This window comes from Ixodes scapularis, unplaced genomic scaffold (assembly GCF_016920785.2).
Source record: "Ixodes scapularis isolate PalLabHiFi unplaced genomic scaffold, ASM1692078v2 PGA_scaffold9__187_contigs__length_104089568, whole genome shotgun sequence".
NCBI lineage: Eukaryota > Metazoa > Arthropoda > Arachnida > Ixodida > Ixodidae > Ixodes > Ixodes scapularis.
In genome coordinates, this window is record NW_024609884.1 from 31,712,599 (window position 1) to 32,289,314 (window position 576,716).

The window sequence follows — 576,716 nt, forward strand, 5'->3', positions numbered from 1 at the left end:
TGTGTCTGTCTGTGTTCCAGAACTGGACGGAAGCAACGTGGCCTACTACACAAACCGGGCAGCATGTCTCATGATGCTGGGCCAGTACCAGACAGCACTGGAAGATTGTCGGCAGGCATCGCGGCTGGACCCCGGCAATGCCAAGGGCCACCTGCGGGAAGCCAAGTGCCACCTGGCGCTGGGGGACCCCACAGCGGCCATGCGCAGCGTGCAGCGCCTCAAGGAACTCGAGCCGGCCAACGTGGCACTGCCACGCGAGCTAAAGACCATCGAGATCCTGCAGCACTTCCTCACCGAAGGAGACAAGGCCTACGAGAACCAGGATTACGCCAAGGTGACTGACTACCTGCCCGGGGCTCCCGCCCAAAGCTCACAACACGAAGGAAATTGCGGGCACACCAAACCCGTCGCCTGTCTGTCCCGCTCTGTGTGACCACGGTCCATGCATATACACCAACACGCGGCCCTGACTTCACACCGCTGCAGTGGCACTGTTTCCGGCACGGCACGTGCACAGAAACTTAATTTCATGTGAATCTAGTTTCTGCACACACACAGTGCCCGCATCCAGTATGGCCTAATGCTGACTTGCTTGTGAACAGCGTGTCAGTGTACACTTATAGAAAATGCAACCATAAAATGCAAAAAGCTTTTTTTTTTTTTTTTTTTTTTTTTTTTTTTGCAGGTGCATGGTTTTTATTGGATGACTAGTTTAGAGGCAAACAAATTGTAGGGGGGGGCGCTGGGTTGTAGGGTTGTAGAGCGCCACGAACTGAGGAGATGAAGGTTAGGTCAAACGTCGCAATCATACGGAGTCATCCTGTTACTGAGCCAACAAACTTCCTTCAACTTTGGCTGCTTGTCTTTTGTTATCGTGAACTCAGCTCGCGGCACTGGGTTTCTGCCTTCTCAAATACCCGTGCCTCGGACTCTGACTCTAGCCTGGTAGACACAGATGAAAGTTGAACCAAAGTAAATGACTGCTATAGATATACGGAGACTTAATGCGAGCACTGCCAAAATATGATGCTAATGGGCGAATGCGATCCATTCTGAAACCAATATTAAACTTGCTACTGCCAGCTTCTCGGCAGGCATTTAGTGGGTTGGCTTTTTGTCAAGCAACCTTGTGCCCTGATGTCATCTTCATTTTCAGGCAGGTTTTTTGTTTGTACTGCTACTTCTTTCGTTGTGTTTTTCTACTGCGTTTTCGGCCATCCTAGCGAACGATTTCTGCTTGTTATTGTATGTTTTATCAGCCGTAGGTTATAAGTTCTCTTTGGTGATCGGGCAGAAAGATTATTGGCTCCCTGCTCGCTCAAACGCTTCGTGGTGTCAAAGCTGGCATTTACTGGTGGTCATAGTTTTGCCAGTTTGTGCTCAGTGCGAGCTTACAATAAGCTTCCCCAATGCTTTTGCAACATGCATTGCACACCACCAAGATTGTAGTTCTTCTCAAAAGATAAGAGATAAGTGGGGGCTCGTTCTCAGCCTGTGTTCATGAATGTGTACAGTAAACTCTCAATTGAGTGTACTTCAAGGGACCCAAGGAAGTAGTTAACTTAATTGAAAGTTCACTAATCTGAATATATCCACTAGAATATGAAACAGTATAGGGCACAGCATATATAGGGCCTAAAGTGTGAAATGCAATTTATGGAGTCGTGTACATTGATATATACAAAGTGCATAACAGTTATGTTGCTGCGTTTTTCATTTTGAAAAAAAAAAAAAAAAAAAAAAATTTCATTTGCACCTGCGCTCTTAAAGTGCATGAAGTAACAAAGCTGTCCAGAGAGTATGTTTTTTTGCACTTCCTCTGGCACATTGAGACTTCGTCCGTGTCGTTCTGTGTTTTGTCCCTTGTCCGTTCCCCAGTCTCAGGTTTACAACTATGCACAGCTTGTTGCTTTGACGAAGCCATACCGCATGGCATTGTCCACTGGTTTAAAATATCCCGTGCAGAGTCGTTTCCTGTTAGGATTAAGCGCAGTTTCTCCTTCAAGCGTTGACTTTTGCTTCACTATCGTTGACAACGTCGACGTTGAAATCTCAGTCCTTTGCAACGTCCACTTGCCTTTGACTGTTGTCCAGACGCTGAAGGATTTTGAGTTTGTCTGATAGAGACAACCACTTCCGTTTCGTCATACTCATTACGAAAGTGGGCGCACAAACTGCCTTCCTGCCGTTGTTACTCAAAACTAAGATGGCCGAAGGGAACGGATGACAAGGAAAAAACGACCACACTACGTGGTTCATTTTCGTCTACTGCACCGCCGCTTTGCCTCAGCAGCGCTGTAAACACCAGCGATGATACGCCGCCACTGTAGAGGCAGCGGCGTGGCGAACATTGGCTATGCCAGTGCTACAGAGCGCAAAACTTTGTTGAACTGATTGCAAAACTAATCCTGGGTCCACCGATCAAATTCGTTGAACTGAAATATTCGCTAATCCGAAATTCGTTAATTCATTTGACTGAAACATTTTTGCATAGAATGCGTAGAAAAACCGCCAGGGATTTTTTTTTTTTTCTAGCTTCCTTGTTCTTACATATTCGTTAAACCGACGTTCGCTCAAGTGAGAGTTTACTGTACTAACATTTGCTATACATGTTCGATATCTACGAAAGAAAACAGTAAAACAGCTGTAGCATCTTACCTGACTGATCGGAACTGCTCTTGCAACTAGGCCAGTCGTACGTTTTGCAGTACCGCCATACAAATGTTGCGTCACTCGTTGGCCATGCAGCTGATCACAAGGGTTGCCATCATGTTTCGGAATGTTTGTTATGGATATTCAGCCCCAAAAAACTGGATGGAGTATCTTTCTGGGGCAGGCGTTAATGTGGGATTTTACGGTGTGCTAAGAATTAAAAAGAAGCATTAAGTTGAGGTTGGATCTAATTTCACTATTTTCTTTTTGGTGGTACCTCAGTATGGACGTTTTTCGCTTCCTTTCGTTCTCAGTCGCATGGGTTCAATATCTGGTATGTGGTACGAAAAAAAAAAAATAATAATAAGGCATTTCAACCTGAAATATGCGAGAAAATATAGGTGAGGCAAACCAAAAATGTGTGAAAATCGCAGATTTTTTGTGAACACCTTCCAGCGGCGTGGAGAGATCAAAACAATGTTTTAACGCATACCAGAAGTGACAGCATTCAAGATGGCTGCACCCTTGTAGAAAAGGTGTATAACAGACGAGCCCTCCTCTTTCCAGGTGATCTACTGCATGGATCGTGCACTGCAGCAAGCCCCCGGCTGCACAAAAGTCAAGCTCCTGAAGGCAGAGTCTCTTGCACTCCTCAAGAAGATCCCAGAGGCACGCCTAATAGCAAAGTAGGTACCCTTCTTCTTCTGTAGCAGTTATCACCTCTATTGCCAAATTCCCAGTAAAATGAGCTGGACTCTAAAGCTACACAGCTGGAGAGTCAGTGAAGGCGTGAGCCGTTCATAGCAGCTGATTGCTTGGCACATCTGTTTGCAGCGAAATCATGTGCTCAGAACCAACGAATGCAGACGCAATGTATGTGCGAGGCCTCTGCTTCTACTATGAGGATAACATTGAGAAGGCCCTGCAACACTTTCAGCATGTGCTGAGACTGGCCCCCGATCACTCCAAAGCAGTATCGGCATACAGAGTAAGTCCCATGTTTTGTCGAAGCGAGAGGAAAAAAAATTGAACGTGCTTTTGTGTATAGCCTGCATTTACACAATCAGGCCATATTACGTAATCCAAAATAGTTGCTCTAATTTTGAAGACTTGCAAAGGGGCTGGGAAATGGGTGAATTAAATTGTGTATCACGAGTACTTGTAGATGGTTGAACATTTAACTACCGTATTTACCCGAGTAATAGCCGCACTGTTTATGAAGAAAACCTGAGGGTTGGCTTTTCCATGGAGCATGTGGCTCGCCAATCACCGCTATCGGCAGCATGATTCTAGCGGTTTACAGGACGGAGATAACGTCTTTGCGCGAAGATACCGTTTGTGAAGATTTCATTTGTATGCAGAATCATGCTGTCGATCTAGTTATTCGCTATGTTACTATGTGCTCTGCGGGAAAACAGATGCAAGGGCCTTGTTCATAAGTGGTGCGGCTATTACTCGAGTAAATACGGTAATTGTTATGGTGTACCATTTTTGATACTATGAGCAACTTCTATGGAGTAACAACTGACAAGTGTAAATTTAGCCTGCAGTAGTGGAAGCTTGGATTTTCGTGCTGATTCAGTTACTTCCCGAGGAGGTGATATAAGGGGGGTTGCTGATATGTCTTTTTCTTGAAGAGCATGACACTTGCAATGCTAACCACAACTGTGCTTTTGACTCCAGTATTGAGCTCATTGCATTCCGTTCTTGTGGTGACGTGTGGTGGCCCTCTGTTTGCAAATGTGTAGTATCATAATTTATGCCACTAATCACTCCGCATCATCCTCCTTCTTTCCATGCCATCGTCCCATGTCATGTGTGTACTCATAAAGATTCTGCTTCTAGCATTCCGTGGGGGAGCTTAGTACAAAGCATGGTACATTAATGCATAAAGGAATTTTGAAGCTCTGTGGTTGAAAGGGGTATTGAAACTAGATTTTAATGCCTGTTTTAGTGTCCAAATGTCAACTGTGTTGGGGCAACACCAAAAAGATGTCAAATTTTGTTTCAAAAAGACACCCAAACTTTGTTTAAAATAATAAAATGATAAACACATTGCTCCTAGTGCATGTTCCCAAAGTTGTTATGTCTGCCTTACCCAAAAAGCAGCGCCGCTCCGCGGAAGTATGGTGCTGAGCTGCGAGCATGCATAGGCTGTCAAACTTGGCCGCACCAGATTTCCTTTCTCTCCCACGTCTATTAAACTCATGCAGCTGGGGAATAGAAAGGGAGTGGAGGTGAGACGGTGAGACTACAGCCTAGTTGTAGCCTTGCCAGTGAAGGGAAACGCGACGTCACAAACGCGCTGGAGGCGCTTGATCTTCCGAGACTTGTCGCACTCTCCAATGGCTGCTTTTCAGTATCCCTTTAAAGCAGTAGATCTCAAACTTTTTGATCACAAGGAATGCATGTCTTCTTAATAATCAGTATTAACATAAACTTGGATCAGTAATAGATTAAAAAACACGAAAGAGTTAGACAAAAAGAAAATCTTCTGCAGCTCGTTACTTGTCGGCCTGACAATAAAGACCTCTATGTGTTGAAAGTCGAAAAATGTCTGTATTGTCCGTCCTTTTTGTCTAACTTTCATATTTTTGAGAGTGTTAACATGTTTGGTTATTTACATTTTTTTACCATGAATAGCTCCTTGAATAAGATGATAATTTAAGGCAGTATCCGAGTAAATCCACTATATGATAAAGAATTTATTGTTCCTTCCTTTGCAAAGTTACAGGCGACTAGTTTTTTTAATATTTTAACTTAGCAGATACTTTCTGATGATCCATGAAGAACTTTAAAATAGGCGTGACCACCATAAGGTATATACGAATACAACAGCACATGTCTAGATCTTGTGTACAGTGCAATCCACTTATAACGACAATGAAAAAGCCTGAAAATTCAATCGTTTAAAACAATCATTGTTATACAGTAAAACCTCGTTAATTTGGATCTCATGGGACCGGCAGAAATGTCAGAATTATCCGAAACTCGAAATATCGAAAGGACAAAGAAAACTGCGTGAAAATGTTTCCCTGTGACATACCTTTATTTTGAGAAGAAATATGTTATTACCGCCTGCTTTCTGGACGACACTTGGGCGGAGATAGCAACTCTTCTTAGCGCGGTCGAGTGCTCCACCGCACTCGCACTGTCAGAGCTACGCATCCCGTGCGCTGACAAGATCGCACAGCAAGCCCTCTTCTAGTTTCAGGTGCACTACCTTCTAAGGCCGCTTTCTTTTCGCATTGAACTTCTCGCTCTCGATATCGCCCTCAATTTTCACCTACGTGGCCAAACTGCTTCTCTTGACGTCGTAACTTTCCATCACTTGTCAAGAGACGCCGTCCTTCAAGGCCCTCAGTATTTCCACTTTGGTCGCTAAATTCTTAGCCTAGTACAGCTGCAACGGAAAACGAGTAGCACAACTGACCAATAATCGGAGCGGCGAAATAGCGACACTTGGTGCTATTTTTCCCGAGCGTGCCGATAGTGAGTGTGCCAGTCACGTTGCATTTTTCAACGCGGGGGTGGCTGGCGAAAAATTGAGGGATAAGATAGCTGTTAAAATGGCGGGCTTTAGGATCCCCACGTTGAGACATAAAACGTGACTCTATCGCTATCGGCACGATCGGGAACAATAGCCTTGCGTGTCGCGATTTTGCCATTCCGGTCGCCGGTCACTTGTGCTACCCTTTTTCCGTTGCAGCTATGCTTCTGTCGTTTCCATGCCAGGAGAGTAACGCGCTGCAGCACAGCAATACAGAGCAAAACTGGTGCGAAACACGGAGAACCAGAAGAGCAAAGAACCATGGGAAAACTGGAAAAACAATGTGTGCACCTTGGATAGATAGCGGTCATACCCTTAGGAACGGACAGTAGCTAGCGCCACCTGCCGAATTCGTCCGAATTAACCATACTGCGCCGCATTCCCTCCAAATTAATGAGCGTTTGCTGCCATTGACTAATACATACGTTTGCAAATTAATGAGCGTTTGCTGCCATTGACTAATACATACGTTTGACGGGACCGGATCGGCAGTTCACAAATTATCCGAATATCCAAATTAGCGGGGGGTGAATTAACGAGGTTTTACTGTATCTGAACTAGAAACTGATAGTTTGATCTAGAAACTGATGGTTATAAGCGGTACATCGTTATATGTGGTATCGCTATAAGTGGATTGCACTGTATATCCAATGATGATGCGAGTTTACAATAGCTCAGTTCTAATTTCAGATTTCTTTGATGAGGCGAAATGGGACGGAAGCATTAAAGATCGTGCAAATGTGAAGTAATTAATAATATAAGTAACACCTTGCAATCGGCTTTGTAGATTTGTTTCTTATGCCGCTCCTATCCGCTCGTCGGTCGAATCCTTTTCTACTGCGTGCACACAATCTTTCATGAAACGCGAAGCTTCTCTTGAAAATTTGGAGAGTAATGTTGCGGCAACATTCCTCCGTGCAAATTCAGTGCAAACTAAGCACTGATCAAGGTACAAACGACCACTGCGTGTAAAATTCCAATCGGCTGTTGCAATCTTTTTTTCCTCCACTTCCTAACCAGATCGAACATGTTTGTGCTCCCTTCATCTCACCACCCGGAAAACCCACAACATGAATATCTATAAATCAACTGATGCCAAGTGTCCCTGATCCCGGTCTTTCAATTTCAAGAAAACATAGAAATAAGCAGAATGACACAGACGTTTCGAGCGAATACTCTTTCTCAAGTGACTGGGCTTGAGATGGGACAACAAGTGGGTGACGGGAGGCAAGGCCGGTATTCGGGTTGCAAAAAAAGGGAAGGGAGAGAAAATATGTCTAAAGTCGAGACCCCGCAAGAGTGCATCTAGGATTTGAACAATGGAAATTGGAGGGGAATGAAACATATGCTTGGCGGCAAGAAGACGAGGTTCGGAAAATCGGTTGTGCCGTAAGCCTGCTGGCATTTGGGGCGTCAATCGCCAAAAACAGACTTCTGCAAAAATCACTTTCTCCCTCCGCCATACCAAGAAAAGAAAAACGCTTTAGAGATGCCGCGCTTTGTTACAACTGCGTGCGGTGTGGACGATGTACCATACACGGCAGGTAGGGACAGAAACGTCCCCATCGTCCCACTTGGCTGGACCAGCTTGGCCAAGCATGGTCCCCCAAAATTTAGTTTATTTTTATTTTTTTCCCCATGTTCCAGACGGTTTCTGCAGCAATTTTTGCTATGCCCTTCTCGTATCAGGACTTGGGACTCTCACAAGTTGAGAGACGATTTGGTGGTTTAAAACAACTTTAAAAGAAATAGGAACCCCGTTACAGTTCCAAGTTATTGTCACTAAGCAGTAACGAGTTACTGAAAAAAGTAACTAGTTACCGGTAACGTGTTAATATAACTAGTTACTGCCCAAGACTGCTTGTAGACTAATGTATAGACTAGGAGCGTTTGGCACATGGTTATGGTCAGTGAATGGCTCCTATCTGCTAAAATGCTTAAACTGAAATAGCACTTCACTTGAAAGCAGGGATGGTTTATGAAATTTGGGAGCTTGGGGAACATTTGGCTTCTTAAGATCCCAGTTCAGAACCCATGGTTTAAAGGATATGAAGGCAGTACATGCAAGTTTAAAGGCCGATGAGCAACCAGAAAGGTTGGAACTGTCCCTCAATTACTCCTTCCTCTTTGGGAAGAGCAGTGTGAGAGGGAATGGCGAAAAGGAAACTGGGGACCGGTTCTCTTCCCATTCAGATGATGATTCTGTAGGTTGTCTTTTTGGAGACAATTGGAAAAAATATTTGATCTCTGGACAGCCGAGTAGAGTTGTTTAGGGCTTGACAGTATTACTGATTTCACGCTATGTTTGAGGTTTACTTACTTGCTGCATCATGAAAGATGTGATAGGAATGAAACTTGGCAGTACTCTGATCACAAAATGCCTTCTCGTTCCTCAGAAAGCCCGCATGCTCAAGGCCAAGAAAGATGAGGGCAATGAAGCCTTCAATGCTGGCAACTACCAAGAGGCTTACAACATCTACACCAGTGCTCTTGGCGTAGACCCTGGCAACCGGTTGGCCAACTCTAAGCTCTATTTCAACCGGGCAACAGTTTGCTCAAAGGTGCTTCTTTCGTTCCTTTGCTGTTTGCTGGTTTCCCTATTTCAGCATATTCTAAATTTTCATGCTCCTGCTTACCTGGATGGGGAATAAACTGACCTATTTCCACTTTTTTATGGCTAAAAGTCTTGAGTGGATTTTGTAAGAAATAATTAAGGATGTCAAATTCTACACTTGGGAATGGCTTGAAACCTTATTACTGCTGAGTTTTAGTTTACTCATAAAAAATGGAGCACAATATGCTTGCTGAACACAGTTTTTCATTTATTTCTATGTTCAAAATGTATACAGTTGTTCATATCCTACTTTTTGTCTCACCAGATCAACCAGCTCAACCAAGCAGTTGAAGACTGCACTACCGCCATCAGCTTGAACGAAAATTACATGAAGGCTCACCTACGACGAGCGAAAAGGTATGCATGAGGATCGCTAATGCTCGATTGATTCTAATTCTGTCACTTGCCTCCCCACCCGAGTTTAGAGCAAGTTGTTAAAATGAAATTTTCCCCGCAGTGTAGATCATTTTGTACTCCGTTTTATTATAACTTGGCGAACTGTGGAGGCTACGGCCCCGCGACCCAATAAGAGCGTCGGGGCGAGGCATGTGACCTCACGTCACAGGAGCGTTTGTGTCACTGCGCTAAATGCAAAGCCCAGAGGATCTGGCTGTCGTCCGCTGGCGAAGAGACGTCTGTTGAGAAACCAACCAACTTCGGATGAACATCCGTTGCCGCAACTCTGCCGTGCACTAGAGTAGCGAGCTCTTTGGGGACAGTTCATGAGACAGCCATACGCTCAATGTACACGCAAATCTGTGGCGGTAGCTAATGCCAGGACAATGTTTTGAGTGGAAGCGGTCGATTACAGGGCTGCAATCATTCAAACATTGTTCAAAAGCCGCCTTGTTCTCCGAAAGAGCTTGATCCAAATTCAGTATTATTGAAAAGTAACATGTCTCCATCTTTCTTTCGTGTCATGTAGCGTAGTGTCGCTAGAGATGCAATCGCGCTAGTTGAATTGCCATTGAAAGAAAAAGCCTTGACCTACTTTTTGTCGCAAACAACGCTGTTGTTGTGGTGGTAACAAGGCCTTCGTGGCCTTGACCATGGACTGTTCTCATATGCCTTGCTCCGATGCCCTTATTGGGTCGCGGGGGCCGCTGCTTCCACAGTTTGCCCAGTTATCGTGAAACGAAATATAAGAGGGAACACTACCTGGAAAGGTATACTTTTTAACTACTTCATCAATCTGAAAGAAATTTGTGGGGCTACTTCATCAATCGCATATGCCAACATAGAGCGAAAATTGTCTGCTTAGAATTCTATTGTTTTGAAATGGTGCAGGTCATCGTTCGCAATTGTTTTTTTTGGTGGAATGCACACTAGAATACCTGTAGCCTAACCTGATCAAGGCACTGGCCAATCATGGCCTCACGTAAACGCACACGACGCCATGATTAATCTGTGCCTGGACGGGATCGGTCATCTTTTTGGCGCATTGCACAACCTGTCGGGTGCTTGGTCCCGCATATGTATGCCCTGATCTGGCCCTCGGCTGTTATCACCTGTTCAGAGTCGTGAAAAAATCCTTGCGAGGATGCTATTTTACGGTCACTGAGCTGGAAGCAGCTGTCTGGGCGTGGGTGTGATGCACTTCCAAAATGTGGTTCCGGCAGGGCATGGAAAGGCTGCCACACCGGTGGGGTGGTGCAAGTGCGTTCGGCTCCAGGGGGGGAATATGTCGAGAGAGTGGACATATCTACCGACCTCTAAGTGGCCGGTATCTGCAGCAAAAAAATTAAGTGTAAACCAATCTGGTACACCCGTCGTATGTCATGTAAGTAACCACCGGCTCTAGTGAGTACTATTGGCAAAATGCCCAAAGCATGAGAATGCGGGAAAATATTTGAAAATATTTAGGTTTTCTTAGATATCATATTTCTTGTTACTAGGGGAGGTATTCGTCCAGTAAAGTGGGGCATCTGAAATGTTACGCGCCACATATAAAGTCATGCGCCACGAAAGCACACCTGTGCAAACCCTATCACAATCTGAACTGAATGGAGTCAGATGCACTAAGGCAATATAGCGCAAAAGTAATTCCATGTTTGCACCAGCGGTTCTCAAACTTTTGGCCGTCACGGACCCCCTGACCCCCTCGGAGGCTGTTTGGAGACCCCAAGTACATTCCGCTTCAGGGGCCTCTTGTGATAGCATAGAAAAACTGTTTTATTTAACTTTTTTTTTTTTTTTTTTTTTGGCGCAAACCTTTATGAACGCTTTTGAGGACCCCAGGGGTCTGCGGACCACAGTTTGAGAACCGCTGTTTCATGGTATAGGTAAGCTTTTGCCACCCTCTGGGCTAGTACCTCTCATTTTTGTTTGCAAAGACATTTGTTTAATTTGTACATTTGTGTTGTGTTCTTATAGCTACATGGACTTGGAAATGTATGAAGAGGCTGTTCGGGATTACGAGCGCATCTGGCGGAAAGATCGCACTAGAGGTATGCCTAAGAGTGCAAAACATGTCATAAATACAACGGCATGCAAGTAAACCTTTTGAATCCTTTGTCACCCATGTGTATGTAGAGGTGTCTGTCTGTCTTCCTCTTCTCTGGCTGTGTCCATTGCATCTAGTGTGGGATGGACTGCTGACATTGTACAAATGTTTTGTGAATTAGTCTCCAGAACATTGATAGTCTGTCGCTGATGGAGTGCAATGTAGCATTGCACCGTAATAGCTATGTTTGAGACCTTATGTCATAAAAACTTGGGTGGAGGTGCTACATGTGGAAGGAAATTCCAGTAGCATCAGCAACACACTAAATTGCTTCTCAGTGTATTGCTAAAAAATCTAATACAGTACACATTTTTCTTTGCTGTAGCTGAAGTGTCTGAGTGTCTTCAGTGTCTAAAAAACATTTTGTAAAAAAAAATAATTTATTTTTTTGATAGCATCAGCCTTCCTAATCTTCGTAATTTTAACTAATGTTTTTTTCATGAAAGCGTCCGAACCTCTGCCTGTTTGTTTACACTGCAGTACTGAAAATAATTGATAACTATGTAGCGAAAATGAATGACGTTCTGAAAATACTCTTTAGGTGTTCTTATATTGAGGTCCAGAGAAAGGGGAAATACTCGAAGACATGTGGGCCTCCTCTGTGGGGAAAGTTGCTAAATGTTGTTACACCTAAAAATAACCTTTCGAAATCAACTAAAAAAAAATTAGGTTATGCTTTTTTAGGTTTAAAATGAAATTCTTCTTACTGTAAATTCCTTTCACTGCGATTATGGTGATTTATGATAAGATAGTTCAGTCCAAGCTGATCTATAATAGCTAGTCGGACATAACCCTGAACCCCATGTCCCCCATGTTCCTACTGCCGCCTGGACTCGGCTACTATACTTCGTTTCAGCTTCCGTCCGAACGCAGCCAAAGCTACGTGTGGCCGGAGCCAATCACACACTGGCAATAGGTCATGCAATCTCGCCTGCACTTTTGTATCACTCCGCTGCGCCGCTGGTCGCCCGCGCTCGCCGAGTATCTCGTCTGCTACGGGTTTATCAACTGTATTGTCTGCTACAGGTTTAAAAAGTGCCCTTTCACGTTCTTAAATTTAGTCACAGGGGATGTCAGTACGTAGGCTGGCCGCTGGCATCTGCGTCCGAGCTTTCCTACCTGTTCGGCATTTGGGCATAGTTTCGAGATGTAAATAAACGTTGCAAGGTGCCCGATGACCCGGCTGTTGATGCTTCCTTGTATTGTCTGGATAAACCAGGGCTCGAGGCATAGTCCTTTCAACCAGCTTCTCGGCGTTTAATATGCGGCAGGTAAAGGGGTGCCCCGATTTCGCCGCGTATCAGTGAATTGTAGTGGGCCAGACACTTTCTTGTTTGCTACGGATTCGCGGTACAACGTGGCCGGAGTCTCCTGCTGAATTTGAAAGTAGACATTCATCATGACCTCTCGCACCTGACGCCCAAACGTGCCTTTAAAAAAGCACGTTTTGAAGCGACTCGGTGAGGAAAGCAGCGGAGCACATGATTCGACCATTACGGGAACGAAATCACGCAGAAAAACCGAGCGTTGCGGCCGTGTTGCCAGCGGATGTACGTGTTTTCACCAAACCACATGCATTTACATTTATTAATAAAAACATAAACTTCAGATATTTAATTCCTTTAGTTACAAATCATTCTCAAAAGTACACATCTGGAATATTGTACAATGTTTACACACAAAACAGTTATTTTAGAAAAACAAAAACTTTTGTGGACTATTTTGTGGTGCGTAGGAATGCTCGTCTCTCAGTTGCGAACCATCCCTCAGCCTTTGGCTGCGCTCGGACGGAAGCTGAAACAATGTATAGCTGGAGTAACTGGAGTATGGTTGTAAACACTGCCAAATAGTGTCGAAAGGTACTCGCTACCTGTTACATATGAATTGTTAGAAAATATTAATGCATCTGGTGTGGTCGTCCCTTCTAGAAAACAAGAGGCTGTTGGACCAGGCGAAATTGGAACTCAAAAAGAGCAAGCGCAAGGATTACTACAAAGTGTTGGGGATTCCCAAAGATGCCACAGTTGACGATATTAAGAAAGCTTACCGAAAGCGTGCACTCCTACATCATCCTGGTAAGTGTCACTATCTCCTGTGTAAATCAGTAATGACAAGTTCTTGTTAGTGTGCATGTCACCTTTTTCCTCGGATTTTGAGCTTTGCAGTGAACCAGATGTAACTGTTTGTAAAAACTGACTTGGCTGTGTGACTTCTGCATCCACTTTTTTGTTGCCTTTGAATGCAGACTTTTTAAGGAAATATGCTAGAAGCCTTTAGTTACCTTAAAATTTAAGAACATATAATAGATTGGTGTTGTAACAGAAGTAATAAGCTAAAGAATTGGCAGAAATTATTTGGATATTTCACTGGCCTGATCGGAAGACAATCTCCCACCCTTCTAGATCGTCACTCCAGTGCTCCTGAAGACATCAAACGGGAGCAAGAAAAGAAATTCAAAGAGCTTGGAGAAGCCTACAATATTCTCTCGGACCCAAAGAAGCGTGTTCGCTACGACGAAGGCAGGGACCTAGACGACATGGATGGCCTTTCTTCTGGTGAGTTTAGAATGCTTGCATAATGATAGTAGCATTATTTTAACACAGGCATACTTGGGTATTCATTCAGTTAGTCATTTAATTAGTTTTTGAGTAATTAGTTATAATTAATTACTTTCAACCTAAAGTAGGTTGAAACTATGTACTTTTGTTGGCTAGTAATTCTAATTGTAATTAACGACTTTAAAAAAAGTAGTTGTAATTAATTAAATTACATTTCCGAAGCAATTTACCCTAGTATGACATTAGGGTAGCTTTTATTCAATAAGAAAGCGAAAACCGGATGTTGGGAGTGTCCAGAATGTTTGGCCCACATTTAGTGGAGGGTAGTGTCAGCTTTCAGCATCTAGCTTTTAACTCCTGTGACTTGTAAAGAGAATCTCATAATGGCGTCATTTTATTTTATTTTCAGAAACAAACCCCCACATGTTCCAGACATTCTTTGAGAGTGCCCCTGGATTTTTCTCCACGAGTGGTGGCTCATTCCAGCATGGCCAAGGGTTTGGCTTTCCAGGAGGCTTCAGCTTTCAGTTTGGATAAAGGCAACAGAACCAAGAAACTGTGTTTTTCTGTTATATTTTTCCCTCGAGGATACTGTCTGTCTTCATCTTTCGAGCCTGCCCACCTCTCCCCAGTCATGTGTCTGTGGTATGGCAAGTTGTAAAATTGAATTGGAGTTGTAACTTTTTGTGAGAGAACTCATCCAAATCATGAAAGTAAGTGCCCTTGCATGCCAAGCCGATTCCAAGAAAGTGTATTCAGATTTGCTGGAATTGTTTTGCATCTTGCTGTGTCAATGTGTTCTCATGATGTTCATAGATATCATACATGTTAATTAAAATGCAGCCAGTGTGAAATAAATGATTGTTTTCTTTGGAATTGCAAGATGTGTGTTGAACTCGTAACATTGCAGTCTAGCGTGAAGACTGCTCCACATCAACAATTTCACCTTCACAGTAGACTCCTAGTGATTCTTCCAATACCTGAAGAGGGTTCCTGAAAATGTTCCATGTGTTTTGTATGGCATGAATCTTCCATGCACAGGGTGTCTTCTCATAGACTAAAGCTCCTAAAACATAAAGCTCCTTAAATAAAAAAAACCATTGGTCCCTCAGGATTGACTTTTTACTGGTGGTGGATATTTAAATCTATACTCCAAGTCACTATACTCGTTTTCACCTCAAGAACCACAGTAAAAAAAGTCTGGCTCCTCGCGGAGTATTACTAATTTCCCCCTTTATGTAGAGAATTGAGCTATCTGTAGGTGCATTTTAGACTGCATATATGTTATCTTACCAAGACATACACGTTTCGAACGCCAAAAGTATCGCTTCTTCCTCCGACAGCTAAATCTTGTAAGAGCTACTTTGCACTGCGTATGAATAATGCGCAAAACTGACTTTATTCTTGAGGTGAAAACAAATATAGCTGTGTGCAGTGGAGGCTGACTGCAACGCCAGGCAAAGAGAAAGGGCGAGCACTAGGAAGGGACGACTGGAGAGGAGGGCAATAGAGGTTGAGGCAACACCTAGAAGAGAAGGCCAGAGTGGTCTTCTCGTGCCACGGGGGGCACGCGTCAAAGCGAAGGCAGCGCGCGCAGATCGACCGTCCTAACGCGCTTTTAGTCTCGTACGCCTGTTTTGTTAGCTAAAGTGAAAGCTGCACATAGCAACGGGTCTAGAAAACACTATTACACGGGCAAAACATAACACCACTGAATAATCGGTACGAAATGGCACGAGGTATGCGTATAAGAAGTTTATAGAAAAATGTGACCAAGAAAGCCCGTAGTTAAGTCGAAAACATTGAGTCATGCAATTATTGCTGTAGGAATGCATATTTTATACAAAAATACTTCAACAAAATGGCGAGACACTCGGTGATTGGACACAGCAAAACAAATCTGTTAAAAATCAGGTAGACGTATTCAACGCGGACACAGCTAGACAAGTGTCGCTTACGATCATGTAAGCGATGTTATCGCGTGCTGTCACTGGATTCTTGCAATATACCCTGGTCACAAAGCAAAATTTCGATCGAATATATGGGGTCGACAAATCGGCTTGCGACGCTCGTATAATCGCTCGGACCGCGAGCTGATTAAATCCAATATCATTTAATGAAAATATATTAACTTTTCCGTGTGGCAGGGGTACTAAGCTTACTATTTACAGTCAACTAATTTACTTCTCCCTATGGGCTCAAGCTGCCATAACTTATTTTGTATACAATAACACTATTATTACCTTAATACAGTTAAGATTCTATACCTGTTTTCACCACAAGAACCGAAGTAAAACATATCCGGCTTCTCGCAAAGCATTACTAATTTCCCCCTTTATGTGGATAATTAAGACATGTAGGTGAATTTTAGATTAGATTTGTGTTATCTTGTCAAGACATACATGTTCCAAACACCAAAAGCATCGCTTTTTCCTTTGACAACCGAATCTCGTAAGAACTACTTCGCGCCACGTAGAAACAATGCGCAAAACTTGCTTTTTTCTTTAGGTGAAAATGGGTAGTATAAACATGGTAAAGGCAATAAAATAACTTTAGTATAAATAAACACGTAAGCACAAACAACCCACTTTCAATAATCACGAAAACTTATTATTCACGTTCCAGTAAAAACTAGATTACCACGCATATTTACAAATAGCGACGCAAGTGAACATGGATAACGACGGACAAAAATCCATTCTATCACAAGATTAAAAAAAACAACTGCAGCATTTTACTTGCGTCCTACATGACCAGGACCGCCCGTAAATAAGTTGTTTCTCACCTGTCCATTCGCCAACAAGATGCATCGTGTGAATAGATCCTTAGGAAAATTCGGGGTACTTGCCACTCCTTCAGCATCCCCCTTTTCCCTTCATCATCGCCATCACTAAAAGACCAGGCTGACACTCTTGCTGATCATTTTTGAGAGGTCTCCAGTTCCTCAAATTACACTACTGAATTTAAAAACTTTAGATTCTTGGCAGAAAAACAGCCAATTGATTTCTCTGGAAGTGATACTGGTTACAATCGGCCGTTCACAATGTGTGAGCTTGAAATGGCTCTTGCAGTAGGGAAGCAGTCAGCACCTAGCTGGTCCAGATATGATTCATTATGAACTGCTCAAGCACTTGTCAGCTGAATCCTTGGTGCATTTGTTGTCTTTCTTTAATCATTTATCTTGTTTACCACAGTGCTGAAAGCGAGTACATATCATTCCCATCTTGAAGCCTGGCAAAGACCCCACCCTACCAGCAAGTTATCGGCCTATAGCACTGACTAGTTATCTAGGAAAAAGTTATGAAAGGCTTGTAAACAAAAAGCTAGTATACATTCTAGAGCAAAAGAAAATTTTCAATAAAAACCAGTGTGATTTTAGAAGAGGTCGCTCAACCTTAGATCACCTTGTCCGGTTGGAGAGTTTCGTGCGTGAGTCTTTTGTGAACCGCCGTCTTTTTCTGTTTTTTTTTATTTAGAGAAGGCTTGGATACGGCATGGCGGTACGGAATACTTCAGGACCTGTAGAGGTGCGGTGTTCGTGGTCGCATGCTGCATTGCATGAGGGACTTCTTGACAGACCGTTGTTTTCAGGTCCGCCTGGGATCCACACTCTTGGATGTTTTTACACAGGAAAACGGCATCCCACAGAGAGGTGTTTTGAGTGTTACTTTGTTTGCAACTAAGATCAACAGCCTCGCTGCAGTGATACCACCATCAGTTTTTTATTCATTGTATGTAGATGATGCCCAGATCGCTTTCTCCTCACGCAACTTGTAAATTTTGAGCACCAATTGCAGGTAGCAATAAATAGGATGAGTGGGCCAATGAAAATGCTTTCCGGTTTGCACCAGAAAAAATGGTGTGTGTGCCTTTTTCATTACGTCAGAATTTGTTGCTATATCCCAGCTTGCAGATGAATGACACTGACATAACTGCTAGGCATGAACACAAGTTCTTGGGTGTTATTTTTGATAAGAAGCTCACTCTTCAGACCCATCTAAAGGAACTGAAGCGAAAGTGTCTTAAATCAGCCAATGTTCTCAAGGTACTTGCACACATGTCCTGGGGTTCTGACAGGAGGTGCCTCCTGCGACTCTACAACTCGCTGGTTCGTTCCCGTTCCGACTATGGTGTGGTTGTATATGGCTCGGCACGAGCGTCATCTTTAAAAATGCTAGATCCTGTCCATCACCTTGGACTTCGACTTGCCACGGTGGCCTTCCGAACGTCATCTGTCCCGAGTTTGTATGCAGAGACGTACCAAATGCAACTAGAAAAACAAGGACAGTACCTCAGCCTATGCTATAGGTAGTTATAAAGTCAAATCTGACGCTGAACACCCATCCTTCCGCTGTTTGCAGGCATCTCCTTTTTTACGTGTTTTTCAGAACAAGCCAAGTATAGTACGGCCTTTAAGCCTTCGCATTTAAAGGATGTCTACATCCCTGCAGCTTGCACTTCCCGAGTGAGCTTGATAACAAGAGTTCAAGGCATTGCTCCTTGGAAGGCGGTGCACTATACCTGTGACTGGTCGCTGGCGAAATACAATAAACTATCTGTTGCACCAATAGTTCTTCAGCAAGAGTTTATGACCTTGCACGCTAAGTATGAGAACTGTGCACAATTCTTCACTGATGGTGCAAAAACTCCACACTTTGTAGGTTCGGCTGTATTTTCAGAACACTTTGTGAAAGCTCGACGGCTTGACTCTGTCGCCAGCATTTTTACAGCAGAGCTTTATGGTGTGCTCATGGTTACTGAATATATATTAGGCAACAATATCAGGAAAGCTATTTTGTTTGTGGACTCCCAGAGTGCTCTTTTCTCTCTGTTCCCTCAATGATTCAAAGAATCGGCTTGTGCAACAAGTATGTGTAGAGTTAAACCTGACCTCCCAAATGGGATGCATGCATTATCAAGCTGTGCTGGGTACCAAGCCATGTGGGAATTTCAGGTAATGAAAAGGCGGATAGGCTAGCAGCCTCTGTCAAGGATGCTCTGGAAACGCCCGTTGGGCTACCTCAAGAAGATTTTATACCAGTTCTCAAAAAAGAAATTTATAACACTTGGCAGCTAGATTAGGACAAAGAACTAGATAATAAGCTGCATGTTGTCAAACCACGTTTGGGGGTATGGGAGGGTTTGCACCATAGAGACCGTCGCCATGAAGTTTTAATGTGTTGTTTGAGAATATGGCATTCACGTGTGACCCATCGACATCTCTGTGGGAAGGACACGCTATTCTGCGAGCACTGTGGTGAATTGCTAACTATATTGCACATTCTATGGCACTGCAAATTCTTTGATCAAGAACGTCGAACAAGTTTCCCTTCACTTTCCGGATATCTTCCATTTCATCCAGCCTTCTTGCTGGGAGATGAACCTTTAGTCCCATTTCATCACATTTTAGATTTTCTTAAAAAATGGGCTACCTGAACCAGTTATAAATCCTGCATAGTAATTCCTTTCTTTTACTATTGACTCTTTTAACCGTTTCTTTGGCGCAGCATGGCCTATGTTGCTTTTTGTGCGATTAAACACTTAATAATCAATTGCTCTTCCCCAGCCTTCCTAGTGCTTGCCCTTTCTCCCCTTGCCTGGCTTTGCATTCACCTTTACTCCATGCAGCTAGTAACGCAGAGTATAGAGTGTAAGTGTTTGAGAACATTTAATTATCTCAGTTACTCAACTCCTTTAATAATAGTTCTGGGTTGCATATTTAGATCTGATTTGGGCAGGGGCGGGCAGGCAGGGGGTGGCGGGCAGTGAGGGCAATCGCCCCTCCAGACATTTCTAGCAAACAATATGAGGGAAAGGAAACCAAGCCCCCTCTTCGTTGACCACACCTGTCCAATGTTTCGGACGCCGCTGGCTGTGTCCTTGTACACATAATTTTATTTGCAGTCTATGTTGAATAGTTTGGGTGTAAAAGTTATTTTGCTAGGCTGACTACTCCATCCCAGTTGCATTACAAAATGAGATTTCTCCTGCAAGTAGATGTACCCCCTTGAACTTCTTAGTGTATTCATACTTTATGCACAGTCAATGAAAGTTCAGTGTTTGTGGGTGCGACATTTATTGGTAGAGTTATTAGCTAATGATGTACTGTCGCGAACAGTAAGAGTGGGAATGCTGGAGCTCGTGACTTTCGATTCATTATGTGCTACCTCGAGGCTGATAAAACGAGCGGAGAAGGGGCTCGGGGAGTGTGCCCTTACTCAATACCACCCAGAAGACAAGGCCAGTGCGTTTCCTCCTCTAAACGTCATCACTAGTAGATCCCCTCAGTGCCCTCTAGGTAGCCTGGATGAGCACCATCGTCCGCGACATCGTCTGCTCCATCGCCTGCTTCAGTGTTCGTAAGTGAGTGAGAAAACATATTTATTAAAGGAAGAGGTACATCTCGATCTCTTGATAAAGTCATCCAATCGTGACGAGGGAAGGGGATTATGGGAAGGGTAGGGGGTCGCAGAGCATCGTAACAACACCATAAATTCGGTATTCATGCTCAGAACAAGCTCGCATTAATATGCTGCTAAGACTGGCAATCTTCATGGTGTTGCATACACATTGCAAATGAACTGGTGGCTCGCCATTAGGTCGCGCTCGGCAGTCGCGCATGCAGCTATGGCCGCCAGTGAATGCGGCGTAGTCGCGTAGTTGGGACGTGTCCCCTACTCTCTTCAAGCTTCGGTGTGTTTGCCGCTTGGTGCGGGTCGGGGATCTTCTAACGAAACGTCATGTGCAGGCCTTGTCTTCTAGGTGGTATTGGCTTACTCCGATCATCGGTGTGCACAACCTTACGGCCCTCCCTCTCCACTATGCTGTTTTATCAGCCTCAAGGTAGCACAGCATACATCGAAGGCCACACACTCCGGCATTCCCACTTATACTGTGCACAATAGTACTAGGTCGAATGTGAAGTTGTTCATGCGAAAGCATTAACCTTCCCATAGAGCGAGCCGACGTCATCAGCTGCGCCAAACAGCAGATAAATTCCCCTCTCCCAAATGGAGCGAAGTGAAGCCGCGATCTGAGGCGTCCCATCTTTGAAGCCGAGCCCTACAGCAGGTAAATTCGCCTCTCCAAGTGAAGCTGAAATCTCGTGGATAGGGCTCCTATTGGGTGTGTGTGTGTGAGCGTTGTAAGTGAAGATGGGGGGGAGGGCCAATAGTGGATGCGCACCGGACACGTTGGTCACTGGCTCCTCCTATTGGGTGGCGGGCGTCATAGTTAAAAGAAACGAGGCTCCCATTGGCCGAAGCACGTCAGTTTCAAGTAGAGCCACCCTATGGCATTACTTTCCCGCCCCAGAGCGCGCCGGGAAAAGGAAATGTTTAGCTGGCGGGACCTTCCAGAGAGAGCCCGCTCGAGCATACTCCGGAGCGCGGCACGGCCGCTTCACGAGAAGGCGTGCGAGAACGACATTCATGATTTCGCATTCACAACTCGTAAGAAGTGCTTAGGTGTACCTCGAGCCTTCATCTCGAGAGACTGAAGGCGTGCAAGAACACAAACAGCTATGTATATGTGGCATTGCAGATCTTGAGCGCTACGGGAGCAACCATCAGCTTCTTTAGTTACGCGGGCAGTGAATGCCAGTATTCTGAAAACATTACTCTAGGTGAAGCAGTACATTCCATTGAAAAAAAAAAAGAAGAAAAACCCTCCATTGGCAAAACATCCCACCATGAAAAAGGGTTGTCGTGCCAATGCACGACTGGGAGAGTACCCTAAAGCATGCAACTTCACAGTCTATTTTTTTAGAAATATTCAGACATTTTGTCAAGATGCGAGGAGCTTATGCCAACATTGTGCTGAAAGTTAATTTCACTTTCTCAGCACTAAAACTAATACAGGGCCCCGCCACGCCACCGGTTTGTTGTGGTAGTAAACTTGTTCGAGTTTTTAAAACTTGATATTGTTTCGAATAACATATTCAATTTGGCCTTCGTATGGAACACTGACTATGTATTCTGAAGTTATATAATATTTCTGATTCATAGTCTTTGCGGTGGTTAGTTAGCTTTGTTGAGTGTACTTCCCACTGTAGGTACTCTAAAAGTGTTTAAACAGTGAAACCCGTTTAGAACGAACCCACGTCTAGCGAATTATTGTTGATATCGAACGCACAAAAAATTTAAAAATGCATGTAAAGAGTACTTTGTATAACAAACAACCCATTGGCTATATCAAACTCTTTCCCCCCGGGAAGGCTTCCAAAAACACGCAAATATTCGTCTTCTAGCCTGTTCCTTTCACCAAAAAAAAAGTAGGAAAGAAAGAAAATTCCAAAGGCTCAAGTTGCAAACAAAAGTGAGCAAAGAGAAGCGAATCAGAAGGGGGAGAAAGCTCAAAAATACTCCCTGTGGGCACGCACAGGAAAAAGAACAAAAATAACTTTTTATTTTAAAATTGTAGCTTACGAAAAGAAGCGATTCAGAAGGGGAGATAAGCTAAAGACACAAACTCTGCCCGTATGAAAAACTTTCCAGCGCGTTGTTACAAGGCAGAAGTGAAGAGATGAGAAAGGAAAAAAAGTTCTCGCCTGACAACGAACGCATCGTGGAAGTTCATTATAAATAGTTTTCGCTATATCGAATTACTTGCTATATCGAACTGATCGTGGCGTTTCCTGCAGTTCGTTATAAACGGGTTTGACTGTATAGCCCGACGTTTCGCAGCCTGCTCGGCCGCTTGTTTACGGGCGACTTATTTGGCTGGGTATTTGTCTTTCTCTTCTTCTCCTTGTCGCTGCCGTTTAAATCGTCTTTTTTTTGTGACACCTTGAAGGCCCGTGAATATAACTGCTTGGGAGGGTACTGATTGACCGGTTCAGGTTGTTCTTTGTATGCTGAATATGCCATAGGAATCAGTTTTTCCAGTTTCTCTCAGTGTCCAGTACGAAACTGCTGTCAAAGTCGATGACATGGTTACTCTTTTTTGCATGTTCCGCTAGAGCGTTACCTTGTACGTCCTTTTTTACATCATATTTGTGTCTGCGTAGATGTTTGGGGAAGTTCTTGGTTTCCCCCACATATGAGGCATTGCAATCGGCGTAAGGAATACGGTAAACAAGGCCTTGGGCTTTTTCTTTTCAAGGAGGAAGATGATGGCCAATGGTCGAGACAGGCTTATGTGTCAATGCTATGCCGTATGGTTTGAGAGCATGGATGAGAACTTCACTCGTGCCTCTAGGTACCGGACGCACATGTGGCTGGAGGGATGAATTTTCTCGGCGGCTGCAGATGGGTGACGAAGTTTCCTGTGGATATTGTTGATGAATTTTGTTGGATATGCATTTTTTCGAAGGTCCCGTTCTATAATATCAATTTCCTCTGCAAGTGCCTTATCTGTGGAACGCACTGTGATGGCACGTTGAAGTAGTGCCAAAACTACTGAAGATTTGTGAGATGTGGGGTGGTCTGATAAAAAATTTAGGTATTGTCCGGTGTACGTTGGTTTTCTATACACCTGGAAAAAAACAGGTTGCCTGTTTTTTTTCGCAGATACATCCAGAAATGGAATGCAACCGTTATATTTACGTTCTACTGTGAATTGAATATTTGATTCGATAGAATTAAGGTGTATGTGTAGGCGGTCAATGTTGCTGGTTTTCACAATGCAGAAGCAATAGTCTATGTAGCAAAGAAATATATTTTGGGTGTCGAAAAGAATGTACTTAATGCCTTTTGCTCTATGGCTTCCATTGTGACGTTGGCTACAGTGATGGACACAGCAGCTCCTATGGCGGTGCCACTTCTTTGCTTGTAGAAACTACCAGCGAAAGAGAAGTAGGTGTCCGTCAGGCACAGTTCTAGTAGGCGGCAGATTTCGTTCATGGAAAGTTGGGTTGTTTCAGGGAGAGTCGTGTCCCGATGACGGACAGTGCGAGCTTGCTTGTAAACAGGGACACTACATCAAAGGAAACGAGGCTCTTGTCGACGTTCACTTGTAAGTTTGAAGCTAGTCTCATGAAGGGGGCAGTGTTTTCAACATGCGTGCTGGTCTTTCCCATGAGTGGAAGAAGCAGACGATGAAGATAATTAGACAAAGCCCGCAACAGTGTCATTGTGAAGTCGACTATTGGACAATGAGGGATTCCTGGTTTGCAAATCTTTGGTAAACCGTAGAACGCAGGTGTTGAACCGTTTTGGCAGATGAGGTTTAGGTAGGGGGCCCGAGATTCTGGATATTTACTGAAGATGGAAAAAAGTGTCTTGTTTAGGACTGCTTGAACTTTTGATGTTGGGTCCTTCAGTAGCGTCTTGTAGGCATCCATGTTCAGGAGTTCGGGCACCTTCTTTTCGTAGTCTGCACGGTTCAAACAGCACAGTGGTATTTCCTTTGCCAGCTGGGAGGAGCACAATGATGTTATCTTCCCTTAGCTTTCTGACGGAGGATTTGTCTTCAGCGTTGTAGTTCAGATGCCTCCTTGGGTTTATCTTTGATAGTACACCAATGGCTTTTAAGCGGGCTTCCTCGCAGACGTTATAGTCTAGCTTCTGTAAGCCCTCTTCAACGGAAGCTGCAATCAATGCCAGGAGAGGATACACAGTTGTAAGATTGAATTTTCTTCCTTTCGGCAACACCAGGATCTTGGTGGGAGAGGACTTTTGAAGAAGGGTTTTAGACAAAACCTTTGCTAGATGTCTGAGGTAAGGTGGAGCAAACTTGAAGGGAAGCAAGTTTCTTCTTGCGTTCAGTTTCTTTTCTGTTAGTGGTCGATGAAGCAGCAGACTTGGCAAATTCCTCGATGGCTAGAAAGACATCAGGCACACGACATTCAAGTTGCTGTCGTAGAAATAAAAGTTGAAGGTCTTTTCTCTGTAATGTCTCGCGAAACTCTTGTCCTAGCGTCTAGTAGACGATGCTCGGCTTGGTCAGCGATACGATGGCCTTCAGCAAAATGAACCAACCCTTTCAGGCATAGGCTCTTCGGGATCAGGTGAAGATTCTTACAGGTCATGTTTAAAGAGAGGCGAGCCTTGAAGATGGAGACAAAGCTGCTCAGCTGTACATACCGTTTAAAAAGTTTAACCACCTCCGGGCTGTAGGCGGCATGTAATGATTGAAAAATAAACATTTCGGCAAAAATTTGCCTGGTTAGGTGAGTATTAATAAAAGAAACTGCAGGTACTCTAACCATATTTAAATAGCCCGACGTATTGCAGCCTGCTCAGCCGCTTGTTTACGTGCGACTTATTTGGCTGGGTGTTCGTCTTTCTCTTCTTCTTCTTGTCGCTGCATTGAAATTGTCTTTTTTTTGTGACACCTTGAAGCCCGTGAATATGACTGCTTGGGAGGATCGACCGATTCCGGTTGTTCTTTGTATGCTGAATATGCCATGACTCTAAAAAGAGTAGTTTTCTTCAGTTTCTTTTGGTGTCCACTACGAAACTGCTGTCGAAGTTGATGACATGCTTGCTCTTTTCTGCATGTTCCGCTAGAGCGCTTGCATGTCCTTTTTTACATCATATTTGCGTCTGCATAGACATTTGGGGAAGTTCTGTTTCCCCCACATGAGGCGTTGCAGTTGGCGCAAGGAATACGATAAAGAAGGCCTTTTTCTTTAGGAAGAGGAAGATGATGGCCAATGGTTGAGACGGGCTTATGTGTCACTGCTATGCCGTATGGCTTGAGAGCACGGGTGAGAACTTCGCTTGTGCCTCTGAAGTACGGGACACACATGCGGCTGGAGGGATGAGTTTTCTCCGCTGCAGATGGGTGACAAAGTGTCCTGTAGATATTGTTGTCGAATTTTGTTGGATATGCGTTTTTTCGAAGCTCCTGTTTTACAATATCAACTTCCTCTTTAAGTGCCTTATCTGTGGAAGACACGGTGACGGCATGTCGAAATAGTGCCTAAACTACTTAAGATTTGCGAGATGTGGGGTCGCCTGAAATTTGCCGCCTACAACTGGGCCTGACGAACACCTATATCTCTTTCGCTGGTAGTTTCTACAAGCAAAGTAGTGTCACTACAGTACTTAAAGGGGTAGTGTAACGAAGGAACCCGGAGAAGCGGCACAGTGTTAGAAGACGGCCGCAGGTGGCGCTGGTGCTTGCAGCACCGTCGTTCTGGGTATGGCTCCGACTTGGCCGCTTGGCCAGCTTGGCTCCGGCCAGCTCCGGCAGATTCGCAGCTGTCGACTACACTGTTGTCTGCTAGTTTCACATTTTTGTTCACCTATGAACACAAACCATGTCTTTGGAAGTTTACTGGAAACAAATAATTGTTTTTGAGGTATTTATATTAGTTATGAAGCGTGTTAGGGTGCCTCTATCTGTCGGCCGATGGAGGCACCCTAACGGAGCTGCAGATCGAACTGCCACCTACACCGTCTTCCAAGGAGCGGCCGTTCCCGATGCGTGGTGGAGGCTACGCGGTAACTACACTACCCTCTCCATGGGAGCTGTTTTGTCCGTCAGGGTAGCCAACCTCACAACGAAAGCCATCAAGCAAAAGGCATTAAGTATGTTCTTTCCAACACCCACTATGTTCCTTCGCTTTGAGACAATTGCTTCTGTCAGGGATGGAACTGCTGCACCAATTGCGCCACTATGCGCCTAATGACTTTTCATGTGCGAGACTGATACAAAAGTATAAATATTAACAAAATTGCGCCAAGGTGCGCCCAAACTGAAATTATAAAAGCCTTGTCGAAATAAGCTGTATCGCAATTTCTGTTGGCAACACTGACACCAGAACCTCCGGCCCCAATGGGACGCCAGTTTATCCGAATCTTAAAATCTGTATCTGAACACTGCTGCTGCTACACCTGTTGCCAACATTAGCTGCCGTTGCTGTGTGTTCACCGTGCTCTTCTGAAGTCCTGGAGTCGCTTCATCTGAATAGTGGAGCAAACGTGACTATTGCAATCTCGCAGCCTGCGTTGGCCCGCCCCGCATAGAACACTTGGGAATAAAGGAGAGCGATCAGTGAGGCGTATGAAAGAGCAAGATACAAGCTGCCAGATCATGACTGCTCTTTGAACACGGTATGCTGAAAGTAAAGAGCTACCTCAAGCGATTTGCAAGTGATGTCGCAAAAGTGCCTTTGATAGCAGACTTGCCGCACGCTGTGAAAAGTCTCATAAAGTTTACACAGAAAGGCTAGAGGTCGAAAACCAAGACGACGAGAGGCAGAAGAGGAAGAACAGTGATGCAAGGGAAGCGAGTATGAAGAGAGCTAGTCTTCAGGAAGAAGAGCGACAACTTGAACAGCGCATCATCTGTTCCAATATCATCCACTATTTTAACACTTATCCACTGTTTTAACATTCTTAAAACTCTTATGCTGCTCTCAAATTGCCCCAAACCTCGTTTGTGCTGCTCCCAGCCTGCTCCGAACTGTAGTTTTTTTAATGCGAAAGCATTAACTGTCTCATGGAGCGAGCTGACGTCATCAGTTTGAAGCGCAAAAACGGCACATAGTTTCCCCGATCCTTCGGTTCCATCGGCTGGCACGTGTTGACGAGGCTCCTATTGGCCGCTGCGCTCTTCAGTTTCCACAACCGCTCACCCCATGGCGCTGCGTGTCCATGAGCGCCGTTGCTCCTTTGGGCACAGAGCGTCCAAGGTCACCGTGCCCAGGGGAGCACACGTGCTGACCGGCGACGAAAAAGGGAGCAGACGAGCAGCTTGCATGCTTTCGCATTCACAACTCATAAGGAATGCTTAGGTGTACCTCTATCTTTTCTCCTCCCAAGATTTCTCCAAATCTGTTTTGCCCAGTTCCATTCCTGCGTTCTGAAAACCAGCGAAGTTCACCACCTACACATAGACCTTAATTCCATCTAACCAAATATTCAATTCACAGTAGAATGTTAATATAGTGGTTGCATTATTTTCTGGATGTATCTGTGAAAAAAAAAATGCAACCTTTAACATTCCAGGTGTATAGAAAACCAACGCACACCGGACAATACCTAAATTTTTTTTATCAGACCACCCCACATCTCGCAAATCTTTTGTAGTTTCGGCACTATTTTCACGTGCCATCACGGTGTGTTCCACAGATAAGGCACTTACAGAGGAAGTTGATATTATAAAACGAGACTCTCGAAAAAAACGCATATCCAACAAGATTCGTCAACATTATCTACAGGAAACTTCGTCACCCATCGGCAGCCGAGAAAACTCATTCCTCCAGCTTATCGCATATTCAGCATACAAAGAACCTGAACCGGTCTATCAATACCCTCCCAAGCTTCAAGGTGTCACAAAAAGAAGACAATTTAAACGGCAGCGACAAAGAGAAGAGAATTATAAATACCCAGCCGAATAAGTCACCCGTGAACAGGCGGCAGAGTAGGCCGCGAAACGTCGGGCTATTTAAACACAGTTGGTTAGAGTACCTGCAGCTTCTTTTATTACTACTCGCCTAACCAGGCAGATTTTTTCCGAAATGTTTACTTTTCAATCACTTCTCACTGTGCACTGGTGTGCTGCAGTGAAGCCACACCCTTGAGGTAGACATGGTAATTCTGCATATCTCGTTTTGCTGCAATGCACCTGAATACTAAGGGTACAAAGCACTCCTCCGGAGTGAGATGGTGCAGTTGGGTATTTTAGAAATAAAAATGGAACTTGCTGAATGCTGATGTGACAGCTCTACCTTGAAGTAGTGACAGCTGTACCTTGAAGTAGTTTAATTTTCAAAATGAAAACCAGCAACCAAGAATATAAGGGAAAAAAAAATAAAGACGTTAGAAATAAAGGAATGATTTCTTCGGGATAATGTTGCCGACTGCGGCAGACGTCGGGTGTACAAATGAAAAGTGATAATTGCCAACTTAATTACCTAGAATTCATTCACAGTCTTCTTCAATGTTCGCCTTATCTGGCACATACCAATTGGATATTTGCTGCCCATCATCCAAATATGCCATAACAGTTGTTGGAGGTCTAGAAACTTAATTCTCTGGATTATTCAATGGAAAAGGAGAAAAAAAGTGCCAAAAGGTTTGTGCCCAGGGAGACGGCAGTTAGCAGCACGTGGTGGGCCTTCTCTACTACCACGCATCTCTCAGATAATGCGATACTGTCGGGTCGGCTCGCAATGACTATACTCGTGGAGAACTTTCTATGGCATTTCAGAAGTAGAGTGCACGTGCACAGCTTTGACTGGTGCTCGAGCATCTCTGTGCGCCGACGTTGTTTCTGGGTGGAACTTACTTTTAGTTGATAGTTTCGGATGGAGAATAGCACGAAGCAAAATAATAGTCTGAACTCTAACAGCTATGGCATATTTCGACGACAGACGACAAGTCTCTAATTGGAATGTGCCAGCTAAGGCAAATATTTCAGAAATAAATTGGGATTTTAGGCAATTAATTGGCTAATTACAACTTTCTAATCATAATGCAATGTTTGCTGGGGTCGATAACATTATCCCAGAAGAATCGTTCCATTAGATAAAACACCTTTTTTTTTTTATTATTCCCAGTTGTTGCATCATTGGTAGCAATTCATTTCTATAGCCGCTCCAGTGGCTCTGAGGCAAAGCGCCAGACTACAGATCCCCAGTTGGCGGGTTCGAATCCCAGCCAAGGTGCCTGCAATCCGAAGAAGGCAAGCTTTTGGTGGCCCATTAAAAGAACCCCAGGTGGTCAAAATGAATTCTTAGTCTTTCACTGGGGCATGCCACATGCCCTTTGTTAGTATAATACATACAATCCCCAAATTTGATTTTTTTGCTTTTCAGGTTTTTAAAACATTAGATATAACAACCCCCGAGACTGCAAGCAAAAACAATATACACAGAGTGTATATGGCAACATACACACAGAGACTGTGTGTATGTTGTTTGCTTCCTGCAGTCTCTGGGTTGTGTTATGTCTAGTAATATCCACCTGCTCATTTGCACCCCAACTTTCTGTTCATAAATTCTAAATGATCTTGATCAAGTGTATGTCAAATCTTTCGTTTCATTACCACCTCTTTTTATGGCCCGGCTGTCTCGGAGCACAGTCAATAAAGTTTAAAAACTAAATGAGCATTACCCATGGGTGAATGGAACTCTAACGAAACATCCAATTTTGCACCCAGGCGTAGTCAGTGGAATACTATTTGGTTAATCTTTGATCAAAATAACGATAGTAGATATTTGTGCCATGTCCATCATTGGCAAGCATTTTAGAAGTGGCTGCTGCAATGGAGCTTTAAAGAAAAAGAATAGATCCTGTCACATTCTTGTTGCAGTATCTGGTGCTGTTCAGAACAACTAACCAGCCGTTTGTTTGAGGGCACCAAACTATCTCTTGTGCAATGAACATACAAGTGTGCAAAAGCAATTTGGCCAGTCTGTCCTTTAGTTGGACAGACCAAAACAAACAGCAATAGTATCCAAAGTGGAATTAAAGGGATACTACAACGAAATTTCGGTGCTAATTTTTTGGTCTATATGTGTTCAAAAAAGCACCATCAAATCGAACATATTAATATCTTGTTAAAAAAAGTCACGAAAAGGAATTTTAAAACGAATTAAACGATTAGCAAAGAGCACCTGGTGGATGTCGCTAACGCATCGCTTGTAATGCCAGTCTAGGAACCTTGGCAGCTAGTGACGGAGGTTGTCTCGCCTCCGGCCACGACGAGAGAAGAGGGGCAGGAAAAACTCCCCTCTTCCCGAGAATGCCTTTTGTGTGTCGCAGAAGTCGCTATTGTCCCCCTACAAGATTACAGAAGATTAAGCCGTCACTCAAAATTTGTACAAAAGCAGCCGCTTCGGTGGCTGGAACGACTAGGCCATCCTCTCGACATCAGCCTCGCCGTAGCTTTGCTTGTCCTGAGACGACCTACGTCACGATTGCGTTGGATGTCACGTGGTCTCCGCTGGGCCTTCTCCGTGCGCTTGCCAGAGTGGGCCGTTTATAATGAAAAATACAGCCACCAGGCTCAAAATACAAAAGTGCGATTGTCATTTACGGATATTGTGGATCATATTCAACCTATTTTTGAACACGACGGGAATATTTCAAATTTCGTTGAAGTATCCCTTTAAGGAGAATGAAATATATGCTTGTGCTCCAAACATTTTCTGCAGATCCAAAATGGCTTGGACTAGGTGATCACTGCTTATAGGGGTATGTTGCCGATGTTTTTAGCTACCCCAAATATATTTTCTTAATCCCCAGCCCTTACCCTTTCCAGTATGCTATTTAGTATCACAAAATTCAGAATAGTCATTGTCAAATGAAGGTCATGCTAAAACCAACATTCAAGTATACCCTGTAGTAGAGTGTCAGTTGGGAGAGTTGGTATTGATACCCATGCTTTTCAGTGCCATTTCATCACTGGCTTATAGGTCAAGCAGGCAGTCTAAAAAAGCTATGCCAAGCATTTGTTTCATGCTTCTGCAGGGGTGCTGGGCCGAGCTTCCAAATCATTCATTTGACAACATCAAACTCCTTGTAATTAGTTGGGAACAAATTCTAGTCCAGAGTGAACCCCTGCCTGCCGCTGGCATCACCTTTTTTTCGTTGCCTGTAAACTCAGTTTGAAGAAAAAAAAAAAAAATATTGAGGATAAAATTGTAAATTTAATTTGAACCATGAAGAAAATGCTGGAGTACCCCTATAAGGCAAATATAAATCCCAAACTACACATGCTCAGCTTTGAATTTCACAACTAATTTGAAAGCTTTGACCAAAAAAAGTGCTTCTCAGTTCCTCTGATTGTAGTTCATGCTGATTACTACAGTATTGGAAGGGTTGTTAGAAGGAAGCTTGAGACATGCTGTGCTTCATCTCCTGCTTCAGGTAAGGCCAGCTGAACTAGAATAAACATACAAAGAAAAGACCATACACACTGCTCATCACCTGGTTTGCCATGCAAATATACAGTCCTCATAGTTACAAAGCCCAAGTGCTACTAGTATAGATTTCATGCTAATAGAACTAGAATAACATCTGAGAGACAAAGGGTAGAACTTCTGCTAAAAATATCCCCCCCCCCTTCAAGCTGGACACCTGGGCCATCCTCAGAAATCATAGACTTGTTTGCAAACATAAATTTTTTTTTACATGTTTGCTATTTGGCATTTTTCACAAATGTCATTGTCCCTAATCCATATGCAGGATAAAGAATATGTGTTAAATAAACCAAAAATATAATGTGCCATTTGCTGCTTACGACCAGAGAAGCTTAAAACCGGATGAGATTACTTGTGACTGCAAGACTTACAAACCGGTTGTTGCGCAGTTGGTTGCAGTCAAACACAAGTGTGTCAACCAGCCTTTAGCATACTTATAGGGAATTTCGTTTTGCAACTTTGAAAACCAGACGTATGAATGTACAGGCAGCTTTGGAAAAATGGTGTCAAACTTTATTGATGTGCGAGCGGTAAACAATGGATTGATGCTGAAAAAAGTATAAAATTAATGTTACTTGCAATGATTATATCTGTAGGTTTCCCACTTGCGTGCATTCAGGGTAACAACAAAGATGCAACACTTGTGTTGAATAACGAATAAAAAAAAAACAAAAAAAAAAAAACAGTTTGCTTCAGATGTTTGCAGGCTAACCCTAGGCTGCTCTGTATAAAGATGGGTAGCACTTGTGTGCATTCTGGGTAACAAAAAAGATGTGGCAATTGTGTTGATTAATGAATAAAAAAAACAAAAAAACAGTTTGCTTCAGATGCTTGCAGGTTAACCCTAGGCTGTTCTGCATAAAGATGGGTAGTATGTACAGTACCACTTTCAGACATTGCAAACAGTATAGGCTTTTTGCCAAATTACCAAAGCGTTAGGGAGAATGCTGGGAATGTAGATACTCTCGTGAGTGATATGAAGGTGAACAGCCCTCTTCTTGTTTTTGATGCTCCTGCAAGTTTTGGAACAAGCTCTGTTCTAGAAGACGGCTAAAACGCAATGTTCAGACCCTCGGCCACAGACCATTTGAGACGTTGGGTTGTTAATATAGCTTTACGAAGCCATAAAACAGGCAAGAAACCAGGTAAGGTGTTCACCTTCATATTGCCGGTGGGTGTACACATGCTACATGTGCTTGCCTTATCTGTATAAAAGATTAAAAGTAAATAACCAATATAAGGCCTGGATGAATGTGCGGCCTGTGTAACTACACTCGCGCACGCTCCCTGGTGCTGGGGTAGTTAGCAAAAGGTCTTTTGATGTCTACGTCTATGGTGCATGTTATAAAAACTCCAATTCCCGTTCAATGCCCACAAACTTGAGCTGCTCCGTTGGTCCATATCTGGGGAAGCAAAACGGGAAGTATGTTTAAATTAACTAGTAAATATAAGATGAAGGAAAAAAAGCCTGCAGCATATGAAAACCACTTGCCTGTAGTCGAAAAACAATTCTTCTCCGGACTGAATGTGACGCTTTGCAAAAATTCCAATGCGGTGGTCTCCATTCACCATCATCACTTTGGCATAACAGTTGGGATTGATGGAGTGATTAGCAAACCTGATCTTGTTTCCTTTGCGTGTAGCATCCACCACAAAATCTGTGAGATTAAGGCAATGTTGAAGAAAATTGTTTGTATTTTCGGCTTTTGAGCGACTAATACTCACCATTGTTGAGGTTGAAGAGGAAACTGCACATGTACTTGTCATACACCTTTCCACGTCTGTCAGCTTCATCTTGGGAAATTATCTGCACAAAGCAATATTTTTATGAAGTATGACGAACAAGTTTCTAAGCTTGCGCGTCGCCTAGGTGGTGCCATATGATCTTGGCAGCCAGTGTGTGTGCTATTGTGCATGCAAAAATGACCAATTGCAGAAGCATGGCGTGGCTTCTTCTACAAAGGCAGCTGGTTGATGAACAATGAAGACCTTATGGTGCGAACTTCAATGAAGCACAGTTCAAAGTTCCTTGATTTTAAATTTCATTGTCCATCAATGTTAAATTATTTACACATTTTTTTATTCTTTGAAACCTTATGTTCCTCTGGGGTGGGTGTGCAGGAAGGCAACTTTGGCACTCTATCCAATTTCATAAAAAAATTCACATATCAAAGTTCCAAGTATCCTAGAGGTTATGAAATTGTAGCCCTATAAAATCGGGCTGCTAACTAATCTGGATTTAGAAATGGAGTGAAATAAATGTAGAGAAAGGAGTCTAAATGTTCTCCCTACCTCTCCACAATACTCGGAGATGAACTCGTTCTTCTGAGCAGTCTCCTTCAAGAAAATGCCCCAGCCAGCAACATCAGAAGGTGCTAACAGCAGATGCTGCAAAAGAACACTGCATGAAAGCTATGCCCCCTGATTCATTTCCCCCTCCCTCCTCTCCCCTCCCCTCCCCTCCCCTCCCCCCTCTTCCCCCCCCCAAGTATGCAAGTGTCAACACTTACCTTCCGGAGGCCTCTCTGGACACTTACATTCTTGCACGAAATGTTCTGCACATCAAACTGATCTGCAAAAAACCACAAATATGATGACACTGTTAACGCCACCAAAGTCCAATGTCCGGACACAAGAGCATCGGTAGAAAAAAGTTCTCTGGTCTCGCGTGCAACATTCTGCAGTGGAAGATACGTCCTCATTGGACCAGTCATGCGTCTCTCTTTCGCCACGTGATCATGCGCGCAGAGTCGGATCAGGGGATGAAAGGGAGGCAGCTGATTGGTTTGACGGGCACATAGCTCCCACTGCAGTCTCGGCTTAGGGGTGAACGGAGAGGTATGCAAATATTCAAAACTTTGCATAATTAGCAGATAGTGTGTGCTACTTGATTTGATTCACAGCACACTTTTAATGTTCGAAGTACCCAAGTTATTCAAATAAACAAAAAAATTTTTAATCTTAAAATATTTTTATATTTTTAGTGTCAAGCATCACTACTCTGCAACAGCACTCTGGTGTCAAGCTTCACCGCTTCGCAGTGGTGCGTGCACATCAATTTTTGAGTGGTTTGTACCAGCGTGCTCGGAGAAACGGCCGACGTGTCTGAGCATCTCAGTTGGCTTAATCTAAGAACTTTTGCTCACTATTGTAGGTTAGCCTTGTGTGGTTATAATTATAGTTCGACCCCCGATTTTACAGGACGGTGCCCATTAACCCATCAGTTCTTTCTCTTAATAAAAGCATGTTAAATGTTTTTAATGTAATAAAGTGTTCCTTTTTATGTGTGCTTTCTAAAAAAGATTTTCAGTTATGATTTCTTAAAGTATCTATGCTCAATTCACATAAATGTAAATCAAAATTTTTACTGCAAAGCAAATTCGAAGAGAAAGGGGGAGGGGGGGTGCTCGCCCCTTTCCCCTCCCTTCCTAACAATACCTTTTTCTTTTTATAATCAGACTTGTTTTCATTTCAGCATCATTAGAACACACATTTTGTTAGCAGATAGAAAGAGTCGTACCCGCTCCACATGTTTGACAGAGGTCGGGATCACACTCCCTGACTGCCAAGTAACAAGGGCACTGCTTGGTGTTGCACTGGGCCTTGCACCGACATCCTGGGAACCGCTGCTGGCCTTGGGATGCAATTGAACAGAAAGATAAAGTAGATTCTGATGAGGCTGGCTTTTCTGCTTTAATAATGCCCTTGTGGGCAAAGTGAAGCAACTTCATCGAGGTATTCAGGACCAGACCTATGTAACTCTCCAAGTGTCTCCCTATCTGGGGCTCATATTTGCTTAGTAATTTGTATCTTTGAAAACTAGTCAAATCCCGGGCTAGTTAGACCCTGAAGTGATTGCTAGAAGTAAGACGGCACTCACAGTCAGAGTTACAGTGGCAGAACTTCTCGCAAAAGTTCTGAGCCATGACGCATGGGCAGTTCTGGTCACAGGCCTGGCCAGGATGGTTGCAAGGCGTGTAATTGTACACGTGGTTGGATGAGCTGTCCTTCTTGAGTTGGATCTTGCGGCAATGCATGGACCACAGCCGGTGCTTTTTCTTCTTCTTGCGTGGTGGTGTGCTGTCATGCACATGCTCTTCAGGTGGAAGGTCGGCCAGCTCACGCTGGGCAAATGCATACACCTGTCGAGTGCCACAGGACATTTGGTCAACTGCTTTAGCTTATTTAGGCTAAGCTATGTTAAGGAAGCCTGCAACTTCTGTTACATGGCAACAGCATCACAAAAAGCTGTTCCTCAGCAAAGACGAGGAGTGCCGTAAGACCACAGGGTGTAGACCGCAGTTACATTTCTAAACTCCCTAACCTCGAGATTTCTCCTAGTTGTTTAGAAAACATACCCTTATTCTAAAAATAAAAATAAAAAATGAAAGCCGTTTACAATTCCCTGTGACGCCGGATTAGAGCGCAGCTCTTGAGGAGGAGGATGGAAGCGTACTGAGGGATAGGTGACTCCTTGAGGTCACGTGACCTCGGGGGGGGGGTCGTGACCTGGGGGGGGGGGGGGGGGGGTCATGTGACCTCGCGGTTATGCTGACGATGCCGCCACTCAAGCCGGAAACGGGCCCCTAAGAGCTGCGCTCTAAAAAAAAATGAAGTCTAAGATTATCAGTAATGACAACAACAGCATGTCACCTTAAACTGTGACTGCACCACAAAGTTGTGTTCGCGTCTTTTGACCTTTTGAACACGACCAAAGCACCAAAAGGAAAACACTTCACAAATTTCCCAGTCTCTTCCAGTCTGGCTAAATTCCCCCACACTTCCTGGTTTCATCTGTCAGCGGACACCCAGGACAACCAGCCTTTACAGTTTTCACTCGACATTCTAATGACAGAGACTGAAGAGCGTTGCATGCAGTCAAAACGCCAGCTTGCCTGTGCGCATGTTTTGGTGAGGATAAGTGTGGCGAGGGCACAGTAGTTGCCATAGAAGACTCTCCACAGAACCCGAAAGAGCGACTGCTCTGCGCCGGACCACTCTTCTTGTAGTTCCTCCTGAGATGGTTGAACCACAGGCTCCAGTGAAGCCAAGAGCCGAGCAGCTTTGCCCTCAAGTGATTTGCCTGCACGATGCACATCCCAGATTTGTGACTCATGTTGCATCATGGAAGGCATGATATACAAGTAGGGTTCCGTGTTTTCAGATAAATCGGAAAAAATCAGAAAAACTCACCGGTAAAATTTTTGGCAATTCGAAAAACACTAAATTTAGATGTCGCGACAGCAAAATAATAAGTAAAAACAAAAGTATTTTACAAATAACTTTAATAAGAGCACAGTGTTAGTGGTCCTGAGGAGAGGCCATTTTAGTTTCCTTTGAAATCTCAGACTACTGATAAATGGGGGCTTGCCTTTTAGCTCGTCAAGGTTTGTTCGGGACAACGGGTCGTTCGGGACAACGGGACAACGGTAGACGTTAACTCCTTGCCTACTAATAACGAGTGTCACTTGTGCCACCCTTACAAACCATAAAGCCCGACCACGAGTGTGACTTGAGTTTCGGTTTTGGCGCGCGTGCTCTTTGGCAGATGGCAAAATTGCCCCTGTTGCTTTGTTTACGTGGGGTAGTTTGCTCGTTTGTCTTGCTGTTTGACAGAAAAAACAAACATTCTATTTAGCCAAGAAAAAAAAACAGTTGCTTGTGAGCACTTGCGCTAAAACAATTTGGTGCGGAAGTCTGCTTTACCCGACAAAGAGGTACAAATCCTTCTTTTTGAAAGGAATTAATGCTCTGGCGTATGTGACGACGAATCCTTCAGCCTATCCGATTTTTAGGAATCGGATGAAAACAATGTGAATCCTGCAAGCATTCCATCAACTTTGGCGTCTGCACGTCAGTGGGACTCAGACCAGAGGTCCTGATTTAGAGCAAGATATGACATCTGGAAGTCAAGGAAATGTTTTTGTCTCATTTTAATGCAAATTGCCCGTTTAAAAAAAATTTTGCTGTACGTTCCTTAAAGAAAAAAAATGAGTAGGCAAGGGGTTAAAGGACAACTCTGCTTCATTTTTGTTTCAGAAAAATCAGTGTAGTCCTCTCCAGTATCACCTAGGAAGACCAGACGTCAAATATTACGACCTAGTTTTGTCTAAATGTTTCTTAAACGGTCCGACAAACTTTGGAATGCGGCAAGTTGCCGAAATTGACCGACTCTAGCGGGCGAATTGAGGTGCAGTCAGCAGCGCAGTCAAGGCTACGGCATTGGCATTGTCAACATTGAGCTAAACGTCATCAACATTGCTTCCTTTTGTGTTTCTTCAGTGGTGTCCACGTGATCGGCGTAACATGGCTGCACAGCACGCTTCTTGGGAGCCGTCCGGCCGTCCCACTGTTGCCACCATCTCTCGCTTCACAACCGCTGTCGTCGTTTGTGATTATTGTCTCTCGTAGTTTCGCTCACACCATGTGCGCAGACTGATGCCGTAGTTATGCAGACGACGTCGGATATCATAGTCACCAAAACATAGCGAAGACTGCGGTGCAGAAGACACTTGTGCCTGGCACACATCTGCCCGGAATGGTGGTCCTCGATCCCGCCCGTCGTTGCGTAGAGGATCACGTGACATCTCATACCCCTTGGTAGCCATGTTTTTCGTGACCCGAGGCCAACGTTGCCCGATGAAGCCAAGTTTCGGTTTCTGTTCATGTTTAAAGTAAGATTAAACAATAAATATTAAATTTTTCGTGAAGCAAATGACGCAGTGCTTTTCAGTAGTGCTTTTTAATATGAAATCACTCATTATCCCTGAATTTTTTAAATTAAGTGGAGTTATCCTTTAATGGAGGGGGAGGGCAGCTGAAACTACTATGCTTTCCAGTCACTAGGTCCAGGAGTCTAGTTATTCCAAAGTATCCTCTCTTATTGAGGCAACACTTTGCAAGATTTGTTGCGGGATAGTTCGTAATGCCAATGGCAAAGCGCCGATGCCAAATGCAGCTGCAGAAATATCATTCGATACAGGTGAGCTCAGACAAATCTAGGGTATGTTTATGTCCAAACCTTTCTGATTTGTAGTTTAAATTTTGAAAAATTGGGAACCGAGTAAAATTAAACTCAGAATTTCAAAGAATTGTGAATCTAATAGAAATACACTCTGAAAAACCGAGATTGTTCAGCGGAAAGTACAAACTCCAAAAAATACCCTCCAAATTTCACGAGAAATAAACTTCAAACTGGTAAAACAAACTCTAACCATGTTTTTTGTTAAAACGAAGGTCCCAACGTTTCGAGGCCAGATCGGCCCCTTGATCACGGGTGACTGATTGTTGTTGGGCTGTGACGAACAGCTTGCTCAAACTTGTTTTTCCGGTGCTCCCTGCGCAACACCCCTGCAATTCAGAAATGTAGGTGCTTGGGAGCGTCCCTGCAGATCGGTTTATGTTGTTTTTGGGTCCTTTGGATGTGCCACGACTCCAACAAAACTCGCCTCTGCCAGTTTCTTTCTCTACTGAGGACCGAGCTTTCGCTGAAGCCGATGGCGTGGCCCGTCGTCTCTACGTGCTTAGCGAGCGCGCTGCTTTGCACATCTTTTTTCTGGACGTCATACCGATGCCTGCACAAGCATTGAGGGTGGTTCTGTGTTTCCTCAATGTACGAGGCAGCGCACTCGTTGCAAGTAATTTTGTATACGAGTCCCTGTACCCTCTCTCGCGGTGGTCAATCCTTTGGAAGAGAAAGCAGGTGGCCGATGGTCGAGACGGGCTTGCGCCTCACAGTAATCCCGTATTTTTGAAGGACGCGGGCGAGAGTCTCACTTGTACCCTTTGTGTATGGGACGCACATGCGGCTGGAATGGGCAGTGGCATCCCGTGTTCCAGGAGTGCGACAAACTTTCTTGAGGACCTTGTTTGGGAACCTGGCGGGGTAACCATTCCCTCGAAAGTCTTGCTTGCTTGTGGTAATTTCCTTCCTGAGAGTCTTTTTCATTAAGCATACTGTGATTGCCCACCGGAAGAGAGTGGAAACCACTGAGGTTTTCTGTGACACCGGGTGGCTTGAAGAAAAGTCTAAATGTCGACCGATGTGTGTAGGCTTTCGGTACACAAAGAAGTCCAGAGGTTCGGGGCCTTTAACTGCGCAGATGCCCAGAAATGGGAGGCAGCCGTCAGACTCCAGCTCCACTGTGAACTGAATTGCCGGCTCGATTAGGTGTCTGTGGAGCCGGTTGACCTCACTAGTTTTCACGATGCAGAAACAGTCGTCAACATATTAATTTAGCAGTGCAGTTAACACAAACAACACTCTCTTTAAAATCCCCCGAGAACCCTGTTGAACTTTCTTTCCCAGTGATAGAGGGACACAGAACTCCCCCAGAACTTTGTTTGCTAAGTGCCTGGATAGAACACATACGCCCAAAAAGTTTCCCACCAAAACACATTTTTAGTGCAATATTTATGTTGCAAGACTCGTCTTGAGTTAGGAGGGATTCTAATATTTCGGTACGTAGACCAGAAATAGAAGCCCGTCTCGGAATCACTCCTAGAGATACTGAACACCCCAAAAATATTTTTTCATGTGCCTTGATTGCAGATGCATACCGCCAAGTTCAGAAAAAACAAATCCGGAAGAATTTCTAAGCGGGGGGGGGGGGGGGGGGGGGGGGGGGGGGCTGGGGCTGGTGTTTTAAAAAGAACTATTGACAACAAATTTGCATGAAAACAACTTCATTACATTTATATATTGCACTGCTCATGCTCATGGGATTGCAGCAATCTGCCATGATGGCAAAAACTCATTCTTTAAGTGCGGGAGAGAAGGGGGAGAGGGATAATTTGTGTCTTTCGGGAGATTTTTCTGTCAATCGTACAACCATACAAACTGATCGAAATTCGGGACTCTCCTGGGTAAAACGGGAAACTTGGCAGGTATGCAGATGTATGTTAGAGCTACCTGGCATGGGCCCCGGGCCCAAGCCGGGCCTGGGCTGGGCACTCGGTCAAGACGCACCTGCAGCAATATTAGCATACAAAGGCAGTACATGAACTACCACCTCTTCTATTTTTCTGCCTCTATAGGGCAGTTCCAAGAAACGCTTTTTCAGTTCTGGCAAACTGCATTCGGCCATGTTCATGAGCAGCGTCTGCTACGTTCCACATTAGTTTGCGACCAGACGCTTAGCTATTGGCGCTGTTTTAGGGGCGAAGCTCCTTAGGGTCTAGCCTTGTCCATCCGTCCGGCGTCCGTGCTCACATCGATTGCCATCCCATCTGTCTGTCATGGATGAAACATTGCATGTAGCCGCTCAATGGCTATACAGGAGAGGGCGCTGCGGTCAAATGCGTATATAATCGCATTAAACTTTGCATGCATTGGCTCAATGTTTAAAGACGGGGGGGCACTGCCGTCAAATGCTCAAATGCGTATATAACCACGTTCCATACCACACATTCTCTTTCTGACATGGACCGTTGACTTAAGCGGTGGAGATGCGTTCCCACGGCTTCTAGCGGATCCACTAGAAAAACCACTGGCTCTGCATTTCACCGACCATAAAGCAGTAATAATGAAGTCGAAATGCAACCCGGAACTCAGCACTACCTATGAGCAATAAAAAAAACAATCAGCCCCATCAGCACTACCTATGAACAATAAAATCAGTATCATCAGCACCACCAGAGCTTCGCCCCAATCAACATCATTCACCACGTGGAGATGTTGTGATTTTTTTGTTGTTGGTGAAACGCACAAGCATGGCGAGTGGCTCTGTCGGCTACAGAACTCGGTAAGTATGACTGGGGACGTATTTGAGGCCGCAAAAGCTTACTGTTTTTTGCTTCTGGAAATGAATTGCCTTCTTGAATGCTGGCTCGTCTTACATTCAAATATAAAAACTGGTATGTATAAAAATTGAATGCATGACAATGCTCTTTTACGTTCCTGACTACTCCGGGTGGCACAGCGAATCACAATGTAAACTGACTCTAGTGAACTAATAAACGCTGCCTCCGCACATAGAAAAACATAGGGCCAGCGAAAGTTTATCAACATAGCGTCCGGCAAGACTTCGAGCTGGAAGTATGTCATAAGGAACTGCCCTACAGCCTAAGTTAACAACAATGTTTACCTCCCCAACTGGCTAAAACAAAAGCCACCTCCCGAAGCACATAGCTTTGCAACATGTTTCTTAAGCTAAAGATGTGATCTCGTGCACGCAGCTCAAGTTAGAGGCTGATGACCAAAGCAGCTGCAGTTTTTCCTGAGCAGATCAGGTGCACTGACACTTTCCCAAGGCAGCTTTGGATTTGGGAGGTGAAGCATGCCTCGGCCTCTCGCCGGGAAAAGCTGTGCTTCATCTCCCACGGTCAGGGCATCTCCAGCCAGGCCGGGCCTGAACAGGTCAGCATCCTACTAGGCCAGGCACAAGTCGGGTAAATCAAAGTCAGCGGGCCAGGGCCAGGCCTCAAAAAGTAGGCCCGTACAGCGCACTTATGTATGTCAGAAAATAAATTTTTCCTGGAAAAATAAAAAAGAAATTATTACAATATTTTTGTTGCGAGACTCATTTTGAGTGAGGAATGATTCCAAAATGTGCTTCTGTTTTGGCATAGTCTTCAGAAATAGAAACACAAACTAGGAGCATGTCGCAATACTCCAAATAGGTCTCGTTAATAAAATATTGCACTAATTCTTATTTTTTCTTCAGAGAAAATGTACTATGTGACAAACGTTTTATAAAAAAAAAATATATATATATATATTTCTGGAGAGTTTGGTGTTTCTTCAAGAAAGCACCTGCAAATGATGCCAATACTTCTTACACCAAACTTAGCTGGAAGTTATAACCAATGGCAGCAGATGAGCGCTTTTGAACTTACCGGAAAGGCTGTTGACGGTCATCTGGGCAGGCTTGTCCGAGTCTTTCTCAGAGCTGTCACTCTTCTTACTGTTGGTACGTGTGCTGTCATTGCTGTCTTCACCGCTTGCTTCGTTTCCGCTATCGACTGAAATCTGCTTTTGCATTTTGCGTTGCTCAGTTGACTCCCGCTCTTCTTTGAGCTTCGCTTGAAGCTTTGCCTTCACAGAGTCCTAGCAAGGCACACATGACGAGAAAAAAATTGTTGGCAACATGCACGAAAAGAAAAAAAGCACCCAAAATTCATTATAGGGGTCAGGACACAAAAATTAAACGGGTAGATTACTCATGAATGGAATGCTCATATTTTACTTAGTACAGTGAAACCCATTTAGAACGAACCCACATACAGCGAATTATTGTCAATATCGAACTCACGAAAAATTTAAATAAAAATGCATGTAAATAGTAATTTTTATAACGAACAACATATTGGCTATATCAAACTTTTTCCCCCGGGAAGGTTTCCAAAAATGCGCAAACAATCGTCTTGTAGCCTGTCCGTTCCCTCCTAGAAAACTAGGAAAGAAAGAAAATTCTAAAAGCTCAAGTTGCGAACATAATTGAGTGAAGAGAAGCGATTTAAAAGGGGAGAAAGCTAAAAAATACTCTGCATGCACGCACAGAAAAAAAAACCTTCATCCCAAAATGGTTGCCCACGAAGAGAAGCGATTCAGAAGGAGAGATAAGCTAAAAAAAACCTCTGCACGCATGCAAAAATAAAGAATCTTTCCAGCGCGTTGTTACAAGGCGGAGGCAAAGAGGTGAGAAAGAAAGAGAAGCCCTCGCCTTACAACGAACGCATCGTAGAAGTTTGTTGTAAGTGTTTTTTGCTATATTGAACTGTCTGCTATATCGTACTGATCGTAGCGTTTCTTGCTGTTCGTTATAAACGGGTTTGACTGTATATACACCAAGTTTTGCGATTGTTAAAGCTCTAGTAATTACAATAATCAATTTACGAATGTTGATTATTTTCATTGGGCGACCAGGCAACACTTTCAAAATTCGGATGTCATTGCACAAGTTGGTCACACCATAGTGTCCACATAAACCATGTGATCATGACATGTAGTTCAGTGCTCTCCCATTCTAGGTTTCCCCCATGCTTGCCAAGCTACGATTGCACCTTCTCACGCTATACGGCTACTCAAACGCTGTTCTCGCCCCCTTGCCCTTTGACCTTCCGCTTGGCGTGCACGTGAGCCTGGGTGGCTCACTAAGCTACCCCTGTTCCTTCGGCCTTGGCTAGCCGGTTTTCTCTCCGATTGCATGCGTTGGGTGTAAAACAAATGCTTGCGTAGCTCCCAATGCGAAAGCATTTTCAATTCATGTGCAAAGTTTGCTGCGCGGTGGGATGTCGGAATGTACAGAAAAAACAGCAACCGGTTTTGTTGTTTCGGTTCTGAAAAATCCTACGCGGTGGTTAATATGGAAACGTAATGTCGTGTATGATGGCTGGGTACTGTCGGACGCGGTGGTTTTGTGTGAAAACCATTTCATGGCCGAGTACTCTTGTGTGCGAGATTGACACGGACGACGGCAAATTCGTCCGTGACAATCTTGTTATTGGAGCTGGTCGCCAGCGGGTCGAAGTAAAAATAACCAGCTTCCAACATCTCTTGATAGCAATCACTCTTGTCGCTGGTGTGACCAGTGTAAGCGAGCGATGCCGTAGACGTCATCGTCTCGAAGACGCGTGCTCGAAAGGTGGAAGGTCAATGAGAAAACTGAAGCACGAGACGCCGAGATAGCCAAGTTTGTGAGCGTGTGCGAGGGGATGCAGCGCCGCCAGAGATGGTGGACAAGGTTTGTCACTAACCTACCAAACATGGCAGCCTTCCCAGATGGTTAGGATCCGAGGGTCACGCAAATAAATCAATTAATCCACAAAACTAACGCCCCATTTAAAGAACAAATTTATCTAAAATATAGTAACATCCTATGGGTCCTAGCATTATAGTAAATCTCCCATTTAATTTTTGGTGTGTCCTAACCCCTTTAAACAGAGAATATTGTACTTATCAAATACAGTGGAATCTCATTAATTTGAACCCGAGGGGGACCAGAGCTTTGTTTGAATAATGCAAAGTCTGAATTACCGGAAGTTCCCTTCCTAGAAACGCATAGGACGGGACCTGCGCGTTGGTTTGAATTATCCGCGAGTTGAATCAAGAGAGTTTGAATTAACGAGATTCCGGTATAATAAAATCGAAAAATTGTGCCACTGCAACAAAAAATAGGGTTTCATTCACAAGAGTTAAGTACAGTTAAGTGCAGAGTGAGATCTGGAATATCTGGGTTCCCACTGCATAGCAGTAAGTTTACTACGAGGGCTGGATGAAAAGTCTTGCAGCCTTGTGTGAAGAACCCGCCGTGTAATCACGAAAATAGTTTTCACAGGAGTGCAACTCTTTGCACTGCCTGCCAAGTTCCATCCGCGCCCGAGACGCTGTGCTCTGGAGTTGGGCATGAACAGTGGAAACATTCCAAACTCTCCACAATTAAAAAAGTTCAGAGGGCAGACATCTGCAGGAAAAGTCACGGCATCCATCTTCTGGGAGGCTGAGGGCATCCTGACGATTGATTATACCTCCACAAAAGCCAGACAATCAATACTGAATATTACTCAAACTTTTAGAAAAAACTGAAGGAAACTATTGTGATGAAACATCCCGGAAAGGTGGAGCGTGGCATAATTTTCCTCCAGGACATTGTGCCCTACCACACCATTCCCTGCAAGCAATCAATGACAGTTGCTTCTAACTGCTAGTACCGCACCCGCTTATTCACCTGACCCAGCGGCGTAGACTTTCCATTTTCCCGGGAAGGGGGGGGGGGGTTCGCATTATTTTTTTGCCAGAACTGGAGATTGAAGCTAACGAAAGTACGCTGGGATTCCATTTCCCATGTATTGTGTCAATAAAGGCAACGTGGGCGTTATTTTGTTTACATGCCACTACTATAGAAGCTCGTTACATGATACGTAAACAGCGTCTCGGTAAAGATCATGGCCCGGGCGCGGCTCTGCCCCCCCACCCCCCCGGATCTCGCCAGGGGGGGCACGAGCCCCGATGCCCCCCCGAAGTCTACGCCTATGACCTGACCTCACACCATGAAACTTTCACTTGTTCCCCACCATGAAGAAAAGCCTGAAAGGGAAGCATTTACCAACAGTCAATGCTGTCATAGGTGATGTGGATGAATGGTGTGACTCCCAACCCAAGAGGGATCTTTTTTTTTTCCCCCAAGGGTTAGAAAAGCTTGAGCACAGATGGGAAAAGTGTGTGGAAGTGCAGGGGGACTATGCGGAACAGTCAAGAAGTTTCATTGCTGTCCGACAGTCGCATGACATGTAGGCACAAGACTTCTCATCCAATTCCCATGCTATATGCTATTTTTATTTTCGAAGTGACATCACCATGCTCGATTCTTAAAGGGGCACTGAAGTCATTTCTGAAAAAGGTTGTTTTTGACCTTATATTGTTTAAAATGTGTTAATTCCCCCATTTACTAAGTCCTAAAATGCAAAACCGCCTATTCATCTCGAGGCAATAGAAAAACATGAGGAATCTTTTTTCTCGCGGACTACATTGTGTGGACCAATTAAGGCCCTACAATACGCGCAGATTCCGAATGATTTTATTATAACTTGTTTCAAAGAGAGCCTGATAGATAAACATTTGGATAAGACTCCTTTTTTTTCCGCGGGCGAAGCCATCGCTCGCAACTCGTCGACAAGCGCCCTTCGTCGACCACTTCATTCGGACGAAAATTCTTCCCAAAAAGGGCGTGTCGCGATCTTTGAGCATGCTTTGAACAAGGAAATAAGCTACGCATGGTTGTGGTTTCGGGTTTGTTGAGATGCTTAGAGTGTCTAGATTGAGTTTTCAACACAAAAGGGCAATCTCAAAATCGACTTCAGTGCTCCTTTAAATGTCACTGAGGTATTCCATTCGGGGGCACGAGATACCTCGTCACACAGTGAGGTTTACATGGAAAAAGCTTTTTGTGTTTTGTCTCAAAGAATCAAATTTGTAGAACAGAACTTTCCGTGTCTCTTATTTATGTTACTCCCTAATTTAGGGGGGCAAAGTATGAGGGCCTAAACAGAGGCAGGAGACCTTGGCCACAAACAAACAACCACAGCCCCTAGGGTGACACACTGTCCATACCAGATGCAAGTAGCAATGTGAGCCACAAGGTTCAGTGTCCAACTTCATGTCGCAACTCTTCCGTTTGTACTGGCTTGGTGCTGGATGGAATGCTAGAACAACAAACCAAAAAAAAGAAATGAAGGCACTACTCCTGCTCTTTATCGAGTTTAAAACTTTGCACACAAAGCTGGTTGCCATGCACAGCATTTTGTTTTTGTGCACGTCCATGAAGCAGGTGCAAAGCACTGGTAATTTCAGGGATGATTTTATTTCAAGACAGGGTAGCATTCCAATACGGGCAGTTCTGATGAGAATGAAGTACTATACAAAATAACTGTCAGACAGCGTACTCTCAGCCCTGTTCTCTGCCCTTACATTTTCTGACCAAAGTTAGCAGCAATGTCATTTACAAAATTGAACAGCAACATCTAGGAATGATCTACCAGCCTATGCAGGACATTTTTTATTAGATTTTCAACAGATAAAACAAAAAAAGTATCAGCACTATGAGCTGTTTATCTTTTTTTTAATGCCAGGAGAATATGTATTGTAAGGACAACTCATTGTGGTGACATAGAGAAATCTATGGGCATGTGCACATAATTATACATGCACACATATCACCAAGGAATTGTATGAAAGCAAGAGCCATCACCACATTTACATTTGTCATTCTATCTCTCCTTGTTAACTCTAAACCTCTAAACAAATATCCATTTGATGATTCTATAAGTGAAAGATGCAGGACATTTCCCAAAAACTGTGACCATAAAGGATGAGTAGGTTCTATATTTAAGTGCAATGAATTATAAATCCCTATTCCATAAAATGACCTGAATTTAACTCTTTCGTTACCATGCATTTAATCTGTTTGCTTATTCTTGGAGAGGCCTGAGGGGACGAATATTCTAGCCACAGCATTCTTGAGTGCTGTGGCTCAGGGTAAAATTTCAGACGATAGGGCATCACACTAGAACACCTGTTGGAGTTGCAACAATTGGTGCATTTGAGTTATAAATTTGAATAACAATAACAATTTCACAATAAACATGAGTGTCTGGAAACACGGGACATATTACTTCTGCGAAAACTATGCATCGCACAGAAAAAAGGAAAAAGGAAAGTGGTCTGTGTCAAAGGACCCATTAAGGAAAATTATTAGATTTCAGTATAATTGGGTAATTAATTATTTTGAGTAATTAAATTGTTAATTATTGATCTTAAAGGCATGGTTTAGATTAGAATCTTGCTGGGCATCATCGAAAACTACTCAATACACCCACGTTACAATGATATAAGGCACGCGCAGTATTTTACAGCGTTCCGAAAAAATGCTCAATTTGGACGAGTTTCTGAGTTTCGGTTTGTTAACAGAGCGCATCTCTGCATAGGGAATCCTGCTCACTGTGGACAAAACACGCAACATACATGCCGCCACACATTGCACATAGAAGAGGCTAGATAAGAATGCCTCCGGACTGTCACATGACGCTTGCCTTTTTGACATGGGTGCCAGTGTGAGGACGAACCTTTACGTGCGATGCGTGGCAGTGCATGCACGTTGCGCGTTTTAGAAAGGGGGGCGGGATTGCCTGCATGGATATTCGTTTTGATAAAAAGCGAAACCAAGGAGCGCGTCCAAATTGATCATTTTTCCGGAATGCTGTAAAATGTAGAGGGTCACCTATATCATGGTACTGTGGGTGGATTTAGTAGTTATTGATGATGACCAGCAAGTTTCTAATTGAAACCATGCATTTAAAATTTCAAAATAAAAATTTGATTACTGAAAATTAATTAATCACCCAATTATACGGAATGCTAATAATGTGTCTTAATGGGCCCTTTGGCACAAACCATTGTGGCATTAACTTTTTTTTCTGTGCACTGCATAGTTTTCACAGCAGCAATTTCGTCTGCATTTCTGGAAACACCCTGTATGTATACACGTTTTGTACAAACGCATGGCATATGATTTCACCCTCTCAAGATATTTGGTTGCTTTAAAGTGGTAGCAGAATGACCTAATCAGAAGTTGAAACATGAAGACCCATTCAATACCCACTTCTGGCCACCTATCATCCTACTAGTTATATGTAAAACATGGAGATGCTGCAGGGCAGACAGAAATGTAATTTGCTGTTTTGATGTTGTCCCATATTCACCAATACCAAGGTGGTATGCGTAATAGTCCGAGTAGTCCTCCAAAGCTTAAAATTTAAATGTTTAAAGAAACGTACGGCTTGCATAGGGTCCCACCTATGTTAAATCACATTTAGCTCTTACTAGTCAGTGGGTGTTGACCACACAACCTTCACACCATTAATAACTGGAAATACAAAAATAAAGCTAACTTTGCAAGGGGGGTTGTTAAAAGTACTTCCATAAGTTGAAGTGATGCACTGTGGATACCAGATTTTTGTATAAGACTATTTCTCGGCATATGTCTAAAACAACATTTCCACCTTCGCAAAATGGGATATGCCCTATTGATTGTCACTAGGCAGTAACGAAAGAGTTAAGTATGATGATGATCAAGGTGCAGCCACACAAGGCATCTATGAGCGCTCTAAGGAAGGAATTGTTAGCACTCCATAGAGGGATAAAGAGGCCGAGTAGCAAAAGGGGCAAAGAGAGTGAGCTTTGATGAGTGAACAAAACAGAAGCAAGGAAATGGAAAAGCATAAGTGAAAAAAACTTTGTATTTCATTTACCTGGAGGAATATCCATCCCTCTATTTGCTAATTGGCAAGATACAGAAAAAGGCAAGTAGAAATTGAAAGTGAGAAATGAAGAGCTGAAGAGAGCAAACACAAGTCAAAGTAGGAATGTTCCCCATCTATAGACAACACCTTAGCCAAACCTGCATTCATCACTACAATAAAGCAACTTTACAAGTATAGGCAAGACAACAACATTGGTTGTCTATTATACAACTTTTTTCTACTTCGCTGCACATGGATTACAAAGCAATGCAAGTGAAACTCTAGCATCTTGACCGTGTAAGTTAGTGCTCAAGGACGAAATGTGCGTTCGGTACCCAACGTTCTACCATTATGAACATGAAAAAAACTACTCACTGTGTAGAAAGCAGTCATACTTGAAGCATCGTCGGCAGAAGAGCGTTCGGAAGGAATGCATGCTTTGCTCACGCGGTACTGACTGTGCAAATGGGCCATCCATATTGGGAGTGCATTCGGGTGGCACGGAAGGAGGATTCACCTTTTCCATCAACTCCCGGTACCTATACAAAAAATATATCAATGTGAATGATTATGGCCATGTGCTTGCAGAGCTCATAATGACACTGTAGGAAAGAAAATAGTCCAACCGTTCTTTCAGCTCCTCTGGGGTCCTTTTGTCCGGAAACACCGAACAAATTGCAGCAAAAATGAAGTCTGATGGAGATGGTGCTTTTTCCTCGCATTTCTCTGGAAATAAATTACGAAGGGGCCTTCTTGCCAAAGTTCTGAACCAGCATATATCATAGTAATTTGCCTCTTTCGAAAATTCAACCACATGCTTTCTGATCCCCGCCCCGGCTTCCCAATTTCGCCACCAGGTCGAGCGAGTTTTTGGCACCTATGTCAATGGGCGCGACCTTCCCGCTTCTCTCCTTCTAATCTGCGGGATGTCATCAGCTCATTTGCAATTCTGCATAGAGGCGTAGAATGTACTAGCTGTCTGGTCAAGTAGCAGGTATGATGGGGGATGCATATGAGAACTCTTGGCAGGTACATACCAGTGAGTGTCCTGTTGGTGGTTCCCGGCTCATCCTCATAGGTCATGAGAGCATGGACGAGCTCTAGGAAAAGCTCATCATTCACAGAGCCTGCATCGCGATCTCCGTGAACTTTGCCGTCGTAATTTTTAAGCAGTTCCTCAATAAATGTGCCATCTTGGTCAAGGATTTCATCTCCCATGTAGGGAATGTTGTGCAGCACTGTTTCATCTTCCACCTGGCCATGCAAAGAAAACACATTCTTATTCTCCCATCAGCAATGAGTGCACTTGTCACTACTTTATGGCCTGTTCACACAAGAATGTCAACAATATATTTTCGATTATATGAGTTTTGATCACATTGCTTTCTGGAATGCCAGAGGAAACTTGGGTTTATATGAAATTTTATTTGGAAGCATTTGCTTAAGGGGAAACACTGCTTCTAGAGCTTTTTTTTCTTATTTGTGGTCCAATCCAAGTGAAATATACTGTGTATAATCATCTGGCCATTCTGATTACAAATATGCACTTTGTTTTGAAACAACTTGGTTAGTTTTGATAACATTAACTATTTAATTTAAACATTTTACAGGCAAGATTAAAAAATAATTGGATGATGAAACCCAAAAATAAATATACCTCTGTAAACTATATCTACAGAATCCAAATAAGGTATAAATGAAGGCTCTATGGTTATTTAAAACATTCACAGCATTTAAAAATGTTCAGCTTCTAAATCATTTTTTAGTCTGCATACCTGCCAACCTAGCAACATAAAATTCGGGAGACCGCCGCGCTGGGGGGGGGGGGGGGGGGGGGGGGGGGAAGGGGAAGGGGAAGGGTTGAAACTTTTTTTTTTTTTTTTAATTTGACAAGAAATTTTGTGAAGAGGCACTCTGCGCAAATCACACTGTCTTCGCAGTTGTTTTGGAGTAAACTGCCGCTGGTGCCCTGCCCTTCTATGGCACGAGCATGGTTCCGATGCTTTCGTGAAGCGATGTGTATCTTGATGTCAAGCTTGCCGCCGTGCGAAACGCTCACACATCACAGGCGCACATGGTACAGAATTCATACTTGTCAGCTTTCCGCGAAGCGACAAAGCACGGAAACTCAGTCGTGTATGATCTTAGAAATACTTGCAAGTACTTCTTCGGGGCTTTTGAAAGTGCCATCGATCGTTACAACAGATCAGTGGTTCCAACTAAACTCGGGGAAACACGAAGGGTAGTTCGGCGTTCCGCACCTCACTCGACGACCTGACAAAGCCAACTGAAGCCTAGCGCACCCATGGTCATATAAGCCATGTTCCAAAATGCGCTCTAACTTCAGGAGTAGAGGTTTCGTACCTTGGCGTTTGAGAATCTACTCTCGTTTTACGCTACTGCTCTGAGTTGTCACGTGGTAACCCGCCGGAGTAAACTAAACCTACTCTCGAGTAACTCGCAATGACACATGCGTGATGATTATAGCAATAAGGCATCATAAAAATTTTAAAAAATTACGGTGGACATTTTTCGGGAGATTTGAGGTCGCTTCCGTACAATCGGGAGATGTGATCAAAATTCGGGAGGCTCCCGGAAAATTCGGGAAAGTTGGCAGGTATGAGCCTGTATAGCAGGTGCTAAAACAAAATACTGATGCTTAAGTTGATGCAATTAAACCCCTTATTGGATACCCCACTTAAACGCCTACAAGAGAAAAAAGAAATGATAAATATTGGTTGTGTACAGGCAGAGATGTGACTTCCGGAAAATAGCATGGTGTGTAGAAAGTTCATTTTGAGAAAACAGCAAAAAAACATTCACAGACACATTTTTACTACACTTTCCAAAAATACTTTATCTATTTACAAGGTAGGGGTCTAGTAATTACCAGGAACATATTCAGTGTGCATTTGGCCTGTGTGCCGGTGCCTCGTCTTCATGGCCCTCTTGATGCCATCCTGGCTGGCATGCTTGGTGTCCGACGCGGCACTCCGGCAATGATAATTCTCGGCCCCTCGCTTAATGCAATTCATGCCGGGGTGGAGGTCCAGCTCTCTGAGGATAGCTGCTGATGCCTGCTGGCTCCCCACATTGAATTAGAGAGTTGCCTCTGCGACAGCTGCCTCAACCGTGAAGAGGGAAGCGTTCTGGTCCTTGGGGGCGAGCGACCAAATGACAAAGTGCAAACTCTAGTTCGCATTTTGCGTTTCCCCTCTCTGGCATCACTGCAGCAACTTCCTGTCAGCGAGGCGCTCATACACAGGAAGAAGGGCTGTGCAGACGTGATCAGGAAGGTTGCAGCGATGCTTCGGAGCAGGCTCCTCTTTCACTTGGGCTTCGTTCTGCTTACACCATGATCATTCTCCAGCGGGGCCGCACAAGCTGTGGTCCGAGTCTTGTGATGAGCTCGGCACTGAGCCTCCCCTTACCACCAAGGCTGATGCCTGCTGCTCCCTTCTGTCGTTTCTGCTTCTGCACAAGACTCCGCAAAGCCATCCCTGTTCTTTTCTGGACATGGTTCACACAGTCCTTTTTCTCTACATGAACAAACCTGTAGACGTTGGCTTCCTGGAGGGCTGCAAATGAACGGCTGTCACCGTCGGAGAGCATCATGGTGTAGTGTAGGCCGTGTCGATCCCAAGACCTTGGGAAGAAAATAAGGGCAGCCTCGACCTCCCTTTGGCCAGCCCTGCTGTTTGTATTCTTCTGGCACTTCCCTGAGGCCTCGGTGAAGGACTGCTGTAGTCCGCAATGCCCTCCTTTGGCCATTTTTCGCAGGCAAGGCAGAAGTTCAAGAGCACCATGTGGTCCAACACAAGCTCAGTGAAAAGCTTTATGGCTGTTCCCACTCCAATGTGTGACCAGTGGCCCCTTGTCTTCCAACTCCCGTCGTAGGAGACTGCGATGTTGTTCGCACTTCCATAGCAAAATTTCTTGTATAGAGGGCTCACGGTCGTCACGCACTCTGAGGCGATTCTGAAGGCAGCTTGCTTGGTTGCAGGGTTGAGCTTCTTTTTGACGTGCCGCTGGTATGTCTTATTATGCAGGCCTCTATGCGATATATCGCAAAGATATCATTTAGGGCTGTTTGTCCATTACCTGTAGATTGCATGGCATACACCGCGCGAACATTGACTTCAAATGGGGTGATCCTGCTTGGTCCTTCTACTCGCGGCGAGCTCCACTCAGACGTGACATCCCCGCAGATCTTGCAACAGGGCTTAAGTTTTACTGCAGGTCCATACTCCCGATTGCATTTTATGAGTTCAACGCCACCGCAACAAGCTTTACACTTTGCGAGTTGAAGGAGCGAGTTCACGAGGTCGCGGCTTAGGACGACGAAACTCGCTGTACTTTCGGGAGCTGCTCAATCGGCGCCAGCCGCGCTGCCCATCAAGGCAGCTTTCTGGTTTATAGCAGACGTCGACGAAAGTTCTCAGAGTTTTTCCTCAGCTTTCTTTCCTTTTTCATTGATCTCGGAAGCAATGAGCATCACCGTGTCGAGCCGCACTCGCTCATCTGAAGCCGTGGATGTCAAAGCGGCCGTCGATGAGACATCTTCATGTTCGGCCTCCCGCACCTAGTCGTCGACGTCTAGAAAAGCGGGAAGTTGAACTGTGCCGTGAATTAGCTTCCTTAGTCCCTTTCTTTAGTTTTCTTCTGAATTTGTGGACAGTATGAAACTTTCTCCGTGGAATTGTTGGGATTGGCATGGTCAGAGGCGCGCACAAGGATCAAACAAAATGGCGGATCGGAAGCAAGGAGCAGACGCCGCATAACGCTAACAGCTAATGAGAATGCGCCATATGCACACATGATCCGAAACAACCAACCGCGTGGTGAGATGTAGCTTTTTATTTGTGCTTCGTTTTCAGCAGCCAATCACCGCCTAACATTGTGAATGGCGGGAAAGCCAAGAGCGGGAGCGGAGCTTTCAAATGAGACCAAGATGTTCCCTTCTATTGCGTCGTTCTCGGGCTACCGGCAGTCATTTGTCTACTTTTTTCGGAGAAAAGATTTTCGTTTAGACTCTTCAAATCAATACATCAAAATAAGTAGGGCTTATTTCGCGAAAATATTCAGGGAAAAGGTGCAAAAATGCCTGTAGATATTAAAAAAACAATTTCAAAAATGTGATCTTTTTGTTTCATAGAGCCATGTCCCTCCTTAAATAAAAGAATGTTCTGCCATGAAAGGTCAAGTTCTCCAGCAGTTGGATTTGTAAAACAAAACAAAAAGTGGAACTTACCATAAAATTCTGCTGAGTTGGTGCCCAGGTGTACATTGTTGGGATAGGATTGACAGCATACATGATTCGCATAGGTGACGCCTGCTTGGTACCATCTGCAAGCTCAATTTCGCACTGAAAGATTTCAACATATTGCAAACATACCTCAGTCAATCATCACTTATAAAGGGTTCAGTGCTCTCGGTTTAGACACCCAGAAAACGAAACTGGCAGTAGTATGCCAAATTCACTTTTTAAAATTCGGTTTTATCGAAAAACGTTAGTGTTTACAGCAGTATGGCACAGCTCATAAGTGCTCCGGGGGGAGGGTGTTTGGCATTGTGTGACCTTGAGACTCACTTCCTTATCGAATTCTCGGCTCAACTTTGGGATTGACCGTTGTTACTGCTGGGAGAAGGTTCAACAATCAGCACGGTATATTGGGCTTGCCTTGTGGGCAACATGTCTGGTCCCTTTTGTGGTCGAGTTTTGTGTGTTAAGATCGCTGTCTTTTGAGGATGGTGTTTGGATTGTTTTCATTCTCCCAAGTGTCCCACAACTTTTCATGTATGAGGGTGCTTTCAAACTTGCTGTCTCAGCCAATCAACGAGATTCAAGTATTGCAAACAGTTTTGTAATCATATGAAAAATGCAGTGCTTCAAAGTGTGGTACCTATCGACTGACTTCTGGCGCTCGCATTTGGCCGATTAGCCACCTTTAGGAACATTAGCACTTCACCTCATCTGCTTACCAGTTTTAGAAAGTCAGTGTTGAGAGGACGCTTTAAGTCTGAGACTTAAAAACAGAAAACTTGAAAAAAGATACAGTCGAACCCACATATATCGAATTCAAAGGGGATCGTAAAACAGTTTGATATATCGATAATTTGATATACAAAAATATGTTTACTTAAGCTCCAGTTGAAATTTCCGCGCGTCACTGCCAATACCAAAGGCCGCGACAAACGGGACCCTACCAAATAGAGCCTCTAAGAGCCGCTAAATACAGTAGAGCTTAGTAGGTGAAGATCACAAACACCTCAGCGTTTACGCAACGGTGCTTGCGATCGTTTACGCCGGGCCACGACCTCCACACAGCGCTGTCCACAAAGCACAAGATAATTAAAAAAAAAAATGAAAAAACGAGTTGCATAAAAAAAATTTGATCCATAGAATAAAGTTAAATTAGCAACAAAAAAGAAACCTCACTAAATTTAAACAAAAAAAAAAGAGGCAAAAAAAAATGGGCCAAGCAATAACGGTGAAAGAAAAAGGTAAACAAAAATAGAATAAAGTTAAGTTAGCAACAAAAAAGAAACTTCACTAAATTTAAACAGAAAAAAAAGGGGCAAAAAAAAAATGGGCAAAGCAATAACGGTGAAAGAAAAAGGTAAACAAAAATAAGACGTTCAAATTGTGAGTGTTGTCGACACACTCAACTTGACGAAGGGAAGACTTCCTTTTTTTTTTTTTTCATATTTTTTATTTTGGGGCTAAGGAGTAGCACAGCAACAGCGGTGTTCGTGGAAATAGCACACCCTACTGTTCCAACAGCGGGCACTCCCTGCCCTCCCTATGCACGCGCTCGCGTGTCCTTCCCCTTGCTTCAACCATCCTTCACTTTTTTTCTTTTTACGGTTACTATTTTTTTTTTTTTTTTTGCAACTGCTCTTTTGCTGCGTATTCCCGTGAGCGTACGCTGGCTTGGCGGTCTGCCAGCCCCGCAACGCGAGCTATGTGCTCGCAGCTGGCGCAATACGACTGCGGGAGAATCATTGGGGGGCTGGCAGTGCTTTGTTCGCCATATTGAGTGTCCCCGCCAAGGGAGTTTGATACAAAAAGGGGATGTTTGGACTGTTCGATATAAACAATAATTTGAAATACCCGGGTATGACATACCCGGGCTCGACTGTATGCGCGACTCCAGCGAAACGGATGCCACCAAGCGGGAAAATTGGGAACCAGCCGTAAAAGGTCGCTTTGCGCCTCACCGGGTCTCTGGCGGCTTTCACGGACAAGTGTTGTCGGCACGGTGGCGAACAATGTAATTTAACGAAGGTCCGAATATTTCTTAAGTTTGCCTGAGCGTTCATTAGTGTGGTCAAGTCTGAGTAGATTGTTTCCTTCCATCACGTGTTTGAAAGCCCGTTTACTCCACAACACACAGTCAAATGCTTTCGATTTCTAGGATGGAAAGGAATCGTGGAAAAACGTTTTGATTTCTTGTTTGTCTCGAATCACATTCAAAGTGACGACTACTTGGTAACTGATAAGTGGTTTCTTTATAAGGATGTATAACGGTGGACTGAGGACGACAGACGAGGTGTTTCACTGGAGGGAACACCAATGTTGCAGTCAAGTAAATGGGAAGGTTCGATAGCTGCTTTTCTCGAGTTTGGTTGTGTTCGATTAGCTTCAAGGTTGTGCCACCCACGGGGGTCAGTGCATTGGCTATTCATCTTGGCTACTTTTCGCCGAAAAAGTCTCTGGACCACACTGAAGGAGATGGGCTGATTTCGCAATTACTTGATTCCGGAAAACCTGCTTGCTGCACACGATTAATGAGGGAAATTGTCTGCTTTCAAAAGGTGGGGGGAGCGTCTTGCAGGTTAGAAGCTGTTACAACATTATGAGCTATCCCACTTCCAATATTTACATCATACCCCCGTCGAAGCCAGCAGCAATATACGTCTACATTACTCAGGTTGTCCGGCCACAAAAAATACTCAACTTCTCCGTTCAGGATTCGAAGTCAAGTTCAATGCAGAGAGGTTCTGCGTGAATCTCCGATAAAGACTCTCTTCAGTTTGTCCGCATTCGTCTCCGTGCTGCCGGCTAAAACCATTACGCTGAGTGTAAGTAGTATCTCTCTGTCAAATATACTTTTATTCAGCAGTTCACCTAATAGTGAGTCAACTAAGCTCATATTTCAACCCAAAGAATATACTAATATCGTTTTAGTGGGACATAGTACATAATATAATACCTGACCCGGATATTCGTCAAAATGACTTCTCGATTGCTACTAAAACCTGAATTGAAATACGAGTATCAGCTGCTTAGTGGGGCGCCAGCGGGTTAACATGCTCCTTGGCTCAAGAAGCGCTTGCTTAATTTTCGCAATTTTCCTGCAGCCCGTGTTGTTGACCGAGCAGACGACTGGAGCTGTTTCTTAAACACGGATATGCACAAAAGCTCAATTTCGCGAACAGGTAAGTCGCATGGTCGAGGCATGCGAGTTGGCTGAAAATTACTCTCGGTGGAACAATTCTGTAGTCATTGCCACTTTCCTTAGCTGATCAAAACCGATTAGAGTCTATTACCGTCTCTCCGGAGCCCATAGTTTCAGTTTTGAATGAAATCTCCGAAACAGAAGTTTGACATGAAAAGAACAAAAAGGCACCGGGAAAACAAAACTATGCTCTGCAGGTTTATGTGCACCGGCTGCACTTAAAGGGGCTGTGCAACGACATTGGGTAGGAATGTTTCTTACTTTACACCAGCTTCCTGGCACTAGTGGGACTCAAGAATACTCGAACACAACACCACTGACCAAGAAGTGTCTTCGTCACGGCGGAATTCAAAGGATGAAAGCGGAGGTTCTTTCAGTCTCTCCTTCCAAAGCCACCTTTTGCTCCTTCGCGAAATTTGATGATGGAGCTGAGGGGACAATGGCAACAGTACGATCCCCGGGAATGCGTCATCGAGCTCTGCGGTAACGATATTCAAATGCTGCTCACACAGTGGGCGCAAAGAGTGCGTACGCATTCAATCTGGGCTCGTGACAATCGATGCCTTGACATGCATTCAAGTAGTGGCCCGTGTCCAATCGCTGCAACGACGACAATAGCCGAGCCATAACAATGTCTGGAACTCAGCGCGTGTCCTGTGCTTTGCCAACCCCAGCGCGTGGCTATGATCAACATTGGCGGCATATAATCGGCTCCAGATCACGTGGTCGCTTGTTCTGACTGCGAGTCGAGGGGATGAACGGTGCTCGTTTTTCTTTAATTTTTTTTTCTGGAACTTCTATTGCGTGGGGTGAAAAACAAACGCGTGTTTCATATAACGTCAGGGATCCGTTTTAAGCGGTATTTGCGCAAAGTGCAAAAATTGTTGCATCGCCCCTTTAACCGTCACAGTTCAAATACCCATAAAATTGGGCATTAAACGAAAGAAAATCTGTTAACTTGAACGCACCAACCGTTTAGGCAGCCCGGCCGAGCCGATGCGACCTGTTCCCAGCCGCCATATTTGTTCGGTGGTGGAGCCCCTTATAGGTCGCTGGAGTCGCGAATATGTTTAATCAGAATCAGCTCTACTAATTGTGATCTACCATAAAATCCCGAAACTCCCGAAAAGTAACCCACCCCTATTTTTGGCTTAATTTGCTACTTTCTTCTGCACACTGAAAGATAGCCCACTCCTAGTAATTGTAGTGTTCGGATCAATGATGACCTTGGCGTAAATGGGTCTGATTAGCTATGGCACGAGAGATATAAGCGAACCTTGCTGACTGGGGAGTACAGTCATCTTTGCTTTATTGCCCCTCTCCACGATAACAAGTTTGACAGACAGACATGATCTAACAATATAATTTCGTTTAAACTTTTCTTGATTGCACACTGAAAGTTAAGGCCCGTTCACACTCTTGAGATCTCTTAAAACTGGGTTCCTTAACCTCTTACGAGAGGACAGACTGGCGCCATCTATTGGGTAGCAGTGTAAACTTGGTGGTCCCACATATTTTCTATTTCTCTCGCACATTATCCTTTCTTTCTTGGCTCGAAAAACTTTTGTCATCGTTATAAACAAGCCTTTCTCATTGGTATTACGCACATTTGACTTCGGAAATCCCGCAAAACCTTCGCTCTTGTGAAATGCAGTTCCTGGGTCACCGTATGGATGGCACCAGAATGCCAGTGTGTTCCCACATCCGAAAAAATTTTAAGAAGTTTTAACAAATCTCGTCTCTCTCCGTCGTACTCGGTTGCAAGAGTGAACGGGCCTTTAGCCCACTCCTTATTGTCATTCAATGCCCTCTCGGTTTTAGGTGGGCTATCTCTCGGGATCTTACGATAGGTAGCCAATCAAATTCAAGGTTCCATCATATATGAAGACTGGCTTGATAGGTCCTGTCAATATCATGTACACATACACTTGTCCGTACTTATTTCTTTATCTTAGATATGTTGTACATATTACTTACAAAAATTAAAATGCTCGTTCTTTTATTCATCTTGACGTTACACTTAGTCCTAGTCACTTGCATACATCACTCTTTCATCTGGCCTATACATCTCGTCAACAAATGCTCACAAATAGGAAAACAGGGAAAAAAGGATGCTGTCTTGGGGTTGAATGGAGAGACTGCACGCCAAACCGAAAACAAGCAACTAAATTTCATCCACATAATATGTACCTAACAAAAAACAAAATGAAAACACCAAGCTCTAGTTATGATGCAGAACGATATGTAACCATATCGAGATGCTTGACAATCTTAACAATTGTCGAGCTGTTGCAGTAATAACCACAGAAGAAACTTCTGGCCATCAGATAACATTACCTTCTTCATGACGGGGAGGTGAAGAGGGACGTCAGTGGGAAACACAGCCACCGCCTTGGTGTCTGTCTGTTGTTTTTGCAAGAGTGCAGCTGTCTCGATGATGAATCGTCTGTTCGTCATGTATGCTGCCTGAGGAAGGAAACAGCAGTAGCAATAGCTATTCCTCCCACGGGATCAACAAAAGAAGTAACACTCACCATCACTTCATCGTGGCGTTTAAATCGCTTTATCTGCCGTAGCCTCATGTACTCAGAACGGACTCGTTTCCTCCATTCCGGACTCACTTTGCTCACATCCATTGCTTGTCACCTGATGGAACAAAGAGCCCCACACCTTGAGTAAATTAATGCTTTCAATCATGCAAGCTCTGCCATCTCTCCCACTGAACAAGGTTGTCTTTGATGCACCATGTGAACTTACTTTGAAAGGACCTGGCTGACTTGTTCATGAAAGCGGCACTAGTGTGGAGGCATCTCTACTGCAGCTAACCTGCGAGAAAAAAGTGCTAGAACCGTTAAAGTTAACCAAGAACATTATTCCATGGTTACTACCTACTCCAGCGCTCCGCAAGAGATGGAGGTCATTTCTCAATTTTGCGAAAACGTGACCGAGAGCTAGAACCCCCGCCACACACACACACATAAAAACAAAAAAATACGCGTGTTTGCGGGTTCTGGAAATACTCAACGCCTGGGTCACCCTCGGATCTCTATGTTGGAGTGTTCTGTAATCACAGTGGTCGCGATCGCTGATCAGTCGATTCTTACAATGTAGCTTCATGAGATACATTTAAAATTCGAAACTCGAAAGTAACCGTGATAAAATTGGGGGCAGCGCATATTATTCGTGGTACGAAGTGCACGCGGGGAACGTTCTCCCCATGCCCGGCAAAACCTTTGTAGAGCTCGGTTTTCGCGCAGACTACATACATACGAAATTTTGACACGTAAATGGACTGATGATCACGGCACTTCAAACTGGTGCAACCACTCAAAACCCGCAAAACGAGACAAAGAAATGTATTTACGTTTGTCAACTTGTCTACAGCCCTCGACAGATGCGGCACACGCATCCGAGAAATACGGAAACACCGCGACGCCGCACGGCCAGCACGGCCGCAAGCCAGTCAGAAGAAAGCCAAGAAAGCCTTAAGAAAAACGTCATGTGATATCTGACGTCATAAACGAATGGTTGAATAGAGCCTCACAAGAACCGCCTGAGAGCCGCCAGAGAGCCGCAGAAGAGCCGTTCACAGTGGAGGGCGGGTGGGGGGTAGCTTGCGCTACCTAGCCTAATACCTATAAAAACAAATAGCCAAGTTACTAGAGGACGCGACCGAGAGTCCAATTCACTGGAGAATGAAGATTTATCCAGTTATAATTTGTTTTTGCCTCTTCATGCGTGTGTTTTTTTCAACGAAGTAGGTTTTTTCGGTTTTTTTCAGTAAGTTTGTGCGTTGGTAGCAACGAGGTGGTTGGTAGCGTGTTGGCTCGTGTTGGCTGATCGGTCAGATCGGTTTAGCTGGTTTTGCCGTTTCACTAGTTTCTCGCCACGCCGGACTTTTGGGAACGCTCTCGGTTCCATTCGATCGTGTGTCGCGCGCGACTGTATTCTAAATTCTACGAGCACTGGAGGAGGATGTCTGTAAGGTAATAGTCTGGTTTAATTGCACTTCTGACTGAACCACAGAGGAAAATGTTGAATGCATCTCCCGGAGCCCTCGTGCGTTTGATGTGATCGACAACCCTTTCGCCCGTTGATTCAGATTTCATGTGCATGCCATTATTCGTGTTTTGGGTGGTTCACATGTTTGAATGCATTCCTAGGAAAAAAAGCCACTCTAGGAGGGGAGAAAAAAAAAAAACACGAAAAGAACACTTGTATGTTGAAAAGTTATGTAAGCACGGTTTTTAGCTGGTTTTCGTGGGTTACTTTTTTCTTTTTTTACGAACGCTTACGTATTACTACTTTTCCCCATCTTGCATGTAATCGATTGGAGAACTAAACGTTTACGTATTCAATTTGCAAGTGTGTATGGAAAGTATTTTCTACTTTCCAGTAGCAAATTTGCTTTCTGGCAGCATCTATCTCATTTGCACAAGATAAATGGGAAGATAAAAAATATATCCAGACTTGATTCTAATGTGGCTGTATTCATTTCTTTGACCCTACTTATTAACCAAACACCAGTTGCAGGGACATTGTTTCATTCATGTGGCACGATGCCCCCAATATTCATTTTGGCCCCATAGTAATCATTGCCTCAAACAAGCTATGAACAAGCAAGCAAGTAAGAATGGCCAATGATGGCAAGTGGAAGGGGATAATCTGCAAGCCGTTTATATAAGGCTCTTAATTAACAGGTCAACATGCTTTTGTATTTTTTTAATTTTTTTTACTTTTAAGGAGTATTTTTAAAAGTTTCCATGTCATGGTGTCAAGGTATGTTTCCAAGTGTGCTGTTCTTCACAACTTACCATGGCCTGCAATATGAGCTGGAACACACAAATGGCAGCCAGGCAGTACAGACCACACAATACAAACACTATCATGCGCTCAACAGAGGGGGGAGAAATATTGTGCGAGGGGTGTATCAACAAAGTTGAACGTCGTCACTGCTGCTTTCTTCCTTCACTTACTGTCCTCTAGGCTGCGTAGTCTGTACTACCTGATCGCCGTTCGCGCATTCTAACCCATATTGCAGGCCACTGTACAGGCAGCTGCAATATTCATGGCAGCAATTTATTTCCACAGGTACTTACTGAGGGCCTTAACAAGATAGTGCTGACCCATCAAGTATGGCAGATGATGTGGCTCCCTTGGACGTGACACCTGTGGATGCTGGTGGTGTTTGTAGAGAAACCGAGAGTCCCTTGCCTGAGGAAGCGGGCACTAGCAAGTTGCCGGATGCATTGTCCAGGTCTCAGCAGTGGGAGCACCCCTTCTGGGACATCCGGCGATCGCGGGAAAGGAGTGTTGAGTCCCGGGAGAGGAGCGTTGACTCGCGGGATTCGGCCACGAGAGAACGGGATCTCCGGTGAGACCTTTTCAGAGCCAATCTGGGACAAAACACAGTATGAAGCTGACAAGCTACATGTTTAGCGAGTAATAGTGTGTGCTCTATTGTTCACTGTCACGGTTCGGGCTTCGAATGGCTGCACAGAAACATCCTGCCGATCTTTTCTAGGCAATAGTTCAAGCTGGATGTGCTAATGAGCTTCAGAAAAATGTGCATTCATAGGTTTCTGGCCTTGCAGGCATTACAGTTATGTTCGATGGGTGGTGTAGGTGGCTTTATAAATAAATCCATCACATTAAAAGGCTGTTCAGATGGTTTTGATCTCATTCTGAAAGTTTTTCACGCACTTTTGTGGGTTAGAAAGAGCTTAAAGTCACCAGACGCACAAGCTTGTTGCCTTGTGGCGCCGCAGAAGGGTGCAATTATTGCACACGTCAAAGGGCAACTACACTACTTCAGTTTGTGTAGATTGAAATGGTGCTACAAGTTAAAGATGTATACTCTTGCCTTTTGCTTGGACAGGTATGTTTCACCTCTTCACTGCTAGGCACACATCAGCATAATAATTTAGTTGAACCCTTTCTTAACAAAATGATGGAGTTACTTTTAGAGATTTCTCAATGTAAAATTGTTGAACTGTGTGTCTTAAACAGGTTTCCATTCTCCCCCCCCTCTTTTTTTTTTTTTTTGTTCTGGCCATCAAGAAAAGCTCTGTTTTATGTTTTGTGCTGAACAACTGTCCGCCCCAAATCATAAGAAAATTATGGCCATGTAGGTGGAACTGGATCCTTGCTTGAGCTGAGTTTATACATTCTCTTATACACGTTTGCAAGTCCGGCTTCAGGGCACTGCCATCTTGCTCGCTGGGGTGCGCTTGGACACGTCCTAATCCGATTACGAAGCCTTGCTAAGGCGTCATAATGGGATTATGGCCGCGCCCAGGTGCACCCCACTGGGCAACATGGTGGCGCCGTGAGATCGGACTTGCAAAGGTGTATGTGCTTCATTTGATTATTATTTTAAGGGAAACCTAAAAGGCGTGGCATTGCACACTTGGTATTTAAACCACTGAGAGAAGCTTGTGTCAAAAACAGGATCAAACACAAACGGTTTTTCTTTTGACCTGATGGCAGGTATGCAGAAGAACGGATGCGGGATCGTGAGCGAGGACGACGTGAAGTGGTGATTCTGTATCGTGGCCAAGACTCTGAAAGTGTCCACAGTGATAGTACTGAAGAAGGGGAGATCAAGAGCCCTCTGAAGGGCTCTATGCTTTCAACTGTGGGTGCCAGCTTTGTGTCTCGGGTTGAAAAGACAAAGGCAGAGCTCGAGGACACAATGGACTTGGCATCAGATGCCAGTTGTGCTGAAACTGAGCAGCCTGTGAAGGTGACTGCTGAAGATCCACCGAAGCTTGCCAAGGGTTCCAAGAAGGCATCGGCATCCAGCCATAAGGTGGCTACGAAGCACACTGAACTAGTCAAAGGTGAAGTTCTAGGCTGCATTGTTGACAGCAGCTATAGCTAGGGCCCTGTGTTCTTGAGATAAACCTAATTTCCTCTTCATAGTTACACCTCCAAAATCATGGTGAAAACTTAGGTTGAATAAGGTTAAATCCAATTTCACTCACTTCACAAAAAAAAAAAAAAAAAAAAAAGACATTGGGTTGTGTGATGATGTCGGGTACCACTCTTTGTGTCAGCGTCTTTATTATATCCGATACTGAATTGGTGCTGCTTATGCCTAAAACAGATCATCACACAGTAAATAAGGAGCAGTGAAGGCATGACATTCCAAAAGGATGTACTGTTCAAAACCTGCACAAACTGCAGATTTTCTGAAACAAAGAGTGATATTTGAGGCCTCTTGTACTTTGTATAATTTTTGAACTTATAATTATGCAAGAGGAACTTGCCATGATAAAAAATGTGGCACTTAGTATAATTTTTAGACTTATAATTATGCAAGGGAAACTTGCCATATAATTATGCAAGGGAAACTTGCCATGATGAGAAATGTGGCAACAGCTCGCAAGTGGAATAGTAAAAAAAAGTATGCCACCATCAAGCAAACAAAGGCTATCTGAAAGCAAGAAAAAAAATTATTATTTGAAGGATATTTAACTGGGGGGCAAATGTGCCGCTTTCACTCTCACTCTAGTTCTTTGCAACTCGAAGGTAGGGCGAGGGTAAGGATGCCTGGGGAGGAGGAAGGACACAAAACACTGAAGAGAGAAGGAGGTTTCCCCCTCTCTTCTCCAGCGCTCCGTCTGCTCCCTCCTCCCCGGCCATCCTTACCCTTGCCCCACCTTCTTGAGTTGCAACGGACTATAGTACCTAATGTTAGAAGTATGGCATATGAGGAATAGTCCTTAAAACCATATACTTTAAGAGGCTTTTTAAAACAAGATTTATTACATTTATTGTTTAGAAATATTGTTCCACTGTGACGTAGCATAATTTTTGTATAACATATTTATGACCTAGAAAAGAATCTCCTTAGAGATTCAGAGTGGCAGGTGACGTTTCACAAAGAGATGACTTTAGGTTTTTCTGAGACTTCCTCTGAAGGAGCTGTCTCTTAACAAAATGTTGACTGTCACTTTGAGGTTTCCAGGAGGCTACTTTCAAGTTCTTCCTTACGTCTTCGATTACCTTCATGCTTGGTTTTGATGTTTGTTACCATGCAATTTTTTGGGGGACACTGCCTTCCGTCATGTATCCTTGTAACCGAAAGTCAAAATAGTGAGAAGTGAACTCCGTGGTCTTTACTTTTCTGTGAGGAAAAGTACATTTTTATCTCCATATTGCTAAGAAAATGTAAGCTGAAATCAGTAAGCTCTAGTTATTATCGATTTAGCTTTAGGGTAACATCTTGGGCCAATTACTATCTTAAATGCTTTGAATTGAAGCAGTGACATTGGTTCTCCGATTTATTTCTTAAAATTTCAATACTTCAAAGTAATCTCTTTGCCATTGTAATAACATTCTACATTATGTCAGGGTTTACCTACACACTCCCGCAACCCATTGGTAAAATTATTGTGCAGCCATCTGCTTTAACCCGAATTGAGGACCATGAATGAGTAGTGTAATGAAGTTTTAAAGTGCAGGAATTCTGGAGGCCACATTGAAAAATGTGGTAAACCTACTACATGTTTAGTAATGTTTGTTTTTGTGTAATATTTGTAATATTTTCATACATTAAAAGATGCATAAACCTGAAAACTTTTGTAAATTTTGTCTTGTGCCACCACAAAACAAATGATGTCTAGTCACATTGACATTAATCCAGTTAATTTTAACTGGGGAGCATATGTTTGGTTAAGCAATGTTTGCAAGGCATCTATTAAAGCTAAGTTTGAATTTTTTTCAAACAGAAACTCATCATGCTTCATGCACTGCTAGCAAGGGGACTGAAGTCACGGATTCCAAAGTGTTAGAGTGCCATCGCAACAGATCTTCGAAAGACGCCGCGAAGGGGTGAGCATATGAGCATAAATTTGCACCTAATCAGTTATAACTTGTAAATGGTCACCGGTGATCAAGGCATGTGATTTTAATAAATCATTTTGCTATGAGCTTCAGTCCGCTATTGCAAATTCAAGACCCTATAGAAATTGTCGAGTTGCTTTCCTCTGAATCCTAAGCAGAAATATTCTGAGGTCACTTTGTCAGAACCAACTTCACAAAAAAACAAAAAAAACTTGGGGATGCGCATACTGCACCCCTGGCACAAACGTACAAAACAAGGGTGAGCACATGTGTATAAATTTCACTTCATCAGTTGGTCACAAGTGGTCAGAACATCTTATTAATTTTAGTGTGCTGCCACAAATTCAAGAACCTCTATTCATTATTTCACATTCCTTTTTCTCTCTTTGTATCCTAAGCAGTAATATGCTGAGTATTTGAGGATTTTTATAAAGATTTATTTTATGTGGTTTCTTGACTTCTCTCGCGACATGCGATTATTACTATTATTCTTTTTTTTTTGTTTATTTTTCAAATTTATTTGACCAATTTTGATTATTACTATTAGTTTTTTTTTCTTTATTTTTATTTAAATTTCTTTGACCAATTTTTTACATGACGTCGGGAGTACGGGCAAACCGGGCAAACAACCGCCAAAATGTCGTTTGACTGCGTCTGGTACTAACCGAAATTGTTCGAAATTCCACAGGAGTATGAATATTATTACCCAAATTCTGGCATTTGCGCCTTTTAAGCTTTGCGTACGGGTCGATCTTTTAGCGAACGTCCCCACTGATGAGTGGACGTCTCCGAGCTGCACACTACATCGTAGCTCCTGGCAGGGGGCGCCACTTCCCTCCTAAGCCTTTATAGCGTTTATGGTCGCAGCGACTCGGCGACTCGTCAACCTCGTTCTACCGCTCGCACGGAACGTTCTGATAAGTTCCCCGTGTAAACAGGAATGTCTGAAAGGTATTCTATCCCCTTTTTTCTTTTTTTAAATTTCTTTTGCGTTGTTGAAATTGCTTAGCTTTTTTTAAAGAGCCGTGGAGTTCATTTTATCTGCTGAAGCCCAGTTGCTGTTATTGAACGAATACCTGTATCTGGTACGAGGAGGATACCTACGATGTCATTGTGATTTTTGTACGCGGGTTCGGCAACTACGTAATTATGGAAATTTCGTGTTTTCATTTGGAGTCTGACACGACGAGGTGACTTGTCGATCGAAACAACCCGATTCAGTTTAGATACGTTTGACACGTCCGATTTAAGCACGTGTTTTGAGTGGGCTGTCGGCGTCGTTTGCAAAAAGCAATCTGTTGTGTTGGAAATGTGCGTTAAAGTTCGATCTGTTTCTGTTTAGTTTGGTCTACTGTGGTTTGGTCTAGCGCAATTTTTGTGAAGGACTACCTCGTGTGTAAAGCACGTCGTAGATGTGAGCAGTAGCGGGATAGAACCAGCTTTGGTAGAACTTTATTTGAAAGCATAGTGAACGTTGAGCGTGCGTTCGGGGTTCTTTTTTTTTTCCCCGGTTTCTTACGCATTTGTTAATTTGATCATAGTAATTCACCAACGAGTACTGAATTTGAATCGTGTGAACTATACGGTACGAACGTGCGCGTAATACTGATGGTCGTTTCTGTTGATACACTGAACTCTGCGGATGTAGGCCGCTACGGTTGAGAGTTTTGAAGTTTAACCTTGTGGGAAATTAAATTGCTAGTCTGGCATATATATCTATATATATATATATATATATATATATATATATATATATATATATATAATGGTGAATTTGTTACCTATTAAAGGGCAATGCAGCATAAGTCGTCCACACAATTTAACCCTGCGAGAACTTTTTACTTTTTTTTTTTTTTTTAATTTGCACCGAACCTGATTGCACTGAACGTAGTAACACTTTTCTCGAATTTTGCTTTATTTTAAAAAGTTATGGGCAAATTAAGATTACAAAAACAAGCAAAAAATAACCTCCTTCATGACGTCCTCGGTTGCTTGAGTGGCCGTGAACTAGAGGAGGGGTAGTGAGCTCAGCGAGCGCTCACGGCTGCCACACTCAGTGTCGACGGCGCGAGAGGGTGCCACTAAAGCATGTTCTGGATAGGCTGTATGCAGCGGGCAGCCAGAGGCTCTCATTGCATTTGCTGCGCAATTAAACAGTAATTCGGCATGACGCTTCATTGGCCACAAATGACAGCAAACACGGGGTAAAGATCAGTTCAGAATGGGAGCCACTTCGAGCTGCCATACCGCGAAACGGCCAAACCGCAAGACAAAGCTGCTCGCCGAAGGCCTTCGGAACGCTCGGAACCGGTCGGATCCTCCAGTCGATACGACCGCAGCGTACATCCGAGACCTTTCCGTGTCGGCGCCTGATCCCAATACTCCTTTCTGGTATGCGCCGACTTTTCCACCGCTTGGTGGCGAGTACGTCGACAGGTCATTTTTTGTTTCCATACTTCATAAACTGCATTTGTTTCTTTTCTGATCTAAAATAGTGAACAAAAACTGCTTTTATAAATAATTGAAACGGTTTGCGCCACTTATATTTTGTATTTTGACTAGAAAGAAGCCTTTAGCGGCTCTGACCAGTAGTAAGCCCAGGACCAAAGACTTCACATTTCGCGCGCTTTCGGTCCTTCTGGTAATCATGGGGAAAGTTGCAGTCGAATTGTTACCATCTAATAATTCACAGTCATAGTTCCTGTAGCCACACTCAGATCTGTGCAAGCCATTTTGAGTATCATCAATGGTCTGTATGCAGCCCACCGAGAGATCCAGACCACTCCAAGAAGCGGGAGTCCGACAGGAGGCGAGAACTTGACCATGACCGCAAGAGAGATGACAAGCAGGAGCCTGAGTACAGGAGGGAGTCTGACCACAACCGGAGGCGTGACGCAGACCATGATCGGCGGAGGGAAGACGACCACGACCGGCGGAGGGAAGATGACCATGACCGGCGAAGGGAAGACGACTACGATCGGCGGAGGGAGGATGACCACGATCGGCGGAGGGAAGATGACCATGATCGACAGAGGGCAGAAGACCACCATCGTAGGCGTGACAGGGACCCTGACCGCGACAGGAGAGAGGACATGGAGCGAGTCGATGGAAGTACTCGGAGGTCTCGTCGGAGCCCTCCGGCAGAAGAGCCGGCACGAAAGAAAGATGTGATCACTAGCCGCACGGGCGGTGCCTACATTCCACCAGCCCGGCTCCGCATGATGCAGGAACAGATCACAGACAAATCGAGGTGGGTACAATTCCATGGGAAGGGCGGTTTTTGCTTCTTCTGGGAGAAATGCAAGGCAGACAAGGAAGTTAGTCTTGTGACAGTCTTTTCTGTATTTTATGAAAGACTCCTAAGCAGCATTACGGCCTTTCTAAAATGCAGCAATGCCTTTCTGCGCGAGGCAGTAAGAGCCTCAGTAGATTAAAGTAGTTGCTGCTATGCGGAGCGCAAATTCGTCTGCTTCTTGCACGGGGGTTGCGACGATGTCAGAACGCCAAGCTCTTATTGGCTCATTGAAAAAAATAGCGAGTAAACCTCAAGGCATCTAGTATTGAGCTCTACCCACTACCCTTCCAATCAGAGCCAATCGGATCTCGGCGTCGTTCTGACCTCACCGCAACCCCTGCGCAAGAAGCAGATGACTTGCTCTCCGCACACTCGTTTTCACTTCAAGAACCGTTGTAAAAAAAGTGGTTCTTCACGGAGCATTACTAATTTCCCTTTATGTAGAGATTTAAGGTATATGTAGGTGCATCTTAGATTGGATATGTGTTACCTTGCCAAGTTTCAAATGCCAAAGGCATCACTTCTTTCTACTACAACCAAATCTTGTAAGAACTACTTCGCGCAGCATATCGACAATGCGCAAAACTTCCTTTTTTCTTGAGGTGAAAAAAAGTGTAGTGCAACACATTTTATTGCAGACCTCCGGCTTCGGAACGACCTGCCACAAGTTCCAGTGAATCACTTTTTTGAAATATTTTATTACCGTAGTTTGTGCCTAAGCTTTTCAGATCTGGGAGTTCAACCTATAAAACCTTTTGAATTTGTTGCAGAATTTGCTCTGGGTATGAAAGTATATGACTGCCTTATCTGGGTTTGTACCATGCCCTAACACACATGGTGATTTCATAACACAAGGTGAAATTGCTACCCACAGCATTGCCGTGACAAAAGGGGGTAAAACTGGTCAGGTTTCTCCAATCTTTTATACTTGAGGTGACAGAGCTATATTGCTTGAGCGATGCGGCACGGGAAAATCACATCTTGTGAACTTGTACACATTTTAACAGATTTTTTTCCTGGACTGTTTTGAAGAGGATACTCTTTAGAAAAAAACAAAAACATTTTCACCAAAGTACATGTGGGCAGCTTGCACAGGCACAGAACTCTTTTCAGGAAAGACTTACGCAAGTCCTTTTCTGAGAAGGGTCCAAAGCAGAACTAATAAAAGAGAATGCTATTAGGTTTCCTTTGGACATCGCATACCTAGACCCAAACTGATTGTCGTAGAAATGTCGTCCAACAGTTCCCCCCCCCTCCCCCTTCCCTTCCATTCCCCTTAAATAATATAGCTCATAAATAACCGTGTCTTTTATTCCTTCTTTGTTAGTTATTTTAAAGATTAACTATTCAGATTTTTGTTAATGCGAAATTGATTGTAAGGTTACTAATTTGACACAGAAGCCCTCAAACCAAAACATTTATAAGGGCAGGCTTTTGAAGTCTATCTGCATTCGTGAGATGGCAGTTAACTGTCACTGTTTGGAGTTCAGCGTAAAGCTAGTCATGGGGTGTATTATCCCAGACCACATTGAATTGATCAGTGAACACTCCCTGCCCACTTAAACATTTTCTTCCAAATGAAATCTTCCAAGGACACCTTTGTGTGCAAATCAGCTTTAAAATGGTGCAATTGACCAGACAAGCTAACACGCATAAGGAGCAACAAGCTTCCAATCTGAACAGAAACTATAGTCTGCTCTTCAGAGCTTCTGCTAGTACAAGCATTCTCCACGAGGTGGTAGGTTCTCAGCTTTTCAGCTATCATTTTTGCGGTGCATTAATTCTTCTTTTTTCTTTTTTTCATTACATACTGCAGTTAAAACATGCTTCAGTTACTAAATTTTTCAGCTCATCATGCTTTTATACCATGCAAATAAAACAAGGCTTTCGTTTTGTGCAGTATGGCCTACCAGCGCATTGCCTGGGAAGCACTGAAGAAGAGCATCAACGGTCTGGTGAACAAGGCCAACACAGGCAACATAAAGATCATCATAGAAGAGCTGCTGCACGAGAACATTGTCCGCGGAAGGTAAGGTCTGGGGTGGTTCTGTGCGAGCGGATTTGGTTTGATTTAACTCTGGCTCGGGCCACCCAGAGCCGTGTATAGAGAGAGTCGGGTCAATGGGAGGAGCCGGTGGAAGCCGGGGTGGAGCGGAGAAAGCGGCGGCACCGCCAGCGCCGCATATTCCTCCCGTGATTAACTTGCAAAGTAAGAATGCGCTGGATTCGCATAGCGTGGTGCAGGTATTTTTTGTTTCTGGATGAGGCTGCAAGCACATGAATGTATAATTGTAAGAGGTTTTTGTAACAGGAGAGTTTTAAGGTGCAGTGTGTTTACTGAGCCACGAAAGGCGTCATTGATGAGAAATATTTCCTGAAACATGAGGCAACACTGCGAATGTAGGGTGCACAAATGGGGTTGGGGGGGGGGGGGGGGGGGGGTGAAGGAAGGAAGCGAAGGAAGGAGGTCAAAAGTTCCACGGAGCCAAATTCATAGTTTTTACTGTCCATTCCTTCGTGGTCACGAATGCAGTCAAAAGAAACTGAGTACATTCTGAAGGTTGCCATGGCGACAACGTTACATACGTTGCCCTTTCAGTAACGAAGAGTTGCAAATTTCAACCCTAGCGTGCTGAAATTTAATACTTGTATAAATCCTTACCTAGAAATTGTGATTGGAGGGTATTTGTTAAGAGGGCGCAGTACCTGTATCTATTCATCTGTTTCAGACACCAGATAATGCGCGGCTCGTTAAGTGGTTGAGCGCGAGACTTCTATCTAGATGGGGGCTAGTATCGAAGTGAAAAAACCTGCATTATCAGCTGTGTGAAATAGAACCCCCGAACGGTGTTGTGCGACGTTGTTGTTGGGCAGAGGAAGTTTCTCCTTTTCTTTTTTTTTTTTCTATCAAAGCACAATTTTTTTTTTGTTTACCTTGATACTTTATAAACACATAAACTACCATAAAAAAAAAATAAAAAAAGTTAGTATGCATTTAACGAAACGCACCCACTGACACCCGAGTCACGGCAAGAACCACCAACTACTAAAAGGAAAAAAAAAGAAATAAGTATGCATACATAGGCAGGACGCATCCATTGAGAGAACTGAATCGTGGGCTTGTTCTGCCAGTCTCTCCTTGTGCTTCTGTCAAAAGCCTCAAAAGAAGAAGACAGTCAGTGCCTCTCCCTCCCCCCTTCCCTCCCCCCTAAAAAAAAAAAAAATACAAGAAGAAAAACAGGTTTTTGGACGCCTGCACTCTTCCAAGCGATGACCTTGAAAGGGTATGCGATTGCAGCACGTTTGTCCTGCGGCAGGTCCCCCGTCTCAAATGCCACGGTCCGTTACCCCCAGTGCCAAAGTCCCCGTCTGATCTTCCCCGAGTATCAACACCGCAGTGATTCTGAGTAATCCAGATGATCTTCAATTTTGCAAAACTGTTAAAGGAATACTTGCACAGAAGTGCACACTGTTCGCAGAACTATCTACTGTGCTAAAATTCAAAAGCACTGTGTTGGATTTGGGAACTCATGTAGGTTCAACTCATTGTTGGAAAATTTTTATTTGCTTGATGAGCTCCACAAAACATATAAATATTAGAATGGACCTTCCAGAAAAGATATAGTTGTCGGGGTCCGAGGCAACCGGACAGGTCGCAATTATTGGTTGATTGAACGTTTTACTTCATAATCACAATCGTATCATCAACGTCACGCCATTTTCTCATCACTTCTTCTATGAACAGAGTTGCTGTATTCATAGCACACGTAGGCGGAAACGTTTGAGACTGTGCTCAAATAATATCTTATTTTAGCAGGTACTACGCAACAATTACACACAATGCTTGTAACATAAACATGCTGCTCCACATGTGTATTCACAAGACGCAATATATCGTTCTCCCAACTTTGTTGAAATGGGCATGATAGTGCATAACCGTCACTTGGTTGAAGTTCTACTTTGAAGTGAAATGTTTAACGTAAAAATTCATCAATTTTTTTTTCCTTTCCCTTGGTTCACTTCAAAATTAATTTTTTCGTGTCGCCTCCACAGCACTTCTACATCAGTGCTTTCGCGTTACAGGACATCACGTAATGTGCAAAAGGAAACGGTATGATCGATGCTGCATAGCTTATTTTTTGTGGACATTAAAAAGAAGTATTTGTCTTCAATTCGCACGGCACGTTTTAGTACAGAAGTTCCTGTTTGGTTATAATGTCTACGTTCTTAAAAAAAAAGGGAAATATATACAGTTATTTAAATTACCAAATTACAAAAACGTCAAAATTGCATAATTGCTTTCAGTACTTGCATCGATTTGTGCTCGCATAGTGAAAAAGATTAGTTCAAGACGTACCCGAAACGAAAAGCTGGTATGTGTATTTTTTGAGTAGGGTGACCATATTCCTCAAGGTAAAAAACAGGACATTCCATCGAAAAAAAGGGGGGGGGGGGGGGGGGGGGGGGGGGTACTAAAGTTTTGGATTGTTGTAAACCGCTTTAGAGTGTTGTAAACGGCTTTCATTTTTCGTAAAATATACTTGTAACGAGTAGGCATAGTATCGATCTGCTTCTACTCGCTCGGTGCCAATTTCGAAACTAGTGAAAACGGGACATGATTCTACAGGGTGAAACAAGGAGACGCCAGGCTCTTTAAATCGCAAGGAAAATTTGGTTTCTTAACCTATCGCGCTACTACTTTGTGCAACGTTGCCCACAGATGGTGCATTTTTTTTTGTAAAATTTGCGAAGTCCTTATTAGTCCTTGCGGACGGAGATTGCCATCTAGTGGGAGGAAAACAAAATGCAAAACATATAAAAAATAGTTGAAAAACTTGCTTTCGTAAATATTGCTGTAGTTCTGAAACGGATTAACCTACACTAATTATTTTTATACCCATCGATTCCGTATTAAGTTCTATAGAAAATGCTGCAAACACAAATGTCTTTTTAAAAATTATGTAAAACGTTAAACCCAAAAGCGTCAAAACAACAGTATTTTGTTGATTTCACAATTAAAAAAAAAATATGTACTAAATACTTAGAGATGTGATCTGCAGCGATGCACCAATTAAGTATTAATCTCTTTATCGTAAACGTTTCAAGCAAATACAAAGAGCGGTTGTCATGTAGGAATTTTTTGAAAACATAAAAAAATCTACATGTATTCTCTATGGTGTTTGGAGGTACTATGCCCTCTTAAGCTCATTGCCTCTTCTCGGAGAATATTTGAGGCTAGTGGTTGGTCGCAAAAGCTGTCAATCATCGCGCCCAAGGTCATTGAAACAATTTCGGCCAATGACGCATTCTTACTTTTTGCCTTTTTCTTACCAATTAATGACCAAACTGTCTACATACACGGCTCTGGGGCCACCTAGAGGACCAGGCCTGTGCGTGGCATCGTCGGTAGTGGATCCACCCCAAAGCACCAAACATGCTGAAGCTCAACGAGAAACTTCTCTGTCTCGGTGTCGCCGTGTGCTGGCATCGCTCCCGTTGAGAGACACCGCACAACGCGGCGATACCGACGCGATCTAGGTGGCTCTGCGTGGATCCACTCATGATGACGTTTGGTGGGGAGGGTCCTTGCATTTGAGGTGGTATTGACTCGGGTATACCTGGAACGCCAGGGTGAGGGGCAACGTAATCTTTGGATGCCCTCCAAGGCGTGCATGTTTGAAGAGAAACTGTTTCACCATGGGCTGAATTTCCTTTTGTGCAGAGGTGTCCTGTGTCGGACGATTATGACAGCGCAAGCTGCATCTCCCACGTTTACGCACGTCTATGCGGCGATAATTTCTGTCATCAACACCAAGGTGAGATTCTTCTTAGTCCTCGCAACGAACGTCTCTGCCGAATTGACCTGGAGATTTGACATCTCGTCTGTCTGTTACAACAGTTTCCGCAGACGGGGGAGATGATCCTCAAACGTCTAGTGATCCAGTTCCGGCGGGCCTTCCAGCGTAACGACAAAAACAGCTGTATGGCCTCTGTCCGGTTCATTGCCCACCTGCTGAATCAACAAGTGGTGAGTCATTTTGTCTTATAAGGTGGGCTGGTCTCCTAGGGCCTTGCAGGTATTAATAAATGTAACACTAACATTAAAAAAAAATGTGAGTGGATAATAGATGGTGCGAAGAACATGGAAACAGACCTCCTGGGACCTTCACACTGGTAGTTGATGTTTTGCTGAGTCTAAGTATGGCCCTGAAGCAGCTAATTCCTTCATGAAATGTTGGTCACATATATTTTCGAGGGGACTGCGGTTAAACAATGTATGATCTAAAAATACATAAAAACCGATCATGGTTTTGAGGGGTGCTATCAACAAGACTGGAAACAACTCTCACAATATATTTTGAGTGGACTTCCGTGGCTGTGGAGGACTATTGTACTTGTTAAAATGTCTTTTGGTGGAAGGGTGTAAAGAAGTGGTCATCTTATAATCGCATTAAAAAAAATGACGAGGTTGTGCCCATCTGGGCAAGCAAAAAGGGTAGCACAGAGAGGCACTGAGATGAAAAAGAGGGGGATTGAAGCCTGAAGGTGAGGGCGGTTGCCGATGTAGCTCCTAAAGCCCTCTTCAGATGGGAAATTTTCCCCGAACATCTTGACGTCACAACACCAGGAACATGGGCCTCCAGCGTTCACACGTAGCAACTCGTGAAGCTTGAATTGCTGCATTTTATTATCAGGATCATTAAAATTTTAAATGTATTACTCTATTTAGACAGAAAGTTTTACACGTTAATAGTCTGTTTCTTTATCGTTTCATGGCATTGTGAATACTATTTCATCTCCTTGAAACCATTTAGTTGCAAAAACAATGTACCGTAAAATAGCGGGGAAACGCCCACTCTTCTTTCACTGAAAACTTGGTTAATCTAGACACGGGCGCTTGACCGGTCAGATCGGTTGCTTCCCACAATTCCCAAGTTTGGGAGATGTTTATAGTGGGTGCTTGAATGAAGTGGGTGCTTCAGCGGTATATTACGGTATTTCAAACCAAAATCAAGTTAAACCTCCTGTCCAGTTATTACCGTCACCACCACAGGAGTGGTCGCATGACCACTCCTGTGGTGGTGACGGTAATAACTGGCCTGCCTCTTCAAAAGTCTCCGAGTGGTTGGAGTTGCTTGCCCGTTTTGAGCTGGACTCGATACCAGCAATTCGAGTCTCGGCGTGGGGCCCTAGGGAATTATAGAAAACAATTCGCCAGCAGCCCCCAAATTACCGGGAAAATTGCCTTGTCTGAAGCAGGCTGTTTTTGCGTCATCCGTGTCGGGTGGCTGTTTTTGGATATAAGAACTGGGATGGCAAACGCAACCCATTGGAAATTAATGCACTTGTCGCTCTGGGAATTCTATGGGAACGGCGTTCGCGAACGTAACAGCCTGGAAAACTTATAAACAAGGAATGTATCAACCAGCTTCTGTGTTAGGACATGATGGGATCGTACAGATGCCCTTGATGTTATTCTTTGCAGGCCCACGAGGTTTTGGCACTGGAACTTCTCACATTGCTTTTGGGGAATCCAACGGATGACTCCGTAGAGGTGGCAATAGCCTTCCTCAAGGAGTGTGGCATGAAGCTGACTGAACTGACTCCAAAGGGAATCCATGGTGAGGAGCACAAGCAACCTTCCTGGGGTGGGGGGGAGAGAGCTAGCTGCTGCATTTGGTGGAAGCTGTAGTGATTGTGTTGAGGCATTTGATAGTTTTGTCATATTTGTATCTGTATTTATTAGCTGTTTGGTGGGACAAAAGGTGAATAGAAACCTATATATTATTGATACCTCAATATATAATATAAATTTGCATACAACACTATCATATCATAACGCTCTAAAGCATTTTGGTGCACTTTAGGCTAGACCCACGTGAGCTTATTCTTTTGAACCTGTTACCAGCCTCTGGGTGCTTGTGGGGCTGAGAATCGTTGTGCCATTGAATTTCAGTTTATTACACCTATTTTGTAAATTTGATTTCAGCCATCTTTGAGCGCCTTAGGAGCATCCTGCACGAAGTTAATCTGGAGAAACGAGTTCAGTACATGATTGAAGTGATATTCGCTATCCGGAAAGACGGGTTCAGCGTAAGTTTTCGTGCAAGCTATCCCCTGTCGCATTTCTTGGTTCCTAGTTTTGGTGAGCTTTAGCCACTGACATCGTGAACTCCTCTCTCCCAGGCCCATCCCAGCGTACTGAAGGAGTTGGACCTGGTTAGCGAAGAAGAACAGTACACCCACCTGTTGGCCCTCGACGATCCCATGGACGGGGAGGATGGGCTAAGTATGTCATCACCTCAGCCAATGATAGTGACCCATCTGCTGCAAGGAGTTCTCTTCCAAGTTTGCATCACCTTTTCATTGCAGATGTCTTCAAGTTTGACCCCGAGTACCTCGAGAATGAGGAGAGGTACAAGGAAATTTCAAGAGGTAATGAGAGCTTCTTGTGGGTTTTGATCTGGGTGGTAACGATGCTACTTCATTTCAGACATTGTGCCAAGTGACGAAGAGGGTGAGGGCTCTGGGAGCGAGGGCTCTGATGAGGAGGAGGACGACGAAGAAGTTCAAGGTACTTTTCAATGCAGCATCTTTTTATTGCATTTTTAAAAGTGTTAATCAAACCTATAGTACTGTGCTCATTAAAGGGTCAAAGGCACGAAACAAAATGTTAGGAGTTATAGGGGAAACATGGGTAGACAACAGGATAGTAGAAAGCTCTTACCATATTGTCCAGTGTATAGTATTGCATTCTACTTCAAAACGATTAAGGGGGGACACTGGCTTGAGATTTAACTTCTGGACTACTCAAGTTATTGGAATGAAGTTTGCTGGGGAGATTTAACATCAGATGTAGGTGTACTGTGCAAACTTTCCGCTCTCTAGGACAATTTAATATACCTGCATAAGAAGATGAGTCACTCTTTGTTAAGAAGTCTATGATATGCAAATGAATCTATTAGGCACCATTTTGACTGCTTGAATATAAAGTGGGGGATCTGGGACTTTGGGCTACCTAATTTTTGTAACTCAAATGTGAATATTTCAGGAAGAGTCATCACCTCAAAATTTGAGATGCATATCTGTCCTATGTCAATTTTTGAAAACAATTTTTTCTCAATGAGGAGTTCAACTTAGATAGCCCGATTCCCCAGTAAATTTCAGTTCAGAAAAATCTTGATTGTGGTGTCAGAATGCTTTTACCTTCGAACAAAAGATTTCCTTTGTATGAAATTCGCAGCAAAAAGTGGAACTAAGAAAAAGGCATTTAAACATTTAACTCCTTTACTTTTACCTCACAAGTGTTGAAAATTTTTATATCAATGTAACTGTTTGGCATTTGGTTATCAAATTTAGTGTAAGGATGTATAATTAGTTCCTAAAACCGAAAACCTCAAAATTCAAAAATTAATCTTTTCAAAAAAATTTTAAATTTAGGCTCATGTTTTAAGGAAAAAAGTTGCTTTATGACACAATGACTTTCAAGTGGCCAAGACAAGAAAATGGGAAAGTAGATACAGCCACTTCGTGATCCTAGCCAAAGTGGTCAACACCTGCTGGTTAAACAGAGCTGTGAAAGTAGATATAAAAAAACTGATGAAGTTGCCAGTATGCCAGAATATTTGATAGCTTTCAGCTTGGTAAAGAACAGGGGTGGAACGGCTGCGCCAGATGCATTTGCGCCATCCTGCGCCATTTTGCAGAAACGGCGCCACAGCCAATACCTTGCGCCATTACGCACCAAATCGCACAACGTGCGACAACAAAATTGTATTTTGCCTTGGTTTCGGTTTTTATCGACTCGATTGGGAACAAAGAGTGTGTTTAGCTTGGTCGGTCTTGCAATCCCTTGTTCTGTTTATTCTCCCTCTGTATCCTGAGTCGGAAGCGCAAAAAAAACTCTGGGGTCTGATTGCAAGCGCTACACCACCTGTGACTGGACTGTTATTCTTCAACCATAAGCGGTTAAGCAAGTCGGTCGAGGTGAGGTCGAGTCGTTAACCGTCAGAATGCCTGAGGGTCCTGCGTCCCAGGATCATGACGTCAGCCAGATGAAAACAAATGAGCAAAAGATCCTGTTTGGTACTTTATCGATAGAAGTTGGAACTGCATTCCCGCAAGATAAATCGTGATTTGATAGAACTGAAACGCGGTCCGATCCGAAACCTTGCGGGCCAGCAGCTCTCACGCGAGCGGTAGATCTGCTCGGCGTACTTTAACCTTGCTCCTGCTTATCGCTTTGAATACGATAACTCCGTTAATCGTAGTTTGCAGCTGCTTCAATATTGAGTTGCGCAATAGGATAAACTCGAGATTTGTTGCCCTGTTCCTCCATGCAACTGCGCGCCCGTTGCTTACGCACGTCATGTGGTTCGCACACATAATTACTATGTCGAGCATGTGTGGGTTGTGCGATTAGCAGTGCTGGTTTGCATTTTGAGCAGCTGAAAGCCACTCAGAAAATATCAAGGACACCATCTTCAGAAACATATGGTACTTTCTTTCTGGTTCTCATTAAGGCTCACAAAGTTTCAAGTTTTCCCATCTGTTACACTGTTATCCCATCTACCTAAGGTCCCTAGCCACTCATGTTCATCTGTGCTGCTAAGCACAATTGAAATTGCTCCCGTGCTCGTCTAAGACATAAGCTGAAGTGCAATGAAAACTGATCTGAGCTGCTCCCAACCTGCTCCAGAATGTAGTTTTAGCTGCTCGCAACCTGCTCCAAAACAGCTGTTTCAGCTGCTCCCGTGGCTGCTCCCAAGTACATCTCACGAGTTCCACCCCTGAATAAGTTTGGGCTGTCTTACATGGGACTCGTCTGTGTTGTTGTCACGTCTGTTCAGTTTAACGGAAAAAAAGAGTTGTAAATTCTGCCGTGTGAGCTGAACTAATTTCAGTTTAAGTCCGTAAATTCTCACTATTTGAACAGGGCCCCAAAGGTATGTTTATCCTGGTTTGAGACTTGCATTTGATTGGAAGCCTTGATTCATGTCTCTCTGTGTTCAACAGTATCAGTCTGTGAAAGACTGTTTGAGACTTCTTTTTTATAGGTCTGACCTTTTTTGAAAACTTTCAGATGAAAATGGTGAAATAATCGACAACACGGAGACAAACCTGGTTGCCCTACGGAGAACTATCTACCTGACAATCCAGTCAAGTCTAAATTTTGAAGAGTGTGCTCACAAGCTGCTAAAGCTTGAGCTGAAACCTGGCCAGTTGGTGAGAGCCTCTGACTGTCACTTCATTGTGATCTTGGTAACGGGATTAAGAGAGTAGTAGAACTGAATAGTGCCAGGGGTGCCTGCTTGCTAATATCTTTTTAACCTTTTCAGGATGAGTTATGCCACATGGTGCTTGACTGTTGTGCACAGCAGCGGACATATGAGAAGTTCTTTGGCCTTCTAGCTCAGGTCTGTGCATGTATTCTTGTCTTGCCATTTTACAACAAGCATTATGATTTAAGCCCAAATTTTGTATACGTGTTTCCAGAATTTGTTGGTTTATTTTTCTTAAATGCCCTAATTGTTCAATTTTGGATGTCTTTTGCAGCGCTTCTGCCAGTTGAAGAAGGAGTATGCTGAACCATTTGAGCAAATTTTTTTGAGCTCGTACGACACCATTCACCGTTTTGAGACAAACAAACTGCGCAACGTGGCCAAATTTTTTGCTCACCTACTGTTCACAGATGCAATTCCGTGGAGTGTGAGTATTCAAAGTGAATAGAACATGTAGGTCTGGCCCGCTTATTGGGATGAGTCAAATCTTGCCTAGACTCCATCTTTATTTATGCTTGGCATGCCGAGTGTTGCAGCCGTAACTACATTCTTCGATAAAAATAGTTCCTTCAGCTGGGTAATTCTCTGAGCAGAGGTAGCTAGAATATTTCTTACCATTTATCTTTTCTCGGGTCACACCTATGGGGATGGTTCCGAAGTCGGCTACTCAGGAGTGGTGGATTTATAGGTTCACACACTTCGTGTGATACAGACTTAGAAGGAATCAACACTAGAAATGTGAGGGTGGTTTTCTCATCTTTAAAGGGACACTGGCAGGGTATTTATGCTTGCCAAGGTTTTTATTTGTAATTGACATAGTATGAGAGCCCAATTACCCGGAACACAATTTGCGGCTCTAAATTCATCTTTCCGCCCAAAAACCGCCGATCGAGAACTGGCCGGTTTGAGTCATGCTCACACTCTTCTCCGTGGTCACGTGTCTTTTTTTATGGTTTAGACACATCCACCAAAGATAATCAGAGTCATGGGTCATCGAAGGCACACACACAATATTAAAAAAAAAAAAGAAGGAATATGACAACCATTATGTGTCTTTAAAAAGTTGCAAATATGTTGATTGAAAAAAAAGTTGCTCAGCCATCTTCTGGTAACTTTCTCCTGCTCTATATTTCTTCCTCTCCAGTTTTGGTTTTGGTTTCGAGCAGTTACGTTTTTTTACTTTATTACAGATATATGTGATGCTGTAGCAATATATTGATTGTGTAGTCTTCTGACACTATAATGGATCACCTGGCAAACAATAAAATTTTTTTGGGGGGGGGGGGGCTTCAATGTCCCTTTAAGGATACCAAATGGCACGGGAAGCACTGAAGTGTATGTGATAGAGAATGCCCTATTTTTTAATTCATAAAACTAGATGTATTTTGACACCTGTACTCTTTTGATGTCATTTGTCTCTGGAGTTGCAGCTTGGAAATGCCATTTATGTGGGTTCCACAGTGAAAAGTTTTCTGTTCAAAGTTGCTGTGTATTCTGTTTGCATGGGCACCTTTCACCATTATTTGTTAATGGGTCTGACTGAATCCATAGCACGGGCCCAGTGATTTAACAAACAATGTAAATAAGAGCTGGTCTCTAATCTTTTCATGCTGCGAGGTTTTTGGCATATATTGCATGGTTTGCTTCATTTCCCCATGACTTTGCAAACAGCTAAAGCAGCAGATTTGGGAAGCAATATTTGTTTCAGAGAAAAGCCTTATAACTCCAATGGTGCATTGTCATGTTACTTGGGAAACACATTTATGTTACCAAAATAAACAGGAGAAGAGGCTGGTTTCTGTCAGCTTGATTTCATCAATGTTTGATCTGAACGACCATTGAGAATGGAACATGATTGTGGAACATGATTCTTTTTGACTTAGGTGCTGGGCCATATCAAGCTTACAGAAGACGACACCACCTCATCAAGCCGCATCTTTATCAAGATATTATTCCAAGAGCTGTGTGAATACATGAGCCTTCCCAAACTCAATGAAAGAATCAAGGATCCGTAAGTTTGTGATTTGATAGCTCTTCACTCCATTTCAAATGGTGCAATTCTGCTTGCAGTTTTCAGTCTCGTGCGACAGAAAGCCCGTGGACATGGCATGCACTTCAGCTAGTATTTCTAAAGTGTTTTTTTTTTTTTTTTCTCTCTTTGCGCGAGTGACGTTGCAATTAAAAATAGCAAACGAAATATTACCAGATTTAATGAACTTGCACGATGCATGGCAGTTGCGACATGACTGCAGTGTTTTATGGCTCCTTTTCTAGACCCAATAGGTGAAAGTGTTGTGTTTGCCTTCCAGTACACTGCAGGCTGCCTTTGAGGGCCTTTTTCCAAGGAACCTGCCCAAGAACACGCGCTTTGCAATCAACTTTTTCACTTCAATTGGTCTCGGGGGCCTAACGTAAGTGCAAATTTTTTTTTTTTTTTTAGTACAAACAGGATTACTAAACTTTTGCATTTGTGGTGCTCGATTAGAAAATCGCACCGCTTGAAGAGAGGAATCCCTGCATGTGAAACACTCTTGCATGTCATTAAGCTGTGCTTTACTTTTTTTTTTTTCTTGAATTCTAGCATATTTCTTAGAATTTTTAATGCAGTTCTACTGCCTTTTTTTGTGGTTTAGAATATTCATGAAGCACGATTCCAGAATGCAGTTAATTTCCCACAATTGTTTTTAACAGATTTCTATGTAATGGTATAAAATCCCCATTCAATCTACAAGTGTGCGTCCATTTTGCAGGGTAGGCATGACAATCGCTGCTGTTCAGTCGTGCTTCTAATGTTAATAGGGCATGTTTGGTTTAAGGACTGGAGCTGAGGTCCTGGGAATGGACCTTTTGCTAAAATTCCCAGAACGCCGTGCACAAAGCCCCCTACGTGACACTGAAGAAAGTGACGGGGTGTTGCAGTTGTTCACCTGCCTCCGCCTGCTCGCTGTCGCCTCTGTTGTCTGCTACAACCAGTTGTTCCTGACATTCCTTTCGGTGCTGTGGACAGCGCTGTACGCTTTGCAAAAGGTCTATTGGTGTCCTGGGATGTGTTTATCCTGTTATTGTTCTAGTGGATATACAAATGCTAGGCAACCAGACCTGCCTTAGCAGTGCCCAGGAAGTTTTTATGGGTACTTTTCAAATTTTGCTAATACTCAGCTTTTTATTGACATGCGTCAAGGGTGTACTTGTGTCAGGGAATTTTTTCTCTGCATTGTTTTCTGCATAAAAATATATGGGGGGCGGGGGTAATTATTACTAGGGGCTTTAAGCTAAGGGGCAGGACCAAGGGACTGTGATATTGCCGGCTGCTGCAGTTTGACAGCCACTATCCAATTGTAGCAGGCGTTGATGTCTCAGTCCTTTGGTCCCGCTCTGTAGCTTAAGGCCCAGGGTTGACAAATGCAGTGTTGAAGCACTGTTACGTATGTGGTCTGCTACCTTGCAAAACTTCATGACTGGGTATGGCTCAATTACAGGGCCGACCTGCGAGAGCACCTAAAGTCTGCACCGAAACTGGTCCCTCCCCCGGAGGCAGTGATGGCCATTGCTCCTGTAGAGCCTCCTTCACCACCCAGCAGCAGTAGCAGCAGTACCTCTAGCAGTAGCAGTAGTAGTAGCTCAAGCGACTCTAGCAGCGACTCCAGCAGCGATTCCAGCAGCAGCAGTTCAGAGGATGAGCCTCGTAAGTTGGTGTTTTGGATATTAGTCTCTGCTACAGCATTTTTAAGAACAAATTTGAACAAATTCATATAGTTGCGAGGTATATTTTCAAATCAGATGGACCAGGTGTGGTGGCATGCTTTATTTGTTTGTTAATTTTGAGGAGTTGCAGCATGTTGAAATACGAAATGAAGACGGGACACACATAAATATAAAACAGTCAAAATATTTAAAAACAATATAGCCATTAGCATATCGAGTGGCAGATTCAGAGGGGTGTCCCAATGTCCTGACCCCCCTCTTGAATTCTGCATGTTTAAAAATTTAATGGGGGGGGGGGGAGGTAAGTAAACATGATACGCTGACCAACGCTTGACCCCCCTTCTCTGGAAATACCTGCGTCCGCCCCTGAGCATAGCAGTATACCATAGGTGTATTTGTTATTTGCATGACTTTACCCAAGTCTATTAGCACACACATCACATGCAAGGTAGGTTATGTACAAAACATGATTAGAAGAAAGCACAGAATTTGTTTTTTTGTTCAAACAAGGCACACATAAGAGCTACTGTGATATGAAACCAAAAATCGTGGAGTATATTTCAAATATGGAAATGGAAGAAAGGTGAATGAAAAACTCTTAATACAATATCGCTAAGGCCTTCTAGCTGCTCATGCAGGTAAGCCAACACTTCTGTCAAATTAAATTGGACAAATTAAACTGATGAATAGGAGAAATAAATAGTTCAAACAGGATAGGAGAAATAGCTCCTCCCAAGTAAAGGCTGGTTCACACTTGCAGCAGCTGGTTCACGCACTTGCAGCTGCTTTCGACCGGAGAGGCTTAAAGCCCGGTTGTAGCGTAGTACAGTAAAACCTCGTTATAACAAAGTTGAAGGAGCGGTTGTAATTATTTTGTTATAACCATTAGTTTGTTATAGCCACTGTCCATTTCTTCCCACTATTAGCAAGCAAGGGGAATTATGATTGCTTTGTTATATCCATTAGTTTGTTATATCCAATTTTGTTATAATGAGGTTTTACTGTATGTCACAGTTGAACGCAAGTGTGTGAACTAAAGGCCTGCTGATATTTAGGAGCCCGGCCCAGCCCGGTCTGCTCTCTCTTGGACCCACCCCGCGGCCCGCTATCCATTTCCGACAGCCGGCCCGGCCCGACGCCAATTTTCACGGGCCCGCTGAGGCCTGCTCTATTTTCACCCAGTATGAATAGCTCACAAATTGTGCGGCATGGCAGCTCGCTTGCCATTGCTACACATGTTGACTATGGTACCTTACAGTAATGTAGTAAGCATCCTTTATTAGTCTGACAAATCTGTGGGCCTAGGCAGCTCGTAAAAAAATATCATCCTCTTTGGTCTCTATCCCCCCCCCCCCCCCCCCCCCCCCCCGAACAAATTTTAAAAAACATAACCACTGCTTAAAAAGAACCATAAGAATGGCTTGAATGCAAGGCTTGTGCCCGGCCCGGGCCCTTTATGAATGTAGCCGTAAAGCCCGGCCCGTGTCCTGGGGCTGGCCCGTACCCGTGCAGACTTCTAAAGTGAACCACCCTTAACCGGGAAATGCGTATTTAGATGTGCGGCAATTTTAACTGCAGCTTGGGGGTGCGTCTATTGGTAAACGATTTAAAATAACACAAAAAAAAAAAAAAAAAACAACAACTCCGTTTGGCGTTATTTTGCAACTCTTGTGACCCCTATCAGCCAGAAATTTCTGCCTCCCTCATGGGATGTGGAAACCCAGTCAGCACGACTCTCCAACCTGCACATGTTCAGAGTTTGTGGTCCTTAAAATTTTTTACTTTATTTGCCTATTCAGGACGCTGTTGTTGTGACTACTTGGAGCCTTATTCAAAGATATAATCTTTATATTTGTGATCGTGGAGGCCAAGTGAAGGTTTAAGTGTTTCCTGTCAAATACAGGACTGCTTCAGTTTTCCTTAAAAGGGCACTGACAGGCTATTTATGCTCACCAAGGTTTTTATTTGTACATTTGCTGCTTGATATTCGTTTTCTTTCTGCCCGAAAACTGACGATCAAGATCTGGCCGGTTTGAATCTCGCTCACTCTTTTTTCTGTGGTCACGTGCCATTTTCTATGGTTTAGACACAGCCACCAAAGATAATCAGTCGTGGGTCATTGAAAGCACTCTCTCAGTACTAAAAATAGACAAAAATATGATACCCATTTTTTGTATCTTCTAAAAAGCTGCAAATGCATTGATTAAAAAAGAAAAAAAAAGTTGCACAGCCACATGATTGCTGGTAAATTTCTCCTCTATATTTCTTCCTCCCCAGTCCAGTTTGGGTTTCAAGCAGTTGCGTTTTCTGTCTTTATTAAAAATATATGTGACGCTTTAGCTGAATATTGATTGGAAAGTCTTCTGACGCCATACTAGATTGCCTGTCAAAAAAGTAAAAAAATGGTTTGGGCGGTGTCACTGTCCCTTTAAAGGGGCATTTCGGAATGAGATTATAGCAGTGTGAATTGCATTAACTCTTTCCTGACCACGGGAAAGTAGCAATTTTCAAAGGATCCCTGCAAACGCTTCTATTTTCCTGCCATAAGATACCGGTCAAGCGCTCACTCAAAATATAAGAGATAATCGTGAAAAATTGGGGGATGGGCACTTGTCCGGTCATCAATTTTACATATCAATGTACTGTGCATATTTTCTCACATCTTACAAATTTGGGAATGGGCGCTTAGTGTGGAGTGGGCAGATGCGCGGTATTCTACGATAACTAATTTGTGTATAGAGCAATATGACACGTGAAACTGTTACCGGTTAATTTTTCTTCCAAAAGAAACAGGAAGAGAAACAAGTTGGTACATGTTGAAAAAAGATTTTAAAATTTTATTTCTTGAAAATACCATGTATGCGCGGAAGACGTATAAACGCTGAAACTTTTACACCTCTGTCAAATGAAACGACAAATAAAAGAAAAATTAAGAAGATACAAAATGTTCCCCACATCCACGGCTATTACTTCTGAAAGTTAGTGCACTCTGATATCTATTTTTGGTTTGTCGGAGAGTTAGCCGCCGTAACATGTGTGCTTTTCAACGAAGGAATGCTTATATTGGTGAAGCACAGAGAGTACATGTCATATCCCCAGCAGAATGCTTTCTTCATGTTCTACCTTGGTTTTGTCACAGCCTTAATTGCAGTTCCCTCATATTTAGAATTTTTGTGCACCTTGTTGGGAACATAAAACGTGCACGCCGGCTCAGGACAGCCTTGGAACTTATTTATTTATTTATTTATTTCAATACCCTCGGGGCCCAGGGGCATTACAGAGGGGGTGAACATAAAATATTGGCTCTGCATAAATTCAAACAACAAGGCAACTTGGTTATAAATGTTAGTACGGCATAATCCTAGCAAAAGTGAGTAGTTAGAGCTTTTCTAAATAAATCTGGAATAGTTACTAATGGGGATGCAAGAAGTGGTTCCATTCAGATGACGTTCTAGGGATGAAAGAGTTGATGTAAGCTGAAGTTTTGCAATGAGGTATGCCAACTTTAAGTTTGTGATCAATGCGGGGAGAAATGAAGGGGGGGGGGGGGGGGCGAATGAATAGTTTGTTTTTCAGTGAAGCGTTGGAATGATAGATTTTATGGAAGAGGCATAGACGAGATATTTTCCGACGCGAGGAAAGAGGCAGGGCTAGGGCGGTTTTCATAGATGAGACATTTGCGGTGCGATGATAGTTGCAGACTATGAATCGTGCAACACGATTTTGCAGCGCTTTGATGTTTGTTATAAGCGTTGAGTGACCTGGATCCCAGATTTCTGCGGCATATTCCAACTTTGAACGTATTAAAGTCTTATACAAGAGAAGTTTTAGGGACATAGGGGTTAAGGAAAAGTTTCTTTTTAAATATCTAAGCATTGAATTTGCATTAGCAATTACCTATATGATCAGAATCAGTTTTCCATGATAGGTTAGAAGTGACGTGAACACCGAGATATTTGAAAGAGGTTACAGATGCCAGCTGAATATTACATATTGAGTATGGTGATGGTGATGTGTTACGACAAGACACCCTCATAGTTTTACATTTGTTAGTATTCAGAGTCATTTACCATAAGTTGCACCATTCTGATACCGCACATAAATAAGCTTGAATTAGTGCCGCGTCGGATTTTTAGTAATTTCACTATATATTACACAATCATCTGCGAATAAGCTAATAGGGGATGATACACACATTGGTAAGTCATTAAATAAGAAACAGAAGGGGTGCCAAAACAGACCCCTGGGGAACACTGCAGGTGACGGCACTGAGGCAAGAATTTGCCTCATTAGTAGTAACAAACTGGGATCGATTAGTTAGAAAACATTTAATCCAGGACAAGACTTTAGGATCAATATTCAGTTTGTCAAGCTTAAGAAACAGTACTTGGTGAGATACTTTATCAAAGGCTTTGCAAAAGTCGAGAAAGATGCAGTCAACCTGAGATCCACCGCGAAGGAGATGGATGTTTCTCATCCATCTCCTCTTCTTTTTTACACAATCTTGGACCCAAGTTCAGGGTTCTGGGGACCAAGTTGGGGGTCCCGGGCAGGGAGGTGTCCTGCCATTTGACTGTCCAAGCTGTGACAAGCGGTTCCCATTTCTGAGGAGCCTGGCCCAACATAAGAGACACGCAAATGGAGGCGACGGAGGACCAGAGGTCCCCTCAGGGCGGGTCCCAATTGATGGTGTGGGACCATTAAATTTCCCCTGTTCTGAATGCGACAGGGCGTTTCCCACAAAAACGGGACTTTGTCAGCATTGCAGACAGGCCCACCCGTCCGAGTACAACAGGGACGTTAATGTCGACCGATCACAAGCGAGATGGAGTAAAGAAGAATCTTTGATGCTGGCAAAAGGTTGAAGTGGGCCTCATCAGGAAAGGCACGAAATTTATAAACCAGGCGCTATGGGACGCGATACAAAATCTTTCAGGCTCTGCAAGATTCGTTCGCACATTCGGCTCCCTGAAAAGGCACAGGAAGCAGCGGCCTTACCGAGACTTGGTGCAGTCACTGCTTCGAGAGGAACCGGAACTGGCAGTTGAACAAACACTGCAGGAAAGTTCGGAGGTTGATCGATTCAGCACTTCGTCATCCACTGAGTCTGATCTCCTAGACGTGAAGGAGCAGTATGCCCGCCCCGAGGTGGTGAAGGTACTGGAGTCTCTTTTAAAGAAGACTGCACCCCAGGTGTACCAGGGCCCACGACTATGGGAAGTCGGTCACCTTGCTGTGCGAGGAGTGGATATAGAGCGTCCTCTTAATGATTACATCAGAGATGCTCTTTTTGTAGAGCCAAAGCAAAGAAGAACGTACCCAGCGAGGAAAGGCAGGACAAACGAAAGTAACAGGAAGAGAAAGAAGAGGCTCTTCGCACAAACTCAAGACCTGTTCAAGACGCGACAGGCGGATTGTGCCTGCACGATCCTGGATTGAGAACAGCAGGCGGAGGTGGCTGATGTGAATGAGTTCTTGGGTACATGGGAACGGATTATGACTGGACCCCAATCTTCCTGATCAAACGGCTGTTCTGATGCCTGTAAGCAGGTCGGTGGTTCTTTTCTTTCCTGTTGCGTCGGCAGAAATCAAACAAAACCTGCCCGTTAAGTCCGCACCTGGACCCGACGGACTCGCGGCAAGGCAATTAAAGTCCATGCCAATGATAATGTTGAAGGTTCTGCTGAATCTTTTGATGTATCTGAAGAAAGCCCCTACCACTCTTAAGGGGGCGAGGACGGTATTTATCCCTAAAAAGACGAGGGCTACACTTCCATCCGACTTCCGTCCGATTACATTAACTCCAGTTCTGTTGCGATTATTCAACAAGATCCTGGCGCAGCGTGTGTCCGAGGTGGTGACTCCGGACTTTCGCCAAAGAGCTTTGCAGCCAGTCGATGGCTGTGCAGAAGATGTGCTCCTGTTGTCTGCAACAATTCAGGAGGCACGCAGGAGTCTGCGGCCGCTGTATATGGCAAGCGTGGACCTTAGTAAGGCATTCGACAAGGTTTCCACTGCTGCCATTTTGGAGGGAGCTCGGTGCGCCGGGCTGGGTGACTCGTTCGTCCACTATATTAATGACCTTTATGAAAATGCAATCACAATTTTGTCCTTTGAACAACAGTCAAAGGTTGTGCAGCCCACGGCAGGAGTGAGACAGGGCGATCCCCTGTCTCCTTTTCAATTTGGCGATGGACGGGTACTTTAAGTTCATGCAGCCGGGACTGGAGTTCGCGAGTGGCAACTTCAGGGTGGATGCCATGGCTTTTGCTGATGATTTGTTAATCTTTACGTCAACCCCTATGGGGTTGCAAGAAAGGCTCTCTGAGCTCGAAGGCTATCTTAGCCCGAGAGGCCTGGAGGTGAAGGAAGGCAAGTCATTCATCGTGGCGTTGTTGCCCTCTGGGAAGGTCAAGAAGATGAAGGTTGATACTACCTGCACCTTCAATGTAGCCAGCAGGGAGCTTCCCAAACAGGACCTAACTTCCACGTCGAAATATCTCGGAATTATGTTCGACCCCAAGGGACGACGAGGGATCTTCCGATCCAGCAGGATGTTGTTGAGCTGCTGGCTAGGATTAAGAGGGCTCCATTAAAACCACAGCAGCGAATGGTAGTCTTGAGATACTATCTCCTACCTAGGCTCTACCATCGGCTGGTTCGTGGACCCTGGACCTTAGGAACCCTCGTGAAATCGACCTCTTGATTAGAGTATCTATTAGGAAGAGGTTGGCATTGCCACATGACACGCCACTGGGTTATTTTTACGCTCATGTGGTGGAAGGGGGGGTTAGGGGTTACATGTTTGTGGACGGTCATACCAGGCATGGCGCTCAGAAGACTGGGAGGCCTAAGTGCCTCCTCCCACCCCGTTTGCCTGGCTGCCTTGAGTCTGCCACATTTACTGGATTTGAAGAACCGGTTAAGTAGGTCCTGTAACTATAAGGGCGAGATGTTGGTGTCCAAACAGTCCGTTCACAAATTCTGGACACAAGCTCTTCATAGCAGTGTCGATGGTGCGGCACTCGAGGACTGCGGAAGGGTTCCAGCTGCCACCAGTTGGGTGGGCGAGGGAACCACTTTGGTGACTGGCAGGCAGTTCATCGACATGATGAAATTCCGGATTAACGTGTTTCCCAACCTAACGCGAACAAAACGATGGAGGGGAGTGTCCCTAACCAGTGTCGGGCCGGTTGCCAGTCCCCGGAGTCGCTTGGGCATATCTCACAAAACTGCTTCAGGACTCAGTGCGAGAATCAAGAGGCACAACTGCATTGTGTCTTATGTAGCCCAAGAGCTCAAAGAAAAGAGCTGAAAAGTCCTCGTGGAGCCGGAGTACCACTCGCCTCAAAGTAGGTATGTGCCGGATTTGGTTATAGGGCGGGGCTCGCAGTGTGTAGTGGTTGATGCCCAAGTCGTGGGGACCTACTCCACTCCTGATGTGGCACACGAGAGGAAAGTGGCCACGTATTCCGTGCCCGATTTCCTTACATTGGTGCAGGGCGAAGACACATCGCCTCCCGTGGTGACTAGTGTAACTATGAACTGCCGGGGCGTGCGGTCCCGGAAGAGTGCCAGGGCCCTTTTGGATTTGGGCTTAGGAAGAGCCGGCATTAAGATTCTAACGGTTAGATGTTTGCAGGGGGGTATTCGGTGTTTCAGACACCACCAGCAGATGACCACAGTGATCTGCGGGCGATGAGGCGCGTTGTTGGGGTTACCGATGCGTGAGTTATACCGAAAGGGATTTATTTGGTCCCCCTCCCATAACATCTGAGAGTATAAGAAAAATACCGGGTATTGGGTGCCGAAGGCCAGCCCACGGCCTCCGCCAAGGGTGGGCTTTGAACGACGTTCGTGCACAAAATCCCGGATAAAAACAAAAATGATGCTTATCGACACATCTAATTTAAAGTGTCCCCAGAGCTCTTGTGGTCTAAAAAATATGCAACAGGACAGTTGAATTCTGTAAATAATGCCATCTTTGTTACGAGGACTAATGCAAGCAGTTAGCCATGTTAGACAGGTGCAACCACCATTCCCTGGACCCTCTTTGACAGCCCATCACTTTATGATAGAGCTTAAACCTACTTTGAAACCGAAACTAGCGTTCTTCGGCTATCCACGATATTGTGGATAGCTGAATTTAATTTCTTGAATAGCACTAAATTTAATTCTTGATTTCGCTTGGAATCCATCGATCACCGGTGATCAATGGCCTATGGCGGCTGTCAGGAAAGAGTTAAAGGGTTAAAAGAGAACACTGGAGAGGAGGCGACTTCTCCAGCGTTTGCTCTGCTAAAGTGAACTCTTAACCGGTCACCAACCCTGAACTCTTAACCGGTCACCAACTATAAACGTCTACATTATTTTTTTTTCCTTTTCTTCATCTCAATTCTGTTGTGTTAATTGCTTTTTGTTTTATGTAGTCATTTGTCGTTGAAAACTTTTTTTTTTTTGCAGGTGCTAAGAAAAGTAAAAAAGGGAAAGACAAGAAAACTCAATCCAGTGTTCACAAGCCCAAGAAGCCAAAGAAGGATTCACAAACCAAAAGTGAAGTGACGAAGCAACCAAAAAGGCACATGGACGACGTCGCAGGTTCGAGTGAGGAATGACAACATTTCATAGAATAATTATCATTAAATAATGTATTGGGTTTTGGTGTCCTCTTTTTAAATCAAAAGGACAGCTTATACGGCAACAAGTTTATACCCTGACTGATGACCTTAAAGAACCACTGAAAAGAAAAAAGAAAGAAAAAATTTTAACAGTGGTTGGGACACGCGTGTCAAAAAATGAATTTTACGCAAAAAAAAGATAGATTTTAAAGCAATATTGACGGCGCAAGATTTATTTCAAATCCTGCGCGCAAAGTCCATGACTTCACGGAATGGTCATACACTCTTTCCACCTCAACGAGATGGTCATATGCTCTCTCCACCTCGTGCCCAAGCCGATCCACCTCCTCCACGTGCCCAAAATGCCAAGAGAGAAAAGTGGAAAGGAGGTGACTATCGACTAAACTGCGTTTTGTGCCGTCAATGTTGCTCTAGGAAGTGGGGCTGTTTTTTTTTTTTTTTCGTGTAAAATTCATTTCTTGACACGCATGTCTGAACCAGACTTTAATAAAAACATTTTTTTTTCTTTTCAGTGGTTTTTTAAAGGGTGTACTCCGGCGATTTTTTGAGCTACCCGAACTGACTATGATTCCAAGGCATTTACCCTTTTTGGTATGCTATTTAGTATCACGAAATTCATAATAGTGGTTGTGAAATCGGCAAATAAAAGTGTTGCAAAAACTAACATTAAAATATTCCCGCACTTTCCAGTGGTGTGACGTCAGTGGAAGGCAGGCTTGCAAGTCGAGCAAGCAGTCTAAAAAATAGACTTTGGCAAGCATTTGTTCCGTACTAGTGCACGGGGACTGGAGCGAGCTTACGGAGGATTCATTTGACACCATGAAACTGCTTGGAATCAGTTGGGAACAAAATCTACACTCCAAAGAGTCAACAAATGCCTTCCACAGGCGTCACTTTTTCGTTGTTGCCAGCAAAAACTTCCAGTTTGAAAAAAAAAAAAAAAAATTAGATACTTACACTTCCTTGCCAATTCAGAGCGCAGCTCTTGAGGAGAAGGAGGGAAGGGTATGCCCGTCTTCCTCATCCGTACCCTCTCCTCCTTTCATGCGCGAAACGCGCGTCGTCACGCGACGTTTTGACGCGGTGTCGAAACGTGGTGACGTTCCGTCGCGATTGATGTTTCGGCACCGCGCCGAAACCTCTCGTGACGTTTCAGCGCGGTGCATTATGGGATGTTTCCCATAATGCACCACGAGGTTACGCTGACGCCGAAGGCGACGCCGCTCAAGTTGGAAACGGGTGCCTAAGAGCTGCACTCTAAGACACAGTGAGGACCAAAGTTGTAAATTCAATAACTTCTCAAAAAAACAAATATTTTGACCTGATATTTGGGATATTATTTCAGCGGTGTTCATTGATGTGTTAAGCAAATTTTCAGGCAAACCGGGGACCGTGAAGAAATCGCCGGAGTACCTCTTTAACTGTGGAAAGCCACGGATGTCCTGTGAATATGTGAAGCTTCGCAAAAGTGTTTAGTGCCACTACCATTTAATGCCTTTTGGTCAGGAGCAAAACGGCTTCAATTGTTGCCACATAAGTATTTCATGTAGCTCAATAGGCACTTTTCAGCAGTGCACCATCTAGTAGTTGTGGCAGTTATTTGAGTCTGCCATTGTTTGGGTACATACTCCGGGCACTTATATTGGGTGAGGGTTGCATCAGTGTTTCTTCGAGGACCCTGATCTAATGAGAAGCTTCGTGCTCAAGTGATGGCGACCGCCAATACTGCTCAATGGATTTATGAAAAGTGTCCATTTGTTACATGCTTGCTTCACACTCCCCTCACCAGGATTTCTCGTTGCAAATACCAATGGCTAGCTATTCTTTGTAAGCAAAAATTAGTCTTACTAAAGTTTTCTTTATTATTTTTTTTTTGGCTATTTAGCTTTGTTATATTTGCCCTACATGACAATGTGAAGAAATCTCGGTGAAAAGGATATTCCTGTGGCCAAGTAATAGGCCACACCACAATAGCCTTGTTTTTACCTTTTGATTCTAGCCAGGCCTCCCTATTATGGAATGTGTCTAATGCAGTACATTTCCACCCCTTAGAGGACAGTTGTGCTACATATAATCTTTGTGTTGCAGCAAGTATTTTGGGTGAATTTTGTGGACTCTACTGTCGGCTGCCCTGAAAAGTCTGCTCATTATCGCATGATATTGTCGCACGCTGCATGGTCGATAGAAATTTGCATCAAGTTCTCTGGAAATGTATTGAATTACTGTATCTTACCAAATATGCTGAAATATTACTTTTACAATGGCAGTTATTAAAATTGTTTATTTTATGCAATAAAATGTTAACTTGGCCCTTTTTTTTTTTTTTTTTTTTCTTTTTTTTTTAGATGGCAAAATTCGCCACTTGGAGTCTTCGCGAAAAATCCAACGGGAAATCGAAGACAATGCATTTCACAGCCGAGTCAAGGGAATCTCTCATGACGAGTCTACTCAAAGCAAGTCTCGGAGGCAGACACGCCAGAGAAGAGCCTCGCCCAGCAGAGAAAAGCATTCCGACAAGGAGCGCATGCGCTCTCTTATCACTGATCGTGGGCAGCACAATGAGCGAGACCACGAACGACATTCTAGGAATGGGCGCGAGCGACGTAATGATTATTATTAGGCGTGTGTGCCATCTATAGCCTGTGCCATGCAAGAACAGATAAATTCTCACCTCTCACTAAACTGCAGGGGCTCTGTGAATGACGACGGCTGACAATAATTGGTATTATGAGAGGGAGCAAGTTTAAAAAATAACAGCCCCTTCAACAAGTTTTTTTGAGGTTTAATGTGATGTAACAATCATGAACATTGTTTTCGAATATCTCCTTGCGGCATGTATAGCAGTGTTGCACTCAAACAAAGTTGCATTCGTTTCAGAACTCATTAACTTGCCAGTCACAGCATCCATTTTTAAATGATTTTGAAAATTGTGGATGTAAACTATGAAGTAACAGTCCAGTTGTGATCTCTCCTTTTTGAATTGAACTAACGTGCTGGGTTTCATACAATGAAATATCAGGGTGCCTTGTGTATGCAGGATGTGGATTTCGTGTAGTAGCTTAATTAGTTATGTAAGTTGTCATGTGTTTAAAGTTTTATTGCCATCACAGCATTGTATAACAAGATTTCTTTAACATAATGTAAGCTTGTAAATAGTAGCCCGATCTGCCTACAGGTTTTGTCATGTCCCTTTTTTCTTACTGTAAATATGAGTACCGTAATTCTTTTTCAGCCAGTGATATTGAATGAAGAACTGGAAATGCATCTTTTGTATTTTGTACATTATCAGTACATGTATTAAAAAAGTGTTCTGGTGTGTTCACTATGTTTTATTGTCAACCATTCCCTGTAGCGTTTTACGTGTTCTTGCCAATATGTGTAGTTGATGATTCATTTTATTTTTCCGTGGATAAATAGACCCGATAAATAGGCTGTTCCAAAACTCGATGCGCCTCATTGCGTTGTAATGCCGCGTTATGCTCGCAAATATTTGACTTTAAGGAGTGACAGATACTGCAGAAAGGCAACAGTGCCTAAACAGGAAAACAACTAAAAATACTTTTTTTTCCTTTCTTTTGCCGACTTAAAAAATTGGCGCAATCACTAAAGTATAATTTATATGGGTTAGGTGGCGCTAGTCACCACTCAAATCTGGTACCTGACGAATTATCAATCTATCCGTATGAAGAGAACTCTACGCATGCGCTGTGCGAAGTGATAAAGCGAGCCGCTCAGGCGAGTGAGGCCAACGAGGGGCGCAGCGTGCGCGTACGTCTGCGACTGGCTTCCTGCGACCCGCGACTTCCCTTGGGCCGCCCCCAACGCCTCTAGGACTGAAGTCGGTTTTCTTCGCAACATGGCAGGCCGTCTGCCAGCGATCGTGATAGACAATGGCACCGGGTAAGTTCTCAATTTGTTTTCTTCATCTGATGTTAGAACGAAACTTTTCATCCGCCCACCAGTCTTCCAACAGTTTTGTAAATCGTGGACCAGACCGGCGCTCGATCTCGCGTTGGCTTTTTCACTCGTACCCGATTAACCCGGCTTCGTGTGAATTGCTGATTTCGTCCACTTTAAATGTTAGGCGTCGCTCAACGTACGCGTGGAAACTGAAATTACAACTCCACGAGCATCGTAAGGGGTGTGTAAAAAAAAATAAGGGCGACGTGTGAACGTAGTGTTGCAGGGTGTGTCTTGCTGCCGCTTCCAACACATGAGTAATTTCCTTTCTGATGAGTCTCGCTATGCAAATGTATCTGGGAGCTGCAGTTTCACGCATGAAGTTTATGCAAGTCAAGGTGCTCGCTGTACTACGAAGGGCTCCATAAATACTGTTTGGATGGTTCAATCGTTTCGATGTTATCCGAAATAAGACGGTCGTTATCCACTGGAAGTTTGAACCACGGGAACAGCCGGCTTATCTTACTCCTTGTTGATGGAAAAATAAATTATTTATTTTTCCTGAGTGTGTGCATTCTTGTAAAACAGAAGAGCTTTTTTTTTTTTTTTTTAAATTTTGGAGCAAGATTTATAGGTTCTTGTGCTGAGCCACCGATGTGATAGTTGTGAAAGACAACACGTTTTCCGGATTGTGTTATCATACTTTATCGAATAAGGGCGCGGGCGAGCTGGGGAGCTATGTTGCGCTTTTTGGACTCCCTGGGGGGCTATGTTGCGCTTTTTGCACTCCCAGGAGACTAGGGAGAGGGAAGTGACGTCAACGACACAGCAAACGCAGATTGGGTGTTGATTTCGTTTTCTTCTGTCAACATCCAATCTGCATTTGCCTTGTCGTTGACGTCACTTCCCTCTCCCTAGTCTCCTGGGAGTGCAAAAAGCGCAACATAGCCCTCCAGGAGACTAGGGAGAGGGAAGTGACGTCAACGACACAGCAAACGCAGATTGGGTGTTGATTTCGTTTTCTTCTGTCAACATCCAATCTGCATTTGCTCTAGTCGTTGACGTCACTTCCCTCTTCCAAGTCTCCTGAGAGTCCAAAAAGCGCAACATAGCCCCCCTGGTGTTGCATAGTAGGACTTTGTCGACATGTACCTTCTACGTTCCGCTGTCTTGGAAGACCCAGAGACTAATTTTGCTCTTACCTCCCCTTGTATTCCCATTTATCATGCAAGCTTGGTGTCTTTTCTATTGCCTGGTTTCGTTTCGTTTTACAAAATGTCTCAAGTGTATCCCAAATTGACGACCACTTTTCGAACAGCTACACAAAGCTTGGATTTGCTGGGAACAAGGAACCACAATTCATCATACCATCTGGTGAGGAATTCGAAATTTCTCATTGTGTTTACATATCCGTCGCTGCATCACAACTTTTGTAAAACACATTTGTTCTTGAAAGTATTGAAAATGCACTGGCAAGTCCCGACTCACAGGAGTTTTACTTATTTTATTTCTTGTTCTCTTATGAAATGTTTAATGATCATTGAGCTCGGCAATTAAAACTTTGTCATGTAATTTGTATCGCATATTCATGGACTGCTGCAGTCTCGTGAGTTTGCATGAGTAATTAGCAGCAAGAAAGTATGTTTGCTTCTTCAAAGCACACTTGAGTCAGCTTTTCTACTACACATATTGCCTTCCTGCATGAAATGTAGTGGATAGCACAAACAAAATACACCAGCAAAAGCAGTGCAAAGGCAATGCCTTTATGGGGTAACGAATTCTTCTGCGTTTTTGTTTCTTCAGCCATAGCAATACGTGAGAGTGCCAAAATTGGAGACCAGGCAACCAGAAGACTAGCCAAGGGAATTGACGACTTGGATTTTTTTATTGGGGATGAGGCTCTTGATGCTTCTGGCTATGCTGTAAAGGTAAGCACCAAATGGAAGTGTATATCTTTCAATCTTATGACTTCTCTTGCGTTTATCCCACCGAAGTCCAGTTTCTTCTGCAGAAGTTTCGACAGTTTAGAGGGTAACCTTTTGGCGCACCTTGAAATTGAATTGTTTAACACTTTCAATCGCAGTACTCTGCAGTGTGCCATGAAAGCCCTGGTAACTGCCTCTATGACTGTACAGTTACTAAGCTCCAGTGTCAATTTGAATGTTTTCAGTAAAACATTTCTTCTGAAAGAGTGCGGGAAACTGGGCCAAAAGCAACAATAAATTTCCCCTAAAAAATTTTAAATAGTTTTTAATCATAGAAATACGATAGAACCGAAACTAACCTGCAACTTTGCTGTTCTGCCATCTTCTGACGTCAGATGTTGTTTAAATATCAGCACATGGGCAGTTTGAGCCTGTTTCTCCCAGGGTCAGCAGTCGGAGGGCCGTCGTCGCGATTGTCTGTGGGAAATAATGGCATGCAATTCATCAAGCTTGTGTTACTCAAGCAATGACCAGCAAAGGTTTTAAGTTTTTCAGCACAAGATTTCAGGCTATTCGCCGTTCACATTCGATCCACTGACATGTGGACTCGGATGTCGCTTCTAAGCAGAATGGCATGGAAGGTTTTATTTGCTAGCAAGGTGTGAACTGTTTTCTACCAAGACGCAAACGTTGTGTCGGACAGCTTGGACCCACTTCTGTCCCAGAGACTTCTCGTTCGGAAACCAATAAGATGTCGCTCTGCTGCTTTTTTTCCTGGTGTTATTGCAAACCACAGCCCATCACCCCTGCCCCCACCCTCCATTGAAGGCCACAAACAGCCTAAACCAGGCTCAGTTCGCAAAACCACACACGCTCACTATCACCACAACACCGTGGAGTAGGGAGCGTTCTCTGCTCTCGGATACAACATTTGACGTCACAAGTGCCCCTTCTCGCTGTTGCCAGTAGAGCGACTACAAGTGATTCTGAGGTTTACGCCTAAACTTTCAAATTTATTTTCTCGAAAGAAAATCAATATGTTGTATGAATGTTTCGTAGACATACTCACTGGTGGATGTTTAGCACATGGTGAAAATTTTATAAAATTCAACGCCCATCAATATCTTGCCTCAGCTTCTCTTTGAAGGGAAGCTGGAGCACTTTTCGAGAGATCTGAGTTAGGAATAGACTTCTATAGCTTTTTGTCCCATGAATTCAGTTACGGCACTTAACTTGAGTAAAAGTAAACATAAACCGCATTTTTTTTTTTTTTTTTACAAATATGTGCAGCGATTGACGCAGGGCGAGCCTCTCTGCTGCCTCTTACCTGTCCAAAATGTTGTAATGTCATCATCCTTGAGCCAGCTTAGTAGTTAGCGAGGGTCGTCTGATCCTGCTGCTGACGTCACTCTTGCTAGTATTTTTTTCGCCGCTCTCCAGCGCTCGGTGCCGCAGCGGGCTACGTCGAATATTGGGGATTACGATGCACTGAAGAAATTGTGCAGCAAACTGCCGGGCAATTGTGTTGCACGTGAAACGTTCCGGTATCGCTCCGGCACGTTGCCGAGCCTGGCACCTACACTCATGGAGCTCTTCATCGGATAATAACGGTTTTCCAGAACCTCCCATATTCGCCTAAACCAGCCAATCGCCGTTGATCACATGACCTTTTTACCATCCAAATGGCGTCAATCCAAGCTTTGCGGTCGATTTTAGGGGCTTCACTAAATCTGGCGACCCAACGCACCAACATTTCACGTTGAGACAACTTTGAAAGTGCCTACATTAAAGGGATACTACAACGAAATTTCGGCGCTTATTTTTTGTCTATACGTGTTCAAAAAATCAGTATCGCATCAGACTCACCAATATCTTGTTAAAAAAGATACGAAAAGGAATTTTAAAACAAACTATTAGCAAAGAGCACCTGGTGGATGTTGCTAAAGCCTCGTTTGTAATGCTCGTCTAGGAACCTTGACAGGTTGTGACGATAACTGTCTCGCCTAGAACTATACATGTTTTGAACCTGACGTCATCCCGGCAGCTTTGCAGCCAGCAGAAGGGAGGAGGGGAGAAAGGAACTCCCCACTCAACGGAACTCTCGTTTGTGTGTCCCAGAGGTCGCTATTCTCCCTCTACAAGATTATAGAAGATTAACCTGTCACTCGAAATTCACACAAAAGCAGCTTTGTGGTTAGTTGCGGTGGCCAGATCACTGGCGTGCTTCAACCGCTTCGGTGGCTGGAACAGCTAGGGCATCCTGACATCAGCCTCGCCGCAGCTTTGCTCATCCCAAGACAAACTGTCACGATTGCGCCAAATGTGATGTGGCCTCCGCTAGCTGCTCTCCGAGCGCTTGTCGGAGTGGGCCGTTTTTAACAAAAATACAACCATCGGGCTCAAAATACAATTGTGCGATTGTCATCTACGGATATTGTGGATCATATTCAGCCCATTTCTGAACACGACGAGTGTATTTGAAATTTCGTTGAAGTATCCCTTTAAAACTTGCAGTTTTTACAGCGGAGCTCTTAAGGGCTAGTTTCCCCAGGATCGTGTCCGCCAGCAAACAAATGTCGACACAACACTCTGGACAGCTACCGCCATCTATAGCGGCAACCAGACAACCGGCTTGCCGGTTGTCTGATGGCCGCCGTCACTCGTAGATGGCGGCAACCTTTCCAGCCTTTCCACTCTGGCTTGCCGACTTGCGGCCGGCCATTACTTCATTCCCACCAAAGTACAACTTCGCTGGTCTTCCTTCTTCACCAGAGTGGAAAGGCTGAAAGTTTTCTTCCTAATTCAACAACCTCTTTACCTTCCCTTTAAAGGGGCCCTGCAATCATATTTAAGCAACTACCTTTTTTGCGGTTTTCACGTCTCTTGGGGTCAGGGCAAGCCAGCGGGCACGGAGAGAGTAACTAAATATCAGTGCGTCATATTTTAACCGGACGACGCGGAAACCACCTCCACCGACGAGGGCGACCTGCGGTACCGAAAGCGCGCAAAATGTGACGTGTTTGGTCCTAGGCTTACTACTGGTCAGAGCCGCTAAAAGCTTTTTCGTAGTCGAAATACAAAATATAAGTGGCGCGAACCGTTTCAATTATTTATAAAAGAAGCTTTTGTTCAGTATTTTAGATCAAAAAAGAAACAAATGCAGTTTATAAAGTACGGAAACAAGGAAAGACCCATCGACATATCCGGCACCAAGCGGCGGAAAAAACGGCGCATACTAGAAAGAACTAGTGGGATGAGGCTACGACGAACGGCCAGCGTAGAAAAGTCCCAGATGTACGAGGCGGCGCTGCGGTCGTATACCGGCTCAACGATCCGACCGATACCGAGCGTCCCGAAGGCCTTCGGCGCGGGCCCTGCTGGTGATTTGGCCATTTGGCGGTATGGTAGCGCGAAGTGGCTCCCGTTCTGAACTGATCTTTACCCCGTGTTTGCTGTCGTTTGTGGCCAAAGAAGTGCTATGCCGAAATAGTCTTTAATCGCGCAGCAAATGCAATGCGAGCTGCCCCGGCCGCCCGCGTCATACAGCCTATCCATCACATGCTTTAGTGGCGCCCTCTCGAGCCGTTGACCTGGAGTGCGGCAACCGTGAACGCTCGATGAGCTCACTACCCCCCCTCTAGTTCACGGCCACTCAAGCCAGGACCTACTACGTCATGAAGGAAGTTATTTTTTGCTTGTTTTTGTAATTCTAATTCGCCTATAACTTTTAAAATAAAGCGAAATTAGAGAAAAGAAAAGTTTGATTAAGTTACTACGTTCAGTGCGCTCAGGTTCGGTGCAAATTAAAACCAGTCAAAAAGTCATTGCAGGGCCCCTTTAAATTGAGAAGAGCATTTTTCCTTTTGCCCTAGTACCCCATTCGCCATGGCATTGTGGAAGATTGGGACTTGATGGAACGTTTTTGGGAGCAGTCCATTTTCAAGTACCTGAGAGCTGAGCCTGAGGACCACTACTTTTTATTAGTAAGTTCCTTCTTGATTCCTATTCAAGTCCAAATTGCATGTTTTTGGATGCATTTCTTTTGTGGTAGTTGAATTTTCACTTGAAAAAGAAATATCACTGATTCTAGCAGCCGGCTATTGGAAACAGCCATAAGGGCTGTTTCCAATAGCCAGAACTAATTCACTCGTACAGTTTTAGCTGAAATCCCACTGAAGTCGGGTGACAGGTTAAAGGACACATGCAAAGGAAAAAAACATTTTTTTTAGACAGCTTAGATGGAAAAAGGATGTCATAAAACGATTTTACAACGAAGAAAAAAAATTTTTAGAGCTATATTTACGGCGCTATACGAATTTGTAGTTGGCGCTCGCGGGAGCCGCCGCTGGTCACGTGGTAGGCCCGCGCGCCGCCGCGCTGCGTCGCCGCCGCACGCTGAGCGTTCTGCGAACGCCGCTTCAACGCGTTTCTCCACGCCGCCGTCGCCGCCGCCGCACAAGTTCGTCTGCTTCGGGGCGCCGCCGCCGTCGTCTGGCCGGCGCACAGGTCTATCACGTCTGCTTGCGCTTTTTCAGGAGTTTCCTTTGGGCTTTAAAATATACTTATTCATCTTAGTTTTTTGTTATACTTCAAACAAAGATGAATAAGTTACTTTTAGAGGCCATAGGAAGCTTCCGAAAGAACGCAAGCACCACGTGATAAATAAAGACCAGTCACGTGATAAATACAGACCACTTTTCCGCGGTGCCCGCGGGCGCCAACTACAAATTCGTTTTGCGCCGTAAATATAGCTCTAAAAATTTTTTTTCTTCGTTGTAAAATCGTTTTATGGCGTCCTTTTTCCATCTAAGCCGTTTAAAAAAAATGTTTTTTTCCTTTGCATGTGTCCTTTAAGGGTTCACAGGAAGTTCCTCCCACCCCTTTCCACTACAGCATAGTGAAAGCTGGAGAGGAGGTCGCCTCCTCCAGCGTCTGCTCTTCTGAAGTGGAAAGAGGTAGGACGAGCTTCCCCTGAACTTAACCTGTCAACCAACTGTAATTGTAATAGTGTAAAACCCTTCATTTCTGTGTCCCCAATATTTTGCAAAGTGGGCCGAGGGCTGATATTTGTGACCATTAAATTTTTCACATTCTGAAAGGCGGAAGTTTCCTCTCTAGACAATAAAAATATAGTATGCATGCACTTGAAGTTGGCGAATTTTCCAATTTGCAAAAATTGGAGGCTTGCAAGCATTAAGTTTTTTTACAGTATTTTAAACTGCAGATAAAACTAATATTCATGGATGAAGAAAGAATAAATCAATTAAAACAGGGACAACACAACCACAATGAAAGATGTGGTTGTGTTGTCCCTGTTTTAATTGTTTTATTCTTTCTTCATCCATGACTTAAACCAACACGCTCTTCTCCCAAGCAAACTAATATTGTTTGTGAAAAACAAAAAAGAAACAATGCCTGTATTGTCATTCTTGCCGGCGATCTTAATTATCCGGGTGTTGACTGAAAAGAAGTGACAATTTTGTCTTGTGTGGCTCCAGCGAAGGTGTCAACATTTATTGACGGAGTGAATAGCTGTGGCCTATCCCACAAAGATAGAGAACCTACAAGAATAAATTCTGTTTTGGATCTTGTTTTTACCTCGAATGTTGATGATACGAGATTGATTCATATTCTTAATAAAATAAGTGATCATAACTTAGTCCTGGGTGAAATGACTCGTCCAATAGTAAGTAGAAAAATTACCCCTAATATTACTAATGTTTATAACGAAGTTAATGAAACTTCTCTTAACCAGTCACTTGAGTGGTTTGCTTCAGAATACGAGCTGAACTTCAATGAAAGAACTGTCGAGTCTACCTAATTTGAATATTACTTGAAGAATAATGTAGGAAATTGATGTCAAACTTTGTACTTCAGATTGTTTTAAAGGTGAATGCTGATCAACCTTGGTTTACGAATATACTCAGAAAATTGTATAATAGAAAGAAATGTCTCTTTGCTAAAGCTAAAAAGACCAGTCTTGGATGTGCTTTTCAAAAATATTCAAATTGTTTAAGAGATTTTAAATGCAGCATTAAGAAAGCAAAAGATAAATTTTTCAAGCAAGATCTTCGTAACTTGTTAACATCCAATCCTCGTAAATTGTGGAAAATTATATGTGCCAGGAAAGATGACTCCTTTCCTAAACTATGCCATTAACTTAACCAAGTGCTAACCTGGAATTGGCTACCGTCTTCAGCTACTTTTCATCAGTGTTTACCTTAGAAAAATTGCGACTATCTTGTGATCAGATATGTAGAATTTCTACTGTTCAGTGTGAACCCATCATCTTCCACCTATACGGTATCTTGAATGTAATAGAAAAACTCTCCTCCAGCTCTGCTCCCGATGCCTACAATATCTGTCCAAAACTTCTCAAATTAACAAAACACATATCCTCCCACCTTTTTTCTTCTTTATTTCAACTGTCTCTTGACTTGGCCACCTTACCCGTGGACCGGAGATTTGGGAGAGTTACCCATTTTTAAATCAGGAAACGAAAATGACTACTCAAATTACAGACCCATATTAGTAACTAGTGTACCTTCAAAATGGTGGAACATGTCATCTACTCTCCTATTATAAAATATCTGCCAGAAAATAATTTAAGATGTAATAATCAGCATTGTTTCAGGAGGGCAATATTCTTGTGAGACCAAGCTTTTCGACTTTGTTGCTGACACAACAACTTTCACTCGTCTATACCTACTGATGCCATTTTTATTGATTTCTCAAATGCATCCAACACTGTTCCTCACCAACGACTTTCGTATAAGCTTTCTGAACTAAACATTCATCCTTCTATTATACTCTGGATAGCTGAATTCTTAACTAACCTGACGTAAGTGGCAAGCAGTATATCTTGGGGCCAGGACAAATCGAGCCCCCCTTGATATCTGGTGTTCCAGGACATCGTTCTGGGACCGCTTCTATTCCCTATATATATATTAATGACTTTCATCTAACATCTTCCATCAGGCTTTTAGCAAACGATTGTTAGTTATCGTTGTATTGCTAACCCCAATTGTGTTATTACAACAGGATTTAAATATATTTTCAATATGTGACTACTCCTCGGTAATGCTGTCCCTTGAAAAAGTGTCAAACTATAAATATTTAGGTGTCACATTTTCTGACGACCTCACTTGGAATACTCATATTGTCACAAATGACAAGTGATGAGGCGGTGAATGACTGAGTAAACTGAATGTTTAATAAGGCGAACTTCTACCCAAAAATGAAAGGAAAAAGATAACAGAGCGTCGCGGGCGTCGAAGGCGGCGAAGCAGCAGGATCGAACGCTGAGGCGAAACTGACTGCGGCTCGCCACGCGGAGCCCCTTATGTACACGCGTGGGGTTCTGGAAGAATCGGCGTAGAAAGTTCTGCGTGTAGAACATTCTGACCTCAAACAAGCAACACGGTTCTCGAATTTACCAGAACATTACGTCAGAGTCAACAAAAATGTGTCCCCGCGGCCAGGAATGGAACACTGGCTTTCAGCGTGGAAGGTGCGCGTGATAACCGTTAGGCCACGAGCGCGCTGCCTGCTTGGTCTGCTGCGCTCGCGGCAATATTACTGCTATAGTGGCTAGTGCTTGTAAATCCTTGAGATATATTAAACATAACTTGCACCTCTGTTAAACTAACTTGGATCTATATTGGACTGCGCTAACTTTATTTGGTAGCCTCATCAATCCTATCTTATTGACCAACTTGAATCGGATTATAACAAGGCAAGTTGTTTCATATCACATGATTACTCTCGAAAATACAGCATAACTGCACTAAAATCTGCTTTCCACTTGAGCCCATTGTCTGAAAGAACTAATCTGTCCTGTCTTGTCATTTTCCACAAACTATTCTTTTCCTCCTCTTTTTGTGACTTTTACTGCCAACCGCCATCACACATTTCCATGTGCCTTGACCATAATCTAAAAATTAATCCACTATTCGCAAGGACTACTAAATTTATGAACTCCTTACTGGGTCTTGCCATTAATAACTGGAATTCTCTTCCTCAAATAATTGTAAATGAAACTAATCACAATAAATTCAGAGATCTTTGCAAGGCACACCTCCAAACAATTCATAATTAACATGTTTAGTTACCATCACCCTTTGCTCCTTCTTGTTTTTTTTTTTTTTTTTTTTTTTATTATTATTTTTTTTTAAATATTTGTATACACCATGTTGTTCCTTATTAATCTACTGTTCGTTTTGGATTTACCTGTTGCTCAAATTTGTCTTCTTGTCCCCCCTCATGTAATTTACTTCCCATGTACCTTTGAGGGATAATGAAATGTTGAATGTCATTAAAAAGTGAGCTTTGGCTTTGTCACTTTTATTTCGTCATCAGGGACTCTGGGTTCGATGCAGACCCCAGTGTTCACACCCTTCACGAATTCTAGATCCCAGACACTGGAGTTGTAGCTAATGTCCGCATCTGGAGTTGTAATACTGGAATCTGAAATTGTAAAGCATGACATCATAGCACCAAATTCAATCTTTTAGACGGAGCCTCCCCTCAACACCCCTGAAAACCGGGAGTACACGGCCGAGATCATGTTTGAGTCATTCAATGTTCCAGGGCTCTACATCGCTGTACAGGTATGCTAAGCCTCCCTTCCAGCAGCTTGTTGTAGTGACTGAATCCATGCTCATTTTTAGACTGTCAGTTATTGTTATTAAAAAGTGCTTTCCATGCTAAATCTCCTTCCCCAATGTCTTAAGGGCACCGAGGTGTATTTTGAGGTTGCCTTTTTATTGTGCAGACTTCATCTGCATGCCCTAAGCATCTTAGAAAAACCAACATTAAAATCATGCATGGCCTTTTTCTCCATTAAAATTCAGCCAAAGATTACAACACACCCCTTTTCCTGAAATATATCCTGGGAAGGGTTGTAACACAATGTTTGGTCATCTTTTTAATAGGAAAAAAGACCATGTGTGTTTGTAATTTTGGATTTACTAAGATGCTTAGGGTCCAAGATAAAATTTGCACATAAAAAATTACTGCAAGATCCACTTTAGTGCCCTTTTAAATGATGTGGCTTGTGTAAGCACATATATATTTCATATAAAATGGGGAAGCTAGACAAGTGTTGAATTCAAGCTGTGAAATTAGCTGATTAACATACTAAGTAAATAGTTAATGTATTATTGACCGATTAATCGCTCAAAAGTGGGCCCCCCTCTAAAGGCCCATTCACACTCTTGCGACCTCTTAGAACTGGGTTCCTTGAAACCTCTTGTAACGAGAGGACACACTGGTGCCATCTATTGGGTAGCAGTGTAAACTTAGCAGTCCGGCATATTTTCTATTTCTCTCGCATATAATCTTTGCTTTCTTGGCTCGAAAAACTTTTGTCAATGTTATAAATGAGCCTTTCTTATAGGTATTACGCACATTTGACCTCGGAAATCCCGCGAAACCTTCGCTCTTGTAAAATGCAGTTCCAGGGTCACCACATAGATGGCGCCAGCGTGTCAGTATGTTCTCTCGTCCTATGAAATTTTAAGAGGTTTCAACAAATCTCGTCTCTCTCGGTCGTACTCGGTTGCAAGAGTGTAAACGGGCCTTTAGGGGTTGTCAAGGGCATCATCTTCGTCCCTGTAGAGAATTGCTGTGGAATAAGTGCAAAATTTGAAGCCGAGTGTTTTCTGGCCTTGCTCCAATAGCCAAGCAGATCCTATCTGTCCCAGCCACTTCTGTGGACCCCTAAAGAAACAGGGTAACTTACTGCATTCAGCATACGTAAATCCTTTTTTTTATCTTTTTTTGTGCAGCTGGCAGAATTAAGTTGCAAGAAAATTGCCAGCAGAAATTAATGTCATACTCATGTATATGAGAGTTATTATATACGTAATTCAAAAACACAATTGGTGATGAATTGTTAATTTTGTCTTGTCTGTGTAAAAGTTTGTTCCATAAACTGGCAACTTGAGATCAGTAAAAATTTCTCTATATGGTTCTTTGTCCTCTCCCCTATATCTTTCGTCAGCATGGCAGTGGTATGTCAAACAACCCAGTAAATTAAATGGTGTAAATTAGAAAAGGAACAAAAACCTATTGTAAAATATTGGGCAAGCGCCCACTCAAAATTGGGAGATAATCACAAAAAAATGGGGGGTGTGCGCTTGCCTGGTCATTAATTGTACATATAAATGTACTGTGCATATTTTCTCAGTTCTCGCAAATTGGGGCCTGGGTGCTTAGTGTGGAATGGGCGGATGCACAGTATTCTATGGTAGTGTGTTGCTGAAATGCATCTATTTTAATCTTCTATTTATAATTTCACACAAATAACAAATCTGTCCACTTCAATATTCGACTGACTAATGGATAGAAGGTCATCAATTCATTAGTTGAAATTTCTTATTTTGTGTGCAGCCCTAACCTACCCATCTAAAGGAACATTTGGTGATGGTATTAGGTCTTATTGTCCTGTTTTTTTGTGTAGGGGGTAATTTATATGTGATCGACTCGGGACGACTCTCCAGACCAGGGGAGCTGCTCTCCAACTCAAACAATTGTCAACCTTTTGATGAATACCTCGGTGGAGGCCACGCTGGAGGGATGTTGTTTAGTTAGAACTGATGCACAATCCCTCCTAAAGATTTTGCCCTTTTTGTGATTGCAGGCAGTTTTGGCCTTGGCTGCATCCTGGACATCTCGCCAAATGGGAGAGCGAACCCTCACTGGCCTCGTGATTGACTCAGGAGATGGTGTGACACATTGCATTCCAGTTGTAAGTGTTCTTTTTTTTAATTATAATTGGCATAATTTTTACGCTTTTAGGCATCGAGGCAGGAAGCTTCTGGAGGTGACACGACACCATCAGAGGAGAAGCAAGAAGTGTGGAGGGACAAGCCTCCAACAATGACCAAAACAGCTGCGGTTTTGGTCATTGTTGGGGGCGTGTCCCTCCACACTTGTGGCTTCACCTCTGGTGGTGTCGTGTCACCTCCAGAAGCTTCCCACCTCTATGCTTTGAGGTTTGTAGTTCTTAGGGTCTTGGCAATTTACCTTGTTGCATGTGTTTTGTCATTTTTCTAAGCAATAAAATCGACGAACCGTAAAAGTCCACACCAAAGCCTTTATACTATCTATATAAAATTATGGGTTCTCATTCAATCGTTCATGATTGAAGCAGAAGTCTCCTTTGTATCTCGTTCATTAAATGCTACGAAAGGGGTGGTTGGAAGATGGATGTTGCGCATTTTAAATGTTCTAATAGTGTGCAAATTCTGGTTTGAATCGAAAAGCACTGTGTCAATCGCAACTTTCGCTGTTTGAGAGAGCCATGACAACCGTTTCAAGGTTGAAGCTAGGCTTGATGCTACGCTATTTGATTTGGACCAGTGCCACTATTTGCACACTTCTACCTAATAGGCCTCCATGTTGGGAAGAGCTTGGGTGTGATGTATTAGGTATAGGAAAAGAGGAACTGCTTAAGGACAGGGTTGGAGATTATGCCTGAAGACATTTGTGCTACCGAATGCTAAGAACACTCTAGCTGATAATTTATCACTGGACAACCTCGTGTTAATGATGTCGGCGTGCAAGTTGACCAATCTCTCTTTCCCAAAGCTATATGAGAGGCAGTTGGCAGATCTTCAGTGAGGCTGGCATTATGATGGAAACAGGATGTCTAACAACCTGGAAAACTGGGAAATGTTGGAGAACTTGGCACGTCTGGAAAAGTCTGGGATTTCTACCACAATCGGCAAAAGTCAGGGAAATGGAGAATTCCTTTCTCTAAGCGACAGCAAAAGGCATGCGTTTGGTGCGACACACATTGCAGGCAACTTAGTCGGTATGCTGATGTGAATATTTGCCCGTGAACCGTAGTCTTGGGAGAACCGGGGGATTCAAACTGAATCGCCTCGTCTTGAAATGCACGCTCCAAGACGAACGTGCCCCCCCTTTTCATCATTGCATCCTTAAACGGACTGTTCCTGTGTATGGCACCTTTGCCGAATAGCTTCATGACACGAGAGCTTGTCTTTCAAGCTTCCCCATTTCCTCTTTAATGGACTGTTTCTACGGGCTGTGTCCAGCAGATGGTTGAGTTCATTTCTACTGCTCGACTGACAACATTTCGAAGTTCAAAATGGAAAAGCTGTCAAATATACAAAGTTAAGAAAAAAATCTGCACTTTAGACACAATTTGTCTCCTTAGGAGCCTGTCAGGGAGTTTTGAAAAGATAGTTAGGGAAAAACTGGAAATGTTGGAAAATTTGAATGTAATTTTTGTAAACACTTTGGGAAAGTGTTAACAAATAAGGATCAAAATGACTCATATCGGCTGTTGTCGCTAAACGCAGTGACATGTGCAGTGTTAGCTCCACTCTTGCATCAATGTTGCTAAGTTGCATGTCTCTTGAAGCTGTTATGTGCAAGTGAAATGAGCAGCGTTACAGTGTGTATTTGTTGCATATTTCATTGTATGTTATATCATATTTCAGGCCGAGGGCTACGTAATTGGCAGTTGCATCAAGCACATTCCCATTGCGGGCCGCAATGTAACTTACTTCATTCAGAACCTTCTGCGTGAGCGCGAGGTTGGCATTCCACCAGAGCAGTCATTGGAGACTGCCAAGGCCATCAAGGTAGTGTTAGAGCTCAGAACCATCTCTTGGTTTTAACATTTGTGCAATTTTGTGACTTTGTATCTATTTGTAAATAAGCCTTCATGTTTACTGTAAAGTTCCGAAAGAATGACTACCCAAAATTAAGAGATAAATGGTGAAAAACATGGGGTGGGCTATCTTTGTGGTTGCCACAGCAAAACTTTTTCAAAAATTAATGATACACACAAAGACATTGGCTACAGACCATGTGACGCGAGAACTGATACCGCAGATCACGGACTCCGCAAATTCGCCTTTCATGATGCGATAAACACGTGGGAATTCACTACGAACTTCTGTGTCACGGGAAAGGATACCGCAGGTTGCAGACGCTGCAGATTCATATTTCACGGTGCGAAGGGCCTGCGGAAACCTGCCGAGGAATTGCATCTCACGGGAACTAATATCGCGGATGCACCAGTTTCAAGTTTTATGGTTCAATAAACACGCGGAAGCCCTCTACAAACTTGCCTATCACGGGAACCGATATTGCACGCGCAGATCGTGGGCAGAAACGCAGCAATCCACTGCAAACTCTTATGTTACGGGAACAAATACCGCAGATCGCGTGCACAGCAGAATCATTTCACGATGCAATATACACGTGGAACCTACTCACGTGAAATCAAGATCGCACACGCAGATCGTGGACAAAAACACTGGAATCCGTTACAAACCTTGTGTCATGGGAAGAAATGCAACAGATTGCGGACGGAGCAGATTCGCATTTCACGGTGCAACATACATGCGGGAACAACTCTCGTGTTGCGGGAGCTGATATTGCCACGCGCGCAGCTGGCCAAGTAGGGAGCGCGCGCGTGGCCTAACGGTTATCGCGTTTGCTTTCCACGCTGAAAGCCAGGGTTCGATTCCTGGCCGCGGAGGCACATTTTTGTTGACTCTGTAAAGTAATGTTCTGGTAAATTCGAGAACCATGTTGCTTGTTCGTGTTCAGAATGTTCTACACGCCGAACCTTCTATGCCGATTATTCCAGAAGCCCACACGTGTACATAGGAGGCTCCGCGTGGCGATCTGCATTCAGTTTCGCCCCAGCGTTCGACTCTGCTGCTACGCCGACTTCGATGCCCGCGACGCTCTGTTATTATCTTTTGTACCCTTTTATTTTTGGCATAAGTTCGCCACATTAAACGTTTATTTATTCCTGTTTATTTCTTGTTTATTGGCCACCACCAGTGACAATATCACACGCGCAAATCGCAGACAAAAACGCAGTGAACCCGCTATGAAGTCGCTTGTCAGACGTGCTGGTACAGCTTATTGTGCAGTTGATGCGATTCCCGTCGGACATCGCGTGACGTCCGACGGGAACGGGATGGGCAATGTTTTGGAATTTTTATGTCAGATATTTAGCCAGAATAACGGGATGGGCGATCTCTCGGGGGCGGGCATTCCTTTGGAACTTTACGGTAGGTGTTTGGGCTTGTCCAGAAGCCTATCTTGTATGTTGTGGTTGACATTTTTTTTGTCTGACCTTTAGGAAAAGTTGTGCTACATCTGCCCTGACATTGCTAAAGAATTCTCAAAGTATGACCAAGAACCCAGCAAGTGGATCAAGAAGTATGATGGCATAAACACTGTGACTAAACAGCCGTTCAGTGTGGACGTTGGTTACGAGCGCTTTCTTGGTCCCGAGATTTTCTTCCACCCAGAGGTGAGTGTGACCTAACAGTGTCCTGCTTTAGCTTTCTCATAAATGACACACACTAAATTGAGTGCTTGTTACTTCTGATGGTGAGCTGCACAGCACTTTATGGCATGTCATGTAATTTCTTGATCCCTTCCTTGTTTTCAGTTCTCCAACCCTGACTTCACAACACCCATATCAGAGATTGTGGATACATGTGTGCAGAGCTGTCCCATTGATGTACGTCGTCCCCTCTACAAGGTTGGTGGCTGTTTGATCGGTTCCTCTTTTGTTATTTGCACCAGAGAGGTGGTTGGGGCAACATGTTAGGTTGTTTGTACCCCTAGTGTTGGGTGGTTTTGTGTTGTGATTTTTGGAGTTTCTATAGCTGTCAGAGTGCAGCACTTTTCACGTTTGGGATCTTCAGGCGAGGACTTGAGCAGCTTTTAGGATGTAGTCCCAAAACGGGACAAGGGACTGTTGAACTTAGAGGAAGGATAATAGATAACATTCTTTGTCATTCAGAAGCATTGAAGGGATTGTCCAGTCGAAACCGGAAGTACTTAAGTTTTTGCGCTTGTTACGTCGAGAGCGCCTTCATGTAGATGAACGTAATTTTTATTTTGATACAGTCGAACCTCAATATAACGAACTTCAATGTAACGAAATCCTCGATTTAACGAAGTATTTTATTTTTCATAATTTCTTGCCCATAGACCCCATGTATTTTTAGTCTCTATATAACGAAGTCGATTTTGCTGCTATTTCAATATAACGAAGCGCCATTGCCATAGAAGGCAATAAATAAATCAACTCTAAAAAACAACTTCACAAAAAAATTGTGGTTAAAAAAAAAATTGCGCGCAAACGCGAGTGCTTGATAGGTTACTTCACGGGGACAGGCCTTCCAACGTTCCTAGGCTGCCCGAGGATGCGGCGCCGGTAGCGCCGGCGAGGCATGCGGCAAAGCGGATTCCGCGGGGCTGGCCAGAAAGTGCCGAGCAAAAAGTTAACACGGCATAACAGCATCACCACTGACATTCACTGATCATCATAGTCCACTGTACCGCGGGTAGCGCGGGAGCCAACTTCAGCGGGGGAGCGACGTGATGGTGCGACCGCGCACCGCGCGACCGCACGGGCAGTGCCATCTAGGAGAAGACCGAGAAGACCGATTATCGTCTTGCGAGCGTGATGTAAAGCAAAGGCGCAAGCACACTGTGGGCGCAAGGGGGCAAGTAAACTGTGCGGTCAAGAGTGCTGTGTAGGTTGGAAACATTGGCACCGCCTAAACTGCCTAAACTAAACAGCTTTATTTTTTAACCGGGCGGTTCACTCACGTGCTTGCTGCCATAAGGAAACGTAAAGTTCTTTCTTTGGATGAGAAAGCAAACGTTTTGGACGCCATCCTGAAGAAACTGCCGAGATCACGAGCACTCGGGAAGTGCTCGACGCAATGGACGTACTGAGGAGGTACACGGCGTCACATGGGCAGCAAGATGCCGTGTAAGCGCTCTGGGCGCTCGAACGCCAAATGACGCCGCTGCTACTGTCGGACAAGGCGCAAGCAAAACTCGCGGACTACTTTGCCCCTAAATAAACGTCATTTTCGGTGATTTTTCATACCCGTAAAATGTTTCGGAATTTTTTTTTTTTCGCATGCTAAAGCCAAATTTCGATTTAGCGAAATTTCAATGTAACGAAGTAAATTGCGAATTTTACCGACTTCGTTACATCGAGGTTTAACTGTATATGATTTCCCGTTAGTAATTAAACCTTTCATGAGCATATGTACGAAACTGCATCCCGAATTTCACCAGTGTCAATGGCTGACATTCGTAGCTGCTGCGTGACGTCACAAAACGCAAAGGTTTGTCGGATGGTCGAGATAACAAGCGTTGGTCGACGGATGTCTCGTAGTTTGTTTCGAATTATATAGTCTCCTAGGCTGTACCCTACTTAAATATGATTCTTTTAATGCAATTCCCAAGCGTGTGCAAAAAAAGTCATGCCTTTTAGCAGAATATTACTCGAGAACAGCCATAGGCTTTGAGCGAACGTATGCCGTCTCACGCAAACACAACTGCGACGGCCACCCATCGAACTAGGAGCGTTTGCAAAGCAAAGGATGCAGATTTCGCCTCTGAAGTGCCAACTAGGTACACGATGCGGCATCTGGGTACACATTTCGGCGGATCCACTGGATTGGTGTGATGAGGCTGCGGGTCGTTCCCTCAGAGGCGATGATCGCGGGTCGAAGGCAAAGGGCGAATCGTTCAAATGCATGTCGTCACTGTACTTGTACGAGCTTCTTGAATTGTAGCCACGCTCTATTTCCACATGCGGGTCAAATAGAATTTGGCTGCATGCGTGCTAGATATAACTTCTGGTATCGTTTCCAGGTGGTCTAGCTTCGGTTTCGCTGCATAATCAAATTGATTTATCCGATTTGGGCGGGGAGTGGATGGACGTAGTTTAATATTGTTTGCACAGCATCACACCCCAGCTTTTGAGCCTTCTGTCCGCTTAGAGCTCAGCTCATAGCTCTCTTCTGTGAGATGATTGCTGCATAAGCGGCATCTCGATCTTGACAAGAACCCAGTCCCTACGCACGGCGATAATCCATTTTGCTCGTCACTGCACGTCTCCCGGGAAACTGTGGAACTTCATGTCTTGGCTCACATGTGGTGTCCGGTGGTTGTGGCACCCTACCGTGCAACAAAAATCTCGCCCAACCACATAACAAGTCGAGCACAACAACAAAAACGAAGCACGCTGAGGCGTTCATTCGCAGGCAAACGACGAGACAGAAATGCTTGCTTTGTGTTGTGTGACGTCAGAGCTCCAATGTTGCCACCGAAAGCAGCGTTTATGCTAGAGTGCGATTGGAGCAATATAAATTCAATTACTAATGCAGAGGGGCATATAAAATTCAGATATTGCACGTACGATGGGTCTCGAAGCAATAACAATGATGTTCAGTTGTTTTCTCGAATACAAAATTAGACCGGACAATCCCTTTAACTATGCCAGTGAAGTAGTGGGACACATGTGTTAGCAATGCTTCTATATCACTTTCCGAGAAGGAGTTGTTACACCTAGTCTCTACTCGAAGGTAACAAGTGTCTTAGAGTTTGAAGTCAGAAGAGGATGAAATACCACACCGAATAGGAGCTGTCTTACTTAGCAGCAGAAAGAAAACAAAGTGTGATGCCAATTTTTTTCTTTCCTTCCTTTTTTCCCTTTCTTTTTCTTTTCTCTTTTTTATCCATGTAAAGGAGGAAGACGAAGAGTTTGTAGTCAGCGCAACATGAGAGGTTTCTTTTTTATGGTTTGCATGTAGTCCGAGTGTGTGAGACACCTTTTGTACTGTTACCTTTAGGTCTTGCATAATGCAGTTTTCTGGAAATACCTACCGTAGAATACCGTGCATCCGCCCATACCACATTAAGCGCCCATATCCAAATTTGTAAGATCTGAGAAAATATGCACAGTACATTATTTATATGTAGAATTGATGACCGGACAAGCGCCCATCCCCCATTTTTTTTATGATTATCTAAAAATTTTGAGTGGGCGCTTGCCCGGTATTTTACGGTAGGTATCCACTTATCTATGTTTTTTTTTTTTTTTGTCTTCAATGCATCTACCGTAAAATCCCAAAAGATAGCCCACCTAACATGAAGAGCAGTTCGGGTGAAGATATGGAGAGGGCTAACTTTCAGTGTACAATCGAGAAAAGTTTAAAAATTGCTATTTTTAGGTCGTGCCCTTCCAAGCTTGTTTTGGTGGCGAGGGGCAATGAAGCAAAGATGACTGTTATTCTCAGTCAGCAACGTTTGCTTATATCCCGCCAGAGCTGACTAGCTGCATTTACGCCGAGGCCATCATTGATCCCAACACTATTATTACTACGAGTGGTCTCTATCTTGGTGTTTAAAAAATAATATATTGCAAATGAAGCAAAAAAGTAAGGGTGGGCTATCTTTTGGGGGTGGGGCTTCTCTCGGGATTTTACGGTAGGCATACAAAGAAAATTTGATGAATGATGGAGTATCATTTTGCCAATTTTAATAAAAAAGCATCTGTAAACCAAGGTTTCGGAAAACCTATCTGGAGATGAAATATTGCCACGCGCGCAGCTGGCCAAATACGCAGTGCGGTTGTGGCCTAACGGCTATCGTGCTTGCCTCTCACGCGAAGAGCCAGGGTTCGATTCCTGGGAGTTACGAGTCATTTGTTTATTCTTGCAATTTAGTGTTCTGGTAAATTCGAGAATCCTGTTGCTTGATCGAGGTCCGAATGATCTACGCGTCAAACTTTCTACACAGATTGTTCCAGAAGCCCACACGTGTACATAAGGGCTCCGCGTTCCGAGCCGCAGGCACTGCGACGCTCTGCTGTTATCTTCTGTTTCCTTTTTATTTTTGGGCACAAGTTCGCTTCATTAAACGTTTAGTTTACTTCACTTTTTGTCGCCTCGTCACTTGTCATTCGCGACAATATATTAGCACCATAAACGCTTCCACACTTGTACTGAACTGTATCCAGCTCATTTTGAGTGTCTTAGCTATTTCATCACTGATGAGACTGCTTGCTTACGGAAAGCACAGGGATCATGTGCAGTTGGAATTATTCATAAACCTTGGAAAAGCCTGTTCTAGGCTTTTACAGACATCAGTGTTTTTGATGAGCTGTTTGTTGCTTCCTGCAGAACATTGTCCTCTCTGGTGGCTCCACAATGTTCCGTGATTTTGGCCGCCGCCTGCAGCGCGACCTGAAGCGTGTTGTTGATGCACGGCTCAAGTTCAGTGAGAAGCTGAGTGGAGGCCGTATCACGGTTAGTTGTTGCTTGGATTGAAGAGCATAGAACAAGCAGCCACAGCATGAGATGATAGACTTGCTATTCTATCCCGACTGCAGTATAAGAGAGAACCATTTTTTGTATATGCGAGTGTTCCACAATGTAGACCACTTTCGAAATTGCACCCTCTTTTGATAGATCTGGAAGTACTGCACAGTAGTGTGTGCTAAGACGCTATTGAGCTGACAGTACATAATATGTGCAAGAGTTATTTTCACCCATTCCATGTGTTGTTGGTGATAGAAATGCATGTTTTGTGGCGTTGGCTCTTCTGTCATATTGCAGCGTTTTCAGAGCTTTGAGGACATGTGATTTTTTTAAGGTCTATAATATGACAACCATTTTCACAAGTCCTACATATATCAGAAAAAAAAATATTTTTGCTAGTTGAGGAAATTACCAGTCATGGGCACATTACTGCTAAAATGTAAGTGTTACAGTTACCCAGGGAAAAAGATTAGGAGACATTTAAAAGTAACCTTCCTTATTATGCCTTTAAATTAGAATAGACTCTTCGTAAGACATTGTGTTGTTCACTGTAGTGAATCTGATTTTTTGAGAAACTAAGATTCTCCCAATAATCAATATTGACATGTTTGGTTCTTCCTATTTCAATCTTTACCATGAAAGTCTCCCTGAACAAGATCATAATTTAAGGCACTATCTGAGTAAATCCACTATATGATAAAGAATTTATAGTTTCTTTACAATCACCAAGATTGGTCCTCTGAAAAAAGCACTCGCTTCCTCCGCCGGACGGAGAAGAGAAAAATGCTTTAGAAATGCCACGATTTGTTTCAACTGCGTGCGCTGTGGGCGATGTACCATACACAGCAGGCACGGACACAAACGTCTCTATCGTCCCAGTTGGCGGGACCAGCTTGACCAGTATGTTTTGATAACGTATATCTAATCTAAAATGTACTTACACATATCTTAAGGGATACTTCAACTAATATTGAAATATGCCCGTCTTGTTCAGAAATGGGCTGAATATGATCCACAATATCCGTAAAGCACGAGACACATGCGCGAAAAATCCATCCGTTCCGACGTCCGATCCGGCAGTACGACTGCCTGATCTGAAAAATTTGGTCGCTTCAGACGTCTGATCGGCGATCCGGCGTGCGTCCAACGTGCCGGATAGTTTCGCACGGCGGACGAACTGTCGGAAGCGTCCAGCCAATGACAGCACAGCTAGCGCGAACGTCATGATGATGTACTGGGTCTGGCGAGACGAACACGATAACGGGACGGGCGAGGGGAAAGAGTATCTGCCGGACGCGTGAATCCCGCTGACCCATTCGACAAAGATGGCCCCAGCAAAGAATGCACGCGCTAGCGAGAACGAGCTCGTAATTTCGCTCGTGCGAGCTGAACTGTCAATCTGGGACCAGACCCTCGCTGGAGCGCTTGGATCTCCTGGGGCCTGGGCTGAGCCGAATGGATCGTCGTGTCGCATGCAAGGCCCGAAGCGTGTGTCTCAAACTGTCGTGTGCGGCAATTCGGAGCGGCGTTCGGACTGTCGGTTCGGACGATTCTGCCGTCCATGTGTCTCGTGCTTAAATGACAATCGCACGTTTGTATTTTGAGCCTGACGGCTGTATTTATCGTCGTAACGGCCCACTCTTGCAAACGCTCGGAGAGCATCCAGCAGAGAGTACGTCGCATCCGGCGCAATCGTGACGTAGTTTGTCTCGGGACGAGCTAAGCTGCGGCAAGGCTGATGTAGTCGGGATGCCCTAGCCATTCCAGCCACCGAAGCAAATCTGCTTTTGTGTGAATCTTGAGTGACTGGTTAGTCTTGTATAATTTTGTAGAGGGAGAGTAGTGACATCTGGGACACACAAAAGAGAGTTCTTTTGAGTGGGGAGTTCCTCCCTCCCCTCTTCTCTTGTGCTGGCTGTAGAGCTGTCGGGATGACGTCGGGTTCAAAGCATGTATAGTTCTAGGCGAGACAGTTATCATCACTAGCTGTCAAGGTTCCTAGACGGGCATTACAAACTAGGCTTTAGTGACATCCACCAGGTGCTCTTTGCTAATCATTTAATTTGTTTAAAAATTCCTTTTTGTCTCTTTTTTAACAAGATATTGGTGTGTCCTATGTGGTACTGCTCCTTTGTACACATATAGACCAAAGAATAAGCACCGATATTTCTTGTAGTATCCCTTGAATGCTCCATATGAAGGGGAAAAATTAGTAATGCTCTGCGAGAAACCGGACTTTTTCTACTTTGGTTTTTGATGTGAAAACAAGTATAGTGACAAGTTACTGTCCAAGGCTGGTTGGTACACTGGAATAGCAAGTAAGAAAGCAATAAAAAGCAGCTTCCAAGTCATAGCAGATGTTTCACATGGGAAGTTTCCCTCTAACTATAGTGTTTTTGTGCTAGCGTCACACCCTCTTGCACGTTTCAGCCTATTTGGCTGTATGCATGGTTATCTTTAACTATGTAGCTGAAACTAATAATTTTATTTTAAGGTGATCTTTGTACAGGCTTAAGGCCCGTTCACACTCTTGCGACCTCTTAAAACTGGACACCTTGAAACCTCTTAAAACGAGAGGACACACTTCCGCTATCTATTGGGTAGCAGTGTAAACTTGGCGGTCTGGCATATTTTCTATTTCTCTCGCGCATTATCCTTTCTTTCTTGGCTCGAAAAACTTTTGTCAACGTCATAAACGAGCCTTTCTTACAAGTATTACGCACATTTGACCTCTGAAATCCCGCAAAACCTTCGTTCTTGTAAAATGCAGTTCCAGGGTCACCGCATAGATGGCACCAGAGTGCCAGTGTGTTCTTTTGTCCTAAGAAATTTTAAGAGGTTTCAAAAGGTCTCGTCTCTCTCGGTCGTACTCGGTTGCAAGTGTGTGAACGGCCCTTTAGATTAGAACAAAAAGCAATCCTCCCTTTCTTTCTTTCTTTTTTTTTTTATTCACCAGTTGTTTGACAGGAGGCTCCATTTGCTTATGTCTAATTTCTTCTTTTTCCTCCCCACTCCAAAGCCCAAACCGATGGATGTGCAGGTGATTTCTCACCATATGCAGAGATATGCAGTCTGGTTTGGTGGCAGTATGCTGGCCTCTACGGTAGGTTTCTTTGACTCCCTGCCATTTTTGTTAATTTTTTTTTTTTTTTTAACTTCCTTCAGTATTCTGTGGGCCATATTCTGGTTAGCAGGGACTGAATATAGTGGCTAAAATACGATATGTGTTAAAAGGACCCTTAATATACCTTTATTTGAAGATAAAAGTGGCATTAACTCTGATGTGGATTTCACCCGACTAGAAATGTTTTCAAATCAAGGTATCTTTTAATTTAGTGTGCCGTTTAAATTTAGTGAGTGCACTCTGTGATGGAGAACACTATCTCTCCAGAAACAAACCCAGTCTAGTTCTTGGAACAGCATGTGCATGCAATAATGTAGGACTCAGTCTTGTGAAGATCAACTTCAGGGTTGAGGTGGAGTCTGTCCCCAGAAGTTGGTGTCCAGGGCAGTTTTCTGTCATTGTCTAGCTGTATTTGTGCTCATTTCTACTAATGGCTTCTATTATATTTTTAAATTGTTTTATTGAGTTGCATGGTCCGGATGCATACAATATGCTTTCAACAAAACGAAATGCAAGTTCAGCATGGTGTTGAAAGGCATTATGCTCTACTTTTACCCTCAATCAATGGTGCATTAAAGAGAACTTTTCTGTCAATTTTGACAAACCTCCATTCTGATTGCCTCTTTTTCTGCCTTTCTTTTACAGCCCGAATTCTACCAAGTATGCCACACAAAGAAAGCGTATGAAGAGTGTGGCCCTAGCATCTGCCGCCATAACCCAGTGTTTGGTGCCATGACGTAGGGTGCATTTCAAACCACTGAATCCATGTTCTGAATAGAATGGGTGACACATTGGTGGTCATTGAACTTCAAAATGGATATTTCATACGAATTTGTATACATCTTTAATTTCGAAGGTTCCTTTTTCTTTTTTAAGTTATATGGTGTAACTTGATTGTGATTTTCAGTACAGCAGTCGCTACAGCTGGCAATATTTTTTTTTCTTTTAAGGACTCTCAATCAATTTTGTTGTGCTGTTTAGCTTAAGTTTCGCATTGTTTTTTTGTTGGTCAATGGATTTTGTAGTGTCCAGCTCCTTTCGTTTGACTGTTCAATCTGTAAAGTTCATTACGAAAGTTGGCAAGTAAAATTATGCACGTATGTAATAACTTATGCAGTTGTTTTTACTTTTGAACATCACTTTTCTTTAGTTTGGCCAAGCATTGAATCTTTCTGCTTGCCATTGTTTTTAGCAACTCGGTATTACAATGGGAACAGAGATAAAGTATGAATTTTGGAAAACATTTACACTTCTCTTTTCTGTTGTATTGCAAGTTTTCACCTTTACCTGAACTTGTGTTTCAACAAATGAAGTCGGATCTGTACACTTTTCTAACGAAATCTGTTGAGTAAGTAGTAACATGTTTGTAGCCTGCAGTGGTGTATAAAATGCTAAGCTTTGTGAATGACTGAGAACGACCCTGGGAGTAATAAAGTGGATATTGATTCGTTTATTTCCCCGACTGATTTGAAAAGAGCCCTCAATGCTTCCATCTCACTTCTGAGAGTCCATACATGGATCTCTGGAGTGTTCTCGTATCACGCGGCAAGGTGCTAGCTTCGGTTTCCAGGGGATCTGATTCATATTCTCTCTTCAACCGCGCGAGAAGGAAGTCCTTGCAGGCCTCGTCTGTAGCTCTCGTCTGGTGCATCACTGACGATGAAGAGAGCGTCGCTATGATCGTAGTCTTCTCATTGCTGCCGACGAAGTCGCGAAGTTCCTTGTCCTTCGTCAACTCTTTGCCGGCCCACCAGAGCTTGGCATCGTTTTCCGCGAGCCTTCCTTTAACATCCGCGCCGTCTAGGCTCTCCAAAACTGCCCGTTTAAACTGTGACAGCTTATCTGGAAGCTTCAGCACTGAGAAAGTACTTCGAAACATCTCGTCCGTGCTCGCGATCAAATCCCTAGTGATGCATCTCCCAGATTCCAGCTGTTGTCTCGAAACACGAGCTCTCGCTTCCGCCGCCACCTTCGATAGGACGTGTGCGTTGCTCAGTTCCATCTGCAGCGGTGGACGTTCTTCGACCGTTGGAGCGTCGTGTGAAGAAACTGAATCGGATTCGAGGCGTCTTGTAAGTTCTTCCAGACTGTCGATCGCGGAACGTATTCTCAGGATTCCATTGTAGATGCGCACCATCTCCGGCAAAAGGTCGGCGAGTTGTGTTGTCAGCGGCGATTCTACTAGGAATTGAATATCGAAATCGCACTTCACCTTTATCTTGACCATCTTTGCACGTCAGTCAGTCGATAGCGCGTAGCACAAACCCTACCCACAGTTATGTATGGTCGACTTGGTCGAAATCATGGCCGCCAGTGGAAATCGTCAAAATCGACGAGCATGTGATCAATGATAATGTTAAAAAAAATATTGCACATTGCAACTGAAATTGTACTATATTGGAACAATTCAAACTATATTATTATAGCTAAGGGATAATCTTAAAAGAGCGCAGTTTTTTTATTTCTTTTAACTCGTGAAACCGCCCTTTCACGAGATATGGGGGAACTAACCACTTTTTCTGTTCGAGTCCTTTGGTCCTCTGATCGAGGACCAAAGACGCTGGGGTTTCCAGACGAGAATGGAAGAATGGATAAGTGCATTTTAATAACAAAGCGGAGATTGAAAGACTGGTGCAAATTATCTAGGAAGAATTGAATGACGTACAACCAGGCTAGGTGGCGCAAGCTGCCGCCCAATATGAAGGATACAGTCGGAGCCGTATATCCATCAATCCGTCTCCTCGCGTAGCAGTCTATCAGACGGCGGCAACCATTGTGGCCTCTATGATTGTGGCGGCAACCACGGTTGTGAGCAAGGAGGTTGAGGCTACGGGCACAGCGGAGCCGCGGAGCTACGTCGCTACGTACAGGTAGCCACCATAATACAGGTGCTACGGGGCTACGGCAGCTACGGGTTCCAAATGAATAGGCTCCTTGCACAGGACGTCATTTCCGTTGCCCTCCAAAGAAGAGGGGAAGAAGGAGCTCCCCACTTATCAGGACCCTCCTTTGTACCTCCCGGATTTGTACAGGCGTCGCTATTCTCCCCCCAGAAGATTATAGAAGATTAACCTGTCGCTCAAAATTCTTACAAAAGCAGCTTCCCTCTCCTCCTCTTACTTGGTGTTCAAAAGTGTGCGATGTGACGTCAGTGCAAGGAGCCTATTGGATTGGCGGACAGCGCTCTCGGATGAAAAGCAGAGCTAAAACGAGGAAGCAGCAGGTGGCTTATTTCCTGTGATTTTAAGTTTTTGTTGTCTTTCCTCTAAAAGAGGACACCTTTGCCCAGGAATTTTTCAAGAAGCAACGACTGGAAAAGACGCTGCAGAAGGTGGCGCCAAATTGCCCGAACTTGGGAGCTAGCATTGACCGCACTGACCTGCTCAAAATGGACATCATCTACAAAAGTATATGTTCCACCACAGGCATGAAACAACTAACAATGCAAAAACAAAACGGTTATGATGAAGCATATATGTGGTACAAACTTTCAGATCACCCCACATCTGAAACACCCACAGTAGCAGCAGGACACCTGAACTCTTCACCGAAACGACATGATAACTTTGTCATTGAGTATAACTTCATCTCTAATAATTTGATTCTCCTAGATATTTTAGAAAATTATATTTCGTGCCCTTCTTCAGCAGTGAAGGGGAAAGACCAAATCCGACCCATGATGAAGCATTTAGCTATGACAGCTCCAGAGGTGCCAATCCATCTGAGTAAGTTTGACAGCAAATGTAGCATGCCAAGTTTCTAGGTAATGAGATAAGAAATTTCTTCTGACCAAATACTAGCCCAGATTAGCTGGAAGTGTCTTACGACAGTCAGCAGACAGTAATGACCGAGCACAAACGGAACGAATTACAACATTCGCCTGACTGCACCATAAGGTATCTCAACGAGGCCTATGCGGAGTGCAAGTTCGTCTGCTTCTTGCGCAGGGGTTACGGTGGCGTCAGAACGCCGAGTTTTGATTGGCTCGCTTGGAAGGATAATGGGTAGACCTCAAGGCAGCTAGCATTGAGGTCTGCCCAATCCTACCATTCAGAACTCTGCGTTCTAACATTTCCATAACCCCTACGCACAAAGCAGACAAACTTGCGCTCCGCATTGATACGCCACAGTTTGCAATCAGGTTTGTTAAAAATTGAAAACGAGCCTGTTGGTATAATTGCCTCCCCTTCCTCGATGTTTTATCCTTTCAGGTATTTGTATTTGTAAAGTTTGTCAACATTTGCTTGTTTCATCTGGAACATCAAAGTACTGTGAATGTTTTGAAATGTGAAAACCTAGGCCCTGAGTTATGGTGACAAATGTCAATAACTGCTTGTTACGTATTGGTGGAAGCCTGATTATAATCTGCATTATTCAACAGTTTCATTGACATCATAAGGAAGCTCATATATTTTTATAAAGTGCCCTTTCAGAACAGAAGAGTGTGTAAATTTTCACCTTGATCATCATTCTACCTAGAACTGCAACACTGAACTAGCATAATTTATTGCCTCTCTCATGTAGGTCAGTAGAGGAAACATGATTTATAGTTGTAGAGTTTTGCACGTGAGAATATGTAACCAACAGTAGGCTAAACAATATGTTTGAGCTAGTTGGTTGATGAGCATCTTGGTTTAAAACGGCGCGACAAGACAAGGACAAAGTAAAGACGAGGTAAATAAACTTTCAGTTGATAGTCAGCGCTGTTGTCTGTCTCGTCTTTGCTTTGTCCTGGTCTTGTCGCGCTGTTTTAAACCAAGAAACCGACAGTAGGCAACAGAAGGGTTGCCTAATTATCTATGTAAAATAGCTTGAGGTCGTATAAAACAACCAATTAACATTGCATGTCACCTGCACATGTCACCTGTGAGTAGAGATGCAAAATTTCTAAAAATTTTGAAGGCCAAAAAAAAAAAAAAAACAGCAAAAAATTTAGAAAATTTTGGAAAGATTTGAAAATTTGTCTTAGCAAGAGTAATCCAGCGATATTTTGAAAGATACCGACATAGATCAACAATGATGAGAGTTTTTTGCGGTAGTACTATTACCTTATAATATTTTTAAATGTTTATTAGAGCCTTGTTAATTTAGCTTATTTTGACTATGCATGTGGCAATAGCAATACACTTCATCACACTAAACGCTGTATTGGGTTTACTGTTACGGTTCACTTGCAGCCACTGTTCGTCAATTACAATCTTATATTATGCAAAAGTAGGTACTTATGATGGTGCAGTAGCGGAGGCTTGGCTGCATATGATACAATTGTTCCATGGTTTTTGTCAACTGAGAGCGTGAAATATCCAATAGATACATAAAAAATTGGCTTCTTCAGATGCATGCATGCTCACACTGACTACTCAAAAAACCAATATGAGGAGTTGTCACTCCTCTGTTTTAAAGTGTTCGAAACTTTATTTTGATATATTTTTAATATTTATAGCCATACCGCTCCACAATTCATATTGAACAGCAGAACAATGCCCACTTTGTGTAATGCCTGCTAGGGCCTTCAAGGTTTAATAAATGATGATGATGATTATTTGGTGTATGCTTTAAGGCAGTGCAAACAGTTTGACGATGGATAGATGCATCGGGCAAAAACAAGCACGTGTGTTTCCTAATTTTCTTCCTTCTCCATCACTGCACCGTTTCTTTTCTTTTTATCGACTAGCAAATCTGATATGGTGTTGAATGTTTAATCCTCCACCTGCACTGTCGACAAAATGACCTGTGATATGGTTTTTATTCTGACGTTGCGATTGTTGTCAATTTTACCATATTTTGCAGAAATTTGCTTAAAACAGGCTTCTTAATATTTAAAATAAATTAGGTCTCTTTTCTTTTTTTGCTTTTTATGTTGAGGGAAAAACAAACACATTCTCAAATTTTTTTGTTTTTTCCGAGCCCTCCCATCACTCTGTGAGGTGAAAATTCTCATCAGCCATTTTGTTTGATCCATCATTTGTTGCAATACGCTTAGTGATGGTTGCCAGTCTCAAGTTCATTATGCATGGTCTCCAATTCATAAAAGAATCACTGGAGTTTCAGAAATGCGTGTGGAGCTAGTGCAGCCAGCGAGGAACAGCCGCAACTCCCAGTGTTTGAGGACGAGGAGCATCCACTGCCTCCTACTGCAGCGGTAGGTGGCATATGACCGCTGCACCCACACTTCATTCTTAATACTGTAAAAATTACAACTATACATTTTGAGGCTAATAGAAACAAAACAGCTGCCGTTCTGAGTCTCCCCAAAAGGTTCCTCTTCAGATTGTTCCCAGAGCTTCTGCTTCATTCGTCTCATCTTTCTATCTATAGAAGTTGCCTTTGACAACTGAAGTATCGCTCATTAACCTTCCCGGTGGCGCCTTTGCTCCAACCAATACCCAAATCCATCAAAAACTTTATTTTAATCCCTTCCGAACATCATTGACTGCAGATAAGAAAGATATGAACACCTTTGCAAACTTTTACAACCATACCATGAAAAGTTTGCTTGTAAATGAAGGGCCTAGGAATAATTTAGATCCGCCCTGCAATCAAAATTTCTTGTGTGCCACCTACACTGGAATATTCCTTTGGAGGATTGTGAGCCCCCTCAGGTGGAGTTGCAACCCCCCCCCCCCCCCCCCCCCACCCCCCACCCCGCCCCACCAAACCCCGCCTGACCTGGAGATCCATAGGTCAGGTTTGCCTCGAGGCCACAGAAGAATCATTGATTGAAGAAGAATGTTGTTACATTCATAGTTAAGAACAAAAAAATCCATAACTATTGGAAGCTAGTGCAAAAAACAAGTCTGATGCCTCAAGCTGGAGTGGTTCCAGCCAGCGGCCATTTCAAAGCACCTAGACTTACAAGAATTCATGTGTTACCCAGATACCGACCGGAGAGCCCGATGGATGCCCATCGAGCTCCTCCCAAAGCAGACGAACAAGGCGAGGTCTGAGCCACTGTGACATTGCATTATGGGCTGCCTCTGTTTCCGGTAAGATCTGAACAGCACAGTAAGGGTTTCTTCCTCCATTAAGTCGCACAACGATTATGAAGCAAGAACGGCTCATACGAAAAGGTCACTCGTAGCAAAGAGCCACCATAAAATGCCTGTGGAGAAGGCATTAAACTTTTGTACAAGAGGAAGCACAACTTTAGATAAACAGTCTAGAGGTTTTTTGCGCGACACAGGGGACAATTACAAGCGAGTAGACACGGACAAGCGCAAAAAACCTCTACTCGCTTGTAATTGTCCCCTGTGTCGCGCAAGAAACCTCTAGACTGCATCATGAACCAACTAGGCTAACAACAAGTTTTAATTTAGATAAACATTTTGCACGCTGGCAGAAAACTTGCTGCAAATGAAACATGCTTCAAAAACTCATGAAACCATAGCTGCAACTCAAACGACAAGAGGGATGGGTTCTGCTCGTCACTGCGGCGCTGGTTACAGGTCGACATTACGAAAATAACCTACCCCCATTAAAATGTTTCCGTAGGAAAAGTTGCCCGCAGATTTCTCAGGTCCCCGACGCCATAGTTGAATATGAAAAGGTCTTTGGGCGAGTTTCATGTCACATTTGTTGCAAGAGACTCCAACAAATGAGAGCTGTGTTACATAACCCCTGAATGGCCTTTCTACATAACCCCTGAATTGCCTTTCTTTGTACTCCAAAGATTCCATGTTCAGCAACCCCGTAGCTGTTACCAGTCGGGTCAGCGTGCCACAAAGCTGCAGATTGGAGACTCCAGTTTCTGAGGAAAGTTTGTTTGATTATCTTTTATTTTATTAATTAATGCTGCAGAGCGTATTTTAAGGGAAGTGAAGTTAATTTGTGCTGTGTTGTCATAGTCATAGCTGTATCATGCCATCATCAGCTAAATTTAGCGGGTTAGCTCCCTTCTAGAAATGGGAAGCCCATTCACACTGACAGCATGGTCAGGCTCAATGAGATTCAATGTTAAAGGTGCACTAAAGACGTTTCTGAGATTGTCTGCTCTTGATCATAACTTATCTTACGGGCTCCAAGCATCCTAGAAATCTAAAATTATGCTTGTGCGATGTCTATTTCCCTACTAAAAATGTGATAGAAGTTAGTGCTACACCCCTTTCTGAGCAGAAAAATCTAGAATACAGAATCCAGTGGAAGCGTTGACGGCGTGACGAGGGGCGCGCGTCAGCCAATTGCAAGCTGCCTCTCTCGAAAAACCAGCTTGCAATTGGCTGATGTGCGCGCGTCGTCGTGCTACCGGCGCTTCTGCTGAATTCTGTGCTCCAGCTTTTTCCGCCCAGAAAGGGGCATGGCACAAAATCTGATCACATTTTTAGTAGGGAAATAGATGTCGCATGAGCATAATTGTTCTATTTCTGCGATGCTAAGATCTGGTAGAATGAGTTATCCCCAAGAACAGGCGACCTCAGAAACGTCTTTAGTGCACCTTTAAGTGTAGCACCTTGTATAGCACCAATGTGCACAACTTAGCACTTGCACATTGATGCTCTTAGGAACATTGCAGAGAATCTGTAATCTGGGAAAAGGGGCAAACTGTTGACTGAGTTGAAGCCAACTTTGGCCATGAACCTTATTATGGGCACCACTGAGCATGTAGTTCCTAAGAGCGCTAACATGCAGATTGCTCATTCGTGCTCTTAGAAACATTACAAAGAAGCCGAAATCCCGGGAAAGGTTCATCTTTTAATGCAGGTGAAGCCAACTTTGAGAGACCTCAAGCTATCTATACACCTTTCCAAAAAACTCTCCTAGGCCGCCGCCTTGTTGCTGATGCTGGTGCGGTTGGTGCGACCTTCGCGCCCCCTATCAGCTAGAAATTTTTTGCCACTCTCTTGGACTGTGGAAACCTGCTCAGTGCGATTCTCTACCTATGTTTTGCGGTTTTGCATTCAACGTTTTCTGGCCCTCTTGAAAGTTTCCACTTAATTTTTCTGATGCATGCTGCATACCCTTTCTGTGTTACCTTCCACTGCGAGAAATCAGGCTCGTACGTGCCTGCCATTCAAGCGTTTCTGCTCGACATTCACGGGAAACGAAGGAGGGGAAGGACGTCGAACGGCCCTCGACATGATTTGGCGAACAATGACAACTGTTCTCCCCCCTCCCGGAGATAATCTATGTAGAGTCCTTCTCAGTCATAGCCAACAATAGTGGTTCGGGTTGGAATCAGTCGCACCCGTTCCTTTGCCTTGGTGCTGGCTTGAAAAAAGGAAGCTCTTCCCAAAACGTGCCCCAAAACGAAGTCATCTTGGATTCCGTCCGATTGCCAAGATCTGAGTGTCATCGACGATGACTGAAAATTCTTTTCAGATAATGCTGCATCGTGTGGTACATACAATATATTGTTTGAATGTTAACACTTGTTAATTGTATGTCCGTGTCCTGTCCATTGGTAAACACATTATTTGTGAGCGTGAAAAATGCATGCCTTTCGGATATCTTCTGTTGTAAATTATTTTCGACAGCTAAGCGCTTTGTCGTTTGACACGTGGCTAATCAAGCGGCGCCGTCAAAATTTATTGAAATAAAACAACAACAACAACTACCATTCCAGTTGCATTAGCTCTGTCGTGCGCAAACCCAACAAAAATAGTCTAGTTTTTTCTTCTTTTTTTTTTTTTTGCTTTTTTGTTTTTTTAAGTGTGATACAATGCTTTCTCAATGTCCTCGGGAAAATACATACACCATGAGACACAAAATACCGCGGGAAAAGACGAGAATTTAGCCGCCAGCAGTGTTTGAAACTGCGCCTATCGAAATCGCAGTCCACCCGGTTAGGGTTAGCAGGGACGCCGGTGAGAGTCTAGCCTCAAACACAGTGACGGCTTGAAAACGGGCTGGTGTCCCTGGGGTTGAGTGTTTCTTGGAAAGGTATATATTCGATGAGTTCAGGGTGAGGGAAAGGAAGGCTGGGGAGGAGGAAGCAGACAGAATGGTGGAGACAGGGAGTTTTCCTCCTCTCCAGCAATCAATCTGCTTCCTCCTCCCCACCCTTCATTTCCCTCGCCTTGAACTCTTAAAGGTGCTGTGCAACAGTTTCAGTGCTCAACCTTTCTGAAGTAAAGAACAAAAAACCGCTTTTGCCTGCATGTCCTAGTTTTTATTTTAAAAATGGACAAAGATTGAGGTTTTCGGCACCTCTCTACTCCTTCTCCATCTTCCGAGTCATGTGCGCTCTGACGTAAATGGGGGTCGCGCGGGGTTTTGGGGAAGCTCTCTCTCTAGAGCCATCAGTGAGCAGCGAGAACTCATCCGCTCGTGGCTGCGTAACCACATGCTGGCAGGCGCAGCGCAAACAATATGGTGAAAGGAGGAAAGTCTGATCCGGGTCCGGCCATTCCCGTCCGGCTCTGTCCCCCTGTTCGCAGTAGCAGATAGAGCTGACGGTTTTGTGGACCTAGGATAGATGGCGCCGCAAAAACTCCATATAATAAAAGCTTTGTCGATGATACCAGGTTTTTGATGCATTTATATTTATGTTGGAACGACAAGATTTATAGAAAAGTTACCTTTTATCGACCAGGTATTCGCACAACTTGCTATCTTTCTACAAGACCCCATTGATGTCATTCTGCGTGTTTGTCATGGCCGCCGCTCATGATGCCACGTCACATGGCCACGTTATGTGACGTGGCATCATGGTGTCACTTGACTCATGTTGAGTTATGTCACGTTTCGGTATGTGATGCCACATGATGTGACACCACGACTTGATGCCGAGACGTTTGGTCATGTGACACTGCCCGTTGTTGTTACAGCAGCATGACTTGATGCTGTGACATCATGTGATGTCACTGTGTTATGTGACACTGTGTCACGTGGCACATGACATCCCATGTCACACTGTGACACCACTCTGACACCTAATGTTGTGTGACAGCACAATGTCACATGTCATGCTGTCCAGATTTGCATATGCAAGACTTTTTTTTTTAGTCAATTCAGAATTAAAAAAAAAAAAAAGGAACTTTTGTTAGAGTTATTTTTAGCACTGGGGCGAAGTTAGTGGCCATGGTTGCCCCTTGTAAGGAGGCAAAATGGGTAAATTAGCTAATTAAATAGAAGGCTTCAATTAAAAAAAAATTATTTTGGGGGGCATAATGTATCTGGAAAATTGTTGCTCTGCCTCATTATAGTCTGACCGCGCAGTGAAATTTTTATTAAAAAAAATTTACTGCACATATACACCGTATACAGGGCAAGAAATGTTACCCTTGTATATTGCTTCAAACCGGGACTGAGCGGGCAAAAAGTGTCAACGATGTTAATCCCTTCACCCTCTGCTAGCTCTGCAAGTAATGCTCGCCACGATAGCGCCTCACTTTGCCCGCTTAGTTTCGGTATGAAGCCGTGTACGAGGGTGATATTTCTTGCCCCATTGCACCCACTATGAATTTTTTAGTCACAGGGATGGAACTGCTGCACCAATTGTGCCGCTGTGCACCCAATTACTTCTTATGCGCCACACTGATACAAAAGTATAAATACAAACAAAATTGCGCCAAGGTGCACCCAATTACTTTTCATGTGCTACACTGATACAAAAGTATAAATAAGAAAATTGCGCCGCTGTGCACCCAATTACTTTTCATGCGCCACACTGATACAAAAGTATAAATACGAACAAAATTGCGCTAAGGTGCGCCCAATTACTTTTCATGCGCCACACTGATACAAAAGTATAAATAAGAACAAAATTGCGTTGCTGTGCACCCAATTAATTTTCATGCGCCACACTGATACAAAAGTATAAATAAGAACAAAATTGCCCCAAGGTGCGCCCAAATTGAAATTACAAGCGAGCCTCGTCGAAATGAGCCGTCTTACAGTTTCTGTTGGCAACATTGACACCGGAACTTCCGGCCCAAATTGGACGCAAGTGGATCCGAATTTGAAAATCTGTATCTGAAGGTTGCTGCCGCCAACGTTAGCCGCCATTGCTGCATGCACACCATGCTTGTCTGAAGTCCTGGAGTTACTTCATCTGAATATCTGAATAGTGGAACAAACCTGTGGCCACAAACCCGCACAGAAAACTTGGGAATAAAGGCGAGCAAGCAGTGAGGCGTATTGCGGAGCAAGATACGAATGCCAGGTCGTGATTGCGCTTTGAAGCAATTTTGCAGTGATGTCACGAAAGTGCCTTTGACAGCGGACTTGCTGCAAGCTGTGAAGCCTCAAAGTTTACACAGAAAGGCTAGAGGTCGAAAAGCAAGATGACAAGAGGCAGAAGAGGAAGAACAGTGATGCGAGGGAAGCGAGTACAAAGAGAACTCGTCTTCAAGAAGAGGAGCAACAACTTGAACAGCACATCGTCTATTCGCGGATTATGCTTGAGCATGCGCAGTCATTGATTGAGTCGGGTCTCAAAAAAAAAAAGGAGATGGAGAAGATTGAGCCTGGACAAGTGCTGTTAGCAGAGGCAATGCGAAATTGGCTCAGAATCTCGAAAAAGTGAAGTGTATCTGTGAGCAATTGATGAAGTCCCAGTATATTTATATGTACAAGGACATTTATTATCTTATTCTAGCCACTGAAAAATGAAAGGCCATTTTTGTACCTGCATTTTTATTTTTTGGTGCACCTTTGCTAGTCAATGCTGGGCAATAAAAGCTATTTGTACCTGTTTAGATGTACCTCTTTGCAAGTTGGTTTTATCAGGCGTCACAGTGTCATGTGCAGTTTTGCTTCATATGTTTTGTGTAATCTGCACATAATTTAGTAAAATATATTTGCTACCAGAAAGTTTATCGAGACTACCGTTCAGTTCATATGGAGTTATCTGCATGCCATCTTTTCTTTAGTTTTTAAAACCAGGTGACGTTTAGCCTCTATTTTGACATTCTTAAAACTCGTATGCTGCTCCCAACTTGATCCAAGACCTCGTCTTTTCTGCTCCTAGCCAGCTCCAAACTGCAGATTTTTCTGCTCCCATATTTGCTCCAAAGCTGCTTTGCCCAGTTCCATCCCATTCTCCAAATACATTATGCCCCCAAAAATGAAAGTTTAATTGAAACATTGTAGGTAATTATTTGACCTCTTTTCTGCTGTCTGCCATGGCCACCAAATTGTCCCCAAGGTGTAAAGAACCCTAGCATAAGTTCCTTTTCATGTGTAATCTGCACATAATTTAGTGAAATATATTTGCTACCAGAAAGTTTATCGAGACTACCGTTCAGTTCATATGGAGTTATCTGCATGCCATCTTTTCTTTAGTTTTTAAAACCAGGTGACGTTTAGCCTCTATTTTGACATTCTTAAAACTCGTATGCTGCTCCCAACTTGATCCAAGACCTCGTCTTTTCTGCTCCCAGCCAGCTCCAAACTGCAGATTTTTCTGCTCCCATATTTGCTCCAAAGCTGCTTTGCCCAGTTCCATCCCATTCTCCAAATACATTATGCCCCCAAAAATGAAAGTTTAATTGAAACATTGTAGGTAATTATTTGACCTCTTTTCTGCTGTCTGCCATGGCCACCAAATTGTCCCCAAGGTGTAAAGAACCCTAGCACAAGTTCCTTTTCAATTTCTTTTTTTTTTTTTTTACATTCTGGATTAATTAAAACAACTGCCCTGTATGTGTGTGTTGCTAATGAAAGTTTTGTGGAGAGCCATGCACAAACTGTTCTAGCATGCACTACATCTTGAACAATATGAAAGAAGTAGTTTGAGATGGAATATGGCAAAAAAATCCCCTTGCAGAGCTCATAAAGTACAGCTGCAGGTTCTATACACCAAATTTCACACTTGTTTTGTAGATCGTTTCTTAAAGAGAGACTGACAGAGTATTTATGCTCGCCAAGGTTTTTATTTGTACATGACATATCAATTTGCAGCTCGAAATTCGTTTTCTTTCCGCCCGAAAACCGCCGATTGAGAATTGGCCAGTCTGAGTCGTGCTCACTCTCTTCTCCGTGGTCATATGTCGTTTTCTATTTTTTAGACACAACCACCAAAGATAATCAAACTTGTGGGTCATCGAAGGCACACACTCAATGCTAAAAATAGACAAAAAATATGATACCCATTTTTCGTGGCTTGTAAAAAGCTGCAAAGATGTTGATTGAAAAAACAAAAGTTGCACAGCCACATCACTTTCGGTAACTTTCACCTCCTCTATACAGTCAAACCCGTTTATATCCAACTCTCAAAAAAATGTATCAGTTCGATATAGCGGCTAATTCGGTATAAAAGTTTTAATGAATTGGACTCTCAAAAATCCACTTTCTGCTGACATATTACACAATGAAATGATCTTGCATCTTCTTCTGCTTTTTCTTCATTGCATCCGCGATAACAATATTTTTCTACGCTATCGACGGACTACAAAATGCTGAGGCCGCTGCTTTCTATATTTGCGCATTAGCGCCGAACTATGCTGAGAGCACGTCAGAGCAGGAGCACCGTTTCCTACAGAGCGCCGCTTTGCTCTGCAAGTTGGCTTTCCCCTAAGGCAGGCGGCTGCGTTGGAGGAAAGCCAGCTAGCACAGCAAGCTGGCTTTTTTTCTTCCGGGCGGCCGCATCAACTGCCCGGAAAAAAAAATTATATTCTCTTTTTGCGAATGGAGCAGGGAGAGGGAGCACGGAGCACCATTTCCCCGCTCCTTGTGCAAAAGAGATTTTTTTTCTTCCGGGCGGTGGACGCGGCCACTCGAAAAAAAAAGGTAGCTTTCCCCCTTGCGGTTGCTCGCATTGGGAAAAAGCCAGCTTGCAGAGCAAAACGGCGCTCTTGGCAGTTCGATATATCGGTAGCGGCTGCTATTTTTGTTCGATGTGACCGTAGTTTTTGCTATATATTATCACTGTAGCATTACTATGCACAAAAATTGTTCGATATAAGGGATAATTCGATGTAAATGGGTTCAATATAGTCGGGTTTGACTGTATTTCTTCTTGCTCCCCAGTCCAGTTACGGTTTCGAGCAGTTGAATTCTTTTTACTTTATTAAAATATATGTGACGCTGTAGAAAAATATTGATTAGGTAGTGTTCTGACACCATAACAAATCGTCTGGCAAAAAAAAAAAAAAAAATTGTGTGGAGGGGGGGAAAGGGGGGGAGGTAATGTTAGTGTTTCGAAAAAAAAAAAAAAAAAGCACTTGTAAGTTTATAGAAGACCGTATTTCCCATAACAACAGGTCTCTAGGACGAACCGTGGGAAGCGACAAGTTCCAAGTGAGTTATATTGTTTGCACTTTCATGATGGTGACAGTTCTAAAAAGATGATACTGCCAAGTCATCAAGATACATATTGTGAAAAGTTTCATTCCACTTTGTTCATTGGCTTATTTATACTGCTTTTTTTTCTACTGAATAGTGGTTAAGATAGAACACCCTGTAGTTAAAAAAGAAAAATGAAAGACGTTTGCAATTTATTGTATTGCCGAATTAGAGTACAGCTTTTGAGGAGGAGGAGCGGAGGGTACCGAGGGTGAGGGTCACGTGACGTCGCAAGGGTAAAATTTGGTGGGAAATTTAGCGGGAAAACTTTCCCGCTAAATTTAACAGAAAAATGTTCCCAGGTTGAGTGGCATCACATGTGACGTCATGAGAGTAAAATTTCCCCGCTAAATTTGGCGGGAAATGTTTCCGCTAAAAATTAGCGGGAAAATTTTGTCGCTAAATTTAGAGGAAACATTTTTCGCCAAATTTGGCAGAGAAATTTTGCCCTCGTGGCATAGCGTGTGACGTCATTATGGGAAATGTCCCATAATGCAATGCGCGGTTACGCCGACGGCGACGCCGCTCAAGCTGGAAACTGGCGCCTAAGAGCTGCGCTCTAAAAATTGCTGTTATAGCATTGCAGAAGGGATAGAAGCATATATCTCAATCTTAACACTCAATGAGTTTGATAAAAAGGCGAGGACTTTAAATTCAGTATTGTCGTTCAATTCCTGTCATCCTATGCCAATAACTTATACCCATGCCACACGGGCAACTTGAATGCCATTTACAACGAATGACATTTGAACGATCGGCCAATCGGCGCACGACACTTCAAGCGTAGCACATTCTACGCACAACAGATCGCGAGCCGATTCGTCGATCACCCGAATGTCATTCGTTAAAATGGCATTCGAGTTGCCCGTGTGGCACAGGTATTAGAAATTTGTTCCCATTGCATACTTTGCACTATTTAAAAATTAGAAAGTGAATCTGTTATATCACTTAGCATGCCAGCCGAATCAGAACAGTGAAAACCGCTCGATGTTATTGAGTGCAAAGTCCATCCTTAGTTCATCACATAGCGGCTTGAACTGCCAATTACACAGTACTTCCAATGGCTACCCCAATTATACCTCCTAGCCATGCCAAGTTACGGGAGAGTGGAGCAGTCCACCGAAGGCACCTGGACCGAGGAACTGCAGAGACGACACCAGACTGCCTTAATGAAGGAAATCAAAGAGCAGATCTTGTTTAAACCAATCGACCACTTCTCCCTCACATCTGCGTTCGATAAAGATAGTAGCGAACAATTTCCACGAAGGAGTAAGAGCTCGGCTTCCAAACATCAGGCGCTGATTGACAAACTCGGAGACCTCAGCAAATCGTCACCCTCTCCGTCGTCATCAGGCTATTTGCAGTGTCAGAGGACGGAGCCACTACCCTTGGACCAAGCAGTCGGACAGGGCTCCACCGTGACTAATGGTGGCACATTGATATCCTCAGCCCCACAAGTTGTATCTTCAAAGTCGAAGTTCTTCAAAGTCGGAACACCTGTAGAGTTGTTTGATAGAAGGCATGCTACAGGTAGCACGGTTTCAACTCCACAACATGCGGTAAGTCCAACACCAACACCAATTCAGCATGGAACTGACCCAAGTTCCACATGGACGCCGACGCCAAAGACACAGGAATTTGTTGGTGCTGAAGCAGTGCATGGGGAAGAGACCACCCGAACCTTCAACCAAACTGCGGTTTCATCATATGTGGCAGCGACTCCTCGTCATCAAACTGCATGCTCAGTGACGACCTCAGCATTGCGGACACCCAACACCCATCCCGTGTCTGCGCCTATGTCTTGGGCGAATGGGGATTCTGACCTGGCACAAATGAGAGCAGTTTCGGAGTGGAACAACAGACCCTGCAAAAACGTTTCGACACTGACGTTGAATCAAGCCAAAATGAGACGTGATACAATCTTGACTCCGTGTAACTTATCTTCGTCAACGGTGATGTCGAGTCCCACTGTGCGGCCGACACCACATTCAAACCCATGCAGAAAAGACGTACTAAGCTCGTCGCTGAGGCAACCTCAAGGCACGAAGCTCTTCTTGACACCCGGTAAAAGAGTGTCTTGGAAACCGGAGTCAGTGTGGCACACACCAAACGGTTCTTTCAGTAGGTCGACGTCAGCATCCCAAAAAATTGAGTCCGAAGTGCCGAGAGAGAAGGGAGTCGACCACGCTTACGACCAGAACACAATTTTACGTGTGGCATCGATGACACCTCGCAAAGGCTTGAGCTTGGCACTACTTTCTAACCAGAACTTTTCTCCTCAGCCAAACTTCAGTTCTAGCGTTCGGTTCGAGCAAGGGAACACGGCCTCAGCTACGAGATCACCTAAGCATACCATTGTAGAAGTGGTGCCAGAGTCTCCAGAGAACTCAACTGGCATTGATATGACCCCTCAACAACTCATTGCTTCTAAAGAAGTGGAAGAGCCAACACACAAAAGCCTTCATCACGAAGATTCCAACAGGGCTCAACAAACCAGTGTCTTCGAGTCGTCCAATAACCTCACCGTCACTGCAGTTCAAGAGAGCTGTTCGGTTTGTGGGTGTGGCACCGCAAAAGTAGACAAAGCGTGCCAGACAGTTCCATATTATGCCACAACTGGAACCATGTTTGGCAGTCATATGTCTGCACGAGCCTAAAAGAAGGCAAGGTGGCATCAATTATGTGTATTCGTTTCAATACTCGGGGATGATGCAGTTCCTTTAAATGTATGTACACTACTCGTGACCCAAGTCTGTACCAGACTCTTGAGTTTTGTTGATGTGTTGTGTCCTTCAGTAATGTATACCCCATTACAGCCCTATTTCTGGTGCAGTCCAAGTGCTGTCTTTGGTGAAAGTGTGCAGATGCCTCTTGTGTGCAAGTGGGTGCATTGCTGTCATAAGGACATCGCTTAACTCACTGCTCTGGTGTTGGAGCAAGCAAGATCTGCCAAAGAAAAGGTGGAATTAGCCTTGTTCTGTGTACCCAAGTTTCTAAGTTTGTTCCTCTAGGTTTGTGTTTGTTTGTCTTCAGAGGTTTCTTTTCTTGTTGACTGATTTTTAGGACTCTCGAGATACAAGAGCCAAATTGAAATCTAGAGCATTAAATAATATATAATTATACTTGAAGAAATGCGAGAATATTCTTGTATAAATATGATCTGTCCTACATCCTGTGACCAGTGTGCAGGTGCACCAATTACTTTTTGCCATATCCAGCTCACCGTAGCCCAGTCACATGTCATTTGTTGGCAGTAAAGATTGTTTTATCCCACTGATATGGGTGGCGTGTACTATTTCCACTCAAGTTGAATGATCCCACGAGGACTGGTATTGTCAGTGTGAACTTCAAGCATAGTCACCTTGGTGTCAGCTGTGAGGAGCTGTCTGGTTTTAGAAGACATTTTTTAATGTGAAACTTTCTTTGCCTAAGTGTTCGGCATTTCGTGAAGCCTCAATAAAAGTATGGCTGTGAGGCTTGACACTGATTGGTTGACGGGTGAGAGAGGAAAAGTGAGGGGTGCTCTACACTGACTGGTTAATGGGGAGCTCATGTGACCAGAGGGGTAGGCGAGGAGGAGCTCGACCACCTGTGCGCACTGAGGGAGAGGAGCTCGAGAGTATGGAAGGCTCTGGAAGATCATCAGGTTTATTAGCCCGATTAGCGATAGTATCGCCTCATTCTAGGAACAACTATCAAGTGTACACAGGGGGGGGGGGCTATGCAAGATGGCGAGACAAGGCGGGATGAAGGGACCGGGACATCGCAGCAGGCGGCGATGTCCCGGTTTCTTCGTCCCGCCGTCTTGCTTAGCCCCCATGGTGTGCGTTAAGCTATCTGATAAAGACCGTCGTGAACATAGGCATCTGGAAACTCAGTACTATTGCTAAATGTTTGTGATGATAGAATGTTTTACGTGTGCAGCACAATTTCCTAGCAATTTACCATACATTTTTTCAGAGTGAGATTATTTATTACTTTTACTGAAAAAATTCAAGACTCAATTCTGCATCTAAGCTACTGCTGGGGGTTTGAGCTGTATCTGGATCAGCAGCTGCTAACTGCCATTCAGTCATTTAACTGAAGCCTGGTGAAGGAGAAGAAAACATTTTCTAACTGACTTAATTTAGTAGTAGTAGGACCATTTTGGCAGAGAGTCTTGAAAAGAAAAGTTTCCAGCAACAATTTAAGTGAGTATTGTCATTCATACTTATCGGAAAGCTCTGCTACTATTTAGTTCACCGTGAAAACGCACACTTTTCTGGGGATTTTTGTTGAGTACACAAGCACCTTTCTTACCCATTCTGCAAAACCAAAACATGGCAAATATAGTAATATAGAAAAGTGCCCCTACACACGTCTGTGCAAATAAAACTTATTGGCAAGAAGGAGTCGCAGCTAGAAAACACTGAAAATCATATTCTATTGGAGATAACATTCTTGCACTGTTTATTCTAATACACTCGCAAGTAATTTCTTTTTTCTTCTATTTGCCATGTGATGATTTCGTAAGCAAGTTCCCACGAAATAGGACGTTTGGCTATTTTCAGGCAATATAATGGAACGGTAGAAATGAACCTCTAAAACAGGACTGTCAAACTGGATTTGATATAAAGTAGTGTTTTGGCAAGGTGATCGAACTATTGGTGACTCCATCAAAATCGACGCCGCGTAGCGGCAACGCCGAGAAGCTCAAGAAGAGGTCGTTTCGACTTTTTCGTCTGCTATCGCTACTTGGTTCTCGTAGGCAGCATAAAAACAAACAATGTCTCTGTGATTATTTTTATGCTTCCACGGTGTCATTCCTACGCACTGACTAGAAGAAGGTTTCTAATGTCGAAAAATCGCTTTGCTTTCATATGTAACACCGATTTTACAGTGCAGTGCAAGAAATTTATGGTGGTCCGCGTGCTGAACACTGAAACAGCCTCTTTTTGTCTGCCATTTTGCCTAACCAGTGCACCCCCTATAGTTCGTTGGAGCACTCTGACCTGTTTGTTGTTAGCGAGCCTTCATACATGTGCCGTGTGCGCATATGAAGGCTCCCTATTTGTTGTCCCCGCACCTCGGTGTTTACCCAACACAAGGCCTGTGGACATGCCCACGGGCCTTGTGGGCATGTTCACGTCTCAACGTAAAAATACTAACAATAAACGTAACTTCGTTTATTGTTAGTTCCAGATCTCTCCCGAAAGCAGTCATCGGAGTATGCGAGCTTGACCCACTTCGGCTTTTGTGCTGAGCTGGGCATATGCGCCGTGCATGCTGCATGGTTCATGCAGGCCGGAGCGGCAATAAAAGAGCCCCTCCTCCCCCTCGGGCAACTGCGAACACGAACTCCAGCCAAACGCCGACATGGCGTTCGGTTAAGTCAGCCGAGCGCTGAGTCATTTTTATTTGTTGTCCCCATTCATGTAGTTCTGAAGTTAGCCGGTTGGGATGCCAAGGTCTGATCTTCTCCCTAACAGAGCCAAGCTATACCTAATTGAAATTGAGTGAATTTACAAACCTTTGTATATGCAAATAATCTTCAATCTTGTATTGAAAAAAAGAAAAACAAAAGTATCACGAATGATGCAGGTTGTCGGGCATCGGGACAAAGCAGGTTGTCGGGGCATCTCTGCCTAACATATATACCCTTTCATAACAGCCAGTTTAATTTTGAAAATTTTACTGCAATATACAGGGTGTCAGAAAAAAATATTACAGGGTTTGTTTTATCGCAAAAATAAACTAGGCATCATTGAACGCTCATTCTCCGCCCAAAGGTAGCGCTAGAGGTCACAACCAGATGCCAAAGTTTCAGCCCGATCTGATACCTTATTCAAAAGTTATAAGTGATTTTCTGAAAATTTCCATGGGAAGATGCGGCCGACGGAGTTTTTGAATACATGGGGCTCTATGGGGGCGCCAGAAACCGAAAACGGGCAAAAATGGGCTTCATTTTCCCATTGAAATTTTCAGAAAATCACTTATAACTTTTGAATAAGGTATCGGATTGTGCTGAAGCTTTGGCATCTGTTTGTGACCTCTAGCGCTACCTTTGGGCGGAGAATGAACATTCGGCGATGCCTAGTTTATTTTTGCGGTAAGAAAAACCCTCTAAATTTTTTTTTTGACACCCTCATAGATATTATCATTCGCAAAGTTTCAGTTCCTTTTTAAATACACCATGCGCATGTGTGCACCATCCCACTTTGAAAGTGTCCTTTCCTCCAACCACGCGGTTTCGCTGCGGAGAAGCAACACCCGCGGAAGGAAGCTCCACGGGTGTTTCTTCTCCGCAGTGCACTAGTGCTCGGTAAGAAGCGCATTAAACCGGGTAACCCGGCACGACCAGCACCTGGAAAAGTATGAATATCGCAGTTCATCTCGAAGCGAATATTGAATAGTGTATTATTCGAAACTGCTATTTTAAATTTCAAATATTTGCACAACACTAGAATATACGCAATAAAAGAAACTAAATTCAATGCTGTAAAAAGAAATACATGCACAATTCACAACTTCATTTAAAAAAAATAAAATGTGTTCATGCTTTGATAAAACTTAACGGTGCAATCGGAGGCTCATACGCCATTGAAGAAAATGGGCTCTGCACATCTAATTGAATGCTAGCGTTTCATCAAATGGCATTTTATTGAATAAGTGGATATTTCATTGAATGCCATTTCATCTAATAGTTTGACATCATTTTATTGAATTTTACTCTACCAAATTTGGGATGATTATGATGTTTTATCTTTGCATCTCAAGAAACCTAAGCAGTGGCTTTTCAAATTATTTTGATGCTGCTGTCAAATCATATTGGGAAAATTATTATTGTGTTTCTTTCTTTAATAGAAATGGCAACATTTATTTGGATTCTGATTGTGAATTCCATTGCAAATAAGAGGCAAAGGAATGTGACTTGCTGAAAAACTGTTCGCGTAAAACATTGTTTAAATTTTTTTTTTTTTATGTGATTATCAAAATTAGTTTAGCAAAAAAATGTTTGCTGCAGTAGGTTGGGATCAGTATTTTGTGCATGTCTGTTCATATTCTATTTTAATTGTGATCAAAGCTGCACAAGGGGCTTAGCACTGGTCACCATTCTGCGAGCGTACTAGTGTCTGATACTCTCATTAAGCTATTTAAAAGTGAGAGTGTAATTAGAATAGTAAAAGATATTAAACACGTTGATAAAACAAAAATACTATATCTGTGTTGTTTTTTTTCTCTTCATGCCCTCACATTCTCTCTTGCGCATGCATAAGACAAGTGCACACGGGCATGCCTCTTATGTTAAAAGAAAACGACCACTGGAGCCTACCAGTAGTGATCGATGAAACGGCTTCGATGAAATGGTGTTTGATAAAGTGGCATACACTAAAACGAAGTTTGGTGGAACGGCTTCGATGAAATGGTGTTCAATAAAGTGGCATTCACTAAAACGAAGTTTGGTGAAATGGCGTTCGAGGAACCACTTTATGAAATGCCGTTCAATGAAATGTCCAGACCAAGATGAAAATGCCTGCAAAATTTTAGGTATCCTGAATGTGTGGGGGCTCAAATCTTGACAATTAAAAACAAAAAACCCGTGGAAAAAGTTTGCAATGCTTTTGAGCACTTTCATTGCCTTGGCCCTGAATCACGGGTACTGAAGGCATGGAAAATTAGCCCAATGCCAGACCTTGACAGGGCAAAGCATGTGAAAAGCGAGGCAGACTGAATCTGACGAGTCGACGCACCACGCCGTCGTGCACGTTGCCCTGAACACAGCTGTATGAACCGGCCCGGACAAGACGCCGAAGCATTACTGAGGGTAGGAAACTCGCACTGGAGGCAGGACAGCTGAAGGACCTCCGTGCCACATTAATCCTGTCAATTACTATCCTCTAGTTGCACATCACAGGTCGCACCACAGACACAAGCTCTCGGGTATTTCGGGGCTGGTTCACACAATCGCGTGAACCAGCCTTATCTACCGTGAAGCCCTGGAACACTTCCAACATGCACATCTGTTCCTTATTTCTTACATGCATGTCATTCTCTCACAATGGCTATGAAGTTATTCTGATTTCTGACAGCGACCATTTCACATAGATTGTGCATAGATCGGATCTCAGGAATACTAGTCTAGTCATATGCAGATCAGAATTGTGTTCCAGGACTTCTGATAGATGACACTATACTCTGCTTCAGGTTAAGAAAAGCAGGACAAGCTCCACCCGCAAAGCCCTCCACTCTTTCCACATTATCAAAGCGAACACTAAAGAGGAAGCAAGGCGAAGCGATGGGGGATTTGCCTCCTCTTTGTCGTTCACTCTGCTAAAGCAAAAAGAGTGGAGGGCTTTGCGGTCAGAGCTTGCCCTGCTTTTCTTCACCTGCACCAGAATATAGTGTGCCAGTGTGGTCTCTCGCCGTAAGTTGCAAGCGGTCATAATGCAAATATGTGAACCAGCCTTGACTGGGCTAGTGGCGTCACTAGGGTCAGCAGCATCTGTGGCCAGTGGCGGCGTCGTATGCATTGCTGGCACAAACGGGGGGCGCTGCCAGCCCTCCATGATCGCAATCAAAAGCGCGCCAATAAACGTCTTTCTCAGTGATCACCGCTTGCAGTTGTGCCCCTACACACGGTCCACAGTGTGTCAGAAGGCACATTGGGTTCCTATCGTTTCGTCGAAACTCATTTCGTAAAATTACGTTTCATGGACACACGTTTCATGGACGCGCAATTTGTCTACATGATTGTTTCATTGACACTCTGTTATGTCCGGGCAGCCATCGCCGGCTGTCGGAGTATTTTAATGAAAGCAAGAACCCATAAGGGCTAAACGATCAGTTCGGTAGTCAGTTTAAAACAAGAACATGAGCGAGCGTGCACCCTGGCACGCGCTCCAGGTCAGGGCCATACCCCATAGTTGGTGGCGATGATGATAGTGCTGTGCCGCCGACACATCACATTCGTTACGCGCATTGCACGTTGTAGGGACATTTCATTGCACGTGTATCACTGGGGTGCGTGTTAACCCATCCAGCCACCCCGTTTATGCTGCTTCGCGATGAGTCTGCGGCGGCTCATTACAAAAATGTTAACCCACCTGTACACTCCGCTTCGCGGCGACAGTTTGATGCAGCTTATTATTACAAAAAAAAAAAATTAATTTTTGCTGATGAAACGATTTGTCCATAAAACAATCTGTCTATGAAACATTGTGTGTTGATGAAACGTCGTTCAATGAACTGATTGCTACCGGTCGCGTATAGCTTGTACTCACTCGCCTGAAGTTTTCTTGCCACCCGAAGGGATTTAGTTTGGTTGATCAAATGCCATTTCATCGAAAGACGTTCTAGAGAACGGGCACGTTTTATCGAAGCTCGGTTTGGAGAAAGTGGAGCCCCAGTTTAGAGAAACGCCGTGTTTTCTAAAGAAATACTGTTTAAAAGAAGTCTCCCCTACCTTGTGCGTGTATTACTGGGGCACCTGTTAAACCCCCCCCCCCCCCTTGTTTACACCGCTTCGCGGCGACAGTCTATGGTAGCTCATTACAAAAATGTTAACCCACCTGACCCATCTGTACATGCCGCTTTGCAAAAGCTGGATTCGCTTAAAGGGGCCCTGCAATCATATTTAAGCATCTGCCTTTTTTGCGGTTTCCACGTCTCGTGGGGTCCGGGCAAGCCATCGGGCACAGGGAGAGTAACTAAATATCAGTGCATCATATTTTAACCGGACGACGCGGAAACCTCCTCCCCCGACGGGGGCGACCCGCGGTACCGAAAGCGCGCGATATGTGACGTCTTTGGTCTTGGGCTTACTACTGGTCAGAGCCACTAAAAGCTTCTTTTAGTCGAAATACAAAATATAAGTGGTGCGAACTGTTTCAATTATTCATAAAAGTAGTTTTTGTTCTGTATTTTAGACAGAAAAGAAACAAATGCAGTTTATAAAGTATGGAAACTAGAGATGACCCGTCGACATACCCGCCAGCAAGCGGTGGATAAGGCAGCGCATACTAGAAAGGAATAGTGGGATCAGGCGCCGACACGGAAAGGTCCCGGATGTACGCGGCAACGCTGCGGTCGAACGCTCGGAGCTGGTCGGATACGGGACTATCCGACCGGCTTCGAGCGTTCCAAAGGCCTTCGGCGAGCAGCTTTGTCTTGCAGTTTGGCCGTTTCGCAGTATGGCAGCGCGAAGTGGCTCCCGTTCTGAACCAATCTTTACCTTCTGTTTGCTGTCATTTGTGGCCAATGAGGCGTCATGCCAAATCGTGCAGCAAATGCAATGCGCAGCAAATGCAATGCGAGCCGCCCTGGCTGCCCGCTTCATACAGGCTATCCAGAACATGCTTTAGCGGCGCCCTCTCGAGCCGTCGGCTCGGAGTGCGGCAGCCGTGAGCGCTCGCTGAGCTCACGGCCACTCAAGCAAGCAAGGACGTCATGAAGGAGGTTATTTTTTGCTTGTTTTTGTAATTTTAATTTGCCTATAACTTTTAAAATAAAGCGAAATTCGAGAAAAGAAAAGTTTCATTAAGTTACTACGTTCAGTGCGATCAGGTTCGGTGCAAATTAAAAACCGGTAAGAAAGTCCTTGCAGGGCCCCTTTAAAGGAGGCTCATTGCCATTTTCTTTAAACTATGGGTTTCTCTATAAAGGGATTCGATAAACTGGGGTCGGTAAAACAACGTTAGCTAAAACAAGCTTCTCCAAATCGCATGCCTCCGCACCCATAGATCTTGCAACGTATCCAGGAGCTTTGGGGATGGTAGCAGCTAGGGATGTCATATTTCCCGCTGTCACTGTTGTAGCCATTTGCAGCAGCAAGGTTGCGTGACTGTTCGGCAATGGCTTGCTGTTAGTCCGTTTGAGAGCTAAGCCTACTTCGCCGGAGTCATTGTGTCACGGTGGCAATCAGTTCATCGAACAATGTTTCATCGACAGATTGCTCCATCGACAGCACAGATTAGCTTTTTTTTGTAATAATCTGTATCAGACTGTCGCCGCGAAGCGGCGTGTACGGGTGGCCTCAGGCAGGGGGGTAAAGGTGGGTGAGGAGGAGTGGCAAATCCCCTGCGCCGACATCCTGGGTCCCGAGTCAAAGATCGCGAGAGCGACAGAACACGAGAGAAAAAAACCAATGTTGCCAGCTGAAGGACGGCAGTCGCAATGGTAATTGCGAAGACTGAAAACTTTCAGCCATATAAACAGTGATAATCTAACGTTGTAAACTGAATTCTGAGCTATTCTAACGCTTATAAAAAGCAGTATACTCATTACGCTGCATTAACTTCCCTTCTGTTGAAATCTCGGAAATCTGGTGTTTGCTTGGTTTCGTATTCCTGGGGCACGCCCCCTCGCGCCCCGCCAGCGAGGACGGTTATCTAGTTTAGCGTTGATGCAAGGCCGTACATCTGCGCGCTATGCAAAAAGAAAGCTTCGAAAGGAACGCGAATATCTTTCCACCGGTAAGTTCGTGGATTGTTGAAGTTCATGAAACTGCTCTGATGATATAATTATATTGGTGAAATCGAAGGCAGTTGGTAACCATGTGTGGGACCCCCGAGGGTCTGCCTGCATGCTCTGCCGCTTGCGGCAGCCAGAATGCATGGGAAAATGGTGGACCTTTTCCTCTAGAGTTAGTATGTATGATCTCTATGGCCTCAGGTGGGTTAACAGTTTTGTAATGAGCCGACACTAGGGGTGTGCGAATATTGAAATTTTCGAATACGAATAAGACAAAAAACGGGCTTCAAATATTGAATCGAATATTGAATGTGTGTCTAGTAATAAAAAATGGCAAAACAAGGGGTAACAGCAGGTTTCATTGCCTTTTTTGAAATGCATAAATGCAGCTGCATTTTACTGGGCTGCAGCAGACTAAAGAACTTCTAGTAATGCACTCATTAAAAAATATTGTGTAGGAAAATTAACTGCTCAACGTGTCCAGAAAGTAAGCGCTCACAACGTGCCGTGTCAACATTTCCGCCAGTAGAAACCCTTTCACTCGTGAAACTTGCGAAATTTCACTAAAGTTTGAAGAAGTTTGACTTATGGACAGTGTTACCCGGCTGCTACACGAATATTTAAAATTTTGGGAAACGAATAATTTATAGAAAGTACTTTATTTTATATTTCAAGAAAGGTTACCAATGCTTAAGAGCGAAAATATGCGCTTTAAACGCTTTCATTAGTTATTAATGTGAACCAGTGATGCCAATAAACCCAACAAATATTGCACTTTCCCTCCGCCAGGCAGAGTCGTAGCTTTTTTTAAATTTTCGCGCATGCGCACAAAAGTTGAACTTCAGTCGAACCTTTGTCAAACATCACGTTGAAAAAGTCGAACTTGGTCAAACTCGAACCTGGGCAGGTTCGCGACGTCCCTGGTTTTGACTAGGGGTGTCGCAAACTTCTGTTGAACCAAATTTTTTGGTCGAACTTTCAGGGTTCGACTGGGTCGAACCCCGAAAGTTCGACCTAAAAATCCGGTTCGACAAAAGTTCGCGACACCCCTAGTTTTGACTGCGCAGGAGTGGCAGGAGTTGTTGTCAATGGCGATGCAATGTTACTCGCTCCTAGCTTTTTCTTTTTTAAATTTTCAAACATTTATATTAGATAACACTCTCGAGAATCATTTTATATTTATATTTCGCTCTCGAGGTTTATTTTATTGTATCAATTTATAGAACGAGCAATTACATCACGTATTGCTATTAAAGTGCCACACAATAAACGGCTTGGTGAAAAAGAAACCGAAACTGATCCTATCTTGCTGCCATCGGACAGACAGAAACAGAGCAGACCGATAACGCACGCATCATACGCCTTTCTCAGTAAATAAACATATTCATAGGGGAATGCGTGGCAGGCAGATAATTCGTCACTTGTTAGAATATTCAAAGCTTGTGCAAATATTCGCCGTTTTTTTCCGAATATTTGGCTTTGCCAAATATTCAGGAACTTCTGAATATGCAATTTTCGAATCGAATATGTTTCGAATAAGGAAAATATTCGATTCGTATTTGAAATGTTGAATATTCGCACACCCCTTGTTAACGCCCATCCCAGTGATACACATGCAACAAAATGTCCATACAGCATGCAATGCGCGTAACGATTGTCGATGAAATGTTTGTGTCGACGAAACATGTGTCCATGAAAAGTTGTCTACGAAACGATAGGGACCCCTGTGCAACCGTGGCACTCAGTTCATCGAACAACGTTTCATCGACACGCGATGTTCCTTTGACAGCTCAGATTAGCTTTCTTCCTGTAATAAGCTGAATGAGACTGTCGCCACGAAGCGGCGTGTGTGGGTCAGTCAGGTGGGTTAACATTTTTGTAATGAGCCGCCACAGACTGTCCCCGCAAAGTGGCGTCAACGCGTGTGGGGGTGGGTTAACACACATCCCAGTGATACATGCGTGGGGAGATGTCCCTACAACATGCAATGCGCATAACGAGTGTCGATGAAATGTTTGTGTCGACAGAACGTATGTCCATGAAAAGTTGTCCCCGAAACGTAATTCCACAAAACGAGTTTAGACGAAACGATACGGACCCCGGTTATGCGAACCACAAGAACCAAGCCTGCACTGCAGAAGGTAAGAAATGCAAGCAGTGTGGAAAGCTCAACCACTTTGCGAACATCTGCCGATTAAAGCCGAACAAGATAGGCTATGAAGACCCGGAAAGTTGACAGCCTGGAAAGCAAAGAAAGCTACTTTCTGCATGCCATCTCGTTGAGCCACACACGAAAAGGTGCAGTTTGGAAAGCCGGGATCGACATTGAAGGCAAACCAGTGGTCTGCAACTTTGATACAGGAGCAAACTGTTCAGGGATTTCGCTCAAGCAACTGCAGGTGATAATACGCAAGGAGTTGGAACCATGCAGTGCACTACTGAACACATTTTTCAGCCAAAAAAAGAAAGCAGCTGGAAAGTTGACTCTGCAAGTGTCCAGCAAACATGGAGCTGCTCGGGCACACTTTTTCGTTGTGCGAGAGCCGCTGCACGCAACCCTCGGTGGTGAACTGTCCCAGGAGCCAGGCCTCATCCAACTTGGAGCCAGGGACAACTCTACGGAGCGGCACGACCGTTTGAAGTGGCTTTGAAGGGCCTAGGTGAGCTATGTGGCGTGGTGTACCATATGAAACTGCACGGATCGCAAGTCAAGTCAGCACGTAGCGTCGCACTGGCCCTCTGTGCCAAGGTCAAGGCTGAACTCGACGGGATGAAAGCAAATGGAGTGATAACCTTTATCACCGAACCAATTGAATGGGCCAGCCTGATGGTAGTAGTAGTCAAGTAAGAGGAGGGGGGGGCCTGGGCCCCGGGCCCCGTGGGCCTCCCCCCTGGCTACGTGCCTGCCTCAAAGAGTTTATTGATTTTAAGGTTTGAACATTTACTAAAGCAACACTTGTTTGCAACTTCTGTCTTGGGACAAATTTGTAATGGCAATGGCGCCAACGCCAAATCCAGCTCAAGAAATATTATTTGATGCCAGCTCGTCCCAGAGCCGTGTATTGAGAGAGTTTGGTCAATGGGAGGCGCGGGCAGAGCCAGGGCGTGCACCAGACTCTGAAAGAGGGCTTGGCATGCTCTCTTGACCAACCAGAAACCGAAATGAATCCCCTAGCGGTCGTAGCGAGAAACAGTTCTGATCAAAGGTATATGTTCGAATATGGTTTTAATAAGCGCGTAACAGTGAAGTGTAGTAACTGTTCGGGTTGAAAATAGGGTGCACATGTTGTTTTGATCATGATCGTGCAGAAAGATGTAAGAAACAAATGCGCCGCTCAACTTTGTTTTGCTCGGACAGAGTACTCGGACGGCAGATTCCCGGCCCTCGGCGCTTGGCGTAAGGATTATGTCGATCGTTCCGTTTAGTCGCACTCTTCTACCATCATTTTGGATGAGCATGATTGAAACATCATGTGTACCATATTTTCAGCCACCGAGAGTCACTCCGATGCAGTTATCAGGTTTGTTTCTCGCGACCACCGCCAGGGTATTATTTCCGGCTTCTGGTTGGCCACATTCGAATTTCTGAAGACGCCCTGGAACACGCCCAGCCCGCTTTCGGCCAATGGCGCCTCCTCATTTGTCTCCTATATTTCCCAACGTTCCCAACGGATGGCCAAACTCTCTACATGTACGACTATGGCCAACACCACCTAGACAGAAGGCCTCCACACGCGTCATCATAGTCAGATCGATCGAGGCGAGAGATTGGGCACGAGTGCTGCGTCAGTGTTTGGCTGCGGCTCGTGGCCAATCAGCGCGTCGAAGGTCGGGCTCGGGTCCAATAGCCGACCGAGCGCGATCCGACTGTGATGACGTTTCATAGAAGAAGAGGAAACCATGCGGAGGCCTGTCTAGGTGGTGTTGCTATGGCCCGTCCTTTTGAATCTAGAGCACATTTACACCCAAATACTACTTTAAAAAAAAAAATCATTGCAAATTAAGTTTACAATTTCGGAAAATTGGGAAATCAAAGAAAAATAACCCCGTAAAAAAAACTCCGAATTTGACAAGCAATAAACTGCGGGATCGAAAGTGTTGTAGAACTAGCCGACAGATGGCGCCAGTGTGTTATCGGCATCTGATCGGCATCAGAGCCGTCTGGCATTACTACGTCATCATCGGCTCGTCAGCTCTGACAAACAAATGTGTACCTCAGCCTTTAACTTTTAAGTAATTATATGCAGATATTCGTGTTTGTAACGAGTTCAACGATGAACGAGTTGTAACTAGTCCATAGAGTAATCACTCTGGACTCTGGTTCTTCCAGAGCCCTTTATCGAGAGAGTTTGGCCATACATTGGTTTGAATAGGCGAGCATCTCAGGGCCAATCACAGGCCGCGAAACAGCCCCTAGCGGTGGTCGTGAACTCTAAATTTGTGACACGACTAATTCAAGCCGTTTGAGCGTCGCTAGAGTTAAAAGGTGTAACTCTCAGTGACTGAAAACTTTGTGCGTGCGAGGTTTTCGTCACGCCAATATTCAAGTGTAGAATAAACGAACGTGCGCTCCAAACCAGGGCCAACTTGCTAGAAGCAGCGTCTCAGCTGAGACGGTGAAAGAAAGCACTGCCAAAGCCAGCGCACGAGCCAAGCGGGACTCCGCGTCTCAAGACGCTCGCGTGCCCACCCTCTGCATGCACTGTTTTCTTTCCGCCAGTCACAGGACACTGTTCTAACAAGCCAACACCAGCAGTGCAAAGAAAGGCATGGGCACGAGCGCGTGGCTTTGGAAAGTGGCTCCTATGCACGAGTTTTCGTACAAACAAAAGCGTTTTGCTGAGCTAGCTTCACGCGCCTGTACCTTTGTCTTCACTGCTGACATTTGTGAGATGGAGCAGAAAGGCCGAGATTGAACGCCTCTCAATATTGTGACGTCGCGGTCTCCTGATTGGTCGACGCTATGTCACAAATTTAGTTTACGCTCTAAGCGCGGGGGGAATATTCGGCGCTGGCGACGGCCCTTGCTCCGCCTATTGGCCAAACTCTCCCAATACACGGCCACGGCTCTGTGGTTCTTCCATCCTGTAGTCCCACTAGTGCTAGGTTAGTTTAGAATATCAACGTGAGCTTGTACTTTTTTTATTTCACAAAAATTTCTTGTTTTTGTTGCAGTTTTAGGTCAAATTAATAATCTAAACAAATTTGTAATCATATTTTGAATATGTGATTGCTAGCGCCACATCTTGTAGTGTTTAGAAGCAAATTAAAAACGAGGCTTGTCCTAAGTCCGCTAAGGCGCCTAAGGTCATCCCTCTTTTCGGAGGCAAATGTTTGTAGGTTGAATGGTGGTGGTCCGAAATCTAAAGAAAGTTACGCATTAGTTCCTCCAAATGCGGGTAGGCACCGTAAGGAGAATAACCATAGCTTGGTAAGCATGCTCTTTTTGCGCACATGGGAGAAAGTGATTAATTACACATATGATTGCTTAATAGCAGCACCACGTGGGTGAAGCCGGTCGCTGGATCTCCTCCGAGTACAGTAACGCAATACTGTTTCTGATTGAGTACGATAGCAGATATTTGCGTTCTATGGATTTTCATCACTTCATGCAGTGTAATTTAAACTTATTTCAAACGTCTGTACTTCGGCGGGCGCCAGCCTTTCCTTAACGCTGGCACACCTGTACACCAACTGAAGTGCAATCAAGTATACAGGGCGTAAAAAAACAAACAAAAAAACTTAACGGGTTTTTGTTACCGCAAAAACAAACTAGGCATCGCCGAACGCTCATTCTCCGCCCAAAGGTAGCGCTAGAGTTCAGAATCAGATGCCAAAGTTTCAGCCTGATCCGATACCTTATTCAAAAGTTATAAGTGATTTTCTGAATATTTCAATGGGTAAATGGCGGCCGACGGGGTTTTCGAATACATGGGGCTCTATGGGACCAGAAACCGAAAACGGACAAAAATAGGCTCCATTTTCCCATTTGAAATTTTCAGAAAATCACATAATTTTGAATAAGGTATCGGATCGGGCTGAAACTTTGGCATCTGGTTGTGACCTCTAGCGCTACTGTTGTGCGGAGAATGAGCGTTCGGCAATGCCTAGTTTAATTTTGCAGTTAAAAATTCCTGTTTTTTTTTTTTAGACACCCTGTATATAGGGTGATCCAAGTCGCCAGTCTTGATCTAAAATGGAACGTAAAAATGACGCCTGCATGTAGCAATCTAAACTTTTCGTCAAAGGTGTATTACACAGGTCGGTTTTTCTTGTAAAATTACAAGCATAACTCTCTTTCTGTAAAAAATAAGGCTAAGAAACTTGCCAGGGTCTACGGCGGGCGGTGACCCAGACCAAATCCACTAGCGGGGTGTGTTTGATGCTTGTATTGATAGATGGCGTCTGGAGCAGCGTCCGAAAGTGCAGCCGACCAGCGAAAGAAAGCAGACGACACGCAGACGATATCCGTTGGCAGCAAAAGTGCCGTCGTTATGCAGACGCATTTATTTTAACCGAAGGTACATTTCAAAAATATTATGTTAATTTTAATAAACCACGGTGGTTGCAAGCTGTCGCCATAAGGAAGTAGTACCACCTATCAATATGAACGCCAAACACACCCCGCTACTGAACTCCTGTCGTCTGCTTCGCTGCCCGCCGTAGACCCTGGGAAGTTTCTTGGCCTTATTTTTTACAGAAAAAGCACTACGCTTTGTAATTTTACAAGAAAAAGCCGACCTGTGAAATACACCTTTGACGAAAAGTTTAGATTGCTAAGCGCAAACGTCAATTTTTACAGTCCATTTTAGATCGAGCCTGGTGACTTGGACCACCCTATATGTGCGAGAGCAAGTCGTCTGCTTCTTTCGCAGGCAACGGTGACGTCAGAACGATGCCGAGTTCTGATTGGCTTTGAGTAGAAGGATAGTGGTTAGATCTCAGTGCTAGATGCCTTGAGGTCTAGCCACTATTTTTTTTTTTCAAACAGCCAATAAGAGCTCGGAGTTCTGACATCATCACAACCCCTGTGGAAGAAGCAGACTAACTTGCCCTCCGCATAAGAAAGAAAAAACAACCCAAGCAAGTTATTGCTCTTTGTTGTTGATTTTTGTCTTTATTTTTTAATTGATTCGCTGCCACTAATTGTGTTGTGCAGTGTGTGTCGCATAGTTTCAGTACCTATGTAAAATTTCTTCCTCGCCATCGTAATTTGTGCATCGTTTTCGTTTTGCAGGGCTCTTGTCACCGTTGCTGGGATCGGCTCATTTGTGTATGCCAAGAGGCTGGTAGACAAGCAGCGATATGAGGCTATGAAAGTGCGGGAGCGCATGAAAAACTGCAACACGGGCGATTACGAGCCTCAGCGCAAGTTCACCTTCTAAAAGCCTCTCTGTGTACCTTGGACTTCCTCATTCGCGCCGTTAGCCGGGCCGGAACACGCTAAAATGGCGGGCAACATCCAACTAGATCCTTCAAAGCTGCAGCTGGTAGCAGATTTGGAAATAGAAATGATGTCAGACATGTACAACCGCATGACGGCAGCCTGCCAGAAGAAATGCATCCCTACGAAATACAAGGAGCCGGATCTTTCCAAAGGAGAGAGTGTCTGCCTTGACCGGTGTGTGGCCAAGTACCTGGACATTCATGAGCGCATTGGCAAAAAGCTCACCACACTGTCCATGCAAGATGAAGAGCTTATGAAGAAAATGCAGGAGCAGCAGGCTACTGCACAGACACAGACTAAGTAGTGGCTAATTCCTGGGGCAGTGACTGGGGTGCCAGTTTCCAGGGTGTATTGTTTTATTCATTGTAGTTGAATAGTGTTTGTTACCAAGATTGTTATTAAAGCAAATTGTAGCATTATATTTCTTTGCAATCTGCATCGCAGTGGTGCAAGATGTTTGTCCATAATTCGAGGTGTTACCAACATTACCGTAAAATTCCGAGAGATGCCCCACCCCCGAAAGATAACCCACCCCTATTTTTGGCTTGATTTGCTATTTTTTTTAAACACCGAAAGGTACCCGACTCATAGTAATAGTAGTATTGGGGTCAGTGATGACCTCGGCGTAAATGCGGCTAGTTAGCTATGGCGGAATATAAGTGAACGTTGCTAGCTGGGTAGTACAGTCATCTTTGCTTTGTTGCCCCTCGCCACCATAACAAGCTTGAAAGGAACATGACTTAGAAGTAGTAATGTTTTAAAATATTCTTCATTGTACACCGAAAGTTAGGCCACTCCATATTTTCAACTTATTTGCTCTTGATAGGTGGGTTATCTCTCAGGATTTTACGGTAATGCACTCCTGATTTTATTTTTATTTTATCTGATATGCTATTAGGAAGAATAGCAGCTGGCTGTATGCAATGTTGAAGCTACATGTATAGTATTTACAAACAAGCAAAGGTTCTTTGCTGTGATTGCCCTATGCTGTGTCTTGTAGGGTATGCAGTGCACCTTGCAAGTTGATGGTGCAGATGGGAAAAAATGCGACTTGTGAAGAATCCGTGAAGAATCCAGCAGATGAATATTCAAAGTCATTGCTCTGATGCTGTATAAACTTGTAAAACTGTTAAAGGAGGTGTGTTGGACATCACCTAAAGCTGGTAATGAGCAGCTGATTCAAACATAGGGGAGTACCAGCCATTTTTTATATTCTTAATTGAGTATCTGTGTCAGTGACAGTTTCTGAAGAGGAGTTGTAGGTCAGCAGTGACGTTGACTTGCGAACGCTTTTCTGTTCATGGTTAAGGTCTGTGCTCTTTATGTGAACAGGGATAATTGGACTGTGTTAGTAAGAACAAATATTAGTGTCACATTGGAAAGTATAAAAGGATGCAACTGCCAGAGAGCTTACCTAATATGAATGTGAAACGATGACTGCACGTTAAACAGTTTTATAGTAATTGGATACATTTACTAGAAGGAAAATAAACCAAGGAATTACTTGCAAGATGTAAGCCACACTTTTAAGTGAAATCACGCTATATGGAACTATATGGAATGTGGTTTCATGAAAGGGCCATGTTCATGCCGGTCTTGTGCACAAAGAAATGCTCTAGTATAACAGTGTAGCAAGCATGTTGCTATCCAGCCAAGATTATGGCATGATATGACAGATTTTGGGCTACCATGTTATCTAGATGTTTAACATTCCCTCAGTGAACATTAACAGTGCTTTGGTTGTCATCTTGGTAAATATAGTTGGTTGTGGACAACCATGAACCTAATACTGGGGTTATTAATGGCAGTCTGGTACTTTATTTTGTCTGTCCTTCAGAGTGGAAAGAACTTCTAAAAGTGAATGACACTTTTTTTTGTTTTGGTAGAGAACTTTTGAGAAGTTCAAATGTTTATACTTGTTCATGCAGCCATAGGGAGAATTTCATTATTGTATCAAACGAGTTCAACTATTTTAGTCATGGCAAGTTTAGGAATATGCATACAATTGTGTCCTAGTTACATCCTACCTGGCACTTGGTTAACCAATTTAGTTAGCGAAATGGTTTCAATCTGATCTTTTATTAGGATTAATTTACCAAATCCTTCTGTTACCCTTAAACTTTGAATGGGGCAAGGGCTTGGACAAATTGGACGTAAATGTACTCTTGATCTCGATTTGTCTTCCACAATGGCCACTGCCTCTTACGTCACAGCTTCCACATTGCCAATGAATATGCAGTTTTAAAGTATAGAGCTTTCCATAATTCTATCTCCTTTGGTATGTAAACTTTATGGTGCCTGGTACAATTAAGCTTGAACCGAAAAAAATTGTTGCACCAAAAATATGCACATTGCTCCACTGGAAATGGAGAGGTCCCTGGTTCAATACCAGGACCAGGTGGATTTTTTCGGTTGCACACCAGTCACCTGTGTTTTGAGATTGGTTTTTGTTCTTTGTTCCCCTTCTCCAAGGATTACTATCGTCATTCTTGTCCAGCTCGCTTGCACGTTTGCATTAATTGCATTATCATCGTGAAACTGACTTTCTTTCTAAGGTTGCAGCTCATTCAACATTTTCAACAGTTCATAGTTTGAGGTTTTAGCTTTTTGAAAGAAAGCCACACTTCTGGACTTTATTTAATTTTGTTGTGTGAGTGCCACACCGTTCAGCTGTCGTGAAGTGAAAACTGAAAGGAAAACCACTTGCCAATTGCACTGCTTGGTAATAATATGTAAAGCTCTGGAATTGTTTCGTCTTCAGAATTTGTATGTATTTCACTCACCCATTTAGTTTAAAAAATTGTGGAAAAAAATATGTATATATATATATGTATATTGCATACAACTAGATAGAGGGGCTTAAAGCGATAACCTGGTATCCCATTCACCAGGCAAAAGTGACCTCCATTTGGCTACCGCCATCTTGTACAGTTTTGACCACTAGACACGTGCCCGTACCAAATCCTAAGGCTTTTACGCAAAATTTGAGCCGAGATTTGTATTGCGATCACTGTAAAAAACTTGACAAACTATTTTTTCAATACTGTTAGCCCCAGAGATCAGTGTCTAGCTCCGATAAAACCCCAAAATAAAGCACCGCGGCTGACGGCATCTAGTGGAGGCATTGCGAGGCTGCCCTAGTTTTTGTCATAATAGCACATTTTGGGCTTAAAACCAACGAAACAGAACTTATCTCGTCGGTACTGTTATTAAAGATTAACAAGCAATTATTTGTGCACGGTACTTCGTTAAAATCTAGACATAAAACTAAGGTCACGTGTCTAGTGGTAACAAATGTGCAACATGGCAAAGGCTGATTGGGGGTCACTTTCAGCTCAGTTTATTGCTCTAATGACCTCGTTGGTTGTTTGAGTGTGGGACCACTGACCTCTATGACAATTGCTGGATCGCGCTTCACGCTCCCGCGAGTGAAACCACCGGACGGCCATCTTGCATCTGGCGAAATCGCATTTTCACTAGCGTTGCAGAGGCTGGCGGCAGCATGCTGAAGACACATTCTTTACTCGTTCGTTGTCATTTGCCGAAGAAGTTTTTTAAGCCGCTGTGTAAGCGTTGAGACTTGCCGTTGAGACCACGGGGAAATTTTTACGAAAGCGCACTGCCGCAGGAAAAAGGTACAACTCGTCAAAAGCAAGTTTCGCCGGTCTCGCGGCGTGATCAAGGCTTCCTTGGCACACCGAAGTACTGCATCTCTGTGCCTTCGCACGCTTAAATACCGATCAATATTCGACGCCTTGTGGTTGTGTTTTGCGTGTGCAATGTGCATGAAGCCGTATGGAAAGGCACTACTCGTCGAAAGAAAGTTTCATATCGGTCTTGCAGCATAATCAAAGCTTCCTTGGCACGCCGAAGCGCTGCGTCTGTACCTTCGCACGCTTGGATACCGATCAAGAATTGACTCTGCGGAAAATTTTGAAGATGTCGCTTGTAGATGTCTTTGCATCATATATTGGCCACGGAGTTCTGAATCGTCCAGCTGTTCTGGCGAGTTGCTATCAATAAAGGGGGGAAAACATTTTGTGTGGTTTCTCTTATGCACTATTAACCATGGCTATGTTCCAAATCTACTCTAATGGATCGCATGGCAAAAGTACAAAACGGCGAGATTGAAAATCTTTGAAGCACGGCACATGATTGTGTGCAATCTGTTGACCAATCACAATTAGGCGAGCCGCGCTCAAACTTGATATTAAGTGCAATTGTTGATAATGAGCCAGACCACTGATCGGTGATGAGCTGTTGCACAGTATTCTGTAAACCGTGAAAAAGACATGCCTCCCCCCCCCCCCCCCTTTCCGTTGTCACTGGACGCTAGATCAAGCTTGTTTCTGGACTGCGAGTGCCACACATTACAAATACAGTCATCAGAGTAAAGTAAAATGCTGCTCCAAAAGCACAAACGGGCTTCATGCGCATTGCACTCGCAACACACATCCACACGGCGTCGAATCTTGATCGGTATCCAAGCGTGCGAAGGCATAAAGACGCAGCATTTCGGCGTGCTAAGGAAGCTTTGATCATGTCGCGAGACTGGCAAAACTTGCTTTTGACAAGTTCTACCCTTTTCCTACGGTACTGTGCGTTCGTAAAATTTTCCACGTATTCTCAATGGCAAGTCTCAACACTTACACAAGGTCTTACAAAGCTTCTTCAGCGAATGACGATGAGCGTGTAGAAAATGTGTCTTCCGCACGCTGCCGCAACCCTCTGCAACGCTAGCAAAACCGCAATTCATCTACGAGCAAGATGGCCGTCCGGTCGGCTTGCTGGGAATACCAACGAAACGCTCCTACGATTCGGCATTTCCACAATTTCCACTAAACTGTGCTGGTAAAAGAAAGCAAGTAAAAAAAAAACCATAAATAACGCCGGATCTTAAAAAAAAAAAAATTAGAACCGAAATTAACGTAAAAATTGTCAAAGTAATGACTGAGCGAGTACAATAGCGGCGAATCTAGTGCCGACTGCCAACACTGGAGCAGCTAGAGAGCCTAGATTTAAGAGAGGGACTAGAGCAACTTCGTTGGACGTGAGGGACCAACTTTAGCTATGGGGAGCGTTTGGAATACGCTTCCTGGGCAGAGTGACAAAGTGGCCGCAAGTGCGCATGCTTTGCGTTGTCACGTGGTGGAAAGGAAAGCGAGAGGAAAGGTCTCAGCTCGTAATGCAAGAGCGGCCCATAAACCACGTGACCCCGATCATGCAGTTGGAAACACTAAAAAATATAGGCACACTAGGGGCCACCTGCCTAACGCGATGGGAGACGAAGGTGCGTTTGACGAGGTAAGTCTCTTATTTTCGTTTATTTTCTACAATATATATTGTATATTTGTGTCAGCGCGTCTTACTACGGGGATTTGTGTTTTGTTTAAGCCGGCCATTGCAATGTTCCTCGTTATTTCGAAGTTCCGTGCGTACAACTTCAGTTCGTCGTGAGTAGTTTTCAAAACAGTTTCTTCCGCGGTGGTATCACGTGTGACAGCCGCGTTTGAGTCTGTATCAGTCTGTATCTTGTTCATTTCATTCCCAATTTTAACTCTGAACTGAAGACGAACTGGCACTTTGACAGCTAAATGTTTAGAGAGAATTGAATTCTGTTACGAATGTCATGTTACGAGACAGGCCCTGAAACAATACTTGTGTTGTGTAGCACTTGTACCTGTCGTTAATTTTTTTTCTTCAACTTTAGTTTCATAACTAGTTTTACTACTAATAATTAATACTAATATTCAGTTTGTTCATGAACGTTGCTATTCACTTTTTGTGTGTAATGATCAAGGCGGCGCATGGCAGGCCACAAAGAATTTACCACTTTGCTGTCATCACTTTCAAATTTTAATACCCTTGCCTTTTAGGATCCTGATCTTTACGAGATCACTGATTTTACTACGTCAACGGAATGGGAAAGGTAACTCTCTTTCTAAAAGTCTGTGACCGCGCTTTTCTGTCCATTTTACTTGGAATAATTCAGATGAAACACGGATGGATTTTGCCATTTAAATTTAGTCAGCATATCTGTGGATTTTAATTCAGAATTGTTTCTTGACATAGAAAACTTATAAATTATGGTGGCTCACTCCGGTTTTCATTATGACGTATGGATTTCGTGCGCCGTGTTTCGTTGCTAATCTAAGTTCCCCAACCTTCATTTTTTGATATATTGCCACACTGAGAAATGTTCAACTCCTCTGGGAACAAGAGTTTTTCGAGCATGTTGGTACTCGAGGGACAAAAGGCTTTTTCATTCCTGACCATGGGGGAAAATGCCTGTTTGGTGTGACTTTTGTTACCCACCGCTGCTATACAGGCCCGAAAAATGGACGGAGGATTCTCTGAGAATTGCCATGCTAGTAAGTGCATGCCATTCCCGTGGAAGCAGCTGCGACTGTCACAAACGACATCTTATTGGCTCAATGCTTGGCTTTAAAATCACTGCCACATGGAAAGAGAAACTGAAACATAGAAACCAAGACTGTAGTCTTCAAACTATCAACAAGATGGTGCAACAAGCAAGAGTTCTGAAACGGCTCGGCCTCCGAGCCCATCGATTGCGAGTGATCGGTGCTGTATGGGTGCGATCAGGAAAGTGTTGACGAAGAGGGGCAAGGACGTACAGCATGTGCCTATTTGTCCTCATCTTTCTTCACTGAAAACCTTTCATCTCTTGAATGATATAGGAACTTTGTACAAAAAATGTGTTTGTGCAAAGCTCTTATATTTGGTGTGCATGTGTATCCAAGTGTCCTGTGCACACCTTAGTAGAGGTAGTACATCAATAAATGCTGCTTCCCATATTTTAGGTTCATTGCCTCTGTAGAAGCAATTATCCACGAATGGAAGTTGACATCGGTGAAGCCAGTGGAGCCATTGAAAGAGGTATGCACATTTGAATAATAAAACTTTATGACAAATTGAGATTGTGTGAAAGATATAGCTTCATGGTTAATTTTTAGGGTGAACTGTCAACTGGATGCTGGGAGACATCAGCAGAAGACATCAAGTTTGCCAGCTTTTCATTCAAGATTACAAGGCACTACCTTGCTGGATCTACCAAGTGTGGGGATGATGGTGAAAGTCTGGAAGGTGTGCTTGAATTAGCAGTTGAAATAAGTATGACAAAGCTAGAGGTTATAACCTAAATTTTAATTGGAAAAGTTTGAGTGAGTGCTAAGTCTCTTTTGCAATCTTGTTTGCAATGGTCTTAGTGTCTCTTTGTGCTTATTTATTTGTATTGTCTGTAGTCTTCAGTGACTAAGAATGTATATATTTTTACATGAGAAATCTCATATGCCTGGTCTTCAGAATTGAAGCTAAATATTTTTAGCTTCATGCAAAAGTGTACAAATTGCATGGGCTGTTCTTTTTTTAAATGATACTAAGTAAACAGAGAGTACATATTCACATTTTCTATGAATGACTGGAGAACTCTTCTTTGCTAATCTTCGCCAATGTAACTTCACACATAGCCTCCTACATAGGGGGAAAGCCTGCGCCGTCCGCGTTTGTTTTTTGCCAAAAGAAAACTCGTTTATCCATCCCTCCTCCCCACCTATGCCTTACACTCCTTTCCCAGTCCCTCGGCACATCCTCTGCCTACTCCTACTCTCCATAGGAGAGGAGCGTAAGCCATAAAAAAGAACTATGGAGAAAGCCAAGTTTATTTTTAATTTTTTTTTCACTTTTGCAAAATGCCCCCCGCAAAAAAAAGGTGCTTTTTCGGGTCGCTAGTATTTCTGAGTGGCGCTGTCTTCAGAATGGTTCCCCGTTGCCTGCCGCTCTTCTTTCCTCTTTTACCGCGACATGGCGGTCTATTGTTCTAGTGTAAAAGACACAGGCTTTTCCCCTATATAGGAGGCTATGTTCCCATGCATTTTCTGCATGTGCAGTATATACATATCTTGCAATTGATGGGATCATTTTTGTCTTGCATACTTGTCATATGCATGCATTAATCAGATTGTTGGGTGCATATGCAGATGAACCAGCTCCATTTGTATTGGAGGACATGATGAACCTGGGAAATGATTTTCCACCTCGTGCCCACTATCTTGTTCGGTGGTAAGGGTTGTTTTACAGACTGGCAGTGTTTTCACCAATTTTAGTCAGAATCTTTGTGGGAGCATGTGACTTTTCACAATTTTACTTGAGAAGTGAAACCCAAGTGAAATTTTAATTGGTAATTTGTGGAATGCCGGAGTAAAACTTTATAGCCTTGTTGACTTTTTCTCATGGCCGTATTTGATCATTAGATCTTATTATTGCTCAGGTATATTTTATAAGGAAACATCCAGTAACAATATGCATTCACTAGTTTAGATAATGGGATTAATGTAAACCCAAGTCATGTTATTTATATCATTTTCCCGACAAAACCCAGATTGCAGTTTTATTTTGATAAATGTGTGTCGAAAGAAACCGGGTTGTGTGTTCGAAAACTATGTGACCTTGAAAATTTTCCATGAAAATGAGTGGATCTGGCAGCTTATATGTGCTCCTAACTTTTGAGCACTCATCTAGTAAGGAAATGTTTTGCACTACTGCCATGATAAAGGGGCACTAAAATTAATTTTGAAATGCTCTTTTTATGGCACAATCTCAATCTATCTGCCATAAGTATTTGAAAACCCAAAATTACAATCATGCGAGGCTTTTTTTTTTTAAGCGATAGCTTTAGTGGCGATACTTTCCAGAAATTTTGAACTCGTGGGCTGTTGTTGTCGCTATGGAAAAATCCTTTTTCTCTCCCCTCTTGGCGCGAGGAGAAGGAAGGAGAAACACTTCTCTCTCCTGTTGGCACGAAGAGGGTGAAGTCTGGTTTTCCCAACACCTCCTAAAAGAGAAGGCCGTTGCACTCTCCTAATGACGTCGCAAAGGAAGTCCATCGGGGGCGCGCGTCAAAGCGAAGGCAACGCAAGTGGATAGACCGTCGTAACGCGCTTTTAGTCACTTACGCATGTCTTATTAGCTAAAATGAAAGCTGCACATCGCAAGGGGTCTAGAAAACATTTTATTACACGGGCAAAACATTACACCGCTAAATAATCGGTATGAAATGGCACGAGGTATGTGTATAAGACGTCTATAGAAAAATGTAAGTTTTAAGTCGAAAACATTGAGTCACGCAATTATTGCTGTAGGAATGCATATTTTATACAGAAATACTTCGACAAAATGGCGAGACACGCAGTGATTGGACACAGCAAAACAGATCACGGTTAAAAATAAGGTAGACGTAGTCAACGCGGATTGGCTAGACAAGTGTGACTTACGATCATGTAAGTGATGTTATCGTGTGCAGTAACTGAATTCTTGCATTATACCCCGGCCACATGGCAAAATTAATATAATTTCGATCGAATGACATTATGGGGTTGACAAACCGGCTTGCGACGCTCGTATAATCAACCAAGACCGCGAGCTGATTAAATCTTATATCATTTAATGAAAATATATCAACTTTTCTGTGTGGCAGGGGTACTAGAGCTACTATTTACAGTCAACTAATTTACTTTTCCCTATGGGCTCGAGCTGCCTTGGAACAAACTATAACTCATTTTGTATACAATAATACTATTACCTTAATACAGTTAAGATTCTAGTATAAATGTGGTAAAGGCAATAAAATAGCATTAGTATAAATAAACACAGAAGCACAAACCCGCTTTCAGTATTCACGCAAACTTGTTATTCACGTTCCAGTGAAAACTAGAATATTTCCACAAATGTCAATGCAACTGCACACGATTAATGACGAAGAACAAAATTCTATTCTATCACAAAATTTAAAAAAAATAAAAAATGACTGCAGCATTTTACTTGTCCTGCATGACCAAGAAAGCTCGTAAATAAGCAAGAAGCGACCAGTGTCATTGTTAGCTAGTTGCCACACGTCACTCAAACAGTAGCAGCACTTGTTCCACGAATCCACGTAAATGCTGTAGTATCATGCAAACACAAAAAAACTACCCGAGACTGTGGTGACGACAGAAAAACGACGGGAAGAGCCACACACGAGAGCAACGACAGCAGTGTGGTACAAAAGGCTTAACCTTGCGGACCCATCTCTTGCTTGTGTGCGCTCCCTGCGGCGATGACTGGATTTTATTTTCTTGGTTCTCTTCCCTTCTGAAATGTCTCAGCGTTCCTTTTCATACCGTCAGCAGCTCACACACAACATAAATTTACCAGAATCGGAGCCTGATGAGGGAAGATGTCGCATTGGAGCCGGTTCATTTGAAAAGTGGGGAGCTGCGGGACTGCACGTAGTCCCGCGGTTACAGGGATAATCATAAATATATATTCGGTACTTTCAACCTTGGCCACGCATTGTATATTACGTTTATATTATATGCATAATAAATTGTACAAGACTGCGCTTTTAAAACATAAATAAGCGCACTCGACAAGAAACATTTTTTTCACATTGATACCAGATATTTTCTTGCGTAGTTGCGCCATGGACTTCCTCTCCGAGATTGTGATTTAACTACTCGGAGCGCTATGGCCTTCTCTTCTAGGAGGTGTTGGTTTTCCCGTCGGCAGCGAAGTGCGGAGAGTGAAGCGAGGGGAGCCCCGGCATCTAGCCAGTAACGACGCAACGAAGGGAGATTCTTTCTGTCGTCTGCTTGAAAGACTTGTTCTCAAACATTACTCGCATTATGTGAAATCCCACTTTGACAGTGTCCAGTCGCTACGCATAATGTTGGATGGTGTTTAGAAACGTCCACTGCACTTACCCACTTCACGGATCACTGGTGGCGTTCGTCAGTGGCATCCCCGATGCCAATCACAACGGCTATGAGAATTAACCATGATGTTGCACCTCCGTGCTGAGATACGTGACTGCACCATTTCGCCCGCATTGCGTGACCGTGCTACAGCTATTGCTTTCATTTCTTCGCACATTGCAGGCAAAGAATATGACTTTTTCCTATTAAAGACGTGACCAAACATAGTGACATGCCCATTTTCCTGAGATATCTAAAAAAAGGCTCATGTCGCGGTGTTTAGTTGCATTTTAAGGGCAAAAAAGGCCACGTGTGATCATTATTTTGGGTTTTATAGGATGCATAGATTGAATTTGCGCCATTAAAAGACAATCTCGAAATCCAGTTGAGTGCTCCTTTAAGCGTCATTTGTAAGGATTTGTAAGCCATTTTTATTTTATTTGTGATCATTCTCCATCTTGTTGCAGGTCCATCTAGTGCATACATTGTCGTCGTTTTGAATAATTTTGTTGCAAATCAGGAACTCCAAGTAGAGCGTTTCTCACCGCAGGTACGGGCTGCGAGACTTTCTGGTCATTTCACCAAGCAGTGACGAGGAGGCTATTTCCAATGAGGACAAGACCAGGCTGCTCGTCAGCTCTGTCTGCGTTGCGCTGACCAACTCTAAATGGTGAACTCAATAGTCTCCAAGCTCTGCCAACCAAAATTTCGTTTTTTATTCAATATTTTTTTTTTTTTAATAACTGAAACTTCATTAAATGAGTGGCACAAATAAATTTACCTAATTTTCTTTATTTGTGTATTAATTTTTTTTTTTAATTTAAGTATTCACGGTAGTATTAAAAGACAAGAACAAAAGGAAGAGAACTGGGCACCGCTGCACACTATTAAATATCCTCAGATACAACACCAACTTGCCAAACAGTCTGCACTGTTATTTTTTTCAATTCTGTATTCACTTCGCTTTAAGACCTTAGAAGAGGGAAGCTTTTTGTTTCTTCATTGGGGAGTGTCTCCGCATTCGTTCCTTTTTTTTTTAATGCGTCCAACCAAGTCGGCTTGTAACTTACGTAAAGCTTCTACAGAGGGACTCGCCCTTGCTGAGTGTCCAAATTTTTCTAGCTGGCACTGAGTAACATGTGGTGTTTGTGCAGAACTGCTAAGGCATGGTTTGTGTCTTGCACGCAGCCCCCTACCGGTCTTTGTGCAGTTGCACCACCCGCAGGAGCGGCTCTGCTATGGTGTTTGCTTGGGCAGCGGCCTGACAACCTACTTCGACATGGTGCACCTGAGCCATGTGCCCCAGGCCTGCAGCAACCTCTCGGGTCTCTTGTCTCTTTTCAAGAGCAAGCTGGTGAGCCCACTGTGTCGTCCACACCCTGGTAAAACATTTGGGGGTTTTACTGGCCAAACCATTGTAGGGCATCTGGCATGTCCCAGCGAAGGACTGAGGATTAATATCGACCACCTGGGGTGGTTTGCTGGTGAATGCTAGCAAACCGCCCCAGGTGGTCGAACTTCATGGGACGAGGTACCTATAGAAAAAAATCAGCGACGTCTGTTTTCTGCTACGTTGTCAAGGCTAGCGTAGCTTACCTAGTGCTGCAGCTCAGCACTGCTGTGAGAGCACGTGGCTTTGTCTCTCGTCTCACTCGCACGCATTTTTGTGTGAAAGAGTCGCTAAAGGAAGCGGCGCGCTCGTGCAAGTAGCTTTGTTGGTGTAGGAGCCTTGACTACGCAGCTCAGAATAGACAACGCCGAGACAGACAGCTGCCAAAAGTTCGTCCTCGCTTCAATTATTCAAGTTTGCGTTTGTGCGCAGAGAGGGTCAACAGGCTTGATATGTGGATGAAATTAACTGCATTTGTGTACTTTAAAGATCAACGTGTAAAGGTAATTCTGGAGATGATCGTGTTAAGTGACAACGAAAATTACAGGCAACGCTTACGTCTGCTGACTAGGTACTTTGTGCCCTCCGAGCTGGTCACGTGGCATAAAAAATCCCTCATACCTGCCGGGAGGAATAGCCGCAATCACTAGCGAACCATCCCTGGGGATCTTTATTTGCGCAACTGAAATCTCTATTGCCTTCCCACAATAAGCCTCCATCATCCACACCCTGGGGAGTGGGACTGCGTGATGCACGAGGCAGAAACATTTGTAAATAGAAATGGCTTTTCCTGCACCAACGCTACAGGGGGATGTTATCGGTGAAAGATACTGTAAACAACATTATATTCGTGAGCGCAACGTTTGGCCAGTTCGACCCAGCCTAGAGCTACGGAATTTTTATATTTTTACGTATCTAATAAGTGAAGGATTCTGGTTATGCACACTAGTGAAACTGGGCTGCACAACTATTCATTTTTTTTCGAGGAACAGGACAGTTAAACGGTGTCTAAAAATATTTTAACCTGACCTATGGTTCTCGTAAGGTGACCTGGGCGATTAATCATTTACTTACAAGAATTGTTAGTTTTATGTAAAGATGCAGGAAAGATATTGGACCTACCTTGTCTTAAAAAAACATGCCGCTCCCAAAACCTTTTTTGTTTTAGGCTACATGGATAGAAAGTATTACAAAATGCACCTGCCCCCCAAAAATTAAACGATTCTTGCAATTTTTACATTAGAGACACATTTTAAATTTGGGATGGTTTCGTCTGCTTGTGTGCGCCGGCTCAAAATTTACTTCTATTTGGAAGCCGACATCACAGTCTCATTAAAATGGAAATATTTCATGAGCCTCCCGTTGATTGAGAGGAGCGTGGAGGAGAGGTACGCCGGACGTGTCTTTCTCCACGTCTCTGCGAGAGAAAAATGCAGAGAGGATGATGGCTCATGTGCTGCGCCTTCGGCTTTGTGTTGTATTTTACTGCGTAAATATTGCATTAATTCTTTTTTCAGGAAAAATGCTTTTTGTGACAAAGTAACCCAGCGATTCTCAAACTGTAGTGAAAGCGTTCGCAAGGGTCTGTGCTAAATAAAAAAAAAAACACTCTTAAAAAGAGAAGCAAGCCCTCTTATGGCATTGCACGATACCTCTGATGCAGAATGCATTGGGGGGTCCCCGAACAGCCTCCGAGTGTCGGGAGGTTTGTGACAGCCAAAAGTTCAAGAACCGCTGACGTAATCTATCCAGGCAGTTAAAGCACAAAATTTAAAATGCACTCTTCATTTATTAAATTTTTTTTTCTGGTTTGTTAAATATTACTTTTAACTTAAAGGAGCTGTGCAACGATATTCATTTGGAATGTTTTTTTCTGTACACGAGCTTACTGGCACACCAGGGACTCAAGGATACTCACACGCAACGCCATTGGCCAAGAAACTCCTTTGCTGCGGTGTAATTTCAAGGACAAAAGCGATCATTTTCATTCAATCTCTCCTTTGCAAAATTTGATGACGTAACTCGGGGATTGCAGTACACCCAAGTGACGATATTTGAATGCGGTTCATTGATTGGACCCGACCATTGCGTGGGCACTCGACTTGTGCTCGTGACAATTGCTAGCTCGAGAAGCATTCGGGTTGTGACCCGTGTCCAATCGCTGCAACGGCGACAACAGCCGAGCCATAACAATGTCTGGAACTCAGCGCGTGTCCTGCGCTTTGCCAACCCCAGCGCGTGGCTATGATCAACACTGGCGGCATATAATCGGCTCCAGATCACGTGGCCGCTTGTTCTGGCTGAGAGTTGAGGGGGTGAACGCGGCTCATTTTTCTTTAATTTTTTTCTGAGTCTTCTATTGCGTGGGGTGAAAAACGAACGCGTGTTTTATAGGTCATTAACGTCAGGGATCCGTTTTAAGCGGTATTTGCGCAAAGTACAAAAATTGTTGCATTGCTCCTTTAACAATTTCGCTTTTTCCTTGCTGGCTTATGTTTCTTTGCTATTTGGTTCAAACTGAACTGTCAGTGGTTCAAGCATGAAACTAGAGAATTTATGATTAGCAGTGTCATGACATATTTCATGTAAGTTGTAATTTAGCATATATTAGGCTTCTCTTCTGATTTTCCCATTTCTTGATGTTGAGAATCTGGAAAAATATCTGCTGCCTCTTTTCTGTGCCATTTGGCACAGATGTGTGGGAGTGGCTAAGAAGACATTTTAGCATTGGCATTTTAGCCACTCCCATGCGTATAAAGCTAAGCGGTGTTTAGCATTGCAGCATTCCATAGCAGCAGTGACATTGTATGGGGAACTTGGTCCATATTCCTAGGAATGATATTCAGTTAAAAAGGGGTGTAACAGCATACACTATTCGAAAGGTTTGGACATTGGAAACCCATTGCTGTAAGTTTGTTTCGGTGGTTTCTTTTTCGTCTTTTCTGATTTATTTTAGGTTACATGCTTCAATTATAGTGCTATAAATTGACTATCTTTCAGTGATGGGTTCTAAAAATTTCTTGAACCCTTACTTTTTCCATTTTTTTCAGTCTTACTCATCTCAACTGAACCTACCTCCAATTCAACTGACCATTCGGTTCACTTACCTTATCAACGACTGGTCTTTTTATATCTGGCCTCATCCTCCGCCTGGTAAGTTAAATGGTAAACTAAACTATGTGCATTTTTGTACCCCATCATTCTGTGCACCGGCCTTGCACCCGGAGGATCAAATGTTCAAACCCATCTGAGGCAGTAATAATCTGAATCTGATTAAGAGGGGGCGCACCTCAGAGCCCCATAGAGAATACATGAGGTTTTTCACCAAATTAAAAAAATTCTCACATAATAACGGCTGCGCGGATCTTCTTGAAAATTTCGGCTTTAAAGACATTGAGTCATTATCGAGACACTAAACGCAACAGATGTTTCGTCATAAATTTAATTATATTCTTTAAAAAATCATGAAAATGGTCAAAATCGACTAATTCGGCACTCTTGCGTTCGGAGCGAATTTACAAAATTATCTAAATTCAAACATAAGAAGAATTGCGTTTAATGTCTTCTAAATTTATTACGGAATCGAATAATATTCAAATTATTCATGTAAGTCGATTTGTTCCGTAACTACAGCAAATATAAAGAACCAAGGTGTCGGTGCTTGTTTTCGTCGTTTTTAAGGTACCTCTCTCTCCCGTGCGGTGGCGCTCGCTGTCCACGATATGCGAAATCGTCCGTTCGGAGATCGGCCGGATCGGCACTGTGCGAGGTGTTCTTCCGCGGCCGTATTCCGCGCCCGTATCCTGTTTCATTCTGCACGCCGAGGCGTCAGTGTGCGTGTCTTGCTTTCCTGGTTCTCGCTGGGTAGGTCTCCGTGTTTTCGCAGGTGGCAAATTCACCTTGGAGCTATGGGTCGAAGACAACCGTCCTGTGGCAAGCGGACCGCGAGGTGTTCCACAACCTCGCGGTCCGTCAACGCGTTGTGCTTGTTTCTACTTTTTTTTTTTTTCTTTTAAAAACGGGCTTTTTTTTTTTTGACGCAAAGTTTTATTTTATCGTTATCCTTCACACAAACGTCCTTCGGCCTTGGGGTCGTGGAAATTGGGGATGAAGCGTGCACAGAGTAGATCGTTGTTTGCCTCCTTTTTATTTTTCACGGACGTCCTGTGACCTCCGTACGGTTCGTGGTCACCACAATCTAACGCGGGGAAAAACGGGTCGCCTGCTCTGTAGTCAGGGTATTCCTAGGGGAGGGTGATAACTCGCTGTTCTTCTGGAAATTCACATATCACCCAAAAAGGTGACATGGGTAATGATTACGGTATGTTTTTTTCCGGTGTTTATTTTGAGCGAAAATCGGTGCATGTTTTTCGGTGCTTATTTTTTAATCACCAGTGTATTATGGGTTGAACGTCTTGTGATGACGCTAAAAAGCGTTGATAACCAAAGAAAAATGCGATTGGACAAGAACATTTCAAATTTCCAATTCTATTCACATATCCATTACGCTCTTCTCGTGGGAGCATCTATCCTGACGAAAAATGCCAAAGTCATTGAGCTGTGAACGCATACTCAGTGTACAATCTTTCGGCCTAGAGAGGTATTGCGCACGCTCGAACGCGCTTCACAGCCCAGTAGACGAAGTTGGTGGCACCCAGAAGGCGAGTTCTTGAATGGTCTGTAGTAGGCAAAAGAAACAAATAACAATCAACGCATATCAGCTCTTCAAGCGAAGAAGCGCGTTTCTAAGGTCAATGGTTCCGGACGGCACTAATGTTGTTGGCGTTGTCGTAAGATGACGTCAGTTCATACGAACTGACGTCATCTTACGTGATGACGTGACACAAACACGTCATCTTACATGATCTCGTTACACGAAATGACGTCATCTTACGTGATCACGCTGCACGAAATGACGCCATCTTACGTGACCACGTAACACGTCATCTTGTAAGTCAACCTCTCCCCACAGCAGCGCGCTCCGCGCTTTCCGGGCCCGTGCAGTGCTGTAGTCGAAAGCAAGCTCCCTATGGCAAGCGAAAGCTTCTGAAGTCTCACATTGAGAATACTCGCTAGCGACCGTCTGTGGAAGCTTCGCACGTTGAGGTTTTTGTCGAGATCGAGCCATCGTGTTCCATTAACTATAGTTGAAGTTATCGTTCAATAAAGCCCTAAAAAATATGAATGTAGTTGGTGTAGACATCAAGATCTAATCAAAAATGCGGTTTGACGTCAATTAACGTGCATATACAAGTGTAGAAAAAAATGAGTTATTTGTGCATAGATGTTTAAAAAAGTGTTTATTATTCAACATAGGACTTTGGGAGAAGGATGTGTTCAGATTTTTCTTCATGAGCGCAAATATACCTGACGCAATAAATAGTGACGATTTCATCGTCCCAGTGGTGAGCAGGTGATTTCTTGCTCGAAACAATGATGCCATTTCATAAACCAAGTTCTGTGACATATGCTTTTCCAATGTCTGGTCACTATTTTGTAAACCTTTCAGTCCAAACGAGTATACTTCTGTTTGTTTTTGTTAGCTTAGGAGGGGGTCACAGAGCCTATCTCTTTGTCTTCCTCTAGGACAGACGTACAGAGTTATACCGCAACACGCATCTGTGGAACACACAGAGCTAGCGCTCTCCTGTTGGCGGTACAGTAGCAGACGACACAACGCAGCTCCGTAGTCTATCGAGGGCACGGCTAGCCGCGGCCCGTAGCGCGACCGTTCAGACTTGGGAAATGGTTTTGAAGAACCGAGAAATGGTATCTTGTGTACAATAATCACATGTCGTTAGTATACTAGTATTCTACTTGCTAAGCCAAATAAATATTTGCAGCTTGTGAGAATATGTTTGCGTGACGATTTACCGTTCACACTCCTGACGGATGTTAGCGAGTCCTTCATGTTCGTGGCTCGCAGTTATCGGTACCCCCTCGGAGTGACTTCACCATATATATTTTTTTCTTGCTTGCAGGACATCATAAAAATCACAAACACGCGAGAAAAAAAAAATCTTATGAGTACGCGTGATTTTGAGCTTCGCAGCTCTAAAGATGCCCGGTAAATGTCGTCCAGTCTGTTTTGTCTATACTCCGTTTCACCGTAATTTGGCAACCCTCAGTCGCGGAGCAAAGCACGTGACAGCTACTTTTACGAGCAGTACTATGGCACCTGCAGCGCGTCTCCGACAGGTGTGGTTAGCGTCTTATGCTGGCCATACATCAAAAGTTGTCCCGAAGTGCAACAAATGACGTCACAGAAGACGGAGTGTCACGCTGTTGCATCTCGCGATCCTGGCAATTCATCGTAGAAATGCTGGCGAAAACCACGAGGGAACACGAGTGTCGCTGTCGTCATGGCGTCCCAACGAAAGGCAATTATACAATTTCGACGTTTTTGTAATTCGGTAATTTAAATTACTGTATATAATTTTTAAGAAAGTAAAGACATCATAACCAAATAGGAACTTCCGTGCCAAAACATGCAGTGCGAAGTGAAGACAACTACTATCTTTTTTTTTTTTTTCTTGATGTCTACAAAAAAAAAAAAGGCTATGCAGCATCGATCCTACCGTTTTTTTGTTGTTTTTTTCGCACATTATGTGATGTCCTCTAACACGAAAGTACCGACGTAAAAGCGCTGTAGAGACGATATAAAAACAAAAATTTAAGGGAATCGAGCTTTGTAGTAAACGGAAAAAAATAAATAATTAACGACTTTTTACGGTAAACACTTCACCTCTAAGTAGAACTTCAAAAAAGTGACGGTTACGCGCTTTCATGCCCATTTCAACAAAGTTGGGAGAACGATGTATTGCATCTTGTGAATAGACATGTGGAGCAGCATGTTTATGTTAGAGGCATTGTGTGTAATCGCTGCGCAGTACCTGCCAAAAGAAGATATTATTTGGGCAGTCTCAACCGTTTCCGTCTGTGTGTGCTACGAATACAGCAACTCTTTTCGTAGAAGAAGTGATGAGGAAATGGCGTGCCCTTGATGATACGATTGTGATTATGAAATAAAATTTTTAATCAGCCAATAATTGCGACCTGTCCGGTCGCCTGGAACCCCGACAACAACTATCGTTCTCTGGAAACTTCATTCTAATATTTACACGTTTTGTGGAGTTCATCGAGCGAATAAGAATGTTCCAACGATGAGCTAAACCTACACGAGTTCCCCAATCCAACTCGGCGCTTTTGAATTTTAGCGCCGTAGATAGTTCTGCGAACAGAGTATACTTCTGTGCAAATATTCGTCTAACAGTTTTGCAACGTTGGAAAGCATCGGAATGATTCAGAATCACTGCGGAGTTGATACTCGGGAAGATAAGACGGGCACTTGGGAGAAACGGACCGTGGCATTTGAGACAGGGGCACAACCGGGGGACAAACGTGCTACAATCGCATACCCTTCCAAGGTCATCGCTTGGGCGACCGCGCGCGCGCCCAAGAAACCTTTCTTTTCTTCTTTTTAGGGGTGGTGGGGGGGGGGGGGGAGGGGGGGGGGGGGGGGGAGTGGTGTAGGCGCTGATTGTCTTCCTCCTTTGTGGCTTTTGACAGACGCACAACGAGACTGGCAGAACAAGCGCATGATTCATTTCTTTCGATGGAGGCGTTCTGTCTGTGTATGCGAACATGATTTTTTCCCCCTTTTAGTAGTTAGTTGTTCTTGCCTTGACTCGGGTCCCAGTGGGTGCGTTGTCGTTGTATGCCCACTATTTTTTTTTTAGTTTATGGTAGTTTTTGCGCTGATGGGGTATCAAGGTAGACAAAAAGTAAAAAAAATAAAATAGCGCCTCGACAAAAAAAAAAAAAAGAAAAGTTTTTGCGATCAGGAACGTTTTCAAAGCCATTTTAGGAGCCTGCGGTGTTACCACAGGTGCAGGATTGAGAGCGTAACCCACGCACTTGAAGAGAAGGGGAAGCTCTCGTCTTATTGGAACTCTCTTTTATGGGTTTCCACGTCGCGATTGTCCTTCAAAATCAACTGTCATTTATTTCTCGCTCGTGGCTTTCAAGTACTGGAAGCCACGACTCGAGCCACAATAGTTTTGCGAAATCAAGGTTTCGCTGAAATGGATAACTCTCACGTACAGTTCGACGCGCAATACCTTTGCCGTATTGACTCGCGAGAGATGCCCCCAACACGGCTGAGTATGGCGGTGCTCCAGACCTAACATCTAAATTTTGTTGCCTTACCTGTTACTATTTCGCGCCCATTTTGAGCCATATCAAAATGAAAGCGCATGATGAAATAAAAGTCACACTCGTTTTCCGCTCGATGGAAATTTCACGCCAGCTCGCTGTCTTTGCTGGTACCTTGAGCGTTTCCCAGCAATACGGAGAGTTAAAAAAACAAAAAAGAAAAAAAAAAAAAAACACGTACGATGGCATCCTTTCCGGGATGAGGACGATTCGTCACATGCGCATTCGTCACAGGACGATTGGTCACAGGATGATTCGTCACATAGGAACATTTGTCACAGGATGACTCGTCATGCGGGCAACTGGTCTCATTGATCGAGCAGGGGACGATAGTAAATTGTAAATTTCAACATCTGCCCACATACCCTGATGAGGAGTTTCACAATTTTCCACTGTCACGTAAACCAATGGTTATATAAACTAATATTACAATACTCATCCGCTTTTCCTTTCATTATATTACGGGTCTTCAGCAGGTTGATCTCAGTTGCAGGCTTGAACGAGCAATAATCCGACTGGCAGCCAAATTAGTTTTTAGTTTTGCCTTGCATACACCTATTCGACAAAACCAACAAGTATCGGAATTCCTTCTGCCGAATGTGTACGAGTACCCCTCGTGCAGCATCATGGCTCTCTCTGTTGCGATCACCTCCATCCTTTTGAATGTAGTTCAAAAATAGTCGCTCTTCTATGGCCTCCGCATTCACCGTTCAGGACGGACCCAGATAGCTAGAACGTCTGTTACAAATTCTTTGACCTCGAGAAGCGAAAGACATGCTAAGATAAGAAGTGACCGACTTTCTGAGGCCCAACCAACATTCAATGTTCGGGACCGAATCAGAAGCTAAAACGTTCCTTACAAATTCTTCGCCTTTGTCCGCCCGAACCAAATTGAACAATACATTTTTGGGGGGACGAACTATTGTGAGACCGGTTGGCCGCGTGACGAGTCATCCTATGACGAATGTTCCTGTGTGACGAATCGTCCTGTGACCAATCGTCCTGTGACGAGTGTGCATGTGACGAATGGACCGTATCCCATCCTTTGCACACTCATTACTTCTATAACACTGAGCCACCTCGTATCCTTTTGTTTTTCTTTCATGGTACTAATTTCTTTCTGCGCATTACGGCTGTTACGACGCTAAGTCTGTCTGCCCTTCGAATTTAAACTTAGGCTCAGATCAGGGACGAACCAGTTTAAATCAGGAAAATATAATTAACACTGTAGCAAAGTAAATCTATCATATCGATCGGAAATACGATTTGGCACATTCCATCTGAACACATATTGTGCACAGCGAATGCAATAGCGAGTCAGCGTGCAAAACGCCGCCACACTGAGCTACCATAACATCTCAGCGATTTTTGCATAGCACCGAGCACGGAAAAGAGAAAACAGTTATTCATTCACATAAACGAAGCAAATTTATTTAAAGCCCGGACACTCCGTACGTCCAATCTAGCTAAGGTTATCAATAGACTCGACCATGTCATTTGTCGAAACAGATAAAAGACGTTGGCAAAAATTATTAGACTGAATAAGTGAATCTAACGCACGTATTTTACCAACCGACGGTCGCGTGCCTTCAATACCCTTTCCAATTGTCATTGCGCACCTTGGACACACTTTGGGAAGCAATGCATATTTACATCGCCGCCCGAGGTCTCCATTAAACGTGTAGTGCTGACCCAAATAAAATGCTAACCTGACTCTCAATCGCTCACCGCAAAGGACGATTTCGAACAGGCGGTACTGTAGGTCACTTGAGATAAAAAAAAAAAAAAGAAAAACAAGCTATAGAAACGAGCGTCGTAAAAAAGGGGACCGGCATTTTTATTCCTACCTCCGAACAGAAACGAGCGCCACCCACTGCATCACACAGCGCAGAGGCCGGACTCGGTCACCGCGCGTACATACCAAGCGCGCGCGAGGGATGCAGAAACTTCCTCCGCCGGGAGAACACGGCAGATTTCGGGATCTATTTCACGCAGCGGATAACGCGGGCCTTTTCACACCTCGATACTGGCGCCATCTAGAAGTTGCGCGTTCAACCACGTTTCGAGCCGCGCGCCATCTGGTGGCTGAAACGGACGAATAAATAGAGGTACCGCGCCCTCTTAAGGCTAGTTACTATTGGCATGTTATTTGGGCACACATTGATGAACATATGTGGACTGAAATAATTCCCAATCTGCCGCTATGGCATTGCTCATAACTAGGGTTACATGTTTTTGATGCCGCGATAAACTCCGAAAAGTAACCCCCGAGTGGTTTTATCAAATTCGGGGTAAACCGGGAAACCCCAGACTGGAACTCTCCTCGAATAAGAAAAGCCCAAGCTTTGCGGAAAGAAATCTTTATCTACAGCTTTATTTCGTGATGACCCGTAAGCAGAGTAAAAAAAAAAAAAAAAGAAATTGTGTTTAGAAAAAGTATTTAAATAAATCAGACTTGTTTTATTTAAATCAGTTTGATTTTATTTAAATCATTATAGCTAAAAAGTGATTCTTTATCACTAGATGTATTTTTTTTACATGGCAGACTGATTGATCAATCATTCCGATGACTGATAACAATGCGGAAAAAAGATTTATTGTAACTAACTTTTTATTGGTGTAGTCCCCGCCACACTAAAACAGCTTGATTTTTTGGCCAGTTAATCGCCATACATGGACGGTGGTGATGTGAAATTGCACACACCGTAGGAGGTGTTGCTATTTGTTACGCCTTTGGTGAACTATAAACGTTATATTCGCATGGTGTTTCGCTTTGCCCGGCTATTTATAGCTTTGAAATCCGCGCGCATGATGCTCACTTTGCATACCGGCCGCTCTAGTGGTAGTGTCAAAGGGGAGCACTTGCTCTTCCGATTCAGAATTCCAGCACTTCTAGAAGTTTAATTCAGAAGATGAGAACTCATCATCTGAGGGAAAAGCTTTGTAAAGTTCATCCAGTTAGGAATCTAAAGCCGCTAAAATGTTGTGAAAGTGGACGCACCAAAATGAAACTGAATGGAAGAAAGGAGTCAATTTTTCGCCCTTAGTATTTTCATTTAATGCTTCGATACACCTAAACAGCTTGCAAGCATTATACGTGCTCCCACTAGATAATTAGAGAAAAACCTTTTCATTTACTTTTGTTATACTATTCCTTTGAAAACAAAATCCGACCTCTAAAAACCATCTTTTGAAAAAAACAAACAAAAAAACTGACCGTCAACGGGTTCAAAGCTTTATTTGCTTTTTTTTTGTATGTTCTGACTTGATTGCAATAGAACGTTACGTAACTGACGAATGAAACGGAAGTTAGGAATCAAACTTGGTGCTCATATTTGATTAGAAAGGCATGGTTTTGTGCTCGTATTTGGCCTATACTTTGTTTCAGCTTCCGTCCGAGCGCAGCCAAAGGCTGAGGGACGGTTTGCAACTTCGAGAGAGCATTCCTACGCATTACAAAGTAGTCCGCAAAAGTAATTTTTTTTCAAGTAACTGTTTTGTGCGTAAACATTGCATAACATTCCAGATGTGTACTGCTGAGGATGATTTGCAACGAAAGGAATTAAATATCTGAAGTTTGTTTTTATTAATATATCTAAAGAGTAATGCTATATGCACTCCGGAGTGCAGCTCGGCCGGAAATTGCTAAATGCACTACGTTTGTCTTGTATAAAACGAATAGTCACAACGGGTTTGCTAAGCGGTGGCATAGCGTAGGGGTTAAGGTGTTCGCTCCGTACACAAGTGTACGGGGTTATAATCGTAATGGGCCTACCTTTTTTTTTTTTTTGAACATTGTTTTGTTGAGGCATTTGGCGATATTTATATTTCTTTTTTTGCGATGAACACCGAATGTTGTCGACAAAACTTTGCAGACTTCGCAGGTCGGGGACAGCGGGGCTTGGGTTGCCGGCTGGACGCCGCGAAGCGGCGTGTATTGGTTAACTTTTCTTATTAGCAGCCGCATACTGTCGCCGCGAAGCGGCGTGAACGGAGGTGGGGGGCTGTGTTAACGAGCTCCCCAGTGATACACGCGCAGTTCGAAAAAGGGTGGCCAGAGCGGCATAAGCTCTCCACGTAGTGCATATAGCAATTTCCGTCCAAAGTGCACTACGTAGTGCATATAGCATCGCTCATATGTAAATGCATGCGGTTTGGTGAAAACGCGTACATCTGCTGGCAACACGGCTGCAGCCTCGGTTCTCTGCAGCCCCCGGTTCTGTGTGATTTCGTTCCCGTAATGGCCAAATCATGTTCTTCGCTGCTTTCCTCACCGAGTCACTTCAGAACATCCTTTTGCAAAGGCACGTTCGAGCGTCAGGCGCGAGCGATCGTGATGAATGTCTACTTTCAAATTCGACAGGAGACTCCGGCCGCGTCGTACCGTGAATGCGTTGTTAACAAGAAAAGCGTCCGGGCCACTACAATTCACTGATACACAGCGAAATCGGGACACCCCTTTACTTGCCGATCACATTGAACGCCGAGAAGCTGGTGGAAAGGGTTGTGCCTCGAGCTCTGGTATATCCAGACAATACAAGGAAACATCAACGGCCGGGTCATCGGGCACCTTGCAATGTTTACTTACATCCCGAAACTATGCCATATGCCAGACGGGTGGAAAGCTTGGACACAGATGCCAGCAGCCAGCCTACGTACTGACATACCCTGTGACTAAACTTCAGATTGTGAAAGGGCACTTTTTAAACCTGTAGCAGACTATACCGTTGATACACCCGTAGCAGACGAAATACTCGGTGAGCGCGGGCGGTGCGGACGACCAGCGGCGCAGCGGAGTGATACAAAAGTGCAGGCGAGATCGCGTGACCTATTGCCGGCGTGTGATTGGCTCCGGTCACACGTAGCTTTAACTGCACTCGGACAAAAGCTGGAACGAAGTATTGTATAAATGTTTCTCGCTTGATTTTTTTAAAATTTAAGTACAAACAAATGCAATTAGAAAGTGTGAAGTATAGACAAGCAAAAATATTTCCATGGTATTTTTGTGGTAAAGGTTTGATATAAATCATCATAGTAGATCTGGTCTGATTTAAATCACGATTAAAGTCATCTTGATTTTTATTCTCCACCTTGTGTGGAGGATAGTTCGCACCGAACTGTCCTCGAGGTTGTTTCTTCGGGAACCATACCTCTTTCCAGTTTCTTTTATTGGACAAGAAGTTTTCCAAGGTACTATCGTGAGCAATATGAGAGGGAACAGCGGAGCGCGTGCCAAATAGCCTCGAACCCTACCCGTGGCGATACGCTGCGGCAGCTCTTGGAAAGAAGGTGGAGAGAGCGGTGCGCTTTCGTCTGCTAACGGCACCCCCGCCATGCTGGCTTTCCTCTCGCGCGGCACCTGATAACGATGAACATTGCTAGGTGCTTTTATACGTCGTATCATTGATAGCTTTGCGAACTTGAAAAAGGAAGCTCGCGGCAGCGAGATGAAAACAGTTTTATTGACGCCTGCCAATATAAAAGAAAGACAAAAAAATTAATACACAAGCAATGTGGAAGGAAAAGAAAAACACTGTCTGGAGTGTGAATACTTTTTTCTGTTCAGTGTGGCTTAAAGCGCGTCCTAAGCGCCGCCGGCCTGGATGACACATTCCATCCTGGAAGGCAGCGAAGCATAAAGGGCATCCACGAAGGTGCTGTCACTTTGAAGTCGCTCCCACTGTTCTTGAATTGCTCTCCAAAGTTCGTCGGCGTTTACGGTGTCCAGCGAGAGCTTCGAAAGATTTACTTTCATGCGACCCCAGACTGGCTCGATAATATTTAGATCTATGCCCTTTGGGCACCATGGAAGGCGCATTACCCCTCGCTGATCCAGGAGGTCCGTCACGACTTTGGCTATATGAGCCGGTGACAGATCATGCTGGAGAATATAGCAGCCATCTGGCCATGGCCCGTTTAAGACATACGGAATCATATCGTGGTCCAGTATGTTGCAGTAGGCGACACTGTTGAATTTTTCATTGATCCTCACCAAAGGACCAAGGCCTTGCAAGAAAGAGCTGCTCACACGTTCACTGACGTCCAACCGCTTGTAGCCACCTCCTTCACGTTTTCTGGGCGATAACGTGTGCATTCAGTGCGCCAAACTCTTTGCTGCTGATCCCAACGGGTTGAAAACGTTGACTTGTCGGGAAAAACTATGCACTTCCACTCGTTAACAGTCCAGCTGCGGTGGTCAGTTGCAAACTTCAAGCGGACTGCCTTGTTGGATGGTGTGAGAAAGCGGCTTCTGAGCGGTGCACCGTGGTATCGCTGACATCCAGTTCAAGAGTGGTGCGGACAGACTTTGCATTCTGGAATGGGTCGTCATTAACGGCAGCCACAATCATCAGGTCCTGGTCGATGTTATCGTGGGGCGCATCTTTTATCTGGCCTTCATCCCGGTACGCCCGGACTATCCTGTTCACTGTCTTCATAGGGCGTCCCGATAGAGATGCAATATTCCGCTGACTATAACCTTCCAAAGACAGCTTTACTATTGCCTCTCGTTCAATATGAGGCACTCTAGCCATCGTTAGAGACTGGTCAAAGAATCACGGACTTGCTGCCCGTATTGGAAGTGTCGCTGGGGCGTATGGGCTGGCAGAGTTCGAAATAAAACACAAAAAGCAACCGTATGTGGGAATGATTACAACGCTTCCCAATCACTCTCTTTTTTACTGGTTGTGCGTGAAAAATAGAACAAATAGATGATCCAAACGTCAATAGTTATCATTGTCGCCAACCGCATTTTTGATCACGGTGGTATCAAGTTGTATCAAGACGTTAACGCCGTTAGTTGTTGGCGATGAACTATACTGCGTGAAAGGTAAGCTGCCAGTGGCAGGGGTGCCGGCAGCAGACGAAAGCGCACCGCTCTCTCCACCTTCTTTCCAAGAGCTGCCACAGCGTATCGCTACGGTAGGGTTCGAGGCTATTTGGCACGCGCTCCGCTGTTCCCTCTCATACTGCTCTCGATAGTACAGTAAACAACTTAATTTTTGCTCAATCAAATTTTTGCACATCGGTTCAAATTTGAAGATTTTTTAATTATTAGTGGGTTCCAATCTTAGCAAAACGAAAATTAGAACCTGACATGACCATGAATTGGGGTGATCATGCATTCCGGCTTTTAAATATTTCTTTCCAATATTTAAATACTTATGTTATTAATAGAACATATGTAACAATCACATGAGAACCTTTGCATGTGTGTATTCTCGTTGTTAGATGGCTGCTCACAAATCACCGTCTTTCAATGTAGCTTCCGAAGTGTCAGCATTTGGCTCCCAAGATTTTGCGGGACCTATTGTTTTGCGGATCGTAGGCGATTTTTGAAATTCGCAAACATTAGGTTCTTGCAAAAATTGAGTCATTTATAGTATATGGGTCTCTAGAGGGTTGGGTTCCAACCTCTAGAGATCTATGTCCTGTTTTGTTCAACATAATTCCCAAAAAATGTATAGGCATTTTTGTCCGACAAAATAAAATAGAAAAAAAAAAAAAAACAGAATCTTGGGGCGGGGGGAAATAAACCCTGGAAAAACACCCCCAAATTTGAAGAAAAGTAAACCCCCAAGACACACAACTCCACTCATTAGGTTCCATACTTTGAAACATAAGCTTGTGCATTTTGTTTATTTTCATGGCAACTGCACGATTTATTTTTAATACATTTTCAAATAGCCGGTTTTCAAAACAAAAGCATGCTCAGAATTTGATACTTTCTTGGTCTAACTTTTTTTTTCTTTTTTTTTTGATATGACAAGACAAGAGGCACAGTGTATATCTTTCGCCTGGTCTGTTCCCATATTGCGCACTGGACTTGATGATGCAACAGCATGTGAAAATCGAGGCGAACATGCAGCTGATTCACTATAAAGAGCGTGCACTTGTGCCTAGGTCAGGACAAAGGGAATGTAAATGTCTTATTCTTCATAAAATGTAGTTGCCTATAGTAAGGTTCAGGAGTATTTAGCTTGTCCAGTTCGTTTTTGTTTGCCTTTCTATCCACACAGTTGTATGCAGTTTTTGCACCCTGAATTGTGTGCAATCTAACTTCTGAGTCTGTTTCCTTTTTGTGTTTCATCATTAGAATCTTGAACTCTTGCACGGTTATAAAAACTAATTGATATTTTTTTTTTTGTGAAAGATGTGAAGGACGGCTTTTTTGATATGGAGAACCTCAAGCTAGGAAAGCTTCCGTTCGGTGCCTTAGAAGATCCCATTGGGTAAGCACCCTCTTAGCACCGTCCTTCGAAAGGACAATTTGCAAGGACTGAAAGTGGTTTATCCCCTGCTTTTATGTTTCTATTTTGTTTCTATAGGGAAATGCAGCTCTCTGTTACATGGCCATCCATTCCAGAAGACATTATTGTTGATAATGATGTCTACAGGTGGGAAACCATTACTATGCTTTTTTTTTCTCTCTTACTCGCATTCTTTTCTCATTCTAAATTCACTACTTTTTATATAGTGCAGTCTTAAGTAATATGTAATATGAGGATGAACATTTAATTTGATTTTGTGTCAATCCGAACCAGGATGGCGCAAATTGTATGTCTCGGTCTGTCCGTGGTCTACTTGAGTGTTGTTCCGAGCTGCTACCATTAGTTTAGAGGTCCGGTGGCACAGGCAGCTTGATGTGCTTTGTCTGTACTTCGACTCGACCGACTACTCTCACATGATAACACCAGAGACCAGTAGCAATGCCCGATTTGTGCCCTGCCAGACGCATTTTCAAATATCTGAGCAGTTGTAATTTGGTAATGAAAACTGACAAGCCAGGAAACATGTTGAGGCTGCAATACATAGTATGTTAATGTGTGCACCATGACCTTTTTGGTGTTGAATTAAATTAATAGAAAATATATTGTCTATCTAAAATTTGTATGCAGTCTCGTTGCTCAAGGAAGATAAATTCAGTGGCTCACTTTGGCTCATATGTGCCAATCATAAGTGTGTATTTTTGAGTGTGTATTTTTCAGGGAAGCACATAGTAATAGTGTGTTTGTCATCCTTGTTTCCTTATCCTCGGTGTTTTAATTCGAAAGAATTAACTGTCCCATGGAGCGAGCCAAAGTCATCAGCTTCAAACGGCCCCTTAAATCCTTTCTCCAAGTGCAGCCAGCTCCCAGCTATGAAACCACACAAAAAGCCTGACAACGGCACCTAGTTTCCTCGATCCCAAAGGAGCGGAGTAAAGCTGATGGATTTCGGCTTCAGTCCCATTGGCTAGCGCACGTCGACGAGGCTCTCATTGGCCGCTGCACGTCAGTTTCAATAACCGCTCACCCCATGGCGCTGCATGTTCGTCAGCGTGCCATTAACACGGTGCGTCCCAGATCAGCGAACCGAGGAGAGGGCGCGCGCGCCGACCAGTGACGAAAAGTACACAGCAGACGAACTAAGGGAGCGGACGAGCGGCTTGCATGCTTTCGCATTCACAACTCGTAAGAAAAGTGCTTAGGTGTACCTCGAGCCTTTTTTGTTTTCAAGGTTAAGAACCGCCAGTTTCGGTTTTTGATATACATTTCTTATAATTGTTTTCATAAAATGGGTATAGAATAAAGTTTTTGGTTAATGGATATCTGTTTTTTTTTATTCTGGTAGATTAATAATTTGTATTTTCAAGCTTCATAAAAATATTTTCATAATATCCTCTGAGATTTCCCAGCCCAAAAGATAACCCACCCCTCTTTTTTGTCCACTTTTTTCTTTAAAAAAAATTGCCATTAGAAGTTCTGTTATCCGGGTACTGTTCATTTGTGAAATGAGGTCGACAATGTGAGTTTTAACAAACAATAGCTTTTGTTCTTTTGACAACTTCGAAGGCAATTGAATAAGCAGTTTTTGGTCTTTCAAATCGAGAATTTTTTCTCAACTTTTGACCACACACTTAATTTTAGGTCAGCCCCTTTTCTACCCCACTTTGTCTTTGTAGGGGATTGCCTATCTTCTGGAACATTACTGTAAAAACCCTTTCGGTATATTTAGAGTTGCTTAGAAATATCTCAGTTGTTGCATCCTTATTACAGCGATCTTTGTCCTGCAAATGCTCCCAAGTGGTCAGTCCGAATGCGCTGGAATGAAAACCCACATTGCCTTATGGGTGAGTGAGCCTTTGCTTACTGCATTTCTATGTTACCCATGCACCACTGCGGACTTGCATTAGTTCTTTAGGACACTTGCTGTTGTTCTATCTAACGCCCGGGTTGATGCACCATCACTCTTCAGTGTAATTTTATCTTGTTTTCCTTAGAAACATGTAGAATCTTTTTCTCTTTTTACCTGCAGAATTTTGACTTCATTGTTTCCATTACCATGTTTGCAGCTTGTTTAAAACTCGTGTTATAGGCAAGATTTAGACTTGTGTATTGACATTGTGGCATTTAAACAAGGCCTGCTAGCATCTTGATGACATGTCTTTGATTTGTTGTTTTCGACTTAAGTTTTAATCCTTTTACGTTGTATTAGTACTGGTGTTTTAGCTTTTTAGCTCTACATTTTTTCAAGGTCTTGAGCTGTTTGTAAACAGACCGAACAATTAATAAATAAATAGAAATAAATAGTCATCTGTGACTACTAGATGGCTATCTAGTACTTACTGTTGGCATATTATTTGTATGGTCTCTAATTAATTATGGTGTAGATGCCTCCTTTTGCAGTGTTTGTACACTGCAGAAAGAGTAAGCGACGTTAAGGGACATGTGCATAAGATGAGGTGGACAAGACTAACTTTTAATTTCATACACTTTACTATTGTGCCGTCTTAATTGATATTATTGAGCCGTTGATTCAGTTAACTGCACAGGTGGGTACTTGAGCCTGAGAGTTTAGATTTTTTTTTAAGATCCGATGACAAGGTGAATCTATATTTTCAAAGTTAATAGTGAGTACATGCACAAATCAAGGATTAAAACCATTTTTTTTTAATGACCTCGCTAGGTCTATTTCGCAAAACTGAAACTGCATTTGGTGCAGTCGAGGCATATATTTTGACAAAACTACGATGTGTGAAAAATTTATCATCTTAGTTTTCATCTGCTAAATTATTTTACTAAATGAGTGCATGCTGCAGCAACTATGAACACCATTTCTTATTTCTACAGAACTGCCTGCCTATTGTTTGGAAAATATATACATTTTTTATATTTAATTGCCCACCTGGACAATAATGCATGCTGAAAACTTTGAAGTACTTGTCCACCACATGCCTGCATCTTTGTGACAAGTTAAAACACGGTCAGTGAAGAAACTCCATGGTGGCGTTAATGGCTGACCAACTACACGCTGTATAAATATCCCCACAACCCAATTATTATTCCATGGTGGCGCAAAAGTCTGTATACATACAATGACGTCATGAGTTGACACCAGAAATTACAGATGTTTGATGTGCACACCCCTACCCACCATACATTTGACTGCACATGCTTGCCAGTCATGATGTACATTCATGAACATGGTAGACATTTTTTACTTAAAGGCGTGTGCTCCACTTACATGCCACAGAAAAGAAAAATCAATATTGCTCTGTGCATGGAGACTATTTTACAATCCTGCATTCATTAAACCATTAAAAAAAAATTTTTAAAAATCTTTGTGCATATATTCACATGCACAAAGTTATTGTTTTTATATGGCCACATGAATGCAGGATGGTAAAATAGTCTCCATACATAGAGCGAAGTGTTTTTTCTTTGTAAATGGAGAATTTCCTAAACATATTTTAGTAATTTGAAGCAAAAGAACATGCATGTTCACAATACTGCTGTTTGTAGTTAAGGGGTGTATGTTTATTTTGTTTTTTCTTCAGAGGAGTACCTTGGAAACTTTGCTGTTGTTTGTAACATGAGAGAATCCTTGGATGATGTACTCAAGAACATGGTGTTAGAAGATGACCTTCCTGGTAAGTATGGCTACATTTTCCCCCGCATTATACCATGAGCCAAATGAATGTAACCTACTTTAAACAAACCGCGAAAATCAGTTCCTTGACATATCGTGCTGCATTTAGTGCAGAAGAGTGCCTAGGTAGTGACTTTTGTAGGTGAAGATATTCTTGGGTGAACTTCCCTCAATCAAATAAGGAACACTTGTTTTGGACACACATGCATGCCCAACAAAGTGTCGTGGACCACACAAGTGCTTTGCAAAAAAGTAAAAAGCCCTTCTTGCTATGTTGCGTTACCTAACACCTTGTTGGGCTCGGTGGTGGGCATTGCACCGCTGATTCTGAACAATCTTTGCCCTCTTATGGCACCTCACTTCTCCAAACCCCGTTGAGGGCACGCCCTTAAAAGGTCCTGCTTTAAACAAAAACCCATTGATAAAGATCCTGAGGTAGAATCCTTTACAAAGTTTTTTGTTCTTCATTCTCTTGATGAACAGAAATCAGTTGCTAAGATGTCACCTTTTTTTGTAACCAAAGTTCTAGAGCACCTTGTAGGGTTCTCCTACACGGCAAAAAAACTGCACTCTGGAGACCTCCTTGTGGAGGTGACCACCAAAAAACAAAGTCAAGTGCTCCTGAAGCTGACCAGTATTCTTGACGTAAAGGTGTCTTTAAGTCCTTACCGCACGCTCAATACCATCCGTGGAGTCCTCTCCGAGGACGACTTCTTTCACACTGGTGAGGAAGAACTCCTTGAGAGACTCCAAGGTGTCGGCATTGTTGCTGTCAGGTGCATCATATTTCGTAAAAATGGTGAGGAAATTCCTTGCAAACACGTGATCCTTACTTTTGAAAGACACACACTTCCACAAGCCATCAAGGCAAGATATCTTAACTGCCCCATCTGCCCTTATGTCCCCAACCCCCAGCAGTGCTTCAGTTGCCAGCATTTTGGCCATGGATCATGCAGCTGTCAAGGGAAGGAGACATGTGCAAAATGCAGCAGCCCCGACCATCTAGCTGACATCTGTGAAAGTGCGGTTTCCTGCTTCAACTGCAAGGGTCCTCACCCTGCATACTCTCGCTTTTGCCCCTTATGGCGACAAGAAAAAGAAATCCTCACCCTCAGAGCCAAAGAGGACATCACATATTCAGAGGAGGCAAAGCAAAAATTCTCTTTCCTTTCAAAAGGTATGTAATCTGACACGGTGTGCAGCGGCCCTCCACCACAAACAAAATCGAAGGCTACCCAGGTCTCACCTAAAGACCTGGCAGTGGCTCTTTGGGCCCCAATCACCTCGCAGGGGTAGCAGCTCCCCCCACCTTTTGGAGAGAGCACACCAGCTGCCCCCTAGTCTCAGGACAGGCAGGTAACGCCAGTGCCTGTCCTTACTCCAAGGCTTTCCCCCGGAGAGAAGGAGTGACACTCCCGCCCCAGCTCACTGGAGAGGGCCTCCTCCTCCAAAAAGCGGCACAACTCTCGTGCATTTCCCTTGGTACCCAAGGGGCTGGAGTGGGCAGAGTTAAAAGACGGTCTGCCCAGCACCTCCGCTACCTCTTCGGCTGGTCGTGACTGGAGCCTGGCTCCCCGCAATCCAAGCCGGAAGAAAACGCTGGCTAATACCAGCGGCACGCTTCAAGAGGCAGACTTGTCCATGGAGTTTGACGATTCGGCTGCTTCTGCGTTTGACTCGGACACCATGGAGTGGCAGACGCAGACCCGTGCAACGTAGAACAAAAAACTGGTTACTGCACCGAAGTAGTCCATGTCTTTCTCCCTATTCAAGAGCGCAGCTCTTGGGCACCCGTTTCCGGGTTGAGTGGCTTCGGTGTAACTGCACGTTGCAGTATGGGATGTTTCCTCGCTAAATTAATTTCCCCGCTATGTTTAGTGGGAAAACTGGCCCGCTAAATTTAGGGGGGAAATTAACCTTACATGATCTCAACACCAATTCAGTTTCCCCACTAAATTTAGGAAAATGATGTCATGACTTCGTGACGAAAGGAGGAGGGGATGGGGGAGGGGCATACCTTCCTTTCTTCAAAAGGAGGACGCGGCGGATCGGAAATGCCTCTTGCATTTGTACGACACCCTTGTGCGATCTTGTCTTGATTATGGCACCATGCTGTACGGATCAGCTTGCCCGTCTGCTCTCAAGATGTTGGATCCTGTATACCATCTTGGCTTGCGTTTGGCAACAGTTGCTTTTTGGACATCACCTGTACTTAGTCTGTATGTGGAATCAGATGAGATTTCACTGTGTATAAGACGCCAGTACTTCAATCTAACATACACGTGTAGGATCCTAACGAACCCTGATCACCCAACATATAATTCAGTACAAAGGTCCCAATTCAATCGTCTCTTTGACAAGCATTGTCAGACCCTTAAGTTTTCGTATAGAGCTATTTCGTTCCTCACTTCAACTTCATCTGGACAGAACCTAATTCAGAATGCAGTCTGCGTTGCCCCCTGGAATGTGGTGAGTGTTTTTTATGATTGGACTTTCATTAAGTTTAAAAAGAATTGCACATCAGCTCTTCGATTCAACAGAAATTCCTTGACCTGGAAGAGAAATATAAAGATTATGTTCACTATTACACTGGCTGTGTCAAGACTTCATCTTTTGTTGGTTGTGCTGTGCACTCTGGTCATTTTGTAAGAGTAAAATGTCTTGACGAATTTGCGACTCCATTTACTGCTGAAATCTATGCTGTGTCGTTTTTGCTGGATTATATTCTGAAAACTAAAACTAGACGGGTAGTATTATTTGTGAACTCTCAGAGTTCCATTACTGCAATATGCTCTCTCAAAGCCACTAAGAATATGCTTGTGGAACAAGTGCGAGGTAGACTTAACGGAGCTTTACATAAAGGTCACAATATAAAATTCTGCTGGGTTCCAAGTCGTGGGAATAAGGGTTGATGAGGAGGCAGACAGGCTCGCTGCATCCTCATGTAACTGCTCTCAATATCAAGCTAGCTTACCCTATCGGGATATCAAACCATTAATTAGGTTGTCACTCTTTCATTTATGGCAGTCAGAGTGGGCTATGGAGTGTGATAACAAGTTCCATGTAACCAAGCCAGTCCTTGAGTCCTGTGAGAGATCTTCACTTCAAGGGACACTGGCATAATATTTATGCTCGCCAAGGTTTTTATTTGTACATGACATGAGAGCCCAACTACCTAGAACAGAATTTGCGACTTGAAATTTGTTTTCTTTCCGCCCAAAAACCACTGATCGAGAACTGACCAGTTGGAGTCGTGCTCACTTTCTTCTCCATGGTCATGTGCCGTTTTCTATGGTTTAGACACAACCCCCAAAGATAATCAAAGTCATGGGTCATCAAAGTCATACACTCAACATTAAAAATAAAAAAAAAAAATATTATACCCATTTTTTGTTGCTTTTAAAAAACTGTAAATATGTTGATTGAAAAAAAAAAAAAAAAAAAAAAAGTTACTCAGACAATTGGAAGCATACTGTGCGTTCACTGCATAATTCTCAACATGGCGTCGTATCGCGTATCGTGGGTCTTGTGAGCTGGACGGCGATGGCGGCGCACGACAGGCGTGGGACCTCTACTTCAGAACCACCTCCGTCGCTGTTGCACCATAAAACCCGCAAACACACATGCCATGTTCTTGGGGGAGGCCACCCAGTGCTATCTTCTAGTGCTATCTCCTTGGCTGCATCGTTGTTCATGATAAATTACCATCTCCTGGGGAAAAAGAACAACTATATACAGAACCTCAAATAAGAATGTCTAATCTTACCATCAGATGCATCAACAACAAGCACAAATCACCTTTGAACTAAAATATGATCGTCCACATCATCTTCCAACTCTCTTGCTAGTGTTATCAACAAAATAGACTGCACGAATCTCGAGACTTCATATGTTTCCGAGGAGGAGCATCATGCAAAGAGCACTCTTCCTTGGCTGTGCATTTGATAAATCGCCATCTTGTGAGAAAAATAAAAACTATACAAAAACTGATTTTAGAGCAAATACCGCCCATACTTTCACGCGGGACCAGCAAAGAACATGAAAACCAAAACTGAAACCAGAACAAGCCTTCCGACGTGCAGTTATCGATGTTCCAGGTTTATTTGAGAAATCATCGCTGTTGGAACTATAATCTGATGATCCGACATCATCTTCCGACTCAACTGGGCTAGTATCGGCAACAAAATCGACTGCAGATGCCCTCGAATTGTAAGGCTTCAAATGCTTCCGAGTAGGTGCACTGAATGATGAAGACGCCATGTTCGCAGCGTGGAGCGCTCTTTCTCGGTTATGTGTTTGGTTGTAATAAATCGCCATCTCGTGGGGGGAAAAAAAAAAAGTGTTTGTTCCACCCACCAAATGCCATAACTTGTTCAGAAACGCATTGGATGCTTTGCAACGGGGCTCGCAGATCGTCAATCACGGTTGATTGATTTTGACGGGTGCGGTACGGGGTAAGTTAATGATGACTTACATATGCTAATAGTTTCTTTGTGAGCTAATAAAGCAAGCATTTGCCCACGTTTGCTGTGTATGAAAATTTTTACTTGCAGAGTAGGTGCCATGTGCAGACTATGCACCAGGTGTGGACTGCCTATAGAATTTTTTTTCCCACCAGATGTGGCCCCTACGGACTCTACATTGGGTGCAGACTATACGCTCTGTGCAGGAACTGTAGGGGGAACTTTGAAAAAGGCGCATAGCGCCACTGGTGGAGGAGCAGGCGTTCGACCGTGGGACACGTTCAGCAGCCTACCGCACCTTTCTGAGTGCGGAGCTGTGGCTGCAGAAGCACGCACGGACGGAACTTTGGTGCTTTCAGCAGACACTTCGAGGGTTACGTTGCATAAGGGCTGGGGCATACCTGCGAAAGCTGATCTAGCTAATTTAATGCCCTCAATAAATCGTACTGCAGGCTGGCTTCCAACGGGAACCCTTCCGGGCTCTAGAAGGTGCAGCCACTACTTTTTTAGACAAAATTGCAGGAGGCAATGATATCCTAAAATTAATCTGCTACAAATTCAATGGGTTTAGCGTGGAGAATAAAAGTCGAAGTCAATTTAAGTTGGAATTCAATCCATTCGCTACCGCACGCGTCGTACGCTGCTGGGCCATCTGTAGCGCACGTTTTTCCCTCTAAAACAAGGCCACACTAGGCGTGACTGTTTTGCTTGTATAATAAGCTTTTACAGTAAAATATAATATGCTTTTACAGTAAAACTCAGTGCAGAGAACGAAAAAAATTTTTATTTACATGTTTAAGTGGTTCGTTGAAGTCTTTAAATCAATAAGCCGTCGCAGATTCTTCCTCGTATGAAGGATCTCGAAGCACTCTATCCTCAGTCGCTTAGGCGTTGCACAACCAATGCGCTCTTGTCGTGATTCAGACTCTGTATTGCTGTCGGATTCGCTCCCGTTCTTGACAGAAGGCTGAAAACTCGCTATCCTCACCAGACGTCCCGTCATCATCGCTGTTGAAGAGCATATCTATGATTTCGTCATTAAAAAGGCCACACCGTACACTGGACTCTGCCATCTTCTCCAAGCAGGCAGCGATCGAGCTGGAAAGACGACACAAAAGAACAAGCTCAAATAAACACAGCGAATGGAACGACCCTCGCCATCTGTTGGCAATATATCTAACTACGCTACCCCAAGTCTGCACAGCTCGTTATCTATGAATGGCTCTTTAAAACAAAAATTCATGCAGACCGGCGAAACACTGGCTTTGGCAACATGGCCCCTGACGGCACGCTTGGCGATTCGCCGGCTTTGGTAGTGAATGGGTTAAGTCAAACCAATTTGACTATGATGACTTTCCCACATCAACGCCTTTCTCACAAAACTAATTTTAGAAATATATTTTTATTGTGTGTCTGTAATTTGATTCTGTTCATGTGCATATATTTTGTTTAATAAAAAAAAGTAATCAAACAAAAGTGTATAGAAGCTGAACATGAGCGAAATGTGGGCTCTTTGCTGATCGGAGAGGTGAGCTTTGTTTCTATCTTTCACATCTTTTGTCAATTACATGGTATCTTATGCAAGCAAATCAGAAAGCGAAATACAAAAAAGGAAAAGTATGCATGCGGGCACATGCACCCAGACCGACAGAGTGTGTGACTGAGAGAGACAGGCACACAGACAGAGTTGTGCATGTAAGGTTGATCTTGCCTTGGACACTTATATGTTTTGTCTTACTCAAGCTTTCTCTTTCTTTTATGATATACCACCACCTTGCCCACTTAAAGAGTAGAATAAAAGTCACTTGTTGACTCGCAAACTGTGCTCGAGTTCAAAAGCCATAATTCTATGTTGTTTATTTTTATTTATTTTTTTTGCTTTTCACTTTTTGTGTTGGACTTAATATTTTGTCTGGAACCATACTCGGAAACAATAGCAACGGTGGCACCGTGTGCATGAAATTAATCGAAAACAATTTAGGGCGGGAAGAAGCTGTTTTCCTGGGGATTATGTATAAACTTCAAAGTGATACCTATTTTGCTTTGCTAAGTATTACAGCAAATAAAGCTTTCTGAATAACCAAAATAATCAAGCTCCTTTTGTTATAGTATGATGTGGTTAAACGAAGAAAAAAAAAAGTTCTGATTGAAACTACACTTTACAATATAACTAAATTTACAGTGAATTTCTTTTTACACTGTTGTCGTTGGTTGGGCAGATTGAAGAATCAATTTGCCAAGTTTATCAAGGCATCTAGCAAAAAATAAAGTACTCATTTTGAGATAAAAAATATTTTTGATTTTTTATTTACGATTTCTTTCCTCTTAGACTGAGCTGTCTCAGTTCTCTTGCATTGATTTGATCAAAAACGGTTCTGACATAGTTTTTTTTTTTTTTTTTTTTTTTTATTGGCAATCCTAAATGTTAGAAAAGGCAACTTCCACGCCTGAAAGGAGGCTAACTAGAAAAAGAAAGCACACCTAAACTGCCAGATTCAAACGTTGCTTGACCCGTGACTTGCAAGTTTTATCGCAATTTTTCTTATACTCGCATTTCTCAATGTTTGAACCGTAAAAATTTTTCTTCAGAAAGTCAAAATCGCATGCTACGCTGCTCCGGAAAAATAGACACATACGATGGTAGTCAAAATATGCAGGCGAGCTGGTGAATTAAGTTTATAATCAAAAACCTGAGACTGGGAATCAAGAACATAATGGAATGGAGACGTGTGTGTGTGCTTGTCCATTATTTTAGTTATTCCAAGTCTCGTTGTTTTTTTTTTATTATGTATGATGGGGACGAAATGTCTTTGGAGGGCATTGCTCCAACGAAATTGGCACTGCATATCCGCTGGTGTGGGACGGGATTCCAGTTTGTCCCACCGGCCCTGAAATGTGTAGGCGTTCCTGTCAACAAAAACAAATGCAGCGCACAAAGCGGCAGAATCGATTATGTCCATTGTGCCGATACAGTGGCAGACATGATTGGGAAACCAAACTTCTTGCATCGTACGGCGTGGTCCATTTGTTGCTTCGTTAGAAAACAACGGCGAGTTGAAAGATAATGAAACGTCATCCCCACGAGAGACGACACATAACTATTGGAGCACATAACGACGCAGCAGTTCATACTGTCAACCCGACACAACTGCACCGCTCCGACCTCAATGTATACCAATGTACGCGGCGTGGTTTCGTTTCGCTGGGGTACTCGCAACCTGCCTTCAATAATGGCCACGCGGCGGCGCGCCGGTCAAGTCGCACAGTGTTTAGTGTGGAGAATATGGTACTAAAGGGAATTGCATGGTTCTTTTTTTAACAAAAGTCTAGCGAAGTCGCCTTTACCGAAGTTTTAAGGGCAGCAACTGTGCATCCATTGGAAGTGAGTGTGCAGCATTTGAATGTTGCCTTGTGCAGCCAAGACTGAGATCCTGGATGCCCTGGACCGACTGGCCCAGCCCAACCCTCTGTCGTTCCGGCTGCCCCAGATGCCTCGTTCAGAGGGGGCTCTCGGAGACCACGCTAATACACTCCTTGGAAATCAAGATCTGCTTGTCGAGGTTCTGGGCTACGTCTTCCTGACTGCTGATGCTGAACCTGAAGCAAAGGTGAACCAAAATTTGTTCAGTGTGACCTGTAAACGGGCACTGATTTATTTATTTTGTTCCGTCAAATGCCGAGCATGCGCTCAAGTTACAATAAGCACCCGCCCGCTACTTCAGGAAACATTTAGAAAATATGCGGAGGACATACCGAGCGCCCACTCCAGGCATGTGAGCCCACGTAACTTACCGAGATGCTCACCTGCGTCAGCAAGTTCTCTGAGCAGCGCCGATGCAGAGTGGAAAAGCTCGATGCATGTGCACCGGTGCAATGCAGTGAAGCTTGACACGCGCACTCCGGTGTGCCCCTCCTGTATTTTTTTATCTATTTTCTAATTTTGGGTGGACACTTACTTGGTATGTTAAAATATTTGTGAAGAAGAGATGGCTAGTTTTTTTTATTGTATTTTAAGTCCAGGTGAAATATATATTTAAAGAAAAGTGATTTGTGAATGGCTTTTGTTTCTGTCCTCTGAATTTGAATATTGTGCTGAAATTGGCATGAGTAAACTAGACCACTTTTATTTTTGAGAAAACATGCAGCGATTGCTACAGGGCATCCGGTGAACCTCACTGCCACCTGTGATTGGTCAAAGGCATTGTGGCATTATTGTTGGCATCTCCAAGCCAGGTTCAAAGCGTTAGAGGTCACAAAGTGGAGACTGGAGGTGACAGGGTGTTCATATGTAGGACTCTTCTCAGCATTTTTCATGTTATCTTGTTATATCTCATTTTCAATATTGCGATTTCCCAATGATAATGTGATCACAACCACAACACGATACTACACTGCACTGAAAACAGAAGTGCACATTCAAGCTCCTATGGCACGCTTTCTTTTAAAAAAAGCTACTCCTGCTGGTAGTGACCTACTCTTTTGTATGAGCCATGACCGAAGGAATCATGCGGGGTTTCACTCTTTCTACTTCTATAGGAATCTCCGGTCCATGCATGAGCGACAAATTTTGGGGATAGCTTCTGTCACAGAAATGATCCGAACAAGACACACTTGTTTTAGTTGGTGCGCAATTGTCATTCTTCACTGCAGCAAGCCACTGAAAATCTAGCTTCTTCTGCTGCAGGAGGTGGTGTAAAATCATGTTGTCGCAGCCACTGGTGTGGATACTAGAGCTATGCATGGGCCAAAAGTTTCAGCCCTGTCCTGACACAGCCCAAGCCTGGCCCAAACCCGGCAGGTTTTCTTAAATAAACCCGAGTCCAATAGATTTTTAAACAGGGGCCTGGCCTTACCTGACTATTTTTATTTGCATATACATATACCCGAGTCCAACAGATTTTTAAACAGGGACCTGGCCTCACCTGATTATTTTTATTTGCAACTCCAAGTTTCTTTTGCCATCACACAATCCACACCAAAAAATCTGAAAGGGGCAGTGCCTGTTTGTCAAATGTCCTTTCTTCATAAGACTATTGCTAATAGGGCAATTTGTCTCATCAGGGCATCATAGACTGCTTCAGACTAGTCATTTCAAAGTTTATACCTGGCCAAACAAACAAACACAGAAAATATTCGCTGAACAATTCAGCGAAGCAATGTCGAAAAAGAGAAAATATTAACTGGACAATTCAGAGTGCTTATCTAATATCTATAAAAAAAACGAGAAAGTTCAAATGGCTAGAAAGCTATGTGGTCTGCTGCCCCACATTCTTTTTATTCTTCATGTGGGTTCATGCAACACATCCTTGTCCAAGCCCGGCCCAAGCTGGGCTTGAACAAGGGTGTGTTGTCATATGGTCATATAGAGAAGAGTATGTTTTATGTTGAAGGTTTCTGAATTCGTTTCTATTTTGGTATCGAGCTTGTGCCCGCTGGCAGAGCAAAGGATTGAACTGGTTCTTTTTTCTTTTTTTGCGTTTTAGGGTTCAACTGTTGGAAGTGCAGAACTTGATTCTCCCTCTGAAAATGTTGGCCCCACTTCCAAGCTTCTGGAGCTGAAGGTACAGTCTATTTTTTTTCGCAAGCGGTGATATACTTTTGGTTCTCATCTTGCTGTGGCAAAACAAAACAAAAAAACCAAAAAACTTGCAGACTTTTTTTTTTTTTTTTTTCAAAGGCCAGAGCTATGGAAACTTGTTTTAAATGCTTTGTTTTTTTCTTACCATAGGAGAGTTTCCATTCACTCAAGACAACACATACCAACAGTCTCCTGTGGCGTTTGGCCCTTGCTGCCGTTCACGTGTACCATACCTGCGGGGGCATCGAGGCACTGGCTCAGCTCTGGGTCAAAGTGGTAGCCGAGATACGCTACTACTGGGAAAACAACCTCACTCTACCCAGGTAAGCTAAATAGACAGCAAGAAATTGCTCTACGCTTTAAATATGGCAACATTGGTTGAATGTTTTAGAGGAGAGTTTTAGCCAGTAAAGTAAGACTGCTGACCTGGAGTCTTTCACGTGCATTATGCACAGTAATTACACGACCACACTCTGGTATGATGCTCATCCAGATGGAAACAGGCAGAGGTGGGGATCAAAGTTGGAAATAATCCCTGGTTCTCGGTGGTGCAAGCTTTCGCTTTGAGCTGTGATGCGCTAGCGCGCTTGGCTACCGATCCCCCACTAAGGTTACCATCTACCGTAGGCAGTTTTTGGCTGCCATGGCATTTTCCAGGAAATAAGCTGTTTCCTGGTTCATACTTCAGGGTGGCATGTTTTTGCTGGTTTTCTTAACTACTGTAGCAAAACCCCCTTTAGGAATAAATATCATAAGCATACGTTAATGCGAAAGCATTAACTGTCCAATTGAGCGAAGTCGGCGTTGTCTATAACCGCCTGTATCAATGATATGGCAGTTTTAATTTCCATTGGCCAAAAGCACAGCAGCACAGATACTTTGTCATGGAAGCCGGCGAGTCCGTTCAAGGCCAAAGCGGACGCGCCTCAGAAATAAAAAAAGAAAAGCGCAGCAACACAAATGCATCGTCACGGAAGATGATGGGGCCGCTCAAAGTCAAAGTGGACGTGCCTCAGAAATAAAAAAAGCACAAAGAAAAGCACAGCAATGCAGGTGCATCGTCATGGAGCCGTGGAGCCCACGGGGTTCGCTGCGCTTGCGCAGTGGGGGAGTGTGATGTCACTGCCAGAGCGCCATGTGAAAAAGGAAGATGTGGTGCGCTGCCTGTAGGAATGCACTACGTGTAGGAATGCTTTTGCATTCCTACACATAAGCAGTCTGAAGTGTCCTCTTTAGTCTTTTTAAAGGTCCTCTTTAGTATTGTCTAAAAAGACCACACCCAGAATATTTCAATCGAATTCCACCTAAAAGTGGATGAAACTGGCAAACGAAATTTGAGGTGCATGAAACTACCAAAATCTACTAATCCTAGTGGGTGAGGCACAGTGAAGGCCAACAGCGCAGTCAATACCACAGTGTCGCCGCAGCCCACTCTGTGCTACATTAGTCGTGCTCGGAGCACTTGGAGAGATTTGTTTGCTTGTTTTGTACTTTTTCAAGCAAAGCCTACAGGCGGCGCTAGCAGCGCGCTCGTCGTTGGCCACATGGTTCGCGGAACGTGCATGCGCTTGTGTTCTCCTGGGCGAGCATGCATCATCGCTGGCAGCATCTGTTAAGGGGGGATGGTAGGTAAATACAACCCAAAAATAGTTTTTTTAATATTTGAACCAAAAAATACTATGGTTCATACAGAACATATTCTCCAAACGGCACGCTCGTAGCAGCACCAGAAGTATTTTAAAAATGGTGTCATCAATATACTATCGGCATTTTAGAGTGGGCGTGGCTTTAGAAAGCTTTCTTTACATTGCAACTCTCATTGAAAAAAAAAACGGTGCAACTGGAAAGAAAAGTTGTTTCTAATTGATGCTACTTACAAGACATCGTGAAAAATTAGTTTTCATAATGCAGCACCGGACCTTCTACGAAGGTGCCTTCATGGGCGAACCCAGAAGGTTTACGAGTCCCTGAATAACCTGATCTGGTGCAGGTGCCCAAAGACAACATTTGTGGACGCATGTACAGTAAAAGCAGCCGTGTATGACGCGGTTAGCTTCTACAACAATGGCAACCAAGCAAGGAAGCAAGTGTTTGAGACTTTAGGCGTCACACCTGGAGTGTTTTGTAATGTGGCCCTCAACAGGATGGACAAGGCCCGAATAGTCAAAAGTGACTTTCGGATCTCTGCTCAGAGCAAGCGAAGAAGGAAGGCCAAAGCAAGTGCGAGGAAAGGTTTCGCGAAGAAATCTGAAGCAAATGATGCTAAAGACTACGCACCAGGTGCTTTTTAGGCTGAGCGTTGAACAACTAAACTTTCAAAAGTGATTTGTGAAAAACGCTGTTTTCGCTCGTATAAGGAACATTTTCTCTCAAACAAATGAACCTTTTCTTGTAATATTTCCCTCGCGTTTTGCTGCATAACCTGCGCATCTACTGAACTAAAAATATAATATTTGCATGAAAACTTTTTTTTTATTTACAAGTTCCTCAAGGCAGAGAGCACCTAAGTTGAAGTATCAAAGTTCAAAAATTGATTTTGAACGACCTAAGCATTTCAAACTTATTATTTTAGTTCAGTCAAATGCCAATACTGTATAGAAAGTGTGAGAGAAGTTTCATCGTTTTATTAGCATTAGTTATATTTTAAATGTTCCTTGACTAAGTCAAGAAAACTTCTATTTCAAATTTTTATAAATACAAAATACCTCAATAGTTTTAAATAATATTTTGCTTGGTATAGCTAGAAGGACAGCGAAATATGCCCAGAAAGTTTAAAACGTTTTTACCCAGAAGCAGCTGAGATAATGGCAGAACATCTCGAAGTCGCATGTCGGGGTACTATCCCCCCTTAAGCCAGTTTGCAACGTTGAGCACGGCATGGTTTACAAACCCCTCATGACATAGTTACATGTGGTTTACTGAACTTCACTTTCTACTAATGTTTTCAAAAGAAGCCCTTGGGAAAGCTTGCCTTTTTTTTATTTGCTAAAGCTGCGGCTGCTGTTGTGCAGGCGTTGTCTGGTGTAGCAGTCTGCTAATCGTAGCAGACAACACTCACTCTTGTGCCGAGCTGCACCCGGGTGCCTGCTACGTGATGTCACGATTTGTACCATGTGGTTAGGGCATGTAGGTGACAACACAGGAGCAATGTTGCCCGCCGCAGGCAAGGTTTCGGTTTTGGTTTGTGGTGACCTTTAAATGAAATTTGTGTAAAAAATATTACAGTTTTTTGGGAAAGAAATTATGTAGAACTTTTTATTTCTACCTTGGGATATACAGTGTTTCCGGAAACACTGACAAAATCACTCCTTTGAAAACTATGCATTGCACAGAAAAAAGGTTGAAAGCGCTCTTTCGTTGTATACCTAGCGAAAGAGTGCTTGAAGGCACTCTTTCGCTAGGTATATTTCTTGATGACATTGAAGTCGAGAAAAAATCGCAGCACAACCGGCTTGCGTTAAACGGTTTGTCCAACTGCTCGGTTCTCGCGCTCATGATTCTCCCATGCTCCTCATTGTCTTCTTACTCCAGACTAAATGTCTCATGCCAGTGGTGTTTATTGTTAGATTTTCAACAGGCCCATTAAGAAAAATGATTAGCATTCAACATAATTGGGTAAATAATTAAATTTGAGTAATTAAATTGTTCATTATTGATTTTAAAGGCATGGTTTCAATTAGAATCTTGTTGGGCATCATAAAAAACTACTAAATACACCCACGTTGCAATGATACAAGGCACGCGCAGCATTTTACGGTGTTACGAAAAAGATGCTTAATTCGGACGCGTTTCTGGGTTTTGGTTTCTTATTGGAGCGCATCTCCATGTGGGAAATCCTGCCCCCTCATGTCTAAAATACGCAACGTGCGTGCGCCGCTACGCATAGCTTGTAGAATAGGCTAGATAAGAAAGCCTCTGGACTGCCGCATGAGGTTTGCCTTTTTAATGTTGGTGCCAGTGTGAAGACACACTTTTACATGAGATGCGTGGCGGTGCATGCACGTTGCACGTTTTACACACGGGGGCTGGATTGCCCGCGCGGAGGTGCGCTCTGATAAGAAACCGAAAACCAGAAACTTGTCCAAATTTAGCATTTTTTCGGAACGCCATAAAATGCTATGCATGCCTTATATCATTTTAATGTAGGTGTTTTTAGTAGTTTTTGATGATGCCCAGCAACATTCTAATTAGAACTATCCCTTTAAAATCAATAATTAACAATTTAATTCCTCAAAATTAATTACCCGATTATATTGAAAGCTAATAATTTTCCTTAATGGGCCCTTTGACACAGACCACTACGGCATCAGCCTTTTTTCTGTGCCAAGTGTAGTTTTCGCGGGAGTGATTTTGCCCGCATTTCCGGAAATGCCCTTTAATTAACATGTGAAAAGATATCCCTTGAACAGGACTAAAGGGGTAAAAAAAAAGGGAAATTGAAAGCCTCTAGGATTCCCATAGAGCCAACCGTCAGGAATGCAGTTATGAAGGGGGAGAAAAATACTGGAAAAGGGAAGCCAATGCATGCTGGAGGACACCCGAATGGTGTTCCTTTCATTTTTGTTATTTAGTGTGCAATATTTTGACAATTTTCATCTGGGCTGAACCCACAACAGTCTTCATGCCAACGCTAGCAAGAGCACATTTGACCTTGTCATTCATCCGGCCAGGCGGACTGTGCCTCTTCTCCTGAGCTAGTATTTCTCTTGGGCTGCTGGGCACGCAGAAAGATAGCCAAACATTGTTTGAAAACTCTTTTCTTTTTAACTCCAACTCGGAAGTTGACATGAGCGAGTCATCTTTAGAATTCATTTTCTTCTCAGCAAATGAATGTTTTGGGATATTTCATAGACTTGGCTCAGGAGTCAGCAGGTTTATTTAATAGATGGTGCGAGTTTCATAAAAATTGTCGAGCTTCGAAATTTTTAAACTGGCTCACTAAGAATTTAGCACCCATTAGGGGCTACTTCCTGAATAATAGCGAAAGTGGAGTGCAGAATAGACCTGTTGCAAAACGTACATTGCCGTGATGGCAGGGAATTTTGGGAACCTTCGGTACAGCTGACGTGCTCTCTCGTTGCGCATCCGCGACTGCGCACGTGTCCCGGCAGCTACCGCCAGCAGCCGTTGCAGCCATCCGCCATCCCGCCTATTCGCCGAGTCGTACGTTGTTAGCGGCGTACCGTATCTGTGGCAGCGTAAAGGCATCGCGACAATTGAACTTATTTGAATATGTTATTCATCGTAACTTACCTTCACATATTGAAGTGACACTGAATCCATTTAGTTTGCACCGCAACCGTGGCAGGTTTCGACCAGGTTCGACAAAGCTTTGGTGCTGCAGACGACAGAGCCGGTACAAAGGAGAGGGATGAGAAAGGGCCAGCCGTTTGCTCGTCGCTCGCCCGACTCTGCTGCTCAAAAGTTGTTGGCATGGTAACCTGCGCCTGCTTGCGTATGCCACGTGGTCATGTGGTAGCAGGAGGAGGGGCGTACCGAGGACTCCCATTATTCGTCGCGCGGTGCGCGCGGGCTTTTGGGATTTTCGCAAAGGGTCTGTTGCTGTGAACATTCACTGAGTACCAAACTGATGGGCTGATCTAGGTTCCTGGATGTTTTATTCATTTTTGCAATCCTGCACCTTTGTTTTATTCTTATTGAAATATTATTCTGCAGCACCCAAGGGTCTTGTTGGAGGAGGGTTGCAGTGTAGAAAAAACATCTCTTCATCAGGACAGCACACTTGCACTTCCAATAGACGATTCCATTGTGCAATGGTTCCAACGAAAAAAGAATTGGCATGCATGTTCGTTGTGGACGAAACTCTCTCGGTTTAAAGGCCTAGTCGTTCCGCCTAAAAACATAATAAGGTTCTTTTAAGTAGGAATAACTGTTGTTTGCAGTTTTATTTTTTAATACAAAAGATAAAAAAACTTTAATGACAATTTTCTCTGATGAGCAGAAAGTAGTTCCCAGTTCAGTTCATTTTTCGTACCAGTACAGCTATATTTCCGTCCATATTTCCCAAAAACGAACCTTGCAGCCCTATTTTGAATTGTTTCTATTTTTCGCTGAAGGTTTATTTGGTCAAGGTTCCAGACGACCCAGGCATACTCTAAAATAGGTCTAGAGAAAAGTTGCCTTTAAAGGGGCAGTGCAACAGTTTTAATGTTGAAAGAATTGCCAGTTTGCATTTTTTTATATTGTTTATACAAGCCCAAGTGACAAAAAATGCGTCACCTTTCCCGCTATTCTGCTATTCTGCTACGTAATCGCAAGGCAAAAAACAAATTATTTGCTGATCTGCAGCCGCCGGTGGCGGCTACGGGAACTAAATTGACGGCGTCTCTGGGGGTACGCGGAAGTCAACAAACCCTGTCCCCCTCCGCTGCTACACTCGCCGTCAGCCCCGTGGCGAACCGTCCTTTGTGTCCATCGCTCGCCGCGACATTCGATGAGGCTAATCCTTTGAAAGTCAACAATCGCGGAGGAAGCGGCTGGGCTCTCTAAAGAAAGGGCCCAAGGGGAAACCACGTGAACCCTCAGAGTTTGTCATTCGAAAGTCGGCGTGGAGAGTTGAGAGGCACTTCGACCTTCGATTTGTTTAATTTTTTTAAAATAAGAACTAGCGCTTTCAAGAAAATGAGGTTTTCTGTTTTTCATTCCATAGGTGACGCAGATTAATATCTGCGGTTAATTGGCTAAAGTCTGAAAATCGTTGCACTGCCCCTTTAAAATAGGCTGCAAGGCTAGTCAGGGTCCCCGACATACCAGGCAGAAAGACAAGTGGTGTCCGCATGTGTATTTTGCAGGGGTGCTCATATATATAAAAGGTTAGTTCCTGATAACTGCCTATTCGGAGGTTTGACAACATGAAGCTGCATGCGTGTGTATGAAAGGTAGTTTATATCTGGCTTAGTTAGCGTGGGGGAGGTGTATCTTGATTATCACTGTCGGTATGCTGCATGTGCTGTTAAAGTAAGAGCAGAGAAGGAACTCACTGTGACTAAACTTCTCCAAAGAGGTTATGACCGCACCTTACCTTGAGAAAGGGCATTTAGCTTGTGGGCATTAATGAACATATCAATGGTTTAACCACAGCTATGTGTGGTATAGTATATACCACAGCTTTTCAGGCATCTGGAAAGAATTTTGGAAGGTGGTGGATTGAAAGAACTTTTTTCTCTGTGCAGCAACATTGAATATGAAGTGGCGATTTTAGGTATAAAGAATATTTCATTATATGTTACTGTCAGTTCCATCAGTCGTATGTAGAGATATAGTGAATATTTGTCTAAATAAAGTATCCAAAAGGTAGAACATTCTCTTTAACAAATTTTTATCAAATATGTTTGTACAATTTTTTTTTTTATTTTTAGTTTTGCTTGGTGCCTTTTTGATTGCCTGCTCCCAAAGAAAAGTTGCTGGTTATAATTAGGATTCTGCTTTTTCAGAGTTTCCTTGTGAAATTGGGAGGGTTCTTCTCAGAGTTTTTTTTTCGCTTGAAATTCAGGGCTTGCCAGAGTTAATTTTTGTTTTATTCCCAAGCTTCAAAAATTCTGAGTTTAATGGGACTTTCTTTTTATAAAAATAAATAATGTTTGGACAAAGACATACCATACTTTCCGGTGTATAAGACGCATTGTTTTATAAGACGTACCCCCCACTTTTAGCAAGTTTTTAAGTAAAAATTAGTATATAAGACGCACCTCTGTATAAGACGCACCTATATTCACGCACTTGCCGCGAAGAAACTTCATAACGTGTGGTTGCACAAATATTGTGAAATGCTGTACCTACCAATTAACGTCTCCGAGCACTAGTCTCTAAGAACACTTATGAAGCGCCAAATTTGCCGAAAAAAAATTTCACAACCACACATTAAAAAAAAAAAAGCCCAAACGCGTAATAGTTAAAAAAAAGACTAATCGGCATCAACAGAAATTCCTTCAGAGATTGCCAAAAAAAAATACATATAAGATACACTGCCGAAAATTTTGGAAAAAAAGTGTCTTATACAGGGCGGAAAATCACTGGTATCGAGAGATATTTCTACAGCTGCATTCGGCATTGGCGCCCTTGCAGTTGGCCGTAATAATTGTTACACAACAAATCTTGAAAACTAGTTTTACTTCAATAAACGTCGGTATACTTTGAAATAGCCAAACTCCTGGATGCATAAAACCTTCAGCTGCTCTCTCCATCCTGTGAAATCTCCAGGCTCACATCTTTTACTGTTATCAAAGCACAACCCCTTCTCCCTCTTAAGAAACACAAGTATGGTATGGTCCAAACTGAAAACCGGAACAGTGTTTTTTGTCGTGGTCATAAGTACACATTGTACTGAACGAACCTTGACGAGATGAACAGGAAACTCCCTTGTGTCAATAGTCCAAGATAAAATAAAAAATAAAACTGAATTGGTCCTTTTTAGGGCCACTAGCCCTGTGATCTGACAAACTTTATTCATAAAATACCATCTGTTTTTTTTGCCACTGTGAATTTAGAAATTTCGAGTTTTCAGATCAATTCAAATTACCAAAAAGTTTACCGGCGAGCGTTTTTCGGAGTTTATCGAAATTATCCAAAAACAGAGAACCTTAGGTGTAATATAACTCTGCTAAGGCAGTGTTTTGTTTGCACAGTTTATTGCTATGCTCAGCATTTTTCTTGTGGTAGACGTCTATGAAGCCTAGCCCACAGCTACAGGAGGCATGTTCGGTTTATTTTCATCAATGCCATGCTCTAACATAAAGCAGTGTTTCGTCACTATTTGTGCAGGAAAATTTTGTTTATGTCAACATCTTAATTGCATCTAAGTAGTTGTGGATTAGTATTGTGGTGGATTATGGTTCGAGATATTGGCTTTTCAAAATAGTATTGGCAACATCCTTATGTCTAGAAAGGTATAGTGCGGCAGACTTCAGTTATCATACATTTACCAACAAAGGGAGTGCTGTGACTCTTCTGGAATATTTTTTTTTTATTCCTGGAGAAGTATAAGGCAGTCAACCTTTGCAAAATAGCATCTTGACTCAAGGAATTTTGTTCTAGCGAGGAGCAATGAGGTATGTTGTCTTGGGTTTCTGTTTTCTCATGTTTTAGCAAATGTAAAATTCTACATATACTTTCTCAACAAGATTGTTCGTTTTGATTTTCGTCTAGTTTGCCAGGGAGCTGACTAGCTGAGCTAGCTATCATACTTTGTGACAAACAATACTTAACTCATTACAGTATAAAGTTGGGCGAGAGAAACCCTTGGGGGAAATTCTCATGAAAGATTCTGGAGCAGTAATGAAACTAAAATTGAAACCGTATAAAGTTGTGCGAGAGGATCCCTCGGAAATTCTTACGAGATTCTGGAGCAGTAATGAAACTCTAAAATTGAACTATATATCTTTCATGTGGAAACTGATGCTTCAGTTTTAAATGTCACAACTGTAATGGACATTACAACATATTAGAATATTTTTTGTTTGCCCGAATGAAACTTTAAACTTTCTTCAAGTCAAACCGCCTGGATATTCAAAAATTGAAGAGAGTCCCGAGATGAGAAACTGGTTTCTCAACTGCATTCCTAGGAACTCTGGTTCTCCAAAGTACCCCCCAGGTTTCCCCGAGGCCTAAAATTTCCTTGGTTATTCCTGCCCCTAAGTAAAATTAAGTTCTACTTTAAGTACTATTTTAGAAGACTTAGCCATTCATTGATGCTTAACTGTTTACGACAAGGCAACAAGGCACCACTTAAAGGGGTATGGAAACAAAAATAGAAATATTCAAATTTCGTTCTGAAATAAGTTAAGCATGACGGATAATAACCGCAAATGATAATCACGCATTTGTATTTTGAACGACTGGCTATATTTTTCGTTTCAAACGGTGCACTCGAGCAAGCGCACGAAGAGAAGCGAACGAAGAGCGCGATGCGTCATGGGGATATCCGGCGCAAACAAAAACAGAAAGAAAGGATTTCCCGCATTCGTGACATAGCAAGGCTGGCGTGGTTATGAGCTTCGCCCGTGGTGGCGTTGTCAGCGTTGTGGTGGTGTCAATAGCGTCAACGTGTTACAGCCGAGCCGTTCAAAATACCTGTGGGGTGACGAGCTTGTGGCTGGCCCAAGGAGCACGTAGCTTCCACAGCACTGTCAGCTTAGGGGTGAACGGGGTGGGAAAAGCATCATTTGTCCGAGTTTTGAGTGACGGGCTAATCTTCTAGGGGGAGGATGGCTGTATCCGGGTGCACAAACGAGGGTCCGAGAAAGAGTCCCTCCTTTCCGTCTTCTTGGACTGTTTGGTGCAATGCGCGATTTGTGAGTTGAGGAGGGAAGCTATGAAGGAAAATGTTGAATTCCAAAGAGCGGCGCTGCTCTGAAGGAATCAGCTATGTCACGACTATGTAGCAAGTTCCCCAACGTTGCTAGATCACCTCCCAAATAGGCTCCGCATGCATCCACCAGGTGCACATTGAAAGATCGTTTTTTTTTTAGCTTTAAAATTAGTTTTCTTGTGCCTGTCAACGGAAGACTGGTGTTTTTGAGGTAAGGGTGCAACATGCAACACATTCAAGCTAGAAAATGAGCGCTGGAATTTCGTTTCTCTACCCCTTTAATAATCTGTATGCAAAATTCCTGCCAGCTATTATCATGGTGCCATTTGGAGACACTGTATTGGAGGGTAATGCATCAATAAGATGCCTTTGAGGTCAATAAATTAAATCTTTCATCCGTGATTGAGGTGATTCTGCATTCAACTTGGTTTGAACGATGTTAGGACAATGTGTTCGTACATTGTACGGGTTGTTATTTAGTTTCGGTTCAATGAAGAAAAGAGTGTCGACTGCGAGATTGGGGAAACTCGTCACCAAAGCAGTGAACCGGACCATCCGGTTTGGAGTGGACTGGCATCATGTGATCATATTTTGGATCTACGACTCCCACTTTGCGGGTTCCCCCCCCAATATGGCGGAAACTTCATCATTGATCATAAGCACACTAGGTGGCACTTCTTTTTGCATATGGTCTATTCTGCCGTTACTGGGAGGGATTCCTTGGCTGTCAATTGGGAGATGGGCATTCCTCGAAATCGGAGAGTTTGAAAACCCCTGCTTAAAGGGATACTGCAACGAAATTTCAGCGCTTATTTATTGGTCTATTCGTGTTCAAGGGAGCAGTATAACATCAGACACACCAATCTCCAGTTGAAAAAGACGCGAAAAGGAATTTTAAAATGAATTAAACGATTAACAAAGCACCTGGTGGATGTCGCTAACGTTTCGTTTGTAATTCCCGTCTAGGAACCTTGACAGGTAGTGATGACGCCTGTCTCGGCTCCGGCCACGAGGAAAAAAGAGTGAAAGGACGAACTCCCTCCTCCCCGAGACTCTCTTTTATGTGTCCCAGACGTCGCTATTGTCCCTCTACAAGATTATAGAAGATTAACCCTTCACTCGAAATTCCGACAAAAGCAGCTTTGGGGTTAGTTGCGGTGGGCCGATTGCTGGCGTGCTTCGGCAGCTTCAATGACTGGAACAGCTGGGCCGCTAGGACATCCTCTCAATGTCAGCCTCACCGCAGCTTTGCTCGTCCGGAGACAATATACGTCACGATGGAGGTGGATGTCACGTGCTCTCCGCTGGTTGCTCTCCAAGCGCTTGCCAGAGTAGGCCGTTTATAACAAAAAACACAGTCATCAGGCTCAAAACACAAACGTAGTATTGTCATTTACGGATATTATGGATCATATTCAGCCTGTTTCTGAACAGGGCGGGTATATTTCGAATTTCGTTGAAGTATCCCTTTAAGTCATTGGCCGACCAACAAGCGGAAAGGTGGAAACTCTCAATTCCCCCTTTCCATTCGGAAAAAGAGGGAGACCCTCCTCCTTTCTGCAAGGAGTAGCTCAGAGACCCGCTCCTGAGGGGAGAGGAGGAGAGAAGAGTGCAAGAAGGAATGGAGAGAAGGAAACTGTGAACCAGTTTTCTTCCCAACTGAAAACGATTCTGTAGGTCGACCTTTAAATAAACTTGAATAATTCAGGTATATTGTAGAATAACAGGGAACGTGCAGGCGAGGTGGTGGACTTTCACATTTGCAGTAACGTAAGGGTGCTACTTTGGGATGTTCTTGTTTCTTTTTTCTAAAGTAGGGATCTCCAAACTTTTTGGATAAAGGGCCGGATTACTGATCTGTTGCACTCTCGAGGACCAGGGAAAAAAGAATAATTATAAACTATGAAAAACTAAGTAAACACACTTTGATAAGCATGCAAACAGAGAAATAGATATATATACATATATATATATATATATATATACACACACACATACACACACACTTGAAATTGAAAGTTAATATTGAGCTAATTGTGATATTACACAATACCTGTGACCAAGAAAACTTGCTAGGCATTCGGCACATTCGTGCTGTGCAAAAGTCTGATGAGAGATTAAACTAATACTGCAATATGCAATGGTTGTGACAGAGGACACTAAGCGCAATGTACATGAGAACGCAATGGAATTTGAACATAGTTACACCGACATGAAGCAGAGGACTAAAAATGGTAATGCTACTAATGACAGTGTTCAATTAATGAGATGGCAAGGGGACCCGTGTTACGATGCAGTTTCTCGTTCCTTCTGGTCATGATTTTGCGCATATATAGCGCGTCGCAGCACCGTTTCTTCACGCGCGCTTCTTTTTGTGCCACTAGCAGCGGGTCTGCTAATGCGGGCCGCGCGCTGGGCTTCATTGGAAAGACCGCGGCCTGCCGCGGGCCGCTCGGAAGAGTTCCGCGGGCGGGGGTTGAAGACCCCTGTTCTAAAGAATCACTTTAGCAAGGTCGCTGCGGTGAAATCAGAAAACGAATACAGTTGGCAAGTTTTGTTTTAATGTACATACACAATATAGAAAAGCATTGATTCTTTTTTTAAAAACCACAAAGTTCTTTCTTTTTCTTTTTTTCATGTACAACCAGCCGTTCATGTTAAAATACAGTGCTTTCACAATTAAGAGTATTTTTTAGCTCGTAGCATGAGAGTTGCACTGAGAGTTTCAGGTGTTGTGTTGCTCATTTTCACACCCGATGCACCTCTGCTGCTTTGAGAATGGCGCATAACAATGAAATGAAGTCATGAATATCCTCACTAAACCATATCCCTGATGCAAGATTTCAGTTTTATACAACACGCACTTGAAGCCCGTTCTGGAGCTCAATTCAGTGAAATCCTATACAAGTGCTTATGTTCGGGAAGCACCAGGATCCTTCTTGATTGGTGTGCGAACTGTGAAGTACAGGCATAAGTATACAGCAAAATCAAAGGTATCACTGATACAGGTGACATCGCAGCAGATTTCTATAGCATCCCATCAACGAGTCATTTACTGAGCTGTAGTTCCTCATCTGTGTCATGCTAGTGTTTGACGAGAGTGGACTTGCAACCTCACGCACAGTCGAGCTTTTCACCCTCATTCACTAGAAAGTTGACACTGTTTAGTTTCACTAGAAAGTTGACATTGTTTAGTTTCCCTAGAAAGTTACCGTTTTTAGTGTTCTAAATTCTATACACATTAATGCAATGCTCTCAGCTAGGGAATGTGGCTACCCGAGAGCCGCTAGTGACTCGTGGGGAAAAAGATATATTTAAGTGTTCAAATTGCATTCGAATTTAAATAAGCCAGTGTGCCAGCCTCCTTTGTTTTTGCTTGACCATAATCAGACACACATCTTTACAAATACAAAGGACTAAGCAAAAGCTACTTCTGGTGTTGATGTTTACTTTGTCACTAAAAAAAAAAAAAAAAAAAAACTTGGGTATATGTTGGAAATGCTAAGCTAATGTACAAACACAAAAACACTTGATTTCTTTTTCTTTTTTTTCGAAATGAGCCAAATCCATGTTAAGTGAAACTGAGATAACCAGGGATGTGTGTTTATCGGACTAGCTCTGAGCCCTGTACCACGGCCACCTTTACATTGTTTTTTCTCCCATAATATGACCGATTTCAGATTAATACCTTTATTTCAGCCGAAATTGGCTTAGTTTCAATTTCTGGATTTGACTCATAAAAAAGAGAGGAAAAAAAAATGAGAAGAAAAAAAACTTTTTTCTTCTTTTCTTTCATTATCTTGCGGTAAAAGAAGAAAAAAAAAATAAAAAAATGCGCAGTGATGGATGTCCCCCCGACCCCGTGGATACACTCTGCAGAAGTCTTTTGAGTGTGCACCGCCAGATGCCCCTGTCCAGAAGCTCTGAAAGTTCAGCCTTAGCTCAGTGCACTGTTCCTCAAAGCTGTATCGACGAAACGGGCGCATTCTTTCTTGTTTTGGCACTTCACTGATAGCATTTTTTTGCCGGCAACAAGTTGCGGCCGCGTCGAACGCAGTCAGTGTGGAGCGCCGCAGTATATTTGTGGAACCTCTTTGTGGACGCACGTAGGCCTCGGTGACTCCGCCGTCGCTAATGCGGCTGTGACTGCGCGCATGCACAAGGAAGTTTGCGAATGCTTGTTCAAGCTGCAGAAGGGCAGGCGCGCTTTGCTTTGCAGCCACCCTCGGTAGTGTTGTGTCCATTTACCGGTGGTGGTACTTGCTATGAGCGGGCGCGACGTGGTTCTGACCCACGTAAATATCGACCTCGTTGTCTTTCCAGTTTTCCGTCCGACCATTCCATTCTGCCTCGTACTCGTTGAGTGAATGCAATGAGCTGGCCGAGGCGAGGCGCCCGTTGTGCGCCCCTCGCTTCTTGCCGTTGGCCAGGAGTCGTCCTGGTGGCCCAGCGTGTGCATCGAGGAATGAATGGTTTCCCGAGAGAGCCGACAGCGACTGCTGCGACTTGCGCACTTCCGGGTTGCCTAGACCTCCTCGATATTTGTTGGACATCTGCGAGTAGGATCGGTGTGATTGCCCATCGGCTGTAGAGCGTGCTTTGGCGGAATAACCGTTAGGTACATGCGAGAAGTGGGAGATGTGGGATCGGTTGTCGTCCATGACGAAGCTCTGGTTAACGGAACCATTGACATTGTCCACGTGGTACATGCGCGCGCGAGGGATGCTGCGACTGCTGTACATGGACACTGTCTCCCACTCATGATCCGAGGTCTTTATGGTCGGATGCACAGTGGACGTTGGTGGTGGGAGTCGGGATTTGGAGCTGCTGTCGCGGCCCTGCTTTTTGCGCCAACAGCAGAGGAAAATGATGACTGCCAGGATGATAATGCCACAGACAGCCGCCGACGAGGCGATGATGATCTTGTCGAGGTGTGCGATGACGTACCGTTCCAGCTTGAGCTCCTTGCATTGGGACGGAAGTACGCTCTCGACAGATATGTCCTGGGAGTCCTGCAAGCTGACTACGCACACCAGGAGGCACTCGTTGGTGGGAAGGTTCTGTAGAGTGTGCTTTCTCTGCTCGGGCCGCAGTGTAGGCCCGCGTCGGAAGGCCCTTTCGCCGAAGAGCCGGTAGACGACCTGGACGCTCAGAGAGGACTCTGCATACCACTCAATGACGACAGCCGAATCTTTCCTCTGGGCATTTACAATGCGGGGCTCTACGGGAACCCTGCTGAGCGTCGGATCCTCACTCCGTGGCGCTGACGCCACAGGCCGCAAGCGTTTATTGCCGCTGGACCTCTGGGACGGTACTGGTGCGTAGGTGGTCTCGGGAGGGAAGGTGACGGCCACGGGCGTCGACTTGCTCGACGACGGGGATACTTCTTCGTCGGTTGTGGTCTCCTGCACAGGTGTCGTGTTGACGACGCTCGTTGTAGGCACTGGCGTCGAGCTGGTTGTAGTTGGGTCCACTATTAGCGTCGCTGTGACTGGGAAGCTGTCGACATTTTCGGTCGCTGGTGGAAGTGGCGTAGGAGTGGCGAGGGGGGTCGTCACTGATGGCGTGGTCGTAGTGACGTTACAAATAAATTCGGACGGCTCGATTTGCGCGAACGTTCTACGCTTCAGGTGGTCCGGTTTGCCACAGTATTGGGGGTTCCTTTCTCGGCTGGTCACCTGGAGGTCCTTGTTTGCTATCCACTCTGCGATCCAGCGTACCTGACAGTCACACTCCAAATAGGGACCTGAAAAGATATGTTTTTTTTTTTTTTTTGTTAGCACACCATACACTTTTCGTACCATATGTTTCTACCTGAGATGGAGCGCAACTCGCGCCCTCTAGGTGTGCTGCTGAAAAAGTCCGCCTCGTTCGGCGGATCTTTCCCTGGTCCGGGACCTCTCCAAGACTCCTTTCACCCCTAAGCTGAGACTGCGGTGGAAGCTACGAGCGCTTTGAACTGGTCATGCGTCGATACTTCGCCACGTGATCACGCTTTCGCTCATATTCACGCGCGGAGAGCTGGGTCAGGTGATGAAAGGGATGCGGTTGATTGATCCGGCAAGGGGTGAACGGAGTATAGCGGAGCGCTCTACAAATCCAGCTTACCAGGAGTTCGCCGTCAGTAGAGCAAACGGATGTTAACACCAGTTCCTTTTAGAAGGAACGGAGGAACGCCGCCGTTCCCTCTTGCGTCGGTGGAACGCGAGTAAAAACTCGTCACGTTTTCAAAAGTAAAAAAAAAAAAAAAAAAAAAAACGGCGTATTTTTCTTTTTTGTATCTTTATTGTCTATATATGTGCAATTTTACCCGAATTTGGTAGGCATTTAGGCTTTTTGTTACGGGAGCGCGTTTTTCGAACTATTAGAGCTTCTACCGGGAATTCGTTTCAGGATTAGATTGAGAAGGAACGAAGAACGAGCTTCTGTTCCTGTTTTGGAGGAACGTGCACAACGCTGTCTCCTGGTTAGCTCATTTGGTAGAACGTTCCGCTAGTCTTGGAGAGGTCCCGGGACCGATGCCTAAACCAGGCGATTTTTTTTTTTCATCGGGCCTAGAGGGCGCAAATCGTGCTTTATCTCAGGTGGACGTCACTTTATCCTTAGGTGTATCTTCTCCACTTTGGCGAGTTCCCCAAGAAAATTAACATCTGCTCTGCATCACCATGAGTGCCAGCGAAGCCGATGCTACAAGCACGAGCATGGTGCCTTGAACGGGCGTGTGCTCGCTCTTGTATCTTCTCCCTCGCTCGCACTTGTGGTGAAATGGAATAGAAAATCACTTCTTTCGTAATAACGACGAATCAGCGTGGAAGTAGACACAGTGAGAATACATAAACATACTATATATATATATATTTTTTTTTTTTTTTGCTGTATGATTTGTTACGCTGCCAGGGGAATCCAATGTCCAGTGAATCGTGCACTTCGTTCAGGATCGGGAGAGCAGCAGGGCTGTCGCGAGATCACGATCTCTGATAGCCCGCCATGAAGCGGTTTGCTGAGCATACGCAGTTCTCGGCTCTGCTGAAGTACTGGTTCGTAAAGCACAAATAATTTTTTTACTCGCGATTTTTTTTTTTATAATTAAGAAATTATTAAAATAGGGATGAGTGGATAGATATCGTTCCGGATCGAATAGTGCAGACTCATCTAGCTTCAGGACTGTAAAGAGAGCCGATATACCGTGGCTTTCCTTTGCGTTGTAGAGGCTACGAGTGATGCAACGCTATTCGCACACCCCTGGATTCAAACTGAATTCCCCTTTCGCTCTCAACTCGCGAGTCGTCGCTTTTCTTCTCCAACTTGACAAACGTTCACGTGTATGCGACGTCATACTGCGGAATTGAGGCAGCTCCTGTCGTGAAAAACCAGCGAATATATGTGGTCTTCATGTTAGGCAATCTTTTTAGACGGACTCGCGGGACAGTGAGCGAGAGAGCCTCGGGGCTTCAGCAGTAATAATCGGGGGAAAAGAAAAACAGCCTTGCAGTCAATAGGGAGTTTTAGTAGATCGTGCCGATGATTCCAATAACGAGACCCCGATACTCCGCCGACCGACGCCTTTGCGCATGCATCATGTGGTTATCGGGTATCGTTACCAGAGGTGTCGGAACAATGTACTAAAACAGGAAAACTTTCTAATATCCAGGTGTGTCATACGAGCGTCCCCGGAGCTGCGTGTGCTTGCGAAAGAGCTGCTCATAGACACAATACACACCTTCCTACACTATCAACTCGAGGAACAAAAGTTCCGCTTTCTGGTCTCGCATGACGCAGCGGGACAATCCTTTCAGCGGAAACTGCCTTGTTGTCGGTTATTTTGTAGTTTGATGAGTCTGGTGCGTAGTCATATAACTTGAAACGCAAATTTGTGTCAGTATTGTGCATTGATACACATAGTTTCTCAAAGCCGACACAAGGCTGTCATCGCAAAGCGTCCGTTGGCTCTGAGGGCTTTCGTTTGAGGGATGATCGAACTCACCTCCGATGCTGATTCCTCTAAGAGTGGAGTTGAGATGCCTGAATGGCTCCAAAGGGATTGTGGCCATGGGGTTTCCGTCCAAGGCGAGCAGCGTCAGGAAAGGATTGTTGGCGAAGGCGTCGTCTGGGAGGCTTCGGATTCCGTTAAAACCCAGGTCCAGTACCTGTGTCGTTCGACACAATTAGAGTACATTCGTGACCAAATCCGGCGTCGCCCGCGCGGGCGGCAACCAACAGTATTGCGCGCACGCAAGGAGGACGCTTTTATTCTGGTTTTTGTTCTATAGTCCGAGATTGGAATGTACGCGAGTTGCATGGGTGTAGTGAGATGGATGTTCCCCCCCGAGGCTTCACGACGACTGGTCCCAGCCCTCGTGCTGTTTCCTCTCTCTACTGCTTGAAATTTCTTATTCACTTGGGCGTGGTGATTGACGACTTAGGCGCACCTTCCGCGCCGCCCTCCGGATGCTATCTATATTAAGCACGACAGGTAAACTACCGCCACTACCTGTCGTGCTCAAGTGGTTTTCTGTCCTGCCACTGTTCGCAGATTGCGTCCAACAAAGCCCATTAGTCGTTCTATCAGTGCAAGCTTTTAAATGATCCGTCCTATAACCTTCCGGCACTCTTTAAATTATGCGTTAATATCTCAAAATCGTGTTGTTTTTGTTGTGGTAGCGGCATCCAGTTACTGGGAAATTCTTTGGGGTAAAAATTAATTAGTCAGGTGGGACGGAAGAATGAAATTTTTCACGCTAATTGGCCATCCGTTTAGCCGTGTCACGAGTCAGTTGAGACCACGTAATTTTTGTTGACTTCTAATGTCCCTCACGTTGTTTCCGTGTCGGCGTAATTCGTAGAACCATCTAAAGTTGGTTCACACGTTAGCCAGGTAAAGCAAACAGCCTAAAGTTACGTGACACCTCATTGTCCTTCTGGAAGACCTTGTAAAGCGAGTCAGAGCTGTACCTTCGGATCGTCCATTAAGTATCCGAATCAGTCCATCTATCGACCGAATAAATGATTGGCCACTGCGACATGGCGTGCCAAACATTCCGCAGTGGCGTTTGGCGCTCCAGCGGAAATTGCTTGCTCGCTCTTGTTTCTGGGTGTACTCTTGGGTCGATTCGGCCTTTTTCTCAAGTTACCTTGGCCCTTCCTTCGCTCCGCGGCACTCGTTCAACTCCGCCGTTTTCTGCGTGAACCTGCCAAAGAGTTGCTGGTAATTAGCTTTGGAAGGGAAACTACCGCTCCCAGCTCGGTGGGCCGGCTCTGAGCCCGGTCGTGGAAGCCCGTGCGCAGCCCACCCGTAGTTCCTCGCTGCAGGGAAAGCTAGGTGGCGTACTCGGCGGGCGTTGTCGGGGATCAAGAGGAGCGAAACGAGCGGGGGGTGTGTCCGTTCCTTGTACAACCGGCAGGGATTAAGCATTTGGCCCGGCTAAGCCGGCGGGACAGGAGCTAGCTACCTTGGCTACGGCTCTGGTTAGAGTGCCTTCGTTTCCTCTCCCTGGAGCTTCTCGAGTCAACAAATCGGTTGGCAAAACAACAGGGCATTCCTCGGGCGCCTGTGACTAACTATAGGTTCTCCATCCGTAACTACCTCGAGGAAACGGAAAAAGAAAAAAAAGGATGATGAGTGTAGGGTTCTGTAGGAGCGGACAGGCAGAAAACCCTGGTTGTGATCTTCTTTGGTTTCCTTAGGTACGTCCTTGCCAAGCTGTGCAACGGGTTGTTACAAAGAGGCCGTGATACAAATACAAAGTAAAAGTATATTTTATGGATTTAGTGCCAAGCCATCAAAGAGCAGTTGGCACGCCCCAGCGGAGGTCTGGGGATTCATGTAGACCGCCTCGGGATGTTTTGACGTACAACCGAGAGCTCACTTACATGAAAGAACGGGATATGTTAGGGGGTGTACAAACGCTTATATGCCAAATTGTCTCTTAGAACTCGTACAGCTTCATTACTGATCTGTTTCCACGTTGCGAAAACCCAATAATCCGGTAACAAAAAGTTACAGAAAAAAAAAGTGTGTTAAGGCTAGGGCTGGGGCGCCGATTAGAACTCTAAACGCGATTAATCGCCACCCTTAAATCGATTAATCAATCGATTAATTGGTCTCCTTTATTTCCATGCATAAGATATGTATTTAAAAAAAATGCCTTTGTTTAAGATGTGACAAGCGGCGCAGTATACAATTTTGATTTCGAATCAACCTCGAAGTGTAGGCGTGGACAGGTTAGACACACTCCCAGATTATTACTCCGACTGCATGGTGCAAAGAGGTTCGTTTATATTCTCCGGCAAGAGCGGCCTCCTTTCATAGTTCACAATAGTTTGCTGCGCTAAACGGACAACCGAACAGTGTTCAAGTGGCCGGGACACGTGCAACCTTCTGCACTTATCTGGAGTTACAAATCTCGCCCCTACAGTTAACTTTACGCTAAAATTTCATTTAAAGTTTGCACTTCATATAGGTGTACTCCTCCAGGTCTGCGTGGTGAAAGCATTGAACTTTTACTTCCTTTTGGTTCGTCAAAATTTTACCAACTAACTGATTAAAAAAATTAATCACGATTAAAGCATTAGTCGATTCATCGGTAGATCAATTGGACAACACTAGTTGAGACCTTTGTTGTGTGTTTTGTCCTAATTATTAAGGCGAAAGCCGTACATGTCTCATCGTTCAGTCGACCTTTAAAGTCCTTGAGCGAAAACATGTCGGTGACACGAAAAGTACGAAAACACGTCGGTAACACGAAAGGTACCAATGAAACGGCATCAAAAGTGCGTCGTCAGAGAGCCACTGTCTTCGGAGGATCGCTATCACCGAGACCACAGCAGACGCCGCGATCCGAGTGAGCCAATGAAACGGCGCCAAAAGTGCATCGTCAGAGCGCGCTGTCTTCGGAGGTTCGCTACCACGTTTACATCCGCGCTTTCGTAGTTCATGGGCCCTAAACTCGTCAAACACAAAGTTGGGGCCGAAGTTGACGGAGCGCACCGATTGGCCTATCACGACGATGACTTCGCGTTTTTGTCGCCGACGTCCAATCAGCGCGCTCCGCGAACATCCGACTCCAACTTTTTGTTCGACGAGTTTAGGGCCCTAAGTCGTGTTAGGGATAACATAAGAGACCCTGTGAATTTTTTGTTCTCTTATCTCGGGTTTTCAGAATGCATTAAGTTCTAGAGCTTGCTTCTGTTTTCGGTGCTTTTCTTTTGATCTTTTTATTTTAAATTTTAGCACCGCTGCCAGCATGTTGCATTCGGATGCATACACTCTTATCTCATACGCACCTATCTGGGAATCTATTGGGGGAGAGAGAGAGAGGGAAGTGTTGAAAAGAAAGGGTGCCTGGCACTTATTAGAATCTATTGGGAGGATACACCATTCCAGTGTTTACAAATCTACGGCTCAGCGTGCAGTACCCATACCGAGCACACAGCATGCGCACGGACGCTGAAAATAGTCCCGGCCAGATAGACTTGGCCGTCACATTAACGCGCCTCTGAGCGACGAATACGCTCTCGCTGGTCTGTGGACATTGCACGCTGGGCTCCTACATTGCGGTGTGGAACGCGCAGCAACGTACTTAAATCATGTGAAACGTATATATACTTGGACACCTATTTTTGCCTGACTAAACCAGATATCCGTTTAAGGAAATTTCGCTGATAAAGTTGGAACGGCTGACCGATCAACATTTTTCTCATGGGAACCAAAAACTGAGGACGAACGAGGGAGGAAGCTCTTAGCACTCCGGTTATTCTTGCGAATCAGCACTAGCAGTTATTTGCAATTTAGAAATGAACCCGAAAGCATATAACTTTGTCTTTTCTTGTCGTCCATAGTCTTGCGTTTCATTGCTCGCCTGTGTTAGCCGATAAGGGAACGGAACCGAGAGTATCACTAGACATGAGCTAAACACGTTCACGATCACTCGGTGCATAGTAAATGTATACAGCTGCTGAATTGAGGAACTCTGCAAACGGAGCTAGAATGAAAGAGAGGAGCCTACCCTGAGCTCGGTGAGCGTGGAGAGCGCCTGGGTCGGGAACTCCACGAGCAGGTTGTTGAGCAGCGACAACGAGCTGAGTGTGTCGTTGATGCCGCTGAACGCTTCCCTGTCGATCTTGAGGATACGGTTCCGTTCCAGGTTGAGCGCCGTCAGCGTGTGCATGCTGCCCAGGTCCTCGGGTGCCACGGTGGCGATCTTGTTCTGAGCGAGGTCCAGGAAGGCGAGCGACGTCAGCTTAGACACCGCCCGGGGCACGCGCTCCTGGCCCGTGCCCTTGAGGTTGAGATTCTTGAGGCTGGGCTCGAGTCCCGCGAAAGCTTCGTCCAAGATAGTCAGCTCGTTGTCGGCCAACTTGAGCGTGTTGAGTGGCAGGCTGCTGAAGGCATTGTCTGGCACGGTCTTAATGGCGTTACTGGACAGGTCCAGCTGTCGAAGCGAGCTGAGGCGCCGCAGCGCTTGGACGGGCACCTCGGTGAGCTGATTGTCCGGTAGGCTGAGACTCGCCAGACTTTTCTCGAGCCCCTGCAATGCCTTATCGGACACTTGTTTGAGCTGACAGCGGGCCAGGTGCAATGACTGGATGTCCAGCTTGGAAAATAGTCCATCTGGCAGTGAGTCTACGGTGCTGTTGTTGACGTGGAGCAGGTCGATAGGCACATTCTGGACGGACGCGTGCAAAGCGTTCATAAGTCGCGGAAAGTTGACGGGGCTGCACTGGATCGAAAGTCTCTGGGCGCTGCTGTAGGCACAGATGCAGTCAGCGTGTAGGTCCACCAGCTCGCGAGACCAGGGGCACTGGCCACGGGCCACTGGCACTAGAAGCACGAGGGACAGGGCCACCAAGCCCCACGTTCGGTCCGGTTGACTCCGTCGGGGCCTCGGAAGCATGACTCCTGCAAAGGGGAAGACCAAGAGGACGGCCGACGTGAGCTGCCGAGAAGACATGGCCGAGGCATGAACACGCGGGTAGTTAATGTATGGCTATGTCGTCTACCTGCATTCAGCTACTGCGGCGCTACCAAAATGAAAGAAGGCGGGGCTGTAGACGCTCAGAGTTGCCGATTGTTGCCGTGCCAGGCATCCCAGAGTCATTATTATTGGTGCGCGCGGTACGGCTCGGAAATTACGGTGCTTGACGCAACGTGAAACACAGGAGTAGAAAAAAAAAAAAAAAAAAGAGCAGATGACAGTGGGAGGAATCGCATCGCGTTTTCTATCGTCTCTCTCCGTGGTCTCTGGCGCTCGCGAGAAGTTGGCGTCACCGAAATTCAGCCCGGCGTCGGGAGCAACATGACGCCTCTCCCCCGTCGAGAAGTCGACGGCGGCGCGCCCATGTGGCGCTCGGTTTAGCTTACCTTGACCCGAACTGCGCGCTGATAGGGTGTAAAAGGCGTCGGCGCTGGCGGCCCAGGTTGTTTTTCGGCGCTCTCTCGAGACGTATCGGTTCCTGCTTCAGCGATCCAGCGCGGGTAATTCGGCCGAATTGTCGTTCCGACTGGCACTCGTGTCAACCGGTCCTTCTCTTCGACGTGCGTCAATGCGACTCGGAGGCATTCCTGGCCGGACACAAGTCCTTCGCGTTTCATGTCGGCCAGTTAGCGTGCCCTCTCGCGAACAGGCAGGCGGTCGATCAACTGCGCTCTCCAAGGTCGCAGCTTGCACGAAGACGTGCGCGCACAATGGCGGACCAGGTGGAGGGGCATCGCTGCCGGACCCGTGTCTCTGAGCTCCCGAGGTCAGGTGTGTTCACGTCTCTGCGCCGGACACGACCGCCGCAGGAGCACGCTATAAAAACCCGGGAGCGCACTCGGCAACGGTCGCGCGGTGCCCGAGATCCGACCGTCTGTCCGTTGAACTTTCCCGGCGCCCGAGATTCGGTGAGGTACCGGCTGACCGTTTCATCTGGGGCCGCGAGAGACGCTTCCTTTGTGAGAGATTTTCAAGTTCACCGGCTTCCTTTTTCCGGTGAAAAGACGCGATAAGTGTCGGTTGTCGGGACAAAAGCGCTAACGCGCGGCAGCGCAGGATAGAGCTAGTTGGCCGCCCGCGCGCGTTGCTCTCTCGGGAACTCGTGTTTTGTGGGCGGTGGAGGGAAGCGTACGCGGAGTGGTTTTCTTGAGTTCCAGGAATTCCATGTCGCTGTCGTCATCGACAGACCAGCTCTAACGATGCCCCGCGGTGGTAGTGGCCCGTCTGGCCGGAATAGATCCGGTACGTTCTTCGAGATGCCGTCCCATGCCGAGTGGAGAGCCACTAATGAAGTCAGCACGTCCCGCTGCAGCCCAAGGGCGGCCTGGTTACCCGAGTACGGAGCTGTGGGGAAACCCCATCCGCGAGTACTCCGACCCGCAGGACTGCCATTTCCAGCTCTAATGCGCCAGCATTGGTAGCTATGTTTTTTGTTTTATACACTGCACGCCCTCCAGCTCTCTCAAGACGTTAGTCGGTCGGGATGTCGCCGAGTTTGGTTCGATTATGTTGGCGATGCATCTCTCCGAATTGACATCGGGTACCCGCGTTGTGAATGTGACGAATGCCTCGTAAGAATGCTTTGGGCATCGGTTGCCTCCCCTTCCGTTGCCCCCACTCCCCGCCTTCTCTTTGATTGATTGAGTCTTCTTAGGCGGAGGCACGAATTGAATTACGAGGGCCCATGTATCGCTGCCTCAAGTGAAGCCGAACGTTCCTCGCCCGAAGGATCTCCTCTCCCAGCTGCCAGAAGGCTCGTCCTGCCTATCGCTGTTTCACCACGTCGCGTGCGCCATCGCTTATGTTCTGCCTGTCGTGCTTGTCTCCACTCGGAGGCGGCTTTGAATCCACGCTGCTCATGTCCAACCCACAGCCCCCGCTGCTCCCGAAATGAGCTTTCCTTTCCCCGCCTTTGTGGTCGCGCCTCGTTTGCCGGGACAACTTGTCTGTTGGGATTTTCCAGGAGCTTGACGCTAGTCGTTTCACCAGAAAGAAAAACACTAACGACTGGTGCCGTGTACAGAACTTATTCTGTCACGGTCTTTATCAATTCCATCTCGGTGCAACGAACGCCCGGGATCAACTTTCTCCCCAAGGTGCCTGCCGCAGCATGCTAGACTTTTGGACACATCCACTGATCGGAAATTCCTTACTGCCCAGTCAACTTTCCGAGGGAGAGGGGGCCGGTCAGGATGGTGACGACCGATGATGGTGTTCGCCCGATGGAAGTCCCCCGGGAAGTCGAATAAGAAAAGAAAAACACACTAAAAGTTGTTTGATCTCGCTGGACACATTGCGACGTTGGTTGGTTTACAGTGGCCAGTGTGGCCACGTTTATTTCAAAACAAAACGACAAGTCAACGGTAATACAGAAAACTTCCAAAATTAAAACTCATACTTTAGTCCCCAGTCTCAAGAGCCGAATTTCTCTGATCTCAAAATCCGAATTCCCCCGAGAATCCTCGCGGCACCCCTTTTCTAGACTTGTAGGGGCCTCCTTTCCCTCCAGAGACGGACCAATCACTTCAAATTCGCCCATCGTCACGTGGTACACTCTTACCCAATGATCAGCGAGCTGTCAACGTGACACCCCTCAGACACCTTAACGGTCAAACCCAAATTCCTTGTAGAGTCACTACATGCTTTCGTCGCCGCCTGGCTGGCGCCACCCAGTTAAGTTATTGCGTCGATTAAAAGCGAAGTTTCTACACTAAGCGGCGAAATACACTGGGCACAAGCACACCCGCTTAAAAGCCACAAGTGCGGACAGAAGCCCAAGACGCGAGTGTTCCGGCGCCCCAAACTGAAACCCAACCCGTTTGTCAACGACCGGGTTCCGACTCTTCTCCACCGAGCCCCGCGGCTGCTCGAAGCCGCCCGCGTGTGAGAGAACAAGGCTCCCCGTTCATGCTCTCACCCCTGCCGCGAGTCTGCGAGCAAACGCCCAAAAATGTGGACACAAACATAGGCAAATAAATAAATAAAAAAAAAAAAGAAAACAATGCCGACTCAACTGTAGAAAGATAGACTTTTCTAAAACAGATCTTGCTGATTTCAAACAAAATCCTTCGTTACACCAAACGTCCCGACACTCCAGAGGCGAACTCCGCGAGCGCGTGAACCGAAAGAGCGGCGCTGTCGCCTGTCGGGCGGCCCCCTCGCTGTAGAGGTCATCTCTAGGTGGGTGTCTTTCCCGCTGGAAGGGCCTACAATTATGGCGGAACCTCGCCGCCGGAGCTGTCATGTCAGGACGCCGGCCGCCTCGTCGGCCACCGTAATGCCAGGGCCGGCGGCGAAGGAACCTTTTGTCGGCTTGTCTCTCCTTCCGCGTCCTCAGCGCGCTCGGCTCTGGGGCTCGCTCGCCATTGTGAGCCATCCTAGGGTTGTACCGTAATGTGCCGTATCGTTTGCCCAAAGGGCTGGGCGTGTCGCGGGTAACGGGCGAGCGCAGCGAGGATCTGTTTTGGCCATTCAAAGAGGCTAGTTGCGATCGTCTCGGGATTACCGTGGCTACGGGGGTTAACGGGCGCATGGCGGCTCTCTCTCGGTGTGGCCCGAAGCATTCAGGTGCCAGGGAAGAACGCTGTTGCGGACGATTCTTTCGCCGACAATCGGCGGCCATAAGATACGCTCAGTTCGAGCAGGCAGAGGCCACCGGCGAACACCCGAGTTCTTTGATGGGCTTTCCAAGGACGTTTCTGTGGTTATCTCGATTTAGCGTTTCGTGGATCGCTTCTTCTGATTTGGCAAAATAAATACCTGCGGATTCAGGTAACTTGCGCGACTTGTGCGAAGTAAAAAAGTTTCTCGTGGCTGCCGCCGGGACACTAGACGGCGCTATCGGAACAACAACAAAAACAGATCAAATATATTTTTTTTTGTTCTTTTTTTAACATTTGGAGTCGCTAGACGCATCTTCTCCAGGCATTCACCTACAAGAATGTTACGAACGGTTGCATCTTTAGTCTGGTTACGTGTGTGCGTTTTCGCCGCTCTACAAAAATTCCGGTAGGCGTTGGTTTAGATCAGTGGAAAGCGGGGGAAGGGGGGGGGGGGGGGGGGAGGCCGCCAGAGGTGCCCCCCCCCCCCCCCCCCCCCTCTCCCACGCTTCTCTTGGTCGCTCAGAATAGGAGACGCCCGAGTACATATAGAACCTCGAGAGTATGCGTGGTTGTGTATGTCCGCGACTGTGGGCGAAAGGACGAAGAACCAAAAGGGAAACGTACGCGGTAAAAGGACAGCCGGAGTGGACGCTTCCGCCTCGAACAACTGCTTCTCGGGGCCGTTCGTGGAATGCGATGTTTCAGTCTGTCAGGGCCAGACGAACGGCGCGCTGCCTCGGGCCCTGCAAAAGTGGAAACACGCGCTGATGAAGCGCCGGCTGAGCGACCCACCGCAACGGCATAAAATGGTCGTTTGCCCCGCGCTTTCTAGCTGTTCCTTCTGTGGCGGAAGAATTAAATAAGAATATTATTTTTGCTTGTGTCTTAGCTCGACTTCTTTGCAGGCAGACTGGAGGAAAGTGCCGTGTCTCCGCGCAATGCGGCGTAGGTGTAACCGTGACGCAATGTTCGAGCCAGTCGCATAATCATGCACATTTATTTGCGGAGAAACGAGTGACACGCACGCCATACGCCGGTTCGTCCGCCCATCCATCCCCGCTACGTTTCTCATGCAAAGCGTGACGTGTAGGCGGAACGTCGCTTATTGCTGCTAAAGCTGTTGAAATCGAGGCGCACACTCGTCTGCCTCTCGGGCTGTACTTAAATTGTTTCACTTTGTCCGTCGACCCGAGGTTGACAACTCAGAACGCAGAACTCCTTAGGCCGGTTGTGAACAAGTTTAGTAAAAAAAATAGGTGTGAAAGTCTTTCGTTGTACGCGAACTTTCGTAATAAAGTTCTACCCAGTGCTCGTAGATGGTGCTTTCGGCAGGCGCACGGAAACGATTGGTTTGTGACTGTGTGTAACTGGCAACATGCACCTATCCTGGAGAAACCTTAACGCTCTTCCGAACTTCGAAACTTGACACGCGTCCTTGTTTTCGTTGCTTGTGTGTTCAGGGGCGGTTCTGCATTTTTTTTTTCCCAGCCTCCGTGGAACTGACCATTGTTGATGACAACTTCAGAGTACGCGTACTTGCAATTTCTGCAATAACAATGGAGAGGCACTCTACCGGAAGCAATTCTGGACCGTTCTCTGCTGCCTTCCTCGTTTCACCACAACTCGAGGCCACGCATTTACTAGTATAATTTGAGCACCATGGTCCATCCGCCATCACCAAGCTGGCCGCAGCTAGAGGTACTTTCTTGGAACGGCCTGTGTAAGATCGTTCACTCAGTCTGCTTTTGATAACAAAGGAGAGAGCGGGGTCTCGCTCATCCATGCTCAGAACCAATGTGCGGACGACGTCGTCGATCCGCAGGTTGTAGCTGTGACTCACTTGTGAGTGATTGCGACTGCGTTTCCTTCCCCTTTTACCTCTCCCTCCTCGTACCTGACGAATACGGTTTGGTTCAAACGTCACCGGAGTTTCTTTTCCTCACGCCGATTTCTTTGCCATTTGCGTTACACTGCGAGTGTAATTGCTCCCGCTGGGTTTCTCTCGGCAGTCATGCTGTAGTGAAGAAGCGTGACGCTCGATCAATAATATTTTCTCGGTGACGGGAGTTGAGATGAATTCATTACAAAATAAAGATATAACTGCGGGGGAAAAAAAAGAAGAGAAAAGCGATGTCCGTATTTTTATACCGCCTGTGCTTGGTCTGCCTCAACGAGCGACTTGTCTCTCAGCTGTAGATGAGACATTTAGCCAGTGCAGTACAACCGCTAGCCTGGGGTCTTTAACGAGCACCACGCACTAGTGATGCACAACCGCTGGCCGGTACGATGCCCATCCAGATCGAAACGGGCAGGTGTTGGGATTGAATCCAGGATCCCCGGATTCTGCAGCGCGAGCTTAGCACGAACAAGTGATTGTTTACTTGTTTTGTCTTCTTGGAATTGAACGGCGGCCATAGAACTACCTGCGGGGCGGAAAGTCTCGATTCGGAGCACTAACTGAAGCGGCAGAGATTGGCGCCCGTCTTTGAGAAAATTGCAAAAAAGCGGCTATATCGTGTTGGCTCTAACTGCGTTCCGCAGTGTGCCATCATGGCAATGATTCTAGCAACCATACTATGATTTCTCCGTGTTTTCGGGCGGTATACGCGTATGCATGAATTTGCCGAGTGACTACGTATAGGGCCACTCTTGCAGTCTTTCCCATAGATTTCTTCTGTCTTTGGATGAAGGTTTCATGAGATTTAGGAGAAGTCCTCAAGGTGGAGAAGATTTACGTAAGGACAAATTGGCTTCCACCTGAAATGGAGCGAAGCTCGCGTTCTCTAGACGACTGGTGGCCGCTGAAAAAGTACGCCTGGTCCGGGATTTGATCCCGAGACCTCGACATGGCTACCGCAGCTCTCTACCGACTGAGCTAACAACCAGGAGCTGGCAGTCCGTAGAACAGACGAATGTGAACATTTGCAGTCGTGATTTTAGCCACCGCAAGGGTAGGATCAGTCGACAACGATTTGATATAAGGAGATTTAGGGGAAGTCACCTAGGTGGAGGAGATTTACGTAAGCATAAATTTGCTTCCACCTCGGGTGGAAGCCAATTTATTTTTGCATAGATGAAGGTTGGACGCAGACAGTGGTAATTTAGCCGCATTTTGGCTCACAGAAGTGACTTTGGAATGGAACAGAGAATGGAAACGTCGATCGTGCAGTCCGCTGCGAACTGAAGTGAAAACTCGGCCGTTTACGGACAATGACTCGGGTTCTCGTTTTTGGCGGGCCGGCTTGTTCGTCGTGGGGGTCTTCGCAGGCCACAATAACACGAAAAAAAAAGTACCAAAAACTCCAGTTTTACTCGTTTTAGTTCACAACGCATCTGGTGCCAAATCACACGCGCGCAGGCTCCCATTCATGGGGCGATTCCGCGAACAGGTCGAGGTTCACCCCTAAGCTGACAGTGCGGTGGAAGCTACGCGCTCGTTGAGCCAATCGTATGTCTCTTTTTCGCCACGTCATAACGCACTCCCACCCATCTAGTCATGCCCTGAGAGCGGAGTCGGGTGATGAAAGGGAGGCATTTAATTGGTCCGGCGAGCGCGTAGCTTCCACCGCACTCAGTTGGGTGTGTGTATGTGTGTGTGGGGGGGGGGGGGGGGGGGGGGGGGCACGGAGTAGAGTTGTTCAAGCTCGTCCGGTCTCCGCGAGGGGCTGCACGAGAGCTTGGCCGGTCTGCGTATGCCGAGGAAGGCCGCGGTTCCTCTGTGGAGGCTACGGGGGCATTGTAGCAGCTGGTTTTCCAGTGGTAGTGAAAAATCGCTCGGCCGGCCAGCCACCATGCGCCACCGGCGGCGAGGCTCTTTTTGGGCGCCGGCCAGCCTTGTAAAGGGCAGGTAGTTGCGGCGGAATCTCAGTAGTAACTCGTTTGCCTCAAAATTTGTTCAGCACATTAATAGACACTTGTGATCTAGTAACCTAAATTGAAAGTCACAATCTTTTTTTCTCTCGAGAAGTTGTATTTTTAAAACTCATCTGAGTGGCTGAAAGGCTTTACTGGCAACATTAAAGACGTGACGTGTATATATATATATATATACTATAAGCGTGTTTAGCTTCCAGGTTAGCGCATGCATGCTACCGCCCGTTATAGAGGGTACAGCCGTTGGCATCCATCCATCCATATTGTAATCTGGGGGCAGTACAGCTTGTTCCCGACGGGTTACATAGTTCGACTGTTTCTGGCGTAACATTCATTTGCCGCATTGTCAATATCTGTTTTTAATTTAGTTACAATAAATAGCATGCCGGGAGGAGTTAACCCGGAGTATTCCGAAAATATGTCTACTTTTAATAACTAAAACAAAAACGCCAGAAAAAAAAAAATCTTTCATTTGAACCGAAAGGTGTCGGTAACGGCGGCGTTTTCGACGACGACCTCATTTTGAGCTGCCACCAAAGCGAGTCAAAATGGGGTAAAGGTCGAGTCGGACTCTGTTGGTAACCGACACGGCAGCTCGTCGCCTCGGTTTACGGCGGACAGTGGACTTGAGTGTGCGGGATGCCGTGTTCGACATCTCTTACAGGGATGCTGAACCGAAATTTGGATTTCGCAAAATAAGGCTGGAGAAGCGTTGAAGGAGACGCTACGAACTCCAAAACATCACTCACACATCGATGTCTCAAACGGATAGCCGTGTTTTTTTTTTTTTTTTTTAAAGAAGAGCGCGATCAAGCGAGGAATGTGACGTCATGATTTTTTTTCAAACAGTTGAGAATGATGGGAAGCGGCCTCGCTTCTCTCCTCCTCGCTTCGGTTCACCTGCTCGAGGGGACGAAGCGAAGAGGAGAGGGAATGAGAATCGTGTTGTCACGGAAGGGTGAATGGTTTTTTATGGTATAGTCTTCGATTAATGCGCTTCGCACGTTAAGCAGCTGCGGCGGAGTAAAATACTAATTATATTGCTAGTGTCTTTGCGGCTAGTGATTTCGCGACCGCTCGGGGATAAGCTGATGTGCATGACGTGTGCATGACGTGTCGGGGGGATGCGCATAACTTGTCGGGGGGGAAATAAATGCGGAAAAGCCCACCCGACATGCACACGTACGCACTCCAATTTACATGATGTCACGCGATGGTGACACGGTGTGGGCGAGGCGCGCAAACAGGTCTAGGAGACGACAGGATTTCCTCGAAGACCAAAATGTAATAGGAAGGCGCGAATGAAAAAAAAAAAAAAAAAAAATATATATATACATATATATGTAAGGACTGAACGGGAAGCCACGCGAGTTGAAATTTTGGGCGTTGGTGCCACTTGCGATCTGCCCAAAGTCGCACTTCCTGCCCTCACCTAAGGAAACATTGTGGTCGTCTCTCCGGGGCGTGGTGGCATGCCCCCAGCGCAACAGCGGCATCGAAAAACGAAATTCCGTGAAGCGTATAGAGAAATAAATCTAAGCGTGAAACGTCATCCAGTGTACTGGATAAGCCGCTGTAGCTCGACCCCTACAAACACAGAAAAGGGAGCGATGTGTATGTTTCAGCAGCTTATCCACATTTCGGAGGATGAGCGTAAAAAACATCGTTAAGCGGCAAAAAAAAAAAAAAAAAGTTAAATAACTTTGTTGACCTGTTTCTTGATCTATCCTGAAATCTAACGAACGTTCGTCTGTTGAGGAGAGGAAAAGTTCTCAGACGGTCTCTGGTGTCCCTGATAAAAGCGTCATGCGCGGTGCCAGCAGTAATATATTGTTCAGTGTTCATCGGCGTGGTTGACTGGACGCTCGGCAGCACGGTTGAACTGAGGTGTTTTGAGAGCTCACCCATCGTGCCCTCCGCGGAAGCCTGGGAAATTCGGCTTCGTTGAAGGAGCGTGTCGTAATGAGGTCCACCTCACTCGGTCCGCTGCCGTAGATTTGAATACAATGGCGGAAGTTGCCTAATTCGTCTGACCCTGGGTGTCGACGCCCTGCGGGCTGTCTCTCCTGCACACGTGGCGCGGAGTTTCGGGTCCAGGCTAGCGATGGTGCGTCTCCGGATGGTGTGTTTACCGCATCCTCAAAAGTGGTCCCTCGATTTCTGCCTAATGACGTCATACATGTGTCATACTGTTGTCTGTCGCGATCCTGGCGGTGGCACAATAGCAGACATGTGCGTGGCAGACGCCTGCTCTGCGTAGGCCACTCTGCCGCGGGTCACTCTGCCGCAGGTCATTCTGCGGCCAGGCAGTCGATGGAAACCAAAGCAGACACGAGTTGGGACGCCACGACGACAGCGATCCTTTCGTCCGCTCGCCTTTTTCGCCAGCATTTGTACGACCAGCCGCCAGGATCGCGACGTCCGACAGCGTGACACATCGGCACCTGTGGCGCAGTCTGTTGCCACTTCGGTATCATTTTCGATGCACCGGCGAGGGGATAAACACACCAGTCGAAGACGCGATTCAGGCATCCTATATACTTGTGGGGCCGTGGGCGGTTTCCGTTGTGGCTAGGTTGAAACATCGCCGTGTACGCTCGACTCTGTGCGGTGGTTGTAAGCGATGTGCGGAAAGGCGCGTTCAAGACTGCTGGTGGAATTCCCGTAAATTGACTGCGAAACGGTCTGTGGCGAGAAGGGAACAGATCGCTAACAGGCGCTCAGAACAAGTCGGCTCTGCTGAGCCTCCGAGATGGATTCGGCGTTACGTAAGGGAACAAGGTTGCAGATAAACTGGCCGCCCCTTCGGATAATCGTTTGCTGCCCGCTTGTCCGTACCGTAAACGAGGTCGTCAAATCGCTCGGAAGGACTGCGCTTTTTCGAGCATATAGCCGTTTGTGATTTGGCAGCCGACGACAAGCTTCGCAGCCAGCGAACTCTTACGCCAAAACTCGCATCCACGAAGTTGTTTTCTGTCTTTTTCGAATTGGCCATATCGTGCTTTGTGACGAAGAACCTCTCGTTTCTTTTAAACATACGTGAGCTTGTCTCCATGACACTTAACTTCTTTTTTTTTTTTTGTCACCAGTCGTAACCGTTGTATCTTTTGCGTCCTAAAACGCTCAGGCAGCATTATCATCATCATCCTTTGTCTTTCTGTCGTGTCGTCCTCGTTAACGTGGTACTCGCAGACGAACTATAATGAGGGGAAAAAAATTAATAGGGCTGAATTTAAATGGGCGTTTTTCCTCGTAGTCATTGCCGCGGAGGAGGTTGGGGGGTACTCGCAAGCCGACAATGCACGGCTCGTGCAAGGACGAAACTACTGCCGGGTGCCGAGCTGCGCGGTTGTGTTTCGGCGGGTGCCGTGGGCGCGAAGCTGTGGGGCGGACCCTTGCCTAGTTTGGCATTCTTTGATGCTCGGTGTCGCTAACGGAGTTCACGCGACTCTCCTCGGATAGGTAGGGTCGGCAGGCAGCAGTGCGCGTCGGCTAGCTGCCGCGCGTGGGACTGACCTCGCAGCAACACGCCGTGTGACGTTTTCCCCTCGGCACGCAGGGCTGTGTTCTCGTGCGTGCCGGCCCGGAGGACGCCACGGGTTGATGAGGACGCCAAAGATCGGCTAGCTTAGCATTCCCTCCAATATTGCCGCCGCCGCCGCCCCCCCCCCCCCCCCCCCCCCCCCCCAAATATTTAGGTGAATGCAGACTTATTATTGGTGAGATGAAGATCTCGTGGAGATGCGAATGAGGTTTCGGTGTCTTCATTTACAGCGAAAATATTCCGTCGTACGTTGTACTTTTTGGGGGGTTACTGTACGCGTCAGATGCAAGAAATAACTTTTTAAAAACCTCCCTGGAGTTGCTCCAAAAGTAAGTTGCAGTTTATTTATTTTTTTAGCTATTGTGTCCTACTCTCTTGTCTTCATGCGAAGGGCGAGAGTTCTTCGAACGTTTAGGGTATTCTTTCCTTGTGCAGTTCAGAGCGAGAAAACATAGTTTTGTGATCACCAAGAAAGTATGACTACTAGTTGAGACTGGCGAGAAAAATGTTGGGAAAAGAGCCACAGAACGCAGTCGCTGGCCTTCATTACTGCATCCGAGGTGTAGATCGGTCACAGTAAATAATAAAAAAATTAAAAAAACGAGTTTTTCCGCAGATTTAGAAGTTTGTGTTCCCACAAGATTAATACAGAGTGAATCTCTTCCGTAAAACAGGGACAAAGGGGGAGAGAGACAACACGAAGCGCTTTGTGTGGTGTCCCTCTCCTTTTGTACCTGCTTTACGGCGCACATTCTTCAAATAATCATGTACCAATTAAAGGGAAGATGGGGCACTTCTACATTTGAGAAAAAACGCTTGAATTGCGTTCATTTGGCCTTTAGAACAGCAGATATCACAATTATATTTCAATGCGACGCGCCGGAGAGCCATAAGAGCAATTTGAAAATAGGGCTGAAGCCCCGCCTCCGTAGCCTTGGCTTGGCAAGCCAAAAGATCCGTCGATGACGTCACGTACAGCGACCATCTTTCGCGTTTTTCTCGCGTTTAAAAATACTTGCGCGGCAAATGGTTTTGGTATTCGGGTTCACGAGGTAAAAATACACAAGAATTCACTTCTAACTCATTTTTTTCAAGAAGCTCCGTAGCTTCCCTTTAACTAGCCCATATCTCCATTTTAATCCCTTCCGTGTTATTTGTTTGAAGCATTCCAGTCCTTCGCGAGACGTTAACCCCAGGAAACAAAACACGACACGTCACGCTCGCTGCGCATCGTTCTCAAGTCTAAAAGGGTAATGAGGCAGTTTACCTCCAGTTTATTAGGTAGAAGACAGTCTGGCCTAGGCATGTACACAATGTCTGCTTCGGGGACACTAGAATGAAATAAAACGCCTCGCGCCTGCCTCTGTAGGTGAACAATTGCGACGGGTACGTTGAGGCGTCGCGGCGTCGCCAAGACCGCTCGTTATGGCCCTAATTAGCCAGAGTTGCCCGCTACGTGGCGGCAAGGGCCGCATGTCTAGGATTGCGGAGCTATGGACGCAGCGCGAGCGGATCGGGAACTGTGAAATTTGGGCGTCTTCATTGTTTCCTTCTGCGAAGGCCAACTTCTCGTGGGTCTAATCTTCGCGTTGGTGCTCCGGTGCCCGCTGGACGCGGAAGCGATTGCGTGGGATAATCGGCGGCGCGGTGCGCCGGACTTGCGCGGAGTATGCAGCGGCCGGGAGGGACCCACCAGTGCGTATCTTCAACTCCTCTTCTCGGGTACCGTTGCCTTTGTGCCAGGCCCTAACGGCCCTGCCTTTTGTGGCGGGCTGTAAATTGAATGACGAAAAACGTACGCACACTATCGACTGGCGTTGTTGGGTGGGCTGTTTGTGACTGTCCCGGTATGTCTGACTCGTCCCAGTGCGGCTCTTAAAAGTTGGTGTTGTTTTGTTTTCTCTCTCTCTCTTTTTTTCTTCTTGTCGAAGGTCACGTTTTGATTGTCCCCGAGGCCAGAGGGATAGAGGGGAACGCCCTGCTCGAAGGACGGACGGACACTTGTTACGAGCCCGCGCGCTTGTTTCTTCCCCTGGGTGCCCTTACAAGCCTTCGGGGGTCATTCTGCATGTCCACTGTCGTGAGGCGGTTGTGGGGCTATTGGGAAATGGCGCTTGTTTGAGACTGCATTTGCTCGCCGGGCGGCCAGTGTCGCTGACGTGCAAGTGTTTCCCTCCGGTTGGCTCCGCGATCGACACCGTCGAGCTGAAAATCCTTTGCGAGACACGGAACAACCAAAGCTACACAGCGTTTGAGCGAAACGCGCGTATTTTAAGGTTCACGTTGTGAAAGTTCACGTCGCAGCTTTTGGTGCATTTGTTATTAATGAGTGGCCGCATATCCCAATCGTATGGTGTGGCGGCCCTTCATGTTTATTTCAGTAAGTCGCTTAAATGGCAACTCCGCTTCATTATTGTTTTTTTAAAAAAAAACAACAACAACAACAACAACAACAACAATGGAGTCCTCCGCAGTATCACCTAGGAAGACCACACGTCAAATATTACGACCTGGTTCCGTCTCAATGTTTATTAGACGGTTCGGCAAACTTTGCAACTCGCCAAGTTGCCGAAATCGGCTAATTCGAGCTGCCAAATTGAGGCGCAACCAACAGCGCAGTCAAGGCTACGGCGTGGGCGTAGCCAACATTGAGCGAAACGTCATCACCATGGCCCCTTTTCGCTTGCTTTTACTTCTTCGGGCAGTCGTCACGGGTGACGTCAGCAACGTTTCCTCTCGGCGCTTAGCGGTGTGCACGTGCTTCGCTTAACGCGCGTGCGCAACGCGTGTCTTGGGAGTCGTCCCGCCATTACCGCCGTCTCCCGCGTCACAAGCGCTGCCGTCGTCTCACCGTTTGTGATTATTGTGTCTCGGAGTTTCGTCCACACTACGGACACTACGTGCGCAGACTTATGCCGCAGTTGTGCAGACGTCGTCGAAAGTCGCAGACACCAAAACGTGGTGAAGAGTGCGGTGCAGACGACACTTGCGCATGGTATCACGTGACAGAGGATCGCGTGACATCTCGTACCACATGATAGCCATGTTCTTAGCGGCCCGAGGCGGACGGAGCCGAAGTTTCGGTTTCGATTTCTGATTGTGTTTAAAATTAGTGTTATCGATATATATCCCATTCTTCGCAAAGCAAATGACGTGGTGTTTTTTTATTATTGCTTTTTTTAATGTGAAATCACTCATTGTTCCGAAATCTTGGGAATTAAGCGGAGTTGCCCTTCAACGAAGTAGCTATAGCTTATCGGAAGCGTGGTAGAGCTATGGTGCCTGGAACGCATCTCCGACTGTTGTGTTTACCGCGTCCAAAAAAGAGTGGTCCCTCGATTTCCGCCTGATGGCGTCATAGAAGTGTCATGCTGCTGCCAGTCACGATCCTGGTGGCGTACCAACAGCTGTGGTATATGTGGCAAACGCCTGTTGTGCTGCAGGTCGCTCTCCAGTGTGGCAGTCCACGGAAGCTTCGGCAGCCACAAGTTGGGACACCGCGACGACAGCGACACTCGCGTTCGCTCGTGCTTTTCGCCAACATTTCTACGACCAACCGCCAGGATAGCGATATGCAACAGCATGACACTCCGGCTTCTGTGACGTCATTTGTTGCCACTTGGGGACCACTTTTGGTGCATGGGCAGCATAAGAGGCTAAACGCAATAGTCGAAGGCGCGCTCCAGGCGCCATAGCCTCCTTATGATACCGCGTACAAAACTGTTTGTACTTTGCGGTGTCACAGTTAGTATTTTACAAGTGTTTTCTTCCTGGAGGTTTGGAATAAGGCTTGATTCGCAAGACCGGTATTTTATCAACAGCGTTGATGAAATACCGGTCTCTCGGCTGGCCGTCTCACGTTTCACAAGGCTGCGTCCGTGCGTGGTATAAAGGAACACCTTGACGAGCGTCCGAATAAAAGCGTCGGTTCCTGCCTCGTGGACGTGTCTTCGTCCCGTCGCAGAGTGAAAGCGCTTTGCAACACCAGGCACAATTCGGTCCCCCTCCATTTTTCTTTTTCTCTCCCGGCCAGTGCGGCTAATGGGACGACAAGCAACGACGGCCGGCGGAAATAGTGTACTCGCGCCATTTGGTCGATTGTCCCGCGGGGCACTGTGCACACGGCGTCTCGAATTAGGGTTAGGCGACGGCAGCGCAAGCTGCGCCTTGGCCGACCTTGGTGCTCCCATGAGCTCGAACCAACGCATTGGAACGTGGCGCAGGAACGCGGTCGGGGCAGACAACGGAGCTGTGGCGGCTTTCGGAAGCGTTGCACCCGTGCCGCCATTTCGCCACGAGCGATTCAATGAAACGGTTGTTTCATGCGGCGTCTGACCGGGTCAAGGCCCGCGAAGGCCTCCTGGGCGCGCTCCGCCCTGCCTCCGCGCCAGCGCCCGCTGCGGCAACGCACCGCTTTCGGGGGACTTGGTCGGCCCGAAGTTCGATGCGATAAGCGCCCGCGTCAAATTGGATTGCGTGACAAAATGTTCAATATTGGACGTTTTGTGTCGCTGGATGTTTGGACCTGGATGGACATTTTGACTCGATGGAGAGTCTCGGTGATCATTTTGGCCGGTTTGGGCTTTTGGTTAGACAGAATTTGTTTTGTATGAATCAAGTTTCCTGTTGAAACTGAGTATAAATCCAGTTTGAACAGGGAATTTGTAACATATGTGCACGCGTGTTCACGTAACGCTTCTCATTTGTTCATCTGGATCAAATCTGACTGTACGAGTCAACATAGCGCGTTTACACTTGAGGATTCGCGGGCGAATCCGCGCGGGCGGAAAGTGGATTTTGGAGCCGGGTGGCGAAATCGACTCGTGGCTGGCGGAAAATCTGGATATGGGTCCCGGACTCATCCAGGTTTTCCGCCATCGACGAGTCGATTGCGCCACCAGGCTCCAAAATCCACTTTCCGCCTGCGCGGATCAGCCCGCGACTCCGCAAGTGTAAACGCGATATAAGGTCGATTCGGATAATGCGATTTTACTTGCGATTTCGTAATTGCGACGTCGCGCGTAAAAAAAAAAAAAAAAAAAAAAAAAAAAAATTTGGGAAGTTGCGGTTTTCGACGTCGCCGCTGCGATTTCACAAGCAAAATCGCACCGACTGCATCGTGCGTTAACATGGCTTGTGCAATACACATTTAAGTGACCGTTCAATTGTAAAATGTACTTTTTTTTATTACAATTCGATTAGAGTTAAAAACTTGAACGTAAACATTTTACAGAGATCTGTCTGGTTGGGAGTAATTATTAAAAAGTGCAAACACCAACCAAGCCCTTTTATAGGGACCCTACGTTTCGAAGCCAATTCGGCCTCTTCTTCAGGGGCGACTATGGCTATGGCCGTTGAGGAGCAGTGTCCTTTTCTTTTTCTTCTACGGTGGGTTTGCGCGGCCACACAAAAATGGCGAAACAAAGAACTTTACAGAAATAATCCGTCGGCACAAAAATGACGTGCGCAAGTTTGCGCACGTCGCTGAGCACTGCGACGTCAAGGACCGTCGTATTGACTTTGACAACACATGCATCATTGACGTTGAGACAAATCCCCGAAAGAGACTGACAAAACATGCATCATTGACGTTGAGACAAATCCCCGAAAGAGACTGACAAAACATGCATCATTGACGTTGAGACAAATCCCCGAAAGAGACTGTTTCTCGAATCCTGGCACATTCAAACAACGACGGCAATAAGAGCATTGGCAGACCGTCAACTTCGGCAGTGTTGGTTTAAGAACGCGATGGCTCCTAGACTACACCGTGTTTTTTACACACACCATCAAACTTCGCGACTAAGGATAAGTAGCCAAGATCGCCACTCATGTCACCACGGCGAGACAAACCCTGGTCGTGACGTCACGGGTGGAAATCATAAGAGGGCGCCACCGAACCATCTCGGCTCTGTCACTGACAAGGTGAGAACGCGGCAGGGTCTTTTTCGAACGTGCGGCGTCCTGCCGCTCGCTTGCTGCCTTCCACCGTGCTTTGGTGGAAGCGTGATCGAAGGTAGGAAACTCGCGCTGGAGGCGGGACAATTGAAGGACCTCCCTACTGTTCTCATCCTGCTGCCAACGACGTCTGCTCACTCTGGGGGACATCGAGCGAGCTTCGAGTATTCTGTGCGAATGCCCAAATGACGGCTGGTGCTACGACGCCACGGCAGCTGTGGCGACGCGTCATGGCCGCCCACACCCAATGATGTTTTCCCACTGGCCCTTCCTCTGAAATTCGGATGGATTATGATTCGCGGGGCCCCCGCTGCGGTGGAACCGGGTGGAAGGCATAATTAACGCGTAGTATTTGGCCGCCAACTTTTATGGGCTTCGCACACACCGGAAGCTCTGCACCAGAGAGACGGCCGGTTGGTGGCCGCAGAAATCTCCGTCGTCCTTCTCGAGACGGCGTCGCAGTGACGATAACTCTTGGCTCGGCGAGGCACCTTACGGCGTTATTACAGAGCGGCTCAAGGGGGAAGGGGGGGTGGGGGCTTGGGCTTGTCGTTAGCCGAAAGATGAGCGGTTGACGGGTCTGGGCTGAAACGTCAACGCCGGAGGCAACCGCGAGACGGGAGAAAGCGACGGGGAATCGACAGAGAGCATGATCACAGGCCTGTGCTTCGTTCTCTCGCTGCGCCCCGCGGTTCAGCGCCGAAATTGGTGGAGACGGGCCTGTTCGGCGGGGCCCTAAAGATACTCATCTGAGCGCTGTCATTGAAGGCTCCCGGTGACTTATCGGCGTCGCATTGTTAGCGCGGTTCCTACACGAACAGAAACCCCTGCCAGCGTGCCGCTCTTTTGTGTCGACACGCCTTCGTTCTCGGGGTCGTTTGCCTTTCTTTTTCGCGGTTTTGTCCCGCATCAAAGACTCGTTTCTAACCAGGTGTATGTATACCTTTAGGTGTACCCGCCGGCTTGCCGAAGCACGTGCGCGAGATGTCTACTATGCGTAGCCTGTTGTACGCATCCGTAGGCACTTCCTTTGTGACGAGGGGGCCTTATTCGATTCGGACTATTCTGCGCAGACTTCAGTTTGCCGGTTTGATGGATATGCCGACCGCGCGAGTCTCGTCTTTATCCTTCCGCCCGACTTGCCGAACGTCTGATGACGACGAGGTGACGTTCTTGATTTTGGTGGACACTGTGGCCAACTCCGCCTGCGTGTTGCTTTGCAGCCGGCTCTGAGAATCCAGGTGAAAACTGCTAGGAGCGATGTAACGAGTTGCCGGTCTGTCCAAATGGCCGCTGATAGCGCCGTCGAGTGACTGCCCACTGTTGCCTGTCTTGGGCACGGGATGGCGCTCCGCTAGACATTGTTTTTTCAGAGTTCCTTTTTTGCAGCAGTTGGGGTTTGCGGGGGACCGTGAGGATTTGTTGGCGCTAGCCGCGAATTCTCATTTTTCATATAAAAATAAATGCATTTTTTTTTTTTTTTTTTGCTTGTTTCGCATTTGTCGTTTTCGAGCCCTTGTGAACGCGGCCTCCACGACGCAATAGCGAAGCCTATTCGTGCGCGCAATGAAGCCGAGTGTCAGCGTTGTGAGGCAGCAGCTCGTTCGCGAAAATGACCCTTTTGAGTTTGATGGCCTTCGATGGGGGGGAAGACGGAGAGGGCTTCGTGGGCGAGTGAGGGGTCTTGTGTTCGCGGGCCCACGGAAGCAGCGGTATCTGCGGGACCTTGCTTTTTCCCACAAGCCGCCCCCGGCGACGAAGCGAGATGGCCGCTTCTTTTCCAGGACCAGTTGTAAGAAACGCCTCGCGCGTTGAGGCTCTCGTTTCAGCCATACCTGCTCGCTCGGATCCCACGTGGCGCGTTCACTTTTTTCAAGGCGGGAGCGCCTTTGTTGTCAGTCGAGTGGGACAAGGCTCCGCTGCTTTCTGGCGCGCGCGGCGTCCCGCGCTCGGGCATATGCAGCCCTTCAGCGCGATCCAAACCAACGCTTCTTTTTGCGCCTGTAGGTCGTGCGGCTGCGGATGTGACGCATTCCGCGTCGTTTTTGCTGTTTCCGGGCGCGCTTTCTGAGTCAGAAGCGTGCGCTTTGGTTTGGACGGGCCAGCTACGGGCGGGGGCGCACGCGCGCACGCAGGCACGAGCGCACAAGCAAAGTGCAACAGCGACAGACTGGCCGGCGAGAGAAAGAGAGAGGGAGAGAGATCGCGTTGTCATGTTGGAAGAGAATAAAAGGGGGGGGGGGGGGGGGGGGGAGGAGAGGGCAGCCAGACGGCGAGGGAGAAACGCGGAGCCGGAACTAGCTTGCCCTCCACCGATTGGCCGGGACACAGGCGCGGCCTGCTACGTCACCGCGCTTTTTTGTGCGGCTTGAGAAAGAAGTTGAAATCAACCAACTTCTTCGTGCGCGCCCGGAAGGAGCGAAGAAGCGGCGCGACGTCACGAAAATGCGTCACATCCGCAGCCGCACGACCTACTGGCGCAAAAAGAAGCGTTGGTTTGGATCGCGCTTTCCTCTCTGCATACGGGCGCGCATTCGTGCCCGCTCCGTCGCTGGCCGTCCGCCGAGACAATGGAAGCGCTGACTCGCGTGCGCCGACGTGATTCGGCCTGGCCGAATGAACGCGCGGGAAAGTAAAGCGCGAGCAACACCAACCTCGACTTCGTCTTGCTTTGTTTGCTTTTTCCTCTGGGTTTGCCTACGGGGGATTGCGAGCAGGGTGTGTGGAGGGCAGCCTGTGTCGTTCTCCGATCTATTCATAGTTTTGTAAATCTCTGAGGCGTAATGTTGTCATAATTGGGTGCGCTGTCGCCCGGTGTCTATTTGCCTGTGCGGCGACGTATGCGAGCGTAAGGTCTTTAGTGTGCTTGCGCGTTGGTACGGTTCCTGCCGCTTTTCTTTCATAATTGAGGTGGACTGCGACTAACGAAAAGTTGGTTTTGCTGTTGCTTTCTTCCGTGGAGCAGGTGCGAGTTTGGATCGACAAGGTATGTTTGAGTGGCAAGTTGAGTTCGGTGTTCGTTAGGGGTACTGGGCTGACTGGAAGCGCCTCTACAATACGGACACCTTTGAGGCTAGGTCAGTTTTTCATGCACCGCCTTGCCTTGTCCCAAGTTCTGAGTTCGAGCATTTGTGAGTGATATTCCAAGGTAGCTTTGACGGTCCCCCCTAGTCAACTAACATTGTCCAGGCGTCGGTGTACATTGGACACGCATGGATGTAAATAAACATACTCCGCTTGGCGTATTTTTCTTTCGCAAAGACTGGGCAAAAAAAAAAAAATATATTTCGCGGATGTCGTTTTAGGGTTCCATAATTTTTGTCTTAGTTTTGTTTCTACTTTCGTTAGTGGTCTCTCCTCGATGACACCGACTTTCTTTATTATTATTCAGCAATCTTTACGTGTTGTTATATTCTACAGATTTTATCCTTAGAACTGAGATTCGGCGCTGATATCGTGCGTTTACCACTTCCTGTTCTCATTTGTGGGAACCTTTCACAAACCCAAATGAGGCGACGCCGTCCGGCGGGAAAGGCGTGAAGCATTCGCGCCTATTAACATGGAACGCACTCATGTCGTTGTCGCCGTCCGGCGAGAAAGACGTGAGCGTTCGCACCTACTAACATGGATGATTGCCTCCTTTATACTCACAAAGCCTGGCAGTTTAATGACGGAGCCATAGAGTGCCCGGTCGCAGATTTGGAGCGCGAAGATCTGGTAGCATAGAGCATTTCTCGGGGAACCTGATCGTCAGCGCACAGCTTTTGCAGCGGCGAGAACCCGAAACGTGGTTTTCAAACCGGACGAGAAAAGAAGCGGTAGCGCGAAGAGCACGAGCGAAGATTCCATCGCTCGGGAGAAGTGTGTTTCGGTGTCTCGCCGCAGCGGGGCGCCCGTCACGTAACTCCTCTCATCCGTTGTCTGCCTTTCTACCTTTCCACTTTCGGCGGCCGCTTCTCGTGGGGATCTGCCAGGCTTTGTCAGCATAGAGGAGGCTGTGCATGGATGGGCAGATGCACGGCTAAAGACTTTTAACCGGGCTGCGGCTCGCGCCGCCTAGCCGGTATGTTTAATTTCATCAGTTTCACCACAAATGTGCCACTTAATCTGGCGCGGCCTAGCGGGAAACCTTTGAAACAGGGGATCGGGGATCAAAAACACCGTGGAAAGATTTTGCTGCTCCAGAAATACGTACCATTAATAAATTGTTCGATCTTCCCACAATTGTTCGAAGCCGTGTGAGTAAGCTTTCTTTTACAACGATGTGGTATTGCGGCGTAAGGCTCCGCAGAAGTTTGCAGAGGCACTCCGACTTTCGGGTCGCGAAGGCCTGCCAATAATTTCGTAGAAGGACAGCGAAAGCAATCGCTGACCTGATTGTCGACATTTTCTAAACTCCACGTCGTGGAAAACTGTCCTTGTTTTGCTCTAGTGATTGACGAAGCACGCGTGGCGTGAAAGCCCCGCGATGGTCTTTTCGGACTAGTGTCACGCCTCTGGCGCGTTAACGGGACCAGTTTCGTAGAGAGCCAAGCAGCCGTACCGGTGTCAACGCTGATATTTTTCATTACATTTGTTTTTTCTATTGTCTTTCCTCGTTTACTGGACTCGTGCATGGTATTAGAACTGGAAATGCTAGCACATCGCAACCGAAAATAGCTGTGAGAAAGCAGTCTCTTTGAAGCAAGAATAAGAAAGTACTTAATGGACTGGTCTCGCGTGTGTGTATACTTGCGCAACAGCCGGTCCTTCCCCCTTTCTGCAATTGATAGCCGCTCAAAAGCGAGGGAAGAGTGTCTTGCATGTATGCCTATCTTTCCTCCTCACTTGTTGTTGGCCGCCGTCGGAATGTCTTCGCGTGTACTTATGGACACGTTCCCCCGATGGTCAAGAAAAGCAAAAGCACACAGCGGGCGCGTATTTAGAAGCTGACGTTGCGTGCGGGGGCTGAAGGGATGGGGCGCGTACGTATACCCTCTCTCTGCCCTTCTATCCGTGTCTTCGTGACGGTTCTTTGCCTGCTTTTTGGCGGATGCGCGGCGTGCTGACTCAAGAACGGTCGGTAGTCAGAACAGCCCTTGGTGTACGTTGGAACTGCAGTGACGGCTGCAAATTGATTCGACAATCGTGGCGCGAACGTCACTTTGGTTCTGACTGCTGTCCTTTCTCTCGCTTTCTTTCTCGTGCATCTTGGTTCTCCGTCAGTGATATCACTGATATGACATTTTTGAGTTCCAGATAGAGTCGCTTTCTCCGGATGCCGGTGACACCACGTCCAACCGCGGGCAAGGGCTGGGGCCCTAATCTGGACACTTGGCGGAAAAGTCGGCGAGAAATTCGGCGGCTGTGATTGGCCGTCGCCATGGTTAAGTGCGGCGTCGGCCAATCACGTCGCCGGGTTTCTTGCAGACCTCTTCGCCGTGTGTCCAGATTAAAGCCCCACGCCTGTTTCTTCTTTTTTTGTTTTTTAACAGTTGATTGGGCGGCGATAATGGAATTGCTGGAGCGAGAAAGTTTCACTTCTCGGCTGGCTGAACGAGGCGACATTCGTCATTTGGAAACGAGCGTCCTTTTCCATCTCATCTTCGACGTCGCGCGCAGTCAGGTTGCCGGTGACGCCATTGATTTCGAGCGAGCCCCTTCAGCCGCCCGGCGAGACAAAGAGCGGAAGGCGTACGGCAGGTCCGGACGCTCTTGGGTCGTCCGTCTCCTCCCGGTTTCGTCGGGTAGTGGTTGCTGCCCTGGCAGTTGGGTGCGTGCTTGAAAAGGAGGCGCCGGATAGGTTGAGAATTGCCGACCCCGTACAAAGGAGAGCGCTGGCCAGAAACAAAATGGGAGGCAACGGAGCGACTTTGAAGGCAAGAAATGCCGGGAGACAAAAGAAGAGAAACAAAAAGTGGAATGCGGCCGCTCGCTTCGGCTGCATTCACCCGGAACGTTCTACTTAATCAGGAATGGTATTCCGACCTCCACCTCCGTCAACGCAGGCAGCAGCCAGTGCGCGAGACGAGGGCAGTCAAGAAGGAGGCAAGAAAGCGACCAACAAAAGCTGGGAATTCGGTTCTCTCTCTCTGGGAGCCCCCGGGTCGGCCGCCCTGGACGGCGGCACTCCTTGTGTCCCTTTTTGCTTGGCTGCCAGAAATAAGGCTAGGAGGGGGCGGTGCCCCAAGGCCGGCCGATCTCCACGCTTGTCCCGGAGAGGGGGCTTCCGTTGGCCCCCGGTGTCTTGGGCGTCTCTCGGCCGCGCCGAGCGAGAGTGGACCCGTGCGCAGGGCTGAGCTTGGCCGCGTCGTGAGTGAAAAGCGGCCCGAGATGGACGAGCTCTGGAAACAACGATTGGCCCGCCAAGCCGGGTCACGTGACGTCGCAATTGTATCTTTCGAAGACTGTATGATTGTTTGAACAAATACTAAGCTCGAACAAAAAGATTTTTTTTTTTAACGAAGAATTTGTTATTTGGTTGCCACCTAAAATTGTTCGGTCCCCAACCTGCAGGGACGGAAGTGGATAAGCTGACTGGCAGTCGAACACTGACGCAGCGCTCGACTCCTCACTCGGTAGACACCAGTGCCAGCCGAACACCTCTTCCTCGAGGGCATCCGTGTTACTCTCGGCGGGGGGAAAACACGTGTTCAGACATGCTCCGGAAAACGAGCGCGCTCCCCCCCCCCCCCCCCTCCCACACACACACACACAAAAAAAAAAAAGCGAAAAAAAAAAAAAAAAGCAGACGATACATTAGACGGGCTTACTTTGCCGCAACGGGGTTGGGGTAGTTCCGAGTGCATGGTTCTCTTTTTTTACCGCGATCTGGTACCCGGACTGTGCTCGGCGCCACCGCGTTCCGATCAATCTGTTTTCCGCACGCTCCGTCTACTGCGTCTCAAACTCCAACAGGCTCCGAGAAAGATTTTATTGCCACTGCAGAAGATGGCACCCACAAGTAAGACGTCCACACCGAGCGCTCACGCGCTTACCGTGCACGACACGGGGCTGCTTCGCGTCATCCAGTCTCCACGTGTGTACGCAGTTTCCCTACACTACCACATCACATTCTGCGTTAGCACTGCCTTTGCCACGCTTGTGCGGCAAAGGGGCGACTTTTGTTTTCTGCTTTGGTGAGACGTTTGTCTAAATTTGGGCACTGTGTTCGAATGCGCGCTGGTGTCGGTTTTTATATGTTTACGTGCATCATGCAGGAGTACGTATACACGACTGCGCGGTAGCGTGATTGGCACGTACAAGGGCTTGAATATGCTTAGCCTCACGCTTGCTGGCACCTTCGACGAAAAATTAAATTTCTTACAGGCACGGACTTACACGTGGTGCTGAGGTAGCATATATGCAGAGTGCGACGCAATTCAAGCCATTGCCGGTTCCTCCCGTTTTTCTCTTACAACTGAAACGCCCTCATCACGACCGCTTGTGCGGTGGAACGTTCATCGAGGGCAAGAGCATAGGCGTTGACGCTCCTCAATTTCTTTGCAGAGTGTCAGAACTCGTGGTTGTCGCGTTCGTGCTAAGCGCATCTCCTGTGTAGTGTACGTTCGGCAAAAATATGAAAACCTCCGTGCGTGCACTTCGTTTGGAGCGTCGTGTGCGTCACGTGATATACTCGAATATGGCTTGGAGCATGATTTACAACCTTTATTCGCGTCTCCAGCTCGTTGCTCGCCCTCCCGCGGCGGAAAAGGGAAGCGCTCTAGTGAGGGTTCCCCCGGTTGTCCTGCTCAGTGGGCTCGGCGGAACTGCTCACGATCATGGCTCGCAAAATGTCATTTCGGATTGCAAACAACACCCTTCATTGTCCCAATGTAGTGCTGCAGCCGGTGTGGGATTGTACCTTATTAGAGAGTTTTAGTATAGTGCGTATACAAGCAAGTGCTGTGCGTTTGCATTAGAGTTGCGTGCTCCACTCTGGTGCGTGCGCGTTGTCGCCATGCTCCAATACAAGATTGCAATTTTGGGCACTTGCAGTGTAGGACAGGCAACGCAAGCACACAGTGCTTGCGTGCGCCCGTATACACAACACTGAAACTCGCTGCTGCGTCACCAATTTCCAACGCCACCGAAACGTGCTGCAGTTAGCAGACGTAAACGTTCCTTCAAACTGGAAAGGCTTAAATTGACAAAACCACGGCGCGTAACAATTAGAGAAACAATATGTTATAAAAAATTAGTAACAAAAAAGAGGAATCAGTTTTTTAATAAGTAGCAAACTATCTTAATTGTATTATTATTATTAATATAATTGCGGCAATGTAGGCCTCCAGTAAACGGCTCGATCACAAAAATACGCCATTTGACCAGAGTAGTCATTCCAGAAAGGTATAATTTTGTTTTCTTTTTAGCATATAAAATTCTGACATCGTTATCAAGATAGACAAACAGTCAAACGCTGGATGTTACATGAAGTCCTATGCGTCACGCGCTGCTTTAAAAACACACACGCACACTCACACAGCTGCTGACTGACTCGGATTCCGTCTTTTGATCTTTAATTGAGAACAGCTTTTCTTAATTTATGTGTTTTGTGAACATATTCTAAACTCATCGTCCGTGACGATATTTTGTAAAATTCGGATTGATTCTTTTATTATTGTGCTTGGGAATAATGTTAAAGCAATTAATCATCTAAATACACCCAAACCCATTAAAAGGCCCGCAATTCATTTTTTTAATGACAATTATCTGAGCGAGAAAAAAACAGCAAGAACACACAAATATCAGGACTGATTTTTTTTAACAACAGCAATGTTTTATGTTATCTCCGGGGGGGGGGGGGGGGGGGGGGGTATGAAAGGCCCTGTCTTTAAACAGACACCGGACTCTCCAAAATATCTTGAAGTGCCTGGATCGGAGGCGTACGTCGCAAAATAAATTTTTCGCTAACAACTTCTTTAGCTCAATAATTACGCTGTGAGACACATCTTGAGTTATGAAAAAATCCAAAATTTACACCTATAACAAGAAATTCAATTAAAAATAGAGGTTAGTTTCGGTTTCATTCGGGAATTAAAACGTTCCTCCTGGCTTAAATAATACGCTAAACGCCATATTTATTTTCAAGATAAGGAGGTAACCTGCGCTCCTAACACCCTAACTTCCTCGTATCAGCAGGAATAATTTGTGTAGCTCAGTGATGCCAGCACACTAGACAGGCTCTGCAACATCAGAATCGCCTTAAGCTCTCCGAACAACGGCCCGCCAAATCAGCTGTCACGAGAGATGGCTGTCTTTCGCAACCGGCCGCAGTGGAGGCCATGCTCCAAAAGGGCGAGTCCGTTTCCCGGCTGTCGTAATTGAACCTCGATACATCGGAGAGGCGATGTCGTTCTAGACCCACTGTATATTTGCAGAAGTTCGCGTTTTTTGTGTTTTTTTTTCTTACTGCGCTCATTTGTTCCGAGTGTGGCAAACCGTCCGGTGTTTGCATAATCCCTGCGAATCATCTCATGCCGTACAAGCTCGAACGACGGTACAGTGAAAATAAAGGAGAGGTCGTCCCCGGCTGTGGAACGGCCTTCAACTCGTCCGGCCCTCGCTTGGAAACGTCGGTTGACGCGGTGGCTGGAACTCTGGACTTCCAAGTTGGTTTTTCCCGATAGGTGCGGTCCATCGCGCCGCTCCTAGGTCAGCCGTATCATGCAGAACAGCGGGGTCATTTCGGGGTCCTCGAGTGCCCACGCGAACGAAAGGTGGTCTGACCAGCCTCACGTCAGGCGAGGGCGCGAGGGTCGTGACGCAACTCTAGGAGGTGGTCTTTCTCGTTGTCGGTCCGCAGTCCCTTCGTAACCGACTGTCTTCCTGCGGATTTGTTTTCTCGTCCTCTTCTCCGCGTCCGCAGCATTGTTTGCGCCACTCGCTGTTCGTCAATTCAATTTTGTCTTGCGTTTTTTTTTTTTTTTTCTCGCCTTTGTGCGCGCCGCTGCGTGCCACTTGTCCAGCCAAGGGGGAAGAAACACCGACGGCGCCCCACGAATAATGGTCGTCAAACGAAGTGCTGTCGACGGCGGTGTGTTTGCCAATTTGTTCGCGCAACTCACTCGTGCAGTGCGCGCACCGCCGCGTCCTCCCCGTCCTGCTCCGCCGCCGCTCGGTTCCCCGGTGCCACCCTGTACAGGCTCGCCCAATCCATCATGCATTCCAGCCACATTAGTGCGCAATTTCTCCTTCGTCCAATGGCGGCGCGATTTCTTCGGCGACCGACGAGTGCGGTTCGCATTTGTCATTCGGCTCTTCTTCGTAACGACAGTGTCTTCCGGTTTCCTTCTTGGTTTGTGGTGCAAGCACGCGAGCCTTTGCCTAACATAGGCCGCGATGTTTGCCTCGGACGTTGACCACCGGCGTGGGCCTCCACCGCGAGTTTGAGTGAACTTGGGGTCTTCTCGGGCGACACGTTGACCCTCCGCTGTGTCCGGGAAACGGACTAGAAAGAAGACAAAAAAAAGTGTACGGCGGGATCTTCACGGCAGGGTTTTTCTTTGTCTTTAGTGGTCTCGATCGTACGCTTATGACTTGGAATATGTTTTGTGTCTGAGATGTTAGTGATGTGCCCTTTCAGGGTGCAAGATTGATCATCATAACGCGCAAACTCTCGCGCGAAAGCACCCGCAAAAGGTAATCGAAGACAACGAGCGTTTCTTGATCACCTGGCAATAAACGCGTCGCGTCGATGCGATCCAGGAACCCTGAAGCGTCGTCTTTCTCGCAAAACGCTTTCCAAGTCGTCTATGTAAATCGGCAGATCAAAGTAAATCAACAGATCAAAGGTTAGCGAAATTATGCAATTATGCGCCTTTTGACTTACGGCAGTTCAAGAGGTAAAGGAGCAGCGAGCAAAATAATTGTGTGCGTCAGTGAACGCACATAATAAGATGAATCGGTGTCATGTATGCGAACGGTTTTAGCTCCGTGTGGCTTTTCGTTAGATGAGCGCAGTACTCGGCAAGCCTGCTCATGACGTGAACAACCAGCCTGTGACAGGGCGGGTTTGCTGTATTCTGGTTTTCTCGCGCCTGTCAAGCGGCATTGGACGAGTCCCAAGTTGAAGGATGGCCGTTTGTTAAATGCGTCCCCGAGCTGAGCCCAGCCCACCCGTTTCGTGCATTGGGAAAACAAGCGCTGCCGCGGGAATTCCTCTTTGTGCAGCCGTGGTTCCGTCGTCGGCGGCTAATGGTGCACTGAGCGCGAGGCGGCCTCCGCCGCCACGGTCGCTCGTGGTCGCTGGACCCGCGGAGCACTGGCGGACGCGTGCGACCCCCGGAGATGTGTGCAGTTTGAAGGACGCCGCTGATGGTCGCCGCCGAGCGCTCTTTGGGCAGATGGATTGCCGCCCGCTTTGTTTCCCCGTGCGGACAATCATTTGCGGCTGAGTGGCTTTCTTCCTCGTCGTTGCCCATGTGTGTGCGACGGAAAGTCGCGTCACGACAGTGTAAAGCGCGAAAGGCTTGGGGCCAGCACATCCATCGTGCCATTACATCCATCGAGCAAATCCGTCCAATCTCGTGCCGTTACATCCATCGTGCCAGTACATCCATAGTGCCAGTACATCCATAGTGCCAGTAGATCCATTTCGGGCCAGTTCATCCAGCGTGTAACCAAATCCAACGTGCCATTGGATCCATCGTGCCATTACATCCACTGCGCCATCACATCCATCGAGCAACTTCATCCAAAGCGTGTCATTACATCCATCGTGTTATCATATCCATCAAGCAGCTTCATCCAAAAACGTGCCATTGCATGCATCAATTACGCAAATTTTCTCCGCTACACATTTCGTTTCTTTCTTTCTTGAAAGCTACTTCAGACATTTGCGTTTGCTTATGAACGACTCTTTGCGACCGCTTGTGCCGGTGCGAGCAGCAATCGCGAAAGGGTCAGTGTAGTTCTCTTAAAGATGGTTGAGACATTTACTTTGACTGCGTCGACTCCCCATTGGCTCGTCGTGAGGATCGCCATTGGTTGTAACCAGGCGTAACGCAGTCAAACGCAAATGTCTGAACCGACTCTTTTAAGCGCTGTTCAGACACTTGCAACCGAGTACGACCGAGAGAGAAAAGACGGCGTAAGACCTGCTCCGCGGCCGCGCATCCGGTCCTCCGCCGTCGCAAGAGGCTTAAAAATCGGTCTTGTCTCACGGTAGTACCTGGTTGCAAGTAGTCGCATCGTCACGAGAGGTGGCAAAACGCATCATCATAATAACGGGCCAACACGAGATATACTGATGTGGGGAGCGGTGTAGCCTTAACCCAGCGAATTTGGCAATCCTGAATATGTTCGGAGCTTTCCATACTCAAGCCTAGAAGGTTTTTCTGTTATCTGTACATTTGTAAACATGGTTCGCGTGGCGCAATTTCACCATAAAGTGCCTGCAAGGCAAAAGATCAAAGAACGAATCCGCTTAGCATGCCTATCATCTTGCCCTGAGCCCGACCTCAGTGAACGCAGCAGCAAACGAGCCATATATTTTTCAATAGTTCACATTATTTCAGGAGTTATACGCCGAAAAATATGAATAATGCACAAAAGCAAGTAAAATTACCCATTGTGCGTCATGCACCTTGTGCGGCCCTCGGCCTCACCGAAGCCGCACGAGCCTCCCCCAGTCCTGATGAATTTACCGGATTTAACGGAGCTCGAACTTCAAATTATCAAGAGGGAGTATGGGTGTCATGCCATATGAAAACAGTCCACGAACCCGTCTCGAAAGTGTTTGGGCCCGACGTGGCCGTCGTATGCCCGCTTTGCGCATGCGCCACCACTTCCGCCGTTGGGAGCCGATCCTAATGACAAGGCGTTATTTTCCTTGTTTGTTGTTTCCACATGTATGAAACATTAGTTACTGCTCTTTAACTCTCATAAGTAACTCACTAGAAACGAGTTTAATTTCGCGGGCTCGACATTTCGCGAAGTGCCGGTTTCGGAAATTTCGCGGGCAGAACATTTCGTGAAAGGGAGATATACGTAATGTATTCATATTCATGGGGTGACTTATTCGCGTGACCAATTTTTCGCGAATTTGATCAAATCGTGAAATTCAGGTCCTCGCGAATATTAGGTCATCGCGAAAATTAAATCTTCTACAGTAAACTACTTTAATAGGGGATTAGGACGGTACACATAATCTTACTTTTTATTTCGCTTTTCGACAAGAAAAAAAAAAGTTTGAATGCCCCATTGAGTTCAGTTGTGATTCACTAATGTTCTGTGGCTTACCCCTTGTTTGCTGAGGCTCCGAACCAATGAGAATATGAATACCGCAGACAAAGTAATCAGCTTAAATATAATTGCGGCCCCACGGCGGCCATCTTGGCTTCTATGGATGTACTAGCACGATGGATGTAATGGCACGCTAGGCATGATAACAGGAACGGCGAGCAATTACATCCACCGAGCCACTTCATCCAGCGAGCAACTACATCCAACGAGCAACTACATCCATCGAGCAGCTACATCCATACGCATGTCAATACATCCATCGAGCCCGTACATCCACCGAGCCATTACATCCATTGATGGATGTAATGGCTCGATGGATGTACTGGCTCGATGGATGTGCTGACACGTAATCAGCGCGAAACACATGTACGACGAAACCGTCCGATCCGACGTCCGACCGCGCAATACGACGGTCGGAGGCGAGGGTTTTCAACGCTCTCCGATGCTACGAAAACCCTCTCCCCCCCAAGGTCATTCCGGCAGTCCGCACGTCGGATCGGAAGGTTTCGTCGTACATGTGTCTCCCGCATTATGCTGCGAATAATTGCGTTAGGGCGAATCGCCGAGGTGCGGCCGAGCGTGCGTTGCGATTAAACGCGCTCCTTGATCGGCCGGCACTTGCCCCCCGAGAAGGTTCTGCGGCCCTCGAACTTGACGCCGCCACGCGACCGCCCGATATTTTCGGCTTTGGCGCTGGTGGTTACCGACTTTCAGATCATTTTCGTCATCAATTCTTCTCTTTGTCACATCCCTTCTGTGCGTTTTCTTCCAAAGTGGCGTATTTTAGCGTGTGTTTTCGAACCTGCTTTCGTGGCTTTCTTTGCCTCTGAGTCTAAAAAAGCAAACCTGTCAAGTCCGTTGTGTGTTCTGGCCACTCGGTGCCGTCAATTTCGCAAAAGTCGCCATTCGAGGTTTGGAAAATTCTTCAAATAAATTAAAAAATTATATATATATAATTTTTTGGGGCAGTTTATATATTTAAGGGAGCGGCTGCTTACCTTTATGTTGTAAAGCGCTGACAGCTCGAATGTTTCCAGACGGCAGCCCATCTTTCTCCTTGTAATGGGTGCACGACGCTGTTTCTAACTAACGCCGCCTCGCCGACCAGTTTGGCATCGTGGTACACACTGTACAACGCTCGAGGGGTCGAGGGCCAATAGAACAAGTTATGAAGCGTTGTAAAACGGAAGAACTCGCCGGCGCTCTGCCGGTCCCGAAAATATCCTCAGGCGCCATCGTGGATGTGGGGACCTTAGCCGAAAAAAACGAGACGCAGAGACGAACAGGACAACAATAGGGAGTTTTCGTAGGTCGTTTTCGCCGTCCGGCAACGCCCTCCGCCTCCCGCTACGATACCCGGAACTCTACAGTCAAGGCCATCGGCGCGCATAGCGGTTTCTTCGTTGCGGAGGGATAAGCGGAAGGGGAAACGCGGTGCAAAAAGATCTCTTTAGCCGCCGCCATTTTGTGATCCGAGCAACCCTTACCAGCCAGAAATTTCTGCCACCCGCCTGAGCTGTGGAAACCCGGTCAGCGTGACTCCCCACCTGCATTGTGCATTCGGAGTTCGCCGGCTTTTCTTTGAAGTTTTTACTTTATTTGTCTGTTTAGGGTGCTTACCCTTAGTGTGTTATCTTCCACTGTGAGAACCAGGGAATACCAGGACTCGTAGCCTGCTCGACCTCCGCAGGAAACGAATAAGAGAGCGAACGTCAAGGAGCCCGCGACGCAGGCAGTTCAACGTTCTTGGAGGATTGTTTCCGTTGAGATAATCTTCAAAAAGCCTTCCCGGTTATGTTCCGGGTCTTCGCGAAAAATAGCTGATAGGGTCGGGTCCGGGATGTGGGGACGGAATAGACACGTTCGTTCATTGCTTTGAAACTGTGCAAAAAAGCAACTCTCTTCTACATGTGCCCCAAAACACGCCGGATTCCGTCCGATCGTCGTGAAGTGACTATCGTCGATACTGTATATTGGATATGCTGCGTTATTCGAAAGCTTTTTCAAATCCTGCTCGTATAACGCGGGACCGTGGGGTACGTACTATATATGTTGTTCGATTGATGAGACTCGTTGAATTTCATGTTGTGAGCGGGGAATACCCATGCAATTCGGCTATCCTGTGTGGTCAAATATTTTCGACGCTTGAGACCTTTGTAGATGAACACGGCTGAGTTGAGTGTATGGTGCCGTAAAAAGGTCAACATAATATAAAACAGACATTCCAGTTACGTTTGTTCTGTCGCCCACGGAGTCACCAAAACAGCTTTCATTTCTTTGTTTTTGTTCCCAAAAATAGTACAATGGATTCTTAAAAACCCCGAGACATTCTATGCGCCATAGAACACAAAATTAAAAATAGAAAACGACAATTTAACCTCCACCAACGTCCGGAAGTGCACCACTGACTAGAAAACCCACAGCTCAGCGCAGTAGGGCAACACTGACGTACCCTCTCAAGACCAGAGACGGGCGCTGTAAATCGCTTCGTTCTACACTGCCGCTGGAAAGGTCTATCCGAAAACTCCCTAATGGAATACGACTCGGGACTTTAGGCGCACTTGCGAGCACGTGGACGGGCGCTGTATCGTTTTCGGTGCGATTAATTGGAAGCACCACCGGTGGTCCTCGGCTGAGACTTGAGAGAGCTCTGTGCGGGTACCTGGCATGTGCCCCTCCCCTTTTTTTAAATTTTTTTCCAGGCACACACACGAACTCACGCGCGCACGCACGCTAACGACGAACACGCACAGTTGAGCGATTTTGGCACCGCGGAAAGGGGAGGGGAAGGAAGAACTGGAGCGTTTTACGGGGGCCTGCGTGAGCGGAGACACGGCTCTGGCGCTCGACTCGATCGACTGCCTACGAAGTGCGAGGCGCGAGGGAGCGAACATTTTCTCGCGTCGACCGATTTCCTCAAAAGTTGCGGATCGGCGATTCGTGGGGCGGGACGAAAGTGCATCTTCTGCCAAGCTAACCTCGCTTTTTGTTTTCCTTCCCATCATTTTCACGACACCATAGGGGGAAAAGTGTTAAAAAAAGCAAAGTGTAAGCGGGGTTTGTACAGTAGCTGGCGCGTGTTATTCGCGCGCGCTTGTGCTCGAGGTTTTGGGGCTTCGTGCTATCTCCTTGTAGACCATTCTCAAAAGTCAGAGCCACCTAGTGGCCGTCTCAAAGCTCTCATATCTTCATTCGAATGGCGCTGATAGGAGGACAAGGTCACCTTAATCAAGCACCCTCGACTTTGTGAATCGAAGGCCAAGAAACATCTTGTTAGATTTGGCTCTGGACAGGCTGGCTAAACTGATTTTTGAGAAGGGTCTGTTGAATAGAGCTTTGCTACGAAGCCTCAACTTCATTGATGCGCTTGTTGCGCAAAGCGATGAAACGGAAGCTGTGTTCTAATTCGTGCGGCATTCAAAATTATGTTCAGTGTTTCACTGACAGTTGAACGTCCGCGACGCCAGGTCAACGATTGCGCGCCTTTTTTTCACGGTGCCAGGACTTTCCGCAAATAGGGGGGATCGGAGTACCTAGTCGGGATATTTATATCGCATTTTTGTTTGTACTCACCTCAAGCAGGCGCTCAACGAAATCTCAAATAAACGAAAAGTCGCGCAAAGTTCCTGGTCTGATGTGTCACCAATCTGGAATATTGCTTCGGAGGGGACTCCCCACTGGGTGGCCCCTGAAGTATCAGTGAAGGCTAGGCAGTGTCCGCGATGCCGAGGGTCGATAGAGAAACGAGACAGCTGACTGACCTTCGAGGTTGATGTCATCCTGTGGGAATGTGTGGATGCAGCGGGCGCGAAACGCGCGTGCGCTTCGCCTCCGACGACGAGAAGCGATAGCTAGAGCGGAACGCAGTTCTTTGTCAGCGAGAGGCCTTGGTAAAAGAGGACAAGGGGCGTCTGCCCGTACGCGTTTTGATCTTGCTCGGATAGATCGGTGACGAGGTCTCGTAGTGAGGCACACTGCCGGTCGTTTCCTCTGGCGGCCTCACGGCCTATATAGTTATCACATATTTTCCGGTGTCGTCTTTAGCCCGCTTGCGTGAAGGCGCGAGAGTTCCCCAATCTTACCCCGGGGGCAGTCTTCATTCCGAATGTGTACAGAAGCAGTTGCCCGTCCACCGAGAGACCGCGCGACAGACGTGATCGCTCGTCGTGTCTCTGGCGCTCAGTCTCCTCGTCCAGCGGCTTTAGCGTGTCCGCGAGGGGTGCCCGCTGGAAAGCGGCGACCACGGAAACCGCCCGGGTCGTGTCAACAACCTGCTCTGGATGGCGCGGCACCTTATTGCACGCGGCTGTCCCCGCGTGCGGAATGTCTCCCCCCACCTCGCACTGCTCGCGGCATACTGGATGCGTCAGTCGGGGCCGCGAAGCGGACCAGCCGGAATCTTTTGGGATTATCTGCGTTCCGGGCGCCTCCAGGGAGGCCCCAGGCGCGCCGCGAAGGAGAAGCCGTTCGTGTCGAGGCGTAATGGACTCGCCGCCGCCCCCCGCTGGCCGGGAGCTAGCGGTACGATGAAAACGTTAATTGTCGGGGACCCGATCGGTGGGGTCGCCTCGCTGCGCCGATGCCAACTGGTTCCGCATTTTTGCGACGACGACCGGTGAGGGGGAGAGGGTGGCTGGACGTGGCGTGCGTGTCCAGATGCCATGGTATTTGGTGTATCTGCCAAGGCCATCGCCGAGAACTCTTTCGGGACTTAGGGGAAAGGGCCTCGAAATTGGACGCAATTGCCCGGCGATTTTACGGGTCGTGCTTGTGCCGGGGTGAAGATACGGAGCTGCCCCTTCCCCGCCTTGCGCGCGCGTGTGAGTATGGGGGAGGTGTGTGCTCCTAAGTGCTGCTTTCCGGTGCGGCTTGTATTTTGAGTACTTTTTTATGTTTTGCTCGAAGGCGACTCGACTTTCGTTTCGTCGTTTACTTGGGGGCGAGTTGGACGTTCCGGTGGCTGGGGTGACGGTACAGGAAACGGGCCGGCGACACCACTGCTACGGTTCGCTGGCGAGCGTTTCGTCGGCGCCCGTTCTTGTGTGCCCAAGCCAACGCTAGATAAGAGTACCTTTAACGTGAGCCGATAACAGCGTGAAACGAGGGTAGCGAAGGTAGGGAGAGTGCTACGAACGCCTGCAGATCGCTGAGGCGCGTGGTGTGGACGGATTGCGTACAAAACGACATTGGTGCCATCTTCGGACCTTTCGCGTCTGCTCACAGATACGCGTTCACTCGATGACGTCGCGGTAATCATTGTAGAGCGGCGCGCAATGGGGCTTTTACCGCGGCTTATTCAGCATTCTTCATGCTCAGCGAGCATGTCCTATTCGCAGCTCTCAACCGCGTGCATTTAATCCCCTTCGTTTCCCATTTCGACCGCCAGGCCGCGCCAGTTTTCGCTGCACACTTGGATAGGCGGTAGCGCCCCGCCTCTCTCCCTCGCGTCTTTTCCGCTCGGTGGTGTCGCCTCCTTTGGTCTTGCGAATCGATTATCTATCGTCATCGCAAAGCCGTGATTTTACATCCACGTATCGGGATTCGGGAAGCTTCACGCTTGCAAAACCTGCCGTCGTGACAGTACTAACTGCAATCGACAATAATGACGGCACGTTTTTTTTCTTCTTTCTTTACGTGGGTAGTTAGCCTTTTTCATAGATACCTGGACTTAGTCGCTACACTCCTCCTTTTAGTGCAGTTTCACCAACGATTAATTGCTTCTTCGGAAAATAACCCATCGTGGCGTCGCAAAAGAAGAAAAAAAAAACGATTTATTTGAAGATCTTTGCGACTGAGAGGAAAGTAGTCTGGACTCTCGCTCAGAGCTTTGAGGTCAGACGCAGCTTGATTGAGGTGTCAAGACCATCTCCCCTAGCCGGCTTCGGACGTTGTCTTAGGTAGACATGTGCCTTGCCTAAACAAAGTGGATAGGAGACAAATACTCCTAGTCCGTCATTATCAAATTTATACGTATTCAGCTTCGCAAGCAGATGCAGTCCGACTTCCACCGTAAGCGGGAAGTCGTTCATCGTGAGGGTCAACAAGTTGAAATGTCTTCCGAGCAAAATGAGTGCACGCTATATTACGAAGGCAACATTTTTAGGACTAAGAGTTTAATGCGATTACCAAAGGCTCTTTGAAAGCTGTGCGAGAGGGAATTCGAATATAATTGTGTTCTCGAGGCGTTTGTGCTCGAACAAAACGTCGCGGTGGAAATAATCCGGGGAGGTGGTTGCTCTAGCTTTCCTAAGGACTGTACACTGTGTCGCAGGCCGCAGTCGTCAATCATAGATAAAGAGACAAGTACGCCCGTAGTCAAAGGAAACTGGAACGCACGACAGTCCCTCGGCTCGTTGGCGCCACTGGGACGGAGACTGCGAAAGTGTCTACGAAGATTAGACAGTTTTAGTGGACCGTATACGCTAAAGCTTTGCGTACGCGAAGGATTGCGGGTCGAGAGCGCGCATGTGCAGAACGCAATTGAAGGGCTAGCGTATTGCGTACGCACGCAACGCTGCTGGGATTTTGCGTTGCGGGCTTTGCGGGGAGTTCTCGAGAGATCTCGGACCCAGCGATCGCACCAATTTCAAGATGGCGATTACCTCGACTGGCGCAGCGAGGGCGACGTGGTATTCGCCAAGTTCAGTGTTACGTGAAAGTGCGCGGTGTTCAGCTCGGCGATTTTTTTTCCGAGACCTATACCGCGGTCGAATCGGATCGCCGTGCAGTTGAAGGAGTGCGTCGTGAAAATGTTCACCGCTCGCAATATGCGTGAACGCTGCGATCTGCTCTAAGCTAAGCCTATTCGCGCAGTTCATCGCCGACGGACGAACGACTCTCAAGAAATCGCCGAAATTGATGCACTGGACATCAGTAGGTCATGAATTTCTTTCCGCGATAGCGTCGATAAAAGGCGCCGTTGCCACGGGGCGATTGACGGAGGCTCTGTGATCGAGTTTGGCTACGCACTCGTGCTCGTAGCCTCCGTACCCCGCAGAAAAGCGCGCTTGCCCAGGCAGCTGCGCCTTGGTTTTAATTTGAAATAAAATGATCCAAAACGTTTTCATTTTCAGTATTTCTTTTGAGTCGCATGGTGACGCTATAAATACGTTGAATTCTACGGCTCTGCCTAATTGAATCAACAAGGTCATGCGAGATATTCACTCGGCAATGTAAAGCACAACTAAATTGGTCCGAGCAGATCGTTTTTAGCGTACGCTATACTATTGCGTATTGCGTACGTAAGAGCCAGCAACGCTATACGAAAACTGTCTGTTATTTCGTGCAACGCTTCCGCGTCCATCCACGTGTATTTCGGAAATCGTGAAAGTGCGACACGGACCGATTTCCTGCAGTCTGCGTTTTTATTTTACTCGTATTTCTCGGGTGAAAACCGGCTGTTCTAGTTAAAGGAAGGCAAAAAAATCAAATAAAAATCCTCCAACACAGACGCGCTCATTACTGAAGAAAAAAGAACGTTTGCAGACTCGGCACCGGCCTCCCCGATGTCATTAGTTTTGTGGGCACACGCTTATCGCCTCGGCCGCTATAATTCGCGTCTGCCTTAGTCGGAAGAAGTCCCCGACGCCGTTTGCCAACGTTCCGGCGGAAAAAAAAGGAGCGTTATTTTCGTTCCCGAACAGGCGGCGATGAGGAAGGAATTTTGGGGGGGATAGTGACTTGTTTTGAGTCGGCGAGCGTCGGAAGCCCGGCGTGTGCGCGGCACAGCGGCGAAAGCGGCCCCGATAAGGATCCACGAGAAGTGTGTCACCCCATTCAAATTACGCGAGCGTTCCGGGCCGCGTCCGTGGGAACCGCACCCAAGGACTTGCCGCGGCAGCGCCGATATCGTGGCCCGATTGCGGCTGCCATGCGGTGGCGGCTCTGGGATCGCTCGTTTTGCTCGGTTACGCACCATCGGGACGGCGATCGGTCCGCTGAGCCGCGCGACGGCCGTCGAGCTGGTTCCAATAACCGGAAAACTCGTAGCGCAATTACCGCAAATAAACGTCCTCGCGTTTACTAACGGTAAAAATAAAAAAAAATAAAAAAAAATTTTTTCTTTTTTTTTTTTTGGGGGGGGGGGGGGGGGGGGGTTTGAATCGCAGATGGGTTCGGGCTCTCGCGGTCAGTGTAGTAGACACGTGCTTGTATTTATCAGTTGTTTTTCTTCGTGTTGGCCTTGTGGCAATCCTTTCGGGCTCGCGTACCCGGTGAGCAGCAGGCAATCCGCATTAGTGACTTTCGTGAAAGGGTTTCGGTGCTTAGCTTTAAACTACGAGGGAGAGTCAGTCAGTAAGTCACAAACTGATACAAAATATATGACCATAAGTAGTTTCCATTCCAAATATGTCAGTAGGCGGCAACACAATCCGGCTTCATGCTGTGCACTGCGCAACAATCGGGGTAGCAGTCGCATGTCTGCAACAATCGGGGTAGTCGCAGCTCTGTTTACAAATGGCGACTGAAAACAGCGTGCTGTTGTGCTTTTTTTTTTCCTTTTTTTTGCAAAGGTGCTTTTTGTTAAAGGAATTCACAGGGAAGTGTTTACTGTGAGAAGTGTTCATTGCCTAAAGCGGTGCGCAACTCGGCTGAGAAATGCTCTCAAGGGCGTTCAAATGTTGTTGACGAGGAGCAAACTGGTCGTCGTGTTGATATTGCGACAGAAGCAACAGTGCGGCGGGTACGCACGTGGCTGAGACAGCAGCCCAAAGAATTGAAAGCAGCAGATGGGATAAATTTGTCAATGTTGGGGGGAGGATATGTCGAGAAATTAAACGGGTTTTTCAATGCACCGGTATTTTTTTTTTTTTTTTAATAGCCTTTTGTGACTTATTTACTGACTTTTCCTCGTATTTTCACTGCAAGACCTATCGTGTCGGATCGGTGCCTTCCAAGGCTTTGACCCTGGGCCCCAGCCAGCTTGCAGCGCAGGCTTGCCGTTAGCAGTCGCAAGCTATAAAACGAAGCATGGTTTTTTTGCTTCCTATTGCAGCACCTTGATTGACGAATATATTATCCGTGCAAATGCTCGTCCAATGAAGCGATGTGAAGACGGGACGTTATGCGACTCTTTGAAAGTTAGGGCCTTGGTCGCGTTCACGAATGAAACGACAGCCACCGCGTGAATCACCGGGAAAACCCTGTGCCTGATACATCGCGTGTCGACCAAGGCAAAGCCGCCTCGGTGGCTCCGAGGCGAGAGCGCCGGCCTACGGATCCCCAGGTGGCGGGTTCGAATCCCGACCGAGGTGCCCGCAATATGACGGAGGCTTATTGCGGAGAAGGCGCCGTGTAAACGAGCTTTCGGTTGCACGTCGAAAGATCCCCAGGTGGTCGAAATTAATCCTCAGTCCTCCGCTGGGGCGTGCCAGATGCCCGTCGTAGGTTTGGCACGTAAAACCCCCAAATTCGACTTTCGACCAAGGCAAGAAAAGTAGCTGCAGCCATCAATCACTATAGTCGGGACGACCTGCGCTCGCGTTCTTCTCGTTCTGGTTGTCCTGTCGAAAGTGAAATCGTTTAGTTGTCCCGCATCCAGCGCGTGATTTCCACTTTCGATAACGCTTCGGCGTTTCATGAGCCTCGATCGTGCACGCGCGGCGAAAGCACGAAGGAAGGCAACAAGCTCGTGTAGGAGTCCGGGCATCTAAAAAAGATGTCTTAGCATTCTCACCCTGTAAAAAAAAAAAAAAAAAGTTTTTGTTAACTATTGAACATATTGTGCAACCGCGGCGTATATACCGTGCATAGTTTTGACGGAATCCGAACGTGGCATAGCGAAGGAGGACGTTTTTTCGATCGCAACTGAAGGTCTGATGTTCGCGCGTATGGCTCAATTAATGGGGGCTTAAGGACCAGTTTGCGAACGCACTCTTCGGAGCTGAAAGATAATTAAGAGAGTTTATTGGGCAAAGATCATTCTGTGGGGAAGGCGGCGTCGGCAAGTCGAACGCGGGAAGGAAGATTCGCGTAAGCGGAAAGCCGTTCGAGTTAAGACGCGTCCGCCCATGTGGGAAATGCGTCGTTCTTCCGCATGGCGGGTACGTCCTTTCTATCTCTTTTGTTCTTCGATTCGAGTTTGCTCGTTTTGGGAATGTACTCCCGTGGCGGTGGCGTACGACCTCCATTCGAAACGAATGATGGATAGTATGCAGGACCGGCCCGCTGAAATTCGGCGTACATATAAGCGCGGATGTAGCACGCGCCCTGGCTGTGCACTCCGCGAGAAACGAGGTAAAGATAGTGCGCAACTTCATTTTTTTTTTTCGCCTTCTTTCACGGTTTTACCTTGCAGTTAATTGTATACACTGAAGACCGTAAATTCACCGAGAAAAAAAAGCATACAGCGCGTTAAATTTAGTCGGTGGGCACTCATCCCTTGACGGTTCGGGGAACGTAATATATCAGTTATAAGTTTTGGACCCCCTGAGACTCGTAGAGTGATTTCACTAGGCGGGACACGAAGTTTTTCTTTGCTTCACCCAGGCACATGTCAAGACACTTTGCGGAACAACCGACAAAAACAAACAAAAAACATACTCGGGTTAGGAATTCGAGGGGGTACCAAATCGTTCGCTGTTGTAAGTCTGCGTTTTTTGAGTGTTTTGAGCCGCAAAACAAAGCGAGTCCATGTTATTCAGCTGTCCTGCATGCCCTCTCTTTGGAATGTTTATCACCCCCCGTTGCCTTCGAAACGACGACTGATTCACGGCTCTTTTGGCACAGTTTGGTGGGCGGGGTGAGACGCGGCGACACTGACAGATCGAACTGTATCCACCCGCATTTCACTTCCATTCGTCTTCGTGGGAGGAGTCCACGAGTCCAACGCACTCATGAAACGCCCGAACGATTCGAGATGCGTTTTACATGGATGCAGCTGTCGGGCGTCGAGTCGCGATTTGACGATTTTGATTGGTAATAGATAGGTAGAAGAGGAAGAAGTATAGGGAGACAGCAGTGGGGCATACACAGGGAAAGAGGGGGCGTTGGTCGGGGAGGTCAATGCTTAGGTAAACCCACCCGAACAAAATAATGACAAAAGGACCAGCAAGCGCTCAGCTATAGCCTTGGCACTGAAAGTAATCCAACCTACATCAGTTTCTTTTTCCTTCGGACTATTCCTACGTTCATCACCGCTAAGTCTGTCGCTCTTTGTTACAAAGTAGAACGATCTCACTATTTTAAAGGAAGGGGACAAATGCAGCAATAAACAACACAGAATGAAGTTTCTATCGAAAAAAAACATCGTCCTCTCAAACATTTCTCTTTCAACATTCTGCACCGCCGCCTTCAAGTTAGCTTGGTTCATTCGAGTTCAGTACCCTTCGAAGGGAGGCCGGACTGCTGATGACCAGGTTTAAATTGTGATAAGAAAAAAGAAAAGAAAACATATTTAAAGTGGTACAATTGAAACGAGTTTAATGAATCAAGGTCTTGTGCGCACGTTCGGCGCTTGTAGCGTGCATTCTTCCTGCCGGACGGTGACCCGAGTCGGTCACGGCGCTCTCCTGGCACTACGAATAGGAACCTTCTTTTTTTTTTTTCGTTTTGTTTGTAGCGATTATTGTTCGCTTCTCAGTGGCACCGCAAACTCGCGACCTCGATCTGCTTTTCGCCCAGCCATAGGAGATTTTACTTTCAAACATATATCTTTTCTGCGTCTACTGTTCTTGCTTGCTAAAACAGCTGTGGTTGCGAAGTGTCGGACCGTGTACGCTGCCACGAGTGACAGGACTGAATTCCACGCACAGCAGAAACAGAGTCCCACACCTTTGCTTTCATGTCCCTGAACGCGTTGACGTCAGATTTCGGGAGGTGGTTTAGTTTCACGTTCGGCAGTTTTTAGTGTTCAGTGGGGCCACCATCTCTGGCGCCGACTGGATCACCGACGTGGTGGGCCGTCGGAGGTTGGACAACGTGGTGCTTGACACGACCCTCGACGGGAGCGATTTAAGCGCGGTAACAAAATACGTTCGTTTTTCGGTTGTAGCGTTTAACGATTTCCGGATCTACCTAATTTCGTGAATTTTCGAGTCAACCTAATTTCGTCAATCACATTTTTTTTTTTTCATCTGCTTTAAGACACGTCTTACATTTCCGTATCTTTTACCTACTAGGTGCTGTCGATTTTCTTCGCTTAGCCGACGGGTGAAAGGATATCTCTCTCGTTTGTGTCCTTCCCATATATATATGTCACTCGTTCTTTTCGGCATGATAGCAGGCCAAGTCATGCGATATAAGTAAAACGTTGAAACGGAATATATTTTCAATGGTGGAGCCTGGCGTAAAGTAATGCCTGTCAGAGTTCCGTACCAACGACGTCCTTAACAGCGAAAGTCTAGCGCTGTCTTTGTGTCCAGCGAAGTGTTGTCGCCGGAGCAAGTTGATGGGGCCGCGCTATGGGGCCTGTACGACATGAGGATTCCAGGGTGTCTCGCTGCGGGCATCGCGCAGAACTCCGGCGCGGGCGAGCTCAAGAAGCGTTAGCTTCGTTGCCTAATGCAGGTGCGGGAACTCGCGCTGAGAGTGGTAACGGGAAGGCGAGCTGGTTGAAACCCAAAACTGTAATCGAATAAAAAAAAAATAAAAAAAAAAAATCACGCCGTCACATAAGTTAATATCCGTACTTGGCGTTCTGCGCGCCTAGTTCTACGGGTAATACCAGAGGTAGAAGAGGAGATGATATCACGCAGGGACGTGAGAGCCTGCCAACTGATTCAAGGAGTAGCTTTGCACGCGACATACGAAGCAAGGATGTCCCGGTGCCTCCCGGTCTTAACTCGACGTAAGCCCTGCTATGCGCACTCAACGTAGTAAAAGGGTGCAGTGTGAATGGGCCTGTACTCGTTGTAACTTAGCCAAACGCTGCTGTGTTAATGGACCTGAAGCCTCGGGTTTGAACCTGTGTTTCGCGAATGTGCACGCGCCGGCGTCTTTTGGCGTGTGGGGCATGTATCATATAGCCACGGCTTGTCGCGTGTCCTCCATGATAACACTAATGATACTAATTTTATGATTCGTAAGATGTGACCCTAAACTTGTCCAAGCGCGAAGCATTGAACAAGCAAACAGACTGAGAACATCGGCAACCTTACTGCAGTAGGCAAAGACAAAGTAGCTGCTTAGCGGGCGTCACCACCGCCACGCTGCGGTGGTTTCCCGCTCCGCTTGGGAAACAGCCCGCACCCCTGTGAGCGCTTTTACGCGCCGCGCTGAGGGCTCCTGATGGCGACACTGACGGCTTCCCGTACATCTCTGGGATGGCTCTTCCGTCGTTAGTGGGGACTCCAAGTGTCGCGGTCTTCACACGCGGGGGCCGCATCGTTCGCATGGTCGCTCACTTGTGGAGTTGTCTCGTGGTGCCGATCCTCGCGGCAACCGCTCACGGCATGGGTCATTGAGAGGGGCTGGCGGCAAACGGACGTTTTATCTAAGAGGGTTATGTTCAGGAACGGGCGAGTTCAGCGCTCTTTACGATTCTGTCTGGATGAACGGAATCGTCTTTCTTTCCTAACATTTTGGGCAGGGCAAGAAAGTGGAAGGATAGGCTGGACACGGCTTCTACCTGACTCGATAGACCTTTCGCGGTGGTGACTGCGATGATTCGGATCTAGATAATGAAACGCCCCTTCGTAGTCCCATGCCCCCGATGAGATCCGGGGCGGAAGGGAGTGCGTCGATGTCGTAGTGCCGTGGGCCGCGTGTTTCGCACGGAACCGTTCCGATTGCGTGCTTATCACCGATTATCTGTGCGTGACCCGGTATGTCGCTCCGTGCCCTACCTGGGGTCACCTCCGCAGTTCCTGCGTCTCGTAGGCAGCTTTCTTAACGTCTAGTTTGAGTCTGATTGGAAAGCTCGGGACTATATTAGACGCCAACGAGAAGGCTGCGTGCCTTGCAAACCGTCCATTTGGATCGTGGATGCCTTTTTTGTTCGGATCGATAACGGCGCTGCAATTTTCGCTGCTACAGGAATACGCGATTAACCTTGACGAACGGGTCATTTAACAGGTTACGGAAAACGGCGAAAGTATAGGCTTGGACGGCGTACTCCGCAAAGGGGTACGCCCGAGAGCGTGCACGGTAGCGGCAAGTATCCAGGTTAAACGGGCTCGACGAAGCGCTGTCATGTGCTTTCTTCGCTTGTTCCGAGAACGAGGAGGCGGGCACGAATAGAACCCCCCTCCTCGCCACTTGTTTTGCCCTTTCCCTGATTGCTTTTCTTTTAACTTTGTTCTATTTTGAACATCGTTGGCCCAGAGCATCTTGAGCAACGAACACCTGATTAGCCTGAGGCGGACAAGCAGATGTGACATTAGCGATCTAAGCTGTAAAATGCATTTTTAATTGCAAGTTTTTTTTTTCTCCTTTTTTTTTTTTCGAGTCGCAGTAATACAGGTCCCGTGGTGTTGAAGAGCATTCTGATCGCGAAGACTGGATTGTTGTCAAGTTATACGCACCCTTCCATTCTTCTGTATTTAAACGGGCACTTGGCAGCTTCATATTTTTCCCAGCATGCGACAAAACCATTTGTTGACCAGCGTCTGGAGTTAGCGCAGTACCGTCACTGGACAGCAGCACCTTTTGGACGCTTGATGCCGTCTGCTTGATTGAAGTTGCTGATGTCAGTTTTTAGCGTCCGTGGCGGCAGCCCTTTTTTTTTTTTTTTTCGCGGGTCACGTAGTAGAGTGGGCCACAAACATGTGGCCCACATATGTCGTGTGACCACGTGCTTGTTTATGAACAAAGAAGGTGTTCTATAGACATTTGCAAGCAGCCCCTCTTCAAAAGCTAGTTTGGCAACCGTGAATGGAGGATGCTTCGTTTGGGCGCCAGCCTGGCAACCGTGGGCGCGCCTTAGCAAGGCATGACTATCAGACGATTTACACACGCCGGTAGCAAGATGGTCTATACACGACAGCTTTCCAGATGCCTCGTTTTGCTTGTGAACCGAATAATTTCAGGAACTATCTCGTTACCTTTCCCTGATCGGTCGCGACTATACTCGTACTCGAGGTTGTGTTAATGAGACAGCTTCGAGGTAGATTATTTTTGGAGAGTAGTGGCGGAGCAAATAGGACAGGTTCTACGACGGTGGCGCGCGAGGACTTTCGACTCGCCAACCCGTCCTGTTGGCTGTGCTGCGACCATTAATACAGGAGCCGCTACCGCGACGCGTCACACGCATCAAGGCAGATGTGGACTGCTATTCTGGTGCCTCGGCACCCTTTTGCTGTGTGGTAAAGAAAACAGAATCGTCGCTAGCACCTGAAAGATCACGCAACCAAGTCATTTTGAGCCGGGTTCTTATATCTATATGAACGGGCAGCAGTGGAGGGTGGCGATTTCTTCCGGGATGGCGTCCCAGAAAAGTTGGGCGAAGGCGAATCTGCTGCGTTCATTGTGTCGCGTTGAGATTCCTCTGATAAACCGCGTCTTGCCAAATGCTGCGAATATAATACTAATACTAATAAAGACTTTATTTTTATCGTACGTTGATGGTGGCGATCAAGGAAAAAAAGCTGCATGACACAGCTTGACCCTATACTTCCGTCAAACGCGAAGTTGAAGCCGAAGTTGAGCGCGCCGAGTAAACTCTGGCGACGATGACGCAGCGCTTTTTCCGCTGGAGTGTTTCCGCTGGAGTGCAGTCGGCGCGTTCTGCGAACTTGCTTCTTCAACTTTGTGTTTGACGAATCTATACTTCGTTTCAGCTTCGGTCCGAGCGCGGCCAATGCTATGAGCCGAAGGGCCAATCAAACAGCGAAAGAGGCACAACGTCAAGGCGTGCTCTCTGCAGTTGATAAGACCAGCCGGTAATGGCCGTCTCTCTGTGCGTGCTTTTCCGCCGGCTAGTCCTATCAAGCGCAGAGAGCCCACCATGACGCTGTGCTTTTTGCGCTCTTCAATTGGCCCTTCGGCTCACAACATTGGCCGCGCTCGGACCGAAGCTGAAATGAAGTATAGAGCCCCTGGTCTCGCAGATATGAAACTTGGGAGGTGTAGCTGAACCGTTGTCGATTTGTTGTGCTAACCAAGAAACTCTTTCGAGCGATGTAAACGCGTAGCGTAATAGCCGTCCTAGGGTGATGTCACGTAAATATTGTGTGCCGGTACAACCTTGTGTCACTTGTTCTGCTACAGCGACAAAATGTCCTATCCGTAGCGAAAGCACAAGTCGTCAACTCAAGGCGCTTCACTGCGTATAAAGTCCCGTGCCTGGAATACGACGTGTGGGATTCGGGGAACCAAAGCCTTTCTGCGTGGGTAATACACATTGGCACGAGAGAGCTCTCTGTATCGCCTAGATGTCCGTGTAAGGGTTTTAGCTGAGCAGCGAAAATTTCGTACAAAGCGCCGAGGGTACAGTTAACCAGCAAACCTAACGTGACGACCAGCGCGACATCGATTTTGTCCACTGCCCCTGGCGGACTGAGGCGGCAGCGCCCGAGTTGAATATACGCGCCAAGCAAGATAAACGAACGTTCAGGCCACCCTCAGCTTCCCGGCGGCGTACGGCAGCAGCGGCACTTCCGCGTCCCGTGGGCCGCCGCCGAGTCGGGCCACGGTACACACGCCCTTCCGTCGGCCTCCTCTCGAAGGAGAGCTTCTTCGTCGCAGGCCAAAAACTCGCTTTATAACCCGGTCCATGCCTTGGCGCGCGGATAATGCCGTTGCTGGATTTGAGTAGCTTCCAGATGCCTCGGGCGCGCACTTTCGATCACCGAGGGCGCGATCGGGGGTCGGAGCGCCCGGTGTCAACGGCTCTTGCTGCACGACGGCCCGTCCGGACCGCTTTTATCGGACCGGGAAACGGTTTCTGCGAGGGGCCGCTCTCGGTCGCGATGTTTTGGTTTCACTCCGATTCCTTCGCCCCGGGGCTGTCCTCTGGGTCGCCTTTTTGTCAGTTTTACGACGCATGGCGACCGATGCGGCCCAGGGAAGGCGGCCCCGGCTTTTGTAACGAGGTGGGTTCCGCGAGTTTGCCGTTCTGCGGCGGCGGGCCGTGTGATCGAACCCGGAAACCGGGCGCCGCCGCCGCGTGCCGGGCTCTGACGTGAGGGGCTCCCGGTCCTCTTGCGTGCGTGATTCGGAGGTTCGGGTATGCAGAGTCGACGTGCGGCACGATGGCAGGGTTCGGCTGGAGTGACGCGCCCGCTTTTCTTTTTTATCGACGCGATTAGCGCACGCGTGCCCCGGGGCTGCGCGAGTGAACTCTGGGCGGTTCTTGACGTCCGTCTCTCTTTGTCTCTTTTCTTTTGTGGCCAACTCTGCGGGTCGCGTGGTGCTTTTTATGCTGCAACTAATGAGGATGGTAGACGCTATCGTTGGACATAATAACCCGCGTTGACGACTCCTGATGCGGCGTGGGGTCACGCGCGCATGACTGCGGTTGGAGGTTCTGCAAGACGAACTCGTCGTGCTTAAGAGGGGTGGGAGTAGCGCCACACCGTTGCGTCACCGTCATTGGATGCGCGGCTTGTGCGGTACCCTCTCGATCCTTGCTCGTTGTGCTCGGTGCGTCAGTGGCAGCCGTGTGTCATTACACGTGAAAAGCGAGAGAAATGTGCCGCGGGGCATCCTTGGCCATTTCTGCGCGTTGTCACGAAGCGTGGTGCTGTCATATTATCTCGTCATTTATTGCCAACCTTTTGTGAAAATTTGCGGCCCTTGTACTCTTTGCCACCTCAAGTAAACTAAGCCAGTTTTGCGCGTAGGTCATTCGCGAAGAAGTTATTACAATGTTTTGATATCAAAGAAAAATATATATATTTTTTTAATTTCGATATTAAATTTTGTGTTCGAGAAAAAATTTGAACATCAGTGATATTGCTTGAAGCGTATCATTCGTGAAATATCTGAAATTTATATGCCCCTCTGCATGAGTAATTGAATTTTAAGTTACTCTTATCGCATCCTAGCGTAAACGGTGCTTTCGTTGGCAACATTGAAGCTCTGACGTGACATAACGCAAAGCGAGCCTTTCCGTCTCGTCGTTTGCCTTCTAATGAATGACGCGGCGTGCTTCACTTTTGTTGTGCTCGACTTGTTTCGTGGATGAGTGAGATTTTCTTTTTCTTTTTTTGCGCGGTTGGGTGCCACAACCACCGGGCAGCAACTGCGATCCGCTAGACGAGCAAAATGGATCGTCGCCGTGCGATGGATCACTGGGTTCCCGTCAAGATCGAGATGCCGCTTATGCAGCAATCATCTCACAGAAGAGAGCTACGAGCTGAGCTCTAAGCGTACAGAAGGCTGGTAAGCTGAGGTGTGACGTTATGCCAACGATATTCAACTACGTCCACCCACTCCTCGCCCAAACCGGATCAATCGGTTTGCCAAAACCGAAACCAACAAACAGCTAGGCCATCTTGAAACGATGCCAAACGTTATATGTAGCACACGTGCAGCCCGATTCCGTTTGACCCGCGTGTGAAAATGGAGCGTGGCTACGATTCCCCAAGCTCGTCCGAGTCAAGTGACGATCTAGAAACGTTACGTGCATTTTGAACGATTCGCCGTTTCCCTTTGACCCGCGGGCATCGTCGTCTCCGAGGGAACGACCCGCACCCGCATGACCGATCCAGTGGGTCCGCCGATGTGTGGACCCAGAGGCGTTTCAGAGGCAAAATCTGCACCCTTCTCTTAGCAAGCGCTTTTTATCCGATCGGTGGCCGTCGCAGTTGTGTATACGCGAAACGGCATACGCTTGCTCGAAGCTAACGCCTGTTTTCGAGTAATATCCTGCCAAAAGGCGCGAACTTTTTGCACAGGCTTGGGAACTGCGTTATAAGAAACGATTTTCAGTAAAGTACAGCCTAAAAAACTGTATAACAAAAAAACAAAAAACAAAAAAAAAACCTTTATTGACTTACGCTTGTTATCCCGACCATCCACGAACCTTTGCGTTATGTGACTTCAGGTAGCAGCTACGGATGTCAGCCATTGACACTGGCGAAATTCGGGGTGTAGTTTCGTACACACGTTAATTCATTAAAGGTTTAATTAATATTGGGACATCATGTATCAGAATAAAAATTACGTTTGTCTATAATATGAAGGCTCTCTTGCCATAACGAGCGCAAAACCTTAAAGGGGCACTGAAGTCGATTATGAGATCGTTCTTTTGTGGCGACAATTCAGTCTAGATGCTCTAAGCATCCCAACAAACCCGAAATTACAATGGTGCGTAGCTTGTTTCCTCGTTAAAAGCGTGTTCAAAGATCGCGACTCGCCCTTATGGGGAAGAATTTTCTTCCGAGTGAAGTGGTCGGCAAAGGGCGCTTGCCGGCGAGTTTCAAGTGATGACTTCGCCCACGGTGAAAAAGAGGAGTCTTATCCGGATGTGTACCTTTCATAATCTTTTCAAAACGAGTTATAATAAAATCATTCGGAATCTGCGCGCATTGCAGGGCTTTCATTGGTCCACATAATGTAGTCCGCGAGAAAAAAAGAGTCCACATGTTTTTCTATTGCTTTAAGATGAATAGGCGGTTTTGTATTACAGTACGCGGTATATGTGGGAAGTATCACCTTTCAAAAAAAATAAGATCGAAAACGACCTTTTCCAAAAATGACTTCAGTGCCCCTTTAAGTACTTCCGATTTCGGCCGGACAATCCCTTTAAATGCAAATCCAAATATGTTAGTTCAGCACGTTAAAAGGGGAATTACTAACGCTCCGTGAGGAGCTGCGCATTTGACTTACGGGTCTCGAGTTTGAAACGAGTTTTGTGGTAAAGCGTATGGGGGGGCTACGAAACTAGGAACAGTGTATAGTTATGTGTAGGGTGCCTAGTTATGTGCACTATCGCAGTCAAAACATTTTAAGCCCTTCGACTAAAGGCCCGTTCACACTCTTGCGACCGAGTAAGACCAGACCGGTTTTTATGCCTCTTGCGATCTCTTAGGACCAGCTCCGCTGCATCGCATCCGGTCCTAAGAAGTCGCAAACGGCTTAAAAACCGGTCTGGTTTCTCTCGGTCTCACTCGGTCGCAAGAGTGTGAACGGCGCTTAAATCGCGAAAGCCGCCTCGGTGGCTCCGAGCGCCGTCCTGCGGATCCCCAGGTGGCGGTCTCGAACCCCCGGCCGAAGTGCCCGCAACCTGACGGAGGCTTATTGCGGAGAAGGCGCCGCGTGCACTTTCGGTTGCACGTCAAAAGATCCTCAGGTGGTGAAAATTAATCCTCAGTCCTCCGCTGGGGCGTGCCAGATGCCCGTCGTTGGTTTGGCACGCCGTTTAGTAAGGTGAAAGCCTCATACGTCTCATTGTTCATTCGACCTTCAAGGTCTTTGAGCGAAAACACGTCGACGACACGAACGGTACAAAAACGTTTACGTGACCATTCAGGCGAATTAGAGGCATTAAAATTAAGAAGGATGACAAAGCGAATTAAGAGCAATCCAAGTGAATTAAGGGAATTAAAGTGAACTAAGAGGAATTAAAAAAGAAGCAAGAGTAATCTATGGGAATTAGGAGGGACTATAAAGTGAATTAAGGGGAATTAAAGTGAATCGAGAGGTATTAAAGAGAAGTGAGAGGACTACGAGGAATTGTGTGCGTGAAATCTGGAAATAACATATGAAACAGAGAATTTAAAAAAAGAGAGTGTGAAAAAAGAGAACTTGAAACGAAGTAAATCATGTGTCTGTCTTTAATGCATCCGCGCTTGCGCTTTCGCCTTCAAGTCGTGTTAGGGATAACTTAAGAGACCCTGTGAATTTTGGAACTGGAAGGCTTTATAGGCAACACTGTCGAAGTGTTGCCAGTAAAGTGTTCCCAGGTCATCCCGGCACAATCCCACACCGCCTAGTGAGAGTTAAAAAAAGAGTGGGGAAGAAAATTGGCGGGGGAGGGGATAAATCATACTTTTGGTTTCTAGGTGGCGCAAGCTACTGCCCTTTATAAAGGGTACAGTCGTTAGCATCCATCCATGTTGTTGTAATTTGGGCAGGTGACATGTTCCCGAAGGGTTACGAGAAGTTAGTGGGTGTGAAATGAATGCCGTAAAAACTCACTCCAACACAATGCAGAAAATAAAAAAATCACGTCATGTTTTGTTTGGCAGACTGCCTATTCGACGTACAAGTTGTACAGCATGTGACGTCACGCCTATAGAATCCGCGGGGAAATTTGAATGTTGGTTTTGGCATTCCATTCATTTCTTGTTTTCTCGGTAGCCATTTTGAATTTATAGATAATAAACAGCACGCTGGGAAGAATAAAGCACGGGTATTCCCAATGATGTAAATAAGATAATAATAAAAAAAAAAAACTTTAAATATGCTTTGACGGGCACCAATATGAAGCGCTTCGCTGGTACTTCGTAAGAATACAAAGGGTCGTCGAGCAGTTTTCACTGACATTGAAACTGGTCGAGCTTCGAAGCAGTGACCCCGAGCTTTTCATAAGAGAAAAGTAAAAAAAAAAAAAAATAATAATAAAAAAAATGCTCGTCAAGTTAACCTCGGCGAATCTGCATAGAGCGCTTACCTACCGAACCTCCGTCTCCTAAGTAAAAGCGGAGGGCCGAGTTCGGGGGCATTAGAGCCGATTCAGGATGCGTGGCCGTTCCCGCCGCATCGCAGTTGGAGCCTTAAAAATAGAGCAGTATATACAACAGCGGGAGGTTCCCCCTAAAAGCGATGGTCGCGTCGTGCGGCGCCTGCAGATTCGCCGACTTTCTAAAAGACCAGCCAGACAACCCGCTTTCAAGCTTCCTCGCACGTTTTCCTTTCACAATAAATAGATATAGACACTTTTTTTCTTTTAAACGGGAGGAGGAAAAAAATAACAAAGAAAAGGGAGGCAGTACAAGAGACGGAGTTGGAATGAAGCATAACGGCACCGACGGGATGCTTCATTCCAACTTTTACTTGGGAGGTCGATAGATCGATGGGCGGTCATCGCTCATCGATCGAGCTCAGGTCGGAGAAGGCATTAAACGGGTCAGCGGTACGGGCTCGGGGCCACTGGAGGGCCTTCTCAGAGTGGTTCCGACCTGCCTGTGCCGAGTCGGCCAACGCTGACGCCTTCGAGTGGGCAGCCTTGAAAAGCGCCCCGCGCGCGTGGGTGCGCGAGCGGGGCTACCCCTGTGCGGGCGAAAGCCGCTCGGGACGGACTGCGAGGATGCTGCCCGGCCGAGAAGCTTTTTCCGCCGGAGCGCCACGCGCATTCGATTGATCACGCGCTGGCGAAGACTCCGTCGGAATTTCGGAGAGGGGGGACATCTTCATTGCGTCTTTCTTGGCGACCATCCACCATACACGCCGTGGCGATGGGACGCCGGGATGTTGCGTGGGCCTTGAAACGTGCTATCGGTGTATGAGGGAGGGATTCGGACCGGCAATCATACCACGCGAAGTGTGTATTGGGGCGTTACGTAATCGTAACCCCCGAGAGAAAAATTTGTTTTTACACATGAGAGCATCAGTTCTGAAAGATGATCCCAGCAGCCTCAACATGCTTACTATAAGACATATTTTAAATTTTGTTCGCTTCTGAAAACACGCGTAGCGAGACAATTTTTGTCGATTATTCCGAGTCTCTGGTGGCACTTCTCCCGTCGTCGTAATCTGGACTCGTGCAGAAGCCCAAAGTCTGCGCCCGCTCGCAGTTTTCTACGGAGACTCGCGCCGGACGTCACTCCTCACTGCCCGAGGCTACGGAAACATGGAGCGCGGAAAAAGGGTCGAACAATAGGGGACAGATTACACGCTACTGTTCCTGTCGTTTTTCTTTGTTACTCGATGACGGAAATAGCGAATCGATCAGAGACGGAAGAATGGTGTTCGATTGTAGTGTATTCACCCGACGGAGTGCCCGCTATTTCGCCGGCCATACCACCACTCGTTATCGGGCGACGGCACTACGCCCGGACGGCCGTCATCCGAGTCTGAAGTAAAGAAGAGAACGTCCGCGGTTGACGTCAAGAGGCGAGCGCCGAAGATGGCATGTGTCATCTTTGTTGTACTTTTGCGCGGTGAAGACAGCACGAGGGCAAAAGGCCTTTTGTTGAAACTCAAGGTCGGAAGACGTGCCGGAGCCGGACCTGCGGGAGCGTCACAAACTTTAGCTACGTTTGGAACGGAAACCGCTGCGGTGGGCGGTGCGCATAAACTTGACGCTTCTTTCTTATCCACATCATCCCTATAGTCCTCCCTTCCCCCGCAATTTTATTGCTTCGGTCCCGCGTTGCAAAACTTGTTTTATTTGTTGTGTCGTGATGTAAAGTTCTCTCTTGATTCGAGATTGTTGGCATTCTTTCCTGTTCGCTACTTTCGCACTGGAATCCTGGAATGTCTTCCCCGAGCGCTCCTTTCTCCCGTGCACTGATCCAGTCTGAAGGTCGCCACGCGTGTCGCCGTGAGAGGAAAGCTTGATCGGATCATCTGCCTTCGGATAAGTTCTTTGGTTGTGTTTTCACGTGGAAAGAAATGTTAATGGAGGTAGACTTGACCGAGCCAGCCACTTGTGAAAGCAAAGCGCGAGTAGACGCGCCAACACGATTGCGTAAGTTTCACATCTATGGCAATTGGGGTTTTGTTATGTGCTTACTTAGCTTGTTTGGTTGGCTTTTTGCCGGAAACTTGGTTGCGAAAATGACAAGTCGGTCATTCTTTCGTCACCTCGAGGGATTGATCACCTCCACACGGTAAAATATATGAAGATGTTGGCACCACGAATCCGAACTATAAAGAACTAGCTTACTGGTAACCTTTTCGTGACACTCTGCTACTATGAAACAGACACGCAAACAAGCACTCCGTAACACCCAACTTTGTAGGGGCGAAAAGTGTCGACGCCGATCAGAACCTACCATACGGATACGAGAACATGCACCAGCGCGTATCCACACGGGGACGCAAACCGGCGCGTACAGTTCCTGCGCCCACGTCAGGCGCACCTGTCTGTGCCTGGGCACGTTTTCGGCGTTGGCGCGCGAGGCACTGCAGCACCAGGAGCGGAAACAGATACGAAAGCGCGCGCATTCGAGAAACGCCGAAGGACCGGAGACCGTGGCAGGCACAGGTCCGTGGTCATTGGCGCTTCTCGACGCACACAGAATCGGCGCACAACGGACGCATGCAGAGCAGCCGACGGGCGGGCACTCGCCATCCCGGAGAATTGACTCACCGAGCGCCAGGGCAGGTTGAGATTCGCGCGCTCCGAGAGGTGTTTAATCCTTTGGGGCAAGCTGCACGGCCAGGTCTGCTGGTCGTCCGCGGAGGCGCACTTGAGGCCAACTGGTTTCCTCGGCCGTCCCGCGCTGTCTTCAGCGAGGAGGTCCCGAGGTTGAGGGGGGCACGGCACTCTTGCAGCGGCTCTCTCTCCTCTCGCGAGAGGGCGGCCGATTCCATTGGGTGTCGGAGGTGCGGTCTTGGCGCTCTGTTGTTGACATCTGCGCTGGGCTGTTGTGCCTCGCGATCCGCTTGTGGCGCTGTCATTTGCAGGGCTTCTCCTATCGTGGCCCGTGTTTACCCGGCAAGCCTGTAGATTTGCCTGGCTTCCAGTAATGAAATGTCGACTAGTCTCGCACCCGTCAGTGCAGTAAAGAAAGCTCGGTTGTTGTGTTCACTACTGTCAAAAACAATTATCTTTTTTTTTTTTTTTTTTCTAAATTTGCCGGACTTTGCGTGCGAAATTTTGCCGCGTTTATTATTTTGTGTGTGTGTGTGTGGGGGGGGGGGGGGGGGGCGTCAAAAATTGACCGTTTGTTACTGTGCTCTGGACTGCGGCTGTTCTGTGTTTCCAAGGTATTGATTGAGGGGATGCGGTGAAATCTGAGGTGTTTTTCGGACAATCACGCTGTCGGTGTGGAGACTTTCGAAGGCGACAAAATGTGGAATTTTTTTTCTTCTTTTCTTTTTTTTGAGCGACTTACGGCCAGTTTATTGTTATCCCCCTTCTCGTCAGTTCCTCCTCGCTGTCTTTTTTTTTTTTTTTTTTCCTCCGGTCCGGGTTTGGCTCTCCGGGTTTCTTCTCTTCCGCCTGGAATGCGCAGGTGTGTAGGCCTTTGTGGGCTGGGTCCGAAAACTTTCTTTCCCCGAGGCAGCGAGAGAGAGAGGGAGCGAGAGAGGGAGGGAGGGGGGGGAGCCCAGAAAGTGGTTTCGGACAAAGGCGCTCTTGACGGCCCAGTGACATTAGGGTCAGCTTTTCCCACAGAAAGTTGCCAGGGCTACTTCGGGCAAGGAGATGGCCTTTTTCTTCTTTTTTTTTTTTCATTTTTCTCTGCTTCTTCTGGTTGCTTGTCTACTCCGCTCGCGCTTTATTTTGACCGGATCTTGTACGACCACTGTCAAATCGTTCTGTTTCCTTTTCCTTCCTTCCACACAACTGGAAGCATAATTTCCGAAGCTATAACAACAACAACAACAACAACGATTACGTGCACAAGCAAGGCACCTTTTCTCCGTCGTACCTGTATCCGCATAAGTAATAAACACCCGTACCCCGTGCGGTTTTCTTTCTTTCTTTGCTCGTTCCTCGGGAGCTCCGCTAGGGCTAGCGTGACTTGCACAAGTCGACGCCGTCACCAGCTCGGTCGCTGAGGCGGGTCTTGTTTATATAACCTTTTCTTTGTCGTTTGTTTCTTTCTCTCTCGCTCGGTTCAGTTCCGTGCCACGAATGGAGGACGGGACGCATTTGCTTTTAATTGTGCCTCGCTCCGTCGAGGTCCTTTTGTCTCCGTCGGTGCTGCCCCCCGACGCGCGCGAGAGACCTGCGCCTTTGCAGCCCGGCTTGGCTGCCACGTTCGTCCCCGCTGTGCTTCGTCATTTGTGTGTTTCAGTTCGCGGCTAGCCGATTATTGCGCCCGGTTCGTCGGACGCGAGAGCCGGCTCCAACGGGGTTGTTGTTGGTGTGCTGGCGCAGGGGCGGCGGGCGCGTGCGCCGTTGATTATCCTAATTGCAATCTCGGCTGCTTTGCCCGCTTGCAGCTCGGACCTGTGACACTGCCGTGCCGTGTAATGAGGTTTCCGTCTTACGCAGCCGTTTGATCGCTGCGCCCTTTCGGGTTGTTTTCATTATTAAGTACCAGAGTTGAAACTGGCGTTAACAAACTTCAGCGGGGCTTTATACGCTCCTATAACCTCGCCACGACTGGACCGCGCCTTTTTATTCGCGCTTTCGGGATTCGTCAGATCCTTTCGATTCGTGCTGGTGATTCAAATTTTGAACGAAAATTTCTGCAAACAGAAAAATGTCGTTCTCGTCATATTTAACTTTCGCCTGGTTTTAGTTATTGACGCGGTTACCGAAGGCGACGCTTGGCTGCTTTGTGTAGTAATACAACATTATTCGAAGTCAGAGGGGGCGGGGGCATGGGCATGCGATAAAGAACACGTTATTTAAGCATTCTGGGAAGATTTCTTGCCTGCGACTTCACCCACGCGTATCGCGCACAGTAAGCCTCGCTTGAATATTAAATGCCGAGGGAGGCCAAATATGCACGACAAGTTTCTATATTTACGTTCTCTTACACAGTGGTGCTACCTCGCTACCTATTTTAAGCGTCTTAGCAGCGAGATATGATTCGAGATGAGACTGAACAAGATTAAACACTTTTAAGAATTAAATCGCGTGACCAAACTGCTGTTGCCTTCAACATATCAACCTACCTTGCATCAATATTGAATACCGAGGGGGGGGGGGGGGGGGGACGACAAATTTAAGATGTTGATCGGGTAACGAAACTGCTGGTCGTTCGATGTATCAACGTGCTTGTTTTCCAATGCACCCTGCAAATCGGTCCGTACTGTTCGACGTTGAAGGTTTTATATACTGTTGAAAGAAACGTTTTCACGGTGATTTCATAAACGCGCCAGTATGCTTCTGAAGGTGATATGCTAACCCTATCTTCACTTCTCTCCTCTAGGTAAGCATTCTGTGACCTGTATCAGCCGCTGGCAGGTGAGTGGTGCTGATCGCTTTCAGTGTCGATTGGGTGGTATGCAAACTTAAATAGCTACACATTTGGTTGCTCTTAGAAGTACGTGTCGTTTGACGGTCGCTAGGTTACACCTCCATGTGACGAGTTAGTTCCTGCCTGGCTGGCGGTCGTCATATATACATGCTCAGGCTAGAAGTCCTAACATTTCACCGCCCTGTGAATCGCGCGAATACTGGCGGCTGAGCGTTCGCGCTCTCGGCATCGCGGTGTGTACCGTCGTCATCGATGCTGCGTTCTCTCGTCCGAGAGAAAGATCTAGCAGACGAAACGTGCGTCCCCAGTCGACTACACGTTGCGGATCATGTATCGTTAAGCCGGTCGATGACTAGCGCCAGCAAATCTCTCCTTTCCTTTTGTCGACCATTTCTCTCGGTTTCAACACAAATTCTTATTCGGTCGCCAAAAATTAAAGCGCTTAAAAAAAAAAAAGAAAAAGAGGCACGGTGTCTTTGACTTTAAAAAGTTTCCGGCGATTTTTTTTTTTTTTTTTTCAAATGCACATAAAATTTTGCGGAGAGCGCGCTTTGTATGCATTGCACACGGCTGGGTGTTGAGTGGATGAAATGAGCTACCATGGGGGGGGGGGGGGGGGGGGGGGGAGGAGGAGGAGGAGGAGGGGGGGAGCGTCGTGAATACCGCTCGACCGTGCCTGGCACTCGGCACGTCTAAACAGCCGGCCGGCCTCTCCCTCGTTGCCTGCGCACTCGAGATGGAATCCCTGAAATTCTCGCAAATGGAGGAAAACGGCGCTATATGTATAGCTGTGCGCGTGCCCCGGGGGCTGTTTCGGTGTCTTGTTGGCGTGTGTTGGGCCCCGCTGGCCTGGATATTGTCCGGGCGTGTAATGAGGCTGCTGCACCGTCGCGGCCGCCACTGGCGCTTTCGGATTCTTGCTCCGCTTTAGCCCTGGGCTTGACTGGCAATGCTGCGAGGAGGAGGAATAAACTTGATTATGCCTGTATTTGAGGGGCCCAGCACCGTTGGCGCGCCGACGTAGCCGCCTCGCTGGCGTTGTTCGCAGTGTGCTCGGTTGCTTGCGCGCTGGCTTTAAGGGCGGTTTTTTCTTTCAATGAGTCCATATGGCTTGACCCAAAGTTTGGGTGAGGACGAATTTGAGATTCCTGATTTTATTATCTGTTTCGCGTAGGTATAGCTCCGCGTGCATTCGATACGCGCCGCGTGATTTAAATATTGCTTCTATAGGGACGCGAACCTGTTCTCGCACTTGCACTTGACGACAGATTGATACGTTTTGGACTCTTTTTGCTAAGTTCTGTTTGAAAAAGCTGGTATCGTCACAACCAAGTGGGACAGACTGTACACCAAGTCCGTGAACTCCTATACACCTTTCTTTACGCGGAACATGCGCGTGTTAGGACGCAATCACAGCCACGGGGTTAGAAGGCCGATGCTTCTTTGGTGCACCAAGCAAGTTCATCGCAGACCACCTATAATTTCTTGTTTTGGAATCCTTCCCACGTTGGAATTGGGAAAAACTCGGTTTCTCCTTTTTTTTTTTTATTCTGTTTAGAAGAGGGTAGTAAAATGGTTGTCGGGACGTTCTCAGCAAGAACCATACTTTGTTTCACTTGAAGTCTTAGTTCAACTGACGCTACAAGTCGATAAGGCCAATCAGAGAGCTCCAAAAAGTGCAACGTCACAACATTCATGCATTCATCGTATCTTGTGCTGCGTCTTGTATAAGCGACTAAGCCAATCAAGCGCAGTGAATGCATCGTGACCTCGCAACTTTAGTATGTGTATCCGTGTTTGTGTGCCCTCTATCGGCTGTGACCGCGCTCTTTCTTATGGTGAGAAACAAAATATAGCTTTCTCACAATCGAAACGTCCTCAGCCGTCTCGTAAAGAAGTTTATGGTGTACAGCAGTGGTTCCCAAATAGGGGTCCGCGGACCCCAGGGGGTCCGCGAAAACACTTCTGCATGGGGTCCGCGAGACCCCCAACAAAAAAAAAATCTTTTTTTTTTAGTTGGCACGTTTTTTGTAGTTTGAAGCGCAAATGTGCCTTTGTTTTATGTTTTTCTGCTACGTAGAAATAAAAGGCACCTGTTTCATGCTCCAGATGTGTTAACTTACTTACGCCCCCCCCCCCCCCCCCCCTCTCCCCCCGCTGGAAGGGGTCCCCCATCACTGCCAGCGGTCCGCAAGGGGTCCCCGACACATCCATGGCTGGGAACCACTGGTGTACAGGATCAGGCCACTTGTGCATGATGCGCCGCGTACTAGCTAGCACGGGCAGCTTGCGCGTGAAGGCAGCTTTGCCAGGATTGCACGCGCTTGTTCAGACGAGCATGAGACATGGCGACGGTCATGCACCTGCTTGCGGAGCCCGTTGATAAAGTTCACGCCCGAAACACAAGAAACGCACCAGGAGACAAGGCATGCAGCGAGACCGCACAAAAGCCTGTGTCCACGCGCACTCGCGTAAAAACGGAACAAAGTCACGCGCGCGCGCCCTTGCCTCTGCAACTATGGACATAACTCGAGATGGGCGGGGCCGCGTGTCTTTTTCTTTTAGGCTGGCTCTTACAGCATCGTCCGCGTACGTTACGTTGTGTTACGGCAGCTTGCGTCTGCTTGTCGAAAGTAACCGGAACATGCATGCTTCGTGTCAAGCGTGGCAAGCAGCTGAAGGAGTAGCCTTGCACGCGACATTCCAGGCACGGATGTTCCGGTGACTTCTAACGTAACGTAAGCAAACGCCTCTGTGTGATTGGGCCTTCTGTAGAAATTTCAGTTTCGAGATTGCGACACTCTCAAGAAAAAAGGGTGTATCGTTACACCCTTTGTCCCATATAATACACCCCAGAACTTCAATTCGACGTACAGCGAGCGCCCTACAGTCGAACAGACGGCCCGAAATTTTATGAGGGGCTTGATAGCCGTGTGGTACAACTTAATAACATAGCTAATGTACGTTTTACTGACTACAAAAAAAATATATATATATATAATAATAATTGGGGTTTTCTTGGCCCTGCTGTAAAAACTTAGTGTTTTCTTTATCTGGTCTTTGATACGTACTTTAGCTATTTATAAAGTTATATCCAGTCATGTACACGTTACTAAAAATAAGTAATCGATTACAATTACTATTACTCTTGGCTAAAGAGTATTCGATTAGATTACTTGATTACTCGGCAGCAAAAGTAACTGGACATTACTTTAAGAAGTAATCGTTACTTTTCCGATTACTTCATTATGTGAAGACTTACAACTTTAGCGCTCATAACAATGAACTACCTCGAACCTCGAAACCTTGCTTGTCGCAAAGACCACGTAGGAAAATATGTGATCTTGACGTGTATTTGAACTGGCTTTGTTATATTTTGCATCCGCTTTAGACATTCTTCGGTTCTGGCTCTCCTAGGGGCTGCGAGTAGGTGCCGTAAGCAGGATTGTTTTGTGTTTTTTTTTTGTTTTTTTTTTCGTATTTCTGTGTGTGTGCGCGAGGGGGCTAGTTTGAACGAAGGACTTACGAAGACTCATTCTGCTCCCTCAGACTTCGTCCTGAATGGCCTTTGTCGTGCACTGGGGCTTTCCTGGGGCTCCCCAATCCCATTCCCAGCTAAAAAAAGAGGAAAGAAAAGAAAAACCTGACATCTTACAGAAACTATACATACAGAGAAGTTGACCTTGTTTCCTACAGGTCCGCAGAAAAAAAAAAAATTTGTGTTGGAAAAAGACGCAAATTTTATTTCTGTCATTTCATTAAAAAAAAGGTGTCTGTGTGTGTGTGTGTGGGGGGGGGGGGGGTTACCGTGGAAAATTAGTAACGGTTACAAGTAATTTTTATTACTTCAAGAAGTAATCAGATTACTATTATGATTACTGCCTACTAAAAGTAATCAACTGATTACAAAATTACTCCAAAAAGTAATCGATTACAAGTAATTTGATTACTTGTAATGCTTACGGTACAAGTCTGGTTATATCGCACCATTTTCAAGCCCCTCGTAAAATTTGGGGCCGTCTGTTCAACTATAGTGCTCAGTACGAGCATGCAGTTGCAAGTTTGTATTTAAAACTGAAACCAATAGGAGGTGTTGCCATTATTGAAGATTGTGATATTTTCCCAGTGGGGTACTCGCGCCTTACAACATATACACGAGTACTGCGGTGAGTGAGCGCCTTTCTTTTCCCACTTTTTTATTGTTTCGCCCAAATAAAATGACACAATGTTATTAGTCTGTCATTTGTAAATTTTCATGTTTATAAAATATGCATCTGCTTGAAGTGGGTTTTACAAAGCAAAAAGGAAAATAAATATTGATATTTACTTTCTTTTGAGCGCATTTTCTGGACTGAGTGTCAGTGTCACGGACTCCCAAGACAATTTCGTAACTGCAATCACTTTTCCAGCGATGGGAAATGTCTCTGGAAGGATGATGGCTTATTTTATAGATATGATAAAACAGTATACGATAAAATTGCTTTCTCCGTGTTCTGACACAAAGAGTCCTTTGTTCAAAAGTAAGCAGACGGCTTTTAGGATACCACCCGGACAATTGTTTTTAATTTTTTTATTCGTGCTTGATTTTACGATGTAAAATGAATGCGCGGATCGAGGGTCGGATGCGGATCGGACGCCGATATAATTATTTAAGAGCATGACGGATATGTGATTTGGATACGAATACGAAGTCCGCGGATGCGGATTGTATGCGGATGATCAACCTGTTAACCGTGAAGGGATCTACTGATCTGGAAACGCGGTGCTTACAGCCAATTCAGAAACTTTTGCGTGCCCCACGTCCATACTCTGGCAATGTGAACGGTGTACTCTGGGGGTCATCTTTTGCGCGGACGAAACGTTTCGTTTCGGTTCCATTCCAACTGCAACAGGCGAAATTCGCTTCAGAACGCCTTTCTAAACCGGTAAAAGTGATGTCTGAACTCGCAAATCTGCAGCCCGAGCTCCTTCCCGTCCCCTCCTTTCCTGAATTCAATTTCAAACACAAGTTTTGAATATATAAAAGCGGTCACTGCTATTTTTTTTTCTTCTAAGTTATGCACACTTTTTTTTTTTCTCTAAATTAAATTTATTCCGTGGAATCATAACATTTGCCCGTGGCGGTAATGAGCTAACGGGATTGTAATTTGAATCCGGCGCCGAAGACGAAAATATAGCTTCTTTTAGCCGATTACACTCCTATTACACGGAAGTATCTGACACGTTACGAGGTATTACTCGCTGATCGGCCTAGCGATGTTCAGTGGAACGTAGATGTTCCCCGTGTTCCGCAATTTCTCAGACCATCCATCATATCGGATCGGTTAAATGACCCTCGAACGCACGCGCAAGGGGTGCAGAATGCACCGAGTACACCGCTATCTTATTCCAAAGTTATTCTTTTCTTTAGGGTGCGGTCGCCTCGAGTCGGATTTGATGGCCGCCCCGCCTGACGAGAGCGCCGTGAGCACCCGTGCTCGGAGGCCATCTCCAGGCCTGGCAATTTGACTGAGGCGGCTTTAAAAGGGCCGTATGGGCCTGGCCTTTGCGTTGGCGAATTGGTGTGTTTTTTTCCTTCTTTGCCTGTGGCTCTCGCTTGTTCGGTGGCGCGCGTTATTCCCGGTGGTCGGCGCTTACTTTATGGCCGTCATATTTTATGCGCGAGATTTATGGGAAGTGCGTGCAGTGAAATCACGCAATATCCGCATCCGGTCTTGTAGTGTCATGCAGCTCTACGGCGGACGATGTGTCTAGACCTGAAATCTCGCATTCCGAGGTTGGAGCTTATCTTCTCTCTCTCTCTCTCTCACTTCCTCCTCCTCTTCTTCTTCTTTCTTTCCTTTTGCTTCTTTCTTCTGTGCGTAAGGACTCTCGAAATTTATTTTCTATTTCTGGACGCCGGGAGAAGTTATAATGGGAAGTCTCAAATTTGAATGGAAACGACTTTTAGGGTACGCTTTAAATATGTCCGAATATTGTCATGTTTTAAATGCGCAAGGAGTTAATTAAGATGCTGATAGTTGTAAGTACCCCCCCCCCTCCCCCCCCCAAAAAAAAAAAAAAAAAAATTGAGAACGTGAGTGGCTTGCGTCTTTTTTTTTTTTTTTAATTTGAAATAGGCAGTATAGTTGGTGACCGAGCAAGATCGAAGTGGAAGCCCCTCCCCACCTCTTTCCACTTTAGTAGTGAGAACGCTGGAGAGGAGGTGACCTTCTCTCCACCGTTGGCTCCGCTGAAGTGGAAAGGGGCGGTAGGAACTTCCACTTCGTTCTTGACCTGTCACAGACTTTATAGATCCTGCTCGCTGTGTTGTTTTTACTCCGGCTTGTCTAGGCTAGGGTGCATCGTCTGGCCTGCTTCGATCTTGGCGCGCAGCCAGCAACATTCACGCACTGTATACCCTTAGCTGATGATGCGAGCATATGGAAATTTTGATCCTCATATTGATCTTGACTCTGTAGTCAGCGCGAACGCCGAAATTAGAGATCGCCACCGAGCGAACGATTCAACATCCGATGTCGAGAAAATGCTTTACGCTATCCTTTCAGTTCACCGCTCGTGGAAGTGCATAATAGCCTTGCCCCGTCTCCTTTTATTTGTACACGTCGCATGAATGGCTTTGGTGGAAAGCATGTCTCGCAGCTGACTTGCTTCCCTCGTTTCTTCCGGCGCCCACCGTCTGTCAGCCTTGGCTGTCTTGCCTGGCGCGTGGAAGCTGCTTGCGTAGCAACTGCCCACGGCGCGTGCGACGGCCAAGAAAAGTGACGAGCGACCTAGTTTGTTTTTCTCGTGGCCGCGGTTACGCGTTTCTGAGCATCGGCGTCAGTCTTCCCGATCGACGTGCAAACCGTGCTTCAAAAAAAAAAAAAAAAAAAAAAAAAAAGATTTTTTGTTTTTTACTTCTTTCGTCGTTGTTGCGGCCTCAAGGTGAACTCGCAAGGCCAGCGGGTTTATAGTGACTCTATTTGAGAAGAAGCTTCTTTAGTGTGTTTTAATCAATGTCTCTTTCAATAGCTTTTGTGTATAATGGAAGAGAACGAAATAATGACTACGTGATTTAAACTATGGGATAAAAATGAAAACACAGCGACCTTCTCCGCAATTCCTGTACCTCCCATGGCGCTCTGCGGTCTTTTTTTCGGTTGTTCCAGCGCATGCGAGTCGCCTTGGGCGTTTTCTTCGGCTACACGATATACGATTCAAAATTTTCGCAACCGGTTATGTTACTTTTAATATTCCATACCTTCGTCATTTTTTTTATTTTTTTTGCTTTATATCGAAAATTAAGAACGTGTCGGAGTTTACCTCCGTTAAATGTCTGTTTACCCTTCGTTTATCCGAGTTCAATTTAGTAATGCAGCGAATTCTTTAAACTTACTCGCGAAAAGAAATGGTTAAAAGAAAGAAAGTACGTAGAGAGAAAACAATTTTAATTAAAATTAAGATTTAAAAAAAAAACAAAAAACTGCGGGATCTTATATGGCTTCCACTGTTTTAAACCCCTGGATTCTCTTCGTTAATCGTCCGCAGTTACTGAAAGGAGACAGAAGTGGCGTCTCCTCGGTACCGCTGTGTCCGCGCTCTTTATATAGCAAAACTAATGTAAAACGTCTCGTTTTTTTTTTTTTTTTTTTTTTTTTTTTTTTTTAATCGTATTTTTGAATAACAGTGTTTTGGCGTATAGTTTACGGGCGAGGAATTTTCAGATTTTCTCGGTTTTATTCGGAAACCCGGAACCGGGTTTCCGAATGGGGGAGTTGAGCAATGAGTGACTCAGACCTTGAGTCACTCATTGCTCAACTCCGCCATTCATTAATTATTTTGAGAATTTTAATGCAGACAATCCGTTATGGCGCAGTGCTAGGTGCGAGACTCATGGAGCAATAGTCGAACGGTTTATTTGGTCCACAAATTTGTGTCTGTTAAACGAAAAGAAACCTAGATATTTTAGTCCACCCACAAACTCATTTACATCAATTGACCTCTCTATAAGTGAACGTATTTTATTATCACTGTTTTCATGGCAGCTTACAGCTAATCCTTTAGGCACTGACCACATGCCGATTGTTTTAGGACTGAATAACCCAGGTGGGACCCTCGCCACCTGAACTCCCCGCTGGAAATTTGAGAAGGCAAACTGGTTAGAATTCAAGTAATTCTCGCTGCTCGCATGCACATCTCTTGACAAGCTTTCGATTGACGAAGTGAACGAACTGCATCCTCCAGGAAGCCATTATGGCAATCCCCGTGACCTCGGGACAACTCCCACGCCGTCCCAAGCCTTGGTGGAATGAAGAATGCTCGGAATCACGAAAAAAACAAAACAAGGCTTGGAGCATATTTCGACAATATCTGACATCATCCGAATCTAGCAGTGGCGGAACGCGACGCCATCGCGTTCTGCCACTGCTAGCTTTGCGCTTGCTTCACGAGTGGTAACTTTGGCGCGCCCCAGAGTTTCCCATGAGCTTCAAGTCTTTCTAAAAAGAGTTAGTGGTTTTCGATGACGCTTAGTAAGTTTCTAATTGAAATCCTATGTCTATTTTCACTAATGAAAAAGTTAATTAACGAATTTTAATTGATTAGCCGACTTATCACAAAGCTTAGCCACCCACATAATGCCCCCGTGGGCGTATAACTCACCTGCACAGACCGCCTAAGTGTAACTTTCCTGCCTCGTTTTAAACAAATCGGTAAAGCTTAAAAAGAGAGAGAAAAAAAAACACAAACCTGTATATATATATATATATATATATATATATATATATATATAGTCTCTTTGTGTGTGTGTTAGTTTTTGAGGTGTATACACACGATTTCGGGCCACATCTACGTCCGTTCACGTTCAGTGTCTCGGTGTGGGCGCAAATCAAATTGAACGCGAAAGGTCGATCTATCTGCCTTTGCGATTTGATGAGAAGGGTTGAACGATAAAAGTGCACAATTTATCCCGTGCAGTACGAGCCGTGGGTCTTTAACGTGCATTGCCCAATTGTGATTACACAGACTGCACGCCGGTACAGTTCCCCGTCTGTGTAAAGGCACGACCACATCGCGTCGCGGAGGCCTGCGGCGCGACGGTCGGTGCTGCCGTTTGCCGACCGAAACCAGTTTTCGGCTTCAACGGCGCGACGTACGGCGCCGCAGAGTCAACCGCTCCGTGCGCGGTTCAGAGCTCGGCGCCGCACGCCGCAGAAGAGAGGAGCCAATGGGAGGTGGCGTAGGTAGTGACGTCGCGATGCCATGGCAACGCTCAAGCCGGTCCTCGGCGCGTCTTTCACGTTCCGAAGGAAGTGTTTCGTATCGTCTGCTATCCCTATTTCCCCCCGATGCCTTCCGCAACGGAGCGGTTCCTTGAAACTGTGCGACTGTTTCCCTTTTTATATGACAAGACGCAGCCAGACTACCTAGATAATGACGCTAAGAACAACCGCTGAGAAATTATAGCAGAGGAATTCGGAATTGCAAGTGAGTTTCTCCGTGGCACTTGTTGCATGTCGTCTGTGTTGTGACGGATGTCGTGTTGATTTCGTGACACTTTCGAAAGTAGCCTTCATCTCTGGCGCGCCACCGGGGCAGCAATGCACTGACCTGTACTTCGGTGTTTCGGTAGAACCAAGGAGGTAACCTCCTTGGGTAGAACCAACTCGGCCGGATCCAAAACCTGCGTCTCCTTCCCTTCAGAGCGCGGCGACGTCGCAAGATCAACGAGCAGGCTAGGATAATCACATTCACGCTGATCACCAGGTCATTGTGGACTCCTATGTAGGTAGCGAGTGCGGTTTCGATGCTGATATATGCGAAAGATGGGAGCCGAAACGGAAGGATCTAACGAAGAGCAGACGACGAAAGAGCGGGAAATCCGACGGGAGGTGCGATCGCGAGATCCAGTGCTGTCACGTGACGCCCGCAAAACGGAGGCCAATGTGGCCTCCGTTTTGCATTATAATCATAACATTAAATTGCAAGCTTCACCCTTGTTGGTGTACGACTGGTGGCAGCTGATAAAACCCGTTTTCTCTACTAACGTCTAACTCCTGGTTAGCTCAGTTGGTAGATCGCTCCACTTGTAATGGAGAGATCCCGGGTTAGATACCCGGACCAGGCGGATCTTTTCGGTTGCGCACCAGTCACCTAGCTGTGTTTGGAGATTTATGATTGTCCTTTGTCCCTCTTGTTCCCCTTCTTCAGGGATTATTTTCGTCATTCTTGTCCAGCTCGCTTGCACCTTCGCATTTAATTGCATTATGATCCCACTACTCTTTTCTAGTATGCGCCGCCTTTTCTGCCGCTTGGTGGCGGGTTTGTCGACGGGTCTTTTCTTGTTTTCGTACTTTATAAACTGCATTTGTTTTTGTTTTTTTTTTATCTAAAAAAACTGAACAAAAACTACTTTTATAAATAATTGAAACGGTTCGCGCCACTTATATTTTGTATTTCGACTAAAAGGAAGCTTTTAGCGGCTCTGACCAGTAGTAGGCCCAGGACCAAAGACGTCACATTTTGCGCGCTTTCGGTACCGCGGGTCGCCCTCGTCGGTGGAGGAGGTTTCCATGTCGTCCGGTTAAAATATGACGCACTGATATTTAGTTACTCTCTCCGTGCCCGCTGGTTTGCCCGACCCCTAAGAGACGTGGAAACCGCAAAAAAGGTAGACGCTTAAATATGGTTGCAGGGCCCCTTTAAGGGGGCACACAGTCACACAGACAGTCGGCGAACGTCGCGTTTTCCGAGCAATTTGAGTGTCCGGGAGACCTCCTTGCAGGTGTCGACAGGAGCCGCTCTCGTTTCCAGCGCGCTGAGTCGGCTGCGGCGGGCGCTTTTATTGTGTTGCGGCGCACTGCCGACGTTCATCGTTGTGAATAACAATGGTCAATGTGTCCAAATGGATCGCAGGGGCGGCTGTAGTTGTTCCGTCCATTAACACAGCGACGGGCGACCCCTCGTGTTAAGGGGTCTCCTCTCCGCCTCCCTTCTCGAGAGAAGCGTTGCGCGAGTCACGCATTGCTCTCAAGTGGATCCCTTCCTCTGTCCCCATGCGCGAGTATTTCCAGAAATCGCGTCTGATAAAGAAGAAAAAAAAAAAAAAAAGTGTTTCGCCAAGAAAAGTTGTGTTTGGTTTATTTTGCTGATCGTGTGATATTGTGATGCCCGTAGTTTCACACGCAGGTGAAGCAACCGAAAAAGTTAATGACTCGAACAGAAAAAAAAGCAGCTTACCATTTTCTTTTGTTTTTACTCATTTCCTTTTTTACCTTTTTAATTCTCAGTCTTTTCAGATCCTTTCACTCCTTTCTCATAAATATTTGTAACATTTACCGTTAGGGTCTTTAATGTCTTCGTCTTCCTCATCTTCCGAATTAAAATGTCAGTTGCGAGTAAGCGCTTTTTCTGTGTATTCTCCCTCTTGTCCTTGTCTTTCGCGCTTTTTAATTTTCGTAATGTTCAACCAACTAAGCCAACAAATAATTTTGCTACATGTGGGCATTGCTGGCAACGAGGCTGCAGATAAACTGGCCTTCTCTTCGCACATGTCCGCATCCCCCACCAAGACTTAACACTGCCTACAACACTTGAAGTCTTGCGATTGTGGCAGTCCGAGTGGGGATTCAGAGGTTAACAATACGGGGGGGGGGGGGGGGGGGGAGGGGGGGGGCTTTAAGCACACAGAGGTTAACAATAGGGGGCTCACAAGTATGTATTCCATTTCACCCTGCCTTGCTACTTGGTGAGCGACCACTCATCTCATTCAAACGTCTTTTTGATCTTTTTTTTTTTTGTGGAAAATATCGGATTTTTAAGCAAACTGCAAACAATAGAACTATTCCGCCATAGTTTAATTATACTCGCCCCTTTTTATTGACCTACCTTGTTTGGCGCAGTATGGCCATTGATGCTCTTGCTCCGTTAAAACCGTAAACAGCAATTTTGGGCTCCACGCACGCGCAGTGGGGAACACGCAACGCTAATGTAAACACTTTGTGTTTGCGTTTGCTCGTATACGCAATACTAAAACTCGTTACTGTTTCACCGGTTTTCCAGCGCCAACGAAATGTACTGCAGTGAGCAGACGCGCAAGCGGGTGGGCGCTCCTTCGAACTGGAAAAGCTGAGATTGGCAAAACGGCGGTGCGTAATAATGAAAGAAAATAAATGTTCTGGGTAGCTTTGTAATGAAAACAGCAGCAACGGAATCCCTTGCTTTCTTCGCAATTCGGAGCCTTTTGTCCTTAAGGATTGGCTTTGAGTTTGGGAGTTTTGCTGATTGCCAAAAGTCGCGACTTTGATATCACCATATGCTTTACCCACAGTTAATGTCATTTTACGTGAATTTTTCAGACTAGCTAGAATGTTTAGACTATTAGTATTTTATAACTTGTTTATCTGCAATTGTCCCCAGTGATGATAATTTGCCAACTTTTGGATTGCCATGGTTCGCGCGTTTGAATTCTGATTAAAATCAACAGATTATATTGGAGTTTGGAAAACTATTTATTAAAATATCTTAATTGTATTATTAATAATACAAATTGCCGTAATGTAGGTCCCCAAATACGTTCACAAAAATACCCCATTTAACCATAATAGGCTTTAATGAAAGGTCTTATTTTGATATCTTTTTAGCGCATAAAAAACTCTGACATCGTTATCAATATAGACATAAATACTTGATGTAATATAAAGTCCTATGCGTCGCGCATTGCCTTAAAAAACACACTCTTCTGTTGTCCGACTCGGAGTTTGTTTTGGGCCAGAAGGCGCCATTCTTGTCCCATTGAGCGAAAATGCGGCGTCTATGGCCATAAAAATACGATTGAGCGACACACGCCGCTCAGTCGTACGCTCTAGGACGACACTGTCCTTGGTGTCGTCCTTGAGGTCGTCCTAGAGGTCTTCCTAGACCTCTTGAACGACCTTACTTGTCCTATTACGCGAAAAAGCGGCGTCGTTGTGCCCGAAAGATGGCCATAAAAATACGCCATCAAGCACGCGCCGCTCACGCTCACGCTCAAGTGCGGGAGCGTGAGGTCACCACCGGAGCGCCGTGTGCAGAAGGTGCGCTTCGGACTTCATCTGTGCTTGTTGTGTACTTGGTGCGATGGACTGTGAGGCGACCGCGTCTACATCTGCGGCCTCGACATCGGCAGCAGCGTCTACTCTACGGCGGCTTCCGCAGGCAAACGTGGCCGGCCACTCAAATACGCCACAGCATCGACGTTGTCCTAAACTTTAATACGTGTAGAAACATTACTCGAAAACATTTCTCCCCCTGGACTATAATGCTTTCGCCTTCCTACACGTAAGCAGTCTTGAATGTCCTCGTGTAATTTTTTTTTTGTAGTGATAACAGCATTTCTTAATTTGTACGTTTTTTTGAACATATTCTTAGCTCATCACCCGTGGTGATATTTTGTAAAATTTCAATTGATTCTGTTATCCTTGTGCTGGGAATAATGCTAAAGCAATTAATCATCTAAATTCCCGAAAACCTATTAAAGTGCCCGCAGGTGATTATTTCATATGATCTTTATCCTGGTAAAAAAAAAAAAAAAAAAGGCTCCAAGAACACTCATTTAGCAACGCAGAGTTTTTCAACAAATACAATATTCCGTTACCTTTAAGGTGTATGGAAGGCCCCGTCTTTAAAGGGTCTCTGAACTCTCCAAAATATATGCAAGTTCCTGGATCGGACATGCATATCACAAAATAAAGGTGCCGCGAATAATTTGTTTAGCATAATAATTACGCTGTGAGGCACGTCTTGAGGTGGGAGAGAAACCGAAATGAATACCTATATCGAGAGATTAAATCCAAAATAAAAGTTAGTTTCGGTTTCGTTCCTGAATTAAAACGTGTCTCCCGGCGTAAATATTACACTAAATAGCGTTTTTGCTTTCAGAATAAAGAGGTGACCTGCGCGCATAACACCCTAGCTTCCTCGTATGAGCGCGGTAACAATTAGCGTCTCTCAATGAAGCCAGCACACTAGACAGGCTCAGCAACTCGTGTACCAGCACGCATCTCCGACCCTCACTATAACCGCCATTTTGGAAAACGGGTGGCACGTCACCACCCATAGACAGTTTGAGTCGCGTTTTCTTCTCCAGCATCTCGGGGAAAGCAGAGGCGCCTGCAAAGGCGGAGCAGGTGTGTCCGACGATGAGAGCGGAAATCCTCGTGTTTTCGTCGCCGCATCCGTCTCTTGATGACTCTTTGGTTGGCAGCGCGGATGAGTTTTCTCATTACGCGCGGGGATACATCCATATGGTCGTTCGTAACATTGTGGTCCGTAAACGAACGCCCTAAGGCCTTGAAACATTTTCGGCTCGCGCTTTATCCCTGTTGGCTTTTCGACCTTCTCACTGCCGACATTTTCCGTATTTTCGCGGATCTTGGCGGCGACAGTATTTTTAGTTTTCTGCGGCCGCTGTTCTGTTCAGCGAGGCACTCACGACCATCTCTCCGTCTCTGCCGGTTCGTGCCAGACTGTCGGGCAACCCTATGGCGCATATTTGGTAGAGTTTCTGTTTTGGTGCATGGAACTAATCCAGATTTCCGACTTAGAAAAAGCCGGGGAATTTCGGGGATCGAATTTTAAGGTGAATTCTCCCGCGATACGAAATTTTCGTCACATTCGCGATGATCAGCCTGAACCACGTTCGCCCGGTGCAGGTTTCAGGCGGCGGTCGCTTAAATATTTTCTTTTCCTATACACGTTTGCAAGTCCGGCTTCAGGGCGCTGCCATCTTGCTTGCTGGGGTGCGCTTGGACACGTCCTAATCCGATTACGAAGCCTTGCTAAGGCGTCATAATCGGATTATGGCCGCTCCCAAGCGCACCCCACTGGGCAAGATGGCGGCACCCTGGGACCGGACTTGCAAACGTGTATATGAGCCTCGATAGGCCCGAGACAGCTCTCGTGTAGACGAAGCTTTCGATACACCAGCGAGGATCTTAATTCTGACAGCCCGTTCCTTCTGGAATTTCACGAAACCCGACGTTTTCAGCTCTCGAAGGAAGTACCGAGCAGCGAACAACATTGTGTCGCGGGGCTGCAGCTGGCGTGCTGCCTATTCACTCGTCGTCGGTGTCAGAGGGCCTGTGCGCGAGTCGGCAATTGAACATGTAAATTTGCACCTTTAGCTCCCTGGCCAACTTTAAGGATCACGTCACGACGGACGCATCCGTGTGCGCCAGCTGGACATACATGGCGCTAATCGGCACTATTCTACGTCTACCCGGCGCGCGCGTTCCTTTCGGGAAGAAATTAAGCGGCTCGCTCGGACAGTCCGGAGAGAAGCTTTGCTTGCCGGAAGAGGAACGTGCACGGTCTTAAGGCGCTCTTGAGCCCATCTGAACGAGGAAATAGCCACATTAGGAGATGACAATGAATCGCCTCTTATATGCGGGACGCTCGTACGCGCAATGTGCGTTTCGCGATCCGACGTGCGTTTTGGAACACCGTTATTCGCCTTCGCCGGATACTACAGGGTATTTAATTTTAATTAAAAAAATATTAGACAAAGGGGTGAAGACGAGTGCTGTTTTCACCGTGTAGTTATCAGGCTCGTTGGACACTAGGTGAGGGAATAATCGTCCTGGTAGGTTGACTAATTAACAAAACTATGTTGATTAACATTTGTATTATTGGTTTTGGGGGTCATATTGCAAATGCAGTATTGACGGCAATTAGTATTAGAGAGCCAGATCAATTAAAATAATTCGCGAGAATGTAATAGTTTTTTAAAGATACTAATTGATCAATTTGCACGTTTTTTTAGCCCAATTTAAACACTGCGCGCCAAAACTTGCCCACAACAGGCTTAGAAGGGTAGATTGATTGATTTATTGATTGCTTGATTGATGTGCTCTGTTTTTGCTTGTTTTTAGGCTTTTCTTGAGTCTTGAAGGTCGCTACAGTATTGCACTGTTATAATAAATGTGGATGGCTGTGTGTGACCTTGAATACTTTGAGATTGCGTCGGTTTTCCTGCACGGTCCCTGCCGGGAACCCCTTCTTTTTTATTATTTCTATTGAGATGGTTTTCACGAGGTAACAAAAAACATTAACCGGTACACGGCGTCTAGGTGACAGGCTATAGCCATCACAAAGGCTCAGGTACACAGTATGACATCAAGAGGAAGATAAGAGAGGTGTCTGTACGGCGCCTCCTCGGCCACTCCGTAAAGTGTGGCGAAGGTTCGCTCGCATTTCTGACAAACGCCACGAGATGGCGCAGCATGTAAGGGGCCGATGAGAGCCAATCGAGATGCCTTCCTTATTCGCGCCCGCGATTACAAGCCCGCGCGAAGGCACCGATTTGACAACTGCTCGCCGGGAGATGCGCGAAGCCCGAGCCAACTTTCCCTGCCTTGGCTGGCCTTGTTCAGACACCTCTCTTCTTTTACCGTGGTCTAGATTCTTTTTTTTATCAAACTTTTCGTGATGTTGACCTCTTTCCCGACCATTCACGTCGCGTTCTATTCGCGGGCATCTTATGAAATTCGGGGCGTATATCATGTTTACGCTTCTTGATTTGTGATTGGTTCTTTGGCACTCTTATCGGCTAAGGCAGCTATCCCATTGGCTACGGGGTGTTAACTGGATGCTCGCCACGCCTCGCATTTCTTCAGCTGCGAGTGACTCTCCCCTTTGATCGCCTCACTTCGCGGTAATGCCACAGCTTAGTATTTGTTATTGCTCTCTAGCCTCCCCTGGGCTGTTGTCACCGGTCGCAGTCTGGGTTCGTAATCGTAGCTTTTCTAGTCGCTTGGAATGTTGCTTAAAGGGGCGATGCAACAATTTTTATTATTTCAATAAACACTGCTTAGAATTAATTTTTGACATTTATGACCTATGAAATACGCGTTTTTTCCCCTCTCTCCATTTCTGCGCAATGGCAGTCGAAAAAAAAAAGTCGAGAAAAACGAACGCTGTTTACTGCTTCAACTCGCAGCCAGAAAAGGCAGCCACGTGATCTGGAGCCGGTTATATGCCGCCAATGTTTTTAACATAGCCTCGCTTTGGGGTTGGCAGAGCACAGGGCGCGTGCTGAGTTTCTTCGCATCGTTAAGGTTCGGCTCTTCCCGTCATCCCAGTGATTGGGCCCGAGCCACTACCTGAATGCATGTTGAGGCATCGATTGTCACGAGCCCAGATCGAATGCCTACGCAGTCTTCGTGTCCAGTTATGAGCCGCCTTTAAATATCGTCACGGCGGAGATCGCAAAGCTCGATGACGCACTCCCGGAGATCGGATTGTTGGCATTGTCCCCACAGCTCCGTCATCAAGTTCGTGCGAGCGAGAGACTGAAAGAAAAGGACCGCGTTCATCCTTGGAATTCCACCGCGACGTAGTCGCTTCTTGGTCAGTAGCGTTGCATTCGAGTATTTTTCGGTCCCGCTAGTGCCAGTAAGCCGGTGTAAATTGAGAAACGTTCCTTCCCAACATCGTTGCACAGCCCCTTTAAAGGGATACTACAACGAAATTTCGGTGCTCATTTTTTTGGTCTATATGTGTTCAAAAGAGCAGTATCACATGGAACATACCAATATCTTGTTAAAAAAGTCTCAAAAAGGAATTTTAAAACGAATTAAACGATTAGCAAAGAGCACCTGGTGGATGTCGCTAACGCCTCGTTTGTAATGCTCGTCTAGGAACCTTGACAGCTAGTGACGGAGGTTGTCTCGCTTCGGCCACGACGAGAGAAGGGGGGAAGGAGGAACTCCCCTCTTCCCGAGAATCCCTTTTGTGTGTCGCAGAAGTCGCTACTGTCCCCCTAGAAGATTATAGAAGATTAACCCGTCACTCAAAATTCGTACAAAAGCAGCCGCTTCGGTGGCTGGAACGACTAGGCCAACCTCTCTACGTCAGCCTCGCCGTAGCTTTGCTCGTCTTGAGACGACCTACGTCTCGATTGCGTTGGATGTCACGTGCTCTAAGCCGGGCCTTCTCCGAGCGCTTGCCAGAGTGGGCCGTTTATAACGAAAAATACAGCCACCAGGCTCAAAATACAAACGTGCGATTGTCATTTACGGATATTGTGGATCATATTCAACCTATTTTTGAACACGACGGGAATATTTCAAATTTCGTTGAAGTATCCCTTTAAACGCGGGAAGGTCAGATAAGGGCGGTTCCGAGTTGGCGCACGCTGAAGGCGTCAACAGCCCCCCCCTCCCCCCCCCCCCCCCCCCCCCCCCCCACCCTTCTCAAAATGGCTTCTGACAGCTGCCATTCTTTTTGACCTCGAATTCCATAGTGAAGTGTGGACACGTGCTTTTGTTTATTCACTGTTTCCTTCGGACCATGACGTGATTTTTTCACCCAGTACGCAAAGACCAGGCAATCCATTATGGCCCGTTCGCGCAGTACCGTTTCATTGTGTGCGTTACGTTATGTTACGGGACCGGAGCCATGCTTATGTCGAGAGAGTCACCAGGGCGTTCGTGTTTCGTATGAAGCGTGGCAACCAATTCAACGAGTAGCTCTGCAAGCGACATACGAAGCACGAGTGCCTCAGCGACTCAAAACGTTACGTAAAAACGCAAACAAGCGCTCTTGGGTGTATGGGCATTTACTTTTCCACTTTGGGAAGGCTACACTTTGTCTCACCTTTAGCATGGACTAACTGCCAAGGCTGTACAAGGGCGAGCGGCTAGCCTTGACTGCCTTGCAAGTGGAGCACTCGTTGCACGAGCACTCGTGCAGCCGCCGAGGCTTCGTCCAAAGCAACTAGCTCGCGCTTTTAGCATGCGCGGCTAGCAATAGTCCATGCGGTGAGACGAAGTATAGAAGCGTCGGCTGCTAGCTTTGGAAGCTGCTAGTAAAGCTACTCGCTCGCGCTTGAGTTTTAGTAGACCGCACGCTGCGGATAGCGGGCATATTGGGCGCGTGCTCAATCCATACTTCTAAGTAACGGCACGAGCCCCAACCAGTAACGCAAAGCTCTAGCGTACGGTCTACTGAAAGTCTAATATTGCACTGACTACTCCAAGGAACCTTTTTCCGACCTTCTTTCGCAGTTTTACGTTTGTGTCGGCATCTCGAAGGTCGCCATACACTCGGGAACACGATTGTGAAGGAACGCGAAAGAAGATCGCAGCAATTGGATTAGTGTTTTGACAGTCGTCACTGTCAAAACACAGGGGGGGGGGGGGGGGGGGGGGGGGGGGGTGTGCATTCTTTCGTCCGAAGTTTGGGTGCCGGGTTGAATGTCGGGAAGCCAACAGGTGTGCCCTCTTGGATCCCGCGAAGCGCCCCAGCGACGAGTCCGGGCGAAGAGCGGGCGTGGGCTGTTGGCAATCGCTTGGAAGGCGGCGGAGGCTGGCGTGGGTTCCCTGCCGGAGCGTGGCAAGCGAGCTGTCGTCCCACTGGGGCCTTCTCTCGCCGCCTCCCGCATCTGGAGCAGCAGCACCCTTTGCGGGGGACAGCGGGTGACAGCTATGGGGCGCGCGCACTTCGCCCTCAAAGAGCGACCCGTCCCGCGCGCGTGTGGCGTGGTCGCGAAGCGCTGTTCCGGCCACCGCCTCAGCCTACTTCGAAGAGGAGGAAGTGGCGGCTGCTTCGGGTAGGGCTTTTGTAAGCGCGGCAGCGATGACTGTCGGTTTCGCTTCGTGCGGGAATTTGGCTCAGCTTTGCGTTCGACGAGATTCGTGACGCCTTCGAGAGGAAGGTTGGTCACCTGTCGACGTGAGGCGTCGTGTGCCAACGTATTGAATAAAAATGAAAGGGCGTCGTGTAGAGTTGCCAAGCTTTCAGAGGCCGGCGCGTTTATACGCCTGTCGCCACCGACTGTACTCAAATGTTGTTCTGTCCTTTTTAGGTATTCGGATTGATATCGACGACGGTACCATTTCTTTACCAATTTTAGAGCAGAAAAAAAGAAAGAAAAAAAGGTGTTGCTACGTTTCTAGAACGGCGTCTCGTTCGCGGTAGCAACTTCGAGGTGCACCTTGTTTCTGTCCTGCCTTATTCTACGATTCTTGCGCTTACTGCTTGTCACTTTCGTTTATATAATGCTGCCACGTCCCCGACGAGTGTTTGTTGCACGGCGCGGGTGCATTCACCTGTATACATCTGGCAGCAAACTCTCCCGTGTTATTTATTGGTCAGTCTCAACTGTTCTTCTGTCAGCACTTGTCGCCTTTATTTCTTTTTTTTTTTTTTTTTAAGAAAGGGGGGGAAGGGGGGGAAGGTGTTGGCGTGTGCTGGGGCTCGCGCGTTTACGGAATGTCTTACTTGTGGGTGGGCAATAACTCGCGATTCAATTTTCTCGCAGCCATCCCAAGAGTTGTGCCGGATGATGTTTTGCGCGTTGCTTATTGCACTCGCTTTTCCCGCTGCGCGCCTCGCCCGAGAAAAAGGAATATTCCGGCGCGCCTCGGGAGTCCTCGTGAATATTCGCATCTACGCCGCTTCGTTCGGCGCCGCCCACGCCGACCTTTGGGCAACGGAGGCAGGCGGCAGTGCCTGTCTTTCCTGCTAGATCGCGACTTGGGCTTTTTCAATCATATTCGATCACGTTCCTCGGCGTTCTCTCCAAGGACCCGCGTGCTTCGTGGATCTCCTTGTGTCTGTTTGGCCGCCTGTACTTTTAGTTTGCCGGCTACCCGTTATTTTCAACGTCAATTCATTCCATCGTGGCCGTCCCGGGATTGGCGATGTAAGATGTCCCACTTTGGTCTTGGCGTGTTTTTGCTTTGGGAATTTCCACGCCTTCTTTGCTGCAGCAAGCTCCTAGGTATTTGTCAAGTTGGAGAACGAAATAACAATAATAATGATAATTTAAAAAAAAGGCAGCGCGTTTATTTTGCAGAGCATCCGGCGAGTCCATCATTTCGACGAAGTAAAGGAGGACAGTGTACAGCGAGGCCAAAAAAACGCGTTCTTTTGCCCTCCAAAAATGCAATCTTATTTCACGTGACCAGTATATGCTATGAAAAGTGCGTAGTTCAAAACCTCGGAGACCCCCGCGTTTCTCGAGTTGCGTCACCGGCCCGCGCGCGCTCATTGACTCGCTGACTCCTCCGTACGTCGAAAGAAGCGGCCGACACCTAGCTTTCCGTTGTTCCACGCCGACACAACGTTGAACAACCGTTTGAGGTCGCAGTTAATGACTTCAACCTTTCTTCTCGGAGCGGACAATTTTTTCCCCTTTTTTGCTTTCAAGAGTCGTCATTTTCCAAGAATACCTTTCAGACTTCACTTAAATATCATCTGTATTCATCTACAATCATCATCAATATTCGAGGAAATTAAGACCGTTCCTCAGATTGGGTGTAGTAATGTATACATCGGAATATATAAATATATATATATATATATATCCGAGGCGGTACCACGCGCCCGATTCCGAGTTAGGCGCCGCGACGCAGAAAAGCGGGAAAACACTCATGTTTGCAGGCGCAGTAGGACGCGCATGCGCTTTTGGGCGATCTCGAAACCAGGCGATCCGCCAGAAGATGGCAGAGTAATGCGTTTCAGTCGCAGCTCGCGCGTCCTGGGGACTTTTGTCCCCGACTGTACCATCGGGAGCATGATGCATGTGTTGGAGGCTTGTCCTTGTCGGTTGTTTTTGTTTGTCTCTTTAGTGGGACTCGGGCATTACAGGGACAGAGAACACACGCAGCTCTTTCAAAACTCTTTCACGCAACTCTGGCCCTGCAAGTGTTATCCTCTTTCGTTGGCTGATGTATTTCATCTCCAACGCACTCCCTTTCGCGTAAAAAAAAACACAAAAGAAACACACTTTTTTAAAGTTTTTTTTGCCGAATAAAACTGATTTTAACTCATCCTCAAACTTTTTTATGGTTATGATTGCCGCGAAGATCGTCTGCTCAATTAGCGGACGAACTGTTTAACCACGGTGGCGACGCCGCCGCCACATTTTGCGCTCCCTTTCTAGCAAAACGAGACCAAATATGGTTAGTTCCAGAAATTTGGCTTCTGGCTATTTCCGAAAAGTGAAACGTTTGTCCTTCGGTTTTGTGGAATTACCGAACACTCATTTTAATCCCCCCCCCCCCCCCCCCCCAAAAAAAAAAAAAAAGAATCTTTTAAAATTTGTTTTACGAAGCCATTGCGCTTTTTTGTTGCCAGGGGGTGCGGCCTGCACCGATCGTCCGCAAACGCGGTTCTCTAAAAGCCGTTTCATGGAAAACGATTGGTCCGAGCTCCTGATCCGAGGTAGCGATCGTTTGGTCTATCGACCGTGTTTTATACCGTTTCCCTCAAACTCTCTACTATAACAACTGTACCAGACACGTTCCAACGAACGAGGAAATCGAGGCCGGTACGTCGTCTGCTCCAGACCGAGAAGCAGCTTTGAGGGCGGCGTTTCTTCGCGCGTTCCGCATAGATCTTTCGCTAAATTACCCAAACTCGAAGGGGCATGCTTGCAAGTGCAGTTACACGTGCTGCACGTGCTAACGTCTGCGGCAGTATTTTTTTTAAGCTAATATTTAACCCGAACTTTGCTCACGCAGTCGTCATCGCCTTATTTTTGTCATTTTCGTCGGCCCTTTTCTACACACAGGGCGAGCACGTGCAGCGCGTGCACCCTAGATACCCAGCATACCCCTCGGTCTGAGAGTCATTTAGCAGAAGGCCTATTTTTAATGTTTTAGATTTCTTTCGCAGCCGCGCGTATCCGCGAAGGCTGCTCGGTAGATCGCGGACGACCTGTGGCAAGCATTGTATCGAAAGACAATGGGTGTTGTCGTCGAATACGCAACGCCTGCGCATTCATTGCCACTGGCCGGAAGATCAAGGAAAACCACACTCACCGTGCGAAAACCTTGAAACTGCATGGGTTACGGGAAGCAGGGGTGAACTTTAGTGACCTTCGTTTCTCTCTCTCTCTCTCTCTCTCTCTCTCTCAGCTTGACATTTTGAGTGGTACTTTTTCGTCTTATGATATAGCAGTGTTGGGTAAAGTACACCTAGAAAGTACTTGAAGTAAAGTACGAAGTAAATGACAGGTTATGTACTTCAAGTAAAGTAGTAAGTACACCGAGCACAATGTACGTAAGGTGCTGTAAATTCAATGTACTTTCAAAGTAAGTGTACAAGTACTTTTTAACACAATCGTTCTTGATGCCCTTTCATTCCCCTATACAATGTTTTTTTATGCATTGCTTTAGCGGTAATTGGAGCGCGTCAGTTATTTTCGAAATTGCGGCGAATATAGGGTGAAGTCAAATGGCCACAGAGTTGTTGTTTTACTCTCACTGACGAATTATTTTGATACAATCAACTCATAAGGCACTTATTTGTTGACAAATCATGATTTTATGTTACAAATTTAACAAAATCAAATTTGGGGAATGTACTTTAAAGTCGGGAGTTTTACTTTCTTTGAAAAGTACTAGAAAAACAAAAAACAAAGTACAAGTATATAATTGGAGAATCTACTTCAAGTATACTACAAGTTTTCTAAACCTACTTGAAGTAGTACTCCAAGTACAATGTACTTAAAGTACTTCCCAATACAGCTATATAGGTAAGATCTCGGATCATACTTCGTTATGAGCATAAATGTAACACATGTCGCGGTAATACCTCGTGAGTGGTTGATTAAGGTGATCTCCTGAGAGTGCAGTTACGGTGGAAACCCTAATCATCACCTATCGACTTGCCGCTGTGACCGACGACTCCGGTCGTAACGGCGTGAGCCTTTGGAGTAGGTCTTTGCTTGTTGGCCACTCCCTCGGGATCCGGGCTTTTTGCGCTGACGTGCACGAGGTCCAGTGATAAAATAAGGAACCGATTTCTACTTTCGTTTCCTTACCGTATTTCGCATATTTCGCATTAAACTCGCTAGAAATGCCACTACGGCGTGGGAAAGCTTCGGACGGATTCTCCTGGGAGATCTATTGAAAGTAACCGCATCGGGTTTGGGAAGTCAAATTGGTAATGAAAAGACCCCAGATTGAATCCACTGACAGCACCCTATAATGGCGCTCTAAACTCGTCCAACGCAAAGTTGGAGCCGAAAGTGCGCGGAGCGCGCCGATTGGAGTTGGGCGGCGAAAGCGCTGCGTCATCGTCGTGCGAGTCCAACTTCGGTCCCAGCTTTGTGCTTGACGAGTTTAGGGCCCATGGTGTGTTTCTAAAGGCTACACAAGCCCGTGGCAGAACAATTATTGACGAAAACGGTGCAGTCACAGGACGAGATTGAACGAGAAAGCATGGTGAAAGCGCAATTGACAAAAAACGTTTTCTTTTTCCTTTTTTTTTGTAACTAGTTACGTAATGTCATTCTCGGGCAGCTGTGTACAAAAGAAGCGTCGTGTGCGCTCGTCGACCGGACAACAACGTCCCACGCGCGGATGTCCCCACGGTGGTCACCCACACTGAGGTCTCGAGTTTCGTCTGGACTGGGAGACTCTCTGTGGCCGGTTTGCGGCGGGGTCGCCTTGAACCCTGTCGGACGGCCGCACCGCCGACGCCTGCATGGCCGAGTCGCGCCACCGGCTCTCCCAGTGCGCGGGTGCCGACGTGACGGGAATGGCGGTCGTGGGCCCCTGTCGGGTGTACGGCCGAGGTCCCGCACGGCCAGCTCCCGCAGCGGCGGCCCGTGGTCGCCACGCGCGGGGGATTCGGTGTGAATTCCGCTGGGGACGTCTTCGTTTCGGTTTGGTTCCGCTGGTTTGTGGCGTGGACGTGTGTCGGGGTACTTGGACGCGTCGGTATGCAGGCTTGGCCGGGGAACGCGGATGAATGCTCGCTAATCCCGCTGCTTTCGATTCGATGTGAGTCTCATCGTTCGGAATTCGCGGCGGGGTCGCGCGCCGGTTGTCCTCGTGTGCGGCGTCAGCAACCGACGGAGCTGACGCTCGCCTCGCCGATGCCGTCACCTTGGGCCTTGGAAGGGGATTGTCCTGCTATCTGCGGGCAATGTACCACCGGCGTGTTCGCGTTTCTAACTTTGCTAAGCTGCCATAGTTCGTTTTAAAATAAATGTGTTCATTGTTTATTATCGGCTATTGTTCAAACTTTTTTTTAAAATATATATAAAGTACATGATCTGGAGGCTAAAAGGATGGCGTTGTGTAGCAGTAAGACTAGATGGAAGACGTCATGACCTTATCGTAAAACATGCTTCGTCATGCATGTTTGTATCCGCTTGTAAATGACGGACTGTGTGAGCTATCGAGGGACTTTTCTTGGAACTTCGGGGATGGATTATAGCGTAAAGATGAATTCGAAAGCTGACGTTCCGTTGGCTACGAAGTGTCGTGGACGCAAGTTTTCAGCAATTACTATATTTGCTGTTGCTTTATCACATGGGATTGGTCAATAACGTCTTTTACGAATCTAGCAATCTTGCTGCCTGAATGAACTCGTTTCACTGCTTATCTGCGGTAACTGCACAATTGGCTTCTACTGCAGGTGAGACTCCGTCAGGGGCACCCAGTGCGTAATTAAGTGCGCTGTCCGTAGCACAGCATGTTCATCACTACAAAACATTTTTCTTTATGATAGGCACAGATTGCCGTTTCTCAGGCACATAATTTCACTTATTTTTTTTTTCACTTGTTTTCTTTTTTTTTTTTTTGTCAGCTAGGTGCCAGTTTCTATACTTCGTCTCACCCTACGATGGACTAAAGGCAGAAGCTACGGACCACCAGATCCAATCACGAGCCACTTAGAAATTGCCTGGTATTTGGTTTCAATGCACGTGTCGGTGCCCGCGTCTAATGGGGATGGGTGGACAGGGGTTCGAATTGCATAGCATTGCGTGACACACCAATTTTACATAGCAAAGGAAGCTCTTTGGAGGCTCTTTGCAGTGTTGAAGCTACAGAAATGTTGTAGCACTTTTTGATTCGGAGCATTATTCGTCCACCCTAATCAATGTCAATCATGCCATAGTCTAACGTGCGACGTGATTGGACCTGGCTTCCTGTAGCTTTGACCTTTAGTTCATCGTAGGGTGAAACAATGTACAAGGATTGTCGGTATAGCTGCAAGCTGGCGAGGAAAATTATGGTGATTGTCTCGTCTGTTGATACTCTGAAAGTGTCCCAGCCCACTCTACACAAGAGTGATTAGGTTCCCCTTCCTAGCATTATCAAACCCGTATTTCGCACACACAAAAAAAAAAAAAAATAGAATCAGAACATTATTAGCAAATCATTTTTGTTAGATAACCAAGGTAACTTAATCGAACCTTCGACCTGCACAAGCCACTCGATATGTGAGCTTTTTGTGCCACTTGGTGTAGAGGTCTGCTAGCTAGACACCAGTGTTGACGCGGATAAACATTCGCGTACTCCGACGTTTCGACGCCCGTTTGCTCTCTGGTTTCGTCTGGTGTAGATTGCGATCTGCAACGGGCTGCGCTAGTTCTGGCGTCGTGCGTGCCCGGGGCGACGGCTGCTGCCGCTCCTGCGAGTAAATAAGTGCGCCGAGGTGCCAGTCGTCGTGTGTCTTTCCTAGTTGGCGGCGCAGCATGACGAAACTCTGACCTCCTATCTGCTCCGGGCGACCCTGACTTGACTCGTTCGTCAAGTGTGTGCGCCATTAGCATAAGCCGCCGCTACGCGAACGCCCTTTTTTGCGCGTATAACTTCGCCCAAAGTTTTTTACTCTGTTTCTTCCGGCATCTTCCGGTGCGGGCTCTCAGCCACGAGGGTTTGCCGGAATTTCGAGAGCTTCTTCTACAGGAAACGAGACTGTACTCTTTCGGAAGCTCTGGTCGATATGTTAAAGGGTTTCTTCGAATTTCTGAATCGGGCAACTTTTAGGATTGGCTAGCTTTCGACTTTTCTAAAATTCAAAAAAAAAAAAAACTGGCAAATTTTTTTTTTTTTTTTTTGGTGAAAACGGGAGGTCACCCATGAACTGTTGGCAAACGCGGCGAAAAAAAATTATTGTGCTCGTGCAAGTTGTTTTGATAGCATTGGAGCACTGTGGAAACGACTTTAGCATTGACAATGTGGCACAGAAATGTTGTCGCCGAGTCTAGCAACTCTGACTGACGGAGTCCGGTTTCACGGTGGCGATTTGAAATGCTGTCCTAGAGATGCAACCCCAGCGAAAATAGAATGCATAAAGCACAGCGCAAACAAGTGCAATTAAATCGCTATTCTGAAATTCTGAAGCGCACAGTGCACTCTCTTGTCTCGAAATCGCTTTCGAGATGAACGCCTTGACAGTGCGCGGTGCTCGATTGGCTCGTCGGCTTGTAGCGTCTACAACGCCCCCTAGCTTCCCTGTCATCGACGTCGTATGAAAACAAGTCTATCCGCTATCGGTGCTGAATTTGTTAGCTCATCCATGTTTGCTCTTCGTCTCTTTCCCAGAAATATACGATTCTGTAATCAACACCAATAACGTCAACCAGTTAAAGCATTAATTTGTTTCCATTTTAAATTGAATTGGACTTTCTTATAGGATGCAAATGTTGGAAAACAATTAAGTTTAAAAACCGCAGAACGCTTGACAGTTTACAGACGCTTCCGCAGCCGGAAGTTGGAATGCCGCGACGACAGTAACACTCGCGTTCGCTCGTGTTTTTCGCCGGGACTTCTTCGCCCAACCGCCAGGGTCGCGGCATCAGACAGCGTGACTCGCCTGATCCCATGACGTCATTTGTCACCACCTCAGAATTACCTTCGATGTAGGACGGAACACACCAATCGAAGACGCTTTCCAGGTGAGCGGTAAAGCGGCGCAGAGTGCAAAGTTGCCAACCTTCCCGGTCAACTCTGCTTTTGCCTTCTTTGCGAGGCGGAAGGGCGCGTCATCGTCGCGGTCTCCGTCGTTTTCTCATTTTCAGTCTCGCAGCTGATAATTGGCTGTTCGAAATTCCGGGGTCTAATGAGGCCGGGGTTTGAGGGCGAAATTGAAGGCGCGACTGAAAGACGGTGAGCGCGGCATGCTTGGCTCCCTGCTTGTCTGGCGTCAAGGAGCCATGGCGGTGCGAGGATGAGCGGTCGGTTTCATGGTAATCGGGTCGTTGCAACGCTCTTGGATTTCTGTCCGCGCCCCCGCAAGGTTGCGAGTGCCTGCGTCAGTCCTGCGTCGGAAACGCTCCTCCACGCGGCGAGTCCTTCAAAGTCGATACTGGCACAGCGCTCCTAGTCTTGTGGAGTCTCGTCGCAGTTTTTTCTACGGAGTCAGTTAGGGTTCTATTATACTCACGTTGAACCTGAAGAAACCATGCCAAAACTGTAGCGTCAAGTCCGAACTAAAAAAAAAAAAAGAGAGAAAAGAAGCGGGACAATTGTTAGAGGCTTTGTGCGTTCTTGTGCAGCTGGGGGGGGGATCGTGGCCGAGTGGGCTAACTAACGCGTCTCAGCTCGGAGCGTGGAGCGAAACCTGCGCTGCAGAACCTCCTGGGTTCGATCCCCACCCCTGCCCGTTTCGATATGGACGAGTCTCGTGCCGACACACGTTCGTGTAATCACTACCGCGTGGTGCACGTTAAAAACCCCAGGTTAGCGGTTGTACTGCACTGGCTAAATTTCTCATCTCTAAGAGACCGATTACCCGTTTAGGCGCATCTCCCATCAAAGTTGTATAAACATACATACCATCCACTGCGTAAGGTGAAACGGAGTATAGCATCAAGGGCTGTCTAAACATACAAGCCACACTTTTCTTTGTGTGTATGTACTGCTCACGTTGAACATTGTACTCTCTAAAGTTTCTTTGAATGTATCTTGCTGGTTGTGGTAACCCAAAACTGTCTGGGGTTTTGTGTCTGGTTTTCCAGAACCGTTACTATAATTTGACGTCGCACAGGAGTCGCGACCTCGTTCCTGTCGGGTGCAGCCTGGCGAATCCGACAGCAACGCTTCGTTCCGATTTTCTCGGGGTGCCTCTTTCGCATTTGGTTCGTCGCTGCATGCGGGCGTGCACTTGCTACTCTGTCAGTTCTGTTACCTGGAGCACACGGCCCCCATAGACCCATTTGTCAGACGGCCACTGCTGCTGGTTCTCCAGAAGCGTTTGGCGAAGTAGTTTCCCGTAGCTGGAAACGCGAACTGCTGGTTGCGACACGAAACCACCTCGTAGCCAGACGTGTTAAATAGACTAAGGTTAGCGGTATTCGCGCCGACCGCACATTTATGGCAGTAACTGTTTTTTTTTTTTTTTTTTTTTTTTTTTTTTTTTTTTTTTAGTTTGGAGAAATCGTAAACACCAGTCTTTTTTTCTTTTATATTTTTCTCCTGAAAAGATGTTATAACTGACCGTGCTCGCAGTTTCTGGTTTTTCGGTATTTATCGAAGAACGCCGATATATGCATGTAGCACGCCGAATTTATGATGGATCGCTGGGGGAAACAAAATCTGGTGGCTCATTCGTTGTTTATGACCGTTTTCTTCCTGTCACCTTGGGAAATGCTGTGTTCGAGTTGATAGAAATGTAGGCACTAGTCCAGGTAACGCTGGGTCTTTGAAGATACGCAATCAAAAACGTCCAGCCGATCAAGGGAACATTTCTTCTGCTTCATACCGCATTCCTTTCGCTAATTCTGGTGCACCACTGATTGCTCATTCGTTTAATTTTTGTTTTACCGATTTTTACGTGCTCGAGTTACGCCCATGTATAATTTACGCCGATAAGCGTCTATGTTATTTTACGGGAGTAAACGCCGATTTCTTGCGTTGCATCGTGTTGGAAGGACACGCCCCAAACTAAGAGACGCGTTTTCATATTGAATTTAAAATATGAAATTTTGGCCATGTCACCATTGCATGGAAGGCAAGGGTGTCATCGTGTCATTCATATGATGCATGCCACTCCAAATGCTTTATAAACCAGACCTCTGCGAAACTCGTGAGATGGCTACTGCAATGTACAAGCGTTTTGTTTTTAATTGCTCGCATAAAAAAAAGTACTATTGAATGCTGCGTATAAATAATGCGTGAGCGTGCACGGAAGGTGATAAAATACGTCGACGAATTGTTGTAATGCGCTAGCACGATTTAAAAAAAAAAAAAGAAAAAAAAAACATACACAACGTTTATACTGTATATCTAGGGTTCTTCGTTTTCGGATTTTATATCTTTCAAGAATCACGGGGGGGGGGGGGGGGGGAAGAGAGAGAGAGAGAGAGAGAGAGAGAGAGAGAGAGAGAGATGGGGAGAGAGGGAGGGAGGGGGGTTAAAAATCGGGTGCTATTTTTCAGGCTGATAATCGGGTAGAAATCTGATCTTTCTGAAGCCATTAGGAAAGCGGGTTTTCTCGGGCCTTATTTCTGAAGGGCAAGTGCCTAAAATGTGTTATTTACGCGAACAAAAGTCAACAAAGTATATGATATAGCAGTGGTGCTCAATCTTACCGTATATTTCCGCCTTCTGACTCATTCTGAAGCGAATATATGCAGAGCTAACGCAGATCGAAGTTTGTTGCCATCAAGCGACTGACCGAGGAAGCAGTTCTGAAACAGGTCCAGAATCGTTCTTATTTGCCACAAATTTAGGTGATTTCAAGACCGGTATTCGGGGAGAGATTGGGTTTAACCCGAATTTCATAAAAACTTTTCGGGGTGCAAAAATCGGGTAATATCGGGTTTTACCCTCAAACGAAGAACACTATTATATCACGACGTGACCTACTTGACGACTAGGAGGTTGATATACCTCTACTAATCTGCCGGCGTTTTATTGTACGAAACTCGGATATTGTGAAGAAATAGTGCAAGTACAGTGCGCGACACAGCACAAACAAGCGATCACCGGTTTTTCCTGTTTTTCTATTAGAATTGAAAGCAAGTGCTCATTCCGGGCACTAACAAGCGGTAAAAGTTTGGGCACGCCATTTTCTTCTCCGCGTAAAATGCGATAGAAAAAAAAAAAAAAAAAAGAAAACGTCGGTGTTGTGTTCGCGCTCCCTCTGTCGCGCAGTACGTGCGTGCTGCGTAGTGCTCGTTGAACTTTGCCCTAGACTTTTCATCGCTTACCTTGTTTTAGGTGTGATATGACGTGCCTTCGGAATTTTTACCATCTACTTCGTTCTCCCTGGTTGTTTATTGTAGATATCGTTACCCGATTGTTCCCACTGCAATGGCCGTCTTCATTGTTTTTCTTCATTTTAATTTTGCTTCAGTTTATTGTTATAGTAGATATACTATCATAACTGCTCAGTTTGGATTTGTGAAAGCTACTTGCCTGCCTTCCTTAAGCATTTTCCCTAACCGGGCCTGCAGAACGTAAACTTTGTGTGGCTTGGAAGATTGCATATTTTCCTAAAGACGCAATCGCATCTAGAGGCTGGTTGTGGTTGCACAGCTTTCTGGGTCGCTTGTGACTTGTGCGCAGTCGGTCGCAATCAAACGCAATTGTGCGAACCAGCCTTAAAACCTTTTAAAGTATTGGCGGCAGAAACAACCAATGACATGGAGCGATAGAATGCGGTACAGCGAAAATATACAGAAAACACACAGAGACGGAGTTACAGTCGAGGCAAACGCACACAAGTCCAGCACCTGTGCGCCGGCTGGCTGTCGCTGGTTGTGTCCAGTCGACGCAAGTTCGAAGCCCCCGCAACCACCTTGACCGCCTTTCTGGCGCTCCTCTGCGAGCCTATCACTCGGATGACAAATGACAGTCGTTTCCCTGACTCCCACGCCTGAATGGTCAAAGAATCTTTCGGCTGAACTTGGTTTCCGCGACGGGCGTTGTGGCATGCCCTCCCCCGCGCCGCGAAGGACTGAACGCCCTGACTCGGAACGACCCGACACGCTCTTCTGGCGTCCGTTCTGGGGGTAGCTGTCGAGATACGGGACCGATGTTGAGAGACCCCCATTTGGTCTATCGTGGGAAAAACAAAAACAAAAAACTTTGATTGGGGAGAGGTGTTACGAGATGGGGCAGTATTTTCCACTGCCACGTCCCATAGCAGGTATGCTTAGGCGGCAGATATTTAGGTGTCTAATAACAAGGAAAATCCGCGGATGTTTTTTTTTTTTTTTTTCAGTGTACACTATTTTATCTGACCACATGGTCAGTTTAGGGATTCCAGTTTCGATGTTTTTAACGCTGACGGTACGTCAGCGTTAAAAACATTGATAATCTGTGAAAAAACGGCGTTTGACACGAAGACTGCACTCGGACAATGAAAGAGCTAAAACGTTGTGTTTCGTCTCTTCCTGACATCTCGCAGTAGCATCCGTTTACGTGTGATTATATCGATAGAACCGTTAAAGCGGCCGTATGTATCTGTCGTATCTTCCCGGAATCGAGCGTGGTTTCCAACCGAAAACTTCATGCAGTATGCTTTCGCTGTTTAAAAAAAGCAACAAAAACAGCAACAACAACGGAGTTTTTAGGTTTTAACCGGTTTCGTATTTTTTTCATCGGCAAATAACTATCGCCGTTTTTTCTTTTTTTGTTCCGTAAAGTTTGCGTTCTGGCGGATTATGAAATATTATCCCAATCACTTCAATGTTCTTTCTTCTTTTTTTTATTGCAGTAATGCATCGAAGGGAAGAATACTGGCGTGAAACGGTTTTTCGCGTCCTAAAAGGGCGGAGTTGGTAACGGTTCCAGAAGAGAGAAAAAAAAAAAAAAAACGGAAAAAAAAAGGATATTTTTTTATTAGCGTACACACAAGTGTCCTTTACATTAAGTTACTCCCACTTGTGAAATACTTCCCCAGAACCTAGTGATGGTGTGTACTATTTACGCAAATAAAACTTTTTAACATTCGTTCGTCTCTTTTCGTTCGAGTGCATCGTGTAACACTAGGCTCGTTCGATGCACCTGCACCTCCTGCAACGGTGCAGGAGGTGCAGGGAAGTCGAACTAGCCTACTGGCGACCCATATGTACGGTGCGGAGTCGCGGAGTACGATGATCACTCTAGCGCCATCTGGAGGAGGCCACGGGAGTTTATTTCACTACGTGGACCCTGTACACGTTTGGTTACTTCTCCTTCCGCCAAGTGGAGCCGTCGGGTCGAGTGCGTCAGGAGTGCATCCTGACCATTCAGTGCTCGTGGTACATTTAAACTGAATAAAAGCTGCCAAGAGAGCCTTTGGAATATGCGTTGTAATTATTATTATTTTGTTGTAATTATTATTATTATTAGGGAGTTCATTGTCCCACCCCCAAAATTACTCGCTCTTCGGGGCGCTACCTGTATTTACCCAAGCCGCAAAATTCGAATAATGTTCGGGTTTAGTTTGTAGAGCTTTGTTTTCAGGAAACAAACTGAGATGTCAGGCAAAAATTAATACTAAATAAATAATAACAACGAAAGATTTGCTTGTCTCGTCCTTTGTTTTACAGATTTTTAATTTTTTTTTTTTTTTTACACTCTCAGTAGATTTCATTCGTACCTGTACTACGGGCTACGGCATAGTAGCGTAGAAAGCTATCACAAAAACAAGTCGAGGCATTTTTGGAGTATTGCTGTGAAATTTAAGTAACCCTACTTCAACACGTTACATATAACTCCGTGGAGTTACCTTCTTCGGGAACGCACCAAGGACCTCGTTAGGTGTCTTAAAAATAATTAGTAGTTTAGTTTCTGAACTTCTGTGAACAAATAACTCTGTTCTGTACTTTCATGCTAGAAGTTCTGTAACAAACCATTGTTTTATATGTGTTTATATTCGTACCTTCGTCCGTGGGTACCTTTTCTAATATCGTGTAACCAGGGCAAAGAAAAACATCAATCTTTAGCTATCTTTACATTTTTTTTTTCAGCTAAGGAGGGTTTCTGTTTTATGTCTGCTCTAAATGGCCTTTAAAGGGGCCGTGCAACGATATTCGCCTGGAATGATTTTTTTTTTTACTTTACACGAGCTTACTGGCACTAGTGGTACGCAAGTATACTCGCACGTAACTCCACTGACTAAGAAACTCTTGTGTAGCCGTGTAATTTCAAGGACAAAAGCGAAAGATTTCTTTCAATCTCTCTTTCGCAAAACTTGATGACGTAGCTGGGGGGTCGCAGTGCTTTCAGTGACGATATTTGAATGTGGCTTATAGATTGGACCCAACGTTACTAGATTACCTCAGTTGTGGAACTCCCGCGTAGGGGTACCCCCCCCCCCCCCCCCCCTTCACCCCCTTCAGTCCACTTCCCGTTGTTTCAAGCAACATCTAGAATTTTGTTTCAAAACTATGTGTTTTATAGAGTGCGGTGAAACGTCATCTAGACGCTGCGCTTCTAAACGTACGTATTCCATAGAAAACACTGCAGTTACCATAGCACCCGTCCGGCGCGTCCAACGGCGGGTGGACTCGTGGGGGCAGAAGAAAAAACAAGGGGGGGGGGGGGGTATACTCGTACAAGCAGCGTCTATGGGCAGTTCCGTAACTGAGCTAATCTAATAACGTTGATTGGACCCGAGTATTGCGCGAGCACTCGATTTGGGCTCGTGATAATCAAGAGCTCGACAAGCATTCGGGTAGTGGCCGGTGTCTAATCGCGGCAATGACGACAATAGCCGAATTCTAACAATGTCTGGAACTCAGCCCGTGTCATGTGCTTTTCCAACCCTAGCGTGTGGCTATGACCAATATTGGCGGCATATAATCGGCTCCAGATCACGTGGCCGCTTCTGGCTGCGAGTTGAGGGGGTGAACGGTGCTCGTTTTAGATGCGGAGCATCTCTTGCTCGCGCTATGTCCCGCGGCGTCGTAGTCCGCACTCACACTACGCATGCGCAACTCTCCTCGCTGCGCGTGCGTTCTCTCTCTCTTCAACAGCTGCGTCCCTCTCTCCAACAGCTGCGCGTGCGTTCTCTCTCTCATCAGCAGCTGCGCGAAGTGCACGCAGCTACCAGCTGCGTGCACTTAGCGTGCGTTCGCTTCTACTCACACCGCGCGCGCAGGCGCAACTCTCCTCCTCTAGTTTCTTCTCCTTCAAGTTTGAATATAAGCAGCGGTAGCGCGCTGCGCGCGTTCAAGGGGAGGAAGTGGCCGAGTGGGCTAACGCGTCTCAGCTCGGAGCGTGGAGCGAAAGCTTGCGCTGGGAACCTCCTGGGTTCGAGTCCCCGCCACCCCCGCCCGTTTCGATCTGGATGAGTTTCGTACCGGCACGCGTTCGTGTGATGACTACTGCGGGATGCACGTTAAGAATCTCAGGTTAGCGATTGTACTGCACTGGCTAAATTTCTCATCTACAGCTAAGAAGCCGATTACCCGTTGAGGCGCATCTCCATCAAGGCTGTATAAACATAAAGAGCAAACCAATTTCCGCGCGCGTTCAGTTCACCGCTGTTGACTCCACTCCGTTCTTCCGATGAAGTGTGATGGAACGATGCTCCGCATCACCCCATGGTTCCCCTCGGGAAGATGGTGTAATTTTTTCTTTAATTTCTTTTTGGAACTTCTATTGCGTGGGGTGAAAAACGAACGCGTATTTCACAGGTCTTTAACGTCAGGGATTCGTTCTAAGCGGTATTTGCGCAAATCACAAAAATCGTTGCATCACCCCTTTAAGGTGAATTCACACGGCGGACTTGGCCTCGGACAAGCTCCTACGAAATCGGTGGCGTCTTTCCTGTGGTTCGAAATCCTGCATGCCCCAGGCGAAGAAAAAAAAAAAAAAAAAACAACAAAAACATGCGAAACTCGAGCTGGTTTGTATCACGTGGGCAAATCTTATGAAATAGGTCCTATGACCTGTCGTACTACAGTTATCGAGATTTTGAACCCCTTCTGAAGTCGCTTTTTCCTGGTCCAGCGAGGTCCGTGCCAGGTCGGGGACTCGGCTAACTTGGAGGGATGCAATCGCTTCAAAAACAACTTCACAAACAGATTTTTTTTTTTACGGTCTATTTTTAGGATTTGTTCATAGGCTCCTGCTTGGTTGTGTTTTATGTAACGGTGACACTAGTTGACACCTCATTTAAGCGAATGTGTTTATAGTATGTTAGTTCTTGTATTACTGTCACGACCTCCCTGCCGCATCTAAAAAAACAAAAAAAAAAAAACTACGATGTTGTACAGCTTTTTTTATTGCAAAATGCAGACATAGCTCTTATTATTTCACAACAGGAATCCACTTGGATGAAAACAAACACCAATTGAAAATGTATTTAATAGAGAAGGCAAAAGTAGTTCTCTAAAAACCCCAAGCTATATTATAAAATATATGTACGCAAGCCCATGGCCAGAGGTAACAATGAGAGCCAATACCGCAACGCGGAATCATCGGTTATTCTTGGCTATCAAAGGAAATAGTGAAGCGTGGAGTATATATTTTATTTCGAAAAAAAAAAAGTTTTTGTGCTTAGATTTTTTTCTATTTCGATTTATAAGATGATTATTTATCTCGCGTTTTTGAACATGTCTTTATTTTGATTTAACTCAATTATAAATTAAACAGACAAATGCTAACTGAGAAAAATGTTCATTGTTTTCAAGAATAAAATTCTGCGAAAGCTGGTTGACTTTGAAGGTCGATAGTGTACATGCCTAAACATGTTTGTCGCTTGCGGAACATTAGGATTTAGGCGGAATAAAATGCAAAGCTATTTATTATCGGTTCGTCTAGAGGACGTTCAATTAGTTCCACGCTTTTATGTGACACCGAATAAAACGTCTGAGCTCGTTTAATTTCGAGATGTGGTCCGACACTATTCTTCCCAAATTACCATCCATGTTATCAAAAGTGTTTGCCGCGAAGCTTTCGGTAATTTCATTTAACGTATTTGTGCGCGATTTCCATCGGGAGGCTGAATATTCGTCTCCGATTTCCTTTTTCTTGTCGCGTTTTGGACACTTCCCAGGCGAGCCTGATGGCTCCACACTCGGACCTGTTGCTGCGCAGGATCTTTGTGCTGAAGGCGTGTCAGCGCAGGATGCTGTCATATATCAGCCAAAGTAAATCTCAACCCTGTTTCGCCGTCCAGCTGTAAAGAGAATATCGTAAGTTAGTGCCGTGTTTGTTAACTATCATGAGCCCATTCCCGTCAGTTATTCCAACAAACCAGCTGCTAAATGCGTCTCCGGTTCATCTTTGATGCTTACTGTTCCCCGAGGCAACGTTGATGAGTTTACATGTTCTTCCCAACTCTGTCGCCTTGATGGAGCGTGACTCCGGTGCAAAACGCGACTAACATTTGCTAGTATTAACAGCTTCACGCGGCGTTTACTTCGCGTTTCAGTAAAACAGGATCTACCCGAGCGAACAAAATGCCTTATATGCAGAGCGTCGTTATTTCCAGATTCAACGCCAGCGGTACAGCGCAACTCTATAACTATGCTAGCCATCGGGAGCCTTGTTTCACACATTCATCAAAGGGTTCCATCAATTGAAAGAGAGCGTGAACACTCGTCAACGTAAAACAAGGAATCAGCAAATTGCCTTTGGGTTACTCACGTCATAAGGATCCTCATCTTCTCGGTAGATTTCTCTGCATATATCCGCGAAGGCACACGCTTGTTTCTCCCGAACTTGAGGCTGCGGTAGCACCTCCGCATACCGTACCATAGCCTCCTGCATACTATGACCGTATCTCGTCCTCAGCAACTTGACAATTTTTCTTTTCTTTTCTTGTCAAACGTCAAATTGCGTCGCTTTTTTTTTTCTTCTTCAAAGCAACGCTTTACTTCTGAAATATTAGACAAAAATAAGCCGGCACATAGAACTGCGCGGTTCACGTGAATCAGTGTCAATGAACTCACCCGCCATGTAAGACCCACACCGCCAGAAGCGTCGCTGCTTTTTTTTTCGCTGAGGCTAGCTTTGGCATTTTATGTCGTTGTTTCGGTACTGATCGTAGCCACCGCAGTTGCAGGAACTCTCCCACTAGTAAATTTGGAAAGAACGCCGCTTCGTCGCTGGGGTCCTTCATCTTTGTCTCCTTCAATGGCAGATTGGCAAGACATTGACTGGATACAAATCGAGCGTCACGTGCCCTGCGTGATGGTCTCTCTTAGCTTGGAGTGCAGCGAAAGCTACGGGCGCGAGGTCACAACCCACCGTGGTCACAACAGAGCGATCTCACGAGCCAGTTTGACTACTACACCGCTCGCTGCCGCAATGCATCGAGGAAACTTTTCGTCTTTGGGCACGTACGACAACCTCGCTGGAGCTCTGCGCGTGCTCTACACGCGCAGAGCTCTCTCTCTTTCTCTCTCTCGTGGGCTGCCGTCTGCCTCCTGTGAACTAAAGTTATGGCAGCGTCACGCATGCGCCGCGCTTAGTGAGATCGGTCTGTTGTATGAGGTGTGTTGATCTTGTTTGATAGCACGTGTAGCGAAAGCAGCGACCAAAGCTACGAGAGCGGACTCGCAGTCCTCACTTCGGTCCACGGTAGGGATTTAGTGCCCGATCCACGGACCTGCGGACGTGTCCGTAATGACGTCAAGGTCACGTGATACGCACATTTCTCTGGTCCGCGGACCTAGTTCCTAAGATTGATCCGCCGTGTGAATGCAGCGTTCCTTCCTACCATTTTCGTAATGTTGGAGTGAAGATGCATTAAATGCTTTCCAGGCTCGTCTAAAAATAAAGTAGGCGATTGGAAAGTTTTGAAGATGCTTTTTTTAATATTTATATTTAAAGATTTGAAAGATTCGTCCCGGGTCAAGAAATCGGAATGCCTATTTCGTTACCACCAGGCATAACTCGGAAGACGATCGACTGGAAGTGTCTGTAATTTTGTTTATATATATATATATATAACGTTTACTTTGTTACTGTCTCGAGTGCTAGCGAATTGAATAGCCTAGACAAGGGTGGAGCTTGGCGGTAACTCAAAAGGCTAAAACGGGACAGGTGGGGGCGTTGCGTCACACTATCGCGTAATCAGCATTCTCAACGACCAGCATGCTCAAAGGATAAACCGAGAAGTTTTCCCGCACAGTGCTCATGACTACTGCTAAAAACGAAAGCATTTTCGCACTTTTCTAAGAAACTGTGATTGCGCAGAAACCGGTTTTTGTACGACTGTGCTCTTTGTCGACGGGCTGGTAGTACTTCCAAGGTGAACTGCAGAACCAGCCGCGCGGCTGTGTATGAGGACGTAGTGGCAGTGCGCCTGTATTTGTTTTCTTCCCCTCCTCTCGTTTCAGCTAGGCTTCGTTTGACTGTTCTGTTTTGAGCACTTCGCGTTATTCTTTCGTTGGGGTGACTGCGCGGTCAGTGTTTGCCGCGAATTGCGGGCGGGTGCGATTGAGTGTCCTAGCTGTGAACGGAAGGGATTACTTGGCCGCGTGTAATTACTAGGTCACGTCAGTCAGAGCCGGCAAAATGTTCAGAATCGGGGTTGACGTTGCACGCCGCTTCTTCGCAACGTCGTCGTCGGTCTCCTCGGCGAAGCTGCCAGTGAGTGACATTCGCGTCATCTTCAAGTTTCTTCCTTCTCCTCTGGGACAGCTTGGAAGGCTCGTTATGTCATTGGACTCATGCTCGGGACGTTGCGCAACTGACAAGTCGTTTATTTTCTTGGAGCGTTGTCATGCATGCCCTTACAACATCTCTTTCTCACTTTCTTTTTTTTTTTATTTCTAGTGATTTTTTTATTAGGTGTTTACGCAATTGTATGCGCACTCAATGGTCTACTGAATAGATACTTTTTTTTATTATTTCCTGCATAAGCTGTAAGATTTAAAAAATATATATATTTTCAACGTAATTGATCGTCTTTTAACCCAGCAAGCATAATTTCCTTCGATTCTGAACGACTAATTAGTGGCAAATAAAAATTGCTTACTGGAAATTTTTGTGACTTTCAATCCTTCATCACTGGGAAACCACTTTGCACTAAAAACGTGCTTCGACTTTCTGGGAAGACAAAATCGAGGAAAACTGCGCGTTTTGTTTTCTTCGTTTTGCCCTACTGTTGGGTGGCCCTGTTCATGCTCAGGAAGTCGAAGAATGTTCTGAGGTTAGAAACGGAGCATAATGCCGTTTATCGCTACTTTGAACGACATGTACCTGATTTAATTATATTGTTCAGGAATATATCCTTTCGATGAAAGTGTAACTTGACTGTTGAGTTAAAGTGAAACTACATTAGAAGTGAAAACTTCTCCCCTTCTCGATTGTCAACTTGCGTGCTGAGGTAGGTAACTTAATCGGGCAGGTTCCGAGCAAAGGCCGAACTCGGGGTTTTTCTTCAGACTCCATATTCAATATGCCACCTCCCACAGTCTTGCGAACATTCACGCGATAATTTGTGACACGTGTAAACGTTGAGACTCCATTGGTTGCTGTTGAAGTCAAGCGTTTGCATTCCAAACTCATCTCCCGCGAAAATATGATTTACAGAAATTTATCGTACTTTAAATATCGCACGGAGTTTTGTCTTACTGCTATTGCGTCGATATACCGTGCCTCGTCCGTCACATTGGTCAGTGAAGCAGCCCCCATCACTGTGTAATCCTCGAGGCGATCCTCTGTTATGTGTGCAGTTATGGATATAAAGCGGTTGCATTGTTTTCTCTAAGCATGCATGCGAAAGTAGCGAAACCACTTTCCTGGTTCTTACAAGCGCATTTGCAGCATCTGCTCAACGGACGTTGAAACTTTTAATGGAATGCGTGTGAGCGACTTCATCAATCTCTGTATGTGAGAGGGCACTGAGGCGGGACGCTTGTGGGTAAAGGTCAGGACACAGCGGAGGGTACCGAGAATGGAGAGAATTGTTTAACGTCACGTGAGTAATCTGACGGTGTAAATGCCGTGTGTGTACGTTGAACACGGTGCTGTGTTCGGGGGTTTGATATTTTGCCTCCAGGGGCTCGCTTTTCGCAATTTTTTGGTTAAAGAGAAATTTTGCGATGAGTGGTAAGATGACCCGTGGACCGCTCACATGAATTAAATTGGAGATTTATTCGCGCGGTGCTCTTTTCCTGGATATTTTAGATTCGGGTATTATCGAAACTTCGGTCACCGCGAAATTTAAAGGTGCCCTGAGGAGGTGCCTAAATAGGGCGATAACTCACCCTGCGGGCCCTAAACATACTAGAAATCCATAAATCATAACGATGCGCGGTCGATTTCCCTATTAAAGAAAGCAATCAAAGATCGAACTGACTGAGATCATCTCCGGCGATGGGGAGCGTCGTTCCGGCCGCCAGGACGACAGTTGACCAATGAAAACGAGACATTTCCTTGAGATTGCAAACGCTGTTATTACAAAATGTGTATTCTTTTATAGATAATACAAGCAAATAGGAGTAGTTAAAAATGTTCATTTTTCGCGGAGAGGGTACATAAAACTGCAATAATCGTCTAAAAATCAGCGCACTGTTTTTTTTTTTGTCTTGTCTTTTGCGGGAGTGATGTGTCCGGTTCTTCAGCTCTCGAGCGCGCGCGCGCGCTGGGTTGAATGATAGTCCAGGCTCCATGGGCAACGAGCCGCGCTCATTCGAGATATCACTCCGCGGTTCCACCTGTCGGAGGCACGAGGGCCCTGGTATCGGAACATGCTCCTCTCCTTGCCGGAGATGACCTCGGTGTGTTGTGATCATTGATTGCTTTCTTAATGGGGGAATCGGCCGCGTATCGTCAGGATTTAGGCCTTTCTATGATGCTTAGAGCCCGGAGGGTGAGTTATCGCCACATTTAGGCGATCTCGGAAACCTCCTCAGGGCACCTTAAAGGCGTTTCCAATGTGACTTGGGAACATGATGGGGCATTTTGCGTTTAATATTGATTCGGACGTGTGAGCTTTTTCTTAATAATCCAGTATGTTTTTTCTTCTTCATTGTTATTACGGTACTGTGTTAATTGGTGTGCCCACATCATACTTCTTTGGCACTATTTGGTGTCTGCGTAAAGCCGGGTGTCATCCAGTAAATACACCGTGAACGAAGATGTGAACCCTTTTGACTTAACTCGATTGGTCCCCGAATCGTGCCCGAATTAGAACCACACTGCATGGTGCCTATCCAGAGCGAATAGCTTTAATTTCATATATAGTTACCAATGCGAGCAACTCGACGTTGCTGTTGCGCTCTGGAAGCCAGCAACATTGCTGCACTGTAAGCAACTCTTGGTGTGAACACAAAAAAAAAAATAAACGTTATATATATGATTAGTCCAATAAACATATCAGAACTTAAATGAATTATACAATGCATATTATATAGGGTGGTCCAAGTCACCAGGCTCGATTTAAAATGAACCGTAAAAATTGACGCCTGCACGTAGCAATTAAACTTTTCGTCCAAGGTGTATTTCACAGGTTGGTTTTTTCTTATAAAATTACAAAGCGTAGTTCTTTTTCTGCAAAAGAATACGGCCAAGAAACTTGCCGGGGTCTACGGCGGGCGACGACCCAGGCGACCAAGTCCAGTAGCGGGGTATGTTTGGAGTTTATATTGATAGATGGCGTCGGGAGCAGCGTCCGAAGGTGCAGCCGACCAGCGAAAGAAAGCAGCCGACACGCAGACGAAATTCGTTGGCATCAAAAGCACCGTCGTAATGCAGACGCGTTTTTTTTTTTTTTTAACTTTAAGTTTTGCTTTTATTGTTGCATTATTTTTTTTAACAGAAGGTACATTTCAAAAAAGATTATGTTCTTTCAATAAACCACGGTTGTCGCGAGCCGTCGCGATGAGGAGGTTGCGCCATCTATCAATACGAACGCCAAACACACCCCGCTACTGGACCCCCGTCGTCTGCGTCGCTGCCCGCCGTAGACCCTGACAAGTTTCTTGGCCTTATTTTTTACGGAAAGAAAGCTACGCTTTGTAAATTTACAAGAAGAAACCGACCTGTGAAATACACCTTTGACGAAAAGTTTAGATTGCTACGTGCAGGTGTCGATTTTTACGGTCCATTTTAGATCGAGCCTGGTGACTTGAACCACCCTATATATATATATATAATATGGTCTTACAGGCTCTTATATGTTATCATGTTACTTGGACACATTAATTTTTTTCCATTTTTGTTTTACTGGGCAAGAGGATATTGTTGAATTTGTCGTGTAGGTACACAAAAGTGAAACGTGTACACAGATGTTTAGTGCTTGTTCTCTTTTTTTCTTGGCTAGCTTTTTCAGCACCTACTTCTTTCTAGTCTGCCCACGCAACAACACCGCCTGCAACAACTCCAGGGCACTTCTGAGGTGGTGCAGTTAGAGGTGAAGTTGACTTTCGATAAAACAACTTCATTGCCGCATTCACCTCTGCTGTCTTTTGCTGCTGCTGTTCTCCAGTGAAACTCTTCTAAAAGGAGGTATCAATACGAGTAGACGCAGTTGAAGTATAATATTACTCTAGCGTGGTGCAGCTTTTGCACGTAGATTATGCGTACAAACGTTGCGAGGCTTCGCACCATTTTCGGGGCGAGAAATGTGTATCTGCTTTACCTTCCTTATTAAAACTTGTGTCAAAACAGCTGGTAAAGCGTTTATGTAATCGGGGTTTCCCCATCATAGATGCGGCACAATTTCGATATGTTGAAGGTCATATCAAAATTCCAAAACTTAGTTCCTGTCTTTTTTTTTTTTTGCGCTTTTAATGTTCTTATTTTACATTGAGTTCCCACTATAGTAACATTTGTATAGCAAATTTGACATTCGGCTGTCCTTCTTGTGCATACGAGCGTGAGCATCTGAAGAAACCCATCACGTACACCTGTCGCCCGGTGCAGTATATATACTCTCTTCGAAGTTGCAACATCCGGACAGCTGTGATAACGGTCTCTCCTGGACGCATTTAAGCACGCACTGAAACACACGTTTTATTTTTGCCGAACGCAGTGGCCCAGCGCGTTTCTGGCACGAAAAAAAAAAACAATAAAGGAGGGCAGTCGTGCCAGTTCGAGCACTATCCGTGGGAGGTTGTCTCGCGCTATCTTTCCGCACTTTTCTTTCGGCGGCTGTTCTTGAAAGCGTCCAACCGACCATGCACTTTGAAGGAGAGTCGTATTACACTACATCAGCTCCTTTGTCCAATGCCTAATACGATGGGGGGTGGGGCCGTACGTAACATAAGGAAAAAAAAAAAAAGCTTGGGAGGGAGTCTTGTTAAACGGACGGGGAACACAACTGTAGAGGCGTATGCACTGTCCGCGGTGAATCTCTGTGCTGAAGTTTTCACGAATGCGCATAGCGTTGCATTGAACTGTTACGGGTTGGCTTCTTCCTCCATTTATCAGAAGGTACGGTACAAAGTGCTACTGTTAGTCGACGTTCAGTCAGTTTGCCCCGCTGTCTCTGCTTTTCAAAGCCGGGGCTCGCGGGCGGAATGTCACATCGTCCCCGGGCAACGCAGAAAGCGCGCATATGAAGTTGCCTAGACGTGTTCGATGAACACCTCACAGTCGCTGGCTGTTTCGGGTCTGCTCGAACCCCTGGCACTCGTGCTGGCGCCGATTCCACTGTTTTCCGATTTCGGACGCGGGGGTGGCGGCAGCGGTGGCAAGCTCTTCACCGTCTTACCCGTACCGTCTTCGTGACGTCCCTTGCCGAACGTCCTGAAGCTTAGTCTTTGGCTAGACCTGCCTATGGTGCCTCGCCGAGGCGTCGTTGACGACCGTGGCGTCGGCGGTGGTGTCTTGTCTCTCTCCTTCTTCTTCACCGACGGACTGTATCTGGTCTGGAAGAAGTTGTTGGCTTTGGCGCGCCGCTTGCGTGACGAAGACCTTAAGCAGCTCTTGGGCAGGGTCTTGGATCCGTGCGAGTACACCTGGACTTTCTTACCGTCCAGGTACTGGATACAGTTTGCGTTGAGGTAACCCTGCCCGAGAGCGAATGCCGCCTTGGGCGATAAGTAGGCGCCCTCGCCACTGCTTCCAGTCTGGCTCTTGGTTATGGACGCGCTGCTGGAATCGGCAGGCGATACGCGTCTGGGCTGTAGGTAAGCCATGGAGTTTGCGAAGTGCTCGGACTTGACCCTGCGGGGTGGTTTCCGACCCAGTGTCAAATCTTCCCACGGAGAATATAGCAAGTTGGGAGCCCTGTCGGTAGACGTTGGGGGAGGTGGCGGCGACGGTGGCGCCACTGGCGGTGGTGGTGGCGGTAGCGGCGGTGGCGGTGGTGGTGACGGCGACGGTGGCTCTGGAGGTAGTGGCGGAGTTTTGGGGGCCTCTGGTAGACTTCTGCAGCGTGATCTGTTGGTGTTTCTGGAAGTCTGGCATCGTGGCATGACTATGGGCTCAGTGTCTTCGTAAGCTGAGTTGATCGTGGGAACGAGCAACTTGACGGAGTTGTCGCTGCTGTGGTAAGAATTGTCCTTTTCTGAAGCATTTCGTTTGACAGCGTCCGTTGGCTTCAACTTTGTTTTCACCTTGCGAAAACAGCTCCGGAAGGTTTTCTTGGGAAAGCAGCAACAGATAAGGGCTACAACTACGGCCGTGGTTGTCGTGGAAACGGTTGTTACAACGGCTATGGTCTTGATTGGAATCGGCTCGTCCGCGGGCTTGGTAAGCATTTCTTTGCAAATCATAGTTGTCTGGTTGGAGTCCATTTTTGAGGCCGAAACCAAGTGGTTTGGCACATGTTTTATGTAGCCGGGCACCGTGTCCAAGCTGTCTTCCAGTACCGAATCCATTGCGATCAAGCACAAATCGTACGCTGTGGACGCGTCGAGGTTCGGCACTGTGTAGCTGTATGTACTGTTAGACTTGCTCTCGCCGCCACCATCAGAGATGCGGATTTCCGTGAAGTTCTGGGTCGCGAACTTCCTGACTAGGATGACCCACTCCCTCGGCAAGACTTGTTCTTCGGTTACCTTAGCCAGTACGGAGCGTTTCGGCGACTTTTGGAGGGCGGCCACTTTCCAGCGTAGAGTCAGGGATTTGCTGGATGGCTTGATGGAGAGCAGGATGGTTCGTGCCTTCTTCTGGTAGGGCAGCGGAGATGTGACCTGCAGGTTGACCGTCACGACGGAGGTGGTTACCTGGGAGGCAGGCTGGGGCTTCTTCTTCGTGCGCCCTTTCTGGCACTTTTTGGGGTTCATGAGGTAAGGCACCAGGGGAGGCGCCTGGTGGACCCCCACACACACCACATACGCGGTGTCCGGTTCCAAGCCGCCGATGACGTCGGTGAAGACGGCTTCGTCGCTTGATGTGTGCGTCCCTTCACCGCCCCGGGGGTGTGCGGTCATCAGGTACGGGCTGGTGCTTTCCTTGCGGTACAACACGGTCCAGCGGAGACCTGGGCAGACAGAAGCGAACACGTTTCAAGGCCTCGGCATTGCGTCCACGTTACATTGTCCGCCTTTGTTCGGTCTGGCGATCGCACGATCGAGACATTCCGTTGCGACCTCAAAGGAGACCGGCCGACCGGTGAGCCACCGGGTATTACCTAACTCGGGATAGGCTTTGTACCTTGTTTTGCTTTGTTTTCTTTGCTGTAAGAACACGGGAATTTTTGTTGTTGCTTTTTGCAGTAGGACTTTTGAGGAACTCGTTTGTTGCGCAGCGGCAATTTGCTCTGCTCTTTTTCAGAAGTTTTTCTGCGAGCATTCGCTTTACCGTAAAATATGAAATTCGCAGTTTGCTTGTTTTTTTCTACTTCCTTTTGCGAGCCTTTTGCGAGCGCGTATTCGTGTATAAAGAATCAAGATCGCACGGAGAATGAGATAAACACATAGCTCGCCTGGCTTGACCGCATTCACTGTAAAACGGTTTCTGGTGGCTTTTTTTTTTATTTTTTGTTGCTGTTATGGTGTTAATCCATTAAGCGCTCCCTGTAACCATTTTGCGAGTGTCTCGCTAAGCGATGAACGTTGTGCAGTGTACTGTTCTCAGAACTGGGTACGGATGTTTTGAAAGGGTAACAAGGTCAGTCGCCGTCGCTCCTGTTAGCGGAACTGGGCGTCGGTACGTTAAAAAGGTTCGTTGTGCTGGCATTTAGCACGGTCTAGTTTCTTTTTCTCAGCGACTGTGCCTGAGGGGCGTATTAATTAAGCTGCGAGACACAACAGACATCAGCTCGCACCCGCACTGTTCTCCGGGTGCGAGCCGGGGCTGAGCTCGCTGCCGGCTGACCGACGATCAGTGGCCGCCGTCGACATCGCCTTGGGCGACGTGCAGCTCAGGCGCGTCGTGTCTTCCCCTCGGAACCGCGTCCGCTAATGAGGGCGACCGGTGCGCCCTTGGCGCCGCGGGGCCACATTGTCTCGGCCCACTTGGCATGCCGGCAGCCTCCTTGGGCTGTCCTGGCGACGGTGGCGCCTAATTACCACCGCGCGTCTCCCCTGGCGGTGCGTGAGAAGACGAGACCGGAGAGTCCAATGATAAATGCCACCAGAACGCGCTGCCGCGCTCTTTTTGCCCTTTTCCGTAAGCATGTCTCGCTAGGCGAAATCGGGAGGAGGCTTTGGTCCTTGGCCCTCCCACTTTTGTCTGGCCAGTGGTCCGGCCATGTGTGCATGCCGGCCGCCGTCGCACCCTCGTCTCGTTTATTCGGGAACACATGACCGCTCGTTTTCTGTTGGGTAGCGAAGTTGCGCGACGAGGCAACCAGCCAGCCTGTCGGTCGGCGCTGACAGGAGACAACTGTCACTTTGCTTCGTTGCGAAGGCAAAGCCTAAACAGCTCGCTAGGCGTGTGACCCAATTCCTGCTTTCGTTTTCGCTCTCCCACAATCCCCTTCCCTCCGCGCTCCTTTGTTTCGAAAAGAAACGAGAGACGAACTGACGGCGCGCTTGAATACTATAGCCTGATACTCGTGGAGATTGCACAAAAAACACGTTTCTCAGTTTCTACCGCTGTAACACGGCAGTGCAAACATTAAGCTCCTGTCTGGCCAAATGAAACAACGGCCAACCTTGGAGAGAAGCTAAGCCAAGCGTGAAATAATTGAGCCCCAGCGGTCCCATCTACGCAAGCTAAATACCGGCGTTTCGCGCGTTCGCGTGCTGGCACAAACCAGGACAATTCGCGGCGTCTCCGTGGAGCTGGAGCGAGTCGAGCGCATCGCTGCAACCCCGGTGTTTCGCAGCCTCTCGTTAGCCATTGTCGAAGTACAGTACGTTGTATTTTTTTTTTAGTGCGACCTTTATGTATATTCTTTTCGTCGTTACAGCGTGTCGAGCGAAAAGTTCGGACGTGACGACTGGCTTAATGTGAAAGTGTTCGAATATCCCTTTTGAAAATAACAAATTTCACTCTTGAGCTCGTTAGAGAACTTTTGTGACCACAGTGGTATTATGCATTTTAAAATTCCGTTTGCCTCTGTTTTGCATGCACAGCATCCCGTTTCCTGGTGATTCCTGCCGGGAGTATTTTGCATTCGATACCGGCGTATTTCGACCTGCGTTCTTTTAAAGCGCGGCTCTTTGGCGCCCGTTTCCGGCTTGAGCGGCGTCGCCGTCGGCGTAACCGCGCGTTGCATTATGGGACGTTCCCATAATTAATGACGTCACCGTCGTGACGTCACACGGCGCTTAAATTTAGCGGAAAAGTTCCCAGCTACATTTAGCGGGAAAACTTCCCCGCTAAGTGTAGCGGAAAAATGTTCCCGCTAAATTTAGCTAAAAAATTTCCTCGCTAAATTTAGCGGAAACAAAATTTTAGCGGAAAAAAATTCCCCGCTAAATTAAACGGAAACTAAATTTTAGCTGACAAAATTCCCCCTCTAAATTTAGCGCCAAAATTTCCTCGCTATATTTAGCGGCAAATTGAGCGAAAATTTCCCGCTAAATGGGAGGGGAGCAGACGAGGAGGGGGAGGGGCATACCCTCCCCTCCTCCTCCTCAAGAGCTGCGCTCTAATTCGGCATTACAGAAAATTGCAAACGTCTCTTTTTTTAAGTAGCTATTGTGATTCACACTACTGATTGGTTCAGCTATGATAGGACAGGTACAGAAACAAACATGATGTACACCGTGATGATGCCCTTTTGATGTTGTCTGATTGGTCCCATCAGCTCGTGGCGTCGGCTGCGTCCGTACTTAAGGCGAAACGAAGTATATAAGATAGGCGACCGACGTGAAGTCAACATCAGTTCCATGAATCTATATAGTACGCATGTTAACGCCCATTCACGCAGTGCCATATGACTAGCCTACGTTGCGAAGGCGAAGGCTAAAACCCAGGGATGGAACGCTTGGTTACCGTCATGCCGTGGTAAACCGCGGTCGTACCTCCGACGTAAGCCACACTAACGTACTCCAACGTCTAATCGTGCGTCATTGCGTCAATGGTATTTTGGTCGAGCATGCACAGGCAGCGAACGCAGTGCGAAGTCATATTTACCTGGATCGGAGACGCTCCAGGTGACGGTGATGCTGGCGTCTAGGCTCGTCAGCGCCAGCAAGGCGTGCTTCTCGAAGCCCTTGAGCACGTAGCGGAAGGCCCGCGTCTGGTTGCCGTGCCAGCAGAGGGCCTCCGGCGTGATGGAAGACAGCGAGCGGCCCCGAAAGCCCTCGGGACTCGCGCAGGGCGGCAGGCGGACCGAGCCGGCGCCCTCGGCTCCCGGAGGAGCCGCGCTCGAGTTTGGGATGGAGTTTGCCCTCGTGCTGGAGCTCGGCGGGCCCGGCCCTGGCTGGCCGTTCCACTCGTGTAGCCACAGGGCCTGGCAGTCGCACCGGATGGGGTTGCCTGCGACGAACAGCGGTCGTTGGACACGATGAAAGCGAGAGTATTCGCGCCGAGATGTTTCGGTAGGGCTCTTATGATTCCCATCCGTGACGTCACGACTTGTCATCCTGGCTACTTGCTGCGAACTACATGTTTGATGGTGTGTGCAAAGCGCACAGTATAGAAGCTTGGAGTCGTCGCATTCTTAAACAGACACTGTCAAGGTTGACAGTCTGACATTGCACTTATTTCCGTCGATGTAAGCGGAATTAATCCTACTCAAGACATCACACTGAGCTTTTGGCCAATAGACCGATCTCACGAGGAGTTGCGCGACGCCACCGCTGCCGCGGTGCATCCTGGTACCTGTAGTTCTCCCCAGTTTTCCGGCCGCGTCGATGCGCATTGTATGCTCGGCGTTTGGAAGTTTTCGGGTTAGCACGAAACTTTTAGCCAGGTGTGTTTACTCATGGTTTTCAATCGGTGGCTTGACATGCTGTATGCCACGACGCTATAACAGCACCAGGCAAAAAGGCCTCGGATATTATGTCTTCCCGCAAGAATGAAGCATGGCAAAGAAAGGTCAACAGAGCCGGACAGAGCGGCAGGAAAAATAGCGTTTTACAATTTGTTTCGCGATTTGCTTCATAATTAATATCCAACCTGTTGCACGTCAGCTAAAATGTGTAAGATTACAGGGCACGAGACATGGAGCGTGCCGAAGTGTTCCGTAAGCTGGAATCCCTCTGACCATTTGCTCCGTAGCGGTCTATTCGTTGGTCTATCTCAAATAGGACCTCCGCACTGCTTTGTGGAGGCCGTTTTTAATATACTTCTTGCTCGGTGTATTTTTGTGGTTATAACTGTTATTGTGACGACATGTTTCAAGCCCAACTGTGCTTCAAAAGATCAGGACAGAAAAAAGCTTCCCCCGTCGGGCGACTGTTAGCGTTCGGATCTTGCGCAAACAAAATAAAACTGAATCGAAACTCTGCACGAAAAATCATCTCCACCCCAAGCTTTCAGGTATCTGGCATGGTAGCCTCTTTTTGATAGATGCCAATTATTACGGCGCGTCAGGCCTGGCCTTTCTGTAGATCAGTTCTTTTCTTTGCAGGCTTCTCCCGCTGTTCATCTGTACTCTGTCGCACAGGCTGTCAACCAGAATAAAACAACTTTTAGAAAACTATCGCTCACCAAGAAAGTCCATTTAACTACTCTTACTTGATGGCTGATTAAACGTTATGCACAAAACTGAGCACCACCAAGCTCAGTTTTTTTATCACATTTGATGCTGTTCCGTGGTGCTACACCGAGCCAATGGTCCCTCAAATTTTGTTGTTCTTTGCTATTGCAATAGATGTTCACTTGTTTGCAAGGTAATCGAGACGTCCGAGGAGTCAAAATGCTCAAGTAGTGGCGGCGTATTTTTTTTTTTTTATTTTTTTTTTTCTCCGCGGCCGCAGTGGGATTATTGGGTGAACGGCAGTGGGCTCACGCGTTCACGAAGACGAAGAAGCAGACGACGACGAAGCAGACGACAAGGCGATTCTAAAGCGATAAGACGACTGAAACTGCTTTTCTGCACTTGCTGAGGAAAGTAAGGCATCGCAAACAACACAATCTTATGAAGTAAAAACATGCAAGAGAATCAAGGTGATACCGGGGCAAGCCAAATGATAACCTATGATGATGTACGTACGCGCAGCCGTATGTAGCCGGGAAGCCGGGACCGGATGACTACAAGTAGCATGGCGGCGGCACCACTTCCGGAATGCGCGCGCCTGCGCAGTTCGCTTGGTGGCATCGGTCTATTCTGCTCGACTGCTTCAGCCCGGCGCGAAACATAATTTCGACTCAGTCTTGAAGATTCCCGGATGATCCGAACGTTTGGTCTTTCGATGGTTCATTGTCATGGGTTGGATTCCAGCCCCTACCCGTTTCGAGCTGGGAGAGCGCCGTACTGGCGTGCGGTCGTGTTATCCCCACTGCGTAATGGACGTAAAAAAAAAAAAAAGGGTTTGCAGTTGTATACCGCACTGACTAAATGACCCATCTTCAGGGGAGACGCACGACGTTGTTTGAAGGCAGTTTAACTTGAATATTTCTAAAAGCCAAGACAGACGGAGACTACAAAATGGGGACACACACAAGGCGTCTCAAACGAAGCTGCTAAATTTTATTCAGGACACTTCTTTTATACCCATCATCTCTAAAGAAGTGTCCTAAATAAAATGTAGTAGCTGCGTTTGAGACGTCTTGTGTTTGTCCGCTCTTTGTAGCCTCCGTCTTGGGTTTTACAAATGTTTAACTTTAACGGACTCGCCTGCCTTATTACGCTATCTTCAGTCTAACTTACCGCTGTAAGCAGAATATTTGACCGATTTGCGGACACCTTCGTGAAAATCATTGCTTTAAGCCATTAAGCTCCCGAGTTTTCACTTTTCAACTATGCCCGTTTTCAACTCAAGAAAAGAGGACGTTTTGCGCATTGTTCATACGCCGCGCGAAGTAGTTATTACAATATTTGGTTGACGGGAAAAGAAGCGATGCTTTTGGTATTTGAAACGGGTACATCTTGGTAAGATAACAAACATCTAATCTGAAATGCCCACCTATATGTCTCAATTCTCTACATAAAAGGGAAAATTAGTAATGCTCCGCGAGGTGCCCGACCTCTTTTACTGCTGTTCTTGAGGTGAAAACGAGTGATACTATTGGCTGGATATGCCTTTGTTTTTATATTCGGATGTATTGTTTTAAGCTCGGAACGATGATTGAAACGTTTGTCTGAGTTCGCTCGGAATAGTCGTAAGTTATCGGCTAAGACTTTTTCATTCAAACTTGTTCCAGACTGACTGCGGTTGAGGTCGTGAAAATACCCCACAGCTTCGTAAAACCTTCATGTTCAACGTTTCTAGCTTGGCAAAATACATAACCCTCTCAATGACGTTTCAAAGAACGACATACATTCAAACGAGGGGTTGCCAAAATAATAAAAATAAACAAGTTTTAGGAAGAAGAAACAAGGGGGAAAAAAACGTGCCCTCTGAGCGTGAGAGCATTCAGGGCGCGATGTTTTTTTGAGTTTGTATACGATGAAAGGGACAGAGAAAAATCCGCGCCGAGGTGCCTTTGTTATGCGCCGTATAGTTTGCTCAAACCGGTTATGACGTGAAGGAAAACTGAATTCCTCGTGTAGAGCTGCCGCAACATCAATATAAAAGTGGGTTAAAAGCACATAATTGCGTAATTCAGCACCGCACCCTCGCTTGAATGTCTAGGCTTTTTTGTGGGTTTTCTTTCGACAGGGCCCGTCCAACTGCAAAGCTTCGTGAACAGCTACGAAATTCTTTTGAGGGAATTCACAGTGAGTTGCTCTTCCCTATGAGAAAAAAAAAATAAATAGTTGGTGATAATTGGTGTCTTTCTTCCAGCCTTTTTCTATCCCATCGCGGCCTACCGAGTCACAAAACCAACGCTCATTTTTTTTTCATTTTTTAATGAGAAAATATGTACGTCTCAGATTTCCTTATCAGTCATCAGTTTCTGCAATTATTTTATTTTCTCTGGTAATATTATTAATATGACGAAGATGCAGAACTAACAAAATATCTCAACTATGCGCGTACGATTCTATCATTAGGCACCCTCGAATTTGGAGCGTGTAATTTGAAACAGAGGAGTAATGTCATATTTAAAATTTTAAAATATACAACAATAAAAGAAAAAAGAAAGAAAAACGTGTTCGTTAATTATCAGAAGTTTGATCGTGAACTGTGCGCTTCAATCTCCTTCGGTTTTATATTTAATGAGCTCGGTAAAACACCAAACTGCCTAAAGCTTAAACAAGAAGTTTGAAAATGCCCCGTCTCCTACGATAATACAAGCCTGGTTTCATTTGAAGCTGTGCACCACCCCGCCCCTTTCCGAGCTGCTGGGTTTCATGACGCGCACATCTGCGCTGCACCGAAGCCCACGCATTTTGGCAGCGCTGCTCTACGTGGCTCTCGGTGATTTGATGGGAAACCGGGCATTTCTGTGCTGGGACGTTTCTCTGCCGAGACATTTCGGCACCGGGACGTTTCTCAACCGAGACATTTCGGTACCGGACCATTCAGTGCGGAATGCCTATCCAAGAGTAACCCAACGCCGTTTTATCCAAGTCGTGTCGTCGAACTTTGCTGCAAGAAAAAGGCGATCATGTGTAGGTTTTGCTTGTTGTTTATTCTCAAGAATATGGCATGACAGCATTCGACAGTGACACAAAAGTCCCAATAGCTTTCTGTTCTATTCCTTCTTTGTTTTTTTCGGTCACGTGGAGTTTCTCGGTCACGAGTTTCTTATATCGTACGAGAGAACGGAGAGCACGCTGCGAAACAGGGATACAAGTAACGAGAAGCAACACTCATACACAGAGTTATATGCAAAAAGAAAGGCTTATTCTACTTGAACTTTGACAATATTGCTAATTTCGAGATCATCAGGTTTTTTTCCACAGAAATTCACGTTTGTATAATTTCATGTGGGTTGGAACGGTGGCTTCGAGGCAAAGCGGCGGCCTACGGATCCTCAGGTGGCGGGTTCGAATCCCGACCGAGGTGTCCGTAATCTGACGGAGGCCTATCGCGGAGAAGGGGACATGTAACCCCAGCTTTTCGGTTGCATGTCAAAAGATCCCCGGGTAGCCTAAATTATTCATCAGTCCTCCCCTGGGGCGTGGCAGATGCCCTTCGTTGGTTTGGCACGTAAAACTCCCAAATTTGTCTTTTTTTTTTTTTTCATGTGTGTTGAAACTCGCAAGCCTTTAGCGTCCTTATTTTAATATAGTGGTTTATAATACATTGGTGTAGCATAACCCGGCGATTTAATGTTATTTTTCTTTTTTTTTTCCCCTTTGAAACTCCAACTTATATATATATATATATTTTTTTACGTACATTTGCCGTTTTACGCTTCTGCCACTATGTACTGTGCCATTTTGGTGTGGTCACGGCTAAACGGCTGTATCTATATTTGCATTCTTGTTGTTTGGCACGGAACTATGAGAGCTTTAAATTGCCAAAGCACCAAAGTGCGAAGATTAGGTACATGCATTTTTGATCGTGACCGCATAAGATATTCGCAGCATGTCTACCCGATTAAGCATGAAGCTGTGATAGTAGGTCGTTTAAACTTTAATGGGGATCGCCAATATAAACATCATCATTGATATTGTAGATTCAGTAATCTACCAAGTTTCCACAGACTGAATTGGACCTGTATTAAAACTTTCCCGCTCCGAAAAGTACCAAGTTGACCGCGTACCGTCAGTGCCGACAACGTCCGGTTCCGAAACTTCTTATACCGAAACGTCATAGACTCCATTATACAAGATGAGTACGTCAATAGACGTCAACTTGCTGTGTCGAATTCCGATTCGACTGCCTTAAGCAACCGTGAAATTATTGGTATCGCGCCGCTCGGTTTTCGCGAAACGCGACCGACTTTGAAACTGTTCCCGCTAAAAGACCTTTAATAGAAATGCACCGTTTGGTTTTGTTATTCCGTCTATGCTCCCGCCTGTTTAATTCTTAATTTGATCTCAGTTATTAGTTTTCGCGAATACGTAAAAACGCATATATTTCTCTATCTCTCTCTCTTTTAAATTGCCCATTCAGCGCGGGCATCGAGAAAACGTATGTACGATTGTATGCAGAAACGGTGGTCATAATTTATAACGGACCTGTTTGTAACAATAACGCCTGTATATCAGGGAGACATTTCCACCGAGGAACAAAGGAGTTCATTTCCGGAAACCTTCGACAAAGAGTTCTTTTCCTCGCGCAAAAGGTTTTGCATCGACTTTGAATTGAATTAGAATTCCGCTTTTAGTTTTCAAATTGGTGAACTAATCACACTTTTTTTTTTGTCTTCTATTTTTTGTTCGATGGCGATTGTCGTCAATTGCGTCCCCGGGGACTAAAACTTCTCTTGTATGCTTTCTCTGAACAAGCGCTGCGGTATTCCGTTGTACCTAAGACTAGCGGGGGCCCCCTTGCATTCCTCCGCGCACTCGCGCCTGCACGTTCCGCCGTGAGCGGTGTTTCGTTAGAGTTAAGGTAGCTTTTGCAACTGCTGTTTTGTCTACTTTCCGTCGTCATTGGTTCGGTTCGCTGCCATGCGTCGACTTCCGTCTGGCGGCCCAGGATGATCGACGTCCCCGCGTTGTTTGGGCAATCCGGCGAGGGGTGATCGGACGTCGTCTCTGTCTGGATTCCCCGCTTCGGAATTTCGAAAGATGGAAAGCGCGTAAGGTTAAACGCCGCGAGTGTTTCTCAAGCAACTAGAGAGGGTACAGGGTTTTGAGTGCCTCGCGCTTGCCTTGCTCATTCTTTCTTGCGGGGGTACGCACTCTTTATGTGTGTGTGTGTTTTGGACGCATTGTTTTTTCTCTCGCCGACGACGACGGAACCTTAAAGAATGGCGAATGCGCGTCGTCTCTCGATTAGTTAATCTGTTTTTCTTCGGGGCGCGGCGCGTTTTCTCTGTTGGTCTTCTTCCAGACGCACTCGGTTCGAAACGGCAGCGGCTCTTCGAAAATCTCGGGAGCGCTTCCGATGTCGCAACTAAGTGCAGCATTTAAAGTCGGTTCGCCACGTCGCGCCCGCGAACTCTCTCAAGCGCAAACAGAAGCGTGCGCATTAAAACCCCGCGAAGAGGAACGAGTATAGGCTAAAAAACATTAAAGAAAGCTTCCCGTCCTTGTCCAGCCACACGACTGAAAGTCCGTTGCGAAACGATCGCCTTCAGTTGAACGGGCAACGGACTTCCCTTTGTTCGTCATTTAAGCGGTCATCCAACGGCTGCGCGCAGGACGATTACTTCATTGGATTGTAGAGTAGCTGATTAGTATGTAGATGCTGCTCTAGAATGTAACTCGGCAGGCTGCACCAGTTGCGTCGGCTTCCCCCACCAACCTGGAACGGCTTCCCCGCGCAACTCATCGCCTGCTAAGCTGCACTTGTCCGGCTGCGAGTTCTGCTGGGGACGTTCTCGCTTCGTACCAACACAAAGGCCGAAGAGGCGCGATTGTGGCTGAAGGTTGATCGAGAAGCGTAGCCCCCCCTTTGCATATCCGCCGCTTTGTGTGGGGCCGCACGAGTCATTAGGCTCATTTCCCCCCCGAGGGGCCCTTTGAGGGGGAGTCCTCTCTCGACGTTCGACCTCAGTGCTGTCTTCTTCGCGCCCACTAAAATGGACAGGACGTACGCGCTGATGCAAAGGTCGCCGCAAAGCTACGTCGGCACGCGGAGGGAGCAAGCCACACAGCCTTTGAGGGCGTGCGGCACTAGAAGGGTGTCAGGGCTTCGATACGCGGTTCAAAATGTTTTTTTTTTTTTTTTATTTTTATCGCATGCCAGAGTCCGATGTATTTGAACTGAGTGCCTCCAAGGGCCCCGGACTGTCCGACGTTTCCTCTGCGTCTTTGCGGGGACAGTGAGAGACGCGAGGCGAAAGGGCGAGCCGCTACATATTCCTAGAATGTTTACGTGGTATTTGGACGCGCAACGACGTGCGCCGTTTGTTCTGGGCGCCTGCGAGGTGAGCCAACATCTGGTTAGGCAAGTACGTTTCGGATTGAACAATGTCTGTGCATAACTTTGTTGTTACACAAATGAGACCAAGTGTTGCGGCAGAGGATAGTAGGCGGTACTGAAAAGTAAGCGGAAAGAAAACTCTCGGGGCGCTTTAGAATGTTGCGGCTGACCTTTCACCGCTAGCCAAGCGCTAGGTGAACGGTCAGCCCAACTCTGCTCGCAGAAAACGCCTCGCTGGCGACCCGGTCACGCTTCATTGGGGCCGCTGGTTGACACGCGCGTTTGTTGGTGGCTTGGTGGTGACACTGGAGCATATTAGAAAAGTTGCCCACAAGTGCACTTTTGTCATGCCCACGGAGTTGCATGTGAAAAATTCGTTCTTGCTTTTTCTCCTTTTTTCCTCTGAAGTGAAATTTAGATTTTACATATGTACGTGACTCCGCGCATCACTACGCCCCTCCGAACGGTTACATGACACTGGCACAGGATTGGACTGGCTCCTATGGCTCGTAGCATCCGCTGGGGTTCATCGTAAAGTGAAACGAAGTATAGCAAACACCGCGGGTACTTCCGCAATGCATTTTCGCGTAACCTTAACGTAAGCATGCTTCGTGCTTAGCATATGTATTGAATATATAGCGTGCGCCCTTCCTTATTTTAATCCCTTTTGGTACTAAAAAAAAAAGGAGCATTGGTGTTTTATAGGCAGATTCAACGTACATAATCTTAGCGACCATCTGGACTGTCGTAAAACCGAAATCCTGAAACGTTTTAGTGTCTTCGTGATACATTTCAAGCACGTGAGGTCATCCTCCCAGTTCACACGAACAAAACAAAGATACTTCGTTTGTGCCTGTTGTGCTCTTTTTTTTGTGTGCGTTTTGCTAATACTTCTAAGATACGTAACACACACACAAAAAAAAAATCCTTGTTGAAAATCTACTCTTGAAGTTTGGTCTATGCGTTTATTTCATTGACATATTCTACTGAATTGGAACGACAAAGACTGGGTTACGAAGTTGTAAAATCAGTTCCACATGGAATTCTGTTAGGTAAATTGTGTTCAAAATATATTGGGAGCCTGGCGGCTTCTCGATGAAAGATCTTGATAGTGATTTTTATAGCATACCCTAAAAAGTGCGAGAAGGCACACTTATTGTAGTACAGTCTCCAACAATATAAAATACCCATTCGACGAGGCAGTTTCAGGCGGCTGTGCTGAATTCGCATTGGTCAGGGTAGGCTCACATCGATTGGAGGCAGAGAAGACATGTGTGAACTCCCTCTAAAAACGAAGTGTTCCAGTATATGCTAGAGCCGCCGCATAAACTGCCTAGGTAAATTGATCTTTCATATTGTGGGAGACTGTGCCTCTATTTCTTCTGTACACATTAGTAAGGCTGAAAAGGAGTAATGCCGTTACCATTTCACGGAAAGCTGTCGGGTATAGGCTATAATCGCGCAACTCATTCGAGTTTTTTTTTTTTTTTTTTCCTTGGCAGTTAACAACACACTGTGTCGATGCAGTGTTGCTTTCGGTGTTTATGTCCTTCTTAGTCCCGCATACTCGATAACTTATTGGTGTATATTTCTTCTGTCTGTAGGCCCCCGAACACAGCCTTGAGTTGCCCGGATTAAAGGTACACGCGTGTCTAGAAAGGATATGCCTTACCGACTAACGGTTAAAGATTAAAAATTGTTTCCGTGTGTGCCATATTGGCGACCCTCCCCATGTGACCTAGAAGAAGAAAAAAAAAAAAGTTTAGTGACGTACCTGTGAGATCTGCGTGCTCCTGAACCACAGGGATGCTGTAGAAGGGCACCGACTCGAGCTGGTTTCTCTTGGCCGTGAAGTTCCTCAGCCTGGGCATGAGCACGGCGGCGAATTCTGGCAGCGTCGTGAGGAAGTTCTCGCTGAGGTCGAGCACTTGGAGACGCGGGAAAGCGCGCTTGTACAGCTGCATCGGCACGACGGCCAACCGATTGCCGGCCAGGAGCAATGCCTCCAGACTGTCGGCCACCGCCTCGATGTTGAACTCGTGCAGCGTGAGGTTCCGAGCGAGCCTCGTTTGCAAGCTTGGGCTGCCCCTGACGGCCTTGGGGTCGCTCACATCCTGAAGGTCGACACCCAGCAGGTTTCTTGAGAGGTCCAGCACCCTGAGTTGCTGCAGCTTGGCGAACACCGGGCTCGGCCGGAGGATCGGAATGGAGTTCCTGGACAGGTTGAGTACCCGCACACTCGCCAGCGTTCCCACGGCGTAGGGAACTGAGTAGAGGGAGTTTTCCGAGAGGTCTAGCGTGTTCAGCTTGATGTCGAGATTCGCAAACGCGTCGGGGTAGACGTGCTCCGTGCGGCTACGGACGAGGCGGAAGGCCTCCAGGGTCTCGTTGAACTGGGAGAGGAAGAAAGGCAGCTGGGGTACGTAGCTGTCTCGTATCTCCACGCTGCGGGGCTTGACGCTGATGTTCAGGAAGGAACCAAAAATGCGCACGGAGGTGAGCATCTTGTCCAGCGTGGTGTTGCTGCAGAGGAGGGTCTGCTGGTCTTGCTGGTAGCGGCAGCCGAGCGCCGGTAACTCGGCCAGCTGGGCCCGCGCGCCGGGCGTGCCGCAGCTCTGCAGCACGAGCAGTGCCGCCACCAGCAAGTCCGTCGAGGCAAGCCCCGAGCAGCGCGCTTCTTTAGCCATGCTGTCTCTCCAGGCGGGCGGCGTCTCCGGGTACGGCCGCTGGTCACGACCACCATCTTGGGAGGTCCTGCGAGCGGACAGAGATAGGGGTTCACCTCCACGCCCGACATTCGCTCTTGCCTGCATGGAGCGAGATCTAGTAATGCGTCCGAGACGATCGAAGTCAGCTTTCACTTTGTCTATCAAAGGTCAATGGAGTCAACCTGATCCTCCCGTGTTTCACGCAGGGATGATCATCTACGCGGTCCCATCATTTTCTACTGGGGAGCGCCTTCTGGGTGTATCTAATTTCTTCGGAATGTCAGATGCCCCGTGACTCGTCATCTTTCGCCTGATTGATAAGCTCTGGGAAGGTGCATTCCTTGCCGTCGTGTCCTGACAGCTGTAAGCGTCCGAGGTCTGCCTTGTCCGAGACAAAGAAGCGAGCTTCCTTTGCCTGATTGAGTTTTGATTTGGAAGAGGTTCATCTTCCAGTTTTCCGAACACTGATAAGGTAGGCCCTCTCCGTATGTGGTTAGCTATGCGACCTGCATCTTCCATCTCCGTCTTATTTTATGGTATTTTTTTTATAATGACACTATGCACACATGTGCTCGGGCCGCCCGATTTCAAAGCAGTTTAGCAAGCTCCAGTTGCTCGCTTTACTAAACTTGCTCTAGTCGAAAATACCACCGCTTGACGATAGCCCCAGGTTCATAGTCAGGGACAACCGTCCGAAGAAAATAGCAAATAAATCTATATTTGTAAATCTTTTTTTTTTTCGTGGTCAGGAGTGCGTAAACAAAAATCACGAAGAAGGAAGTAAGTTACATAACACGCTCGAAGAAGTTGCGTAAAGATATAAGACGCCGCTCGAGAGCTGAGGGAAAGACGTCTATAAAAATGTCCTCGCTGCTTAGTACTTACGAATGCTCACAAAACGCTATTAATATATATATATATATATTGCTTTGAGGAAATATTTAGATATTTAGCGTCGTTTCTCGTGGACAGCATGATGAATCTCCGTGGCAGCTTTCTATACTGATCACGCATTCTGCGAAAAAGAAAGTTCTTTCAAAGTCAGCAGGTTTCGCCGGCTGTGGATTGGATCGTCTTTATTTGAACGAAGCGAAGGAAAGCCGCGTATACTTCTAGGTCACGAGGAGTGCGTACACAGAATCCTCCCTCGGCTCTCTGCCATTACGAAACGTTAAAAATAGGAGCGTCCATTGTAGCGGCCGATTTCCTTAGAACGATGTGGCTTTGGCACTTTGTCCATTTTTTTTTTTTATGCTTCCTTTTCCCGGTTGCCTCCGCCACGCTTGGCCCTTCCCAGAGCAGGCTGTGACCAGTCACGGACGCAAATGGAGGCGCCTCCGACTGCAATTAGGCTGCTATTTGCGTTCGCTTTTCCCGGTGCGTGCTTTGACTGGCCGTCTTTTGCATATCCGACGGCTAGAATGGTCGCCACGTGGGCGCCTCTCGGGGAGAACCTGACACAACTGGAGTCGCTCGGTTGCGTCGGCAGTAGCAGCCGTTGGAGGCTGTCGACGCCCGTGTCTCTGCCAATAACTGTCTCATGGAAGGCTATAGTGTTGTACGGGGCTCAAAGGAATGTCTGGTTTATTCACCTGAGATTTACTGCCAATTTGAATGACGCCTGTGCTGGGGTCGTTTTCGGGCGTTTGTGTGCTTGTATACGCTCGTGTAATGGGACATTCTGCGAAATTGGTCTGACGGAAGTAACGTGCTTCCCAAGGCGTGTGTCTTGTTTTCTACGGCTGTCAATTTGAAGCGTAAATATTTTTCCGCAAAAAAATAAATAAATAAAACACAAGGTAGAGATCGATTACGACGGCACCTGTCATCAGTAGGTATCGGGAATCGTTTTTATCTTTTGGAATCGAAAGGAAACACAACTTCGATATACCGTAATCAAGTTTCACTTCGAATCTGATCCAACGTGATCAGTACTGGGACATTCGTATTTGTAAGAAAAAAGAACAATAACAAAGTGAGCGGCCCGTTGGAATCTTTGAAGATCAGATCAGTGCCCTTCTTGTATACCCTCAATACCTGATACTTTTTTTTTTTGTGTGTGTGTGTGTGTGTGTTTTAGTTTGCACATTGCAGCTTGTAAACTATCGGATCGTCAAGAATCACTTTGTTTCAGCTTGTCTCGATTAGTCCGAGCGCCGCTGGAAATGTAACCCGAGTGCCCGAGACGGGAGCGATATGTGCGCCAGTGCACAAAGCGACTTCTCGGATGGTCGCCGAACAAGGAACGAACCAGAACCAGTTTGACGGCCGTCTTACGTGCGAGTGCGGTAACAGCTGCGCCTTGGTCCGGCGTCTATACACCCGCGATCGCTTCATCACGGCAACGGGGGCGCTGAGTATAGGTCACTCGCGCTGGCGCGGTCTGCATGCCGAGAGACGCGGCCGTCGTCTACCTTTGACCCCGGGGGCTTTCTCCGGTCGAGAAATAGATCGCCCTTCATTGTTTGGGTCCTCTCGGACGGGACCGTCGGTGCGAAAGGTCGGAACCTGCGAAGCGGGCGGGCGGATTCACCAAGCGGACGGCGTGCTTGGAATTCTAACCGGCGTTTCTCACGGCTTCGCGGTGGGGGGTGCTCGGGGACGATGTCTCGCGACTTGGGTTCGGAGCACGGTGTGTTGCACCGTGGTTCGGAGTCACGGTGTGTCTCGACGAGGGTCCTAAATTTCGCTCCTCCTGGTTCGTGTTAATTACTGTAGCTTGTTCTTCCCACGCCACTTAACGCTGATATAGAACTCGTATAGCGCCTCGTTCTATCTGCGACTGAGGCAAAATGCCTGAGATGCAGGTATTTTGGGAGATCTTGATCGCTTCGTGGCTCCAGTGACGGTATTCAAAATGCGTGTAAGAAGCGAGTATTGAGGACGCCTGGCTATAAGTGTTTCCTCCGTCAAGCAAAAGTTCCTATCGCCACCAGGTGGCCCCATTAAGCGTGTCAACGTACGTGTTAGTTCTTCCTAGGGCATGTATATACTGTACCGGTGCTCCACCTTGTACACCGACGCGAGGTGGTGTAGTATCACCTTGTTGGCCGCCTGCGCAATGGGCAAATGCTAATTTTCGAAACGTTCGTATGCGTGATCAGGCAATACACGGGTCCGCTTCGTAGTTTTTAAGAACTCTCGCTCGCAGTTGTCTGGCACATAAATCCTGTTTGGGAGATACCCGGTCACTCAGAAACTTAAACCCTGCAGCATTGACTTCTTACGTATGTTTCGATTCTGGGGACTAATGACGCGAGCCAACGCGGGTGGTTCTTATCCCCTAGAATAGTGGTCAGGAACAATTCTTGTCGGGAGAAAGCACATTAGCTCCTGGTGGCCCTTATACTAACTATACACACGTTGAGTCAAGAACCCCATGTCGGGAACCTTATTGAAGTTTCAACACTAGATAGTTTAGTAGATGACTCCGATAACGATACCCGATACTCCGCCGCCGCCTTTGCGCATGCATCGTATCGTTATCGGGTATCGTTACCGGATGTAGCGGAACGATCTACTAAAACTCTCTACTAGACGTGCCCCTCTGCTCCAAGCCTTTGTTTTCTTTCAGCTTTGTGGTCAATGGAGTTTGAAATGTGTTGTCCACCTCCTGCCTCTTCGTTGGCATTGCCGCTCTCGGCCGCATGTTGTCGGTGACAGGCTCCTCTTCGTTCTACCAGTCGTTCAAATGGTCTTAAAGGGAAACCGAAGCGGTTCTTTATTTGAGGAAAACCACTCAAATCGTCTTTCTTTGGCCTCCGGGATCACGATTATCGAGATTATATATATATATATATATATATATATATATATATATATATATATATATATATATATATATATATATATATATATATATATATATATATATATATATATATTTTTTTTTTTTTTTTTTTTTTGGTGCACGGAGGCTGCAGGCAGTCATTTTCAAAGTACCGCTGAAGCCCCTCTTTCTCTGGGCGTTAATTACTTCATAAAAGGGGTTTTCGGAATCCCCGCTCTCGCGCATCTTCGGCGCCTATCAAAGCTCTGCACGCACACTCTTGCCATTTTCAAAAAAGGTCAGGAAGAGACGTCACGACTGGTGTCAGTGCGGGGGAATATAGCTGGCGACAATTGCACGCGCTGTTCACACGAGTGAGACGCGCTTGGCGGCCGAAATATCCTTTTTTGACGTGACGACTGGTCGGAGGTTTTTCGTGTTTTCTCGCGTTTAGTTACATCTTCGGGGAAAACGAACGTGATAAACAGATTCACGCTAGAAAAATACTCTAGAATTGACCTCTTAACTCGTTTTTTTTTTTTTTTTTTTTTCAAGAACCTTTTCAGTTTTTCTTGAAACGAACACTGACACCCCAAAAATCGTTTTTTTTTTGGTCTTAAGCGATGCAAATTGTAGTCATAAAAACAAAAAATACCACAAAAAAAAAAGTCCAGCGCGCACGAGCCTTTTTATATTGGGCGCCCTTCTCTCCCTCTTCTCATGTCGCTTTTTTTTATGTGATGTAATTGATTATGAAATTTAGAAGCTTTGTAAGGGACATTTCTACAATATTTTATAACGGCATTCGTAAAACGTGTATTTTAACGCAGTTGCGAACGAACTACTTCGATATTTCTTTCGAAATATCGAAAATCGGAGTCTGGAAGTGATGACGCGTCCTGGTTTTTTATCCTTCCTCGGGAAACATGGCGGCACTAGGCACCTGTAGCAGCGAGGATGGTCGGGGAATCGGACAAACTTCTCTATGTTTGGTAAGCTTACCTCTAGCCTTGGACATTTTGCTTCGTGTGATGTGACCTGCTGCGGGAAATTCGTCGGACCGACGCCACGCCCCAACCGAGGTACCATTCAACGCTCTTGAGACGCTTGGGCTGACCTCGTAATCCTCGTCGACAAAGTGTCGAGAACAAATCAAAGACTTCGACCTGAAACCCTCGACTTTCGGATCGAAATTTCAGGAATTGCAGCTAGCCAGGCCGCCTTCTCTGACGTATTCCTCGGGAACCTGTGCAGCGTACTTTCGGTTGTGACTCCGTCGGGGCAGGCTTTCACGTCGCACCGGCGCGACAGGGCCCCTTACGTCGCACACAAAAGTCCGCTGCGCGTCCTTTTCGACCTCGCACCGTTTCAAAGAATTTGAGATCTCCGAAAGGGCCCTAAAAGAGCTTCAAACTCGAAAGTGAAGCGTCGCCTGCTCACAGCGATAGGCGGCACGCACGGAGAAGCGGGGTTGATCGCGTTATGCGGGCGAACACGACACTTCCGGTTGGGACGGTTCGGAGGCGGGAGAGAAACTCGAGCTACAGGACGACTCAATCTTTGACGTCACTGCACAGGCGGGAACTTCAAATTCCACTTTAAAAAAAAATTTTTTTTTTTTTTTGCTTTTAAAATATTCAGTTTCCAAGCTTCGAATTTAAAGGGTGATGATGTCATGGCATGGTTTTCAAATGTTTCGGATGATAAGAAGAAAAAAAATATATTTGGACCTGTTAGTGCTGAAGTTTGCCTCTGGTTGTGATTGATGTCTTGTGAGTACTGCGAAACTACATTTTGAACTGTTCTCCTAAAATAACTTCGAGGGGTCTCACGCTTTATAAATGTAACTACGTACTAACATTGTTTGCCCCCCCCCCCCCTTTTTTTTTTTTTTTTGCCCCCAGTTTCGGGTTTTAGCTTGTTTATTTTTTACCAAGCCTGCTTGCCTTGTTACTATTTCTTCGGTGAATAATTGCCTTCTAGGAAAACTATTGAGCATTCCGTAGAATGTTCTTTGGTTCATTTGTTAAAAATTTTCTATTTAGGAGCAACCTTTTCGGCCGCCACAACTATCATATTCAAACTAATATAAGATGTCGTTGATGTTATAGCCACCAGCTGGTCTGCTACTAAAGCAAAATGATACCATCGGGTGCGCGCTTCTAATTCTGGCTACCATTTCCACACAGGGAATCCCCGTAACGACTATCGAATCCGGTTACTAATTAGACCTCGAGTCTGATGGGCACTTGCTAGCCATATACGAGGTCTTCGCAGTCTTTACGGGTCTTCGCATGTCCCTTGGCGGGTGTTAGCTACATTTCCCGGGCTTTCTTTCGGCGACAGTGGCGCGCCGACGTCTTCCTAACGGAGGTAATGGTCAATTACGACCACACTTGACCACAGACGACGGGTGGCGGCAGCGATTTCCGATCTCCTCGCTTTTAATGATGGTTGTCGACGGTGCGTGCCATCTTGATTCTGGAACCTTGAATGCCTTCCGAGCCACGAGGGTGACCTCCTCTCTCTTCCCTTCCCCATTGCAGCGGCACAGGAGCATGCTTTCTCTGCTGTCCCATTCCTTGCGGCATCGTTTTCGTAAATGGTTGTAGTACGATTATGTGTAATCTCTGTCGGATGCCTCTTCTGTAGCAGACCTGTCGTGTTTCCGCGTATTTTTAGCGAAACGGGACTTTGATAATCGTTTTCGAGGGAAAGCTGTCTAGCCTTTTTGTTATTTCTGCCGGAGTACATAAATTTTACCTTGGCTGCCGTTTGCGAGGCGGTAGGCTCTATACCTATATATTCGAAGCCTATTGTCCACACTGCGGCGCTTAGAAATGTTCGGATGGCGCTGTTTGCTTCTTTGGAACCGTTGGGTTCGAGTAAACATTAGTAGAATGGTTCAAGGGCTCTTCCTTTGTTTGGCGATGACAGCTTCATGATGGAACGGGTACTCGAATCATCTGTGTTTCAGGAGACGCTGCGCAAACGGCAGCGGTTGTCTGGTATCCACTCATATGAGTAAAGCCACCGACAAGGTATACTGAGTTTCATCTGGAAGGAGCGTCTGGTTGGTTTACGTTCCTTCGTTGGATTTATTTATTCTTCGAACTCACTTCTTTCCTCATTGTCGTGACGAGAGAAGTGCATAGCGCGACACTGTTAACGCAAACAAACTATAGCCGTTTTTTTTCTCGTTTTTTTTTTTTTTTCATTAAAAAGTTTTTATCGAAACAATTAGTGTGGGGGGAAGTGCTTATATTTGGTGCTCTATAGCCTAATCGGGAAAGCTTGGTGCTCGCCAATACCCTTTCGAAGAAAAATGAGAAACAGCGCCGATGACGTGTTTACGCTAACAGTGTCGCGCAGTGTACGTCTTGTCTTGTGACAAACAACTCGCGGCAAATATAATAGACTATGCTTATGAACAAAAACACAATCTTTGAGCTCTTGTTGCTGGTCCGGTTCAATATATCGGCCAGCAAACAATTTCACATCGTCGACAGTTTGCTTCCCAACCCTACCTCATCTTTCCTTGTTTTCTTGTGTACGAGTAAAAGCATAGGCAGCTGGGTGCATGAACGTAGTCCTACCTGACCTTCGCTTTGTTCTGGTCGCTTTCTGTGATCAGTAGTGTCACACTGGCGGTGATTGACACCACGGCGTTTTGACACCTATCCAGAATTTGTGGCCATTCATCAACACTAATACGTGTCGGCCGTGGCACTTCCTTGGCGCTTCACGCGCGGCCTTGCTCGGCTTCTACGCGTGCGGAATACTCCCCATAGTTACGTGAACACGCGCTTATTTGCGCGCACTTTGGTGAAAGGGCGCGACTCGCACATGTCAAGGCAACCAAGGGCGTTGTCCTCGCTTTTAGTTGCTGTATTGGGCTGCGCTTCAGCGCCCGAAGTCCCTGTATACCAGTGCCCGCGCGTTCCGCCTGTCGTCGATTTCTCGGTTTCTGCAGACTGCTTTGTTCGTGACGTAGGCCGTGCGCGCTTCGTTGGTGCGGTGAACATCTTCATAGTCGAAGCAGACCCCATGTCCGATTGCCGCCCTCTCTCTCTCTCTCTCTCTCCCCCCCCCCCCCCCCCCCCCCCCTTCTCGCAATTTTCTCGGAGATGGCACTGCTCTGGGCCGGCCCTCGTGACCGGGTGGAATTCCCGGTATAAAGAAAGCCGTGGGAAAATATCCTACTCGCTGAGCGTTACGAATCTGCCGAGGCGGATGCCTTTGTAGACCGCGTCGTCTTATAATGTTCCTGTTGTTTTGTAGCTTCATATTTTTACTCGTCCTCGCCCACCGGTGTTTTCTTCTTTTCGGAGTGACAGCAGAGAAGGCGGCAAGACTCGTCGGAGTGACCCCTGCCACACTCGTCAAATTTGTGGCCAAAGTCTTATTCCTATCGATTTTTTTTTTTTTTTGTTATTGCGGTTATTCACTTTGGAGGTTAGAGTCAGTTGCCTCAATTTTGGCCGCCAGTCACTGTTTTTTTTTTTTTTTTTTTTTTTTGTCATTTAGTACGACGTGCGATGTGGAAGGCGTTTGTTCACCTGACTTTTTGAGCCGTATAAGACTAGTGTGAATTTGGTCCTTGGCCGTAGCCGTAGGCCACATGAAGTGGCATGGGTGCCGAAATATGGGCGCCCACTTCCGACCATGCACAGAGGCCATCTATCTACCGTCGGTATTGCGGCGCCGGGGATCGATTTATTCTGTCGGAACTTGCCTTCCGCAAATTACGGGAGACCCGTCCGTCGAATTCGGCGAGCGAAAAGACGATCTCGAGTGGGCGATCGAAGGCCTGAACGCTTAATCGGAGCAGCCTCGGGCCGCTGCTTCGGGGTTACCGGGCTAACTGGTTGCCTCTGACCGCAGGAGTGATTACGATCTCCCAATACGCTTCGAGAGTCGTTCGTCTCGTATCTGAATCAACGTGTGGATTAATCGGATATGAGTCTTCATCCGTTCGAAAATCCTCCGGAGGCGGTACACGCGTACAGGACCGCGGCGCCTCCCGTTGCGGCGGATGTCGTCGGCGGGCGCCGCAGCGAAGGGAAACACGTCCGGTGTGCTTCCCGGAGCAAGCGAAAGGTCTTCGCGTTGGCTGCGCGCGCGCGTTATGTTTATGCTCGCTCGTGAAGGCTCGCGCTTTTCTCGTCGTCGCTTTATTTATAGGCGCCGCCCGGCGAAGGCACCGCTTCGTGGTGGCCTTTCATTGACCCCCCCCCCCCCCCCCTCTTTTTTTTTCTCTCCTTTTGTTTGCGGCGTTATTTCGCTACGCAACCCGGCTCGTCGTCTGCCCGCGCAAAGGGCTCGAGAAAATACAATATACGACGGTGTCTCTGACTTTGGTGCTTCACCTCTACTTTCTCCTCGATTTTGGCGCGAGGAACGCGCGTTCTCTGATGAGCTAGGCTCGTTTCGGTAGCACTCGTCTGTCCCCTCTCGCCTTCTTTCGACCTTTGTGTACGCGTTGCATTGTTGTTCGGGCCGAGTGATTGTCGTCGGCGTGTCTTTGTCGCGAAATTGGGATGCCCCTCTTGGCCCGCGTTGTGCGTGGTGGGAGCTCCCCTATTTCGGAGACTGCTCACCGGCACAGTGGTTCGAAAGAATTTATTCGCGAGCACATCGATCAGGAGAAATGAAGAGAGAGACGAAAAGTTGGAGAGAAAACAGAAAGGAGGTTAGTTTTCTTTTGGTCGCTTTGGCGATCGCCGTTCTCCCGCCGTTGTGACCGGCAGAATCGGAGTAATAAGGAAATGGTTGCTAGCGGGCGCAAATTGTAGGGTGCGACTGGCGCGGATGTGTACCATTTCGGTGGTTGTCATTTGTGCCTGCCCATCCATGTCGCAGCGCGCCTTCTTTCCCCTCGGAAACGAAACAAAAGGTATAGAATTCCCGGCGGCAAGATTCGGACTTGTTCCAGTTGTGGCGGCGTCAGAGCTGTCGGCGCGCTAGCCACACTTCCGGCTTGGTGGACGGCCGCTTGGCACAAGCCGTCGGCGCCAACGGCCCAGCGTTTTCGAAGAGGGCTTTGTTCCCTGGGGGCTGCGCCCACGGATTCTCTGCCTGCTCTTCCGCGCCCACCCTTCTTGGCGACTCCCTTTTCTGCCGAGGACTGCTGCCTGGGCGGCGGTCGCAAGGCCGAAGATCACAAGGCTGCGTATCAAGATGCACGAATTCGGCGTACCGACGGCTCGGAAGACGCGTAGACGCACGAAGGTCGACGGGTGTACAGCGCTTGCTCCGAAAAAAAAAAAAAAAAAAACGTACGGAGCGTCAATTGTCGGCTCGATTTCAAAGTTCCCATTTTGTGTAGGCCGGCAGGGTGGGATATGCGGCGCGCCAAATGGTTGGAGAATGGGGAACGGGAAACGGAACAAAATAATCCAACTTCCTAATAACTCAAACTACTTCTAGCTTTTTGTATGGCGTTCTTTGTTGACCGTTTTATACTGTAGAGCTACGTGTATTTTGACGGGGCTCTACGGAAAAATGATTGCTCCTTTAAAAAGACTTCCGCACTTGAAAGGATTGTCCGGTCTGTTTAGAGACTTTCTGAAGTTTTCGGGCTGGTCGGGTAAAGCAGGTTTAGAAATGAATCTGATCTTTCGTTCCATTGTGCGAAGCGCTAATACTACTGAAACTCGCCATGGTGGTGAGCGGGGCTATAAACAGCAATGCAGAATTTCTCGCGAAAATTCTGGCATGTACCATCTTCACGGTTCGTGCGTATGGCGCGGGCTCTATTTGCTTTCCGAAGCTGCGGACATGCACGAAATTGAACGCTGGTCCATGCCCACCTTCAGCGTTAGCGCGTGCAGCACGGGATGTTTCAGCCGCAAACACACTTAATGCTGTACTGTAAGTTGTGAACGCTGGTAGACGGATGTTGGACAATGGTCACTATGCGGGTGGACCTACAGCGAGCACGACGTTCCTCGCACTCAAAAGTGTTAGTACCATGGACGCTCTTGTAAAAGTATTGACTGTTTACCACATGCAGTGTGCACAGGCAAACAACCGCAGTGTGCATCTATAGCGCTTGTTTATTGTTAATGTGTTGTTTGGGGTGGGCGTTGGCGCGAAGGAATGGTTACGTGTGGTGTTATATAACGGACTTGTGACTGTATGAATGAACGAACATTCACCTACTGTATGAATGATCGAACATTCACCTTGTTAAATGGTTGGATGAGCATGTACTTCTTGTTACATGAATGATTTGACGTCACCTGGGGCGGGTACCGCTCGAAACATATGGTTCCAATTGAAAACTTGCTGGGCGTCATCGAAAGCACTAAATCGGTCAATTAAAAAAAAAAAAAAAAAAAACTTGAAGCACATGGGAAGCACGGTGGAGCGCTGAAGTTGCTCTTCGGGCAGGAGCAAGGCCACCGGTGCGATAGCGCTCCCGCGCGGTTTTTCCGTCTTTTGTCATCCGCCTTTTCTCAGCCCTAGCATTTTGTCTGGTGCACGAGGGGTAGCTTTAGCGCGTTACTGCACTTCCCACGCTCCTCAGTCTTTCTCAAAGTGATTGGTTTAGCTGTTTTCGTTGACGCTTAGCAAGTTTCTAATTGGAATCATATCTTTACTTTCCGTAATTAAAACGTTAATAAACAAATTGTAGTGAATTAGTCAACTTATCGTGACGATTAGTTGTCTATATTATGTCCCCCTGGCCCGTATAACTCCACTGCACACCCCCCCCCCCCCCCCCCACACACACACACAACACACATATATACAATGTGTTTTTTTTTTTTATTCTTACAGATTTGTTAAAAAAAAAAAACATAAAAACTACACTTATGCGGTTTGTGCGAGTGTGTTGTACCCCCGGGGGGACATTATGTAGGTGGCTAATCTTTGCGATCAGTCGTCTAATTAATTAAAATTCGGTAATTAACTTTTTAATTAGTGAAAATAGCAATATCGTTCCAATTCGAAACTTGTTGAGCGTTGTCCCAAACCCCTAAATCAGTAATTTCTAGAAAGACTTTGAGCTCGTGAAAAGCGCAACAGTGCGCTGAAGTTACCACTCGTGGAGCAGGTACTAGGCTGGGGCTAGATAAGAGACGGAAAAATTGCGCGGGCGCCTTAACGCAACCCCTAGCCTTGTACCTGTCCCACGAGTGGTAACTTTAGTGCACTACTACGCTTCTCGCGCGCTCAAAGTCTTCTTGAAAATGACTGATTTAGGGGTTTTCGACGCCGAGCAAGTTTCTAATTGAAGCCATATGCCTAGTTTCACTAATTAAAAAGTTAATTAACGAATTTTAATTAATTAGCCGACTTATCGCAAAGATTAGCCAGCCACATAATGTCCCCCTGGCCGTATAACCCACCTGCACAAACCGCATTAGTGTAGCTTTCATGTTTTTTAAAACAAATCTGTAAGAAAAAGAAAAAAACAAAAACACCCTGTGTATATTATACATAGGTATTTTTTTAAGGCTTTCCAGATTTGTTTTGAAAAAAATCCGTGAAAGCTACACTTACTCGGTTTGTGCAGGTGAGTTATACGACCAGGGGCCAGAGTATAGGGGGCTAATCGGAACGATCAGTCGGCTAATTACGTATACCTAGTTAACTTTTAAATTAGGGAAAATATACATTTGGTTTCACTTAAAAACTTGCTAAGCATAACCGAAAACCACTAAATCAACTCTTTTTAGAAAGACGTAAGGCAGGAATAGCATTTCACCGCGTTCTGAAAACACGGTCAATTTGGACGCGTTTCCAGGTTTCGGATTCTTATCGGGGCGCATCTGTGCGGCCGCGGTCCTGCTCCCCGGTGGTCGCGGCACGAAGCACCCGCCTCGCCTTTCTCGTAGATTGGAAGGGAAGTAGAGCGCACGTTTGTTGCGCGTCTCAGCCACTGGGGAGCAGGACCGCGGTCGCAGAGATGCGCCCCGATAAGAATCTGAAACCTAGAAACGAGTTCAGATTGATCGTTTTTACGGAACGCCGTAGAATGCTGCCCCTATTTTATATCTTCCTAAAAAGAGTTGATTGAGAGGTTTTCGATGACCCTCAGCGAGTTTCTAATTGGAATCATGTGTCTATTTTCACTAATTAAAAAGATGACTAACACATTTTACTTAGCCGACTGATCGTTACAATTGGCCTCCTATACTATGTCCCCCTGGCCGTATAACTCACCTGCACGAACCGCATAAATGTAGCTTTCACGCATTTTTTTAAACAAATAAAAAAAAGCATAAAAAAAAATTATATATAAAGAAAGCGATAAGCGCGTCCAGGTGCCCGCTTACGTAACTCCAATCATGCGTTGGAGTTAGAGAATGCCAGGCGTCGCAACGGTCGAACTGACTGTCGTTAATTCTGCTTCTGCATGTATATCTGGCACCTGTAAAGCGCGAGCTCTCGGTATACGCGACCACGCTGTCAGCTATCTCTCCTCGCCCACGGAACGCAAAGCCTGCGAGCCAGCTCATGTCGCCGCCCCCGCGTCTGGAAGTCCTCGGTGGCATTCATTTCACTGGCCACTTTGAGCAAGTGTCCAGTTGCTTCCTCTAACCAAATCACCCCGGGACGCCTCTTCAAACGCCCTTCTACATTTTCCTGTATCCTTTGCGCGGGCCAGGTCTGTTGGAAAGCAGCCAGTGCAAGTGGCATGCATGCATCATCTGTTTTTGCGCGCGATCGCCTCCAACGCGGCGCTATTTGGGATGCTAAGGGGTGTGTGAATCGAAGCTATGTCCCGAGAAAAACAACTGGGCCTGAGTCAGCGCCGGGCATCGGAGGAAAGGGAGGTCAGCCAGAGTGTTTTTCGCAAACGTGCGCTCTCGGATTTGTCATCATGCGCTTAGAAACGACGTCTTTCGAAGGTTGCCGCCAATCGATGGCTTGACTATAGCGTAAAGGCCGACGTACAACTTCGGTGTTCTGCTGGAAATCAGCTTCCAAACTGCGACGGTAACGAAAGAGAGAACGCAGGGAGAGACGAAGAGAGGAGGGGCACGCTCCGAACTCGGAGTCAGTGTTACCACTCAGAGGAAAATATGGGGTCATTGTGCCGTTCGGCCAATCACGCTTTATACATCGACGGGCTGTTTACAGACAAGCGGACTTGCCCACACCCGCGTGCAGAGAAATTAGATTTGCGAGACGATGGAAAACGTAGGCCTATTCGCCGCGTCGTCAAGAACGCCACCGCTGCATGCGGCATAACGACTCGCAGTGGTATCTATTTGGCCTCCCACGTCACGACGGGAAAGGATCCAGAACTGAGATATCGTACTAAATGGAGCTCTGTCGGGTGGCGGTGCGATGGTTAAGATTGTTTGCGCCACCACGGTTCAACGGGTTTCTTTCAATTGTGAAATGCTCTCGACAGGTTCCCGTTTCTTTTTTTTTTTCGGCGAATGCCTAAATAATAATAAAATAAAAAAATAAAAGCTGATAACAGCGTGATGCTGCGATGCCTAGAAACGGGTTTTCCATCTGGGGAATGAGCCAATGAGCGTGGAGAGAGCGGTGCCGTCAACCGTGATGAATGTTGAAGATACATGACGGAAGTTATCAGATCCACGCGTAAGCGGAAAGCAAATTCAAATGCCGTTCCGCCCTACTAGTTTTATTGATTGTGAGTACCGCGCACACACAATTTCCGCGCGTTTTCATTTAGATTCTTCTCCTAATCAACAATTCTAGAATTTCGGGGCTTGGCGCAGTTAGACCAGTGGAATGTTACACACTCGCCATGTGCACACTCGCCATGTGCACACTCGCCATGCAGTCACGCATCCTATATTTGCTGCGGTGCAATGATGGATAACGAATTGCACCTGTGAAGGGCGGGAACCCGGGGCCCGAGCTGAAGTCGAAATAGGGGGGGGGGGGGGGGGGGGATCAAAATCTTTTGTTTGTTGGCTTGTCCATTCAATCGATTCAGTTCAATAACTCTCGCTTTAATGTTGAGAAGGGCACGTGCACTGGTTATGGTGTCTGGAGTTCGTTCGTACTGCATTATCTTCTGCCGTTTCGGATCACACTATATCTTGCTATTTTCTTGGTGCTATTTATCTCGCCGAACATAACCGCACAGTCCTCGTGTTGTAGAACCAGATTGGACCATCTCAACTGAACAACTGTTTATTAAAGGTACACTCTGAAAGTTGTATTGCTACAAAGACAATTTCGAGCAGAAGATGCGTTAGCCGCGTCCTTCTTTTAGGAGGACCCAACACAAAAGAGACTCGAGCCACACCCCGGCCACCCAGAGATTCCCCCGTTTCTCTCTCTCCTGGTCATCAAGAACACCACGTCGACTAAACACTCTACGAAAAACTCCCCGTCCCTGAGTCGAGTTTCCAAAATCCGTCGTTCCATCGCCCCGGCTCAAGTGATTTGTGGTATACGAGCCAGTAGACCGAAGAGGCGCGTGAACTTCCATCCGCAACATCTCGTTCTCGACACTCCGTTCTGCACTCATCTGAGGTTACTGCGAGTGGGCCCTCGATGGCCACCGTGTGTATACACCTTGGAAGAAGAGGTGTCGTCAGCCGTAGTGGTGAGAGGCGCCCTGCAACCACCTCGCTCATTTATTTCTCCGGAATGACGTAACAAGGCGGCTGCGCAGGTGTGTGTGTCTGTGTGTATCGGCGTCGTCACACGTCTGGGCGCTTCCTCGGTGCGCGGCATTCCGGGCGAGGGCGGCTGGTTCTCGGTCTAATGAAGGTGCGCGGACAGAGCGCCGCGCCCCGCTTCGTTGGGCGCATCTTGGTCTGCCGTGCGCTTTGCGGTGCTGCCGCTTCTCGGTGATAATCTACGCTTGAGTCATGCGCCATGCCTGCCTGGAGCTAAGCGGCGTCTTCGCGCGGTCGCGGGGAGGGCCGCGCTGTGACTCGGCGCACCAGGCGGGACTTGTGCGCAGTTCGGCGGTATACGATACGTAACATGTCACGTCATTTGTTGGAAAGGTGTGTCACGTAATGGTGGGCCAAAAACGTTGTCCCGCGAAAATTGGGCGTCGCGCGGAAAAATGAGTGTTGTGTTTGTGATTGATGAAGGATGTACTTATACCGATGCGGAGGGATTCTAATTATTACGTGTGTAATGATGAAGGTAGAAAGTTGGGAAGGTGGTGATTCATAATTAAAAAGCGCAACAAGACGACGGACACAGAAGGAGACACAGAAGGAGTCTGTGTCTCCCTCTGTGTCCGTCGTCTCTTTGCACTTTTTAATCATCGTAATGACGAAACAAAATTTAGTTGGTAAAAAAATGGAATATATAGTTTTAATTAAACAGTTGCTTGGCAAAATCGAATGCCAATAAACAAGTCAGTTTTTTAGCAATATTTGAGGCGCGCGCATGCAGCGTGTTACCACGTCGCGAGGCAAAACAAACAATTTGAACTCGCCACTCGGATTTTCGTTTCCTAGTGGCTGTTGTAAGCTCCTCGTGTCACACGGGCTGCAACCTGTCAAGACAATTCTGTTTTTTTTTTTTTTGTGTGTGTTTTTTTTGTTTGTTTGTTTGTTTGGCGTGTGGACGATTGCATTGTTTGGAGGCTGACAACTCGACATGCAAAATCTTTCGCTCGGCATGCACCGACCCACTCGCCAACACGCACCAAATGCACTAACACCACAGATGGCAGCGGTCAGAAACCCATTGCTAAAACGGCAGATATGTGATATCGTTTTCGGGTAAAGCGCGTTTTGTTCTCCCATGAAAAACGAAAAGAAAGGCGGGAATGTGGACAACGGAAGGGGATGTGGTTGAAAAATACCTTTCTGCTTTTGGAAAGCATGCATGTATACGTAGCTGCGTGTAAACGCTCCCGGCGCACGGTGCACGATCCTGTGTCGCTCGCGGCTATCATTGAAGATCGAGCGACAGAATCTTTGAGCTTGAGGGCGAGCTAGTTCCGTCGACAAGACGACAAAGGAATTTCAAGGGACGAGGAGAGCTGTGCAAGCGGAACCAAGGACAACGACTTCGAAGGACGGGCCACCAGTGGGGCGTGGGATGCGAGCGTCCTTTCTCTCTCTGCGACTGCTGGGTCTGTGACAGTCCTTCTGGCTACGAGCAGCTCTCGTGTCTCTTGAGCGGAAGGCCCGCTTGGAGGGCGCTCTAGCTCGGGCAAAAGGGCAGGGCGCGTTGGTTGCGGAGGGACGTTATTTACGCACGTTATAGGGTGCGTGTTTGAATTCCTCGGTGAGGTCTTACGTGCTTAGCTGTACCGGGTCACTCGCGTCTCTGTAGTTTGATCGTCGGACGGCTGACCGTTTAACTTTCAGGATACTTTTTTTCTTCTGTCAAACTGCAAAGGGAGATTTTTTTTTTTTTATGTTTGAGGAACATTGTTTTGACAGATGGCGGTGTTTGTGCAAATCTTGATTTGATAAATAACTCTGCGTTATAGAAGCTGCTCGTGTTTTCTCTTGGCACCGCTCCATGTTTCTTCAGAGTCTGACAGCATATATGGGCGATCATCGAATGATTAACCGCAGTATTTGGAAACCTCTTGGCGTCTGTTAGTTTTCGCAAATTATTGTTGTACCTTTCAGAAGGATGACATTGATGGAAGTGATAAAGCGAGAGACCTGCTTTTAAGAGCGCATATAACGTACGAAGAACAAGCTGTCACAGGCGCGATGTAATGTTCATTGTGAGAGTGAGACATTGACCTGTTTGCAGTGAGCGACTCAAGCGAAACGCTTTCTTCCGACCTGCTTCTCCAGCTTCGTAGTTTGGCCGCCAGACGATATCGTGTAACACAATTAGGAATAAGCTTACCCACATCTATGCCTTCGTCTTGCTAACGAACGGTCCCGAACCGGCGAGGAAAAGCCATTTCATGAACGCCTTTCGATGAGGACACTACACAACCTTTTAGCTCATGCCCGCTACTGTTCCTAGTATACCTGCGATTTAGTCACCGTCACCTATCTGAGGACAGTCGTAGAAGAAAAGGGGAAATCTATGTATACAGCGATCGAGCTCTCGGAGTATACACGAACTCATCTCTGTTACGTCACGCCGCGGTGGTGGCGCGTCGGACGCACTTCCGGCCCGGGGCTGTGGGCGGAAGTGCCCATGTGAGACGTGTATTCCTGCGTTGTTTTGAAAAGAACCAGACAAAAACCTGCCTTCTCGTCAAAATGCTGCGACTGTACCACAAGTGTCGAGAAAGATTTGAACAGTTTTCATGCGCTCGGTTCGTCCGAGAACGCGGATATGTGCCGTGAAAAGGGAAAACCAGACGCCGTCGGACCACGATTGCTTGGGCGGGAAGCATTTTGGGTTAAATTCACGGATACTTTTGGTCCTCAAATTTATTTGTTTTGTTCCAAAATGAGCGCCGGAAAATCGACAAGTTGTACGGACCACCTGCGGACTACGTTCAGTACGTCTTCAAGTTCAAACGGCCGCCTGATCGTTCGAACTGTCGTCTGCTCTTTCAAACGTTTCTGCTTGTCGTCTGCTCTTTTAGAGGACACCGGCCCGTAGACCAAACGTGGGCCTGTTACTTGCGATAAGAAGTAAGTGCAGGCCTCAAAAGACTTAAGTTTGAAGGTTGGTAAGCAAGCTGGACGTAAACAGTAGATACAAGGAGATGTTGATCATTGTTACCAGTGGCCATCGCCGACTTGTTATGCCTGATTCACTTGGTTAGATTCTGCTTGCAATTTTCAGTATCGACGTCGACTATCTCAGCTACGGTTCACGCTTTTGCAGTCCGAGCGACGTCGCTACTGAAAATTTCGAGCGAAATCTCATCATGCGAATCAGGCTTCAGCGTACATTCTGCGGCGTCCACGCGGAATGAATCGCCGCATGTCAGATGATTCACGCGAAGTTTTGCGGTGTAACGAGCCTCGGTAATTTCGCTGACGCCGCTCAAGTAGTCAGACATCGTTAGGAGGACGTAGAATCAACAATTTCAACGCAAAAAAGGGCAGGGGGACTCACACCGACGCCGACAACATCGCATTTCAATGGTTTGTTTATGGGCGACGGCGAGCTTCTTGCCCACACCCCCATCGCGCGTGCGCGGCGCCGGTGGCGTCTGCTAGGGGCGCTCCGGGCTCTCCGTTTTGTTTGTAAACATGAGTTGGTGTTAGTATACAGAACGATTACGCGGTCGCCCTAATTCCGCGCATGGTCATTGCATTACCGCGCTGCAGTTTACAGGCGCAGTGAGCACTGTACGAATGTGTTTTGCACGTCCACAGAATGGTCGAACCGCTTCCTGCACCTATTATTCAACTTCTTTGTTTCGTAGCATTAAAATGACTTTAGGTAGATCGTGGCCGCCTTTATGGATAGGTACATTAGCGATGACAGGATGACCGATAGAAACATTGTAACCGCCGGTAACATTGATCTGCTTGTTTCCGGCGGAGCTTTGTGCAGCTGCTCCGTCTAATTAGGTCGCTCCCTTCGTTACTTTACTCAAGGAAAAACTCCGAGCCGTCACGTCTCCGGCCGCGCACTCCGCATTGGCGTAAGTTTAAAGACCTCGCGAGTTCCAGGCGCCCCTCGTGAGATCGCAGTTTCGCCTGCGGCATCCAGCGGGTCCGACGCGATGCTACGGGGCATCGAATCTTTTAAATTCCTGCTGGAGCCAATCGACCGGCGCTGTCGTTTTGCGAGCGCTTCCTGTTCCCTTTCTTTTTTTTCCGAGCGATAATCGGGCATCGGCGGGCGTGGCTGCTGCCCTTGGAGGCGACGTGACCCGCGCACGCGGCGGGGACGTTTTGCGTTGTCGTCGCGAAGGGCAGCGGCTTGCCACAAGAGCTTCGATAAGCCGTGCACGGAGCGTAGTACTCCTTGAGTCGGCGAGCACTGCGGGCACGTGCGAGTCGCGACGGTCTGTTTACAATGCGTCTTCGTGCGGTCTGATGGACAGATAGGTCGGATACGTCTGGACGGCGCCCGCTTTGAGCGTTTTGTGCGGCCTAGCCTGGCTATTAGGCGTAGTAATATAAATAGAGAATGGTATATACCCCGTGCGAGGCCGTGCATGCTTGATGAGCGTCGGCGGAACCGGGTTGTGCGGCGGCTTCGTCTGTGCCTGATGGATTGGCTTCCGCTATTGGGAGGACGTCCGCTGAACGCTCTCGTGCTGTCTACGATCGCTCGCCGCGTCAAAGGGGGCTGTTGTCGCTGGAGGCGGGCGAAGCGAGAATGTTGTCAAAGTGAAGTAATATTATGAATGAGCAAAATCGTCTTGGGGAAAGTAAAAGCGATTTATTTGTGTGATTCAAAATCTCCGGGACACCTTGCGAGGGCTGGGCGCCTGTTGCAAGCCGCATCCATGGAAGAGTGCAATAACGCTAAACGAAAATCAGCTGGGCGGAGCGAAGACAGTCGTCAAAGTGAGGCCCTGCGAGTTGTGGCGATTTGTTATAAAAAAAAAATAATTATTATATTGTTTCGTTAAAAACGTGCTGTGCCTGCACTGTTAAAGAGATGCTCTGCCGATTTTTTTAGCTACCTCTTTCCGGCATACTGTGTAGTATCTCAAAATTTAGAATAGCCAATTGAGAAAATGGCAAATGGAGGTGATTTCCAACATTTTAAATTTCAAGCGCTTTTTAGTGGCGTCATTCACTGGCAGCCACGAGCAGGCAGTCCAGAGAACAGTGTCATCCCTAACTTCAACAGTGCTAAGAGACACTTTTTTTTTTTTTTTAGAAATAAATGAACTGCGCAAAGGACGAGGACAGAGGTAGAAACGAGTACGACACACAGAGCGCAGACTTCCAACTGTTTATTTGGCGCAGACACAACAGTATATATGACAGCAGCAATCAGTTTGCGGTTAAATAAGGTTTAAACATGACCGTCCAAAAAAGAGAATTCCTTGTCTGATAGTGAAACAGATTGCATGCTTATGCAGTCGTGACCTTTCTTTTTAATGAAGTAGGCTTCTACGAGTTTTCTTTCCGTTGCCTCATTTGCTCTTGCGAGAACACGTGTCCTTTGCAAATCAGGATGACAACCGCATTTCAAACAATGTACAGACAGATGTCCGCCTGTGTTGTTTTTTATCGACAGATAGTGTTCTCGTGCCTGTCTGTACATTGTTTGAAATGCGGTTGTCATCCTGATTTGCAAAGGACACGTGTTCTCGCAAGAGCAAATGAGGCAACGGAAAGAAAACTCGTAGAAGCCTACTTCATTAAAAAGAAAGGTCACGACTGCATAAGCATGCAATCTGTTTCACTATCAGACAAGGAATTCTCTTTTTTGGACGGTCATGTTTAAACCTTATTTAACCGCAAACTGATTGCTGCTGTCATATATACTGTTGTGTCTGCGCCAAATAAACAGTTGGAAGTCTGCGCTCTGTGTGTCGTACTCGTTTCTACCTCTGTCCTCGTCCTTTGCGCAGTTCATTTATTTCTAAAATCATGAACCAACTAGCCCGCCAAAAGGTGTTACTAAGAGACACGGTTGACGTACCTTTTTCTTGCACCGTTTGAAGGCTATAAATGACGCAGCCCTATTCGATTCGAACCACTATTAGCACACGCCTAATGTAGCCTATTCGCAAACTAAATGTCGCCGAATAATCGGTTAATTTGTTAAAATTAAGCTAAAGTTCGATAAAAATGTTTGATGCACAGCCCCATCCAAACTACTTAAGTACTTCATTATTCGGAACAATTGGTGCTTCTCTAGAGGTAGGCCCTGGCTATAGGCATTGCGTCTCATTCAGTTTGTGTGATATAGTGGAGCTTTTTGAGGGAATTTCGACCCATGGATGCCTTCGGATTGTGGTCGCGTCGGGGAAATCCGCGGCCTTTTTTCGACTAATCTAATCGCCGCTGTTTCCATTCCAACTTCCTGTATTCGTCAACGTCAGAGGAGTACGTCTTACGACGAAACGTGAACGCCCGTTGACCCAGCCATGACGCCGGGAACAATGACGGCGATTGAAGGCTGCAACCGATCCCTCTTCCGGCGAGGCTCTGTCAAGTCAGGCCGTTGTTACTCGCGTAAGGCCTCAGCCGACGAAAGTATAGAGTCCATACTTCTCTCAGTCTCGTTGTTGCTTCTTTTTCACTTTGCTTTCTGCATCTGTCTTCGTTTCGAATCTAAGGTATCTTCTTTTTCTCTTCAGGTGAACGTGAATTTCGGATCTATTGAGTCCACTGAGCACAGAGATATACTATATAATGCGTAGTTTTCTGAAATGATCGGTTAACTAGCTCTCGGGTGGCGGTCAGCTTGGCGGCACGATGCGTTCGTCAAAACTCGCTATCGGAGGCAGGGCAGACTGACAGCCCGTTCCCCCGTTCAACTTATTCTTGTAATGGGCCAACTCAGACTGAGAAGAACGCGCGAGCGGTCATTGTGCACGGTTGAATGGCCGGTGTGCCTGTGTGGAATGAATCCACGACCGTCGGAAGTGTCTTGTTGATTCGTTCAGATCGCTGAAAGCGTTGGCCTGGAGGTTGAACTCGGTGACGGATGTTCCCGGCAGTTTCTGCGAGGATTGCGGGTACTGGGATCGGGTCGAGTGGGTTGGTTGCGTCACATCTGCCAGAGTCGGCCTGAATCAAGAGACCGCCGCCTCTGCAAACCAGTTTGCCGAGAAACTCGTGGACGGCTCCGTTGCTCACAGCGCTGCGCTGGCGGGGAATGACTGACGACGAGACGCACACTGGCCGGCGACGCGTTCTTCGCTATAGCCAGAGCAGAATTCACCGCGTGCCGAAGGCTGTGCCTCGACTTTGCACCTGGGCCTCGGAAGAGGCAACGGGCGCTGATTTTGCTGCGGTGTAGAAGACAAGCTCCTGTCGTCCGTGGGGACGTGTCAGAATGTCGTGCACAAAGCGGTATTTCGGTAACGGAAGCGCCGCTGACGTAACGCTGAAACAGGTAACGCACCCTCGAGGAGGGGGTCGAATGTCCGATTCGGGAAACGCTTGTTCTCTTTCTAGGGCAGACGCTATCGCATCTGTAGTCTGGTCGTGCCCGCACACACTTGGTCAACAGCACCACGATAGATGAGGGCGGATAAGGTGCTCCGCGGTTTCTCCGTTGTGGTGGTCCGGCCGAGAACACTGGCGTGTCTTAATCAGCCATTCTGGCTCTGAGCAAATGCCGCCCCCGTGCCAGCGAGCCGGCTCGGAGGAGCCGGGCTTCCCCATTGTGCGAAAGACGGGTCACAAAGGAGGCCCCAAGGCGAGCGCCGCTTCCGCAAAGCATACACCGAGGGCTCCACTTCCGACGTGCCAGGGGGCTCCGGCGAGCAACAATGGGGCATCGTTTTTTTCTTGTGTTTTTTATTGAGGAAATTGAGGCAGTTAAATAGCTTCTGGCTTTAATAGGGCATTTTGAAACACTCGGGTAATTAGGGTTACTGACTGTTTTCTTTCTTGTGAATTGATTAGACATTAGCGGTCTCTAAATGCGGTGGAGAAAAGGTACTCGGCGTCGATTACCAAATGTGGTCTCTTTTCCTGTCTGAATTTCTTACACCTGCGCGAGCTTCTCAAGTCCAGCGTCGTGGGAGAGAGAGAGACACTTTATTTTAAGGCAACAACTAGTCTGATTCGTCGCCCATCCTTGTACGGAGACTGGGACTTTTTCGAATGACTGTTTACCGCGCACGTAAAGGTGCTTGCGGCGTCCTGTGTGGTGGACCGGGGGCGATGACCAGTCTCATATATTTGCGGAAGCTTATTGGAACAGCTTGTCCCAGTTGTGAGAAGAATCGATTCGGAAACTTTAATCTTTTAGATTTTTATTTTCATTTGTGTAGGGGTTTTGTTGTCCGAGCGCTGCTTTTGCGGCTGAGGCTTGCTCTGCCCTGACGGAAATCGAGTGCTGAGCTCTAAAGACGTAGATAAATGTGCCGGTTTCTGCTGCTACCGCCGTGGTACTTGATTTCCTGCAAGCGAATTGGATGTTGTTTCTCTCTGAATCGGAGAGCGTACGGTCCGCCTGCTTTGTTGGTTTCTCCTTCTTGTTGGGGAAACGAGCAACGCCCAGGGAGACTTTATGGAGGAGAAGTTAATTACGAATAACCTCCGATTCCGAGTGTTCGGCGTGGCTAATTAAGAACTAATGAAGAGGATACAACGCGCGCAGCAAGAGCTTGCTAGACAACGAAGAAAAACCGGCTTGATGAGATACCAACTATGGAAACTCAGTGCCACCCTGTGTCTGCTTGTTCTTTTTTTTTTTTTTTTTTGACGAGGAAATGGTCACAGACACTAAACAACTGCGTCATGGAGTCGACGATTGCTGTACTTTTCCAAATTTGGATTTTAATTTTTTTTTATGCGTTTTCTCCGTTTCTCGTGAAGTCGACTCGCAATGTCAGTTATAAAAGCCGTCGTAGCGACGTCTCGTTTTCCTGTTGTCACTCTCAGGCTCCCACGATGTCCAACCATATAGGTGTCCTGGACTTCGTTCCTTCCGGAAGTTCGCAAGTAGTCTAGCTATATTGGTGGGCGACGTGGGACTCGGAGGAAGAAATCGCCGCAGAGGTGGGTCGTCGACTCGTCGTGAGGGGGTTGTGTTCGGGAGTCGCCGCCCGCGAGCTCCCGTTAATGCTTGTTATCGAGGCGAAACTATGCGCCGTGTTCTCAACATGGAATTCGTTCCGTGCCAGTCTCCGGGACACGTCATCAGCGGGTATAGAGGGCGAGGTAGGCACGCTCAAATCATTGAGAGTTTCCTATTTTTTTTAAACTTTCCATGACTCTGTTTTCTTTTTCTCTTTTTTTTTTTTTTTGGGGGGGGGGGGGGGGGGGGAGCGAACGAGGGCGCTCGCAAACGACCTCTCTGCGAACGGTTAATTCTCCCTTCCGAAGTATGCCGCTCTGCCAAAGAACATTTGAAACGTTGAAGGGGATGTACGGTCAATTCGAGATCGCCGTTTCCTTACCCCCTTTTCTTTTTATTTGCTCGGAGCCTACTTGCCCCTCTTACATCGTGCCCCTCACACGCGCTTTTCAGTGCTGTTGGTTGGTTTATATTTCGCGTTCTGATTCATTTCCCGTGGAGAGGGTGTCGTGCGGTATCTGTCTTGTTTTATCCGGGCGCGTTGCGTTCACACATCTTGGCGAAAATGTGTACACGAATGAGCAAGAAACACCGGACTACTTTGAAATCGGAATTTCTCGTGCTGTGGATTGCCAACGATGCCCCGCATTATGACTCCATCTTCGCGCTTTGGCCTGTGCCCGGCTTCGACGCTTCCGTCGAGCTGTTCTCGCAAAGTTCGTAACGCCTATTCAGCGAGAGTTTCGTGGGCAATACAGTTGAAGCGATGCACCCCACTCGCTAGACTACTCTTACGTGAGTATCGAAGTTTGGAAGGTGAAGGTTCCGTGGCTGACGCGAAACTACCGGGTCGACGAACGTTTGTTCGTACGGCGGAAAACACCATTCGCGCGTTAGATGCAGTGATCCAAAGTCCAAGAATATTAATTGCGTGCGGCGGCCCCCAACTTGTCAAGACGAAGAATTTCCATGGATGCAACTAACTTTGTACTCAAGATAAACCCCTCCTTTTTGTAGATCACTCTACCTGTTTTCACCTCAAGAACTGTAGTAAAAGAAGTCCGGCTCCTCGCGGAGCATTACTCATTTCCGCCTTTATGTGAATACTTAAGATAAATGTAGGGAAATCTTAGATTAGATATATGTTATTTTATCAAGACGTACACGTTCCAAACACCAAATAGCACCGCTTTTTCCTCCGACAACCAAATATCGTAAGAGCTACTTCGCGCCGGGTATGAAGAACGCGCAAAACTTGCTTTTTTTTCTTGAGGTGCAAACGGGTATAGCAGACCATTAAAGGTTCATTAGTACAGTCGGCCTCAAAAGTTTACGCACCACGCGAGCCGTGGCCGAGCTGCATTACCGCGCTACCTTGCGCCGTGTCGCCTGTGGTCGAGACCCTTAGTGGTCACCGTTGGCAGCTGTGCCGCAGCTGTATCTCGGTGGCGCGATGACTGGCAGAAGCCAAATTATATATACACTCCACCTCCCGCCTCCCGGCATGTATAGTATTGTTTTGCCCAGCTCAGTAGTGGCCCAGAAAATAGCCATTCTGCCTTTTCCATTATTTTGTTTTGTTTTGTTTCAGAAGCCTTTTATTTTATCTACACTTGCTGCCCTGTCAACCAGTCTGTGACATTAATCTGGAAAGTGTAATTTATTATATATTCCACGCGTTACTAAATATATCATAAAAAAAAATTAGAAAAACTTCTTAAAAAAAAAAAAAAAAAAAGACAGAATGGTAGTTTTTTCTGTCCGCTGAACTGGGAAAAACAATTCCATGCCGGACGGCGCAAGATAGAGTTTGAAGTTGATATCTCAGCTTGTGCCAGTCATCGCGCCTCCGAGAAACAGCTGCGGCACGGCGACGGCAACAGCGGCCACCGAGGCGTCGTTCGGCGCCGTATTCGTGAGATGGAGAAGGCGTCGGCCGAAAGGCGGGCGGCAGAGTTAACATGCCTGCGGGTAAAAAGGACGTTCACGCGCGCATTACGGGTCTCGACCACGGCTCGCATGGTCCGTAAACTTTTGTGGCCGACTGTACAAGGTGATGCCTTTGTGGAAACCGTCGGGTGTTTCTGCTTAGCAACGCCCAAGAATGCTTTTTTTTTTCTTTTTAAGGACATTTAAGGGTAAATCAATTATTTCCTTGGGATAACGTTGTCGACTGCTGCGGACATCATGACATGAAGGAAATGTGATAAATAACAATATAACCAGTATCTAATACCCACTAATGGAGCTTTCCCACATACCGACGGCACCAGGTGGTGGCTGCACGAACTACAAATCGAGGAAGTGACCTCCTCCGCTACCAGTCGATAATGGGAGCTGCGTTACCAGTTTCTTCGCTTTCTGAGCGGCAGCGCGTGCCCAACGCGACTTTAAAGAGGGGCATCCGTGGCGTCCACCCAAGCCGTCGTATTGTTCTTACCGTCCACTTTCTTGTTTTGTGCAACACAATTATATTTATGCTGCAGTTACGTGTTGTACTCGCTGATCCACAGCCTCCTTCCGAATTTCCTCGATTTTTCGTGCCGTCTTCCGCCGCTTGGCATCGCCCGCTCGCGCGTGCGCAGAACGCTTATCGGAAAAGGTCCATTGAACTTTCTAAACATTTGTCTTATCTGGTACATTCCGGTGAGAAATATGTTGCCAGTCGTCCGAATATACCATAGCAGTTGTTAAAAGTCCGAGAGCTAAATTTTTATCCGCGTTACACAGCAGCGAAGTATATGTAAGTAGGGTTCTGTGTTTTCGGTATACTATACGAATAAACGCCGAAAATTCACCCCGAGGCGGTTTCCTCTGAATTGATGAGAACCGCAAAACCCCGAATTTAGGCTGTCCTCAAGAGAAATGAAATAGTAATAACGTCTGTTTTACGGAAAAAAATCTACCCTGCTTTATCTTTTTCTCGTTGACCCAGAACACAGCCGCACTGAATTGTCATTGGGGTTCTTCCTTTCTATCAAAACCACATTCCTTGGCCCATTTTCCCTTCCTTTCTCTTTACCAGCATTACTGGAAAAATATATTATAATTTATCACTTATAAATTATATTTTCTCCAGTAATTATACAGTCGCTTTACAACACAAGGCCGATAAACACCGATTTATCTCCGGCATTGAAATTAGGCGCCGAAAAATACCGATATGAGGAGAAAAAAAATAAACGCCGATAAATAACCCCCGAACTTAAAGAAAAATAAATACCGAAAGCACGGAACCCTAGTTATAAGCCGTCTAGAGCCCGGCATACCGAAATAAGGAAAAAAATAAATGCATCCGCGCCCGAGGAGACATCGTAATGTGGCACGCCTTTTCTACGACCACGTTAATTATAAGACCCATTCGCAGAAGGAGAGTTTGCTTGCGTTTTCTAGGGTGCCTTCATGTGCGCTTTGCTTAGGGTGGAGACATCTGGCCATTTTGTCTCACACGTTTATTTTATTTTTTATTCAGAAGCGCATGAAAGATCGTGACCCTGCACGCGTTTGTGGCGCTGACGTTTTGGTGAAATTTTTTTTGGTCAATTTCTTTGTAGTCTACCCGTGAGTGCGTGCTGTCGGCATCGGATACTACAAAGGGTGGCATGACCCTAAGCAGAAGGACATGGAGGCACCCTAGCGTTTTCTTCCGTCACGTTGTGATACGACCGCGAATCACCGCGACATCTGTGCTTCGTATGTCGCGTGCAAAGCTACTCCTTGAATTAGTTGCTACGCTTGATACTAAGCACGGATGTCCCGATGACTCGTTGTCTCGACGGAAGCAGACGTAAGCTGCCGTAACGCAACGTAAGCTCTTGTGTGAACGAGCCTTGTAGGCCCGTTCACACAAGAGCGTTTGGTTCTGTTGCGTTTAATCTTTAATTAGTTTATTTAGGTGACTATTTGACTAATCAAGCTTTCACACTCCCTGATGTGCGCCATTGATCGAAGGAATCATTTCTTTATTTGAAGTGTTTTTTTTTTTTTAACATCCTGTTTGTTTCATCCCGACGAAAGTCATATTCCTACCGAAACGTTGAATAAATCCGTCCACTGTTTCTTTGTCTCCTTATATTTTTTTTTGGAAACAAACAAAACAAAAAAATAATTAACACAAACTTCCTGGAAGGTGTTTCTTATCGTGATCAACGATGTTCTCCCTTCCGGGATCTGTGAGGAAACTGAGTAAAGTTGTCGTGAAATTACTCAAGTATATTTCGAGTGCCAAATTGGATTGCTGTGCTCCGGCTCCAGCTCGGTGTCCCTTCCGCGCATACTGCGAGCCCTTGTTCTTGCAAGCTTTTATTTATTTATTTTATGACACCGCTTGCCTTGGAAGCGTTGGCCGTGCACTCGATCGCTCCTATAACGAAACTGTCAGTTGCGTCCTAGAATAGCCCAATTTGGAAAGTCCCAGCTTTTCTAAGGATCTTTCTTGTGCAGAGTACCGTATTTTCCGGAAACATAAATCGCAACATTTCTTTCCTTTTTTTATGTGCGGGTTATTCAACTGTGTTACATATATTTCTCGCTTGATTCGTTGACGAGATTATTGAAACTTGCTCTCGCTTGCGCATTTATTGCTATCGCAATACACATACGCGGGATTTTTTTTTTTTTTTTTTCAGAAAATACGGTTAAATATTTGCGCTTGCTTTACAACTCGTAAAGCAAACGTGTAACGAAATTCGACTAATAAAACGCGACACTCGGGAACTTCACTAAACCGGGCATAAGAAATGATGCGACTCCTCCCTCGCGGCTGCAACAACTCCCCTGCATAAATGTATATTTTGATAACGCTGCTTTGGAAACTACTGAATCATTCTTCACTTAAATGCTCTTTTGGTACATGCATTGTGATGGCCGTTACGTCCGCGTGGCCCCCGACGGGTTTCTTTCAGCAGACTTTAATCCTAAAACCAGACACGAAGTTCAACTGCGCGTGAGAAGTTGGCCGTGTGGAGCGGTCGGCGCTGAGCCAGACTTGTACACGCGTCGCTTGAGTCGGTGTACGTGTTGCCGTAGCCGTGCCATATCGAGCGTGTCTGTTTTCTTTTCGCTGGGTTGGGCTTTTGAATTCGGGCGGTGCGAAGAAATCTCCGTGCGCGACGAGCCAGATTGTCTCCGCGCATTTGCATTCGCAAGGGCGATCCGTTGCGTAACACACTTTGTGGAAAACAATTTCTCTTGTCTCACGCCGAAGTCAGCTATAGGGGCTGGGCAGAGCGGGCGAACGCGAAGGCGTCCTTCTCCAGTCGCCATTGCGACGGAGAACAATGGCTATGTTGATTTCCTTTCTGTTTTGTCGCAGCGTAATAGTTACTAAGGTCTTGAGACGGAGTGGGCTCCTATTTTGAACGGTCCACCCACGGTGATTTTCTCCGTATTAACGACCTGGGGAATCGTTCATTGTTAGCCGACTGACGGTGGGCTATTTCGGCTCTTTGCCGACGTACAATTTCGCGCTGCAGTGTCGAGATTGTATAGCTGCCAAAGTCGTCACTCCAGGAGCCAGATATATGTGCAGTAGTGGTCACATAGAAGGAGGTGAGCCCGGTTCTGCGCGGTCCGCGCCAAAAGTTTGCGCTGGAAAAGATACGAACCGCATCGATGTGGACGTAGTATTTGCTTCTAAAACTCGTGGCCATGGCGCGATTTTTTTTTTTCTGCGTTTTTTTATGTTTACTTCTGCGCTCCTTCGTTCTTTATCTCACGTCTTTTTGTTCGCACCGCCACAGCACGTGACGATGGCATTGACTTTTCCCGAGTTTCTAGACCTCGCATTGTTTCGACGAACCGACCTGAGCGCGAGACAGTGAGATAGGGGCCGCGCTCGCGTTCCCTCTGTATGACATTCTAGGCCGATTGGCCGGACCTGTAATTTATAATTTTTTTTTTTTTTTATTTTGTAACTTGCGTGTTTTTTTGTGTCTGTGTGTCTGTCTGTCTGTTTGTTTGTTTTGTTGTTGTTGTCGTTCTTCATTTGCGGTGGAGTTTCTTACACTCAGGACGTCCACTATGACGGACGTTTACTGTTTTGTCTTAGAGCTGTGAATTTGGAACAGAGCAACAATCGTGTCAGTTTAGGAGGGCATTCATGTTCGTAAGAGTGGAACGGAATAACTATCATTATCGAGATAAACCCACATACGTCGTATGTGTAACTAAAGTTAAAAAAAAAAAATATATATATATATATATAATATATATATATATATGTGTGTGTGTATGTATATGTTTTCTACAGTGCATGTCGGTAGGAATATCCATTATCCAGCTGGTACACTTTCGTTGGTTCTGCCCGTATATGCAGCTGTGTCACTGCCGCTAAGACGGATCTGCTGTTAATTACGAGTGTTTGGGAGGAGGAGGACAACGAGGAGGACGGCGGCGGCGGCTTGCCGCAGAAAACGAGGATCATTCGTCTAAGAGCGCGACCGATCCATCATGCACCATTCCGTTTCCCTCTCGTTGGTACCGTCGAGCGGTTATCTTTATCCATCAACCGCCTTAATCGAGGCTGCAACGTCGACTCGTCGCCGGAGCCTATTCCACTCGTATTGGCTTCGCTAACCACCGGCGTGGTACTCCGACAAGCGGCACACCGGCAGCAAAAATGGAAAAAAAAAATCGTTAGTGTGTGCTTTTGCGCATTGCCCGACTTTCAAATCGGCTTCTCCTCGCGCCCAGAAACTCTGCCAGCGCCCGAGTTCAGCGCTTGGAAGTTGGGGCACGCACGACCTTTCGGGTGCCGTAGTATTTGTTTATTTTTGTCTCCCTATAATAACGCGTAGTTGTACGCCACTCTTTCGCGCCTCCGTGAGTCAGCTACTGCGTGTATAGATATAGAATACACAGCTGAAATGATGTGTGTGCGTGCGTGCGTGTAAGTGGCCTTTTTTTTTTTTTTTTTCCGAGCCGGTACCTTTTGTGATTCTATCTTCAAAGTAAGCTGTGGGTTAAATTACCCTGCTGCGCCGTTCATGGCCTGGTTTTCAGCCTATTGTGAGATTAAATCGTTTCTGTCCTGGGGGTGTGTGCGAAATTCTTTTCAAGAAATGAAGTTTAGTTTTGTTGCGTGCTTAACGTTTTTTTGTTTTTTTTTTTTGCATGATGTTGAGTAATTTGAACTACTTTAGTGTAAAAAAAAAAATTGTCCCTTCGCTTTTGTTTTATTAAAGTTTTTGAGTTGTCAATAGTTCGGAGACCGCATTTCCTGGTGTCAACGCGCGTGCCGCGTATCGACTTGACAGCGGGAAAGGTGCTCGTACTTTCGTCTCGTTCTATACCCAAAGAGCAATGACGGCCTTGGTCTCTGGACGCTTCGTCCTGTTGGGAGGTCGGTACGCGAAACTAGCAAGTTTTCATCCCGCATCTAACGATGACGAGACGCTATTTTTTTCACGGTTGCCGGCAAAGTTACAAATGTGTCGATGTGCTGCACACCGCTCCGAAGGGACGAAGAAGTCAGCGGAGAACGAACACGCGTTTCATGCCGTCTTATTCTCGACCTTAAACTTTTTTTTTTTGTGCCCCTTTTTTTTTTCGGCATTATAAACGGTGGCGTCTGCAGTCGAGCCTTGGTTTGAAAGCTCGTTGTTGTGTCTGCGTACCGGAACGCACGCGATCGTTGGCATGGCCGTATAAATGTTTCCCTCTTAGTCGGTCGAAGGAACAAGCACGGCACTATACCATACTTCCCTCCTTCTCGTTATGGGAACCATTGATACATCCTAATTTATAGAGAACCGGCAAAAAGCGCCCGTCTTCTGACTCACAGCCGAACTTAGTACGTAGATACGCGTTTCGTTGTTCGTCTGATTTTGCTTCTAAACTCGAGGGGACCGCAGTAAGCAGGTTCGAGACCTGCTCGGAGTGACCCAGTAAATTGAAGGGAGCTAGCTAGCTGGTAGCATACATTACCCGGACCCAGAATTAACTGTCCGGGGGGAAGGGCGGAGGTACGGGGAGGGGGGCACTTGTTTTACGGGACGTAATTGGAGTAACAGTCCGTAATAGGTGGTTATTAAAAGAAAAACACGAATGAAACGCCAAGAAGGTGCGTGCGTCGAGCGTTGGCTACATAACGAGACAAATGGGTGGAAACGTACGGAAAGGCGTCACGGATCGATTGGTCAAAAATATATGCATAGTGAAGTATGAAGGAGACGTGGGAGGGCCAGGGGTGTCTGTGCGCCAAAATGTTCTACAAACCCGTATTAAAATTAAAAAAAAAAGACGAAGCAGGATCGCAGGATGATGCGATTTTTCTTCGCCTAATTGTGGTCGGGTCAGACTTTCCTTTTTTTTTTTTTCTTCGAACGTTGTTTTTTTTTTTTTGTTTTGTTTTGGAAAGATCGCATTTCCTCCGAACGTGAGCTCCGAGTTGACAGCAACGGTGAGTTTGAGCAGAGGAGCCCCCCTCCCTCCTATCCTCTTGGGAACAGCGGGAGTTCGGCGGTGGAGCCTGCCCATGAGCGGAGCCGCGCCTGGCCTCTGCTCTCGTTTGCATGTTCTTTCCGGTTTATGGGCGAGAAACAAACAATAATCGCCATCCACTCGTACGAGTCTGCCATATCCGGCTGGGTCGGTTTCGCTGCCTTGGGATTCCCAGTGGCGTGAGCCTCTGCCATTCCGTGAGGCCGCCCGGCAGCATCCCCCCTGGGCCGACCCTCGCGGAAGGGCCGAGCGTGGATTAGGGCCGAGCGAGCCGGAACTGCCGAGTGCGGGGGCTAGGCCGACCACTGCGAAAGGGCCGGGAGAAGTGTCGAGGCCGAAAGAGGGGGGAAGGCCGGGCACGGCGGCAAGGCTAAGGGAAGCGTAAGGGCCGATAACGGGGGTGGGGATTAGAGCGATCAGTGCACGCGTGGCTCCTTCGTCGACGCGGGAATTCGTTGGAAAGAAAACCGATAGAGGGCGCGCCCTGGTTTCGCTCCTTTCTGTTTGGAGATTTTGGTTTGACGAGTCTGGCGTGAAGCACGGTGGAGGAAAAATGTGTTTCTTTTACCGCGGCCTAAAAACCTTTCTTTTTTTAACACACATTTTGAGCGAGCGAGCGAGCGGTTGTTACAGCAGAGTGAAGTCCGGAAAAGCGAAACAACGTAATCCCGCTGCATGAGCTCTCGTGCATCCAGATCCTCTTGCAGTGGTATGAACTCGTGCTCTAGCTTTCGCTATAATACATGGGGCTCCTAAATTGTCTCAACATCTTTGTCTTCTATGTGCTTGCTCAAAAGGGCACGGGCACAAGCCCTGTTTGCATAGATGCCTCTTGGCTCCCCTCTAGGCTGACTGGCGTAGTGTCTTCACGCGGCAAGGTCAGGAGCTTCATTTCGTCGCGTACTACTACTTCCGACTTTATGAGCCCTCACAGTGAAAGGCAAGAGGCAGAACCTCAGTTTTTTCTGCACCCCAGCCAACAGAAGAAAAATAAACTTACCATGATCCCAAGGATAAATTCGGAATATACTTGATGTGTGGTGTCTCAGGTGGCCAAAAAAAAAAAAAAAGATAAATATTCCTACGAGGGAAACTAAGCCTATCGCACATATTACACATTCTGTGCACTCCGAATCATCTGTGCGACCGATCTAGGTAATTTGCAAAGAAAAAGTCTACTAAGCAAACGTTTGGATACAATACAAATGAGGAGAACTACGGAATAGGATTTGCTCCTTTTTGATCCAAAGGCCCGACAGAATTCTAAATTGAAACCCGGATCACACCGCTTACACCTCATACAAAAGACAGACTGACAGACACGATCGAGTCACCGTGAGAACCGTGTTTTGAATGCCGCGTGCCATGTTTCTTCTTGAACTCATTGCCCTGCAGCATTCGAAGAACGGACCTCGCGGTGACTCGCGTTCGAACCTGTCTGCAGACCGTCCTTCGTAGGATATATGAGCAGTGTGACCCCAGCTTAACGTTCAGGTATATATTTTATCATGAAACTCCTGAAAGATTACGTAGTCGGGGGCGGTATGCCTTAAAGCAAAAGCGACGGGATTGCCATGGTGGGGAAGAACAATCAGATATGCTTAAAAGAGATGTAAAAAAAATTGCAAGGCGAGTAAAAAAAAAAGAATTAAGATTAATTAACCGCGTTTCTATGAGAAAGCAACTGACGTTGCACTGAGTTTCTATTGGTGCACGAGCTCACTAGGTAGCCGGACAAAAGCTCACCGGACAAAAGCTCACCGACAAAAGCTTACCTATTTTTTTTTTTTGGCTAAAGACAGGCTGGGATAAAGTGCGGGCACGATGGACATTGCACCATTTTTAGGAGGACTGGTACCCTTACCATACAAAGGTGTCGACAGATAAGCCATAACAGGCGAAGCGACGATTTGGGACCAAAATTTAGGTCACCAATATTGAGTGGAGCTGATAGCATAAAACTTGCCGGAGCACCCTTGCGCCCCGCCGAAGGAACTTCGTGGATCGAAGTTTTGAACCCGCTTTTTGAATGTTCTTATGTCACGCTAAACGCGCACATAAAGGTTATGAAGAATCTACTCATCGACATTGCAAGAACGCAGTGGCATATAATGATCAGTGTTAAGCGTGTTTCACATGCAGCGATTTCGGCCCTAGAGCGGCGCGATTTCTGCCGTCGCGGCGCTCGTGCCGCTCAACCGCTGGTGCTGGCCAAAGCGCCGGGACGGCAGAAATCGCGCCGCTCTAGGGCCAAAACCGCTGCATATGAAACACGCTTTAGTCTGGAAATACCTTTAGCTTATTACTGGAAGCATGCTTAAATAGGCTGGTTTAGGCGTGTTAGCTTTGCCTCCAGAAGTTGAAGTTGCTCGAGCGCTTGTAAACTTTGTTTAATTTTGTCAACGCGCGATTCAGGTGTATTTCTGCAAAGTAAAAAAGAAAATAGCGTGGTACACAAATTATATATGTTTTGCTGTTTCTTTGTGCATATTAAGGCGCCTGAACCAAAATGGGTTCATCGGGACCGCCAACTAGGGCCGCCGTTATGTCCACGCGTCTATGCCTCGCCATTCCGTCGTGGCCAAATGCATGGAACTTTCGCTCTAGATTATTATGTTAGACAAGCTTCGTACCCCAACTACGGGTTTATGGACAACATTTCGTGTCAGATGAGGAACCTCTTTGCAATTGACTAGGGAAAAATATATTCTGAAATGTGATTATAAAAAGACGGCTCTCTGACTACGGCACTACCGCTGCCACAATAAGACGCAGAATGCCTCCAACATGGCGTCAAGGCACTGATAGCAGACGGCAATGTTGGTTTTGATTTCGAGTCTAACCAGAAGTGAGTTAGGTGCAAAATCTTATACTTAAAGGCGCAAAAGAAATGAGCACAAAGAAGTAGGCGTGCACACTCGGAGCGCTACAAACAACTAAATTTTATTTTGAAAAAAAAAAAAGAAAACGAACATATATACACACTTCATTATACCTCACCCCAAATGAACCTGAATTCCTTATTTGATGAAATGAGTGACGACGCACTCAATCAACCGTCATACTCATTTACACTTTCTGCCGCTTTTTTGGATTCCTACTTCCCCGGAATCTGTGTTTTATCCAGCAAAGTATCACACGAACACTTATTACAGTGGACTTCGAAGTTCCATGAAGGAGACCGCTTTACAGGATGTTGATGACCTATGTACGATCGGGTGGTGCACGGAAGCACCCGATGACAAAAGCTCCGTGTGAAATGACCACGACTGACACACCGTCCTTTTGCCCCGCCTTAAAATGGCCAGTTTCATCAGGAGCGAATGACGCGAATCCTCAGATAAGGTGGCCGGGTCCTCACCGTGACGGCGGAACACTTTGCTTTTAATTAAGCGACAATAAGTGGGCACGCGAGCGTGTGTAACGTAATCATGCCGTCATTGGAACAATGCTGGTTGAAGCTTGCACAGGGATTCTGCACGTGGGGCTATCATGTTACATACGTACGATCGCCCATTTGTCGTTGATATTTTAAACTACCGATGTAGCGCATCCCACATGTTTGTGTGAATGTTTTTTTTTTTTTTGTGCGCATGCTTTTGTTTATTTTTAAGCATAATCTAGTTAGCTTCAATGGTGCTCTGAGGGAACGCCAACAAGGCCGACAATTTTCGTGAAATTTATATCGACCTTTTTTTTTTTTTTTCGTTGGTAACCGTTTTATTTTTATTGTCTCTTTTTAATTTTGGCAGTAGGCTTCAAGTTGAGTTTCGAGCTTCGTGTCTCTCAGTCGCTTTTTGTCCTTTTGCTCTAGAGTTTTCTTTTATATATATATATATATATATAAGCCAACTTTACCTCATTCGTTTTGGAAAGTGGGACACCCGGATAGCAAATTTGAGCAGAGACAGACGGAAGTATTTGAGAAAGGGGAGAGCACAGGGGAGGGGCGAGCTTGACGGCCTCGGAACGGATTGCTTACCAAGGTCGCTCGGCTAAACTCCATGGCGCACCCTCTCTTTCCCTCAGAAAGGGCGAGAGACGTGATGAGAGAACAGTTACCCTCCCGTTTTCCCCACACAAATCTCCTTTGTGGGCCAAGAGGACTCGGCGTCCTTGAGCGACAAGGAATCCGTTCATTCCTAAGCTGACAGTACAGGGGGAGCTACGCGCCCGCCGGATCAGTCATCACCTGCCCCGCTCTCTGCGCGTGGTTACGGGAAGGAGAGTGATCACGTGATTAAAGTTAGACGTGCGATTGGTTCATCGAACACCTTGGATTCCATTACCCTCTCAGCTGAGGGGTGACGGAGTCCAGCCCGCGAAGCACACACAGAAAGTGAGGTCACGTTGACCAAGGCCACGCGATAAGGTAGGGGTCGACTGGAGGACGGTGGGGACTGTTCGACTGGTCCGGGGAACTTTCGGCAAAATTCGACGAAGTTCGCCATCGTGAACAGTGTTGTGCAACCGGGAACTGAAAACGGGCAGAAACAGCTATTTTCTTCAAGACAAAATAATTGCAAGATCAACGTGCGCATATCAGGACATCGTGGTGCCAGTTTTTAAGTTGTTTTAGTGCATTTTATTGCTTAGAGGACAGATTTTATCGTGCGAAGCGGCTCGGCATCTTCGCCATCCACCCTACCTCTACTGGAAACGGCAAAAACGGTGTTTTTAGAGCTCCGATCCCCAGCAGCGCATTCCGTCTTAATGCCAAGTGCGATCTTGAACATGCGGATTGTCAAAACTTGTGCCACTAAATAAGGTACGCTTCAGAGTAACGGTATCTCAAAACGTCCCATTCGCATTTGAACCGTGCACATTTTGACCCCTTCTCATTTGGTCCTTCTCGTTTGAACCTTCTCGTAAGATCCGAATCGTGTTTTTCGCAACTGGACCCCATTCTCATTTCGCCCGTTCGCGCTACGACCGAATGACACAAGTTCGGCATGCTTCTAACGTTGTTATGCCTTCGCGGCCTTGTTGATGAGCCTTACCTTAGTTGGGTTCTCAGCATACTATCAGATACATGTTATGTGTAGAGGTACGCACTGAGAATCGTACATTGACGCCTGCTTCCCTTCATCTAAGCAACCAAGAAAAAAAAGCGATGAACAGTTAATTCGGACACTTTGTTTGAACAGAAATAGCATACATAGTAGCAGTGGTTCTCAACCATTGATGTTTCGCAGACGCCTTGTAGAAAGGCAGAGATGATGGAGGACCCCGTTTGGGGTGCGGGGAATGGAAAGGTATAAGTTATCATGATAATGATTTAATAAATAGATATAACTAACTGCTAATGTAAAGTAGACTTATCTCATTGACATACACACGAGAGTACTCTCCCGAAATTTGGAACGTTTCTTCTCAATGTGAAGAAAGAGAACTAATATTGCCGTGCGTGACTGATGAGACAGGGCTTCGCGGACCCCTAGGATGTCTTCGCAGACCCCCTTTTGAGAACCACTGCATTATAGAAGTGGTGGCATTGTCCCAAGTTGAGAGACCTCGAACAACGTGACATTTCGGAATATGATCTGACTACGATAAATAGTTCGTCTGTTTTATTGTCAGCTAGTAGCGTTTTAGGACGACCTCGACGCACTGCTAAAATCCTTAGCAGAGAGACTATGCCTGCAGTGTGGCACAAACACACACACACACACACACACACAAAGTATATCAATGTATTAATATTACCCTAAAAAAAAACGATTTTGGTATAGAAAGAGTCAAGTGCGACGGGTCAAAGCGAGATATTTTTGAGAATGGCTGTATTGAAAAGGGCTAGGTGAGAAGGGCGAAACGAGAACGGGCCCTAATGAGGAGGGTTGGAATGCGAAAGACAAAACGGGAAAGGGCCAAATACGACGGGTCAAAGCGAGAAGATCGTTTTGAGAATGGTTGTTTTGAGAAGGGCCAAGTGAGAGCGTCGAAACGAGAACGGGCTCAAATGATAACCACCCCATTGGCCGTATTGTGGCTTAAAATCATGGTTGGCAGTTATGTGAAGCTTTATCTGAAATCACAGAAAACGCTTTTTTGTCCTCCACAAATGTTTAAACAGTTCGCGACAAAGCAAAGCTGTATTACATCAGCTTTCTTGTCAGCGAACGGAGTGCCGAAACTCTAGACGCAGCTCATTTAGTGGCTCTAGTCCAAACCATGGATATACTTTCGGCAGCCCCTACACACCTGTGACCTTCCTTTGTAGTGTGCATACATGTCACTACTACCTTCGACGGACCGAAGACGCAAGGAACCGCCCTTCCTTCCATTTGAGTGACAAAGAGAGGACCTCTTGACCATCGGGGACATGTGTTCTTGCTACGCAATGTACACTTTGTCATGATCCGATGAGTTTGGGCTGCGTCGAACTCTGTGACAGGAATATTCGACGAGTCCAGCCTGTAACCCACAGAGATCGGCCCGACAGGCCTTATACAGCCCTAATTGTAAGTATTTTTTTTTATTCTAATAGACTGTTAGAGACGTTCTGATTGGTTATTCTTTTATGTTCGAAGTCATTTTTATTTTATTTTTCCTGTTAAAATATGGGTGTCTTCGTGTCGCAAGATGTTTGCCTCCCAGTATATCTAAAGCTGAATGCCACAGAAGCATTGGTTAACCCTTATTTCCCCAAATTCGGTTTGTTGGCTGGAAGTGGAGTGCCAGTAATTTTCTTTACTCGTCAAGCTTTTTTTACGTGCGTGATTTATTTGAAATCCTTGATTGATTCAAGCGTTATGTTCTGTTCAACTGTAATGTTCCTCTCGTATAACATACTATTTATTGAACTGTTAATTTCGTAGTACATTTGACACTGGTGAGATGGAAAAGGCCAGTGATTTGATTTATAACTGGTAAATATTATGAAGGAAATATTAGCACATTTGTAACTACATATTTCTGTGCCGCCAATTCCGTAAATGTAAAGTTTTTTTTTTTCCAAATCAATGTAGAGATATAGGTGTAATCTTAAATGGTGAGATAGTAATTAACAGGTCTTAAGGTTAGATGAAGGGTTGAGGAACTTTATGATATTGCAAGAATAGGGCTAAGCAATTTATGGATTGACCTTTCTACTATTTTATTAATTTCTTTAGTCACTATCACTATTTAATACTAGATCGGTTGAGCTCTGAGTTAGCACAAGTCGGGCGAACAAAACAACAGTTAACGCCTATGCCGGCTTGCTGGAAACAGCGTCTCAGCTGAGACTAGGGAAAGCACTGCCAAAGCCAGCGCAGAAGCTGAGCGCGACTCACACCTCGTCTCAAGACGCTCGCGCGCCCCACCCTTTGCAGTGCTTTTTTTCACCCATTGTCGGCTGGGACGCTGATTCCAGCAAGTCGGCCCAGGTGTCTTACTTGCTCATCTATTTGTTATATAGGGCAGTACTGCTATCTCCTAGAATACTCAAGTTTATTGTATACAAAATAACGAAAAATATTCGCTGGAAATGAAAGTTTTCATTATAGAAAAGTAAACATTCAAAAAGTCGGCAGGCCTTTCTGAGATTTTATGTTAGAGAGCAACTGAATCGATTAATCCAACAGTTGATTAAAGGGCGACGATTAATAAAGCTATATTTTATTTGGATATTCATAATTGACAAAGGTAAGAGAGAACTGACAGTGACTGAAGATGAAAGGTAAACGAATATTTAAAATTACAGTGGTATGAGGTGGCCTAGCGGGAACTGGCACCTGAATCGAGGCCCCCGATTCTGTTTCTTTCAGAACTGTGAGCCCAGAATTCTGCGTGGGATCCCGGCCATCACGTTCTTGCCCGGTTCACAGCTTGCAGGGGTGAATCCTGGCACTCATTTTTGCTTTAATTTTTCTTTAATCGTAATACTTAATAAAATGTATTGACGGTACACTTTGAATTGCATGCTTCTTTATTTACCTGGATGCGATAAAAAAAATTCCACAGTGAATGTGGCTTGTTTACTGCAGCTTTCTTTTCAGATGTATATGTATAGTGTTCAACTGACCACTATAAATACATCTGAAAAGAAAGCTGTATGTCCGCTAAAATGGCTGCCGATAATAGTACAACCCGCTCTTGAAATCGGATGCCAAAATTTAAATAGCCAGGGCATAAGGTTGGGAGCTAATATTGGATAAGCCAGTGATTAAGGTTTGATGCCAATATTGGTTGTAGGATTCACAATCAGTAGTGGTCCAATGATGGCTTAGGTGTTGGTGAAATTGTGGCCCAACGTTGGGCTTAAATTTTGGTTAAAAGGCGGTCGAACCATGGCATAAATGATGGTCCAATATTAGGCTAAATATTGGTTGAATCGTGGTCCTACACTGGTATTAGTTAATGGTCCAACGTTGTATCGGGTAGCGGTTTTGAGAAAATCAACATTGGGCCAACATTGGAGCCAATGTTAGCCATTTGCGGGCCTATTTGGTCAAACAATGGTGTGCTGCTTGGAAGTTGGGGCGCAGTAATCGTCTAAAAGATAACGCACTATGTTTCTTTTTTTTGGAAGTGTTATGTGTTCTGTCGTCTGCTCTCAAGCGCGTTCTCGCTGGACTGAATCATCGGTCTTCCTCGCGCAGATTCTTTGGTTAGAGTCGGCAAAAACTGTCAATTTCTTCCTAACCAGACAGACCTCTGTCAAAAATGTTTACTTTTAAAGGTGACTTCTACAGTCATTATACAGAGCTGTGACTCTAGCGTGCAGTGACTTCCAAGCATGCTTTGCCATCCGTGATCCCTCAGTTTTAGCAGACCGTTTTTGCACCTTCGATACGATACTTCAGCGGTGCGATCGGCCATGGAGTAGTTATGCCTGGGCGCGTAACGGGCCGGCTGGAACCACGGCTACTGTTCTCGCACCGATTACAAAATTTTGATTCCGGTGTTGTAGCGGGACTCAACAGTTTTAATCATGACTGATAGTAAACATCTTGCTGTCCTTTAGCTGCGGCAAGTATATTTGAGATTGCTAAAATTCGTAATAGAAAGAAATGAAAAAAAAAAAAAAAATAAACACACGAGATGTGCATTCTCGTTTTTTCTATTTATATTCCTAAAAATTTGACGCAAAATACCTCATGCGTCCATGGCCTAGCGGATAAGAGGGCTGCTACTTTGGCCTACCTAGCGAGTGGATTTTCAATTAAAAATATAAAGGAAACCAACCCGTCCTGGGTTTCTAAACCCAGGACGGGTTGGTTTCCCTCATATTTTTTCTTATGAAAGTTTTTCTAATAAACTGTGCGTTAAAAAAAGAAAAGAAAACAAAAAACAGGTTTCCAAACTAAACTTGTCCGACCAAACAGGTCCCCAAACAGAAAGGAGCGAAAAACAGGACGCGCCATCTATCGGTCTTCTTTTCAACGAATTCCCGCGACGCCAGAGTAGCCACGCGTGTGCTGATCGCTCTAATCCCCACACCCGTTCTCGGCCCTTTCGCCTCCCTGAGCCTTGCCGCCGTGCCCGGCCTTCCCCCCTCTTTCGGCCTTCACACCCCTCCCGGCCCTTTCGCAGTCGCCGGCCTAGCCCCCGCACTCGGCAGTTCCGGCTCGCTCGGCCCTAATCCACGCTTGGCCCTTCCGCGAGGGCCGGCCGAACTGATAGTGACCCAGGCCGCCCGGTGCGCGGAATTGGGGCCGCCCTTCTTTTCACGGTGTCTCTTCGTTTTGGGAGCGGAAGATGCCGGTCCGTGACGGCGAATATTTTGGTTCGGGGCGGATTCGAATCGCAGAGGCCCGTGAAAAGGAGAGACGCTCTCGGCGTGGTCTCCGCGAAGCACTGGTATACGATCTTCGCGTCCGTGTGGGATAGGGACGGCTGTGGGAAAAGGAGCGTTGTAACATCGTCCGAAATGAACGCCGTTGAGCGCTGGGACAAAACCGTTGTTTATATAAACACCGAAAAGGCAATATCTCGTCGCCGTTATAATTTTTGCGTCGTGATTGTGTCGTTTCTTGAGTTCGCGAGAGATCTGTCTTGTGTGAAGGCCGTCCGTCGTTCGGGGCAGCGGGTACAGCCAGCCGGCAACGGCCAGGCGGCGCCAGCAGGGTGAGAGCCCACGGTTATACTGTCTCGTTGTAACTTGGCAAAGGGTGAAGATAAGCCCCACTTTGCGTGCCGAAGGCTTCAATATGCGCTACGTATACGAGCGAAATGCACGCATATTGGAGCATGACGCAGCGAAAAGCCTGATACTTCTTCAGAGTTGAGGCGCGCTCCGGTGATATACAGTCACGTTCCGATTGGCACGCCAGGGCCGTAGCTTCAGCTGTACTGTCACGTTACGCGATCACGGCTTCCTTGGATACCCAGTATTTCTTGCTTCATACACTAGGCTAAGCGGCGCCACCAGAGTCAAAGCTCACGTTTGAACAATGCAGCCGCCACTCGCAGGGGTACCCAATATTTCTTGCTTCAGTCGCTAGATGGCGCCAAACCAAACAGCATTGCAGGTTGCCTACAGCGGATATGCCGACGACGATGATATGAATAAGCCCTTATTTGCGCACGTGTATGGACGTTCATATATATAGAGCAGGCGATTCTGTGGTCTGCTAAATCGCATGGTCAAGCCAACACCAGCTAGACAGTAGGTCATAGCACTGCATCACACACGCAGGCCGGACACGAGTGTGCAGCATTGTAACGTTCGATGTTCTCACTCGTTGAGTCTCAGCCAAACACTGACGCAGCACGCGTGTCCAACTAGTAAGTATCCCGCGCTTGCCTACCGTACATGGAAAACCCAGCACTACGGCCTTCTGGTGTTGTCCAAACGCATGCTTGACGCTTCGACGGACGGCTTGCGCAGTACAGGCTCAGATTCACGATCTACGCGATTGCGAACGAATTGATCGCTCAAGTGTTCTTGAAAGATTTTTTATTTTTTTTTCCGGACCGAGATGCACGTGCTGATGCGACAGATCAAACGCAGCTGGATTGCTTGAGCCACCGTCCAAGCAAACCCCGTACACATTTCCGAGGGTACAAATCTGGGGGCGACGTAAGTGCACGCCGACCCAAGTGCTGACCGACCGGTCTGTTTTTTTCTTCTCGCAGGTACGCCCCCCCCCCCCCCCCCCCCCTTGTTTCTTTTCTTGAGCGTACAGCGGGAGAATATACAATTATAGGAGCGCATTATAGAAACTCGAGCGGGGCGCAGAACTTGCCGCCGGCCGTTGACGACCTTGAGCGCTCAGACAACTGCGCCTTCTCTGCGAAGGTGCCTCCTCATGAAACGCGCTCATAATCGAGTTCGCGGTCTCCTCGTTGTTTCTTGCTTTTATTACTCGCTCGAGTTCAGATTAAACTTGCTGATGACATTCGACGAGAGTAGCGCAGCGCGCGCACGAGGAGCCGCCCTGTGTCACGTACGTGCACCGGCGTCCCTGTGCGGAAGGAAGCTGCAGGATACGTTCTTTACGCTTTCATCGGAAGAAGCCGTCCATATCGAAGATTCTGAGCTCACATGATCTCGCACAGGCTTCCCTTCAAGAACGCTTTTTGATCAGGCTTGGCAGTTCTCCGCGCGATATACAAATGGTAATGGATTGGCTCTCCAACTTTATCCCTCCCCCCTCCTCTCTCTCTCATTCGCGTCTTTTTCTCCACTGGCCTCGCAGTCATTTCAGTGGTGACTTTTTCTTTTTTTGTATGTGTGTGTGTGTGTGTGCGCGTGCGCGCGCGCGTATTTAGGAAAACGCACGTGGCCTCGAGAGTTATCGATATCGCATCACGTAAAGCCGGACGGTCATTCCTGTGGTCAATGCCGCGTCATTGTAGTATCCAGCCACGGTCCTTGGTTCAACTAGTGCTCCTTGTGACGTGATGGCATTCAGCACCAAGGACGTGTGACGTGGAAGCGTGGATAGACCTTGCCGTTTCCTCATGTCAAAGCTCTCTCATCGAACCGGTGCCATGACGGTTACCTCCGCCAGCCACTCTCTGTTGACTCGTTTTATCGCTGCGCCTTACGGGTTCGGTTGCTTTTCCTAACGAACTTGGAAATGAAGTGCGGGCGCCTGTGTCGCCTCAGCGGTCTCCTTGCCAACAGTACCAGCGCGCAGAGGGCAGTGCGCCATAAAGCGGCCACATTAACGTGACGCACGGGGGGCCCCAGATAAAAACTGGGTAGTCCCAAAAGGTCTACGTACATTTATTGGCAGGCGAGGGCTTGTAGAGGGGTTTCCCTGTCCTGCTTTTGATCGTTTTTGGATGGAGTCCGACGGCAGTGCTGCGGTGTTAGCTCCCCGCGTGATCGCGAAAGTGACCCTCGCCAAGGGAAAGCGGAATCGCTAATCATGTTTGCGTGGTTTCCTCGTAAAGCTTTTATCGCGATCTGATGTTTTCTCTGGTGTTCAGTCGACGTTATGCCGAGAAATGCCGCGTGGGAAGAGTCGATTTCGGAGAATCGCCGGCATATCGCCCGCGGACCCCCTTGTTTCCTCCGCGTTCGACGCCTTTTTAAGAAATTGAAACGTCGTGTACCAACATTAAAAAAAAAAAAAAGAGCGATTTGTTCAACATTTTTATTTTCAAGCTCGAGCAAGGTGAGGCGCATCGAGTTTTAGCATATTGGCAATGCCGTAACGGTCTCTCGTTTGAGAGATTTCGAGCGATAGGACCTTAACTCCGCCTCTCAGGATGTTGTCATGGCCAAGTATGGTCTCCGTCAGCGTCGCTCGTTTGTTTTCTTCATTAAAAACGCTGGATAATTTGCAAACGAAACCCATTCGCCATAAATCCAAGTTGAATAGATGTGGGCAAGGATCGATATAACTCCTCAAATACGGTGGTTCACAACAGCGGCAGCTCATTGGCCGACCTATAGCGTCGTACAAGAAAAATACGCACGTATTGATGCCGCGTATGAAGTGATGCTGCAATTCGACCATTTATAGTCACACTGTGCGTTGTTCGCAATGACAACCGGAACCGTCTCGGGGTTTTTGCCTAATGCAATGTCTAATTGCTTTTTCCTGTTAGCATTTGGCAGTGTCACCTCCTGCGGCGACGTCCGCCCGCGAATAGCTGTGGACGTGTTCCAGCCGCCAAGTTTTCCACGACTGTGTATACGCGCGGGTCCTTGAAAGCCGGCGCGAGTTCTTGGTGTATATAGCCGCCGAGGCACCATTCATTTTCGCTCGCCGGAATTCCAGAATTCCCGTGTTTCCTAACTGAATAGGCTTCCCGTGTTCTTTTTGAAAGCGAGTGTAAGGCACGAACCACCGCGAAGCCGCAGCGAGTGGAGCGCGAGGTGTTGGTTGCCTGCCAATTTTAGCTGTATACACACCACGCATGCGCAGTCGGGTATTGCGAAGCCGTTCTTTGGGTCTGTTATTTCTTATATGCCGGCGGAACCGGCATAATTCGTGCGCTCTACAGGCAGACCACGACGACTTGCAGCGGCTTTGCGGGAGATTCGCGTTTCGAACAGTCTGCGGCCTCAAGGTCTAAATTAAAGTCGGGGAAACGGGTGGGCGGAACCGCGGGGAGAGGGCCTCACAATGCCTTCGGGAGCGCACGAACTTTTTCTAAGAGAATAATCGGAGAGATCTAGAGTTCGGATAAAAAAAAGTACAACGGTGTAACCTAATAAATTGTCTGATCCCATTCCTAAAACCTTTCTTTGAGACGAGCTACACGCGGCTAACGTGAACAAGCATCGAATCTCTTGATTTTGTATTTTTAATTTTAATCTCGTTTTCCTCTAGTCGTTGCGGCATGCAGATTTTACTGACGTTGGATGAAGGTAGCTGTCAGTCGTGCTGACCATGCAATTACTTCGCCTTCACTTTGGCTAACGATGGGAAAGTTGGAGGCCGCTGTTAATGGAGCCTGTGGATGGCAAGATTCTGACAAATAATGGTTACATGTTATCGGACAGACCCACAAAGCAAAATATAACTTATATATCAATTTTAGGAAATACCCAGATTTCGACGAATAGTTAAAACAACATTCTATATGTTGTTCGCTGCTTAAAGACTTGTTGATTTTTTTTTTTCACATTTTTTATGTTATTATAATTGTCTGCTCAATGAACGTGTCGGGGAGAAACGGGTCATAGCGACGTTCCTCACTGACACGTTTTTTTACTGCAGGGATGGGTTTTCTCCAAACTTGATTAGAGAGCATTGACGAGTGCTGTTGGCTGTGACGCGTAACCACGGTGGAAGAGCGTCGGACGTTGAAGTATTCTTCTGCGACAAAGGGTCATATCTGGACGCTCATGCTTCGGTGGCGTCCTCCACTAAGAACCCAGATGGCCCTGGCCGGAGCGAAATGGGTTGCTGGAACATTGACCGCGGCGACATCTGCGTACACAACGCGTATATCGGACGTCTCAGACGAAGCTTTCTGGGGTATAGCGACGATTGGTACTCTAGTGCCGTTGACAAAAGAAAATGGGGTGCATTACCGTCGCTCGTCTCGTACACTCTAAAATAAATATGGTCGCAAAAGAACTCTTAGGGGTCTTTGGCTTGTCTATATTTTGCATCCTACAAAGTTGTTTTAAGCACTCCTTAAAAAGGGTTCTTCGTGAAAGACCTATAAGGTTTTTTTTTTTTTTTTCAAGCTCCCTTTTTTTTTTTTTTCTAATGCGAAAGAGTTTTTTTTATTGCCCAGTTGCCTTTCTAGTGCGCCAGGGGGCGATAGTGCTTGGGGGGTCGAAGACCTTTCAAGAACGGATATCTTTTAGGTTGTACCAGGACTACACGGAGGCGAAAGCTAAAATATCCATATATATGTGCATGTACTATCGGGGAAAAATGAAATGCGAACAGAGGAGCGCGTGGCTCGCGGTACAGGCTGCGCCACCTGGAAGTGAACCTAGGGGCGAGGGTGCGTGGCTTACTTCGATGTGTTCACGCCCCTCGACTGACGCTCCCCCAGCTTCGGCAGTGCGCCTCTCAGTGCGCTGAAAGCTGTCACCGCTATCTTTGCCTGCTCGGCGACTGCGGCGAGCTTCTTTGCACCGCAAGCGCTGAGCCAGCAAAGATAGCGGTGATAGCTCTCAGCGCACTAAGAGGCGCACTGCTGAAGCTTGGGGAGCGCAGAGGGAGGGGCGTGGACACGTCGGAGTAGGCGACGGACCCTCGCTCCTAGGCTGACTTCCAGGCGGCGCAGCCTGTACCGCGAGCCACGCGCTCCTCTGTTCGCATTTCATTTTTCCTCGATAGTACATATGTATGTATGTGTGTGTCTTTTTTTTTTATGCGTTAGCATTAGTGCCTTTGTACATGCACTAACCTTCGACTGGTTTGGCGCACACTTATATAAAGTTGGCAATGTCGCCACGCGATGGCTCCACAGCCAGTAGGGCTGTGGAAATTTGCTAGGAAGCACCTTTTGCAAGCACCAGGGAGAAGAGGAGTTTCGGGAATGTTCACCCCGCGGAAAAGTGCTGAGAGACTGCATTCACCATGCTTTGTTATACAAAACCGGTGCGCGAAATACTCACGCATTTCTTCGAGAGTCAGCGTGGCGGCAACAGCAGTTTCGGCCCATTTTTTTCCTTTTTTTCCTTTTTTTTTTTCTTTGGGGTGGTAGGAGCGGCTACGATTTCTCATCCCTCGCGCATACCGGTTAGGCTCATCATCGCCGAGCGGCAGTACGCAAGAGCCACTGCGCAGCTCATTAGCTTTCTTTGCTGGGTCGTCCTTCTTCGACCGTGATGTTCGTTTCATATCCAGTCCTCCCACGGAGAGTTGTTGGGGGCAGCTGCGGGGACTGCGGCCCTAACAACCAGTAACCTGGAATGGCGTTTGTCCCGTCTGCATTTCCGGTTCCATGGTAGCCGGTAAACGCCCGCGTGCGTCGCGGTGGGCGCAGTCTTGCGGCGCCCACTTTCGCCTAGAACGATTTGTGACCGCGTCAGCGATGCGGTGCGGCTCCAGCAAGACTCGGGATCTGTCGGGCCGCGCCGTAATTGCGGCGCTAGTAACGACGCCTTTTCGGCGTTGTTTTGGCCCGGCGTTGTCTACGAGGCTCTATTTTAAGGGATGATTCGCAGCGTAATTTCTGCGCCGAGGCGCATTCCCGCGCTTGCATGTTTAAAAACGTTTTTTTTTTTTTTTTTCCTTTTTTTTTTTTTTTATTGCATATGCAATGCCAAAGGAAGAATGGCCAAAAAGCGTCTTCAGACGGGTATGCTACAGAGTAAAACGTTGCTATTTTGTGGCTTCCTTGCATGTTTATACACACCAGTCGTGTCTTTAACTTTTTTGGTTTCTAAAGAGGGAAAAAAGAGAGAGGTGTTTACGTGACTATTGTGGGCATTCGGTCCTTTTCGGTTGGACCACGTCCCAGTGCCCATGCTTATAACGTAGACGCGCGCTTGTTTATTGAACAGTGGGGTGATATGTTTTAGCGTCAGGATATTCGGACGAGGTGACTTAGAAATGTGAATAGGGGTGAAGCACACGAAGGTGACATTTCACTTTCCAGAGCGTGCGTGATTAGCGATCAGCTCGTTTACGGCGTAGCTCCGCTGATCGCAGCCTGAAAGCTGACATATCGAATGTTGGTGGTCTCTTTTTCGATAAATCGGAAACCCCGTTGTTGTTATTGTTGTTGCTTTTCTTAATTGCGTGTCGCAATTGCGGTCGTCACCCTAAAACGAGCCATTACATAACTGGCAAAATATTTGTTGACTTTATGAACGTGATGACTGATGTTTCGATGGAGGCGGTAAAAATCGCCATCTTTACTCATGGGGATTTGAGCTGAGGTTGAAAACGTTATCTTGCATATTTTGTTCCTGTCTATGAAAAAGACACAAAATAAATGTCCACGAGAAGCGCTTTGTTTTGTTGCACAAGCTCTTCTGCCGACAAAAGGCCTGTCCGTATGTTTTTGGTGTTTGTGAAACGAAATATATAGATGCTATTTTACAAGTGTTTTGCCAAAAGGGAGCTTGTACAACCAGATAATGTACTTGTGCAGTTCTCGAGGCCAACTCTCGTAGACAGTTTGAGCAGTGTTGCGTTGAAACTTCAAACTCTGTTGACCGAAACAAGAGGTCTCGTGTTGCGTCGAAAATGCATACAATCATGGACGAAACGATATTGGGTGCCCAGAAAATAAGCAGAAAACGCAAAAAGTGTTTTTCGTTTGACAGTCATCACTTTACTTGAGCACGACGTCTGTATGTTAACTCTTCTGTCCATGTTGTTTCGCACGTGCACAAGTTATACTTTCCTTTGGGCTGAAATGATCACACTCGCATGCCATACACTCTTGTCTCGTTTCCATTCATATTAAGAGCGATTACTTGGCATTACTCTTTGTACGTTGTATGTCTCGACAGAGATGTTCACCCTCGTTCTAGTCAAGGAAGGCGTTTTGTAATGACAGTGATATGACATGCTTCTCTGATACTTATTTTATTCACTTCTAGAAACGTGTGTCCATCAAGGAACGCGGATTTGCGAGCATGCATACACCAAGCACACTCTGAGGGGAACGTTTTGAGACGTCATACTATCCAAGGACGCTGTTTTGCTTTACCAGCATTGAAATTTGTGCTGTCGGCAGCTGTAGGGAGTGACAGGTTGTCAGCCTCGTTGCGTGGCGTCCTTGAGAATCGCGCGGGAGGTACCACTTCCAAATGTGCATTACTCTGCAAAGGGGTGTGGGTTGGGGCGAGAAGCGCGATGTATGACGGACAGCCATGTAGTTTCTCCTGGCCCGACTGGACGTTTGATGTGACAGCAGTTCTCCTTCATGTTATTTCCACGCGAGAAGACATTGATTTGACAAAGGTCCTAACGGAGACTCCTCTCTTTTAGTTCCGCCAAAATTTCGTTGAGTGCTGAGATAGGGTGACCTTCATTTCATCCTTCCGAGCCCAATAATCCTTCGACAAAGTGTTTTTTTTATAGATCAGGGGTTTTCGAACGTTTCTTTCTTGAGTCTGCCTTGAACGGCAGCCGATCGGAACCCCTTCCAGGGTCAGTATTAAGTGATGCAATAAAGAAGCACAGAAGCATGTAGACCTTGCTAACAATAATGCGTGTGTTAGGGAACGTTCAGCTTATAATGCATCAATGGGCGGTCCAGGTTGGCTGAAATAGTGCTTAACCTGGGAACACACTTTACTCTGGGATGGTGGGGGAAATTTGGGAGCTCAAGGAATCCCTGAGTTCCTAGGAACCCACTTTGAGAACCCATGTTACAGAGCAGTGCTTCTCAACCATTGATGTTTCGCGGACCCCTTGTAGGTAGGCGGAGATGATGGAGGATTCCGTTCGGGGTGAGGAGAATAAAAAGGTAAATAATCCTGATAATGATCTAATAAATGAATATAACTAATTGCTAGTGTGAAGGAGACTTATCGCATTGACATACACACGAGAAAACTCACCCGAAAATTAAAACGTTTTTTCTCAATGTGAAAAAAAAAAAGGAAGACAACTTATATTGCCGGGTTTCACGGATGAGACAGGGCTTCGCTAACCCCTAAAACCATCGCGGACCCCCATTTGAGAACCACTGTTATAGAGTATATATTCGGTGGGTTATATGTATAATCCGTTCCATACATAATATCTAACGCTGTCAAAGCTGTTGGCGCGAGCATCGGGCTTGATCACGTTGATCATTTGCACGCGCTCGCGCCAGTATTTTTTTTTTTTTTTTTGTTAGGCAAGAAACTCAATCGGCGCGTTATATTCGAGCTCCTTTACTCGTACTCCGACCCTCCGAGTTTCATACTCCGGGCACAGCAACTGAACGGCGCATGGCGTACAGGAGCGCGACACACCGAAACTATCGACGAGCCACACGAGCTCCCTCCGACCGCACGGTTATGAGTCTTATGACGAACCCGGGATCTCGTGGTTTCGGGTGGCAGAAGCCGGAATTGTTTCGGAGATAAATTGATTAAGGCCTGTGTGGATCGCCAGGGTGTAAAGTAAGAGAGATGGCGACGTTATGAAGTTTATACGAACGTTTTAATATTCCTGAAAGGTTTCAAGACTCGCTTCGAGCACATATGTGGAAAGTTGCCTTGGCCGATCTATTCAGTGACCATGCCTGCTTCATATTTAAATTAAAGACGACATTCTTGAACCCGGCCGCTTGTCGACGCAGGAAATCCTCAAGCTTATTAGATATTTCCTGGTTCCGTCTTGCAGCGCGAGACGGAAGCTGTCGATGTGCTACGCCGATACCGGCACACCGTCGATCAATACACGTCCATTACTTCTTAGGCGAGATACATGAACATGATGTTTCGACTTTCCAGTCGAAGTATCTCGATTCGCTGGGTTAAGCATTTTAAAAAGAACAGCAACGCTGTTCTTTTTAAAATGCTCAGAAACGTTGCTCATCTTAGCAACGTTTCTGTCGCTGTGCTATCGGCACGCCCGTTTGATAGATGAATTCGTTTTCAGGCGAGATGCTCGAACAAACCTTTTCCGGAACGCTAATTGCTGTCTTGGCTTTCAAATCAAATCGTGTTTACCTGCTAGACTAAGCACTAATCAACTGAAAACGAGCAGCGGTCCGGCCACGCCTTTCGTCTCGACGGTCTCAACAGCCCAGCCATCTTGTTTGTTTACGTGACGTCGCGGAGCGCGAAGAAGTCACTCGCGCTCCGAGAAATACTCGGTGCACGAAGAGCGTGCTCGAGTGTCAGTCTCTGACGGCACTCCTGTCCGTTTAGTGAAAGGAGCGCCAAACTCTCGCGCCATTTGTCAGCGAGCTCCTGTTTTGAGTACGCTCTCCGGATGTCAGTACTTGTTTCTAAATGGTTCATGAGCGTGCTGGTGGGAACGGTCGATTTTCGCGTGAGTTTCTATTATGCGTCCGGCCACACTAACCTCCTTGTTTTCATGACGAAGGCTGTCGGACTAAATGCTGTGAAAATACTTCCGTTCGTGTTCCACATCTTATCGGCTTTATTTCATGAACTCGTGCGGTTGGGCACGAACTTGCGGCGTACGTGATGTCATCGTATTATGAATTTGCCATTCGTACCAATAGGCCCCTTTTCGAAAGTTATGGGCCGATTATTAGAAGGTCGGAACCACTGTACAATGACGGAACGTGCAAGTCATTTCATAAGGTGGCGAACGTCGGAGCGCGGCGAGCTAATCAAACAGCATTGAAAGTGCAATGGCACGGCTCTCGTCACTCTATTGAGTGGTTGTGTTCTTGCCTTGTAGGGGGAGGGGGGGGGGGGGGGGGGGGCGTTCAACCAAACGCATATGGTGTGCCCTGACGCTTCGGTTTTAGTCCGTCATTGTGTAGGGATTCCACAGCTCCAACAAGGGGCAGTCTTTCGAAAGCACTTGGAAATAAAATGGGAGATAAGAGGGGGGGGGGGGGGGGGGAGGGAAGAGAGAGACTTTTGAATTTGCGCTCAGTTGCAAAGGGCTTTTTTGTTGCGTCTCGTGTAGCTCAGTGATTGTAGACTCAACAACACGCTTAGTCACTGAAATACTAAACGCAGCGGAGCGTACATTAATTAGCATGGCACTCTTTATCGTGTGCGTCGCCTGCCAAGCGCAGATGCGATAAGGACGCGAGGTAGCGGCAGAACGGAGGTTGTCCGGAAGGTAATTGCTTTTCCACCTCGCTAATCTTCTCGGTGGCGCCTCTCGTCGGCTGCGATCGGCCGCTCTTGCGGATTGAGCGAGTTAGCCGGTAAGCCCGGATTAGTCTTCGTAAGAGTGACGAGGTAAACGGTGATATTACATGCTACAAGATTTGCACGCTGACGTGATCAAGCGTGTGCGTCTTTTTCTTTTTTTGGATAGTTTTTGAATTGAAGTGTGCAATCAGTTGGGTCCTCCTGATTACGTTCGCGCGCTTCGAATATACTGACTGCAGCTGAAAAGTGGGCGCTACTATTCAGAGCCTTTGATAGCCGAAAAGTTGAAATCATGACGCCAGGTGACCTTCGCAAGCTGCGGATGTTCCTCCATTATCAAGCGTGCAGTTGATGTGATTACAGTTGCAAAGAAGTGTGCCAAACCACATCTTTCATTTTATGTCACGTGTCCTCCGATTCGACGATATTTAAGGCTCTGGACACTCGCGGAACATGCCGGATGAAAGCCAGTCAAGGCCTGCCTGCGCTGAGCAAGAATAATGGAGAGGGGCTCTTGGTGGGAGGGGGGGGGGGGGGGGGGGGGTTTCGTCAGTTCATCGCCTCGAAGGTGATGATGTCGATGCCCACGACGACAAAGACTGGGCCGCAAAGACTGGGCCGTGTTGGTGGAAGAGCCCCTCCTCTCGACGGCTCCTGGATAGCCGTTTCCGCTGCGCGAGCTTTCGTCCCCGTTCGGCATCTCACACAGATGCAAAACGGGTCTGTCAGAAAGCGGCTGCAACGTACGGCGTGTCGCGCCGCCACGCCGCGTAAACGGGCCTGTCGTGCGAGCCGTCGTCGTGATTTCGGCATTCCGGAGCAGCGTCAGCCGCGTCACGGGCCAGCACGGACCCGGAAACTGTCCGCGCTGGTCACCGTGCACGGTGCAGCGGCACATCCTAAAGACGCCCGTGCTCCGCGCTCTCGCCGTTCGTCACTGCCGGCGCGGTTCTTGTTCTCCGACGGGCTGCTGCTGCTGCACCAGCTGGCGGGCACGACGAGGAAGTCGCCTGCTATCTTGCCCGCCTTGCATTTCACTTTCTTCCTTTTGTTTGCCTTGGACGAGTTCCCTTTAGCTCTCTGCTTTTCTCGAGTTTCTTCGGCCTTTTCTCGTGGACGCTTTGGTGAACTCGTCGTGGAAATACGACGAGTTGCGTCGTATCGGTGTTGTAAGGGGCGCCTTCAATACAGACCCTTTTCTTTGCAATCGCCACCAGGCGGTGCTCCAGTCTTGGATGTACCAGAGAACTTCAGGTTTATAGAAAGAATGAACAAAGGCAGGTTTATAGAAAGAATGAACAAAGGCGACCTTAACACCGTTATTTCAAAAGTAGATGAAACGTTTAATCACCAATTCTCCAGTTGAACACCAAAAGAACCAAGAAACGCGATATCTGTTTAAATGTTTCGAATATTCTTGTAGACCAACTTGCCTCCTCCAAGAGGTTGAATAGTCCAGCCGAGGGCCCTCGCTAAATTTCCAACTTTGCTGTCCGTGTAGCATTTATGCTGTCCAGCACTGATGACGTAAGCAAGCTCGACAGGCTTTCAAAGACTGAGCGATTGGAAGTCAGGACGCAAGCAGCGGTTCATGTTTGTAAACAGTAAAATGATCTATAGACATTTCCATCGTTTATCACCCGGGCGAAGGATGCTGAGTCAGTGAGCTGTGTACGCATGCGCAGCGTCTGATATATCGCACAGCAGAGCAACAGCGCATGCTCAGAAGGCGTTCCACAGCCCTGTTTACAAAGATGGCAGCGCGCAGAAGGCGATTTTTTTGCTAAGGTCTATAGCACGGTCTTGCGTTTGGGACTAGATATCCTGACTGAGATTCGCCTGCCTGCATGGTGTGCTTCGCAACAGGAAGGATAGGTGTCTCTGCGTATCTGATGCCACGTATGCTTTTGTTGGGCGGGATGACCGAGGGTCTGAGTTGCAGGTTTTTTTTATCCGCGCGATTATGGACTGAACCTGACAGCTAAAGTGACATTGGTCACGAGCGTCCTCCCCGAGTTAAGGACAGTTTGCGGAACGATATGAAACGAACGTGTGAAAATAAAAGATGAAAGAGTTGATAGGATCGGAAATTATACAACGCAGGAAGGAAGTGGCCCCTAAGTGTGCACGATGCACCCCCGTGGACACTATGAGCCGAAACACCTGGTCCTGCCTTTTTCTGCGGTCCTCACAAGCTCTCAATTTGTCAGAGTCCAAAGTATGGGACCTCAACTTCGCATTCCATTCCTAGTTCGGACCGGAGCTGTCTCAAAAACTGGCAGGTACGCCAAAGAAGCACGAAGAACTGTTTTAGCTCATATTGTCCGCGATAGTATGCCTTGCAGCGTTGAAGGGCAAAAACGTCCGTGCGCAGCAATTTTATGTTTGACGGACATCTGAAACAGTCGATACAACTAGAGGAGGAAAGATGGGTATAGTCGAAATTTTGTAGAGTAAATGTAGGTCTCACGTAGCCAGGACATCTCTCTGATACTGCGGTGTCATTGAATTTTGTGATGTTTCATAAGTAAATCATTGTAATCCCAATGATCTAGTCAACGGGTGCACATTGTATTGAACCCAAGAGCACATTCGCAATGAAAAACGTCCATTTCAAAGAAGCATGCCGGGTGTTTGTCCGTGCGACTGCGCGAACATACACTTGGCATTTCTATATACTCATTTTATTATCAGAAGAAAACAAAAAGTTTTAAAATAGGAGTTTTTTTTTTTTTTTCTTCAGCATTTTATTGTAACGTTTAGCTTTCCATTTTTGGTTTGTAGCCAGCACATCTAAGTCTCGTTATTTCTACCGACCCGACGTAATATAATATGCATTGTGCGCTCTCATTTTAGTTCTTTGCACTGAATCGCTACGAATCCGAATGAGCCAATGATGAATTGGCCCCATATATGACCAGCACACTCGAATGACGCAGAGGGTGTACGCCTACGGGTAGTGATTTCATACTGTGCACTGCGCGAATACGACCTTGACGCTTTTTTGTTTTTTACTTCGAAAGTGTATTGGCAGGCATAAAATTACGCTGCTCAGGTTTGTGCCCCAAATTTCTGCTTTCCACCACACTTTACTCGGTGACAGGTCCACAATAAATTGAAGCTCCTCCCCCCTCTTTCCACTTTAACAGAGCGAACGCTGGAGAAGTGGTCTCCTCCTGTACAGCATTCACTCTGCTAAAGTGAGCGTCTTCAACGTGTATTGTTTGATCATTATTTTCAACCGAATGCTTTCTACAGTTACGAAAGGATTAGTGACCTCGTGAAATTGGACTCATTGCTCAACAGGAGAGCGATCCGTGGATTGATGTTTCTGTATAAGTTTGTAAATGCTAGAATTGATTCACCAGCGCTACTAAGTCACGTCTACTTGCGCGTTCCTCGTAGCCCTAGTAGACTTTATTGTTTTTTTTTCTGATTTATTTCTCGCAGCACCAGTGACACGCCTTCAATTGACGTATAATCCTTTAAAACAAACTTGTGGGAATGTTAGCATAGGTATGTTTAATGAAGAACGTAAATTTAGAAAGTGCGTTACTACCATTGTTTTGTTCCAACTTTCCTTCTTTTTTTTTTCTTTTTGTTTTATCGTGTCCGGACATTTTGACTATTATCTGGCATTGATAAGTGCACCACTAAAGAGGAGTCAAGCTGTTCGTGGTGTGGGTCACTCAAAAGAAATAAAATTAAGGTGAAGTGGAAATAGGTGGGTGAAGCTTACTTTCGCCAAATACTACTTAAAATCACTCCCTAATGTTAGTGAGTGAATAAACTTGCCTTAGCTCTTCTTTCTAGGCAATGACAGTCGCCATAAAAATTAAGAAATATGAGCATCGTTCATCCCCTCATCTCGGAGCCAGAACAAGCGGCCACGTGGCCTGGTGCCTATCCTATGCCTCCAACGTTAATCATAGCCACGCGCTGGGGTCGGCAAAGTAGAAAACGCGTGCTGAGCTCCAGACATTGTTAGAGTTCGGTTATTCTCATCACCGGAGCGGTTGGATACGAGCCACTACCCGAGTGTCAACCGAGGCATTCATTGTTACAAGCCAAAGGCGAGCGCTCATGCAATTCTCGTGTTCAATCCATGAGCCGCGCTCGACTGTCGTCAGGCAGGCGGTTTCGATCCCACAATCACGTCATCAAGCTTATCGAAGGCAAGACTGAAAGAAATAGTCCCCTTTTATCCTCGCAATTTCACCGCGACAAAGACGCTTCTGAATCAGTGGCGATCTGTGCGAGTATACTTGGGCCAGACTATATACGACCAATACGCCTTTGCAAAGTCTAACATTCCAACCCGATATCGTTTCATGACCCCTTTAACCTGTTACTGACTATAGAGTTCCGATTATTGCCCTTTGATTCTAATAGAAAAACAGAAGAAAAAACAGTGTCGCGCAGTGTACAAGTCATTTTTCTCTGAAAGCAGCCTTAGATTTGGAATTGGCACGGGCATCGATCGCGTTTTCGCGGCGAGATGTTTTCTATCCCTGATGTCACGACCCAGATTATTCGTAGCGAGCGACAAGTTCGATGGCGGGTAGAAAGCGTGGGGGAAGCCTAGCCATCACGTTCCTAAGTCACGGTCAGAGCCGATTTTGCTCTTATTTCCGTCGACGAGAGCAGAAATAATCCTGCTCAAGACGTCATAGTGAGCGTTTGGCCAGTCGTGGAAGGATTTTTTGTCGCGTACGTCGCCAATAGAGATGCAAAGCGAGGAAGCACCAGATCTGTTCAAAGGACTCTGAAGCAATCTTTTATAGTCTCTCTTTCTCTTCTACATGCCCCCTGTTTGCGAAGAAGCTCGGGAAGCTAGGGCGTTTTCCCTGGAACGTTTGGACGAATTGCTCTGGCTAGGAAAGGTGCTTCGCATTCTTCTCCACGTCACCCGAACATAAAACGTCCGCTACTGTAACGTCGCAGTCGAGTGACTTGCTGTTGTAAAAAGTTAGTTTTTTGTCAGCAACGAGCACGAATCAGTTGGTGTTTGCTTCTCGTAGCTACAAGCTACAAACTCGTGCCTGTTCCTTTGTCAGAAGTGCTTCCGAAGTATTTTTTTTTTCTTCTACCTTTAGAATTTGAACGTGCACGTCTTCACGGCACAACCGTTACGACACAGTCGAATTGGGGCGCGTCGGCACCGTTCTGTACGTCTCGAGGCTGTTTAACAACTGATTTATGACGCTCCGAATCCCATCTCGGATATTGTGTCGGAACTCTGGGGAGATGTCGTCTCCAGTTACTTATCGCTAGGCGCGAATCGAAAATTCACTCGAATGTTTCTGTAAGATACTACAACTATCACGCACTGGAGGGGAAAGACGAAACTCGAGACTATACAGATATTCCTGTCATTTGTCGCGTCGAGGCGCTGAGACATCGAGATCATACGCCACAAATGAACTGGAGGTTGCGCAAGGTTCGAGGAAAGGCTCGAGAACAAACTGTCTCAAGTATATCGCACGGCTCCGCGAGAGGAAACAATAAAAGCTCTCCGCTTGATAAGACAAACAAGTGGAACAGTGTTCTCGACGCGAGTCGTGAGTCTCCTTTGGCAACGCCTTCTTCCGTTCTTCCTGGACGCGTGAGAGCGCGAAAGTTAAAACTGCAAGATAACAATGTAAAGAAGGGGGGGACAATAGGGCGCCGTGGAAATGTGCCGTCGCGGCCGGCTCGCTGGCTCGCTCGTGAGCCCCGCGAGCAGCGGAACTTTGCCGGGCAGTTGGCGACCGAGGCGCCTGCCGCTCTCCTTCGCTGTTGTCAACAGAGACGCTTGCCCTTCCGAGGAGTCTCGAAAGAAGGGTCGCGGCACAGTCCCCGACAATGAACGACGTTCGCTGTCCGTCCCCTCGATTTCTTTTCTGTCAATGCAAGAAACCTGCCGCGCGCTCGTGGACAATGCTGTACGAGAGACGTGGGGCCCGCTTTTCTCTGCGCCTAATTGCTTTTAATCCGCCGACGAAGTGAGACAATACTCTACGGGGCGAGTGGACGCCAGAGAAGCCGGTCTCGAACTGCGGGCGCCGCCTCCAGTCTCGTCTCCCGAAGTAATAACTCTTTTTTTTTTTTTTTTTAAGAGAAACAAATTGAGGAGCGGCGCAGTTCTATAGTCTCGTCGCTCGGTTTTTCACTTATCGCCAACACATTGCCGCGTGTCCCGCTATAATGCGTCTTTTTGTCCGAAAAAAAAAGAAAAAAAAACGAGGATTAGTACGAGTTTTGTAGTATCGTCTCCCGGTTTTTTGTGGTACTGTGTATGTGCGTTCCCACATTGCTTTCTCTTCCCCACCGAAATAACGAGCACGCGCGTCAAAAAACAAACCTGTTTACCGTCTTTTTTTTTTTTTTTTTGGGTGTGTGTGTATGTGTGTGTGCATGTACAGGAGGTCCGATGAATGCGCGGTGTTTTCGTGCCCTTGAGTTCGCGCTTCTTTGGCTAGCTCGGAAATGCGCATTTTTAGTTCAGCAAAGAGACAATATGGCTGCGTGCCAACAGCCCCTTTTAGAAAAGTATATTGGCTTTCGCCCCCTTACCAAGTCGGTCGTGGCCAGCCTATAGGACTGGCACGCGAGGTTATTCCGTCGGCTCAAACTATCGCTCGTTTGCAGAGATTTTCCTCTTTCTTACGGGCAAGCTGTGTCCGAAAGCTGAGTTTTCTGGAAAACTGCGCAGAAAATGCTTGGGAACTGATCTCTGAACTTAAACCGAAAAATCCAAGAAATGAAAGGGAAAAAACAAATAAATAAAAAAACAAGGGTTCAAAATGTCAAAAAACATCAAAAGTTTTTTTTTTTTTTTTTTTTTTTTTGATGCGAGGGAAAGGGATTTTTCATTAAGCGGGTTGTGTAATTTGTTACTTTTGCTGTCAAGGTGGTACTATTATTTTCGTAGAGTTTGTTTTGTTTGTAAATGGGCTGCACTTTTGCCGCGAAAATGCAGCTATGATTAATTCGTTTGTGTGATAAATTGAATCTCTCCCATTATATATAGGGAAAGGCAACTGGATTAATTTGGAAGTGACTCGGTCCACTGCACCGCCGTATTTACCCTTTTTTTTAACGTTTGGTTCTTACCCATTGGCGGCTTGCTTTCGTGTTCCTTGCCCGAAGGGGCTTTGGAAAAGCAGCTCTTTACTCGTAACCCCCCCTCGGCCGCTGATGACCGTGCCTCTGTTGGCTGGGTTGGCCGCCGGTACAGCGGCTTCTTCAGGGCGCGGTTTCCAGGGCGCCTGGTTACGGCACGCGGGTCTGCGTAACGGTGGCTGCCCCCGAAAAAAAGAAAGCAGAGGACCGACTTTTCGGGTTGCCGAACGGGGACCCCCCGGCGGCGGCGATATTTCACCAGCAATTCAGGTCAGATGCAGATGCGCAGACGCGCCCCTCCAGGGGCGTGTGCCGCAGCTTTTGCGGCCAAACACCGAGTCGGTCATGTTCGAGACGCAGTGGAGCGGTGGAAGTTGGTTAGCCAGGTGCTCCAGTTGATCTGACTGGGAAATTATACCTAACCCCGCGTCTTTCACCTTTTTTTTTTTTGTTATTTATTTGTTCTTACGTGCAGTTTATGGGTGATGGGAGAAATCGTACCTCCTGTAGGATAAGAGGACTCGTGCGCAGGATATAGTGGTCGTTCAGTGTAGCTTACCAATCGACAAAACGGTGAGAGGTCTTGCATACTCGAGCCTGCATTCCGGGATGAAACCGCAATATAACAGTCACATTTTGATTTTTTTTTTCTTCCGAGGTTATACTTATTGGCGATGCGTGCGTCTAGAGGCCTAATTGCTGAGCAGTCAGTCAACTAGAATCGTATCACTCCGATGAGTGTCGATTGGCGCACATATATGTGTCGGGCCCTGCCACCAGCCGACGGATTAGCGCTGCACGGCGGGAGGAAATGTTCCCTCGAAGGTTGGCTCATTTTCTTCGGGGGTGCGTGCACCACGTAGCGCGGTGGCGATTTTGAAGTGTGGCAAAAACGTGTATACGCCTGCATCTGTCAGATTAAGAGGTTCACGGTGGCTCGGGTTTTTGGGCGAGGTGCCTCGCTGCGTGCCTGCGGAAAGTGGACTTGGTTGATACGCGCGAGAGCAAGAATGCGTGGCTCAAGCGCGTAGGGTTAGTAATCTCGGAAAGGGCAAGGGGGGGTGAAGTGAACGAAAAACTTGCCGGCCGCAGGGATATCTGCTTCGCTGGACGCGGGAAAAGAAGTCGGGCCGCCGGCCTGTTTGTTAGCGAGGCTGCCGCGCAAGCAAACACGCCGTCTTGGAGTGGAACCGGTGGCGCCGGCGGAATTCCGTTTCACGCGTTCGGGCTGAGCTTGCTTGCTTTGTTACTGCTGCTGTATTGTTACGATGCGTGCGTGCGTGTTTGTGTGTCCCGCATTTTCCGTCGTGCGATGCCGAGTGCTACTTAGAATCGAGTCTGGCGAAAGCTGTGCCACTGCTGCATTTTAGGGCAGTGTTTCCGAAATTCCATTCAAGTTTGTTTGGTTACTACTTGAATAAGGCGGTGTACTACAATATAATGTTTTACTTTTTTTTTTTTACCGAAATGAGTAAAAATTTTACGAGGTTAGTGGCGCTTTCTACTCGACTGTTGTTACCCGGCGGTTCCATTCTTATGTTTTTTTTCGTGTTTGCGTTTTTGAGAGAATGCTCAGGTGATTGCTTGTGACCTGATTGTGCGTAATCGTTTCTTGACGTATTTATCGACCCCACGTGGTTAAATCTTATTGTAATGATGAATTAGAATCGGTCCATAAAACCGGTACCGTAGCGAATAACTACAGAATATTTCACACATTTCGCCGGTTACGTCGGCAGCCATTAGTGCTCATGACAAAGTGGACGGTACGTCGGAGCGCTCTTATAAGGATATAAGATCGCTCCGACTTGTAAGGCAATAAGAGCGTAACTCATAAGGCAATAAAAACCCTGTGATCGAACGGAGCATCACCGGATTGACCTCCGAAGGTTCAAGGAGCATCCAACAACATAATCAAATGACCTTGACGTAATGAAGCGATGTGAACGTCGTGTGTATACTCTAACGCTGCAGGCATTGGTGCTAACTACGTCGAGGATATGAACAAGTGTTCCGGCACTGATTAGTACGTTTGAATGCAACTGTTTTCGGTTGTGCACGCGAATGCTCAGGACCTTGTTCGCTGCGCCGCCTATCAACGTCGACACATTTGTTAGCCCACACCAAAACGACGAGCGCACGCTCAAGTGGCGCCCACACTTTGGATTCTTTAGAAGCGTAGGTAGGTCCATCCAATGTTCACCGTCCCCAAAGCTCGACACGAGACAATAAGTGGCATGTTTGAACTTGGCTCTGCGCGGCTTTAGTCAATAAGGAAAACCTCTGTATCGGTATTTGTATTTCTTGGAGCGAGGAAAGTCCGGTCAGCCTTGCAGTGGCATTCCTCGGAAGCACGATTCAAGGTTGCAGTTTGATATTCGGCCGGAGGAGATAGGATTGCTGACCGCCTCTGGGGCAATGCAAGCGACTACTGCGCCTTGCCAAGGCTGTCCAAAGGCGAGCGGGCTCGATTTTTCTCAGTCGTCCGGGTTTCTATTGTGTACTGCGCGAACGTTTCGATCGGTCGGGACCTCCGTGGCCCCTTTGCTCCGTCTGCGTCCGAGCGTATTGTGTGGCGGCGTGCTGCACGCGTGCGTGCTGCGTTCAGCGCTCGGAAAATGCTTGACGAATCTGCTGGCTGGCAGCTGTATCCTTCTGTAAATGGACCTTTCTGCAGAATGTTCTCGTGCTTGAGCGAGGCCGCTACCACGTCGTAACTACCGATTTTTTTTTTTTTTTTTTTTATCGCGTGCACGAACATTTGGTATTGCGCGCAGGGAGGTCGGGCCGAAATAAGCAAAATACGTTCAGTTTGTCTGTCTTTGTTTTATATACGTGTCTGTCTGGTCGTTCGGTATGACGGCGAAACCGCCGCGCGCATGGCGGTAAAGAACAGCTATACTCCGTTCATAAGCAGAGACTAGAAGCTCCGCCTTCAGCGCGAGCTCGCTGGCTTCCTCTGTGCTTTGGTTGCGCGTGCCTGCGCGTTCACACATGTTTTAGCAAGGGCAGAAAGCTAGGGCGGAGCTTCTAGTCCCAGCTTAAGGGTGAACGGCGTATACATATTTTTTTGTGCCCTCGACACTTGCAAGTGGTTTGTTGCATCTCATGAGCCTTATTCCGACGTGATCGTCCGGTTTGTCTCGAGCGCGTGTGAGATTGTATTGTTACATATTCAACAGAATTTGAAAAAAAAAAAAAAAAAGTTTTATTTTGGATTTGCATATGAAATATAAATTTCGATATTCTATAACATGTTTGCTAAGTTGTAAACATCAGCCTTTCTATTCAAGCGTAATCCATCCGCACTTTTTACGTGAATACACGAGAGCTGTTTAAAGAATCATTATTATCTTAACGCGAGTTCGTGGTTCATGCAGGTAGCGCACACGACTCACTCTAGAACCACGCGATAACAATAGAAACAAGAGACACCAGTGCTCAAAGATGCTTTAACGTACCCTGAGCTGGTCCATTTTATTTACCTACACCTTGTTGCACCATTGCAGAAAGTAGAATTCTACGTCATTCGCTTTGCATATTCACGCCTGTTTTGAGATGCACACTGGATGTCTTGGTATTGGTGCTACACCTTCGACAGAGGTGCAAGGCAGTGTAGTCAAACCGAACGGGTCAGGCAGAAGCGTTTTATGTCGGCGTGAACATGCGGGGATACCCTGGTGAACAATGACAGGAAGCCAAGTCGAAAGACCCGTGACGTATCCACCACAGCATCTTGTCTTCGCTTCCTGTCACTCGGCAGATCCAGTGAAAGCCGATTTCCGAGCAGTTTTCGGATGGACAGACGAGAAACAGTTTCCACAACGAGGATGCGTATTACAGCGTTTCGCTGCTGACCTCTATTTTGCGGATATGCATGCGCCGACTGAAAGTAATCTGCAACAACAATAATAATAATAATGACAGTGAATTCATAATTGACGTTCTAGCTCGAGGTGATGGTGCGTGATTTGTATAAAAATGGCGTGTTTTGTTTTGTTGGTTAGTTTGCGATGAACAGGGTTGTTGGTTTTATGACTTGAACCACCAAGTGCGGCATGGCGTGTAATTTAAGATGTGTATCATGTGACGTATCGTTGAGCCTAGCAATCGGGTGCGCTGTCTCGATTGTTGTTCGTGTTATGGAACTGCGAAAGAAAATGTGTCCACAAAAGGTGAGCGATGGGTGAGATGGAGATGAACAATTCAGGTAATGAACACAGCGGTACGAAATAGTTTTGGAGGTACTACATAATTGTGATGTACACGCTCTAAGCATGTGAAATATGAGCGATATCACAGAAAAGGTGGAGTTCCCCTCCCCCTCAATCCAACGTATGACACCCTGATACACAGCGCGCGCCAGAGTTGTATCCTTCGATTTGAATCAGAATCACACTTTCCAAGGTAAGCTCGAACTACTTACGATAAGCAATTGCAATTTGTGCAGGTATAGAACTGTGAACGGCGAGCAAGCTGGTGAACTTTTATTGTCTAGAAAAAAAAGAAGAAAAAAGAAACAACACCAGGAAAGTACACCCAAGAGGGAGAAACACACAAACACACTTTCCTGTGTTTTGTCCCTCTTTTGTGTGATCTCTGGCGCTTCTGCATAAAAAGTGGCATCATCTTTTTCTTTTTTTTTAGGGTGAAGGAAGGAGTGGAGAAGGGACTGTTACAGTCACTCAGTTCGCAGTATATGTTCCTTCCGTGATTGAAAAACAAACTTGACTACTCACAGTCACGACCCTTACGAACGGAAGAAATCACTTCAGTGGGTAGTGCCATCCGACGGATTTCCACGATCAGGCTGCTATGCGTTCGATGTTACCACGTTAATTTTCTTTCTCGGAATCGTGTACGGAAGGTAACGGCAGTGCAAATGAGCACTCATATATATGTATATATACATATATATATAAAGAAGCGAATGTATCGACAATAACAACAACGCACTCACAAAAAAAAAAAGGAGCAAGAAAATGTATCCGACGGCGGGAAGTTTACTCACAGGGCCTGGGGCGATCATGTTGGGCGCGCGTATTCCGTGTGGTGCGACGAGCAGCTGAAGGGATGTCGCTCTTTGGCGTGCTGTTGTTTCCTACGGTGGGACGACTACGCTGTCCCGTACACGAGCAGTCGCCCGTGCGGCTACCCTGGTCTCTTCTGAAGGGACCGGCTCTTGGCCGGAGAACCTGTTAGCTGCGGCACGCTCACCCTCGCCGCCGCGCTGCCACCGCGCTCTGACGTCAGGCTAGCCACGATTGTTGTTAGTCGGCGAATACGCCGTTCGTTGGTCCCGTTGCCGAAACAAGCAGCCCCTGTTTGCTTTGAAGATCTCTCCCTCCCGCCCTCGCTCAATCTCGAGGCATTCGTGACCACCGTTATGTACGCCCTCGCCGCCGCAGGGACGGCTCACTGACGCGAGAAACTACCGGGATCCTGGAAGCTGTTTCGTCGATACGGTCTTTGGTTCGTAATGACCCGCGAGATTACAGGACACAACGGGCTATTCGAGCGGGAGAGGTCAGCTCGAAAAATTCGGAAAGCTTGTTGGCTTGAAGAGATAGTTACGATGCTGAGCAGCGCGAACGTACCATTCCAAATAAATCACAATAAAAAAACATCGCTATGCTTGTTTAGTTTTCGGGGTATAATAAAAAAAAACGATTTACGCTGATTGTATTGTTCTGTTTGCTGTATATCTATAAGAAAATAATTGGCAGCGGAAAAGACCGCGATGTGTTTAATCTTGATTGAACGTGGATGGGTGGTTTGTTCGTTTCTGTGCGTGTGTGTATTGGGGGGGGGGGGGGGTTCTTATTTATATACATAATATTTTGCTGTTGTGGTCAATTGGCGCTTTTTTTCTCTCTCCTTGTTTCTTCTCTTTTACATAATAATAGCTTTCGCATCTGCGTTTCTTTTTATAGCTTCTGTATTGGTCATAAATATTCGAAGTCGCTCTGTCGACCTTTGCGATGGGTATTTTCTTTTTTTTTGCATGTTGTTTTAAGGATTCGCGTGACACGCTCAAATGCGTAGCGGACAATAGCTTATAAGCAACGTTATTATATCAGCTCAGTTATGGAACTGCTCATAGACGCTGCTTGCACGAGCTGTGCCCCCTCCCCTCTCCCTCCACGGCTCGTCTCCCGTACGCCGCTCGACGCGCCGGACGGCTGCTATGGTATTTGCAGTGCATTCTATGGAATACGTATGTTTCGAAAGCACCGCGTCTACCATGGCGTTCCACCGTATACTCTATGGTACACACAGTTTGTAAACCGAAATTGAGATGGCGCTTCAAACGACGGGAGGCGTACTGAAGTAAGCGAGTAAGGTGGGGTACCCCCCTCCGCGGGAGTTCCACAACTGAAGTAATCTGGTAACGGTGTTTATAAGTCTCACCACGCTGACGTCGAGTAACAAAATGATGGATCCGCGTCACGTGGATAGCTCCTATAGTCACCGACGAGATCATAAGAACGGCATGAGGTCTTTCAGTTGTCTCGCCTTCAGCGCGAGCTTTTTCTTTGCGATCACACTTCAGCGTCTCGTGAGCTTCGAGCGTGCGCATGCTGGAGGCATGAGCATCCAAAAGAGGCGCCCTGCGCCCAGGGAGGATTTAGAGAGGGGGGGGGGGGGGGGGTCCGGATGTCCTGACCCCCCTCTTAATTTCTGCATGTGTAAAATTTAGGGCGCGAAACGAGGGAGAGGGGGAGGGGGTTCCTAAACATATGGTACGCTGACCAACACCTGCCCCCCCCCCCCCCCCCCCTCTCAGGAAATATCTAATATCTGCATCCGCCCCTGCCTGCGCCTTTTGTCCTCGATTCTCAATCTGGCAGGCCATGCTGCTGTCAACACATGCTGGTGTTTTCCTTTACACAACACCGAGAAGCTTAGCCTAGCACGACCCTCGTGTTGACCTGTTGTAGGGGACATCTTTGTAGTTTTGAGAAGCAAAATACTCCAGGTGGCCCACATATTTGGGCTCAAGCTCTGGGTAATGTAACTTGTCGTCATTCAAGGGGGAAAAAAAATAGTAAAAACTTTGATGGTGTGAATGAAAGAATCCTGTGCAACTTCACCTAGAGTCACTTGATGCCCCACCAGTGTAAAACCTCAGTGCATTATCCTGGAAGTTTTAATGTCAGCTTGTGTCACAGACCAGTGGTAATCATTTTGCTGCCGTATCAAAAGATGGTAGTTTTCAAAGGTTATGCTTAAGGCTCGTCCACACAGTTGCGTGTGACTAAGTTAAGACTGGTTGCGTCGAGCTGTTGCTATGACGAGCCTTACAACGAGCCAATGGGGAGGCGCTGCGCTACACGACGCAGCGCAGCGCATTGCAGTCGACACAAGTGTGGGAACGAACCTTTCGAGCTATTTCATTTTATTTACTTTACGAATATTTTTTTCTTCTTTCCAGTCTGGAGCCTGGGGCACCCAACCTGGCAGCTTCTTTATTGCACCAGAAGCTTCAGGTAGCGTATCCTTGCAACTGCCTTTTTCCATGCTAACACTAATCCTCTCTCAATTACTTTATTTCTTTCTTTTTTTACGTGGCATTAGGCACTGGCTATCTTAGCTCTGTCTCCTTTCCTCATTATAATTTTAAAAAAATGAGACGTTTACAAATTTCTGTAATGCGAAATTAGAGCGCAGCTTTTGAGGAGGAGGGGAGGGTACGGAGGAGAGGGTATGCCCCTCCTCCGTGCCCTCCCCTCCTCCTTTCCTCCTCCCGTCTTCCTCCCCTCATATTCGCTCCTCCCCCTTCCCTCCACCTCCTGCGTACCCTCCCATCTTCCTTCTCCGTACCCTCCCCTGCCCTCCTCCCAGAGTTTCCCCACTAAATTTAGCTGGAAAATTGACGCCACGTGACCTCAACACCAATTCAGTTTCCCCGCTAAATTTAGCGGGGAAGATGACGTCACGTGACTTCGTGTCACATCCCCCATGGACAAATTTAGTTTCTCCGCTAGATTTAGCGGGAAAATTGAGGTCACGTGACCTCAGCACCAATTCCATTTCCCGCTAAATTTAGCGGGGCGGTTACGCCGACGGCGACGCCGCTATACGCGGAAACGGGCGCCTAAGAACTGCGCTCTAAAAAGCAGATTAGGCGTTAGAGGTTAATACAGTGTAACCTTCGTCTGCCAAAGTATGATGACACTGTTACACGCTTTAGAGGATAAATTTAGCCACTGCAGTGTGACTGCTCGCATAGGGACATAACTGTAGTGTGTCACACGACCGCTCGGCGGTACCGTGCCCATTTAGATTGAACTAGAGTCACTAAATGAGCTGCGCTTAGAGTATCGGCACTCCGTTCCCCGACAGTGTTGTGGTCGCCGCCATTTTGGCTCGTATGCAGAGCAGACGCAACTGCCGATCGTCATGATTCAAAAGTGCGTCTTCCCCAGCATTAGATTCGGTGTTAGGAAGGTCATGTAATATTGCTTTGCTTTGTCGCGAGCAGTTTAAATATTTGTGGAGGGCGGAAAAGCGTTTCCTGTGATTTCAGATAAAGCTTCAGATAACTGGCAACCATGATTTTAAGACACAATATGGCGAAGTGTCGTTACTCTGAAGCGTAGCTTATTTAGTGGCACTAGATTGAACCGAGCAAGGGTGGGGACAGAGCCTGAGTATAAAAGGCTCTGGGTGGGGATTGAGCCCCGGATCTCTTGGTTCTGCAGCGCGAGCTTCTCGCTCCGCGTGCTCCGAGCTGCGGTGTGCTAAGACAGTCGGGCACCGATCCCCCCCCCCCCCCCCCCCCCCCCCGCCCTAGTTTGAATTAGAGCCACTAAATGAGCTACGCTTAGAGTATCGACAGTCCGTTCCCCGATCTGCTAGTGGGCGCAGCCATCTGGGTGCTTATTGCAGAGCAGAGGCAGCTGTCAATCGTCACAATTTTAGCTTTAGAAACGGCGTTTGGAAGCTCAGGCGATATGGTTTTGCTCCGTCGCGAACCCTTTAACATTTCTGGGGGACGGAAAAGCGTTTCCTGCGATTTCAGATAAAGCTTCAGATAACTGGCAACCGTGATTTTAAGACACAATATGGGCAACTGTCGTTACTCTGAAGCGTAGCTTGTTTAGTGGCTCTAGTTTAAACGTACTTTGTGGGTCACGCAGATGCTGAACTGCTGCATCGAAAGGAAAAAGAAGCGGGAACGCTGGCAACTTCAGACGAGTGAGTCTGCAGCCCAGCAGAAGTCGGGATCGAGCGAGAGTGACGACGAAATTTTCTACGAGTGCCCCGACGACATGGATGCCTCAAGTGACACGGCAGATGCTGTCAGTGCACATTCTCCTAAGGATGGCGGAGGTACTTCAGGTGGGCTTTTCGTTTTTTCCTCACTTTATGAACGTTAACGGTGAAAAGAAAACAGCACCAAAAAACGAAGGACAAGAAGATGAAGTGCGCACACGATTCGTGTGTGTACTTCATCTTCTTGTCCTTCGATTTTTTTTTTGCGCTGTTTATTTTACCGTTAACATGTACCACCAACTCGCCCAATTTTCCACAATATTGGTTTATGAATGTATTTTTTTTTTTCGCGCTAACTGTAAGGACTTCGACATTAGACAGTTTTATTACAGACTCACAGGACAAGAGTCGCGAGGGCATACTCCGTCGCTGTGGTGACATGACACTGCTGGAAACCGGAGAGCCGCTACAGATTCCCGTGACACAGGTACGGTATCTCGGTGTCCTTGTTTTTGACTAAAAAAAAAAAAAAAAAAAAAGGAAGACTGGTTTGTTGAGTAAACAGTGATATGACTGCTGCCTACAAACTGCGCTGAAGTGACCAGCTTAGCTGCTACATTTAGATACATTTCACCAAACTGTGTGGAATATGCGCCAAGCGCCAAAAGTTAATTTCTCGTTTTCGTTATTCTGAAAGTCTGGCCCCGCTACACTGCGGGGTCGTTACGGACGCTTATGCAGATTTGAGGAAGTTTTTGAATATCGATTCGTAAAACGTACTCTTTGATTGGACGTTTCTATCGTATACTGGTAATTTAGGGTGTCTAGCGACCGGGAAAACCGGGATTTGTCAGGGAAAGTTTCATTACCGGGAAAAATCGGGGAATTGTCAGGGATATTGTCAAAAAGTGAGCCCCGTCAAGAAAAATGAGCCGGAAACGCCATCGAGTTCCCTGAGCAAAGGCTCGACTCGACGACTTGGGGGCAGAAAAATGGGCAATAAATTCTGCTTACAGCGGAGCGCGGGCTCTGCTCACCCGATGTAGAGTATGCTACCCGATGCAAAGGGAAGACTCGACAAATCCAGTCCAAGCCTTGGATTGGATTGAACTGGATTGAGGACGCGACACTAGGCTAGATTCGGTTAGAGCTACTAGATTTAGTAACACATGGGAAAGTCGCAGATCCCAATTTAATCCAAGCCTTAAGCAGAAAGTGTGCATCTGGCGGCCATGCTGCCATTCGGTTATGAACGTGTGTGATTGAGCGTCATGTTTTCAATGTGTTTCCGGAAGTGGCCTCTTCACTGACGATGTCGGCGGCAAGAAAGTGCAACGTTTGATCCGGACTGGACGAACCCGAATATTTCGGAATATGCAAGTTGGATTAAGCCGTGCAAAATGATCCCCACAGTGCTCAGTGTTCAATGCCTTGTGTTGTAATGGTTTTATGTACTTAACCGGCTCTAGAGTGGTCAGGGAAGTTCATCTGAAATTGTCAGGGAAAACCTGGAAAAGTCGGGGAATTTTAAAATAATAATTTTCTACACACCCTGTAGTAATTTAGTTTCACAATATTTCTCGTTGTTCGGGGTCTATTTTGGCCGGGGAGTTAGTACAATAATTTAGAGAGAAAAATTCCATACCTTTGGGCCGCTTCGGAACGGCGGTGCATAGACGCGCACATCGGCGGTCCCAGTTGGTGGTCCCGATGGGTAGAGATCGCTGGCGACGTCGTAATAAGAACAAAGAAGCAGGAAAACATCACCCGTAAGGTCTGTATTTTGTTCCCCCTTTTCTATCTTATTTAGCAGAAAAACACCGGAATAGCGCATTGTATGAAACTAAATAAAGTTGACAAGCGCTCGAGCAACTTCAGCTCGTCGCGGCAAAACGAACAGGCCTAATAACCTTTCGTCTGCTTTCTTTCTCCGCTCTTCTGTAGTTCTTTCTCGTTCTTCCTCTCGGGACCGCCGATGTCAGCGCCCAGGATTTACCGCGTTCTGCTCCCGTCTTTACCCCTGTGATTTTGACTGGTTAGTTGGCTCCGTTGAGTGCGCTTCTCACTGGGCAGTGGTGCGCTGTGGAGAAGCGACATTCGCAGAGTGGACTCCGCGACCCTGCCTGTGTTCCAAATCTTAGGCAAATCGATCTGAGTTACCCCGACGGGTCACACCACGTACGTGACAACCCTTGAAACCCGGACCGCTCGCGTCCACCGAGACCAAACTAAATACGATAACAGCGCGCCCCTCTAGCGACGAATCAAAACATGAAAGTTGATTTATATAGGTACTGCGAAATAGCATAACGAGGTGGCGCCACCGGCCTTTGCACGATTAGACCTGAACCAATACGTGTAGCCGTGCAGTTCCCGGAGTAGCCTCCGCGGGAGAAATGGCAGCGTTGCGATCGCCTTTAGTTCGGTTCTCGAGTACGGTTCGGAGCCACTTTCTCAAAGCAGGCTTTATGGCTGTTTCCCAACTGAGTTGTCCTAGTAACGTTGGTGGCAACACAGATAGAGCAACGCCCAGCGCGGGCAGGTTTTCAAACGCCAAGGTACAAAACCCTTACCCTGAAGTAAGATCAAGTAAATTTTGGAACACGGCCCCTGTGTATCTCGCTTTGCCGCAGCACAACAGCGGGTTTATTGGATAAGCTGTCATTCAGAACGGGAGAATGCACGCGCGCGCGTCAGCTGTTGAAAAAAAAAAAAAAAAAAGAAGTTTTTGGTGAATGTTCTTGACCTTGTGATAAAACTTTCAAAGTAGAATCGCGGCCTTATCGGTTGTGATTGGTTTCAGTTTTGAGATTCAGGACAGAATATTTGCAGTAATGTGATTGCTGCGCCAATTGTGCCAAACTGCGCCAAGGGGCTAACCCTGCTACATCTTGCTACATTTCGCCAAAATATCGGTAATCTGCGCCAAGCCTGCGCCAAAGGACCGATTTAGGTCGCCTTTCAAAACCGAAACTAAACTGAATACTGTAATTGAGCAGGCTTGTGTTATGTGGCGCAAGCGGCGACCTGACACAAAGTACTGTACATCAATTGTCCACCCGTTCTTGCATGCTTTTTCCGGCGTCTCGCGTTCCGCGCTCTCGTCTTGTGGGTCTCGTCTCTCGTTTCTTTTTTTTAAATATATTTTTAGCGATAGAAACGGATGTGTGCAGACGCTCCGACGCTAGCGTGCCGGGTACCAGCCGTGCCGTCATGCTGTGAAACGAAACCATGTTTTTTGCGCGGCAGCAGTTACTTTGTTACCTGAAGCAACGGCCGTGGGAAAACTATATTTGGTCACTGCCTTTCAGTCACCGTGGTCGCGCGACGTCGAATGTTGCCGTCCCCACAGCACTGCAGATATGGTACTTTCTAAACTGTAACGTAAGGACCGCCGCATGTTCATCAACATTCCAGTTCTTGTTTAAGTTATACGTTACTACAAAAATCTATCTATAATTCAAAGACCAGAGATCAAAGACCAGACCAGAGACCAGAGATCAAAGTATTGATCATCTAGATTCCTCTTGGTGGGCCTTCTTTCGAGAGAGACCTCGGTACGTGAAATATCTACCGTGAAAGAAAGTGAAGGGAAGTGAGCTAAAGCAAAGAAGGCAATGTCTGCACGATGAACCCGCATAGCGCGCTTGTGTTTGTCTCGAGTTCAGTCGTTGCACAAAGCGCTCCAATTAAGAACGTTTTGAGGCTGGCTCGCAATGTCTTGCATCGATGCACTCAGGTTCTTTATTTTTTGTGTTTAGCTTGTACCTTGTTTACCGGCCTGGCAAGCACGCGCCACTGGACTGTTTTTTTTTTTTTTTTTTTTTTTTTCGCAAGTTCAAAAGTTACATTTTGTGTACAATTTTGGGGATAAGTTAGCGACGGAACTGAGGGGCATGGTTTCGGTTTCGATCAGACAGCTGTTGTCTGCGCTCGCGCGACGAAGCATGCTGAACAGCAAGCCTGCCGAAGTTTGCCTCACATGCACGCGAACATGATTGCGTGACTGAGGCACTAGCTGGGACGCTTGCAATTCATTGTTTTACGTTTGCTTACTTTTGACGAAAATCTGGCACGTCGGGAACCAGTAAAACGGTGGCAAGCGGTTTTTCGAAATTGCTTGGCAATGCCTACAACAGTGTACACTTGTGGGATGTCTGAGCAGTAAAAACAGAAGCAGCGAGCTCCGAGCTCCGTCACAACACGTCACATCAGAACACGACACAATACAAAGTGCCCTTCGTTTGTACAGCACTTAAAACGAATATTTTTATTTTCCTTAGAATATCTGCTCCAAAATGCACTTTTGCTGCTCCGAAACACTGTCTTGGCTGCTCCAAAAGCCGCTTTTGCTGCTCCAAAACACTGTTTTGGTTGCTTCGGAACGTGCGCCAAAATGGCTTAGGCCAATCACATCACTGTATTTGGGTAAAATTTGATGATTCCTAAATCCCTTCATTTAAATATTAAAGCTGACTTTAAATATTAAGGCTGATTTAAATATTAAAGCTGTTTGAGTGAAAAGTCAATGAACAATTAGTTTAGTTTAAATAACAGGAGCCTTAGCAGATAATGTATGGAAACTTGGGAATAATCTTAAGAAATTAGGTAAATTGTTATTGAAAAATCATATGTGTATCATATACATCTTGATTTTGTATGGTCATAAAACCATGTCCACATGCACAATACCATTGAGTCGCATAATTATATTACGAAAGCTTTGATTTTTTTACTGAATTCAAGTTTGCACACTTTATTGCAGCTTTCAGAACTTGAAGAAAACATTCAATTTGGTACTCAAATTTATTCAGTTTGGTTCAAACATAATTTCAGTAGAATACTGTTCTCTGTACTTTTCATTCCTTAGCTCAAATTACCATTCATACATGCTCATCCAAGGTCAGCATGTCTCAAAGGCGACTACTATACTCCGTTTCACGATAACTTGGCGAACTGTGGAGGCTGCGGCCCCCGCGACCCAATAAGAGCGCCGGGGCAAGGCACGTCATAACACTCCATGGTCGAGGCCACCGGGGCCCTCGTTACCGCCACGGCAACAGCGCCGTCCGCGACAAAAAGTAGTTCTAGGCTTCTTTTTCATTTAACCGCAATTGAACTCGCGCGCTTCAATCTCTGACGAGAAGATATGAAGAATAAATAATCACAAATTTATTACTTTTAATTATATTTAAACCAAAAAAAAGTGACGTCACATCCGTATCCGCTCCCGACGTTTTTCTCCTTGGCTGTGTTCCAAAATTTACTCGATCCGACTCCGGAGTAAAAGTTTCGTACCGTGGCGTTCCAAAACTTACTCGAGCTTTCGATGACGTCAGAACTCGCGTTCCAGAAGCGGGTTGTTTACTCCGGAGTAATTACTCGCGCTACCCTCCTCGATCGGGGGGTAAAGTCGGATCAAATCGAGTAAATACGTCACGTGATCTGTTCGTCGTCTGCTTTCTGCGCCGACAGCCGTCAAAGCTCGCTTGCTCCGTTGGTTTTGGTGGCGGACGTTCGAAATGACAAATAATTAGGTGCAGCATGTGTGGTTATTGCGATTTGCTGTTGTCAACGCAGGAATTGACTGCATTACATCCAGACCGTCCACCTTCCCCGGCAACGTGTACTTGTTATTATCTGAGTGCGAGCGTAAACAGGAGCTTCTCCGCATCCTCGTCCTCGGCGTTGGGGGAATGCCGTATTCTCACGTTCAAGGCCAAAAATGTTTGAACTCGGTATATGATAATGTAGTATTTTTGTTTCCTCCAGAGTGTGTGTAATGAGAGGATAACGTTTGTAAAGCAGTGAAGGCTTCGAAAATTTCACTGTAATCACATTCGCGTCACATTCGTGTCTGAAATAAAAGATACATACATACATACAAAGCGAACGTGAGTTTCATATCACTCTGGAGAAAGCACCCTCGCGCTGTACCGCTACACCGTGTGGAATATATTTCTGGAAAACATAATCGGTGCAAATTACAATGCGTGGAATATATGCGTTTAGGGCACCGTGACTAGAATTGCAGCGATCGCGCTGGTTAATAAAAACACATTTTTTTTATGTCTAGCTGTAAGGAGTAAGTAATTTTGATCTCGATATACAGCTCAAAACGAAGGTTAGTAAAAGGAGCTGGTGGATCCACCTCAAAAAACACCGCGTCGTCATTAAAATTACCGTTCTTCGGGTGCTTTCTCCATGATCAAAAGGATCGTCTGCTATTTTCTGCCATCGCTGCTGTGTTTTCTTTTTGCCGTCGCCCAAGACGAAGCCAATCCGCGTAGTATCCAGGTGATTATCCTGGCCGTTCCAAAATCGAGTCGCGGATCGTTTACTCGCGATGTCACGTGGTATTACCCGCTGACGTAGGAGGCAGGTTACTCGGGTAAGATTTGGAACATAGCCCCAGTAGGGCTGTGGCGGTTGGCGATGGCCGGCGATCGTAGCCGTGTAATCGGCCGTTTCCGCTCGAAACATCGCTCTGTGCCCTGGCATTAGCACCCGTCACAGATTCGCGGCTAAATTGAGCGTATGGTTGTCTCATGAACTGTTCCCGAACTGATCGCTGTTCTAGCGGACCGAAATGTCGCTGTGGTGGACGTTCGTGGTGGACGTTCAAGTTGGTTGGTTTCGAAGCAGACGACTCTTGGCTAGCAGACGATAGTCGGTTCCTCCGGGCCTCGCGCCTCGCATTTGTCGTAGTGACACATGCTCCCGTGACGTCGGCTCACGTGCCTCGCTCCGGCGCTCTTATTTGGTCGCGGGGCCCTAGCCTCCACAGTTCGTCAAGTTATCGTGAAAACAAATTTATATTTTGATTTTTTTTTTTTTTTGACAAAGAGGATGTTATTTTCGTGCAACATTCTTGTCATTTCTTTGGTACATTTATGCACAACTACACAGCTAGCATAAGTGTTCGAGAGAACTAAACTGTCTACTGTGCAATCGATGCTAATGAGGGATTACACAGGAGTGGAAATCAAAGAAGGCATTGTCTTGTAGTTGGGCAGATCAGCACATGCAACTTAGTGTAGTATTCGCACTGGCATAAAAGAAGAAAAAAAAAGTATACCTGTGCTTCACAGTCCATAAGTCCCCGATTTCTCGTGTCACGCGTCACTGCTTTGCATAAGCGCTCTCGCGTCAAGCTTCACCGCTTTGTCCTAGCGTGCTCGGCGAAACGGCTGACGAGGCGGAGAATCTCGGTTGGCTCGAATTTTCGGCTCACTATATTTTCTTCGGTAAAAATGATAGTTCGACCCCTAACTTTAAAAGATAATGTCAGAAAAAAATTAAAAAGGAATTTGACTAAATTTGGGGGGGGGGGGGGGGGGGGAGGGGAGGGGAGGGGAGGGGAGGGGGAGGAGGGGAGGGGAGAAAAGGAAGTTGCGGATTACAAAAAAAGAAAAAAAAAAAGGTATGTGATAGCTCAAGTTCTAGGATGAACGAAACTGTGCTTTACAAAAAATTTCAGAACTCAAAAATTCTTTAGAAAAAAAAAATGATGTGCCACCTGATCAGTCAAAAAGTCCATTTGATTGTTTCGCAAATTTGGGTGTTTACAAACTGTGGAGTCCCTTCACACTTCGAATATTTTTTGAAGCTTTTAGAGACGATTACAGACTATTTCTAGAAAGAAAAAGTTTATTTTTATCTTTTCTGGTTATCTTTTTACAAAATCACAAACTTGCTACCGCGAGCAATTGTGCCTCGATTTCAGATTATCGTAAAAACTGACACGGTAAGAACTACGACGCGAAACTACCATTAGTGTGTAGCTTTAAACATAAGCTATCCGATTATATATTGTTTGTCTCGGTAACGTTTTGTGAAATTATTTTTATCGTGCTGTAAACTTGCTAAACATCTAAAAAAATTTGACATTTTGGGGGTCGATTTTTTTACAAAGGTCATTTCTTATTTTCCAAGTTTTGGTGTCGGTTTCCAATGATGTCAACATTCACCGTATATAAATATTTGTTGACGTGTTTTTTTTTTTTTTTTGTATTTTAGAGACAACCAGTTTTATATGCCTCTTTTTTGCTCTAACCAATTGTAAAGGACCTAAAATTTTGAGATATTTGAAAATGATTTTTCTCAAAAAGTCCAATATTTATTTTCTTCTATTTTTTTTTTTTTGGATTGCCAATAAGATACAAAATTGCTGAATATAAATATTGGTTGACGTTCTTTTGCTGTGTTCTCGGGACAACCAGTTAAATTAGTCGCCTTTTACTTGACTCGCAATCTTCGACTCGAGAATGCTGACTTCACCAAACATTCTTGGTGGGCTCAATGATAAGAGATGTTGCAAAAAACTACTTTATCATGATGCAATCTCTGAGTCGAAAAAATCGTCTGCTATTTGACGCCGGCTCTCGGCGCCGTCTGCTCGTTCGTTGGTGGCAGTTGGCGTCGCGACCGCTTGCGCCATCTCTTGTCTCCCGTGCGAAACGGCGCCGTGTTGTCTGAAGACCGGTGGCTTCGCTGCGTTTCCATATGAGCTAAGCCTTTTTCTTTCTTTACTTTTTCCTCCGGTAACTTCGCTCTGTGAAAATTTTAGAAAAAGAAATGCACCATCTGCGGGCAACGCTGCAGAAGATCGTAGCGCGATAGGTTAAGAAACCGAATTTCGGCGGTCGATTTAAAGAGCCTGGCCCCTACTTGGGACACCCGGTGGTTTAAAGGGATACTACAACGAAATTTCGGCGCTCATTTTTTGGTCTATATGTGTTCAAAAGAGCAGTATCACATGGAGCATACCAATATCTTGTTAAAAAAGTCTCGAAAAGGAATTTTAAAACGAATTAAACGATTCGCAAAGAGCACCTGGTAGATTTCGCTAACGCCTCGTTTGTAATGCTCGTCTAGGAACCTTGACAGCTAGTGACGGAGATTGTCTCGTCTCCGGCCACGACCAGAGAAGGGGGGAAGGAGGAACTCCCCTCTTCCCGAGAATCCCTTTTGTGTGTCGCAGAAGTCGCTATTGTCCCCCTAGAAGATTATAGAAGATTAACCCGTCACTCAAAATTCGTACAAAAGCAGCCGCTTCGGTGGCTGGAACGACTAGGCCATCCTCTCGACGTCAGCCTCGCCGTAGCTTTGCTCGTCTTGAGACGACCTACGTCACGATTGCGTTGGATGTCACGTGCTCTAAGCTGGGCCTTCTCCGAGCGCTTGCCAGAGTGGGCCGTTTATAACGAAAAATACAGCCACCAGGATCAAAATACAAACGTGCGATTGTCATTTACGGATATTGTGGATCATATTCAACCTATTTTTGAACACGACGGGAATATTTCAAATTTCGTTGAAGTATCCCTTTAAGTAGCTACACACTGATGGTTGTTTCAAGTCATGGGTCTTACCGGTTCAGTTTCTACGACAATCTAAAAATGAGACAAAATTCCTCAAGGTAGCAAATTTGTGATTTTGTAAAAAAAAATAGCCATAAAAGCTAAAACTAAACATTTTCTTTCTAAAAATAGTCCGTAATGGTCTTTGAAGGTTGAAAATACATTCGAAGTGTAAAGGAACTCAATAACCTGTAAGCAACAACCTAATTTTAAAAAAAAATAATCTTTTTGTTTTATACCATTAGGTGACAATTTAGAATTTTGTTTTTCTATAAAACTTCAGAGTTAAATTTTTTTTAAAAGCACAGTTTCGTTCATCCTACAACTTTACCTATCAGATATAATTATTTAAAAAAAAAAAAAAAAATTGAAGACCCCCTTTCCTCATCAAGTTTAGTAGTCAAATGCAAACGAAACCACCCTGTATAACTAAGGAAGTCATTGCTTTGCTTGTCATGTTCCATTGTATTTTACCTGACTCGTCTTATCAGGGCCTTTGTTTTCAATAAACGTGTGGGAATTGTCTTTCATTCAATAAACCTTTCTTTTCATAGGCATGTTTGTGGAGAAGGAATTTCAACTGTGATTTATGAAATTTTCTGCATTGAATTTGCATGGAATGTAAAATATTCATATTCGAAAATATTGGATGGGAATCACAGTCAATTTTGAATATTTATATATAGTTGATTCACATCCAAAAATTTGATATTCAAACACTACTTTTTTTTTTAGTAGGGCTTAAACTTTGCTGTTTTATGTGAGATAGCTTTTGTTGACTTCCATTCAGTAGTAATCTGGCCTAATTGATTTGGCTGAAAATACACTGGGGACAGTGGGGATGTCCCAAAAGTAATTTCTTTGTAGTATTGCCAAATCTGCCTAGCATTCTTGTTACTCAATATATTTTGCGGCTTCTTACCCGTTTGACTTACAAAATCAATCTTTTGCACTGTTCATACTCTCTACATTCTAAAACAATTTTTCATTTGAAATAGTGAATCACTGCCTACAGAACTTTTATTTCGCTCAAAGAAAACCCTCAGTTTGCAATTGCAGCTGTCTAGAATTGTATCAAAATGTTGTTGTCCAAACAGTGCAAGACATGTGGACAAGCAAGACTACTAATGAGTACACATACACAGTACCTTGTGTGTCTGCTTCTTTGTTTTGGTTTTGCAGTTTTTTGTTTTTTTTTGTCATGATGCACCAGATACACAAACTACTGTGGCATCATGAGAGATAGCCCACCTAAAAGCGACAGCAAATCTGGTGAAAATATGGAGTAGGCTAACTTTTGGTGAACGATCAACAAAAAGTAAAAAAAAAATGCTAGTTTTAGATTCTGTGTCGTGCAAAACTTGTGATTGCAGGGAGGAGCAATGAACCAAAGACGACTGTCCTTCGCGGTCAGCAATGTTTGCTTACGTCCCCTCGTGGCTAAGTAACACCATTTCTGCTAAGGTTACCATTGTCTAGGGCCCTGCAATTACTAGAAATGGGCTATCTTTTGGTGTTTCTGAAAAAGGGCAAATCCTTCCAAAAGTAAGGGTGGGCATTTCTTGGGATATTACCGTAAGTGTATTTTTTAGGGGACGCTTCTATTTTTTAGGGGATATTTTCTGAGAAGGGCACAACCCATATCTCAACCAAATTTCCATTTATATGTGGATGGGTGTCCCACAGTCTAGTGCAAAAAAACGATTATTAACGTTTGTATTGTGTTGTTTGTCCCTTTTTTGTCTATTAGTTTTATTAATTGAGCTACATATACTCTATCTAAATGACTCTACTACAATAAGGTATTCAAAAAGTAAAGTATGCAATGTCACTGAGATAATACATTAATTTATAATGTTTTCACATATGTATACACACTGTGCATGCTTAGATGAGTACAGTCTGTCGGGTTCAGGCTCAGGTTTGGACACGTAACGCTATTTATGGAAGGACGTATACATGGTTACATGGTTTAAACATCTAGCTCTCTCGAGCACCGACCGGAAAGTGTCCCTCTCAATTGCGTCCGCCTGGTGGCACCATCTGGTTGCAGTGGTGCTCACAACAAGTTTTTCTTACACTAGATGTCATTCTCATAGTGGCATTGTGTGCTTAACAAGGGATGCAGAATTGTATTTTTTACTGTTTTCTAGGAACCTTCGCCAATGACTGAGGATATGCTGGAGCAACATGCAGATGCTCTGGTAAAACTTGGGAGCAATCCTGAAGGCGCTGTGCTGCGAGCTCGGATGCAGAGTGCTTGCCTGTTCTCAGACATGGAAGCTTTCAAAGTAGGTGGTTACCGTCAGCAGACTTGTACACGTTACTGAAAAATAGTAAGGAATTACATTTACAATTACTCGAAGCTAAATTGTAATTTATTACAATTACAATTACCCTCCCATGAAAGTAACTGACCGTTACCCCAAAAAGTAATCCGTTACTTTCGTGGCGTTGCTTTTAACATTATTGTCTTCAAGTAAGAAACAAATGGAAGAGGGTTATTCAATTTCTTATTGTTGCCGCCTGTTCCATTTAATGACCTTGAGTATTTTGAGCAACAGCTAACTCTCGAAAGTCTCGTCAGACATGTTGCGTTATTTCTTACTCAATATGTCGACTGCTACGCTGAAACCATTTAAGCTGAGGCACTGGATGGGAGCGCCCTATTTTTCCTCACGAATGCTTCATGCTCTGCATTGAGCTTTTTCAACGAAGCAAGGGAAGTACTATTTACCTCGAATGTAGAGCAAAGCTTCGTCGTTGCAGCCGTTCCTGCTATTCGAGAGATTTAGTAGATCATTCCGATACCTCCGATACTCGCAATAACGGTACCCGATAACGATATGATGCATACGCAAAGACGGCGGCGAAGTATCGGATATTGTTATCGGAGTCATCTGACCGATCTACTAAAATTCTCCATTGTCTAAATGGCGAAGTTGTAGAAGTCATCAATAGCAAAACATAGTTGTAACAGTAAGGTGATAATTAAATAATAAATAAGGTTTGGCTCGATATTCTTCTTCCTTTGGTTCTGAACAGTTCGAGCCTCACTTGAGACGTTGGTCAATAAAAAAAAGTTTCCAGTATATAAATATAAGTAATAAAAGAAAAAGAAGGACACTCATAACAACAATTAATTAGAACGTCAGTTAAAACAAGAAAATGTAGACGCACGTTTGCTGTGTGTACCTTTCTTGGTGCCGTTCAAAAACGCACGGAGCACGGACCGACTGCAGTTTACTCCGGTGTTCTCCAGATAGACGTCCACTGATGCCACGGGCAGCAAAGGGTAGAGTACTAAGTAAGCAGCGCTATGGCCCCACTCACGAATTTCACTCTCTCCTCAAGCCCAGAATATCAAGTCTACGTCAGCCGCCGTTATGTTTTATTTGTAAAAATATCTGCTTGAGTTAAGATGCGTCCTGCTGGGGCAAAACAGGAAGAAGAAGAAAGGAAGACTATTACCATTTTCTAAGTGCTCGCAAAAAGCTGACTCACAAAAAGGGTAGGGTAGAGGGAGCGTTGTCTCGTGTTGTGACTTTATGAAAATGGTCGTAGTCACTATATCCGAGAAGGACATTGTTAATTCTTTTCGGCGCGCTTACTGCCTCGAGCTTCTCGAAGAGGCGCACAATCACTTGGTGCCCTCCTCTCCCCGTCTTCGATCACAAAGAAAAAAACAAAGGGACTAAAAAAGAAGCGGAAATAACTTGCCCCCCCCCCCCCCCTTTTTTTTTGTAGAATTGTTTATTTGGATTTTTTTGCATTGATGTTAGGGTCTAAAAAAAAAGATAGACTCAGGGGCTTGGTGTTGCAAAAAAAGGCTTTGCGGAACTGAAGAGTGCCAAGCCTCCCTTTGCTGTGGTCGATTCCCGTGACAGTGTCACTGCGCTCGATTTTACAAAAAAACAACAAAAAAACTTTATTTAGAATGAGGGGGGGGGCTGTTTTGACAAAAAAAAAATGTAACGGATTACAAGGAATCCGTTACGTCAAAAATGTAAGGGAATTACTTTAAAATTACTCTAGAAAATATGTAATTATTCCGTTACTAAATTACCGATAAATGTAAGGGATTACAAGTAATTCCGTTACTTGTAACGAATTACGTACAAGTCTGACCGTCAGTATAGTTGCAACCTCTGGTCCTTCGAAAGTCTTAGCCTTTAGATTTGCTTGGGATTATAGTGACCAACTTTTTTGGAGATTTGTGTTATTAGTGCAAACACTCTTAAGGGCAGGAGCTCTGGCAAAATATAAATCGATTTTTATAAAATTTTCACCATCCAGTAACTATCCACCCTTGATTATGTCTACAAAAATAACTTGTCAAAATAATAATTTTCTTTCGAGAAAGTAAATTTTGAAGTTTATACGTACACATAGTCCGTTATTTTCCACGGACGATCGCAAGGGCCTTTTGACTGCTTCTGACGCTGAGTGAAACAGAATCAAGCTGCCCATGTGCTGATGTTTATACATCTGACGTCACAACAAGATGGCGGATCAGTAAAGTTGCAGGTTTAGTTTCGGTTCTGGTTTTATCGTATTTCTATGATTAAAAATTATTTAAAATGTTTTGAGGAAATTAACTTGTTGCTCTAGGCTCAGTTTCTTGCACTTTTTGAAATATACGGCTGTGATTACACATTTGAAAGTGGCCACCGAAATGCGAAACTGAGCACATCGGAGGAGGTGTTGCTATTTTTATGTCTTCGGTGAACTATAAACTTTATGTTTACATGGTGTTTCGCTTTGCTGGGCTATTCACGTGATGCTCACTTTGCATACGGGCTGCTCTGGCGGTAGTGCAAATGGGAGCACTGGCTCTTTTGATCCAGACTTGCAACGCTTTTCGGAATTAAATTCAGATGATGAGAGCTTATCATCCGATGGAAAAGCTCTGTAAAGTACCTTTGGTTAGGAATTTGAAGCCGCTGGAATGTCGCGGAAGCAAATGCACCAAAAATAAAACCTAATGGAAAAATGGTGACAATGTTTCGCCTTCAATATTTTAATTTGATGCTTTTAAACTCAGTGTGGAAGCACTCTACACGCTCCCGCTAAATAATTTAGTTAAAACCTGTGCATTGATTTTTTCTTTATAATATTTCTTTGGAAACAAAACCCGACCGCTCGTGAACATCTTTTGGGGAAAAGCTTGACCGTCAAAGGGTTAAGAGTCTCACATTTTGTGTTTGCAACATAAGCTTTAAACTTCTATCTAATGACCTTCAAAAAAGGGTATTTTTTTGCAATTAAGACATCAAGTTGCCCGATCACCTTTAACCCCGGAATAGGGGAGCGCGTTCTCAGACACGCAGAAATTTTCACTGCAGCTTGAGGGGCGAGGCGGCAGGGCGTGGCGTGGCATGTATAGACGTGCCACTCTTCAGTTGGTCTTGGGGAGTGCGTCTTTAAACGCTTGCTCCTTTTATTGCTTCGGAGGAAGCACCATCTATCCCCAAACATAGGGAATAATTTTGCTTTAGAAACCATTGCATAGGTGGCAGCACAAAAAAAATTTCAGATATGTGTGGTACCAAACATTATTGGCAAAATGGGGACAAAAAAGGTCCCATTGTGCCAATATTTTTGGTCATGGAAGTCCACAGTCAAAAGGGGTTTGTGCTCATTATAATAGGTGTAAATTGAATATAAATGGTGTGTAAACTTGAAGGCTGGATAGATTAAGCTTTAAGAACTGGAAGTGTTATCTTTTGCAGTTTGATATAACACTGCTATTGGAGATGATTGGAGTTTGTATGGAGTAGAGCCTTGAAAATACTATTTCAAGATGTAGAAACACAGAAATCACAGAATATCTTTCTGTAATTACATAAAATGAGAGCATAGAAACTTTAGATTGTACGATCACACTGAAAACTAGCACTGCAGGACATCTTCGCAGAATTACATCAGCTAATGTCCAATTTTTTTTTTCTTTCTTTTCTGTTGACATAAAATGTTTTACAGTTAAAAATTATGGACTTTATTATCAAAGGAAATAGTGTATAAACTTGCCATGAGCAAGCACTCTTTGTCTAAAAAGCAATTAATCTGCCTCCTTGGCATTATACATTATTTTAGAATAATTTGAAACCTGTGCCCTAGGCTTATTAATATCAAAAATAAATATGGTGGACACTATTTGAACTACATCTTGTATTATCACAGAGTTGGCAAGGCATGAAAGGGTGCTTCTTTTGAATAACTTTGGGAAAACAATCAATGTAATAGCAAATTAAAATGGAAAAAAGAAAGGCCTTTGGTACCACTTTCTAGATTTCACCAGCTTTTGGACCACATTACGGCTGGGAGCTGGGAATTTTAGGATTAGTAGCCTTTAATGCCGGGTAATTACGACATGCATAAAGTTGTGTGTAATATTTTTGCTGGCTTAAAGTGATTATATATAGTAATATTTAACCAAAGCAATTATAAGCTTCCTCCTGGCACATTTTGATATTTTTCTTTGTGCTCATACATGCTTTTGCACTACTGTCAAGTTATTCATCTCCTTTTCGTGCTATTACATCTATACTATACTTGCGGTTCACACAAATATGCTCAAGTGCTCTTATGCTTTAGTTTTCTTTCTGCATTAAAATTTACTGCCAGGCTCAAGGTTAAAAGCTGATTGTGATAGCAAGCTGCTTGAAGAGCCAGCATTGAACCGTCTTAAAGAACCTTGAATTAAGATCTGCTAAAGGAGTGGTATGGTGATTTCGGGGTTAAGGACGTATCCATGCATATGCAGAAAGCCTGTTAAAATTGATAGATTTAAGGTTCTGAGCATATTTGTTATGGTTCTGCTTTCAGGCTGCCAATCCTGGGGCCACGCTGAGTGACTTTGTCCGATGGTATTCACCGCGGGACTGGATAGCTCCTGTGGTAGACCCAGTGACAGGAAAGACGCTGGAAGAAGGTCACCTGAGTCACCGCATGCAGCTGCCTGGCAACACATGGCAAGAGGTGTGGTCCACAGCACGGGCCGTTCCTGCGCACCGCCAGAAGCGCCTCTTTGATGACACCAAGGAAGCAGAGAAGGTTTGGTTCAGTCATTCTAAGTGAAGCCTTTTGGTGTGTTATTGGTAGGGTGACAGACGTCCCGTTTTGGCCGGGACAGTCCCGTTTTTGAGGTCCGCTTCTGCCGTCCCGTCTTTTTCTCCCAATAAAGAATCATGTCCCGGTTTTGCAGGAGTGCATAGTTTTGAAATTGGCACCAAGCGGGTTTAAGCAAACGGAAACTATGCCTACTCGTTATAAGCATAGTTTACAAAAAGTACCATAGGTACCTTAAAGTATTTACCCAGAGAGTAAAATTTAGAACTGCTCTTGCCCGGGCACAAACACCTTCCAAATGGGTGTGTGGAACTGAACTGTGAGTGTGACTGTTCCAGGGCTTAGTGCAGTATGGAAAAGTTTAGATATAGGACCAGTTATTTAATTAAATTTGTTCTCCCAATCTCAATCTTTTGTACCCCCCCCCCCCTCCCCCCGGGCTGGGTGTCCAGTTTCCTACCTTGAGGAATATGGTGACCCTAGTTATTGGCAATCAGGGGGAATTGTCGGAAGCAAGTAACTAGCCAATGATGGCCATCTGCTCATGAAGGCATATTCATGAAGCTGAAATGATAATCAAAGGTTCATGTATGTATTACAAAAAATGATAAATTTCTACAAGTTTGTTTGCCCACTCTGAGGTAGTACTATTGTGAACAATATGAGCTGCAAAAGTCCTTCATTATTTTGCCAATGTATTAATAAACTTTGTTCCAAACTGTTTGATGGAATGGGAAGCTTAGGGCCCATTCTATAAACTGTATGACAAGTTGAGAGATACTGTAAAACCCTTAATGTTCGCGAGCCCTTAATTTTCGCGAATTGAAATATTCGCGGAATTTAAGGGCACGCGAAAATTTTGATCCTTAAGAGTTTATATGAGGGCGTCTGCAATTCGCGAAATTTAGTGGCGGCTATTATGTCCTCTGTGACCAATTCGCGAAAAATAGGGGCCGCGAAAATAAAGGGTTTTACAGTAAGGTAAAGTTGTGGGGATTGCAAATGCAGAAAAAGGCTCGATTAGGTGTTTCGCTCATATTGTCCATGACGTGCAGTGGCATCGGAACAGGGGAGCAGTGGGGGAGTGATCACCGGTCCCCCATATTTTGAAAATTTAATGTTTAAAAACAGCAGGGTGGTCTCAAGCTCACTTCAGGTTCTTCCAAGCTTGGTTAGGTTTGTGGAGTGCTCAACAAAACCAAGAGGCCAACTTCCACTATCCACAGAACTGTCAAGAAGGCAATAGGTGATCAGATGCTGCCAGATGTGGGTTTCTTTGTTATCCAACGAGTGTGCTTTGTCAAACCCACTGTGTAGCTTGCTGCATTTGCAGCTACGGCAAGTCCATCCGAGAACTGCCTTGAGATTCTTTTTTTGGGAAACAAGCAGTAACACAGTGCACTCTTGAAAGATGTGCGATAGTTTCGCCAACACGCTTGACCCGAAGGCTCAAAAGGCTGAGGTAACGGCGCTCTGCTTCTATTGGCAGAGTCACCTCTCAGAGTCCACACTGCCACATCAGGCAGGTGGGGAGGGCCAGAGAAAAAATGGGGGGCTCCATCAAGCAAGGAGGACCTTGACCTCCTCATGACCATTAGTCTCCTATATTATGCCCCCTGGCCTCACCCCATTAGTGTAGCTTTCGCGACTTCTTTTAAAACACATCTGTAAATTCTGAAAAAAAAACAAAAAAACACCCTGTATATTGTATAACCAGTTCTCAGCTTTGATATATTTTGTAATAATCAGGGAAGTTAATTGAAATAATCAGGGGATACCTGGAGAGGTCAGTGAATTTGAAAGAAATAATTTGGTAGACACCCTGGAACTACATCTTCCTTGTTTGAGTTTTATATTTTGAAAAGCGTTGTAGTCATATGAAATAAAATAAGCATGTTTGTGTTAGCTAGTGAATTTCACACAAAATGCCTATCTTGCAGGTTCTTTATTACCTGCTGTCTCTGCGCCCAGCTGAAATTGTGAAACACCTGATGCCGATCTTGATTCACTGTGCTCTGTCACATATTATTGACAACGGTAAGTATCAAATTTCAAGTCTATGATCATAAGCTAAAGTTAAAATCTTATGTAAATCAAAACTGTAAGCAGCACCCACAAATATTTATTATATTTTCGAGATCAGCAGTCCTCAACTGGTTGTCAGACTCCAGCAACATTGGTGGGGGTCCGCATTGGTTCGGGGACCGCTGCACCGGGGTACTGAAGGCATTGAGAAAGGTTAAAATCGTCAATCTGACTGTCTTTGTAGTAGTAGATTTCTCACGAGTTGCAGGGTGCTCTTGCAAGTGCATTATTAATACCGTCTTTCAATTGGAGAAAGCACTTGGGTATATGCGTTGCCATTTTCGCTTTCCGCTGTGAGACCCCTTAGTCCAAGTTTTATTTATTAGGGTTGTGCGAATATTCGAAATTTCGAATAGTAGTTCCGAATAATACACTATTCGATATTCGCTTCGAGAAGAACTGCACTATTCGCGTTTTTCGCAGTGCTGATTGCGGCGGGTTAGCCCCGTTGAGTGCGCTTCTCACCAAGCACCGGTGCGCTGCGGAGAAGCAATACCCGCGGAAGCGAGCTCTGCGGGTGTTGCTTCTCCGCAGCGCACCAGTGCTTGGTAAGAAGCGCACTCAAAGGGTAACCTGCCGCAATAAACACTTGGAAAAGTATGAATATCGTAATTGCGTGCTTGGAAGTAAAGCATACATTCAAAGCGGGATGGAGAACCTGTGCCGACTGTGTGATATCTACATTGTAGTTAAAGTTTCAAAATTAAACTGTTACGCAAGAGTATTATACTATGTTAGGCAGAGATGCCCTTACAACCTGCATTCATCGTGCACGATTCATTCTTTTTTAACTCTAGATTAAAGAAAGTATATTTTATATAACAAGATTTGTAAATTCACTTCTTTGGGTATAGTTGGCCATCTCTACAGGATTCATTTTATGTCAAATCTGTCGTTTACTTGCCATCCCAAGACACCAGACCTTCTGAGGTCACAGTTCATAAATATAGATAGATCAAACTTAGTTTATAAATAAACAAGTGGAACAACCTTCACAAGTTTATCTGGGTTTTTGTCTAAGTATTATGCAATGGTAGTGAAAGGCGTGGGAAAACTTCGATATTCGAATCGAAAAAATTCGGGCAAAACCACTATTCGCTTCGAACTCAAAATTCACTATTCGCACAAGACTACTATTTATTCATTTATTTGTTCAAAATACCTGGAGGGTCTATTCCTGGACATTACACAAGGGGGATTTAGTCAAAGTACACTATAAACACCACTTTTAAAAGCACATACATGAAACAAAGGATCTCACATTCTCTCAGCCACGAACAAGTTCAGCAGAAATACAACGCAGTTTTTACATTTGAATACTTTTTTGGGAAGAGCGCCACCAGAAATGAAAATTTGTGTATTGTACAAAAATGTAAAACACTAGGTAAGAACGTCATGAGGAATAAAAACTACCGTAAATTACCGAGCAAGCAACCACTAAAAATTTGGAGATAATTGCAAAGAACTAGGGGATGGGCACATGTGAGGTCATCAATTTTACATATATATATATGTACTGTGCATATTTTTTCAGACGTTTCAAATTTTGGGGGTGGCATGCTTAGTGTGGAATGGGTATTCCATGGTATTCCATGGTATAGGACACCAAGTAATGTAGGATAGCAGCTCGAAATGCAGCAGGGTCTGAAAGTGAGCTTATGTTGTCAGGGAGACTATTCCAGTGAATGACTGCATGCACAATGGGGAGTTCTTGAAAGCAGATGTATGTCCGAAACATCCGCAGGATGTAGAAAACAATTTGTGTGCAGGATATGGAAAACATTCGTCCACAGGATGTGGAAAACAATAAGTATGATTTATATTTAGTTGGATTGACAACTTCGACATTCTCTGATTTCCAGCGACGCAAGTTTTCTCGGTGTATGCAACACATCATATAAACATGTTCACTGAAAGTCTGCAAATGACTCCTAAGATAGTTGGGGGGGTCTGCAGCAACTCAGAGTTTGAGAACTGCTGTTCTAGGTTACTTTACCTCATTGCTCAAATTAAGCCGTGAGGCCACCTAACACCGAAGTACAGTTTAATGCAGGCTATAGAGCTGTGTATAAGGTGCTGAATACGGGCTGTGTAATATATAGGCTTAGCATTATGGCTGTTGTGGAAGCTGTCTCTCTTAGAGAGACATTGGCTACCAGTCTAAGGCTTCTCATATACTATATAATTGATATGGCAGCCATTTATTTGCATTGAAAAATTAGATTTTGGAAGAAAAATTTGATTGCTGTTTGAAAGTTTTTAATTTTAATTTGTTTTTATGTGTCGTGCAGCTCATAATGGACCACGGTCCCTCACCACATTCCTGGAGCAAGCCGTAACCAAGATTGCAGCACAGCTTCGGACAAAAGAGCCAAAGTTTAGGGTAAGAGTGCATAGTTGAAGCACCTACAGCTGTTCTGCCGCATGCTTGTTTGAATTGGAGAGCAGCAGCAACAGTTTTAGACAATCAGCAAAACAAACTACATTTAATACTAATGAGAAACAAGAATAAAACCACAAATGTAGAGAAACAGAGCCAGAGATTGCATGACACACTTCTTATCACTGTCTATATGTCTAGGCAGTGATTCTTATTTTTATTTCTGATCATTTTTTTTTCTACCAAATTTTAGGAAAACATTGCCCTAGTTAAATTTTGAAAGATTAACTTTGGGTGCTTTCAGCCTTAATAAACTCCCACAAAAACCTGTTGTATCATTGACATACTTGACATCCCGCAGTATTTCACCAAAATGGAGAGGGGGGGGGGGGGTGCGGTGTTTGGCACAATATTGGTTCCATAGTCCATTTCTCTTTCTCTCCAAACCTCTGGCCTCACTACGCTGCCACATCGCTAGGATTGACTTGTCCAAATTTAGGAAAGTTTCGATTATTGATTCAAATAGTGTACTAGTATTTGCTTTGACCTTTGAGTCAAATGCTGACAGTCCTCAGATATTTCACAATATTTCTCATTGTTTTAATGTTGTAAGGTCTGCTTGCGCTGGTTAGTTAGCTATAGTGCCACTCTATATGCTCCCAAAGGAGCAGGGTAGTGAAATCCTTTGATCCATAGACTTTTCCGACAGAACGAGCACCGGAATTGTTTTAGTCGTCTGCGCTGGTCACGTGGTATTTTAATACGAAAGCATTAACTGTCCCATGGTGTGAGCCTACGTCATCAGTTTGAAGCGTGAAAACAGCACCAAGTTTCCGTGATCCCAAAGATCCCATTGTCTGACGTGTGGCAACGAGGCTCCCATTGGCCGCTGCGCGCGTCAGTTTCAACGATTGCCGCCAGATGGCACTGCGTGTCTGTGCCGCCAGCGCGCCTATAAAACTAACCGCTGCAACCCCATGCCACTACGGGCCCGCGCCGGTTAAAACGGACACGTTGGCGCGTGCTTGGAGGCTTCTGCTCGTCTCGCCGCCGACCAACATGCCGTCGCCTTCATCATCCACATCGTCGGCGGTGCTTCTGCTCGTCTCGCCGCCGACGAACGTGGCACCACCTTTAAAATACAGATTGTCGCCGGTGCTTCTGCTCGTCTCGACGCCAACAAACATGGCGTTGCCTCAAGCATCCACATCGTCGGCGGCCGCCATCTCGACAGGGGAAACCTGCCTGTCCATGCAAGTACACCGCAGACGAACTAAGGGAGCAGAATAACGCAGCATACCAATCGAGGAGGCAGGCCGGCAAATCCACAATCGTTGTCAAGTCTCCGAATACACGCCGGTCCTGAACGAGCAGCGGCTCAACACACGATAGGAAACAGAAGAACGCCATCCTAAAGCATGCGGCGCAAGCCGATCACGATTCAAAGCGTCTCGGGCGGCAAGAGTGCAAGGTCCTCCGACAACGCGAGGCCGGAGCATTAATTCGCAGGCAGCAGGTGCTGACAAAGGCAAGGCGGAATGTACGCAGTGGGGAAGCCGAGGCAAGAGCGAAGATGGCACCAGACGGCCACGACCTCGGCCGCAGCAAAACGTGGCCCTCCACTCAAGTACACCGCAGACGAACTAAGACCGGAAAAATGCAACGAAACGCGCGAAGAGGCTGGCCCCATTGTTTCAGGCCTACAGCCGACATGTGAATGAAGGAACTCTAGAAAATTAACCCGCTGCAATTTCATCACAAAACTCTAAAACATACCCCGCAGCACAACTCAAAAACATTACTCGCGCCACAAAACTCCGCGGCGTTCCATTGGACATTCATGCTTTTGCATTCACAACTCATAAGAAGTGTGCAGGTGTCTTCCAACTTGTTCTCCCCTTCACTCCTTTACCAACGTTTCAGAATCTGGATGCGTTGTAATAAGAAAACGCATGAAGATGGATTCTATGCAAAGAATGAACGATTCCAAAGCGTAAGCCTATTTCAGTTTTAAAATTTATTATGACTTGAATAACACTTAGTAGAAAGTTTGGCAGAGAGAAGACAGCCCCGAAAAGTTTTAGGGGGGATAAATAGACTTCTGCAGCAGATGACTTGCCACCTCAAGTGGCAAGTCGAATTAGTTGGTACTAGTCACATGAGCGGAAGTTTAACATGGAATGTGTTAGTATATGGCTGGCACCTAACCGTTTCCAGTTTCATACTTCAGTGATAGAAGATGCAAGTACTGCATCAGCATTCGGCTGATGCAGCCAAATGCTGATGCAAGAGTAGCATCTGAACTGGGGGCCTTGCGCTGGCCTCCAGTGGGTGCCTTACTCAAAATCTAGCACTACAGCATGCAAAAAATCAAATATAAGATAACTATACTGTTAGAACTTATTGGATGTTACTATATTTGTGCTAAATGGGTTTTCTAAACAATGCCTTAGTTTTGTGGATAAATATATTATCGCAAGACCCTCGGATTCACACATCTGGGAAGGCCACCATGTTTAAAAGTCGGTGACATGGTCTGCCCACATTTCCTAGTGGCGCGGCGTCGCAGCCGGTGCAACTGGACCGTCCCCTTGCACGCCCTTGCAGACCTGACTCTCTCAGCACCTTGGCCTTCAGCGCTTCAGCTTTTTCGTTTACCTTCTGCGTTTCGAGCACATGGTTTCAAGACAATTGCATATATGGTATCGCTAGCTTTGTTGGAGTCTTCTAGTTTCCAACATGTCTGACACTAATCACGGCACATGCCACCTCGGTTTCTCCGAGGCAAAGTGCCAGCCTACAGATTCCCAGGTGGTGGGTTCGAATCCCGGCCGAGGTGCTCGCAACCTGACAGAGACTCATTGCGGAGACGGCGCCGTGTAACTGAGCTGTCTCCCAAAAAAAATTATGTATGGCAAACATAAAAAAAAGATGTATGGCAAATCGCTAGGCAATTGTGTTGCATATGTGAAACGTTTGGGTTTCATCACTCAGTGGTTACACTTTATAGCCAAGCACGTTGATGTTAGTCCGTGTAGTGGGGAATTAGTCTCTAGTGCTCAAACTCGGGTGTCTAACATCATTGCTCACGCTGTTCATCACTGAGATTTTGCGCAGCTAAATGCCTACGTTCACGGCGCTCTTCATTAACTTATACCATACCCACTTATAGCAGTTCCTGGAATGACGCAATACCGCCAATCACTCCTCTGTCAGTGTGCCCTCGCTCAATCACATGAACACCTCATCCTCACCCACCTCTGGCCACGTGACCTCCCCCGTTAGCCAATCAGCATCGAGCTTCCTTCGTTCCTCCTCTCTCCCCGTCAACCGATCAGCGTCGAGCTTCGCGGTTGCTTCAATTTTTGGGCTTCACGAAATGGTCAAAGGTTCAAGGGAGTTTATTAACTGCCATACAGCCGAGAGCCTGAGGCAGCCGAAAGGCAGAAGCCCGTACAAGCCAGGGCTTAAAGTCTGGGGGGTCTCAGGGGGTCCCAGACACCCCAGTGATTTTAACGGATGGTCTAAGACCCTCTTCAACAGCCCCAGCATTAGTGACATCAAAATCGTATCTTGCAATAAAATAGCTTGTTTTTAGGGATGTGGCATTTGGTGATTAGCAACTTGAGGGTTGCAGGTACAGCGTGGGCAGAGTCAGCAGTAGGGTTTATTTTATGTGAATCTAGTATATCTCATCAGAAGTTAGAACCCCCCTCGCCCCCCTTACCTTCTTGTAGAGACCCCCCTCAACTTACGGGAGACTTTAAGCACTGCGTAAAACCAAGTATTGGCTGCCTCCTTGGCTGTATGTTAACAAGTGAAGAACACATGATAATGATAACACATACGTACATGTGAGGTGGGTTGTCTACAAAGTTCAGCTGGTCACAGGATTCATACATCACTGTACCGCGCCAAGTTTTTGAACCCAGCGACACTTTGGGCCCTCCTAGCATCAATGGCAAGGAGTTCCATATCTCGGGGGCTTGGGCAAAGAGGGTGGAGGAGGTACTACTGGTGCGTGCAAGGCATGCACTGATCAAGCTTCAATGGCCTTGACCGCCGCAGGTAACCTTCTGGGATGGGACAGTCACCGAGCAGAAACTTGTACAGGAGTACCCACCTAGAGAAGAGTCTACGTCTGTCAATTCGAGACCACTTAAGGGTCTGTAAATTCTGAGCAACTAGCCAAAGAATGTTTCACATTAAAATCCCCAGGTGATTGAAGTTAATCCTCAGTCGTCCGCTGGGGCATCCCAGGTGCCTTTCTTTGGTTTAGCATGTATAGGCCAGTGTGCTGTTTACAAACAAGCCCAGACGAGGTGTGGGCAGACGCATGTGCGCAGTAACCAGATTCGCGTCAAGTAGAGCGTCTGTGCATGCGCCCTGGCAATAGCAACGCCACCACAGTGGCGTGACGTCAGTGCCGCGTGTTAGTGTATAACTAGGATTCCGTGTTTTCGGATAAACCCGAAAAACATCCCCCGGTAAAATTTTGGTCAATTCGGATTTATCCGATAAACTTCAAACGTGAATACAGCGCAAAAATTTGACAAAGGACGAGTGAAAGAAGTGCACGGACAAAGCACTGTTTTCACGTTTGAAGATGCAGCGCTTTGTCTGTGCACTTCTTTCACTTGTCCTTAGTCAAATTTTTGCGCTGTTTTCACATTTGAAGATGTTCAACCAACTTGCCCAACTTACCGCCTTGTTTATCCGATAAATTCAGAATTTCAATGCAAAACCATTAACTGTACCATGGAGCGGAGTCTGCAGCGTCTGTAACCGCGTAAAAACGGCACCAAAAACCCATAACCATGAAAGCAGCACCTAAATTGACTGCGACACTTCATATCAGATGCTTTGTTACGGAAGCCAATGCGGCCGCTCGAGGTCAAAGCAAATGCACCTCAAAAAAAAAAAAAGAAACACAAAGAAAAGTACAGTAACGCAATGCTTCGTCACGGAAGCCGTCAAGGTTCGCCGCGCCTGCGCAGTGGGGGAGCGTGATGTTACCACCGCAGCGCCGTGTGCAATAGGAAGACGTGGCACGCTGCTTGTAGGAATGCTCTCGCATTCCTACACATAAGCAGTTTTAAGTGTATTTGTCGAATTTTTGCGGCATTTTCCAACCCATTCCTCACGCCGCCATACAGGACAAAGTAAGCTGGGTATGAGGATCAACAGAAACACCTCAAAAGTAACTGAGAGTTGATATGACTGGGGTTCGGTTGGAGCTGTTATATAACATTCCTCCACGTCTAGGCTGGGTTATTAATACCTACATCGTACGTACACCACTTCAGGCAGTGGTGGTATTAAAAATATTTGTTTGTTATATTCTTTAGATGGTTGTTTAACAACACGAAAGACTCGCTGGTTGTTTTTTATATTCTTTACAACAAACAGTATTTTACAATTAGGTTTGAACAGTGCGCAGTGTCAATGGTTCTGGGAAAATGCCACCACAGTTATCTTTCGAATTTCGGACCACTGTCAAAACGGGCCCCACTGCTTATCTCGTCAAGGTTGATTCTGGATAGCAGGTCATTGTACTTTTGGGTCACGACAAAAGCCACTGTTTTGGTTTCCAGTTTGGGCCATACTATTTGTGCTTTAGAGGAAGGAGAAATTGTGTTTTTGTAGCAGTGAAAGCTATGGACCATGGAGATTACATAAAATGGGGAAGAGGGACAGTTTAATCTTCTCAATTACATCCTTTACCACTCCACCTCGCACGGCCGTGGGGTAGGTTGATGGAATAGGATAGGATGAATGCAAGCTTCCCAGCGGCTGCTTCCAGGAGCTTATTGATTTTAAGGTATTGGCGTTTACCGAAGCAACACTTGTGTGCAACTTTTGTCGTGGGACAAATTAGTAATGGCACCAACACCAAATCCAACTGAACAAATAATAATTGATACAAGCGCATTCTATTTTTTATGTAGCATAATAACTTTACACGTGGGTATTATTTGTTATCTTTATTAGGAAACACTGCAAAATTAAACTGAATTTCTGAGAATCGGGAATTAAACAGAAATGAACTCCGGTAAACTCCGAATTCTGGGCATGAAATAAACTCCGAAACACACCCTCCGGATTTTACGAAAAATAAACTCCGAAAACATAGTATAACATGTATAACCCTAGAATTTTTGGCAGCAGCGATGAGAGTAATTGTTGTCAAGAGATGTTGGAATTCATCTTGGGACACAGCACGAACAACAGACGTGGACGAAGGCGCAGTTATGTGCGGTACCAGTCATGCCATCATGCTGTGAAACGAAACCGCGTTTTTGCGCGGCGTGAGTTACTTTGCGAGCTGAAGTACTTGCTCCAGAAAGCAACGGCCATGGGAAAAGTATATTTGGTCCCTGCCTTCCAGTCACCGTGGTCGCGCGACATCGGGTGTTCCCATCCCCACGTCGCTGCAGATATGGCTTCTAAAATGAAACTTAATACCACCGCATGTTCATCAACATTCCTGTTCTTGTTTAAATCATACGTTACTACAAAAATCCCTCTTTACCTCAAAGACTGCTCTGTCGAAGTATTGATTACCTAGGTATCTCTCGGTGGGCTTTCTTTCGAGAGGGACCCCGGTACGTGCAAAATCTGTGGGAAAGAAAGTTGGTGAAGAGAAGTGAGCTAAAGCAAAGAAGGCAATGTCTGCACGCTGAACCCGCACAGCGTGCTTGTTTGTCTCGGGCTCAGTCGTTGCACAAAACGCTCCAAGAACTTTTTGACCCTGGCTCGCAATGTCTTGCATCGATGCGCTCAGGTTCTTTTTTTTGTGTGTGTGTTTAGCTTGTACCTTGTTTGCCGGCCGGCAAGCATGCGCCGCTGGACTGTTTTCTGTCGTATGTTCGACAGATACATTTTGCATACAATTTTGGGAATCAGTTGGCGACGGAGCGGAGTGGCATGGTTTCGGTTTCAATCGAACAGCTGTTGTTTCTGCTCGTGCGACGAAGCATGCTCAAGCCTGCCGAAGTTGCCCTCACGTGCATGTGAACATGACTGCACGACAGAGGCACCAGCCGGGACGCTTGCAATCCATTGTTTTACGTTTGCTTACTTTTGACGAAAATCTGGCACGACGGGCACCAGTAAAACGTTGGCAAGCGGTTTTTCGGAATTGCTCGGCAATGCCTACAGCACTGTACACTTGTGGGATGTCTCAGCAGTAAAAATACAAGCAGCAAGTTCTGTCACAACATGTCACATCAGAACACAACACAACACAAAGTGCCCTTGCATTTGTACAGCACTTAAAACAAATATTTTTCTTTTCATAAGAATATCTGCGCCAAAAGCCACTTTTGCTGCTCCGAAACACTATCTTGGCTGCTCCAAAAGCCACTTTTTCTACTCCAAAAGCCACATTTGCTACTTCAAAACACTGTCTTGGCTGCTCCGAAAGGCGCTCCAAAATAGCTTGGCCCACTCACATCACTGAAAATGCAATCCACAGCTTTTTTTTTTTTTTTTTTTTTTTCCACTTCGGGGCATTTTTTTATTAGGCAGTTGACAGGGAAAGCACGGTTTGACTGTTCCAAAAATCTTCTCCATTCCAGTCTGTCTTGTTCCCGTGGTTGCCACTGCAGCAGAAACGGCGGCGCTAGCTCGGCGTTTCATCTAGCGGCGGTGCTAGCTGCATCACATTCTGTGTTACCGCTACCTTTGCCACGATAATGAGGGAAAGGGCAGTTTTTTTTATATTGTAAATTTCCAAGTCAGTGTGGAAATTGTGATTTTCTCTCATTCTTCATGTATTTCCAAGCAGAGTTGAATCAAGATGGAGCTAGCCTTGGAGAGATGGTGCTCAAGTTTGCGCTTCTCTGCTAGTCCTTTTCTCTGCCTGTTTTATCACTCTTGTTATGGTGTACGCATCCAGTAAACATGCTGCTTCTTGAATTTATTTTGTTATACTTTAGGCAGTCACACAGTTTCAGGGTTGTCGTCCTTCAGTATAGCATTTGCGCACTCGCAATGGCAGCGCTTGCCTAAACATACTATCATATGCTATTAGGCTACAACTGTATAGAGACAAGCAAAATGAAGACCATATAATGTTCTTGGGCTGAAAGGGGGTACAAGACATATCATCGAAATAAATAAGTAATCTTACATATACATATTTACCGTAAACAAATTTACCGTAAAATAGCACGGAAACGCCCACTAGTAACATTTCACAAACTTGGGAATTCTGCAAATTATACGTTAAGCGCCCGATTTGACCGGACAAGTGCCCATGCCTAGATTAACCCAGCTTTCAGTGAAAGTGAGGTGGGTGCTCCCACGGTATTTTACAGCAAGTCTCCTTTTAAGTTAAAAATCGAAACGAGTATGCCAAACTTGAAATGAAAACCCATTGCATGCAAGTCATAACAATGTTTATGCAAACCTGGTAAATAACTTTAGGGCCTCAGATGTCATGGTCTTAAAATAATTTGCGATTAGCACCGTTACTTAGTTTGAAGAACAAACAGGGTCTCCTTCTTTTTTTCTGCATGTGCAAACAATATAGCCAGCTGGTGGGTCAGGCTGCAGCTTCTAGCATCTACTTTGAACACATTATAATAGGCAAAGAGGATGGAGCCTTGCGAGGCTCTTTTCTGCCTACCAATGTGCCCCCACTAATTATTTTGAATATTTTTTGCTGTGCCATGAGTAGCCACGAATGCAAAATAAGAGCACACTACATGGTGGACAAGAAGTTGCATAGAGTTTCTGTAGACTGTTTGTTCGACGGAATTTAGAAGTTGCTTTACTCATTCTTGTATCAAACACGAAATAACTTTTTTTTTTTCTCTACTTTCTCATTGGTGTATGAATAACAAATTGGTCCTTGCTTGAATGTCTTTTCCAGGAACTTCTAGGCCTGCTGTATGAAGCAGAAGTTGCAGTTGCTCGTCTTGAGAGCCTCCGAAAGAAGTTTGGTGCTGGGCAGGAAGCAGCCGACAAGCTGGCCGCTTCCCCTGGCTACATTGCTCCGAGGAGGAGCCATTCATCAGGGACTGCTCGGCTGGCAGACACCAAAAAGCAAGCAGCAAATCAAGTCGACGACTTTGTCTTGGAGCTTGTGGACAACACCGAGGTGGAGGTCTCGGGGGCCGGCGGAGGGCCTATTGGCAGGACGATCACGCAGCTCTTTTGTGAATCTCAGAAAGTAAGTTTGCGTATTACTCCTTGCAAGTCTGCAGCTGTTTCGTTGCCTCCCCCCACAAGGCGAACCTGTTCAATTTTGAAACATTTAGGGTTAGGATGGATTTATATTTCGATAAGTGCCTTTGATTTCTTAAGGGGAGACACCCCCTGGGAAAGTCAACTTTTGATCCTTGGCTTAAAATTAATGAAATTTACAGGGTAGGCTGGTGGTCATGCTAGAGGGTTTATAACGAAATTCCAGGTCTGTCAGTTAAGTGGGAAGGTAATTAAGGCAGCTTCTATCAGCAACACTCCTGCATTGTTTAGTTAATCTATCGTTGGAAAACTATCACAATATTAAAGATTTTTATTCGCTAGATATGTAGTAGATTGCCTAGGAGTTGCACCTATGGAAAGTTTTTTTTAAAAAGTCATTGATTTCTATCAGTTTTCTCTTCTGCAAAATTGGTCAACTTTTTAGACTTCTGTGTCTCCGACAAAATGTCAATATTTTTTATTAAAGACATCTGTCAAGTGACAAACAAACTCCATAGGCGCATTCCTTGTTAAATTTCAGTCAGGAAAAGAGAAGAACGAGCCTTCCCTGTATTGCCATTATCAAACGATAGATTGACTAAAATGGAATTTATACCAAAAAGTGGAACGGAGAAAAATCTGTTCAGTGCTCCAAACCCTACCTTTTCTTTAGCTTCGGCAGACAGAAAATAATTTATAAAAAATTAACTTGGCAGTGTAAACAAGTGAAACTTTCTGGGAATACTCTCTGGATGTAGATGGATGTAAATATGTAATTTTTCAAAATCAATGTTTTTGGCAGAACTTTGTTTTCTCTGGGTAGTGTCCCCCCTTAACATATAATCTGCTCATCAAAACGAAAGTATTTCTGTACAATTATAGACTTCGAAGAACTCCATCCAAACTGGGTGCTGTGGTGGACTACAGTGACTCTGCAGCATTATGGCTTGCTCAAAATTAGGAATTCTCTGAGGGGTGCAAGAGGGGGTAAAAATTAAATGATGTCCTTCTGAAAAAAATGAAAGGCGAGATAAGCCAGTAACAAGCTTTCATATCACAGTGTGTTAAAGCCCACTTAAGACGGGGCAATTTCTCCCAGAAACTTGATGTCGCAACACCAGCAACCTGGTTCATACGCAGCAACCGAATTGCTATGATTTTCCATCATCGTCATTGCATTTTAGTTTTATTGCTCTATCTAGCAGGGACTCAAACCGTAGCCGTAACCGAAACCCGTTTAGGAACAAAATTTTTTCAGTAACCGTAACTAAAATGAAACCGTTATCTGAAATTTATAAACACCATAACCATAGCCGTAAATTATTTACCGATAGCCCATATTAACCGAAAAATAAAAATATTAGTTTTTCTCAAAAATGACCTCGAGGAGGGATCTTGAAATTTCGTGGCCATTCGACAGAGTTACCGTCAGCGAGTGGTGCATCTGATAATACATTTCCGTTCAGTCTAACTTCAGTATTAAGAACATTTCTTTGGAATTACTGGTCGAGCTTATAATAAAAAAATCCCAATTTTTAAATCTGCCACCCTCCTACGACTGCTACATGTATTTAGTATGTTTTGCCTTCAGGGTATGAACTAATAAGTTAAAATCAGAACCACCGATTTTCGTGACCTGCAGTAGCCAGTATGAAAACAAGGTAAATTGACCATCATGCAGAGCTGGCAGAAAACAAAACAGCTGGCATTCATTTCGTCTGAAACATGTCGTGAGTGACGATTTTGGAACAACACAGAAAGAAAAAAAAACATCAAAGGTTTTACATTGACGTTTCGTATAAAGTCGCCGACAGATTACACACACACACACACCCACTTACTTACCCCAATTAGAAGTTCTAAGACGTTTCTAAGTTCCTTGAATTTTCTGTTGTTGGATATCTGGGACTACTTTAAACCGTTTATTATAAAACGGCTGTCCAGCATTTCAATAAAACACATTATTGGAGAAACCAAAATAAACCAGTTATTAGGAACGTGTAACCGGTAGTGATGCAAAACTATCGATAAATTGACTATTGATACTATCGATAGTTTTTCCAAAAATATTGATAATGTAGCAGAACTATCGATAGTCAACTATTGATAGTACTATTGATAGTTTTTACTATCGATAGTCAGATTTCTGGCGACTATCGATACTATCGATAGTACAATTGATAGTTTTGCATTACTACAGCGAACACAGTTGCCGCACCGCTGCTCGCCTCCCTTCCTCCTCTCTTCGCCCAAACTCCCGTCTTCGTCATCACTGAAAGCTGAACTAAAGTTGGGATAGTAAGTGCTTGGGATAGTTGGTGTGCCATTTGAAAAAATAAAGCAAGAAAAAGAGAAGAGGGAGTGACGGCGAACTACTAGTGTCGCAAAACTATCGATAGTAAATTGTCGACAGTACTATCGATAGATTTACAATAGTCGACTATTGATAGTTTTCCGATAGTTGATTAACAATAATTTTCCGACAGTCGACTATCGATAGTTTTTTTATAGTCGACTTTTGATAGTTTTTTTACAATCGATAGTCAGATTTCTGGCGACTATTGATACTATCGATAGTTTTACACCACTAGTAACTGGTAACCGAAACAGTAAAAATTAAAACCATAAAAAACCAAAACGAAACCGATATCAACAGGAAGCAGTAACCATAACCGAAACATTTTATTTTTTGGCTTGAGTCCCTGCTATTTAGACACACAGTTATGTGCTATGAACATGCTTTTATGTCTTTAAATGGCATTGAGAATACTAATAAATCTTTCTGAAATGCTTTATTCCCAAAACAACCAATTTCAACCAGAGCCAAGCCTTCACTTGTCATCATTACCGGTACAGGGTACCCATGAAAATATAGCGTCCCTGATTGGCTGCTGCTGCTTCAAACGTCTCAGAGTTGTCAGAGTTGCTCGTCCATTTTGAGCCGGACGCAATGCGAGCAATTCGTGTCGCAGCACCAGGATCTATGGAAAGCCAGGCAACAACTAGCCAGCAACACCGAAATTGCTGGGAAAGTTGCCCCGTCTGAAGCGGGCTTAAAGGGACCATGAAACATTTTTCATCTAAGCAGTATTTTCTAAGTACTGCTTAGACATAATCACTAATGTTCATAATATTTAAGACATGCATTCATTTTTAGCTCCACGCATCAAGCGTTACAGGAAACACCGATGAATATGTATTGAGCAGTTTTAACCTGCAACTCGTGGCCAAAACAACCTATTAGGCATTCTTTCACCGGCTCGTGCCACCAATGTTCATCTCAGCTGTGTGCCTACCGTAATATCCCGAGAGGTGCCCCACTTTAAAAGATAGCCTACCCATATTTTGGCATGATTTTCTATTAATGCAAAAGCATTAACTGTCCCATGGAGCGAGGCCGGCGTTGTCTGTAACCGTCTATAGCAGCGAAACAGAACCTGAATTCCCATTAACCAAAAGCTCAGCAACACAGATGCTTCTTCACGGAAGGCAGCAGGGCGCTCAAGGTCGAAGCAAACGCACCTCAAAAATAAAACACAAAGAAAGGCACAGCAACGCAGATGCATTGTCACGGAAGCCGTGGAGCCGGCAAGGTTCGCCGCGCCTGCGCAGTGGGGGAGCGTGATGTCACCACCAGAGTGCTGTGTGCAAAAGGAAGACATGGCGCGCTGCTTGTAAGAATGTGCTGCGTGTCGGAATGCTTTCGCATTCCAACATGTAAACAATCTTAAATGTCTCTGCCAATTTTTTTTTTTTTTTTAAGTATTGAACGATAGCCCATTTATAGTACTTGGCCTGGCCAATGGTGACCTCGGTAGAAATAGTGTTACTTAGCCACGACGGGAGATAAGCAAACGTTGCTGACTGGGAACAAAGTCGAATTTGATTCATCGCACCTCTCTGCAATCACAAGTTTTGCATGTTACGAAATCTAAAACTATTACTTTTCAACTTCTTTTCTTTTTTTTTTTTTGGACACTGAAAGTTAGTTTAATTCTTATTTTCAACTCCTTATTTTCACCCGATTTGCTTTTGATTATAGGTGGGCTATATCTCAAGATATTACGGTAAGTTGCCACTGCTTGGAGCATGTGCCATGCTCAGGACATTGCTAGAGTTCGGCGACTTCCGTTTCCACACAAATTGGCCACAAATGCAAACCCTAAGTTTTGACCGATGGATTGATTGTTACTGAGTGCAAACAGACTGATGACAGATGCTCATGGCTAGTCCGTGAGCCGCATTCGTCTATGATAGATCTGGCATCGTTCGGAAGCGGGCAGATCTTATTAAAGTTGGTAAGCTCTTCCTAAAGGGAAAGAGAGAAAAATAGTCTACTCTTGTCTTCTAAAGTTCACTGCGGAAATCACATTTCTGACTTTGCCTTCATATGGTACTATTGCGGACATTATGAGCTGAAACAGCGCTCCGGCCGGCGCTCGGTACTACCTGCGCCGCCCGTCGCCTTGCTCCGCACACATGGCGCACCCTTAGTCCGAGATGAATTCTCACTTGCGCTCGCTGCGCCACTGCGCTCTTCCGGCCGTCTGCAAGCGAGACAGCGGGTGCGACAGCGGGCATGTGTGTGGTAGGGCGGCAAGAGGGGAGGGGGACTAAAGATTACACTTGTCGTTCCGCTTTTGGAATTCATTTACTTTGCTCTATCGCGCAGAATCCCGTAGAAAAAACGCCGACTGGTGAAGAAGAAATAGTAAAATGTCTCAAATTTCAGCTGCGATTATCGTTCTTGAAAGTCACATCAAAAGACGTTGCAGGTTGTTTTTGTTTGATTATAGGTGCATGCACAAAGTAGGACATCGTAAGATATAGGCCAAAATCTGTATGCCGGATTTAGTCCAGCTCCAAGGTATTTACTTTTTGTCTTTTTCATTGATCACAGACGTTCAAAAATATGGTAAGCATACATTTTACTGAGAAGGTTTTGCAACCTTGATTGGTATGAAAAGGTTAAAAAAATATTATGTATTTATTACTGTGCCCACGTGTTTGTTTCAAACAAAACAAGTTGCTGACAAGACACCAGTTATTTTTGTTTACAAATTACTAGTGGTGGGACAAACAGTCATATATTTGTCAGGAGAAGGAGATTGAAACTTAATCGAAATATTTGCAGAGGACAATTTTAGACACAAAAGATAAATAGTCGGCGCGAAAGTTCAACTGCACTCTACAAGAAGATCGGAATGAAGGAGGCATTCCACAAAATTTGTATGCGTGGTCAATGGCGTCAAACAATGTGTTGCAATCGTAGCATCAAGCTTTGTTCCAATCGGCGGAAGTCCGGTTCAGAGGGTCCTGAGGCGCAGTAAAACTTGCAAAATAATTTTATACCGCGACCACGGCTCTCCTCCTGTCTGGTAAGAAATCATAGAGCGCGGCCACGAAATCTGGCTCAGTCCGAAGCCACTCCCATTCACCTCTGATTGCTTTTTCACGATTTGTGGGCGGTGGCGCGGTGGAGGGGACGCCGTGACATGACTACCTTGGTGCGCCTCCAAATGTTTTCAATGATATTCAGATCGGCTCCTTTTGGGGGCCAAGGCAGCTTCGTCAGGCAGCGCTCCTCGACCAGATGCGAACGTGACAGCGCATTTTCCACGTCGGCGCTTTCTTGAAATGCACTGAAATAGATGTTAGCTGAAAACGTGAACATTGCGCTACACGGCACACGCATCACGCATCGTGATGGTGGTTCCGTCGGCCAATATTTTCGCTAGCAGACGACCGGAAGAGCGCAGCGGCGCAGTGAGCGCTAGTGAGAATTTATCTCGGCTTCAGGGTGCGCTGTGTTTAGGGAGTGATGCGACAGGCAGCGCAGGTAGTACCGTGCACAGGCCGGAGCGCTGTTTCAGCTCATACTGTCCGCGATAGTACCTTGCGATTCTCTGCACAATGTGCAGTTGGTAAAATTTTAGCCCAATATTGTTTCATAGTCTCTTCAAGTCATGGTAATTCTACTGTCATAGAGCAAGTGGCAGTTTCAATGCTTGGTTTGATGTTCTGTGACAATAAAGTTGACTTTTTTGATTCATGGTAAACCAAAATGTTTAGTCAGGAAGGGTTGTGCCAAGTTGTCCTTTAAGTAGGGCTCTCGAGCGCAGAGTGTCTTGGTGTTCACGGTGCAACATGATGGCATGCTGCAGGGGAGCGACTCTGCTTCGGAAAGTGAAGAGGACCAAGAGCCCAAGTTTGCCAGCCCGGCTGGGCGTGAATACATCTTGCGAGCCAGGTGTGCCTGCCCGACCCCTGCTGCCAGGGCTACACCACAGCGCCTCTACTGTGTGGTGGCTGGCAATGACTTTAGACTGGCGGGAGCCTTTACCCATGACGCCGTCTTTTACTGATGCTCCTATACTGCTAGAGGCAGCTCACATCGTCTCCTGGTGGGAACCGCAGCCCACTTAGGATGCAGGGCCTCGTTTATCTTTGGGCTTGGAAGCTGTCAAAGCGAGCAATTTGCTTTTCATACCTCTACTCCATTTCACTTTTTGAACTAAGTATGCAGCGAAGGCTATGGATATGGGTTCATAACTTTGAATTAAGCTCAATACATGGGTGCTCAAGTATTAGAAGCACCCTTCAAAGCTGTGCATTTGTGCACATAACTTTTGCTGTATACTGTTGTTAACGTAATATGGAGCGCAGTAAATCAACCTATATAGGTTATATTAATTGCATTTATGTGACTGTTTGATATCTTTTTTTTTTTTCTTTTTTGTTTAATTGGGTGAGGGGTGTAGACTGAATTTTTGCTTGCTGGAAAGTATGGGTGGTGGTCACAAAGTCTTCCAAATTCATATTCAAACTTAGATTCACTTTTTAGAATTATAAAATGTGGCATAAATAATGCTAGCTTTGTGTGCTTCTTCTATCACTTGTGAGATTAAACTACAGTGACAGATATCAAGAACAAAATTAGCCACAGTGCAGACTTAGGATTGGGGTGCTTTGCTTGGAGTACAGAAATGATCGCTGTCAAGTGCCCTGGTGATAGCGTTACATTTGACTGTAAATATACGCACTACATGTGTACATTTCCTTCTATATTAGTATGATGCCTAAGCACACGTTTATTTCTTAACAGTTGCTACCTTCAATCTTTCCCCTTTGCACACCTGTACAACTAATGTTCACTGACAATCTCGGTCTCTTTCCTTTGGTTGGTTACTGATTAAAGGTTTTTCAAAATAACAGCTTATGTCTTTATTACGTTTCTTGAAGAAAACCTCCCAGAGCCAAGCTTGCTCATGTTTTGAATGGATCGAAGAAAGGTTCTCCAATTTTTCAAAAAACAAATGAAAGCTTGCCAAAATTTTTATTAGCTACTCGGTGTATAGATAGGCTTGCATGGTCTGTTAAGAACCAGTGCTATGTAGCCTTCCTGAGCATGTTAAGTTTCAATAGCTTTTCGTGAAAAAGGTGGAAATGGCCATGAGTATTGGGGAGGAGGACAGACCGTGACGCCCCAAGCGGTTAACTTTAGAACTACACGGATGGGGACAACAAATACAATGACACTGCGTCAGCGTTCGGCTGGAGTTTGTGTTCTCCGGTGAGGGGGAAAAGGGGCTCTTTTGTGGCCACCCCAGCCTGCACGAACAATGCAGCATGCACGGTGCCCAGCTCAGCACAAAAGCCGAAGTGGGTCAAGCTCGCATTCTCTTACGACTGCTTTCAGGATATATCCAGCACTTAACGTCATTTTGTCGATTGTTAGTATTTTTTACATTGCACTGTGCCCCGCGCTCTATTGTAGAAGATGCCATGGACATGCCCATAAGGCCTGTGGGCATGTGCACAGGCCTTGTGTTGAGTAAACACCGAGGTGTGGGGAAGCAAGCGGGTCAGAGTGCCCCCTATAGTTCGATCTCCTGCCCAATAGGGTGTACCAAGCGGATTTTTCGCTGTGAAACGAGCCGGGAAAAATCGGCTCCTGCACGTACAAAGCTCGAACTTTCACCAAATGTGCTCTGAGCAGGTCAGTTTTACTGTGTGAAATTTCAAGGCATAGTTCTCTTCCTGTAAAAAATTAGCGAAAAAATTTAACAGTCCTGTGTTAATCCACAGTACTGCGACAAATCACGGCGAAGTCGTTGGCCATCGACGTCGCAATCACGCAGTATGGTGCATGAACGAAATTGTTCAGAATAAAATAGACGTCTGACCATTTTGTTCCGAAAGCTTTTGTTTCTTTTTTTGTTCTGGAGTGTACAAAGCGCATATACCGGCACGAGCTCTTGGCATTGACAGTGCTACAATGTCATTTTATTATTGACTATTTTTGTTCTTCCAGATGGCACGTGCAGTGGCCATTGGGTACTACAAAAACCCTAAGTATGGAGTGGGTTGTTAATGCTGTTGCATAGCTTGGTGGTAATGCCTCCGCTTCGCACGCAGCGAACTCAGATTCGATTCCCTCGGGCAGCGGGCAATCTTTTTTTAATGATTTGGCAACATCAACGACGGACGCCCTATATTGCCAACTACAACATGAACAACAGCAACTACTGCAACAGTTAGGTTAGGATTAAGATTTTAATGGCGCAGCGGCAACGGTGGCCATGATGTGCCAAACAAAATGTGTTTTAAAGATCAAATGAAACAGATGCTAGGCTAGAGAAACTTTTTATAACTGGTGTAGATATCCAGTTTTGTTAATAAAATCAAAAACTCGTCTGAGTGGTACTAAGGCATTGTCTCCAAGTAAAAACATAGGATGAAAGGGAAGATGGTTTCTAAAGAGTTCAGGAAAACATGATACGTGCAGTTGATGATAAAACCTACATTCCCATAGAATGTGTAAAACTGTAAGTAATTCCCCACAATGGGCACAAACTGCAACATCTTCGCCACTTAAAAGGTATGTGTGTGTCAAACGTGAATGGCCAATTCTCAAGCGGCAAAGCAGAACCTCAAGGTGGCGGTTCTTGTGGAATGAACTTTCCAGATGCCTATCATGGGTTTTATTACGTGGAGCTTATTATTGGTTTCAGTGTCCCATTCTAGCTGCCAAGTCTTTAAAAGAGATTTCTTTAGAAGTGGTTTAAAGTCCTGGTAGGGCAGGCCAAAAGATACTATTGAGTGTGTGGCAGATGCAGCCAGGCGATCTGCATTCTCATTTCCTGCGATTCCTACGTGACTCGGTACCCAGCAAAATTTGATAGTGCATCCAAGGCGAAGAGCTCTGTTTACTTTAATACAAACATGTTGTGTAAGTATATTCTTTGTAGAAACTCTGGAAGAAATAGCAGATAAGACACTTTGCGAATCGACAAAAGTGACTGCGTTCAATACATTGTTGTCCAGAATATGCTCAATGGCTAATGAAATACCATAGAGCTCTGCGGTGAAGATGCTTGCCATTGAGTCAAGCTGCACAGCTCTTCCAAAGTTACTAGAATAAACTGCACAACCAACGTGACTTAAAGATTTCGACCCGTCGGTATAGTACTCGTTGCAACCTCTAGATACCCTTTCTTGCAAAGATAGAACCTCTTTCTGAAGAAACTGTGGAGCAACGGTCTTCTTACTGTATTTGGTGAAAGACCAGTCACAACATACGGGTAGCTCGTTCCAAGGGGCAATTCTCTCAATAGATTTTAGCAAGTTAACACCACTTGTGGAAGGGACAGGGAGGTTGAGAGAGCTACAGATACTTTGAACTTGAAAGCCTAGGGGGCGCACAATTGTTGGCTTGTTTTCAAACAATTTACAGAACTGAGGGGTGTGTAAAATACTATAAGCAGGATTTTTGGGATCCGAGAGGACTTTGTAATAATAACACAGGCTCAAGTACTGTCGCTGTTTTCCAAGAGACATTTGATGTGTGTCCACATACAAGCTTAATACGGGTGATGTGCGAAATGCCCCAGTGGCAAGCCGGAGCCCAAGGTGATGAACCGGGTCCAACATCCTTGGTGTGGAAGGTCGTGCTGAACCATAAACGATCGCTCCATAATCCAGGCGTGACCGAACTAAAGCATTGTACAACCGTAGGAGGCATCGCCTGTCAGACCCCCAAGATACATGTGACAGCACCTTAAAGATGTTAGAGGATTGCAAGCACTTCTGCTTTATTTCCTTTAAATGAGACTTATAAATGTAAGCTTTTTATCAAAGATCATGCCTAAAAATTTATGTTCGTGCTTCACCAATATTTCTGTGTTATTCAATTGTAAGATTGGATCCAAAGATAGACCTCGTCGCAGGGAGAAGGGCACACACACAGTTTTCTCTGGGGAAAATTTAAAACCATTTTCATTTGCCCACTTGCTCATCCTATTTATCGTGAGCTGCAATTGCCGTTCACAACTGGAGAGGTTGCAAGACGAAAAAGATATTTGCACATCGTCCACGTAAAGAGAGTAAGAAACGGATGACGGTATAACTTGAGCCAGACTGTTTATCTTAACTGCAAATAAAGTGGCACTTAAGACTCCGCCCTGGGGGACACCATTTTCTTGTAAGAAGACACTGGATAAAGTCAAGCCTAATCGAACTTGAAATGTACGTTCACTTAAATAGTTCTGTAAGCAACGGTGCATGCGGCCACACACTCCACAGTTGTACAGATCTCGAAGGATACCATACCTCCATATAGTGTCGTATGCCTTCTCTAAATAAAAAAAACACGGACACACAATGCTGCCGGTGAACAAAGGCCTCGCGTATGACGGTCTCAAGTCGGACCAGATGGTCCATAGTCGACCGTCCAGCCCGAAAGCCACACTGGTTAGTGTCGAAAAAGTTTTTCTCAAAAAAAAACATAAGGCGGCGATTTATAAGCCTTTCATAAGTTTTCCTCAAGCAGCTTGTAAGTGCTATGGGGCGGTAGCTTGTAGCCAGAGAGGGATCTTTTCCAGGCTTCAGCAAAGGTATAACGTGGGCACATCTCCAAGTATGTGGAAAAGCAGCAGCTTCCCAAAGGTAATTGAAAAAGGATAGCAGGTGGTACAAGGATTCATGAGAGAGTTGTTTGAGCATCTTGTAGTGAACTCTGTCTGGCCCAGGTGCAGACTGCTTTTTTAAGCTGAGAGCAACTTCGAGTTCACACATTGTGAATGGTTTGTTGTACAGTATGCAACAGAGTTAAAGCCTGACATAGTGAATTTCTGTTTTTCAGCGGTAGACCGGAACTTTACAAACTCCGTACTGTAATTGGAAGAGCTACAAACACGCTGAAAATGTTCTGCGAGGAAGTTTGCTTGCCCTGTTAGAGATGCTGAGATCGAAGGAAAAAGTGGAATCCTGAAAGCATGGTACTGCCCGCAAGCTTTTTTGAGACGATCCCATACTTCTTTAGCCGTGACAAAACTATTTAAGGATGAAACATACTTTGTCCAAGATGCCCACTTTGCCCGTTTTCGCGTCCACCCAGCTTGTGCTCCTTTTTTCCTAAACTCGATCAAGTTACGGAAAGTTGGATACCGCCGAAAAGTTCCCCACGCCTTGTTCTGGCTTTTCCGAGTGGAAGTACATTCCTCATTCCACCAGGGCTTGCACCTCCGGGGAAGATTTCCTGAAGTCTGTGGAATTGAAGCGGAAGCAGCATTTATAATGCATTCTGTAACGTAAAGCGTCGCATCCTCGGGAGTCATATGAAGAAACAAGGAGGGATCAAGTGCTGCTTCTAAACCAAAAATAGACCAGTCGGCCTTTTCCAACTTCCATCGCGGGAGTCAGGGCCGTACCCAGAAAAAAATTTCGGGGGGGGGTTTTCAGGGACAACGGCGGCCATTTTGAAAATGTCTATTGTCTTATTTTCGCCTATGAATCATGTGCATCGGTGGCATATAATGGAGAGTTATAGCAAACCGGAGAACCGGTCCCGGTTTGGTACCCGGTAGCCGACCGGTGCCACTGCGCGTGCGCAGAGGTGGAGATTAAAATCGGCTGGCTGCAAGTGCACCGACCAGGGCCGTACCCAGAAAAAAATTTCGGGGGGGGGTCAGAACCCCCTATCCCCCCCCCCCCCCCTGGTTACGGCCCTGGCGGGAGTCGAGTTGGTATCGATGAAACTGGTAAAACGCTCTCTAAAATTATGGGTAGATGGTCGCCGCCAAAAGGGTTGTCTAAAACGTTCCATGAAAAGCATGGAAGTAGAGATGGTGATGCTAGTGATAGGTCGATTGATGTAAAAGTGTTGTGGGCAGCACTAAAAAATGTAGGTTTTTTCTTATTCAGTAAGCAGATTCCAGTTGATAATAAAAGTCGTTCAACAACTCCACCTCGGGAATCCTGACGAGAGCTTCCTCACAAAGGATGGTGGGCGTTAAAATCACCAAGGATTAAAAAAGGTTTGGGGAGTTGGTTGATGAGTGCTTGGAGTTCATGAAGATGAAGCGGAACATTAGGTGGCAAGTAGAGTGACACTAGAGTGATCAGGCGGTCAAGAAGGATGCGAACTGCAACTGCCTCAAGTGAAGTTTGTAATGGAACTTTGGCACATGCCACTCCACTCTGAACCACCACTGCTACACCACCCAAAGGGCTTGAGGAATGGCGGTCCTTTCTAAAAACTTGATAATGACGCAAAACCTGCGTGTGCGAGTCAGTTAGGTAAGTCTCCTGTAGGCAAATAGCAACAGGGCAGAGCTCATCAAAAAATGAATTGATGTCATCTATGTTACGTAGAAGGCCGCGACAGTTCCACTGCATAATACCTATATGCTTAGCCAGTGTGAAGTGATTATAAAAACCGGTAAAAAGTTAAATGAGATGACTATGGGTTAAAATCTATCTTTTTGCGCGGTGCATTTTTCTTCTTTACAGCCTCTTTCTGCTGGCCAGTGGAGTCACTGGTGGCAGAAAGGGAGGAGTCGGATCCCGCGAGGAGACTTTCCTCGCCGGGCTTGGATCCACCCTCGTCCATACGCTCCTCAGGGGGAGCCGGGGGGAGACCCGCTGGGGTTGGCAGCCTTAACGGCTCACTAGCTCTCTGCTGGCTCAAGACACGGGGTTGCCCCCGGCCTTTCGGGGGCAGGGGCGGCGGGGGGTGCCGTCCCCCGCTTCAGGGTGGACGTTGAAGGAACAGCGTCCACCGTGTCGTTGGGGTGCAGTGCAGCTGGCACCGCTCCCGTGGGTTTTAGATGGGACACTGACGGGAGACACACTCCTTCTGGAGGAATCTGTGTTCCCGCCGACGCCATCATAGGCTGTGCAGGTCCCCTGCGCATGACCTCGGCATATCCTCCTTTTGATAAGAAGGAAAAACGTTTTTTTGCCTCATGGTAGGAGATGTTTTCTCTGGTCTTCAGAGTCAATATTTCTTTTTCTTCTTTCTATTTCGGACAAGAGCGTGAGTAAGCTCGATGACGACCTTCACAGTTGACACATCTTGGATCGTTCTCGCAACAGTCAGCGACATGCTGTTTACTGGAGCACTTCGTGCAAGTATCACTTCCTCGGCAGCTCCGTGACCCATGGCGGAACCTTTGGCACTTAAAGCACCGCTGAGGGTTCGGCACATAGGGGCGAACACGGCACTGGATGTAGCCTGCCTTTATGATCTCTGGAAGTGTAGTGGCGTCAAAAGTCAGTATAACATGTCTTGTTTTTTGCTCCACGCCCTCACGACGAAGGGTGATGCGTCGAGCAGGTACTCCTTGGTCTGAAAGGCCTTCGACAAGTTCCTCGTCAGATGAGTCCATTAGGTCGTCCTCCGAAATAACTCCTTGAACTGTATTAAGTTTACGGTGTGGAGTAACGTTTACTTTATAGTCAGACACAGCATTGAGAGAAAGAAGGGCCTCACTTTGCTTTTTGGTGTTGATCTCAACTTCGTCCTCGAAGTCATCCATGACGCTATCATGAGAGTCTTCAGGCTTGTGATGTGGTTCGGCAGATCCAGATTCATCCTGGTTAGGCTGTGGTGGATTCGGGAGGCTCATGTTACGTGGCCCCCGTTGGGCGGAGTCGTAGCTCCTAATTGGGTGCGGAAAGGAGACGTCTTCTTGAAAAACCAGGGAAATATTCGGTCAATAAACCAAGAAATAACCATAAAATAAGGTAGACTTCCTAGAGCGACAAATTCAATCGCGCCGGTCCCGTCCGGAGTGCTAGGAGCAGCGGCTGACATGGGGGAGCGCCTGGGTTGGTGCGATTGACTCGAAAATTATACTTAGTACTATTACAGGTCAATCTTCATTGGTTGTCACTCTAGGTTGACCTCTAATTTTGAGAAGCTATGCCGAGAAAGGGAAAGAAAGAAGAAATGCGGGTCTATATTTGAATGAATGCGGTAGCCAAGGCAGTTCCCGGTGCAGCAGTCCATCGAAAGGGCAGCGAGCTTTCACTCGAGTCTGGTTTCAATGCCGCTAAAGCGCAGTGCCACTTATAAAGCACGACTGTAGGTTTTCATAATATTTGAGGAGTTTTCTTTCTGAAAGAGCCAAATCCCAATTGAAGCGAAACTGAGATAAAGGGGAATGTGTGCTTATCAGACTAGCTTTGAGCTCTGTACCGCGATCACCTTTACATTGGTTTTGTCTTGCATAATTTGACCGATTTCAGACTAATACCTTTTGGAAACGATGAACCCCGGACATACTACTACGAATTTCAGCCAAAATTGGCTTAGTTTTGGTTTCTGGATTTAACTCGTTCAGAAAAAAATAAAAATAAAAAAAACTCATTTGTGGGTGGTGGTTTTTGCAGTTTATGATATCATAATATTGAGCTTGGTAAGTCCAGAAAACTTGGGGGGACATCTTTTTAGTTAAGGACATTTTAGCAGATATGCTGGTTTTTGTTGGCATTTTGAAGGAATAATGCAGGCTAAATAAGCTACCGAGTGTAAAAGTAGAAGTGGGAGAAAGGCTTTGCCTCATCTGAAGTGTTGCACTAAGCCCTTTTTTTTTTTATTTTTAGTAATATCCATTGTAAATGGAACCTACTCTGACCTGAGCTTTATTTCTGAAAAGAAGGCGGTGTGTTCCATTTAGCGAAGCAATCACTTTTTTAAAATTTTCATGAGATATGAGCAAACCTAGATGTTGACATCTGCTCCAAAAGCATCAGTGGCTGCTCCAAACCAATAGTTTGCCTACTATGAAACCTGCTACAAAAGGTCAAATGCCTCTTCCTTCACTGATATTGTTACGTGGCTTTGAGTTTACAATAACTACTTTAAAAAAAAAAAAAGTAATCCACGTGTTAGCGATCGGTGATATACCGATGTGACAAGTATGAGGGTACTGTGAGGGCATATAGGAGTAAGTTGCACTTTTTAATAAAGCACAAAATAAAGGAAGATACTCAAGTGACGTAGTATGTTCGTTCAGAGATCCCTTTATACACCGACATAGTCCCTGGGGCTGCGAGCTCTTATCAAAACATGTTATGAACGTCTTCACACCCATACAGAAAAAGTCCCCCTTCAATTCTCTGCAACTGTTTGAAGACTGTATAGTCAGTTTTCACAGCCTCATTGGTTTGGAATTGCACATTGTCAACTAACTCGTTTCTCATTCTACCGAACAAATGGTAGTCGCATGGGGGTAAATGGGGACTGTACAGTGGATGTTGCAACACCTCCACTTTCTCGTGAAAACTATAGACCCCGAACTGGTTGCACAGAACTAGAGGGAACCTTTTTCTTTATGTGTATGGAGGAGTTAAGCACACATCCCGTTAAGTATTTACAGTGGTTTTCAACCACTAATGTTTTGGGTACCCCTTTTAGAATGACGGAAGTGATGGGAGACTCCATTCACCAGAAGGGAGGAGAGGGTACTGGATGATTACGACGACAGAAGGGTAAATGAAGGAAACTAAACACATGCAAACCAGCTTTGAAGCTCTGGAACAGAGAATAATCAACCCTACTCACTGAGTGCACATAGTTCGGTCTATTTAGCTTTTTGCGACAGCCAGCATCAACGAAAGAAAAGGTTTAGTGCTCGGCTTGACTAATTGTCTAAGATAGGGGTCTCCAAACTTTTTCGCCAAGAGGCCGGATCAGGGATCTGTTGCTGTCTCGAGGGTCAGAAAAGAAATAAGCAAATATATATGAGGAAAACTGAATAGATAATCCTAAGTAAGCAATTATTGAACACCAAACTGAATGTTGGAGTAAAAAATAAAAGGAGAATGTAAGGTGGATCAATACAACTACTTTATTTTAAATGTCGTGTTTAGCGGTCAGAAGACCTCAGCGCGTCGGATCTGGCCCAAGGTTCGGAGACCCCTGGTTTAAGGCTTCGGGGACCCCAAGAAAGCCTTCGGGGACCCCGAAGGGTCCGCAGACCCCCATTTGAAAACCACTGCCTTAGATGGTCATGTATAAATATTAATAAAGGCTTATACCTTTAAACTAACATACCTGATGCGAGTAGTATCTCTATTTTTGCATTTCGTTCAGTGTACCCTACTTTTTTCTATATGCCCTCATACAAACGACAGTTACTCAGAATTTTGTGCATCGCAAATATTCACGGATACCAAGTTTTCCACAGTACAATTCTCAGATATACAGGGTGTTTCAGCTAACTTGTGCTAAGACTTGAAAAAAGCTGGTGGCTGGTGCACACCACGTGTGTCGAACCAATGCAGTATTGTTAACATTCCTATTAAGCAAGTCGATATCTTTTGCAATGTACCAAACTGACTAATTACCAGATTAATTGGCTAACTTTTTATATGGTAATTTGGGCACAAACCCTCCAACACAAAAGTTGTAGAGTATGTTGAGGAACATCTAATTGCATCATTTCCATCAAGGGAGCCATTTTGTGTCTCATTTCTTTTAGCTCTAAAGAAGGCGCGCAAGATTTAAAAGCGTGCCACGTGACTACTCGCCAGCGAATTGTAACGTTAGTGCCTTGTCGCACGGAACTTTTTGTGTGCTGCCATGAAGCAATTATGTACACATCCAGGCATTATGCTTAGCGGGAAACTCTTTCTGCATTATCTGCTATGGTTCCTATTTTTTCACCTCACCTTGCATTGGTACATTATCCGGCTATACCTATTTAGTATGAGAAAAAATGTACCGTGCAAAGGATTCCATTCAATCATCATAGCATAGCAGGGTAAACATACTACAAATGATTTGTTACAAAGAAAGTTTACCTTTTTACTTTTTTGGTGGTCCACAAACTACACCTAGGAGCAGGGTTAGTGGACTAAATATAACATGTCTCTCTCGGAGCACTCCTTCAAAACGTAGTCTGTCAAAGGTCCATCAAGTGCCTCGTAAAACTAGCTTGATGTCTTCCATACTTACACCCATCGCAGGGTAGCCACCTGAGCAACATGATCGGAAGGAAACAGAATACTCGGCAGTCCCTCGTGCTTTTCAATTTCTTCCTGCGGAGGCATAGGCACCATTTCCTCACGAAGTAGCTGCTCGTAGTCATAAAAGATGTAGTCCAGGCAGCCCTTGAAGTTTGGGGTGTAGTTGGTGTAGACCGGAACACCACAGGCACTTGCCAAAGGAATCTTCTGGACGGCTCGCAATCCAGAGACTGCTTCGTCGGCATCTGCATGACGAGGGTGGTTCCACTAGCCAGACGCTTCTCTCCGGGAACGCCAACCACTTAAACCGTGTAAAGGATAGCACTTACTGCTGCACCAGTCTTCACAATCCTCCGAGACTGAGCCAGAAGTCAGAAGCTGATAAACTCCAAATGCAGGGCAGCTGTTGAAATCTCCAGCAAAGATGACTGCAGGCACCACACCGAACTGGGTAAATTGGAACAGGCAAAAGCATGAAAATTGCATCTCTAGATGAGAGGGAGAAGAACCGAGGGTAGCAACCACATGCACAAAAGCGGCAACATGAGCTGGCTCAACGGAGTTCGGGCCGGAGGGGTAAATGTGCCGGCTGTGGATCCTCGGGTGCGTTAGACTCTTGGTAGGGAGGTTGGAATGGATGGCCATTATTACATACTGTTGAACTGTGGCAGTCCATTGCAAGGCCCCATCAGCTGGTGCTCAGTTGAGTCAGCTCATATTGCTTCCCACTCTAGATAAAGCAGGTAGGTATACAGTGCAATCCACTTATAACAATAATGAGAAAACCCGAAATTTCAATCGTTATAACCGATTATCGTTGTATCTGGAGTAGACGCTGATCATTTCGAGTCTAGAAACTCAATAAAGTGATCGTTATAAGAGGTACATTGTTATATGTGGTATCGTTATCAATGGATTGCACTGTAGATAGTGCAGACATAGGTTAATTAAAAAATCTCAACAATGCTAGAGAAACAGCACAGGTAGTTACCCGCTCACTGTACTCGCGACGTAGCCACTCGAGCAGACGAATGCAGCAGTATGCTTGGAGCAGCCTGATGTGATCCGAGTCGGGATGATAGTAGAGGTGTGTGTTTGCAACCAAGAGCAGTCTGCCAGGCTTCTCTAAGGGCTCCAGCAATAGCACCTGAAAACATTAGCATGTCACAAAGTAGTACTTTGTTTTACCATGCAGCTATTTGCACCCCCTCTCTTAATCGGGCTTACCAACATAATTGAGTATAAAACCGAGTGAGTTGTAGTCAATGACAGGATAAGAACGGCAGGGAGGTATTTCAGTTGTCCTAGATCCAGTGCAAGCTTCTTAGCTTCAGTACCACTTCGGTGTCGTGAGCTTCGAGCACATGCTGGAGGCCGGGCACCCGAAAAAGACGCTTTGCACTTATCGTCCTGTCAGTGACTAAGCTGAGATTAACTCTCTCCACTAGATGGAAGATTTCAAAGTCCCATGAGTTAATAAAATCAAAGCACTATATAATTATAATGAACATACCATAAATAACAGTATATTCGCTAATTTAATATTTGACAACTTTGACAAGCTCGCGCTTTAGGAAATATTTTGTGGGAATTAAATTTTGAGATAGAAACTAAGTTGATCACTTGGCTCTACAAAAGGGTGCTATATTCACATGACATATTTTTACAAAATTGATCTATTCGCAAAATTACAAGAGGACCCTTAAGGTTTGCCTTTAAGAGTGTAACGTTGTAGCTAAATATAAACGACCCTTCAGTTATGAGCCATGTCTGGCTCATAACTGAAGGGTCGTGGGTTTGAATCCCGCATCTGCCTAAAATTCTTCAATTTTTTTCTTTAAGGCAAATGAAATGCTTTATAAAGTGAAATCATTTCAGACATGCAGCAACCTTCAATTCGCATTACATGTCGTTTCAATCACTTTCATGACGTGTCACTATCACGTGAGCATTATGGGTTGTTTGAAATTCCCACACGAGGTCATGCGGCTGTGACACAATGACCCTTTCAACCAATCAGGATTTTTCCGTCTCATGTCGCCGAGTTTTCTGCGACACGAGCTCCTTAAAAGGATGCTGGAGCGGTTTTGTATTTAGGGAAACACACTTGAATCATCTTCATTTGACCTCTAGGATCTTGAATATCGAAATTATTTTTTAATTTGGTGCATGGAGGCTTCAGAAAATCATTTTCAAAAGAACCGCCAAAGGCTCTTCACAAAAGATGTTTTTGGAATCTCCGCTCTCGTGCATCTTCAGCACCTGTCAAAGCTATGCACGCACACCCTTGCTATTTTTGAAAAGGGCAGAAAAAGACGTCCAGCCGGTACCAGTGCGAGGAATAAACCTGGCAAGCTTGCAATTGCACGCAGAGTTTTTGAGCGACACGCGGTTGGCGGCCAAAAGACCCTTTTATAACGTCACGACTGTTTGGAGGTTTTTTGTATTCTCTTGCGTTTAGTTACACCTTAGAGAAAAACTAACAGGATATTCCGAGTCACGGGATAGAACTATGCTAGAATCAACCTCGATCTCATTTTTAGAAAGAAGTGTTTCACCTTCCCTTTAAAGCTATCGCTTTAAAATGAACAACCTCGGGCCCGAATTCAGACGTAGAGCACCAAGGTTCAGGGGATGACATTATGCAGAAGGAACACTGTACAGCGTGAGGTGATGTATTTGTTTGTTCATGATTCTGTGAACTCAGTGGTACGCCAGTGTACTTATTCTTTTCTGGTTACCAGCACTTGTTTGTTCATGATTCTGTGAACACAGTACATACCTATGCGATATTAAATGAGCCCTACAATCATGCCAATGCTATGCCTCCTAACTAGATGCCTGTCATATGAGCGCCATGCGTCCTGCCATACCCTCTCCTCTCTCCCTCTCCCAAACAGCCGTGATAGGCACCAACCAGCCTCCGACCACGCGACAATGACGACGTCTGTGGGAACCAGGAGAAGGATCTGCGGCAACATATCCTGACACTCATCACCAGAAAATTTATGAAGCATCTCTTCAGCAATTATGCGCTGGGAGTGATGGACAGGAATGCTGCCGTAAAGCTTTTTGAGCTCAAACCTCTATCCCACAAACTCATCTGGCGCCTACATATTGACAGCAGAAATACCCAAATAAATTTCTGCCACAGTGAATTTGCATTTCTCACATGTCTTTTAACATAGAATGTGTGTCTGAAATGCCCTTTTGAAAACCACACGTGAATGCCAGTTCCTGAAACACTTTTGCTTTGTAGCTGCAACACTAAAGACTCGTATTCATGGACGATTCCCTTCTGTCAGCATTGACGCACGGATGGATATACTGTAAACGGACTTACGATCGTGGGTTAAACATTTTACGAAGGGTGTGTTATCTTTCTTTGTCTTGGCCCGGATCGGAAGGTCGAAGGGAGACTACTCACGTTGGTAAAAAGAAGATGAAAGTGAGATTTAATACTTAGTGCGAATTGGGGTGGCCAGACAGGCTGAGTTCACGTTCACCGTCGCCACACAGGCTGAGGTTTTGTTCACTGTCGCCACACAGGCGTTATGGCGCAGCGAGGTGCACACTGCGTCGTACGTTGAGAGAGTCTGCTCTGCGGAGACCCCACTCGGTAACAGCCCGCTCCGCGTAACATGATCCGTGGGAGCGGCCTCGGTGCTTGGTGCCTCGCTCAGACTTCGCACGAAAGTTCTTATACGCGTAGTCACGCCGCCGGATACTAGCAATATATGTGTCGCTTACTTGTGGAAAAAGTCTACACTCGGCCGTCCTGGAGCCTTAAAGTCCTCGTTAAGTTTGAAGACACACGCAAATATTAAGGTAATAAATGAGCACACACGCAAGGAAAAATTAGTGAACGACTTCACAGTAAACAGTCTCACAGTCTAGAAGGCAGAGTATGTTTTTTTGTAGGCCTTCTAGCTGCTGGGAGCCCCTCTTGCTCGTCTCCCGAATCTTCAAAGGCGACATCGTCGTCGAGATAGGACGCTGCCAACGTCGTTGACCATCCTTTTAACTGGGAGACGTGTGCCGTCGTTGCGAACCGGCTCCCAGAACTTTGGTCGAGCTCTGCCACTCAATAGGTATCTGTGGGCAGCACCTGGGTGACAACCAAGGGTCCTCGGTACTTGGGTTGTGTCTTTGTTGGGTTTCCGGTATGTTGTGTTACTCTTCTCATAAATACAACTTCTCCCACATCGCACAGCTTTGCTGGGTAGTGCCGACGATCATACGTCTGCTAGCTTCTTTCCTCTTCCTCCAGCAACCGTTGCCTTACACGTACTCGCAGCTCGCTATGATCCTTCCATGTGGCTTCATCATTCAATGCTAGCTCCTGTAGCGCAATTCCGTAGAAGCTTGGCTGGTATCTATGAAGCAGTTCGAATGGTGTCTTCCCTGTTGTCTTGTTCACAGCATTGTTCAGGCTGCACTCTGTGTGTTTGAGTTTAACGTCCCAGTCTCGGTAGTCGGGATCTTTCATGGCTGTTGTGATGACAGGCAGCACTGTTCGGTTTACTCGCTCGACTTGGCCGTTGGCCTGGGGGTGACGCGAGGAGTTTAGTACGTGTTGTATGGTGCGTGTTGTGCAGAACTCTTCGAACACTCTCGATGTAAAGCAGCTTCCTCTGTCTTTGATGATGGTTTTAGGCAGACCTCTCTCAAGTATGAATTCCTCCATCGCACACAGGACATGCTTGGCTGACGTGTCTCGAGTAGCAAAAAGTCGCACAAACTTTGTTAAGTTGTCGACGATAACCAGGAGGTGCTGGTTGCGCTTCTTGTTTGGAGCAAACGGTCCCATATGGTCAAGGTGCACTGTCTCGAAGGGGCGCTTGCCAGAAGGGATGGGGTTGAGGAGTCCTTCCTTTCTTCCACCACGGACCTTGTTGAAAATGCATTCGAAGCATTGCGAAATGTGCTTGCGCACATAGTTGCGCATCCGAGGAAACAAAAAGTTTCGTGAAGCTTTGTGACCGTTCTGTCCACCGAAAAATGCCCTAAAAGATTGTGGCACTGTACCACTATCACTTTACGCATTGCCTTGGGCAGCACAAACTTCATTGATCTCTGTTTGTCCTGATCAACAATGTGCATGAGCTTGCCATCTCTGAGGGCATAGTCCTTAGCTTTACTCTTGTCCTCCTTAGTACGGAGGTCTTCCGGTTTTTCCAGTATCTCGAACAGCTGGCGCAACTCCTCATCTCCTCTTTGCATGGATAGTATCTGATCCTCCAGGCTGCAAGTCAGGCACACTTTGAAGCGCCCTTCCAGAAGGTCATCCATGGTGTCACTCGAGCCTTCCACGGGCTGCCGACTCAGTGAGTCAACATGCAACATCTGGGAACCAGGTCGGTGCCTTATCGTGAAGTCAAATTCCTGTATGAGGTCATAACAACGCGCGATTTGAGGCTTCTGAGTTCGCTGGGCATTCAAGTAAACGAGCGCTTGACAGTCCGTAACTACCGTGAAGTGAATGCCCAAGAGTAGGGATTTCAGTGGATCCACTGACCAAACAATGGCCATGAGTTCCAGTCTTGTTGAATGATACTTGCTCGTAGCCTCAGTTGTCTTTCTGCTCACACAGTAGACAAGATGCCACTTATTGTCCTTTCGTTGCAACATTCCTGCCAACCCCTTTGAACTAGCGTCTGTATGCAATTCACTCTCTGCCTTAGGGTCAAAAAGCTACAACACAGGCTTCGACGTGAGGCGTCCTTTCAGGTCTTGGAAGCTGTTTTCTTGTTCTGTTTCCCACTCGAAAACAGCATCTTTCTTTGTGAGTCTTGTCGATGGTTTGGCGATCAGAGCATATTTAGGGACGAATTTTCGAAAAAATCCACTCAGTCCCAAGAATTGCCTTACGTCATGCACATCCTGAGGGATCGGAAACTGGGCAATTGCATTCATCTTGGCCTCTCCTGGCTGCATCTGCCCTCCGCTCAAGCGGAACCCCAGAAAGTCCACGCTATCTTTGGCGAATGCGCACTTGCTGAGGCGCAGGGTCAATTTTGCATCCTTAATAGCTTGCAAAACTTGTCGTAGCCAGTGGATCATATCGTTCTAGTCTTGCGCTGGGATGAGAACATCATCTAAGTAGCACACAACCACTCGTCCCCTTAGCAACCCTAAGACACGATTCATAAGGCGTTTGGAAGACAGCTGGTGCATTCGTGAGGCCAAACATCGTTCTTTCGAACTGGCCTGTTTCATTTGGCGTGATTAATGCAGTCTTACGCTTAGCCTCTTCCGTTAAAGGCACTTGCAGGTATCCATGTGCAAGATCCAAGACCGTGTAGAGCGTCGCTCCAGCAAGTCCTTCGAACTGGTCATCGATGTTGTGTAAAGGGTACTTCTCCTTCACTGTCTGGGAGTTCAGTCTCCTGTAGTCGACCACCATCCGCTTTCCTCCATTTTTCTTGTCAACTACTAGCACAGTGCTAGCATAATCGGATGTTGTCTCAGTAACCACACCGAGATCTTTCCACTCCTTAACACTCTTCCGTATTGTTTCCCGTCCTTCATCATTTGTATGATACGGCCGTGCAGCAAAAGGGGTGCTACCCGAAGTCTCAACAATGTCCATTTCCACAACTGATATGCAACCCAATTCACTTGGCGTCATTGCAAAGCACTCTCTGAATTCGTTCAACAGTTCTACTAGTTCAGACTGCTGCACCTTGGTTATTGCAGGTCCAATGTTAACTTCTGTCCCCTGGATGGGTCGTCTCTCGATTTCCCTCGCCTTGTCTTGCTCGCCACCAGTGTGGACTTCAGAAGGGCCCTTGATGTCAACCTACAAGATTTCAACTTGCTTGGCTCGCCCAAGTAGTTGTCCCTTCCTGATGACGATATCACCACTACCTGCAGGATACATAGGTATCGCAACCTCACCGAGAGTCATGTCAATTAGAATGTCCATCCCGCAGTGTCTGTAAATGACAGGGCCTGTGACCCTTTCGTCTGCCGTCAGAGTTATCCAGTTGACCGAGTCTTTCTGGAGAATGACCTCCTCCCTTGCTTTCAGTTGTAGTTTTTGGTGGTGCTCAAACGGTTCAAAGTGCGCAAACAGGCAGTCGCTTAGGTGCCAGAATCGAAAACAGCCTCCAACTCTTGCATATGTCAAGTAGGGCAGTTCAGTAAACGTTCGTCCAACCAATAGGTCCACCGCCTGGGCTTCATCTGGGACAACAAGAATTGGAACATCCTTCGCTAGGACACCATCGATCTTTATGTCAGCCTTGCATCCTCCAAGGCTCCTAGACACAGGCACGCTGCTGTTTCCAAAACTATACAGGGGTGTTGACTCCTAAACAAGCTCTGTGCCACATCGAGCTGCCGCTGACGCACGAAGTAAACAGCCGGAGCTGCCCGTGTCAATGAGTCCAATGAGAGAGAACTTGTCATTTAGTATGACTTGCTTCAGCAAAACACCAACTCTCACTATTTCATTCGATAGTTCACTCACTGTGTTTGCCTCGTTACGCTCTGGTTGTGCCACCTCTCTGCAATGACGTTGGGTATGGTCAATTCCGTTGCAGCGCAGGCACTTCAAGGGTCGCTTAGGCTGGGGGCAGTCCCGTGCCAAGTGGCCGTACTGGTTGCAGTTGTAACATTTCCGTTCTCCTTTTTCATTCGAAAGTGGCGGCCGTTTGTCAGTGGTGTTCCTTGCATCGCCAGTTTTTTTTGCGAATTTCGCACCTGGGTCTTGGGTACTGGCCGCATCGGTCATGCTCTTCTTGTCACGTGGACCACCAAAACGTTCTTGCCTTTCGCGTTCGATCCTCTCAAATTCTTGGATATCATGCAGGAGGTCGTCATCGTCGTCGTGGGTTTTTCCCAACAGCATCGTACTTAACTGTCTTGAACGCAGGGCCGTGGTCACTTGCTCCCGAGTATCGCAGAAGTCAAGTCCCGCCTCCTTGCACAAACAAACCTTAGAGTGTAAGTAGGCCGCTGTACTTTCGCTTCATTGCTGGACGCGATCCTGCATCCTTCTCCAGCGTTCCGCTGCACGCGTCTGGCTGACAAAGGTTCGGCGAAAATGGTCCTCGAACTCTTCCCACGAGGTGATGTCAGCGCTGCGTGAGCGCAGCCAATCCTTGGCGGCTCCCGTGATGTGGGACTTGGCGCTCTTGAGCAGAAATGATGACGCCCATTTATGGAGCGTCGCCGTTCGCCGCAGGTTCTCCACCCGTTCACGAGCTGATGCCACGTCCTCACTGCCGTAAAATTTTGAAATGTTCTTACTCAGGTCGGGCATTACCTGGAATGTCGTCACGCCTTGCGATTCCACCGCCGCTGATGATGCCGTTGCTGTAGGCATTCCAATAAGTCCTTCAGCAGACAATCTTTTTCCACGATCACGTTAAGGAGTTCACGCACGGAGACTCCTTCGCCTTGATCGGTGGCTTCGGCTGAGCTGGTCGTGTGAGGAAGCTTGTCCTTGTCCATCTTCGACTTAGTCAAGCAACGTGAACCTAGTGGTCCTTCCGGGCAGTCATCGATCCATATCCCACTTCTGAGATGTTATCTTTCTTTGTCTTGACCCGGATCGGAAGGTCGAAAGGAGACTACTCACATTGGTAAAAAGAAGATAAAAGTGAGATTTAATACTTAGTGCGAATTGGGGTGGCCACACAGGCTGAGTTCACGTTCACCGTCGCCACACAGGCTGAGGTTCTGTTCACTGTCGCCACACAGGCGTTACGGCGCAGCGAGGTGCACACTGCGTCGTAAGTTGAGAGAGTCTGCTCTGCGGAGACCCCGCTCGGTATCAGCCGCTCCGCGTAACATGATCCGTGGGAGCAGCCTCGGTGCTTGGTGCCTCGCTCGGACTTCGCACGAAAGTTCTTATACGCGTAGTCGCGCCGCCGGATACTAGCAATATATGTGCCGCTTACTTGTGGAAAAAGTCCACAGGTGGGTTTCGGAAATAATTTGCGAACACCAAATTGCACAATTGGGAGAGGTGTTTGCTTTTTCTAGTCTCGAAAATTATGTCCTCGCAAAAATTATATTGTTTACAGTATCATTAAGGGGCGATTAGGTGCTCCAGAACTATCTAGTCAGCACAGAACAAAATTTTGTGCATGATATCTTTAAAAAAAAAAAAAAGCGCACCACGCTTTGGTATAAGCGAAGAGCCACAGTGAGCGCCTAGAAACAGGGTGCGGAGCAGTGTCAAAGGCAGGCACCACAGCGTGGTTTGTCTACAACTCAAAGGCAGGCGGCCACAAAAGTAGAGCGAGCCATCCGACAGGCATCTTTCTAGAGGAGGAGTTGGCCAATGTGATTCATATGCTCCGAAGATATAATGTTGGCATGTGTCAGCAGGAAACACCGACAGCTCCTGAATGTATTGAAGGGTGGAGCTGAAATGCCGGATTGCCTAGAGGCACCATCACCTTGCTGCCGAAATCTGGACTAGCACACCCTCTGCATGTAAAGTGTGCTAAACCAATTACTCAAATAAGGCTGAACACGTGTATCTGCTTCCATAAATACGAGAATTGTGATGGCCGTGTTGTTCGTACACTGACTTGGCATTTTCCAATGTTCATATTTCTACATTTTCAGTGTGCTCAGATATCCAGAAATTACATATTCTGCTGAGAAAAATGACTTGCACACGAAACTGCCTCAAGAAAACCTTTGCAAACTTTGCCCTCCTCTTTCTCTTCCTAGATACTATTCAAATATTTAAAATTTCAATATCAATTTTGCCAACAGCAAGGATGCACAAACATTATTATTTATGGCTTTCAAAGGAATAGCCTTGAATGTTCATAAAGCATTCAAGGGCTACCCCTTTCCTGGGAAATAGAGCGTACCATCATAGCCAATATGACCTAAAACAACCGATCCAGCCTTTTTCTGTGTCTGCAGTCCCCTACAAGCTCTATCATCTCTCAATTTCTCAGAGTCTGATATTTGCTGTTTGTCTCTGCATTATCTCAGTCTCATGTTTATTTTAATTTATTTATTGCAGGTGCCAGTGGCCTTATAGCAGGGGGAGAAAAAACAACAACAACAACATTACAGTAAAAAGTATAGGGCAAATGGAAACAGAACAATGACTATACGCAAATATGTGCATACCCCCCCCCCCCCAAAAAAAAAACACAAACTAAAAAAAAAAAAAAAAGGAATTAAAAAAAAAAAAAAAAGATAATTGTTTGTACTGTTTACAATTTCGAAGGGTAAAGAGCTCTAATCACTTCAGGTTTGAACAAAAACTTAGCTCTTAAATAAGTCATATTTAAACATGTATACTTCAAACGGATGATCAAACCTAGGGGATACATAGGTGGTAGGAGAAAGATAAGAGGAAGCATTTATCAGTTTGGCCAAAATATATGTTATGAAAAACTTTTAGGTGCAACGTTTTTCTTCTAGTTTACATATTTTCCCAACCTAAGCTACTCTTCATCTGCGTCACACTTGCACCACAAATGTAATTTTTTAGACAAAAACGAGCTGCCCTATTTTGTAGTTTTTCTATTTCGCTACTTAGATATTTTGGTAATGGGTCCCACGAAACACACGCATACTCCAGGACTGGCCGAACATAAGTCAAACAAGTGGCTTAGGTTGCAAGATGCACACTTTCAATTTCTTTGTTGGAAGTTTAACGTCATGCTCGCCGTACCGACAATTTGGTTGATGTGCCCTTCCCAAGACCAGGTACTGGAAAACAATACACCTACATATTTAACTGCAGACTTCTCGGGGACTAGCTCGTTGTTAAGAATAAATCAAGGAGAGAAGTGTTTCTGTTCATGGGAAAAGCATAAATGAAAACATTTTTTTACATTAAAAGCCAGTCCCCAAAGAGTACACCAATGCTCCATTTTCGCGAGGTTGGATTCCAGACAGTGTGCATCCTGGTCAGAATGAATACTTCTGTACAGTATGCATACAACCTGACATTAGAGGAGATTTGCTGTGTAACATTGTTTATAAATAATAAAAAGAGACACAGACCCAGCACTGACCCCTGGGGTACTCCTGATGTGATATCCTTCTATCTAGATCTGACACCGTTTAACGCAAGACATTATTTTCTGTTATTAAGATACTCTTGCATTCATAAAATAATTGAGCGCTGAATACCAAAAGACTTTAGTTTTCTGATTATTCCGTCATGGTATACTGAATCAAACACTTTTTTGATATCCAAAAATAGGCAGTCAACTTTCTCTTTGTTGTCTATAGCTCTAGCCACATTATGAAAGAATTCAACTAACTGGGTTCCACAAAAATATCCTTCCCTAAAACCGTGCTGGGCGGAGGATGAAGCGTTATGATTCTTCAGAAAATGCATAATATTACTAAGATGTGTTAAAATATTGTACTGCAAATGCTGGTTAGGGATGTAGGTCTGTAATTCTAGACAAGATGCTTTGAGCCAGTTTTATGAACGGGAACTTTGTTGGCCACCTTCCAGTCCTCAGGCAGAGAGCTAGTTGACAGTGAATGTTAAAATATATCGCAGAGATAAGCAGATATTATACCTGTGCAGCATTTTAACACCCTGGGGGAAATACCATCAGGTACGATGGCAGACGACACATCCAGTTGGGTCAAAAGCTTTTGTATTCCAGGAACACTAATCTCAATAGGCGGCATCTCGTTGTCAATGCAGTTACTAACTGTAACTGTTACTATTTGTTTTGGAAAAAATACTAATTTGTAAAAAGAATTAGAACATTCTGCTTTTTCGTTTGTAGATATGTAAGTTGTTTTGAGTCACTCTTGGCGGTCCAGGTTTGCTAGATTGCCAGAACTCCTTTTTATTGGTCGTCATTCGCTCCAGCGTCCCAGAAAAATACCATGTCTTAACAGAGCAAAGCAAATCTTCGTATGCCGCAGTTGCGCTAACTTTTTAAAATTTTCATCGCTACTAGTTTTTTTTGTATTTGGCATTAAGCACCCCTCCTTCTCTTGATGAGCTTCAATATGCCATTATTAACCCAAGGTTTGTTAAATATTTGTCTGCTCCGGTTCGTCCTCCACGGAATGTACAGATTCACGGCACTGAGCAGTCCGTCTTTGAAAATTAACCAAAATGTGTTTGTGTCTGTCTCGTGCATGCAATCAAAGAAGCTGGCGTAGAAATTTTCCAGACAAATAATGCTTTCGTAATCACCTCTGTCATACAAAAACACCTTTTGTGCAGTGTCATCAATGTGATTTTGACTAAAAGGGCAAAGAATGTGAGCAATAACCACATTGTAATCACCAATTCCCTGTACCACACCAACACTGTCAACGACATCAGGGCAATTACATAGCAGCAAATCGAGTATGTTATCACCACTTGTTGGGACTGTAACACATTGCAGAAAACCAAAAGTGTGACCAATATAAAAAAAGAATAATTCACAACAGACTGACCAAACGTGTTGCACGAGCCAGCGACCTACTTTATGACATCCAATTTGCACCGGGTCGTTCATCAATTATCCTTGTGCCCTAATCTCAGCCTTACAACAGTGAGCACTCCAACAAGAGCACAAAACAGAGTATGCAAGCTGCAGCTGCTTTCAAATGAAAAGTAGGCCTTTGTAAGGAAGCACCGAAATTAATTCAATTTATGATTGCCACTCCGTACAAAACGCTAGTCTACGACCAGAGATTAGAAACAAGGAATTTCCGTTAAATCACAGCTTTCATCCATATTTGCAATCGTGCATGTAAATGAGGAAGTGTTATTCTGCCATATTTGATTTATGCCATAGTTACCTGAAAGGCAGTTGGACGAGATACAAAGCGAGCCAGGAGACGGGCGTTTTCGGCAATCTTGTGCTTTATGTCCGCTAGTGCCGGCTCATCCACCAGAGCCGAGGACAACAGCTTGCTGCAACCATCTACAGCCCTGTAGCCGAGAAGACAAGGTTATTTGCGAGGCTGAAAAAAGTAAATATTATTGAGATACTATTTGTTCTAGAGTACTGGTCAAGGTGCATTCTACCTAAAGGTTGCTCATACCGCAAGTTGTTCCATACTGCACAATCAGTTCAGCCGATATTTAATTTTGCAGTTCTGGGTCTTTGGCTTAAAGTTTAAACCAATAACAAAAGCAATAAAGCACAATGAATTCTTTTTTTAATTTGAATTTAACCATAGATGGCAATTGAATTATGGCCTGTGCAAACATACACAACAGCACATTATTAGTCTGCACTTGAAATAACACTGACCTTGCTGATGCTGCACTGACTTTGCACTACATTAGTGATACAGTGTTGGTACAGCACTGTATCAGTGCTAAGTTACGTTCAAGTTAGCACTGCATCAGCGATGTTCCTAGTGTTGATTTAGCGCTGCAATGTATGTGTGAAACAGCCTTTAGTTTTCTGAAAATCTACCTTTACCGTAGGTTTGACTAAACTTCAAACTTTGTAGAAACATCTACCTTGCTTTTCCTTTGAGTGTCCACATGCCACAAAAAAAAAGCACAAAAATGCATAGAAAAATCTAGGCAGAAGTTCAGAAACCTTAGAATAGATGTGAAAGGCAGAGCTGCATATATGTTAGAACATATGCAACCGCAGATGTTACATTCTTAATCGCAGAAATACCTTCTGCCATGCAGAAGAGTCCCTCTTTCTTTCCCCTTCCTCTTTTCCTCCTCGCTTTTCACATCCTTCTCACACGAGTCCCAAGGGGCTTAGCGGCCCCTGGACAAAACTCTTGTAACTCTTCAAGGTTTTATGCCTCAATCCCAAACAAAAAGGATTAGTTATGCAAGCCGGATACGAGCTCGAAAGGGGGCAAGCAACAAACAGTTTTTTTTTTTTTGTTTTTTTTTTTGTAGTTGTAAAATACACTCAGACTCCTCCACATACGGCCATGAATGACACAACGCCCCATATTTCTTTCGAGTGAGCGGAACTTGGACACAAACCATTTGAGGACCACCGAGGCACTTTAAGTGTCTGCAAAATGCACATCTTCAGTCAACCCCACAATAGAACTTGAACGTTTTGTACTATAGACAACACGCATCCAACTTCTTGGTTATTTCTTTCAGCATATGCAACTGAGAAGTCTACTTCACACTAGCACTCAGCAATAAAAATTGATTTTGTCGCATTCATGGTCACCCAATACCATTCCTCCCCCCTCCCCTCGCCACGGATGGGGCCCTCCATCACCTCCACAGGTCCCCAAAACATCAATGGTTCAGAACCACTGGTTTATGGTATGCGATCCCAGAGATTGTAAAAAATGCTGCTCGAACTTCCTGCTGTCTCAGTTCACGCCATGAATTCGCCTAAACAACGAAAGAAGCTAAGTGAGAGACTTACAACAAAATAGATACTTCAGTGACTACCTTTCTTGAACGGAACAGCTGCCAGTATTCTCACAACAGCAAGAATTGTTCTCCAAACCGGTGCTGCAGCTAATCAAACTCGTTGGGAAGAGCAGGTGCTAAGCTCACTCAAAACGTCTCATGGGCCACTGGCCTCTTAATAATCCTTTCAAATCCTTCAAAACTTCCTTTGTGCCCACCCCAAATTTGCGCAAAAAAAATCAAACAGGAGATAAAAAAAAAAAAAAAAAAGAAAGTCGAAAAATGGCGAGGAGGAAACACGAGATGCGATTTCCTCCTTTTGCAATGTGGAAAGGTCGGCGAGAGAGTGGGTCAGGTTCCTTCTCTCTGCCGGCCTTTAAGGTTGAAGGTCCCCCATGACCTAAATATTGTGAAGGTAATAATTATGTAACCCCTTTGAAGAATTACCTCAAGTAACCACTGCATGTAAGCAGCATGGCACAGTCAGTGTGAACACGACATTGATGTTCTTTTGCATTTTGCTCACACGAGGGATTAGACAAACCTGAAAATTTACTGCCAAAGTCAATGCCCCCAAAGAGCACATTCAACTGCACTATACTCATTGTCACCTCAAGAATAACGGTTTAAAAAGGTTTGACCTCGCAGAGTATTACTAGTTTCCCCCTTTATATAGTAAATAACGATACTTTTATGTGCCCTTATGATGAGCTATTCGTTATTTTTATCAAAACAAACGTGCTTTGAATGCAAAAAGCATTGCTTTTTGAACCAAGTCATGTGAGAACTACTTGACGCGGCACAGAGCTCTGCACAGGCTCGGATCAACTCAAAAGCCCGGGCCGGATCGGGTAGCTTACATTGTTCTAGGGCCCCGGGCCAGGCTAGGGCAATGGTGAGGAGCACTTTCTAAAATGATGAGAACAAATTGTTAATAGTTGCATGACTGCAAAACTATATGACACCACTAAAAAAAAATCTAAATAGAAAAAGCTGTCTTGAAAACAAAGAAAAATGTGGTCTAGTCAAGGGGGTATACCAAAGATAAGCTAGTCTACCCCGGTTTTTTACAACTGTGTATCCTTTTGAAGGTGTATATGTTGACTTAAAACGAAAGAAACACACAAGAGGACGAGACACACGAAACAAAGAATTGCTTTTGCAATTCTCTGTTCTCCTCTAGAGGATTCTTTGCCCCACAATTTCCCGATTCCGTGAACATTGTAACCTTGCCTCGCAGAATGGTTCAGTCCATATTTCCCATTTTTCTGTATTTGTTCATCTGGGCACAACTTTCAAAGTGACCAACCTGAATCAGCCTACCCTCCGCTTTCACACAGTTTTTTTTTCCAAAATCGCTTAAAGGTTTACATACGCCTAAAAGGCTTGTTTAACTTGACCGGGCTGTAAGAGACTGTCCCCAAAACAAAATGCATATTTTGCCGACGTAGGACACTCATCCCAGCATAGGTGCCGATCGACATCATACACATAGGGTAAGAGTTAATGGGTTTGTTTATAAAAACAAAAAGCATCTTCCAGCTCGTCAGTTTTATGATGCAAGACAAAGTTCAAACAACATTGTATGCAAGGTAAAAATAAATGTCTAAATTTTAAAAAAAAAGTGTTTTCCAACTTGTTCAGTTTATGATGCAAGATGAAGTTCAAGATGCACAAAAGCAATTGAATTAGGCTTGCTTTGATATCTAACCAATTGTCAAGTTAGGGCTCGAAAGCTCCTTCGGGCTCACGTTTAAAATAATTGTCGGGTTCGGGCCAGGCTCAAACTTGCATTTAAAAACCTGCCAGCTCGGGCCAGGTTCGTCCAGTCTCAAGAGAGCAGTCAGATCGGGACTAGAAATTCTGGCCTGTGCAGTGCTCCAACACAGCATACAAACTATGCGCAAAGCTTGCTTATTTCTTCAGGTGACGAGGATAGCACATAAAAGCTGTGAAAGAAAAACAAAGAAGGGTCAATTGATGTTTGTGCAAGCTGCATCATGCTCCGCAGATGCCGGCTTCACAGTCAAGCGTGTGGCTTTTAAGTGAAAATCCAAAAGCTCTTGGGGGCCAGCTTGTGCTGGAGAAAATAGTCCCAAATGGCACCAGCCTCAGCATGGATATCCCCACCATGGGAAACTAAGTCCAGGGTCACCCACAACTCTGGTATTCCCACAGCACAATAATTTGCAGCAAGACATTTTTGCAGGGTTACTAGATGGAGCTCAGAGTTTGGTAGGATCTTGTAAGGACTACAAACAAATTACAAAATTCACAGTACCAAAAGGGTTTGCCCAGATTTTTCAGGAACACCACAGTAATGTGCGAGTTGCCCTACATACTACTATGTTTACATTAAGAAGGGTCAAAAACTATATGTATTTCATCTAATACGACATGTGCGCAAATTACCTAAATTTGCAGCCCCGAAAAAAGCATGCAACGCCTTCAGCCATAGGGCTCTTCTTTTCAGTATAAGAGCCACAGTAGCCATGGCTTCTCAGTAGGGGTTCAAGGTCCTGACTGAACATCCTGCGGTCAACCTCTTGCAGAAACATCAAGTCTGTCTTGTATCCTGAAACAGTATGCACGGAATAAATTTCACATTTAAAATGGCTAGACACTCGTGTTATACATTGAAAGATATGGCCTACTTGTGTGAGCAAATAATTATGTTGCAAAAGACACTGCAAGTAGCTCACCCAAAATCTCTTTGATCAACAATTGTTTCCTGTACGCTATGTCCAGCGCATGTTCCGGGCAATAGGAAAACAGAACCGTCTTGGCAAATTTGGAGTCCGCGTATGCATCAGCAAGGAGATTGTAAGACATGCATCTGAACCTGTTTGTTAAATGAAAGAAGAAATTTCAATATTTGATAAAGCAAGTGCCATGGAATGGAACGTCACAAACCACAACCCTGACTCTATTGCACTTTGTTTGAAGACTAGCTAACATTTTTTTTAACAAGGATATAACAAGAAACTTTGGCTGAAACATCGCTCCTTTTTTTTTTTTTCCTCTTGGACATCTTTTCAATCTTCCCCCAACTGAGTCATTAGGTTGTAATCACTGTCTATGCACTTCTGGCATTAATAAATGAGTATGCTTGATATGTAAAGACGTAAGACAGTTTCAAGCTTCAAAAGAGAAATCAATGTCCAATAAAGAGGCTGCACCCGTCTTGTCAATAAAATGTTTTGCAGCAAAAGCTATACTTCTCCCAACATTCATACAGTTGTTACAAACATTATGTAACAACATTCTACAATGGAATTTACACTTCTTACTAAGGGCAGTGTGGCAGCAGCAAGCTTAAATTTTTATATTTTATACGAGCCCCTACTGTCTGGAAATGACCGGAGCCCACTGCCTGTACCCATTCACCACTGTTCTCAATAGACAAAAATGTAGGTCATCTGCTGCACGGTCTTTCAACAACTCAAAACCATCCTTGAAGCATTTGGATTTAGATTCCATTTCTATTGTGAAAACTCAATCATAACCAGTGGAAGAGGTCTCGTACGCAAGACAGCTGTGTGATGCAAGTCATTTCCTCACTTTGAGAGCTTCCAAAGTAGAAAGCTAACAGGGAGAAGAGATGCATATAAGCAGCTGAACGGAACCACTCACTTTCCAGGATCGGTGTAGGATGCTGTGAAGCAGTGCCTGCTATCGAATGGGCAATACTCGGGCCCAGTGGTGACAGTTGTGGTAGAAACCACCTCCACGGGCATGCCCTGCTTTTCACCCACACATGGAGTTAATATCACAAACAAGTAGCGCCCAATGTCGCCCACCGTAGGGGTGATGCTCAGACTGCACTCATGCGTGTTGAAGAAGGACTTGTTATGAGTCCGGCGCACCTCGTCGGTTGGAAAGTGCTCGCCCCTCAGTGTGCTCTTGTACCAAATAGCCTTGCAGTCGTACAAATCAGCATTTTCCAATTCAACCTGGGGATGGACTGGAAAGCCTGCCATGATGAACTTGGGCAAGCGGGCATTCTTAATCGTAGGTGTGTTCACTGCTATTGAGTAGCGCTGCTGACCAATCTGCAAGAAATCAGGAAACTGGGTGGCTTCATTTCAGCTATCAAGAATGCAATGCCTCAACAGGCTATCAATAGCGTACATGCCACATAAAGGGAGCAATCTGTTTGCTGATCTGCAACATTTTAGCAATGCAAAGTGTGCACCACGAGCCCCCACGTCAGTATTTCCGAATGAGCGAAGCTATACGCACGAGCTCGTGCACCTTGACCGGAAATGGCTATACGCACGACGCGGAGAGCTCATGCCATTTGGGTCACCCTTTTCGGACAGTGCTTGTATCACTGGCAAGCGTGTTAACCCACCCCCCCTGCCCACGTTCACGCCGCTTCGCGGCGACAGTGTGCGGCTGCCAATTACAAACTATCACCCCACTTGCCCTCCCCCCTCCCGTACACGCCGCGATTGCACCTCCAGAAAGGGAGCCCCATACCATATAATTTAGCGAAGTTTCGGCGACAACATTTGTTTCTTTTTTTTTTTTTCCCATGTTATTTGTAAAAAAGAAATGTTCTAAATATCGAAAATGCTCGACAAAACAAAATGTTAGAGAAAAAAAAATGATAAAATAAGCCCACGCTGTGGATCGATCCGGGATTCACTGCGTATGAAGCAGACACCTTACCACTGAGCTACGTTGACACTTTGAAAACTCGTTCTAAGCATTCGTTTTACACGAGTTTCGCGTTGTGCGTATAGCAATTCCCGGTCGAGGTGCACGAGCTCGTGCGTATAGCTTTACTCTTTCTGAATGAGTAAAGCTATACGCACTCTGTCGTGCACCTCGGCCGGAAAGGGCTATACGCACTACGCGAAACTCATATAAATTGAATGGCTACAACAAGTTTTCTAAGTGGTGGCATAGCATAGTGGTAAGGTGTCTGCTTCATACGCAAGTGGACGCGGGTTCGATCCGCAACGTAGTCCTACTTTTTTTTCTTTTTTTTTTCTCAAACATTTTGTTTTGTCGGACATTTGGCGATATTCACGACATTTCTTTTTTACAATCAACACTGAAAAAAAAAATGAAAAAAAAAAGTTGTTGACGAAATTGCGCAGAACTAAATGGTATGGGACTCCCTCTCCGGAGGTGTAGTCAGGGACAGCGGGGCTAGGGTTGCCGGCTGGACGCGGTGAAGCAGCGTGTACGGGTTAAGTTTTGTAATTAGCAGCCACACACTGTCGCCGCAAAGCGGCGTGAACGCAGGCGGGGGTGTGTGTTAACGAGCTCCCCAGTGATACAAGCACCATTCGAAAAGGGTGACCCAATGGCATAGGCTCTCCGCATAGTATGTATAGCCATTTCCGGCCGAACTACACTACGTAGTGTGTATAGCTTTACTCTTTCCGAATACCAAAGGCGCAACCATTGAATCCTTAATGCATCATAATTCTAGGTCTACAGCACTTCTTTTTTCCTTCTTAAGGGTCAGCTCTATCATAAGCATACTTGTTTCAAAATAGTAGAACATGTGTACTTGTAACAAAAAATTCCTTTATTTTCTGCAGTGTTTAAACACCTAGTGTTCAATAATATACAACATAACAAACTGCTGCGAATTGCCCTATTGCTGCAAAGTGGTCCTATTTTTGTGACCGGCTCCATTATTTTTCCCCTGCGTTTTTTTACAATTCTCACAATCAGAGAGAGGCACACAACACTTTGCCGTCAAGAAAACACAGTTGCTCATGGTTCTCATTTGAGTTCGCGGCGGATTTGGTTATTAATATACATACCTGTAATATGGAACCGTCTTTCCAAGCCACGTAGTTCGTGGCATCTGCAGGGACCGACCTCCCCTCGTATTCCAAACAAACCGCCAGTTCGGTTGGAGAATCTTGAGGATCCCCAGGTGCGTTGTAATCTTTCTGCTTCTGCTTCTTGCGCCTCACTTTTTTCTCTTCTCGACTACTTATGTTCAAAGCTATTCTTGCAAGAACACTTCCCACCTGTTCTGTCGACGAACGATTAAAATTGTATTGCCTTTCCACGGCCTCATTTGCAGAATACTTGAATGACAGATGAAGTCGATCGTTCTCTTCTGTAAAGTTCACGTAGGCAAACTTTGCCGTTTGAATGGAACATGAAGACATCGCTCTGCTAACAAGATGTTTTAGATCAACTACACTACGCCTGAACAGACTTAAAAACATTGTTATAACATGAAAAGAGTCTTCATAATAAAATAGGCATGCGAACGATTGGAACTATAAAATAAAGCATAATATTTCGCCCCTTAACCAATGCTTAACCGGTTTCATAAACCACCACGATAAACTTTAACACGTGGGCGCTGCCATCTTAAAACAGCGTTGCCAAAACTGCCAAGGTGCGTCGCGAAGTTCAGCGAAATTCACTTGAGCACCGTGAGCCTGTGAGCACTTTATCTTTCGATGGTTATTTTGATTTTCTAGTGGAAATTTCGCTTAAATTAAGGATTGACGGATATTGAACTATGATAATTTGATTGATAGATCAAAATGCCTATATAGATTTTTTCTTCGTAGCACTTTTTTGCGTATAAATAGAGCAAGGACAAAATAAGCAGAAACGCCAGAAACGCGAGCACGGCACACTCAGCAGGGGGAAGAGGCTACGACGTGATAAAATTGTGTGGCTTGATTGGTAATTCGACCAAACTTTTGGCAGTCGAAACAGTCGAAATGTGAGGTGTCACTCTCGTTGCAGCGGTGTCCTCGAGAGCCACGATGATGAATCTTGCGAATGTTATCTCGGTTGACAAGTGTACTCACGTCCGGGTCACCAATTTGTGGCGAGATGAAAAATCGTTTACTCGTTCTATTGCGATCTCGCGGGAGAAGCGTGTCAGATCACACACACAGCACTCAAAGTTAATTTAAAGTCCAGTGCCTTCTGTGTGTTTTAAAAGGTCCACGATTTTCTGTACATTTCTAGTCGTGGGTCCACTTGTTGCTCTCATGAATTTTCTGTTTATTTAGCTTATACTTTTACGTTGGCCTTACAGGGGATCGATTCTAAAGCAACGCGTCTGCTGTCCGAAAGCGGGCGAAAAAAAATATGTCAGTACTTATATATATATATATATATATATATATATATATATATATATTATTAATGGTACATTTTAATCATGAAAGCTAAAACTTACGCTGTTCTGAAATATCACGGCCATCACGGCTAAGGAATTTGCCTGGGCCCATAAAGGGAAGAAAGAGCGGTGGCTCGGGAACCGCCTGGCTATCCTTGCAGGCCTTTACAGGGACAATAATTCGTCAGACGAGTGTCCTAGGGGTTTTAGGGAGAGAAGAGCGCCAAATGTAGGGACTGCATGTCCTAGCATGGGCGTTGATGCAACGAGTTGCAACGAGTTGTGAAGGCTTTGTTTTCCTCAAGTAAGTGAAATGACCTCAATATTTTAAGTTTGACAGTGTTTCCGACGTCGGAGTTAGGAAAGCCCTGCGTAATTGCAACAAGGCATCAAAGGCTCGGTAAGCAAAAGCAGGCATTCCGCATCACTCTTAAGCTGCTTTGGTGCACAACCAAATACGGTTCAAGCCAATATCATCAATATCGCCTGAAAGCACTTGAGCAACCGGTTACCATACGTCGTGCGAACACTCGCACAAAGCAAGTTATAATAGCAAACAATAAAAATGAAAATAACAAGCTTAAAAAAAAATGGATGGCTCTCGGTGACCGTATCGGTGGCGTCCGATAGCTGCTGCCATCTATGATGAGGTAACACAGACAGGTGCGGTGTGTTGTAAAGAGGATTCGGTCGCGTAACAGCACACATCAGTAGTTATCCGTGTTTCTGCTTCAGCGCTATGTTGTTATTTATAATTATAACTAAGTAAAGAGCTTTTGAATAAATACATAGTACAGCGTTAAGAGTTCCTCACGCATATTAACCATATTAGGAGCCAACGAGGCGGACCGGTCCCATGGTGTAATGGTTAGCACTCTGGACTTTGAATCCAGCGATCCGAGTTCAAATCTCGGTGGGACCTCTCTTTTTTTTTTTTTTTTTTTTTCTATTTCGTATATCAAATATTGTGTGCTTAGTCTGTGGAAACCGCCACAGTTTGTTAGCCAATATAAATGTGTTAGGGGACAACTTATACTGGTGGTATCGGTTTTGCGTTCCAGCATGTTTTCCAGGGATATTTGAAGCGACGTGGAAGCGAAAATCGGCATTCGTTGTTTTCGCAATATTAGTAGAGGCACATACTTTCGTTGCACGCGCCTCCAAGTGAAGTGCTCGTGCTCGCTCTTGCCGCGATCATGCGGTTTTGAAACTTTATTCTATGGTGCCACAGACCTACGGCTACGGGCCATTGGCCTTTTGTGGTGACCAATCTCTCCTCAAGAGTTAAATATAGAAGTATCAAATATGTCAAATATCATCCACTGTCATTTTGTGAAAATAGTGAATTCAAAATTGCGCCTGATTTTTTTTTTTTTTTTTTTTTTTTTTTTTTAACGTGTGGTGTGTGTGAAAGGGGTTGCCCGGGGGGGGGGGGGGGGGGGGGGGGGTATAAAAAAGTATCCCCCATCCCTCAACTGCTCTGACACCACTGGCTACGTTTGCTTTTTTATATTTGAATTAGAACATCTGGGAATGGGTGAATATCGTTGTCAGTTTAGTTTATATAATATTTCTGTACATCGTCTTGTATGTGTTTTTCTGCTTCTTATGTTCTTTCCCCCAAAGAGTGTACCGACTAGTGATGCAAAACTATCGAAAAAGGGACTATATCGATAGTGTCAAAAACTATCGATAGTACTATCAATAGTTTACTATCAATAGTACCGTTGATAGTATTATCGATAGCTGACTGTCGATAGTGCAATCGATAGTTAGCTTTTAGTCACCTATGGACACTATCGAAGGTCAGCTTTCAGAAAACCATCGAGTGTTAGAAAAATTGAAGCACTACCAAAAAGGGAATGACGACAGATATGCACTGGCAGACAACGCGTGGTTTTTGGGGAAAACATGAAATTGTGAAAGGAAACATAACATAGAGGTGCATTCTGGTACAATTCATTTAGAGGTAAAACAGAAATGGCGGTTTGTTAGTTTTCCTGCGCACACATTTTGTATATTCATGGGGTTCAGACATCATGCGTCACACTTTGGTATGCCCGCATTTGTAAAAATATTCACTGCATTCAGTATCTCTTGTTTGTCTTGGAGCTAGGGAAAACAGTCGCTGAAGCCATATTTAGCATCAGGGTTTTCACAAGTTCATTTCACGCGTGTGTTTCCTCTATTACTTTTCATATCCTTGACTACCGGCAGGTGAAAATGACCACTCTGCTGGGGATCGTAATTTTTTTTTTCTCCAGATGATCACGTGAATTTTTGAAAATCGGGAATTAGCTGTTGACGAAAGCACTTAGTCTTGTATGCCGTGATATGTTGCCACGTTTTGTTCGGTTCTATTTTGGAAGAGTAATAACGGTGGCTGGGAAAATATTTACCCGTTGGCAGGCACGTAACCAGGATTTTGTTTCGAGGGGGGGGGGGGCGTCCATGACCAAATGCTGTATGAGGGAGAGGGGGGGAGAGGAGGCCCCAGCAAAATAGAAGATTTTATACCAACAGGCAGGCTACGTGCCTGCCTGTTGGTATAAAATTCATCTTCAAAATACAGAAGCCGTCACATAATCTATAAATAAATATATCTGAATCAATAAATGTTACAGAGGGTTTTTTGTGCAGACTTCAAATTTAACATTACCAGATAAAATGCTTACTCGACAACGTAGTTACTGATGCTTTTAGTTTTTCCATTCTTCAAATACAGTAAGTTTGGGAACATAACGTTAACTGGATCAAAAATAATTGATTAAAACGAAAATTTCTTGTGATCCAAGTAACGATATTATTGGCACTGAGGCTTTATTTCAGTGAAAAAGGCTTGTTAATCTAAACGGCCAGTATTGTTTCTTTTCTTTCTCTTAACCTCTTTGTCAAAAAAAAAAAAAAAAAAAAAAAACGTTACACTTTTTTTTTATCCGGATAGTCATGTCCCCATACTTGCGCATTCGATCACCATCGCTAACATTATATTCAAGCAGGGTCCCAAATTTATGCAACATTTACTTATTAGGGGCGGCAGGGATATTCATTTTTCTTATTGAGCTAATAGAAAGCAAAGGGCACACGGCGGAACGCAATCTAAAACAGCAAAAGAACTTCGACAACCTATCAAGTTGATATCTTTTATGCATAGTTTTTTTTCAATGGTATACAATATATATTTTGATAGTTTATTGTCAATAGTTTTTAATGATGATTTCTACCGTTTTGTGATTGTTTTCCAGTAGGGTTTAGATTAGGCACGTAACCAGGGGGAGGGGGGGGGGTTCAGGTGTCAGAACGACCCCCGATATATTATTTATTATATATATCTATATATCTATTTTTTATTGTGTGTGTGTGTGATTGCATCAGCATCTTGAAACACCCCCCGAAAATATTTTCTGGCTACGCCACTGGTTTAGAAAGTTCCTCGATATTTATGCGGAAATCACTAATTGCAGTTGCGTTTTTCTCCGAGCTGCACGACAGTTCCTCGAAGTTCTTCGTCCGTCACCTAATAAAGCCCCACGGATAGCATAACGATATCTGGATATTGATAGTTTTTCAAGATTCGACTATTAACAATTTCACGATAGTCGATTATTGATAGTATGCTATCGAGTCTCACGACAGTCGAATATAGATAGTTTACGATAGTCGACAATCGATAATACTATCCATAGTTTTTTTCACCATCGATGGTTAAATTCGGATTCCACTATCGATAGTATCGATAGTACTGTCGATAGTTTTGCATCACTGGTACCGACTCGATTCTAGCAGCTGTTCAAAACCTGAAGACGAGATTTACAGTCGGTAGACCTACCGTTGTAGCTAACATTCCAGTCACGTGCTCCAGTTTCATTAGAAGTTGCTTGTGTCCAGTTTTGTCAATGGTTGAATCTCACAGATTTGGTCAAGCCTCCTTAGGATGGCCGATACAATAAAAGAAGATATATCAAATGAACGTTTTCGCTCCCTCAACGTGAATCTGCTAAGGTCAAGCTTGCCCCCTCACAGAGCTGCTGCGATGAGGAATACTGGCATACTCCGCTAAACTGCTTCGCACGACTGGGTGAGAAACTTTATGCGTCCTGTGCCCGCGAGTTGAGTTCATGTTCGTGCTCAGTTGCTGTTTCAGAGCATGATATGCTCAGAGACTTCGAGGAAATAATTCCCGGCAGTAGACTAGACACAACTCCACGAAGATTTCCTTTCTGCGAAAAACACAAAATTTAGACAGTCAGAGCTGAAAACAAGGCAAACGAGACGTAGCATTCAGTTTAATTGTTTATAAAGAAATTATAACTACTGCATTTAATACCTATTTAATCAACTGAAACTTCCCAGCTTTTTGCTTCTGCTTACCGTGTGGTGAGTGGTGGATTAATGCGCGTCAAGATTTTGTCAAGGCGGTGTTCTATCGGGAGAGATGCCCAGATGCAGATACTTATACTCATATAAGCGTAACGATAACCGAGGCGAAATGGTTAATTCCCGAAGCATCAAAATACATGCTGCGAATATGGACAAAGTGCAGACTCACTCTGGTGCGTGGAAATTGTGAGATCTTTACTGCGGGTGGAAGAGCCCTGAAGAGCAGTACCAACATCTAAAAAAAGTCATTTATTTAAAGAAGCTGAGGTATTGCAACTTGGCCACCAAGTACAACACAAAGACGACCTTGATCGCTGTGCAACGATTTTAACGTTGAAAGAATTGGCATGTTCTACTTTTGACACTGTTCATCTTGTCACAGAAAGCACATCTCCTTCCTTCGAAATGTTGCGATTCCGCCGCGTAATCGCGAGGCAAAAATTAGAATATTCCCCGACCTGCAGCCGCGAGCGGCGGCCATGAGAAATACGCGGCATGACGTCAATGGGGGTCTTGTAGATAGATAGCGAGTTGTGCGAATACCTGCTCGATAAAAGGTAACTTTTCTATAAATCTTGTCATTTCAACATAAATATAAATGCGTCAAAAACCTGGTATCATCGACAAAACTTTTTTATTATACGGAGTTTTAGTGGCGCCATCTATCCTAGGTCCACAAAACCGTTAGCTCTATCTGCTACCGCGGAGCCGGAGGGGGAGGGGGACAAAGCCGGACGGGTATGGCCGGACCCGGATGAGACTTTCCCCCTTTCACCATATGGTTCGCGCTGCGCCCGCCAGCACGTGGTCACGCAGTCGCGAGCGGATGAGTTCTCACTGCTCACTGATGGCTCTAGAGAGAGGGCTTCACCGGAAACCCGCGCCACCCCCATTGACGTCACAGCGCACGTGACTCGGGAGATGGTGAAGGAGTTGAGAGGTACCGAGAACCTCAATCTTTGTCCAGTTTTAAAATAAAAACTAGCACATGCAGGCAAAAGCGGTTTTTTGTTCTTTACTCGCGCGGAGCCGTTCCCCGCTTCGCGTATATGAGGCGTCTCTTCTTTTATTTCGTTTTATCTTTAATAACCGAAAGCTCAGTCTTCTGCCTGACTCCGGCACGAAAGGTTGTTTGTGTGTTCTGTTTGCCAAAATGGCCTGAAACAAAACAGGGAGGAGGTACCTCCTCTCCACTCCAAGCTTGCGTTTGCTTTCTCCTCTCTTCCTGGTAAAGCTTTCTTAACCTGTCATTGATCTGTTTTTAATTTTTTTCTAGAAGATTTGCCACCTACAAGATTTCTATACTCCGCTTCACCTTAGTTCCGGACGTAGCGGACGCTACAACGTGCTCTTCTCGTTGTTTTAAAAATGAAAGTGACTTGCTCTTCTCGTTGTTATAGAAATGAAAGATAAAATCAACGTGACGTTCGAGTGTTTGCTTTGTCGACCACTACTCAAGATTCTTTCATGTTCAAGGGCGACCAACTCCAACTTGCGTGCGCACATAAAGGTAACGTGTTTTTTTTTTTTTTTTTTTTTTTTTTTATGTTGATCATTTTTAGTGCGCAATTTTAAAATGTTTAATTATAACACCCTTAATTGCTGGGATGCGTAGCAAGTTTCGCTCGGCAGTTTTAGGTGACAAGCTCTAGTTTTCTACTCGCCCCTCTATTTTCCAGGCATACTTCCAGCAGCGCTCTTGGTCGTCTACCTTCTCGTTCTTGTCCGTGTCTTTGGACTGTTTTTGGGCTTTAAACCAGGAAACAGTTTGTATTCAAATTTATGAACATGCTCCTACAAGTTTTTGACTGGTTTAGGGGGTATCACTTTTGAACATTTATATTCTTAGTTTTTGTTTAGTACATTTCATTGGGTTTGTCAAAATTGTGTCTTCGTACCTAATATTAGTTCCCGAATAATATTCCTCCATCAACTGTGCCAATTGAAACTAGGAGCTCCGTTCATCATACCATGATTCGTTGGCGGATGACCGACGCAGACTTCGAGATACAACTGTGGCTGAAAGTGAACAAGGTGTAGAGGACAAAAAAAAAAAAAGAATAAGAAATGTATAAATGCGGAACACCTATCTAAATGTGTACATGTGCTACCGTAATAAAAAAGAAAAAAGTTGTATGAAAAGTAACGTGGGAAGTAATCGATTACTTTAGAGTAATTTTTCGATTACTTTTTTGAGCTAGGCTGTAATTGTAATTGTAATCGGTTACTTTTTAGAGTGAAGTAATTGTAATTGTAATCGGTTACTTTTTTTTCAGTAACGTGTACAAGTCTGGTAAAGCTGACCTCAGCAGATCCACGTTGAGGCGCTGCACAGAACGAAGACGTTCATTCCGATATATATCTTCTTTTTATGTCGACCATCGTAATGAGTCTCGAGCAAATCTGTCAACGTCAGTCATTGATAAAACTGGACACAAGCAACTTCGAATTGAGAAAGCTGAAGTAGGGGACTGGAATGCTAGCTACAACACAAGGCACAGGCGCGTAGCCAGGGGGGGGGGGGGGGGGGGGGGGGCAGGGCCCCCCCCCCCCCTTCCCCCCGTCGAAATCCTCTGTTTTGCTGGGACTTCCTCTCCCCCCTCCCCCATGTATGTCGTTTTGCCATGGGCGCCCCCCCACCCCCCGAAACAAAACCCTGGCTACGTGCCTGACCAGGCATACGGGTTGTAATCTCGTCTTCTTGTCTTTAGTAGCCGTTAGGATCGAGTCGTACACTCTTCGGTAGGGAAAGAACCTGACGAGCAGAAAAACATATACAAGACGATGTACAAAAATATTATATTTACTAAACTGAGATAAACATCATTATTCTCCCAGACACAAATGTTCTAAATGAAATCTAAAAAAAAAGAGCGAACGTATCCAGTGGAACACTTGCAACACCACTAAGCCTTACAGTAAAGCCACCTTGCGAAACTACCATTTTGTCGATTCGGGTCTGTGGATGTTTTTTTTTTTTTTTTTATCAATTTAAAAAAAAATACAACAAAAAAGTAGAAACTATGATTAATCCAACACAAATTTAACATTATTGAGAATAATATAAAATATTAAAAATAAATGAAGAAATCGTTTTTTTTTAAATAAAACTGGTTAAAATCATTGCTTAACTAAATTTTTTTTTTCTGAAATTTAAAACTTTATATAAATGTTTCTGTCAAGATAAATTAAACTAAAGTGGTACCAGTCGATAGCACATATATAGGACTGCAGGTGTACAGCACCTAGTAAGCAACATTTCTGATGAATCTAAGATACAAGCAAAGTGTCGAACCGAACCCCAACCCGAACCGAAAACCGGATCAAAACCGTTATTTTTGACCGAACCGAAACCGAAATCGAACGCTTCATATTGAACCCGAACCGGAACGAAACCATAATCTGATGTGGCGGTTTCCGGTTCAAAGAAAGCGGCTCAGGGACAAGTGTGTCAATTATTGGTCTTAATGGGAAAAGTATAGGGGCGGATTTGTTTTCTTTTATGGTATTCTCAAGACTAATCCTACACACTGTCAGATATTTACATTTCTTTTTTATTGCATACATAATAAAAAATACATCACCATCAAAAGCAGAGATACGAAAAGACCGCGTGGTCAGCGAGCTTGCTCAGTTTCTCTCTTTCCTTGGGCATCTGGAGAGCTTCAACTCTGTTTTATGAATTGACTCTGGCGGCGCGGTATCGGCGGCGGCGATTTCAAAGCACCGCTTGGCCGCGAAACGTCCAAGTGTTGGAGCGGATTCCGCCATTCTAGGCACCGAGGCCTACGCTTCCGCCACTGTTTGACCTCAAGATGAATTGCATTCGATGAGCCGTTTATCCAATGGAGCACCAAGAGCGCACCACGTAACCTTCCGCTTGAGTGCAGCGACACGCTGAAGAAAGGTGAAACCGCGCTGCATCGGCAGTATGGTTTGCAGGGTCGCCTGTTGTCTCTTTCAAAAAACAATCTTTTCTTCAACGTGTTAGAAGCGTTACCTTAAAAAAAAATAATAATAAAAACATGGGTCGTCGGAGGTAACGTTACTCGGCGATGATTCGCCGACGCGCCGCGCCTTGGGAGGACTGGAGGATGAGGGGAGGCAGAAGAAAATGTTTCTTTGTATATTTTTTTTTGTAGGTTTGTCAGACTAGCAAGGGTCAGCATGTCGCCTGTTCAACCGTTTCCTAATTTTTGTATCAAGTCCTCTTTCATCGTCTTCAACTGAGCATTTGAGAAACGTCGTTCGCTGTGGTGGTATTACCGGAACTTTGTTCGGTGGCTGACAGTTTCAAATGTGAGTACTGTTTTAATATTATCACGAACTTAACGTTAACAATTCCTGCTCTGTGACTGGTTCTGAGTCCCTCAGACCGGGTCAATCGCATAGAGCGTTGTTTGCGATAAAAAGTCAAGGTGGCAAGACAAAGCATCGCCACGAGATCTTTAGAACAGCGTTTTTCCGCCGGAACCCGAAGTGCTGTCAAGATGTAGTCCCATTTCATTATACGTGCGTGCTCACGTGCCCAGTCATTGACACATCGACCCGTCTGGCCGATGTATGCCCGACCCCAGCTTAATGGGACTCGATAAATTACCCCAACTGCTCACTCGACGTAACTGTTTCTATGTTTTACGGCACATTTATTCTCTCTCGTTTCCCTGTCAGCCACTCTGGGACATACCGGCGACACCTTACTGTGCGCCGAAAACAGGTGGCATGTCTAAAAAACACGTGTGTTTAGAGCAAAACAAACAAAAACATATAGAGGGCGAGCAATCTAGCTAGAGCCCTTTTTACTGTTTACAAAATCACAGCCCGGCCTGCTATCTTCACAGCCCTGCACGTGCGTGTTCGTCGATTCGGAAAGGGAGCAAAGCACGCGCTATATCCCCGAACGCTAAAGGTGGCACCGGCAACTAGCTCTTTCTTGGAAAGGTCTATATACCTTTTCCAAAATTACGCCTTCTTCTGGCAAAGTTTTTAAAATACTGCACACCTGTGTGTGCAAAATGCACAATAAAGATAGAAAGCCGATCGCTTACAGATAGTTCACCTTAGAACAATAATATACACGTAATTGCCTTGCCACATTAATGCTGTCTTTTGCGCACGTCACTGTGCAGGGTTTTCAGATCTGCCTGAAGAGGGAGTTGTTTTGGGATGGGTCTATTGCAAGTATCTCGTGCTCAGAAAAGGCTGCAGGAAGTGCCAGGTCAATATTCAAAGGTTGAGTTAGGAACCGGTTCGAACCGGTTCGCGCTGATTAAAACCGGTAACCGGAGTTATAATATGTGCGCTACCCTAAACCGGAACCAAACCGGAACAAAACACAGTGCTATTGAACCCGAACCCGAACCGAACCGAAATAATGACTGGTTCGACATCCTGGATACAAGGCTCCAAATATACCACCAAAACGTCAAAGGTGGGACGTTTCGATTTTTTTCTTTTTAATTTTTGGCATAAAAACGCCAAAAATGTTCAGTTTGGATGAAAAAAGAGACCGGTCATTATACATATCTAAGAAACATGTTTCTGACTGTTTTCGTTTTTACTTATTTATAACAATCGACAGAATTGGTAAAACAATCAAGCAGCCCAAATGTGGCATCTCACCTGCTCCACTTAAGAAGTTTTGTGGAAAGAAATAAAAAAAATAATAATTGAAGAGCGGCTTTCTTCAGTAGGGAAGTGGGGTTATTACATATATATATATATATATATATATATATATATATATATATATATATATATATATATATATATATCTTCTTTTTTTTCAGGCAAAACAAAATACCGGCTTCGACTCGCGTGCTCAATTTCAAATTAAACCTCCCTATTATAATGAAGAAGTGGACGAGAGCTTTTCAGAAACTTAACACTTAGAGATGTTAAGTTCCGTATTCCAGTCATCGCGCCATTGGGCAACATTGTTAATATCGGCTTGAAGAACGCAGATGTCCAGAATCGTTAAAGATTTATTTGTAAATAACACAGTCGTCAGCAAAAAGGCTAATACAAGAGGAGACGCGGATAGGAAAAGCATTAATATAAATAAGGAAGAGATTGGACTTAGTAATGAACCGTATGGGATACCGGAGTTAACATGTGAAGATGAAGATTTAGTTCCGTTGGGCCTGAACAAATTGGAGAAGGTTAGTTAGAAAAGATACTATCCAAGCGAGAATGTATGGTCTACGAAGTTTGTGAAGAAGGACGTTAGGAACCTCATCAAAAGCTTTTCATAAATCGATAAATATGCAGTCAGATCTGGAACCCCGGTCAAGAGTTGCGTGAAGATTATGGCTAAACGTGAGGAGCTGGGTTTCACATGAAAAAAAAAATGTTCGAAAACTATGTTGCGATGTGTTAAAGAAGTAATTTGAATCCAGTAAGTAAACCAGTTGAGAATAAATTATGTGCTCAAGGATTTTGCATAAAATGCTGGTTTAAGAGATTGGACGAAAGTTGGAAGGATAATGCTTATCGCCTCCTTTGTGAACAGGAATCACCTTCCCCACCTTCCGGTCTCCTGATAGCACTCCCTGTTCAAGCGAGTGAGAAAATAATTGAGATAAGATGATACTAGAATACACTTTAGTGTTATTCAAACATTTAGCGTTTGTATTAAAAAATATTCCTGCTGCAGAAAACAATTATAGGTTTTCAATATTGCTAGCAATTCCTTCACTATGTATATTAACTGGATGCATGGACAAAATTTTGCAGGCAGGGAATTCAGGACAACAAGAAGTGACCGGCAGCGAAAAAGATTTAGCAAACACGTAACTCAAAACAAACGAACATAGATCGCTGGCCATTTTCTCTCCGCCAGCGCCTGTAAGCGTTAAACTGGAGCTGGAAGTGGGATTAGTAACTTTCCAAAATAGACGTGGATTTTTTAGCAACATGGATGGTATAAGTATTATTTAAAAAAATACGCATTTGCATCCTAAGCCGCCTTTTTATACATTTGAGCTGTAAGATGGTTCGCTGTCCAGAGTTGTTTTTTTATCCGAAAGCTAAGCGTCACAAAATATATGCGTTTCTTCTTTTTTTCTTATTGTTATAAAGCCTTTTTAAAGTCACGCTATACCATGGCGATTCAGAAGATGGCGATAAAATGCGAAGAGCCACGTGCGCGTTCATGAGTGATGCAACGTTTTCTTTAAATAAACACCAGTTATTCTCTACCGAGCGCTCCCCAAAACAATGCATATAAAAATCTAGAAAAAGGCAAAGTTTGTTATTGATTACATCAAAATCAGTCCTAGCGTAATCATAAATTCGCTTGATTTGCTTTGCCTTAAATCACCAATGCAGATTTATTAAGGAATACAATAAAGAATTATCACTAAGTCTAAGATCACAAAGTTAATGAAGAGATGAGCTCGGGCGATGCAGTCAAAATGAGGTCTAACACAGAAGCGGTAGAGGCGGTTGGGTAACCATTTGTGAGAAATGAAAATCGAGACACAAACGTATGAATTCGGTGCATTCTGAAGAAAAGAATCTGAGGTTAGTATGTGCATGTGACCAATCTATGGAAGGATAATTAAAATCGTCCAAAAGTATATTGGTGCACTTGGAAACCGAACAAGTACTGCGCGGATCGCATAGTGTAGTTTCGAAACAAAAGTGTCATTTGTAGTGGGAGGGCGATAACACGCGCCTAAAATATATATATTTTTTGTATCTTAAGTTAAGACCAACCCATACTAACTCAATATCTGACACAATATTGGTGTGGAATGATGGTATACTATATAATACTGGGAATTAACACGCCACCACCGTTTCTTACTTCCCTGTCATGACGATGTAATCGAAAACGTTTTTGACAAATTATAATTTAACCGTGTCTTATCTTTCCGGACAACCAGGTTTCAGTAAGGACTAGCGTCAGCGTGATAGAAGAGTATGTCTGAAGATAAGTCGTCACGTTTATTCATTATGCTTCTAATGTTAGTAAACAAATAACTTAAATATTGCTCAAAATAGTGTTGGCTTCGGAGCTTCCACCCCTCTCGGTATGCTATTGGGAAGTTGTAGCTTGATCGAAATTACTGGCATCATGTCCAGGTGAATTCGGATCTGGCTAAAGAGCCGATACATTGTTGGAGGCTCCGACGTTATGATCTGGCTGAGGGGAGTTTAATTCATGTACAGAGTCAGTGCGGTTCGTCATTTGCACGTTGGTGGAAATGGCTAACCGCTCCCATTAAATTGAATCAAAATAAATACAATTCGAAAAATATGAAACTGCCAAAAAAAAAAAAAAAAAAACATATTCGGGGCAGCCTAGAATATGTTTCTATAGCATCTGTGAACACATTGCCGCTTCTTGTTTTTCTTTATTTGTAAAAAAAAAAAAGATTGAAAAATAAAACACATTGCGCGACACTGCTAGCGTGAACTGAACTTTGCTGCCTATTACTATATAAGGGTGTCAAAATTTTGCAGCTTATGTAAGCACCAGAAATTAGCCTTTGACACTATGCTAGTGTTTATGTCGTGCTTCCAGCTAAAGAAAAATATCTGCGATCCCTAGTTCGCGCTCACCGCGTCGTGCTATGTACACTGCTCAAAACAGTTAACGAGAACAAGACATCGCCTGTTTTTCTTGTTTTAAATTGAAAGAAAAAAAAAAACTATTCCCAGATATAATTTATGTAGTGTAAAAAGCACGTTGGGGGAGCCAACTTAGGCTGTAGAACTCTTTGCTACTCGTCTCACTCTTTGGGCCAATCGCGAAAAAGCACCGAAGCCGTGTTCGCACTAACAGTGTCGCGTTGTAACAATATGAGAGGGAACACGTGATCTCGCCTCTTTCTTATTTCACCAACTTACGCAAATTTCACTAAATCTCAGTCTGTCAAATAGTATGGAGGTGGTTAGGATCTAAACTCTGCGTTCTAGCTCTCGTCCGGATCAAGACGTTTTGCTAAAACTTGCACGTGAATCTAAAAAGTGTGACCTTCCACACTTTTTCGATCTACCTGCAAGTTTTGGAACAAGTCTTGATACGGGCGAGAGCTAGAACGCAGAGTTTAGATCCCAAACTACATACCGTGAAACTAGAAAGAAGCGAGATCTGTTTCATATTGTTGCCGACAGCATGTTTTAATCACTACAATTTAGTGCATATGTCCGGGGGTAACCACGCTGGCATGTACTATTACAGAAATACGTGTTTTTTTGTTTTTTTTTTTCTCGTGGTCGTTGCTTGGGTTTTGGTAAAGATGCACTGAAGCCGGGCCAGTCACGTAACTGCCAGTCACGTGGCTTAGGTGACGTGACTGTCATGTACACGTGACGGGCAGTTATAAAATTAATAAGTACGGCAATCACGTTTCACGTCATTGCCCCACAATTGGCTAGCAATTTGCCATATACATTTTGTCTTTATTTTTACTATTAAGCAGGGTCGCCCCATTTACTCATTCTGATCGCTTTCTTTTTCAAGTTTTTTACTTTGAACGACACGGCAGGCATCGTTTGCCAGGCGAAATGCACTTCCATTAGACGCATACTCACTCACTCGCTCACATCATCATGAAATTAAAATGCAGCTGTTCTTACAGTGCAAGGGCTTCCTGGTGCAATGGAAGGGGCTGCCGAAATGGCAGTGCACAACAATCGCCCAATGCCTCAAGGCCCAATGCCTGATAGAGTTCTCGAATCCAGCAAAGCCAGCACACAGTCGCCTGGATATTCTCACGGACGAGCTACTGTATCAGCCGCAAAAGAAGCTCTCAAACCAGAGACGATCCAACGGTCTCGTAATAGTTAAATGTGAGCTCGATATTCGGCGCTGGGTGTTTGACAAGAAGGGCACTAAGCTTATTGGCGGCTGGCTGCTATGTTAAAAAAAAAAAAAAAAAAGATTTTGAACGATTTAATTGGCCGACTGGGTGGTTTGAAATGGCGAATTCACACGACGGACTGATCCGCGGACGGATTTATCACGTGACGAGATGTCCGCGGTTCATCCGTCTCCCAAGCGCATCCACGCAAGGGACACGACGATCAGTCGCCAGCGAGGACGGACCGAACCCGTTCGCCACCTCAGTGCCGCGAAACTCCAACATCGCACGATGGTATACCGTTGTCTAAGAGAGAATTCGACGTTTGCTACTACGTTAAAGAATCGTTCGCCGCTGTTCCGTACAGATCCAAACAGAACACCATGATAGGCTTCGCGCGAAGCGCCACTAGCTCTACTAATTCAAGGCATGTGCAGTGACACAGGCATGGTCCTGCTTGAGAAGGCCTCGGCGTAAAGGTACAGGGTAGTATTTGGACCGGCGCGACTCGACAATGGGAACTTGTGAGGCTGCGCGTGTAGACAACACGCGCAGCAGAAAGTCGCTGCGGTACTCACGTGCCGCCGAACGAGCGCGTGCACGCGGTGCACGCGCACAACCACCACCATACTGACCCTACCGCCGATGCGCCGGTGTCGACACTTATCACGATCTACATACACCCCACGCCTCACGCGAGCCGCTCCAGCAGCTCCGGTCCCAACAGCCCAGAACTTCGTCGCTTCTAATACAGCGTACTAGAATACGGGGTATGCCCCGTATTCTAGCACACTGTTTTAGCGGCGAGATGTTTTGGTGGCGCCCTCCTATGGTTCCCCCTTGTGACGTCATTACCTTGCGAACAACAAGTTCGATGGGGTTTGTAAATAGCATGGTGGAAGCATGAAATCATTGCGCTCTCAAAGCAACACTGCCAACACCGTCGAAATTAAAGTTCTTTCACTCCTCTTATTTCCGTCGATGGTATACCCTTTCCGACGTCACAGTCAGCTTTTGGGCCAATCGTGGAAGGCCGACTACAGCGACGCTTTCGGTCGTGCACGTCGCCAATTAGAAGCGACGAAGTTCTGGGCTCGCGGAGGGGCGTTTGGAGATGCCTTCACGCACTCCGCGCTCGTGCACAACACTCGAGTACACGACAGCCACAAGAAAGGTCTTGCTCGGTGGAAGCCTCATTGGACGTGCAAGAATTATCGCGGTATGCTAGACGAGTTATGACGGAAGCTTCTTGACATGGACCCGCAGGAGTACCGGAACCTGCGTCGCGCCAGTCGGGCAAAGGTTTTGCAGTTTCTTTCACGCGTGGAACCGAGAATCGCGCGACAAAAAGAACCAACGAACGCACAGAGCACAACGATGCGCCATTCTTTGTTTTAACCACTCGAAAAAAAAGAAAATCAAGAAAACAGTTTCCCGTTGCCAGACTAAATGCTTTTCAAGTCAATTTTCCGCCAAAAAGGCTCGAGGTACGCCTGAGCACTTTGTGAATGCGAAAGCATGCATGCCGCTCTTCCGCTCCCTTAGTTCGTCTGCGGCGTATTGGCGTGGACGGCCGAGCGCGCGCTCTCCTCGCCGCGCTGACCTCGGCCGTGTACATGGAGAATAGACCCTTTCCGAAATTCAATGCCATCTGGTGGTTTGTGAAGCAGTTTAGGTTTTGCCATATCAATGGCGGAAATGAACTTGTATCGGCACCGTGACTTTTGCAAGTCAACGGCACGCGAGGAATTCTTCAGTGTGAGTTATTTCTCGATCACTTTCATTTTGATGGTGACCAAGAACCTGCATTTAGAGCAAAGCTCCAACCAACTCAGATCCCTCCAAAAAATTCCATACACCAAAGTGCTTTAAAGCCGATTGTGTGCCCCCCACAGATTGACTGAATCTGAGTTATTAGAAATAAATGCTTACGTATATAATTCTTGTGTTCCATTCCTACGTCGCGTCGTACTAATCCCCTGAATGTACAGGCCTCGCAAGATCCGCTTAGGAGCATCTTCAGCGTCTTCCTTTATCAGTCACTAGAAGGCCGCCATTGGTATGGCACAGATGCCGTTCCAAAGATGATGATAGTGATCAAAGTGGCCAGACTGAATTTCGGAAAGGGTTTATAGAAGGGTAGGAGAGGGCATGACGTCAGCCGCGTAGCCTCCACAAGCCATGCTCCCTTGACGCCTCGCCTCTTTCTCATTTTCCTCCTTACTCTCCTCACTTACCATGCCAACGTGACCACATCACGTGACCGTTGCTAGCCTTCGTCTAGCTATGGTGTACTAGAATACACCACAGGCTAGCCTTCGATCTGATAAAACCTACCGGACGGAGCGCGCGCAAGCCTGCAAGGAGTCCTTCTACAGTCAACCATCCATCTCACACGTGACATGTCACGCGCACCAATCGCCAGAGAGATCTGCGGTCACGCTGGGACAAAATCGTTTAAACTTTTTATGACTAGGCTTCACCAATATTGCAACGTGCCTCCTCCTAGTACTTCTAACCTCCTTGGCCGTGTAGCTGCTGCCTCTCTCGGCGGCCAGACGCTTCGTTTTACCGGGGCGCTGGCGGCGCGCACCCGCAGCGCCATGGGGTGGCGGCCCTTGAAACTGGCGCGCAGCTGCCAATGGGAGCCTCGTTCCTTGAAACTATGACGCACGCCAGCCAATGGGACCTATCCATCAGATTTCGGCTTCACTGCGCTCTATTGGGAGCGAGGAAACTAGGTGCCGTTTGGCTAGGCTTTTCGCGTGACTTCAAAGCTGGGAGCCATCAGATCGCGGCTTCACTTCAAGAAAGGAGTTTAGGTGCCGTTTGGCGCGGCTTCAAAGCTGATGACATCGGCTCGCTCCGTGGTACAGTTAATGCTTTCGCATTGAAATACCCGAGCGAAATGCGCTCTACTTTATCAGTCCGTGCGCCCGCGGACGAGGCGCGGATCGCAGGAATCGGTGACGTGACGGTCACGTGGTACACGGTCCGCGAACGAAAATCGCGATTTGCTTGCTCCGATTTGCTTGAAAATTTGCTAAACTAACTAACAAACATCGCTAAAATAGTACCCCAAATGCTAGGTCGAAATTTTTTTTTTTTCGCGAAGTTATTGAATTTACAGTTTTGGTCCTCACCGTGTTTTTCAAACTGAAAGTTTCTACTGGAAACAACAAAAAAGTGACGTCAGTGGAAGGCAAGGGTTCACTCTTTTGACTGTAGTTGTTCCTAACCGATTCGAAGCAGTTTCATGGTGTCAAATGGATGCTTTCGAAGCTTGCTCCAGTACCCGCGCTCCAGCACGGAACAAATGATTGGCATATTCTTTTTCTAGACTGCTTGCTCGACTGGCAAGCCTGCCTGCCACTAACGTCACGGCACTGAAACATGCGCGTATATTTGAATGTTGGTTTTGCATCATTTTCATTTGCCGATTTCACAATAATTATTATGAATTTCGCGATACCTAATAGCATACCGGAAAGGCTAATAGCCGGGGAGCCAGAAAATATAGTTAGTTGAGGTAACTCAAAAATTCTGTGGAGTACCCCTGTAAAGGGACGGAGAGTTGGGCGGCTCCGTCGCGGTCAGAGAGCTTTGAAGTCGCTTGTGAACGGGTTCCCGCAAGAATACTTGCTTTTTTTTTCATTTTTACAGCGGAGCTGTTAAGGGCTAGTTTCCCCAGGATAGTGTCCGGTACCTAACAAATGTCGACCCCCGTGGTCGACACAGCACTCTAGTTGCCGCCGTCGCTCGTAGATGGCGGTAGCTGTCCAGAGTGTTGTGTTTGCCGGTTGTCTGCTTGCTTGCCGCCGTCGCTCATAGATCGCGGCAATTTTTCCAGCCTCGGCAACCAGACAGCTGTTTGCTGCCGTCGCTCGTAGATGGCGGCCACATTTCTTTGGAGAAAGAAGAGCGGGAACGGAACGAGCTGCGATGTGTGCATCAGCGCGAATGGTCCCGCAGCCGCCGCGAGGCCGCTATCGCCTAAAGCTCCACTGTGTCGAGCCTTCAAATTCCCTTGCGAAAGAAGAGCAGATCGCTCGCCTGGAAAGCCACCGCCGAGAAGAGGAGCTACAGCTCCGCTGCTTTTTCTTCCTCACCAAAGTGAAAAAAAACTAAAAGTTTTTTTGTTTGTTTGTTGTTGTTTTTTTTGTAACGAAGGGGGTTAGTTGGTAAAGGGAAATGGAAAAGAGCAGCGAGGGCATTATTGTCCGAGTGACATTGGAGGCGAACCGTCTCAAATCAACACTAAGCAACCGTATGATAAGAAAAACTCGCAACGAAATGCAGCTGCTTCATAACAGATACGTAACAACAATAGAGAAGTACAGTTCAAAACCTGTATGCCCCATCGTCAATAACGACACACTAGAAGAGAGGCTGCGATCACTAAGCACGAGAGTCGAAGGTCAGTATAAGAGATCAAAAGGGCGCAGCAGGCCAGCGTTTTTTTACTGCAAGAACGTAACGTAACCGTTGAGATCAAGACGCAAGTTCATGTGGAAACGTGTAATAAGAGCAGCCTTGGTCCCAATTACTTAACATCGAAAGCGTTAGCTCTCGTGTTGCAGAGAAGGTATGACAGGAAAGAGTCTGAAGCCGAAGTGCTTGATGGTAAAGTTTCTGAGTTAAAGATTACCATGAAGCAGGTCGAAGCTCGAAATGACTAGTTATTTGTAGATAACAAAATCTTGTCCTTGTGCATTAAACTTTCCTAAATAAAGGTAACAAAAGTCGGAAAGTGTAGCAAGAAAACGGACCAGCGAAAACTTGAAGGGATACTGAACCAAAGAATTTAGCACCCATAATAAGTGGCGCACGTTCTTTCTACGAGCCAGCAGCCGCCGGTGTGCGCGAGCACACGCAATAAAAATGACGCCAAAGACCTCCATTCGCGCTTAAGAGGGCATGGGCTTTGGACCAAAGGAGAATAAAGACAGGCTTTTCATGTCTACAAGTGAAGGCTACGTGCTTGTTAGACAGATTAATCGCTTACCTTTTACACCAGACACCACTGTGTAGATGAAAAAGTTGTCTTTATTCTCCTTTGGTCTGAAGCCCATACATTTCACTGTCATCTTAACCGCGAATGGAGGTCTGTGACGTCATTTTTGTTGCGTGTGCTCGCGCACATCGGCGGGTACTGGCTCGTGGAAAGAACGTGCGCCACTTATTATGGACACTAAATTCCTTGGTTCAGTATCCCTTTAAGAGCGGAAAGCATCGCGGCATCGCTGTACAATCTTCTGTCTTCGAACTCAACGCAAAATATATTTTTGTAGAAGACTTGAAAGAACTGCTACACAGGATATCTTATGATGACGCATGACATGCGCTACCAAGTAGCAGAAAGTGGGCTCCAAAAGGGGGCTGACGGGGGTCCCACGTGTGCAGCCCTCGTGAGTAACACGTCGGTTTTGCAACTCGGGCCTAAGTCGGCCCCACTTGGGCTGCCCACCGGACTTCCCTCGTGGTACCCACAACGGACCTACTTGGGAAGCCCACCCCGGCTTCCCTCGTGGGACCTACAGGGGGTCTACTTGGGCTGCCCACATGGGTTGCCCTCGCGGTACCCCTGGGGGGCCTACTTGGGCAGCCTACATGCACCCCCCCCCCCTCATGGGACTTGCAGGGAGCCTATTTGGGAAGCCCACCTGAGCGTTTGTCTCTGAAAGGGAGGCCGACATGGGTCCCACTTAGGGAGCCCACGTCGGTCCCAAGTCGGTTTTCCAAGTAGGGCCCAAGTAGGGCCCGCTTGGACTGTCCACCTGGGCTGGCTCGGGGAACCCACAAAAGGCCTACCTGGGCAGCCCTCATAGGCTCCCCTCGTGGGACTTACAATGGGTCTACCTGGGCAGCCAGCCCACAAGGACCCTCCTCGTTGGGCACACAGGGGGCCTAAGTGCGCAGCCCACATTGGCCCACTCGTGGGGCCCACAGCGGCCTACGTGTTCAGCCCACATAAGGTCGCCCCGGACACCTCATATCGTTCTCGGTCATTTCATAAATTCCCAGTGGTGTAGGTATTGCAGTGCATACCAAATTGAGCATGCCTCACTTTCCTCGTGTGCCTACTCGAGATATTACCATTTTGATAAATCATTAAAACGTCTTGAGCGAGCTCATAAATATTGGGCATTCCAAGTGTAGGAAATGGATAAAAAAACTGCGTATTTCCATAAAAATCTTCTTGGACAGGAAATCGAGATACACAGCCAGTTTGGCCGTATACGGACACCGAAGTTTAGACATTCTGAAAAGCGTGTTTCGTATTCACCCTCAAATTCAATATACTGCATAAAAACTTCCACCCCGCGTAAAACGGCCCTCTCAAGATACCCGCTGAGTAGTAAGTTAGTAATAAAGATTAGCAAGCCTAAAATTTTCCACTCAGGCTTAGAATTACAATCCTCGGGGGTTCAATATTAAATCAAGTCGATCTCCTAAGTTGAATTTCCAGAACGTGCAGAAAATATTCTCAATATTATCTGAAAGTGCCTTCTGTGAGTTGCACAGGTAGTCCAAGTAGGGCATGCCCACGCTTTGCCCCCTTGGTGCCCACACCGTTGCGAACTTGGCCCCCCGGAGCCGAGGTGGGATCCACTGAGAATTTACATGGGGAGCCCAAGTCGGGCCCACGCTTCGCCGCCGTGAAGCCCAAACCATTAAAAAGTTGGCCCGTGCACAGCCGAGGTGGGACCCACGGCGGTTTTAATCAGGCAGCCCAAGTTGGGCATGCCCACGCTTTGCCTCCGTGGGGCCCACAGCTTCGCTCACTTGGCCACTTAAAGCTGAGGATATATACCCATGGGGGGTTTACATGGGCAGCCCAAGTTGAGCATGCCCACGCTTTGCCACCATGGAGCTCCTATCTACGTAAACTTGGCCCCGCAGAGCCGAGGTGGAATCCCGGGGGATTCACATGGGCAGCCCAAGTCGGGCATGCCCACGATTTTCCGGAGCCCAACGCCGTTGCTAACTTGGGCCCCGCAGAGCTGAGGTGGGATCCACGGTGGTTTTACATGGGCAGCCCAAGTTGGGCATGTCCATACTTAGCCCTCCTGAGGCCCACATCTGCGCTAACTCTGCCCCCGCATAGCCGAAGTGGGATCCACGGCAGTATTGCACGGGCAGCCTAAAATTGGGCATGTCCTCGCGTAGCCGAGGCGGTACCCACGGGGGTATTGCATGGGTTTCCCAAGTTGGGCATGCCCATACTTTCCCCCGAAGCCCACATCTGCACTAACTCTGCATCCGTATAGCCGAAGTGGGATCTACGGCAGTATTGCACGGGCAGCCCGAAATTGGGTATGCCCTCGCGTAGCTGAGGCGGTACCCACGGGGGTATTGCATGGGCTTCCCAAGTTGGGCATGCCCATACTTTGCCCTCCTGAAGCCCCCATCTGCGTTAACTCTGCCCCGCATAGCCGAAGTGGGACCCACGGCAGTATTGCACGGGCAGCCCGAAATTGGGCATGCCCTCGCGTAGCCGAGGCGGTACCCACGGAGGTATTGCATGGGCTTCCCAAGTTGGGCATGCCCATACTTTACCCTCCTGAAGCCCACATCTGCACTAACTCTGCTTCCGTATAGCCGAAGTGGGACCCACGGCAGTATTGCACGGGCAGCCCAAAATCGGGCATGCCCTCGCGTAGCCAAGGCGGTACCCACGAGGATATTGCACGAGCTTCCCTAGTTGGGCATGCCCATACTTTTCCCACTGAAGCCCACATCTGCACTAACTCTGCACCCGTATAGCCGAAGTGGGATCCACGGCCGTATTGCACGGGCAGCCCAAAATTGGGCATGCCCTCGCGTAGCCGAGGCGGTACCCATGAGGGTATTGCATGGGCTTCCCAAGTTGGGAAGCCCATACTTTTCCCCCCTGAAGCCCACATCTGCACTAACTCTGCACCCGCATAGCCGAAGTGGGACCCACGGCAGTATTGCACGGGCAGCCCAAAATTTGGCATGCTCTCGCGTAGCCGAGGCGGTACCCACGGGGATATTACATGGGCTTCGCAAGTTGGGCATGCCCATACTTTTCCCCCTTGAAGCCCACATCTGCACTAACTCTTCCCCCACATAGCCGGAGTGGGATCCAGTGCAGTATTGCACGGGCAGCCCAAAATTGGGTATGCCCTCGCGTAGCCGAAGCGGTACCCACGGGGGTATTGCATGGGCTTCGCAAGTTGGGCATGCCCATACTTTTTCCCCCTGAAGCCCTCATCTGCACTAACTCTGCACTCGCATAGCCGAAGTGGGATCCACGGCAGTATTGCACGGGCAGCCCAAAATTGGGCATGCCCTCGCGTAGCCGAAGCGGTACCCACGGGGGTATTACATGGGCTTCGCAAGTTGGGCATGCCCATACTTTTCCCTCCTGAAGCCCACATCTGCACTAACTCTGCCCCCGCAAAGCCGAAGTGGGACCCACGGCAGTATTGCACGGGCAGCCCAAAATTGGGCATGCCCTCGCATAGCTGAGGCGGTACCCACGGGGGTATTGCATGGGCTTCCGAAGTTGGGCATACCCATACTTTCGCCCCCTGAAGCCCCCATCTGCACTAACTCTGCACTCGCATAGCCGAAGTGGGATCCACGGCAGTATTGCACGGGCAGCCGAAAATTGGGCATGCCCTCGCGTAGCCGAGGCGGTACCCGCGGGGGTATTGCATGGGCTGCTTTCCAAGTTGGGCATGCCCATACTTTCCCCCCCTGAAGCCCACATCTGCACTAACTCTGCATCCGTATAGCCGAAGTGGGATCCACGGCCGCATTGCACGGGCAGCCCAAAATTGGGCATGCCCTCGCAAAGCCGAGGCAGTACCCACGGGGGTAATGCATGGGCTTCCCAAGTTGGGCATGCCCATACTTTCGCCCCCTGAAGCCCACATCTGCACTAACTCTGCACTCGCATAGTCGAAGTGGGATCCACGGCAGTATTGCACGGGCAGCCGAAAAGTGGGCATGCCCTCGCGTAGCCGAGGCGGTACCCACGGGGGTATTCCATGGGCTTCCAAAGTTGACCATGCCTTTTTCCCCCCTGAAGCCCACATCTGCACTAACTCTGCACCCGTATAGCCGAAGTGGGATCCACGGCCGTATTGCACGGGCAGCCCAAAATTGGGCATGCCCTCGCGTAGCCGAGGCGGTACCCACGAGGGTATTGCATGGGCTTCCCAAGTTGGGCATGCCCATACTTTGCCCTCCTGAAGCCCACATCTGCGCTAACTCTGCCCCCGCATAGCCAAAGTGGGATCCACTGCAGTATTGCACGGGCAGCCCAAAATTGGGCATGCCCTCGCGTAGCCGAGGCGGTACCCATGAGGGTATTGCATGGGCTTCCCAAGTTGGGCATGTCCATACTTTTCCCCCTGAAGCCCACATCTGCACTTACTCTGCATCCGCATAGCCGAAGTGGGATCCACGGCAGTATTGCACGGGCAGCCCAAAATTGGGCATGCCCTCGCGTAGCCGAGGCGGTACCCACGGGGGTATTGCGTGGGCTTCCCAAATTGGGCATGCCCATACTTTGCCTCCTGAAGCCCAACTCTGCACTAACTATGCATCCGTATAGCCGAATTGGGATCCACGGCAGTATTGCACGGGCAGCCCAAAATTGGGCATGCCCTCGCATAGCCGAGGCGGTACCCACGGGGGTATTGCATGGGCTTCCCAAGTTGGGCATGCCCATACTTTCGCCCCCTGAAGCCCACATCTGCACTAACTCTGCACCCGCATAGCCGAAGTACACCCACGGCAGTATAACAAAGGCTAAAACAAAGGGCATCTTGCACGCGCGGTCGTCAAGGCCTTATTTTGGTTATTTACTTAGAATCTTTATACTGGGAAAGCGAGCGCGTGCGGCGCGTAGACTTACATTCCCGGAATTTTTGTTGATGCTTGGATAATTTAACAATAGGTCTCTTCTAGTTTGCTCGGTTCTTTCGGCCCCGCAGTGAATGCTTTGTGCAGATTGCACGTGGCGGTCATCAAGAAGAACCCAACTACGCAAGAGGAACGACGTGCGCCTGCCTGTAAAGACTCGCGACCGCTCCTCGACAAGGTACGACGTAAGCGGGACTGTGTCATGCGACGGGCATTCCGAGGCACGCCATAGTTTGCGTGGGTGTTATGATGCCACGGGTTAGACCGCCCCTCTGCTGCCGCCGTAAAACCTGGTTCCGGTATGCCTCTTATCTCGAGCCAGCTCGAATGTGCTTCTTCGTCGTTACATTTTTATCGCATGTCCCTTGCAAAAAAAAAAAAAAAGAAAGGAACACCGAAACCAGAGAAACGCCTGATTTCTTTTCAATTCCTTTATTTTTCACCTTCGCACAAGGAAAAAGGGGTGTAAAGGAATAAAGTGGAAATAACTGGAAAGCCGTTGCACCTCGACCTCAGGCTCAAGCGTCGCTATTTATTTATTTATTTTAAATACCATCAGAGCCCGAAGGCATTGCAGAGGGGAGTGGGCTACATGGTAGAGCAATACGTTTTAATGAAATGCTAAAATGTTGGCACTGTTGAGACAGTTTTTAAGGCGACGCCACGAGATAAAGATACCAGACACTGGACCATGAAACGGGCTACGAATGAACTGTGAAAAGTTGCAGTTTTACACGGAGGTATGCTCATCTTGTGTTGGTGAGAGACGCGAGGATACATGGAGGATGATGATGACGACGACAATGATGATGATGCTGATGATGATTGGGTGGCCCAAAACAAAGATTATACTAATGCAACGCTTTGCTGCACCAAACATCGAGAAACACCAGGACACTATTGTACTGTACACTTTCATGTCATAGAGATCATGTGATTGTTACACGAATCAGCTATTAAATGTGCTTCCTCAGTAAGCGCCGGTCTTCCGCGTCTTCTAGCTTTTTCGAACTCATCCAATGTTCGTCCTTTTTTTTTATTATTATTTGTCATTACATATAGTTTTGGCCAAGACCTAGCGTTACACTAGACCAGGGGTGGCCAAACCGCGGCTCGCGAGCCGCATGCGGCTCTTTACTGGTCTAAGTGCGGCTCGCGGATTCCTCGTAGGGGACCCCCCCCCCCCCCCCCCCCCTTTTCGCTCCTTTCCGCGTTGCCCAGGAAAAAAAGAAAGGATTTCGAAATAAAGCACAGTTGCGGTTTGACAGCCTTGTGCCCCCATACGTACAGTCAGGCTCTATACAAAATTTAAGTTTGCCCCACCCCATCCCCCCCGCCGCCCCCCCCCCCCCCGCGGCTCTTAGAAGTTTCGTGGGTTTGTTTGCGGCTCTTCAGCCGGGTCAGCCTGGCCACCCCTGCACTAGACTCTACGGAAGTACGTACAATACGAGAAAGAGCTGAATACTAAATGCTTCGTACTGCAAAGTTCTTTTGTTTTTTTTAGATTTTGTGCGAGAATATGATCACGCAACAATGCAGTTTGCACGTTGCAACGTTCGCGTCTTGGTTAACTTAGAGCGATAGAATGTAAATAAGAGACCCGGTATATTTTTGGGCTCCCACTTACACTTAAAGGGACACTGACAGGGTGTTTACGCTCGCCAAGGATTTTTTTTCTACATGACATGTGAGAGCCCAGCTTCCCATACACACACTTTGCGGCTCAAAATCCGCTTTTTTTTTTTCTCCCGAACGCCGCCGATCGAGAACTGGCCGGTTTAAGTCGCGCTCACTCTCTTCTCTGTGGTCACGTGCCGTTCAGACACACGTACTAAATATAAGCACAGTCGTGGGTAATCAAACGCAGACACTCAATATTAAAAAAAAAAATGAAATTTTTTTTTGTTTGTGTGTGTGTGGCTTCTAAACCAAATGCGTTGATTAAAAAAAATGCTCGGGGTACTTGCAACTCTCTCCTCCCTCTACATTCCTCCCTCCTCCCCATCACCATGGTGCTCATGTTTCAGTTTCGATTTCGAGCAGTTGCGTTACTTTTTCGTTTTTTTTTTGTTTTTTTTTTTTTAATTTATTAAAAATATACGTGACTGTAGCAAAACATTGATTCGGTAGTCTTCTGACAGCATAATAAATCGCCTGGCAAAAAAATTTAAAAAATGGGGGGTTTTAGTGTTTCTCTAAAGCGAGTAGTTACTATTTCGTCACCTTTTGGCACAGGCAAGATGCAATCGCCGCCGCCAGTCGAAACCGCTTCGGTTCCCTCGTGTAATTCTCGAGAACAACTCCACAGGGTAACTTTTACACTTCTCGAGTTCCCCTATCAAGTACGCACGGGATATTGTGAGACTCTACTTTTCTAGTAAGGATTTCAAACTTTCGGTGTTGAGGAGCGTACTCCATGCCACGTTATACTGTCAAAAATCGCCACGAAGAGAACTCAAATGGGTGTCGTAATGGACTGCATGCCACCACCACAAGTTCATGCAGCTTTTGAATCGACTGCAACGGCTCACGATGTATCAGGCGTGCGCTCCCAGTGGAAAGATTTTTGTTCACGTGTTTCGTTCGTTTACACCTGAAATGAACAGCCGCGCAATTATGCGGTGTTTTAAAGGAAATTTAAATGCAAAGATGGGAAGCCCGTGTTCTGTATTGAGGGATCCTAGACTATTGGGTATACGTGTTTTGAGGGCCATAGTCTTGAATGCGTTTGTGGAGCCCGCTTAGGTTAACTTACGTAAATTATTTGTAAAACTTCATCAAACTGACCGTAAAAAATAATAACAATAATAATAATAATAATAATAATAATAACTGTTGGAATGGGGCACACATGTCACAAAATGAACTTTTCCGGAAAAAGGTATAGCGCAATATTTACGTCGTTAGACTGATTTGAGCCATTTTAAATCATGCTTGTGTTTCGGGGTCGACCTCTTGAAATATTTCGGAATCGCTCCTAACTGAAAATCTATCTCCTTCGCGACGTAAATATTGCACTTATCATTATTTTTTTTTATGGCATGCGTGTTCTATTTAGACGCTTAAAGATAAAAAAAAAAAAAAAGCTTCTGTGTGGTTTAGTATTTCTAAATTAGGCTTATTTTGACTTGAAAGCCGCCAGGTTAAAGGGGCTCACGCGCCCCTTAGGTACTGCTTTTTCTTCGCTGAATCAATGAGAGGAAGCGAATAGTCACTCTTTTATTTTCTAGTCGCGCTAGGCCTTTTGCCAGACGAGGCCAAACGGTGAGTGGAAAGCGCGCATTCACGGTTGGCCGACTTTCACAGAGACAAAGGAAACGCTCGATCGAGCGCCATGTTGCGCACGTCTCTGAGTCGCCCACTGAGACGAGTGGCTCACAAGTCGCGGGGCATGCACCACTGTTCAGCACACATCCCCGTCTGTGTACTTCGGTGGCGCTAGAGGGAATCCCTCGGGATCGGGGCACAGTGGCGCGCGCGTAAACGACGGAGGAAGCGCGGCCGAGAAGAGGCAGGACGTGGGCGCGGCGACGCTTCCGAAGGGCCCGCATCCGCAGAAAGCGAATCAGGAACCGGGGTCTTCCTTCCGTCACTTTTGTCGCGCTTCCCCCCGAAAACCTCCGGACGCTTTTGGAAGATCCCTGCTGTCCTTGACGTCGGGTCAGCTACGAAAAACGAGCTCTCTGGGCTCGTTGTGATGGCATCAGCTTAGAAGAGATCGCTAAGTCTGCTCGACTGTACTTGACAGTCTCAGAAGCACGGGGATGAAACGGCTGTGAATACCATTTCATCATAAAGCACTTCAATGCGATAACCGAACCCATAGACATACCGGACATACTGTAAAATATTTTCGCTCTCTCTCTCTCTATATAGGGTGGTCCAAGTCACCAGGTTCGACCTAAAATGGACCGTAAAAATCGACGCCTGCACGTAGCCATCTAAACTTTTCGTCAGAGGTGTATTTCACAGGTCGTTTTTTTCTTGTAAAATTACAAAGCTTAGATCTCTTTTGTAAAAAATAGGGCCAAGAAACTTGCCAGGGTCTACGGCGGACGGTGACCCAGACGACAGGGTCTAGCAGCGGTGTGTGTTTGGCGTTCGTATTGATAGATGGCGTCGGGAACAGCGTCTGAAGGTGCAGCCGACCAGCGAAAGATAGCAGACGACACGCAGACGAAATCCGTTGGCAGCAAAAGCGCTACCGTTATGCAGACGCGTCTTTTTTTAAGTTTTGCTTTTATTGTTCGCATTTATTTTTTAACCGAAGGTACATTTCAAAAAGGTTATATTCATTGTTATAAACCACGGTGGTCGCGAGCCGTCGCGATAAGGAGGTAGCGCCATCTATTAATACGAACGCCAAACACACCCCGCTACTGGACCCGTGTCCTCTGCGTTGCTGCCCGCCGTAGACCCTGTCAAGTTTCTGGGCCTTATTTGTTTACAGAAAGAGAGCTGCGCTTTTGTAATTTTACAAGAAAAAACCGACCTGTGAATTCCACCTTTGACGAAAAGTTTAGATTGTTACGTGCAGGCGTCGATTTTTTACGGTCCATTTTAGATCGAGCCTGGTACTTGAACCACCCTATATATACACCAAAACCACTTGGCGAGCAGTGCTTGCTTGAAGGCTACGCAACACGACCACGTCTGTGTCTGTCTAGAGTTCTAGAGCTTTAACCAAACAGAACTTGCAAATGTTTTTTTTTTTTTTTTTTTTTTTTTTTTTTTTCCACGTGCGCGGCGGCGTATAGTCGGGCTCTACGCTCACTCGGCCTTCACCGGTGGTGTTGGGTTTCACGAGACTGGGCCGTTCGCGCCTCGTCCGAACACCACTTCGAACACGCCTTCGCTTACTTGACCTTGGCCTGCGGTCTACGCAAGGCTCTAACCCGCTTATAATTCAACCGAGCAACGTGTAATACCTCTTTCGCCCCCACGCTGCCTACGTGACTTGAGACACGTAGCTCGCCCTTGTATAGCTTAGATGGGCCTTATGAAAGCCCTTATGCTTTTATTGTGGAGGAGATTAAAATATTTGCCTGAGAAAGCATGCGGTCGTGTCTTATCGGCTCCAGCGTCGGCCCGCCGGGTCCGTCTGCCATACAAAAAACATAACACAAGGCAGTTTTTTTTTTTGGCGGGGGGTGGTTGGGGGGGGGGGGGGGGGGGGGGGGTTGATTCAGACTCAAAGACCGGCCTCCTGCCTTTTTGACCATTCTAACATATAATTTCCCTCTGATCATCTTTTACGTGCGTAAGTCAGCTAGGAGGAACTGACCGTCGTTGACAATCTAAAAGTTTTAGGTTTTTTTTTTTTTTGTTTTTTTTTTTTTTTTTACGCACGGCACACAAGTTTGAGCGAGATGCACGCGTCATCCAGCTTCTGTATACGCTATAGTCGCTGATCTGAGACCAGTGATCGTACTACACTGGTTAAATTCCTCGTTTAATGCGGAAATCAGGCGTTCCTTGGGGCATACACACTAACTTCCCGCTGTATAAACTTCCCTACAACAAAGTACCTACCGCTCTTCTAGGCAATGTGCGTTCACCATTAAGCTTACAATGGAGAGACGGGCTTCATTATAAGCGGCGCATATTCTTTAAAGCGTATTTAAGCTGGCCACAAATATGTTTCGACAAAGGTTACAAAGCGATTGAAACAGTGGTTGCTGAAACCTGCATCATCGAGCGCTTCGTACCACAGCATTCCGGATGCACTGCATCGGCAACATGCTGTTACGGCTTCGTCATTCGCAGAGACGCACTTGCCCGCGGTTTGTTTGTTCCGCGGTCAGCTTAGCGCGGCAGTTCATAAACAGCCACTTTAGTCCTGCCGGGCCATCAAATTGTTCCCGAAGAGGCTGCCCGAAACGCTCCGCTGCAGATAAGAACACTCGGTTCCCGCCGTTGTTGTTGGCGTGAAGTCGCCGCGCAATCTGCTCGTACGCGTCTGACAGCCCCCGCCGCAAAAGAAACGAAAGGGCAACGTGGAAGCACGCGACTCTGTCTTCTTCCTCCCCGAACAAGGGGCGGAGGAGGGCAGCAGTCGTTCGCCCCGTGTAAACAGGAGGTGCTGCGAAGCCTCGGCGCCAAGATGCACGCATGCGAGCCCCCTAAGGAAAACTCCTGTCCCATTCGGCGCGTCCCCTCCTCCGGAGGAGCGTCGTGGTGCAGCGGAACGTGCATCCGTTGCGGCATTAGGTGGGCGCTGATGGCTCAAACGCTGAGAGGTCGCACGAACCTGGATCATTAGGAGGCGTTGAGGCCTCCGCGCATATTCATGCGGGCCTACGTCGCAGCCATCCGAAAGAGCAGGCGCGTGTCTCTGTCTTCTCTTTTTGGTTGGGACGTTTATGGCTAGTGTCATTTTTTTGATCGGTATCCAATGTGGAAAGCTCCGTTGTGTGACCGAAAGGGTCGTCCGCGTTTAAATAAAGAACGAGTAATGACCAGGAGCGTGTACTTCAATCACGTCTGCATTAGTTTGCAATGTACAACACTAATGGAAATAACCATTTCCACCCTTTGGTCCCCAAGTGCGACACTTCCTCCCCGCGATCTTTATTCATTTATATATTTCTTTGTTGTATACCACGGCCACTTTGAAGGCGCCAATGATCGGTTACTTGCGATCGTCTACTGAGTGCCATCAGTTCCTCCCCGACGTCCACATTTGCTCATCACTCATAACAGGAAATATCGGAAAGGAAGACGGCGCGTCTCCGACCGACATGCAGACTACTGCAGCGCGCTCACAGGACGCAGCTGTGGTCGGAGAGTCTGATAAGATGGCAGGCCGCTCTGTCATCACGATCCATTTGATCTTGTGCAGTATGGAAGGGACGCGGGAGAGATGGCCGCCACTCGCTAATGCTCCGTCCTTCCGTGCATGTCCTTCTATCGAACCAAGTGCCGAACCTTTGTTATAACCACAGTTGTATCGCTCAGGGTAGAGCAGCGTGTTGTGTAGCCAGAAATTTCTTTCAGAAAAAGAACACAATGAAGAGCGAGCACAACAGCTTCTGAATAACAATGCCGTAGTGCTAAAGTTTTTAGGTCACCCGAAAAGCAAAACGCTGGGCACGGACTGGACATCTGCTTCAGCGCAATTAAAATTAGGTTTCCGCGATAATAAGGTCCTTTAGTCAAATCGTTTTCGATCGATAGATACTCGTACTCACTAGTGAATTTAGCCCTGGAGGATGTTTTGGCTATGTGCATCAACTGTACCCCCTCTCTCCGCCCGCGGTTGTGGACCACCCTGCCTGTCGCAGTGGTGGCCGCGGCACAGGCTTAGTACTGTGAGCTCCGTTCGAGTGCCGTGGAGGTCTTTAGGAAGCCCTCGGTCCTACGAAGTTCGCTCACGGACCCTTGACTGGACGTCATGCTCCGTAGCAGTGCAGTTTGTTGCTCCCGAGTGTTGAGTGTAAGGGTTTGAGTTGACGGGGGTTGGAAATGCCCCCTCTTCATCGGTTTGGAGCAAGGCTGGTGTGTAAAAGCGGCAGTGTTTCCCAAAAGAACACGCATGCCACGTCGGTTTAGTCACTCTTCTTTCTCGCGACGAAACCGTCCCCGGTCTTTGCCGTTCATGTATTTTCACGCAAAAGCCTACAAAATAATTTTGTGTGTGTGTGTATGTGTGTGCGTCTTGGGGGGGGGGGGGGGGGGGGGGGGGGTTCGGGTCACTTTACGAACGGCCTGTTCACAATGAACAAATGGAAACTGGCTGAAAATAAATCTCGATTTAAAATCCACTGGAAGACAACATCACATAGCCTATCGCAACGTTGAAAAACAAACATGTTGAAAACATTGAACACATCCGGTTCCAAAGTGTGGCCAACGTCGTGTCGTATTCCCTCGTGCAAGCACTTCGGCAGTTGGAGCGTGTTACCGACCGTATCCCATCGAGCGCTAAAAAAAAAAGGCTTTCTTTCAGGCTGTCTTCTGTAGAAGAGACTATTTTTAATCTTTCTGAACATTCGGCACGTAGTCAGCCCCCCCCCCCCCCCCCCCCCAACCCAGGCATACTGACGGATCCGAACAGTGTCACGGTGTCCGAAATTCAGTGTATCTTATCATCTTATCGCAGTCCATTGCAGGTGTCCTGTTTTAGTTTATTTCAGCCGCCACCGGCAACCGTGACTCAGGAGGGATCTATTTATTTGCACGCTGAGCGACTGCACGCCGCAGGTTTCCGCTTCGGTTGCGTCGCTTGGTGCAATCCTCTCTGCCTCCTTCTCCCATCTCTACGAGGCACCGGTTAGCTGGACGTCTCGCTTTGATCACGCTGCAGATGACCGGTACTCTTTCCGACACTTCATCACAAGTGCCGACCGTCGTCACAATCGGTGTTCGTGCTCACTCGAGATACTCCGGCTTATCGACCAAGATTGCGGGCAAGGCAGAAATTCCATTCACATTTAGGACAAGGGGGCAAGTAATGTCAGCAGAGATACCATACTTGGACTCACACTACGATGGACTAAAGGCCAAAGCCACGGGCCGCCAGGTCCAGTCACGTTCCGCGCTAAACTATATATGGTCCGAATCAAAAAGCGCTGCATTCTTTGTAAAGAGCCTGTACAGGGTGGCTTTTTTTGCAATGTAAAAGTGATGATCACTCAGTGCTTTTTGATTCGAACCACTGTCCACCCATCTCCATCAGTGATATAAGACGCGGGCACCGATACGTGCATCGAAGCGAAATACCGCGCAATTAAGTGACATGACTGGATCTGGCGGTCCGTAGTTTTTGCCTTTAGTCCATAGTGTAGCCAACAAAGCAGGTTTTTCTTTTTTTTTTTCTTTTTAGATTTTTGATGAGCAAAGGGTAGCCGGCACCGTTAAAGCAGCAGGCACTGTTTACTCTTTATAAAAGTGATACCTGCATATGATAACCCTCCACCGGCCTCGATTGCTCGTGTTGGAGTTGGTATTGGTCGCGCCGAGCTATACTTCGTTTCATCTTCAGTCCAGACGCTACCGACGCTACGTGCTTAAGGGACCAATCAGACAGCGTCAAAAACGTACCATCATCGTGTCCGCCATGTTTCTGTACGTGATGGATCATCATTGAACCAACCATAAGCAAAAAGTTACTTGTGCTTTTGACGCTGCTTGTTTGGTCCCATTGCCTCGTAGCGTCGGCTGCGTCCAGGGAAGAGTGTGTTAGCAACGGGGTGCAGGTGCACTTGTTGGTATGACGTTATAGAGCGTGCAACCAATTGCGTTGCGTTGCGCTGCGCGGAGAGGGGGTGGGTGGAGAACACACACACACTCCGCGCAGTGCTTCTGTAGGACTCCTGTGTACTGGGGCTATTATTATTATTATTATTATTATTATTATTATTATTATTATTATTATTATGTGACTGCGAATGATGCTGTTATTAAGGAGCTGAAATCCGAGGTGGGGTCTTTGAGGTCCTCATTGTCGGTGCAGTCTGATGAGATCCAACGGCTCCGCTCTGAGCTAAATAACTCTGAGCAGTACAGTCGTCGATCGAATCTCGAGATTCATGGCCTTCCATGTAACCCTAACGAGGACCTCCCATCCATGCTAGTTGATATAGCAGAAAAAGTCGGCATCTCCGAATTCAGATCCTCGGAAGTTGATGCGGTTCACCGCTTGCCCTCTTCGCGTGGCACCATCCCCGTCGTTCTCGTTAGGTTTCGCGCAGTGACTACTAGAGACCGCTGGTTGAGCTGCCGTACCTCGCTGGGTGCTCTTGCGCGCGAACGGAAGCTGCCGAGACTATTCTTCAATGAGAATCTCACTCAGACGAACAGGGAGCTCTTCTGGAAGGCCCGATCAAAAGGCAAAGAGAAGCAATATCGCTATGTTTGGGTAAGAAATGCCAACATCTACGCTAAAAAGACGGAAGGTGCCCCTCTCGTGCGCGTTAATTGCATCAGTGACCTCGAGCTCATTGTCTAGTTCTTATGGCCTTCACATTTTCTGACTGCCAAGATCTCACTTCCATTTCGTGTCACTTTGACTCCACAGTTAGTGGATTTACTCTTTTTCACACTAATATTCGTAGTGTTAGGAAGTATTGGGACCAATTTTGCATTGTCACCAATTCTATGAAAGATCTCGCTGACGTTTGGGTTTTAACTGAGGTTAATGTGCCATCTACATCTGTTGATCATTTTTCCCTTCCTGGATATCGAGAATTTTTTCATACCCGTTCGGGTAGGACAGGTGGAGGTATCGCAATATTCGTCAAAGAATCATGGGTTACAGAACTTTTGACTGTTACATTTGTTCACGCAGAGTGTATCGCCTTAAAAATTTCCAACTCATTATACTCGGTTACATTACTTGCCGTCTATCGCCCTCCATCTGCTAGTGTTACGTCTTTCTTAGAAGAACTGAGATCAAATCTGGCTGAATTCAGTATCGCAGAACAGTTTTGCGTACTCGGCGACATAAACATTGACACTCTAAAACCTGCAAAGACAACCGTGTGTGACTACCTCAATATTCTTTCAGAATTCGGTCTTGACTGTACTATACAGGCTCCTACCAGAGAAGAATTTTTTAATGGGCGTTTTGTTTCTGCCTGTCTTGACCACATCAATGTACGGGCCTACGGACTTATAGTTAAATCTGCTGTAATTTCGCAAAAACTTGCCGATCACTACTTCACCGCGGTTCAGTTAATTTCAAATACCCCTTCTAAATACGTTGGCCTTGAAACACGACAAATAGAAGTTATCGATCGACACTTATTCGATAAACTAATTTCTGGTTATGAGTGGGACATCTTAATGCGATCTTTCAGTCAAGAGGAGCTTTACTCTAAATTCGTACACGTATGGCAAAAGTTTACAGGGCTCAGTAAAAAAGTTGTTACCTTAAAAAAACGTCGCGCGGAACACTTGTGGTTGAGCAATGACATAATCGCCGCAATTAGGTACAAAGAGCTCTTGTGGATGCGTTGCCGGCGCTCTCCCGATAACGTGGATCTTCGAATCAAGTTCAAAAGTGAACGAAACCGGGTTACCGCACTCATTCGCTCAGCCAAGCGAAACTATGTTAAACAGAAGCTGGTTGGCGCGCGTTCCGATTCCCGCGTCACCTGGTCTGTCGTTAACGAACTGCGAGCTGAACACAAAGCGAAACACTCTGTCGATGAGACGATTGCAAAGTATTTTCCTGGTAACCAGCATTCCACGGCTAATGCATTTAATATTCATTTCGGAAATACTTCAAGTGTCTCACGAGACAGTGACTACTGTCGCTCTGCGGTAACTTCGAAAAACGCTTCATCTGCCTTTCTACCTGAAATAACTGAGGAAGGACTATATAGTATGCTCTGTAGTTTCAAGCCTGGCTTATCTCCCGGTATTGATAATATGCGGATGGCTGATTTGCGTAGAAATTATAAGTCACTGAAGAGTCTAATTTTGAATATATTAAACGGTATTATAACATCCGGTAATATTCCTAACGATCTTAAAACAGCAATCGTCAGGCCCTTATATAAAAATGGAGACCATGGTAGAGTTGACAGTTATCGTCCCATCTCCATCCTGCCTTCATTGGCGAAGCTCTTAGAAAAACACGTTTTCTTGGTAATGACAGCTTTTTTAGATAAATATGATTTACTGTCGCCACAGCAGTACGGATTTATTGCGGGAAAGGGCACACAAGCATTGCTCGAAGATTTTTCCGACTTTCTTCATAGTGCATTCGAACACAACCTTTTCACATGTGCGCTTTTTCTGGACGTGTCTAAGGCTTTCGACTCGGTGTCCCATAAAGTTCTTTTAAGTAAACTATACAGTCTTGGTTTCAGAGGCCCCTTTTATGCATTGCTCGAGAATTTTTTGTTAAATCGTACGCAGCTCGTCCTCATATGTAACATTCATAGCGCAAAAATGCCCCTTAGGGCTGGCGTTCCTCAGGGCTCCATATTATCACCTCTTTTGTTTAACATTTATGTCAACGACCTTCCGCAGGCGATAAAGTACTGTAAAGTGTTCCAATACGCCGATGACACACTTTTGTTGTCCAGACATATGCGTTATCGTGAGGCTGTTGATTTGCTCCAATTAGATGTACTACGGGTGATGGACTGGTTTTCGGAGAATGTCATTCGGATCAATGCTAAAAAAACGCAGCTGATATGCTTTCGTAGTCCGCTAAAATCGATTCTCTTAGACAAACCCCTGTTTTTGCACGCGTCAAACTGTGTATCCTGCAAGTGTGTGCCGATCGACTATGTCGACACCACAAAATATTTAGGAATTCACTTTGATTGTGATCTATCGTGGAACTCTCACCTTTCCTACATTTTTAACAAGCTACGAGCCGTCTCCTGCACCCTCTACAACCTGCGCATATTTCTTCCGATGTCAACGAGAAAACTACTGGTGCATGGGCTCGTGTATAGCTTACTTCGGTATGGGATAACTGTTTTCGGACAATGTACGGACCAATTAGACTCTAGAGTGAACTCTTTACTTAGAGGCATTTTGCGAAGTGTAGCATATGGCTCGAGTCTACAATCATCTGATAACCTGTTTAATGACCTCTCTCTACCTACATTTCGAGCACTATTTTGGCAAACTGTAATACTCAGACACTACTGGGATAGCACTTTTAAAACCCCCAACAATGTATGTCGTGCCCTTCGAGATCCGACACCATTTAAACCGATGCGCATCAGTACACACTTTGGGAAATGCATCCGCCTATATTACGTACCTCACATTTTTAACAGCCTTCCCTCTGCGCTAATTGATGTCACATCTCGAGGAGGTTTGAAACGCCAACTAAACGCATTCTGTTCAGAAATGAAATGATGTATTTATGTGCCGATGCTATCTTATTTTGCTCCCTTCACTTTTCGTGAACTATGTGCATTGTGCCGTATAGTGCTCTGCCTGTACATATTCCCCTCTGTCAAGTGTTCTGGCTCTCTACTTGTACATATTCCCTTTTGTCACGTGTTCTGGCTCTCTGCTTGTACATATTCCCTTTTGTCATGCGTTCCGACTCTCGGCCTTTTCTTCTTTTGATCTAGATGTGTATTGAATTTAATATTTTAGGGACTAGTCTTACAAGCCTTTATGGCTTTGATGGTCCCGTTATTGTACGTTGATATACTTAAAGCGCCAGCAATAAATTATTATTATTATTATTATTATTATTATTATTATTATTATTATTATTATTATTATTATTATTATTATTATTATTATTATTATTATTATTATTATTATTATTATTATAACAACATCAACAGCAACAATGATAATATTAATAAACATTAAAAATAAGAAGAAATAAATATATTTCTTTTATTTACATGATGGAAGGAGACCTAGAAAAGAAGCTACATAAATGCAGCTTGAGGAGTCCTCCTCCCTAAAACTAGCGACAGCGGCGCTCAACGCTAATAGAACACTCAGTTGGGAAACTCACCGTCGAAACCTGGACCGCTGGCGTCCACCGAGACCGAGCTAATTACGACAACAGCGCCACTCTTTATCATTTGTCTGTACTGTGGTCACCTTAAGCTTTAAAAAGCATGTTTGTGCGTAAAAATTATCGAAAAAAAAACTCTTTTTGTAGTAACTTTTATTTAGGTTTAGTACAAAATTAAGGGTGAGTGATGTTTTCTAAAGTCTTTAGTTTGCAAGGTTTTGCGGCACAGTTAATATTGTTTTTATACAACCATGCCTCAGCGGTGATTTTAGGTAGCGCGTCCCGACCTAGGCGCATCCTACCTGCGGTACTATTGCGCGGTGCGTCCGCTATGGGAGATGGGGGTGGCACCCCTCAAACTCCTTCCACCGTATCTTTTTCGGCGCCAAAATGGCCGAATAAAGCCAAAACAGAAGTCACGTGCGTTGTGATCGCCATTAGCTTGGTTCTGGAGTACGGATCGGTGTCACCTTTTTAGAGCAGGTTCTATGGCAGTTTCCCAACTGAATGACTTTAGTAACGTTGGCGGAGCTTTACAAAAAAAAAAAAAAAAAAAAAAAAGAAAACAGCAAATGCAGAAAACATGATTCACAAAAAAGAAGAAATCAGTTTGAAAATTAAAAGCTTTGGTACACAGGAAGAAAAAAAACAGCAAATGCAGGAAAAAACAATTTTCATTAAAAAGGAGAAACAAATATACAAGGTACAAATCAGTTTGACAATTAAAAATGTTGGTACACAGGAAGAAAAAAAAAGCTCTGACAAAAAGTTTATAGACACACACAATATGAAGCTGCCATCCTTCATAATAATCAATAGGCACTTGTTTCAAATTCACAGCAAATTTAAAACTAGCAAAAAAAAAAAGCGTATTGAGTGAAAATATTGTCACTTAAAAAATTCCGGAGTATCTTTTGTTTTTGATGTTAGAGATTGTGCATGTTTTGAGTGTCTAGATAATTAGGTAGGTTGGGAAGTATGTGCGATAGCGTGGTTGTTCTACAACTGGGTATTTCTGGATATCTACACACGAACATCACTCTTTTACGTCACGGCGCGGTGGTGGCGCGTCGAGCGCACTTCCGGTCTGGGGCTGTGGGCGGAGGGCAGGACAAAAACCTGCCTTCTCGTCAAAACGCCGCGACTGGAGCTGTACCAACAGAGACGAGAAAGGTTTGAAGGTCAGTTTGCGTGTGCTTGGTTCGTCCGAGAACGTAGATATGTGCCGTGAAAAAAGAAAACCAGACGCCGTCGGACCATGATTGCTTGGTCGGGAAGCACTTTGGGTTGAATTCACAGATACTTGTGGTCATCAGATTTATTTGTTTTGTTCCAACATGAACGCGGGAAAATCGTCAAGTTTTACGTACTACCTGCGGACTACGTTCAGTGCGTCGTTAAGTTCGAACGGCCGCCTGATCGTTCGAACTGTCGTCTGCTCTTTCAAACGTTTCTTCTTGTCGTCTGCTTTTTCAGACGACACCGGCCCGTACTAAACGTTGGCCCGGCAATCGCGATAAGAAGTAAGTGCAGGCCTCAAAAGACTTTTAAGTTTGAAGGTTTGTTGGGGTAAGCAGGCTCGGTGTAAACAGTATATACAAGGAGATGTTGATGATCATTGTTACCAGTGGCCATCACCGACTTGTTATCCCTGATTCACTTGGTCCGATTCTGCTTGCGATTTTCAGTATCGACGTCGACCATCTCAGCCACGACCAAAGACGCCATGAAGGAGGTTATATTTTGCTTGTTTTTGTAATTTTAATTCGCCTATAACTTTTAAAATAAAGCGAAATTTGAGAAAAGAAAAGTTTCATTAAGTTAATACGTTCAGTGCGCTCAGGTGCGGTGCTAATTGAAAACCAGTCAAAAAGTCGTTGCAGGGCCCCTTTAAGGAAAGATAATCTTGGATCCAGTCGCCTAACATGCCGTTTTTTAAAAGCATCCTCAGTTTTAAGAGTAGTTTAGAGTGTGACACCCGGTCAAACGCTTTGCGAGGTAAAAGGATATTGCGTCGACTTGGCCTCGCTTATTGAGTACTTCTGTAATGTAATGGACTGTTTCTAGTAACTGTGTACTTGTCGAGAAACCCTGTCTGAACCCGTGCTGTCTATTCTCCAATAATTTGTGGCTTTCGAGAAATGATGCGATCTGTTTGAATATGACGTGTTCCAGGATTTTTGCAGACACACACAAGAGCGATATTGGTCTGTAGTTTGTTACAAGTTTACTTTCTCCCGATTTTAATACTAGGGTAATTTTGGCACGTTCCACTTCCTTGGCACTTTATACGTTGAGATAGACTTCTCGTATATTATACACAGGTACTTAGCACACCACTGTGCGCAGTGGCGTACCAAGTTGTTTTTGAGTGTGTGTGTGTGTGTGGGGGGGGGGGGGGGGGGAACCAGACTGCCCCCCCCCCCCGGGCCGGCCCAGTGGCGGCTGTTTCAGGGTGGGGGGGGGGGGGGGTGCAAAACACATGGCTTGCTCCCCCACTCTGAGAACTGGGAGGGGGGAAGGCAAGCGCTCCCCCCCCCCCCCCCCCCCGGTTGGTATACGCCCATGATTGCGCGTACCTCTGCAAGAAACCGTTTGGAATGTCGTCAATGCCTCAGATTTTTTGGTATCCAAATTGAGTAACAGAGACAGAACGCCTAATTCTGTTATGGATAAGTTGATTAGGGATGGAGTCAGGCACGTAGCCAGGGGGGCGGGCCTATGGGCCCCCCCCCCCCCCGAAATCTTCCATTTTGCCTGGACCTCCTCTCCCCCCTCCCCTTCATACAGCATTTTGTTATCGGCGCCCCCCCCCCCCCCCCCCCCCCCTCCCCCGAAACAAACTCCTGGCTACGTGCCTGGATGGAGTAGAAGTTTGGGACTCACTAATTTTTGTGTGATTATCGTCATCGACCGTGAATACTGATTTAAAATATCGGTTGAAGCAGTCAACCAAGGCAGGCGCAATATTCTTTTCCTTTTGGTGCCCAGTACCTTGTTCAAATTTGTTTTTGTTGTCTTTCCTTCGACTAGGTTACAATAGTGTATATGGAAAAGAAATAGTGCGTTACAGATTAATAATTTGGCGTTTCCTGGAAAGATAAACCAATGGGGATATAAAAGGCCAACGACCCGTGACAACTTTACCAAAATCTAATATAGACTATAGATGGTCATCCCAAGTCATCCTTTCCGTAAGGTGCTTTACTGTTTCAACACCCGTTAAAACCCTATATTTTAGTCGAGTATAGAACGATATCGCTGCCAATAAAAATTGTTTTATTCTCTGCGTGAAATAAAATGGTCTTAAGTTTTGTTAACATTAATTTTTAAGACATCCGAGTGGCTCCAGACACCTAGCCGCTGCAAAGTTTGATTCGCCCTATTTACTAGTTCGTGACAGCAGCCGTCTGTAAAGAACAAACTGGTATCATCAGCATATATGGCATATTTTGTGTGTAAATTATGTGTAAATTAAACAAGAAAGGGGGGTCTAAGTACTCCCTTGTGGAACGCCACATTAACTGAAGAGCGTGTTGGTAACAACGACTGGCAAGAGAAAGAATAAAACAAACTCCGGACAAGGCACAACAATGTCAGAAGAGTAACCATTAATATGCATGTACTGTTGACAATGAGCAAGATATGATGCAATAAGAGATCTTGCTTTTCCGGAAAACCCTCACATTTCGTGTGTGTGTTTTTTTTTTTTTATCAACAGGTTATGTTTTAATTAAAATCATCGCCTTGGCGAAATCAATTAAGATACTTAGAGTTTTTTTTTTGTTTTTTTTATCCTCAAAACCACGCAAACTTTATTATTTTTGCTCTAGAAGAGCATAGCTCTGTAGAGCGGCCTTGAAAAACGCAAACTGTGACCGAGTGAATTATACCGTTTTTATTTGCAAATTTCACCATTCGCGAAAGCATAATTTTTTCGCAACCCTTTAAAAAAACCGAATCAATTGAAATATGGCTACAATTTCCCATGTCCTTCTTGTCAATCTTTTTGTACAAAACAGTTACCTTGGCAGTTTGCATTTCTTTGAGGAAAACTGCATACTGCAGGCACAAATTAAAAAAAAAAAAAGAAAAGAAAAACAAAAAAAAAACATACGTCAAACAGGGAGATATATTTAAAAGATTTTATCAGCCCTATTTGCATATCATCAGCGTCGCAACTTGTAGTATTCTTTTGTGGTAAAAACGTAAGCGTCAGCTCCGTACCCTCTACTGGCTGAAGAAAGATCGAACACTCAATCTTACGTTCAATCATAGCCTCCTCTATACTCACAAAACCTGGCAGTTCGACGACGGAGCCATAGAGTGTCCGGTCGCAGATTTGGAGCGCGAGGATGTGGTAGCACCGAGCATCAAAAGGCCATTTCTCGGGGTACCTTGACGTCAGCGCACAGCTTTAGCAGCGGCGAGGACCCGAAACATACTTGTTCGCTCAGGAGAAGTGTGTTTCGGCGTCTCGCCGCAGTGGGGCGCCAGTCACGTGGCTCTTCTTGGATCCGTTGTGTGCCGCTCCACCTTTTCCATTTCGGCGGCCACTTCTCGTGGCGATCTGCCAGGCTTTGTCAGTATATAGGAGGCTATGGTTCCATATATGCACAACCGTTTTTCCCGGGATTATCTCTTGCTAAGTTGACAAAATTATATTTGAAAGCGTTTGCTAACCGTCGCTCTTTTATTAATGCGTTAGCATTATTACCCACATCAGAGGGAACAGCTGACGGCGTCCGTCTGTGGACGAAACAGTGGAATGGGAAGCGCGCCGCGGAGAGAGGAAGAGAGTAGTGGAGGACAAAGGCAAAAAGGAGGCGACGTCACGGGGCAGAAGCCAATGCGTGCGCGGATGCTGGAGTGAGTCTGAACCTGCAGGTGTGAGGAGCGCGAATGGCTTGGTTTGTGCTACTAACAAAATGGAGTGTGAGCCAAGTGAGCGCTGGTCCAAATAGGCGTCAAAAGAAGACGGTCCGTGAACGAAGAAGACGGACTGCCGAAACCGGTGAACAGCGAAAGCAGCGACAGGCAGCGGATGCCGCTGCTATTCGTGCATGCAAGGCGGGCGAATGAGACGGAGGAGCGGAAGCATGCCTAGCTCGGCTCAAAAAAAGAAAGCCAAAAGAGAAAAGTGAAGGGGTCAGCGTTTCCCAAAGGGGGACGTGTGTCGCGCTTCCCAAGGCTCATGCTTACGCATTCCTTAAGGACCCACAAATGAATCTTGCTTTATTTATTTTTTTCTGCGTTATCTACGCAGATCTTTTGAATTTGTTTTATTTATGTGAACGACAAATATCCATGACTTACGATTATTGTTTTACAGCTTAACCAATTTATAGGGAAAGCACGCTTTGTAGCTTTGCTGGAGTATGTTCAAGAACAGACTGTACGCTTCATCCGCGTTCTGCTCTTCGTAAATTTGATTCCAGTCTATATGTGAAAGTCTCTGCCTAAACGCAAAAGTGTTGTTGCTCGTAATATTTTGAAATAGGCACACAGTCTTGCACTTTTGTGCCCCAAAGAGGCCCGTTTCTTCATATACATAAAGACACCTATAGGTGGTCACTAATGTGAGTCCTCATTATACCCTATTTCATTCGCGGCATGTCAAAACTCGTTACGTCTAAAACGAACCGCGTGGACATTTCTGGCGTGATTCTCGTATAGGAGACCTCGCACGTTCATTCCATTTGCCGAAATGTCTTAACCAGGCGATTTTTTTTTCTCCTTCTTTGCTTCTTCCTGTCAATGTTGCGGTTATTGCAGTTTTAAACCAAGTCAGCATCCCTTTTTAAAAGTGCGCGCCATCCATGGGAGCTGCTCCGCCATTTGCCCACCATTGTTTGAGCACGTGCTCGGAGCATGTATTGGACGCGAGGGCTGCGTCAGCGTTCGGCGTGGGCTCAGCTCGTATCGAAAACGAGTACTGTGTTAGTAGAGAGTTTTAGGGAACCGTGTTGGCACATACGATACGGTAAGATAGGCCCTCCGGAACTAACTGCGCATGTGCGAACCGCAGACGGCTCGCACATGCGCAGTTCGTACCGGAGGGCACATCGTACCTTATCGGACGTGCAAAAACGGATCAGAATCACTGTTGCTTGACGGGCATTAAAAAGAAAAGAAAAAGCTTATTACGAGATTTTTTTTTCCCGGTATTACGTAAGTTTTGTAAATTTCTGATCTCAAAGTTTTGTTTGCTTACGACGAGACCAAAACGATACTGATTCGAGAGTGACGGCAGCTCTGATATTTGTTTATCATTGCGACGGGGGTAGTCAAATGATGTCACGTTGGTGCCGCCTGCTCAGTCGTAGGAATTTTTTTCAGAAAAGAAAGTACTTGAGTTGCTCTTAGTTTGCTGGTTTGCTTAACACGTGTTTGGCAAAAAAATTAGGCGTATTCATGAAGTTGTCGACCGAAAAGCCAGTTCGTTCGCGCTAAATTAAAACAATAAAACACGCACACACACACAAACACACACAAAACACGTCGAGTACCGATGCAGTGCACGTGGTACATGTGGCAGTAAAAAAATCGTCCTATATTTTGATTTTTTTTTTATCAATACAGGAGAAATGATTATGGCATGAAAACTCTGTGCCGCTGTTCACTGGAGCACACAGACCTCAGAGAAAAACGAATGAGTTGTGGATCCAAATAGGTATGCTCATTAGTCAGTCACTGTGGAGTTTACGCGCAGACAGCTATAGCATGACGTGAAGGTGTCGGTTTGTTTGACCGTTCGGTGGGCTGCATGAATGCGCACTGGAGCGGAGTTCGCTTTGTAGCCATACTCCGGCCTCTTTTGCAACGGTGGCACGATGGCCTCATCGGATTTTTTTTTTTTTTTTTCGAGCGTTGTTTTGCTATTTTTGTAGCTCGACATGTGCGCTAAAGTAATAGCTCGCGCAATCGTCCGTCCCTCGCTTTTTAATAAAAAAAATGAGCATCTTGATGTGAGGAGTGATGGCAGTGATGTGATTGCTGCGCCAAACTGCGCCGAAGTGCTTACCCCGCTACATCCTGCTACACTTTGCCGAAATATGATGAATTTGCGACATTTCGCCAGAAGTGAATTGCACTTTATTAATAGTTATAGCTCGGGCCCTGCTACACAGGCGGAGCGTTAGGGTAGGCTGGTGCGAATTTTGAACACTCGATTATCGCCTCAGATGACGTACTATTTAATTTTATCCCTGTATCAAACACTGACAGCACTCCGAACACTGACAGCACGCGTTTCTATAGGTTTCGGTTTCTTATCGGAGCGCATCTCTGCGTCCGCGGTCTTTCCCCCAAGTGGCCGTGAAGTGCAACCCACGTGCGCCCTACTCCCCTCCATCCAACGAGGGAAGCGAGGCGGTGGCTTCGCGCCACGACCATTGGGGAGCAGGACCGCGGGCGCAAAGATGCGCTCCGATAAGAAACCGAAACCAAGAAACGCGTCCAGAACAGACAACGCCAGCGAAGCCGGCGTTGTCTGTAACCGTCTGTAGCAGAAAAGCGGCACCTACAAGCGGAATTCGCATCGGCTGCGACGCGTCATTTCAGATGCTTCGTCACGGAGGCCGGCTGGGCGCTGAAGGTCAACGCGGAAGCGCCTCACAAAGAAAACACAAAGAAAAGCACAGCAACGCAGATGCATCGTTACGGAAGCCGTGGAGCGGGAGGGGGCGCCGCGCCTGCGCAGTGGGCGAGCGTGATGTCACCGCCGGCGCGCCGTGTGCAAAAGGAAAGCGCTGCGTGTAGGAATGCGAAAGCATTCCTACACTTAAGGAGTCTTCAATATCTCTGCCGAATTTTTTTCAGAACGTCGTGAAATGCTGCCGCTTTATTTTTCCGAATTAAAAATCAGTACGTTTTAGTTAGTTATTTTGCTAATTAGTATGTTTTAGCGTTCCTTGACGTCCGTCAAAGCTGGTAGTTTGTTCCCACAAAGGGTTTCTTTTTGTCTCGAACAGCATATTTTTCAGAATTTTGAAAGTTTTAGCAGAAACCGTCTTGTCTATAATAATAATAATAATAATAATAAATCTGTATTTAATGTGTCAAAAACAACCACAGTCGTCTTCACTTCGGTACACACAATAAAAAAGTGAAAACCAAGCGAACAAACATGGCCGATCTAAGGACGAGAGAACATAAAATTGAGCAGTGGAGGAGAAATGCGGAAAGTACGCACGCTAAATGGCTGTCGTGGGCTTTCTTAACTTTTTACGGAAAACTGAAATGTCACTGAATATATCCAGGCTAGACAACGCGCTTCTATTGAACGAAGTCTGCAAACGAGACGTTGACAATACACTACAAATTGAATCAACGTAAAAAAAATAGTAAAATGTCTAGTAAAACGGCAGGGAACGTGAAAATTAATACTTCCCAAAAGCAAGTCAGTGTCGAACACCCCATTCACAACGTTGTACAAGAAAACTAGGTCACCTTCCAGCCTTCTGCTTGACAAGGGTACGAGAAAAACTCTATAAAGAAGAAATTCATAATTATAATAAAAGCGACGTTGGATGTATCTATCATATACAATGCATATCAGCCTTTTTTGCACGGATTCAATGCTCAACGACTGCGTGCGATATAGCGAATTCCAAATAACTGAGCCGAATTCAAGCCTAGGTCGTACTAACGCACAAAATAGACGAATCAAACATGCTGAGTTTCTGAACTGCAGTGCTTAGTCATACGGGAAATCATACCCAGCATTTTTGTTGCGTTTCCGACAATAAAAGACAGATGAGCATTGAATGAAAGCACGCTATCAACATACACACCGAGATCCTTAACAACAGTCACGCGTTCGATTTACGTTCCCTCTAAAACGTAGGTGAAAGGTATAGCATCATGGCGTCTGCACAGAGAAAGTCGCTAAACATCAGCGCAGTATGTTATTCACTTCGCTTCGAAGTAAGATGCAATCAACGAGAGAATTGACACTCATATAAATCTTGATGTCATCTGCGAACAGTTGTATTTCAGCCTAGCTTTTTGACATATATGATGTTATATCGCTAACAAATGTCAAGAACAGAAGCGGCCCAAGTAAGACCCCTGGGGGACACCTGAATTCTATTATATTATAATTAGACACAATATAATATTCTGTTATAGAGAGTGTCTCCGGAAACGTGGGCAATTAATCCTTCGTGCGAAAACTATCGCGCAGAAAAAAAGGTTGATGCCGTAGTGGTCTCTGTCAAAGGGCCCATTAAGTTAAATTATTTGCGTTCAATATAATTGGGAAATTCATTCATTTTGAGTAATTAATTCGGTAATTATTGATTTTAAAGCCACGGGTTAATTAGAATCCTGCTGGGCGTCTTTGAAAACTCTTAAATACACCCACGATAGAATGATATACGGTACAAGCAGCATTTTATGGCGTTCGGAAAAAAAAAAGCTCAATTTGGAAGAGTTTCTGGGTTTCAGTTTCTTATGGGAGCGCATCTCCGCGCGGGCAAATTCCCCCCCGTGTCTAAAACGCGCAACGTGTGTGCGCCGCCACGCATCGCGCGTAGAAGAGGCTAGATAAGAAAGCTTCCGAACTGTCGCATGAGGCTTGCCTTTCGGACGTCGGTGCCAGCCAGTGTGAAGACTCCACTTTACCTGCAATGCGTGGTGGCGTGTCTAAAATGGTGCACGCTTTAGACACGGGGGGGTGGGATTGCCCGCGCGGAGATGCGATCCGATACGAAACCGAAGCCTAGATATGTGTCCAAATCGAGCATTTTTTTTTTTCAGAACGCCGTAAAATTTACCGCGCGTGCCTTATATCATTGTAATATGGGTGTATTTGGCAGTTTTCCAATGATGCCCACCAATATTCTAATTGAAACCATCCCTTCAAAATCAAATAAATACCGATGTAAATTACTTACCTGATTGTATTGAAAACTAATGATTTTCCTTAATAGGCCTTTTGACAGAGACTACTACGGCATAAACCTTTTTTTTTTCTCTACGATGCGTAGTTTTCGCAGGGGCGATTTTGCCCGCGTTTCGCAGAAACACCCTGTATATATTTGTGGTGTGTGTGTGTGTGTGCGTGCATGCGTGCGTGCGTGCGTGCGTGCGTGTGTGTGTGTGTGCTCGCGCGTGTGTGCGTGCGTGCGTGCGTATGTGTGTGTGTGTGTGTGTTTTAAGACAATAATCTTGCTCCATGCTTGCCTTGTTTTCTAAATTGTTGTTCAAATCGTCTTATGTCGTGGGTTAGTTGTCGGGTAACGTGAAAATCGATATATCTTCTTTTTTTATTTTTTTCTCTTACAAGGGCTGAGGTGTGAGAGTACTCAGTAAAAGGTGAAAGAATGCCAGATGTCGCTTGTCTGGCTTGTTGAACCGCGAGTGAGAAGGTGACCGTGAAGTGGGGATTAGGTTAAGCCAGTCGGTCGGCGGGGTTGGGGCCTTTCAAGGTCGTGAACGGGAAAGGGTTGGAGTGGTCTGTGTGTGGCTTGTTGTGATGACGTCTGACTTCCTGCGTCTGAAGGCCGGTAGTGGGTCCCCTTTATAAACAAGGAAATGGGCAGAAACGTCGCAGCTGTGCTTGAAGATGTTGAAAGTGCACCAGCTCGCCTGCATCCTCTCCGTTATTTATATTATTCACGACAGTTCATAAAAGTTCAAAAGGTTGCATGCACACAAGTGGGAAGGCAAAGAGACATTGTCTTGTTGTTGGACAAGCCAAAACTTTAATCTTAACGTAATATTCGCAGTGGTACGAGTGCAAATGAAGTGTGTGGTTATGCCCCAAAAGATGCTCCAAAAGGACTCAAACCAATTACATGACTGTGATAGGGACAATAATATATCTATGCATGCAGACATCCAGTAATTCAATCGATAATATTTATCATCATATAGACCTTCAGAGATATAAGGTCTATGTTTTTGCTATCCAAACTACAATCCGCGCCATGTTTTCCTGACTGTCTGATGGGCTGTGAAAGGAAAGGGGTGGGGGAGTGTGAGGCGGGGGGGGGGGGGGGGGGAGGAGAGAGAGTAGGAAGGACACTGCGAGGAGTGCCCTTGCGCATAGAAGCTCACTAAAGTTGCACTTCGTGCTTCACAGACGTGTAGTACTGCACGCTGCAGGCAGGTTTCAAGAAGCATGGCGGCGCTCAGCAGCAGTGTAAAGTTCGTAGATAAAAGCCGCCCTTCGTGCTTCGTGTCACCCGCAGAAATTTGCCGCCCCGAATTATGACACATGGGAAGCTGCCTACTCTGCCTTTTTGGTAAGTCGACGCCCCTGCTTCCACAATTGGTCAGGAACATCAGTTCGTCGGACGAGTCGGTGACTCCGATGACGCGGTCGGGGTCGTGTCCGCGGTCAAAATCATGGGACTTGGAGTCGGCGTCCGCGCCCTGTCGTTTATTTTTGCAACTGGGCACCTCGGCGTCATTCTTCATCTTCTGAGCGTCGGCGTTCTTTCTTCGTTCTCCCTCGAATTCGGCGACGACTCCCGGGCATTTCAGATTCTCCTCGTGTTCCCAGGAGCTCTCGTTGTCGGTGTAGTGTTTCCACCCGGCGATCGCGGATCTTGTCGACAGTGAATTCTTCTGCTTCGACAGCGGTGCGGACGCTGTGAGGGCGTTTGTTCTTGGTTGTTGTTTGAGCACTTGCCTTTCTGCTCCATGGGCATACAGAAAACATCAACGAAGACTGGTTGCGCTATAACCGCTAAGAAAACCGTCCCCGTCGCCGTCGCGCAATTAGAAGAAGCATACAAATGAGAACGTTTACAAGATTCATCGCACGCGAAAAAAGATAAACTCAGCAAAGCAACAGAAATTTCATCTCAGCCTGCCGGATAGCTCTTAATTCAGCGCGAAGTTATTTTTTCGGAAATGTACATGAGAAGTTTCGCGGAAGTTGTGGTGTCATCGTGCGCCATGGAGAGATAGCGTCGACTGTTGCAATGAATAATCGACGTGTGTGTTCTCACAGACACCTGACGCATAGATAGGAGTATGGGAGAAAGCAATGCTCGGTTAATTAATGGGATATTGTAAGATATGTGCCATAGTTTTGGGGAAACCGTCTATTTCGTGCTGAAAGCAGCGTTAAATGCTATACGAGTTGGAAAGAAAAAAAAAAGGTTTTATATTAAGACAGAATGTGTTTTATGAGTCGTTTTCTATGAGAACATCGTCACGAACGAGCGACACGTAGGCTGTGAGCGTTACACGACGTTAAGGTTATATATAAAATTGATATATAAAGTTCGAGGCCCTACGGGGCCGAACCTGGGTCGGTGCGGTGGAAGTCGGATATATATAGTCATTGAACTGCGTAACACAGCTGCTCTGGAAAAGTAAATAACTTTATTTTTATGAAAACGTGCCGGCGAGAGCGACAGGTTATTATCGAAAATAATAAAATAAAATAAAATATAAAATAAATAAACACAAATAACAGAATACAAACAAAATGAAATATTAAAAATAAATAAAAATAAGCAAATAAAATATAAAATAAATAAACACAAATAACAGAATACAAACAAAATGAAATATTAAAAATAAATAAAAATAAGCAAATAAAATATAAAATAAATAAACACAAATAACAGAATACAAACAAAATGAAATATTAAAAATAAATAAAAATAAGCAAATAAAAAATAGGCAATTGATAGTAAAAATAAACTAAAAAAAATCCAGCTGAAACCCCGCACGGAGGGTGGCATCTGCGGGACACCTTCTGTGCTCCCTGGTCTTCGTCAGCGTGATCAAGCTGTGTATATATATATATATATGTTTGTTTTTAAAAAATTGTAAAGGCTACACTTATGCGGTTTGTGCGGGTGAGTTATACTGCCAGGGGGACGTAGAATGGGAGGCTAATCGCAGTGTTGTAGGCGTTACCGAAAAAAAGTAAAGAAACACGTTACTCGTTACTTGCAAATAAAAGGAACGCGTTACAGACCTACGTTGCGTCAAAATAAAAAGAACGCGTTACCGTTACCGAAAAAAGGTAACGCACGTTACTTTTGCGTTACTTTGTTAGTTATGAATTAACATGTTTTACTGTTTTGACGGTACAAATATGCATAAGCGCCATATCAAGTTCAAGAGGCATTATGTTCATGAAAAAACTTAATATAAGTACTTTCTCTTTTTTATGGTTTCACCCAGACATGTGCGGGGCTGTTTCGCGGCCTGTGGTTGGCCACGAGATGCTCGCCTATTCAAAACAATGAATGGCCAAATTAACTCTCACAATACATGGCTCTGGTCTAAACATACGTTTCGGCATCGTCATTCGCTGAGCTGCCTCCGTAAGCAACTTACGGAGGTGATTGGCTTTACGAGTGTTGTGCGAGCAAGTAGACGCACCGGGCTTTTTTTTTCTTTTTTTTTTTTTCTTTTTTTAAGTAGAAAAAGGACAGTCTGAATAAAGATTCGAACGCGAGTCACCGCGAAATCCGTGCTTCGAATGCCGCCTGGCGATGAGTTCAAGAAGGCAACTTGACACGCGGCATTCGAACCACGGATATTGCGAAGAGTCGTGTTCGCAGACTGTCTTTTGTATGATTTATGAGGAGTGTGACCCGGCTTTAAGGTGAAACAAAGTATATTTATAATAGACCGATCTCACCAAGCGTTCGGCGCATGCGTGACGTCGCCATAACTTTAGTTCACAGGAGACAAACGGCAGTACACGAGAGGGCTCGTGCCGTCTCGTTCTTTACGCGCGCAGAGCTCCGGCGAGTTTGTCGCACGTGCAGAAAGACTAAAGTTCCCTCGATGCATTGCGGCAGCGGTGGCGTAGTCAAACTGGCTGGTGAGATCGGTCTATTTCTACTTTTTTTTTATCAGAGTGCTTTTCACAAGGTGTGCTCTCTTTCTTCTTCGTTTTTTTGTGTAAATTTATTTTTGTGTTTAGCAATAATAAGCAAGATGTAGACGACCTATCGGCGAAACATTACTGAGGATTTAGCACATTTATGAAGATAAAGCTCTTACCTACATGCATCTAAGTTGTTTATAAAAAAAAAATTAAAAATGATGATAAGTAAAGAAAGGTAAAGAAACCCAGGCGAGCTGGTGGATGACATTTATAGCAGGGTTAGGCAGTATGGCGATACAAATGTATCGCGACAGTATTTCTGAAATACATTTCGTATCTGTATTTCTGTACCGCGTTAAATTTTTTTCACCAGTATTGCATTCATTTATCGAAATACATTTGGAATGTTTCTTTGTATCGAGATACAATCAGGATGAAATGCATTTCGTTACATTTCTTGAGACATACCCCCCCCCCCCCCCCACACACACACACACAAAAAAAAAAAAAAAAAAAAAAGTCGTAACGTCTTTTTTTTTTTTTAAGGGCACTAGGGTTAAGGAGATGCTGGGACATTGTTACTATGCTGACCAGTCGGATGACCTTCTGCCGCAGGTCTTTAAGTAGGGATTTCGTGAGTCATTATTTGCTGGCATCCAATGCCCGCGGCTAACCGTCTCTCTTGCCTTAGTGTACACAGTACACCCAGCCGGCAAAGCTGAGTCACAGTCCGCTGCAGCACGACCCCGGCGGTGGTTGACTTGAAATAGTAGGATGCCTCACGCAGTGAAGTTCAACAGATATCCGAATGCGTCTGCGCCCATATATTGCACGGCTAAAGAGTACGTCATCAGCCAACGCGAACATGACCCGGTGCTCTGGTGATCCGATACCCAGGAAGGAGGCCAGACGTGGCCTCGCTGTGCCGACCCAGGCTTCGTACACCTGCGACTCGTCTCGAGTGCGCGCTGTTTCTGGGAGAGCTCGCACCGCTCGCACCTGTGCGCCTGTGCCGGCAATCTCAGGATCTCAGGTAGCAATCCGCGAGGGTCTCTGTTTGGATGACGCTAGACGAAACTTGAGGACTGCCACGAATGCGTCATAGCGTCGGCGGGTCGGCGGGAAGGACTGCCACAACAGCAATGCCACCGTATCGTTTTTTTCAACCGTAACTGAAGATAAGACCTGTGTTCCAGGATGCAGGTGGTCCACTATTCTCGAAAATCCCAAATGCAACTGCCTACACCATCTTCAACGAGGTCACCTAAAGGAAAGTACGTATTGTTCTTTCATACAGCAGCATAGGTGAAGGTTCATGTCAAGGCCACACCTACAGCTATAGATACAAGAATATCAGTTCATTCCACCGTGACGTCACATGATCACTGTTGACAGGGGCGCCCTTATTGGACAGGAGCGTGGTGACGTTTTGATGGGATTTAGGGTGACATGGAATTTATTTAGAGGTCAAAATCTTTTCGCATCTCTCGTCAGACAGACAGGATGCCAGGGAAGGGACCGCGGTCAATCCTTCATGAAACGTTTTTTTGAGCCCATTGAAGACTCCTCTTCGTCAGGAACCACGACCTTGAAGTCGAAGTGCCAAGCCTGCGGAAAAGTAATTTCAGGATCAAAAATTTCCACTTCAAACTTCAAGCTTCAGTTGGTCACTCAAACAACTTTGAAAACTGTATTGCAACATCTGTATTTCAATATCTGTATTTCTGCCCTCCCTAAAATGTATTTCTATATTTGTATTTCCGAAGACTTTTTGCCTCTTTTTAAAATGTATTTCCGATACGTATCGCGATACATTATTACAGATATATTTGAGTATCAGCATGTTAGTTCCTATTTTCATGTATCCCAGTATTCGTATTTCCAAATACATTTTTGAGTATTTCTGCCCAACCCTGATTCATAGGAACCCTGAGACGTAGGAAAAATAAACAAATCGGACAGAACAACGAAGTTTCTACTAAAGACGCCGTTTTTCTGTCCGTTTTTTTTTTTTTTTCCTCCTATGTTTCAGGGTTACTATGGAAATAAGAAGTATTTTTTTTTAGACAACAGGTTATCCTAACCAAATAGCAGTAAAAATCCCCAGAGACGGCGAACAAGGGGGACAAAGAACAAACACAAATCTCCATTGTCATTTTTTTTTTGTTCCCCATCTCTAGGGATTAATATTGTTATTCTTGTCCAGGTCGCGACACCTTTGCGTTAATTTCATTAACATCATAAGGTTATCTTTATTTCCCCCAAATATGATCACGTGAAGATTTACGAACATCGCAATAAAGATTCCTTTTATTAAGATGTTTGCTTGTGGTTATTTTCTATAAAATATGGTGCAATATATTTTAAGCTAATGCAACAAATCAAAGTGTTCCGTCAAATCCAACATCTTTACGCCCCTTTTTTTTGTATTTTTTTTGTGATAATGTCAAGGAAATTTTGATGACTGAAACTAGCAGACAGAAAAGGAACAACAAAAAAAAAACTATTTGAGATGAAACACTCTTCGAATCATGTCCGCGAATGAAAACCACTGAGATTCACGCCAACGCAGTAGCAGCAGCAGCAGGAAGCGACGTCACCCCTATCGTCTTCCAGAACGTTTCCTCCCACATGTACCGTATTTACTCGAGTAATAGCCGCAAGGCCTTTGCGTCTACTTTTCCACAGAACGCATATACAGCCAAGCACTATGCTGCGCATAAATGACATAGCGAATAACTAGGTCGAGAACACGATTCACCATACAAATGCAATCTTCACAGATGGTATCTTCGAACGAAGATGTTATCTCTGCCCTGTAAACAGCTGGAATCATGCTGTCGATCGCGGTGATTGGCAATCTGCGTGCTCCGCGGAAAAGCGAGCCCTTAGGTTTTCTTCATAAACAGTGCGGCTATTGCTCGTGTAAATACGGTATTCGCAACTCGAAGGGAGGCGACGCCACCCAGCGGGCAATGCTTGAAGGAGAGAAACGGGGAGTTACCGCCGATCCAAAGTATGCAGCGAAAACTGCCGCAACCTGGCAGCCGAAATCTGAAACAGAAGGAAGGGGATTAAATGCACGATATTAGAGCTGCGATTAAGAGTGCGCAGGTGAAAATAGTCTGTCTGCCAAGTGAAAATAGTCTGCTATAGGTGTTTCCACTGTTTACAAAAATCACAGTCCACACGTGCTAAATTACAGTCCAGCGAGTGGTCGCTCCCAATCGCGGCCAGCCATTAAGTGCGCCTGCATAACACACAAGCGCAATGAACGCGCCCTCATACGCTTTTATGGAAAGGTGTATACAGCCAAATCTACAAGCGCGAGCAGCCCGCGCTCCTGGCTTTGAGACATACGTTTCTAGCGCGAGCGCTCGTTCTGCGGAAGAACGCTTCAAACAGCGACCTCGAGCTCTCGTGCTTGTGGCATTGGCTGCAGTCTGGCATTGGTTGCAGAATGGGAAGTGTGTTGACGCACCGCAGCTCGAAGTACGTGCACTCTAAAAGAAAAGGGTGTCATGGGGTACACCCATAGGGGGTGTAAGTGCTTGTCACATATACTACACCCTTTGGGGGAATACAAGTGCACCCCAAATATGGGAGTACGTGTACACCCGTTCGTGTGGTGCACATGTACACCTTTTTCTACAGAAATCTCACTCGAAGGGAACACAGGTGCACCCCATTCGATGGTGTACGGCTACACCTCTTTCTACACCCGCTTCACTCAAAGGGAACACAGATGCACCCCATTCGATGGTGTACCATTGCACCTCTTCATACACCCGCTTCACTCAAAGGGAACACAGACGCACCCCGCTCAATAGTGTACCATTACTCCCCTTTCTACACCTACTGCTCTCAAAGGGAACACAGGAGCACCCCGTTCAATAGTGTACTGTTACACCTCTTTCTACACTCACTGAATTCGGAGAGAACACAGATGCACCCGGTTCAAAGGTGAATGGTTACACCACTTTATGCACCCGTTTCATAACTTCATAAACCTATTTAAGACATCAAGGAAAACAGTAAAAAATGTATGCGCCCCGGTGATTGCAAAAAGGCAGGTAAACGGACACACGGTATTGTTTTCAAATCTCATAGAAGTTTATTAGACAGCCTATTCCGTAAACAAGTACAAACTTGCAAGCAATCCGTGATATCTGAAGACGTACAAAGAAGCTTTTACACAACTGAAAAGATTACTAAGCAAACAAGAACCGGGGGTGAGTCTTAGGTAGTGTCCATTCTGCCAGCAGCCCGTAGAATTATTTCCACAAATATCCACCGGCAGTCGCCGTTAATTCATCGAACGACGTTTCATCGACAGCTCAGATTAGCTTTTCTATTTTAGCTTCTCTCCTTTCTTTTCTTGTAATGAGCCGCCCCAGAATGTATCCGCGAAGTGAAGTGTATGGGGACAGGTGGGCTAACATTTCTGTAATTAGCCGCCGCAGACTGTCTCCACGAAGCGGCGCGAACGGGTCGGCTGGGTCGGTGAGCAGGCGCCTCATAGACACACGCGCGACAAAATGTCCCTACAGCGTGCATTTTGCGTAACGAGTGACGATGAAATGTTAGTGCCGATGAAACGTGTCTACAAAACGTGCATCGACAAAACATGTTTTCACAAAACGCCAGGAGAATAAGAAAGTCAGTATTCCACCTGGAGCTGTCACATGATTGTATACAGCTAATGGCAGGCGACTGCAGATAGAATTTCGGGGAAATTATTCTCCCGGCTGCTAGAAAATAGACACTGCCTAATTCTATAGGTAATCCGGAACGGAACGGTCAGTTGTTGCAAAGGAGTAGGTTGCAGTGCACTTACGATGAAAATACCGGACTTGAAATATGTAATCCGATATATGTCGACACGGGCACTGCAGAACCACACAAACACAAAAACGAAAAGAAAGGGGTCCGTGAAGATTCAACACAATGTGGCCGAAGCAGTAATTTGCCGAACCGAACACTGAACACATCACATAACTTCCTTGGGCTTTTTTGAAGAAATCCCGTGTTGCCGATACACGCGTAGGACTTTTCAAACACTGGAAATCTTGGTACACTCGAATACGTTGTCGCGGGCGAAATATGATCGCAGCACAGCACACAAGCAACTAGGCCGGGAAGCAGACATTCCGAGGTCGAAAAAAGCTACTACGTCATCCGTGAAACCTTTACCACGTGATCACGCTCCTGCCGTATCCGCGCTCAGACAGAGGAGTCGAGGGATAAAAAAAGCCTTCGGTTCATTGGTCCGGCAACTGCGCGCCTTCTTCTATGCTTTCAGCTTAGGGAGAGAAAGAAAAAGAAATGAGTATGAAAATTGCAGCTACTTCAAGGCCAAAAGGGGCCACCCTCGCAAAGGCTTATCTTCAGGGGCAACGCAACAATGAAAGGATTTGTCGCTTATATCCTCTTGAAAGTTCGACCCAAAGTTAATAGTGCAGTGGATGCTATCCGTGGCCTTGGCCTTCAGGCTGGTGCCGTGCTCTGCCTTATCTCTAGCTTGGAGACTGTAGTCACGTGATCCTACTCGGAGACCCGATTGGCCTAAAAGAAGCATAGCGTCCACTCTACTGTCAATACCGAGGGAACACGATAGCTCCATACTTCCTAAGAAACTGCCCATCCCAAAGAGTGACCTCCATGGGGGAATCCAAGAACAAGCTGACCGGGGCGCGTGGCTAGCGTGGCGGTGCATTGGTACACCTAGATGTTTTTAAGGGAGAGGGGGATGCTCATTGTCGGTGTACAAGCACACTGGCTGGGCAACGGAGGGTGCGTCCTTCAGGAAAAGGGTGCATGAGCGCCTGATGCACCCGACTACACCCTTTTTTTCTTAGAGTGTGTGGCGGAAGCTCGCGCTGCAGAACCCTGGGATCCTTGGCTCAATCCCCAGCCCGTTTTCATCTGGAGGAGCACTGTAGCGGCGCGCGGTCGTGTATCACTACTGCGTGGTGTACTCTCAAGACCCCATGGGCAACAGTGCTACTGCACTGGCTAAATTGCTCATGTATTCAACGTAAACCAGTGACGCCGCCCTTTAAAAAACAACCGCGTCTCCACGTGGTGAATGATGTTGATTGGGGCGAAGCTCTGGTGGTGCTTGTCTGCTTAGACGCTGAGCCGCAGCATGCCGAGCCTTTCGTTCGTTTTCATCCATGTCACGCTACGGTCAAATGCTCAAATGCGTATATCGCCACGTTCCATACCACACATTCTCGTTCTGACATGGATGAAAACGAACGAAAGGCTCCGCATGCTGCGGCTCTCCGCCTACGCAGACAAGCACCACCAGAGCTTCGCCCCAATCAACATCATTCACCACGTGGAGATGCGGTTGTTTTTTTGTTGTTGTTTTTGCCCCACACGAGCACGGGAGCACGTGCTCACGTGCTCGTGAGCGCGTGAGCTCACGAGCAGGAGCACGTGCACCCGACGGCGGACGGACGTACGGACATGGCTAGCCCTAAAGCCTGGTTCAGACAGTTGCGTTTGACTGCGTTTGACTGCGTTGCGGCAGCGAGAAACCAGGAGATCCCTGCTGCTTATATCGCGTGCCAAGATGATTCCTTGAATTGGATTCCACGCTTCGTACGAAGCACAGATGCGCTGGTGACTCGCGTTCGGTTCTCGCCGCAACGCAGTCAAACGCACTCAAACGCAAGTGTCTGAACCGGCCTTAAGGAGCTGCGCCCCTAAAACCGACCAACCCATAGAGTTATTATAATGTACGCTAGAGGTTCAGCTGGCACTACACTCTAAAAAAAGTCCGTGGTTTTTTTAGAGTGTGATCAAAAAGCTCCCGGAATTTTTTTATCACATCTCGTCAGAATAGAAGAACGATGAGTTTGCCTCTATTTGCGACGTGCGCGACCAAGAGCGTCGCTGTGGTTGAAGTTCGCGATTGGCCAAAACAACTGCTCCCAAAAGCGAGGCAAATCCTGCCAATGACGGTGAGGCGCATGCAAATCCTGCCAGTCGCAGCGAGACAAATCCTGGTCGTGACGCCGGAAAAGGAAACCAAGCGAGGGCGCCACCGAAATATCTGAGCGTTAACATAGAAATCTGATTTGGAATAATGTCTCGAATAGACCATTCCAAAAAAGATATATGCTAATATATAGTGAAATCCCAAAATTCGCATTCTATGCAATTGCAGTAGACAAATATGCCAGCGCGCAGAAGGTGATTATAGTCACGTTCTGCGCGCTGCCATCTTTGTCTGCTGGGCTGCGGAACGCGTTCTGCGTATGCGCAGTAGCTCTCTGCCCAGTGTAGTAGCCCCTCGGGTGTATCTCAAAACGTCCTATTCGCCTTTCGCTCTTTCTCGTTTTGCCCCATTCTCGTTTGGACCTTCTTGTCTGAACCTTCTCAAAACATCCAAACCGTTCTGCCTTTTTTTTTTTTTTTTCGCATTCGGCCCTTTTCGCTTTTAGTCTTGTTCGCACTAGGACCGAATGGCACGTGGTGAGTTTTCAGCCCTGGATTGGCGTCGACGGCTGTGGAGTTGGAGGGAACCCTTCCGAGTGCACCCTCCCGCGACCCGGGAAAAGAGGGACATATACAAAGCCGTGCTTTGAAAACAAAATAGCAGTTTGGTGAGAAAATAGTCAACGTGCGGGCGAGTTGGTGCGTGTTAAAATCGTAATGTTTAAACCCTGAGACAGGGAAGGAAACTGTTTCTTCTAAAATATCGTCAAGTTCCCGGAATTTCCAGTCTCAGGGTTTTAATATAACAGTTCGGTGGTATTACTGCCCAGCGCCTGCACGCACTTCCGGACAACCCAATGAGTGGGTCCTGCCTGACCTTCGCTGCATGTAAAGGGCAGACGGGACGTATTCCAGAAACTATTAGCCAAACCGCTGGACTAAAGCACGCGTGTTTGTGTATGTGAATCTGAGCGCTTGCGTACATAGGCGAGTTGGGAGTGGGGAGGGGCGGACTTGGAGAAGCTTCTTCGGGGATATATAGGCAGTGACCCAGTCATAACACCGATACCTCGAAATGGCCGCATCTGATTTTTTTTTTTTTTTTTTATTCTTTGGAGGATGAAACACGAAGGATGAAACGAGAACGGACCAAATACGGCGGGCACAACCGAGGACGTTTTGAGAGTAGTCCTTTTGCGAAGGTCCAAACGGGCCCAAATGATAACCAGCCTGTCCACAGCCCAGTGACTCGGCATTTTTTATCTGGTGGAAGGAAAAGTGTTACAGTGGAAGCATGTGAAAGTAGCTGTGGCATTATGCTGTGCGAAAAACTTTCATTGGATAGAATTGGAATTTTGGAATTTCACTATATAATAAGCTGGTGCTGCACATACAGGCCGTAGGAACCAGCACATTTGGCACGCCTTGGAGAATTTTAATTGCAAACGTTCGTACCTGATATTGGCACGCGAGCGTCGTTTTTCACACACACAAAAAAAAATAAAAATGAAAAATATTTCGTGTCTATTTTTAAGAAGTTCAACTCAAAGCAGTTGAAATAAAAAAAAAAAAAAATAGAGCAAAAACAACGGCCGTGCGTTTCCGATGTCCCATACTGCCCTGCTTTTCGTCTGCATACCGGTTTGCAAGCTCGCTTCCAGGTGGCGTGGTGAACGCAAAAACGCGGAGAACGTGATAGGAGAATCTGGTGACAAGTGGGATGACCGCGATAAATAATGATTTTAACGAAATCTATGAAGAATGACGAAGTGTCAGTTCGCATTTCGAAACGAGCGATATTTTTCTGTTCGATAAAAAAAAATCCTAAAGCAGACGAACGTTTGTTTCATTTTGTCGTCTGTTATTCGTTCACTCCTCCCTACGCACCTTCCGCACCCGGCAAGGATGCACGAACGGATAAAAAACGACCATAGGAAAGCAACGTTCGTCTGCTTTAGATTTTTTTTTTTTTTTTTTTATCAAACAGAAAAGTTTGTTTCGTATTCGAAATGCGAACTGAAACTTCATCATCGTTCATACTGTTTTGAAATCATTTATTGCGTTTATCCCGCTCGTCGCCATCCTCTTTTATCACGTTCTCGGCTTTTTTGCGTTCACCGCGCCACCTGGGAACGAGCTTGCAAACCAGTATGCAGACGAAGAGCAAAGTGCGCGGCTGCCGTTTTGCTTTATTTATTTCTTACCATTTCTAAGCTGGGCTCTAAAAAAAAAATAATAATCTTTTTGCGAAATGACGTTGCGTGCCTAGTGTCAGGTATGTCTGTTTGCAATTCGAATTTTGCAAGGCGTGCCAAATGTGCTGGTTCTTACTGCCGCTCCCTGTATATAGAATATGTTGTATGCTGAATTCCTAGCTCTATGCGGAGCGGAAGTTGGTCTGTTTCTTGCGGAAGGCTTGCGGTGGCGTGAGAACGTCGACCTCTGAATGACTCTGGTTCTGTGGATAGTGTGCAGACCTCAAAACAGTTAGCACTGAAGTCTACCCAGTATCTTTCCAACCAGAGCCAATCAGAGCTCGACGTTCTCACGTCACCGCAAGCCCTCAGCACTAAGCAGGCCAACTTGCGCCCCGCATACACTCTAAAAAAAGCCCGTGCGCCTGCTTTCCCGCACAACACTGGGAGAGCCAATCACCGCAACGTACAGAGGCAGCTCAGCGAATGACAATGCTGAAACATATGTTTAGACCAAAAAACGCAGTCTGAGTTGTGACATTAAGCAGTGCAAAACGTCACGCTTGCATTGCTTAATGTCACAACTCAGACTGCGTTTTTTGGTCTAAACATAGGTTTCGGCATTGTCATTCGCTGAGATGCCTCCGTAAGTTGCGGTGATTGGCTCTCCGAGGGTTGTGCGTGAAAGTAGACGCACAAACTTTTTTTAGAGTGTACGTCCTTTGTTACTTATTAATGAAATCTGTGCACGACTTGGTTGTATAACAAATCCCGAAGCCCGTTTTGCGTATGGGTGTTCGAAAATATCAAAACCTGCTGCTTTTGATTTATTCGTTGCGAGCGAACTTGTACGAAAGAAATAAAAGCTGTACTAAAACAAGGAAGAAAGCTACCAGACGCGGTGCAATAGACGAAGAAATCGGGGCGAAGTGCTGTTGACCAACTGAAGAGAATGTGTCTATTGGGGCCGATGTGAGCGGGGCTTGGTCACACGCGGGACCAATCCCAATTCTTCACGCTTTTCCCGCCTACTCTCTCATGCGCGAGGCGGCCACATGCATTTCGTGCCGGGGACATAAGGCTGAGCACTTCGCGGTCATGTGTAGAGGCGTTTCGTTCTGGAAGATGTCGGGCCGGATATTCCCATAGAAAGTGGTAAAATTATATTGACTATGAGTAGTGCCGTTAAATGAAACACAAATTCATATCCTTCGGTACCGTTCTCTTTTTTTTCATTTTTTTTGACGATGTCGAGACGGCGCACCGAGAAAGTTTGTCCACATGTTGCTTCCACCTCCGAGCCTTTGCTTTCACTTCCGCGCGGAACCCTTTGGAGAAATGATCCGCAAGACACACGCCAAGTTTGCCCCGTACACCAGACGCAATCGGAAAGTTTGTAATCAATGGAGCTGCCCTTTCAACGCAGCTCATTTAATCGTTCCTCCAGCTGGACCCTGCCTAATTGACTGCGCGTCTCGGACCCTGTGAGGAAGTCTCCAGCATCTGGGGCCAACGAACTCGGCAGCTAGACACTTGGTCGTTCTCCTTTCCTTCGGCGCTACTACACGTAGTTTACGCTGTCCGCCCGGGCAGACGGCCCGGGTCCCCCTTGAACGAAAACAGAACAGGAAAGAAGCGAGAAGCGTCTGAACCCGATCGACGTCTATCGGGCGGCTCCGAAGTGAGGCGACTCTGACGCTCGATCAAGCCCCGCCGCGCGTTTATCCCGAGCTGCGGGATATCCAGCGGAACTCACGGTAGCCTTAATTGGAAGCCCGGGAAGACTGACCGAGGAACCCGACGGGAGACGTCTTGCGAGAGAAACAGGTCCCCCGGCCGGCCGTCCGAGCGAGCGTGGCTCCGGGCAGTTGGCTTCACCCGTTGATCGTGTTGCTTCGTTACGAGACACGCCATGGCGCGGCCGCGAGGAACTCTTCGTGCCCGTTTGACTCTCGGTCGGTATTCCCTCCACGTACGGCCTGGCTAATTCGGCGTCTCCGTGGACGGGCGCACCTAGCGCCGTGGCCCAACTTCAACCGACACTGGTGGGAAAATGACGGCGTTCGCTTCGCGCCCTCTGATACGTCCCTGTCACCAGTTCGCCGTCGTGCAGTCTGCCAGAAGCTACTTGCGTAGCGCGCAGAGCGGTGCGCTTCAGGCGCCCAATTTAATGATGAATGTCGTTTGCCGGAACTTGACGGGAAAAGGCGGGGAGCAAGCTGAAATGGGTTTTTGCTTGAGTACTTCTTGTTCTGTCGATTGCGACTTCTCCGCAAAATGCTCGTGTTATTACGGGGAAAAAAAAAAAAAAACGTTTAGCGAAGTAATGCTTCTACGGTGTATAAGGAACTCGAGCCGCGAAGCCCCATTTTTAATTGAGGTTATATATCGTAATCATATCCATGCACATCGTGTCTTAAAGGGGCCGTGCAACGATATTAGGATAGGAATGGTTTTAACTTTACACAAGGTTACTAGCACTAGTAGCACCGAAGGATACTCGAACGCAATGCTACTGACTAAGAAGCTTCTTTGTCAGCGCGGAATTTCAAGGATAAAAACTGACGTTTTCTTTCAGTTTCCCCTTCGCAAATTGTCAGCAGACTTTGCGATCCCTGCGGTGAGGATACTTAAATGCGGCTCATACAGTCGACACGAACACTGCGTGAGCGTTCGATTCGGGCTCGTGACAGTTAATGCCTCGACATGCATTCGGCTAGTGGCTCGTGTCCAATAGCTCTGATGTTGGGAGAGAGATAAGTGTTTAAAAGAAAGGAAGCCTGGATCTCAGATGTTGGGAATAGCAAAACCTTGACAATGTGTGAAACTCAGCGCGTTCCCTGTGATTTGCCAACCCCAGCGCGTTGCTATGATAAGCATGCATGTGCAACGTGCGCGTAAACGTAGCTTAAAAAAAACAAAACAAAAAAAAAACAAAACAGCAAGCTTGCATTTGCACATATTTGCCCGCACAAACAGAGACAAGGCGGCGGCCAGATGCCGTGCTTGCAATCGTCTATAATCGACTCCAAATCACGTGAACTCTTCTTCTGGCTGCGAGTTAAGGAAATAAACGCTACTCGTATTTTTTAGATTTTTTTTTGTGATCGTTATTGCGCGGAGAAAAAAACTAACGCGTGTTTCACAAATTACGAATGTCAAGGAATCATTCTAAGCGGTACTTACCGGTGATCTCATACAGCTATAGTGACTGTGAGGGTAAAGCCGAGTTCACACATCTGTTTAGGTTGCGTCCACAGCGAGCGAAACGCCAGAAACAACGGGGACACTGGGACAACTCTGACTCGTGCTTGCTCCCAGGCACTACTTCTTGCGGTTGCCACGTTCTGTACGGAGAACAGTTGTCCCGGGTCGTTGCTGTCGTGTCGTTTCGGTCGCTTAGAACGCAACCAACGCAAATGTGTGAACCGGTCTTAGAAGCAGAAAGCGCTTTTATTGAAACGAATTTGTAGTACATTAAAATGTACTGTACATAGAAGCTCAAAGTCTATATAACTTTAAAATATTTTGTAAAAAAAAATAAAAATCATAATAAATAAATAATCACGCTACAGTGTTGGGCAGAACATGTAAAACTAATTTTTCGAGCGTTCATGGGTATCGAGGTGTGTTCGACAAAGATATCTCGAATAAAATATGCGCACAAGCCATCAATATACAATACTTATTTTGGCTACACAAAATCCACTGACGCATATATTGAACACCTCCCTGCTAAATATTGTGTTTCTGAAGCAGGAACTACGACTCGCAAAGATGTTCGTCTTAAAAAAGAAATGTAATAAAAATGTGTTTGGTAATTCAGACCTCTTCCAACCTTGCCAATGTTTTTCTTTTTTTTTTTTTTTTTCTAAGGGCTTCGATTCATCTGTAATTCATCCCTAATAAAACAAAACAAAAATAAAGAAATAGATTGGCATTCTTTAAGAAATATTTTATGTCTTTTTTTATCAATCTGTATGTAAACGATATTGTAAACATAAACCCAGCAATAAAATTAATTATTCATGCCAAATATATTTTGTTCGTTTGGACTTTGGACTGCTGATACCGTCATTCCTCTGCGTAATAATAAAAGAAAGAGAGAGAGAGAGAGAATACAATTCTATATAGCTCCCCCCCCCCCCCCCCCCCCCCACACACACACAACCAAACCAAGAAAAAAAAAAACGTTAGTATAAGCATGGATATATTTTCCAGTTCTTTTCAAATATAACTTGACACGGCGCTTGAAACCTTGGGCGTTTGTGTCTCAAATTGCATATGACGTTGGACTATCACACTAAGAACATCATATCCGCATTGTCCCGTATAGTCGTCCTCACCTATCGCCACAGGCATATTCTACAACGCAAATATAAAGATGAAAAGAAAAAAGAGAAAGTGGTTTATTTTGTTTACGCTTCTTGCTTTACGATTGGTGCTTCGGCACCCGAGGCTACACTCTCATTGGCTGATGAACGATAAAAAAATGCTCGGGATTCGACACGCCGTGCGTTTCTTAAACTGCCGGCAACTTTAATAGATAAATAATTTGTCATTTTCATATAAATTAGAGTCACATAGTTTGGGGCATAACTTCACTCCAAGAAACGCCTGCCCGTGTACGTAGTCGCAAAACACTCAAGGAGCCAACCTCTGCTATCTAGGAAATCAGTTCAGCGAATGATGAGGCAGAACATCCGTTTGGACCTAAAAATGAAGTCTACGCTGTGGCATTACGCAATGCAAAGCGTCACGCTTGTATTGCGTAATGTTTCAGCGCAGACTTCATTTTCATGTCTAAACGGATGTTCCGCCTCATCATTCGCTGAGCTGATTTCGTAGATCACAGGGATTGGCTCTTCGAGTGTTTCGCGAGTAAGTGGACGCGCAGGCATTTCTAATACCCTTGTCAGACGGGAAAGTAAATGTCAATTTGATTAAATGTCATTCACCGTTCGGCGGTTCGGCGAATCAGCTCGTGAGCCTGGTTCTGCACGTGGCGCGTACACGCGCAGCGGGGCGTATTAAACACGCCGATTGGCCGAGCTGTAATCTCATTTTACTTAAATGGCATTTAACGTGCCCGTCTGACAGGGGTATTACAGGGGTATTAGAGCGTAGACTCACGCGAACGTTCGAAAAACGTTCGCATTACTGAAAAAAAAAAAAATAAATATGGTAAGCAGCATTTGCTATGATGCAGATCGATATATCCGCGGCAGCGGTTCTTTTTAGCCGACTTCGTGCGATGAAAATTCACACTTCGTATAGCTACCGCCTATATGGGCTATACATAGACCAAAACAATCAAACAAATTCAGGAAGCGTCATATTAAAGAAATAGTTAATTCAACAGCAACAACAACAGAAAATGTGTTTGTATTCAACACGAATTAAAAAAAACTTGGGAAGTGCTTTTTTTTTTTTTTTTAGAAGAAAGTATGGAGAACATACGATAACACACACTTTTTCTCGACCATGCTCAATCGGTTTAGTGCGCAAAATACTGAAACTGACTGTAAAATGATAAGTATCTTTCGGGATATGATAACTGTTTAACCGAATCGTCTAAATTTGAATGAAAACTGTTTGCCCTGTTTATGCTCATGCTTTTTGTTCCTTTGTTTCTGTGTGCGTACTGTATATATTTATTAAGTTCCCCCCTATTTGTTATTTATATATTTATAAAACTATATTTTGGTACTTGTGTTGTATTTAGGGCTTCGAGCCAGCGACGCTGTTTTCAACATATTTCCGTTTCAGCGCAGTCCTAAAAATGAGCTCTGCGCTGTTGCATTACGCAATGCAAGCATGACACTTTGCAATGAGTAATGCCACAGCGCAGACTTAATTTTTAGGTCTAAACGGATGTTCCGCCTCATCATTCGCTCAGTTGATTTGTTAGATCGCTAAGATTGGCTCTTTGAGTGTTTTGCGGGTAAGTAGTCGCGCAGGAACTTTTTAGAGTGCAGCAAAGTTATAATTTACAAAAAAAGAAAAACTTTTTTTTTTTAACTCTGATCTCAAATGTCGATCAAATTTGCTTGTTAGAACAACTGTATAAATAAGAGCGCAACGAGAGGGCATAAATAATAAGAATTACTTGAAGCGCAACGGTTTAAAAAAATTATGACTTACTCTAAATTATGCAAGTACAAACTATAACAAAACGGCGTTTTTTTTTGTTGTTTGTTTGTTTTAAAAGTGACATACACTTAGATATATCCACCAACAATATTAAAAAAAAAAAAAAGAAAACCAAAGGCATAAAGATTTTCTGAAATGAAATATTTCTTCGTTAGCAAAAAAAGAAAACGAAATAAAAAAAAATAAAAAAGAATCTGGAGTGTCATTACAGCGATGATCCTCATGACCGTGCTTTATACATTTCGTAAGCTTTTTAAGTCCGGCCACTTGTAGAAAACAGGGAGCTCGCCAATTTCGTGTGTCATTGCAGCTTGCCTTTAGGGTAAGGTCACCAAACTATCCTGCAAGAAGCGCAGTTCACACCTTAAATATATCGACACTTTCTCTTTCTTTTTTTTTTTTTGCGTTTAATTAGTTTGACATTTTGTCTCTGCGGAGATTGAAACCTTGTGTCACGTGACCTGCTGAAAATTTGAACGAAAGCAGTTTAGTGATTACAAATATAAAAGAAAATACACAAAAAGATTAACTTTATTTGTTTATAAAAGAGAAACAGTTAATGCTCTTTGGTTCGGTACTCATGTTCATGGTGGGACGCTTTGAAAGCTGAAGTTTCCGGCGAGCGTGGCTCGAAACATCGTGTACGTTCCGCTAAAACACCGAGTGTTAAATAGCTGCGGTGCTATCGCTTCCAACCAGCAAAACATAGAAGTCTTTTTCCACTGTATTAATATTGGCATCTTTTTATCATTCACTCTTGGAAGCGCCTTTCGTAATGGTGTCTGGTCTTCGAATTGTTCTTGATCGTTTCACCATTAAAGCGAAGAACACGTTGAGCCGACGACGACCTAGTCAGCAGACACTGTAGGCATCAGCGATGTGAAATTCGCATGAGTCTCCGATGATTTACTCGACACTCTAGCGAGTGCCAAAGCGTGACGCATCCGGCGAGGGAAGGAGTCTTTCGACGCTGTCGATGCAGATAACGTTACAGGTATTCCATCAACATCCGCGCGCGATCCTCAGCCGCGTCGTGAGGAGGCTGTTTGACATTGAGCCTCGCGCAACCGCGGGCCTCTGAAAATTTATTGTTTCTTCTTCCTCGCCGCTGGAGTCTGTGGGGGTCCCGCGATGGCGAGACGCTGAAGCGACTGAAGCCCCGAAGCCGCTGAAGTGCAGTCGCGGGAGCGAGCGCCGTTCATCCCGCGGCGGCTGCAATGCCAAGCTCGGAGCGAGAAGGAAAGCGGCACTCTCGAACCGCAGCGCCGACTGCTCCTGACGCCGGGGACGAGGCTAAGCGCGCCTGCGAGAGTGAGCGTCTGCTCGCAAATGGCAAGATCGGCCGCGACGCTCGACCCCGTCGGATCCCGCACGCGGTGCGCATGGTTTGGCTAACCGGTGTCGCTCGCTCTGGGACGTCTGAACTCCCCCCTCGCATGTGTTCCGCGTGAAACATTGTGGACCAGCGCCAGTGCACACGACCAGCCAGTGAACATGGCGTTATAGCGCCGGCTTCGACTTGGCCACTGGCAAACATGCCCGGGTTTGCGCTCATGCTAGCGCCGCAGCCGCCGAAAGTTATGCCATCCCAAAGTGTGCTCCGCCGCTGCTCGTGTTAACTGACGGTCTCTCCGCCGTTTCTGTGCGTGTCCAAGTTCGGCTTTGGACGTCGCCGACACCTGCATCCACCATGGACATCTTGCCGAGTGGAAATATTTTTCACGAGCTGCAAGCAATCCACGACACTGGTTTTTTCCCGGCTCAGCCGTCGTTGGAGGACTTCTGGCAACAGGTCCGTCCGCTCTTTTACTCACTTGCCTCCGATGTGGGCGATGCCAGAGGTACGAGCAACTGCCCAAACACAGCCCCAAAGCGCTGACCGATCACTCTTGCCGCTGCTGGTTGCGCGGGTTGCTGGTACCTGTCGCAGCCGTCCTGACTCACGTGCGATCGTCGCCGGGGTCTCGCCCTGCCACGAGGTTGGAACCCGGAAACCGAGGGGGCGGCTTTCCCCGAGTTGGCGGCACTGCTTGTGGATGGCGCCAGGGTGGTGCTGCGTGTGTTTGTGTATGCCGAGCCAAGGTTTCCGCCTTTCACCTGCGGCTCGCGATTTGAGGCCCACCGCAGCGAGTTGAGCGGCAGCTGTCCCCCACCTGCCTCTCGCTGCAGTGCCGCTGATGCTTTGCGCGCTTGGCGGTTGGTCGTTGCTCGGCGCGCCGCTCGCTCGATTTTCAAACGGGCCGCCCTCGACTTGGCGCTATTTTTGAGTTCTCCCGCTCCGAATCACGAGACGTTCGCGTATCTTGAACGAATCGCGCGCCGTCGCGTAACCCCCTCTTCCCCCGTGGTGCCCTCGACACTTGTTTTGCTCCCTGGTGGTGGAGGTGCTCGCGAGAGAGGAGACGGACAGCGACGAGCAAAGCTCGGATGAAAACATCTCTTCCGATTAGGGTCAGCGCAACGACGGCGGCGAGGAATGCCTCTTTCCCCCTTTCTATTTTCGCCCTCTCTCCCTCTCTATCTCTCCCAGCTGCTGGACGGAGGATGTGTGGCTCCCGCCACCAACTTTCCAACGAGCCATTTCGGCTCTTTGGAGCCTTCGTCGAAGCCGAGCTTCGCTTATCACATAGACGGAGTGCCCAAAACGACGCTCAAATCTGTCGTGGGGTTCTCGCGGTTATCCGTCAGTCTGCTTGAAATCTCGAGTTGTATTCGTAGCGACAAGGAGCGGGTCCCCATGTCCGCTGCCGTCGGATTATCCTTCTCGCGCTGGAACATGTTCTCCGAATGTGCGAGGAGATACGGGCCGTGCGACGCCTCGTCTAGTTTGTTGTTGGCTGCCAGTGTGATGCTTGGAAGTGCGTTTCTGTTAGCAGCCGGTTGCGACCAGATGTAGTTGTGCCGGCAGAGCTGATTGCGCCTCTGCATGCGTCTCTTTCTTTCTCTCCATCTAATGCCTGTCTCACCAGACATCGACCGCAAATGTTGATGCATGGGTTGGGAAATCATGTTTAAACTTTGGCACCGTAAACGAAACATAGTACTTTATGAAATCGATAGTGGTCGTCGCTGTTTTCCTGCTACGGCTATGTGTGTTTTCGCTTTGTCCAACTTTTATTATGCAGTTATATGGTAGTTCTTATTCTGTGTATGAGAAATATGGGCGTTTTTTTGTTTTTTTTAATATATATAGTTCCTTTCATTTGATCAGTGGAAAGGTGTGTGCAACGTTTCTACCGCGGAAACAACCGGCGATTTCAATCCAAGTGAGGTGAAGAATACGTTTTATTGAGACAGAGAAGAGTGGGAAAGAAACCAAGATGGACACACGTAAGCGCTGTAAATAAACAATGGGCCATATGCGATGTCGAGACGATTAGGGGAATTCCTATCCGAGCTTGTCATTGTATAAGCTCGCTCTGTCGCTGGAAGCAGATGGGCACTCCCTCAATGTAGGTCTTAGTCGTAAGCTGCTCTGAATTATATGCGGGCGTCATATAAACATGTGCAGCTAGATTGACAATAAAATTCAAATGACGCCAGTAACCTACCGTTTTTTCGATACACAAGAAGACTTCGCTGCCTCAAAAACGACCTTGGGCTCGACAATGAACTTGAAGCAAATTCATGCGAGGACTTATCCAGTTGAGTCGAAGACGAACATTAGGTGGCAAAATCGGCACAGCGACGGACTTAATCTGAAAGGCTTACCATATACTAACGTGTCCCGAACTGTCAGGTACGCCAGCGCCTTCTGCAATCTGTCTTCATCAAAGCTCCAGCCGTGTGGGTTGAATCCTAACTGCTTACTGAGGATCCCGTAGGCAGCGCGTTATTTCGAAGCCATTGAGGCAGTGTGCAAAAAGGGACGGGCCGTCATGGAGGTTACTCACTTTGGCGGAGTGAATTTTTGACGGCTCTTTGGAAAGCACGCCTCCCTTCGCCCCCATCGCCGCATCCGTTCAACGAACAAAGCCTACGACACGACGCGTTGCCCGCCGAGTTTCGCTCGCATCTACCTGTATTTCACCGGGATTTGTGTTTGGAGCTTACGAAGCTTCAGGCTGTGTATTCGTAGTTATTATACGACGCTTGAGGCGTCCACCGTAGCGTGAAGTAAACATATGCATAACTCTTTCGTGGCGTGTATTTTATAGTTGTGTGTATGTGCTTCCTACGAAACGTGTTCGTCCGTTCAGGAGCGTGTTCTTTTCTCGTTTTGTGTTTGCTTCGGCTCCGTCCTTTTGTTCTCTTCTGGGGAATTCATAATCTATGCGGCAATCTGCCTCGAGGTGCGAAGCATGCTGGAGAAACCTTGGCCCACGTTTTGACCCGTTTCTTCTTTTTTTTTTTTTTTTTCTTTTTTTCGTTGTTGTTGCTTTTTCGCTTTCTAGCTTGCAGTGTCGGTTATACGCGGTGTGTCGAACGAAGGGATTTGTGTTTAGCACGCATAGCCCAGCGCGCATTGTGACACCTGTGGTGTAATTACACACGCCGAGAATTATTAACGGCCCTCGCTGTAATGAGAATGACAGGAAGGGCTGCAGCCGCGACAGATCCCTTGGGAGGCGTGTACAGTGAAGCCACGGTTCGCCTAAATCTGTGCGGGGACGCCGAGCGGCAGGTCTTGTTTTATCTTCAACAGTGTAGCCTCGCTACAGTGCCTCACTGCTACTTTTTTTTTTCTCTCTCTCTCTATCTTTCCTCCATGCACCGCGTACTGATAACGCCGATGGATGGCAGGATGCGATTAGGAAGAGAGTGTCGTAAGCACGTCGGTGTATTTCAGGGGGTCCATTATCCCTCTGGCGTTTTCTTGTAATCTCTCGGTATGAATTCAACGTGCATCTCCCCGGTGATCCATATTCTCCCACATATCCTTCGCGTACATTGCGGTGAAATATCTGCTCACTTCTCGGTGCAGTAGACTCTCTGGCATTTAATTCGAGTGAAATGTGGAATCGATTTGGACCCCGTTGCTTGCTCCGGAATCGGCTTCTTTCTGCTTCCTTCACGCGGTTGTACAGTTAAGGCGTGAGTACTCGCCGCTGACAGTGCTTGGCTCTGCTTGCCTCGTCCTTGGCTATAAAACAGCGCGTTTCCCGGCGCTGAAGTCAAACAAACAACGTACACGAAAAAAAGAAGAATCGAAGTATAATTGCCGTATTTGTCGAGAGTTGCCAACACTTACATATGTGTGCGTACCAGTTCACGGGGGAACTCAAGGATACATGACCTCGAATGGACCTCACCTCAGTGCGCAGTGGTTATCCGCTCGAGCTGATTCAATCGGGGGTGATGTCATCTATATGTGCCGCGTTACTCGAGTCTGAACGCGCAATTTCATTTGAGCATAGCGTTATGTCTTGGAGCGCGGGGCGAATAAGTATCGCTTGCGTTTTATTCAACTCTTCGTGATAATCGGGATGGCGTCATTCGAGCGAGTAATTTCCATCCGCAAATTGGGCCCACCTCTCTCTCTCTCTGTCTGATACCGCCCAATCGCATTATCGCTCGTCATGAAACGTGCAGTGAGACTTGAGCACACGAAGGCCATCTGTCGAGATGACAAAGGCATGAGTTTCTGTATTACCTCGCGTTGAATTTGGATGGCGTGGGAGAACGATGAGCACAGAGCTCTAGAAGTCATATACCCCAAATTACCCAAGCACCAAAGAGCATGCGGCGAGCGTGCGGACGCGCGCTTCGCATGTTCGTTAACGCCTTATTTGGGGTATATTAGTTACTTCGAATCTTTTATACAGATAAGGGGAGCGCGTGCAGCGTGTGTACCAACGTTCCCAGCATCCTCCTTGGTGCTTGGGTTATATGGCATTCTCCACTATAGGCGTTCGGACGAGCGACGCGTAATTGTTGTTTGTTTCGCGACTTTCCGCAAAAAGTAAAGAAGCTTATACAGACGGGTATTTTCTCTGTACCCGTTTTCACCTCAAGAGAAAAGGAAGTCTTGCTCATTGTTCGTTCGCCACGCGAAGTAGTTCTTACAAAATTTGGTTGTCGGAGGAAGGAGCGATGCTTTTTTTGGCGTTTGAAAATTGCACATATTGGTAAGATAACACATATCTAATCTACAATTCACCTACATATATCTTCACTCTCTACGTAAGGGTGGAAATTAGTAATGATCCCTGAGAAGCCGGATTTTTTTTTTTTTTTTACTATGGTTCTTGAGGTGAAAACGAGTATAATAGCTTCTCGTATGCTTATAATGCCTGCCCAATCACCGGTTCACGGTGAGACAAATCCTGTCAATCGCAACGAGGCAAATCCTGCTTGTGACGGGACGAACGGAAACCATAAGCGGGCTCCACCGACATCTCGGCGCTATAATTGTAGACAAATGCACATGGCGTATACTAGTACATTTTCCGGGAGTCACTCAACGTAACTCTGAAGTTCTGCGTTATTGAGTCGATCTAGAGGTGCTGGACTTCCCTCACTAACGGTTAATGCTTGTCAAGCTGAATGCTGCAGAATCCACGAAAAAAAAAAAAAAACTCGAATCGTTTTTTTTTTTTTTTTTTTTTTTTTTTTTTTTTTACGTAATATATTCTTTTCCTTCCGTTCTTTTGCTCGACAGACATATATATTGCTCAATGGCAGGTCGATTCCAATTGACTGCAGCCAGGAAAGGGAATTTGCTTTCCTTTTTTTATTTTGTTTTGCACGCCCGCTTGGTGTGTGTGTGTGTGTGTGTGCCGACAGCTCTTTGTTCGTGGTATTGCTGTCCACTGTGCATCCCTTTCGCTGTCGAAACTCCGACGTCAACCGCGTACCGTTGGCCTGCTGAAGCTCTACGTTACGTTCATTGACGTTCGAACAATCGTGCGAGAGCGAATGACGTGATCTGGCGAAAAAAATATACACCTGTGCAAAATCCATATGCTATATGTTCGAGGACAAGCTAAATAACGTGAGCTAACACTGCGAACACTGGTAGCGAGCATTTCAGACGAGAATAAATGTACGCCAAGGTGCGCGAATCGCGCAGAGGTGGATAATTACTTTTCCCTCTCTTTTGAGTTGTCTGTCTTCATTTAAAATGAATTCATATGAACTTTTTCTCCTCGCGCTAAATATAAATCTTTTTTTTTTTTTTTTTGGGGGGGGGGGGTGGTTAAATTTTAATTTAGGATTTAATTGTTTTGATTATTCAGGATTTCGGAGCAAAGTATCCATACCTTTGCATATTCAATATTTTCTCGTCGATGCAGAGCGATCTGCGCATTATACAATTATGGCCACGAACAATTAAATAACCCGCGTAATTGCGAGAAGGATGAGCGGTTTTCTCGATTCCATATTTATGTTATTCTGATTTCACAGCTAAATCTCTTGAAGCGTTCAATCGACGAAATCGGAACCCGGTGCATATTTGAGAACGTTCCTCCATGTTTCCAAAGGGGCTTTTACACTCCTCGGACACACGTCTCGCGTCAACCTTAATCGCAACTCCAAACATCGAAATCTATACGAAATATCCTGTTTCATTCCCCCCCCCCCCTTTTTTGTTTTCTTTTTTGCTTTTTTTTAATTGGAATTTGTGTATATTATTTATTGCTTGAGACTCGTCCTAATTATTTTCTTTTAGTTTATGATTTCGTTATGAAACGGAAACCGCTGCAAGTAATTAAATGTCAGATACATCGCTCGTTTAAATAGTAACAGGAGATTGCACTTGGTCAAATATATTCATGCTTTTTTTTTTTTAAGACTTATTGCATTTAGAGTTTTGATCGCACGTAGCGTCGGTGACCGAGGCCGCCTTGTTTCCTTCGCATGCAACGCGAAAGGAAAAACAATATAGCGGGAAGAGTTTTCCACAATTAGGGAAATAGGACAGTTTTTGAAATTAAAGAGGTGCTCGTAAAGGCGACTGCCTTTCGCTTTGGCGTGTGCTCGACAAATTTGGTGTCTTGCTACATAAGCCTTTGCTTCTGCTGTATGTCAAGTCCGTTTCGCACCAAACTGAGCCGTTCACATGCAGTTCTTGGTGTCCTCATCTGTAGTTGGATTAGGTGTATACCCTTGGAGCCTCTTTGTTTAGCGACGCAAGCGGAGTTAATGAGCATATGTTCATACGTCTATTTGAACACCTATCTTAACAGCAAATATCTGACTCTTTTTTTTTTTTTTTGTGACATGGTGTTACTTGCATATGCTTCCTTCTTTCTCAGCATAAACAGGTTTAAGTTCCGAAGCACTCGTTGCGTGTTTAGCAATGAGCTAATGAACTAATGCGGTGGACTATTCCGTGCGAGTTAATATGTGCGAGGGAGGGCGCTACAGCATGCCGAGTCCCAGCATTCCACTTCGATCTGTTATTTGTTGTTCCGTATGCCGTGATATATATATATATATATATATATATATATATATATATATATATATATGCCGGCCTCCGACCAAAACGTCGGAGAATAAACCGTCCGTTGTTGCTGTTTTCACCAAGGGTTTTCTTTTATTTTCAGTTATACCCACGCCTTCGGCACCCCGCCGCCATGCCCGTTATCTATATATATATATATATATATTTATTTATTTATTAATTTATTTATTTAGTAAGTTATTAATTGGAATACGCATGTCAAAGCCTGCGCGCGTTGCAAACCCGAGGGAACAGACGCAGTCGAGTGTCGTTCCGCAGGAACGACCAGAATAAATTTATGCAGCGACGTTGTTGTTCGTTCTATTTCGAAATAGCCAGATAGGTTTGTAAATTTATAATGATGTATACGTTTTATAACGCTACACCTATCGAAATTCGCGATCTTCTCCGTCTCGCCAATTTATCGAGAACTGTGTTTTTCGACCCATCTGGACGGGTTCGAATAAATAAATAAATACATAAGAAGTGTTCCCGGGTGAGTTATTGGAACGAGTTTCCCGAAGAAGCTCCCTGGCCGTCCGTCTGTACGAGGAGAGCCGGCTCGTACTTCGTTTCGCCGAAACTGCTCCTCCGCATGCAAATCCGGCTCGAAATCCCGGGAAGACCGCACTCCAAGGCCGTGCGATCTAATACAAGGGCTGCCTTTTCTTACGTCGACGAAATTCCCGCACCGACAAAGAAAAAAAAAAAAAATCGTCTTGTACACTTTTATCTCTCTCGTTTTGTTTTTGGCGGAAGATCAACAATTCACAGTCTCGGCGTATCCCGCTATTTTTCCGGTCCCGTATAGCGGCACCACAAGGAGGAGGAGGAGAAGCGGATCGTCTCAAAAAGGCCGATGCGCAAATCGCGGGGATCAGGGCCGCGTAATAACCGTACGCTCGTCTTGAGACGGAAATGAGACGATTTCCCTTCACTCTGCGTGTGCCCGAAACGATTTGCGTGTTTGTACGACGAACTGGGATATTGAATGGGCCTCGAACGACGAGGGTGCGCGGAGGGAGGGAAGGGGAGCGCGCTGCGAAAGCATCGACCTTCGATTAGCCGGCGCAATCGAGCGACGACGGTTGTAATGTATATATGCGCCGGTCCGGGCCGACGTCGCTTTGTTTGCCCCGTGAGGTAATACACCAATACACCCAGTGACGACAGACTCGAGATGGAAAGCTCACCGCCCTGCTGCTCGCGGCGCCGAGGGCCTCGCGAGCCTCGAGACGAATTTGGCTCGAGCCTCGAGGAGGGGATTGGTCCACGGATACGCAAACAGGTATACGCTCTCGAGGAACGAGTCGGCGCGGAATTTCCTCGAGAGGCTAGGTCATCTAGACGGAACGAATGACGGACGCGGCGCGCACGATCACGCGATTTTTAGCTTTGGTGCATCCGTCGCGACCAGGCTGGGCGCCTGGATGCCGACGCAGCACTTGAATCTGCTGCCGTGAGTTTTGATGAGGAAAGTAACGCGGGAGCTTATATTTCACGGGGGTGCCTCCGGCTGGGTTGAAGAACGAGCTCGTAAGACAGCGGTGCAGCCTGTCCCCCCCCCCCCCCCCCCCCCCCCCCGTTTTCTTTTTTTAGTGTTTGCGATTATTTTTGTTTAAACCAGCAAGTGCGTCCTGATCTTCGCTGCATGTTTAGAGAGCAGACCGGGCGTATTCCAGGAACCATAAAGCCGGTATCACAGTGCTTATACACCAACTCATGTTTACAAACAAACCGGAGCGCCCCTAGCGGACGCCACCGGCGCCGCGCATGCGCGATGGGGGTGTGGGCAAGAAACTCGCCGTCGCCCATAAACAAACCATTGCAATGCGATGTTGTCGGCGTCGGTGTGAGTCCCCCTGCTTTTTTTCGCGTTCGAATTGTCGATTCTACGTCTTCCTGGCGATGTCTGACTCCTTGAGCGGCGTCATCGAAATTACCGAGGCTCGTTACACCACGAAACTTCGCGTGAATAATGTGACATGTGGCGATTCATTCCGCGTGGACACCGCAGTATGTACGCTAAAACCTGATTCGTATCATGAGGTTTCTCTCGCAATTTTCAGTCGCGACGCCGCTCGGGCTGCAAAAGCGTGAACCGTAGCTGAGATAGTCGACGTCGGTACTGAAAATCGCAAGCAGAATCGGACCAAGTCAATTAGGCATAGCAAGTCAGTGATGGTCACTCGTAACAATGATCAACATCTGCTTGTATTTACTGTTTACATCGAGTCTGCTTACCAACCTTCAAACTGAAGTCTTTTGAGGCCTCCGCTTACTTCAAATAGCAAATACCGGGCCAACATTTAATCTGCGGGCCGGCGTCGTCTAAAAGAGCAGACGACAAGCAGAAACGTTTCAAAGAGCAGACGACAGTTCGAACGATCAGGCGGCCGTTTGAACTTGAAGACGCACTGAACGTAGTCCGCAGGTGGTCCGCACAACTTGATGGTTTTCTGGCGTTCATGTTGGAATAAAACAAATAAATCTGATCAGCACAAGTATCCGTGAATTCAACTCAAAGTGCTTCCCGCCCAAACAATCGTTGTCCGACGGCGTCTGCTTTTCCCTTTTCACGGCACATATCCAGATTCTCGGACGAACCGAGCACGTGAAAACTGACCTTCAAACATTTCTCGTCTCTTTTGGTACGACCCCAGTCCCGGCGTTTTGACGAGAAGGCAGGTTTTTGTCTGGTTCCCTTCAAAACAACGCAGGAATACACGTCTGGCATGGGAACTTCTGCCCACAGCCCCAGACCGGAAGTGCGACCGACGCGCCCCCACCGCGCCGTGACGTCACAGAGATGAGTTGGTGTATACATCACACAAAAGATAGTCTGCATACAGATTCGAACGCGAGTATCCGCGAAATCCGTGCTTTGAATGCCGGGTGGCAATGAGATCAAGGAGAAACCTGGCAGGCGGCATTCGAACCGTGGATATTGCGGTGACCCGTGTTTGCAGACTGTCGTTTGTATGATGTATGAGCAGTGTGGCCCGACTTTAGCCAAACCGCAGGACCGAATCGCATGCACTCGTGTGTGTGAGCGCGTGGCTGTAAGGGAGTTTAGGAAAAAAAAAAAAAGGGGGGGGGGGGGGGGTCGTACATTGAGAAGCTTCTCCGTGGATATGCGGGGTCCAAGTCGTAACACCACCGGCTCGAAATACCCCTCATTTGCTTTTTTTTCTTTTGCTTGGAAGAGGAAACGTGATAGATGTAACAAGGATGGGCCAAATGCGGCGGGTCCGACTGAGAAGGACGTTTTGAGAACGCTCCATTTGAGAAGGTTCAAGTGAGAAGGTCGAAACGAGAACAGGCTCAAATGATAACCACCCTTCAGGAAGGGGCCCTCCTTGACGTGTCGGCGACGACGGATATTCACGCGCAAAAAAGAAAGAAAAAAAAATTGTTCAACGCAACGCTGTTTTTTTTTTTTTTGTTTTGGTTGGTCGAACATTGACGTGTTCATTCGGGTGAAGAGACTGACCCTTCGAAATGAAATGGAAAAAACAGTTACTGTAGCCCTGTTGACCCAAAGGAAGTTAAAAACAGCACGAAAGATGTCGTGGAGATCAATAACCAATAGACATCGAAATAAGAAAAAAAAAATCGCTTTATTTATTTTATTTTGATTGTCGCTGTCAGGAAGCCTGACGTCTCACGGCAAAAGCGCAGCGTAAAAAAGAAAGAAAAAAAGGAGAATCAAACACTTGCCAAAAAAATAAGAAAAAAAGACAGGTTTTGTTGGCGCGGGGAAGTTTGATTAGGAATATGAAAGGGGCGAGTGGGGGGGTGACGGAAGGGCTCGAGAGCAAGCGATCGAACGCTGAATAGGAACTAAAACACGTGCGGAGTGGCTACTAAAGATACAAAGAGAATTAATTTCTTTTTTGCCCCGTCCGCCCAGGGGGAAAAAGAATGGCGCAAGCAACAGATTAGGGAGAACGATGATGATAGGAATAATAAAAAAGAGGAAACGAGAAGAGAGCCCTTCCCTGGCGTGCGCAGAGACCCCGGGCCCGTGGCAGCAGCCGGCCGGCTTATTCGCGGCGGCCTCCCTTCCCCGTGCGTTGTAAACACAGCCGAGACCTCGGCTGGCTCCGCTCGTCAAGGCTGGGGGGCTCTTTCTCTCGCAGTTCCAAGCCGTCCGACCGCGCTTCGGCGATAGAGGAACGGACTGTGTTATGCGACGCGGAAGATGGGTCGAAAATAAGACTACGAGAGAGAGAGAGAGAGAAGTCGTGCCAATTGCGCCCTGCGGCAGTACCAGCAGTTGTCACCAGTAATTGGATCATGTTCCCCTGCCAGCCCCTCCCCCCCCCCCCCCCCCCCCCCCCCGGGCTTCCCCCACCCCCCTCTCTCTGTTTATCTTCCAAAGGCATGCAAATGACGAGGCTGATAATACACCTAAATATTAAAAACAAAAAACAGTTTGTGTTGTGACATTGAGCGTGACGTTTCATCAGGCTCAGGGTCAGAGTGCAGGCTGTTTTTTTATAAGTCTTCAACTCTAAACATATTATGAGCCACGTCATGGGCCGAGCTCCTTCCGAAGATGGCAGCGATCGGTTCTTCCAGGTGCTTATTATCGCGATGGACTCAGTGAAATTGAATTATTAGCCGACAACGACATCGAAGAACTGAATACAAAAAAGGAAGCTTCACCGTAATGAGCCACGCTTTGCGTTTTTTTTTTTTTTTTTTTTTGTCTTTAAGTTGCCACTGGTTAGAATCGTACGCGACCAAAAAGTGTCGCTGTGATCGAAGTGCGCGATTGGCCATACTATAGCTTCCTGTATACTTTCATAATTCCTGTTCAATTCACGTCGAGGTAAATCTTGCTAATCACGGCGAGGCAGAGGTAAATCCGGCCAATCACGGCGAGGCAAATCCTAGTCGTGACGTCACGAATGGAAGCCATATAAGAGGGCGCCATCGAAACATCTCGGCTGTAATAATGGTTTTGTGCGCGCGACGCTACAGTCAGCCGCGGTTAACGTTGCCGGCCTAGGAGAAGTAGGGTCGTACTGTCTGTGGCTAGGAAATTTGCATTAGTGGTTCGCAAAATCATCTTCGCGCCGCAACTCGCTTAGAACACAGATCAATAGATTGAAGTGATTGATGGTTGCTTTCTCCATGGTGAGGTGAATATGTGGATTATTCCTTCTAAGCTTTTTCTTCTTATGTTTTTCTTCTTCCAAATAACGTGTCTTGATTAAAAAAAAAATCTTGGGCAAAAAAAAATTTTTGCTTCGTTGTTTTAGTTTTTTTGTGAGGGGCTCACGTATGTGTGTTACTTTCTTCGACCTAGTTGTGGACATAATGAATTATCGACCTGAGCATACCCACTCAGATTTCTTTAATCCTAGCTTCTTTATGTTTTTTTGTTTTGTTTTTTTTAGGACCAAGCAATACGCTTTTGAAGCCTCAAAAAATCTGATGAAAGACAATGAAAAATGGTCCACAACTGATAAACCAGGCCGGTTTTCTCAAAGCAAACGGCGCGTACGTCGAAGAGCTTGTTGGGAGCGATTATTAGCTTAGGGCATGTTTTCCCCCTTTCTTTCTTTTTTTTTTTTAGAAAAATTAAGAAAAAACGGAGGAAAAAAAAAAACGAAGAAACAAGAAGCTTTGACGAATCTTTCGAACATGACAAAATGTGGGGCACACGGGGCGAAGGACAAGGGGATCGAGGGTCGGAAGTAGCCCCTGGGCGAGCCCGCAGAGGTGTTTGTCGAGCACTCGACTCCGGCTGGTAACTACAGGGAGTGTAGATTCGCGGCAAACGTTTGCGTCCCTACGGCGAGTGGGAAGACCGCACTGTGCACTCTTCGTCTTGAGACCCGCGGTAAAGAAGACCTCCCCCGCGCTCTGATGACTCTCGATCCCTTTGGAATCACCGCCTTGCGCTGTTGCACCCTGCTTCTTCTGGGCCCTTGCTCTTTTTTCTCCCTCCTCGCCGGGGTTCAAGGACCACGAACAAAGCCGAAAGTGTTTTTCTTTTATTATTTATTTATTTACTTTTTTGTGAGAGGAGCTGCGGCTCTCTCTTCATGCCGCTCCTCTTTGCCCGTCTACGCACAAACGCACTGAACTCTCACGATTTTTTGTTGGTTTTCAATTTCTCTCCTTGGCAAAAGAGAAGCGATCTTTGAGTGGTATTTTGATTTGCCTATCGCCGACGACACGGCGATGGTGACCGTGGGAGAGCCGTGCTTTAGGCCTTTCATGGGGGATGCGGTGGTGCCATATAACGTTTCTACGACAGTGGTGTGCAGACGATTTGACTGAGCTCACACCCCCCAAAAAATATTATTATTATTTTAATGATTTAAGATTGGTTGCGTTCGCAGCTCCTAAAGGCTAATTCAGATATTTTCGAGTTTTCTTTTTTTTTTTTGTGTGTGTGTGTGTGTGTGTGTTCCAGCAACTAAAGGCTTATTCACACGATGCATCTCTTTAACGCGCCACAGTTTAGGGAAACCGAGATTTCGCGAAATCGGGCTATTCACACGTGGAGGTTTGACGCGCGAAACCTGTGGCATATTGACTCACGAGAATTTCGCCGAACCTTGTCATCTGCACCGGGAATATGAAGTACGCAAAGTGTGAGGTGGCAGTCTGTTTGAATAATACCACTCAATAAACTTCGTCAGATTCGGCTCACTAAGTGTACTAGTCCTACCAAACCAGGGAAAGACCGCGAACCTCAAAGAACAGGCGGAGGATCTCGACGCATTTCGGACATTTTGGCACCGCTAAAAGAAAGTTATCCCTAGTCATCATGTTGATATGCGGTGCTTGCACTCGTCGCGACTGTTGATGAATCTGCACCGCTCTACAAACCTGTACTGCTCAAGCGCCGTTCACACACTTGCAACCGACTTAATTTCGGCGGGGCTATTAATTGACAACTCTCGTGGTCTTCGCCCAAGGTTTACACAGTTTACACCTTGGCTTGTTTCGCTTCGAAGTCAGCGGGATCCCATGCTTGACTGCCATAGAAATCGGAGGCTTGCCAGCTTTCCAACTTCCGTTTGGAACTCGCGAATTCGCTGTCTGCAGGCACAACCAGGCGTGAAAATTAACCGTAGCCTTTCGATGGCAGGGCGGTTAATGACTACGTTTATTTCTACTTTTTGTTTTCGTTGCTTGGCCAAATCGACCAAGCGTAACGAAAAGGTGCGGCTTAAATTAAGGCCGATCAAGCCCCCTTGCTCAGACACCCCCAGCTGGTTAGTGCCCGCAATGTGGCGTTAGTCCACATCATGTGCTGTTTCTCAAAAGCCATTCCGGTATATATATATATATATATATATATATATATATATATATAAAAAAAAAAAAAAGATGTTAGGATTTACTCATTAGTAAAGTACGTTGCTGGGCTAGTTGCTTTGTCCTAGTTATTCGTAAAATAGCGCAAAAAAGGCAGGGACACGAAGTAAAGAGGACAAGCGCTTGCCCCGTGCGTTTACTTCGTGTCCCTGTCTTTTTTTGCGCCATTTTATATGTTGAACTAGGCATTATACCTTCTTAAAGTGCGCCCTTAGCTTATGGATTTCTCTACGACGTTTGTAGCCAGTGAAGAATTGCTGGGCTATCGCATTCCGGTGAGCAATTAGTTATATTTAGACTGACAGCTCAAAAAAAAAAAACGCAGGGCGCGATGTGATTCGCTCTTTGGCGCCGTTATCGACCAATATCGCAATATCATTCAACTGTCAGTAATAATAGCGCAGCCTTTTCGCCATAAGCAGATCTGCGCAGCAGTTTACGCCTAAAGGCGATATCTCTTTTCACTGCCGATTGGCGTGAGTGAGAGCATATCTAACCTTGAATCAAAACGAAGAAGAAAAAAATGTGTGTATATATATATATATATATATATATTGTTCGACTTGCATTGCTGAGTTTTATAATCTCGGACATCACACGAAAGTATAACGGCATAATCCCGTTTTTTTTTTTTCTTTTTTTTTTTTCTTCTTAGTCAGGCGATATATCATTTTCTATTTCTGTACGCGATGTCTGTGCTAGGCGCCGTTAAACAATCGATTTTCTCTGCTACGCGCGTGCCAGAAGGGCTCCCCGAAATCAGTTGCGATGCAGCCTGTGAAAAAGCCAGTTGACTCATCGATCCTCAGTTTGTTCAGTAGCCGCAGTTGCGACTCGGTGACACTGGCTAGATGGCGCAAGTAGCCGCCTGATTTATGGGGTTCAGTTGTATCCATATGCGATCCATCGGATCACATGCTGCGTGGGAAATTCAAAGGTGTAGCCGAGTAGCACTGCTCGGTGCCATCGTCTGCACGCCTACGCGTTGCCTGCCTACACACGTGGTTAGGGGCCTCCAAATGTTTTCAAGACTGCTCAACGCTTACTGCTACTCAGTCTTGGCGGTAACGCGTTAATTTTTTTTTTTCGGTAACGCCTACAACACTGCTACTACTACCACCATCACTACTACTACTACTACTATTACTGCTACTACTACTACGTACTACTACAGGGTTTATTGCTACAATCTGCAACTCTTTTTAGGCTGTGACTGGGCCATCCATGCCTCCAGCGCTTTGATGATGATTACTGGTGATACCGATATGGCGTCTTCTGCGTATTTGTGTACTCTATAGTTTGCGTCAGGTTTGCGCACGGAAAGTTTCGTCCCCTGTAACATCTCCATCTTCGCGATAAAAAAAAAAAAAAAGAAAGAAAGAAAAAAACCAAGAAAACACGCAAACTGGCATTTGTTTTCTGATGCAGTTGAATGGAGAGGTACCGGCCGGGCGCGTCTGCATGTATACATGAAATGGGAAACGAGCGGTGAGGAACGGAGCCTGCGCGGTACTTTGCAAATTTCGGAGTGACTCCGCGTCACGCGCCTTTGGAGCTTTGAAATGTCTACGTGACGCTCGGCACGTCAAGAACGCATCCAGGTTGCGACAGAGCGCGTGACGACGGGTGACACTGCTCCAAAGGCGGAAGGGTAGGAGGCGGAGCAGGGGGAGAATATCGGAAGACACGCCGTTCTTGAAATTCATCGGCGTGGCGTAGGCGAGGGCCTCCTCCTTCCCGGCCCGAGTGGAAGCCAGGGAACAGCAATGCGTATCGGACGCGGCATTGAGAAAGTTGGGGAGCTGACGTCATTGCAGTAGGCGTGTAGAGAGGCGGAACTGCGCGCTGGCGTCTCGATCATGCAGAAGACCTGTAGTCCGGTCGGTTAGTCATTTGGCATCCCGCGGGATTTCCAGTATAGTGCAGCTCCACATAGTATATTTTCATGGCCCGTCATTCTCCATGTTCCCAATGTAGAGCGTGCTGATTTTGTTCTCAGCGTGATCTGCAGAGAAACGGGCGCGTGGTCATCTTTTGAGGTTACGCTGCGGAACTGTTCTCTGCGTATTAAAAGGCTGGTGGGCTTCGTTTTCATTCTCATGTCCCAATAACCGGTCTTTCACCGTACATGCATGCGTAATGTGTTTATAATTTTTGTTCGTCTCAGGTTGGCAATGACGGCACCCGACGCTTATTTGACGCTGCAAACCAGACCGGTTTGCAGCGTCAAACTAGGCTCGACGGGATTTTTTGTTGTTGTTGTTGTTGTTTAGAGTGCACGTTTTGGGTTCCAGTTGTGACCGAGCGCAAAGAACTTTAGCCGAAGATGTTTTACCTGAACTGAAAACCGCTTAATGTCGAGGGTTAGTTTCGTATTTGTTACACACTTTGAGGGAGGTCGTTCCTTCGGTTGATAGGTTTTGTTGGTGTCGTTGGTGCAATATATGTTAAAGTAATGGTGGCGAAGTCGATACGATCATTTCAGCGGGGTTTTCAGCTCACCCGTATAGTAACGAATGTCTCGGAAAGTGGCTTTGCCTCGAGTTCAAAAGTTCGCCGGGAGAAAATCTAGCGTTCGTTTCCTCTCAGATTTCCCGAATAGCAGAAGAGGTGTTGACTTTCTCTTTTTCCGACCGATACATCCATGTTCAATTTCATGTGGTATGTTGCAAAAAGGAGAGGTGCATTGTAAGGGCGTTGATCCGACAGTTTTATCCTCCCCGTTCAATTCATTGTTTTTATGTTTTCTTCCGACAATCTGAGATTCCTTTTACTTTTTTTTATTTTCATTTTTTTTGTCTTTTGACTCGAGCGCACTTGTACTTTATGGCAGTTTCTGTTACTTACACAGACTTGATCTCTTCGCGGGTTGTCGGTGGAATTCGTTAAGCTAGATGGACGTCTTCGCGTCATCCCCCGTATCTAGGGCCTGGGTGGACGACGTGGCGTCACCTCACTCAGCGAAATCTCGATTATTCTCGCCCTTGATCTCTATCGAAGGCCGTATTATTGTTTCCTATGGGTCCTAGACCGAATGTATTGAACTCGCGCAGTAGGTAACGGCAAAATACAACGTATTCCACACTACACTCGTTGTCGCATCTAAAAAAAAAAAGCGAAGTTTCGCGTCCGAAACTTCGCTAGTTTTTACGAGATTTGGTTGTCGGAGGAAGAGACGATGCCCTTGGGGTTTGGAACGTGTGCGTCTTGATAAAGTAACATAACGCCAATCTAAGATGCACGCACACATCTCTTCATTAAGGGGCAAATTTGTAATGTTCCGCGAAAAGCCGGACTTTTTTTTTTTTTTTTTTACCATTGTTTTTGAGGTGATTACGAGTATATACATCGCACAGAGCAGAATATAGGAGCGCGAGCTGTCAACTTTGGAAGCCGCTTCCACGGCACGAGCTTCCGGGCAAGATCAGTGCTATCCAAGGCTTTGTCTTCGCTTCCGTATATCATGTTTCACGCTGAGGTGGCTGACGTTAAAACAAGAGCATATAGCTCCACTCCACGCCGAAGAGCGCGCGCCGATCAAACCTTGCGGCTTAGCGTGGCGCAGTCCGCTACTCGATTAGAATGCTTCAAGCGTATTCATTCATCTGTTAGCTGTCGATAGAGCTCACAAACGCGCGCGAGCACACTCGGAAACCTTACCTAATTGCCCTCGTCCAGACGTTTTTATTACCCCAACATTCTTCCGCTGTCTTCCGCGCTCGTTCCAGTATATACTATTTCCTCATTATTAGCTAATGGTATTTTCACACAGTCATTTTTCGTGTGTCCCCAATGAGGTCTTGAACGCTGATAGCGTTTAATGCTGGTTTTCAACTATGCAACTTCGGGAATGCGCCGATCCCATGGAGTTTTCGGCGCCGGACGTGAAGTCGCAAGCGCGTCGCTGGGAAGAAATCGCCATCCGCACGACCGCTCTTGCGGTCGGTGCAGGCCGTATACCGAAGGCTTGCACATTGCGAGTTTGATCAATCATTCGGTGAATGGTTCATTTACCCTCAAAATCTTTCTGCGTTGAGCTACAATATCCCGTCTAAAAGCGTTTGTGTGGACGTCCCTTACGCGCGAGAACGCGCCTTTATTTTTTCCTGTTCAGTTTCAAATGTTGTTCTCTTTTCTGTGTTTTTTTTTTTTTTTTTTTTTTTTTTTTTGAGGCGCATATATGACGCACGCGCAGCAAAAATGTCATAACCGTATGTACTGCGAGGACTCGCGTGTTTGTTGCTGAACGGAAAGAGATAGCGTTGTATTTATCTACCCCGCTCTGGTTCTCTGCCGCGGCTTATTTTGCGTCCATTTTTTTTTTTTTTTTTTTTTTTTGTGGTTGGCGGCCGGAGCAAGAAGAGACTGCGGCTCATTTATTAGGCGATCCCCTGTGTCAGCCGCCAGCTCCTCGAAATCGCCGGGTGTAGGGTATCGGGTGTGCGGAAGTGTAGCTGTTCGGGGTCTGCGTATGAGAACATCGTTCACGTTCTTTCTGGAAAGTGGCTCGGCTCCGCGGAAGGGTGCCGGCGTTCCAGAGGCCTTGCCTCCCAGCATCCTTTTGCGTGCCGATAGCAGCGAGGCGGCGGGGTCGGGGTGCTGCACCCATCTCTTGTCGGTTTCGTTGACTGCGCCTTTGGTCATTGCGACCTCGACTGACGCCAACTAGACCATCGTGAGAGCGGTCATTTATGTACCCTTCGCAGATTTAGCTTCTACACTGGGCGAACAGAGAACAAACACTGTTCGCTAGCACGTCGGATGCACGTATTGACAACTTTTCTTCTTTTTTTTTTTTTTGGGGGGGGGGGGGGGGCTTTAATCGTCACCAACTAGCGACAGAAAAAAAAAATATACAGACATGATCATGCTGACAAATACCAGGGCCGGCTTCTAGAACAGCGTCTCATCTGAGACTGGGTAAAAGAAAGCACTGCAAAGGCTGGGGGCGCGTGAGGCGAGCGTTTTGGGACGCGGTTTGAGTCCAGCTCAGCTCGTGGGTTGGCTTTGGCAGTGCTTTCTTTCGCCCTGTCTCAACTGAGACGTTTTCCAGCCAGCCGGCTTTGGGAGCACAGAAGGTGTCCCGCACAAACCACACTCGGCATTTGGTTGGTGCTAGAGTTTGTGTAAGATTATTATTTATTTATTATTTTTATTTATTTTAATTTTATTATTTTATTTTTATTGATTTATTTTATTTTATTTTTTGTATAAACGTCTGCTATTTTTTTATTGTTTATTTCATTTTTAGTGTTTTTCCTTCGTTGTTTTACTTTTATTTATTATGTTACATCATTATTTTTATCCAAAACCTGCCTTTCTCGCCGGCACATTTGCATTCAAATAATATAATTTACCCTTCCAGACCAGCTGTGCTAGGAACACGTAAATCACTTAAAGAAGAAAAAAAAAAGAAAAAAAGGAAGAAGCCTAGGGCTCAGGTGCTTCCTTTTATCATGGTACCGCACCGGGTTCGAGGTTCGAGCCCTTCCGGGGCTCCGCTTATATAAAAACTGTATATGTAACCACGGTCTGCAAAGCACCCAGCGTGTCGCTCGTTCCGACGCTCGTTCATGACGATTTTCTCATAGGAAGCGACCGATAAAACACATTTTGTGTTAAAACGAATTGGCGAACGAGTGGTATTGCGGGATCATTGCCAGAAAGCTATTTTGTTTTGTCTTCGCTCTCACTGCGGTGTTGGTCTCGACATGAGGCTACCCGTAACGTTTTGGCGGACCCGATATGACTGCAAGGGCCCTCAATGTTCTACTTAGGCTAGTGTTACTTTTTGTAGCATCCGTTGCTGACAGCATTCTATTGCAAAAAAAAAAAAATACACAAAAACAAAAATGGCGCAAATCAAATGAGCGCCGTGGTAACGGCCAATGCTAGAATCTCGAGCCGAGACACTTTCGCTCCAGATTTGCTCCGGTGCAAAAAAAGAGAAACGAGTATCGTGTCACGAAATAACCGAATAACCCAAACCTACGACGGACGCGTACAAATTAATTAACTCCATATAATATGCTACATAGCGACCAGGCTGAAACCGTAGGCCCATGCATGCTGGCAAACTGTGCTTTGTTCTGCGTGCCTTGTAGCACTATGCGTACACTTGCCGTTCCCAATGTCATTCCAGTACGGCAAATTGGCATTCACGAATGCAACCGCAGATTAGCCTCCGTCATGCGACCAAGTAGATACCTCGTTCAATATTTTGTAAAAAAGAGAAAAAGAGAAAAGAAAGCAAGCGTGGGACCCGGTTCCTGCGGCGGCTCCGAAGCCGAGCCCACCGTCGCGAGAACTGGGGTTTGCTTCTGGCCGGCGTCGCTGCGGGGTGGACCTTTCCGAGCGACATGCACGGACGCCGGCAGTGTCGTCGCTGCCGTCGTCGGGGTCCCCTTTATTGACCGGCGCGCCGCCCTGGCGCCTGTCGGTTGAAGGACGGCTCGCGCGTTGTTGTGCCGCGCGTGCGAGCATCGAAGCGGGGAAATTTCCCGCGAGTCACACGGAAGCTGTTCCTATCGAGCCGCCCGGGGAAGGACGCCGACTCAAACATGAGTCAGAGGTGTGTGCGTGTCTCTCTGTGTGTACACGCCCGGGTCTCGGGTCCGGGGCTGAGTCTGGGTTTGCTGGAGATCGCCGCGATACATCGACGGATGCGCTGACTCGGTCGGCGGCCGGCGCGGCACTTCCTCGCGTGAGAGCCTCGCGCGCACGTCCGAAGAAACGGGATATTGAAATACTTAACTTCGGCTGAAAATAATACGATAAAATTAAGTTAAAGAGCGAAGAGTTGATGACAATTTCGGGAGGGAATTGGGAGGATGGGACAGGTATATCGGGGGATCTCGTTCCAATACAGTCGTTATTTCGAAGGGCCCTTCAAAAGTTGAAAAGTTGAAAGTCAGTGTAAAGGAGACCCTCCAATATAGTCCTCTTTTTATTTGCCTTAGATATCTTCCTTGCTGCTTATGCCACCCCGCATTCCGCTAATCAATCTATGGGTGGCTTTACGAGGTTATTTTAGGAGGACGGCACATACTTGTAGCACATGTGGTCAGTCTGTTTATTTGTGGAATTTGCGAGACAAACTGACTGTTCTTCGCCTTTTCCCTTTCGTGTACATCTTTTAACAGCCTGAAAAGGAAAGGTCTTTGTTGATTGTGAATTTGTGATTGACACAACAACGTATCGCTAGTATACATGTATACTAAATGGAGAAATTACCCTCGGAGCTTGCTGCACCTCTCGAAAATAACAAAGGGTGAAGAAACGCTAGCGAAGCTGACATGAGAGCAGTTAATTTCCACGAAAAAAAAAAAATAAAAAAGATTAAAACTTTTTTTTTTTTTGGGGGGGGGGGGGGGGGTGTTTTAGTTTACTTATTTTCCGAAGATGAGGAAAAAAGAAAGGTAGGGAAACTTAACGCCGTGCCGCCTTTCCTGGTTTAGTGCCTTTTGATCCGGATACTGTGAAGAATAGAAGTGTAAGGCTGGGAGATTGAAAGGCGCCACTGTCCTAATACATCATGCCGCTAATCCATCATGCCAAAGGCAGTCTGCAGACACCGTCTGAGGCATGTATCTTCCTTGCATGGCGCTCCTGTCGCATTACACTATGCTTTCCTCGCGCGAATGTTTGCGCAATGATCGGACGTTTATCGTAGCCCCGTGTCACTAGTTGTGTGCAGTGGAGGCGAAGGCAACGGCCAGGCGAAGAGAGATGGGGCGAACACAATGAAGGCGGGGACGGGAGAGGAGGCGAGGGAAGAAAGGGAGAGCACTAGGAACGTTAGGAGACTTCTCTCCTCCTCCCCAATCTTCCTAGTGCTCGTCCTTTCTTCCCTCGCCTGGCGTTGCCTTCGCCTGCACTGCACGCAACTAGTGACACGGAGTATAGGTGGTGATCAGGAGGTTACCCAGGCTGACATGCAATGGTTACATAAAGAGGAAGAAATGCTGGCCTTGTCTCGTGAGGTCTCGCTTGCTCGCTTCTCCGGTCACACACAACTTGCGCGATGGAGGCAGGCCGAGAACAAGCGAGCGTGAAACGCTTGTTCTCGGCATTGCCGGAGGGACGCTTACTACTATTTGGATGCTTCGTTAACAAGCGGTCCATGGCGCCGATGTTTGCGGAACTCTGTGCGACCGACGAAGCAATTTCCTCGTGGCGGTATCCAGTTGCCAGAGCCAGACGGAGGGAGCCGCATACTTCCTTTGTTTCCGGCGGCGGAAGTCTGCCAATGCTGGCGGCACACACGGCCGACTCCTCGCGCCGTGCCGTTTGGTTCTGCATCTGACACTTGCAGGAGTTCGGGAGGCCGCACGGAGGTTTGTGTACAGTCCACGCTGCGAGGCGTACCCACGGCGTACATCTGCTGCGCCCGGTTGGTATTTGCCAGTTCGACAGCTGCCGGCAAATGCGCTCCGCGACGTCCGACGAGACGACCGAGATATCGTGCGTCAAGACCGTCGGAACCCAAGTTGAGTTGCACGATCGGAGGCAAGGCTGGAAGGCGGACGTCCGCTAGCCTAACTATAGAACTTTCGTGTCGTGGACGAGCGATTCATAGCCGACTAGGAGATTCTAAAATGTCAGATTCCAACATATCCGCATGGTTTAGTACATCTGAGTGTATGATGCTGCAGAAACTTCTAAAGCCGGGGTCACACTGCTCATACATCAAACAAACGACAGTCTGCATAGAGATTCAAACGCGAGTCACCGCAAGATTCGTGCTTCGAATGCCGCATGGCAATGAGTTCAAGGAGAAACTTGGACACGCGGCATTTGAACGGATATTGCGGTGACTCGTGTTTGCAGACTGTCTTTTTGTAGGATGTACTAGCAGTGTGACCCCGGCTTAAGCGTTAACTGAGACGAACAAGCACTTACATCCTTCGTCAGCATCATGCACCAACTAGCCCAACGAGTCTTGCGAGTATATTATCTCTACATATATATGAAAAAAAAAAAGTGTATTTGTTCCTATGAATCAAGAATGCTTTAGGATGCGAGAATGCGAAAAGGGCACCAGTGGTGCCCTTTTCGCGTACGCGTGTGGACTTTACTTTAAGCGTTTCTAAGACGAAAGACTGTCGAAGTCACCGGGCAATGTGAGTTTGACCCTGCCAATGGTAGGCGCGTGCGAGAGAGAAAGAGAGAGAGAATGAAACAATTTTGAGTCGGGGGCGTAATTTTGGCGTTTCACATCCCACCGCAGCCGACGGTGTAGTCTCCTCGGGAGTCAAACGCGGAACACCAAAAGTACATCGTCGTCTTTGTGCGTTTCCTCTCACCTGCTAAAAAGCAATCACGCACAGAGCGTAGGGTCACGGCGAGTTCGCTGTGCGTGATTGCTTCAGCCAGTGCAAACGCGCACACGACAAGCGCGGCAAGATCTCTGCATTAGAAGTTTCACGTGTAACAATCGCTGTCCCGTAGGCCAAGCGCGAGCGTGGGTTGAAGCGAAACTCGAATGCTATACCCAATGGTGAAAAGGGCACCTTTTGTCTACGTTGATAGAATGAAGCGCTCGTCTCGAACGGGGCTGACAACAACGTACCGTGCGAACCGGGAGAGCTTAATCGGAGGAAGGGGGGGGGGGGGGGGGGGGGGGGGGGGAGGAGGAGAGGAGGGAAGGAGTGTGTAGACACAGCCAAGCGCCAAAGTCGGGGCTCCGACTAAAAGAGGCAAGTGCTGGGAGCCCGATTCGCCGAAGGAGAACCTAATCCGTTTCCCGATGGGAAAACAGAGAAGTCGATTAATTGGGCTCTGGCGAAGCGAGACGCGACGCGCCTCGCTGCGACAAATGTCTCCGTCGTAGTGGTCTCCCGCCTAATTCGGGGAATGAGGCCCTGTTTCGGAAGCCATGGAGACGCGTCTCGCCTTTCTCTGCCGGTCTTGTAAATCGAAATGGATTAGGCGAGGGCTGGGCCAGGCATATTACACGGTTCGCTCTCCCAGAACCCATGTGTGCACTTGGCCGGGTCAGTCACGATCGTATGGCCTCTTTCTTCGCGACGAGCGCGACAAGTTCTTTGCCCGTGAACACTTCTCGAGACGTTCGTGCTAAATACGATGAGAAGTTGCAGCAAACGTGGCGGTGTCGAGTGTCGTGATTTTGAGCCAATTAGCTGAGGGGGCTAATCCCGGGAAGATGATCGGCGTATGATACTTATTTTTGCTCAGCTGTGTGGAACACTAGTTGTGAGAGTGGCTGTATAATAAATAAAATTTATAGTACATGAGCGTTGGTACAGGTGTGCAGCATGTTATCTTTCTCATCTTTTTACTTTTATTTTTTTGTGCGTGTGTTTTGTTTACCATCTATCGTAGGGTTTTCTGTTTTTTTTTTTTTTTTTTTTAATATTTTCTGGTCTATTTCGTAAATGAGTATAGTTATAGTGATGCAGTATATATCTAAAAAAAAAAAGTCATTGATTGAGACCTGCGTTTGTCCGTCCTTTCTTTTTCCCAGTCTCGGGGTGTGGACACGGAACACGCTTAGTAGTCTGGAAAATCTCGTGACGTCACCGTCTGGTTGACGTCACGCCATTCAGCTGCCGTCGCTACGTCGCGACGGTGCTCTCGGAGGCGTTGCCCGTGGTCCAGGCGGGCGGACAAAGCGTGGCCGCCGTTCCCTTTTCGATCAGACCGGGGCCGGAAACTGTACCGAGGCCGCTGTATCGGTGCGACGCTGTCTCCGGCCAAGTCATTGACTCCATCAGGAAAATCGAAGCCGTCTCCAAAGTCTCCGACGGGCGCAGCGAACCTTTGTCCCCATGTCGTGTCTCGAGTCCGAGCTCGTCCTCGGAAGGAAAGGGCAGGGCGGAAGTGCGACCCAGTTGGTCGGCGGCCGCGCGGGCTCCTGTTTGGAGGCGCTCTGATATCGCCGGGTGGCCGCCGTTGTCGATAATTCGATGCGAAGCCGTTGCGTGGGCTCCGCTGCTGGGGTTTTGGCCCCGGGGTCGTGGTTCCCTCCTTGCCGTCTTTAGTTGACCGTCTGTGGCGGGCAAGGGAGAGGTGATGGATACAGCCGGTATATCCGTCGCTCGCTGCGGCGGTGTGTCGTCGGGAAGCTTAGCGGTTTCGCCTATGTTGTTATAATTATTTTCGATTTCCGCGTAGTCTTTCTGAAACGGCTTAGTTGACTCTACCGGAAGAAAACTTTTTTTTTTACTAAGCTTTTGGTTTAGTTTTTTACTGAGGCAGTGGCTAGGCGTTCACCACTAGTAGTTTCGGCAGGCTGCGAGCTACACTTGTCGAAGCTATGTGATCGTTCTTGCGGCTTTATAGAGCTCTCCACATAATCGCCCATTCCTTAAATTAGAATGGTAGTAGTGAGCCTAAGATGTTAACTTTCATAATTGGTTTCTACGCATGCGCAAAACTGTAACCGAGTCACTTAGCAAAAATTATTTACTCGCGTTCACAGGTATCGTTTCTGCTAAGGTGATGGCTAGTAGGTGTCGTTCTCCAGTTCTTTTGGGAGAAGGGAAAGCGGAGGCTACATTCAGCTCGTGTTTCCGAGCCTGCTTCCTTCCACCAATGGTGCTTTGACCAGCGGGCGCTGTTAATGTCCGTGGCGCACGCGCGTTAGGCAATGCGAATTTCCTCAGTTTGGAGCATATGCCCGCGCCCCACAAGAGCGACAAACAGAAACAAACGACAGCGACAAGCCTCGAACAGATGCAGCATGCTCGCGATGGTACCTTTGGCAGGCGTTCAGTCGATCGGTGCTCGTGAAGTAAGCACGAGTAATTGCAAGCCTGCCAAGGATTCCCTAGCGGGCATGATGCCCGTGTTTGAGCACAGCCTCCTTTATTCTACAAAGCCTGTCAAATCACGAAAGACTCTGGTTTGAGGTTTGTCGCTGTCGTTTGTTTCTGCTTGTCGCTCTAGTGGAACTCGGGCATTATGGACAAATGAGTCTCAAACAAGCCTCCGTACAGCTTGCAAACCCATAAAATCCCGTGAAGTCCCCCGAAAGATCGCCCATCCCGTTTTCTTTTTTTTTTTTTTTTTTTTTTGCTAAATATCTATAACATAAAAATTCCGAAACATCGCCCACCTCTCAATTCCATCACGCGATGTCCGACGGAAATCACACCAACCGCGCGGTCTACGGTACCGGTGCGTGTGCACAAGCGAGTTCGTAGCGTGTTCACGCGTTTTTGTCCGCGAGTCTGCTCGCGCGATATCTTGTGTTTATTATATCGTGAAATGCGAGTTTGCTGCGTCTGCGATCTGCGGTATCAGTTTCTATGCCATGCGAGTTCGCGGCGGGTTCCCGCGTGTTCTTCGCACCCTGAAAAGAGAACCTGCTTCGTCCGCAATCCGAGATATCCCGTGACACAGGCGTTCGTATAGTGAATTTCCGCGTGTTTATCGCATCGTGAAACGTGAATTTGTCGTGTGTCCGCGATCGGCGGTATTAGTTCTCGTTTCGCGTGGTTTGTAGCGAATGCCCCGGTGTTTTATCAGAGAAAGAAAGAGAGAATAATCTTTATTCAGATCGGCCCAGCAGTTTTGCTTTAGGGCGAGATGGGGGAGAATGGGGATTACCCCCAGTCACAGTTCTTTTTTTATAACGTTTTGTTGTCGCATGTCCAAAGATGGCCCATCCCATGTTTTTCACCATTTATCTCTTCATTTTTTTGGGAGGGCGTCCTTGCGTGATTTTACGGGTATGCGCAGTGTCGGCAAGGGTCAACTTTCTCGGTATTTCCCGAAAAATACAAAAATTGCCGGCCAAATTTATTAATATTATTATTATTATTGCGTTTTTACCGAACATCCAAAATAACAACCTCAAAAGAATGAAATTTAAAAAAAAAAAAGGAAATGTAACGGAGTTTATTTTTGTTAGCACAGACTGCGGGGGAGCTCAAAGAACCACAAAGCGTGGATGGGTCTGGTGCGAAGTTGTTTGGCCTGTACGATGCTTTTGACAAGATCAGGATAGACTAGGTATGAGTTGGATGCGCGAGCCTGGCCGTTTTTAAAATACATTAGCTCCTCGGCACCTGCTTGTCAAAGCACGAAACTGCGCACACGGGTTTCAAAACACAAGAAACTGCCATAGACGCTTTGCAGCAGCTGTGCATGGGCGCCACCATAACTCGACCTTGAGTTTTTGTTTCCTCTTATTCCATTTTTGGTATTCACTTCATCGTTATACCATATAGCGGGCCAGGTTATATTGCCATTTTAGATTCTATCGTGTCCTTCGCCCCAGCATTAGCGTTCGCAGAGGCTCGTCAACGCCCGTTTCAGTGGCTCGTCGTCGCGGTAAGACGAGAGAAGGGCAGCAATGGCGGCTGTTATCTGGCGCGCGTGCAAAGCGTCTATACAGCGCGCATCTCCTGGTTTACGCCACCAATGCGCGCCGAGCATCCCAGACGGCGCGCAACGGCGGCTCCAGACGGAGCGCGATCGTCCGACAAAAGGTATGCGCGCAAGTCGATACTGCAGATGCTCTGGCGGGTCCTGTTGCATAACGCCCTATTTTCCCCTCCCCCGTTAAAATCGGAGAAGTTGGCTTGTGCAACAGTCCATCCATACCGGCGTGCACCCGTATACGATCTCTATCGCGGCGGACGCCCTATGCACCGTCCCGACGCCTGTCATGCCAGGAGCGTATATTTCTTCGGTGCCGTTCGTGGCTTGAACCCAATGCGGCCATTGTCAAGTCACGTCGTGCTTTCGCTGTCACCATTACCAACAGAAGAATGACATTCCCGGCAAAGTGACGCACGGGCAAGCATCGCTTTCCGCGGCCACAAAGCGACCCGCGTCGGGGGGCGTGGGGCTCGCGGCGTAATCCTACTGCGGCTCCGATCGGGGTTCCCTCGCTTCCCTGGAAATTTGTCGGTTCCTACCTCGGTCGACCAGATGCTGCGATTACAAGCTGCGGTTGTGTCGAACCGTCCGGCAGGCAGGCAGAATGCGCCAGCTCTGCAATGATCTCGGATTGACTGATGGAAATTGTGGGAAGAAGGCCATTAGGTTGCCATGGGGATGGGGAAGAATTAATAAAAGCCAGCAGAGAGTATGAGGAGCGAAAGAGAGACGACGCGAGGAAGGAAGGAAGGTCGGACAACTGGCGATTCGTCTGATAAGAATCGTCAGCTTTGGATGAATATGAAAACGGTATCTCAGAGATATTTCAACGGTCCGAGCTGGTTTTGCCGAGCCTTTTTTCTTAGATATGTCTTCCTTACGAAGGGTTTTCTAGATAGAACAGTGGGTTCTGGGGGTGGTTCACTTCGTTCTGGATTATTCCATGCATTTTCTAAGCAACAGCCTCGCAAGCACGTCCTTCCGTGTCATCAATCATTAGAGAGAGAGAGAAAAATAAAAGAGTTCCGCGCAGTTCGTTGATCTATCGATATCATTAATTAGCATTTAGGGCCAACATACTGTGCATCTGGCACGGCGTGGCGCTGTAACAAAGTTGCCCGTCTTTATGTGTCTTTCGAAAGATCAAGCTCTCTAGAAACCTGGAGTATGTGCTTTCCCGCAAAGCACCGGGGAGAGCCAGTCGCTGCAATATACAGAAGGAGCTTTGCGAATGGCGAGGTTTACAATATCTTCCTTCGTTTTAAAAATAAAACAATATATATAAGATATATATATATATATATATACGAAGCCGCAACGTCGAAGAATAAATCGTCCGTCGTTGCTGTTTTCACGAAGGGTTTTTTTTCTTCTCAGTTTTATACCCACGCCTTCGGCCTCCCGTCACCATGCCCGTTATATATATATATATATATATATATATATATATATATATATATATATATATATATATATATATATATATATATATATATATATATATATATATATCAACCAATGAAATTATGCCACCTTGGCGCCCTCGAGCAATGTGACAGAGCATAATGACACACTTCCGAGCCACGACCGAAAAATATTCGATTTTGCTTGCCAGAGGCGTTGGTCAAACTTGAGAGCTACAGGCCTATATCGGTCATGTTTGGCGCCTTTCAATTTCAGCCGAAGTTTTACCTATTCCCAGTAAGCCAAAAGTGCGGCATCGACAGAATCGGTGCGTCACGATTCACGGGCCTCGTTCGCCTGCCTCTGTGTACGAGTAAGCACGATCCCAGGGAAACCGAGCTCCTTTCGCGATTGCCGATTTTTATGCGCTCTAAGCAGAGCGAAGTGCGCTTTCTGCGTTGGCAGAAAACCCTCCTCGTTTCGCGACGAACACATCGTAGCGTGGCGGTGCGCCGAGCGAGGAACCACGCAGTGGACCCCGTCAACTTATAATACGCGAGATGTTTATAAGCCGTCTCGTCGTTCTTGTTATGAATAAGGCAAGGCACAGTTTGGGCGGAAATGCGGCACGCAGCTCCCATATTCGCGCCGCGTAAGCTTTTGGCGCTCAGCATACTCCTTCCTTCTGTGAGCGTGCAGGAAGTTGACGGAGGAAATCTCAATGCGAAGCCGTGTGCATATGCAGGAAACGATGAACAAGCAGCTTAAGGCGTGCGGTTTGCGCCGCAGCTCGAAATGACTTCAACTCGACATTTCGCGATGCTGTCCCCAAGGGGTTTACATATTTTTTTTAAATATTTCGGGAGTTACGCACGGTTGATCTAACGCCATTTTATCGAAGCACGTTTCAGAGACCGGGCAGGTTTTCTCGAAACTCGGTTTGGAGAAAGCGGCACCTCAGTTTAGAGAAACACCGTTTACCGAAAAGGGGACGCTTTTTAAAAAAGGCTAGTGCGTGGTTCACCGGGGCGTGTTTACCCGAGACTTATTCCCCCCCCCCCCCCCCCCCCCCTTTCCTCGCCTCTTTTCCCCTCCTCTCTCTTCCCCCGTAAACCAGGTGAGACGCAAAAAGTTTTGCGTCGCCCAATCCCGAATTGAGTTTCTATCAAACCGAATTCGCTGAAGGGAGGCCCGTCGCCATTTTCTCTAAACTGGGTTTCTCTATAAATGAATTCTATAAACGGGGCTCTCTAAACCGGCGTTTGCTAAAGTGAGCTTCGGTAGAATGGATGCGTCAATACGTCAATTTTTTTTATTATTTTTTTTTAAGGCGAAAGGTTTTTTAACTACGGTAAAAGGCGGCGTTGTGCCCGAAAGCTGGCCATAAAAATACGTCGTCAAGCGCGCGCCGCTAGAGGTAAAAGCGGACGCGCCTCAGTAATGAAACGCAAAGAAAAGCACAGATGCTTCGTCACAGAAGCCGTGAAGCCGGTGGGGGCGCCGCACGTGCGCAGCGTGATGTCAGCGCCGAAGCGCCGTGTGCAAAAGGTGCGCTTCGGACTTCACCTGTGCTCGTTGTGTGCTTCGTGCGATGGACTGTGAGGCGACCGCGAAAGACTATAATGCTTTTCCGCAGTCCTACACGTAAGCAACCTTAATTGTCCTCCTGCATTTTTTTTTTTATTTATTTTTTTTTTTTTTTTACGTTTGCAGAGTTATAAATGTTGAAATTGTTTCCCGTTAGTAGCAAACATAGGTCTGTTATTATTAATTTTTAAAAAAAGGAAGGACACGAAAAGTTTAGTTGGGGATGTGGGAGGGAATGAATTTGTATCTTACCGAATTCCAAGGATCTGAAATAATCTGTATACAACGTAAAGACGAAATTACCGATATCTTTCGCGTCTTTTATTTTAAATATCTAAAATGTATTACTCGAGATTTCGAAAAAAATGTACTTGACTGCAGGATTTGAGCACACTGTATCGATTAACGCCCAATATTCGCTCATTGGTTCGTTTTAAATGGTGCCATGGACGTTGGCTGAAAGAAATTACGAGCTATTAATTCTTTCTTGCGTGAGTTGAAACGGGGGTGGCGCCAGTGCGCAAATAGTCCCTTACATACATTCGGTTCTGTACTAGTCGGTGAGTTTCGCCAGCATATGCGAGGTCAAATGTATACGCGCTATCTTCGGGAAATGGTCGTTTGAAGCAGTGTCAGACGTAACTGACTCTTGTGATGAAAGAACGATGCGTAAAAAAATCACGAAATATACGTGAACCGGAAATGTGCCAGGGCAAGTCGGTAGATGGCGCCACTGAATTTGTGGCCAAACTAAAAAAAGGACAAGTGCTGATTATTGGGCAAGTTGGTATGGTACGTTAGAAAACATGATTGCGCTTTGCAGACAGGGACATAGGAAGAACAGACGCCACAGAGCGCTAAAGGGTGAATAAAAAAGGGAGAATAAAAAAAAGAGAGAGAGAGAGAAAAAAAAGACGCACTTTCTTCGTAATAGTGCTTATTGTAGTATAGTTATACGAATGGTACGTTTACGCTTACGATCTGTTGAAGCTAATGTTTCCCCTGGTCAAAGACCCGCCGCCAGCAAGCCGTGACAGAATACAATGTTCCAACGCCGCGCGCGTCTCAGCAAATGGCAGCTCCGATCCGCTCGGGCGCATCTCCCGGCCATCTTCGAATCGAAAGACGTCCGGAAGTTTCGCGGGCAGCGTCTGAGTTTCGGGTATTTTCAGATGTGCCAAAACGACTGGACAGTCTCATAAAGCGGGGGGTGGAGGGCTTTGCTTATGCAAGCAGTGTGTGCGCCGCGCTCTGCTTCGGTGCCGTGGCTGCGGATATATCGGG

The 576,716-nt window shown here is 45.9% G+C and overlaps 12 protein-coding genes and 1 non-coding gene across 19 annotated transcripts in view; 8 read left to right on the forward strand and 5 right to left on the reverse strand.

The window, feature by feature from the left end:
• LOC8034362 (dnaJ homolog subfamily C member 7) overlaps positions 1-14,759 on the forward strand; it is a 97,309-nt gene extending 82,550 nt beyond the window's left edge. For both annotated transcript variants that reach the window (XM_029968491.4, XM_040498565.2), the window contains exons 3-11: positions 21-334; positions 3,220-3,338; positions 3,487-3,640; positions 8,599-8,763; positions 9,082-9,173; positions 11,190-11,263; positions 13,248-13,394; positions 13,722-13,874; positions 14,287-14,759. In XM_029968491.4, the coding sequence (XP_029824351.1) occupies positions 21-334; positions 3,220-3,338; positions 3,487-3,640; positions 8,599-8,763; positions 9,082-9,173; positions 11,190-11,263; positions 13,248-13,394; positions 13,722-13,874; positions 14,287-14,414 (1,346 nt within the window). In that variant the 3' untranslated portion in view covers positions 14,415-14,759. The remainder of the gene's footprint in view (positions 1-20; positions 335-3,219; positions 3,339-3,486; positions 3,641-8,598; positions 8,764-9,081; positions 9,174-11,189; positions 11,264-13,247; positions 13,395-13,721; positions 13,875-14,286) is intronic.
• A 17,427-nt stretch (positions 14,760-32,186) lies between these two features.
• LOC8034361 (histone-lysine N-methyltransferase EZH2) lies at positions 32,187-61,364 on the reverse strand. 2 transcript variants are annotated; one of them, XM_029968489.4, is made up of 19 exons: positions 61,258-61,364; positions 60,651-60,719; positions 60,428-60,539; positions 60,231-60,359; positions 54,683-54,796; positions 50,469-50,685; positions 50,058-50,157; positions 49,807-49,970; positions 49,441-49,467; positions 46,745-46,836; positions 42,532-42,742; positions 36,591-36,778; positions 35,576-35,837; positions 35,216-35,329; positions 34,206-34,267; positions 33,988-34,083; positions 33,421-33,502; positions 33,188-33,353; positions 32,187-33,098 (listed from the first exon to the last, which is right to left on the reverse strand). In XM_029968489.4, the coding sequence occupies exons 3-19, from the start codon at positions 60,527-60,529 to the stop codon at positions 33,038-33,040; spliced, it is 2,187 nt and encodes a 728-aa protein (XP_029824349.2). In that variant the 5' UTR covers positions 60,530-60,539; positions 60,651-60,719; positions 61,258-61,364; the 3' UTR covers positions 32,187-33,037. The 2 variants fall into 2 exon arrangements, with proteins under 2 accessions (XP_029824349.2, XP_029824350.2); XM_029968490.4 differs by lacking the exon at positions 49,441-49,467.
• Positions 61,365-61,602: 238 nt separating this feature from the next.
• LOC8034360 (pre-mRNA-splicing factor CWC22 homolog) lies at positions 61,603-96,989 on the forward strand. Of its 5 annotated transcripts, none has more exons than XM_029968482.4 (21): positions 61,603-61,879; positions 62,985-63,267; positions 64,383-64,735; positions 66,629-66,731; positions 69,505-69,993; positions 71,939-72,067; positions 75,761-75,854; positions 75,938-76,066; positions 77,525-77,660; positions 78,029-78,132; positions 78,226-78,328; positions 78,412-78,474; positions 78,533-78,613; positions 81,122-81,264; positions 81,378-81,455; positions 81,595-81,747; positions 83,204-83,331; positions 83,630-83,731; positions 84,800-85,005; positions 93,489-93,629; positions 96,010-96,989. In XM_029968482.4, the coding sequence occupies exons 2-21, from the start codon at positions 63,029-63,031 to the stop codon at positions 96,282-96,284; spliced, it is 3,249 nt and encodes a 1,082-aa protein (XP_029824342.2). In that variant the 5' UTR covers positions 61,603-61,879; positions 62,985-63,028; the 3' UTR covers positions 96,285-96,989. The 5 variants fall into 5 exon arrangements, with proteins under 5 accessions (XP_029824342.2, XP_029824344.2, XP_029824343.2 ...); XM_029968484.4 differs by having other exon boundaries at positions 93,489-93,623; XM_029968483.4 differs by having other exon boundaries at positions 61,700-61,879; positions 62,969-63,267.
• Positions 96,990-97,300: 311 nt separating this feature from the next.
• Positions 97,301-123,199, forward strand: LOC115310187 (actin-related protein 3). Its single transcript, XM_029968486.4, has 12 exons — positions 97,301-97,564; positions 98,883-98,938; positions 99,368-99,492; positions 103,362-103,472; positions 108,003-108,098; positions 110,132-110,239; positions 111,960-112,103; positions 113,624-113,797; positions 113,939-114,031; positions 118,485-118,610; positions 121,642-121,725; positions 122,392-123,199. Exons 1-12 carry the CDS (start codon positions 97,521-97,523, stop codon positions 122,485-122,487), a joined length of 1,257 nt encoding a protein of 418 aa, XP_029824346.1. The 5' UTR covers positions 97,301-97,520; the 3' UTR covers positions 122,488-123,199.
• On the reverse strand, positions 123,177-124,279 carry LOC115310188 (cilia- and flagella-associated protein 298). The gene has a single exon (XM_029968487.3). The coding sequence runs from the start codon at positions 123,971-123,973 to the stop codon at positions 123,227-123,229; it is 747 nt and encodes a 248-aa protein (XP_029824347.2). The 5' UTR covers positions 123,974-124,279; the 3' UTR covers positions 123,177-123,226.
• Positions 124,280-124,532: 253 nt separating this feature from the next.
• On the forward strand, positions 124,533-128,006 carry LOC115310185. The gene is made up of 4 exons (XM_040222768.3): positions 124,533-124,671; positions 124,911-124,969; positions 125,036-125,471; positions 127,792-128,006. Exons 1-4 carry the CDS (start codon positions 124,668-124,670, stop codon positions 127,890-127,892), a joined length of 600 nt encoding a protein of 199 aa, XP_040078702.2. The 5' UTR covers positions 124,533-124,667; the 3' UTR covers positions 127,893-128,006.
• LOC120836021 (flocculation protein FLO11) lies at positions 124,546-140,245 on the forward strand. Its single transcript, XM_042287485.1, has 6 exons — positions 124,546-124,616; positions 127,798-127,888; positions 128,624-128,732; positions 129,416-129,498; positions 136,887-136,923; positions 138,055-140,245. The coding sequence occupies exons 4-6, from the start codon at positions 129,421-129,423 to the stop codon at positions 139,623-139,625; spliced, it is 1,686 nt and encodes a 561-aa protein (XP_042143419.1). The 5' UTR covers positions 124,546-124,616; positions 127,798-127,888; positions 128,624-128,732; positions 129,416-129,420; the 3' UTR covers positions 139,626-140,245.
• A 20,628-nt stretch (positions 140,246-160,873) lies between these two features.
• On the forward strand, positions 160,874-445,238 carry LOC8034357 (rab3 GTPase-activating protein catalytic subunit). The gene is made up of 24 exons (XM_040222765.3): positions 160,874-161,167; positions 161,740-161,792; positions 162,685-162,760; positions 162,838-162,967; positions 163,861-163,942; positions 167,162-167,281; positions 167,800-167,965; positions 171,052-171,154; positions 184,368-184,446; positions 184,543-184,611; positions 186,253-186,326; positions 188,034-188,126; positions 196,006-196,196; positions 198,072-198,149; positions 198,317-198,489; positions 406,153-406,207; positions 407,861-408,062; positions 408,329-408,423; positions 419,452-419,589; positions 424,127-424,354; positions 426,310-426,406; positions 428,746-428,837; positions 437,713-438,012; positions 444,191-445,238. Exons 1-24 carry the CDS (start codon positions 160,934-160,936, stop codon positions 444,389-444,391), a joined length of 3,129 nt encoding a protein of 1,042 aa, XP_040078699.2. The 5' UTR covers positions 160,874-160,933; the 3' UTR covers positions 444,392-445,238.
• LOC8034355 (leucine-rich repeat and fibronectin type-III domain-containing protein 3) lies at positions 211,033-275,919 on the reverse strand. Its single transcript, XM_029968476.3, has 5 exons — positions 275,808-275,919; positions 225,694-225,812; positions 220,499-221,391; positions 216,478-216,640; positions 211,033-214,239 (listed from the first exon to the last, which is right to left on the reverse strand). The coding sequence occupies exons 3-5, from the start codon at positions 221,384-221,386 to the stop codon at positions 212,738-212,740; spliced, it is 2,553 nt and encodes an 850-aa protein (XP_029824336.1). The 5' UTR covers positions 221,387-221,391; positions 225,694-225,812; positions 275,808-275,919; the 3' UTR covers positions 211,033-212,737.
• Positions 322,196-403,894, reverse strand: LOC8034354. The gene is made up of 4 exons (XM_029968471.4): positions 403,729-403,894; positions 337,353-338,332; positions 327,675-328,019; positions 322,196-324,627 (listed from the first exon to the last, which is right to left on the reverse strand). The coding sequence occupies exons 2-4, from the start codon at positions 338,263-338,265 to the stop codon at positions 322,766-322,768; spliced, it is 3,120 nt and encodes a 1,039-aa protein (XP_029824331.2). The 5' UTR covers positions 338,266-338,332; positions 403,729-403,894; the 3' UTR covers positions 322,196-322,765.
• Positions 445,239-453,233: 7,995 nt separating the features above from the next.
• On the reverse strand, positions 453,234-475,971 carry LOC8034368 (2',5'-phosphodiesterase 12). The gene is made up of 8 exons (XM_002408900.5): positions 475,377-475,971; positions 473,224-473,642; positions 472,293-472,432; positions 472,003-472,165; positions 468,036-468,168; positions 456,274-456,429; positions 455,612-455,729; positions 453,234-455,527 (listed from the first exon to the last, which is right to left on the reverse strand). Exons 1-8 carry the CDS (start codon positions 475,791-475,793, stop codon positions 455,268-455,270), a joined length of 1,806 nt encoding a protein of 601 aa, XP_002408944.3. The 5' UTR covers positions 475,794-475,971; the 3' UTR covers positions 453,234-455,267.
• Positions 475,972-477,560: 1,589 nt separating this feature from the next.
• Trnaq-uug lies at positions 477,561-477,632 on the forward strand. Its single transcript has one exon. It is a non-coding gene; the product is annotated as a tRNA-Gln (tRNA).
• Positions 477,633-544,317: 66,685 nt separating this feature from the next.
• Positions 544,318-576,716, forward strand: part of LOC8028313 (Krueppel-like factor 6) — a 435,282-nt gene continuing 402,883 nt past the window's right edge. The window contains exon 1 of the mRNA XM_042287187.1: positions 544,318-545,150. Within this exon, the coding sequence (XP_042143121.1) occupies positions 545,049-545,150 (102 nt within the window). The 5' untranslated portion in view covers positions 544,318-545,048. The remainder of the gene's footprint in view (positions 545,151-576,716) is intronic.

What these genes read in the sequence shown, in the direction of transcription:
- LOC8034360 (XM_029968482.4), top strand. Translation starts at nt 63,029, where the DNA reads ATGGCAGATGATGTGGCTCCCTTGGACGTGACACCTGTGGATGCTGGT. An exon ending in TCCGGAAAGACGGGTTCAGC is followed by an intron (nt 78,133 to 78,225) that starts GTAAGTTTTCGT and finishes CCTCTCTCCCAG; the next exon opens with GCCCATCCCAGCGTACTGAA. An exon ending in GGACGGGGAGGATGGGCTAA is followed by an intron (nt 78,329 to 78,411) that starts GTATGTCATCAC and finishes TTTTCATTGCAG; the next exon opens with ATGTCTTCAAGTTTGACCCC.
- LOC8034361 (XM_029968489.4), bottom strand. Translation starts at nt 60,529, where the DNA reads ATGGATGTGAGCAAAGTGAGTCCGGAATGGAGGAAACGAGTCCGTTCT. An exon ending in CTGTCAAACATGTGGAGCGG is followed by an intron (nt 34,268 to 35,215) that starts GTACGACTCTTT and finishes GGTTTTTTGCAG; the next exon opens with ATCAGTTTGATGTGCAGAAC. An exon ending in TCTCCGAGTATTGTGGAGAG is followed by an intron (nt 33,503 to 33,987) that starts GTAGGGAGAACA and finishes TGCTTTGTGCAG; the next exon opens with ATAATTTCCCAAGATGAAGC.
- LOC8034368 (XM_002408900.5), bottom strand. Translation starts at nt 475,793, where the DNA reads ATGTTTTTAAGTCTGTTCAGGCGTAGTGTAGTTGATCTAAAACATCTT. An exon ending in TTTCGGGGCTGCAAATTTAG is followed by an intron (nt 468,169 to 472,002) that starts GTAATTTGCGCA and finishes TCTCGGCTACAG; the next exon opens with GGCTGTAGATGGTTGCAGCA. An exon ending in TTGTGAAGACTGGTGCAGCA is followed by an intron (nt 455,528 to 455,611) that starts GTAAGTGCTATC and finishes CTCGTCATGCAG; the next exon opens with ATGCCGACGAAGCAGTCTCT.
- LOC8034354 (XM_029968471.4), bottom strand. Translation starts at nt 338,265, where the DNA reads ATGGCTAAAGAAGCGCGCTGCTCGGGGCTTGCCTCGACGGACTTGCTG. An exon ending in GGAGCACGCAGATCTCACAG is followed by an intron (nt 328,020 to 337,352) that starts GTACGTCACTAA and finishes TGTTCGTCGCAG; the next exon opens with GCAACCCCATCCGGTGCGAC. An exon ending in CTGGAGCGTCTCCGATCCAG is followed by an intron (nt 324,628 to 327,674) that starts GTAAATATGACT and finishes CTGTCTGCCCAG; the next exon opens with GTCTCCGCTGGACCGTGTTG.
- LOC8034355 (XM_029968476.3), bottom strand. Translation starts at nt 221,386, where the DNA reads ATGCTTCCGAGGCCCCGACGGAGTCAACCGGACCGAACGTGGGGCTTG. An exon ending in CCACGCTCACCGAGCTCAGG is followed by an intron (nt 216,641 to 220,498) that starts GTAGGCTCCTCT and finishes CGAACGACACAG; the next exon opens with GTACTGGACCTGGGTTTTAA. An exon ending in TAGAGGAATCAGCATCGGAG is followed by an intron (nt 214,240 to 216,477) that starts GTGAGTTCGATC and finishes ATATCTTTTCAG; the next exon opens with GTCCCTATTTGGAGTGTGAC.
- LOC120836021 (XM_042287485.1), top strand. Translation starts at nt 129,421, where the DNA reads ATGTTCAGCAACCCCGTAGCTGTTACCAGTCGGGTCAGCGTGCCACAA. An exon ending in TGGAGACTCCAGTTTCTGAG is followed by an intron (nt 129,499 to 136,886) that starts GAAAGTTTGTTT and finishes CCATAACAACAG; the next exon opens with GTCTCTAGGACGAACCGTGG. An exon ending in TGGGAAGCGACAAGTTCCAA is followed by an intron (nt 136,924 to 138,054) that starts GTGAGTTATATT and finishes TATACCTCCTAG; the next exon opens with CCATGCCAAGTTACGGGAGA.
- LOC115310188 (XM_029968487.3), bottom strand. Translation starts at nt 123,973, where the DNA reads ATGGTCAAGATAAAGGTGAAGTGCGATTTCGATATTCAATTCCTAGTA.
- LOC8034357 (XM_040222765.3), top strand. Translation starts at nt 160,934, where the DNA reads ATGGGGAGCGTTTGGAATACGCTTCCTGGGCAGAGTGACAAAGTGGCC. An exon ending in GCCCACTATCTTGTTCGGTG is followed by an intron (nt 163,943 to 167,161) that starts GTAAGGGTTGTT and finishes TTCTCACCGCAG; the next exon opens with GTACGGGCTGCGAGACTTTC. An exon ending in ATGCTGAACCTGAAGCAAAG is followed by an intron (nt 196,197 to 198,071) that starts GTGAACCAAAAT and finishes TTTGCGTTTTAG; the next exon opens with GGTTCAACTGTTGGAAGTGC.
- LOC115310187 (XM_029968486.4), top strand. Translation starts at nt 97,521, where the DNA reads ATGGCAGGCCGTCTGCCAGCGATCGTGATAGACAATGGCACCGG. An exon ending in ACAATTCATCATACCATCTG is followed by an intron (nt 98,939 to 99,367) that starts GTGAGGAATTCG and finishes TTGTTTCTTCAG; the next exon opens with CCATAGCAATACGTGAGAGT. An exon ending in AGGACCACTACTTTTTATTA is followed by an intron (nt 103,473 to 108,002) that starts GTAAGTTCCTTC and finishes TCAATCTTTTAG; the next exon opens with ACGGAGCCTCCCCTCAACAC.
- LOC115310185 (XM_040222768.3), top strand. An exon ending in CTAAAACGAGGAAGCAGCAG is followed by an intron (nt 124,970 to 125,035) that starts GTGGCTTATTTC and finishes ACCTTTGCCCAG; the next exon opens with GAATTTTTCAAGAAGCAACG. An exon ending in AGAGGTGCCAATCCATCTGA is followed by an intron (nt 125,472 to 127,791) that starts GTAAGTTTGACA and finishes GAATCACTGGAG; the next exon opens with TTTCAGAAATGCGTGTGGAG.